The following is a 576716-nucleotide window of genomic DNA, read 5'->3' on the forward strand; positions in this document are numbered from 1 at the left end:
TGATGTTGCACTGGAAGTTTCTCATAGTGCAAAGACTCGGAGGACCAACTGTTTAATTTATGCATCTATTTTCAAGAGAATTGATGATTTGTTAAAGTGATGTTAAAGCTGAAGTGTTTAATTTTTTTAACAGCTTTAAAAATCTACTAAAAATTATTTATAGTAAAAAAGCAATTTCATTTTCTCATTTAAGTTTTTGGTCAATATCCACAAATCATATTCGATTCAAACTTCTTATGTCAGAGCTGTGGCCTTGAAGTTTGTGCATGTGCTCCGCTAGATTGAGCTATGGTGCTTAAACAGGAGACGCAAGTTTGAATCTGACATGCAACAGTTCCTGAACTTGTCCCATCCCTATCACTACTTCAGTCTTAAATTAATCAAGATGAATCCATAGCAACTGCCTGATGGCAGAACAGAGAGCAACAGTGCCCACCCACTTTTTCAGCCGTATTTTGGAAGTATTTTCCCCATAACTTTTTTCAATAGGGATTTCCAAGGTCAATCACAACATTATAAATTGTGATGTGAAGAAAAAAGTATTTGAAAATTGGACAAAAAGACCATCAAACGTGAATGACGGTATCAAATTAAAAAGAATAGAAAAACATAAAACTATTGATTTGAAGTTGTTGACTATAAATGTAGAATCAATTTAAGCGCAGTGTAGTTCTAGCAGGAAGACTAGCAGCTGTACATCATCACACCATTAACTGGGTAATTCCCAGCCAATCACATGTAAGCCATTGCTTTATAAGTCTAACGAGGCAACCTCCACCACCCCACCACCACTAGTTGAGTCCCGTCCTGCATGGGGGTAGGCTCCTCACCCCTGCCTCCTATCTCCGGTAGGATATGACTGTTACGAGTACAACTTCTTCAGACTGCCAGACGGGGCCTACGCCAAAGAGAGACATTACTTTTCTGTTTTATATTCATCAAATAAATGTCATCTTAAATGTCACTCAAGTCTGAAAGTCTTCCTGATAGAAATATATTTAAGGTATATTGCAAATTATTCACTATTACAATAGTTCTTCTTTAAAGGTTTATAAGTTATCTTTAATCACCATTTCGCCTATGGAAAAGGGAAATTTTAATTTGACTCACTGTTTGCTAGCTTCTAAAAATACCAATAACACTTTAAAAATAAGTTTATATTCATTAACATTACTTAATTACATTAGTTTAATCTTAAACTTATTAATCTTGGTTAATGTTGCAGCATGTTGCATTGTTTATTTCAACATATTCTAACAAATTTTTTAAATTAAAAGTTGCATATGTTAGGAGTGGTGGTGGCGTAGTGGGCTAAAGCACATAACTGTTAATCAGAAGGTTACTGGTTCGATCCCCACAGCCACTACCATTGTGTCCTTGAGCAAGGCACTTAACTCCAGGTTTCTGCAAGGGAATTGTCCCTGTAATAAGTGCACTGTAAGTCCCTTTGGATAAAAGAATCTGCCAAATGCATAAATGGTAAATGTAACATCAGTTAATGCGTTATGAACTAACATTAAATAATAATAAACAATAATAATTTAATAAATTAACATTAACTGAGATTAACCAATGCAGTAAATACATATTGTTCATTCATTGTTAATTCATGATACCTACTGCCTTTACTAATGTTAACAAATAGAACTTTATTGTAAAATGTTCCCAAAATAACATTAACACAACCATCAACCCAATGGATGCAAGAAAATGCCCAGTCAAACCATCTGTAATTGTCAATGGAATGCATAAGTACCTCAAAGTTCCCAGATTCTCTGTACTATGCTCAAGCAAAACAAGCATCGTATATAGCTGCCTTAAGCGAGCAACTATTTGAGTGTTCGTTGAGTGTTTATTTTTCCAAACCACAGAGGAAATAGGTGCACAACTTCAATGCAGGGTATGGTTCTGCCTACACACCTCACCTTAAAGGCCTTTAAGAGTGGTGAGTGTGACGTGCTTTCATGACGTGCTTTCCTTGTAATGGTGCGCCAAGAGCCCAACCAAAGTCAAAAGATCACTTAAAGGAGGTGTCAGCTTTTGCCAAGTTAGAAGACTGTTGAAAAGATTAGTTTGTATTTCCATGCTGGTTTTGTCTGGTTTATGCTGGTTTGTGGTAATTTAGTGCTAGTTAGTGGTGGACCAACACAAGCAAAATTCTCTGCAGGTGGCTAGAATTGAGAACCTGTGGATACAAACTTCCAGGAGCTGGAAAAAGCTAGTGTGAGTGAGTTCTGCAATATACGATGCAATAGGAAGAAGGTCCTGCACCTTCAGGGCAGCTCTGCTTTGAACAGGGGCCCTGCCCACACCAGAGCTTCCTACGCAGACAACTCAAGCTCTGCCAATTTAGCAACCTTTGTTACTTACAGAGCTCAGCACTGACAGTGATATTGATTCTGGCATTGCGGAGTGCCACCTGCAGCTAGCCCTCTCCTCACTCGTGTGGAGTGCTGTCAAACTAATTGACTCTCACAGGCAGTGTCGCACACTTTCCAAAGAGTTGGCTGCAGATATTGACTTGAGTTTAATGTAACGGGAAAGTGTTTTTGTTTCAAACCATAATGAGTTTTTGTTGCCTTGGCATCACAAAATGCTAAAAGAAATGAAAAGTATAATTTGAGCTTAATACCCCAATGAAATCAAAATTCAAGTGTTGTGGCTTTTAGTCCATTTTTATTAGTTTCAAAACCATCTAGTGTAATCTTGAACAGTGACGATTTTCTCAGGGCCTGCAAAGGCTTCTCTGCTGGCCTATGCAAAATAAATATATAAATATTTTTCATCCTTTCATTCTCAGTTTTTTTAATACATTTTTAAACGCTTCCCACTCTTAATTAATCTACAAACAAATAGAGAAAAACAAAAAGTTTATCCAGTCAGAATTTATTCCTTGATTCTTACAAGCGAAGTGTGACAAATGTTTCACAAATCTCCACAGAATCCCATTGCAAACAGTGCAAATGAAAGAGCAACTAAACTAAGTTGCAGATAAAATTTTAAATATACTTCAAGGTGAGGTGTTCAAGCCTCTACCATATTTCATTAGTTGTATTTAACTTAACCATATTTTATTTTTGTATTTCTCTTCAGTTTAATATATATATAGGTTGTCGGTTTGATCCCCACAGGAATTGTCCATGTAATAAGTGTACTACTGTAAGTCGCTTTGGATAAAAGCGTCTGCCAAATGCATAAATGTAAATGTAAAATATAAGTAGTATTGTGTTGTTGTAATAAAAGTGGCATTGGTTATTGTCAAATTGCTTTCATATGTAAGCAAAATGTTTAAGCACATTATAAACTAAATATACCTAAATTAATAGAAGTCAATTTAAATCAAATCTGAACCAAATTGAATTGAGTAGAGCTTGTGAATCAGACTCAAACTGTTTCAAATTGAAACAGGAAATCTGTATCAATACCTTGCCCTATATTTTACTGTGAAAAACATTGACTTCCTTTTGCATATCATTGAGTAAAAAGTGAAGTGTAAAGTGTATGCCTTAAATGTATGACTTGGAATATGACGTACAAGTTGCAAAGACTACTATGATTTATGATACTTTTGGGTCATATTTAATCTTTAAAGTGAGGCACTACTCACTGTCATTGTATTGAAATCAGCAAAAGGGAAATCCTTTACAAGTTCATTTGTGTTCCACAGATGAAAGAAAGACATTTGGGTTTGGAAAGAGTAAATGAAAACAGAATTTTAGTTTTTGGGTGAACTACTATATTCCTTTCACTTGACACAATTTTCCAAGGATCACATATTCATTAATTACATGCATCTCCTAACTTCACTCAAAGAACAGCAGAATAGGCTCAAAATAATTTGTGAAGCTTTGACTTGATAGTCTAGAGAACAATGATAAGGTTAATTGATAGACATGCAGAATATTTGCCATTCACAGATCCGGGGTCTGGGAAAGTATGCTGTATGAAAGGAGACCTTCATGACTGCCACATCTCTCTGATTCCCATCACTTGTAAAATAAGAAGCTAAGAAGTGGCGGATATTAGTGACTTTCATCTTTTTGAACAATACTGAATCTCTGTATGGGAGACTGCCTTCATGCCTTAATTGAATTACCATCTTACCATTGGTCTGTGGGACACTGATTGTGCCATAGTATGATGATCCAGACAGTGGCCAATCTCTCGAAACATTTTCCCATGTCTGCAAGTTAGTTGGTCCTCAATGTTTTCCCCCTTAGTAATCCAAAATTTTTAGTCAAGTGTGTGTTGAATGATTGAGTGCGTGCTTGAAGTTACTTAACATGTTTTATTTTTTGATCAACCATCCCACTGCTAGTAGCCAAATGTCCTGAAACTACAAGGTCCCACACATTGCACATCGACTGAATAAATCCACATGCTTGTGCTGGGATAATAGACCCTTGACGAGTAGAAAGCATAACAACCACAGCAGTCATTTCCTGATTGGTCTTGAGAGCTCTGGTGCTGCAAGCCAAAGTGAGTTGGAGGGCATTCAATGAGTTTCAAAAAATAACCAGATTAATATCATCGACACATTTACACTTGTCTCTTATCCCATATCGGACAAGGGCTGGGTCTTTTCTCCTGCAGGTTGAGCAGATGAAATCATGCTGGAATGCTGCTTAGAGTTTTGTGTGCAGTGGGAGACAATGAACAAATGTTTGGATTCTGGACACAATTACAGCACTTACTGTAACAGCTGGAATCCCACACACATCTGATGCAGATATGTATATCTTAGTTATTCCGTGCATTCTGAGTGTTCAGATGCTTGAACTTTACAAAATGCATTCTTCCAACATTCTTACACTGTTGTCTGATTGTGAGCTGTCAAATAGTTATGATAGCATAGCTCTTAGATTACATGAGGTAACATAAAGCCTTAGTTCACCCAAAGAAAATTCTGTCATCATTCATGCAACCTGGTCTAAAAAGAATCACGTTATTATTCCTAAATATGTGCAAAATTATTTTAATGTGACTTGTTGTACGTGTCACCGCTAAAAGCATTTGCTATGTAAAGGACCAGAGTCCTGAAGTCCTGAAGAGCACGCAAGTCGACACGGGACGAGAAAGTGTCAAATCAATAGTTTTTTCGTCTCACATTTGCTTTTATGACACTATTGGTTAGGTTTAGGTTTAAGATTTAGGGAAGGGAGGTAGGTTTTGTTGATTTAAAACTCGATAGAGCATTAATCTTAAAAAACATCTGTCTGGGAGAACATTTTACTCTTTACTTTTACTTACTTTTAGAACCCCTCAGTGGATAGTTCACCTCGGAAGGACTCAGGAGCCATGCAATATTATTTTATAAAAATGTTTTTCATTTTAATTTAACCACAAATTTAGCCCATGTACCTGACATTTTACACATGACTCAGATTATGTAAAGCCACTCTCAACATGAAAGCGATTTATTGATTTCTATCTTATTTCAAAGACCGACTTACAGTATTTACACACAATGCAAGAGAAAACTTTGTGGCTTACCACGTCAGCTCCTGTGGAGAACTGAGGATAATTGTTTTAACCAAGAGGAAAAGTGGTGGGAGGTTTGTCAAACTCTTTTTTTCACCTAATGAAAATCAACACAACAGAGGTGGTTTGGAAACACAACTGAAACATGCAGTGACATGTAGGCCAGAAAATATCACAGTGGATATTTTGTTGTTGATGTTAACTCGCCAGTCTCAAGACATACTTCATTTGACTGCTACAAGCTAATTTACAAAATGGACAGTCTGATTAAGACTAATTAGACAATGGATGGATCCAAAGTCAATGGATTTGGAGCTACTGATACTCCTGTGCTTGTTTCTTTAGGCTGTGTGTAGGCCACACTTTGCCTTCGTCCTTTGACCTGCCCCACAGTGGCTTGTAGTTTTGAATAAGGCTACAGTATCTTATTCAGGCGAGGTCCAGAGGTGCAATTGAGACTGAATGCATTCTTACGCAAAAATTGGATTTTGCTTGTAAAACTAATTAAAATAAAAAATAATAGGGATTATGGATTGATAAAAATGATTTTTCAATTAATCGTGATCTTTATTTTAACACTCAATATGATTCTTAAAATCCCAAGACCGATCTTTTAATATGCAAAGTTAAGCACCAATATCCTTTCACTGAGTGTTTGTTCTTTACAGTCAGTTGTAGATCAAAAACATATCTGCTACGCAGATGATAGGCAGGTCTACCTGTCGTTCTAGCCTGACGACCCCGTCTCAGCTCGTATCTTTGTCTGCCTCTCTGAAATCTCAGCCTGGATGAAGGAACGTCACCTACAGTTCAACCTTGCCAAGACAGAACTTCTCGTGATCCCAACCAACACATCTGTTGACCACAACCTCTCTATTCATCTTGGTTCGACTATGCTAACGTCAACCAAGACAGCCCGGAACTTGGGGTTGTTGGTGAATGACCAGCTTAACTTCACCGCCAAAGTCTCAACAACCACCCACCACGAAATCTTGAAGGTTTGCGCTTTACAACATAAGGAAAATCAGACCTTTCCTGTCTGAATATGCTACACAGCTCCTGATCCAAGCTCTGGTCATTTCAAAACTGGACTACTGTAATGCCCTGTTGGACGATCTGCCTGCTAGCATGAATAAGCCACTGCAGATGGTCCAGAAAGCAGTAGCGCGTCTGTTCTTCAATCAACCAAAGAGAGCTCATGTCACCCCGCTCTTTTTTTTCTCCCCTTTTCTCCCCAATTTGACATGCCCAATTCCCAATGCGCTCTAGGTCCTCGTTGTGGCATGTTAATTTCTCAATCCGGGTGGCGACGGACGAATTTCAGTTGCATCCGCGTCTGAGACAATCAGTCCACGCATTTTATCACGTGGTTTATTGAGCACGTTACCATGGAGACCTAGAACGTGTGGAGGCTCACACCATTCTCCACGGCATCCACGCACAACTCATCACGTGCCCCACCGAGATCGAGAACCACATTATAGCGACCACGAGTAGGTTAACCCAACGTGACCCTTCCCACCCTAGCAACTGGGCCAATTGGTTGCTTGGGGAGCCTGACTGTCACTCAGGACACCCTGGATTCAAACTTCGACTCCAGGTGTGGTAGTCAGCGTCTTTACTTGCTGAGCTACCCAGGCCCCATGTCACCCCACTCTTGATTTCACTCCACTGGCTGCCAGTAGCTGCCCGCATCCGATTCAAGGCTTTGACTCTGGCCTTCAGGACAGCCAATGGAACACCACCCTCTTACTTTAGTTAACTCATCCAGGTCTATGTCCCAACTTGCTCTCTGCGGTCAATGAACGAGCGGTGCCTGGTGTTCCCATCTCAAAGAGAAGAACAAAGTCCTTTTCCTCTGTGGTGGAATGAGCTTCCAACCTCCACACCATCTGCTGATATGATCTCAGCATTCAAGAAACAGCTGAAAACACATCTGTGGTTAACACACTTAACCAATCCAAACTAAATGCACAAATTATTTAACAATAAAAAATAAAAAAAATAAAAATCCTTATCTTTCTCTTTCTACTGCACTAGCATCTTTTCTACTTGAGCCACTGTTATAACTTGTCAGTGCAGATATTGTTGACTTCTGTATGATACATTGCTTGTTATGTTCCTCATTTGTAAGTCGCATGGATAAAAGCATCTGCTAAATGACTAAATGGAATGTAAATGTAAAAACACCACAAAAAAAAGAACAACAACAACATAAAAAACAATAACAACAACAAAAACATTTAAGTACAATAAAGAAGCCATGGGACTCTCTCGTAAAAATACACTCAAACAAAACATTGAACTGCTGGTTTTCTTAAAGAGACTGAAACGTTTTAGCACATTTACTTAGCTTACATTAACTATTGATAAAACACAATTTGTAAAATGTATATTTCATAATGTACCAAGTTAGAAAGTCCCCTGTATTATAAACAGCATTAGTATGTTCTGACTCTGCATTTCAAGGCTCATTTGGCCTGTTTTTTTTGTTGTTGTTGATGAATAAAGATCTTAACAGGAAAACTTCAACTTTAATTTTCAGGGATATTACAATATTAATGATGACATTAAATAATTTGTAAATGAAAGGGTACTTGAGCCTTACTAATGGTGCTGTGGGGGTACTTACGGCAAAAAAAGTTGGGAAACACTGGTCTAAAAAACATGAAGTACATAAATCTCATGAAATTTACCTGACCATGACAACATTTCTACAATTCAAAATGTACGTGCTGCATTACATGTTAGGCTGCAGTTTTCCACTGAAATGTCCCGCTGGGGGTGCCAAAAGCATTTGAATTGATGATGTCATCAGACAAGGTTTTAAGGTGAAGTTAAGGTGGATATTTTAATCAAGTTTAATCAACAAAAGAAGTTGACCTTAGGATCACTGATTAAAACATATCTCCCTAAATTAAACTTTAGCTTAATCCTAACCAATAGTGTTTTAAAATGTAAATGAGATAAAAAAAAAAAGACATCCTTATACAACCAACTCCAAAATCTAACCGCTAATGTTTTAAAATGCAAAAGTGAAATGAAAAGCACATTTTCTGAAGCAACCGCATAATTTTATGTCACTTCCATGACCTAGTCATGTCATGTGCAAGCTTACATTCTTGACTGGTCTTGAACCGGCCCTCCAAGTTCAAAGTCCAGCACTCTATCAGGTGTGCTACTATGCAAGCTAATCACAATGGAATAATTGTATATACTGTATGCAGGTATGTAATATAAGTGTTAAATGTCTCGCTTTTCAAATGATACATGAGAGTAAAAGCGTGTTGAAATCACAACATAGCAGGGTCTGAGTAATAGAGAAAAATGTATATTTATAAAGACATAATCAGCCATAGAAGCCGTGATTTGAGTGAAAGTGAATAAAACACACAGTTGTTGTAGTGCCTCTATTGTTGCAGGGAATTTTACATGGAGACATGTATAACAAGTTTTACAGAAATTTAAATAGTCATATTTTCACTATGAGACCAGGTTGAAAACGCGTAAATAGAGTAAATGATGCAACACATCAGTCAAAGATGGCCATCTACAGCACATTTACATAGAATGGAGGGATCTGCATGAGTAAACAATTAATCAGGTACTCATTCAGCTTTAAATATTGGACTAATTAAAACACTTCTCGAATTTTTAAATTGATTTTCCATTGTGCCTCTGCCTGCCGTGAGCAACAATAAAACGTCTTCTCTCACCTAAATATTGCCTTTATTTGCAGCATTGGTTGGCGCTGTGTGAATGAATGCTGTTGCTAAAGAAATAGTTCAGCCAAAAATAAAATTCTGTCATTATTCAAAGTGATTGTATTGCCTCAGGTAACTTTGAATGTACAGTATGTTTCTTTTTGGTGAAAGCAAATGTTGTTTTTTTAGTTTTATCTATATGTTTTTGTTTACACACAAAAAAAAAAATTGCTGATTTTTAAGATTAACCTCAAAATATTTAGTTATTTTATTAGAATTGTATTAAAGATTACTCAATGAAATTGTTTGATTACTCAATTAAATTGATGGAACTTAGTTATGAATTTGAAATGCGTAAATCTGAAAATGATCTTTTGAGTATATGCATAGTGCTCATTTTTTCATAATAAAAACAGGTTCAAAGGTTTAGCTGAAATTCTAAATTTCAAGATATCGATTACTCATTATGTTTTTAAGTGTTATAGAGTACCTGACAACAAAATGACTCAAAATATCCATCCCTAGGATAGACGCAAAAATGTTTTCAGTGTGAACAGCACCTAAAAGTGTAACAGACTACTGCATGCAGGGTAGCTACTAAGCTAAAGCTAGCAGCCCACTAATTGATTATTCAACCACTATTTGGTTGTAGGTCTAATTTACACTTACAAGCGTTCAAAAAACAAAAGGAATTTTGCAGTTGTCGGTAAGTTGATGAACATTGAAGCAAAAGGGTGCAATTTCTGCACCATTAGCATTGCCAATCACAACTAAAAAAAATAAATCCCTGTTTTCAAACCAATGGAAACCTCCCCTTTTCCATTAGTTGTATGAACAGATAATCCTGCCCCAAACTCAAACCATTGGTTAATCCAATGATGCTGTGTCAAGTCTGTGTCGGGGTGCTAAAACAAAAAGGAATGATTTAATAGCGCCACAGAGACACAGTGTTATACTTTTAGGCGAAATCAACCTGCAAATGGCTTACTTATAGTTGACTCTGCATATTGAGCTGGGATGTTTGATGGTCTTAGCTGGTTTAAGATGGTATAGCTGGTCCCAAAGCCTGAACAGTCAAAAGATACTCAAAATCCCCCTAAAACCAGCAAACCAGATGAGGCTGGGAGACCTATGAAGACCAGCAACCCAGCTTAGGTTGGTTCAAGCTGTGTGTTTTTTTTTTCAGCAGGTGACAGCAAAGCATCTCACTTGGTTTAAAACTGAACCAATATGCCAGAGTCCAAAAGGGAGGGATATAAAAAGTGTTTCACATTTTTTGCTTTGATAGTTCCCTCAACACCCTAATGTCCCAATCTCTGTGATGTCCTCCCCACACACTTGCTATCTCTCTGTGAAGTCCTCCTGTCACAAACACAACTGTTCCTGTTTCACACACAGCACTCTGTGTGCTTTCCCTCCACATGGACAAAACCTCTTTCTTTCTGTCCCTCACACACAGCTTTCTCTTTCTTTAATCTCAACAAACACCTCCCCCAAACACACTCCAGCTCTCACGTGCACGTACACACTCCCATAGGCCTCCCTAAGTGCTTTTAAATCTCAGGCCTGCATGAAAATAAGAGTGAAAGAGAGTGGGAGAGATGGTAAAGGTGAATGAAGGATGGAGGGACTCAAGGACATTGGGACTTGATTTTAGAGCATTTAAGGGTTTAATTCCCGCAAAATTATTAATGCTGCCATCACTTCCTCACCATCATGTTGTTCCAAACCCGTATGACTTACTTTCTTCTGTGGGGGGATGGGTAATGGCTCTCCTCCAGATCTCTCTCCTCCATTTTCTCTCAGGGTTGTTCTCATGGCTCTTTGGCCAGGGAGGGAGAGGAGCATCACTGACTTCCTCGGCCCCTTGCACTTCAGCCACAGAGAGCTTTTTGTGACGGGAGCCCACGCTTGTCACTTGCATTCGATCCTCCTGGACACCCTGCAGTGGCGGCCTACCGGGGTTGCCCCCAGGGTGCTGATCAGCTGACCTTCCCACCGCTTTCACAACTCCTTCAACTGCAGGAACAACAGCACGTCTCCAGAGACAGGCACACACTTGTATTTAACACACACACACATGCACACACATTTTCTCTTTGTGGATTTCAGCTACTTTTACAGTCACTAAAGATTTATAAGCTGTTTTCCTCAAATTGTACCCACAATGTCAAAAAGGTCGGGTTTTACTATCCTTATAGGGACATTTGGTCCCCACAAAGTGATAAATACACGCACACACACACACACACACACACACACACACACACACACACACAGAAACTCATACGCTTTTCTCTTTCCTATGGACACATTGTTCACGTCCCCCCATTACGTCAATAAATACGGGAAATAACACATGAAAAGTAACATTCTAGCATACAACATATCGCTGAACAGTTTAAAAAAAAAATATTTTGGGCATATTTACCAAGCTATGGACCCTTTTCACAGACTGTGAGATGATGCGTTTTCACCTTCTTTAGCAGTGTAAAACTATAAAAACCTAGATTTGCTCTGGTCTCCTATTCACAGCTGTGGAAGTTTACCCTGCAATAGTTTACTTCCGCAGTCCAAACCTGGGAATGTGAGAAGGGTCCATTACCGTGTTTTTTTTTATTTTTATTTTTTGGGGACATGTCACACGGTAATAAGTTATAATTTACAATATGGTCATTATTCAGCACCAAGATATTTATAAAAGTACCATGGTATTGACATTTGATACCATCACCATCTTTGGTACCACCACAGTGTTTTATGTGTGTGATCTATTTGGAAACCCTATGTAAATTTACCACTTAATCAAGTGATCATAAAAATCATGCTTTAAAATACAACTCAAGCTATATAAAGTAAATTCCCAGCTTTGTACACCTAACTACAAGCATCTTATGAGGAGCCGTTATGGGCATCCAGAACTTAACTTCAATTTGGTTGATTTGGACATCTGGGATTCTCATTATCTGGATTGACTTCCTCTCATTCAACTTTGTTCTTCACTATTCTTTGAAACTCTCCCATGTCCAGTGTGAATGAGTTCTATGGAGGCACTATGTCTTGGCCAGGGCTCTGAGGGCTAAGGAGGGTCCACCCTGCCCCATAAGCTTTCATGACAGACCCTCTCTAGCTCCCAGAGCCTTGGATCACCTTTTTGGTGCATCTCACCCTCTGGATAACCATGGGCTATTGACTCAGGCTTTAAATTTAAAAAAAAAATGACAGTTTGATGCCAGTGGCTGTTGTCAAGTTTGGTGAGGTCAGATGTGAATGGATAATTTTAAGGCAGAATGTCCATATTTCTGATTGTGATGAATACTACAGGTTTTTGTTCCACTGGAAAGAACTTTAGTACCTGCTGTGCCACATCACCATTTTGAGTGGTTTACAAAACTATAAATAATTACAAGGGCAGATGCTATTTTGGACAACACTCAGAAAAATATCTTGCGGCAAAGGCTTTGTGTGTGTGTAGATCATTATCACAATCTCTAGTGGTTGCAGGGAATGTAATGAACTCTGATGTCCCCTTTTATGATCTTTTGATTGCATGAATCAGAATCATGAGCTGCTATAAGCTGTTTCATGCACATCAAAACTGATAGCGGTTGGCGGATAAGAAAAATGGAATATCAAAATGTCATGACAAAAAGATAAAAAAGGAAAATTACAAATGAGGTTTTACCAATTTTATAATGTATACAATTGGTTTAATGTATTTTGTTTTTGAAATATTAAAATGCCACATTGAAATATTCCCACTATAGTCTTATAAGATGGGTTTGTTTTGCAAAAGCTGAATGGAAGCTGATTCATTGCTGATAATTTGTGTGCCATATCTTATTTATTTTGAGCTCTTTTATAATAACATCTTTTTATGCAGAACATAAAGGTAAAGTGTTTAATTTCTGTACTACTAGCTGGCAACACAAAACATAATTTCAGAAATAATGTTTTCAAACAGGTTTCCCAAACACTAAACTCCATTGGTCAGCCAAACAGGTAGTCACACCATAAACTTATGCCATTGGTTGTCAAGCTGGTTGGAATGCTCAAATAAACAAAGCAATATTTTGAAAGCACCACAGCGTCTACAACTTTTGAGAACCAACAAATGAATGACTTGTAGTTTTCTCTGCATATTAAGCAAGGGTATAGGAGAAAGTAACATTCTTTACATTTAAGTGAAGAAAGTTCACGTTTATATTATAAAGTTTGACCATTGCTCCACAAAACCTGCAAGTAAAGAGTATGCCAAGTCATCAGGGTCAGATTCATAGAGAACGTTTGTGAAAAGTCTTGCTTAAGGCAGACTGATGTTATAGAGCCAGACAGCTAGCACAATTAGTGTGTGCTGCAGTGTGCTCAGAGCACTTCCCACTGTTGTGCTGGGCGATCCCCTCATTGATAAAAAAGTGCCCTCTCCACCCTTACACGTCTCTATCAAGATCTGGAAGCGCTGCCACTTTAGCACCGTTTCCAACATGCTCTCTCGCTCACACACACACACACACACACACACACACACACACACACACACACACACAAAACCAAACACACACATCTTCTAAGATGCCTTTAAGAAATCCAAGGGAAGTCAATAAACAATAAACTAAAATGCCACTTTGTGTAAACATTTTATCCAGCTTTTGTGTTGTTGGTTTGTAAGATTAATGGGATTGACTGTGTCCTCAAATTGTTTTCACGTTGTTAGCTCACCATACATGCTCATCATACAGTACATACATGCATACTGTGGATGCATGATGTATAGTCCAGAGATATTGGATAGGTGGTTTACCATTATAATAAATAAAGATTTAAAAATGAAGAGGACCAATAAGGGGGAAAGGACAGAGTGGCCAAAGCTGGAGAAACATCCTTATTAACTTAGTGATAAAAGTGATTCTATTACCTCAGGCCAATGATTTAGTGCCATCATATCAGGGTGGAGAAGTCTGGCCTTAGGGTGAAAAAAACTGGAATGGAGAGCTGTCAGAAATAGCGAGAGTGAGCGAACAGTGGCGCGGGGTTGCTGGTGTGCAGCGCAGGGGGAAGCGCCGCTCAGAGCCGCAGGGGAAAGGCTGCATCTGGTCGCTAATGAGCCGCTTACAAGCAGCGCCGTTCTCATCAGCTCTGTTTGTTTTTACAGGCCGATCTGTGTCCACTCCGTGTTTGTTTTGTTTGGTAGGCCCTGCTGTCGTTCTCAGGCTCTCGGCCCCTTATTTATCAAGTGACTGCCCCCTTTGCCTCCACTACGTGTACCTAAATATAATCTCTCTACATTTCTCATCTCAGTCACTCACATTGAGACGGACAGTCATCCTGGCTGCATTAGTAAGGACGAGAGATAGATGGGGGGTGTTTCCCATTGCTTTAACCTTCTCTGGCTGTGGTCCAACGACTGCGATGCGAACAGGATGTAGTACAAACATTCCCTTGTGTGTATGTGAGAAAGATTCAGAGAGAGAGAGAGAGAGAGACGAGAGAGAGAGAGAGAGAGAGAGAGAGAGTTGGGGGCTAATGGAGAGTCTATGGATTAATAGGTCTTAAGGTAAAATAACTAACTTCATGAACTTCTGAACTATTAAGTTAAGGATTTTACTACCAAGCATTTTCAAAGGGTCACAACCATTCTTTTATGGCTTTTTTGGGTCCCCCCCCCCAAAAAAAACCCTCATGTAAGGGTAACTTAACAAAAGAAGATGTTTAGCAGTATGTCCTGTTTACTTTTTTCCATACAATGCAAATTGAAAGAGGATGGGAGTTGTTAAGCGGCAAAAAGGAAAAACTAAAACCCCATAAAAGTAGTGATTTTTTGTGAGATAATCATGATTTGGAACAGACAGAAATTCATATTGCATTATCTAAGGATCTTGCTGTCTATCTTAGCTCTTAAATCTCATTCGCATACATGAGCATTTGCATATGTCAATGGCATCTTTTGTAGTGTCTTGTGACCATTCGTCATTGAGGTCAAAATTGGTGTGAAGCATCTTCATTTGGATCTAATAATGACCAAAGTTTCTGTTTATACAGTATAAAGCTGTGTAAGACTTCAGAAGACTTGGAATACAGTGCACAGGTTGTATGGACTTATTTTATGATGCTTTTTTGTTGTTTTTGGAATGTTGTTTTAAACATGTATCATACATACAGTATAAAAGAAATAACTAATTATATGTAACTGTCCTTCGTGAGACTAACTGAGCTCCTGAAATAATATTAATTAGCTACATTTCAAGTTACTGTATTCTTAATTCTTCATGCTTTAGAGATTATTTATTTTCCAAGTTTTTGCCAATTTAGGATAGGCCTATTGCATTGCATGTAGCATGTTTTGATGGAAACAGCCTTTTTATATAACACAGGTTAGGTATTCTGACTGGAACGTAAGTTAGTTCAAGTTTACCTGTTCCTTTGCTTCATTGTCTGTACAGATAAAATTAAGAATATTTAATATATGTTGTGGATATAGTGGTTAATCTTATCTATAAATTGGATGTTTGAGCAGACTGATCTCAAAATGAAATCTGAAACAGTAGGCTGACATTTCTTCGGTCTGTGCTTAATGAAATTTACAACATTGCCCCCGGTGGCAAAAGAGGTTAATGTTATTGGTCAAATGGGCAGGTGTGAGCTCCATTTTCTGGGTGAAATGTCCATGGAGGGACACAAAAAGTAAGTTGTTTTCAGCTGTATAGGCTGTAATACAGTGCAGAGGAATGCATGAACTATACCCCCCAATCCAAACCACATAACTAATAATCAGTGGAATAAACATTTATTGTTAGAGGGGAAAAATGCATCCTACAAATGATGCTCATTTATTGTGTTGTTGCAATTACTTCCTGGTTTCAATGCAGGATCCAAACCTGGGTCTCCATCTGCTTATGCAAAACGATTCTGGTCATGCCACAACGGCAAGGAAGCATGCTTGAGCCAATGCAAAAATGTCATGACCCAACATATCATATTTTATCATTATATTTTCATAGTCTTCATTATCATCGAGAAAATAAAGAAATCTGTCAACGAACATATATCAGTAATTTAGTTGATGAGAGTAACTTTAAGGTAGTGTGATAACAGAAAGTTCATTCTTTGTTTTACTATTTAAAAAAAAGGGATTTAGGATATAAACTCAGCAAAAAAATAAATGTCCTCTCCCTTTCAACTGCTTTTATTTTCAACAAACTTAACATGTGTAAATATTTGTTTGAACATAAAAAGATTCAAAAACTAAGACAAACTGAACAAATTTCACAGACATGTGACTAACAGAAATGGAATAATGTGTCCCTTAAAAAAGGGGGGGTCAAAAGTAACAGTCAGTATCTGGTGTGGCCGCCAGCTGCATTAAGTACTGCAGTGCATCTCCTCCTCATAGACTGCACCAGATTTGCTGGTTCTTACTGTGAGATGCTACCCCACTCTTCCACCAAGGCACTTGCAAGTTCCTAGACATTTCTGGGGGGAATGGCCCTAGCCCTCACCCTCCAATCCAACAGGTCCCAGACGTGCTCAATGGTATTGAGATCCGGGCTCTTTGCTGGTCATGGCAGAACACTGACATTCCTGTCTTGCAGGAAATCCAGCACAGAAAGAGCAGTATGGCTGGTGGCATTGTCATGCTGGAGGGTCATGTCAGGATGAGCCTGCAGGAAGGGTACCACATGAGGGAGGAGGAGGTCTTCCCTGTAATGCACAGTGTTGAGATTGCCTGCAATTACAACAAGCTCAGTCCAATGATGCAGTGACACACCACCCCAGACCACTGCTGTTGGGTACAGGTACAGGAATAAAAAGCAAATGCGAAACTCATCAGGAGAGAGAGAGAACAAAGCTGCAGAGTTGATCTTGCAAACAAAATGCAAGAGAAGCACTAAATAGTTTACAGGGAAGATAACAAACACATGTTTATCACTAATAATGATATTATTTAGCTTTATATTAGCAACAACATTGTCTAGTATGAGGCGCACACCAATCACGTTCAATAAAGAATGCGCACAGACACTGACAGACATAATAATTATAAGAAGATAAAAAAAAAAAATGCATCTTATTGGTCATATAATTACGATGCATGCAACTCTTTTAAACTCATAATTGAGATAGATACATGCATTAAAATGTCACTTGTTACACTGGACTATTTAAAAGGAACTAGTGAATTTAAAAATGTGCTTAAAAGAATCTTATTGCAAATTGTGACAATTTACAAGACCTGTACATGCTGATTATAGCCACAGCATAGCAACATGGCTTAATGATTCTGGATAAAACCAGAATGTTAGGGTGTATTGACTAATTGAAACATTTGTCATGAGTCTAGTTTGTTTATATATTTGAAAATTAAAATGTTTTATTTATTTTTTTACTCAAATTTGGTGAATCTTTGGTTGTCTTTAAAAACTGCATGTACGCAAATATTAAAACAGCAAAACACATTTATATTTGTGTATAGGGGACATTTAAGGTATAATACATTTGCCCCTCTACAAGTACACCCTCCTCACCCTGGCTCTCCCTGTCAAAATGGTCTAACCGCCCCTGCTGGTCACATCAACAGATATAAACTGAGGTCATCTGTGTTACACTGTTTGAAAAAACAACCGCATGACTTGTGATCAGTAATCCCTCTTATCGTGGACATGTTGTGACTCTCCCTACCATAATTCCTGATCAGTGATCCTTAAATGCTAATATTACTTCTGTGGTTTTTGGCCCTATAGATGTTCCACACATTTTTGTCCACAGTGCAGGCATAATACTGACAGACGAAACGCTTGACCAGCTTAAGGATAAAAGTTGTCCCTCAGACCCCTAAAACCCCCTTGAATACCCTTTCAGATGCCCAGCACGGGGTGTTTTGACTCTGATCCACGCTCCTTTTTTTAAGTTCCACAGTTTAAACATGACAGCAGGCCAACACTTCTGAAGACTGATTCAAAGGTATGGCCGTGGGCTGGTGTTCAATAGTTCCAACCCATCACATGCTCCTCAGCTAAATCATCATGACCGGAGATTTCAAGCACTGGGTCACACTCTTTCCCAGGCTTTTCTCCTTGTGATGACAGCCAAACCACCAGACAAAATGCACCCTTTGATAGGGCTGGGTGACGTAGCTAAAAAATATATATCAATATTTATGTATTTTCTCTGAAATAACTTAAAAAGCAATAAAAACCATAATGTAAGAATAACAACACAGCAAAAATCTAGAAATAATAATGGCATCCTGAAAATGTGTTTGGCATTCTGTCCATAACAGAGTGACTTTAGCACAGGACAAGGTTTGAGCTCCACCCAGACTATCTGACTAAAGAAGAGAATAGAACTACAACTTTTAAATAATTTTTGGAGATAAAATAAAGTTGGAGATGGGGAGGTGGAGGGATTACATCACTGCGATATGGTTGGCAGGCCTTGATAAACAAGCCTCTCTAAAACTTATGTTTGGAACTTAAAATATTGGGTTTCCCAAAATTACCATTGTTTTGTCCAATATGTAAGAATTAGAAGAAGAATGTTTTCCACACTGTTTCCACTCAATTAACGCAAGGAATAGTTACAATAATGTTTCTTTATATACACCAATATAACAATACATATATGTAAGCAGGCACACATTGCTGAATATTAGTAAAATATTCTTTAGTTTTTAAATCAGTACATCCAGAGACATTCTTGAGTGAAGACGCAAATGTATTGTTGAATTAGAGTTTTGAATGAATTGAAACGCACAATTTGAATTAATTCACGGAAATGAATACAACTTTTTACATTTTTAACTGTGTTTTTGCTACTGATGTTTAAATCAAACACAACAATAAAACATCTCTGTGTTAACGCTCTCAAACTCGCAAATTACATGAAAGGAAGAATAGTGAATCTAGTCTCATGACAGATAAAAAGTGCTTTAATTAAAATCATTGTAATCATTGTTAAACACGTTTACATGCACACCAATATGCTGATTACTCCCAAAAATCAGCTTATTTAAAAAATCTGACAACGCAAGCAAAACCATGTTTACATGAAATTTGAAATCATCGTGTTATTCTCTGCTTTTGACATCAAACCGTGAAGAGCAGTGACGTAACTTGGATCTTATGGGCCCAAGTGCAAAGTCCCCCTCCTAGGGAGACCTCTGTCATTTTTCATCGTCTGTTGCTCCCGCGATTAATAAAAGTCCTTCTCACGGCCTGGCCCTAGGGTGGCTGCCCATCCTGCCCTCCCTGTAGTTACGCCCCTTCCGAAGAGGCATACGCACAACATCACGTGCACACAATGGATGAACCCATAAGAATCCCGGTTGAGGTGTTTGTATGCTATGTGAAATCAGCATAATAAAAGATAAAAGAATGCTGTGTATTGCTTAACACGCATGCCACATGCTTTGGTGGCTTATTGAGCATAATCAGTGTAAGAATGTGCATGAAAACATTCCCAGTGCTGTGTAATTTTATTTTGCCATTGCAAATATATTGACTATTTGATATATCTCCCAGCCCTACCATCGACCTCCTATCATCTAACTTTTTCTCTTCAAACATTTCCCATTCTATGACAATACACAGCCAATGCTGTCCTGGAGAGAAAAGAGGGAGAGAGAGAGAGAGAAAAAAAGAGACAGAAGTTGATAGTGGTGGCGGATAGATGTTGCGTTTCACAATGGAAGGGGGTGGCGATGGGCGGTCACTGGGCAGACAGTGGCACTCTGTGAGAGAGCGTGGGTCACGGTGGGGCGGCATGGTGCTGGTGTTGCGCTGGGAACAGGATGATCTTGGTGAGGCGTGGGAGCGATGGCAGGGAGAGCAGTCTCCTGGCTGCACTTTATCTTTCACATGGTCAGCTTTTGGTAGCGATGTACATTTAAATTTGATAGTCTCTACTGATTAAGCACAACGAATGGCATCTCCCATGTTTACAGGCCAATGTATCAAAATGCAGTTTATCAGTGGTGTTACAAAAGATTAAATAAGAAACTGAAGATAAATCTTAGTCAGAAAATATGCAGTAGATCCATTTTGATTATAAAGATGAACAAGGACATAGGCTAGATTTTCACATTTAACAAAAGCTTTTTAAAATAATATTTTATCTGGAAAGTGCACTAATACATTTGTACCTATTCATTGTTGTGGGAAATCCAAAGGCATTTTGACCAAATACAAGATTAAGATTAGTTTTAAACTCTTAAACAGGTAAAAACCACCTGAAAAATAACAGGAGGAAATAAATAAAATTATGAAAAAAAATGGTTAATTTTCACAAAGTATCTGCATAGTGGGTAGTTGGTCCATTTTCATGTAAATGTGAAGCCTTCATAAGGCATTTTTCATATGGTAATAATGTCATGAAGATCCATGCAACCTGAAAAAATGTAGATTATTGTAATTCTAATTCTGATAAATAATCGGTTAAAACACTTGTGATGGATCCAGTTAACATGATCAAATCATATTTTGGATGTATACATTACTGATCAGTACTTCCTTAATCTGAGCAAACCTAAATAACATCTCAATGTGTTTTTGCTGTTATTTACATGGCTCTACTCTTTTAGATGTCATCACCAGAATTACATTTCAGAGCCAAAATGATGGGATTTCAACATGTTTCCAAGTCTTTAGTCAAAAAGGACGTGACGCTACTGCATTTAAAGTGCATCAATAATCGATTCCATGGCCGCCAAGGGCTTCACCTCCACTTTAACAAGAAGTGAGCAGAGCGGAGGCATAGACCTCTCACTGTGCGTCACATCCACAGCCGCTCACAGGCTTTAAATCAAAGCTCAGGAGCCATGAATGACAATGTCCCTTTCTTCAGGCTCTTCCCTGTGAAGAAGAAAGTCCTGCGAGCCCCCAGTGTGCTCCTTGCCTCCCCACCACTGAACTCAGTTTATGGCTGGTCTAAGGTTGCTCACTTCTAGGTAGTATTCTTTTGAACAGCGGCGTTGAAGGGCTCGTGTTACACTTGCCCCGGCTCTAACCTCTCCTCATTCACACGGCCCTCCGGGACAAGGCCCTTCTCTGTATGCCTGCCCTGCTGCACAAAGCACCCACAAGCCATCACTGCCAGTGCTGTTTGTTAGCCACCATCGCCCAGGCACTGTCCACTCACACAATGCATGACTTTGGGGAAAAGGCCCCCCTGATGAACAACATAGGCTGCTGGGGGGATTTCAGATCTATTGCACATTGCCATGGTAATCCAAGGAACAGAACGATGCATGCTTTATTTACTTTGTGGAAGCTGTGTCACTTTGGATAACAGCATATGCCAAATAAATAAATGTACAGGTAAAGCTCTTACTTATTGGAGGATATTTTGGGATATATATATATATATACAGGTCCTTCTCAAAACATTAGCATATTGTGATAAAGTTCATTATTTTCCATAATGTAATGATAAAAATTAAACTTTCATATATTTTAGATTCATTGCACACCAACTGAAATATTTCAGGTCTTTTATTGTTTTAATACTGATGATTTTGGCATACAGCTCATGAAAACCCCAAATTCCTATCTCAAAAAATTTGCATATTTCATCCGACCAATAAAAGAAGTGTTTTTAATACAAAAAAAGTCAACCTTCAAATAATTATGTTCAGTTATGCACTCAATACTTGGTCGGGAATCCTTTTGCAGAAATGACTGCTTCAATGCGGCGTGGCATGGAGGCAATCAGCCTGTGGCACTGCTGAGGTGTTATGGAGGCCCAGGATGCTTCGATAGCGGCCTTAAGCTCATCCAGAGTGTTGGGTCTTGCGTCTCTCAACTTTCTCTTCACAATATCCCACAGATTCTCTATGGGGTTCAGGTCAAGAGAGTTGGCAGGCCAATTGAGCACAGTAATACCATGTCTTCATCTCCATAAAGCTTTTCAGCAGATGGAAGCATGAAGTGCTCCAAAATCTCCTGATAGCTAGCTGCATTGACCCTGCCCTTGATAAAACACAGTGGACCAACACCAGCAGCTGACATGGCACCCCAGACCATCACTGACTGTGGGTACTTGACACTGGACTTCAGGCATTTTGGCATTTCCTTCTCCCCAGTCTTCCTCCAGACTCTGGCACCTTGATTTCCGAATGACATGCAAAATTTGTTTTCATCCGAAAAAAGTACTTTGGACCACTGAGCAACAGTCCAGTGCTGCTTCTCTGTAGCCCATTTCCTGCACACGCCTGTGTACGGTGGCTCTGGATGTTTCTACTCCAGACTCAGTCCACTGCTTCCGCAGGTCCCCAAGGTCTGGAATCGGTCCTTCTCCACAATCTTCCTCAGGGTCCGGTCACCTCTTCTCGTTGTGCAGCGTTTTTGCCACACTTTTTCCTTCCCACAGACTTCCCACTGAGGTGCCTTGATACAGCACTCTGGGAACAGCCTATTTGTTCAGAAATTTCTTTCTGTGTCTTACCCTCTTGCTTGAGGGTGTCAATGATGGCCTTCTGGACAGCAGTCAGGTCGGCAGTCTTACCCATGATTGCGGTTTTGAGTAATGAAACTGGCTGGGAGTTTTTAAAAGCCTCAGGAATCTTTTGCAGGTGTTTAGAGTTAATTAGTTGATTCAGATGATTAGGTTAATAACTCGTTTAGAGACCCTTTTCATGATATGCTAATTTTTTGAGAGAGGAATTTTGGGTTTTCATGAGCTGTATGCCAAAATCATCAGTATTATAACAATAAAAGACCTGAAATATTTCAGTTGGTGTGCAATGAATCTAAAATATATGAAAGTTTAATTTTTATCATTACATTATGGAAAATAATGAACTTTATCACAATATGCTAATTTTTTGAGAAGGACCTGTATATACATTATCTTAAATAAAGTCAAAGAACAGCGAATGTTGAAAAATTCAAATGTCAGGATTAGTGTCAAAATCAAATAACATAAAGTACATTTGTAAATGACTGTTTTATAAATACTTGTCAAACAAACATTCTGGTACATCATAAAAAATCATATAAAGGGAACATTTAATTCATAGGACTCCAGTGTTTAAGTCCATATCTTCAGAAGCGATATAACGGGTGTGGGTGAGAATCAGAACAATATTCAAATCCTTTTTTCTCTAAATCTCCACATTAACATTCACTTTCAGAACAGGTACCACATGTGACATAGAGATTTAGAGATTTTCGCTTCTGAAGTGTGGATTTGTCCACTAGAGTATTATGGATTACTTCTATATTTCTGATCACCATTCACTTGCATTGTGAGTCATACACATCTAGGACGGTATAAGGGTGAGTAAATGATGAGAGATTTTTAATTTTTAGGTGAACTTTCCCTTTAACCCAAGGAAAATTTTATTGTTCAGAGGTTGCTCTTTCTTAGCTCAGGAGACAGTCTTGGATGCTTCTCCATAAATATAGAAATAAAAATACAAATAAATGAGACAATGGTTCACATATAGTAAGAGTAATAAAATGAATGTGCATTACCTATCTCAGAAAATTTGATCTTCATGTTATATCTTCATATAATATGTTCACTTTGTATTTAAACAACATTGTTGTGATCTGGGGGTCTTTTTCTCAGGAGAAATATCTGAGAAACAGGAAACTTAACCAAAAGTCTAATTTTGCTTTCCATTTAATACCATCTTTGTCAAGGAAAAATAATTTAAGATTTTTGGGAGTTGCAGTCTCATAACTGGATAAACTAAGATGTCACTCTCATTTGACTTTGAAGCAGTATTTATTACTTTGTAAACAGGATGGGTCAGAATCTAATCGCAAACAAGGACAGCTTGTCAAAGTACCAGCAGGGTGCCGAGAGCAGTCCTGCCGTTGTCCCCCAGCACATGTCCCTGTGAGTGATACTCTGAAGACCCCACATACCCTCTGTAAACGTCCCCCTGCACCAGTGACAGGACAGCGTTGCATTCTCACGAGAAACCATGGCTGTATCCCACTATACACATCCGACTCATTCCAAGACAGTTCACACAACTTTCAGTGATTTGCAAAATCCCCCAAAAGAGTTCCCAGAGCATTTTTTAGCTTCTATTTCTAAAATTAGACCTTCTCTGCAACCGAGATCAAAGGTCATCAGAATGCTTTCAATGCATTATGACAAAATGGCTAAATATAGCGGAAAAAAGCAATTAGGCAGATGAGCAGTCAGCAGCCCAGTGTCTTTTTGCAGTCAGCTGTGTGTCTATTTTCTGTTGCCAGAAGAAGAGAGGAAGGAACATTGTGTTTCCTGTAAATAAAGAGAGGAGTGCAGCTATCATTGTTTTGACAAGGGAAGCTACGTAGCAGAGGTTCTTTTTCTGACAGTCGTCACACATACGTGTGAAAAGATGCATCCCCTACAGGCCCAGCAGTCGATTAGTCCCATTCACAAGTTGAAATAAAGATCTCTATGTCAGGTGAAGTTGTAAGCAACAGCAGATATTCATGCCTCAAAGGGATGTAATAGTTCAAATTACATCCAAGAAGCCTCATTTGTAAACATGTTCTATCTCGAGTGAAATATTACTTTAGGAGTTAAATTCAGCTGCGAAATGGCACAGGTAAAAATCAAACATTATATATGTTATATATATATAAAAAATTATTTTCTTTTCTTTTTTGCTTTTGGCACAGATCTAAAACATTGGTATCACACATCAAACTACACAACGTTGTTGCTATAGACTGCAATAAAACAATGCAAAAATGTGAGAAAAAAATCAAACATATTTAATTTGATATATTTGATGTACAGTATTTAAAATATTTCATGTCTGTTGCACGTTCATGAGTGTAATTTTTGTAGGCTATTCATTAAAACTTATATTTTTGTGTCCTGCATAAGAAAGCATATGGGTTTGGATCAACATGAAGGTGAATATATTATGACATAATTTGCATTTTTGGGTGAACTACCCTTCAAAATGTAAAACTGGACAAAATATGTAACTTCAGACATATGTAACTGAAACATTTATTTACCTTTATATTTCTGTATGTCTTTCTTATTTCTGCTGAACACAAATTAAGATTTTTAGAATAATAGTTAAGCTCTGTAGGTCCATATGATGCAAACCTTTTGAATCCTCAAAAATCACATAATGCCAGCATAAATGTAATCCTTACGATTCCATTGGTTAAATACATATCTTCTGAAGCTATAGGATAAGTGTGGTTGAGAAACATATTAATATTTAAGTGTTTTTTTAAACTACAAATGGACTTTCACTTTCACTTGTTTGTTTTTTTGCCATTTCACATTTTTCATATATTGCCACCTACTGGCCTGGACATTTAGTAAAAAAGGACTAAAATATTGATCTGTTTCTCACCCACACCTACTACATCACTTCAGAATATATGGGTTTATCAACAGGATCCACTGAACTGAACTATCCCTATAACAAACTACCTTTAAGGATGATAGCAGGTATCCCAAGATGTGTAAAATATCCACAGCACGTCCTTCCTGATGGATGTTCAAAAAGTGATAACCAGAACTCCCAGGAGCAGGATGTATGTCTACACCCTCTACAAATAGAGTGTACTTCAGGAAACAGTGTCATGAGATGACTGTCACAGAATCAAAGCTAAAAAAAGTTTTGCTTGAGGAAGAGACTTATATCCCTTAAGTAATGAGTCAGTTGTCTCACAAGCAACACTGTCTCATTTACATTTATTTATTTTTTGCAATTAAAATTAAAATTATGGTATTTGAATATGGAGGATATTCTGTAAAATATTAGATCAAATAAGCATGCATTCACTGGAATACAGCCTGAATCACATGTTTCTAGATACAAAAAAAATTCTTGAATCAACTTGAATGAGTTTTGTTTTGTAGTCTCTAAGGAATGTGAACACAAGCATGAAAACACACGCAGAAATTAGGCCGTTCTCAATCTCACTCACATACTTTAAGGAAACATTGTAGACAACATGCATGTCAAGGCCAAAACATCAGAAAGAGTGATTTTATACCATTCACCACCAGTCAAGGTAGTTAAAACTCTATCAAATAACTTTAATTATAAGTTTGCAACACATCATGTATGGTCATTTTTTCAGTTCTACATTGATATTGGTCTCACACAGACTTGATACAATGTAAGGTCCGACGAGATGAATCCTTATTTTGTGCTAACAACAACAACAACAAAAAGATAAAAACGAAGGCTTTTGTTGATTATGATTAAGAAAATAGGTTATGATTAACACATGAAACAACTCATGTGTCACATATTAACTGTAATGAATTATCTTCCATATAGAACAAGTACACATGTTAAATCCTTTATGAAAGTACTCTGGCACTACATTGCGTGCATGAACATGCCGTGATGATATCTACATTGGCACTAAACATTTTTATTAACTATGGTAAGCCTGTTTATATGGTTCTCCGAAGTACAAGGTAGAATAATAGCACTAAGTAGCCTACATTTAATGTCAAGCCATGGTAATAGCATGGCTCTTTTTGGTACTTTTAGTGATTTTGTGTACAGTTTTGATACACTTCCCGTTGGACAATGCCTTTACCTTCATATTTGAGTTAGCACTGGATTTATGTTTGCTGATCATCATTATTCTAACATATTAGGTGAGATTTTAAACCGGGTCCCGCTCACAGTCTATTCTGAAACATCGAGAAGCAGCTAGGGCACCATCACAAATAACCACTTTTTGGCGCCTTTTTTTTAGTGCGTCATTGCTTTGATTATTGCATTTTATATATAAACAATACGTAATATAACGAAGATAAAAAAAATAAATATCATGGCTTTCTAATGTTACATTTAGGGATATTCTCCCACTTTGTAATACGTTTTTAGAACTGTTTTTGGAGTCCTCACAGACGTTTGCTTGACCACTTTAGTAAGACCCATTTGGCTTCCTTGTATACTGTCGCCATCTCGAGTATTTTGGCTGCCATTACCACAACGGAAAATTCTCGTTTTACTACCGGGTCGCTGACGTCGGCGTCTCATTAGATATTATATAGAGACTATATGATGTCTATGGGCGTCTCTGCCTGGAGTAGCAGAACGGACATGTTACAATTCTTGAAAGTAGTCGGACAGCTAAAAGTGAGTGAAACCCCTGTTGTTATTAATCGTTGCATATTTGCTTTTACCCAACAATAAAGTTTGCATTTGTTACAGCGCGTCCCACGCACAGGATGGGTGTACAGAAATATCCAACAGCCTGAGAGTGTGTCTGATCATATTTACAGAATGTCAGTGATAGCTTTAAACATACAGGACCACAGTGTCAACAAAGAAAGGTACGAGTGGGCTCAAAATCCGTGATTTGCTTATTTCCACATATGGCTATTTTGTTGCATTGATGATGTAAAACAAAATGCATGTTTCCAATTTTATTTAGATTCATTCATAAATGTGAATTTCTTTTTGAAATGTTAATTGATCAGAACTTTTCTTTCCAGATGTATGAAGCTGGCTTTAGTTCATGATTTGGCTGAGTGTATTGTGGGAGATATTGTTCCAGCAGACAATATAAACATAGAGCATCATTTCCTCAGGGAGCAATGGTGCACATCACAGGCTTATTAGATGATGGCTTGCGTAAAGAGATTTATAATTTATGGGAGGTGAGTTAATGATCCAAAACAATTGGCCCACGTTTTGAGTTTATCTTTGTGGTTTTGGCATTACATCTTAAACTGGGCTGCATTCCTTACAGGAGTATGAGACACAGTCCAGTCGCCAAACTAGTGATGGTATTAGACCAGCTGGAGATGACAAGCTCATGAGTATGAGGAGTTAGAGGGGAAGCCTGGACGACTACTGGTGTTCTTCACCTCCACTGAAGGTCTAATCACTCATACATAAAGTCCAGATTTCTGAGATATTTGCATGTTAACATTTTTGGGTTCAGTAAATGCAGAAATGTAAATAAAATATTTAATATAAAACGTTGAAATAACCATGTTAACTAAGGAAAAGTAATAGTTTACCCCAAAAGAAAATTCTGAATTTTTTTTTACTCCCTTATGTTGTTCCAAACTTGCATGTTGCTTTTGTGGAAAACAAAATATTTTCTTGCAGATCTTTTCCATACAATGACTATGTATAGCGACCACATATGTGAAGCTCCAAAATGGACACAAGCACCATTACAGCACAGTGAAATTAGTCTGTGTGACTCGTGCCCAATATTCCAGATACTTTTAAAGCCATACGATAGTTTCACTAACATCAACCTTTTTGGTTTGTGGGTAAGCAATTCCTTTAATGGTTTGCACTACTAATTGTAAGTATGTATGTAATGTATTAGCCATAGTTTAAATAATGACAGAGGCTAAATCTTCACTAAGTGTAAATAGCAACCAAAAACATCTTCACACAAAGTGCAAACAGTGTTATAGAGTTAGATGCTATTTGCACCCTGGTAATACTAATTTAATTAAATACTAACATGCAGTATAGGGGCATCATTGCAGCATGTTTATTGTGTTTGTTCATAGCTCCACAGACACCCTACACCAACCCCTACCCTGAAACCTAACCATCCCAAATACAAATTTACCATGGTTTTACTACAGTAACCATAGTATTACCATGGTATTTTGTAGTAAAATCATAGTAACCACAAAATTAAAATATGGTTACTATATTAACATCATATCACTGTAGTAACACCATGTTTAAATGTATGTTAAATGTTGGTTTCTGCCAATATACATGGTTACAACAATATTACTATAGTAGTATAATATAGTAACCATGGTTATTTTTACCTGGATCAAACTTTTCTCTAAACTCCCCCACCTTCACAGTGACCAAATCACTGCAAATCACTTTCAATGTTACCACCAAACTATTTGACTGCAAACAGCTGTGTGGCAGGTGCTATTTACACCTAGTGCAAATAGTCACTCTGTTAAATATTTGACTAAATAAATTGAGATACAGAGAGAGATGAAAATCAGTTATTAATACACTTTTACAACATCCACTTTTGACTGCCATAGGACACAGATTTATTTCCCTTATGATCACAGGCAGGTTCCATCATCCGGAAGTATTGGGTCTGGTCAAGTGTTTGAAAGAGGAGAGGGCTCGCCACATAGCTGCCAGAGGAGAGAATGATGCAGAGGAGACCCCAACAACTCCCTCATGACCTCATTTCCAGTCAAGCAATGAATCTACCTCTACACATGCAGACAAGTGTGTTTAGTTTGTCAAGACATGCAGTATCTTTTTAATGGATTTTATTGTTGTCTTGTTTCAGTGTACAGAAGCATGGTTGGTGGTTGTGCTGTCTGTTTGTGTGTTCTACAGACCTTATTCACGCTTTATTTTATTTTTAATGGGAATGACAATGAAGCTGTGAGGGATAGACTCACAGTTGCTTCAATGGTACGAACGGTATAAAGCTGTATAAGCTCCTAGATCACATCTGATTTCGAACAACTCACGTTGTCTGGAGTTCTTTGTATACTGAATGATCTTGGACAGATATTTTATAAACTGCAGTACAGCCCATTGAAGAGACTGTAATTCTATCCCTCACAGCCTCATTGTCATTCCCATTAAAAATGGCACTACCGTGAATAAGGTCTCTTTTGAGGCCTCACATCTTTTTATTAAAACCAGATGGGAATATAAAACGGTGTGTTGTCTTTAGCTCAAAGGTGGTCAAAGAATATGTTGTCTATGCATTTTGCATTGCGCTGCTTAAGCATTGTATTATACTTTAAAGGTACAGTTCACCCAAAATGTATATAGTCTCATCATTTACTCACCCTCATGCCATCCCAGAGTTGGATGACTTTCTGTTTTCTGCAGAACACCAACAAAGATTTTTTAGAACAGTATCACAGCTATGCAAGTGATGGGTGACCAAAACCTAGAAGCTCCAAAAAGTGCATAAAAGTAATCTATAAGCCTCCAGTGGTTTAATGCATGTCTTCTGAAGCTATCTAATTGGTTTTGGGTGAGAACAGGCCAAAATGTTACTCCTTTTTCCCTGTACATCTTCTCATTGCAGTCTCTGTCAGGATAATGGCATGCCATCTTGCGCTCTGTGCATGTGTAAAGCACTAGGAAATGTAATCAAGCTTGAAATCATGATCACCAAGGAGACCACTGATGTCAACATTTATTGTGAAAAAGGAGTTATATTTTGGTCTGTTCTCACCCAAAACAGATAGGATGGCTTCTAAACCACATGTGGATTACTTTTAGACTGCATTTATGTGGTTTTTGGAGCTTTCAATGTTTGGTCCCCCTTCACTTTAATTGAATGAACATTCACAGCTGAGATATTCTTCAAAAATATTTGTTTGTGTTCTGCAGGGGACAGAAAGTCAAACATATCTGGGATGGCACGCGGTGAGAAAATGATGAGAGAATTTGCAGCAATTCCATGCACTCATATTGAAGTCATATTAATCATTTCTGTTTGCCAATCAGTTGTTTTAGTAGTTTTTAACAGATTTGGGGTTGTAGCAGGCCATGAAAGAACAGGATCACAGAGATTGAGCATCATTTGAATTTCATTTAAATTAAAGCACCACACCAAGCATTTCCCAAGGATTGAAAAAGTAACATGTAAAGTGTTATAGTTAAGCAGTAACTACAAAAATGAAAAATATCTTCTAAAAGATTTGAGTGACATCTATTATATGACCTTTTTTTTTTGCAAAGACTCTGCAAGACTTTAATTAGGGACAAAAGCACAATAAAGTTGAAGCAAGATATTTTAAGTTATAAAAATCATGTTTAAATAACAATTGACTCAGTGTCAAAGCTATACCCACAAAGCGGTTACAAAGTCTAATTTTACATAATGTATGAAGAAAAAAAGAAAGAAAACCAGGATAAACGTAATGCTATACATTTTTGGTCAATGAAAATTATTCTTGCCAATACATTATAACAATGTACATTTAAAGCCATCAATGAGAAAAATAAAGACTACATAATTTGCTGTTTATCAACATATATGTGCTTTAGTTGTTGGGTATACAGTGCGAATAAGACAACAAACAAATTAAAAAGAAATATTTAAAAAGACTGACATCAGTTTTTTTTTTTCCAAGTACGGTACTGTACTTCTCTTAGGATTGCACATGCAGCCTTTTTTTGGTCCAGGAAATGTTTAAAGCTTTGTTACGGTCACACAATGTTGAGTTATTATAAATTTATAATAAAAGTAATGCAGCAACTTAATAATAGGTTTGTCAAAGGCAGACTTCTTGAAAAATATACTTATTTCGACCAAGAGTTAAAGATAAATGTGCTCCACTTGGTTGTTTTCGTTACATAAAAAAAGTTGGTAAATATTTTGTATGGATATTCTAACACATACATAACGTCTGAAAGGTATATATTACCATGTTTTGGGCCCCTAGTGCAATTTTAGCACTCCCAGCAAACACTATGGTCTTCAGACCATTAGGGGGCATCAGAGTTCCATGTGTAATCCAGTAGACTGTCAAGACCCTTAGCATGTGCACTCACTGCTTTTGGTTAAAGTGTTTGTAGGGGTGTCCTGGGTACTGGCGTGAGCAGCTGATGATAACACCTCCTCGAAACTGCCCGCACCTCCAGTGTTTCCAACCTTTGACTGCTCCGAACACAAACAGTGCAGTGTTGAAAACATTCACAACATTGGCTAGTGTTGACATCAAGCACACTGAAGTTGGAAAGCTTCCAATGATCCCCACTGAACAATGATTTGCAAAAAAAAGAGAGGGAAACTAAACTACTGTTTGCTGAAACCCTTGCCAATTTTGACCACAAATAAGTTTATTACAAATCTGCCTTACCTTAATGTTAGAAACTGTGCTTTCCACTTTCTCCTCAAATGACTTGAAACTAGTAGAGTTCCTGTTAAAATAAAGACAGTTTAGATTCATATTGCACACTAAATAACTATGCAATTACAGATCTGGTCCATTCAATAAAGGTCCTAACATACTGCTTTGTTATTGTGCAATGACCAGTGTTGGGTGTAATGTATTACTAATTAATTAATAACTGTAATGAAATGACTTTCATTGAAAAAAGTAACAGATTACTCTTAATTTTTCAGTAATTTAATGACAGTTACTTCTAATGTAATTGTGTTAAATATAGACTATAGAACAATTCTATATAAAACAATAGTTCATTTAAAAGTTAACGCCTAATGTTAAAATATGTTTTCTAATTTAATGCAGCCCCCTTAAATTCTTTGGTCAGTTCATGAATAATTTATTTGATTTTACAAGATTTATTTGAAAGAACAGTTTTATGTCTATCCTTATATTTTTCATCTAGTCAAGGATTATAAGGGTTTTAGGAAGTAATTAGTAATAAGTAATGCAATTACTTTTCAGACAGTGTAATTACTACAGTAATCTAATTACAATTTAGAAGATGTAATTAGTAGTTGATAATTAATTACTTTTAAAAAAATTACATTTCTCATTGTGCATGACACTGTGGGGACTCCGCGCGTGGAGGCTCATGCTATCCTCCACGATCCACGCACGACTTACAACGTGCCTCATTGAGAGCTTGAACCACTAATCATGACCACAAGGAGGTTACCCCATGTGATTATACCCTCCCTAGCAACCAGGCCAATTTGGTTGCTTAGGAGACCTGGCTGGAGTCACTCAGCGTCAATACTCGCTGAGCTACCCAGGCTCCCCATAGACACCACTTTTGACATTTTTGTTAAGGAACAAAAAAATACATGCAAAGCAAGCAATTTAATACTTTCACATACACATTTACCTCATTGCAGGCATACTCATTGAATGGCGTATAGAATAGCTGTCCCATGAAAGCATGGCCAAGCAAGAGAGAGGCTGAATCATTATCATGGACAAACACATATTGCAATAGAAAACATGTAAATTTACAGTGCTAATTATTACCAGATCGTGTAATGATCCATCTATCCTGTAATAAAGGCATGCACATGTACTACTGATCACTGGCAGGCCATGCATTAAAAGTCTAGGCCTTCAGTGTGATTCATGCCATTAAGAAAACACAGTTTCAAAATGAATAAGACACCCTACACCTTTGGGCGTCATACATTATGTCACAACTAACTAATAATGCCAAGTGACATTTTAAAAACACATCCACGCACTAAAGCATGAACTTGAAACAACACTTAATGTTCAAGCAAGACTAATTTTAACTGCAGCATGACTGTTTTGTGAAATCAGATGTCATAAATCATAATTTTTCATATGAATCTACCAAGGAGGTCTATAATACCTGGAAAATTCTATCTAATAATATTTGCGTTATAAATGTTGCTTGCAATAAATTTTATTTCGTCAGGGTACATGGTTATGCTGCATTCCATTCAAGTTGGAGGAGGGATATTCCTACTTGATATCTCCGACCATAAATGCATTCCATTCCCCAATATTTGGAACTGCACCGTTCCCGTTAGCTTAACAGTGATTTGACTCTAATTAGAGATGTCTCCTAGCAACCCAACTGTTAAACAATGCTGCAGCGCTAGCATTTGTGCTACAGGTGTACGATTAGCGAAAAAGACTATAATGTTTTATACAGCTGTTTCTGCAGGCATTTGTTAATCAAGCTTTAATATCATGTAATGTGGAAACAAACTCATTTATCAATATTACTTAATAAAGTGAACGTTAATCACTTTATCTCCCTGAATGTCGACATGTTTGTGTGACATTATGCCCCTGCATCTCAGCAAAATCAGAGTTAAGAATTTCTGCATGAGCATACAAGTTGTAATTCTGACAAATGCATTCCATTGCACTTTTCCTACTAGGAAGTTGTAAAATCCGACTTTCCGTGTTGAATGGAACGCAGCACTACTTTTCATAACTTGATCCGACACTGAATGCTCAAGCAGCCTAATTTACACTTAGAAAACTCCTGATGTTGCTATAACAATGCAAAAAGCACTTACCAATTTACTTCAACAGAAAATCAGTCCTCCTTGTCTGATTAATAAATTAAGCAATCACACAGTCATGCAGAACATCTTGTTTTTCAAAATCCTTAAGGATCTCTTTCTCAAATGGCGATTGCGGCACTAATGACAGTCGACTCGTCAGCAAGATCTTGTGCTCGCTTTCAAATTACGTCCCTTAAAGCGTGATTGTGTAACTCAAGGCCAGCTAGCAGGCCTTGACCGGGACATATTCCAAAGATCACACCCAACAAGAAAAAATAAATGAATCTGACTGTAGTTGCCCATTCATTTGCACTGTTGAGGGATTCTATGGAAATTCTGAAGGCCTGATGGGGTGGAGCTCAGACTGAAGCTGAATCTTTTTAAAGGAGTTTATTACTCTATTGTCTGGATATTACATTTATAGCATTTGCAAAATACAGATGAACACAATCGATGATGTCATAGTGAAATTGGTCTCATTAGACTGACATTGATTGAAATCTTCATATTAGCTGCCTGCTCAGATAAAGTATTTTCCCCCTATTTTGCTGCAGTTTCTGGAGAAATTAACACTAAAGGCGCTACAACAACTGTGTATTTTATTAATTGTCACAGAAATCACGAGTAAAATTGCTGAATATGACTTTAAACAATTTTATTCTACACTCAATTACTCAGGCATTCAAGCAAAATGGAATAACATGGTTGCTTCAGTAAACGTGTTGTTTTTTTCCATTTCAAGGTACGTTTCATTCATTACAATTCACCTTAAAAACCTTGTCTGATAAGCTAATTTTGCTTGGTTTTGGCACCCTCTGCTGGACATTTAACTCTGAAACTGCAGCCAAACGTCGAATGAAGAGCATCATTTCAGTTTTGCAAAAACGTTGCAATGTTCACGTAAATTTCATGAGACCAGACTGAAAATGACTTGCCCAATAGAATATGACCTGGGGTGTGCATAAGTGGAAAAAACATGGGGAATCATTTTTGATGACATAATTAGGCTTTTTGATTTAAAGTTTAAACATACAGTATTTTGGGGGCATAGAAAAGACATGCAGTTTTCTAGTTAAAGGGATAGTTCACCCCAATATTATAATTCTCTCCTCAGTTACTCACCCTAATGCAATCTCAAACCCGCATTACTTCTTTCTTCTGCAGAACACAAATGAAGATATTTTGAAGGATGTATGAAGTGTTTTTGTCCATACAATGCAAGTCAATGGGGTCAAAAACATTCAAGCTTCAAAAAAGGACATAAAGGCAGCATAAAAGATCCATACGACTCGAGTGCTTTAACCCATGTCTTCTGAAGCGATACGATTGATTTGAGTGAGAAACAGACCAAAATTCTTATTCAAAATAAACTTTATGGATTACTTTCATGCTGACTTTATGTCCTTTTTGGAGTTTGAAAGTATGGGCAAAAACCCCTCCTAAATCCTTCGAAAAATCTTTGTGTGTGTGTTCCACAGATTAAAGTATGTTATGAGTTTGATGGGTGATTTGATACAAGTGATATGAGGGTGAGTAAATGATTAAAGAATTATAATTTATCCATCAGATAGTCAGAATTATATAAAACCTTGACAGCTCTAGATTAAGACAATCAGATTAATTTCTAATAGGCCACAATACCATTTAAACATCAAAATGTGCACACATTTTGGACACTTTTTGCTGTATACATTAACATCAGACTCCTTGAAAGCAGAAAGAATTGCTGTCACATTTGTCCTATATATTTCCATTGTGATCATCTTCAGTCGTGGCACAGAGTGAAATGACTGAACTTTAATTATGTGGTCTGCAATTATATGAGATCAAATGAGCATGCGATACTTCACTTGCTTATTGGATGTCACCCCCCAACACACATGCAGAGAGACAGTCTTGTACACTGGCAACCACACACACACACATACCTCCTGGGATAGAGTATCTGAAGGCCAAAAATGCTGAAGTAAAATAAGGATAAACATAAATGTCCAATTTAACAGTAAAAACATTACCGCCAAAGCAAAGGCATGAGTGAGAAGCAAAACATAACATATTAAATTAGAGAAATAATAATGATTATGAGATAATTTTACTGAAAAACAAGCCATATATTGTTTTCTTTTTGTTATATATTTTGCAGTGTATAAGCTTGCCATCTGTAATGCATTACCCATTTAGTCAGGACAATGCCTATACTGAATGACTCAAACAAATAATCCATATTAAAAGGCGAATCCTTATGAAAACTCTCTTTCTGTACTTCTGAACTGAAATCGAGGATCCATTCAAGATGACCTGGTATATTCTTCATGCAACCACAGGCCCTTATTTTAATGCCAGCTGGACCTGCCCCCAATCTGGCCCACTGAAAGCTGCTTAAACGGAGGCTTGTGTAACCCTAACATGCCCGCTCAAACAGAATGTCTGAGGTAAAGCCCCACTGAGTATGTACTGTATTTGCGTTTCTAAAAGAGTGTTGGTGTTTCAAAGCAGAAGAGAAAAGCAGGAAAGGATTGGACAGCAGAAAGAGGCAGAGGGGGAAGTGACATCCTACCTCATGTCTCCAAACTTCTTGCTGATGTTAGTGCCCAGATTGCTGAAGGCCGCAGAGGTCCTCTGTCCTGCCGTGCTCAGAGTCTCAGAGGTCTTTTTATACCTGCCAGTACAGCGCAAAAATAACAGATAATGATATGTTCTCATCACAGGTGCCATGTACGTAAACAGCGATATTTATGGTTTGTCTAAATCTGCAGAGCCAAAAAGAGTGCACTGAACATAACATTCAAATACTAGCCAGTTCCCAAAGAGGAGTCGTGAACAAGCCAGGAAATGTTGTAAACAAAAAGCAGGCATATTTACTGAAACAACACAGAGCCTTTTATCATGTGTAGCAGGAAGAACATCACGTCACTTTTTCTGTGATCTTAAAGAAAACAGGAAGGTATACAAGCTTTCATTTAGATTATTAGCAAATAATCATGACAGAGTAAGGCAATTATGTAATAATTTCTACAGGCCAACCAATACCAGAAGCGTAATGCCCCTTCAAACTGAGGGGTCACATACCCCCTCAGATACTTTGAGTCAGGTGGATTGAGTGCAACTTTGCAAAAACAAAAGATTCATTTTTTTTATTTAAGATAATTAAGTCGCATAAGTATTGCACTGTAACCAGGTTTCGTTCAAGGTGCTTGAATTTGGCTTTTTCTTTTTCAAATTGAAGTCCTGGAAAACCCTTGAAAATAGAATTTTTTACCAGAAAGGTGATTAATAAGTTCTTGAATTATAGAAAATCTTTAAATACATTGCTTAAATCATTTAATAAATTAAATGTATTTATTTATTTTCTGAAAAATGTGACAACATTTTGGGCCAATCACAATCAAGTGTTACTGGAGGATTTAAAAAAGATATATTATATAGATACTGCTGTTGCAGATTTAACAAGTATGAATCCTTGCAACTATCAGTTTTAATTACAATTTATTCTCCAGAGAGAAAAAATGATATGAGATGTAAAATATTTTGAATGATTTGAATGCAGATCAATGAAGGATTCTGTTTTGTGAGCCGTCTAGTGCCCCCATCTCAAAAGAAAGCTTTGTGTTTCACAAAATTAGGTTATTTCTGACAATTTTTGGGTCAATATCAAAATTCGTTGTCCCTTGACTTTTTTAGTCATGAAAATCCATTTTTATTTTATAACCTAACCTTTAATGATATGGAATGGCTTGACACTGTTTTAAAAAGTTTTTTTGAAAATATATTTGAAATTGTTAATTGCCTGAAAAAAAAAATCCTTGTTCCCTTCATCTGGCACACCACTTCAATGACATTTAAAAAGTTATTTGTGTATTTATTTTGTACTTATTTTTAATAAAAGCATTAGTGCAAGGCTGAACAGGTGTGCAAAAAAGCTAAACAAAATATTATTAATAATTGTAATAATTGTTAATACCTTTTGTGTTTTTTTTTTTTTTAAATACAAAACGTTATAGAAAATATTTTTTAAGGTTTAAGTTCAGAGGCTGCTTAAATATGCATATAGTGATTTTTTCCAGCATGTTAAAAAGTTATAAAAATTATATTTTACACAAAAATATTTGGTGTTGTTCCCTACTGAACCTTAAAAATTTGTGTTGTAACCCATTTAACCCTCGTTAGTATTAACTTAGTGTTAACTTGCTTATTTCGTGAAACAAAATTAAATGATAAAAAAGAACAACAACAGCCAAGTTGTCATTTATGAATAAAAATGAATGTCTAAATAATAAAAAAAACAACAACAACTGCCAAATTGTCCTTTATGAATAAAAATGAACATGTTACAAAATGTTTAACCTCTGCGTTTGCAGGCAAAAACTGAACTAAATGGAAAAATTCAATATTTTGTAAGTTGGAAAGTCAAAAATATTTGAGAATGTTCCTCACATAAATCTGTTTTGTGACTTTAGAAAACATGGAACACAGCACACAAGACATATGGACTACTGTTTACGGACCCAGTTATTCACATTTGTTGGAAAGTGAAGTGCTTTAAAGGGATCACACTACAATTACACATCAATGTTGTCACGAATGAATTGTTACTGTGAGAATATGTAGTTAAAGATGCTCATTGTTGTACTTGTAATAAGTAGTGTTTTATAAAAACACCCCCAACACTGGTAAAATGTCTAATCTGCTCTTTCCAAACAACGAAAGTGAATAGTGACACATAATATTAATTTGCGTAAAAAAAGCACTCAAATAATTCTACTTAAGCGCCGCTGTCCAATGTTATTCTACAACTGGCCATAGATCAGTACAGGGCGTCTAAATCTGTTAAATTGATGTGAGTGCATGTGTTTGTGTGGAGACGTGGCTGATATGGGAATCATCTGTATCAGTCAGTAGACGCTATCTGATCAGTTTGGCCCTCTCAGCCAGCAAGCCTCTCGCCATGGCAACTGCCACACGAGAAGGGCTATTTATTTGAGAAGCTACTTACAAAATCAATATGTAGTAACTGAATAACCAGAGGAACACGGGACTATAAACACAAGGCGAGGACAGAGAGACTAAGGTAGTACATATATATACAGTAAGCATTCCCTTATATTGATGTTATTCTACATTAATAACATTAATAATAAATTAATACCATTAATGACTCTAATGTAGTGGTTCTTCTGATGGTATAAGTAAGGGATACTGTACAGTCAGCCGGTCATAAGCACAATTGTAAAACGTATAGTTCCGCTCATGCTCATGGATGCTCATGGAATATAGGTATCATTCAGTGAGGAGCATTGCAGTCCGGCTGGAAGCTTATGGCAGGTAATAACTCCATCCTGAGCCCATGCTTCAGACAAAAGCTCATGAAAAATCCCATATCTTTGAGACTGCATCAAATCATCCTCTGTGAAGTCCGTCTTAGTAGACTAAAGTGAAGTCTGGCTGGCAAATGTGACCATATGGCAACATCCACTCTAATACGTTTTCATTTGTAAACGCATTCATTTCGCTATGTTTACAACTCTCATTCACACTAAAATGGGGTTTTCCTCCACCAAAAATAGAGCATTTCAAAAACGCTCTACATTACCGCCACTGTACTTTGGAAAGCAATAACATTGGGAAACGAAAGAAAATTGTGGTTTCGAACTTAAAGGTGCTTTCTTTTTTTTCCCATTAAAAATGTTTCCTTCTAAAGAAATTAATTGTAATTTTTAAACATATGTATAAAATCATGAGCACACACATGAGATGAGGTCTCATACCAGTATCCTTATAAAAGCCGTTTTATTCTACATGTGGAAGGAGCTCCCTCATGGGGGCTGCCATTTTTGATCACATGACAAGCCGAATACTACTGGCTTAATCTCAGTAACCGTCTTGTTATTGGACACTTTCACATTAAATTAATTATAGCTGATTGTGAATAGTGAATTTCTACAATGGCATCTGTAACAGAAAACTATTGACTTTGAATCTCGCTGTATCCGAAACCAGGAAAATGCTGCCTTCGGAGGCTGTATATGGAGGCAGGATAAAAATAATGTGCTTATCAAACTGTTCAGAGACCAGTTTCCTTAAGAGTTCCATTCATTCAAAACAGCTGACAGTTAAGACAATAACTGATTAGGCAGCAAGTCAGCTCCCTATGCTTTCGGATGCAGCCCAGGTGTTACTGTAAGTCCAAGATGAAATGAGCAAAACTTACTGAGTGTATCTTTGAATTAGTGTGGATGTGACCTATCCTGTGTCTTCTGACGGTAAGGTTTAATGTAATTTTACTTAAAAATTAACATTTTAATATACATTTGTGTCCTTAATATTTTGATAATGTGGTATTTTTATGCGTCGTGTCGTGCCTAACAACGCCCTTCAGCTGTGAGTATTTCACAATCTGTGTATTTACAGTAAATGACAAAAAGAAAAAAGGTAAGAATGCCTGACCTGAGAGGTCAAAGTGTTAAACAAAAACAACAAGAGTGTGCTGTTATAAGTAAAAAAGAGATATATGCATTAGGGCTGCTCGATTATGGCAAAAATCATAATCATGGTTATTTTGGTCAGTACTGAGATCACGATTATTTAACACGATTACTCATTGACTTTGGAAACATCATTCATTTACTGAACTTTAAAAAAATAAAAACGTCTTTTTAACAGTGGATTTCCTTGAACTTGAAATGTAAACTGCACTGGGTAGGGGAGGAGGCTATTGTCATATGATCATTATTTTATGTTATGTATGGTAATCAAATAAAGGAAAGCCTCCATCACCATCATTTACAGCAGGGATGCTCACACTTCTATGGAAAGAGATTTACTTTTTCATCATGTTACTGTAAACATATGAGCTTCCTTATGTTCGAACATGGTGTTTATTATAGATAATCCATGACTAGCACAGAAGTCTAACAACAAACACCCACTCAGGTTCAGATCGGGGAGGCCGTTCCTCCCAATCACGCCTCTCCAGGTCTCCCTGTCATTTCCCATGTGCGAGTTGAAGTCACCCAGCATCACTATGGAGTCCCCTACTGGGGCCCTATTCAGGACTCCATTCAGGGTCTCCAAGAAGGCTGGCTACTCTGATTAGCCGTTCGGTGCATATGGTTCCCCTCTCTGGGAACCATAACCTTATCGTGGTGAAGGGGTTTGTGTGCCCTTATGAACCTGAGGGCTGAGTTGTCAGGAGCCAGGTGCACCTGGTAGGCTCTCCCAAGGCAATGTGGTCTCAGGTGAGGGGCCAGACTAAGAATGGTTCACAAAGACTCATGGAAATAACGGCAAGAGAAGTTGTAACCTTGCCCGGAGTTACCCTACCCTACCTTTTTATGTTCACTTTAGAAAACACGCTCTGTGTTTACATGAATACCTCACCAAGATGGACATTTTGGCAGAATTTTGATATGTATTTGACCATTCAAGTGCGCATTAGCACAAGCATTTTCGGAACACACGCACGTGTTCAAAACACACACATACGCCGCTTGTCAATCAAAGAGGGTTCAGCTGTTACTAGATCGCTAGCGAATTAAAACATTGTGTGCTCTGGATTACTTTCACCTGCAGAATAAGAATCTTTAACTCACAAAAAACAAACTATCTCTTCTTAAATCGCATTTTCTTCATGATAAGATACACACACTGAATGCGACACATATATTATTATTCACTATGTCGCGAGCCATCACGTTATAATCTAGCTGCAAACGCGTGCAAGTGACGAGCATCCCCGTGCAGAGTGTGCACCAGCTGGCAGAAGATTCAATATTTTCCCTGGTCACTTCACGCAACTCTTAGACGCGGATCTGACCACACAGATAAATGCCAGATTCTGAGTTTATTTTCATAACCCGCTTCCTTATTATTTATTTAAGTTAATACTTACTATTAACTTTAATAAAGGATGCTTTAAAAGTATAATGCCGGGGTGTTTCATTGAGAAACGGTAAGCGGCACAATAATTGTTTTATCTTATCTTTTTTTAATAATGGTTGGAAGCCAAAATCATAATTGAAAATAACATTTGTTTAATCGCCAGCTTGGATCCTTGCACTGATGTCACAATCAGTGCCCAGTCACAATGACATCATTCTCATGCACATGGATTATTGTGGGTCTCAGAATGTCATTGTTTGCCTGGGTGAATAGATCACACTGTGATGGCCTTAACCTAAATGTAATGTAAATTAAAAGAGCACATCCAAAATAGTGGAGCTGTTCTAAGGTTCTAAATGTCAAACCATTCTCCAGAAGGAGGCATGTAAGTGTGTCATTACTTTTCTAAGCAATCAAATGGACAATAAAAGGGTACAAAAATCCCATACACTAAATTGAAGGAGGGACCAGAGGCATCTAAGACTATGAAAACAGGCCTGATGTCTATAAAACCTTTAGTGTCACTGTTGAAAGATACAACAAGCCTGAACAAAATCTGACATCAATCACAGGAATTAAGAAGAGACTGCTTACGCTGTGCTGGTCTGCATGTCGTACCAGCTCTTTCTGAAGTTCTGTCGTAGTTCAGTCAGCTGTGTGATCCCCAGTTTCTGTTTCAACTCCAAGTGGCGCTTCTCTTTGGAGGCCAGGACTTGCTTCAAAGTAATGATTTCCTCCTCTAACTGACAAAAGAATCATGAGTAATTAAGGTTGAAAGCTGAAGACCTCTTGTAATATTCTTCAGATTTGTGTACAGCTGCCCATTTCTCAGAAAACAAACGATGAAATGCTATTGAACAGCAGTGATGCAATTCTAGTATGAACTGTCAACTCTTCATACCCTCTCGGACCACACATGGCCCAGTGGATCGTAAAGATCTGGGAGGATAAAATAGCCCAAGGATAAACAGCAAATAGCACAAGATCTAGTCTCATGATTTTCAATCATGTGTGGATGTACTGGATGAAATAATGCAAACAAGTTCTGCCACAAAAAAGCAGTCACTTGCAGTACAATGCTAATAAATCAGACTGCTGTGCATATCAATTCTAATTTAAAAAACTGTCAATTAACCTAAATTGAACTTTATGTGGTATAATCTAAATGAACAGGTTTTATTAAAGTCATCAATCAAATTGACGACATAAGGTTACACCAACAAATGCCATTTCTAATGGTCAGATTGGGTAAAAATAGCTTGTAACAGTGGCAATTTTTACCCTTTTTACAGTGATGAGTCATAACATGCTAAACAAAATGCAGGACAATGCAGACATGTCTGCCAGGATTTACATAGCATTCAAGACTGTTCCTGCATGAGCTTTGTGGCCTTCGAGCTCACTAACTACATTGGGTCTCATTCACTAGTATGTGTATGTATGTGTTAAAAAAAAATACATACATAGATATCACAATTCATTAATATGTTTGCACTTTTTTGCATAAAATGTACAACCAACCCTAAAAGAAACATGGAATCCGATAAAGGGATAGTACACCCAAAAATGGAAATTCTCTCAACATTTACTCACCATCATGCCATGTATAATACTTTCTTCATCAGCAGAACACAACCAGTGGTTTTTAGAAGAATATCTCAGCTCGGTATGCCCATACAATCAAGTGAATGGTGATCAGTTGCTCCCATAAATCACATAAAAGAAACATTAAAGTAATCCGTACGACTCCAGTAGTTAAATCCATGTCTTCAAAAGCAAAATAATAGGTGTGGATGAGAAACAAAGGTCTGTTAAACATTCACTTGCATTGTATGGACCTACAGAGATATTTTTCTAAAAAGCTTTGTTTGTGTTTTGTCTGCTTAAGATAGAAAGTCATAGACATCTGGGATGTATGAGGGGGAGAAATTATAAGAGATTTTTAATTTTTGGGTGAACTGTCCCTTAAAATAAAAATACACACTATGAGAAATTGTAAGAGTCCCTACTATAAGTCTTATTTATTTCAGACAAACAAAAATTATTTGTGTTACAATCTGGGATAACCTCTGCATTAAAATGCAGCCTGTATATATGCCTATACACAGCTGGTTAATGAGAGGTCTGAAAGATGTTCATGTGTGGTCAAAACTTATAAAAGAGAGTTTGCATCTACTGTGAATTACTGTAATAACTGCAGGCACGAACTGACTTGTTTCGAGTAATTCAGATTCATCAACATTAGAATGAAGATAAAAAAACTTTTGGACTGAAAATGTTAGAACACTTGTATGCAATTATTAGTGAATGACAACCATCGTTTCTTAAAATAAGACAGCTCATACTGTTCCTGCTACCCATTTTCCTGGTCTATAGGATAAAGACTGTCTCACTCTATATTACATTAGTGCTAAACACAGTGGGGAAAGTACCTTAGCCAGTTCATTCTGCATTTCCTCTCGCTCTTCTTCTGTGACAGTGTTGTTGAGATCCACCTCTGACACCATGTCCTCGTCCACTTCCTTAAGAGGTTCTTTGTCCAATAAACCTGGGAGAAAATGGATACAAAACTAGATGAACAATGAAAGTTAATGCTTTAACCTCTTGATGTTCCAAACCCAGCCTCAGCCTTGTATGGAAAAAAATGCAATGAAAGTCAATGGTGACAGACTAACATACTGCCAGTGTGTCCTTTTGTGTTCCATGGGACAAAGAATATCTTGCGAGTTTGGAATGACACGAGGGTGAGTAATTGACAGAATTTTCATTTTTGGTCAAACTTTAAAATGTCTGAAACAAATGAGCACACATTCTTTATTAATCCACTAACTCTGGTTATGAAGCATTTCTTAAAATGTTTTCTTATTGCTGTAATGTAACTCACTACTGGGAGATTATACTCCTAAAAATAATTTGAGTATTTAAATCTCAAATATTTTTCATTAAAAGAGTTTAGAGGACAAAAGTCACACACATTTATGTTTGAGGCATTTGTAATTTTGAAGTTCAGTTAGTCTACTCAATTTCTTTTTCTTCAGATTTACGCATTTACGATTTCATAACAAAATTCCTTAAAATTAATAGTGTAATCTTTGACAAAATATAATTATTTACATTTTGTTAAAAAAATAAAATTCAGTTTGATGGAATTTTGTCCTTAAAAAAAGGCTGGAATAAATATAAACTCAGTAAAAAAGAAACGTCCTCTCACTTTCAACTGCTTTCGTTTTCAACAAAATTAACATGCCTAAATATTTGCATGAACATAAAAAGATTCAACAACTAAGACATAAACTGAACAAGTTTCACAGACACGTGACTAACAGAAATGGAATAAAGATGGTGTATTTGTGCTCATTTAATTATCGGTTGTACACAAACAAGGCAGAGAGACTGACAACATGAAACTTGCTAAGGTTTACAAAACCTTCAAAACTATAGGTCGATCACACAAATGCAACAGGTAGTGTCTAATGATGAATCAAATTCAAGTTCCAAACTAATTGGATAATTAATTTACAAACATTCCTGGCAACCATAAATCCTTGCCATGGGATCTCTTTGTTCAACCAGTAACTCGCAGAAGCATGTCTTAATGACACATTGGGCTGATTTCAATGAAAAATACCTCTTATAATGACTGAAACATTGGTACAAATACCTCTTATAATGACTGAAACATTGGTACAGAGGGCAATGTTGATCAAATCGACAGTGTTCCAATTTCAGTAATACAAAAGGATGTGAAATTAGGAATACGGTTTGATTACTACTGCTGTTGCAGAAACCTCAAACCAGTTCTCTAAAATCCCAGTTTCCTCTGCAAAATCACTCACCCAGTAAACCACCATGTGCTATAGTATCATTTTGGCATTTTAAAGACCCCATAAAATAGTAGCCAAATGCATTTTTTTTTAATAATGATATTCAGAAACTTTTGTTTTTCAATTAATTCAAAACACTGTTCTTCAAAAGCATGACACAATAGAGTTTAAGTCAAAACACTCAACATGCTAAAGTGAAATTGAAAAGAACACTAAATCTTGCAATGACAAGTAAATGAAAGTCCAATGCCAGAAATAGCACAGTTTCAAACACTAATGCCCTTGACATAGCTCAAGTAATCTAAGTATGTGTTGAGGTTGTTTTTGTTTAAAGGGAAACAAGAGTCACATCTTAGAGGGCTGGTCAGTCATTATATCAGAACCTGATTAAAGTGTTGTGGCATGTGTCCCTGTAATAATTGCACTGTAAGTCACTTTGGATAAAAGCGTCTGCCAAATGCATAAATGTAAATTAAATGAAGCCAAGCAGAGCTGTCTGTTCACGCTTACACCGATCAGCCACAACATTAAAATCACCAGTTTAACATTGTGTTGGTCCCACTCATGCTGCCAAAACAGCTCTGACCTGTCCAGGCATGGACTCCACAAAACCTCTGAAGGTTTCCTGTGGTATCTGGCACCTAAGACTTTAGCAGCATCCTTTAAGTCTTGTAAGTTGAAGGTGGGGCCTCCATAGATTGGACTTGTTGGTCCAGCACATCCCATAGATGCTCAATTGGATTGAGATCTGGGGAAATTGGAGGCTAAGTCAACAGCATGAACTCTTTGTCATGTTCCTCAAGCCATATTTGCTGAACCATATTTGCAGTGTGGCAGGGTGCATTATCCTGCTTAAAAGAGGCCACTGCCATCAGGGAATACCGTTGCCATGAAGGGGTGTACGTGGTCTGCAACAATTTGTAGGTAGGTGCTATGAGCCAAAGTAACATCCACATGAATGCCAGGGCCCAAGTTTTCCCAGCGGAACATTGCCCAGAGCATCACACTGCCTACGCCAGCCTGTCTTCTTCCCATAGTGAATCCAGCTGCCATCTCTTCCCCAGGTAAACGATGCACATGCACCCGGCCATCCACATGACCTAAAAGAAAATGTGATTCATCAAACCAGGCCACCTTCTTCCATTGCTCCATGGTCCAGTTCTGACGCTCACTTGCCCATTGTAGGCGCTTTCAGCGGAGGACAGGGGTCAGCATGGGCACTCTGTCAGTGTCAGATATCAGTGGTTTTAATGATGTGGCTGATGCAAGTGATCAGGAATAAGATCTGTATTCTTTAGTTACACCATGCATTGGCTTGTACAAAAGACCATACCTGCTTTAAACTAAAGCAAGTTGGTTAATTGGTTTCTGGTTAAGACATTAACCCAATGGAATCAGACTTATTGTATACTGGAATGAAAATTCTGCAAAGGGCTATACAAAGATCTACAGTTTACGATAAAACAATAACATTGTTTTAATGGATTACATTTTCTTATGTTTTGGAATTTCACAGGTAAAAAAAAACTAAGCTCAATTTAAGGATGTTAAATTACAGACTTTGCTGACCATCAACATATGTTCAATGCATACATGTATGTATAGTTGTATAGTTAAGCAGTATTACAAGACTTGATTTACTTAAAGGAGGGAAATATGATTTTTCTTTATATAGATTATAACTGAGGGTTGGATCTTTTATAACTCAGAAGAAAAGTTGCTTTATAAAAGCCATTATTCCACAGCTCAACAGCCCCCTTGTTAAGGTTGCTAAGCAACTTTCCTGATGTCTTGCATCAACCTCCTAATTATCCCATGAATCTGATTCCCTAAATCTATTTAAGGGTCTGTGGATCGAATAAGGGGAAGTGCAGAGTATCATATTCATCTTAAATATGTAAAATAATACCTTTTGCTCTCCATTGCCTTTCTACTGTCTACAGACTATGTGCTAAATCTTTGTTGAATGTTTATTAATGGGAAAAGTGTGCTATTGATTTTTTTCATCCAACACCACTGATGAAATGCTGAGCCATCTAAAATTCTAATTGAGACCATCTGAAATGATAACGCTATGGTGGATTTCAGAAAAAAGAAAATGTCAATGCCAAAATGCTTTTTTAATACCAATCACAAGATCGACTAAGACTGAATAATCCAGGTAAAACTAGCTTCTGATGATTGTAGGGTTTTACACGGTTTCTTACTGGACATTAGCTGGTCCAAGCTGATTTAGGTGTTTAATAAGCAGGTCTACTAACTAGACAGTAGAGCTGAGGTCTTGGTTAACTAGGTTGGAACTGGTAGACACCTTGGCTAAGATATTGGGGACCTGGTTGAGCAAGTTTGCCATATTTCAATTGATTGTCAAGATTGGCTATATAAAGCTGGAGCTGGTAGACCACCTTGGCTAAGCTTTTGGGGACCTGCGTCCTATGTCACAAAGCAGGATTAAGTGGCTTGCTGTGCAAGTTCACATACTTAGTTTGCGTGAACTGATTTCGTGGTACCAACTAAGGTGGATAGGTTTTCATCGAGGTTCATTGCCATAGTAACTTTCGCTAAATGGCTAACCAGCTCAGGGGCAGGTTATGCTCTCATACAGATACTGGACCTATCAGCTTTGAGCAAAGTGACAGTCACTCCCCATGTACTGTAGCTCTTACTCCAACACTTCAAAGAAACAATTTTAGAAATCCACAAAATCAGCCATTTATGATCATTATTTATTCATAAATGATTACTTACACCCCCCAAGTAATATGGATTAATACAAAGCATTTTCCTATGCAGCAAAAAACACTTGAGGAGTGACATGATGTAACAGTGTTTAAGTCTTCATAATTTTCATAAAGATTTTCATTCAGCTGAGAAGTAAAATCACACTGATTCCTTTGCAAGAAGTGACCTAACAGAAATTCAGGATCTAACTCTGAATTGATACAGAAAGTTGGTAACGAGCATCTTGATAACACTTAACCCTAATGAAGCCTGATTGGATTTGGTGGGCTTTGTCAGACTAAAGCTGATCCATCCAGAATTTGTTCAACTTTCTTTGTGATACATGGCACAGGTTGAGCTAGTTAGTCATATTTTAAAGACAGCTTGAACTGGTTGATCAGCTTGACCATCTAAAGTGGTTAGACCATCCTGGTTAACATAGTTGGAGCTGGCAGACAACCTTAGAAAAGCTACAGGGGACATGGTTGAGCTGGTTAACCAATATTCAAAGACAGCTTGAATTGGCTGACCAGCTTCACCACCTAAAGGTGGTAGATCATCCTGGTTAACCTAGTTGGACATAGTAGACAACCTTTCGAAAAGCTACTGGGTACCTGGTTGAGCTAGTTAATGAAGTTTCAAACAAATCTTGAACTGCTTGATCTAGTTGATCACTGATCTTGTCTGTTTTCATCAGCTTGCTTATGAAGTGAACAATAATTTGATGAAGACATAAATTGTTTCTATTTATGCTTCTGGTAGACACTCCAAAGCAACATACAGTGCATCCAAGACATCTATTTTATCAGTATGTATATTTCTTGTGAATCAAACCAATTAATTTGGTGTTGCTTGTCAGAAGTGGGATTCGAACCCACGTATCCAGAAAAGACTGTTACCAGAATACAATGCCTCAGACTGCTTAACTATTTTGACACAGAAGACAAAACACAATAATTAGTGATAACACAAAGAAACTCTTCCACAACTTGATCTTAGTGATTATGTCATCAATCAACATTTTATTTTCTGGTCTACTCTGTCCCTGTCGAGTGGGCCAGTCAGAGTTCATCTTTATCAGATTTTGCTGTCCGGGTAAGCGAGTCAGAGCTGTGTCACAGCTTTCGGTATGTAATCTGAGCAGCTAAGTGTTCCTTTAGGGCAGTGTGCCCGACAGTTCAGCTTCTTCAAGCTCACTGGACTATGCGCTACTCTTCTGTCCAGCTCTCTCAATGTCCTCATGTTCCTTCTTGATGACACAACAAGACTCACAAAGAATCAATTCACTGTCTTCAAAGAAAGACTTCAATTTGAAGAGGAGGATATTCTGACTATCAGATGAACAAAACACCAATTTCTGATCACCCAGAAATAGGAATAAAAGACATTCATCACACACAAAAGATGAGAAAACAACAACAATAAAATCACTACCAGAAAAGGTGGCTTAATGCATCTATACAAAATCTTTCCAATCTCAAATAAACAGTCTTGGGTATATGTATGTTTAACAAACCCATTTTTTGTGCACATTTCATCCAATCATCCATTTTACAAGTACTGTAAATTAGATCTGTTTGTATGATGTCACAGTCGTAACCATGTAGATGTGGTTTAATTTGGGCTTGGAAAATTGGATTTCATGTGACTGTTCAGACAACAACAATTAAATGTATTGAAGTTGGATACAAAAACAAATTTACAGTAACATGATCACATGTGAACACAACATGTAGCTACTGAATATTCCAGTACCCTGAAATCGACCCCATTCGATTACTGACAAACGCCATCTCCCTTCAGACATTTTGGCATTGTTTTATGTGTTTACTAGTGTCATCTAAAGTACCAGTACTTTGGTATCAAGTCGGCAGCTTTCAAATACTCACATGCTTATTTGAGCATGTGCTCGGTTACTCCTTTTACTGAAATGGACAGTTAATCTACTTAAAATAGTAATATGTCCTAGTGTGACTTAAACTGTGAAAGGCTGCAATCTTAGTGTGCATTACAGCAGTGTGCTTTAAATGAATGTGTGAAGCCGATCCCTCATACATTTGAAACTCAGACATTGAGAATAATTTGTATTGTATGAGATGACAAAGCAGAGCACTCATCCACTATAAAGCACATAGTAGACTATTTATATAGTTAAATCACAACATCTGCACTTTAACAATCACAAAGTAGCAAACTGTTTATCCATCAGAAGAAGTGAGGCTTCTGTCAAAACCAAACCAAATGTCAAAACAAAAGTAAAAATACAATTGCAACAGAAATATATTACAGCTTTATTGTAAAATGTAATATTCACTGTAATATTATTAATAATAATGAATATGTCACAAGTAGGAGTGCATTTGTACTGAATAAAAGGTGGTTAAAATATGCAATGGTACATTGAAAAGTAAATTGTACTGTTTTTTACTTGTTAAAAGTGTCAAAACACTTTGATGATGACAATTTAAAACATATAATTCTTGAAAAATAATAAAAGAAAAGGAAAAAACAGATTGGATTTCAGTAGGACCATACTTAAAAACACTTAAGCAATGCACGCTTAATTGAGAAACATTTGAAGGACACATGCATATCAATAACAAGTGTTAGGGTTAACTAACCCTAATCCTATCCATAAAATTACAAATAAAACTAATTTTATATCATGCAAAAACAACTAATGTATCCAGAATTTTAAGGGCACACTTTCAAAGGAGCGCTGCATAATATCTGGCCTTGCTATAGTAATACGATGGATTTCTCCTTTGTGATAATCTGACTGGATTTAATTCCAGCTGAATGTTGCATTGAGACAGGGCAGATTATTCAGTGACTGGCAGGACATTTCAGATGATGACCATGCAAAGCATGGACCATGCAAAGCATGGAACAGTGTTGTTTTTAAAACCCAGCAGCTAAGATCCTTCATATAGAATTAGATGTTTCTGAGACCTACCTGCATGGAGGTTTCCTCTCTCTTCTGTCGTTTAGCGAAAAAGAATGAAAACATTACATGATTTAATTAATTCACACAATGTCAAGTCAGAGTACCACATCTGACAAAAGTGCACTCACATCACATCAAATGCAATCATCAATTCACCAGTCTGCATACAACAATGAAGAATGAAATTAATCCCTCAAAATATACAGGACCAAAGATCATTCACAAAGACACAGAAAGTCACATCATACTCATGTTTTTGTATGTCTCATTCAAGCATTCAATCTCAACATATCACAAAGCGAGCTCTTACCCCAATCTACTGCTTCAGGAGTCAGTACGCAAGAATGCAGCTCTGTGAAGTATGATTTGCAAAACAAACGCATACAATTTGAAGTAGGTTAAAAGCACAAAGTCACACAATGAATGCAAAGCTGCATTTACTTCACTTCTAGTATTCACATATTGATTCAAAATACCATACTATTCTATAATATACTGTAATATATTATACTGTACCTAACTATAATTTTTAAACTAGTTATGCAAATGTGTGGGTTTGCAATAGTTATGCAAACCCACCCTTGGGTTTGTGCATTTTAAATAATAAATGTTGTTTATTATGTTTTACACGTTTGTGTAATTTTATATTATATACTATAAAATTGCAAACAACGCATGTTACTGTACTACACTTTATAGTACTGTACAGTTCTGTAGCAAAATACTATATTATATTATATTAAATACAATTAGTGCAGATCAACATTGACTTTGAATTTAATAGTTAAATATTACTTTCAACCAACCCTATACTAGCCTATATTATACACAAAATGTGTATTTCATTTTGTCCAGTAAAACACCAGTATCTGGTTACAAGATTTCAATTATTAGCTCAAGACAGTCACGTGAGAAATGAAAATGGAAGGTCACGTGGTTCTCCAGATAAACGCACCTACAAGAAAATGAGTCTCTAATTTAGTCCCCTACATTTGTTTGGCAACAGATCTCTGGTAAAAATAATCACATGTCCCTGACTAAAGTTGACCACCACGTTACAATTTAGTCCAAAAGGAGCTTATAAGACGCTATGAATTTGACTCTTGAGTATATGATTCCCCACCCATTAAATGTTAATATTGTTTGCTGTCTTATTATCTTTTCAGATATATTGACTTTTAACATCAACGTGCAATATACTACCCCATCTTTAACTGAAGTCTGCAAGTTATTTGAGGGTTACTGAATAAAAGTGAAAATGTATTTACATTGATATTTAAAGATATTTCTATGCACTTTTCTTCACAGAACATAAGACAAGTGAAAGTGATCTGAGGGGAAGCTCACCCTGTTGTCTGGGCTCCATATTAGCGGTAATGTCCAAATGAAGGTCCAGCACACACACTTACAGAAAACCACACAGTTCAGAGATAAATCCCATCCAACTCAAGCGTGACGCGCACGGCACAAACAAGCTCTGCTATCAAAGCACCGCCCACATGGGAGGGGCTTCTGTCATAGACCAATGAAAGAGGTTCTAAGCATAATATATTTTATGGGTGGTTAATTTGCTAAATTTACATTTTAAAATAAATAATAACATCAAAAACTATATATATATATATATATTCGTTTTTCTATATATCGTTCACACCAAACGCGTCGACTAGAGTCTATGGCGACTTCTCTTGGAGGAAGGTCTAAATAACTGTTTGGCAAATAAATACGTGCTTAACAAGAGTAACAAGTTTACCTGAGAGCAAAAACTCGTTGTTGCAAACAACGGCGCCATCTCCTGGTGAGACGAGGACAAACCGAAAGGGCTGGCAACCACAATGGTCAGATTTATCGATGTGTGAACTTTGTTAAGTAGTGAGAAAGAAGCGCAAATCTAAGCACATGTGTGAGCACAGTATAGTCACATACATAAGTACGAAAGCATAAGAACAAAATATGAAACCATCGTAAAAGCATTGATAATTTATTTCAAAACGTTGTTAGCCACAGCGGCTTATTATGTGCGATTCATTCATTGACCACCAGAGAGCAGTACATTTAACCGTGTGCAGAATAAATAATGAACCCATTTTCAAAGCCACGTTGGTTCATAAAGATTCGCTTTCCTAATCGCTAATGTATCTTTCCAAAGATAAGACTCTGGCCACCTTGGAAGGAGGAGTATTCAAACTAGCTTTCACTACACCAATGAAGCTGTAAACAATGCATTCATTGTTGTCGTTAGTGTAGGAGGAATGGGAGGGGACGTGGTTTATGCGCATGCCTGATTGGAAAAAAAAGATCAAGCTCTCAAAGACTTTTTACGCAGTTGTTAATTTTTTTTTTTTAATTTTTTTTTCGCATTACGCATATCTCTGTCTCTGGTCACAAAACACACCCACAACACTGTTACTCTAATAATAATAACAATAAAATAAATAATGCATGCACCACTATATATATATATATATATATATATATATATACTTTGCATTAAATGTTTCTTGTCACATATTCACAGAGTCATTTCCTACTTCAGAAATGATATAGAGCTTTCTTTGTGACATATTGGAGCTAATCACATATTTCAAAATCGTATTACTCACTGTACCTGCTTATTTGGTTTTATAGTGCATGGCTTGACAAGTATTGTGTTGACCTATCCTATGTAGTATCAGTGGTCTAGTTGGTACAAAAGGTGGTCCATTCCAAGCTCTTAAACATGCCTTTCAGGCTTGCATGCAGAAAGGAACTATAGCTACAATACACCTATAAGTCTTACTTTATCTTAAGATGAAGTATGTAATTTCAATGCCACTAGCAAAACAGATCTCAGAAGACTCCCATCATCTTCCATTGGTTGTGCACAAAGAAAGTCCTGCCCCAAACACACAACATTGGTCAAGCAAATGTTGATGTATCAGGTTGGATGTGAAGCTCAAACAGTGCTATGGTAGTCATGTTTCCATCCAAGCTACAAATTTAATTAATGCACAAAATCAGAATATTGTAAAAACACAGTGTATAAAGCAGTGTTTCCATCTCATGTGTTTAAAAGAAACAAAACTGTCACTTCTGGGAAAAGTGGTGAAAAATAGAAATGAAAATTGGAGTTGAAGCCACAGTGGCTCTTTTACTAAATGCAATGGATTACTTGGGGTATAGAGTGCACAGAAAAAATGCCCCGATGGACTTTGTTTGCTAGCGTGCAGACACAGATGCCTTATGTCCGGAAGCAATTGTGTGTCAGACAGTTCTGGGAGGAAATCATACTCAATCATTTTGATGACAGGCTTTGTGTTTAGCGTTTCAGAATAACCAGATCAATATAACTGATAACATGTCAGATGCTATGTGATGATACTGATGATATTAAGAGCAAATAATGTTTTTTGCTACATATCATTATTCCTATATTTTTTTTATTATTATTTAAATTTTTTATTATGCAATATAAAAATAACAAATACAAATACAAAAAAAAAAGAACAATGAGGGTTACATTACATTATGACAAAGCTTGTTATACTAGCTTATATGCATTACACCATAAAAGAGTCTTGCATGCTAAATAATTGTTAGAATTCCTTAAAGAATTTAAATATATATCAATATCTTTCTTGAAAATAAAAAAGGAAGGAGTTTTCTTTGAAAATGTACATGTATGAAGGTAATATTTGGCAAGAAAAAGTAATACATTAATTATAAAATTAAAATGAGAAGGGCTTAAATTCAGCGATTCACCCAAAAACTTTTTTTGGCTTATACAAAAGTTTGAAGATAAATACTTTTTAACAAAATTTGAGAAGTCTACCCAAAATATTTTGCAATAAGTACACTCCGAAAACTAATGAATTATTGTTTCTTCAAACTGATGACAGAAGGAGCACATGGGGGAAATACTATTATTGAATTTAGAAAGTTTATAATTTACTGGGTAGCAATTATGTGTAATTTTAATAGAGACTTCAACAACTTTATTGGATAACAAAAAATGTTGTCGTAGGAGCCAGAAATCTTCCCATTCTATATCATTAAAATTATTATTCCAAAAGCTTACACAAGCAGGTAGAGAAATCTGACACCTGTTAAGAATTAAAGAAAAAAATTGTTTGACATGTTACTGAACACACATTGGTCAACAAATAAATTAGTGTTGTCAAAAATAGCAGGAGAGCATAAGAAACCTTTAGGGCCAGGCTTTACTAAAAGTTTGACACAATCAGGAATGGCAATGACATACTCTCTTGGGGGTACTGGAAAAGAGAAAACATGCATAACATTTTCGTAACTGAGCAGGACACCCCTATCATCTATAAGTAGACTCACTAAAAGTATATTCTTGTCAAACCAATTATGAAAAAAAAAAGAGATTTATTTTTATATCTAATATAAAACCGGACTGACTGGGAGACCTCAGTCAGTCCGGATCGGGAACAGCATCTCCACCACCACCACACTGAGCACTGGGGCCCCCCAGGGCTGTGTGCTCAGTCCACTGCTGTTCACTCTGCTGACTCACGACTGTGCAGCAATGCACAGCTCGAATCACATCATCAAGTTCGCCGATGACACGACCGTGGTGGGTCTCATCAGCAAGAACAACGAGTCAGCATACAGAGAGGAGGTGCAGCGGCTGACGAACTGGTGTAGAGCCAACAACCTGTCCCTGAATGTCGACAAAACAAAAGAGATGGTTGTTGACTTTAGGAGAGCACAAGGTGAACACACTCCGCTGAACATCGACGGCTCCTCTATGGAGATCGTCAAAAGCACCAAATTCCTTGGTGTTCACTTGGCGGAGAACCTCACCTGGTCCCTCAACACCAGCTCTATCACCAAGAAAGCCCAGCAGCGTCTCTACTTTCTTCGAAGGCTGAGGAAAGCACATCTCCCAACCCCCATCCTCACTACATTCTATAGAGGGACTATTGAGAGCATCCTGAGCAGCTGCATCACTGCCTGGTTTGGGACTTGCACCGTTTCGGACCGCAAAGCCCTGCAGAGGATAGTGAGGACAGCTGAGAAGATCATTGGGGTCTCTCTTCCCTCCATCAAAGACATTTACAAAAAACACTGTATCCACAAAGCAACCAGCATTGTGGACGACCCCACACACCCCTCACACAAACTCTTTACCCTCCTCCCGTCTGGCAAGAGGTACCGAAGCATTCGGTCCCTCACGGCCAGACTGTGTAACAGCTTCTTCCCCAAGCCATCAGACTTCTCAATACTCAGAGACTGGTTTGACACACACGTGTCCTGAGTTGCACTTTAATAACTGTCACTTTATAACTGTCTGCTACCTCAATAACTGCTATGTGCATAGAACATTATCTCATAGTATGTAATGTTTACATTTTTAGAAACTGTCATCTTTTTGCACTACTGAGTACTGGTCGGCGCTGCACTGTCTATTGTCCTGTTCATTGTCAGAAATTTGTTGTACTGTCCTGTACTTTTTGCACATGTTTGCACATGCACTTTATATAGGTATATATAGGTTTTTTATATAGGTATTTTATTTCGTTGTGTTGTCTCATGTGGTCCTGTGTTGGTCCTTTGTTGTTTTTATGTAGCACCATGGTCCTGGAGGAACGTTGTCTCGTTTTGCTGTGTACTGTACTAACTGTATATGGTTGAAACGACAATAAAAACCACTTGACTTGACTTGACTTGAATATTTTTTGTTCCAGATAAAATAACTATGTGGAGAAAAACTATAATTATATATTAGGGACCAACATATTAAAGCCTGTTTATGAAAACTAGATAAAGCTAAAGGTATTTTAGAGACATCATAGTTGCAGTTTGATTAGATTTGGAACATTATTCATATAAATTGTATAGGAATTGATTCAGTTACGTTTCCATCGTAGTAAATGCGCATGCCTTCTTGCAAAAAATAAATAAATTATAATCCACCTCATGCGAGCATATAAAGTTTTTACACATTTGTGCATTTATTTTTTTTACATAACGCATATTTTATTTGCATCTTGGTTTTTCCATCCAGCATCTTTTTTTATGCGATATCCCAAAAATCGCATAGAAATACGTGAATGTAAACCCATAGTGTTACACTTTTAGGTAACGTTATTTATAGTTAACTGCATATTAAGATGGGATACAAGAACTAATTTAACTTTGAAAGCATTACACACATCAGTTAAGATGAGACATTGAAGATATATCATTTAGCATCAGCGATTAAAGCCTGTTACACTAGTGGAGCAGCAGAGTAGATGTTGTCTTTAGGATGTCTGTTAGTTAGCTGACCCCAGGAAACAGCTCTTTGGCCAGCAAACACATCAAACAAAGTCCTTAGACAGGCAGGAAATTCATCTGACTGTAAAATGCATTATCAGAGACTACCAGCAGGGAAACCAGGAAACTGTGACTCGAGTGCTGCACACAGGTTGTAATCTCTGCTCGCTGCTGTTGTTCACACATGTCAGGCCATCATGTCCAGATGGTGATCTTTCCTATCGACAAAAAGAGTCAGTGTCAATGTGTAAAGATAAATTCATCAGTCACACATCTACCAGCCATATATTGTTGCCGTCTGTGGCATAGTGGTTAAAGACTTGGACAAGTAATCAAAAGTTTGTAGGTTCAAACCCCCAGAGAAATAAACACAATGGTGTTCAAAAGTCTGAGATCACATTGACAATTCTGGAATTCGAAAACCATTTGAAACCTAGATAAAAAATGCATGTTATCATTGGAGCAAATGGGTGACATACCAAATACTAAAGAAGTCTAATAATGTCACTTAAATTATGCTGCTAATATAACTGGCCTATAACAATGTATATGCAACAATATACTGTACTGTGCAAAAGCTTTAGGCACTTGTGAAAAATGTTGCATAGTGAGGATTTCTTCAAAAATAATGCCATAAATAGGTTTTCATTTATCACATATGTCATATATGTCATACTAAGTCCAGTAAACATAAAAAAAAGCCTAATCAATAGTTGGTTTGACCAACTTTGCATTCAAACTAGCACCGATTATCCTACATACACCTGGACACAGTTTTTCATGTTTTTTGGCAGATAGGCTGTTCCAATCTTCTTGGACAATTTGCCACAGTTCTTTTATCTATTTAAGCTGTCTCAATTACTTCGGTCTCTTCATCTAATCCCAGACTGACTCAAAGTTCAGTGGTGGACACTGTGGGGGTCATGCCATCTGTTGCAGGTCTCCCTGTTCTTCTATTTTATTCTAATCTATTTGCAAAAGGAATGTTTGTCTAAAATGTATATTTCCCATTGACACACTAAATCTGAAGATATAAATAACCATCTTAAGACATATGTTTGTTTTGCACAGTGCTGTATAACAATACAAATTAGAAGCATTTTAACTAGTGGTCTCAGACTTATAGACTCCACAATATTTTTCAGTATTCAAATACTGGTGGCCTGCCATTAGACCATTTGAATGAAATTTCTGAGTCCCAGTACACAGTCCCAGTAACAGGTTCAGCTGACTCAAAATCAGCTGACAGCTGAAGGCACAGAACCCAGACCACAAAATGAGAGGGTCGACACAGCTCTGCAGAAGGGAAGGAAAGACAATGGTTAATTTACTTCAGTCTGCATGGCCAGACTAACATAATTCATCTCGCTGATCATGCAAACAGGACCAGTGACTTTTTGTTTACAGTAGATGTTGCCACGCACACTTCCTTGTATAAGATATAGGTCACGTCCTGTAGTAATCTCATCACTGCATTGTTTTGTTTGGAGATAAATTCAACATTCTTCCTCCATGTCAACTTTGCATGGCATCATAATTATGACCTTATATTATGATTATTATATCTGAATGAATATATTTGAAATAATAACTGAAACAGTATTTGTAGCATGGTAAAATCAGCTTTTTTTTATTTTTAAATATTCTGAAGAAAATGTGTGTGGACCTTACCTGTGCAAGTCACCACCATGATGCCAGGGTGTTGCTATGTGTTTGCTCATGTGTTTTGAGTGGTTGTACGTGCATTGCTATGCGGTTGCTAGGGCATGTCTATGTGGTTTACACCCAGCTTAGTTAAAAAAGCCCACCCTCAATTCTCTGATATTCTGGTTTCAAATTATGGCTCGGATAAAAATAAATCATCTTTCTTTCAAGTCAAAAACAGTTGTGAGACGAGTTACAAACTGAAGTTTAATACTTAGGGTTGGGGGTTTATTCAAATCAAATTCAAAGTATGAACAAAATGAATACTGATTTTCCTTACTTTAGCACCACAACCAATTAAAAGCAATGGAAATCATATTGTTGGCAGCTCCTTTTAATTCTTAATTAAATATGATAATGACACATGTTTGCTGTCTGCAGGCTTGTATTGACACTTTAACTGAAAATAAAGTGCAACAGAAATGTAACCATGGAAATAAAATCCATACAATGTGCATTTTTTATGAAACAAAATACATGTGACACAGGTGTTGTGCTATAAGGCTCAGACACATACTACAGTATATGTATGCAGGGAATAAAATATTACATGTCTTTGGATATCGATCACAGCAGTGTGCTCTCAAACTATACAGAAGGAACTTGCTCATACAGTTCCTTTGAGTAACGTTTAATCCCATTTTTAAAAGGCACCATCTGTTAATGAAAACAATAATTAAAACAACCACATTGGCACTGTCAGTGCATTCAACTAATAATTTTAGCAAGTTGAAAAAGCAGTTCTGATATTTACAAAGCTTATAATCTAACATTCGGACCCAGATGGTGAAATGTTTTGTTATTAATCTGTATTTCTGTGCAGTAAAAAAACATATTGAGAAAAATACTTTAAACAAGGAATTTAATAGTGAAGCAAAACTGAACTAGTTGTCAGAGAATATATCCTGAGTTTATTTTTCTTACCACATTGAAAAATTGCTTTAAGCATAAACCTCACTAAATTCGTTATTTGTATTATGCTTAAAACAGGTTATAAAACAAAAGGAAAAATACTTCAAGATTCCTATACCCAATTCATTCTCTGAAAACAACACAATTTTGCTTCCAACCAGTGTTAGGGATATTAAGATATTTTTAATGAAAAACAAGACATAAATATTAAGAAAATGATTAACTGTATTTCTATTTTCTTTACTTTTTCCCTCAATATACACTATGTACAGACAATTGTGTTATCTGCACAGGAGTGATATACTATAGCAATAGAGATGTGATGAAATTCTCCCTGAGAATGGCTTTCACAACCAGCCTGAGTGCATTTTAATAAATGATTGTCTCAAAAACCCAATTCATAACCACTTTGAAATGATAGCAATCACTTATAATCAGAGCTGGACTTTGCATCTCACACTGCAAAAACAACAACAACAACAACAACAACAACAACAACAAACAAATCCTTAATCAGTATTTTAGTATTAGTTTCCATTCTAATTATCTAAACATCTTTAAAACAAGATACAATCATTCGAGAAGCAAGATAATAAGACAAATCATGAATTAAGTACATTTTTCTTACCCCATTGGCAAATACCTTTTTGTTTGTTTTAAGCACAAAACTCACAATTTGTTAAATGTATGCAAAAAAAAAATAAGAAAAATAAACTTAATTCAATATAAATTCACAACTTAATAACTTATGCAATTTTGTATGTTGTTTTAAGGATTTTTTTAATACTGTAAATGGTCAACAATAAAAATATTGATTAAGAAAATGATTCTCCCAATGCACGTCCCGAATGAGTATTAAACCAGCCGGTTGCGCCATGCCTTAATACTCATATTCTTAATATTGTGGACAGCCTGCATGCTTGCTCTGATTACGTCCTTTCTGGAAGTGCTTTTCCCCTGTGCTTCCTGGCTTTACTCCAGACCAGCCTTTGTTTGAGAATTAAATGGCTAGCTTAAATCAAGTAAACAAGCTTAAGGGGTTGCCTTTTGTTTACATTTCACTTCACGTATTCCAGTGGAGTGACTATATTTCTGATGGTCAAGGTTCACCATTCTATATGTGTTGGCAATAGATTGCAGTGAATATAAATCTATAACACTGTGCAATATTAGAGCAGGGATGCCTTTTGGGAAATTATAGTTTTGAACATGTCACTTAATGTACTGCAAAACACTGATTTTCTCAATCTGTATTTTTGTCCTGTTTTTCAAGAAAAAAAATAGATACCAATAATAATAATGTATATAATTAATATTTTTTTATATAGTTTTTAGTCAAATAGTCTTGATTTTTAAATATAAACCTCACTAGATGTTAGATTTATGCTTAAAACAAGTCTTAATATCTCAAATAGAGATATTTTTATGATTTGTTTTGCAGCATTAATATAGTGCTGCCCAGTGGCTACATATCTGTGTGCAAAGCTAAAAAAAAAAAACTACTACAAATGTATGTCAAAGTGTCCATCCAATGAACCTCAAATTAGAGAAACATATCTAAGAACAATATACAGTACAAAAATGTGATGTAATCAGCAGTTCATCAGGATTAATGTCTAATGCATGCAGTATGCATCACATAGATATACAGTATTTTGGGTTTGGTCTATAGTTTTATTTTTGAGGGTGTCTATCAGTCCTGATAATACTTTGCATGACACCTTATTGATTTTCATGACAGATGGCCTGTGTCTTGGCATGGGGCTATGGTTTAATTTTTGGCCTTTAGTTTCAGCAGTGCAGCAGACAGAAACGTGTTTTGTTGATCATGCAAATTCCTGCGGATGTTGGCATAGCACACAGATAAAGGGGAGTAGAGAGAGACAGACAGTAATTCATCATCACCATAATCGAATCATTAACATCAAGCACTAAATGCTTGCAGATTATAACATTTGATGCACGTCATAAATAGATAAAAGGACAAAAATCTTCATGGTGTGTGGCTCCATTATATAACACATCCTGCCGTACTTCAAGCTTTGTTTCAGTGAGCTGCTTCAACTGCTTTAAGATAGCTTCCTACCCTGCTAAAATACAACAGCTTAAACCAGTCAGTCAGTTTTGGAACAGCATATAGTGTGTATAGTGTGTATAGTTCCATTTTTTTAAATGAACTGAATTCAAATCAGTTTTGGGGTCATAAAAACATTCCAAAACAGAATCTCCCCATTTAGACTTTGATCATGATGCCAAAGACACCATGTTTACCCCCAGATATTTGTGTAGGAGAGGGTGCAATTGAGGATTTTCACAGGACGCAGTAGGCAGGAAAATCTCACATTGTGACTGTTGTACTGTATCTAGGTGGCAAGTATCCTTTTGGCACCCAAGGCTATTTTTGTGGTGTGTTTGTGTGTCCAGGTCCTGAGCAGGATGGTAGAGGCTGACTCAGCACATCCAGTGGCCAGACCCCTCTGAGCGCTTCCTTCTCCTCTTACAGACGTAGTAGACAGGCAAAGCAAACAGGCCTGTGAAAAGATCAGTTGCAATACAGGATAGCTCGGTCACACCAGGGGTAAGAGATTGAAATCAACATAATAAAATACTTAAGTCATAACCATATAGGTAATGTATGCTAAAAATGCTTTAGAGAATTTGTTTTATATAAGAAAATAGATAACCCACAATGAAAGCAGTCAAGGACATGTACAGGCCATATTTCAACTTAAACTTAAAACAGTTTTTTTCCTGAAGACAAATTAAGCATACACTGTAAACAATTGCTGTAAATTTACGACCAAATTCCTACAGCAATCTACTGTGGTTCTTAAATACAGTAGTTGTTAAAAATGTTGCATTCTGGGAGATTAAGAGCAAGCTCACTGTGAAGTGACTAGTTTTATGGTAAATAGCTGTTCTATGCAAGGCATTAGGGGAAATGAACATTATATATTTGTTCTCAATAGTTGTGTTTTGTTCGAAGTCACCATTATGGTGATTAGTGTTCTCTTGAGCTGGCACCTTGGACCTTCTTTATTATTATTATATTATGTTCTTCCAGACATACAAGATGTTTCACTGTGCTACTTGATAGACAAAACCTAAGGTCAGACTGAATATCTACCTTGATATGTCACTATATGTGGCAATAGTGATGCATTACACATAAAACATAAAATCAATAACAGTAAAGGTTATTTCAGCAAAATGATATCAGCAAATTGAGTGTTTGATGTTATTGATGAACTTAGAGCATAACTCGAGTTGTTATCAAGACACAGAAATCAATAAACACAATAAACAAACATACTTTTACGTAAAAAGTTGGGCTGTCAATCGATTACAATTTTTAATTGAATTAATAACATGGTGTCCCGATTAATTAATCATGATTAATCGCATTTAATCGCATATAAAAATATTTGCTGAGAAAGCCTCTCATATAACAATAATTCAATATATAATGATGAAATAATTATACATAGTTATCTTTAAATATTTTAAAATTATATATATATATATATATATGTATATATATATATATAGTCACCATTATGGTGATTAGTGTTCTCTTGAGCTGGCACCTTGGACCTTCTTATTGATCATAAGTCAATCATTGGCACACAGTTCACAGCAATCCATTTCGCAAGTGAATTTGTCAATCAGTTGGAGATTTATTATGAGGGCTTGTTTAAGGACCTGTCAATTTTCACCTGCGTCACACATGCTTGTGTAGCGTCTCGGGTGCATTGCATTATAAACATAAAATGTTTAGGTCACTGTGTCAAGTTAACTATAGTTTAATACTCAATCTTTATACATATCTTGAGATCCCTTAGTTCGCATTTGCGTTCCTTCAAAGTGTTTTGAACGCAAGAACGTAACGCACGTCTGTGTTGTGGGTTGTTTTCTTCACTGTATAAACTGCACGTTGCTCATACAGCTGAAATTTCAATTACTGCCCTCTGGAGTAAACAGGTGGTACTACAAGCTTGCATTTCTCAGGAATCTTCCTTATCCGGGGGCATTGCGATTAAATGCGTACATTTTTTTAACGCGTTATTTTTTGTAAAATTAATCGCACTGAATTAACGCATTAAATTGACAGCCCTAGTAAAAAGTAAAAACTGAACATTAAAATACAAGTAACTTAGACTACAACAAAAACAACATCAAAATAAACCAGTAAATAGTAAAAAAATGCCACAGTGCATGCTAGGAACATAGCTGTTAATTTCAACAACAGTAGATAGTATGTAATTTGACAGCTATATGTTCTATACTGTAGCTCTAAAAACAGTATCTAGCTGTTCATTTCAGCAACAGCAAGACACTGTAAGACACCATTTACAGTAACATGCTGGCAACCCTGCTGCCCGTTCTTTACTGTTTTTTGATGAGAAAATCTTTAACTGTGTATTTAAGGACCATTCAAATTGTATGCATTGTTACATTATATTCATGATAATTTAAGGAATGTTCCAGGTTCAATACATGTTAAGCTCAATCGACAGCATTTGTGGCATAATGTCTTTTCTTTAAAAAAGGAAAAATCGAGGTTCCATTGAGGCACTTTCAATTGAAGTGAATGGGACTCATTTTTGAGCGTTAAAATAATTTTTCAAAGGTTTAGCCATTAGACAAAAACAATACGCATGTAAACATGATTTTTGTGTGATAAAATCACTTTCAAACCTTTTCTGTGTAAAGTTATAGCCAATTTTACAACTTTGTTACCATGACGATGTAATGTCAACGATGACCATTTAAACAACTTTGCAGCTCAAATAATACACAAGTTTATTAATGCAAGAGCATTAAACCCTCCAAAAATTGTCCACATTCACTTCCATTGTAAGTGCCTCACGCTAACAATTATTTTTTTTATTGAAAAGGAGGAACAAGTTGAAATACATTCTTCAAATCAAATCAACATTATGCCAAAAATGCTGTCGATTGAGCTTAACTTTTATTGAACTCGGAACATTCCTTTAAGCAAAACATAATTAAGAATTTGTTTGTTGAGGAGAGCAGTGCTATTTTACAACAAATGCTAACATGGCCTAGAAATACTAAGATTTATATGTTAAAATTATAATTATTATTTTCCATTTTGATAATTAGAATATGATTTTTTCGCAATGTGGAATTGAGAATCGCATATGTCCCATTAAACATAGGTTCCCCTTCTGTCGCTCTCTCCACGTTGTGTCGGAGAAGTGACACTAGGGGTCTCTCTTGAGTGCCGATATCCACCTCTGATCTATGAAAAAAGGCCAATGAGAGTTGGCAGCCAGTATTTGTATGTCCCGCCCCGGACATACGGGTATTTAAGCGGCGCAAATACGGGAGTTCATTCAGAAAATTTCTTCGGAGCCGATGGTCTGTCTGCAGTTTGCTGCGAGTTACACACCACTATAAACGTTCCTGTTTCCTCTTACGATCTGCATGCTGTTGGATCTTGACGGCGCACAACAGCGGCTTTCTCCTTCACATTGCACGGCGTGCATTGTTGCCCCTGAGCGCTTCGACAGCGCAGACACACACACACACACACACTGTGTATTAAAAGAGTAAATTTCTATTAAAAGAGTAATTTCTCTAAAAGAGCAAACACAGCGGCGTTGAACGTCCTTTTAAAGACGCGTCTTTTTCAAGATGCCTTTCCGCCCCTGTGTCGTTCCTGGATACGGTAGAGTGCTTTCCGCTTCAGACGGCCACAGCCGCTGTCTCGCGTGTTTGGGCCGCGATCACACCGAGGCGGTGTTTGTGGATGGTTCATGTTCTCACTGCGAGAACATGACCATGACCATGTTGCGGTCGCGGCCGACAGAAAGCAAGCCACCCCAGCTGCACCCCGCATTGCTCCTTCTTCCCACGGGATTGAGGACGGTGTGGTTGGCGCTGGGGGCAATTTGGGGGCGGCAGCGGGTGCAGTTTCGCCGGGTAACCCCCCGCGAACCTCCCGTTCCCCGACACGCTCGATGGTTTCCGTCTACGCTCGCGACGATAGCAGCTCGCCTCACGGCCTGGCTGTCTATCCTCCCGAGTCCGAAGCAGATGAGCTCGCTGCTGCATTGGAGAGTGCGGCGTCTGATGCCGAGGACTCCCCTGGACTGCCGCCTTCGGGCCAGCAGGCCCAGGCTGAGGCCGACGCTCAGATGTCCGACATGCTTGCCTGGGCCGCCATGAGCGTGAGGGTGGATTGGAACCCTCCATCCTCCCCACAGCCTTCACGGTTGGATGATTGGTTCCTGGGGGCGGCGCACCGTTCGCGGCCTCGCATCCCCCCGGTTCCTTTCTTCCCGGAGGTGCATGATGAGCTGACGTCTACGTGGAGAGCCCTGCTCTCCACTTGTCTAGGTGCCACCCGCTCCACTCTCACCACCCTCGACGGCGGAGAGCGCCACGGATACGGGGCGATTCCCCAGGTCGATAGGGCAGTTGCGTACCATCTATGCCCCGGTAGCCCTACTGCCTGGCAGGGCCGCCCCGTACTCCCATCCAAGCCCTGTAGGACAACATCCTCGCTCAACGCGAAGGCCTACAGTGCAGCTGGACGCGCTGCCTCCGCCCTGCATGCGATGGCCCTCCTGCAAGTCCACCAGGCCAAAGCACTCAACATGCACGGGGGTGGACCTGATCCTGATGTGCTGCAGGAACTGCGCTCAGCGACCGACCTCGCCTTGAGAGCGACGAAGGCCACAGCGCAGGCACTCGGACAGGCGATGACCACCCTAGTGGTCCAGGAACGCCATCTTTGGCTCAATCTGGTCGAGATGTGTGAGGCTGATAAGAACCGCTTCCTGGACGCACCTGCCTTCCAGATTGGCCTTTTCGGCGACACCGTCGAGGACTTCGCCCAACAGTTCTCCGCGGTGGAGAAGCAGACGGAGGCCATCTCTCACATGATGCCCCGTCGCAGACCTGCCGCTCACGGGCCCTGCCCCATCTGCCCCCGAGGGCGTCCCCTCGCGAAGAAACCAGCTCCTGCTCCGCCTCAACCCGGGCCCAGCTCTCAGCCCCTGCGTCGAGCACCCCGCAGGCGGCGACACCCCCTGTCTCACCGAACCCCTCCAGGACCCGGAAGGCTCCCAAGCGTTCCTGAGACAGCCGACCCAGAGCCGAAGATGTTAGCTCCGAGGTGGTAAGACCGCTCCGTCCCCGGTGGAGGGCCGGGAAGAGAATCCTTTGTTTTTTCATGTTTCCACACCCCTGACGGGGCTGTGGTACCCACATTCTCATTAACAGAGCTATTTCCTTTGCCTCTGGGTCACCTGGCCCACAAATGCCGTTCTCACGGCAATCTGCTTTCAGATTACGACAGTCCCGGTACACCGGACGCTGCGATCCCGCCTTCCGCCTGCCCACGACTGTCCCCGGCCGGCCGGTTCAGACGAGTCCAGAGGACGCCAGCATCAGACCTCCTCCTCAGTCACGAACCCGCCCCTGCCGGGTGCGCGGAGCAAGGTAAGTGCTTTGAGTCTATTCTCAGCACCTCAGCCTCGGGCCGCAACGAAGCCGCCCGACGCTGCATTACCTGTTCCGCCCGCTCGCGAGGCCCCGCCGGTACGTCCAAAATACTCGTCCCTTTGGTGCCCCTAGCGCAGAGCTGGGAAGCGTGGCTTTCAGCTCCCCAATGCATCACGCTTGCTGCACCGGACCATTCGACTTCGGTTACGCAATTCAGTTTGCCCGGCTCCCACCCCTCTTAGCCAAGAGCGCGGTAGAGCCCGTCCCTCCAACCGAAATGAGGAAGGGTTTCTACAGCCCTTACTTCATTGTACCCAAGAAAGGCGGCGCTTATGACCAATCCTGGACCAGCGAGTTTTCAATCGGGCCTTGTTAAAACTCCCGTTCAAAATGCTCACGCAGAGAAATATTCTGGCTGGCGTTCAGCATCTAGATTGGTTCGCAGCGGTAGACCTGAAGGACGCGTACTTCCACGTCTCAATTCTGCCACGACACCGACCCTTCTTACGGTTCGGCTCGACGGCCAGGCGTTTCAGTACAAAGTCCTCCCCTTCGGCCTGTCTCTGTCCCTCGCGTCTTCCACGAAGGTCGCAGAGGCGGCCCTTGCCCCGCTACAAGTAGCCGGCATCTGCAGAGACCAGGTGCTCCGGCACCTCAGCCGCTTGGGGCTTCAGGTCAACTGGGAAAAGAGCAAGCTCACTCCGGTTCAGAGCATCTCTTTTCTCGGGTTGGAGTTAGACTCAGTCTCAATGACAGCACGTCTCACGAGCGGCGTGCTCAGTCGGTGCTGGACTGCCTCACTTCCCTCAAGCCAGGCACAGTGGTCCCTCTAAAACTTTTCCAGAGGCTCCTGGGGCATACGGCATCCTCCTGGCGGTCGCGCCGCTGGGGTTGATGCATATGAGACCACTCCAGCACTGGCTCCAGACTCGAGTCCCGAGACAAGCATGGCACCACGGCACGCATCGGGTAGGATCACCCCGCCTGCCTCAAAACACTCCGACCCTGGACAGACCTCTGCTTTTTACGGGCAGGACTGCCCCTGCAGCAGGTGTCCCGACGCGTTCTGGTCACAACCGACACCTCCCGGTCCGGGTGGGGTGCCATGTACAGCGGAGCACGCAGCAGCAGGCCATTGGAAAGGGGCCCCGCTGCGTTGGCACATCAATTGCCTGGAGTTGCTGACCGTCCTTCTTGCTCTCAGGAAGTTCCTCCCGTTAGTTCGGGACAAACATGTCCTCGTGAGATCGGACAGCACCACGGTGGTGGCGTACATAAATCGCCAAGGCGCCGTACGCTCCCGCCACACGTCACAACTCGCCTGCCGTCTCCTCCTATGGAGCCAGCAGCGACTCAAGTCGCTGCGTGCCACTCACATCCCGGCAAGCTCAACGTCGTAGCGGACGCGCTATCACGACAACGCCTGCCCGGCGGGAGAGGAGGCTTCACCCCCAGTCGGTCCAGCTGATTTGGGAACGGTTTGGCAAGGCCCAGGTAGACCTGTTCGCCGCCCAGGAAACCTCCCACTGCCCGCTCTGGTACGCCCTAACAGAGGCTCCCCTCGGGACAGATGCGCTGGCACACAGCTGGCCCTCGGGGCTGCGCAAGTACGCATTTCCCCCAGTGAGCCTTCTTGCACCGGTGCTGTGCAAGGTCAGGGAGGACGAGGAGCAAGTCACGTTGGTGGCCCCCTACTGGCCCACTCGGACTTGGTTCTTGGAACTCAGGCTCCTTGCGACAGCTCCTCCCTGGCGAATTACCCTGAGAAAGGACCTCCTCTCTCAGGGATGGGGCACGCTCTGGCACCCGCGCCCAGACCTCTGGAACCTCCAAGTCTGGTCCCTGGACGGGACGCGGAAGAGCTAGCCGGCTTACCGGCAACCGTTGTCAATACCATCAACCAAGCCAGAGCCCCCTCTACCAGGCACCTTTACGCCCTAAAGTGGCGCTTGTTCGCAGATTGGTGTTCTTCCCGAGCAGAAGACCCGCAGAGATGCGTGATTAGGTCAGTGCTTCTGTTCCTACAGGAGAGGCTGGTCAGGAGGCTGTCCCCGTCCACCCTCAAGGTGTATGTTGCCGCTATCGCCGCCCACCACGATCCTGTAGACGGCAAGTCTTTGGGTAAGCACGACCTGATCCTCAGGTTCCTGAGAGGCACCCGGAGGTTGAATCCCTCCCGGCCAGGCCTAGTTCCCTCCTGGGATCTCTCGGTAGTCTTGGCAGGACTCCAGAGACCTCCCTTCGAGCCGCTCGAATCAGTTGGACACAGGGCCCTCTCTCTTAAGACGGCCCTGCTGATCACGCTCGCCTCCATTAAGAGGGTCGGGGACCTGCAAGCGTTCTCTGTCAGCGACACTAGCCTGGAGTTCGGTCCGGCAGATACGTCTGTGATCCTAAGACCGCGACCGGGCTATGTGCCCAAGGTTCCTACCACACCATTCTGAGATCAGGTAGTGAACCTGCAAGCGCTGCCCCGGGAGGAGGCAGACCCAGCCCTTTCGTTGCTGTGTCCAGTGCGCGCCCTGCGCATTTACCTGGACCGCACACAGAGCACCAGACGCTCTGAGCAGCTCTTTGTCTGCTTTGAGGGACGGCAGAAAGGGAATGCCATCTCCAAACAGAGGCTCGCCCACTGGGTTGTCGACGCCATCACACTGGCTTATCACACCCAGGCTGTGCCCCTACCCTTACGGGTCCGAGCTCACTCAACAAGGGGTGTTGCGTCCTCGTGGGCACTGGCCAAAGGCACCTCCCTAGCAGACATCTGTAGAGCCGCGGGTTGGGCAACACCCAACACCTTTGCGAGGTTTTACAACCTCCGCGTTGAGTCGGTTGCGTCTCGTGTTTTCTCAGGTCCGAGCCCGTAGAACTCAGTAACACGTAGACCGACCGGCCGGGTGGATCGCTTGCGCCCAGTGCCCTTTTCCTGACGTCAAGGTAAAGTAGTGCGCCTTCTTCCCAGGGCGCCCCACCTCCGGGTCCGCGGTTCAGCGGAGGAATTTGCTGACCCAAGCCACTGCGGGTATCCTGATGGCTACCCTGTACTGGTATAGGTGCTCCACAGGTAAAATAGAAGGCCTCCTGCGCGGACGCCCCCTGTGCGTATTTCCGAGGTTCTGTCCCCTTACGAGCGGACCCCCGTGTCTCCCTTAGGCAGTTACAGCTGCCCCGGTCGCCGTGCTGTAGCAACTCCCCCCTTCGAGGCTGGGATCTACCACCGCACCATACTTTCCACACGAGCCCTAAGACGGCTGTGTGACCTGTCTACCACTTTTCCTCCCCAAGAAAAAGGGCAGGTGTGGTCTCCGCAGGGTCTGGTAAGACCCCCTTCCCAATATGCGTGTAAGGGCCCCGGCCGTGATTGCTCTATGCGAGAAACATAGAGAGAAAAGAGGCCCAGCCAGGCTGGCCCGTTCCCATGTTGGCAAACATCGCCTTGTTCCCCTCCCAGGGTAACTAGAAGGATCCCGATGTTCGTATGGGGCATTGGGGAAGGGTACGTGCAGCCGGGTACAGACGATGCGTGGCACTGGATGAATCCCTGCCCGCCTCTGTATCGGCAGTTCACGTACAGGGTTCAGCACATGGCAAGATTGGAATGGGTCCCCTAGTGTCGCTTCTCCGACACAACGTGGAGAGAGCGACAGAAGGGGAACGTTTGGTTACGTATGTAACCTCCGTTCCCGAGGGAGGGAACGACACGTTGTGTCTTTCCTCCGCCATGTCACTGAACCGAGCCACTGTTGTGGCCGGACCATTTCGGCTCCTCAGAAAAATCCTGAATGAACTCCCGTATTTGTGCCGCTTAAATACCCGTATGTCCGGGGCGGACATGCAAATACTGGCTGCCAACTCTCATTGGCCTTTTTTCATAGATCAGAGGTGGATATCGGCGCTCAAGAGAGACCCCTAGTGTCGCTTCTCCGACACAACGTGTCGTTCCCTCCCTCGGGGAACGGAGGTTACATACGTAACCAAACGCTTTATTGTTTGTGCAAAACATTATTATTTCATATTTTTGATTTTGAGGTAAAATATGACCCAGACATGTTCTTGACAGGCTTTGGTAAGATTCACTCAGAAAGTGTTCAAAAATCCTTACCTATAGCGAGCGCCAGAGCTCCAACGATCACGACAAGAACAATGACCACTGGAGCCACCAGCACTTTACTCACTGTGGAGAAATCAAAAGCAAAGCATTCAGCCTCACTAAAACAAACAAATTTAGAATTCTTATCAGGATTAAGGGGAAATGGATGGAGAATATTTGTTTCTTTAGTGAGTCAGTAAAGTGAACTCTATGACCTTTGTACTAAACCCTCGTGTCTGTGTTGTATGGATGGTTAAGTATCATACTACGGTTCACTGCACTGCCCTGAACATCACATAAACTCCAGCTCATGTAAGGGATATTCATCAGTGCTGGAGAGATATGCAAACTAAAGGCAGATCATAGAGGTGGTCATGCATCTGTGGTCATACTAACTGCTGTTATTATATGTTGTAATCTAGCAGGGTTTGGAATTGTCTACATTGTTCTTTAATTTGATCTGGTTGTGTCTTACCAGGCTGAAACTGAACATTTCCCAGCCAGTGGCTAATCATAAACATTTTATATGCAGTACCGTTTTAATAGCGTGAAATTTGGCCGCATACGTGCATGGTTTACTTAGATTATATAGGGTTGCTGCATGGAGTGAAAGATCAATACTGGGATCATTATGAAGAGGTCATGAAATGCTATTTTGTTTTAAATAATCGTATTATCTTCCCTGAGGTCCACTGATAACAGTAATGAGTTTTATTGGTTGAAAAATTTGTTAAGTAATACATTTAAATTTTCCACCCTGTCTCTGGTCCTCTGACTGAAACCCTCAGTTTTGGCCACAACGTCTCCTTTAAACTTCAATGTAAATGCTCACTTTTCTGATTGGCCAACTTCGTGCTTACCCCTCAAATTCAGCCATATTTGAAACTCAATCAGAAGAGAATAAACAAGCTCTCCACAACATTATAAAACAAAATTTCAGGGTTTACACATAACATACATCCAACACATTGCTTCAGAATATTTTAAACGGTTTTCTCCTCACATTAGCACCATAACTACCAAACAGTCATGACATTTGAAATATTCATGAATTAAACCATTTACTCACAAATACATCCAGCTAGTGCTTGTTAACCAACACCAGCAATTATAAATAGCGCAGATGGCCACAAGAACAGCAAGACGCATAGCAGCTAAATGAAGCTAAAAGAAGTCTCCTTTTCTGAGTTGTAACTGACACCGCGTCTTTTAAAAGCGGCATGATAAATGTGACAACAGTCAAAGATGTCTGTGTAATGCATGTTATATGCACAAAGTAGTCTCTCTCCCTCTCTGTTTACGATACGAACCGAATGCCTGTGGGCGAGGCCAAGGGTGCTATGACCCACGTTGTTGTGTGTGTAAATATAACTGAGCAATGTCTTGTGACGTCACAAACACACAGTTTTGAAAATGACACATTTCAGTGGAGTGGGAAATGTAAATGCTCTTTTTAGACTAGGGAGGAAGCTTTGAGTTCTGAAATTTACAGTAAAATTTTATAGTACAGTTACCTCTTATATGTCTAAATATCAAAGAAAATTAGATTTTCCATTTTTGACCCCTTTAAATTGAAGATCACGATGCATCTGAAATTCAAAATTTTTACCAATATTTTTTCACAGTCCTACTTGTGAGACTTAAATTTGACAGGAAAGAAACCTGCTTGAAAACATTAAATTAAATTGCAATAGTTATGACTGTTGCATTACTGTAGTCATGCTAGATGTGAGGATATTCCACCCCTTTTCCTTTAAATAATCAACATTTGCAAAAGGTACCTGTACTGTATATATTGGAAAAAGAAAATCATAAAAGTACCCAAAGCACATTATAATAACAAATGGACAAGATAGCTTATCCATGTTAGGATGCAACCTAATAGTATTCCAAATGAACTAAAACAAATCATGTTTTGTTCACTGGTCATGCATACTCACTACAAACAGAGCCTCGGACCAGCCGCCGCAGATGGGGTTTCTCAGGCAGGTAGCGGTACTTGCAGCCAAACACACTCAGGTTGGAGGTGTGGTCCCCAAAGAAGCGCAGGTGCCTATATTTTTCCCCACAACGGTAACAAAAATTAGTGTTGCACTGTGTGCAGGTCATGTGATCACAGCCCTCAGTTTTCTGAATATGGATCTGTGGGGGTAAAGAAAGGAAACAATTTGACAATGAGTAATCAATAATCATTCCAAAAAGATGCACTTGATAAAGCATTAAGCTTTTATACTTCATTTATTGGTTACATTTCTCATCAGAGCTGTGAGTGAGTAATACAAATAACTAGATACACTAGATAAAATAGACAAAATTTGATGTTAGCTTGACAAAGCCTAGCTTGAAAGTTTGAAATAGTTTCAAAAGCTTGAAGTTATAACGTTACAAGGGCTTCCAGTCAGACAGAATGATAAAAACTCAAAGACCACATCTGACCTCATCAGAACCACTACAGACCACATCAGACCTCATTAGACTACATCAGACCCACATTAAAACAAATCAGACCTCATCAGAACACCTAGAGACTTCATCAGATCCCATTAGACCACATCAAAATCCATAAGAAAAAACTAAGAAACCATTTCAGACCACAAGACAGAAGACCTCATCAAAACCCTTAGAGACCACATCAGATCCCATTAATCCACATCAGGCCTACACAAAATCACATCAGACCACATCAGAACCCCTAGAGACCACATCAGAACACATACGACCTCTTTAGACCCCCAAGAAACAAAATCAGAAATCTGCAGACTACAACAGACCACATAAGACCACATCAGGCCCACAAGAAAACACATAAGACCTCATCAGAACCCAAAGAGACCACATCAGATCACATTAGACCAAATCAAACTCTGTTACACCCTGTCTACACCGGACGTGGGTGGTGTGTCACATCAAAAGCCACAGAGCCCATTATAAATCAATGATGCTGTCCATTGTGCGACATTAAATGGGTGTCCCGTACCATTATGCGCTGCATTCGCTGGCGCTACTGCACAAATTAAACAGTTCAGAACGTCTGTGATGATGCAGTGTAGGACAGCCTCAAGCCGCTGCGTCGTGCCACGAAACAGACACGCCTGATGTAGACAGTGTGTTAGACCTTCTGAGACCCCAATAAACCACATCACACCCCTTCAGACTGCAACAGGCCCACAAGAAAACACATCAGACCTCGTTAGAACCGCTAGAGACCACATCAGATCCCATCAGACTTCATCACACCCACCTCCAAAAACACATCAGACCCCAAAAGACCAATTAATAAGTTTGGTCTCAGACTAATAATTATACACATTTTAAAACAGTATGTTGGCTTTGTCAAGCTCACATAAAAAATTATTACAATAATATATTCTATTTGTACATCAACTCACTCACTGCATGACATAGCAGTTCTAAATAAACAAGCACTCTTGCAATTGTCAGTGGTAGGAACATGGATCTCTAAAAATCATAGCTATAGGATGCAAAGAGCTTTTAGCCTCATGTAAAATTTAATTCAGAATCACTTTGCCTAGAGCCCAGCCTTATGACTTCCTGGAATGCTGTGTTTCCAAAGATCGTAATTAGAGTTAGACAGGAGGAAAGGAAAAGTAAAACAGACAATAAACACATTCCTTCTTTACGATCTCAAACGGCAGTTGGAACATTCTGTTTTTACTCTGAAACTCTGACTTAAATCTGAACCATTAACAGGGATAGTTCACCCAAAATTCTGTCATCATTTATTCACCCTCATGTTGTTCCAAACCCATATTACTTTCCTTCTACCGCAGAACACACAAGGACATTTTAGGTAAAAATTTCCTTCTCAGTCAAGGTTCACTTTCATTGTATGGAAAAAAAAAAAAACAATGATAGTGAATGGTGACTGAAGCTAACATGCGCTTTTGTGTTCCACAAAGAAAATCATGAGAGAGTAAATGATGACAGAATTTTGGGGTGAACTATCCCTTTAACTGCACATTTTTCTAGAGAACAATCGTTACCTTGCAGTGTGGGCACTTCTGGGCGTTCCTCTGGCCATGTTCGATGACGCTGGCCCAGTGACGCAACAGTTTGTCTCCTTTCCTGTAGTTTCGACACTTCAGGCCTTCGTGCCACGGTGCGTGGCATTTAAAACACCAGACAAACTGGCACTCTGTGCACTTAATCTGTCAAGAAATATTTGAAAATGGAACTGACACAGTCTTTTTCTCAAGGTAGTCTTTCTTTAATATAGAGCACACCACTGACTGCCTACTTTTTTAGCCATCTTGTTTCCCAAAGTATTTTTCCATTCGTTTTCCCCAAGGATTTACACAGTAATAACAGTCTTCATAAAACAGTTCTAAGTTATGATCAAAACCAACAAGCTCGAAGGTGAATCACAACATTACAAACTTTTAAATTAAGCAGAAAAGTATTTGAAAATAGGACAAAAAGAGGAACGTACAAGTGTTAATTTAACATCTTTAATAAAGAATGAACTACAATCACATGAAGCACTGCAAACAACTTAAAATAAATGGAAATATATGAAACAAATTGATTTAGAAGTTGTCGATTATGAGTATAGAGGCAATATATTTTATGTTAATTGAAAATATTAGACATAAGTACTTTGAGAGTGTAGAGAGACTCGATTGCGCAATTCGCTGTGCAACACGGAAGTGGGCGATTGCTGCAGAGCTTGTTTGCAGTGATTCTCTGATTGGTAGATTCACATGTAGTGTAATTCTTCACCAGGAATTCTACTATTAAACACGGTTTTTAAAAAATTACGTTGAAAAAACACTGATTTACTGTAATTTGTAACAACTACTTCAGACACACTAAAAGCGTGCTATTTTAATTTGATCCATCCAACAACAGTGTAAAGTCTTTTTTAATTATCTTATTATGTTCAGTAAATGAGTAAAGTGATAAAGTAGACAAAATGTAATATTGTTCCATCTTAACCATTTGTTGTACACTGGAGCCATTTCATTTCCAAAGCACGAGATATTCCCCATTCATATTCTCCATGTCATTTCAACATTAACAGATTGGGCAAATATGTGACTGTTGACACATTTTAGTATTTTTCAACAAACCCTCTGATGTTCATTCACGTTTTTTCCATGCTATAATTTGGAGTGTGCGTTGCATTCCACTCCATTTGAGAGGGTAGCTACCGCGATCTGTCTCACTTAGCATTAAAGTGTATCAAAAAACAATTATTGTTGAATTGAGTGATGAAATTGACAATTTCAAACTGGAGACTAAAATAGTGTTTCTCCAAAAACTACTTTCCGTCTCAAATTATAGAAGCGCATCACATGTGGGATATGAAGCCAATGGTAGAACAGTATATTATACGCTGTCTAAATGCAATATGGAACAAAAGACAATATGGATCTCTCTGGGATATAAGTCCTTGTTTCCCTCCCAATAAACTTCATTATATTTCATTGGAGGGGGTTCACTGGAGGGGGATCCAATGTTCTGTGTTCTCCGATGACGTCATCATAGGTTTATCACATCGGATTTCGAATATCGCTTATCACATTTACTACTTCAACTACTTTTCGCTTATCGCATTTTCTCAGTACAGTGCAGCCCTTATTTGAACTCACTTCTGTTTGGGGAATATATCAAATATAGTGAATATAGGCTATACAATTTTGAAACGTATTATTATCATACGTGCCAACACTACCAATTTTACTGTTTTCACGTTTTTCAACCCCTCCCCCGGCTGTACTCCTGATTTACAATTTCTCCCGATAAGCTCACAATTTTCTGCATCCACACTTTGCTCATAAGAATGCTTTAGACATCCAGGTAGGGTTGCCACCCATCCTGTAAAATACAGGATAGTCCCATATTTAAAAATGAAATGATGACAGCCCACCAGAGACTTCACAATACAGAGACCAGTGACATCAAGCGATGAAGTCGCTGCATGCGCGTGTATGGGGCTTCAGAGTTCTAGCTGACCATGACATTGACTGATTTATTCAGGATACTAAAAAAAAGGTGATGCAAAGTGAGAACACAACTTTGATGAAAATACAACTTAAACTTTACATCATGTATTGATCTTACAGATCCCTATATTTCATTTGATACATTTATGTATTTGTTGCATTACTAATCATATTAATATGATTAAATGGCAGTTTAACATTTTGACCTCTTGCTGAGAACAGGTTAAGTTACATGTGCTTCCAAGTTTAAAGCATGCATTGAACCTTTACAGTATTTTTATTTTCATGAATTTCTTGATTTAAAAAAAAAAAACAGGACTTTTTTCCTTTTCTCAAGAATCAGTGGTTTGTTTATGTTACAATAAAAAATCAGTTGCCCTATGGAAAAATGTATGGGAATTTTACTTATAGAACCAGGTTGTTGCACACTATTGAATTTCTCAATTTACACAGTTTAGACAAATAATTCTGCACTATACATTTTTGGCAAAGTGACAATTTTATATTTACATTTATAGTGTCTGACCTTATACTTGTGTTCAGTCTTGGTGGATGTCTGCTGGCTGTGTCCCTTCAGTGACGTAAACAGGCTGCACTGAGGGCAGGGTTTAGTGCTAAAGTCCAGTCTGCTGAGCTCCAGGAAGTACTTGTATCTGGCCAGATCCTCACTGGTCAGATGTAAAATCACCAAACTCTCCTCCAAATAACCACTGCACTCCGGGATGGGACAAACCAAATGTGCCCGGCCCAATTCAACCTAAAAAGAAAGAAAATCACCATGTGGACTAAAAGTTATGATCACAAAAAAATGTAAATTCTGTCAACATTTATTCACACTCATGTTATTTCAAACCAATATGACTTTCTTTCTTTCTTGGAACACAAAAGGAGACATTTTCAACATTCACTTTCATAGTATGGAGAAAAAAAAGATCCAATGAAAATGAATGGTGACTGAGGCTAACATTGTACCTGATGTCCCTTTCTGTGTTCCACAGAAGAATATCATACGTGTTTGGAATAACATGAGGGTGAATAAATGATGGTAGCATTGTCATTTGTGGATGAGCTACCCCTTTAAATTTACATGACTAACATACAATGTTGGTCAACTAAACATTAATGCTGCATTAGGCATTAGTATGCTTACACACATATATATATATATATATATATATATACACACACACACACCATCCAGTACAGTATATATACTGTATATATACATCTGGCGCCAACAATCATGCCACGCTCCAAATCACAGAGATACATTTTTTTTCCCCATTATGATGGTTGTGAACATTGACTGAAGCTTGTGACCCGTATCTGCATGATTATATGCACTGCACAGCTGTCACATGATTGACTGATTAGATAATCGCATGGATGGTTTTGGTGCCAGAAGGGCTGGTTTGAGTATTTCTGTAACTCCTGATCTCTTGAAATTTTTACACAACAGTCTCTAGAATTTATTCCGAAAAGTGCCAAAAAAATAAACATCCAGTGAGCGGCAGTTCTGCGGATGGAAATGCCTCATTGATGAAAGAGTTCAACAGAGAATGGCCAGACTAGTTCAAACTGACAAAGTCTACAGTAACTTAGATAACTGCTCTGTACAACTATGGTGAGAAGGATATCATCTCAGAATGCCATCTGTTGCAGGGCTCCCTGTTCGTCTATTCTATTCTATTTGCAAAGGAACATTTGGGAGTCTAAAATTTATATTTCCTATTGACACAATAAAGCTGAAGATATAAAAAAACATCTTAAGACAAATGTTTGTGTGAAACATCTTATGTGCCTAAGACTTTTGCACAGTAATGTGTGTGTGTATATATATATATATATATATATATATATATATATATATATATATACGTATGTACAAATACAAATCTGTTAGACACAGTGTAAGGGAATGTAATGGCAGAAGAGGATATGTTGGATAAATATAAATAGACTAAGATGTGTATTGCACATAATTATTGCTCAATGGGGCAGTTCTAACTGTTCATGAGTTGGCTAGCCTGAGGAAAAAACTGTTCTTGTGCCTGATGGTTCTTGTGCATAGTGCTCTGTAGCGCCGGCCGGAATGCAACAGTTCAAAGAGGTAGTGGGCAGGGTGAGTGGAGTCCAGAGTTTTTCAGCCCTTTTCCCCACTCTGGAAGTGTACGGTTCTTAAAGGGAGGACAGAGGTAACCAATTATCTGCTCAGCAATCCGAACTGTCGTTTGAAGTCTTCTGATTTCATAGCTGAACCAAACCAGACAGTTACTGTAGTGCAGAGGACAGACTCAATGACTGCTGTGTAGAACTGTATCAGCGTCACCTGTGGCAGGTTGAACTTCCTCAACTGGCGAAGGAAGTACAACCTCTGCTGGGCCTTTTTTCAATGTCAATGTGGGTCTCCCACTTCAGGTACTGTGAGATGGTAGAGCCCAGGAACTTGAATGACTTCACTGCTGCCACAGTGCTGTTCAGAATGGTGAGCGGGGTTAATGTTGGGGTGTTCCTCCTAAAGTCCATCATCTTCACCATTTTGAGGGTGTTCAGCTCCAGGTTGTTTTGACTGCACCAGACAGCCAGCTGTTCAACCTCCCTTCTGTATGCAGATTCATCATCATCCTGGATGAAGCCGATGACAGTAGTGTCGTCTGAACACTTCAGGAGTCCTTGGCAGTGCAGTCATTTGTGTACAGGGAGAAGAGTAGTGCAGACAGCACACATCCCTGGGGAGCACCAGTGCTGATCATACAGGCACTGGAAGTTAATTTCCCCAGTCTTACAGACAGTTGGTTTAATTTAGTTCAGAGAATAGCTGGGATGATGATGTTGAAAGCCGAACTGAATGACTGTATAGCTATGAAATATGTAATCCACCCAGTTTGAAAATGGCTTTAATCCTTTACTTAAGCATTAAATGTTGGGTTACCAGTACAGTGACGTGGAGAGTGATTTAGCATTCTCTGAAAATACGTGTTTTAATCAGTGATCACAAGAGAGGACATAATCAGCCGGAAGACCAAATGATGTATACACAACCAACTCAAATAGCCACTGTACATGTAGTGCCTTCACCAAGGTACACCCAAGTCAATTATTTAATCACCTTCATGTTATTCCAAACCCTTTCTTTCTTGTATGGAACACAAAACAAAATGTTATGCAGGATGACAGCTTAAGTCACCATTCACATCGATTGTGTGGAGAAAAAAAAAAGATGCAATGAAAGTGAATGGTGACTGAGGCTGTCAGTCCTTAAATTTCTGACTAAAATCTCTTTAGTTTTCTATGGAAGAAATAAATAAAACAACGTGAGGATAGATAAATGAAGACAGAATTTTAATTTTTGGGTGAACTACCCCTTTAAAGCAAAATGTGGCTGGAAAGACTTAGGTAGAAAAGGAACCCTTGGGGCTCATTTTTACCATTGAATGCGATATGATTTGTTGAAAAATGGGTTTGCGTTCAATGACGTTTCCCAGTCTGCTAGAGGGAATTAAAGGATCTTGTGGATCAGTGAGATCCATTTCATTCCCATTGTTCACATAAAAGCAGGGCTTTGGTGTGGCCCTATAGCTGTGAGCTATAACTGTTGAAAACTCAAATCTACTATCAGGACCTGGTGTGGCACCACCACTGTGAGAGGATTATGTCCTCATCTGGCTCCCCACCCAGCTCCTTTTAGTCCTCACTGGGTAGGCAGGATTACCAAGCACTTGCATTCAAAACTAATCTACTCTCATCTCTTGTACGTTTATGTAAGGATATCAAGCAAGAGTAGTAAAGGGATAGTTCACCCAAAAATGAAAACTCTGCCATCAATCCCCTCATGTCGTTTCAAATCCATATTATTTTCTTTCTTATATAGAAAACAAAACGAGACATTTTAAAGAATGTTGTGATCCTTGATTTCCATACAATGGCAGTGGATAAAGACTAGGGCTGAACGATTAATCGAGATAAAATCGGAATTGCGAAATGATGAAGTGTGACTATCAAACTGCAAGGGATGCGATTTGATTAAATACATAATTAGGCTGAAATGGGCCAGTAAAATTCACAGCAGTTCCAGTTAATTTTCGCTTTACTTGAGTGTAACCAGACTGGCCATCGGAGAACCGAGCGGGCCGGTCAGTCGTCCGCGAATCATGCCAAATGGGCCGTGATAAACTCAAATGAGCAGCCGCGTTATGCAGTACGGACCACAGAACGTCGCCGCAATATGCAGATAAAGGACAGTGAACACCCCCCCCCCCCGCCCCCCTAATAGTGCCCCACATTAAAGGGATAGTAAAGGGATAAAGCTACAGTGAGCATTACAGTTTTCAGGGGAATCAACCAACAAATGTCTATAGTTGTTTCCTTATTTAAGTATGAATAGAAAAACATATTTTACATAAAAAAATAATTACACTCTTCAACTCAGCTTCTGCAGTAAAAGGCCTGTACCAGTTTGGAAGAGCTGCTTGAGTCATCTTAAAATGACGTACATTCATTTGATTAATGCAATTCAATTTAAAATGATGGTCTTGGTAAACAGCACTAACAATGCTCATGTGGAGGGAAAGGGCTCCTGAACTCATCCCGAACATGTGGCATCTTGTGCTCACAGTGTGTGAGATTCTGTGAAACTGGAGTTAGTTTGGCATCCTAATGAGATCTGGCATTCCCTTGAGAGCCCTTACCTGGGCACATGATGCTGATTGGAAATAGCAGTGCTCCCCCACAGTCACCCACTGGTCCTCTTTACACCAGTCAGCCTGCTGCTAGTGGACTGACTGCACACCCAGCACAATAACATCACTCAGCACCCACCACAGGCTGTAAAACAATTCTCTCCATATGAACGAAAAGTCTGGTTTTCAGCCTGACATATCACATGCCAGCATCGTGCATTAACATTGACACATTTCCAGGCTGGACGGCACCTGTTGAGGCGGGCTGCCTTTTTGGCTAGATATATTTTTGATGGATGACAAATTGAGCTCAGAATTTGCTCTTCGAGGCCAGCCACATGTCTGTTAAACATAATTTCAATTTATTAAGGCAAAACTTCAGTCAAAAGTATGACTGTACCCAGATTGGTGTGAGAAAAGTTCACCCCAAAAAGAAAAGGCTGTCATTATTTAAATCGCCCTCATGTTGTTCCAACAACATGAGAAACAAAATGCCATAAGATACTTTGTCTTGTTTTCAGAGTTATCCAATGAAGTTTAGTGAGCTTTATGCTTATGCATGAAATAACTACTTGCCAGTGGGGTGAGAACAAAAACCTTAAAGAAATATTCTCAGTTCAATACAAGTTAAACTCAATATACAGCATTTGTGGCATAATTTTGATTACCACAATAAATAATTTCGACTCGACTTTATAATGGAAGTGAATTGGACTAGTTCAAAAACAAATAGAAGAGAAATTGTTACAAAGTAAAGCCAGAATATTTCAAGAATATATTAACTTCTGATTCAAATATTTTGGATACAACTTTTTTACAGATAATGTTAATATGCGATTTTAGCACTAAAAAGATGTTAACATGTACTGTATAATATTTACATTGTATGGCTATACTAAACTGTGTATTTTAACATTTATGGACTGACCCTCACTGTAAACACATTTACATTTTTTAAGTAGGGATGAGTCAAAATATATTTTTTGGTGGGAATCACCATTATGCCACAAATGCTATTAATTAAGATTAATTGTACTGAACCTGGAACATTCCTTTAATTCAAACAGAGAACATAAACCTCACAAAATTTAAATATATTCAACGTTTATATATTTTTACTGGAAAACAGGAGAAAAATGTAGAGTAAAATGTTTTTCCCATTGCAGTACATTCAACAGTGAAGTTGCCAAAAAAATAAATAAATAAATAAATAAATAAAATAACTGAAAGCAAATGGTTAAAAGTATCATAAAATCAGTGCATATGACATTTGATAGCTGAAAAATAGACCAAAATTTAAGTCATTATTTACTGATAATATCTACCAAAGCTTGTGTCTGGCCCTAGTTTAAATCCAGAATTCGTAAACTTTGTCAGTGAATAGAAATTCCAAATTTGGGTCTGTTCCTCACACAAACGTATTGTTTGGTCTCAGAAAACATACAATATACAGTAGCTGAATCACTGACTATAACTGAATAAGATATAATATATAGGGATGCACCAATCTGCTACCTGGATCGTTTTTAGACGGATATGACGAGCCCTATCCAAATCCGATACTGTGTTTGTCAGAGTGGTCACTGTCAAGCTAAAGGACCATTAAATTTGTCCATATTACATTTTATTCAAAGCTACTTGAAAACATGCAATAGCTTTGTGAATCGCAAAGGGCTGTTCATAAGTAAATACTCCAATTAAAACCACCTGTCTAATATTGTGTAGGTCCCCCTCGTGCCATCAAAACAGCTCCAACCTGCATCTCAGAATAGCATTCTGAGATGCTATTCTTCTCACCACAAAAGTACAGAGCGGTTATTTGAGTTACCGTAAACTTTGTCAGTTCGAACCAGCCTTTGCCATTCTCCATTGACCTCTCTCATCAACAAGGCATTTCCATCCACAGAACTGCCTCTCACTGGATTTTTTTGTTTTTGGCAAATTCTAGAGACTGTTGTGTGTGGAAATCCTAGGAGATCAGCAGTTACAGAAATACTCAAACCAGCCATGCGATTATCTAATCAGCCAATCGTGTGGCAGCAGTGCATAAAATCATGCATATATGGGTCAGGAGCTTCAGTTAATGTTCACATCAACTATCAGAACGGGGACAAATGTGATCTCAGTGATTTGGACCATGGCATGATTGTTGGTGCCAGATGGGCTAGTTTGAGTATTTCTGTAACTCCTGATTTTATGCACTACACAGCTGTCACACCATTGGCTGATTAGACAATCGCATGGATGGTTGTTGGTGACAGAGGGGATGGTTTGAGTATTTCTGTAACTGCTGATCTCCTGGAATTTTTACACACATCAGTCTGTAACGAACCCCGCTCCTCTAGTTCTCCCCACTTCATCGAGCTCACAGGCTCGCTCCCCGAGCTCACACGCTCACTCCCAATCACCCCCCTCTGGCTCTCATGCACGCTCCCAATCACCAGAGTATTAGTTTCACCTGTACTCGTCCCAATCACCTGGTTATTCGTTTCACCTGCACCGCTCGTTTTCTCCCCTATATATATCACAACCCTTTCGTTTCACTCTTGTTGGTTATTGTTTAGTTTACCCCTTCGCTTTGCCAGCTCTAGTGTTCCCCTAGCTCCACTGTCTATTCAACTCGCTTGTTTACCCGTTCTGCTATTCTGACTTCCCCGGCTTCGACCTTACGCTTTCCTCGACCACTCTTTTGTAGTTTTGCCCCGTTGCCATATCCTGATTCCACGGCTTCGACCTTACGCTCCCCTCGACCACTCTCTTCTGGATTTGCCCTATTTGTACTTTTGCTTTGCCTGCAATAAACGCAGTTTGACTTGACATTGTGACTGTCTCTTCTTGTGCGGGTTACAGAATAACCAACCTTACAGAAGAGTCACAATGGAATCCATTGAGGATCTCCGCAGCTTGCTAGAGCGGATTTGCACGGCGCTTTCTGCCCAAGGATCTACGGTTGGGAAACACGACCAAGCGCTCACGGCTCATGGACAGCAAATACTGCAAACGGTACGTACCATTTCCGATCAGCTTCAACCTGTTCCACCTGTGTCTGTCCCTGTACCCGTTGATGTTCCCACCGCATTTCTCAGCGCCGCAAGCTTTCAACCCCCGAGCGGTTTGACGGTTCGTCGGAAGCTTGTCAGGGTTTTTTAATGCAATGTACTGTTTATATGACGTATCACGCCCTTTTAAGCACTGACAGTGAGAGAGTTCATTTTTTAATCTCACTGCTCTCGGGTAAGGCACGGCAATGGGCCACTGCATTGTGGACTGCCGAGAGCCCCCTTTTGACGTCATATGATCAGTTTTGTCACCAGATTGCCGTGGTTTTTAATCACCCGGCAGCTGGTAGGGATGTAGGCAGCCGCCTCGTGTTTTTGAAACAGGCGTCACGCACAGCCGCTGCCTACGCACTTGATTTCCGCACCCTTGCCGCGGGTAGTGGGTGGAGCGACCCCGCTTTGTTGACTGTATACCGCCTGGGTTTGAATGACCAGCTCCAAATGGAATTGGCATGTCGAGGAGAATCGCTGTCGCTGGAGAACTATATTCCGCTCTCCATCACAGTGGATAACCTGCTTCGCGACCGTGCTTGTCGGAGCCCCTCTGTCGTCCAAGAGCCTGCTACGGGTCTCAACTCGCCTAAACTCGTTTCTCCCGAGTGCTCTTCCAAATCCGAACCCATGCAACTTGGTCACGCTCCACTAACCCAGGCAGAACGAGCTAGATGGTTGACACAGAGCCTCTGCCTATACTGTGGAACCCAGGGTCACTGAATTGACTCATGCCCAGCCGGTCCCCGGCGTTCCCTCTCCAAAAGCCAGGTGAGAACGTCTGTCTTTCTCAACGTTACCCAGAAACAAGTCTGCCTCCCGGTAATGTTGAGTTTTAACAATGTCTCTTTTTCTACCCCAGCCCTAGTGGATTCCGGGGCAGCGGGAAATTTTTTAGACGATGGCTTGGTCCAGAAACTATCCATCCCACTCAGTCCGGTCGTGCCACCTCTCAGAGTTAACTCTCTAGTTGGGGCACCCCTCGGATCGGGTCTCATTTCCTTCCGGACCATGCCATTGTCCCTCCAGGTGGGCTTGTTTCACACGGAGCTCATCCAGTTTTTTATAGTGCACTCACCTAGAGACCCTGTGGTTTTAGGCCACCCCTGGTTAGCGCTTCTTGACCCCCACATTTCCTGGCGCACGGGGGAGCTGTTGCGCTGGACCGACCACTGTTTGTCACATTGTATTTCCCTTCCGGTGTCCTCCACCTCCGTAGAGAGCCCCGAAGTGAAGTCTCCTGTCTCCATCCCTCCTGAGTACTCCTCCTACGCTGATGTGTTCGAGAAGACCCAGGTTAGTCTCCCCCCACATCGCAGTGTGGACTGCGCCATCGATCTCCTTCCGGGGTCCCCACTCCCTAAGAGCCGAGTGTACCCCCTTAACGCTACCCGAAACCAAAGCCATGGAGGACTACATCGATGAGGCGCTCAGTCTAGGCATCATTCGGAAGTCCACCTCCCCGGTGGCGTCCAGCTTCTTTTTCGTGGGCAAGAAGGACGGCGGGCTTCGCCCCTGCATCGATTACCGGGCCCTAAATAAGGCTAAGGTGAAGTTCGCCTACCCCCTGCCTCTCATCCAACCGTCCCTCGAGCAGGTCAGTAAGGCTAAGATCTTTACTAAGCTCGACCTCAGGAGCGCGTACAACCTTGTACGCATCCGCAAGGGAGACGAGTGGAAGACTGCGTTCATCACCACCAGGGGGCACTACGAGTACTTGGTGATGCCGTACGGCCTCGCCAACTCCCCCTCGGTGTTTCAGTCATTCATGAACGACGTCTTCCGGGACATGCTAGACCTCTTCCTCGTCGTCTACATCGACGACCTTTTAATTTACTCCTCCACACTCTCTGAACACACCGTTCACGTCTCGAGAGTGTTACAGAGACTGCGAGAACACGACCTGTTCGTGAAGGCAGAGAAGTGTGCCTTTCACCGCCCCTCCGTCTCCTTCTTGGGCTACGTCTTATCTGCTGGAACTATGGAGATGGAGACCGACAAGGTTGCCGCAGTCCTGTCCTGGCCCGTGCCCAGCACGCTCAAAGAACTCCAACGGTTCCTGGGTTTCGCCAACTACTACCGGCGTTTTATTAGAAACTTCGGCAAGATCGCCGCACCCCTCACGTCCCTGACCCGAGGCAACCCGAAGTTCCTCACTTGGAACACACCTGCCCACGGCAGCCCAAACACCCCCTCCACCACTCGATGTCGGTGGTCAACCTGCCTATAGGGTCCGGGCCTTGCTAGACTCCCGACGTCGGGGTGGCGAGTTGCAGTATCTGGTCGACTGGGAGGGCTACGGACCTGAGGAACAGTCGTGGGTACGATCGAGAGATGTCCTGGACCAGGCTCTCAAGCTAGACTACCATCGCCAACATCCTGATCGTCCCGCACCGCGTCCCAGAGGTCGCGCTCCTCACAACCGAGCGCTGCCGTCCGGAGCCGTCCGTAGCAGAGGGGGGAGTACTGTAACGAACCCCGCTCCTCTAGTTCTCCCCGCTTCATCGAGCTCACAGGCTCGCTCCCCGAGCTCACACGCTCACTCCCAATCACCCCCCTCTGGCTCTCATGCACGCTCCCAATCACCAGAGTATTAGTTTCACATGTACTCGTCCCAATCACCTGGTTATTCGTTTCACCTGCACCGCTCGTTTTCTCCCCTATATATATCACAACCCTTTCGTTTCACTCTTGTTGGTTATTGTTTAGTTTACCCCTTCGCTTTGCCAGCTCTAGTGTTCCCCTAGCTCCCCTGTCTATTCAACTCGCTTGTTTACCCGTTCTGCTATTCTGACTTCCCCGGCTTCGACCTTACGCTTTCCTCGACCACTCTTTTGTAGTTTTGCCCCGTTGCCATATCCTGATTCCCCGGCTTCGACCTTACGCTCCCCTCGACCACTCTCTTCTGGATTTGCCCTATTTGTACTTTTGCTTTGCCTGCAATAAACGCAGTTTGACTATACATTGTGACTGTCTCTTCTTGTGCGGGTTACACAGTCTCTAGAATTTTGGCCAAAAACCAAAAACATTGGTTACCTAGTCAACTTGAATATTGTTATAATTTGTAAGCAGATAATAATAATAATAAACTATTATTATTGTTATTATTGTTGACTTTAGAATTTACAATACAATAGTAGATATATAGTAGATATATTAATATATTACAGTCGTGTACCTTTAACTTTAAAATCCTCTGGATTTTTCTCAACAGATTTCTAGCATCACCTTCTCAACACTTTACAATGTTCATCTAAAGCTCATCCATCTCTTTTATATTAGAATCCAGTTAACATGCAAAATCTAGCTGTAAACATTTAATCATAATAAAAATAGTACCACCATGTTAAGGATCCATAGTTCTGCAGGCTTGTTAAAGGCCAGTGAATGAAATCCTTAAAGCACTACATGAGCTGATTTCCAATGTAAAACCAAGTCTACAGCAGATCTATTGCAACATGTTAATCAAAGGTAAAAGTTAGAAGCAAACATCTTGACATTTCAACAAGTATTGCGCACCAGCGTTTTTTATAATGCAAGGGCAAAGATTAAAGGTGCTTCAAGCAGATTTTTTAATACAATGCTTTGAATCTGAAGTAAGTGTTGTGCGAAATCCCACCCTTCTCTGTGAGAACCTTAGGCTCTATGAACAGCAAAAAAAAGTCAATCCACCCTGTTTCCTACCTTATTCGAGTTGGAATTTTAAAAACCATTCTCAATTCAATAATGAATGGCAGGGCACAACCCTCAGCACAGTGCTCATTCCAAAAGCAAGGCTACCATCTAATAAAACACTGAATATGATTATGCCAGACGCCAACATAAAACATCTATAACAATGATCTTTCTTAAAAACTCGATGGCAGTGTAGTGACACTATATTATGACTTTGTATCTTTGAACATGACAAGTAAACCACTAATGGATCCTAGACATGCCTGTATTCTGAAATGTTACTCCAAAGAATGCATCAAAACGCCCTTGCCATAGGCACCTGACATTTAGACTAGCAGCCCCATTTGCCAAACACAACACAAAAGGCTTGAAGTGAGAAACGCTGGCTCTGTGAAGTTAAATATTAGCTATTTTAATTTGGGGTGGGCATTTTGTCTACTCGAGTACCCAAATTAATTACTCGTCGAGTACTCGGTGGGAATGGGTTTACATAGATGTACAAATACAGTGTGTACATATATGTCATACCTCTTTGGCTGCTGCATTGTGTCTTGTTGTTCCAATGTCTATTCATTAGCATAGGTTGTTATAATGTAGTTACAATAAGTACAAAAGAGGGCATAATCAAATTATAATGCATAATATTTTGTCATTATGTGAAGACTCGCTGGTCAATTCAGTGAAACAAAGCTCAGAACGTGCCTCTCTGTTCTTCCTTCAGGTTACCGTAACAAGCTTAGTAAGTGTGCACCACTGTTTCTGAACTGTGTATATGCAAACCGTGGTTTCCTTGACGCCACAATCATCACATTTTTAAAACGCTGTGTTAAGTTGAAAATAGTTTTGAAGACCCTGTGTTCTGTAACATTAAGCTATGTTCCATCTAGATATTTGAAAGAAAGTTTTCAACTTGTGTGTGTATGTGTGTGTGTGTGCGTGTGTGCAGTCTCTGCCAGGACAGAAAGCTCCTGACCCATATTTGCATGATTTTATGCACTGCTGACACATGATTGGCTGATTAGATAATCAATTGTGGTGGTGTAGTGGTCTAAGCACATAACTGGTAATCTGATAATCAGAAGGACACTGGTTCGAGCCCCACAGCCACCACCATTGTGTCCTTGAGCAAGGCACTCCACTCCAGGTTGCTCTGTGGGGATTGTCCCTGTAATAAGGGCTCTGTAAGTTGCTTTGGATAAAAGCGTCTGCCAAATGCATAAATGTAAATGTAATTGCAAGGATGATTGTTGGTGCCAGATGGGCTGGTTTGAGTATTTTTGTAACTGCTGATCTCCTGGGATTTTCACACACAACTAGGGCTGCAACTAACTATTATATTGATAATCGACTAATCTAACGATTATTACAATGATTATTCGGCTATTAGGGCGATTATTGCAGTGATTAACAATTAGCTCTTAACAGACTATTCAGCTTGTGCCTCAGCTTAAAAGGTTGTATTTAACGTGCTTACAAACAATAAAAAGGACAAAATCATCTTTTAAAAATACCTCTAAATGACATTCACTGAATTTACAAGGAAAACAAAAAACTTGGATTTTTATTGTTTAATTCATTAGAACAAATACTGCAAAAATATAATATTGTTATCAAGTGTTTTTGTCTTTTTTCCATTTAAAATGATCTAAAATCTTAAAAAAAAAAAAAGATACATATACGATATTTAGACTTGTTAAGAGTATTTTGTATATAAGTGTATTTTTTCATACTTCTGCCAGTGCAGTAAAGGCAAAATATACTTATACATATTCAAGATCTAAATATATTATATATTGCTTCTAAGGTAAATGTATCGTATTTGTAGATATTTTAAAATGTTTAAATATTATAATCAACATTCTCCGATAAAAAAAAATGTTCTTCATCAGTATAGCTCCTAAAGTAAATGTACGCAAGTTGTATTAGATATTTATATGTAAACCAAAAAAGACCAATAATTTTTTTTTCCATTGTATAATCGGCTGACTATACCTCTCACCTTTTAGTTCACTTGATTTCGATCCATCTTTAAATCACAAAATAATAAACTCTCTCTTCTTAATAGTACCATGCATCACTGATTTTCTTCATGATAAGATACACACCGTGACACATATATTATGATTCACTACGTCACGAGCCATCACGCTATAATCTAGCTGCAGCAAGCGTGCGCCAGTGATGAGCGTCACCGTGCGAGACAGTGTATCATCCGGGAGAAGTTTGAAACTCACATCGGCCTGTTTTTTACACTACTTATATAACACAGACAAATGCCATTTTCAAATTTATTTGAACTTTAATAAAGGATGCATTAAAGATATAACACAAGGGTGCATCCTTTTTAGATGTTCTGACTGGAAAGTTTTGCTCAAGTGCAATGCTAGGTATGGCTTCACGTCATGACGCACTGCTTCTGCATTTACTTATATTGTATTTTTGTATTATAATTCCCTCATACTTTGCGATCTACATCACCTGTAGTGTGTCTGGACTGTCAGCTGTTTTCTTCCTCTTCTCAATCAAGCATGAGCTGAAGTGCTGCTCTCCCACGACATCATTAATGTTTCAATTTATCTCATGTTGCGTTAAATGATATCAAACAACTACTCGACAACTAAATTTTTTGTTGACAATTATTTCTTGTCGACGTTGTCAATAATGTCGACTAATAGTTTCAGCCCTAAACACAACAGTCTCTAGAATTTTCTCTGAATGGTGCCAAAAAAAATCTAAACATCCAGTGAGTGGAATTTCTGTGGATGGAAATGCCTTGTTGATGAGAGAAGTCAACAGAGAATGGTCAAACTGGTTTGAACTGACAAAGTCTACGGTAACTCAAATAACCGCTCTGTACAGTTGGGGTGAGAAGAATAGCATCTCAGAATAGCATTTGTAACAGGTTGGCGCTGTTTTGGAGGCACGTGGGGGACCTACACAATATTAAACATGTGGTTTTATTGTTGTGGCTGATTGGTGTATATAATGCAACATTTCTTATCCCCTGAGTGCATGTTTTAATGGTTTCAGCGCTGGCTTTGTTACTTCCGCAAAAAGTAATTTTTAATGACTGAAAATGTAACTATTGGCTACATCATATCAAAGTATCAAATTTATACTCACAAATGGAATGACATGCATTTATAATTTTTTTTAAGGAAACAGAAATGACAGATAAAAATGGAACATTTTACAAGTTTTTTCCCCGTAAATTTGACTATTGTGACTAATAAGTGTAACCTAAAACAGATACATATTATAATTAAACTATAATAAATGTAATAAAGGCTCATTCAAATATAACAATCAAGACAAAAATGAAGAGCAAAAATGTCAAATTAATTATATTTCGAAAGGTTATCTTTACTTAAAATATCAGGGGGCCTGATGTAAATCGCTTGGTTCAAAGGGGTTTGAGTGACAAAAAAAAAAATAAAGATTTACACATTTCAAATTCATATAAAAATGTTATTAAATTGAATTGAGCAATATTTAACGAAACAAAATAAAAATGATTATTTTTATAATCGACTAACCTAATGATTATTCAAATGATTATTCGACTATTCAGTGATTATTGCAACAATTAATCATTAGCTCTTAACCGACTATTCAGCATGTGCCAAAATTTAAAAGGTTGTATTAAACATGCTTACTAACAACAAAGCGGATAAAATCATCTTTTAAAAATACCTCTAAATGACATTCCCTGAATTAAAGGAATAAATACTTTTAAGCAAAAAAATCCTCTTTGTCTTGTTTTCCATATAAAATTGTCTAAAAATACATTTACTTTAGAAGCAACATATAAGATATTTAGACTTGCTTAAGAGACAAATATGTATAGAAGTGTATTTTTTCCACTTGGTTATACTTCTGTGAGTGTAGTAAAGACAAAATACACTTATATTCAAGATCTATTCTCTAAAAGCAAGTCTAAATATCTTATATGCTGCTTCTCAGGTGAATGCATCTTTTTTAAAGGATTTTTAGATATTTATTATATTCAACATTCTCAGATAACAATTTTTTCTTCTTCAGTATAGTTGCTAAAGTAAATGTACATTGTTTTAAAGGAGTTTTAGATATTTATATAGGAAAAACAAGCCAAAACAAATCAAAAACGTATTTTGTTGCCTTGTATAATGGGGCGAAGACTACCCCTCTCTCACCATTTTGTTCACTTCAATCCATCTTTAACTCACAGACACACACACAAAAAAACTCTTGTATTAATAAAGCTGCATATTGCCAATTTTCTTCATGATAAGAATTGGCAAAAAATTGAAACAGCCGGATGCAGTTTCAATCTCTACCCCTTAGATCGGGAGACTTCACACAACTCAATGAACAGGTGCTGACCACACAGAGAAATACCAGTTTTGGAGTTTGTAGTAATTTACATGACCTGCTTCCTTATTAGTATAACTTTAATGAAGCTATAACGCATTAAATATAACTGCATTAAAGATGTAACGCCATGGGGCCTGGGTAGCTCAGCTAGAATTGATGCTGACTACCATCCCTGAATTGGGAGTTAGAATCCAGGGCGTGCTAAGTGACTCCAGCCAGGTCTCTTAATCAACCAAATTGGCCCGGTTGCTAGGGAGGGTAGAGTCACATAGGGTAACCTCCTCGTGGTGGCTATAATGTGTAGTTCTTGCTCTCGGTGGGGTGTGTGGTGAGTTGTGCGTGGATGCCGGAGATGTAGCGTATGTGGAGGTCCATGCTATTCTCTGCGGTAACGTGTTCAACAAGCCATGCGATAAGATGTGCGTATTGACAGTCTCAGACGTGGAGGAAACTGAGATTCGTTCTCCGCCATGACATTTCCTATAAAGATGCTCAACTGGGTAAATTTAGAGTGCATATGGAGTTGTTTTCTTCCTCTCCTCAGTCAGGGACAAACTGCAGTGCTGCTCTGGCGTACCATAATTAGAGTTTTGTATAATCTCATGTTATGTTAAATAACATCAAACGACTATTCGAAAACAAACTTTTTGTAAAAAAAATTTTATTGTCGACATTGTTGATAACATTGACTAATCGTTTCACCCCTATAAAAGCATGTTTTTTTTAGCACATGCGCTTTACAAATTTTATTTCAGTCTTTTTAACATGTCATGTAGACACTTTAGTCTGAATTAAATTTTACCATTACGCTTTTTTGCCAAGTCACATTAACAGACCTAGACTGTGTTGTTTGTAGCTTGGCTTTGTCCATGCACACACACATTAATCGGACCACAACAGGCCTCTGCGTTTTGCGCAAGCTCCAAACGTTCATTAAAGCTGAAGTGGGTAATTTCTGCGGTAAAAGCATCCTTAAACGGAATTGGAATAACAATGACTGTGTGGCAGGGCGGAGGGCGGGGCCGGGTCGTGATCCTACACACCCGGTCCCGTATTAGGCCAATTAAGCCTCCGTGAGAGATACAGGTCGACTGCAGAGGATCGTGCGGGAGAGAGAGATAGTTTACGGACATGTCCGTCGTGTGTGTTTATGTTGTCTTTTAAGTTTATCATTAAACTATCATTTATATCGTCAACCCGGTTCTCGCCTCCTCCTTTCCATTGATCCCTTTACAGACTGTTTTCATACAGGTTTCCCGAATACACCCCCTATGTTTTCTGCCATTGGTTATATAAAAAAAACACCAAAAAAACAGATAGTCCCACCCCTAAATCACACCTTTGGTTGAGACAATGTTGCTATTTCAGGCTGGGATTAAGCTGGGAGAAAGCACTTTACTTTAACATTATAAAAATTACCCACTTCAGCTTTATTTAGTGCATTTTTGTGTGAAACAGGAAACAAAGTAACACAAAATGATTAAAAGAAATATATTACATTATGTACTGTATCTGGAACCAGAAACTAAGTTATGCTTAAGATTTACAGTACCTAGCATGACCTCGCTTTGAATCTGGAAATGGGTAAAATGCTGTCACTGGATCCGATTCAAAGGGACAGGTTATACAGGTAATCAGCCTTTTATGTTCAGGAATAGCAAAAAGCACACTGCAACAATGGGAGGAGTGGTTATATATCTGCAACTTCCATACAAACAATAGTCTTTTGGGCACTATCATCATCATAATTATGCAAGTCCAGAACACATTGGAGGAAAAAATGGTTTTGCATGTCTAGTGAGCTAATTTCACCCCACAAAGGCTACTATACTTAACAAGAACTTCTTGGGAATAAAAGAAAAGCCACACATAGCATCAAACAACAAAACCGGAGCAATAACTTAAGGCAAACAACTCAAAAGGAGGATATCATTATCACATCAACCTCTGTCTGACCCCCCCCAAGATCATTCATAGAGGCATAAATCTGATTTGGGAGGAAAGCAGCAAAAGGCAAGCCAGAGTTACTCGATTACACACACAAAATCCCTCTAGAAGGGCAAATTGTGTGTATGTTGCTCGCAGACCTCACACAGACCTTCCAGTGAACAGCCATGTAATGTAATTAGGGAACAGAGAGGCTGAGCTCAGTGATTAAACAATCAATTACAGCACAACTTTTTCCTCCCTGTGCCAGGAAACGACACACTGCCATTGGGCAGAACCGCCTATTATGCATCCTTTCCCTATTACCTGAGATGAAGGTGTTCTATTTGGTGTAAATATAAAGATTATAACACCCTTGTAGATTTAAAGGTAAAGTAAATTCTGCACCATACAAAATTTTAAAACTCAACATGATGATGCTAACCGAATGTTCCCATGGAAACCAGGAAGTAATCACGTTCACAAAATCAATAGAGTAATATTCGAGGTTTAATATACCCTCTAAGATTAAATTTTTACTCCAATGACGGTTAGGTTTAGGGCATGTGGTTAATAAAACATGCATTCCTGTTGACTGAATTATATCATTTACAACTAAAAACTGATATACCGATACAGATACTGGTATCGGAATCAGGTCCGATACCATGCTCATGTTCTGAATTTGGGGTTTTCATAAGCTGTAAGCCATAATCATCAAATTATATCAAATAAAGGCTTGAAATATCTTACTTTGCTTGTAATGAGTCTATATAATATATTAGTTTCACCTTTTAAGTTGAATTACTGAAATTAATGAACTTTTGCACAATATTCAAATTTTTGGAGTTTCACCTGTACTTGTTCTCGTGCTCATAAAAATGCTCCAATACCAAAAACTGATACCATCTGATGTACAAATGTCTCTCAGTAAACATTCAGTGCACAATTACATTACATCCTAGTGTGATTATTAAACCGTATCGTACTCTTTCTATCAAAAAACAAAGTATATCTGGACATCCTTACAAAAAAAAATCTACCTTTTCAACTCACTTTTGGCAGTGTGATAGATGTCAGTGTGGACATTTCACCTGGAAACTGGAGCTTACACATGCCTATACCTTCATCAACACTTCCAGCTTCATCCACTGGGGGCAGCGGTCCAAATTTCAGTAAGCACAGACTGATTTCAGTCACCGAATTCACAGTAAGATAAGACACACACAATTGGTTAGGCCAATATGCCAATAAATTACTTATTGGAGTGGTGGTGGAGTAGTGGGCTAAAGCACTGAACTGGTAAGCAGAAGGTTGTCGGTTCGATCCCCACAGCCACCACCATTGTGTGCTTGAGCAAGGCACTTAACCCCAGGTTACTCCAGGGGGATTGTCCCTGTAATAAGGGCACTGTAAGTCGCTTTGGATAAAAGCATCTGCCAAATGCATGAATGTAAATGTTATTGTTAAACTTAGATAGGAGAAAGTATTTAAATAAGGAATGAAAAGATTACATACTGTTTCAACTAAGTGCTCAAATAGTTGATTTAAATACCAGACATGTTGGTTTGTCATACACCTTTGAGGAACCAACTTAGAACCGGCCATAGATTTTTATATCACACCAACATGCCTGTACAGTCTTACACAACATGAGTCTTTGCTTTGTGGCAAAAGGAGTAACTAAATTGACATAACTAACATTTCCACCTCAGTCTGTGATGGTCACATGGGCCAGCCATAACAGACCACAGGAAATTCATCACTTCTCTAAACAAGAGGTTAGGTCAAGAACATTTTCACAACACAATGGAGAACCTCTCCATTAACAAACAGAGAGAGGGTGCTATAATTAGAAGATAAACATTTCTGCCTTTAAATCCACCCCAAAAAATGGGCCCTATTCGCTTCCATTACAAGTTCCTCACTGCAACCGACATTTTTGATAAGCCGAAATGTTTTGAGTCAAAATTATTTTTGTAGTAATCAACATAAATCCACAAATGCTGCTGATTGAGATTAAACTTATATTGAAACTGAAGTATGCCATTAAGAAAACCAAATATAATAGGAGCATACTATAAATAGGTAGGCCTACTTCAAACCACCATGCAACATGGTGCTACCATGTTTATCTGGACTTGTAACATGGTAGTAACTTGGAATATCATGTAAATACCACAGTACATGAAAATGGCAATCATTCAGTATCATGGTATATATCAAAGCACCACAGCACTGCTTTTAAGGGAAAGCTGAGATAGGAAACCCCATGGAGAAGATCTCCAGGAACACTTGAAATGTTTCCCAGCTTCAATACAAGGTTGTTGTTCGCCTAACACAAAAGCAGCACAAGGTCAACTTTGTTAAACCCAATACAATATGTGCCAGAATATAGAGGTATATTAGGTTTGCATCAATCCACTTTAGATGTGGTGGTTGAATACACAAATAAACGGAAATCCCTGAAAACAGGGTAAAGTGTGCGTCGAGACAGGTCAGGTGTGGATACCTGTGAGCTGATGTATCTTTTCAGGCATTCCTCACAAACTGGCATCATGCAACAGTGTAGGGGCATGATATGTTTGCAATCGAGGCAAATTTGACATGTTAACACAACAGATGAACTGCTGTCTGTATTATACGAGCTGTTCATCCCAGACACCACGAGGTCGGTGACTGTATATGGCTCTGGGTAGGGATCATGGTCCGATTCTGATTGATTTGGCGCATCTGAAGATGACGATAACGACGAGCGTGATGTCGTCTCGTTATCAGATGATTTATCGACATGTATCCTATAATTATCATTGGCAATACAGTACACAGTGCAGTAAACATGCTCTTTTGATTGGCTGAGGACTTCAGCTCTCTTGAAATCAATCTTATAATCATTATTAAGGTTCCCATCTGGATCAGACAGTTCCGTTTCTCCCAACACTGAGTTCCTTTCCATGTCTTGTTTGGGACTTTTTTTTCTTTCATCATGATCCAAGTCATCCAGTTTGATCTCAATTCCTTTTTCTAATTTCTCCAGGTCTCTGGTATATTCTGGATCACTGACAGGGGATCCAAAATTCCTTCTCAAAATGTCCACGGCTCGAATGGTTTCCCTATTTTCTTTATAATTCCCTGGCTTGTGCTTGTTTTTATGAAATTCCAAAACATCCCTCGAGGATAATGATGATGTTGATGGTGATGGCACAATTGCCCTGCCGCTGCAGCTACGGACATCCCGTTCGAAATCTGTGCTCCGAGTCCCGCTGGACACATGGATAGATTCCCCGTCGCGTCCGATATAACCGGGCATTTTTTGCGCGGTGACATTCACAGCCACGGAAGAGTCATCTTCCATTCCCGATCGGTCAACTTCCCATTAGTGCTAAAACAAACACAGTCCTGCTTCAAACTCTCAAACTAAACACAGAGACATTAACTATTACACCACTTCCGGGTGTACACATGAGATAAATAAATCCGTTATTGCTGGTCTTTTCTCGTTTGACCCAGGAGTCACCATCAACTAATCTTAAAATGTAAGCCACAGTATCGCGAATAAAATGGCGAATAGCGAAAATATATATACATGGGCACTGGTGTCACGTTACTTCAAAACTTTGACCATGTATACAAGCGCAAATGTGTTTTGTAAGCGCTTGCCGGGCAGCGAAATTTCGAATTCTACTACGATCAAGGCTTAGCTTATGAATATTAATTAAACTGTGCTGACGTTACTTGTAACCTTCCAATCTTGTAGGCATAACTCATGAATATAAATTATATGTGACTGACGTATTTTGTTACCTTCCAATGGTGAAAATTTTGCTTATGAATATTAAGCGATAACCCTTCACCGTAGTAGGACTAGTAAATTCGCAGCTGAGCGTCATGCTACGTGGCTTTTAATTGTGAATAAACAGTAAGAGGTTGATTTTACGTTAAGAGTTTGATTTTACTTTGTAGATTCTGAACTACTTTTAGTTCAGGATTTTACGTAAAATCAAGCTCTTACTGTGTATTCCCTATTAAAAGCAAGTCTAAATGATAATACCTCTAGTGCTAAAAAAGCAACATAAGTAGCAATTTATTGTGCTATTAAGTATTTTTCAAAAATGTATTGTCAACTATTCTTGACATTCTATCATTGATAGCCTATCTATCTATCTATCTATCTATCTATCTGTCTGTCTGTCTGTCTGTCTGTCTGTCCGTCCGTCCGTCCGTCCGTCCGTCCGTCCGTCTATCAGGGGTGTAAAGTAATTGGGTAAAAATACTTAAGTATTTTTTGGGGGGGGATTTGTACTTTACTCTAGTGCAGTTTAAATCGAATACATGTACATGTACTTTTACTTAATTACATTTCGAAAGAAAAAAGTACTTTTTTTTTTTTAAAGTAATAATTTTTGCAGACCATTGTCTTTCGTCTTACTGGACTGAAGCCACCTTTTCACTGCATTTGACAAACGACATCAGAGGTCAGTCATTTAAAAAATGGAGTGTCACATGGCGGCTGTGGGGAGATCCGACCATCTTCAGAAGCGGAATTTCAGTTCTGATTTGAGTTTCTGATACATTGAAATATTTGTGCTAGACCATATGTCTGAATGTGATGTATTCATTCAAAACTATGAGCACGAAGTGAGAAACACTGACGTTATTTGTCCTAAACTTTATTCTAAATGCCTGCTACTTCTACAGATTAGACAGTTATAAAGTAAAAAATTATAATTTACGTTGCAAATATATACAGTATAAGAACAAAAGGCTTTTGTAATTAAATGTGTACATGTAATTAATTTCTTCACTTGCCTTAATATTTAAATTATATCTACAGATTTCTACTCCCTATTTGCTTAATTATTACTGTTGTTGTTGTAAGGCAAATATATGATAATAATAACAACTATAAAACCAGCAATGGTAATAATGATAATAATGATATCTAAAATAATGGAATCTGAGCATATATTAATTATGAATTTTACTGAATTCCTCCATCTGCTCAAGAGCAAGGTTTTGGTAGCAAACCTCAGAAAACAATTCAAAAAGCCAACAACATTACTGACTTCAAAGCTATATTTGGAATAGTTTTATTTATTTTTTATCTTTCTCTTTGTCTCAAGGTGCTGTGTGCTCTGACATCGCAATTTGTGAGTGCGTTCTCCCATGCAACGAACACTGCGTGACTGTGGCAAAAGTTTTGCAAAATAAAATGATGTGTTTCACTACACGTCTTGGCAGTTCCGAAGTGATTTCTATATATACTTATATTTTCTATTAGTTTATTATTTTTATTCTATTTCTGATTCTGAAATGTTCTCCCTTTTTAAGGTTTTTAAGGGTAATGTTTAACACTTAAATATAAACCTAATTGATAGTGTCATAAAAAGCAAATGTGAGATGAAAAACACAACCACATAATGTTGTGGTGCTTCTATGACACTTTCGACTCACGTGCTCTTCAGGACTCGTACCCCAATCCTTTGCATCACAAGTGCAACATTCTATCATTTGAGCTACCGCACAATTTGATCACACTTGAACAAGCTTGTAAATGTAGCTGATTATGTAATGCAAACGTTAAAACATGTCATGTGCTATGGTAAAAGTGTTTAGATGTCTTAAGATAGCAATTTGAGAGGAACAGAGCAAAAGCACGTTTTCATAAACAGATAATCTGCCATTTTTCCTGTGATTACGAGTGATAGGGGATAAAAGTAATTGTTATTTCAGCGTCTCTAGTGTTCATTCACTAGGAAATTGCTATTTTGCTTACAACATGCCACATAAAAATCTTATTGCAATGTTGTTATAGTAACATGATTCTTTAACCAGGTTGCAATCAGAGGTATTGCAATCTGGTTAAATCAGAGACAGTAAAAAGGTGACTTAACAAACCAATCAAATTTAACAACATCCTCTCTCACACAATCTCCTTTCTTGATATCATTCTAGCTAGGACAAAAGTTACTTTTTAAACACTTAAGTACAATTTAATGTGAATACTTTTTTTACTTTCACTCAAGTATATTTTCTATCATTTCTATCAAGTATCTATCATCATTTTTGGTTGTCTTCTGCAAACCTGGGATTTCATGTATGACTCCAAGAATAAATGTTTGATGTTTGCTTGGGATACCTTGAACTTACCCATTCATGAGATCCAAAGTCTTTACTAAAAGTCATTACAAGTCAAAACTATGTCATTAAAATCACCTAATAAATAAATAAATAGCTCAATAGTTATAATAAATAAAATAAAAAGAGTAGTCTATGAATTCAGGGGGCAACAGAGAAGAAATCAAATATAGAATTTACTTAAAAAAAAGTTTATGACATTTCTAACTGTTTTACTGAACACGAATAACTAATGATCTGATAATGCATATAATGTAACATTCATATAACGTGTTTATTTAATTAAAGTTATTATAATGTTTTACAGAGAAAATATAGTTTCATCTTGTTTTATATTATCTTGGGGGTCCCTGGGTTGGCTGAGTGTCTGCTTTTTTAAATTTTTTATTTTGTATTACAAGCCTAAATTCATGTCTGCAGTAATAAAAAAATAAAAATAAAAGAAATGATGGCGACAATAGAGCATGCTTGCATCTTGTCAGATGGCTCTGGCTATTAACAATGTCCAGACACTAGAGGGAGGTAGAGCTAAAGCTATCAACAAATTTCAAATTTCAAGCTTTGATTTGTTCTACTTCCATGCTCCCCTGACTGTAAAATATTGGTTTAGTATGTGATGAATTATGTAATTTTATGAAAAGAACGACATTATCAAATGCTGACTGTGAAGTTTAGAAGAGTAAAAGGTAAATTAACCCAGAAATAGGTCACAGAGGGCATGTTGTATATGCTAAATTAACTTTGAAACCCACATTGTTGATCTCCTCAAGGATAAAGAGGCCCCTGAGACCCGATGATATTTGCACATTCACAGCAACTTTGTTAATCTTTGCAAGGTCTAAAATGAAAGCTACACACTTCATCTATATGCAAAAAGAAAATGGAAAATGGCTGTTGCCACTAATAATGCTAATTAAACAATATACTTCACAGAGCATCAGTGGAGGGTGTAATGCATTACCAATTAATTAATTACTGTAATTAAGTTACGTTTTCATTGAAAAAAGTAAATGGGATTACTGTTAACTTTTCAGTAATTAGTTACTTCTGATGTATTTGTGTTAAATACTGTATAGACTATAGAACAAATATAAAACGATAGCAAATTTAAAATCTAAATTTAATGTCTAATGTTAAAATATGTTTTCTAATTTATTGCTGCCCCCCCTTAATTCTTTGGCCAGTTCATGAATAATTTATATGATTTTATATGATTTATTTGAAAGAATTAAAAGAACAGTTTCATGTCTATCCTTCTATTTTTTATCTGGTCGATGTTGATAAGGGTTTTAGAAAGTAATTAGTAATAATGTAATTACTTTTCAGACAGAGTAATTAGTACAGTAATCTAATTACACTGTAGACGATGTTATTTGTAGTTACTTACCCAACACTGGAGAGCATTTAGCCTGTAGTTAATTAACTGGCACATTATGGAAGAATGTATGGCATAAGATCCAGTCAATTATATAATAACATGTAACGCTTTTAAAGACACCTTTTTTTTTTTTACCAGAACATGGTTTAAAATTGTAAAACAAAAGGCATTGTTGTGTGGGAAATTCATAAAAGTGTGACATTATAGCGTAATAACTTATGGGTATTAGTCACGCTAAAAGGTCCATCTGTTAAGGGGGCTAATTACAAAAATTCTGAGAAATGTCCATCTGTTAATATCCATGATAATCAAAGAGAGGTCACAAGGTCACCCAACATAACTGTGAAGTGTGCATTGAATGTGTTGTAAGCAACAAAACCCTGTTCTGCATGGGGGCTCATTTGAGTTATTGAGGCAAAGAGCTGCTCCCTGCCTCTTTGTGGAGGTATCTCTGATATTTAACAATGTAGTAGTGCATGGCTAATACGTTTATACCAGCCATGGATAAAAAGGTTAAACGTTACTTGTTAAATTAAACTAGACTTTTACATTTTCTGAAGAAAATATTAGCGGTGCTTGCCCATGCAAAACTTACCACTATAATGCTAGGGTCTCTATGCAGTAGCTATTGTTTAATATTTTTTAAGCACACTGCTATGCAATTGTTAGGGTGTTGCTATGTGGTTGCCAGTGTTCGGAGTGTTTGTAGTGCATTGCTATTCGATTGCTAGGTTGTTGCTATTTAATTGTTTGTGTTCTGTATGTTTTTTTTAGTGCATTGCTATGCAATTGCTAGGTGGTTGCTAGGATGTTGCTATGCAGTTGCTACTAGTGTTTTAGTGCATGGCTACCCTTACAAAAAAACTAAATTTGCTGCAAACTTGCCATGTGATTTGCCGCAAATGTTTGCCATAAGTTTGCTCTTCACTGGCAGTGGTGAACCTCCGGCAAACTTTTGGCAACAATGGACAATCTGTGGTGGCCAATTCATGTGTGAAAATGATTCCTCATGCTCCCAAAACCACTCTTTCACAATTTAAGCCAGATGAAACTTGGCATTGTTGTCCTGGAAAATAACAGTACTGTCAGGGAAGAAAAATCCATTGATGGGATAACTGGGTCATTCAGTCCATTCAGGTAGTCTTTATTTTCAGAGTCTTCATTTTAATGCCGCATAACGTTTCTGAACGTAGACCTGACCAATTGAAGCAGCCCCAGATCATAACACTGCCTCCAGAAGCTACAGTGGGCACTATGAATGACGATGCATCACTTCATGCGATTCCCTTCTTACCCTGACATGCCCATGGCTTTGGAATAGTAAATCTGGACTCTTTTTCCATTGCTCCACAGTCCAACCTTTATGCTCCCTCGCAAGTTGTTTTTTCCAATTAGCCTCACTAACAAATGGCTTTCTCGTGGCCACACGGCTGTTTTTTTCCCAATCCTACATTTTCATTAGTCATGAGTTCTACTGTCAATTTTTTATGATGTGACTTCATCAAGCATTTTATCGATCTCCAATCATGATCATTCAAGATTTTATTCCGACCACATTTCTTCGATGAAGCTGACAGTTCACCACTATCCTTCCAGGTTTTAATAATGCGTTGGACAGTTCTTAACCCAATTCCAGTTTGCCTTCTGAAACACAGTAGCATCTTTTCCATGACCATGGACCATCTTCCCACATGGTTGATTAAGAAATGAGAAGCTACACACTGCATCAGTTAGGGTTCAAATAATTTTTGCCAGCTGAAACATATTAATCACTGCAATAATGATCCAATCATAGGCTCTTAAGTATCTGCTTATTTAAATCTAAACGTTGACTTTTGTTTTGGCCAGGCAGTGTATTACACATCATAATAATATCATAATAATTAACGAGCCAAGACAGGCTGTTTGAGAGACAGGAATAAAAAGAAAAGGTAATTAAAGTGAGCTCTTATGCCTTCAGACAGTGCAGAAAATGCTTTCCGTGTCAGCAGCATTCAGTAGCAAAGTCTAGTCTTTCATCACTGTATATCACCTCCCTACACATCACAACCCAGTGTGCCCTAAAACACCAAGAATTCTTTGAACAGAACTTAGTGATAGGAAGCTAGTTTTATCCTTCTAAAATATTTAAGCAGAATTGATCCCTCTTTTGCACGGTGGTTGGGGAGTGCTGGTTAAACACTCTCATAACATTTTCTGCACATCAGCAAAAGCTCTATGTTTTTGGGTGAACGATTCCTTTAAGATGGGATAGAAGAATATATTGTTACTAATTTAAGGGATTGTTCACCCAAAAATGAAAATTCTCTTATCATTTACTCATCCTCATGCCATCCCAGATGTGTAGAAGAATATGTCAGTTCTGTAGGTCCATACAATGCAAGTGAATGGTGATCAGACACTTGTAGCTCCAAAAATCACATAAAGAAAACATAGAAGTAATCCATACAACTCCAGTGGTTAAATATGTTCAATATGTTCAAACGGCAATTTACTGTAAATTTACTGTAGCTCAGGAAACCGCATAACTGCTTAGGGTGCGTACATGTGATCCGTAATCATTAGCTTCCCATTGGGAATTGTAGTCAGCACATAGAGCACACCACATGTGCCTTGGAGGTAGAAGAATGCTGAGAGAAATTCTACACAGAATGACTTAAATACAGAATCTACTCTGACTTTCTCCTGAGCTATAAAGAGATTCAGACTCGCGACAGAAAGTCTGAATTTATCGCATCTGGCAAATCTTAACTGCCTTAAGAACAGAGGTCACAACAATTACAACCCCTCTCCTCTTTGATAAGACTGATAAGACCATTTGCAGAAGAAACTTCCCATGGGAATTTCAGAAGAAAATACATTCTGTTGTTCTTCAATATAACCAACTTAATTATACTAATCACGAGGCATGTTTCTGGCTTACCATCTCACATGAAGCTTAATTCATGAACATTTGACATGGACATTTGACTTTTCTTATTTCACTACTATCCAAATAACAGCTGTGTGTAGGATTTTACAAACATTTTACAAATGCATCTTATGCAGATGATAACCCTGTCAATGTTTCTCATAACGTGTAGGCTAATGTTTTATCCATGTTTAAAACTAACAAACTAATTAGTAGGAAGTTTTATCATGCATAATAATGGAATTATATCTGTACTTTAATAAGAAAGTACAATTGCTTGGTATGTAATTGATTGTCTCTTTTTGAGCAGGAAACTGACAAATCTCAGAACAAAGCCAATAAAGTAATCATCTTGAGTGGAAGACACTTTGACCACAGGCCCTCTGAAAGCCACCTCTGATTGGCTTAGAGCCTCTTTGGGGTGTGAACAAACCGAAGGGGTTAAAAGACTAGCCTGGACCACCTTCTCTCTCTCTCTCTTGTCTGCTCTACTTAGTTGTTTGTTGTAGATTAGTTAATAAAGACTTGTTAAAATTCAAAGAGATGTTGACTGTATATTTGATTAAATTATATCAGTCCCTTGAGATCTGTCGATCCTCAGCTATATGCTCACTGTATATCAATCTATTTGTGATTTTATTTTCAATGGCCATGACAATTTTATTACCGTAACAATTAATCTTACGTTCTGAACAACTTATCGCTTGCCAAAGACTTTGATCGGACGTGGACATTGATTCTTTTTATATTCTCCAAATCAATCGCTAATCCCTTTATTGAGCTAAATTCCTTGAAATGATTAGCAGATACAACGAGCCTGTCGTATTACATATTGAATGGTGGAGAATTTTAATCAGATTTCTAATCTGCTCAGGTGTCATTTATCTTGCATATATACAATTATTTGGTGGTTGAATGTGGCCAAGATTCTTAAACTAATTATTTACATATTAAATCCTACAAAAATGTAAAAAACATGCATACAGCCTGTTACACCATTGATGTTTATAAAGAAACATAAGCATTATGCAGCAAGAACATGTGATTTGGTAGCACATCAATGGTGCAGTAAGAAGGGCTTCCGGTATACGTTTGACAGCAAATCCTTTTTACAGTAATTGGAAGACAGTTATCATTGACAATCAAGGCTAAAGTCTGTTGCTAGGCAGTCACAGTTTACTGTATTACTATGACAGAAGAAATGACAGGAAACAGAAAACTACCAAAAAATGGTAAGTTAAAATTCGTAAAAAGTTTCAGAAGTAAAAAAAAAACCTAGCTTTTGAAAATGTAGCACTGAACCCATTCCAAACAACCTGGGCAGCTGCTTAAATGTGAAGTGTGACATTTCTGAACCAGCAAATGCAATTTCAAATTTTTGGCAAAATGATTTTAATGTGGCTCCTTGTACACATTCCAGTATTTTCCTGGTGAAACTAACACTAGATGCAATACAAAAACAATGACTTTTTATCTCTTTCAAACAAATCATTAAGCAAATGACAGATTTTCAGTTAAGAAACACTTACCTTTTTCCCTATTCCTCACAAAATACTATTTTATGAAATTAAAACACTTTTACCATAGTGCCTTGCATTGCATAACCCACTACTACATTTTTTGAACTGATAGATCATTGCAGTTGCAATGCAAAGTACCAAGATACAAGTCCTGTAGAGCATGCAATGTGTGAGTTGACACATGAGCGGAATACACTGACAGAATACTGTAGTGTAAGGTGTGGACGGATGATGAAATGAAGAGGAGACTGAGCATTTCATATTTGCTGAATTAAGTACAGCACCTTATTTTAGATAACACAAAGAACAGTCTTACCATTTAACAAGCAAGGCCCCAGCTAAGCCAAACACCCCAGCATTATCAGTCATGGTAATGCCCCAAAAATGCACTGGCAGCCAAAGGTTTGGAATAATGTACAGATTTAGCTGTTTTGGAAGGAAATTGGTATTTTAATTCACCAATGTGGCATTCAACTGATCACAAATTACGGTCAGGACATTACTTATGTAAAATACAGCACCATCACTATTTGAAAAAGTCATTTTTGATCAAATCTAGACAGGCTTTCTTGAGTAATCATGCTAAATGGCTAATTTGGTACTAGAAAATCACTTGATATTATATCAAACACTGCTGAAAGCTATTTGGTTTGTTAAATGAAGCTTAACATTGTCTTTTTGCATGTTTTTGAGTTGCCACAGTATACAATAGACTGGCATGCCTTAAGGTCAATATTAGGTAAAAAATGGCAAAAAAGAAACAACTTTCTCTAGAAACTCATCAGTCAATCATTGTTTTGAGGAATGAAGGCTATACAATGCTTGAAATTGCCAAAAAACTGAAAATTTCATACAAAGGTTAGAGTGGGCAAAGAAACACAGGCACTGGACAACAGATAATTGGAAAAGAGTGTTATGAATCTTAACCTCATTGAGCTTTGTGGGATCAGCTAGACTGTAAGGTGTGTGAGAAGTGCCCGACAAGACAGCCACATCTATGGCAAGTACTACAGGAAGCGTGGGGTGAAATATCGCCTGACAGTTAAAATGCCAAGGATCTGCAAAGGTGTCATTGCTGCATGTGGATGATTTTTTTGATGTGAACTCTTTTATGTAGTTTACTTTTTTCAAATTGTAATAGTAATTTTCATGTTATTAATGTCCTGACTATACATTGTGATCAGTTGAAGGCCACTTTGGTGAATAAAAGGACCAATATCTTTGCTCAAGTGCAAAATCTGTGCATTATTCCAAACTTTTGTAAAAAGTGTAAATAGTAAACAGTGTAAAAACACACCTTATCAAACGCAGCATAACAGAACATAAATCATATCCCTTTTTACTGAGTTTCTTCCTAAACACAGATTATTTAACTGCTTACTTTAACACATTCCAGCTGAGCATCGCTGGGAAATGGAAATCCCCAGAACCGTTTTAACCACACACACACCACACATTATGTCACAATATCATCAAATGGAAGCTTTATTTGTAATTCCATTCAGACCATATGGTATACTTCACAAGAATTTAAGCTAGTTTCAGAATACATATTTTTTATTTACAGTTTTGGTTAGAGCATTGTCATGGTGACATCACTTACACTCCCTGGTAGAAGCATAATTTCCTGAACATTGAGTATATTCATTTTCATTCAGGCATCTTTCATATTTATAATTAATGCAGAGTGTATGTCTATCACATGTCGTTTTACATGAATTAATGCAGAGTAAATCTCACATAAGCTTAAGACTGCACCTTGTATGTTTTTGCTTTAATGTTGCCCTGTTAATTCAACATGTTTGAATCAAGCACCATGTTTGAATAAAAGATGTATTTACATATGTCTTAAAAGTCACTTGTTCAGCTGTCAGACAGATGTAAAGACTCAATGTGCTGAAATCGGATAATCTTGCAGGAGTTCATTCATTTGTGTATTTTTACATATCCATGTCACATTTAACCCCAAAATCACAAGAATAAAACAAAACAAAACTGTGTTTTGCATAAAAAAATGTTTTTAAGACTTTTTGGATTGTGACGATTTAATGTTACCTGCACCTCTATTCAGTAGCGTCGGAATATCCAGCACCACAGCAAAAAGCGTTATGGCAAAAACTTCAAAACGCCAAACCAAATCTTCCTATTATGCTGTGTTCACTGTCTGTGCAGACCGATCTCACAGTGAAATCAGAACCAATAGGTTGACTTTTCTTTAGCTGAAATCAGTTTGTGCTTACTGAAACACTGCCCCCAGTGGCTAAAGCAGTAACTGTTGGTGGGCGTATGGGCAGGTGTGAGTTCCATTTTCCGGGTGAAATGTCCACGGAGAGGCTCCATAAGCATGTTGTAAAGTGAGTTGTTTTCAGCTGTACAGGCTGTAATACAATGCAGATGAATGCCTATATTATAAACTGTACTACCAACCCAAACCCCAAACCTAAATGTCAATGGAGTAAAAATGTCACACTCGTCAGTGATTGTGCAAATTCGATTACTTCCTGGTTTAATTGCATTATCTATACCTGGTTTACCCAGCCTGCTGACACTGGTCACACGACAATGAAAGATAAACATGCTGGAGTCGATGCAAAAATCAAAATCAAAAGATCAAAATTATCACACGGGAAGTCAGCATTTTGTTTCCGATAGATTCGGTACCCTAGGTTGGGCCATATTATGCCTACTCTCTGAGAAGATCTCCTATCAGACATTTTTGCATCGGCTCCACATTAATTAATTTATATTGTTTGCTCATCTGCAATACGTCTAGAAGACATTTCCTCTCTGATGTCAAAAGGAAAATCAATTTTATTGTTATAAGTAATAATTAAGCAATAATTGACTCTTATAAGCTAGTTCTTTTAATGTATCTCTCAAAATGACTTGCCAAAACACTAGTTATCGGTTTTAATCAGTCTGACAAATCCTTCATAGATTTACTCAATGAATGAACTCTCCTCTGCTGCAAAAAGTTGTTTTTAAACTGTTTGTGTTGAATGAATGTGGACATAACATGTACTTGTCTTGTTATGAAAATAAATGAAGGATTCTGATGTTAACATTGCATTGTTTCTATGATAATTGTTTTAATGCATAATTACGGTAATGCAAGACATACGCTTCTGATTATATTAATGTGCTCAGAATCTGATGTTTTCATTCACTAGTATTATATATATATACGTATATATATATTGTAATTTGCATTATGCTCAACAGTGATTAGATTCAATTACTGTAATACAATGATTTTGTTTTGCATTTTAATCAGCATTAATTCGGTTAATAAATAAAATCAGTAAAACAAATATTAGGTATATAAACAAATATATATCACTATGCATAAATACTTTACTATTAAAAATAAATTCCATTTTTTTCTTTGCATTGCAGTAATTAAAATGAGATTTAAGTTCATTACAGTAATGAGAATGGGGGTGGGTAGTGCCTAATTGTCTTGAAAATAATAGTTCTAAATATAGACTAATTTCTTATTCTTTTTGTTGATTTTGAGACGAAATATGCCCATTCTGGGCCAGTTTTGTTAGATTCACCCAAACAGGTTTCCTTTCATAATGTCATTGCTCTTGTTTAATTACTAACCACATAAATAACCATCAGTCCATACTGATTCAGACACACAAAGATTATTATGAATGTCTGCAGGGAATTATTTGCCAGTGAGGTATGGTGAGTGGTGGAGCTCAAATATCTTTATTAATTGTCAAAGCCACTTAGCTTTGCCAGTTCAGTTCACAAGGGGTTTCATTAAACACAGCTCAGTTAGACCCTCGGTTTATGTACAGCCATTCAGGGTGAGAGCAGATTGCCATTTATTGGAATGTTAACAGGATGTCATTTCAGGCACTTTCTCTCAGGAAATTCTACATCAAACCACAGATATATCAGGTTCTGCACACATTTACTATGAATCAGTTTAAAGGAGAAGGTAATATACAGTGGTGAAATACATATTTCATCATCCATTATCTGCAGAGGAAGGGAAAATGTGTTATTTAGCTCTGTTTGGTATGGAAGTTTGACCCAAATGAAGACATTTCATGCTTATGCACCATTCAACCGACAGATAAATAATTGTGAAATATTTTAGTCAATTAAGAGTGCAGTATATAAAAATGCTTTATATATATATATATATATATATATATATATATATATATTTTTATACTGCACTCTTAATTGACTATAAAATATTACACAATCGTGTGTGATATATATATATATATATATATATATATATATATATATATACACGATTGTGTAATATGGGTATGTGTTTTTGTTTTATTCTATAAAGTACTGACAAAGTTTCTCCCAAATTCCAAATAAAAATATTGTCATTTAGAGCATTTATTTTCAGAAAACTGGTCAAAATAACAAAAAAGATGCAGTGTTTTCAGACCTCAAATAATGAAAAGAAAACAAGTTCATATTAATTTTTAAACAACTCAATACTAATGTTTTAACTTAGGAAGAGTTCAGAAATCAATATTTGGTGGAATAACCCTGATTTTCATTCACAGCTTTCATGCATCTTTGCATGCTCTCTACAAGTCTTTCATATTGCTGGGTGACTTTATGCCATTCCTGGTGCAAAAATTCAAGCAGCTCGGCTTTGTTTGATGATTGTGGCCAACCATTTTCCTCTTGATCACATTCCATAGATTTTCAATGGGGTTCAGGTCTGGAGATGGGCTGTCCATGACATGGTCTTGATCTGGTGTTTCCCCATCCACAACTTGATTGACCTGGCTGTGTTTCATGGAGCATTGTCCTACTGGAAAAAAACAATCCTCAGAGTTTGGGGACATTTGCTGAGCAGAAGAAAGTACATTTTCTTCCAGGATAACCTTGTACGTGGCTTGATTCATGTGTACTTCACAAAGATTAATCTGCCCTGAACTACACCTGGTCATATAATGGTTAGATGGAGACCTGGAGAGACCTTCAAGCCACAGTGTCTCGCACCCACTGGGAAATTTGGTGGAGAAACAGTGAGGATCTGGGGGTGCTTCAGCATCTTTTTTGTTATTTTGACCAGTTGTCAATTTCTGCATATAAATGCTCTAAATGACAATATTTTTATTTGGAATGTGGGAGAAATGTTGTCAGTACTTTATAGAATAAAACCAAAAAGTTAATTTTACTCAAACACATATCTATAGTAAATCCAGTGAAACTTTTCCAGTGTCTCTTAATTTGTCCCAGGTTACAAAAGAAGCCATACAGTACAGCTAAATCAGAGACTTAAAGGTATTGTTCACCCAAAAAGGAAAATTCTCTCATCATTTACTCACCCTCAAGCTATCCCAGATGTGTATTACTTTCTTTCTTCTGCAGAACACAAATTAAGATTTAAAAGAATATTTCAGCTATGTTGGTCCTCACAATGCAAGTGAATGGTGACCAGAACTCAAAAGGTCCAAAAATCGAATTCAACCGTTGACCAGCCCCAATCAGTAGTTGGCTGAATGTGAAAGTGAATGTAAAGATTTACAGTTAAACAGGACATAAACATTGACCTGTTTCTCATCCACATCTATCATATTGGTTTAAAAGATTTGGATTTAACCACTGGAGACTTTTGGATTACTTCTATGTTTCCTTTCTGTGATTTTTGGAGCTTCAAAAGTCTGACCACCATTCATTTGCATTGCATGAACATACAGAAATGAGATATTCTTCTAAAAATCTACACATCACATAAAAGTAATACACATTATTATCAAAAGATGATATGGGGTAAACTATCCCTTTAACAAACCTGAATAACTTTGGCTGTTAATAGTGAGTGTTGCCAACTTTACTGTTGGGGAACAATTGTGGGGTAATTCACCCAAAATTGAAAATATGTCATTATTTACTCATCCTCATATTGTTCCATGGAAGAAAAAAAAAATCATATGGGTTAGGAACAACAATAGGGTGAGTAATGTAAATAATGACAATATTTATATTTTTGGGTGAACTATCCATTTTAAAAAGCTTTTAAAAATTGGGTTCCTGTCGTCTACAGAAAACAAAAAGTTCTAACCCGAGTAGACTCATAGTAGACTATAGTGCCACACACTATACTACAAATAATAATGCATCTCTATCCCTACCCCTCTCCAAAGATTACCCCATCAATATGTACATTTATATTGAAAAAAAAAGGCCCAATTATATGGCATAATAAATTAATAATCTACTAGAAAATAGTTAACACTAGCTGGCACACATGTTAAAAAAAAGGCTCAAAATAGAAAGAATTTAAAATTGTCTATTCATTATCTTGTAACAAGACTCAACACCATCTTTAGAAAAACACAATATTCACAATTAACCTTTTGGAGCAAGGACAGTCGCCTTTAGGCCAACTGTTACCCCTTTCAAGGCTGGCCTAGTTCTAGCTAAAAGATATTAAATACGCAACTGATTTTGACACCTCATGCAAACAAATACGGCTGATCCCATGGTGGAGTTATTAATGGATAAAATCATAGGTATTTTTGAATGTTGTTTAACTCTAAAGATATGAGTCTCTTAGCAGCTACTGATATCAATATTCGGCTTTTGTAACGGTTCTTGGCACTTTCAAGATAAGTACATCCAGGAGAAAGAAGAGAAACTAACTGGGTTGCGATTAGATACTGTAAGAAACCCAGTGCGATGATAACCCCAAAGCTTGGAATGACCCTTTGTAAACACAACCAAATAAAAAGTCTCCACAAGAATTCACTCCAGTCACTGTTTGAAGATTGTAGGTAATATCCTACTTCAGATAAGGTAATATCATACTGACTGGTTAATTAACATTCTTTTAAGTTATGGATGGTTTCCAGGAAAGTCAGTCAAAACACACTTGAAGTCCATTTGCTCCACTGCACGATTCCAAGTCTTTCTTATTGCTGCTGTGCTCAAGATCTTTCCACTGGCATCCACAGAGACCAACTAAGTTTGCTCCTTCGCTAAGAATTGTTTTGTATTGATGATAGTGGCAAAGAGGGTCTCAGCCACAAGGAGGCTCTCCCAGCTCTACGGCGATGCTCTGGTGCTCTGAAGGAGGAAGGACTGGGGATAGACAAAAAAATTAAATAAAATAAAAAATCCGCTGTCGCTTGAGACTTTGAGGTTAAAGTGTCAGTTTCGTGTTCCTCCAACAGTTCATAAGACACAATTATGTTAAGACATTAACGTTGAAAGACAATGTTCGAACATCAGTTCTTCGTTTTGATTAGTTGATAAGGCAGTTAATCCATTACTTTGACCTATGGAAGAACAAAACAAGGAAATAACAATGTTAAAATGGGATCTAAGCCAGTGGTTTTTAAAGGGTTTGTTCACCTAAAAATGAAAATTCTCTCATCATGTATTCACCCTCTTGATATCCCAGGTGTGTATGACCTTCTTTCTTCACCAGAACACATTTGAAGAATAACAGAAACATATCTCAGCTCAGTAGGTCCTTTAAATGCAAGTGGATGGCGCTATGACTTTTGAAGCTCCAAAATGAACAGACAGTCAGCATAAACGTAATCGATACAACTCCAGCGGTTAAATTAATGTCTTCTAAAGCACTACGATCACTTTTGGTGTGAAAAAGATAAATATTTAAGTACTTTTTAATTATACTCTCTTGTGAAGATTACAGGACGTGATGGTTTAGAGTCCAAGCGTTCTCTTGTGTGACGTATTTGCGTCAGCATGTAATGGACGTAATCTCATGTTCTTCTCCCGGTTGAGATATCCAGGAAAATCACACAAACGCACCATTGTGAAAAACATACAGATACAAACGAAGCCAATGAAGCTTCTGTACAGCATTCCTCCTACTCAGTTGTAAACATCACTGCTCTTCTGGTTGTGTTGCACGTGCCTCATTTCTCGCATGTCTCACGTGCCAAAGCGATTACATCACATGCACATACTGCTGCTGACAGGAAGCAATGGATTATAGTTAAAAAGTACTTAACTATTGATCTTTTTCACACCAAAAGCAATCATGTTGTTTTAGAAGACATTAATTTAACCTCTGGAGTCGTATTGATTGACATTATGCTGATATTTGTTCCTGACCATGTTTACACTTGTTGCATGTGAATCCATGTTTTAATGTAGTCTAGTAAACTAAACATAGTTCATTTACTATATATAGTTTTCTATAGCAATAGTTTTCAAGTATGCCATGCAACCATGTTGGCATTGCTAAATTTGGCTAGCGTCTACCAGTGTGGCGGATTAATTTGCACCAAAATACAGTAGAGTTTGACAAGTGTGGACTTTGTGTTCATAAACTAAAGATATGCACTGCAAAAAAAAAATTCTTATTCAGTATTTTTGTCCTGTTTTCAGGTAACAATATCGAAACATTCGTAAAATATGATGTATTTACATGAGAATCAAAATGGCATTAGATAATTATTCTTGTTTTCAGAGAAATATGACCACTTTTAGTGAGATTTATGCTTAAACAAGAAAAAGTATTTGCCAATGGGGTAAAAATACATAAACATAATTCTTATCCCTTTGGCAAATAGTTCAATTTTTTCCTTGTCTTAAGCATAAACCTCACTAAATCTTGCTAGTTATTTATCAAAACATTTTCCAGATAGTTTTACTAGAAACTAAGACAAAAATGCTTTTTAAACAAATTTATTTGCAGTGTGGGAATCCCCCCCCCCCCTTTCAAAAGATGATATGGCTCTTCTTATCTCTTCCTAACTATACACAATTTCATGGTTTGTTGGATTTTATTATTTGTATTTAAATTGCAATTGTTTTTCATCTATTAGGTGAACAGACCTGCGACCCACCAGTTCAGCACCTCTGATCTAAGCAACATTTTCCAAATTTGAACATTTGATTATTTTTAAACATGAAAAACAGTGCATGGAATAAATTCATACAATTAGACCCATGGGCTGACACTGATACAGTATCAGCTGTGAAGACTGATTGACTACAAGATTGAGCTGTTGTTTTGTAGCTGGTTGAAACAAAGCATCTTTTGTCTATGTGGGTTTTCATTCATTGTGTTGGTGGGCTTCTGAGTTGGATCTATTCATTTAATATCAGTTTTACTCTTTGTTTGCCCTTCCAAATAATTATTAGCAGTGACCTTTTCCCACTTTTCATTATTCATATTTTCACCGCGCTTAATAACTAAACACATATGCACATACTTTTACCGAAGCATGTGTCGAAAAAATATACCCCCTGAAATATCAAAATATGCCATCTGCTTATGGATGGACCTGCCATTCAAAGCACTCCAATGCATTATGTAAAAGTGCACCTCTGACATTTACAAAGGCAAGAGACTCATGACGCGACAGAATGATTTAGTCAGCCGGCCATGTAATAAATACAAAACACAGGCTGACAGTGAATATGCAGTGCATCTTCAACAAGATACCTTTACCAAATAAGACCAGGGTTGCTCTTATGGTGACGAGGGGCTGCAGTTCTTTTAGAGAATAATTAATTTTCTCTATTGTCTTTTTCTCTGTTCATTCTGTGTAATCCTCATTAATCCCAATTTTACAGCATCTGTTCCTTCCCAGTAGAGAATATGGATGGATCTTAGAGTTGAACAAAGCTTTGTGACTTGTCACTGATCTAAAAGCCCATGTAATTGCACCCTTCTGCTGTGTAAATTGGTTGCTGTAAAAGCAGGACTTCAATTTATGGAAGAAAAGCTTAAAGGTATTTCATTTAAAGGTACAGTAAATATGTTACTTTTAAAATGATGTAAAATCAACATGGGATGAAGATTCCAGTCATATGAATGGCCTAGAAAACCCATTCTATTATCTGACACGTTCGATTGCAGACTTAATTAAATAATGAGGAAACAATATACCTGTGAATTGTGAAACTCTATGTCTGCAAAATATGTTCAAAATCATTGTTAGAGATCTTCTAATATATTGTTATATATTTTATATATATTGTCATTGTTATACAAAGTATCCAAGAATGTATGCAGCCGCTGGTGTTAAAATCCTTTTATGATGCGTGTTGCTATAACTTTATAAATACGACATTTAAAGACTTTTAAATCATGTGTTAAACAAAGTAGTGTGTAACCAAAGCTCTAGAATATACTTTAGACTGTGAAATGTAATGTTTCTTGTTCTTGTTTCTTGTTCTTTTACTTAGTTTACATTTTGCAAGCCATCTGAATTACTGACCCATAATATACCCTATATTAGACATTTAAACACCTTACAATCTTATATGCACATCAGCTATTATGAGGGAACAGCTGTCAATGACAATTCTGTGCAGTCTGAATTTATAAATTTCTTTACCCCCCAAATAAATGTGTCCTCAGCAGGTTTGTGTTAGGAACATTTAGGTCAAGCCAAATTTCCTAAAACAATTCTTTAATGCATGATTTTCTTTTAATAAATATGTTCATTATTTATGTGAAGCCAGTCAAGATATTTTCATATGCATAGTGCTTTTCATAATACACATTGTTTCAAAGCCATGGCAATAACACGACAGGTTTTTGATCAGACATTACAAACTGTTAAGCCCTTTATCTACAAATAAAATGTAGTGTATTATTGCAATTAAAGATTATCAGTAACATGCAAGAAACACACCATGTGTCAGAATAAAGTCCAGTCATATTGGTCAAGAAAATGTAAACAAATAATTATTTAATGCCAATTTAAGTAAAAGTGTTATGGTTAACATCATGTTTCAGGAATTATTCTTTCATGAGCTTACACTATGCTTAAAATGGCAGAAGGCCCCATTATAAAAGGATACCTTTACAAATCCTCTTGGGACAAATACTCTAGTATTATGGGTGAAATATTAATACATATGGGGTATCCTTTCTGATCACATGTCACTGGCAGAATTCCAGTCTGCCATTATCCTGTCACTGGACTCAGACACTGGGCAGGACAGCTGTGCCCTTCCTACCATAGGGGATGGCAGGGAGTGTTCCGGCTGATATGTGTCACTTGTGTGCCAGGACTGGCAACAGGCACATTTGGACCCCTGCCATATGTTTCACATCAGATGAGCTGAGCTCACCCACAGGCCAAAGATGACTTTGGATGATGCCATGGTGACAGTACAGTTGAGGTTATTTATTTGAGATAACATTGTTTAATATATATCCTAAGTCGTAAAATGAAATAAAAAATAAAACAAATGAATGAAATCAAAACTTAATCTTTTTATTTTCTTAATAAATATCCCTGCCAGTGAACTACAGTCTAAAAATATAAAATAAAAAAATAAAATAAAAATGACTTCCTAATGTATCATCAAAATGTAATAACTTTGCTCCACCTCTGAAACTACTCATTTTTGTAGATGTAACCAGGGACATGATATCACTTTCCACTTTTCACAATTAAATTAAACAATGATAAATTAAATTAAATGTCAATAAATATAATTTTTCCTCTGAATATTCTATTTCAGTTTGAAATGCATCATTTTATGGAAGCTAAATGCATTGTGATTGTTGCATTTACGAGTCATTTTTATGAATGAAGAGTTAGCATCGTTTTGCATTTAATGTTCAGTGACTCTAACCAAGTGCAATTTAGTAAAGGACAATATTTCCCACCCGGAACTGATTTACATAGGCCCTTTTTATGCTTATGAGCATAAGAGTATTTGTGTTCATTAATGTCAAATACTTGAACAGATTAATTAAACGCAATACATTTTTAATTTGGCTAACACTACATTTTGGTTGTTACCTTTATAATCAAATCAATATAAAATATCCAAAAACATTTTAAATAACAGGCCGACAAGCAATAGATTTGATTTTGATTAAGTGTTTTCAATCTGACAGCTACAGGTCACAATAGCATCTGCAGAGGGACTTAACCCAAACTAAACATGACTAGATGGGACAAGAATAGAATAGAATTATACATGAAATGTTACATAACAGAATGAGGGTACTTTGCCTACACATTTAAATATAAAAGAATATGTCTGGGTCATTTATGTCACATTGGGTGGCATTTCTGGGGTGAAATATCCACTGAGTGGTGCTAAAAGCGAGTTAAATTTTCTTCCAAACAGATGGCATTTTTTAAACTTAAACCCTTTTAAGTTTACATGCCACAAGACCTACCTCCTTGCCCTAACCGATAGTGTCAAAAAGCAAATGTGGGATGAAAAACGTTTGGTTACGTATGTAACCTCCGTTCCCCGAGGGAGGGAACGACACGTTGTGTCGGAGAAGCGACACTAGGGGTCTCTCTTGAGCGCCGATATCCACCTCTGATCTATGAAAAAAGGCCAATGAGAGTTGGCAGCCGGTATTTGCATGTCCCGCCCCCGGACATACGGGTATTTAAGCGGCGCAAATACGGGAGTTCATTCAGGATTTTTCTGAGGAGCCGGAAATGGTCCGGCCACAACAGTGGCTCGGTTCAGCGACATGGCGGAGGAAAGACACAACGTGTCGTTCCCTCCCTCGGGGAACGGAGGTTACATACGTAACCAAACATTCCCCTTCTTCTTCTGTCGCTCTCTCCACGTTGTGTCGGAGAAGCGACACTAGGGGACCCATTCCAATCTTGCCATGCGCTGAACCGTGTACGTGAACCACCGATACAGAGGCGGGCAGGGATTTCATCCAGTGCCGCGCATCGTCTGTACCTGGCAGCACGTACCCTTCCCCAATGCCCCATAAGAACATCGGAATCCTTCTAGTTAACCTGGAAGGGGAACAAGGCGATGTTTGCCATCTTAGGGCTCGTGTGGAAATTATGGTGCGGTGGTAGATCCAGCCTCGAAAGGGGGGAGTTGCTACAGCACGGCGACCGGGGCAGCTGTAACTGCCTAAGGGAGACACGGGGGTCCGCTCGTAAGGGGACAGAACTGTGGAATTATACACAGGGAGAGTACGAGCAGGAGGCCTTACCTGTGGAGCACCTATACCAGTACAGGGTAGCCATCAGGGTACCCGCAGAGGCTTGGGTCGGCGAGTTTCTCCGCTGAACCGCGGACCCGGAGGGCTGGGGAGGAATCGACCAGGGTCCCGACTTGGAGTGGGGTGCCCTGGGAAGAAGGCGCACTACTTTACCTTGACGTCAGGAAAAGGGCGCTGGGCGCAAGCGATCCACCCGGCCGGTCGGTCTACGCGTTACCGAGTTCTACGGGCTCGGACCTGACAAAACACGAGACGCAACCGACTCGTCGCGGAGGTTGTAAAACGACCGAGGCCGCAAACGGCGCGCTGCCCCCAGGAACCAGTCATCCAACCGTGAAGGCTGTGGGGAGGATGGAGGGTTCCAATCCAACCCCACGCTCACGGCGGCCCGGGAAAGCATGTCAGACATCTGAGCATCGGCCTCAGCCTGGGCCTGCTGGCCCGAGGCGGCAGACCAGGGAGTCCTCGGCATCAGACATCACACTCTCCGATGCAGCGGCGAGCTCATCTGCTTCGGGCTCGGGAGGATAGACAGCCGGGCCGTGAGGCGAGCCGCTATCGCCGCTGAGCGTAGACGGGACCAGCGAGCGTGTCGGGAACGGGAGGTTCGCGGGGGCTACCCGGCGAAACTGCACCAGCTGCCGCCCCAAATCGCCTCCAGCGCCAACCGCATCGTCCTCAATCCCGTGGGAAGAAGGAGCAATGCGGGGTGCAGCTGGGGTGGCTTGCTTTCTGTTGAAAGCAAGCCGCGACAGCAACGTGGTCATGGTCATGTTCTCGCAGTGAGAACATGAGCCATCCACAAACGCCGCCTCGGTGTGGTCGCGGCCCAAACACACGAGACAGCGCCTGTGCCGTCTGAAGCGGAGAGCACTCTACCGCATCCAGGAACAACACAGGGGCGGAAGGGCATCTTGGAAAAGACGCGTCCTGAAAATGACGTTCAACGGCGCTGTGTTTTGCTCTTTTAGAGAAATTACTCTTTTAATAGGAATTTACTCTTTTAATACACAGTGTGTGTGTGTGTGTCTGCGCTGTCGAAGCACTCAGGGGCAACAATGCACGGATCTGAAATGCACAAGCCCCTCCTTTATCACAGAGTCCTCTTCCGTCAAAGAGCTGGCAGATGCCAAAGATCATGAGCATAAGCTTTGATAGCATTGCTGTCTCACCCCTCGGTATAATGGAGAGCATTGTGGACATAAAAGCTGACTCTACAGAACACAATCACCAATAGATCAGTGTCAATAAGCCAAATCCCTTTAAATCTCCCAACTCTTGAGCGTTCAACTACTTCCTCATAAACATTTAAGCTGTCAACAGAGACTAAGCAAACAGATCATCTCCTTTAATATTGACCTAACTTCTATCTCCATCACACTGACAATAATATTATTTTTATTTTTACACTGTTCCAGTTGGGATACTCCAAAGGGTTTTGTTATGCTCTTGTCCTGTCTCAGGCCACCTCTCAGAGAAACACTGTCCAGTTATCTTTCCAGTTATGTCCGGTCCAGTTTTGTGTCCAATACTGCGTGATTTGCACCCAGACACAAACAAGACGACTCACTAAATGACAGCAAATACATTTAGAAACTAGTGCTGCAACAAAAATATCTATAATGGAAATACTGCTGTGCCAAAGCAAAACAGAGTATTTACATATTTTGGTTCAAATTGAGTTATGAATGAAAGTGGGCCTCTTAAGCCTACGATCTGTCCTGTGACAGATAAAAAGAGTGTGAAAATTTGATAATCTACATTTGACTGGACAATCCAAAAACTTTAAAGCCATTTTTAGATAATACATTTTGCCTTTGTAGTGTAAAAGCGTCAACATTAAAAGTATATATTAATTAGCAGAGAGCCTCCATCAGTGAAGTCACATTATAGAAGTTAAAAATTATTCCTATGGAAAAAAATAAAATAAATAAAAAGGCAGAAGACTGAATGAATGATGACCAAAACTATGCAATGAGATGACTAAAATATTGCAATAAATCTTGGTCATCTTTGCAAGCTATGGCTATAATAAGCAGTTGTACAGAGGTGAGGATGTACAGTGCAGTACATACAAATTTGCCCTGAAGCACCAATATTTAATAAAGCACTGCTGGAACTGCATAAGAGAATATTTCAAAACCCTCATTTAGATTAATTTTTATTTAAAACCCATTGTGTGTGCAGTACTTACATGTACATCGGTTGTAGTTGCAAATGGGAGGTTTTCTGTGGCCCTTGGTAACCATATGAATCAAACCCTCCTATAAAGTCAACTGCAGAAATGAACAGAGAAGGAGGTGGGAAAAGAAAGACATTATTATATTGTTTTCTTTTTAAGACCCTATGAAATACAAATGGGAGTTTTGTGGCTTTTTGTTCAGGTATATTTGTGTTGAAACAATCTATATGCTAATGTACAAAGTTAACTTAGATAACACATTTAAAATTTAGTCCTAAAATATTGGATCAAAAATATTGATGACTCCTCTTGCACTACATATATTTTTTCTAAGCAAATGCTCTCTAGAATGAGAATGTCCCTACCCATAATACCAAATGTAACAGACTAGCAAGAAGCAAAGTAAGGTTCATGGCTATGATGAAATTAAAGCCTATTGACAATTGTTTTTTTTTTGTGCCTATTAACAATAATAATAAAAAAGTCTTTGATACCATAAATTCCACAACTTCCTGTTTCAATCGTAAATACATCAATACAGGAAAATTATCAACAAAGAGAGAACATTGTTTGTCCATATATTTATGTCTTCAAATACAGTATGTATGTGTGTGTGTGCACCAGTGTGATAATCCTAAACAGTGGATGATGAGGATGATATCTATAGAGGGCTTCTTGTGGCACGCTGCCTGCTGGATTAACAGATAGGCTAACATAAAGCGAGTTGACCGGATTAGCCACGGACACTCTTTGAGAGCCAGCCAGCTGTTTCAGGCTGTGGAAGGTCTGGGTATCTGGGCTTTCCACAAAGATGCAAAGGTACAAAAGCGTGTGATAAAAATCCAGGGTCTGCCTATCACAGGCTGTTTCTTAAACCAATGAACACAGGAGATAAGCTGCAGAATTAGCTGAGAGCTTCACTTGTGCATCCCAAACAGAAGGAGAATGAACAACTGGAATGATTATGATTCTAATGATAGATTTTAAGGGGCATATACCGACAAATCCCATAATCCACATTGGTCATTGTGGAAGCAGACTTTTGTCCTGATCAGTGTTATCTTGGAAACTGCAGAGGTCAGTATCAAAGCCTGTGGCAGCAGTTAAAACCAGAGTGCACAAATTTACCAAGACATTGTCTGCCTTTTATGAATCAGTTTTCTTAAGGCATCCTTACTGTATATGATGTCTGAAATCAATTAAAAAACAATGGTATACATTTTTTGCAAACAATTTTTTGCTTGGATACCTGACTCAATTGTTTGACATCCAAACCAAGAAAGTCTATAATATATGGATAAATCTATTTGTTAGTGTTTCTTTTCATTTTAATGATAGTTACTCGGAAGAAAACAAATTCAAATCTGCCATCTTTTCTCATGGTGACACTTGTATTTGAGCCATTCTTAAATGCTATGTGACTAACCGTAGATGCAAGGAGCTGCAAGAAAATTATGTTCTGGAAATGCTGATTGGCTGATTTCACTAGAAGAACACATTCAGTACAATCCCAAACCCTTCACTAGCAACTATCCTGAGCTGTCCATTTCGTGCTTTTAACATCCCTCCAACAAAATTGTTGTATATGTTCTTGAAAAATATTTAAGAACAAACCCTCCAGGTAACCCTGGCAAAAATAAAATGGCATATCAAACAGAAATATACATAAATTACCTTTAACTGATGGCCAAGTCGGAGCAAGGTTTCTGAGTTTACACCTAGTAAATAAGGTTTACGAAGATGTTAATGGAGATGGAAATTTAGTAATTACGGTTATTTCGACATGACGTGAACACACAAATACCCCCCAAAAATTAAGTCATGCTGAATGTTCTGCTGAACATTCTCACGTTAATGTGCTTAAATATATGTCAAGTCATTTTTATTTGTATAACGCTTTTCACAACACACATCGCTTCAAAGCAGCTTTGCAGAAAATCATACATCAACAGAAAATGAAACTCTCTAAAGTCTTAGACTTGGTCTTCAGGGGTAATTGTTAAAATAGATAGCTTCAAGGCAAGTCTGTGTTCTAAAGTGCTCTTAAAATGCTCTTAAAGCATTTCCCCTTTCCGACGTAACAAATAGCTCAAACTGTTTTACTGCTGAAATTCCTTCTGGCTAATCCTGCCAAGTTAATAGGAAAAGCTAGGATCACTGATCCACTGATGAAGTAAAAACAATATGAGTACCAATGACTGTGGGCGAGAGGAGTGCCTATGGGCCGCCTTAAGCAATAGCATTAGCATTCAAAGACAGAACAACTGTCCCCTGACCTCTACGAAACGACTCGAATAGCTATTTATTCTGTTTAAAGCGACAGATCCCAGAAATGACCCGTTTCAATGGCACCGCCGCTGCAGGGAATTAAGCTAAGATGGACATTTTCTCCACAGAGCCTCCATATAGAAAAGCTTTATGAGTTTTACTGTTTTCGCTTCACCCTTCCAAAAGCTTTTCCTCTGACAAAGACATTTGTAAACCGCACATGGCACACAACGCCCATCAGCATGAGCACTCACCTCCCTGTAACCACAAAACTTGATTGCATATCCCCTAAGGAGTGCCTTAACCTAATTTCGTTGTTATAGATGCAAAAAGTGTTTCCCTGCACCTTGCATACACTGATAGACACTTCCTAATTCTCTTTCTCTCCTCTTGCTCTCAGAGGTAGAATCATTTTAAATACTGTCCTTTCTTTAAAAGGACCCTGGGATGTTACCCTTGATAGTAGCTGTAATTATGGAGGGACCGTGTTGATTGGTTTGAGCCGTTCATTAACTTTGCGGAGGTGCTTCATGTACCATATTAATTAAAGGAGTAATGGCCAATATGGCTACCCGATTAGTGATTCTACATGCCTCAGGGATCAAAGCATCAATTTCATTGGCTTGCTTTGGCGGACTCAGAGCTTTAACACTATTATTCCTCTAAGGATTTTTTTTGTGCTCATCACCAGAGGAGGGCGGTATGACCAAAATCTCATATCACGTTATTAAATCTTATATATTATTAGTAACAAAGACTGAAAGATAAAAATTTTCAAGCAACATATTCATAACAAATAAATGATTAATCTAGCATCAGTGCAAAAACAGCTTCACACTGTGTAACAACTGAGAACAAATTAGAAATCAGTAAAACTAATATTATAGATGAAATAACCGTGACGTCACTTTTATGTTAATAAAAGGTTGACGAAAACTACCATCAGACATGCAAAATCTGCCTTTTCTGCTTAAATTATTGGTCCACATGCAGCAGTGGCGATATCTCATTGACCTTTTTGCCTATGTATTTTCAATTACTTTCCATTCCTAATTCATCTAAAAACAAATAGCAAAAACAAAAATTTATTCCTCAATGTTTACAAGCAAAGTGTGACAACTGTTTCACAAATAGCATGGCCATAGCCATGCTCCTTAGCCTTAGAATCTGACTGAGCTCCACCCTATCAGGCCTTTAGAATTTCCACAGAATCCCTCAACAGTGTAAGTAAATAGGCATCTATAGACAGATTGTCAGATTCATCAATCAGATTGATTTATTTGTTCTTGTGGGTGTGGTCTTTAGGATATGTCCCGGTTCAGTGTTGCAATCATGCTTTAAGTGATGTATGTAATTTGAAAGCGAAGAGTGCGAGATACTGCTGACAAGTTGGCTGTCATCACTGCTGGTATTGCTGTTGAGAAAGAGATCCTTATGGATTTAAAAACCTGAGATATTCTGGATGATTGTGCGATTGATTAATTAAACAGGAAATGAGGACTGATTTAACTTCAAGCTAATTGGTAATTGTTTCTTGCATTGTTATAGCAACATTAGGAGTTTTCTAAGTGTAAAATAGGATGCATGAGCATTCAGTGTCGGATCAAATTTTGAGACGTAACTGTGTACCCTGACGAAACAAAATGTATTGCAAGCAAAATTTTAATCACAAATATTACTAGAGAGCTTTTTCTTGGTATTAGACCTCCTTGGTTCTGGCTTTCATGCATGGACGTGTTTTTAAAATTTCATTTTGCATTATTAGTTGACTGCCATGTAATGTATGATAGGCATATGGTGTCTAATTCATTGTGAAACTGTGTTTTCTTAATGGCATGAAATGCACTGAACGCCTAGACTTAAAATGCATGGGCCGCGGCTGACATTCAATAATATAATATTCAATTTTCGAATTTAATCACAACCAGTTTCGATTGAAGTGACCTACTACATTCAAAACAAAATGCAAAGACATAATTTTAGAATTATTCACATAGAACTATCCTCTCACAAACAATAGCCTATGTGCTGCGGTGGTGAAGATGGGGTCCTGTCAGTGGCAGATCCTGGCAAAGCTGCCTAGGGTGGCAACGCTCTGTGTGGCAGCACGACAGGGTACCTGCCGGGTACCCCTGCACAGAGCTTGCAAGATTGCAATGGGAGAAAGATGTCCCCAATTGTGCCACCCCTGGCTCGCAAGATCGCAATGGGAGAAAGGTGCCCCAAATCGTGCCATCCTGGCCCCACTCCGAGCTCGCATTGGGAGAAAGGTAGCCCAAATCCTGCCACCTCGGCCCTGCCTCGAGCTCACAAGATCGTGATGGGAGAAAGATGCCCAAATTTTGCCACCCAGCCCCCCGACAGAGCTTGCAAGATCGCAATGGGAGAAAGGTGCTTCAAATCATGCCACTCTACCCCTGTACAGAGCTTGGAGGATCGTAATGGGAGAAAGATGCATTAGGTGCACAGGTAGTGTTAAGTGGGGGCGCCACATCGGATCTCGCCTAGGGTGCCAAGTAAGCCAGAACCGCTCGTCCCGTTAGATCTTACATGGTGGTAAAGTCAACGTTAGATCAAATTTGACCTTATCTGTCACTGCGATTGCACTTCGGAAATTAAAAACAGAATTTTGCAATCATAGTTAGTGCTATTCCTTGGTGAGAAGTTTAAATTTACCAACAGCTGTTATGGGGTAAGTGGGTTTTATTGGAACAGACAGCAGTGATGACAGCGATCAGTGAAATATTATAAATTATGAAAAATACTGAGTTGCTCTTGACCCACCGATCCTGAGCCCAAATCTCCAATAATCTTTCAGGAACGGGTCGTTTCACCTCCACAAACAGCACTTTTTAAGTATTTTCAGCTCAATTTGAGCAAAGCACCTGACAACCATTATTTTTTCTGTGCCAAAAGAACCCAAAGTGCTGGAGCCGAGCATTTGTTTGTAAACAGTAACTTCGTCTATAAAACGGATACCTGTAGTTCCGAATGATAAATGCTGTTTGTATGAGCCACATTTGAAACTGTTATACTGACATCTGTGACTACACATCATTTGAATTCTATATTAATGCAACATACCTCAGCAGCCGTAAACAACTATGTATAAAGCAATAGTGTAAATAGCAATAATGTAAAGCAGCTCTGGTCACTAATAGCCATGCAAATGTATCTATCATGTATAAACGGTATATGTGTGGGCACACTTCTACAATCCCTTGTTAAATACCATCTTACTTGTTAAGTTTCTATTCTAAAAACATTTTCCAAAATAAAATAGCATAATACATTTTACTTGATTTGCTCAAAATAAAAAAAATAAAAAACCCAAGCTAGTTTGGCTAATGCGTACGTGCTATCTAGCATAAACCAACAGGCAATTGGCTTTTTTAACTCTAAGGAGTAATTTAGACTAAACACATTCTCACGTTAAAAGGAGCTAGACCCAGTGCAGCGAATGGAACAGAAAGCAGGTGACTCAAGATGCATTTCTAAAAGCTGAAGTTCTTTTAACTTGACATGGCTACTTCAATATTTGGTTCTCCTGTGCAACATGCTGAAAAGCAGGGGGACGTGGATCAACAGTCAAACAGACCTCAATCTAGCGAATGTCTAAAAGTCTTTATCTATCTAAAAGTCCTCATATTATAGCATTACTTCTCTTCATCCACTCCTCAATGTCTGTGTAAACTCTCAATTGATATTGCACAGCCATGTCATCAAGCTGTAGTCACTCAAATTCACGGTAGCCACAGACTGATTGGGAGAGACTTCTGACAGGGATATACAATTATAAAAATGTTCCCAAATCTCTGATCGCTGATTGAGACAATCAAGAACCTCATTCAACACCAGGTGCGATACTGCTGAATTGTTTAAGGAAGTAAACCAATCAGTGTGGCTGCAGATATTTTGCACCGCAAAGCTTAGCTCATTTGACTAATCTAATGGCAGTAAACTGGATTTTGTGTGAGAATGAAATTATATTGTTTTTGCACACATCGTTTAATTGGAGAGTTTTATTCATAAGGTCCTCCAATAGGCTCGGTCACAAAATATGTTAATCTAATTTCAAAAGTTTTTGGACAATGCTTATGTCCACGAGAGGAATGAGATATTAAAGTGGTGAAAACCACTTTAATATCCACGTGACATGCCATTTGTAAGGACACACATTTTAACATTGTAGATTTAACACATTCTTTTTGAATTTCAAAGGAACTTTTTAAAATGTGTATAAAGGGTGGCACAACTTTGAAAATCAAACTGTTCAGTGTGTAATGAAATCCAAACTTCCTCCCCAGTTCAAAAGACCATTTATTAAACAGTTGCAAAAACTCCTTTCAAAGTCTGACTTTATGACATCAGACACATTAACAGATGGCTGCCTACATTTACATGACAATGACATCTTTTCGATATTTTAATGTTATTTATGCCTTGCAAAGAGACAGTTATTGAAGAATGGGGAGGGACCAGTTGCATTAAGTTCAACAGCAAACCTGCAGCCTGTGAGTATTTGGTGTTGTTAGTGGCCGTTCACACAAGACAAGTTGCATGCTTACACAATTTTTCAATTTTCTTTTTAAGTTGTTTTTCTACTGTTAAGTTGTAAATCTACTGATAATTTTTGCACAGTGGCTTGCATGTGAGAACGTTGTTTTATGCACTAAAAATGCAAGTTCTTGATTGAAAAGCCTCTTGCTCATTTAAAGTGTGAAGAGGGTACTCAAATATGAACCTTAAAGATAAAGTATCAAAAACTGCCTGTTTAATTCTAGAGAAGAGATGGTGGGTAATGGTCACGTGAAACGAAATTACGACTGTCGTTGCAGCAAACCTTGACTTACATTATATATGTAATGGAAAATAAAAGGAAAATGTAAGGCCCCTTTTAAGTCACTCCTGTGTAGCATGAATAATAGAAAAGATAAAACCATATTTAATACCATTCCACTCCGGCTTGAACCTAAACCCCATTGAATAAACTCTTATACACACAGACATTCTGCATTAATGACCCATCACGCTACACTGGATATATTCTACCACAGGGCCTCCTCTCAATGATCCTAACATGTAGCGAAGTCACTCAGTTTAATGAGAGGCTGGCCCTCCAAATATGGCCATGCTTAATTACAGTACACTGATAATTCGGATTCTGAAACAATGCAATAAATTGAAAATACAAAGAGGAGAAAAAATGGAGATGCTTAACCAATAAACAGCCACATACTCTCTTATAGCCTATAGGCGCCCTCTCTGCCATAGTCTCAGTTGCCTGGTGATGATAGAGTGATGAGAACAGGAAAAATATTAATTGACTTTGAAAGAGAGCAGCAGTATTGATCTTGCCTGTGTTAGACTGCATATCCCTTGTCACCGTTGCTGTATACTTCAAAAGTTCATGCATCAGGGGGTCTGGGTAGCTCAATAAGTAAAGACGCTGACTACCACACCTGGAGTCGCAAGTTTGAATCCAGGGCGTGCTGAGTGACTCCAGTCAGGCTTCCTAAGCAACCAATTGTCCCTGTTGCCAAGGAGGGTAGAGTCACGTTGGGTTAACATCCTCGTGGTTGCTATAATATGGTTCTTGCTCTCGCGTTGAAATAGCGTGAAGTCTTCACACATGCTAGGTCTCCACGGTAACACGTTCAACAAACCACGTGATAAGATGTGTGGATTGACTCTCTCAGACGCAGAGGCAACTGAGATTCGTCCTCCACCACCCGGAATGAGACGAGACACTATGCCACCACGAGGACCTAGACTGCATTGGGAATTGGGCATTCTAAATTGGGGAGAACACCCCTGTCCCCCAAAATAAATAAATAAAAAGTTCACGCATCTCCAAAGGAAAAAAGTTACAAGTGTCTCAGGGTATAACACATTAATTAAACATCAACCTAGATGTAAATATTTATGTTTATAAAGTCATATATGAATATGTAAAGGAAGGACATCAAATATGCCATTTTGTAATTACGTTGCACATCATCTCTGTATTTCGGAGCATGCGCAAAATGGCAAGAGCGATTGTGGTTTGATTAATGTGTATCCATGCTTGACGAAGCTGAGAATTGCATTTCTATGTCTGCAAATTATTGTTTTGGTCTAACTCAATACAAAGTTTTAAAGTGCATGTAAACGTACTGAATGACTACTTGCGATGCATCAAAGTTGAGCAAATTGATGGATACTTTTCACAGACTGTGATGATGCATTTCCACCTTCATTTAGGGTAAATCTAGCAAATATATATTTTTTGTAATTTGAAAATTTTTAACAAATATTAAATGTACAATTATATCAATAGACTTTTGTGTTATATTACCCTGGCATTAATAATAATAATAATAATAATAAAAGACGACAATCCTACAATGGGGTTTTAAATCAGCCACTGTCAATCATAATCTACCGCTCCCTATTTTTATCCTCTTTTGAGAAGATATGGTAAAAAAAATATTTTGCTGTTGTAGCAATTGGGAAAGGAACAAATATTACTTGTCTTCCATGTACCTCTATAGAAGTTTACCCTTCTGTAGTTCAAATTTCAAACCCAGAAATGTAAAAAGTGTCATGTGAACAGCCCCTCAGTCTTTATTGTTGTTGTTCTAACCAGCCGTGATAAGTGACAAGTGACCAGGCATTTTGTTGATTGCTTGGTTTCTATTTCCTTGGCGTTGTGCCGGATACTGTGAAATGTCAATGGACTAAAATACCACTCAACAAAACTGTATATATAAAAAAGCAAATATGTTATAATTGTTGGTTATTCTGCCATGTCATGCAGAATTTCACTTAAAGTGACTGCAGTAGTGTTAAGTGTGGTGTCTGAGCATTACAAATGGAACAATTTCCTCCTTGCCTTTAAAACAATGGGCCACAGTCTGGTCGTTTGGGATCAATAAAAGCAATCTTTAGATCCCGCAGAATCTTAATTCAAATGTTTGCTGGGGCATTAAAACTAGACTAAAGATCTGCCACTAAGAGCAATGTCTATGTCTGTGCTTCATTACTGGGGAAAACAAATAATCCTCTCCATGTTAAAAGATAAAGCGTATGTCCCAAATCGGTGCTTAATAATAAAAACCTGTTGCTTTGATATGTTTGGTTAATCTTAAATGCAAATCATGCATATTTGCACCAGCTCATGTCGTATCTAGTCTTTTAACCGAGTCTTTCTAATGGTGATTAATGGTTAAAATAATAATTACATGGTGATCTTTTAGACATGTCCTACATTACAGACATGTCTTATATTGGAGTGTGAGCTAAGACCAAAACCAAATGTGCATTACAAAGGATCACGTGATTCAGTTATGAAAAAATACTTACAGCTGTCCTCCTCTTCTGAAATGAGCTTCACAACATAACATGCATAGATGAACCCAGCAAGCTGTAAAGAGAACAGAAAGCAATATTGATTAGAATATCAACAATTATCAATTAACTTATATACAAAAGGAGGCATGTAGTGGCACCAAATGGATTTGCAAAAATAATGACTGGTTCCAAACAAGTTTCCACAACACGTCTACCGCTCCTTCTGCCACATTTCATTTTTCAAACAAGCGGGTAGTTTCCTAGTGTACTCCAAAAAGGTGTTAAGTCTTTGTCTTCCAGGAAAATGGACCAAAAATCTTGATTACTCATATTGTTAGCACAGCATTTTGTCCAATTAAAGGGATAGCTCACCCAAAAATGAAAATTCTTTCATTATTTACTCACCCTCATGATATCCCAGGTGTGTTTGACTTTCTTTCTACACTAGAACACATTAGAAGAAAAATAGAAAAATATCTTAGCTCAGTAGGACCTTAAAATTCATTTGAATGGAGATTTCTCTTTTGAAGCTCCACAAATCACAGACAGTCGTCATAAACGTCATCCATGTGACACCAGCTGTTAAATGAATGTTTTCTAATGCGACACGATCACTTTTGGTGCAAAATAGATAAATATTTAAGTACTTTTTTGTAACTCTAAATCATGCTTCCAGTGAGCAGCAGTACGTGCGTGTGACATAATCACACTGGCATTTGAAATGCGTGAGAACTGACACATGTGCATCACAGCCGGAAGAGCAGCGTTGTTAGCTTGGTTGGTTTTGGTTTAGATCTGTATTTACCCGTTTCTGTACTCACAATGGTGCATTTGTGTGCTTATCCTGGATGGCTCAACCGAGAGAAGAAAGTGAGATTATGTCGGTATCATGGCAACGTGAATACGTCACACAAGAGACTGCTTGGACTCCACCCTCTCGTGAAGTTTACTGGAAGCGTTGGATTACAGTTAAAAAGTACTAAAATATTGTTTAATATTTGTAAAATATTTCACACCAAAAGCGATTGTTTTGATTGATTAGAAGACATTAATTTAACCACTGGAGTCGTATCAATGACGTTTCAGCTGACAGTCTGTGATTTTTGGAGCTTCAAATGAGAAATCTCCATTTACTAGCATTTTTAGGACATACTGAGCTAAGATATTTTTCTATTTTCTTCAAATGTATTCTGGTGAAGAAAGAAGGTCATACACACCTGGGATATCATGATAGTTAATAAATAATGAGAGAATTAAAATTTTTGGGTGAATGACCCCTTTAAATAAAATGCTCTCCCTTCCCCTAAATCAAGGTTTTGCCAGGCTATGATATAAGCTTAAGGCTATTTGCAACTTAAAAAAATAAATAAAAAATAGGCCAAGCATTTTGATAAGTCCAGCCCGAATTTCCTATGTCAACAGGAAAAACGTCAAAGCCATTTTAAAGGGTCATTATAATGCACTATTAAGCAAACAAACCATAATGAAAAACTGTCAGTGGTTAAAACTATAGAGGACAACATGTTTATGATTTCGGGGATGAGACAGGCAGTAATATAAACAGGACTGAATGAAGAGATCAAAGATTGAGAAAGAGTGTGGTGAGCTTATTTTCATTGAGGAAACAGGTGTAGCAGCAAGAGCTTGATAACAAACTGAATCATCGCCGCAGGAAATGGGTCTTTAGAGCAATGAGGACATGCAGAAATGTTGGAGCCACATCCACTCTGTCTCTCCAAAACACAGCACTTCCCAATCATCGAAGCACAAAACTGTCCCAGTACACACACACACACACACACACACACACACACACACACACACACACACACACACACACACACACACACACACACACACACACACACACACACACACAGATCCACAGAGCTTCCACTTACTTTGCTTAAAAGCACTCATCAGCATCTGCGTTTAAAATCAACATGAAAGAGCATTTGCAACCCATTTTACTTCCATAATGCCATATATTTCTAAATAAAACTGAATTTTCAATGAGAAAAAACTTTATAAATCAGAATTTTATCCATCAGGAAATAATTTGATCACATGCATTGATAAATCATTCAAAATAAGGCCAGAAACATACTTTATGAAAGTGCAGACTTTACACTGCCAACGTGATAACAAACATCAGTACTGTACTCAAAGGGGCAATAGAGATACCTTTAAAAGTCTGTGCTATTAAAATGTACGTGTTAATATTTAGGTAAATTACTATAAATATTTGTTAGAGTTCAATACAGGTTAAGACCAATCGACAGCATTTGTGGCATAATGTTGATTGCCACAAAAAAATAAAAGAAATAAAAATTAATAATATTTTAGACTCGTAACTCCTCTTTAAAAGAAGCAAAAATCGAGGTAACTGCGAGGCACTTACAATGGAAGTGAATGGGGCCAATTTTTGGAGGGTTTAAAGGCAGAAATGCAAAAGCTTCTAATTTTATAAAAGCACTTAAATGAATTCTTCTGTTAAAACTTGTGTATTATTTGAGATGTAAAGCTGTTTAAACTGTTGTTTTTGTGGTCATTCAGTTTGCTTACCGAGCAAACGGGTCAATGGATGATGCTGTCAACATGGGACTGCATTATATCCTGCAACACCTCAACAGACCAGGGACTTAATCAAGGATCCTCTTTGTGGACTTTAGTACAGCCTTCAATACTATCAGGCCTGATCTTTTCTCAACCAAACTGACCCAGCTCTCCGTGCCCACCCCAATCTGTCGATGGATCACCAGCTTTCTGACAGATAGGCAGCAGCTAGTGAGACTGGGGAAACTCACATACGAGACCCTCACTATTAGCACTGGTGCTCCTCAGGGATGAGTTCCCTCTCCACTGCTCTTCTCCCTGTACACGAATGATGGCATTGCAAAGGACCCCTCTGTCAAGCTCCAGAAGTCTGCAGATGACACCACGTTCATCAGCCTCATCCGCGAGTCTGCATACAGACGGGAGTTTGATCAGTTGACTATCTGGTGCGGTCACAACAACCTTGAGCTGAACACGCTCAAAACAGTGGAGATGATAGTGGACTTCAGGTGAAATTCATCCGAACCCCACCCCTCAACATCCTGAACAGCACTGTGGCAGCAGGCTGAGTGGAGTTATTCAGGTTCCTGGGCTCTATCATCTCTCAGGACCTGAATTGGGACACCCACATAGACTACATTGTGAAAAAGGTTCAGCAGAGGCAGGACATCCTGGCACAAGAACAGTTTTTACCCTTTTTCCTCATGAACAATTGAACTGCCTCTGGACTCCCCCATAGTGCAATAATGTAAATACATATCTCATGCACATATGTAAATTCACATATTTAATTCAATAACTGTACATTCCCCTACCTTGCACATAAATTACCACTTGCACATGTACCTAGGCCATTCTATGTTATATGTCCTATTATTATGTCTATTTATACTCTTAGCTTGTTTTATATTCTGCGTCTCACTGTAATGTTCTGCGTGCACTTGTTTCACATATCACCCAAAAAAAGTCCTTGTGTATGTGAGAACACTTGGCAACAAAGCTCATTCTGATTCTGGTTAAAGTGAGGAACTTACAATGTAAGTGAATGGGGCTATTTGTAAACTACTCACTGTTTTAAAAGTATAGCCACAAGACGTAAGCAATATGCTTATGTTCAATAAGTTATATCTGATTTTACAACTTTGTTACCATGACAACGTAACGCTGTAAACCCTAAAACCTTAAAACGACATTTGCCTTTTGAATACTACAGAAGTTTTTTCAGAAGAATTAATGTAAGTGCTTTTATAAAATTACAAGCTTCATATTTCTTCAATTAAACCCTCAAAAATAGGCCCCATTCACCTCCATTAGAAGTTCCTCACTGTAACCTTGATTTTTTAAAGAAAAGCAGGGAAGATTTAAAAGATTAAATCAACATCATGCCACAAATGCTGTCAATTGAGCTTAACTTGGATTGAACCCAGGAATGTTTCTTTTACTTACTTGCTCAGCAATATTCCCTTCAGTGGTTGGCTTTAAAGAGAAAACTCTTGTTTCAAATGGCACCTTTGTACACTAATGCCCACAATAGCACCTCTTGCGACAACGATCAAAACTGCAACGCATTCTTGCGTTGTGCTATGACTTACATTCTGACACATGTCCAAACACACCAACGGATGATATTGAACTTGTGTATTTTCAGCTGTATGTTGAGTTGACTAAGTAAATAGTGTGAATTTTGATTTCATGTTGATTTGAAAGCAAAATATAGCCAGTACTGGGCCTGAGACTTCAAAAGTAATTAAGAGGGATGAATATCAATTAGATGAAACGATCGCACAATACTGAGTATATACTGACTTGGACAAACTCAATATATTTAATGGACAATCAAAGCCAAAGCTCTCTCAGAGCAGACTCCTTTAAAAGCCCAGGGAACACAGCTGTGCTTTTTATAAACCCTCTTCATCAGAGAGCCCTGTTGTTGTGTCTTACACTGGTGATTTTATAGAACTGGACTGATTGGACGTCTCTGATTGAATCGGATGAAATTAGGGAGTAGGACAGCTTGAAGTCCTCTCGTTCTCACTGCAGAAACTAGCTATACAGGGCCACTGTCCACCGAGACAGCTAATAGACTCACACAGTTGTGCTATTGGCAAATATACTTTGACATACTCCTGTGGCCTCCTAGAATTGAGATTACAATTAAGAGGGTGAGTGCTGTTTTCTTTTCTTTGCGATATCCTGTCATTTCGCCTCAGGGGATGCTGTAGCATGGAGGCATGTTTACAAGACTGTTTATGTATCATAATTTCTTATCATTTGGGCAGTTTATTTAACTGAATGCATGGAACAAACTGTCTAGTACTGCATTCCCAGTCCAATCCCGCTGGATATTCACAATGTGGCAGTAAACGGGAGGAAAAGCAGATGTAAGATTCCGAGAGTACCTCAAGGTCTAGCACTCATTTACACTGAATAATACACCATTCCCTCCTTCTTTGCAGCAGGCCTGATGATAGAGAGCATGGCTTTGCTCACACAGATGCAATCAGTCTGCAGACAGGGTAATTTACATAATATTTCACAACTACTGTATGTGAAGGACACACCTCGGCTCAGCACATATTGGGCCAGACAGCAGTCTCGTTCCACAGATCCAGCATCCAGTATGGACGAGGAGACTATGGAGGCAGTTAGAAGTGTTTTTTTTGGGGAAGTGGGTGAATTAGAGTTTTAACACATTGTACACAATGCAGGTTATTCTGTTGATTACCTGATTATCATCTTCCCCTGGTGTTTGCACATGATGTAAATAAAATCAGTGGACTGTAAATACAGTTTGCACTAGCTGTAAGATGAAAAGCTATTATGTCAACAAAGACTATGTTGGGAACAATGTCTATGTTGGCTCAATGCATAGACTACTGAGCAGTATTCACAGAATAAGGCCTATGACAGTATTTGTTATGCAATGCTACAGCATACATTTCAAACAGAAGTTATGTTGCATGTTTAATTCAGCAAGTGATGTCCTGTTATATCCAAAATTAGGGCTCCACAATTAATCAAAATACATTTTAAATTGTGATATGACATTAAGCGATTATTAAACTGCAAAGAGCTGTGATTTACAGTAATTAAATGAATAAAAGCAATCTGAACACTGTGCTCACTTAAATGTTTATGTGCAAAGCTTGAGCACACGAGCAGCTCACAATACAGTGTTTTCAGTTTCTGGTTCTGTGCTGGATTCAGATTGTGCAGTGTGCTTTTAGTGCGGTTCTTGTTGCTAACGTGTGCTAAAGATATTTAAAGAGCCCCAGATTTAGTTTATTTTCACATTTGCATGATTCCAAATATTTTTGGCTGCTACAAGTTACTAAAGAAGTCTTAAAGGGATAGTTCACCCAAAAATGAAAATTCTCTCATCATTTGCTCACCCTCATGCATTCAAAGATGTGTAAGACTTTCTTTCTCCAGCAGAACACAAACAAAGATTTTTAGAAGAATATCTCATCTCTGTAGGTCCATATAATGCAAGTGAATGGTGATTAGCACTTTAAAGCTCCAAAAAGAACAGAAAGTTATAGAAAAAGCAACCCATACGACTCCAGTGGTTAAATGAACGTCTTCTAAAGCAATACGATCACTTTTGGTGAGAAACAGATCAATATTTAAGTCCTTTTCACTATAATTGTTTATTTCTTGTTGCTCTCCACTGTGAGAGTATTCATGAGAGGACCGAATTCACGTGGCATCTCGCATGATGTAAGAGCAATGGCAGAGCTGTGATATTCTTCTAAAAATCTTTGTGAAACTAGGGCTTTGTAGACAGGAGTGGAGTAGCACATTTTTAAGCTGTGATCATCTCAGCTACACTTCAAGCAGTTTTCCACCAAACTAAAAACTCAAGGGTTTAGAACTCATTAGTTTAACTATACCACATAGCAATGTCCTGTATAAGTTAATTTATTACAGAAATATTTTACCATTGTATAATTATAATAATTATTATATAATAATATTATTATTATTATAATTGTTATTATTTTAATAAGTAATAGTAATACATTTCTGCATTTATAAACCTAAAAACTACTACTACTACTACTACTTATTATTATTATTATTAGAGACCATGTTTTTTCCCATCTGAATTTCAACATTTTATTTATTTATTTTTAACTGACATGACAGAGATCTGAGTTTCTTAAAAAATTTTAACAACAAGTTTGAACAACCTTGAATAATATCATACCAAATTTTTCAACATAATTTTGGCAAAAAAGGTAAATTAGTAATAATTTACTAGTTTCTTTGTATCTTTATCATATCAAAAATCAGATCACAATCTCATAATTTTTTCAAAATAATTGCAATTTAACTTTTTGTTTATTTAGATTGGAAAATATTAATTCTTTTTTAAAAGCCGCCATCAAAGCGAACTGTAAAAATAATGACTGAACACTTCCCCATCTGCTATTAAAGAAACAGACAGCTATTACTGTCCCAAGTTCATGCCATTGTTTGAGCCATTGTCACTATGTCAGGCTGGTCATGCTGCTCAAATAAACAGAACAAAGTTTTGAAATGTTTACAGTGTTTACAGTACTTGGGAATCAACTTACAAATGACTTAGAGTTGTCTCTGCTTATTAATTTGGGATAAATAAAAAGTACTACTGTCCAAAGAAAAAGAATACCATTGCATATTGCGCACAGTATACATACAGCTTAATGTGCAGTATAAATAGTAAGTACTAGTATGGTAGCATACAAATTCGAACACAACCAAGCATGCGCAGACTAGTACACAGACTTATACAGATGTTGTTGTTTTGTGTACCCTCTTCCTCTGCCATGTCATTCCCAAAAAGAAGGACTAAATTTAGATTCCATACATGTGAATAATACATGCTGGGTTTCTAAGGAGATGTTAAATAATTGAGGAATGCGTCTGGGAGCAAGGATTGATCTCGATGCAAGCATCTAAAAGTTGAGCCTCGCAAACTCGTTCGGCCATTCTTTATTGCCAGCAGTTTCGATAAATGAGTTTTAATGTTCAAAATGTTTATCTTCAAAGCAAGGAGTAACTTATTTCACTGCACAATGAACGAGGCTGTTTAGCATGTTAAGAAGGGAAGCAGTCTTAATTCAAGCTGTATCCATTGGAAAGTCTTACACAGATAAAATTTGCATGTCTTAAATGTAACAACATAAATTCTGTTTGTACTTGTGTGTACAGCAGTAGCGGTTCTATCTTGTTTGGCGCCCTGGGGAATACCGCTTCAACCTGCCCCCAAAGTTGGGAGGGGGGCCGCCTCGTGCCGCCCCTCCACAAGATGCCGTCCTGGGCGACTGCTCCAATTTTTTTTTATTTAAAATAAACGAGGGCCACATCAAAATAACTTGTATTGAATATGGAACACTCCTTAAAAGTCAGTCTGATTTGATCAGGGACCTTTTTAACAATAAACTTCAGCCACTCGTTTCTAACATTGGGATCCTTCAGAGGGATATGCAGAGCGGAAGGTGCTACACACAGCTAGGAACAAGGTTTGATGAAGATTCAATCCTTTTAACACATTTTATTGCCTGTTCACACCAAGTGTGCCTTCACTCAAAATTGAAGCCAAAATGTCTCGATCGCCCCCCGGTGACTGGTCCTAGTATAGGTCATAAACCCCGCCTCCCCATGTTATTCAACGGAACAATTAAATTACACTTCACATATCTTTTTTCCAAAGATAGTTTCTGTCATTTACTGTAGTTTCTATCACGTTGATGTAATTTCAAGTGTTTGTTTTCAAAATAAGTTTGTTTTTAGTTAGTTATTTGATGCTATAAAAACGGTGCTGTGACATCATGAAATACGAATGTTCCTTCCGAACAAGCTTTTGTACGGTAACAATGCATTCCTATGGTGCGATGCACATCAGGCACAGCAAAGTATTTTTTTTACGGAGAGTGTTTTGATTTTTTGTTTCTTTGGACTGCGATGAAAACTGACTGACCAACAAGATAAGAGCTTTATTTCAGTCGCTGCTGCTGCTCAATCCAGAGTGTTGGTGGCGCTAATCAACTGGCAAAAACCGGCATATGTGCAGGTGATACACACTCCTGAAATTATAGAATTAAAAATAAATAGATGCAGTTCATGAATCCAAAAACCCGTTGTTTTTGAAAGTCTGCTTATGGTTTTTTGTCTTAATGTACATTATTTAATATGTATATCTCTGTGCCTGTTATCCATTTAAAATAGCAGGGAGGTTTAGCGTTTGCACTTAGCTCACAGAAAATCCCAGAAAAAGACACTTTGCATGCTATATTTTATTGTAGACCAACACCAGACCAATTTTTATTGCAAGTGTAATATAACAAAATATTGCAATAATTTTAATAAAGATAGAGAGCCAGGGTATACTTTTATCGCTGTCCTTTTCTGCATATCGCGGCGCCGTTTTGTGGTCTGTTCTGCATAATGCGGCACGTTTCTCGGACGACCCACCGGCCCGCTCAGTTCTCACGATGGACAGTCCGCCCCTGATCGGACCCAAAGTGGGTCAGCCCACTGGGAAAATGCCCAGTATGCAAGATTACCAGTCCAGCCCTGACGTTCAGTCAGAGGTTAGTCTCTCAAAATCTTTACGGATTTGGTGTGACCAGGCCTTTACTCTTCGTGTTCTTTCTTTTGGTGTAAGAAACAACTTTAACTTACTTTTATTATAATAGCAATAATTACTAAAATAGTACCTTTTATTATTACCTCACTGTAACTGGGCAGGCCAAGTATCTGATCACCAAAAAGGTGTCATTGAAGTTTAAATTTAGCTGATATGTGTTGATGCACTCAAATGTCTAACATCAGAGTTGTTTTTTTGAGTTTTGAAAGTTACAGTATAGTACATTAAGCTCTTTGATTGAAAAGGATCAAGGAAAACATGATTCCTCAGGATATGATCTTTTTAAAATCTTGATGACCGGTGTCTCTCATGATAAGAGCATGCACTGCTCTTATAGTTTCTTATATAACCTACTTCCTAACTTTTTTAAGCCGAACCATCAAGAATAATCAATTTTCCCATGTTGACACAGCATCTCTCAACCCATTTCTGTGCCAATGAGGATTCCTGCCTCAAACGGCACTCTGGCACATGGACTAATTCACATGTCCTTGACTTCCTCCTCAGGCGCTGGGCCTTTCTCCAGGTGGGCTGCTCACTCCTGGCTTTTATAGACCGTGCTAGTAGGCTACTTAACATGCCAACAACCGCCTGTGTACTGACGCACCAAAATCTTTTGCAATCTTCCAAGTGCAAACACTTACTCGGGGGCAACCTGTGTTTTCTTTTTACACAGTACTCTCGGCACAAATCAAGGATGAATGTTTTATGCACACTTTATTGAAATGATTTAAAGAGACAACGGTTAGCACAACAGCGGTCTTGTAAAACATAGACAGCTGACATAAAGAAATGCTGATTAAATAGGCGCCTGGTCGTTTAAACGGTGAGTGCATAAGTGATGTATTTTTTATGACTAATCATAGTGCTGTCAAGCAGTTTTTTAAGTAAAACAGTCCTATTTTAAAATAGACTGAGAATTGCTTGGCTCAAAGCATAAACTCACAAACATGGCTAATGCTTTTGTTTAGCTCGTGGCTCAAGGACAAAGATGCAGAAAATAAGACTTTTCAGGGTCTATTCTGTCTAAATTGACAAAATAAAAAAATCTCCAAGACCATTAAAACTAAATTCAATGAGTGAACAACTAATCCATGGAAATCATAATGCCAACAATCATCAAAATTATAGCAGCTAATAAGAGGTGCTTGCTAAGGCACATATCATCATATCTTTGCTCATATTTATCATTTGGGTTTTGAACATACACTTAACCCTAAGCATTAAACTTTGGTGTGTAACTCGCCCGACATCATTTGCTTTATTGCCATTATTGATATAGAGAAAAAATGTGCTATTGCTTTTCTAAGCAATCAGACTTTTTTGCCTGTTGATAAAACATGCGATAATAATCCCATAGACTTACAATGTAGGAGGGACCTGAGCCAAATCTAGAACATCATCGAGACTCAGGGATGGGGTTTTGACATGGGCCAGTTCGCAACCACCCAGGAACACCTTAGAACCATCCAGAACACTCTAGCAACCACATAGCAATGCCATAGCAGCCACCCACAGCACCCTGGCATCATGGCAGGTGTTGTTGATTGTTGTTAAGTGATTGATTACTGGCTCAAGTCAAAGCCCCACTCACGAGTCAAATGATCTAGTCAGGCTGATCTCATTAATGGCTGTGACTGAGGCTTTTTTACAAAACAGTTTTATATGGTTAATTCCACAATTCCGAGGTTAATTTTGTGGCACTAATAGCAAATTAAATGTTGATGTGTTTGAGGTTAATGCTCCATCGAGTTTTACATCAACAATATCTACCACCCTACACTGAGCCTTAAGCCAAAACTTAACCAATAGAGTCATAAAAAGCAACGGTGAGATGAAAAACAGAATGGCTGAAGCAACCACGTCATTTTGTGGTGCTTTTATGACACTTTTGCTTTACAGTACCTATCGAATTGCTTGCTCTTCAGAACTCGTACCCCTGTCCTTCGCATCTCAAGTGCAGTGCTCAATCAGCTGAGCTGCAGTGCAATTTAACACTCTCAAATAAGCTTGTAAATATAATTGGTTTTGTAATGCAAATGTTAAAATCATCTTACAAGTCATGCACTATAGTAAAAGGGTTTTTATGTCATAACATTGCATTTGTGAGGAACAGCATAAAGTGTTTATGAACTGAAAATCTGTTGTTTTTTTGTGATTTGTGTGAAAGTGAATAAAATTAATTGTTGTCATAGCACCTCTAGTGTTAATTTCACCCGAAAACTGCTGTTATATGTACACTGAGCCATGTAAAAATTATTTAGCAAAAATGTAGGTATTGTAACGCAAGTCTATGAGACCAGGTTGGATCTAGTATCTGGTATACAGTACATATGCAATGAAAAAAATCCAAAACAACAGAATTTCATTAGAGAATCTATACACCCTTTTTTTTTATCAGTGTAATTGGTATTTCACTTGTAAGAGTGTTGTAATTGGGTCTTTTGCTGTAGGCTACAGCAATAATAGACATGCCATCTTTGACCTTCTTACTTTGGGAACAACAGTCCAAAGATTTTCCAATTTACAGTACAGAAACTAAATTTTTTAAAACATTAAGAATGGCTTAAATGGCTTGGTCCTTGTGGTTTCAGAAAGTCAATGTTTGACCTATATGGAATATCCCTTGCCACCTTTTCATCCTTGGAAGAAACCAATTTCAGTGTTGACGTCCCTGGGCCTCGTCCACCTGGCTGTTCATCTGAATTAGGTGCAGTGCATTAGTGTGGGAAGGGCCAAACTATAGGTCAAAGCTAACACAGCGAAGTCTTGTTAGCAATGCTAAATTAACCTTTTTAGCTTTTTAACCATGGCTATGAACTTCATTTACTGCCTTATTGAGTTCTCAGCTCCTTAAGTGCAATTTTGTAGAGAGGAGGCATGCAAAGAGGGATTTGAGGTTTTAAAGACAATCAAAGCAGAACATCAAAAATGTTTTGCTGAACTTGTGCTGCTAAATGAAATGAAATGATTCTAGTATCAATTTAAAAAACAAACGTAGAATACGGACAATTACACACATATACTAAAGTTACCCAGGAAAATGTATTGCTAACAGGTTGGTTTTCTATAGCTCATAAGACTTAAAGGTGCTCTTATTTAAGTTTCATTGATGTTTCAACTTTGTATCAGCTATTTCTCCTAGGAGAAATAAAAATAGACACAAATAAGAAACTTCTTGACATTTAGGAAGAGTATAGAGCTCTTAAATAAATGTGGATATCATAGCTCAAATAAATTGGTCTTGGAAGAATTTGATGAGAAACATTGAGATTTTTAAATCTCTGACTTTTGATTTTTGCAGGTTTAAACAACTATTGAGCTATTAAAGACATCTCATATGGTGATTTCTCTTTTCTATAGTGTAAGTGGGCCTATTCAAGCCAATTGGCCTTATTTGAATACCATGGTACTGAATAAGTACGATACTGTCATACTACTGTTAGTGTTTCGTTTGATAAAAAAAAAATACTTATTTTCTGCTGAGACTGGCTAAGGGCCATTGCCAATGATACAAAGCGGATGACAGTATTAGTCTAATATCTTCCCCAAAATCACGGATCACAGCATCTACAGACAAATGCTGAACTGCTAGTCAAAGCAGAGCGTCTCCTCCAGAGCAAGCTCCTTTGCCAACATGCATTTGTGTCCAGAGGATTAAAGTGAATCTATTGGGAGCTATCCAAAACTGGTGTACATGACTCTCTCTATCACTAAACTCTGCTGTTTAATATACATTCATTATAATTCACTATACATTTACTCCATTTTGTGAATAGTATGTCAGTGCAAACCTGTATCTTATTCACTAAGAACCTGCAGTCCTGTTTAATTAGACCCTAAATGTGCTGAAATAGAAATTAAATTAAGTAATAGCAATTCTGATCAGAGCAAACATGCATTCTTTCTATGATTATCAAGCATATTATAGGTTTCATCATTAGGTTGCATCTATTTCACAAAAGTAATTTATTAACCCATGGAAAGCAGGCGCTTACCAGAATTTATGGACAATTTATGTTGATCGTGGCAGTAGTTATTGATCAAATAATGCATGTTATAACTGAACTTAAATCCAGATGCCCAGTAAAGTTGAGTGTATTTTTAGCCTTTTAGAAAGTTTATTGAGGTGCCTGGAGTGGATTGATGTGAAAATACTGGAATCTGATGTTTTCTTGACTTTTGGATTCATTAACTAACAGAACACTTTACAAAAATATTCAGACACTTCTAAATCTACAGCATGAAACATAATATGCAATGCAACTAGTGTAGTCCAATTTCCGAATGCATAACTCTTATGAGCCGGTTCTTTTGAATCTACAGTTCAAAACTTGTGGATAATTCCTTTAACTAAATCACTGCAAAAAAAAAGAATGCAACTACGCAGCTTTTGAAATTAAAATACTTGCTAAAGAAATTTGTTTAGACCGAGTGCAATAAACACAGGGCTCTTAAAAGGCAAGCTAAATTTCGAAGTGGATGTAGTATGTATGTGATTTGCGACAGGTCTTTCAATATGAGTCTGATGCATTGTGAGAGGAAATTAGCTTTTGAAACCATTTTCAGACACCAATGCCAAGAGTGCAGCCGAACACATCCTCTTCCACTTGTTTTAGTAATTTCTTCTTCAGAAATTACTGATAATAGACTTTAACCATACTGTGTATCTATAGCTGCCAATGTTTCTCTAAAGGGCAACAATCCGCGAGTCAGTGCTACGCGCCAAGAGTTTTTTCTCTGTTGACAATTGGCTAAATTTGTGTGTTAGAGGGGAAGGACCACAAAAAAGAGAGTGAAGCGTGCATTTTCATTGTGACTGCTTTGATTTCCAAACAACAAATCACACTCAATTTTCCACTTTCGCAATTGATACGTTTTCTTCACTGAACTTACAATGGCAAGAGAGAAATCACACCTCTGTGTCCCCTCTGTACTCTCTGATACAAAGAATGGAAGTAGTAAAGGAAGGCATTATTTTATCTGTAGGCCTTTGTCTGAGATGGATATAATGTGTAAGCAGTCTGACAGTGGTGTAGCGAATCAGCTCTATGAAATATTAATAATCAATCATAACTTGTTATAATCGATCATGAATATTTGGATCAGTTAATCGGGTTAACTTGATGTAGCTACATTAACATTACAACCAAATGCTCGGTTCATCCCGTGAACACTCAATATTGGTTATTAATTAATTAATTAATAGAAAGGTACATTTCCGGGGCATGGGAAATGTCTTTCTTACTACGTATTAAGAGCAAGTAGTCAAAATCTATGATTAGTGACTTTAGATATGAGCTTGAGACACAGACAACTTTACATGTGACATGAACAAGACTTTATTAACTAGACTAAACATTTAAACTACTCTAACATACATATACATACATTCATACAGTTTACCAAGGGAAAGAGGGCTGAAGCAGAATACAGGAAGGCAAGAAGTTATAGCATTGTTTGAAGTTCAGCAGATCAACAGCCTGAGCAAACCATCATATTAGTTCTGACACGCCCTTTTTAGAAAGGGGTTAAGGATACTTAATGTATCAAATAATGAGACTAAGTTTGATACTTGCATGTCCCATTTGAATTAAACTGTCAATGAGTTGATCTTTGATGATGTTGTCTTGATGAGAGAGAGAACCAGTGGGAGTCAGAGACAAGGCCGTAGCCTGGCGCACGCTTGGGAGTCCTTGGGGCCTTCTAGTTCAGCATCATTCAGCAAGAGAGTGAGAGAGCACAAGGCTCAGAGGACCAGAAAACAGGAGAGGCAGGAAGCAAGAGCGAGAGAGCTAAGAGAGGGCTAAGAGAGGGCTAAGAGAGGGCTAAGAGCATTTATAACCTTAGAAAACATGTCCCACCTCTCATTGGCTCGACCAATGAGAAGGGTTTGGGTTCCAGGCGGGAATTTGGTTTATTGCTCTTTGTTCTCACATTTCTCATTGCATGAGCAAGAAAGAAACTAGGAAATATACTTGTAATACTAATATGTTGTCGTTATCAACATATCATGTACACAGTCATTTCGATCATCAAAAAGTTATAGAGACCAAATATGCCACACATATGATTTCGGTTAACCATAGTATGCAAAGTCTGAAACATTAACCCATTAGAGTTTGAAAGAAAACACAGATCAAACAACATTTAGGAAAATTATGAGATGGAACATTAGATACATGTCAATGAATTTATCACATGGATATATAGAATATATATATAGGATTAACAGGGTTCATTTCTCTTTCTCAGTAAGAGAATGAAGTGAGGGTCAGCACTTCTCTGAACATTCCTTTGGAGGTCGTAAAAGTCTCCCTTACTCTGGGCATGAGAGAGTTCCTTTGTCAAGGCTCATTTGCATGTTTATGACAGTAAGAGATTTTGGGCTGAATGACTCAAAAGATAGTAAAACATCGCGTAATATCATTCTACAGAGATCTTATATTCGAATTCAGCTCGGACAAATCGTAAGGTTTAATTTGATACCAAGAAACGTGTGTTTAGTACACTTAAAAAGGGAATATACACAACGAAACAGTTCTAACGAGTTTGATACACCTCAGAAATATACAACATACAGGGATTACACGTATTTCATTAGCAATATGCAGTTCTGTGTTTAACTGAAAAACACACACACACACACACACATTTTTACGTTCAAAGTTTCCCCCTTCCTGTCCACACGATAAGCACGTGGTGAGCATGCGGATGTCACATGCGGTTCTCTGTCAATAGTTCATTGTCTCTTTGTCAATACATTTATTGTGCTTGTGGAGACTGGTTGGCGCTATTTCAGTAATTAGGGGAGATTTTAACAGTAAGTTCTTGTTTGTTCGTGAATCTGCTAAGCCACTGATCCTCTGCCATACCTTACAGTGGGGTAAAGAGCTATTTTCTCCATTTTACTTGACAATATAGAAACAAATCTGGTTCATAATGGCCATCAGTTTTCACTAGGGGTTATTTTTCAACCAAATAATCAAAATAATTATAAATAAATAAATAAATATAATATTATAATATTCCGTTTCAGACTGGGAGAACACCAGATCCCGTCAGTTACTGAGAGACCAGTGAAGAGCCTTGGGAAGGTCATCAACTGCAGCCTGAATGACAGAGACTCCATCAAGGCAACCAGTGCTGACCTAGAGGGATGGCTGAGAACAGTGGATAAGTCTGGGCTCCCTGGAAGATTCAAGGCCTGGGCTACCAGCATGGAATCCTCCCAAGAATCCTCTGGCCTCTGCTTATCTATGAGGTCCCCATGACAGTGGTGGATGGTTTTGAGTAGAAGGTGAGCAGCTATCTACGCAGATGGCTGGGCCTGCCGCATAGCCTGAGTAACATCGGCTATATGGGAACACCAACAAGCTCAGGCTCCCTTTTAGCTCAGTCAGGGAGGAGTTTATCATTGCACGGACAAGAGAACACCTGCAGTACTCTGGATCCAGAGATACCAAAGTGTCCGGCGCAGGCATTGTTGTGAGGACAGGGAAGAAGTGGAGGGCAGCCGAGGCAGTCCAGCAGGCAGAGGCACGGCTGAAGCACAAGGCCATCCTTGGAACAGTGGCGCAAGGCAGAGCTGGACTCGGGAGTCTAACAGCGACCCGATATGACTCTGCTAGTGGAAAGGAGAGGGAGAGGCTGGTACAGGAGGAGGTGCGAGCTTCAGTCGAGGAAGAGCGAACCAGCAGAGCAGTGGCCATGCGGCAGCAAGGCACCTGGATGAAGTGGGAGTAGGCGATGGAGCGGAGCCTCACCTGGAAGGAAATCTGGAAGTGGAACCCCCAGAGAATCAAATTCTTGATTCAGGGGGTCTATGACGTCCTCCCAAGTCCATCCAACCTGTGCACATTTGGCAAAATAGAAACACCTGCATGCCCTCTTTGTTCCAAAATAGGAACATTAGAACACATCCTGAGCAGCTGCTCCAAGGCGCTGGGTGTGGGCCGGTATCGATGGAGGCACGACCAGGTCCTCAAATCCATCGCTGAGGCAATCAGCAAGGGGATCAAGGACAGCCGATACACCCAAGCTTCAACCAAGACAATTCACGTCATCAAGGAAGGACAAAAGCCAGAGAAAACATCAAAAAACTGCTCTGTAGGTTTGCTCTCCACGGCCCGAGACTGGGTGATTACAGTCGACCTGGAAAGGCAGCTGAAAATCCCAACACACATCACCCAGTCCAAATTGAGACCTGACATCATCTTGGTCTCTGAGGCCACCAAACATCTGATCTTGTTAGAGCTGACAGTGCCCTGGGAGGAGAGGATGGAGGAAGCTCAAGAGAGAAAAAGGGAGAAATACCAATAACTGGTGGAGGATTGTCGGAGGAACGGATGGAGGACCAGGTGTATGCCAGTAGAGGTGGGCAGTAGGGGATTTGCTAGTTACTCCCTGAGCAAGGCCTACGGTACGCTGGGCATAAAAGGTGCTAATCAAAGAAGAGCCATAGGCAACAATGTGGAGGCAGCAGAAAAAGCATCCAGATAGCTCTGGTTAAAGAGGGGAGAGCAGTGGGGACAGTAGAATGCCACTTGGACACAGGCCGGGGCCTGATCAGCCTCGGTCGGGTCGCCTGGACGAGGGTGTCTGTTGTAAGACCCGAAACACCCAGTGACTCCTGGAAACAACACTGATGATGTGTCCAAGGTTGTGCATCAGAAGATGTTTCCGTAAACTTAGGATCATTAAATGTTTTTTTTTTTTTTAATTATTGTGAGATTATTTTTATAAAAATTAAATATATTTTCAGACCAAATTCTCATTACGCAATGTTTCTGGGTGTTACTGTCATGGTTCTGGCTTATCTGCCAGTTCCTTTTGTGAGTCTGTTTGTTTTCTGGTGGACTCTGGAGCAGAGGGTAACGTCATTGATGCAAATCTAGTGGCTAAATGGTCTCTTCCCAAGACTCTGGAGGAATCCATTACCGCCAATACTTTCTGTGACACTCTCACTACGGTTACCCACATCACAGCACCTCTCTAGCTCACCATCTCTATGAACCACATAGAGGAGATCCAATTTTATATCATCCACTCTCCCTCTCCTCCAGTGGTTTTGGGACATCCTTGGATGGTAACCCATAATCCACACTTGAATTGGGCTGAGAGTTCTGTGTTGTTCTGTAGTTCTTTCTGTCTGTCTCATTGTATTGTTTCTGCTCAATCTGCAGTTATAGCAGGAGGAGCCGGTGGACCTAGCCAGAGTTTCCGAGGTCTACCACGATTTGAGGGTGGTGTTCAGCAAATCTTGGGCAGCTTCTCTTCCTCTGCATCGGCCGTAAGACTGTGCTATTAATCTCCTTCCTGGCACTTCTCCACCTGGGGGACATCTGTATTTGCTCTCAGCCCCTGAGCAGGAGGCATTGGAGAGGTATATTGGTGATTATCTTGTGGCCGGGATTCTTCTTCATTGGGAAGAAAGGCGGCTCTTTGTGTCCCTGCATAGGTTATCGGGGGCTGAATGACATCACAGTAAAGAATTGTTATCCTTTGCCGTTTTTCTCTTTGGCCATCAAACTCTTGCAGGGAGCTTCAGTCTACACGAATTTGGACCTTCTCAATGCTTACCACCTTGTTTGTATCAGGGAAGGGGTGAATGGAAGACGACTTTTAACATGCCTACGGGGAATTTAGAATATTTGGTCATGCCTTTCGGCCTTTCCAATGCTCCGGCCGTCTTCCAGGCACTCGTCAATGACGTGCTGCGTGACATGGTCAATAGATTTGTTTTTGTGTCTCTTTATAATATTAATTATTTCTAGTAACTCACATGACCTTGTCCAGCATATCAGGAGAGTGCTTCAGGTTGTTCGTCAAGGTTGAGAAGTGTGAGTTTCATGCACGGTTGATTCCATTACTGGGATTCGTCCTATCACCCGATGGTGTTCAGATGGACCTGGCCATGGTAAAGGGAGTTGTGGATAGGCCAGTCCCAGATTCCTGCATAGCGGTCCAGCGGTTTCTGGGATTTGCCAGTTTTTACCTGAGGTTCATCTGGAATATCAGTCAGACCCCCACCCCTCTGATAGACCTAACTTCCACCAAAAATTGTCACTGTTGGTCATAGCAGGCTCAGTCTACTTTCCAAAAGCTAAAGAGCTGCTTTGTTTCAGCTCCCATTCTGGTAAATTCTGAACTGTCTCGTCAGTTTGTGGTGGAAGTGGATGCGTCAGAGGTGGGGGTAGGGGCTATTTTGTCTCAAAGGTCTCAGTTGGACGAGAGGATACACCCCTGCAAATCAATCACCTTGCCCCAGCAGAACAGAAATAAGACATTGGGAATAGGGAGTTACTGGCTGTCAGATTAACATTGGGTGAGTGGCGTTACTGGTTGGAGGGTTCGGGGTTCCATTCGTGGTTTGGACCAACCACAAGAACATTGAGTACATCAGCACAGCGAAACGACAAAATTCCAGGCAAGCTATTTCTTTGGCAGATTTAATATTACTATCTTGTATAGCCCCGGGTCTAATAACCTGATGCTATGCCCTGTTCTTTTGAGACTGAGAGCACTTCGACCTCACCAGATACCATTATTCCACCCAACAGTGTGGTGACAATGGTGTCCTAAGAGATTGAATTCAAAGTTCGCTCTGCTTTGCGCAACGTCAACTTTCCTGTGAAGTGTCGGTCTGAACTTACATCCTCCGGTGGGGTCATTCCTCTAATCTGGCCTGTCACCTAAGATCTACTCATTCCCAGGCATTAGTTAAGCAATAGTTCTGGTGGACCTCGTTGGTGTGGGACTTTCGTTTCGTTTTTGCCGTCCAGTTTGTGCTAGCAAAAAGTCTTCCAGTCGACCACCTGCAGGGCTCCTTCAGCCACTGCCTGTCCCTTCAAGACCCTGGTCTCACATTGCCATGGATTTTGTTACCAGATTACCCTCATCCAATGGCAATACAGTTACTTTAACTGTAGTAGACTGGTTTTCAAATTCTCGTCCCCAAATTACCTTCAGCAAGGGAGACAGCAGCTGTAGTCGTTGATCACATCTTCCGAATTCATGGCCTCCCTGCAGACGTGGTCTCCGACAGGGGACCTCAATTCATGTCTAAGTTTTCGGCAAAATTCTGTCGACGGCTGGGGTTGAATTCTAGCTTGTTGTCTGGGTTCCACCCCAGACCAAAGGGCAGGCAGAGCAGGCTAATATGGATTTAGAGAGGGTCCTGCGCTATGTGGTGTCTCGCAAACCATTGACTTGGTGTTCCAAACTATCCTAGGTCGAGTATGTGCATATTTCCCTCCAGGTCTCATCTACGTGTATGTCGCCCTTCAAGTGCTGTTTAGGCTACCAGGCCCCATTGAGATGCTGTTGCACCTGTGGGATCACCAGAGAAGACTGGTGATCGGAACAAAACATTAGTGGACCATCACCGTTCTAAGCCCCAAGTTTATGTGTGTGGACAGAAGGTCTGATTGTCCTGCCATGACATTCCTCTCTGACTTCCCTCACATAAGCTGGGACTTAAATTTATTGGACCGTTTACCATCTCTAAGGTGCTTAGTCCAGTGGCAGTTCATCTCAAATTATCCCTCCATTTTGATCAAATTCACCCTGTCCACTCCCCCCTGCCTCCTCATCTAATAGATTGGGCTCCGGCCTAGTCTGTTAAATGTATTCTTGATGTGAGGTGGAGGGGTAGAGGATATCGGTATCTGGTAGACTAGGATGCCTATGGTCTGGAGGAGAGATGCTGGAATCCGGCTCGTAACATCCTAGACTGTGCCCTCATCGACAAATTTCATCAGCGTCATGGTGGACCATCAGGGGAAGCCAGAAGGCCTCCCTAGGGGAGGGGGTACTGTCTCTGTGTGTTTTCGATCATCTCATGTTTTCCTTTACCGTGGGAGCGGAGCAATCAGCATTTCCTTGGAGATGCTTATTTGTGCCGCACATGAGATAATCACCTCCACCTGTGTGCCATTCCCGCTGTGTATTTATTTCCCTCTCATGCCTCGTCTAGTCGCCAGATTGTTACCATTTGTTCTTCATGTGCAGTCTTGTCTTCCTGTCGGTATGTTTCCACCTTGTTTTCTCAGTATTTTCCAGTGTGGATTTGGTGGTTACCGCTCCTGGTTTCACCTGTTGGATTTATCATATTGACATTTGCTCTGAACTGTGGATTACACAGCCTTGATGATTATCACCTCATGGCTGTTATCATGCTCACCACCATTCCTCATCCGGATGTCCCAGTTCATTACTGGCATCATCGTCACTCACCTCTCTGCAACCAGGACCGGGTTTTCAGTCATCTGTTCATTATTACATTAATTTGTGTTTCAATAAAATAAAATAAAATGTTCATTCCCTCTGCATTTGGGTCCTTCCTTAAACCACACCTTAAACCACACAGTTTTACTTTTAAATTTGTTTAAAATAATTCTCACTATTCTCTATGATAATTATCACTACTGTTTCAATTCAGTGACTTTTTAAAATTAAATCAAAATGTATTTAATTGTTAAGTGTGCAATTTCTATGCCACTGGTGGCACAAAACAGAACTGCAAAAAGAATGACTTTTTTCAAACAGGTTTCTCACTCGGACAAACAGTTCAGCCCTAAACTCACTCCATTGAGCCAATGTTGCGGTGTTTAAACTTTTCAGGGAAATCAACATACAGATTGTAGTTGTCTCTGCATAATGAGTTGGGAAAGGAGAACATTTTAATTAAATTAAACATTAAGTAATGAATTACATCACCTTTATCCTCATGAGACTGTTGTGTGCATCTTCCATTTCACTTTTTGATTTGTAACTAGTAGCACCTAATTTACAAGAAATAATAATAATAATTTCTTGAGCAAATAATTTGCCTAAAAATTGATGTCCTCATATGTGGACAGCAGACTATGTTGTGAAATTTTAAGTAGTACTAAGCTATAAAAAGCTATACAAATAGTTTAGTATGAGTGTTGGTTATTCATGTTTTTGAGACATTATAGCTGATTTTCAATAAATAATTCTGATTAAACGTAATGGCCAGCATCATCAAATCACTGCCAACCACATTAAAATAAAATTAAGCATGCAAAACATGTTGAGATGTCCAAACATCATCTGCAGCCTGGAACTGAACTTTTGGTTGGATTTTAGGAGTGAATGCTCATAGCAGGATAGAAAGCTATTGAATGCAACTTTGCTCCCTATTTAGTGAATTACTTATCCTCCAGTGTACTGTCCATAGGATGAAAGACATGAAACAGAAAGGAACAGGGAACAGAAACACATGGAGTAAATAACAAATCCAAAACTTCATAACATAACAAGTGTCAGGACAAGATAAGACTAGACAGATGACCGGATCCTGAAACAGATATGTTCTTGAAAGGTTTCATGAGATTCACCCTTCAACAAATATACAAAACAGCCTATATGTGAGGCAAAATGCTTTGTGGGATTTATGCATTTTTGTTTGATTCACCTCTGGTGTTATTGTTTAATTTTGACAGGCTTTTTCAGAGATGCTTTTCCTTCACTCAATGTTAATTCATATGGTGGCCCTGAGCTCCCGGCTCCATTGTGCCTAAATCGATTGTCTGCTGTAAAAAGCAGACTCTCCAAGTAAAGAGCATAATTGTTCTTTGTTTACAGTAATGAATTCAGACATCTCCTCATTGATCTTGCCAAAACATTATTTGAAACCCTACTCTTCATACTGACTGTAGAAAGTGCCAAGGTACTGTAGGGGCACACTGCTTTGCATTACCGGCTTTATACACTGCAAAGTGACAAAAAGGCTACCAGGGGTCTTAAGACGATGCTCAAGAGTCAAATTTAGACTCGAGAATTAGTCTGAATTCCAAGAAGGCATCACTGTTTTCCTTATGTCACATAATTTAAGTCTCAACTCAATCAGTAGCATTTGGACTAACATGAAGGCGGGTAAATACATTTTTTGGTGAACTACCCCTTAAGCTAAATTCTAAAGATAATTTCTGAGAAGTTCTGCACACACAAACCCAGAAGTGAAGAAAGTAAAAGGTTCGGTCCTGATAAACACAGCAACAGCCAAAAAGATTTAAAGGTGTCATGGATTAATTTGGATTTTTATTTTATAATGTTAAATTGAGGTCCACTTTTAATGCCAGAATGATTTTTTAATTAAAAGTAGTCATTATTTAGGAATAATTGGTCATTTTCTATCCAGTTTTTGTGCCTCTGATAAAAAATGTTTTTGGGGCATGTGTTCTTGAAGACTTCAGTGTAAACGCCCACTGCTGTGATTGGGTACAATGTTTGCATGTGGATAAGTGTAAACGCTCCCGCAATTACGCACGTGTGGGGTTGTTTTGATCAATTCGGATGGTTAAAAAAAATGTAAACTGGAGGAATTCATCCATACATGTTTGAGATAGAGTCTGATCCCGAATTTGAAAAAAATGTACCCCCTCTACAAACACAACGGATACTGCAGTCTGTGACAGCTTGGTAAGTAATCACTGTAATTAAGTTGTCTATTTATGTAATAGTTATTACTTTCAATGTTGTTTAAACCAAGACGTGACACAATGGTGCGTATCTTGTTACATAGTTGGGGCATTTTCCAATGGTGAAACATTTCTGTGTTTTACAAATGCTGAGTAACGCATGACAATACCAAATAAATTGTAAATACATGGTGCTATCACATTTATAACTGTGAAAGGATACACCTACTGTGCAAAATGTAAACTTATACAGGATACATTCACCAGTGTTTGTTGCACTGTCGTTCGTCGTATAATCATCTTTCATTATATATTCAGTGTAGTGACAAATGCATACATTGTTCATTACAATGAGTCATGTTTTCATTAAAAAGTACATTGTCTAAATACAGTATATTGATATCAGTACTCTTTAGGTGCATCTGTGGCAATTGTGCCATCATGCCAACAGAACAAGAAAATATATGCTGCTTAGAGATCCCTGTGTATTAAAACTAATACACGAGCATCTAAAATCACTAGGATCAAATCAAATACTCAGTACACATCTAACAGTTTGTAACATACAAATCAAAACAATTAACATTGATACTCATCACTGTTTGGTCCAATATAGTTGGCACTGCATCAACTTTTAATTTAAAGGAGACCTATTATGGCCCTTTTTCAAGATGTAATATAAGTCACAGGTGTCCCCAGAATGTGTCTGTGAAGTTTCAGCTCAAAATACACCGCGGATCATTTATTTTACCATGTTATAAATGCCTCTTTTTGGGTGGAATCAAAAAGACGTTGATTTCGAGTGTGTCTCTATAAATGCAAATGAGCTGCTGCTCCCCACCCCCTTTCTGGAAGAGGGCTGTGCCTTTCCAGCTCGCTGTCCTTTTCTGCATATCGCGGCACCATTTTGTGGTCCATTCTGCATAATGCGGCAGCTCATTTTAGCTTAAGAATGATCCATGCTTGAGAATCACATTTCTTTTAAATCCTGCTTTATATTGACACTCATTCACAAAGCAGTCCTGTGTAAAATGATTTGCACAAACATACACAAATTCTTCTATGTTTTGGGGCACATTTCCTTCAAAAACAAAACTCGTCCACTGTGTCTTCAGTGGCTCTGATGCCGGGAGTACATGAAGATTCTCATGTTCACTTTTACAGCCAACAACAGAACACTTGTGATGCTACATTATTCTTCTCACTGTATCTGCTCCAGCTCGGACACAAATGGTGGACTGTGTGTAGATCACTCAGGCAAGGGGGGTGGAGTCCGTCACAAGTCGTGGGCGAGGCCTGCTCTAATGTGACGTCACTTTAGAGCAGAAATTAAAACCATTCATTTTGACACACTGTTTTTGATTAATAGAAAAATAAGAAAGAGGAATGGGTGGACTTTTAACATTGTTGGGTGGTTGTGTTCACACACTACCGACTCACATTTATGCACAAACACCATGTAAAAGTGAATTTTGTATAATAGGTCCCCTTTAAGTCTCTCTGCAAAGCCTGCTTCGAACTGACTTCTTTGTGAAATGAAGAAAGCAAACAAACATGTTTTACCGACACGATCCTGGACTTCACGTCAGCCACTCAATTTTAATGTTGGGATCCTTGCGAAGCAAATGCAAGAGATCTAGTTTCCCACAACCAGGCACTGCAATGTCTTGACATTTTTGTGGCCATCGTGACACCTCATGTTGCTCCAAAAATAATCTCACTGCTCTACTCTAACAGCAAGATTAGTGGTCGGGCCTAAGTAGTGTCGACGATGAAGTAGGCATTGATCTATTATGCAGAGGCTGGCCTGTGCTAATGTATTACCTCACTATGACGTATTAGTGAGGAGGAAGTAGAGAACAAGTCATTTTGGCACCTTGGTTTCAATAAAGCCTTTTTTTGGACAAACGAAGACGTTTTTGGTTCTGAAATTTACAGTATGTCTTTATAGTGTTATAAACTATTATATGTCAAGATATAATGGTAAGTTAGATTTTCCAGTTCATGAACCCTTTAAACCTAAGCCTGCAGGTAATGAGTTAGTTTGATATTAGATGGGTTAGAAGCAGTGACAGATATGGGGGTGCGATTGCTTAGCTATGTATGTAAGCTCAAGGAGCAAGATTATTCTGTAATTGATAAAAATTATCACCACGACAAAAACGACTGTAAGAGTGAAAAATTATTTTGTTAACTATAATAAAAACAAAAACAGATTTTTTTTAATTATTATAATTATAGATATTTTTTTTAAATGTGCACTACAATGAAAATGTTATATAGTTACAGAGGAAATTATTTTAGTTTCCATAGTTTCAATCAATGCTGGATGGTCTGATTTTCCAAGTATGACTTCTGATTATCCGTGTATTCTGTCTAAAATAAATGCTCAATTTTGATTGACATGTCTGATGAAAATGAAAACTATACTGAAGCTAATTAATAACTACAAATATTTTTGAAATATACAAACAAATTAAAATATATGCATGTATACAGTATATATGCACAATTAAAACTAACTACTGTAAACCTTAACTGACATTGAAAGCCAAAATACTAAATACTTTAACAGTTGTCTACACATGTGCACAGTGGATAAGTTAGTAAGATCGTGGGTAAAGGTACTTTCATGCAATGCTAAATCAGGGTAATGGGCTAAAATCTACCTCATCAAACTGTTTTGGCTTAAACGGTTTATTACCTTACACATGGCTGTAATATTGACCTCCCCCCACTTCTACTGCTGACTCTTGATGACTTCTTGCTTTTGTGGCTCATGATGTTTGAGTAATCGGGCTCTGTCATTCAGCTCTGATCACAAATTTCTCAAATTCATCAGATGAGATGCTCGGTCACGTCAACCGCACTGACAATATCAGACTTCCTGTCACTCAATGTGGCATACGTTGTTTCTCACTCCGACAGAGCGAGGGAGAAAAAGGCAAGACAAAAAACAGATTGAAAGGGGTCAACAATCGGATAAAAAGAAACAAATATAGACTTTGAATAAGATCACAGGGGAGTTTGGCTCAGTGTTGACATTTGCGAGAACTGATGGCAATCGCCTTCCGAACTGGCATCTGCAAGCCTCTGATTTGCCAAGCACGACTCGCTCGCGGCACCAAAATATGTCTTGAACTGAAATTGGCTCTGGCAATAAGGTTTCCATGCAGGTCTTGAGGGACTGGCATGTAATGAGGTCAATTGATTTTCTTTTCCTCTGGGTGTTATATTTTGTCAAAACAGTTTCCTATTCTTCTTTAGGCGTTCCATAAATCGTTCATGGACTGACAGCTTAAGAAAGCTGTTGTTGCTCTTGTTTGTTATATATATATATATGCAAATCGATGGTGATGTGCATAAAGACATAGAAGCGTCAACATTTGAGGTCTTTTTAAAGTTTTTTAAGAATCAAAATGAGTGAGAGGACCCATCTAATGCATAAATTAATCTGTGACTGGGCACTATTGAGCTCACCCTGTGATCACCACAGACCAAAGGGTGAGCTCCCCTGCTGGCCTCCATGTTAAAAAAGTCCCTATTATTTAGCACATTACTAAACAGGCATTGTGACATTAAGTCATTACTATGGTAACTGATGTAGATGTAACACATTTTCACTACACAGTCTGAACAAAGGTATCCAATTTCATTACTTGCAACATTATAGAGAGGAAAGTTAGCCCCAAAGATAAGATTTGGAAAACATATTGGCAATGGGTACAGTGTGAACAAAGCCTAAGGCCTGTTTCACACCAATAGCATGAAAAAAATACATCTGTCTGGCTTGATGTATGTTCCACAGACAGTTACAGGCACTCAAACACCTATTTCTAAATCCAGACATTTAAGCGGTTTATAGTATATTTTCCACACACACAACAGTAAGAATAATAAAATACAGTAACCATATAACCCTAATGGTTTAGCTATGCCTTTAATATTATGATTGGCTCAATCAGCTGGCAGGCTTATAAAATGGAGGCTGTATTGTGATTGGATGAGATGCTAGAATGAGTCCTGAGATCTTATTGCTAGAACTAAGTTTATGTTCAGATAGATGGTATAATAAAGTGGCTGGACAAGCTCCATAGAACGGGGCATCCATTTACCTTTGGAAGTACGCAACACACAGCAACGGGTGCTTCCAGTGTAGATAGCATCATTGACAATAATGGTAAAGATATAATTTTTTTTTACAGGTGTTGAGGTGTGGTCATATTTACCAACGGACGCCAGAATTTCTCAGGCGAAGAGGCCACTGGTGGAAGTTGAAACGTGTGAAACCAGCAAAAAAGCGAATTGCTAACCAACCTATTTTTAATGCTACACTTTATTGAAGGTAAACAGAAACTCGCTGCTATACTGATATCCTTTTCCATTGTGAATATTCATTGTTGCCATGTACAAAGCAATGCCCACACAGAGGTCACTTCTAAACCAATCAACATCCTATTGGCAAACGTGACAAACTCACCTGTCAAAGTTCACCAAACTTAAATTTCACATGAAATACGCGGGGTAAATTCTTCACCACCGGAAGTCCATCACGTGAAATTCATAAACATGTGGATTCCCATTTAGATGACTATATTTAGCCTGCGGAAGTTCACCATGCAAAAGTAAATGTTACTGTGCTTTAAGTCATCAAGATCTAGATTTCAGAAACAAGTTCAAATATAAACAATGCCATAACAACAAGCACAAGCCACATCTGTTCTCCTCTATCAAAGTTTGAAAAAATACTTTTGGAGAGATAATCCATTTAGCTTTTCTGCAATGATTTCATTCAATTTGATGGGCCAGCCATTTCCTCAAGAAACCTGGCACTGACTGTCCCTTCATTTTCTTATCATTGCCACAAATAGCTTAGAACAATGGGCATCGAAATGAACAGTGGAAGATGAGAAGCATCCAGGTTCAGCTGTTGAAATGAATGTCTGAGGCTGGGATCCCAACCAATCTTCCTGAGCACATATTAAACCTGCTACACTGAGGAAATTGAGTGAGTGGAATCTCCTTCCATGCCTCTTAGCAAGGGAGCACAAGGAGATTTCTTAGCACACAGGGGGTTATTTAAATTCTACCACTCAATCACCAGGCTTAATGCGAAAAATGGGTTATAAAACCCAGAAAAGTGGGACTAATAATGAAACAAGTATGATACAGAATGCTTTTGCTATAGGTACAACACTTGTTTGTTGTTGAGTTTTTTAGACTTTAGAGTTTGTTTGTTTTTTTAGTTTTTAGACTTTACAGTCCACAATGAGGAAAACTGTCAAAAAAGGAAAGTATTAAAACAATGAGAGTATGGAAATATAAAACTCTAAGAATAATAAAAATACAATAAAATACATAGCCCTAATGGGTTAGCATTAAATATATTACTCTGATTGGCACAGTATATTTGAATAAATAATTAAATTATGCATACATACATACATACATACATACATACATATACATATACTGTATTCAGAACATTTCAATAGGGTGTCCACTAAACATTAAAGCCTAGATCTGCTAAATGATTTGCTGCTAACATCCAGTTCCTTGGATTTAGCAACATTCATTTCAAGCTTGCTCAACTGACACCAATTGTGGAGAGAATGTATATGCTAATATTAAAAACTATTCATTTATATTTCTATATATATGTAGGATGTAAATAATTAATAAAAATGTTTTTTATTAATCAAGCTATTCAATATGTAATTATCGAGTATGATCATTTGTTTAATGTCAGCACTAATGAACCCTGGACTAAAGCTCCTTGCTAAACAATTAGATACTTGGAATTGAGACGAGATACAGACCATAACGATAACTATAGCATCTCCAAGACAAAACACTGTAATTAAAAAAGGCTTGATTGATTATGAGTGTCATTGAAAAGGTTTTCAGAAGCTCATCAATATAGCTGGTAATAGATCCATTCATTAGCTTGTCTGGATGGACCCTCAGTTTTGGCTCCCTATTGAGATCCCTGTGGAAAAAGCATCTTAAACCAGCCTAGCTGGATGGTCTTAGTTGGTTTAAGCTTTCTCCCAGTCAAGCTGGTCTAATTGAACATCCCACCATGATCAGCTGAAAATTACCCAAAACCTCTCAACAGACCAGTGTGGGAGACTAGCTAAGACCAGAAAACCATCATAAGGTGGTTCAAGATGCAACCCTCCATAACATGCCACAGGTTGGAACAAGCATTATAGGAGGTGACTCAGATTCTGCCAGCTGTCACAAAACAGCCCCATAAAAGTCCCATAAACCTGGCAGAACCCAGTCATCTTGGTAGAAACCTGTTAAAGCTCTGTATATGAAAACAAAGACTAGCGACTGACATTGAGAGGGACTAGCTGAGATTTCTGTTAGCATATGCCACACCGAACAGCCATGAGGGCTGATGAGGAGATAACCAACAGGGATGAGATAATACCCTGCGCCCACATACCTGAGATTACCATGAAGTGAAATTTTCATAGTACAGTCCACATGCTTTAGCTGCCTGAAACTGCTCACAAGCATTAATGTTAAGTATCTGTGATAGAAATGGAATTTAATTTAAAACAGCACAGAGGATGAATAAAAACCATCATGTGAGAGATTGAAGCTCTGTTCTCAACCCTAGTAAGCTGAATTACTGTCTACTGTCCATATAGGCAACTGCCTATTGGGCTGTTCTCACAAATGTGTTTCAATTGTTTTTTCAATTTATCCTAAGAACTTTTTTCTTCAAGGAATATTCTACATCAATACAAGTTAAGCTCAAACTACAGCATTTATGGCATAAGTTTTATAACCACAAACCTTCATTTCGACTGTTCATAAAAAAAGAAAAAAAAAGAAATCTGGGTTAAAGTGAGGCACTTACAATGGAAATAAATGGGTCAAATCAAGAAACGTTAAAATACTCTATGCATTTTAGCATTATTTTAGTGCTATAAAATAGCTTACTAACTTTTTCTGTGTACAATAATATCCAATTTAATAACTTAATTTCCAGGACAACATTTAACCCTAAAATGACAAAAAAATTAATACATTATTATTTAAATAAATATTACAGTTCAAATAATACACAGGTTTTATAAGAAGAACTATAGTTAAGTAAGTTATAAGTGTTTTTTATAAAATCTTAAACTTAAAATTTCTGCCTTTAAACCTTACAAAAACTGACCCCATTCACTTAAGTGCCTCATTGAAACCTTGAGTTTTGCTTGTTTTATAAAAGAAAAGGAGAGAAAATTATTTTTGTGTTAATCAACATTATGCCTCAAATTTTGTCTATTGAGCTTAACTTGTATTGAACCCAGAATATTCCATTAAGAAGATTTTTATGAATCTGGCCCCAGGAACGTGCATTAACTTCCTGCGTCCCGAGCGTGAATGCTGTGTGCACTTTCCATGTCCCTTTTTGATTTGTAATTAGTAGCACATAATGAACAAGCAAAATAAAAAAATAAAAAATAAAAAAAAATATATATATATTTGTTTTTAATTTATGTCCACATATGTGGACAGCAGGACTAATTTGTGAAATACAAACTATAGAACTATAGAAAGTGTTTAATGTCAGCCAACCATGTTGAGTGAGTCAAACATTTGCAGTCTAAAACTAAAACAAAAGATTTTAGGAGTGAATACACATACAGTAGCTGCACAGAAAGCTATAGAATGCTCCCTTGCTCCCTATTTAGTGAATGACTAAAGCTGCATCTGAAACAGTGTACTGTCACAGTATGTACTGTATTTGATGATGGACACACTTATCTGCAGCCAAAACAGTGCGTTCTTTTAGGTATACATGCTAGTAGTATGAATATATTTTGGACATACTGCATCCGGGGACATGGGCATTGACCCGTGACCTGCATATGAATTAATTAATTAATTTACATAGCGCTTTTCTGACAGTGCACTCAAAGCACATTACATAGTGAAAAGGGGACTCTCCTCAAACAACACCTGTGTGATGCAACAGCAGCCATAGTGTGCCAGTACACTCACCAGCTATTGGTGGAGAGGAGAGAGTAGAGTGATACAGCCAATTAATGGATGGGGATTATTAGGAGGCCATGATCAAGAGAGGCCAATTGGGGGAATCTGGTCTGGACACCAGGGTTACAATATTACTCTTTACATGAAGTGCCCTGGGATTTTTAATGCCCACAGAGAGTCAGGACCTTGGTTTAACATCTCATCCTAAGGATGGTGCCTTTTTACATTATAGTGTTCCCGGTCACTATACTGGGGTATTAAGACCCACACAGACCACAGGGTGAGCTCCCCTGCTGGCCTCATTAACACCTCTTCCAGCAGCAACCTTAGTTTTCCCCAGGAGGTCTCCCATCCAGGTACTGACCAGGCTCAACCCTGCTTAGATTCAGCCAGTAACCCAGACGAGAGCTGCAGGGTGATATGGCTGCCGGCTTAAGAATATATGACGTAAGAACATCAACCACGGAAATGATCTGCACTGGTTTTGTTAAACAATCACCATTAAACACAAGGAACAATGACCAAAATGGGGTATAAAGCAGCATAATTTTTCTGCCTACTGTTTGAAAACACCCTTCGTGCTTATGATGCTTAAAAATTTTGTTAGGTAGACAACTCACAATAATATGGGACACATCCTTATTACATAGAGATCCGTGTTTTCAGTGGCCAAATCTTTTAGACTAAACTAGCTATTGATAGCCCTTCTACTGGTTACAAACACTATTCATGGTCAGGCATATCCCAAGGCTGTGTGACATCAGTGCTGCCCTAGTGTGCTGGACACAGCTCATTTACTGATGCACCCACGCTTATCAGAGCTGCCCTGCACTGTGTGTGAGTGTGTGAGAAAGAAAAAGAGTGAGCTGGGGTCTACATGCTGGTTGCCAACACTCTCTCCTTCTCTCTCACCGTGAAGGAGAAATCTGCCCAGATACAGTCCCCAATGCCCCAGAGGTGGACACTTGAAAATTAATATGAGCCAGACATTCAGCTAAACCACATAATGGACTTCAGTGCAGGCTGGATGTCAGTGAGATGTATGGTTTTCTGTACACTGCTTTAAGTTTGACAGGTGAGTTAAGGCAGTTTGGCAGGTGAGTTATATTCACTATGCCTTCAGAAAGCCGTTTATTTTTGCAATTGCATTCAGTGGTGCTAGTGGTGCAGGAACATACTGCATACTGCAGCTTTAAATCTCTAAACTGAACTTCTGTAGTGATTCGATTCTCAGTTCAAATAATTTTCATGAATCACCTCAAACTGTCATGTGAAATGAACTAGTTCAGGCCATTTCTAGCAAAAAGTGGTATAAACTTTGGGATCTCGAGCCATCAGGGGGCCCCGCAAAGAAAAAAAAAAAAGATTATTATTATTATTATTTAAAAAATATATATACTAAAAGCTGCAAGTAAGACTCAGGCAGCTGTGGCTCAATTAGACAGTTAGAGGGGGCCCCCTTGTGGCCCGAGAGGGAAGGGAGAATGTATCTCAAAGGGGCCTCCAAGAAGGATTTTGCTTAGGGGCCCCAAATGCTTAGAAACGCCTTGAACTGAATTATAACATTGATTTACAGATTTGTTTGTGTCATACCTCAAAAATGTTCACATGGCATTTTTCGTGTATTAAAATATTTGTATAAAAATATACAGTATGCAAGTAAATTTAGCTATTTATTACACGGCTCTCTGATATGCTCTACTCTCATTAGTCAATCGCACCATCCAGTGGTCTGAATAATTTTTTGTACTTCTCATATCACTTTGCGATCTCTGCAAGTTAGTTAATAAAACAATTTAAACTCAAATCACAATTTTATGTAAATATTTTTATTTTATTTGGCAATTAATAACATTTACATTTATTCATTTAGCAGATGCTAATTAAATTAGGCAGGTAGTAGTAACACAAGTGCAATAATACAAGTTTAAAAATTGTATAGAGAAGTACCCCTGGCAAGGAGGACAAGGTACTGTTTTATTTATTTATTTTATTATAATTTTTTTAATAAGAAGACTTATTGGGATTGGGTCAAGTGCTCAGGGAAGAGCTGTGTCTTTAGATGCTTTTTGAAGGATGTTAGAACAGCTGCTCGTGTGGAGTTTAGCAGGTCATTTTACCAGTGAGGAACAGTTGAAGTGAAAGTCCTGGACAATGATTCTGCTTTTTTGAGATTGCACTACGAGGTGCCACCCGGAGAATGCAAATTTCTGAAGGGTACGTAGACCTGAAGTAGTGATTGTAGAAGGGGGGTGCAGAGCATCAATGCCTTGATCTTAACACGAGCAACCATTGGCAGCCAGTGCAGTTTAATGAAGAGAGACGTGACGTGCTCTCTTGGGATTGCTGAATACCACTAGTGCTGCTATATTCTGGATCAATTGCAGAGGTTTGACTGTACATGCAGGAAAGCCTGCCAGAAGACCATTGCAGTAGGCCAGCCTGGATATCACATGTGCCTGGACAAGGAGTTGTGTGGCATGCTCAGTTAGGAAGGGCCTGGTTTTCCTGATGTTGTAAAGAGAAAATCTGCACGATTGAGCAATACTTGCAATGCGAAGTGTAACTGCTCATCAAACACAACCCCAAGATTTCTTGCTGTCTTGAATGGTGTGATCACTGATGAGTCTAGTTGAATGGTGAAATTGTGTGGAACTGCTAGGCTTGTTGGAATCACAAAAAGCTTGGTTTTAGCAAGGTTGAGTTGGAGGTGATGTTATTTCATTCAACTTGAGATGTCTGCAAGGCAGGCTGAGATCCATGCAGGATCGTCACACTGGAATGCAAGGTAGAGTTGTGTGTTATCGCGTAGCAATGGTAGGAAAAGCCATGTGCCTGAATAAAAGATCCCAGAGATTACATGTATAAGGAGAAGGGGAGGGGCCCAAGTACTGAACCCTGGGGTACCCCAGAAGCTAGTTGGTGAGACTTTGACACCAATCCCCTCCAAGTCACCCAGAAGGATCTACCTGTGAGATAAGACTCAACCAGCGGAGCACAGTTCCTGTAATGTCCTTTGCCGTGAGGGTTGACAGGAGAATCTGGTTGCTTACTGTGTCGAATGCAGCAGACAGATCCAGAAGAATGACAACAGATGATTAATAAGTGTGAAAATAAGCAGTCCGACGGTCATGTTGGTAAAAAATACATCAACAAACTGGAGGTTGAATTGACCCCCAGCTCTAAACTCCATCCTATTTTCTGCATTTGACACGAGCAGAGACAAGAGAGTCTCTGCCTCATTTACATAACAGTGCTCGGTTCAGACAGCCGACATTGGTGGATAGCAGCACAACAGACCTCACGAGTACATGGGGCAGGAGGTGAGAGAGAGAGCATTAATCACAGATGAGAAATGCTATTCCGCCATTGGTGCTCTCTTACCCTCTCTTACCTTCTCCTCTCCCTCTCTTCTTTTTTCTGTAAACATTCAAACAATGCGCTTTTTTAACTAGACTGCTGCTGATTTCTTCCAGAGCACCAAAGCAAATTAACACACTCTCCTTGGGTAAGGACTTTCAAAGTTGGTGTGGGGAGGAGAACGTCTGCAGAAGGGTTATTCAGAGATAAACAGTGGGAGATTTCAAGCCCTAGAGCACACTGTGGCATATGGTTGTTCAGATGAGGAAACAAGCTGTGGCTAGACAGCATGAATCAATGTTTTAGATATGAGAGGTGTCATACAATTGATCCTACGACCTGAAAACGTTAATGACCAATCTTTCTTTGGCAACTGTTTTTGCACAGCCTTTGGAAGTCTTTGTGTTTTGAAAGTTAAAAATGGACTTTTACAGAAATTGTCCAAAAATCTGTTATTGTTCATTTCCTATTTTGAAAATTCCTAAAAAAAATCTTAGTTCATGGTGTATATTGAAGGTGTGTAATTGCTATCAAAATGAAGATTTTCTATGTTTTCTATGCAGCTAAGTGCACTCACTCCTTTTTCACTTCTGGAAATCTGGCCAAAAGTTCAGTTTCAGACTGCATATGATATTTGGACAACTCAACATATTTGGCAGACACGGGACAATGGTAATCAGTACATAGATTCAGAATTGTATTATGCAAATTTTATTTTAACATGGTTTGCAGTGACTGGATGATGCTGGCCATTAATTTTAATAAGATTGATTTATTCAGCTTTATAGAAAATCAGCTATAATCTCTGTAACTTCTCAAAAACATGAATAACCAACACTATAAAAACATAATAAACATTTTGATGAAAAATAAAAATATCTGAATTTCTATAGCTTGGTACTATTTTAAATTTCACAAATCAGTCCCACTGTCCACATATGTGGACATAATTTTTTGGGGAAAACTATTTGCTCAAATTATTATTATTATTATGTTTTGTTTCATTAGATGCTACTAGCTACAAATCAAAAAAGGAAATGAAAAATGCACACAGCAGTCACACTCGACCTCAGGAGGTTAAAGAAATGGCAGCTAAAAATGCTTATCAATGTAATATCACTACAGCCCACATGCACTTTTAACCACTTTATGAGCACATTTTACTGAAAATTGCACTGTTTATGGAAATGTTTTATTTTATACCAATGGGAGATTCTGTAAAGCTTGATAAATGTCATATTTAGCAACAGCAACCAAAATGGGTAGAGGTGTATTTGGGACTTAAGCGAATAGAAACATAATTTATTAGCTAAATAAACGAACTAACTAATGGGTTTTGTTCACTAGTGCTGCATTCTTGTTGTGTCAAAACTGCTGTTATTACAATATGACAAGCCGGAGTTTCTCATAATTACATTAATTCCAACATGACATGAATACATCATAATACCATGTCCTAATCAGGCGTGACACAATAAAGCAACATGTGACAAAGCTTGTTAGTCGATTGGTTTCTGCTTTCTATAACGTTGTGCTAGGTAGCCCCAACCACAGCAAAATCTCATAGGTCCATAATGTCACTCCACATCTGTATATTATACATCAGATATGTTCTGATTGGCTGCAATTTTGTCACTTTATCCATCATTTTCACTGTCATTGGGGAAAGCAAAACTGCTTGATGCTGGAAGCTGGAAACTTGTTGCATCAGACACGATGAAACTTTATTTTTCCATCTTTCATTCCATTTGTGTGATCATTGTATTATTTCTGTAGTGGTTGTGAGTTAAGAGGTCTTAAAAAGAATCATTTGAACCCTGGAGTCATTTCACCAGCTTTCAGCATTAAGGATTTCAGCTTTATGAGATTTCTTAGAAACAATAAACACAATATAGAGACAGTGTGGAAAAGACAAAGACAAGAGAAAGCAAGCGACTCTGGGATAATCAGGAAAAGATCGTTGCATGATTGTGATATTAGCTGACACCACAGGCCTTTCATTAGCTATCGTACAACTCTACTTAATTACTTTCAGACTGACGCTCCCTTACTGTGTAATGATGCATGCAGCCTTACTAATGTCTGTGCTACTTGTAAATGAACGGTCGAAGGCTACACATCCATTGCGGCTTTGAGAGAAACCTCATTAACTGGAAGCTGGTGCTCTGATGAAGGAAAACAATGGAACTGTAGGCACATCCTGGAGCTCGCTGCAGGTGCTGTTTGGTAGAAGGCAAACAGGTTGGCCAGCAGGAAAATGACAGCGTTCTCTCCCGGATGACTCCTCTGTAATACACATAATTATCTGTGTATGTGTCTTTGTCTGTGTCGAGCTGTCATTAATGAAGTTCACATCAACACCCTTTCAACTAGCCACATCCATCAATATTTCACTGAATTAAATTAACCTCCTAGGTTACTTTCATTAATAAATATGAAATAGTAAATTATTACTTGGACACTTTGTGTGCTGTTAAATGACTGCGTTTTAACGAAAGACAAGACAAGAAAATCTGCTGATCAATTGTCTTCTTGTCTGTCAGATGAAGGGATAAGAAAACAGAGAGAGAGAAAATGGTTGTCTCCATAGTTAACCGATCAAAGAGCCACTTATTCGCTTTAGGAGAAAATAATGAACAAGTCCATTTTTCTACACCCCGATTTGTGGGGAACAAAGGAGATCATTATGTATCTGGGAGCCTAAGGGGATGACTGAAAATACTGTCTTTGCATCCAGACAGAAGTGAGAGCTGAGCGCTTTTTATTTTCCTCCGTGTGTATCTGGGGAGGGTCTGAAATAAAAATAAATGCATTGTGTGTGGTAGCAGAACAGCACTGACACACATTTCTACTGTAGGTCCAGTTATGAATTTCGAGATGTTGATGCACACAAAGACGCTTGCAGAGAAAACACATTATGAATGAGTATCTAAAGTCTTCATTTTCCATAAAAAAGTGCAGAGACTAAAACGTTAGTTTCAATGCAGCTAAAGCGCTTGATGATTAACCGCCTGAGGATTGACAGATCTCATAGATTTGTTAAACGCTTTTGAAGCTTTAATGATTAAACTAATTTAATTGTATCCTTGATGAAATCACAGGCACATACTATGTGCTCAATAATTCTGAAAACACTGTGACACAACATAATCGCAGTTATTGTGAACCTCTTTCATAATTTTGATAATTTTCTCTATAGGCAAATTAATTTTGAGCGATAACTTGTAAACTTTTAAAGACCATACCATGAACTCAGAGGTTGTTAATCAATGGTATATGCTTCTGAGCTATTTTAACACACACACACACACACACATATATATATATATATATATATATATAAACACAACCAAAACAAATTTTTGTTTGTACCAACACTAACAACTTAAATATTTATATACAGTATTTGTATATCATATATACGTTGCAATAAAATTAAGATATAATGTTTCAATACTCAAAATCAACTACTGTAAATCAATAGTTAATAATAAAAAAAAATGTTTAATCGGATTACGTCATTCGCAATGCTTCATAGGATTGTAATTAATTCCATTTCCATTTCCATTTATGCATTTGGCAGACGCTTTTATCCAAAGCAACTTACAGTGCACTTATTAACGGGACAATCCCCCCAGAGCAACCTGGAGTGAAGTGCCTTGCTCAATGACACAATGGTGGTGGCCATGGGGATTGAACCAGTGACCTTCTGATTACCAGTTATGTGCTTTATCCCACTACGCCAAAGTTTATAATCTTGTGATTCAACTTGGAGCAAATTAGTTTGGCTCATGGCTCAGAACTCTTTTATAAGGATTTGAATAAAAAAAATAAAAACTATGGGAAAAATACTTCAGACAATGGTGGCTGAAAAAGTGAATGGGCACTGTTGCGCTCTATTGATATACAGCTAAGTGGAGTGTAATTTTGAACTAATGAGATTTCAGTGGGGTGGGGCTACCCAACTCAATATGACAAAAACAGACACAAAGCTAGCAACAACTTTCCCTGTAACTCGTTGCTTGAAACAGTCGTGGCTGGTTAGGACAAAAAACTCAGGTTAACATGATGTGGAATAACTTTGCTTTTAAAATTGCCTTGCACCTGATTAGAACACTGTAACACTTGTGTCCAAAAATTTTATATTTTAAAAAAAACATAACAAAAAAAAGAACATGCTTTCACTCCACAGTATCTTTTATTTTTAGCTGGAAAAACTGGAAAAAAAAAACTTCGGAGCAAAAAACCTTGGTGGGTTCAAGGACCGACCCAAACTGTGAATCACTGTGGGGAACCATGAACAAAATACTAGCAATAAACTTCAAATCTCTATATTGTTTTACACTCCCTAAGAACAGTGGAGTGTGTGAGGAATAGTTTCAGCAGCCAGTGGTGGGACTCGGCTCAGCACTTCTGCTGACACACACTTGTCCCTTTCAATGCTTCAGAGAGGGCTTAATTCAATCATTGTCATATTGATCCAGGCAAAATGCATTTCTCCTGACACTGGGCTACTGTAACACTTTCTGTATTTAGAAGACTAAGCATTATTGAACATGCAATAACAGTTTGCTATATTATATCTGACAGCTCCTAACAATATTTCTTATTCTTATTTGAAGGTGTCTCTTGTAACCTTGCCACCCTGCACCAGAGTAATTTCCAATATGAAAGATAAATCACAAATTAGATGTTTGTAATTTCTCAATTGTTTCTCCTTACAGCAATGAGATTAAAGCAAATGGAGACTTTTGCTTAAATCTTCTATTTCTCATATTTTTCTCCTGAGAAAAAGAAGTAATCTTACATGTGTTTCCTCTAGAGTTTCAGAAGATATCTTAAGTCTTACTGTGCTTAGATTTTCCAAGATACCAAAGATTTTAGGTTTACAATTTGATTTTAAACTATGCATATAGATGGTTTAAAGTAATTGCAAAAATTCAGTTTTGAGAAAAGATCAAGCAGTATATATTTGCAGCCATTTTTGTTGTTATTGTTTTTGTAGTGTATTCAATAAAATGTATATGTTTTTAAGTGTGCTTCAGAGTCCAAATTATTCAACGAAGACACGTACATATATGCATGTGTATGAATCATAGTGCAAATGCTGTAAAAAATAAAAATGGGGAAAATTAGGATAATTGATATGATTTTCATAATTCTAAATAAGCTTAATCTACACCATATGGTGTATGAACAAATAAGACCTCTTTATAGAGGAGCGTAGAGTTCAAATTGAAGTCTGAAAAGGTACTTCCTTGTGGTAGGTTCTGCATTGTAACTAATAGTTAAAGGATTAGTTCACCCAAAAATGACAATTTTTACATTGTGTACTCACCCTCATGCCATCCCAGATGTGTATGACTTTCTGTCTTCTGCAGAACACAAATAAAGGTATTTAGAAGAATATCTCAGCTTTGTAGGTCCATTCAATGCAAGTGAACTTTGAGGTTCAAAATGCATATAAAGGCAGCATAAATGTAATCCATATCACTAAAGTGGTTAAATCCATGTCTTCAGAAGCACTATGATAGGTGTGGGAAAGAAACCGATCAATATTTATGTCCTTTTCCCAATAAATCTCCACTTTCTCTTTCACATTCTTCTTCTTCTTTTTTTTGGTGATTCACATTTTTTGTGCATATCACCACCTACTGGGCAGATAGGATAATTTATAGTAAAAAAGGACTTAAATATTTACCTATTTCTTACCCACACCTATCATATTGCTTCTCAAGACATGGATTTAATCACTGGAGACTTATGGATTACTTTTATGCTACTTTCAGGACCTTCAAAGTTCTGACCACCATTCAATCGCATTATATGGACATACAGAGCTGAGATATTCTTTTAAAAATCTTAATTTGTGTTCAGCAGAAGAACGAAAGTCATGCATATCTGGGATGGTGAGGACATGACAAGAGAATTTGCATTTTTGGGTGAACAATCCTTTAAACTGTAGCAAAATCCTTGACGTTCTCACAGGGAGAGTAAAAATCTCTCTTGGGAAGCAGGTGTGCTTCAATATTGTCATTTACACTGCACAAGCTAAAATCTGTTTCATCAACACACATGCCTAATTACAGAGCATGTGTTAAGTCATTATAAAACACCTCGGCAGCTTTGGGATTCTCTCTGTAATTACGAGTAAAAGACTGGGAAACAAGGACAGGCTGCTTTCAAATTTCTGTACTCTCATAGTATCAGGGTTCTCACGATCATGGAATATCTAAAAGAGAGATCTGCAAAGAAATAATGATGACATATTCATTTGGCATACTGCTTTTTGCATACTGTGTACCAGGGATGTATGCATACTGCAAAAGGTTCTGATTGGTCATGGTGTAGTGGGATAAAGCACTAAACTGGTAAGCAGAAGGTTTAAGTTCGATCACCACTGCCACCACCATTGTGTCCTTGAGCAAGGCACTTAACACCAGGTTGCTCTGGGGGGATTGTCCCTGTAATAAGGGCACTGCAAATCACTTTGGATAAAAGCATCTGCCAAATGCATAAATGTAAATACTGTATACATGTAAATGCAGGGAATGCAGTAGAAAGTGACCATCAATAAGGGAATAGCAGTTCCTGGTCTGATCTCTGGAAAAGGGGCCACTAAAAGCTCCCAACAGGCTCCTCATCTGGCTCCGCTATTCGCTTTATAATATCTCTGCAGGAGCATCAGTCTGAACAGAGAAAGGACTATATATAACAGGACGAATGGAGCCGATGCTAGCATGCGCTCTGTTACACCTCTTTATGAGACACCGACAGTCACAATAAAAGTTACTGACCCCCTGACATCATAGCTGATAAGGTATACTGGTCCTGCAAGGAAATGCTATCACATACAGCAGCAGTCACGCTGCGCCTTAAAGGCGCTTTATATGTGCAAAAAGCACACTGTCATCGCGAATGCATACCTGCCAATTCTCCAATTGACCCCAAGGGGTCATCTGAAAAGTTCACATATTGTGCTAAAACTGGATTTTCTTTTTTTTTAAATGTTCAATAAGATGTACAAAATTGCACTGATCCAACAATTAATGAATATAACCACTGAGTAATAAAAACAAGAAGTACAGGTGAAGGAAAAATAAATAAATAAATAAATAAAGGAAAGAAAAAGAGTAAAAATACATACCCAAATACATGCATTTAACTTGTGCAAAGTGATGTATTCATACTGGTTTCAAGAATTAAAGATTTTAACAAACCTCTAATCTTAAATTTTAAAGGAAGGATTATTAATGATGCAGATCAGGCAATGGCAGAATTGCGCCCACAAAATCCCCACTGAAAGCAATTTACGACCACAATTCTGATCTTGTGATCTGATTCTGAGCACTACATAGTGGAACATGCTGCAGACCACAGTATTTGACAAACCCTGCCGGGACTGTACATCATCACTTTGATCCAGACACCTGGAACATCTCTTAAACATGCAGAACGTAGACTTGACGACACGGCACATATGGATATATGCCAGGTTATAAAGCTCTTCTCCATCATTTGATAATTATTTGATTAATTACTGCTGAAATGATTAGTTGAATCTACATGAGCCTAATTTGCATAGAAAAGAGATGTGTTTGTGTGGAAAGGAATGACAATGACTTGACTGTGCTGCTTAAATAGATTGCGGGTGGTTAGTGAATAAGACGCAGGGTTTTGCGCTGAAATACCAAGCACAACAGTGCTGCAACTGTTTAGTGAATCTGCCCCTCACTGTTTCAGAAGTATAGCCACAAGATGTAAACATTACATGTGTTAATAAGATTTTATGTGTTTTTGTAAACAAAAGGATGAGGCTAACTTTGTATTTTTTGTATTTTTTTTCTAATTAGATTTTTGCCTGGCGGAATATAAAACTGGTGGGGAAAAAAATCACACAGTCTTAAAATGAAAGAAGGACCAGAATACCAAAATATCAGAGTATTGAGGATGAGTTCTATTGTCTTGGGCCAGTAAGCAACCCAGAATACCTTAGCAATTACCTAGAAACACCCACAACCACCCAGAACAGTCATTTTTGATAAGAGATTATGAAAGCAAACATTTAATGTGATGAATCATTCACAATAAGAATAAGAAAATGTATTAAGTAAACAGGGTCAATTTTGATTTAATGATGTCTACAAAAAAACCAAAAAAGAAGCATTAATTAGATTTCTGTGTATGGAAATTAAAACAGTGGGAGAGTTAGTCCTGTACGGGCTTGTAATCAGAGAACAGGTAAATCCAAGTTGGAGGGGCTTCTCTTCACAATTGAATTAGAGACGCTGACTGTGGCAGGGATTTAAGTATGTCTCGCAGGTAATGCATGAGATAAAAAAAACTACCCAGGCTCATGAGGAAGGCAACATGTTGAGCTCATATTAACACCCATACAAGCAATATCAGCACTGGAATATGCCGCTAATATTCTGAAGCTTTTCTGTACCATTATTTACCTTATGCAGAATTTGTGTAATCAACAGGTTATGTTTTTAATAGACAAAAACAGATGCATAGCACCACCGACAACCCAAAATCGCTGAAGGCTTCAAGTTTTCCAATCATACACTCTTAAATTGCTTCCTGATAAAGCGGAAGTGTTTTCAGTTTGTGTCTGTAGAGTAAATGCATTACTGCTTTGTAGGCTGTTTGAATTGGGCCTTTCTTGCATCTATGTAGAAATATGGCTCATAAAGGAATATGGCATTAAGATCAAATGCATTCAGATCTAAGATCAACACAAGTATAAAAAAATAAATAAAATATCAGTTCATTATATAACACTAACCCGTTTGAATTCAGAACTTATATATAAAGCAGAACCGAATGCTCTTTGTGACTTTCAGTTATGCCATCAGTTAAACATAAACATAAACATTAAAGTCGCCAATGATGCAGGACTAAAGAAATTAGTATTTCACTTGTGAAAACAGTTACTGACTCACTTGCTGAACCACAAATCATAAATTTTGTAATGTCTTGAAATGAACAAAGAATTGTACAGGTAACTGTGTTATGTGTACTTAAAGCTTGTTAGACCGAAATCAATGTAGTTTTTTAATTTAATGAATAAGTTCCATGCTGTAATTTTTGCAAGTGATTAGTGAACATCAAATATAGGAACAGACTGCAAATCAATGGTACACAATTGTAACCACACAAGTTAATACCAAAGGCCACATTACACTAGCAATCACAGTATTAGCAGGATAGAGGGATTCGACTTTACTCACAGCTAGGATAATCTGCATGGAACTGTGAGCCACCTCCACATACTGGTACTCCATCAGACAGCCAGCAATGCTGATGTAGCGATGGTCCTCCGGGGCCCAGGAGGGTGGAGGGGTCATGGGGGTCACCCTGCAACCCGGGCCGTTCTCCATCCACCAGGAGCGATGCATGGAGATGTTAAAGGTCATGATCAGGTCTGTGTCCTGCGGGAGAAGATGAATCAGAGGAGAAACTCCATTAAACTTCATCTGGAGTATGTGAAATATCTGGAATTATCAGATATACCATTTAAATGATTTTTGTGTTTTCTGTTTGCCATACTGAATAAAGCTACCCTGCACAAAAAAAAAGAAGAAGCTTAAATCAGCCTAAGATAGTTTCTTAGCTGGTTTAAGCTGGTCTTCCAGCCTGGCCAAACTGGTCTATAGTTAGTCTACCCTCCAAATCCAACCAAAAAAAACCTGGGAAACCCACAAACCAGCCAAGGCTGCATTAAGCTGTTTTTTTTTTTTTTTTTCAACAGAGTTTACTCAGCCCAAGAAATGTAAACCTTTTAAAATCAGTCACATGTTTTTATATTAAGTGTATACTATTAATTCTTATTGCAAGGCTCTCTGGAATACTTGATTCTGACTGATCAATGGTGCCATCTAGCAGTCTGATAATCCTCTGTAACAACCGTATCCTCAACGTATCAGACTGCTCATCTGGGTATTTGCGAGCCATCTTTCCTACTTCTCGGATCACTGTGCAATCACGTCAAGTAAGCTAATAAAATAATTTAAATCAATGTTTCATGTGCATTTATTTGTTTATTTGGCAAGTAGTTTTGTTATCAGATGCATAATGACCAGTAGACGTTCATTTATTACAAAATAAACACCAACAGAAGCAATCCAGTGGTGAATCAATATTTTATGTCTAATTATAATTTTCTTAAAGAGAGTCTATTTGCACCCCGGTGTAAATAGCATCTGCCACAGAGTGCAGCTATTTGCACCCCAATGGTCTGGTGGAACTACAAAATGTTTTGACAAACTACACCTATGGTGTTACACACAGCTGTAGTGGTGTGGGGTGTAAAGACGATGTGTGAATGTCTACTGTTGTCCTAGCGACCACGGTTTGAATCTGCGTTTTGTCCCACTGTTTTTCCCATCTGATATCCTGTTTCCACTCATAATATTTCCTTTAATACTACTTAAAATAATAGATAAAAGTTAATATAAATTTTGATTTCATCGAGGTGATTTGGTCACGTGAATGTCGGAGAATGCAGGGAAGGGTTTGATCCGGAGAAGGGGTCTGTCGGTCGCACTCGTTCCCGCTCCTTGGCATTGCATGTGTGAAGATTGATTCACTGTACAGCAATATTATTGCTGTATCCATGTTTTTTTGTTTTTTTGGCAGAAACCATAGTTTTAATTAAATCAACCATGGTGTTAGTACAGTAATATGTTGTTAATTCAGTAACCACGGTTAATTGTGTGGTTACTGTAATTTGACAAATAATACCATGGTTTCTGCGGTAAAACCAAGGTATTTTTTTCTAAGGTAAGGTAAAGGTTACATTTAGGGGTAGGGGTTAATGTAGTGTGTTTGTGGGACTCTAAATAAACACAATAAACACACTGCAGTGATGCTCATATTGCATGTTAGTATTCAAATATGGGTGTAAATAGTATCTGACACTATTTGCAACAGGGTACAATTAGTATCTACCATTATTTGCACTGGGTTGCAAATATCATCTGCCTAATTTATTTGGTTAGTAGCATGTTATAAGCGGGATAATGTGCAATCAACTGGTTGTTATCGTACTGGGTTTATTTTGCAATAACAATAGACTGACTGCACATTATCCATTACATAGTAATGCCAAAGATCAATATTTAAAGCACTGCAGTGTTGGGGTAGCCACCTGTAATAGTCCAAATAGGCGGGGAAGACCTGCTGGCAGAAGGATGGCCGGAAGGGCAACAACTCCCCTGCAGGAAGGGAGGGGGGTATGTCAAGCCTTTCCCATCCTGAATTGGGTGGTGGAGGAGTGCAACGAGGAGGAGTTTGAAATTTAAATTCTGTTGATTGTTCACTCCGGTTCCCGCTTCCTCCTTGATAGGGAAGGCAGAGTCTGTCACAGTATGAAATGTAATACTCTGAACGCTGACTTATTTAACAATGTGCGTCTAATAATATAATAATATATTAATCAAGCTAAATCCAGTCCACTCTTATGCAAGGAATTTCTCCCCTGAGAGACAGCTCCACTTCCAACCTTGAGAAACGTACTATTCCTTAAAATAATAATGTATTGTGGTTTGTGATCATTATAACACTTACAGACATTATTTAAAAAGTCAGACTTTGTGTCATATGGGAAATAGGATATCTCACAGCAATTAAAGGGCTTGTAATTTGTTGTAACGTTAATCAGTTTAAAGCTTTAAAACATCTTCTGGCCCAATTATTTAAGTGGCCTCTTTTGCGGTTAATTCTGAGATGTCAAAGGGACACGCAGAGTCACTTAAATGTGGCATGTGGATAATTCCACAATCAAATGGAAGAAGAAATCACATTTCTGAAATCCAAAATTCACTTTTGTGGGCCATTTTTCAGCATTAATGATCTGAATGCTGGCGTGTGAAGTCTTTGCAATACCCTGGGTCATTTGAGCGAATGACAGTTACACAGGCAGGGGATTATTCAGCAGGGCTTTAAGTCGGAAAAGTATGCAATGAGAACACATTCAAACAAATCCATCAGTCTTAAGAAACGAGCATAGACACAAAATGAGCAGAAAAAATAGAAAGAAAACAAGAAATAGAAAGCCAGAGAGAAAATAATAGGAAAATCTGACATTGTCAGACTTTTGACTTGAGGCATAAAGTCTGGTCCACTTTGTAGCTTTTTCTGGATGTGAACTGCCTGCTTAAGACAGGAAGAGACCATCTGATTGACATGTAACGTGACCAACCGCCATTTGTTTTGTTTATAAGTTTATCCCCTGTTTAGGGATGGGTAAAGGCCAAAACATACTTAACACAGACACTTCTAACTAAGCTAGCTTGATTTTGTGAGTAGTTGGGTTCCAAAATGTGTCAGACTGCAAGTCATAACACAACCCAAGTATGCCTTGTATTCTCAATGTTGCTGCAAGTGGTGCTATAGTGGACAAACTCACTTCAACAACAGGTTTTCTCTTTTAAGCCAACTACTGCCATGGTGGAGCAACAGTTTGCTGTTATTGTTGAACAGGTACATTAAAGTCAATATATGTATAGCAACTTCCCTGAAAAATAACACATCCGGTTGTACAGAACATGACAAAGGAATGAAAAGAATTTAGCAGATATTTGTGTAGACTTTGTGTTCAGTATTTCTATCCATCCAAATGTAATATGCATAGATTAGTTCACAAATTTTCACAGATATTTGTAGGCTGAAGCTGAGACTTGTAAGAGAAATAAACTGCCTAACCCTCAATCTTACAGATGCATGACGGTATAGATTTGATGCTTACGCTGCAAGACTATTCTCCATAAACTCCCCCTTCTGATCTGACATTTTCAAGCCACATTTCAGGACCTATAAGTGTTGATGCTTCCACTAAGCTTGTTATTCATGTAGGTAAGCTGAAACTGAAGCTCCCCATGAGATATTTCCCTCTTAAACTAAAAAACAACAACATAGATCTAATCCTGCTATAAAAATTGCTTAAGAACACAAAAGAAACAGAAAACCACCACCAAATTGCCACCCAAACAAAAGGTGGCTTTTAAGCATATGTCGGAAATTTGCCTCCAGTGTTTTTTGAAGCAGAGACCGGCTTGAAGTTCCCATTATGATTTCTTATAAGCCGCGGGAGGATCAATCACTCACCCGCCTCCGTAAATGGCTCTACTATTTGCCCAGCCAGTGTGGGTGATGTGCTAAAGCACTTTAATCCATTTCAAAACGCACACCAATGTTTTGTTGACAACTAGCCCAATCTCAGAGTGCACTGTCTATTTCAGCTTGAGCATGACACTAGTTTTTCTCATTTAATGTGTCATTTTTCATAAACATTTTCCTCACTCTCTCTGACATTTAGAATTAAACAGCTATTTATTTTATTTTTATTTTTTACGCTGCTGTGCCTTTAAGGCTTCTATTCAAATGCTCTCTGCACAAGGTTTGACTGACTCTGTACTCTTATTATTTTTGGTGTTTAATTTCTTTTGATTTCTCACGATATGACCCCTTTAATTTGAAGGGGCCGTTCAAACAGAATGTGTTTTTGCGCTTGTCTGCACAGTTTATAAACAGTTTTTCTATGTAAACTTACGCAGACAAATGACCGTTGTGCTTCGCTTCACTTTGTTTTAGCATTGTGCTTTTCATTTAACTTTTTTATGTTTGAGAGGCACATTTTAAAGGAATATTCTGGGTTCAATACAAGTAAAGCTCAGTCGACAGCATTTGTGGCATAATATTAATTACCACTAAAAAATATTTTGACTCTTTCTGTATAATGGTAATTAAAACAACTTTACAGCCTTTTACTTTAACATTTCTGCCTTTAAACCATCCCGAAATTGGCCCAACTGACTTCCCATTAAATAGCCTCAATGTTTTGCTTTTTAGTAAAGAAAAAGAGGAAAGCGTCATTTTTTGTGGTAGTTAAACATTATGCCACAAATACTATTAAGTCTATTAAGATTAACTTGTATTAAAGCTGAAACATTCCATGCCGTGTTAAGTAAAAATAACTTAATTGTTTTTGTAAAATGTGCATATAAGTGCCACATTGTTTGGACAGTGTGTCAAGTTAAAAATAACATTTAAAAACATGTTTCGAGACACCTGCTTCCTGTTCCATTCATTGCAATTTGTCTAGCTTTTTTGTTTCTGAATAGCCCTACATGTCAGTTTTGCTATAACATGTTGGTGCTGTGACCTAGCAGTTCATACAGCTGCATTAATTAAGCTGTGGTTAAGCATTTTTTATTTAAAACATATGAAACTCTATAAATCAGATATGAAACATACAGTCAGTGAGCCTCCTCTCCTTTGTTTGCCTAGTCAGACTCCAGACAGATGTGTTTGACAGCTCCTTTCTTTCCTTTCCCACTGAATGAGGAAGACATGAGCTAAATGAAGTGTACATGCAGCCTCAGTCTTCTGCTGTGTTGCCTGCATCTCTCTCTAACAGGAGTAATGAACATCAGGCAAGTGGATAAACGCAATCCATCAGCAGTCAAATAGCAGGACTGACTGCTCAACACATCAGCATTTCAATCTGCAACAGGGGTCCCCACACACAAACATTTCCCCATTACTCTCTTTCAGTACGGGCTGGAGTCATGGTGTCAGGAGACATGGGTGACTTGAAAGAAGGGCTGACAGTGAGGAGTTGTCAGGACACTGTCTGGAGAATTATGGTCTGATGTGCCAGTATGCTTTACAGTGAGTGATGGTGGATGGCAGATAATGCTCTGCTAGGCCAATCAAAACAAAGAGCATGTTTAGGGTTCTGTAGCTTGACTCTGTTGTAATTTGTTGTATGAAAATAGTTAAACATCATATTTTAAGAGGTAATGTACACTTGATCACATGCATTTACTGATAGGATAGCTATACATTCATGAAAAGATCAAGTGTAAGACACTTTCCAAAACACTTTTGAGACAGATGGTAATCTGATCACCAGCAATGCTTCTAACATAACTACATTTTACTGTAGCATGGGAGTTGTTCAGCTATTTTTACAATAGTGCAGAATTTCCAGTTATGTGCTACATTTTCCATTGAGTAGTAGTGTCACAAAACGCTAAATTATTCACATTGTATTGTGAATGCAGCAATAAAGCCGAGGAAGTGATCAAACACACTCACATAAACCGTCTTTGCTCTTTGATCTCATGTAGTGCTGGGAAAACCTAATCATTTAAGTAAATTGTTTTTTTCGAACAGTTCATGTAAATGAACAGCTTAAAATAAACGATTCTCTTATATTAGTGTTGGGGACTTTTTGTTAGTAGCTTGTAGTGTAGCTAATTACTTTTTTAAAAGAGCAGATTGACTGATGTTTAACTACATAGTGGTGAGTAATTTATAGCTTAGGAAGCTACAATCTCAAAGTAGCTTCCCCAACACTACTGATCACACACAAGACATGACTCAGCCAAGTGTAAATGCATCTGGTAATTCAGGAAACATATGTAAACATTCCTACTCCCAAACTGAACTTAGTCAGCATATGGAAGTTTGGTGGCCGAAGGAAGACAAAGAAAATGCGATCCATGATTTAGCCAAAACAATTTTAGCAGAGTCCTGTTTTTATTTTTTATAAACCACATCAAGTGTAGCCGAAATTCGCTGCCTGGCATTTGCAACATCATGTCAATTAATTCTGTTATATTTGCATACAGTACAAGAATAACACAATGGATTAATATGTGTTTGCGATGAGTAATCTGATGTGTGTTACTAAGTGTAAATAGGCCTTTATTTAAGTGAATTCAAAAGAAAAAGGTATTTTTCATCCAACAATCATCTCTGAAAATATTGAGCAGGTCTAATGAACCTTTATATAAGTTGAATATATAAAGGTTCATGAATATATTCAGATCAAAAGAACAAATCGTAGTTCATAGTCCAACTCTTCAGTACATTATTATATTCTTGCTGTGAAATGCAATTCAAGACAATTTGAACCTAAACAACTACAGCTAAAGCGCTGGCATTTCACTAGAAAGAAAGACCTGATTTAAACAATGAACAAAGCAAAGCAGAGTGAAATTATGACAGACAGATTGTCCCCTATGGCTTCGAACAAAAACGAAGAGTGCAGTTTCAGCTAGAACAACATCCTACCATAACCAGAACAGACTGCCAGTGCTTTAGAAAATGCATCAAAAGACACAAAATTTGCTAATACGTACTTAGTGGTGCTTGCAAAGTAACACATTACACATAACGCATTAGCTACACTTAAGCTACACATATGCACTGTATTTCCTTATTCACTTTTTGAGTCTAAATAGACGCACAAAAATGATAATAGCTAAATCATACTGTTCATCTGTTACAGTTGCTAAGTCAAGTCAGTTGTAGTTGTATAGTGCTTTTTACAACACTCATCATTTAAAAGCAGCTTTACAGAAACTTAGGCAGTTCTGTCTTAAAGTCCTCATTGTGCAGTTCAAATGAATAACGCAATTGAAAATCATGCCTTAGAAATTATTGTCTTTAGGCCCCCAGTGAGCATGCCAAAGGTGACTTACATTCACGTATAGTTTACTTCCACATTGCTTCTTAGCAAATAGCAATGTCAAATGTAAATCCAGTCAATCACTGACACAACAGTGCCACATTGAGTAACAAATAACATGTATAATATACACCGATCAGCTACAACATTAAAACCACCTGCCTAATATTGTATAGGTTCAAAACAGTGCCTGAGTAGAGTAGAGCATTCTGAGACGATATTCTTCTCACCACTATTGTACAGAGCGGTTATATGAGTTACCATAAACTTTGTCAGTTCGAACCAGTCTGGCCATACTGCTGTTGACCGCTCTCATCAACAAGGCATTTCTAGTCGCAGAACTGCTGCTCACTGGATGTTTTTTGTTTTTGGCTCCATTCTGAGTAAATTCTAGAGACTGTTGTGCGTGAAAATCTCAGGAGATCAGCAGTTTTAGAAATACTCAAACCAGCCCATCTGGCACCAACAATCATCCAGGTGATTATCTAATCAGCCAATCATGTGGCAGCAGTGCATAATTCATGCAGATATGGGTCAGGAGCTTCAGTTAATTCACATCAACTATCAGAATGGGGGAAAATGTGATCTCAATTACTTGGACTGTGGCATGATTGTTGGTGCCAGATGGGCTGGTTTGAGTATTTCTGTTACTGCTGATCTCCTGAGATTTTCACACACAACAGTCTTTAGAATTTTCTCAGAATGGTGCCAAAAACAAAAAACAACCAGTGACGGGCAGTTCTGTGGATGGAAATGCCTTGTTGATGAAAGATGCCAACAGATAATGGCCAGAATGGAAAATAAATTGTTTGCAACTTGTCAATTTTATTTTCTGTAACACTTTTCAGAAGAGGTTAAGCAATACTAAAGAGGTGTGGTCATAACTCCATAAAATTAGTTCTCATTGTTTTTGGTGAAGGTGCCATATTACACAATTTATGGCATTAATGATAATGATATGCTCTTTGAAACATATGAAAAACACTACAGTCAAGGCACTTTGTTCTATGTCTCACAAGTTTTCTTATACGTTCAATTTATTCATGCTCACAAAACCCAACGGCAGTGTTGGGATAATTCTCCATCATCAGGGATTGTTTGGTGTCAGAAAGGAATCAGAGGGCATTTGGAGGGCATCACGATGGGAAGAGCTGAGCCCGAGTACAGCTGTCAGTCATCTACCCATCAGTAAATGGCTTTTCTGCCAGCAAGCTACAGCAATATTTCCCTGAGGCTAGCACCATGATTTCTGGACTGGGCCAGAACAAAATGAAGATTAAGATTACCAGGGAATGAGTTTATTATTAATTTTGAGAGGCTTAGCCTATTATGAGTGGCCAAACTTCCACAAAGTGAACATTTAAGATGTTTTTTCCTATTTTTAGTTATTTACACTAAACTGACAATGAGCACGGCTACAAAAAATGGGGTTAAATCTTGTAGACCAGGGACTTACAGTCCATATAAGCAAGGTTAGCAGTGTTTACTGAACAGAAGGGTCAAAATTAAAATGACAATGTGAAATATTTAAATTTAAATGACTATTTTCATTCAAATTCATCATCTTTCCTCTCACATGAGCAGCACAGACAGTTATTCATTTATTCACGTTGGCACTTTATGTTATGCTTTTTCTGATTCCATTGTTTATTGCCCTTTCATTCAACACTGTACATTCATTCAAACTGAATCCCACCTGTTACTACAAATGACCAAGGTAAGCATGCTTACCAAAATGAGTAAGCCAATCAGAAGCTCCTTCCTTCAGTCACGCAATCTGATTTTTAGATTTATGTCAACACGTTCAGGTTTGCGTAACTAATGCGTTACTAAAGCGCTAAAATGGATATCTGCAGTGAAAGCATCAACAACCTACGTGTATTTGGCAAAGATAATTTAAATGAAAAATTGAGAAAGAGAGGCTATCGAAACTTCAACAAGCGGCGACTTGTACAACAAAGTATTAGAGATGTTCATTCGCAAGGAGAGACGCATGGATTTTGTGTTCAAGTAAAGATAAGTTAATGTATTTATTAAAATCTTTGTTACTGATACTAGATCATACATACTAGGTCATTGTGAGGCTATGAAGTGGTGATCTGGAAATCATGTCCTTCTTGTGTTATGTCTGTTTTATAGTTCTAATGTTATAGGGCGCAGTGTCTGTTTAAAAAAAAGACTTGTGTATTCAGGTTAAGACTGTTGTCTTTGTGGTCAGATTAGTTAATATCCACTGTCCATTCCAGTGGTTCTAAACTGTGGGAAGAGTGACGTGTGAGGCCGTCAATGTAGAAACTACTGTATTAACTGTCAATTCTTTCTTTTTCTTATTGTTGTATATCAAAACAAGCTCTTCTGGCATGATGGTTCATTGTATGATTTAATGGATATAAACATGCTCGACTCTATATAAGACAAATATGTGATATTACTGTCCTGAATTTAAAACAATTTGGTCATGAATTTCGCCACTGTGACAGTTGTTTCCATTGACTGGTGAGTTCCAAGGCAACTATTTATGTCAATAACATTACCGCGACATTACACTCATCCGTATAACGCGCTTTGGGCACAGCGTTTATTAATGTGTATTAAGCATTTAATAATGTGTATTAAGCGTTTAATAAGGTGTATTAAAAATCTTTGATGCTTGCCCAGTCTCATTGCTTGTTGTAGATATCTCAGAAACAGCTAGCATCCATAAACCTGTAAGAATGTTATGAAGTGATATCATCACATGAGACATGGTCAAAAAATCTTCATAGATTAATGTCACCACAATGTGAATTTTAAGCCTTCTGAGAGGTACTTAAGATTCTAACACCAGCTCTGTTTTATCACAAATGGAAGGCAAACACAGCATTCTAATGACCCTGTAGTCCCTTATACTTCTTCCATTTCCCCAAAGATAACAACCTAAAGGCTCGGTTAAATTTACCTTTGCAGTGCGAAATATAAGCAGCATTTATTTCAAACCCATTCTTTCATGTAAATGTAAAGCATATGGCACTTGCTGCAGATTTCTGCTCTCATTGAAATAAGATCAGATGACATATTGAGCAAGACATTTGCTTGGCACACAGCTCACTCTGTTGAGTCCTGGTGTCTCTGTTATTGTCACAGCAATTGCAGGAGCAAAGAACATGGAGAGAGGCCTGGCTCATCACACATGCTCTAACTGCCTGTCTTCAGATGGGGGGTAACTTTCAACAGACTGACACGCTGGGAGGTCAGCAATAAATATGCAAACTGAAATAGAAGCTTTAGTTCCATGGACACCAACCTAATATTTGTGTTAATGAAAGTTGGTTCTCTTGGAGCTTAGCGTGCAATGTATGGATAAACAGCCTGGCTCTTAGTGATTTTAAAAAATAGAACTTGAAATAGATAAATAGACATGCTCTGCATTATTGGATATATGATGTCAATAAATTACGATAACATATGAACAAATTGGCAAGGAGACTTGAGAGGAGTAACTCTTGTCAACAGAAAGCAACAGGTAAACCCTAATGAGCTATACCACAATGTCTAGTCAGAGAGCTACCTTGAAAGGCAGCAACCTAACTGAAATGGAACTTCATAAGTGACTGATTTCAAATGCTCTTCATGGCTAGCAACTCCGTTAAAGGTCACTCATGCCACACAAATAGTGCTCCTGACATCAAGAGGCTCGAATAAGGGTGCCTGCACGTGAATCCTTTGATTGCAATGGAGAAGTTGTGTTGCAAACAAGAAAACCAAGGGACATTCAATTAAAAATATTTTAATAAGCACAATATTATACATAGCACATACAAATATTGGGTGGAATTGCATTTTTTATTGGACAGAAAATGTCCAAATATTAGATCTGTCTGCAATCTTAAATTAAAATGTTCTCTGAAATTGACAGTAATGAATTCTGAGATTGCCACAGATTTTTGCCAAAATTAAGTATCTACTCTTTAGAACAGCTTTCTCTCTGTCAAAACAAAACAAAACAAATACATACACAAAAGGTTAAAACAAAAAAAAACACACCAATAATTAAAGAATAAATAAGCAGGTGTCCCACTGAACAGATCCCAGTAAATGGCTATATGCCACATTTGCCACAACATATTAACTATGCCAGAAAAAGGTCTTCCAGCCAAATCTGGTTTATAAAAAAGTTTATGTTTTCTATTAATCTGAGAATAGTTAAGCCAAACCCATCTGTCACAGGATAAATCATGCTGCAAGTGACCCGATTTTGTTCATAAATCTATATATTCACTGCATTTTGCCTTTGCAATGCAATAAAAATGATTGAAGATGAAGATGATCATAGTAAGGAAGAAACATTGGATGAGCTGAACACCGCTCATATGCAACACAAATACTATTTGTGTTCCTGCACTGTTGCTACGGGAGAAAAACAAACCTAAGTGTCAGAAGTCTGCTGATGTCACACTAGGAGAGGAAACTCAGGGCTTTGGCTGAGGTTCTAATGCATCTCCCCTTGTAAACAAGGGCACATCGCAGGCATCCATTGTGCTCATTTTCCAGATGCTGCACAACAAACACTTTATGCCATTGAAAGAGTTTTGTCTGTTCACAAGAGCATGAAATTAGCCTATTTAGCACAACTGAAATAATTTGGAGCTATTAAAATAAAAGAACACACTGCCGTGGTGCTCCAACAGGAACTGTTGCTAATTTACAGGCTTCTTCTATCTAATCCTTATCCGCCCCTTGGAGAAGAGTCTGTTTGGAGTGAAAGCAGATGTGTCTGTCACAAACCGAGATGTAACATATCAAGATGTGCATTAACAGATGAAGGATTGTTTATATTTATGAATACTGCAGTGCTAGGTCTACACATTTAACCCTCTGGGGTCGACGGACGCGCCGGCGCGCCCTGCTGGATATTTTCGTAATTACAGCAGAAACAACTTAAAATACTCCGTCATTTTTGGGTATACAGATAAGTGTAAGACATCATTAGAAACTATAAAGGGTCTACTTTTATTTGTGTACACTCACAATTACAACAAAATCTTGTGCTTTTGTAAAATAAAGAAAATAAAAAGGGTGAGCTTTCAGCAGTCTCTGTGTTCACGAGCATATTTCAGAAACACGTCACAAAAATGAACTGAAACTCCGCAAATACTTATCACCCAAACATGAAACATATGTCTAAAGAAAGTCTACTTTTAAATAAAACAATTCAAATTTAAAACAAATATTATCCTGCAATGTAATCCGTATGAAACAAAGCGATGTACATTTTCTTCTGGCTCAACTCATTATCTGTAATGTGATCCCACCCACCAGCAGAGCGCGCCATTCACACGCTAATGTGCTGAGACAATCAAGGGAAATGTGCACGCCCCCGACTGTGAGGTTGTAAACACAACACAGCTCAACTTTTCTGCATGTTTGATACACATGCGATTAAACTACAGGATATTAAGGAAGAGTTAACATTTTCCTCAGAAGAAGAGCGGGACTCCGATGAACATTTGTATTTTGACGAGAGACTTGATCCACCGAGGATACAATTTCGGACGAGTAAGTCATTTAGTTTTCATTAGCTGACATGCTATTTTATGAATGTTTAGATTATATTTTAACTAGCGTTTATGCTGCCTCATTATCATCAACAAAGCTCGTGCTTACAAATATAGGTTCAGGTGTAAATAAGTAAAATGCACTTATTAGAAAATCAGCCTATTATAATGATTTCTGAAGTATCATGTGACACTGAAATTCAGCTTTGATCACAAATTGCATTTTACAATATATTCAAATATAAAACTGTTCTTTTAAATGTTTTTACTGTAAAAACTGTTTTACTTTTACTGTATCAAATAAATGCATCCTTGGTGAGCAGAAAAGACTTCTTTTAAGTCATTATGTAAAGAAAATATATAGTCAGATTACTTTTAACTTAAAACTTGATTTTGATCATTAAGTCTCCTCACATTCATTCTCTATCCCTCATTGATGGGCCCAGGGGAGGCGTCTTTTGTCTCTTCAGGTGTAAATTACCTCAATATTCATGATCATTCACGCCTACTCGCATATTACCTTTCAACACTAAAAGTGTCTTACAAAAGTTAAATTACTATATTGTTTTGTATGAATGAGTGATCAGGATGATTTTCACATCATTCTGTAGCAAAAACTCTAGGCTACAAGATCCAGTTCTCAAAAGTCTTGTGGACAAATATTTATTATGTGTTATATGGCCTTATTTCAATATTTTTTTTTTAAAACCATGCATAAACGTTATTTTCTCAAAAATACAAACCAGTACATACATGTTGCTCAAATATTATTGTAGCCCAGTTTGTGCTGAATACAGTGTTATCAGACTTTAGCCATTAATATGTTTTAAGCAACTGAAAAAAGCACAAATGTCAAGGCATGTCAAAACTTCTCCAGGGCTCAAAACACCCTCAGACCCCAGAGGTTTAACACTGGAGGGAAGACCACCATGCATGCGCCACATGTTCGCTAGAGCAGAATCTGAATTCTGGCAGAGACATTGAAAGTCTGCTTGGTTGTAACATATTTAGATGCAGTAAATAAAGATTGCCTTGATAAGTGTGATCTTCACATGACAAATGTCTTTTTATAATTTCTTGTAAAACAAAAAACAGCATTCAGTCACAAGGCACAAGATATTTTTGTGTAAAAATAGAAGCTACATTGTGTTGTAGAAATTGAGAGAGAGGTATTCTTGAAAAAGGGTTGATTTGAATTTCACTTGATTGTCTATTCCAGAGGTTTTCATACTTTTTGATACCAAGGACCCCAAGCTATGACCCTTTCAAAAATACAAGGTAGTCATAACAGTATTTCCATGTATAAAGGCCCATTTATATCTTCAAAGTATACACTGTAAGGCATTAATAATTATAAATATTGGTAACACTTTACAATAAGGTTGTATTAGTTAATCGTAACATAATAATACATTTTCTTAAATTAAAAGTTATGTGTGTGTGCGTGTTTACTCCTTATATAAATTAAAGGTATATTGCCACTTTTTCACTGCAAGTTACGGTTCCACTCGCATCAACTCTACGCGCTTTACTTTTCTGAGCTTGCTTTTCCACTGCAGTTTTGTGCCACATCAACGTGGGTGGGATTTTAGGCTGATCGTCATAGTTGCGCCACCTCTACTGCCGTGAAATCATCTTGAACACAACACAAACTGACCAAAACAATAACAAAACCGCTAGCTGTTAGCTACTAGCTAATTGTGCTGCATAAAGCAGTTGTTGCATGGTGATTTTACACAAGTGTAACAGATAAATTGGCCTGGTTGTTTAAGAAGCAAACTTTCCAGTAGCTGGCCAGCTAAATAAATTGAAGCTTTCAAGCAGAGTATAGAGTTAACATAACAAAACATACCATCCTCTATCGTGGCCAGGGCAATCTCCCTCCCATTGCTCCCCAGTTTAGGTTGCATCCATTTGGTCGAACCACTTCCTTGATGGTTCTGTAGTCACTTTTACGTTTTTTTACTTTTCCCTACACTGTTGGTAGGTCCGGTGGTAGCCGAGACACTTACTGAGAGACTTTATCGTTTTGCTCATCACTAACGAGTGGACCGTCTGCACCTCGTTTATTGACCACGGCGTGGTTTTGCGCACAGTAATTTATTTTTCCACAATTCTAAATTTGCGTGAACAAATAATACTGCTATCGCTGTTACTAACTTTAAAACTAGCGGGTTGATGTCGCGTATCGAAAATCCACTGACGCTGGTAGTGACGATTCTCCCTGACCAATCAGTGGTCTGCAGGATTTTGACATCACATTTAGTATCGGCTCGGCTCACTTGGAACCTCAACCGAGGTGGTACTAAAAAGTACTATCCACAGTGGAGAACGCCTAAAAAGCGAGCTGAGTCGAGTTGAACTGTGCAGTGGAAAAGCCCCATTTGTTAACATAAGTTAATGGATTATGAACTAACTTGATCATACATTGAAAAATTTTATTTACCATTAACCAGGATTATTAAATGCTGATTAAAAATATTGCTCATTGTACGTTCATGACACCAAATGCATTTATTAATGTTAACAAACGAACCTTACTATGAAGTGTTACCAAAATATTTTATTTCAAATGCTTTATTCGGATTTATTTTTATTTCTTACTGTTAAAAACTCCAACAGACTAAACAGAATAAAATAACTGTTATGGCGTTCCAAAAAAATTTGAGAGTGAAGTGGAAATGATTTTAGTACTTTTCTTTATTCTTAGTCTCAACCTTTGACCAGTCCTGAACAGAAGTGGCGATATGCACGAATAATGTGAAACACCAAAACAAAAAAGTAAAAACGTGAAAGTGAAAGTGGAGGTTTATAGTAAAAAACTAAAGGACTTAAATATTTATCTGTTTCTCACCCACACCTATTATCACTTCTGAAGACATGGATTTAACCATTGGATTCCTTGTATGCTGCCTTTATGTGCTTTCTGGAGCTTCAAAGTTCCAGTCACCTTTCACTTGCATTATATGGACCTACAGAGAATCAGAATCAGAGTGAGCTGAACCCAAACACACTACAAGACGACCACTGCCTTGATAAAGAAGCTGAGGGTGAAGGTGATGGACTGGCAAAGCATGTCTCCAGACCTAAACCCTATTGAGCATCTGTGGCATCCTCAAATGGAAGGTGGAGGAGCACAAGGTCTCTAACATCCACCAGCTCCATGATGTCGTCATGGAGGAGTGTAAGACGATTCCAGTGGCAACCTGTGAAGCTCTGGTTAACTCCATGCCCAAGAGAGTTAAAGCAGTGCTGGAAAATAATGGTGGCCACACAAAATATTGACACTTTGGGCCCAATTTGGACATTTTCACTTAGGGGTGTACTCACTTTTGTTGCCAGAGGTTTAGACATTAATGGCTGTGTGTTGAGTTATTTTTAGGAGACAGCAAATTTATACTGTTATACAAGCTGTACACTCACTACTTTACATTGTAGCAAAGTGTCATTTCTTCAGTGTTGTCACATGAAAAGATATAATCAAATATTTACAAAAATGTGAGGGGTGTACTCACTTTTGTGAGATACTGTATATATAATTTAAATATATAACTAATAAATAATAATGATTATTGCCTCAAATGTGCAAATACAATGTAACACAAAACAGTTATATGGATTTTCGTCATGTTACTGTACACTGCTACTTGTACACAGCTAAAAACTTGTTAGTGGAAAAACCACACTGTTATGAAAACCACTGAACTACTGTCAGACTAATGCAAAAAGTAGTTAACTTAGTGGCATATTTTTAAGACAGCTGAAATAAAAGGCCAACCAAAATAAAGTCTAGAAAATGAGGTGGAAAAAACTTCCAAAACAGTCATCGCTCATCAGTTCCCCGGGTGCTGTATTGATCACCTCAGCAGGTTGGATATTAGAGAAGTAATTCACTTTTTAGATAGAAGCCGTAGTGGAGTAAGGGCTGCCACATTTGTTACCCAGGCTGAGGAAATCATTGATACTGCCAATCTGTCAGGGGGAACCCTGCGGAGGCCAGTGTTTTAATGTGGTGGGCTGCATACACTAAAAGATTGGAGGACACCTGTCTTCTTTGTCTCCTCCAGAACTCATGCAAAATGGACCAAGCTACACACAATAAATATATTTTAGGTATGGATAATAACAAGACAGGTTTACAGCATGCAATCTAGACTAAACATGCAATAAACAGAGGGAATGGACCACTGAAAAAAAGCAGAAAGTAAATTTTTCACTCCAAAATGTTTAATTTTAATACATTTTTGTTGGTCTTGTTTTTCAGTAAAAATATCTCAAAATTCTTTAAACAAGATAAATGTACGAGAAGCAACAGTTTGTTAGATAATAAGACTTAAAGTATTGTTCTGAGTTCAACAAAGCTAAATTGTAAGCATTTGTAGAGTAATGTTTTGGCTCGTCCCTTATTTAAGCAAAAATCTTGCTTACAATAAGGCACTTACAATGGAAGTGAATATGGCCAGTCCATAAACATTAAAGGTGATGTAAGCATTTTTAGTGTTCTGAAGCTTTCACGTGACTGAGCCGTTGAATGAGCCATGCCCCACTCATTCCAAAACTCCACCCTCCAAAGATAATTTTGAGACCAAAACCAAGCAAAAGAGCAGTATTTTTGTTCCTGTGGCTGTCAAATTAAGCAGTGGCACAATATCGCCCTCAACTGAAAAACATTATGAATCATATCCTCAATTATCCACTTCAAAACAACACTATGAGATCGAGCAAAATGATTTACATGTAAAAAGCATTCATGTCTGCGGACACTTGCTGTTTTCAAATTCTATAGCTGTCACAGAGACCAGTGAGATATGTCAGGACACTTATTTCATTAAAATCTTTAAGGGAGTAGGAAAATGTTTTGCATACTGTGGCAGGGCGGAGGGCGGGGCCGGGTCGTGATCGTACACACCCGGTCCCGTATTAGGCTAATCAAGCCTCCCGAGAGGGATAAAGGTTGACTGCAGAGGATCGTGCGGGAGAGAGAGAGATCGTTAACGGACATGTCCGTCATGTGTGTGTTTATGTTGTCTTTTAAGTTTATCATTAAACTATTATTTATATTGAAAAGCCAGTTCTCGCCTCCTCCTTTCCATTGATCACTTTACACATACTTTTCCATGAAAAAAATCACTTAAAGCACCTTTAAAATACACAGTTTCAAAAGTACAGCCAAAAAACATAAACATTATGTCAAAATAAATTCTCTGTTCTACATGATTTTAGTGTGATAAAATCACTAACAGATTTTACCAGCATTGTTGTCATGGCAACAAAGTTGCAATATTGTATAGAACTTTACCCTGAGAAATTATTTTATCACAGTTAAAATCATGTTAACACGTTTAATGTTTATGTCTTGTGGCCGTACTTTTTAAACAATGTGTACATAAATGTTTATGAAATGTCCCCATTTACCTTACATTGTTTTTAACCCAGAACATTTTGTAATCTATAATATTTTAGATACGCAATAACTTCACTAAATTTTTTTTGGTTATATGCTTACAACAAGAAACTATTTGGCACTAAGTTAAGAAAAATAAACTTAAAGGGATAGTTTACCCAAAAATGATGATTTACTCACCCTCCTGGCATACCAGATGTGTATGACCTTCTTTCTTTTGCTGAACACAAATGAAGATTTTTAGAAGAATATTTCAGATCTGTAGGCCATAGAAATCAAATGAATGGTGACATAAATTTTAAGTTTTAAAATCCACATAAAGGGAGCATAAAAGTGATCCATACTTCTCCAGTGGTTAAATCCACATGTTCAGACATGATATGATAAGTGTAGGTAAGAAACAGATTAACATTTAATTCATTTTTTTATCATAAATTCTCCCACTCTCCCAGTAGGGGGCGATATGCATGGAGAATGTGAATCAACAAAAACTGAAGAAGGAGAAAGTGAAGGAAAAATTACTTAAATATAAATTTTTCACCCTACACAGCTGAAATATTCTTCTAAAAATCTTCATTTGTATTCTGCAGAAGAAAGAAAGTCATACACATCTGGAATGGCATGAGAGTGAGTACATTATGAGAGAATTTAAATTTTTGGGTGAAGTAACCCTTTAATATAAGCTATATTCTCTAAAAAGTCTTAATATCTTACACAAATGTATTTCTAATTTAAATGTATCTCGATTGAAAAATGCTTAGGCTACTGTTTTTACTGGAAATCAAGACAAAGATAGTAATATTTTTTTTACAAATATACCAAGCCCTCTTCACAGTGTTTATAATGTTACTCATCAGTCATCAATCAATTATTTAAAGGAAATAATAATAATAATAATAATAATAATAATAATAATAATTTTTCACCACAAGCAACCAGAGGGAAAAAAATATTCTGAAAATATTTCAACTGAGTGACTTACAAATGTATTCCCTCACAATTTACAGATTAAAACTATATGAACACTGTTTTCAACCTCCTTTGCTTTGTGTGAAATATAACAACAATATTTTTCCAGGTAAATTAACAACAGTTCAGGCCTTAATTTCAATATTGATAATATCAGTGTTAGGAAAACAGCAAAACAGCTTTAGGCACAAGCTTGGTGAGACTGGGAGACTTTCTAAACCAGTTTAGACCAGCAAACCACCTCAAGCTAGTTTAAGCTGGATGTTTCATCAGACTTTCCATTAATTATGACGTACGTTGATTAGATACAGACTGGGTGTTTTTTTTTTTTTTTGTGCAGTGATGTTATTTGCGTCAAAATGAGTTCAATTGAGAGGGAATCACGTGTTATTTAGCAGACAATGCGGATGGGACAGAGGCACCTTGTATGTATGACACAGACTTATTTGTAGTTATTACTGAGAGTAGACTATGGATGATCAAAACAAAGGAATGGAGCAAAGATAAAAGCGAAGCAAATCAAAAGCCACAGAGTCTCAACCACTCGCAGGAAAATGGGGTAAGTTATGAAAAAACACTTATCTGCATGTCACTTATTTAGCAAATAGGAAGAGCGCAAGTGTAAGAGAGAGAGAGTCATGGGGGATGATAGAGTGAAGAAGAGTGGAAATTAAAAATGCCAGAGAAAAGTTGTATGAGAGCTTCCTGTCTATGAAGTTGGAGGGCATTCAAAGAGCGTAGGGGATGAGCGTTATAAATGAGGCTAGGGAAGCTGAAAAAGTAAGAGAGAGTTGAAGATGTGGGTTGTTTCATGGATGATACATGGCACTGAGCCACTAATTGCTGCTGAGCCTCCCCTACATTCACTCCTGATTGGTTGCCCTTGACAAGGGGGTGAGGAAGTGGGTAGGAAGGGAAGTCATTTGACAGGTTATGCACAGGCCAAAAGAGCCGAATGACGCTGGACACCGCCGTCTGTAGCGATAGTGGCAGATGCGTTGCAAATTAAATTGCACACTTCCCTTAACTGGTGTGGCACTTTTCCCTAACAACCCATATGGAGAAAGGAACAGTCTCTGATGCCACTGTTGAGGCGTCATAGACATTAGCATGCTTCACTAAAGACAAGCACCATATGCAGTTGTTGTGATAGTGCTCAGGCTTTGCCGCGGACTCAGATAGCAGCAAAACAGCTGTTGGGAATGGAAGAGAAAAGCATTAAAGTCACATAGCTTGTCTGCGGATCCAGTAACAGGCAGATATCTGAAACAGGACCAGTGTTGGGGAATAACCAATTAAAAGTAGTGTGATAATTGCACAGCTGTTTTCAAATGTTTCTCATGACTTTCGGTTCCATTAATAGTTTCGAACATGCTTTCTTTCATCAATGCGCACGCAACACCATGCTACAATTCTCTGACAGTGTTTCTTGTGCTACCATTCAGAGGTCCTGCAACAATACAATTGTATCAGAAGCACGAAACATACAGTGCTGAACGAATGACTGGTTCTTTTGAATCTAAATTGCAAAGCATTGACCAATGTCCGATTCCCAAATGATGACTCATTTGAGCTGCTTTATGTGAAACTCAACAAATTCAAAATAATTTCTATATTTACTCCTTCTTTATTGTCCAACCTAGTCTCATAGTGAAAACGTGACTCTATATACATTTTTGCAAAACTCGATATACGTGTCTCCAGGTACAAATCTCTGCAATGTCTAGATGAAACGAACACTTGAGGTGCTCAAAAACATTCTTTCACACAAATTCACACAAATCATAAGGTCAAAAGCTGATTAGGAATTTATAAAAACGTATTTTTCTCTCTATTACTCATACACTGCTATTTTATGATATTGGTACACTTTTACTCTAATGCATCGTTTGAAAAACGAGACATTTTTTACACTTGTATTATAGACTCTCCTGCTCATATGCACGTATTCTGATGTGATAAGCTCAAGAAGGTCACAGTGTCATGGGAAGATTTGCTTGTTTCAGAATATGTGCTTTTCATCTCTTATGCATTTTAAAACACTATCGGTTGGGTTTAGGGGTTTGGTTGGGTTGGGTTGTCTTTTTATTGTCTCATTTATATTTTAAAACCCTATTGGTTAGGTTTATGCTTAAGTTTTTGTTAAGAGACGTACGTTTTACTCATTAAAACCTCCAAATCCACCTTCAAATACTAATCGGAATACAACCTAAATTTACTGCGTTTTGGCGGCCTCAGCTGGACATTTCACTTTCAAATTGCAGTCAAACATATAATATACCACGTAAATTACGTTTAGTAAAATTGTAGCAATACCCACGTAAATTTTATGAGACCAGTTTGTCATTGTCGCTTACCCTTCAGCTGTCACAGAAACGCAAACAGATTGTATGATCAACATGCATACATCTTTCAAATGTGTTTACCTAATATTATTTTAGAAATATGTGTAACACAAGTAATGCATTTAAATGTAATCACCTTGATTGAAAGTTAGTAACTGTAATCTGATTGCAAGAATTTAAAATGTAATGTGCAACACTACTTTTGACTACTGTAATTAGATTAGAGTAACTATTTTGTAATCAGATTACACCCAACACTTGTTACAAGCTTATATAGTTGTACAACATATAGTTCTTCTAGCCAAAGGTCCAGACTCTTATCAGCTGGTTCTTTTAACCTATTAAGTGAACTGCAAGTCATTAATTTCATTGTGTCCGATTCTAAATGAATAAATTATTTTTGCTGTGTCCTGTGTGCTTAAGGATGGTGAGACATAAATCAGTGTAATTACTGGATGAATGTTTTAGTTTTATTAGTTATATTTAGTTCAAATGTATCTGTTAAGATGCTAACCCTAATCAAAATCCTCACTGTTTTTGTGTCAGAAATATTTTGTTCTGAATACAAAACAATCACAAACAAAAAAATATATACAGTAATAACATATATCATCTGAGTTATATATTTACAAACGATATAATGCACCTTAAAAAGCTTCAATATTTCATATCCTCCAAATAGCTTCAATGTACTTTGCTACTTTCTATTTATGACTAATTTTCAAAGGGTCACTTGACTGTAGTTGAACTACTTTAAATTAAGAGCAGCATGAAGCTTCACAAGCTATAGTTTCAAAGTAGCTTCCCCAACACTGAACAGTAGAAAACATCTATTGTTTATTGTCTCAAAACAGGATTTTAGAGTCTTAATCTGGTAATTTGGTCATTTGGAGGTGGGGAAGAAATCAAATGGACCATTAAAATGAGTAGAAAGATCCACAGAGACAAACAGGACAGTGATTTTAGACAGAAGGCAGGGTAATCAAGCAAACAGAAGATGAAAGGCAGGTACAGAAGAAGTGTTTTAGTGTTACAGCCGGTTTAATGTGCATCCTGTGGGCATTCTGATTGGACTGCATCTTCTTGGTGCTGTCATTACCACTGAAGGTTGGGCTAGACTGCCCTGCTAAAAAGACCAGCATGTGTTGGTTTTGGATGCTGGTTTCTTGGTGCCCACCAGGCAACTTAACTGGTTTTCCCAGCAAGACTTAGTCTTTCAAACAGTTTCATCAGAACAACCATGCAGGTTGACCAGCATTTCTTGGCTGGTCCACAAGCATCATAAACTAGCCTGGAAATTAACTAGGCTTCTTAAAGGGATAGTTCACATACAAAGATGAATGTTAAATTCTTCATAATTTACTAAATAGCATAATTCTTGGTTGTCTATGCTGGTCTTTTCAGTTGGATGGGTTTGCTGGCCTGAATCATATGTAATCCATTGCTCAAGGTTAAGAATTGAGAACCAACTGTCTCCCTAAACAAGCCTCCAAATCAATACGACTTACACAGACCAGTGCATCAAAGCCAGCCTTTGGCTATGAATACCAGTCTAAATACTTGCAACTCTCCTTTGTATGATGTCAATGGTCTAATTGAGGTCAGGAATTATTTAGAATATTGGGCAAACAAAATATGTGATCTTCATTTTCATTTTCATTTTGCAATGCTCTTTAGAGAGATCTGAGATTTATAGACCCATTGTGCATTTGACTGAGCGTAATGGACATTTGAAAATGAAAGCACTGTAAACACAAATGATTAATTACTCTTTCTTTTCCTTCTGAATACTGAAAGTACTCCTCTAAGAAACTTGCCATGAAGCTGATGATTTTATCTACTGCCATATATTCGAAACAACAGGCTCCCTACAGCAACTTCTAATCTAAGTAACTTGCTCAAGGGTACCATGGCTATAGAGCAGGAAATGACATCATAAATCCCTCATCTAGCAAACTGCCATACCTACACAGGTTTGAAATCCTAACTTTTCATCTGATGACTTGATTGTTAAACATGAAGCTACCACAACACCAGTGTGTTTTAAAATCATGTTGATTAATTTTGAATTTTCGCTCATTCAGACTTATTTTTGAACTGTTTTGACCATTTCATTGATGTAAAGGAATAGCTCACCCAAAAATGTAAATGTTCTCATCATTTTCTCACCCTCATGCCATCCCAGATGTGTATGATTCTGCAGAACATAAATTACAATTTTAGAAGTATATTTCAGCTCTGTAGGTCCATACAACGCAAGTGAATGGGTGCCACATTTTTTACACTCCAAAAATCACATAAAAGTAATCCATATGATTCCAGTGGTTAAATCCATATCATCTGAAGTGATATTGTAGGTGTGTGTGAGAGACAGATCAATATTTAAGTCCATTTTTGTTTGAAATTGTTCTTCCAGTAGGGGTGTATGAATGAAGAAAGTGAATCGCCAAAAACACAAGAAGAAGAATGTGAAAGTTAAAGTGGAGGCTTATTGAGCAGGGAAGAGAATTTATAGTAAAAATTGACTTAAATGTTGATCTGTTTCTCACCCACACTTGGAGACATTTATACAACCACTGGAGAAATATGGATTACCATCATGTTGACTTGTGTGATTTTTTCGGAGCATCATTTCACTTGCATTGTATGGACCTAAAGAGCTGAGAAATTCTTCTAAACATCTTAATTTGTGTTCTGATGAAGAAAGAAAGTCAAACACATCTGGGATGGCATACGGGTGAGTAAATGATGAGAGAATTTTCATTTTTGGGTGAACTATTCCTATAAAAGAAAAATTTGCTCAGAAGTCAGACATAACTATGTATGTTTTACTCTATACTAAAGCATGCCTTTTAAGATTTAATCAATTTTCATGACTTTTCCAGGCCTGGAAATCAAAATTGTATAATCCCCTGATAATGTACTTCCAGGTTTTCCTGATTGGTGCTGTGAGTTGAAGAACATGCTGAAGTCCAGAAAAGTCACGCCTTATATAATAACATGGGACATTACTACAAATAATTTACTGTATTTAATGTTCCAGTAATTCAACTATTTGAGGTTAGCGCTAACAACACCAAGGGCATGGGTATGAATCCCAGGGCATGTACTGTACATGCTAATATAATGAATATATTAACAGCATTGTAACTCACTTTGGATAAAGGGGTCAGCCAAATCAATACATTTGTGTAAAACTATACACTTAACTTATATTTATCTTTCTTATAGAAATCTGCCTTTCCTTTTCATCAGCAATATCTCAAATTGCTGATGTACATACCTGCAGTATTGTTTACATGCATATTTATAATCGAGCCATAGCGGATTTTTGCAAAGTTGAGCTACAGTCTTTATCTGTCTTTCCAAGTATACTGTACATTTGCCAATTTGGCTTAATGATTAACGATATGGACAAAAAAAGAATTGCGATAATTAAAAAAAATATTGTGATTGTGATTTGAACTGTGATATGATTATCAACATTTAAAAAAGTGTTTCCTTTTGACCAACATTAAGTCATGTGCAAACATCCTATACTGTCAATAGAAATATTGTCCCAGAAAGGTTGTTTACACTTGAGTCCTCTTAAACCATTTCAGTCAGACTAAAACATTTACATTTTGGCAATTATTGTTTTAGTCCGATTGTACTTTTAAAGTGCATCAAATGTATTAATGTATGAAGTTGGACTGTGAAACAGTGGAAAAGGAAGGGGTTTGACAGTGCTCGGCCAAATTGCACACATTATGCCAAGTGTGAAGCTTCCACATCAAAGAGTGGGCATGCACAGCTCTATGCAAATGCCAAATGTCCTTCAGGACATGAAGTCAAACTGCCATCCCCCTTCACACTCGTTGTTTGGTGGAATGGAAGATGCCAATACCAATTGCTGGAAACCAAGCAGAGATCTGAACCAGAGGTGGCGACATCAGCTACCAGGGGTCACCAGAGAGCATTTGAAGAAGGTCAAAGTGTCAGAGGGGGCCGCCCACCAGCTGGGCATCTGTTTCTTGACCAATAAGCCCCCAAAACAAAAAGAACAGAGCGAGTGGGCAAGTGGAGCTTTCAGAAGGACACAAAGGAGGAAATGACGAGGTTTAGCAATAAAAACCAAATCAATTCAAGAAAGAACTCCTTCATTCCCTAACTCTTTAATTTGCACACAGCTTGTCCTAGAGCAGATGCTTAGATGTGGAAAGTGGGTCAAATGGATATAGCTTCTTCTCTGGAGGGGCTCTGTTGCCTTTCTGAAGTTTTTCACCTTATTGAGGGTCTCAAGACCTGGCCGCTATGACAGACTCTGATGCAGCAGACATGGCTTGAGCATGTAAAGAAGTGTAAACCTCTGTCTAGGAACGCTGGCAGGGTGTGGCTGTAAATGCCAGCTACTTTCTACAGCAGGGATGTCAGATCTCTTTCTTGGAGGTCCAAGATCATGCAGAGTTTATATTCAACCCTGCTCCAACACACCTAGTGGCAATTTTCAAGTAAACTCAAAGACCTTGATCTGCACCTAGCCCATGGATTATCATTTGTGGATGTAGGGGCATCTGGCTCAATACCATGCACTTATATTAAGAGCTGAGACTCAGACTGATCTCACAGTAAAATCAGAAACAGTAGGTTTACTTTTCTTAGCTAAAATTAATCTGTGCATACTAAAATGTGAAATACTGAATCACTGAACTGATATGTGTGCTCCATTTTCAGGGTTTTATGACCATGGAGGGGCGCCAAAAGCAAGTTGTGAAGTGAGTTGTTTTCAGCAGGACAGGCAGTAATGCAGTGAAGAGGATGGCATAATTTATAAACTGAATCCCCAAACAAAACCTACATTTAACCATCAGTAGTGTAAAAATATTTTAGAGGGAAAAATGCAACCTCGAAATTACACTCGTCACTAACAATATGTGACCCCGTCTGTAAAACCCCGGCTAAAGTCGCATAATCTAATTATTAGATTAAGCGTCAAAGTAGTCATTGCCATAAAAATTACGAAAATAGTTAATGTTTGTTTATTGCTGTAAATTATATATTATAGCAAGGGATTTGAGATACAATACTCAAATTTTCATTTATAACAAGATAAATACTGAAATTAATGATTTTACTGACACTACATTTTATAATTTTGCGCAAAAGAAATACTGGACGTGGGCTTCCTAAACATTGATTTAATTAGTCTTTTAAATTGGTTTATTTCAGTGCAAAAACACCTGCTGATTCTTGTATCATTCAGTTTAGGAACTTCTTTTCTACAATTAGAAAGTGTAAACAGACCTTAATATCAATCCGCACGAGCAACAATCAGGCCAACACCAGTTAAGGCAAAAAAATACGACTTAAGCCGGGTTCAGATGTCTGTGGAGATTTTTTGTTTTGTAGCTCAACATTCTGTCAACAATAATCAGCTTATTTTAAGGACATTTTAGGCCTGCTACGTGTCAAAATAATTCGTTTTCTTGATGCTGATGTGTCGGGTTGATGAATTTACTATCTGACATGGCACCTATGAAGCGCGAGCAGGAACAGAAAATAGCTGATTGCTTAAACAGCTTGTATGATATTAATCTCAGTGGAATTACTCCAAATTATGATATAACTGTTTTTTTTTTTTGTTTTTATTTGAATACTAATTTTAGACTTTTTAATACCAAAATTGACATACTTTTGTGAATAGAATCCCTGAAATTATCAAATATTTTGCTCTGACAATATTAGAATGTGTGGTTCTGTGTATACAAAGTGAGACCCAAAAGACTGACCTGTTAAAGGGATAGTTAACACAAAAATGAAAATTCGGTCATAATTTACTCACCCTCATGTTGTTCCAAATATGTATGAGTTTCTTTTGTTAAACACAAAAGAAGATATGTTGAAGAATGTTGGTAACCAGACAGTTGACAGTAACCATTGATTTCCACAGTATATTTCTTTTCCTACTATGGCAGTCAATGGCTACCTTCAGCTGTTTGATTACCAACATTCTTCAACATATCTTCTTTTGTGTTCAACAGAAGAAACTCATACAGATTTGGAACAACTTGAGGGTGATTAAATGATGACAAAATGTTAATATTTGGGTGAACTATCCCTTGAATGTGTTTATTTAATTTTTTTTTCTCAAACTTACTTACAGTAGTAGCCCATGAGATTTTCTACCGAAATGTTATATATTAATTTAATATATAATTGAAATTTTCTACTGATATTTCAAATACTAATAAAGTTAAAAAATCATTCCACTGAATTGATATAATTGTTGTTACAATCAAGTAATAATTATTAATTATTAATGGTAACACTTTGCAAAAAGGATCCGTTTGTTAACATTAGTTAATGCATTAGGAATTATGAACAAACTATTAACAATATCTATATTTTTACAGCATTTATTAACTTAGTTAACACTAGTTAATAAAATACAATTATTCATTGTTAGATCATGTTTGTTCATAGTGCATTAACTAATGTTAACTAATGTAACTTTTGATTTAAAGGAAGCTTAGTATGTTTTAATTAAAATTAACTAAGATTTATAAATGCTATAAAAGTATTGTTCATTGTTATTTCATGTTAACTAATATTTTTAACTAATATTAACAAATGGAACCTTATTGTGAAGTGTTACCTTATTACTTCCTGGTTTCAATGCTGGATCTGAACCCGGGTCTCCCACACTGCTGACGCAACACACTGTCGATCGCCAAACGGGAAGGTGAACACACAGATGACCAATCCTAGGATACTGGAACTTTTAGAAACAATACAGTATATAGGATTCTTCCCATCTTTTTATTTAAATGACTTAAATTAATTCCTAAAGCCAGGGCCACACATGCCAATTTTCCCAGTGATTTTCAGATGTGAGGTTCAATAAAATAATCGCCGGCTGGGTACTCCCTGTTTTGAAGTATTATCTTGTGAAAGCAAACCAAACCATGAAGAAAATGCAACATTGTAACCATTTTAGCCCCTGTTTTGGAACAAATCATGCATGCTACATGTCTGAAAATGCCCTAGACCACTCCAGAGCAATTGTTTGTGCTCACGCAGTACTACTGTTGTTATTTCGGTCACCTCCACGTGACAGGGAATCAGAGAGAGAGAGTTGCGGTGTCTTCGTTACCCCTATACCATTTTGTATCACCAAGTGTGTCGTACCTCCCACTGAAAAGAGAGAGATCTTAGCAAAACACTTAGCATGTGTGACACCATCAAAAATAGAGTTGTTTGGAGTATGCTAGGGTGGCGTCGACTTAAATTTAAATGCAGTTTAAATTTACATGCTTATAACTGATCGTGATCAATAATCAAAATTCCAGGAGGGATAGTACAGTGACCCCATATACTATAGTATTTAGTCTTGGTTACTGCTAGGGCACCTGTGTGAAATTAAGAGGAACTGACTTCATCCACTTGGGTCTAGATGGTTAAAAGTAATTGCAAAAATGGTTCAGACAAGTAAGTTTGTTCTGAGAGCATCATTTGTTTGCAGACATCACTTAGTTTGATGTTATATTATTTAATATAATGTAATTCATATAATTTTGAGTGTAGCTTAAGTGTCCAAACACTGTAGATTATTTAAGATTACTTAAATGAACAGCCGACCTATTTTCTTTGCTTATTACTTTTCACATTATTCAAATAATAACTCTGCAAGTAAACTGTATGCAATGGGGATTTATGCAAATCATTGTATTTCTGTTCCATGACTTTTATTGTTTTTAACAAATTATTAAACATTAACAACTCTAGCATATAAATTCACTACCTGCAGGCAAACATTAAATGTATTTGCAAATGGGGCTGTTTTTATGGAAAAAATAAGCAAAAACAAAACAAAAAAAAGAATGAAAAGGCAAAATGATACAATACGCATGGGATGAAGATTGTTTTACACATTGTTCTATAGATCAACTGTCACCTCCTCAAATCACTGTGCAAAGCCTGTAGAGAAACAAAGAGCAATCTCTATTTTGCACAGGGCCAGGCTCATCAAAAACCAGTAATACTATTTCATCATTAGCGTTCTGTAAGATACACGGCTCACACTGAAACTCACACCTCCCAGGGATTCAACTGTGTCACTGAGTGTGTTTACATGAAAAACAATACACTGACAAGACAATACTATAAAAATTATCAGCTTGTTCTTAAAACCCGACAACACACACACACACACACACACACACACACACACACACACGCATGCACACACACGCACGCACGCACGCACACACGCAACACACACGCACACGCGCAGCACACACACACACACACACACACAAATAAACTGATTATTCTGATTATTCTCTGCCCAGATTTTTGACAATTACTTTGATTAATTCGTGTTGCATGTAAACACATTTGCCAATGTTTTTACCTTATTCATTGGGCCTGATTCATGAAACATGAGCAGAATTTATTTGTGTGTAAATCATTAGTAAATCGATTATTTTCAATTCAGTTCTATTCAATTCAATTCAATGGGACAGTTTACATAAGAATGCATTTACACAAATTGTTCTGCTTTTGTTTCATGAACAAGGCCCAATATGTGTAAGTGTTGTGTGGATGTCTGTTTACACTTTGAAATCTAAAACTGAGAATAATATCATTTCATATCTCTTGTGAACGCTGGTTTCTTATATTGCTTTATTTTTTTAATGAGCTTATTTTTAGAAGTTATCAGCATATTTGTGTGCATGTAAACATGCTCACAGTCTGGTTGATAAGCATAATCTGTGTAAAATTGTGTATGTAAATACCCTCACTAATGCAGGGTAACATCAGCACAGGGAAAAGCTCTGTAATTCAGCGCCAGAGACTGAATTATTTCCAGCAGCAAAGGGCATATCTGAAGCTGCTTTAGGTCAAACTAATGTCCACCAGATGTAGAACAAAAGGATTAACAGGCACATATAAAATCACTGGAATTATGAGCAGCCAGTCTAATAACGCTGGCACAGTAAAATTTACTGTGCAATTTAAATAATCGCTAAGCACAATCACATGGTGACATAATCCAGATCAAAGTACAAGAATATATCTTCAGTCTTTTTCTTAAGGAAAGTTTAATATTGTGTTGGAGCATTTCATGTAACTAGGAATGCAATGGCAGTTTTACCCTTCCTATTTTCATAAGAATCTGCACCCTCCTTTTGTACTTCGGGTCATTTTTGAACTGTTTTGAAAACCATTCAAAATCCATAAAGCCACTAAAGACCCCCCTTAATGAAAATCTGTTTTGTTGTGGTCCCAAAGTGTATAATGTTTGGTAAAAAAGGGATAAATTCTTAAAATGAATAAAATAAAATAATTTTATAGAAAAAAGTTACAAAAATTGGCTAAACATGGGCAAAGGATGCTTCAATTAATGTTTATTTCAATCACTTTTGATATTTTATATGATCTCAACTGTATTACTACAATTTCTGATTTATTCTGCTTGTAGAGTTTATGTAAAAAAATACAAATTATATTTAATTTAGTTTGTTTTGATGGTCTTGACATCAAAACAACATTTTTGGCTCTCACGACAAATGTCTCACGACATTTGGTTCTGGTACCAAAAACTAAGCAGTATTTATAATGTATTCTTTACCTGCGCGGGGTCAAAAATTAAGGGTTAAATCTTAAAAAAAGTGCATTACACTCAACAAACCTAAAGATACAGATACAGATACAAACGTACACATACACTTACCACCCTACAGCAAATGATAACAGCAATATTATGCAAATTTCAGACACAGAGGAGCAAAATGAGTTACAATGAATCATACCAGAACAGACTCAACAAGGCGTGAATTTCTGATGTCTATGTACAGTATGTGTTTGTAGATATTTATGGAACATAATGTAAAGAAAGAGCACTGCAGTTAACAGTGCAAGACTATGATAAATCACTCCATCAGCCATTTGTATAAAAACATTATTGTTTCAATGGTATTGTATTTTTCATTTTCTGAAATATGCTGTTCTGGATGTGAACAAAGAGATTACAAAAATAATGCTGTTATGATATTTATGACAAAGAATAATTATTCAACAATCAAATTTTATGTAACACAGCAAACCTTAAAGCAAGTCTTGCTTTATACGAACCCCTATAAACACAATTACAATTCATAACATAATCCCAAAGATCTCAGAAAGTGTGACATGACAAGATGTTTACAAAGAAAAAAAGTACAAAATAATAAATAAAACATTAAATAAACTTAACATTAAATAAACTTAGAAACCTAGCAACAGCGGGTAATAACCACTCTGAACACCTTAGCAACAGCATAGCAACACCCTGGCAACAACCAGCATCGTGGGAGGCACCACTTAAATAACAAAAAAAAAAAGGGTTTGATTGACTGAGTAATTTTGACTGTCATGCTGCACTTTAATCTGACTAATATTGTCACATAAATTATATTAATCGCTTGTAGAAATGCTCTTTTAGTTCAAACTCAATCAGGTCATATTCATCCAATGTCATCTGTGGCTTTCATCTTAACCAGAGTCCCTCTGCTCTGATTCATGTGGTCTTTTTTTTATTCATAATTGACCTCTGGCTGCATTTTAATTTGACAAATGCAACCAATTATTCTCCTGATGTAATGCAGTTATTTGAGCCAGAAATAAATAATCCCCCCAAAACCCCATCTCAGGCCTGTTATCATAATTTGTTAAAATGTATTAATAAAAATGGTTCATATTCAATTGAGGTAAAAGCTTTTCCGCTCTCAGTTTGGACTGAGGCCCAATTAATGAGTGTTTAGAGAGTGAATGGATCAATGGTGGCTGTGAACCAGTACTCAGGTTCAACATACATCTCAAGAGGTGCATGAGTGAACTGCAAACTATATCTCTTTGAAAGTTTGCAGAGCATTTATTCAGTATCTAATTCACATCCCAGCCTGCAGTGTCATAAAAGCCATTAAGTGATATTTAGTAATAGTGTAATTTCACCCAAAAATGGAAAAAACTGTTATCACTTACTGACCCTTGTTGTTCTGTCCGCTCTTTTTCATAAAATGAAATTTTCTGCATGACAAAAAAAGCATTATTTTCCAAGTCTTTTGAAGTCATACGATAGCTTTGTGTGAAGATCTGATCAAAATTTTGTTTTGTTTTTGTCTAAATATCCTCCACAGAAGCCCTAAAATAGACTACAAAGTCAAAATACAACAATTGTGCACAGACAGCATCTGACAGCAAACACAATTACATCAATTATTCCATAACTGATTTGAGAGCCACAGCGTAGCATATGTTTTCAGTGAATAACAACTTACATTTTGGTCTGTTCGTCACACAAAGCTATCATATGTTTAAGAAGGCTTGGAGTACAGAGCTTAAGTGGTTTCGATTACTTTCATTGTTCTTTAGGGTGTTTTTGTTGTTTAAGCTCGACAGAGGATTTTTACATTCATTATATGGAAATAAATTGCCAGTAGGTTTCCAATAGGAATCGCAATAATTTTGCTGACGATATAAAATTAAACAATATCATGAACATCGCAATGCTTTTTATTTGCCATCAAGTTTCATAAAGACGGTATCAGTAGACTAATTAGTAGACCAATCAGTAGATCGTTCCTGATTAAAACAAAAATAAAAAACACTTTTGAAAACATCATTATTGAGATATATATTGAATATCGTCAAAGGCTGACAAATATTGAGATATCATGAGACATCACCCAGCCCTAGTTTCCAGCACATTCTTCAACATTTCACCTTTTGTGTTCCCTGGAAAAAGAAACTCATACTTGTTAGGCACGACATGATGGTGAGTAAGTGATAAAATAATTTTCATTTTTGGTAGAACTATCCCTTTAAACATGCAGAAATAATCTATAATCCAGAAGGACTGATTTATATGGTGTTTAATTCTAATGAGGCAGAGAGGATAGACTGTTATGTGAAGATGAAAGATAGAGCATACAGAGACAGAGAGTGAGTGAGTAGATGTGTGTATTTGTCCAGGTGGGCTTTAGGTAGCAGAGTGGGATAGGGACACAGCTCATTAATTGGGAAATGGGACTCCTGGCAATGAGGCTAAGGACATCTGTTCGCCTGACGTGAGGTTTGTGGCCAATTCTGCACCACATTGCTTGAGGAAATGTTGTGATTCACATCATGAAATGCAATAGACCAAGTGTCTTGGCACATTAAGGAATATCTAAGTAAGATAGATAGATAGACAGACAGACAGACAGACAGACAGACAGACAGAAAGATAGATAGATAGATAGATAGATAGATAGATAGATAGATAGATAGATAGATAGATAGATAGATAGATAGATAGATAGATAGATAGATAGATAGATAGATAGATAGGTGAAAGATGTTTGTTTGAAATCTTTGCAAAATATTAAAAATAAAAAAACAAAATCACATGTACATAAGTATTCATAGCCTTTGCTCAATACTTTGTTGAAGCACCTTTGGCACCAATTACAGCCTCAAGTCTTTTTGAGTATAATGCTATAAGCTTGGCACATCTATTTTTGGGAAGTTTCTCCCATTCTTCTTTGCAGGACCTCTCAAGCTCCATCAGGTTGGTTGGGGAGCGTCGGTTTACAGCCATTTTCAGATCTCTCCAGAGATGTTCAATCGGGTTCAAGTCTGGGCTCTGGCTGGGCCACTCAGGGACATTCACAGAGTTGTCCCATAGCCACTCCTTTGTTATGTTGGCTGTGTGCTTAGGGTCATTGTCCTGTTGGAAGATGAACCTTCGCCCCAGTCTGAGGTCCAGAGTGCTATGGAGTAGGTTTTCATCAAGGATGTCTCTGTACCTTGCTGCATTCATGTTTCCCTCGATCCTGACTAGTCTCCCAGTTCCTGCCACTGAAAAACATCCCCACAGCATGATGCTGCTACCACCATGCTTCACTGTAGGGATTGTATTGACCAGGTGATGAGCGGTGCCTGGTTTCCTCCAGACATGACGCTTGCATTCAGGCCGAAGAGTTCAATCTTTGTTTCATCAGACCAGAGAATTTTGTTTCTCATGGTCTGAGAGTTCTTCAGGTGCCTTTTGGCAAACTCCAGGTGGGCTGTCGTGTGCCTTTTACTGAGGAGTGGCTTCCGTCTGGCCACTCTACCATACAGGCCTGATTGGTGGAGTGCTGCAGAGATGGTTGTTCTTCTGGAAGGTTCTCCTCTCTCCACAGAGAAACGCTGGAGCTCTGTCAGAGTGACTATCGGATTCATGGTCTCCTCCCTGACTAAGGCCCTTCTCCCCGATTGCTCAGTTTGGCCGGGCGGGCCAGCTCTAGGAAGAGTCCTGGTGGATCCAAACTTCTTCCATTTACGGATGATGGAGGCCACTGTGCTCATTGGGAACTTCAATGCTGCAGACATTTTTCTGTACCCTTCCCCAGATCTGTGCCTCGATACCATCCTGTCTCGGAGGTCTACAGACAATTCCTTGGACTTCATGGCTTGGTTTGTCCTCTGACATGCACAGTAAACTGTGGGAACTTATAAAGACATGTGTGTGCCTATCCAAATCATGTCCAATCAACTGAATTTACCACAAGTGGACTCCAATCGAGTTGTAGAAACATCTCAAGGATGATCAGTGGAAACAGGATGCACCTGAGCTCAATTCTGAGTGTTATGGCTGTGAGTACTTATGTACATGTGATTTTTTTTATTTTTTTATTTTTAATACATTTGCAGAGATTTCAAACAAACTTCTTTCACGTTAACATTATGGGGTATTGTTTGTAGAATTCTGAGGAAAATAATGAATTTAATCAATTTTGGTATAAGGCTGTAACATAACAAAATGTGGAAAAAGTGAAGCACTGTGAATACTTTCCGGATGCACTGTAGATGAAGCTTGCATAATTATGAATGCATCATTTCTAAAATATCATATTGGTCTACTGTTTAGCTAAAAAATATATAATTGACTATTTATTGGCAGGTTCCATTATGACAACTTACCCCTTATAGTGTTACAACATGCCGTGATATTGAGGCATATTGTAACAAAAGGTTAATGTGTGTTTAATAAACTGCTTCTTTTTTCCTAGTAAAAAACAAATGTTCACTTTTTGTAGCCAGACTTCAAGGTAATTGACTGTACAGAAATTGACTTTCAAAAATAAATCAACCCAGAGAAAAAGTCACTAGAGTAAAAAGTGTGATAATTAGACCTTATTTATTTTATATTTGCCATGCTGGCAACATGTAATCATTAATTTCAGACAACATATGTTCACCGTATAAGCAGTCTACTTGCGTTGCACGTTTCATTTGCAGATTGAATGCATATAAGGCTGCATCTATGCATCCTTCAGCAAGTGTATTATTGTAGTTGATGAACCCCCTAAAGACACCAGCTGTGTGCATTGAAAAAGACATCTTAGGTTCATCAAGGTTGTAAGCATTAATGTGACCTGGTAAAACAGGGAAATGGAGTAGGCGAAACTGCCAGGTTTTGTACGGCTGCCATTATGTACCCCCCAACCCCACTTACATCCAAATTGCTGCCATGGGAAACCTTTTGAGAATAATGGTGAAATGGCTACACAATCATGCCACTAACACTGCTGACCTATAAATAATTGGGAAATTAGTTAGCTGGGGGCCTGCAGGGGTGTGTAAGTGTGTATAAGAGAGAGAAAGTTGTTTGGTCCATTTCGCTGATCTGAACTGCCTTAGGTATTGTGTCTCCCACCTTCAATAACCTCATACCTTCAATAACCTCCTGAGGAGCAGGTGCAAGATGGGAAATGGAAAGCTACCCCATATGCTGCACGCATGGAAAACCTTCACAAAAATCCCAACACCCCCCTCTCTCTCTGTAATAGGCCAAATCAAAAAGCCCCAGCCACCTCAAATGAAGGGCTCTGGTGCCCCTGGCATCGATGCAGAGAATAGGGGGATGTCTGGGCCATGCTGCATCCTGCAGAGCCAAGTTGCACCCCAAGGCGGTGAGGTCAGCATGCTTCTATAGGGAAGCAGGGGAGTGTGGAGGGACCATTTGCTCTGCAGACAAAGTGACAGAGGCCGAGCGTATCCAACAAGCCCAACCAGCCGGAAATGACACAAAGGCAAACAATTTGGTTTGCTGCCTGAGTAGCACTGGCGTGCGGTGAGCTGTGCACCCTGTTTTAATGGAATCAAAGCCTCTTACAAAAAGAGAGAGGGGGTAAACACATTGCCTTTACTTCCTTGGCCCCCATTGGGTTTTGAGTTGCTAAATAATAGGATGCCAGATCAAGTAGTTTGGTAGAATAAAAAATTCATGACTTTAAAAAGCTGTAATCTCACAGCTGTCACAGCTGCAGTACGAGTAGGCCGTAAACAAACATTGATTCAAATTAAAATTCTACACATTTTAAACCTCTGATGCAGGAATTAATAAATCACAAAGGAAAAACATCCTGTCCTATTCTTTATTTTTCAAAATGACATATTTTGAGAAAGTTAGACTGTATAAAAAAATTCAACCAACTAAAATTGAAAAGTTTAATTGTTGCCTATGAAATTAGATTTGTGGACCATGAATGCTTAAACACACACACACACACACACACACATGTTGTGTTTCCATGTTTTATGGGGACTTTCCATAGACATAATGGTTTTTATACTGTACAAACTTTATATTCTATCCCCTAAACCTAACCCTACCCCTAAACCTAACCCTCACAGAAAACATTCTGCATTTTTACATTTTCAAAAAACATAATTTAGTATGATTTATAAGCTGTTTTCCTCATGGGGACTGACAAAATGTCCCCACAAGGTCAAAAATTTCAGGTTTTACTATCCTTATGGGGACATTTGGTCCCCACAAAGTGATAAATACACGCTCACACACACGCACGCACGCAGGCACACAGGCACGCACACACACACACACACACATACACATATTGGTGTGGCTATCCTTATGAGAACTCTCCATGGACATAATGATTTTTATACTGCAGAAAACTATAGATTATATCACCTAACCCTCACAAAAAACTTTCTGCAGTTTTACATTTTCCAAAAAACATAGTTTAGCATGTTTTTTTTAAGTGATTTGAATTATGGGGATACTAGAAATGTCTTCATAAACTACATTTAAAGCAGAATACCCTTGCAATTACCAGTTTGTAACCTAAAAAATGTCCTTGTAAACCTCCCAAACCCATCCACACACACATCACCATACAACAGTTAGTGTGTCTATATGCACATCGACACACTGATAAGTACCAAAAATCAGCTTATTCCAAAATCTGACAATGCCAAAAACAAAAAAACATGTCTACAAGCGATTTGAAATCATTGGGTCAGTCTGCTTTTGCGTGAAAATAAAAACACACACATTGCGCACAAAACTTGCACACATTGGAACGCTGGTAAAGGTGTTTACATGCAACATGATCATAATGCAAAAATCTTTGTATGAGCGTATGACCTTACAGTTTAAGACATTTATATACCCTATTAAGCATGATTGGTGGAAAATCATGCATGCAAATGCACGTGTCAGAAATTACGTTTATTATTATTATTATTAAAGGGCTGAGATTGGCCTTTAAAAAATGTATAGTGACTTTTCATGTCAAACATTTAAATTGAATCAGTTAAATGAAACCCAGTTGAATTAAATTCAACAACACAGTGTTTAAACCCTGAAAGGATTATTCTGGGATGAATTCTAGCTAAGCTTAATCAACATTTGTGGCATAATGCTAGTTACTACAAAAAATTATTTAGACTCATCCCTCCTTGATTAAATGAAGCAAAATTTACAATGAAATGAAGTGAATTGAGACAGTTTTTAGAGGGTTTAAAGGCAGAAATGTGAAACTTATAATTTAAGAAAAGCACCAACATGAATTCTTCTGTTAAAACATGTGTATTATTTGAGCTGTAAAGTTGTTTACATTTTCGTTTTTACGGTGTTATGTCGTCATGGCAACGAAATTGATAAATTGGATATAACTTCACACAGAAAATGTTAGTAGGTGATTTTATCACACTAAAATCCTTTTAGCATGCATATATTTTACCTCTCATGCTATACTTTTGAAACAGTGAGTAGTCTAACATTTTCAGATTGGCCCCATTTACTTCCATTGTATTGTTATGTTTTATTGAAACCGGAATATTACTTAACAGGCTTAAAATAGAATATTATGAAATCAATATCAAATGTTAGATAGATTAAAAAAGTCAGAGGAATTCATACAAAAATCATTCAAATGAATTACCATATTTTAAGTATTTGGTGGTATTTTTGCCCTTGCCAGCTTCACCGAAGTAACTCTATACATGAACCATCAAATCAACCCTCATTCGGTCACTCAAAGCGGCTTGATGAATGGACTTGTGAATATCAGACGAGGATAAACCACTTGCCAACAAATAATACTCTGCGTCTAGCCTAACCCTCTGGGACTTTAGCCAGAGATCCACGAACCTGAACCTAGATCATCAATCGCTTGGTGTAACGGCATGAGCTGCTACTTTTAATTTCCCCAGTGCCTCCGAGCCCTGACTCCGTACTGCTGGAAGGAGTTTCACTTTAAAGTGACAAAAGGCACTTACTGAGGGAGAAAAAATGCCAGATTCTGAGCCGGTTGCTCCAGTGGGACAAGGTCATCTCTTTGCAGAAGGATGCAGAGTTCTTCATAGTGGCTGATCTGAAGTCTCCTGTGTCAGGGTCATTTGCATTTAATTGGAATACCAAAAATCCACCTCAATGCTCCTGTGCTTTACATGGCAGAGGCTTAGGCCTGAGAGTACGCTGAGATGGGATGTCATTAAGCCTGGATCAGTAAAGGGAGTTTACATGCATGTGTACCTGGCTGAAAAGTGCAGCATAGTCACCACCTTATGTATGCTACTCCACAGTTTGGGATGCTGGTGAGCTGGTGACCGTACCAGGCTTCTTAACTACCTTAAAGGGATAGTAGAACCAAAAATGAAAATGATGTCATAATTTACTCACCCTCATGTTGTTCCAAACCTATGACTATCTTCCGTGTAACACAAGAGGAGATGATAGGCATAATATTAGGACTTTCCATTCACTTTCTATGTATAGAAAACAATTTAAGTGAATGGTGACTGATGCTAACATTCTGCCAGATGTCTCCTTTTGTGTTCCATGGATATGTTCCAAGTCACATGGGTTTGGAACGACATGAGGGTGAGTTAATTATAACAGCTTCTTTAGTCAACCAGCTTCACTAGAAGGACTTTTGTAAAATAGGACAGACAATGGAAAATGTTGCAATGGGGCAGGGATATAATTCTAATTCTATGTATTCTAGTTTTGATGAAACACCAGGGAACTTTTAGTTTACTGTACAAAATGTATGTAATATTATTTGAATAAGTGGCATTATGCCATTAAAAGGTTTAATTTTTAATTAACCGACAGAAATCCACTTGCCAGTCCAATGCCAAATTTTGTGCTGTCAGAGTAAGTTTGAAGAAAAAATGGCTAATTATAACAATTCTAATGAAAGTTGCTCATTCATTTGAAATCCATGAAATCCATAACAGTGTGCTTGTGTCTAGAATACATCTACAGTTTCACAGCTAATGTGGCCAATCACAAAATCATCAGATTTTACATTCAGACTAAAGCCTCACAATCCATAATTCAGCAACACAGTGAGCACGCTAGTCATCAATATTGTTATGACAAAGGCAATCAATCACTATTTTGTGCAATTGGCATTCTGGTGCGGACTGGTGGAAGTGTGCTAAGATAATGAATGAGAAGTCTAGAGCACATGTACCAGCCCCAGGAGAGGAGCTGTCACTGAGCTGGATGGAGGGGAGGGGATATGATGTGGGGTGGGCTTTGGTTCATCTTGAAAAAAAAAAAGAGATCACATGATTTTTCTTGTCAACACAGCTAAGATGTGAGATGAGGACAGTAGCTTCTTCATGTCCTCGACTGGACAGTGATGAAACACACAGCAAATTATATTAGGACAGATTAATGACTGGACAAGTGGGCATATATTACAAACAATTACATTTTGATGGATATAGGATGGATATGTTTGAAACAAGATTTTTAAGATTTTTTCTTATACTTTAAGTTAAATATTAATTGACTGTTTATAGTGAGTATCAGCTATAACACTTTCAATAAGGTTTTATATGTTAACATTAGTTAACACAATGGTAATTGGACTAACAATTAATTATATTTTTCAGTATTTATTCATCTTTGTTAATGTAAAATTTATACATATAAAAATATATTTTCAATATTAAAAGTTGTATAAATGAATTCTAATTGCATTAGGAACTGAACTTACAATGAACAATATTTTTACAGCATTTATACATTTGGGGTAATGCTAATTTCAATATTTACCAATAAATATTTAATATAAAATTTTTTATATATTAACATAATTAAAATGTTGTGATACCTGATATAATGTTAACATATTCAACAAGTGTTACCGGTTCTGCAAGTGTTTATTGCACTTAAAAGCATTAATGTACAATGTATGTATATCTACAATTTTAATAAGTGCAAAAGTTGTGTGTTTCATAATGTGTGCTTTACATAAGTTGCCTATATGTAGATATGCAAGAAGCAGAATATTCATTATCCTGTAATATATGTGACCCCATGTTGTTTAGCATACATTGAACACTTCAGAAATGCACATTACCACACACACACACACACATACATTCCATCAGTGTTGGGAAAGCTAAACTGTAGTTTGCCAGCCTAAGCTACTGCAATTTAACCTGTTGATACACACCTCCTTTTTGAGCACATACCATGAAAATGACATACCTGAACTTAAATGGTTGTATTTACAGGACCCTTTGGAGTATGGATACAGTTGTAGTATCTTTTGAATGAAGACAGTTTGGGTTTATAGTAATGGAAATATTTTGTGCAGAGCATGATTTTATAATCTAAAAAACTATAATAAAAGTGCCAAGACAATCCACATATACAATGATCTCAAAGCCACAAGTCTAAAGAAGTTACGTTTCAAATTTGAAGATGATCTAACAAAACATGTGGTTCCTGCAAGCTTTTTTCTCTGTAAAATTAAGGCTCCGCCTTCCAAGACGACACAAAATCTGACTGCCCTGCTTGGCTATTCTGAATAAATCTACAGCGCATTTTTTAAAATAGACTTTGGAGACACGCTCATTTTGTTTACGGGACTCTAATATATAAGATAATATACAGTTTTACAAAACAAATGCTGCTCAGATTGCATAGTTTGTTGAAGAACGATGATGAAAGGTAATTCTTTCAGGCGAGATCTCATGTAAACAATAGAGAATATATCAATATTTCTCAGGCCATGGTTGCACTAACTAGGCAGAGAGAGTGAGGTAAGCTACTTCACACCAATCACATTTCAACACTAAACACATTCAACAATCCAGCAAAGGACATGAGACACGAAGGGATTAAAATAAGCAGGAACAAACAAGAGACAGGTGCCACTCGCCAGCTTAAAGTTGGCATGATCAGCGTTTCCCTGAAAACAATCAGGATTCCCATGGAAATGCTGATTCCGTGTTCCAGCGGCATCTGAAACACATGAGGGAGAAATGTCAACACAATAAGAGCAAAACAAGCAGAACATGGAGCATGAGTTTCCAGATCCCGACAGACTGAAACCGAACCATACAGGAAGTCAGGATCTAGACACCATGCTCCGGACATGAAACAAGACCGACCGAAGAGCGCATGGCGGTAATTCCAGACCTGTGCACTGATGCAAAGAACGTACTATAAACACAAGACATCTGATGATCCCATCAGACATAACCCCAACCTGACAGAGTGACAGGACCATGACATTACCGAAGAGCGCACAGCGGTAACTCACACACAGACCCATGCGCAACTCAAAGACAGGACACGAAACACAAGACAGAACACGGGGCGAAGATGTCACAGTAAGTGACAGGACCATGACACAAATAAATCAAATCATATAATCTATTTCTAAAGCATTACACTTCAACATACATAAGTCTTATACTTAACTATATTGTCTTTGTTTAAATACTATAGCTTATTATTACCTAGGCACAGCAATATCCTTGATTGATCCCATAAAAGCAAAGTTGTATTCATCTTTAATTAGCTCAATTGCACAACTAGTGGGGAAAAAACTGTTCATCACACCTCTTAGGGCATATTATGCCAGCAGAAAACATGAGGCACTAAAATGATGGTATCAGTGTACCACCTCGGGGAACATCAAGTCCCAATTTTACATTCAAACCAAATCTGACTGTATAACAATGATGATTGCAAAATAATGGCATTGAACCCCCCCAGAGAACAGTACAGGTATGCTAAACTGCCTCTCAGGCAAGTTGAAAATTGGCACAGACAGCATCATGTCCCTCAGTTACTTGATCAAGCATTACAGGCAACTCAATGCTATTTATTTTTTGGAGTGCCCATCGAATAATTCCCCCCCTGAAACCTGTAATAAGATTTGGTTGAATGTGAGGTGTAGGTGGCCTAACAGAGTGTCTTGGATCATTTCCATACATTTATGCACAGCTTGCTCAAGAATTATGCTCTCTCTCCGTTATTTACTTCATGGCCAAGTCTGTGGTATTAAACTCCTTGGGGATTATTGCTATTTTCCACTCTTGATATGAAGGCAGAAGATGCACAGATGAGGCACATGGCCTGCGTGTATGCCCACACAATGAGAATATTATGCTAATAGGTACCATGTCCGTTTCCCATGGTGCCTCTCTCATTTACACAAAATGGAATGCAAAATAAATAAAACTGCAATGATGACTGGGACAATATGACTCCAACAAACAAACTAAAATAACTGCATCTTGCAAATGAAAATGATGCTATTAGCTGTTTTAGCTCAGATAACTGTTGGGAACTAACTTACAGAGAGACACCACTAACGTAACCACATTTTTCAGCAACATTTCTGTAGATCAACTGTTTGCAAAACAGTTTTTCCAATTACAAAGAGTTGCGTTGTAGCGTGTTAATGTTAATTATCTCTCATTTGAAGCATTGGTAAGTCTGATTCATTTCAGTGAATTGGTTCAATAAGCATTTCAGTCCCTGTGCAGACGCCTTTTGTCAAAGTATGTCTCCCTCATGTTTTACAAGCACTCTTATTTTGAAATATTTCTCTGGACTACATCTTCCAGAATTCAATGCCCTCATCATTACCGTCTGTTCCTTATATTCCTTCCCTGTCCTCCATTCCTTCATTAGCACCTTTGTGTATATACAGTATACCCTCAAGTTTTGTTCCTTCGTTGGTCAGTCCTTTTAAGTGTTTCTAGTTGGTTATGTATTGTCATGTTGTGTTATGATGTTAAGCTTTATTGTTTGTTCTACTCCAGTGTTTGTTCCACTCCAGTGTTTGTTCCACTCCTGCGTATATTATTAAAATATTGAAAAGTATTCACGCCTGCGTATCCTAACAAACGGACTTAAAGAGATTTCTCATATATTCCTTCACAGTCACCTAAGTCATGGATCTGACCGGTACTTTCTTGGAACTATTCAAACAAGGCCTTCCTCTCCTAAAATACACTGTAAAGTTGTGTCAACTCGTCTCATCCACCACTATCTTGGACCCCTACCTCATTGCCATCTACGGAATAGACTTGAACTTCCACGTCCCACTGCTCTTCCAGAAGTGGAGAATCTTCCCTTCTTGGAATATGTCCGAGCTACGCTTTTCATCCATAACCCATCGCTATCTTCCATTTCCAAGGTAACTCCTCTACCAGCTTTCTCCCCTCAAATTGTGAGTTATGTCGGGGACCCCGTGCCACCTCCTTCCACGCCTTCCACGGCTCCTTGCACCACGCCTTCTACAGCCCCTGTCTCCAAGTATTCCACGGCCCTTGTCTCCAAGCCTTCCATGGCCCCTGTCTCCCAGGTAACCCCTCTACATAAAATTCCCCTAAATAATTTTTTTTAGGGGGCTTATCCTCTCCAAGCTCCGGTGGTCGATTCCCCGCCGCAGTCAGCGGTAGCGACCACAGAGGTTGCATTTCCCCTGTATGCTTTGAATTATGGTGGGAACTCCGGGCCACAACCACCACGCGCACCTGCCACAGTATATGAGCCAGTGCCTATGCCTGCCACGTTTAGCGAGCCAGTTCCCATGCCTGCCATGGTTAACAAGTCAGTGCCCATGCCTGTAGCCTCAACCTTCCCAGAATCAATGCCTGTAGCCTCGACCGTCCCAGAGCCAATGCCTGTACCCTCGACCGTCCCCGTAACCACGCTCCCTGCTGGTCAGAAGAGGAGGAGAAGGAAAAGGACACCTTCTCTCCAGTTGCTGCCAGTTTTCACAATCACAGATTTTGTTTCCCAGTCACTACCCGTACTCACGACCACAGAGGTGGTTCCCCAGTCTCTGCCCATTCTCATGACCATGGAGGTCGTTCCCAAGTCTCTGCCAGTGCTCACGACCATAGAGATCCTTCCCCAGTCTCTGCCCATGCTCACGATCGCAGAGGTCGACCCATAGGAGTCAGTTCACAGTCTTCCACGGCTCTTAGACCCTAGGCTTCCCCGAGCCTTCCACGGCTTCACCCCTCGAGCCTCCCTTGGCTCCGCCTGCCATGGATTCGCTCTTTGGGCCTCCCATGGCTCCACCTTCCATGGCTTCACCCCTCGACCCCCTCACAGCTCTGCCTTCTACGGCTCCGCCTGCCTTCGTTGGACCTCTCCAGGCTCTGCATTTCATCATTGAGCCTCTCTTGGCTCTACCTGTCTCCGTCGACCCTTCTATGATAGATAGATATTTATCACTTAAATAGAACTACTTTATATTAAGAGAAGCTTGTAGCTTGACAAACTAGTTTTAAAGTAGTTCACCCGACATTGGGTAATACAGAATGTGCCTATTCAGTTTTCATCACTTTACTTGCAGCTATTTGTTGATTAACTCTGCACATCTGCTCTCTAAACAACTGCAGGCTTCACAGTTGTTTAAGCGTTCACACAGCTTAGCTGAGTAAGTTAGCTGTGGTTGGAGAGTGGATAGCTTTGGCAGCAGAAACCTGGATTAACCCTGCTTACAAACATCTTAGACCAGTTTTTAACAGCTTAAATTTAAAAATGATCTTAGCTCGTTTAGGGAAATGCAAGTCTGTTACGAGCACAAGCTAGACCATCTTAACCAGCCAAAACAAACATGTGAGTGGTCATATACAGGCCAATAAGCATTATACTGATCAATAACTAAAAGGTACTTTATATTGATTTATCCAATCTTATCCGATGGTCTTCAGCTGGTTGAGCTGGTATCCCAGCCTGGCCAAGTAGGTGTTTAGCTGCTTTAGCTGATCTTGTAACCTGACAAGTGCACAAAAGTCCTCTAAACAAGCAAAACATACCAGCTTGGCCATGCTGTTAGACTCCATAACCACTACTGGATTAAGAGCATGATTCTCCCCCACCAACCCCTGTCTGTGTTGTGTTTTCATCAGGGAAAAGGGCATGAAAACATCCTAGTTATGCTCTGGCCAATGTCTACCTTTCGTTTGCTCATCAGTGTGATTTTATCAAGGGCACTGGTGGACAGGAAGACACATGCATTAGGTTCACATTAAATGTCAAGCAAGATACAGCTGCTGGGTCCCTGATGGGTGATCTTTAACTGCTGCCTTCTCCATGACCTAGCCTGGTAAGGTGCCCTCGAGGGAGCCAGGGTACCCAATTTCTTCTGAGCCAACCAGACAAAGACGAACATACATGATTCCAGGTCAATGGCATCACCCAAAGGAAAAAGTTGTGTTAAAAAGTTTACAGCCTCTGAAACACATATGAGTAATAATAGAAGAGAATGGAAAGTGCTAAATAGAGAGAAAGATGCCCTGAAATACAGCAGCATCAACCAGACTGAGAATGAAAAAAACAGTTGCTGTCAGAAAATATAGAAAGCGGAAAAAGAGAAAGAAAAAGACGCTGCAAACATAAGCAGCAAGACAGGGGTGCATATTTATTTTGGTGCCCTTATGGTGCCCAACCTCTTCAACTCTGTGGACCTGGTCAGTCTGTGGGTGTGGACAGGAGAGTGTAATACATTTAGGATTACAAAATAAAAGTCAATGGATTCACACGTCAGACATATGTGCATAGGGGAGTGGAGCATACCCCCGTCCAGGATGAGACCTAAACTGGTGGAGATGGGGTGGGATGGGGGGAAAACTTGGAAGTGAACAATGAGAGGCAGCTGGCAGGCTTATGAAAGTGATTGGATGTGATGCCTGATGAATGAATCCCAAAAGATTCCTGCTAGAACTACGATTACGTTTACATTTCTAGTTCTCAATTGCCCACTCCTGATAACCACGTCACAACTTACAGCAATTATTAGCTGTAAAGAGTCATAGTTCAGTTATGAACCTGCAACTGTCAGTGTGAAAGCCCAACACAAGCTTGCTTTTGCAGTAGCATTTCACATCAAACACACTGTTTTGAAACAGTTTTTCTATGTAACGATAAGCTTTGTCCAAAAGCACCGTATCACCTTGGTTTTTCAGTGCCTCAAATGCCTTTTTCTTTTAAGATGCCGTGTTAGTAAAAAAAAAAAAAACACGCCTCTAGACAACAGCATTCTGTTCCATTCACTGTGCACCTCTATCTTTTTTTTTTACTCAAGAACACATTCGGTCTGAGCAGCCCTTTCCACTGCAGCTCTGCTTACACACTGCTTATGCGAGCTGTGTGAAACAAGCTTAATACTAAGCCGAAAGCACAAAAATAAAAGAAAAACATGCAAAACAAAGAGCCCCAAAAATGAGAGAGTGAGATGACTCAGCTTAAGCTGAGTTGGCATTCACAAGTAGCTCTGACATACTAGCATGATGGGACAGCATTATAGTGATAGCCTTTTGTCCCACACTGCACCTGTCTCCATGTTTCTCTGATGGTTCCTGAGAAACCCACAACCTTGACCTTCGTCTATTCGTCTATGTTAAATGCATAACCCTTTATGCTTAACAAGCCTATTATAACCTAATTATGAACATATGCCAAGAGCAGGACGTCCAAGGGGTGCTCAGAGAAACTTGTCTTAGTGGGTCTTTCATTAAATATCTTGAGTCACAAGGCCAAGCCAGATGAACAGGGGAGCACGATACTAAACCAAAACAAATAAATGAACCAATGTGTGAAACCCAGAATGTGTGGAGGAGTACTAGTAAGTGTATATGCTTCAGGCCAACTGTGTTTGACTAAAGAAAAACAAGAGGGGGTCTTGGAATGACTCAGTACTGAGCTGTACAGAAGATGACAGATATTTTCTATAAAAATAAAAATAGACAAGAAACCAAAGGTGACAAAAAGACAAGAGATCTGAGATTGTTTGTTCGTTTGCATCAGTAACATAGAAAACAAAGATTTACACTGCAGTGTTCTTCTGAACAAGTCTGTTTAACCTTGATTAGAGAATATAAGTTACAATAGTTTGTCCCAAAGTGAAAATTATGTCATTATTTACCCACCCTCACGTCGTTCCAAATCTGTATGACTTTCTTTCTTCCACGAGAGATGTTAGGCATAACTTTAGAGACAGACAGCGTCAGTCACCATTCTCTTTTATTGTAAGGAAAAAAGATGCAATAAAATGGTAACTGAGGCATTCTGCCTAACACCTCACATTTTAGTAAATGGTGATAGAATTTTCATATTTGGGTATACTATTTATGTAACTCAGTGGAAAAATAGAGTCCAAGCAGGAGTATTTCTCCCTATTTCACGGTAGCTGGTGCGCAAGAGTCGATTACTATAGAAACCGCAATGTCCTCTGCCATTTTAAACAGCCAACACCCATTGTGTAATTAATCAGTCTGTTGTGTCTCTCAGCTGTGATGAAAAGCTGTAATACAAGCGATCACAAAGAGCTGTTGTATGTAAACGGCTGATGCAGATTCACTTCACATCACCTAACTGGCTCATATTACACACAAAAATGATCTTTTGCCACCACCAGCTGGCTAACATATGTAATGTAAAAAAAGAGAAACAGTAGCTCTTAACACATATGCACTGCTCTTACACTTAAGTTTAGATTGGCACGAACACAAGCGGAGTGATACACACACAGTGAAACATCGGAGTGCTGATGGTGTCAGACCATCAGTGCTCATGGAACGCCTCTGGTCCAATCAGATTCGAGGACCAGCGCTAACTGTTGTATATCATGAACTAATAATATTTACAAATATACTTTACCAAAACACTTTCCCGGACTTTCTGCTCCATCGTACCATGTTGGTGGAATGAACTCCATCTGTGAAGCTGAATCACTTTCTATCTTCAAAAAATGGCTAAAAAAAACATCTTTTCAGTGAGCACAGTCAAAATGTATAATATGGTACTTTTTGTGTCAATGTCTCCTTAAGATGATTTGCATATGTGTTTCCTCTTTTGGATAAAGGCAAATAAATGTAAATGCAAAATGTTACAGCCTTTATTATTTTTAGTTAATGTTAATTTCAGCACACTGAATACTAAAATATTTTTTTTAATCAAAAGTTACATTTTTTGACATTAGTTCATGCAATATGAACTAACATAAACTAACAATGAACAATTGTATTTTTATGAACTAAGATTAACAAAGATTAATAAATGCTCTATAACTATTTTGTTCATTGTTTATTCATGATACCTTTTGCATTTAATAATGGTAATGAGTGGAACCTTAATGTATAGTGTTACCAAGTCATCCTTCAGGAATCGGACTACACTAGTCATGCTGTGTGTTTCGTGCAGTAGATTCAAAAGAACAAGCTCATAAAATCTCCCTGTCTGCTGGGCCACCAGAGCTGTGAGGTGTTTGACAGAGCCTTTGCAACAAATTTATGGAAAAAATATGAACAGCTGCTGGAGTTTAATTTATTTTTATGCCGCTTGGCTGGCTGCTTTCTTTCTTTCTTTGTCCAGTCTGGGCCAAATAATTTCAGGAACTGTAGTTAAGGGGTTATTAAAGTGATGAGGTTAATAAGTTTTCTATTTCCAGCCTTGTTTAATCTACATTTAATTCCTGTTATATCTCAAATAATAAAATGGATAGTTCCAACTCTAAATTCTAAATTGGACAAGTTTATTTTCGAAGCTTGTTGTAAAATGATTATACAGTGAGTGCACACCTGTGACGGCACATTTTATATGAATGCACTGAATTCTGTCTTCCTCAGCCTGTAAGATAATGAACTAATTTATTGGCAGAAGGATGATTTATTCAGATAATTACTAAGAACAACTTTCACTTGTTAACTAGTAAGAGGTGTTCAAGGCACAACCTTTCAAACACAATTGTGGAAAAAAATCATGTAACATTGTCTTTAACCCACTTAGGAAAAGCCTTTAGGTGAAACACTTTTCCTGGCACTTTACAAATTGCTTCATAAAAAATACTACCAATTCACAGAAAATGAGAATCACAGCAGGTAAGCCACTGATATCTTTAATGTTCCATGACAAGAAAATGATGGCATTCTTCAGTGGACACACTAGAACCCAATAAACTGCTCTTGTTTTCCAATTCCACAAACGGGACACCAAACCATCTGCAACAAATGGAAGAAAATTAGGAGCAATCATTACTGCAATCAGAATGTATCTTTCTATAAACACAAATGAATTAGTATTGCTGAGATTACAGCTTTAATTACAGTTATTTGACTGTTTTTAAAAAAGGAATTCTTCCGGGCAATTTCAAATTTAGCTTGACCTTTTGAACAAGCCCTGGTGTTTCACAGTCAATGAACTAATTGCTCTGCATGTGTAATGGGGCATAGAGCAAGAGGACAGTGAAAGAGCATAAGAGAGAGAGAGATGAGAGAGGGAAAAATGTGGTAGTCCGTCAAACTTTCAATGTAATATACAAAACAGGCATCCAAATGATCACATACACATATGCACACATATAAATCACCTTCAATTTTCAAATATTATGAAAAAACTTCAAATAAGTTTTTTCATAACTGACAGTTTTGGCACTACCCATAAGAAAGACAATTCACAAAAGAGATTTCTTCAATATCTCAATTGTTTCTCTATGACAGCAATGAGATTAAATGGACAGAAAACTGACATATTTGCTTAGGTTTCCTGCTTCTATGTTGGGTGATTCTCATGAATCCTGTCAAGAAAAAATTCTTTACTCCAAAATAATAATAATAAAAACAATATGACCTGGACTTGACAGGTTTCATGAGAATCACCCAGTGGCAAAACCCTAAACCTAATAAAAAAATTACATCCAGATGACCCTAAATGTATTCTTCAAAACATCAAAATCAAATCCACAATTACTTCATTCAGCAGCCATAAAGGCTTCACGTTTCATGAAGGTTCAATAAATCATTAGATCACCTTCAGACTCCACTTGATCCGTCCATGCAAAGGTCAACAGCTCATCTAAAAGCCTCATTCTGAAGGCTTTCGTTAGGATGAAACAATTAGTCCATTACAATTTCACTCACACTTCTCGTTCAGAGTTCAAATAGGTGGGTGTTCTTAATTTGCCATTAACATTTCACTGCGTAGGTTGAGTGATGGTCGTTCAACACAGGTTACGCCACAGGACGATGTAGATCGCTGACTCCTTTATGGAGCAGAGGGTGTTTGGAAGGAGTGAATCATTAATTTATGATGCAAGGGTGTTGCAAAAACTACGAGACACCTGAAAAGTAACAGGACCATTTCCTCACCTCTAGTTTAAGAAAAAATTGTGTGATCACTTAAGACCCTTACACTTTCAACCAAATGCTGTGTGATGGTTTTGAGACTATACGGTGAAGGTTAATCTATATGCCTGCACTTGTCTTCCTTTAAGATTAAACCCTGAGTAATGACAAAGTTATGTTTTTCTGCTGTTTTCGTCTAAAACTCTCAAAGTGTGGGCTGGAGTTGAGAACAAAATTCAGAGTAGGGCTGCACATTTAATCGAATACATAATCAAGATCACAATTACAGTGTCCACAATGAAAAGTGTTGATTACAGCATTCCATTTAGATCTACCCACATTGCATCAAAATCTTTATTTATATTTATATTAGGGCTGGGTTTTGATACAGATTTTGATCCTGATTTTGATTCAATGCAATTCAATATCAGTTTATAGGGGTATATTTCAGTTATAATATCCACTTTGCTTACATATGAAAGAAAATCTCTCCCAAATAATGCTGTACCTTTTAACTAGGTACATTATAAAATATATATTTTACTAATTATATTTTATTCGTTTTTCATCATTTTGGTAAAATGTTTGCTCTTTTGCTTTTTATATTATATATTATATTTACCAGCTAGTGGTTAATCACAGAATATTTTAGCGCTCATTATAATAGAGGGTTGCGCATAGATTAGCCTAGGCTATATTCAAACTGTAACAAGATACAGCCTACTCAGTGTATCTACTATTAATGGCAAAAGTTAATAATGTAAGACCCTTGATAATGATTTGTATTTTTAATAGCAAACTATGTGAAATATTGTAATATATATCTCCACTTTGAATAACAATATACCAAACATAAAGAATTGCAGGAGAACCAGCAGAGCCATGATTATCACAAGCAATGCTTTGCTCAGGAAGCTGATAGGCCTACTCTGAAATCTCATTGGTCCAAAATCCTGTTCCACAGAACTGTACATTAAACATATAATGCCTTTTAATGAACATCAGACACCTTCAGTTTGGTGATCTATTTTGCTCTCAAATCATACTTCAGGTTTTCCCACTGCCAACAGTGCATTGTGTATGACTCAACAAGACATACAACATTCCAGTGTATGTTTTTCTGTGTGGGTGAATAATGGGAGCGTATTCTCTCCTCTGAGCAGATCTGTGGGTTTTTCAGAGAGTTTTTGTGTGTTTATTTGCTTTGCGTGGAGTGACATTGAGGATGACACGCTTCCTTCACAAAGCGCGCAAAGGGACCCAAACCAGGGCCCCCTGCTGAGCTGTGATTGATAGAAGAAGCTTCTAAAACCACTGAAAAACATCTTTAATGAACAGACATTCCCTGAAGATCACTGCTACACAACGAATGGACAAAATGACAAACTAAACTCTGAGTGCTGAGGCAAACAAAGAGAACATCTCACTTCTCAAAAGAACATTGATTAGGATGAGCAGAGCGTCGCGTGAACAGGTGGCCTTGTGTGTGAGTGAGCCCCACTCTAAATATGGTTTGAACAAATAAACTGACAGTGTGGAAAACGGAGAGCTCCCTCTCAGAGACAGTGGTAAGACCCCCTGCACATGTAGCGAATGTCTGAATGGCGCATTAGTGTCACTCCAATCTTAATGCCGCACAGGAATGAGAACTCTCACTGTCAATTTTAATAACACTGGAAGCTCTAGTAGCTCAATGCTCATCAGACATAAGATAGGACTGTCACCCTTTTCTCTCCCCTCACATTAACCTAGAACTGCTCTAACAACATGCCCTTAACCATTTATAATTTCACAAAACTAGCCCGCTAGCATGAGATAAAGCTTTGGAACTAAAAATAATACATTTTGATTGAAAATCTATCAATATTTCACAAGGTGGTATTTCAAAAGTATCATTGTAATATTGCTTGATGATTGAATGTTTTGGTGCAACTAGGATCATCAAATGGAAACGCATAAGTAATGGTTGTTTTCAAACAGGGTTACTGAACCCCCCACCCCCACCCCCCACCATCAGTCATTGGTCAGCCATTGGGTTGGGAACAGAGAACCGGGTCATGTTCAGATCCTTTTCCAAAAATATATCGCCCTATTTAGGGGCCATACCCATAACTTCCAAAATGCCGGGGGCAAGAGAGAAAACCAGTGAGGACGGTGCAATGTCCTGCACGCAGCAAACAGGTTCACTTCTGCTCTGATGAACCTTCTCCATATTTGATCCATAATCTGAGGATGTAATGTCCACTTTCTGGGTGTCAGACCCTGTCTGGACAGGAGATCCGCCCTTAAGTTTCAGCGGCCCCAAACATTTATGGCTCATAGAGTACATTGTCCTGCGATCATGAGCCCCAAAAGCCTGTGAAATGTCCCACTACGAAAATCGCTAGACAATGGAGTAATGACAGAACACGAGCTGGAGATAGGCGTGCCAGCATCGACTGAAAGTCATGAATAGCTAAGAAACAGTTGTCCAAGTTGGATTTATGATCCTCCAATTGCATTTCATCCGGCCAGCCTAGGTGCAGTTTATCCACTCAATGTGTAATAAAATCCAGCAACTCAGTATAAGTTACCGAGGGCCTGGAAATCTGACTGCTAGGCCTCAGCCGAATCCGACTCCACCAGAGACATGGAGTCTTCATTCTCAGCGCTGAAGGATAACGCTGTGCAGGCCTCAGGGCTAGGATGCAAATGAGTGTAAACTCTACGGGAGAACATTGAGCCGAATCCGGGGAGAGTGACAGAGAGAACCAAAGGTCGGCCTGCAGCTCAGCTCCCATCTCCTCGGCATCCGCACTGGCCTCCCACAAGTCACTCGGCCAGCACTAGCCCACGGCTTGACTGAATCCCTTCCAAATGAGGCAAGCCTATCGCAGAGCGTCCTGATGTTCATCAAATCACACTGCGGTCAATCCGAACCATCCAACGTGGCCTCCGCATGGCGAAACCCCAGATAGGAAACACATATGTTGTGGGAATCCTCACCGGCGATGAACAAGCACTTCTTTATATCCATCCTGTGTTGCTACATAAAAGGGAGATATAATAATCTTCGTTTTGACATGAGTTGCTAGAACAACACAGGCCAGACAAGATTGTACACTAAACAACCAAAAATCTGACTCAATGGCATGAAAGCGAGCACCTTTATAAAGCCCATGATGTAGATCCCTAGGGGGTGTCACTTAAGCGCCATCAGCCAATACATTGCTTGATACATGATTGTATATAGGCTTCAGACCACGTGACACTCAGACTGTGTCCCACAGCAATCATACGCAGTTCTCCGAAAGTGAACAGTGGAATTCTATAAAAAATAAATGCATGAATGTTTGTTTGTTTAGAATTTGTATTTAGTATATAGTTAGGTTCAATTACTGGATTGCATTTATGCTTCTAAAATGTCTGTGAATCACACATTTAACAATAATTGTAGAACATTCATTTTGGATTTATTAGCCTGTATCTGCTTTGTCAAAATCTAAATCTATCTCATTATTTTGCAACAGAGTAATGAAGGCAGGAAATGCGATAATAATTTAATATCTTACTTACTCACATCCCTAGTCAGACAAACAGCCAGTACCACCACAAACTCACACCAGCTAATGCAGCTATGTCGGGCTGTTTGAGATCCTTAAAACAGACAGAGCAATGTTTGTGCCATTTACATTATAACAATGTATTTAAATACCGAAAACAATGTACACATTTCAGCTTTAGTTTTTTTATATGTACTCTTGTAGCAAGATGTGTCCCAAGGCCAGAAGTAGCTTCAGATTGCTTAAGTAACTTATTCTGCACACAGTTAGTTAAATTGAAATACATTTAAATCACAAAATATAAATAGATCTGCTGGTAAATGGTTGTAAAACTCTAAGTCAAAGATACTTAAAGTATCCTGTGGGCCAAATCCAGCATCTAATGTACATAAAGTGTTCAGTAGCTCGCGACCACAGATTAAATGTTTGCCTTTTTGTTTTGGAGTTCAGTTGCACCTACCTACAACATTCCTGTTATGAATGTAAAGGTCTACTGAAAATAGTTCAGAAGAAAACTAGAGGCATTTCTGAACTTTATGTATGCATTTATGTGTAAAGATGAACTACATGTTTAAAAAAGATTACATTTAAATAATGTCATAAAACATGAGGCAAATCTAGGAGTAGCTATGGTTGTTACTGTACAGTACATATTAAAACTAAACAAAAAGTAATGAAATATAGTTTATTCTTACCAGGTCATTTTCTTCACTGGCCCCTGGTCACACAGCTTTTTTTTTTAAGTGGCCCCAGGCTCCCTGCTTTCGGCACTGTATTACAATTAGACTCTAATTAAGAAGCCAGAAGATTCAAACCTGAACCGATTTATTTTTGAGTAGAAACAATACAGTATAGCAATAGTGCTTTGCAAGACAGCTGAACTCTAATGTTCTACACCAATATTACAAGAAAATAAAAATGTGCAACTCAGTTCAATGATTTTATGAAAAACACACATAAACAAACAATTACTTTCATGGATAAGCACCTCGGTTTTTATACCCAAAACAACTTCGCCACTCTCATTCAAACAAGCTGATGTTTTTCACTCTTAAATGCAGTTAGTAAGAAGTTAGTATTGTCAAACCCACAGACCATGCCATTTTGTTATCTTATTATGGGAAAAATTGTGTTGTGGTCACACACTACATTTAATAGGCAAACAATTATCTCTGTGAGCTTTACTGTCAGCAAAAGACACCAGGAACCACACACAGGTGTAGCACTGATTCACCGGTGCTCCAGATACCTTCCCAAGCCTCTCCTCTCCATGGTCAACTGGCAGTGATATGTCCTGATGGAAAATGATAGCCTTATTGAGCCAGTGCATGGGCTCCAAGTCATTTGTTTTGAGGAGTCAGGGCTGACAGGCCCAGCTTTCCCCCACAAATTGACCATAAATCACATTATCACTTTCAGTCCCTGACAGTTTTTTAGACTTCCAACATTTTACTGAATATGATGGCACTGAGTGTGTTAACTGGGCTATGCATTTTAGGCTGCCTTCCTTGTGAGGAGGGAAATAAACCCTCGGCAACAGAGTTCTATGGATTATGTTGCTATTTTTTTTTTTATAATATCACTGACTCCACAGCAACAAAATAGCTATGAAACAAATAAGAATTCATGCTACCAGGCACACTTGGCAAATGTTTTAGAAGTTTGCTTCTTGAAGTTTAGAGAATAAAGTTTAAGTGATGAACTGTGCCTCAAATGTTTTCAGCATGAAATGTAGCTAACAGCTACATCTACGTAAGTGAAGAAGCTACTTTGAAACTAGCTTGTTTAGTCTTATTTGAAAATACTCAGCATCCAGTTATATTTTAATGCTACATTATTCATTTTTTAAAGCTGGTAAACTATACGCAAGCTACACTTTTGCAAAAGTAGTTTCAAACAGCTACAACAAGCCAACACTACAAGCTAAAAAGTTGCTAACTGTATTCGGTACGTTTGCATGTGCAATTATGATCGAGTAACATAGTTTTTTGTGTAGTCGAGCTACAATATTTATCTGTCCAACATGAAACAATGCATAGTTGAATGTTTAAAGGAATGTCATCGAGCTGACAATCTGTATATGTCCCGCATAATTTCTGTGTTTCAGAATACACGAGTAACGCAGAGGCCAATTGTGGTGCAACTAATTAGATGAAGTCAAGCTACAATCTCAATATCTTGGCCTGTTAGTATGACTTTGCAAAAATCAGACTGATACGATTTCAGTTGGACTAAAGCGTTTACATGACCTTATAAAAAAGACTGAATTAAATGTACTGTGAACATACTGATTGAATCTAATAGGAAGGGGTGTAAATACACAAATATTGAGATTGAATGTTGAATATTGTCAAATGCTAATCAAATGTAATATCAAGATTTAATTTATTTTAGCTATACTGTATTTGTCATGGTCCTGTTAGTTTGTCAGGTTGTTTTTTTTGTCTGATGGGATGGGACATCATCGCCCCATGTCCTGTCTTCGTGTCCTATCTTTGTGTTGAGCGCACAGGTCTGGTTGCTTGTTTCATGTCCGAATCCTGGAGTCTGTATCATGACTTCCTGTATGGTTCGGTTTTGGTCTTTATCGGGATCTGGACACTCATGCTCCATGTTCTGTTTGTTTTGGTCTAATTGTGTTGATGTTTCTCTCTCATGTGTTTCAGGTGATGCTGACATGCGAAATCAGCATTTTCATGGGAACGCTGATTGTTTCCATGGAAACAACTTTCAGCTTATGAGCGGCACCTGTTCCTTGTTTGATCCTGCTTAATTTAATCCCCTCGTGTGTCATGTTCTTTGCTGGATACTTGAATGTAGTATGTTGTAGTTTATTGTGTGTTATCATTAGAGAAAGCTGTTTGATGTGAAGTAACTTACCTCACTCTCTCTGCCTAGTTGGTCCTGTCTCTTGCATCTGTTTGGTTGCCCATCTCTGCCCACGTTACGGGTGTGTGGTTGCCTTCCAGTTTGCTGTACCCGTGTTCTCTGTGCTCATGAATCTTCAATGGAAGATTCGTCGATTCTGCCCGTGTGTCAGGAGTGTGGTTGCCTTCCATTTTGCTGCATGTCAGCTGTGCTTCAGTGGAGGTTTTCTCGCAGCTCTGCTCGTTGCTCCGTGGCCCTGGAAGCAGCAGGGGAATGGCCTCCATGGCCATGAGCGCTAGCAGAGGGAACAACCTCCGTGGCCGCTCCGTGGATGCTGGCAGTGGTAGGGGAACGGCTCCATGGCCATAGGCTCTGGCATCAGCAGTTAAACAGTCTCTGTTGCTGCTCACAGCCACAGATGTGTTCTCCAATCTCTGTCTGTGCTCATGGCCATGGAGACAGTTCCCCAGTCCTTGTTGGTGCCCATGTCCACAGAGGCCACACCCCAGTTGCTGCTGCCAATGCTCACGAATGCAGAAGCGGCCAGGAGGCATCCCTTTTTGGGGGGCAGTAATGTTCTGTCACTTTGCCAGGTTGGGGTTTTGTCTGATGGGACCGTGACATCATCATCCCATGTCTTGTGCTTTGCGTATGTTCTTAGCATATGTGAGTGCAAAGGTCCGGTTGTGAGTTACCGCCATGCGCTCCTTGGTTGGTCTTGTTTCATATCCGGAGCATGGTGTCTGGATCATGACTTCCTGTATGGTTTCTGTTTCCGTCTGTGTCGGGATCTGGACACTCATGCTCCATGTTCTGTTTGTTTTGGTCTAATTGTGTTGATGTTTGTCCCTCATGTGTTTCAGGAGCTGCTGGCACGCGGAAACAGCGTTTCCATGGGAACCCTGATTGTTTCCATGGGAACGCTGATCATGCCAACTTTCAGCTGATGAGCGGCACCTGTCCCTTGTTTGTTCCAGCTTATATTAATCCCCTCGTGTGTCATGTTCTTTGCTGGATCGTTGAATGTTGTTTGTTGTTATGTATTGTGTGTTATCATTAGTGAAAGCTATTTGATGTTTAGTAACTTACCTAACTCTCTCTGCCTGTTGGTCCTGTCTCGTGTATCTGTTTGGTTGCCCGTCTCTGCCCGTGTGTCGACTGTGTGGTTGCCTTCCAGTTTGCTGTGTGCGTGTTCCCTGTGCTAACAAATCTTCAACGGAGGATACCTCGTCTCTGCCCGCATGTTGGGAGTGTGGTTGCCTTCCAGTTTTTTGTGTGTTAGCTATGCTTCAGCGGAGGTTTCCTTACAGCTCTGCATCCTCGCTGTCACAGCGCGTGCGATCACCTGTCACTGTGCTCATTGGAGGATTCCTCATAACTCTGCTGAAGTTATTATTTTTAATTGTAACTATATCCAGGACAGTAAACATTAATGCATTACATCAATACAGTGTAAACCATCTAAGGTGGTTTGCTGGTCTTAACAGGTTAGATGGTCTCCACCCTGGCCAAGTTGATGTTAAGCTGATTTAGCTGGGAGGCCACCTGGTCTGAACAGTTGACAAGTGCCCAAAACCCCTCTCAAACCAGCAAAACATGCATTATTCTCTCAAGAACAGGGTGGTGTGGATGGGGAGGAATAGTCTTTTAGATAGCAAAGCGAGGTGCAGTGGGCAACTCTGGTCTCCACCAGACTGCCTGTGTTTGCTTATAAACTAGTGGAATGGGTGGAGGCTGCTGTGGTATTTACTTTGGACACCTTTTTTTCTGCTGTTAATTTTGCTCAATTCAGGCAGAGATGCAGGCAGGGTTTGTGACAGACAATAACTTATTTAAAATAAATTTCTTAAGATTTATAAGGCCTAAGTGAAAACAAACAAACAAAAAACAGCTTTAACAGGTCTAAAGTGGTTTGCTGGTTTTTACATACTCTCTTAGCCAGTCCAAGATGATCTTCAACTTGTCTCTTAGGCGTGCCAAACATCCTGAACTGTTTAAACCAGCCTAAGGTGGTTATTTTTATTTTTCTGGTTTTAGAGGGGTTTCGCATACATGTCAGCTGGTCAGTCTGGGCGACCAGCTAGGTCCAGCTAGGCGAGACCATCTCACCTTCTTACTGGGGGTAGCAATTTTCACACAAGTACTAGAGTCTTGACTTGTATTGAGCCCTGTGTGAGTAAAAAAAAAAAAAAGAAATAGAATAAGAAACACTGACTGCGATTAGTCCCTTATATTTTAGTTTATATCTTCATTTGTTTCCATGTGATCTAAATCTAATTGCCTATGTGGGTCTCAGCAGATTCATTCCTGGTTAAACACATTACACTCACATAATAAATCATGAGCTATATGGTCACAAGGAAATACATTATGCTAACTAATATTCTGTAACTTCTCTCACTAAAGTAGCACAACATTGAAGAATCAGAGAACAAGATCTAGAAAATACAAAAAAAGACTATAATACTGACAAAAACACTCATAGGAAACAACAAATTAAAAAGAAATGAAATATAAATAAAAAAAAAAAAGTTAAATCATTAAAAATTCTAATAACTCTGGATCTAACTGCATAACCAATATCTTAAAACATTCCACACTAATTAAAGTAGCAAAACACTGACAAGCCAGAATTCTGCACTGCAGGAATGTGGCTCAGTTTGTTTGCCGCTTCAAGTTCACTCTAATCAGAGACCAAGGGAGACATCAAGGATAGTGAAGAGACTTTCTTCACCAGCTGACAACGACTGACAAGATCCCTTGTGGGATGTGAAGCTGTGTGAATTCTCCTGTTAAAAGTGAAGTGGGCGTTGAACAGCTATGAAGACCCTGGGAGAGACTCTCGAGAGGTTTGTGGAGGCTCTAAATGTTTTCCACTGTAGCTCTGACAGGTTGCCAGCCCCTCTTGTGATGAGCTTCAGAAAGACAGACCACCACTGCCAATCCAGTGGACCAACAGCATGCAACTGATGTGAAACAGTACCACATTGACTTGAATGGTGGCATCTTGCTGCCTGTGTTGTAATTAATGATACCGATGCAGCAGTACAATATCGTCCGAAAAAAAAAAAAAATTGGCAAAAATCCCTCATGAAAGAAAAGATGAAACCAGCCGAAGCTCATTTAATATCCTTAGCTGGTTAAAGGTGGCCTTCCAGCATATCAGCCTATCAGCTGAGAAGTGCCCTTAACCCCTAAAGACCAGCCTTAACAGGCTTGGAGACCATTTAAGAACAGCAAACCAGCCTAGGCTGGTTCACATTTTTAATGTCCCAAACCCCAAAACCTTCAAATTATAGCTAAATCAGGCGATTCATATGACATTTTTGACATCATAGCTTGCAAAGCTATGAAATAAAGTGAAATGTTCATTCTTTCATCTAAAATTATTGATAAGATTGCACATAAATTACATATCAACTAGAAAACCAGACTGACTGGCAGACATTTCTAGCTGATTTAAAGATTAAAGGATCAATCTTCATTACAGATTTGTGCCCGAGGAAAGATGTGCAGACATCTGCCTTTATCACGGCATGTTTTTATCATAAGTGATACACTACTACAGCCTTTACTTGTACCTTATTTCTTAAGGCCATGTTTACACCCGATATTGGAGTGATAGTTCACCCACAAATGAAAAAACAAATGTCACATTTTACTTGTATGGAAAAAGATGAATGTGACTTGTGACTGAGACTAACTTTCAGCCTAACATCTTACCATCCCAAGTACATTAAGGTATGGTGTAATACATACTGTACAGGCTTTGCTTACTGACAAATAGCATTAACCTTTGGCCTGCAATTACGAAGGTAAATAAAGAGCTCTCACGTGACCTGAAGGGCTCTGTTAAAAAGCACTTAGCATTTATAATTACCAGAAGATACAAGATTGAGTATTAAACAGCTATCAAAATAAAAGTCTAATTTGCAAAAAAGGTCTCATTTGTAATCACAAGTGCTTTCAAGATAAAAATGTAATGCACATGCTTCATGGATCTGGTAATCATGTCAGTTTTGCCATTTAATTGGGTACCATTTTTGACATTTCAATTACACATTTGTTAATTGTTTCTACATATGAGCAAATAATGGACTATTAAATAGTCCATCATTTGTGAAGAAATTACTTCAACACAATACACAAATCTGCATCTAGTTAAAAGAACTAGATTTGTACATTTGTACATACTGAATAATATATGCATGGTGCTTGCCTGGGCAAAACTCACCACTGGTGTTGTGGGTTGTTGCAAGTGCGTTTCTAATATGTAGTTGCTAAGGTGTTCTGAATGATTAGTACTGCATTGCTATGATACCATATTTAATTTGAGCAAAAACAAGGCTGTTAAGAATGGACATACAGGGTTCATTCATTAGGTTGTATAATCTAAATGTTTAGTGATTATTATTTTTGTCCACTCGATTAAAAACTAATTCAAACATATTTTCAATGTTTCAAACTACTGAATGGAATTATATCCCTTCCAGCCTCATTTGAAATATGATGACTACCCTGACTAAGGTTAATTATTGTTCCATTGCCAATGGCGATTGCTAAGGCAAGCATTAATGTTATTATTGTCCATATTTAGGTTAAAAGATTTGATCAAAACCCTAACCCAAGTATTAAAATTTGACTAGCATATACAGCAAGTCCACAGCTTAAGCTCTCTGTCCAAGCAATTCTGCCAATTCTAGATAGAATCTCAGACCCAGTTGTGACCTTGCATCACTGGCAAAAAGAGCAATAAAGCCTTTCCCAACCTCACTACTTATGACACAATTATAGCTGACAATCTGAGACATATATTTAAAATCCAATTTAAACAACCAGAATAACATTCTTTCAGAGATGTGACTCAAAACACACACACAAAAAAAGAATGATACTCATTATGAGGGACTATCCACTGCAAAACAAGTACAAAATCAGCCATTACCTTTGAAAGGTCACCCACTTCCAAATAGAAACAGATGATGAAGACGTTCCAGGCAACCCAGAGCACCAACCAGACTGCATACTGTGAAAAAGAGAAAGACAGAAAGTGGGTTTTTGAGCGAGCAATCTCAACCTCAGACCCACAATAACCAACAAACCAAACACACATTTGCATATGCGTGATTAATTGGCCTGCAAACGCAGAAGTGGGAGATTTTCTCTGCAATTAATTATCTGATGTGTGTTCCTTAAAATATTCTGCCTCCACAGATTTGGAATCTGCCAAAGAAGCAGAGAGGGGAGACTGTGTTTCTCCACGGAAGCAAGAACCCTGTGTGGGAGTTAGCGAGGGTGGCTCGCTCCCTGGTTCATGCGCTAATGCTTATCGAAATAGCGGGATGTGATTAGAAAACAATGAGACAGTTTCCCCAGCAAAATCGGGGGTATGAGCAAATTTTGGTTAAATAGACACAGGTCTTATTCTGTTTCGCATCATTGGGAAATTAAGCGAACCAACATTACTTTAAACAAATTTGTTGAAAGGGAAATAGTGCAGGATGCTGTATTTGTTGACAAGCATTACCAGCTCATATCATCTTTTTGCTGATTAAAATGTGAGAGGTAGAGCGGCATGAGAACTCTGTGGTTTATTAGGCAGGCAGTGATCTTTAGATAAAATAACACTTATCTGATTTAATTTAAAGTGAGACAGGTGAGTACAAATGAAATACTGAGCAAGGGGAAATGCTAAATCAATTTGAATTACTTGAAGAGAGTTGAGCAGAAAACCACGGCCTTTGGTGCTTGAAAATGAGCAGTCAACGACGTGCATTTTGAGTAGCTCTCGAAAAGTACTGCAAATAGATCGATCAATATGAACTTAGCTTTGATGAAAATTAGGCTTCGCAAAGACTCTACAATTTGGTTCCACATCTTTCTACATCTTACTTAACCCAGCTGAAGAGACAAGCTTACTCTTGCATGAATTTTCATGCAGGTTTAATGTTGGTCTAGCTGGTGAACCAGCGTAGCAATGCTGTTTATCATCAAACAATTATGGTCAACCAGAATGGTCCTCTGGTGAAACTGGTTGACCAAAGAAGTATTGCTAGTTAAGCTAGTTAAGAAGCTTGTTTATGCTAGTTAACCAGCATAATATATATATTTAGCTTTTCCTTTGGATGTGTATATTATTTTAATCAAATATAATAAATCTAATATAACAGCATCTTTGCCTTTGTATCACCTTTTTAATAAACATCTTTAATCTTTAAAAAATTTCCTTTGCCTAATATTTATAATATTATTGATGTGACTATCTGCACTCTGTATAAATGGCTTTGCATCAAATTGCCTTGTATACCAAAAATGTGGTGGTGTCTCCACAAAATAATGTAATTGTTTTTGCTGAGCTATAATTTACAGTCATTGACAGCAGTTAAGTCCTGCTTAGAAATATAAATCCATTTTCTTTATCTGCTTGCTAGAGAACTCATTTGATTGTAAACTTGTTCTTCTTCTCACCCATGATGGGCACAGGCAGGGTTTGAAATTAACGTTTTGGCTCACCAGCCACTGTGGCTAGTAGTTTCCAAGATCAGAAGCCACTCAGCATTTTCACTAGACAAAATCCCCTGCCTCGCAAAAAGTGATAAAGGTAACTGGAGACTGTAACTGCATGCACTTGTTTGAACATTATTTGAAAAAGAATGATATTAGTTTAGCAGGACATAAGACTGATTTAAGTCACCTATAGAATATCTATGTCATGGACAGTTAGAATAGGAGGAAACTTTGTCAATAATTGGTCAATAATGGAAGTTTAAATCCCTTCAGTCTAAATTGTACTTGCCTATACATATACAGTACATGTGCCTATGTAGATGTATTTCACTGTATGAAAGTTTACCATTGTTCTACACTTGTTTAACAGTGGCATGTGTCATGATAAGGATATTGCCACAGGTAAGACCATGGATAGCTCTTCGTTACAGTGGTCATCTGCCAATCATCTGCCATCGGCCTTTATCCCTCTTGAAGGCTTAATTAGCCTGATAAAGGACCGGGTGTGTATAATCACAAGCCAGCCCCGCCCTCCGCCCTGGCATATATTTGTTCTAAAAAAAATATATGCCAAAAAAAAATACTAACAGCCTAAAAACATTTAGAAACCTTTATCTGTAACTTTTACAGCCGTAATAAAAATAAAGTCTACTAGATTCACTCTAATAGATTAAATAGGAATCTATACAAGTTACCAGCTAGTGCAGAAAAAAAGTTAATCATTACCAAATACCAAAACATTTTAGTAAGGATGATGATATGTATTCTAAAAACTGATCATACGTGTTATTTGTTTCCTCTTTACCTCTTCAGTGTGCTTATAATGAAGGGGATCTCTAGCAATTTGAAGGGGTTTGATTTCCTCCATACAGAGCTTTATACTGGAATATTCTCTACAGAATTCAAATGGGTCACATAAGATTTATGGTCTCCTCCAGCCACCCAGATATCGAGTAAAGCCTGTCGGAATGCAAGTTTTGCTCTTGAGCACGCTGACTGTATGTGTCCACTGGCATGTGTCCACTGTTTTCAATTGATTAAAATGAGAATCCACCTCGAGAGCATTGCACTCGTCTTCCATGGGAATTAATTGAAAATGCTTGCACTCACAACGTGTCAGTAGAGAGCCACTGACGCTCGCACATATGCATGTGAGCCACTGATGCTTGCACATATGCATGTGTAAGTTATGAGATGCAAGAATACCATTAAATTTGCTTCGCCAGTAGCTCAGTGTCGCCTGACATTCGTAGAATTTTCAATGCAGGAAAAAATGAAAAGGTCACCTGCCAAAGTGGTTAGTAAGAGGGACGGAGTTACCCGCCACTGCAGATTTTTACCCATATTTGGCGGGTGTTAATTTCAAGCCCTGGGCAGAGGGCAGAACAGCTGAAAGTTGCTTTGCGCCACCTACCGTACCGAGGTAAAATTGCTTGTCTATTAGCAGCACCTGTTGTATAGGCATGAATGTGTTAGCGGTGATCATTCATGTCGCTTTCTATGTGAAAAGGCCATTAGTCTGTGATTCGCCACTCACAATCGAGTCACTTTGCCTTAAGAATTATTTGTTGCACAGAGTTTTGACAGCTGTGCTTTATTTACAAATATGCAGTTTTATATGCATGCCTCGGGCTGGGGGTAAAGATCAACACATCATGACTGTATTCCAACTAGAGTGGCGTGGTTGACATATCTACGGCTTTCCATGCACTGTTGAACAACAAGGAACCTCCTCTGCATCTGGGGTGGAAGGGGGTCTAGACAGAGCCATTGACTTCAATTAAGATTCATAATCCAGCTTGATATCTCTAACAAACTTTCTGGGTGGATCCAGAGGGAGGAGGTTGTGAACGTATCGTTGTGTTAGAAAGCTGAGCTCACCAGACCGTTGAGACTGGTGTAGCGAAGGAAGAATTTTGCAATCTTGAAATCTGACATGTTGTCAGGACATTAAGAGAAGATGTGGGCATGTAGTGGAACCTCATTTGGCCCTTTGCCAGCCATTGGAACGTGCCAAGTTGAATTAGAATAAAAATTTATCTGGCCTGATAGCATCCCCAAAACGGATGTAAGCAAGAGTAATGTTCAAATGTGAGCAATTTATCTCTGTAGGAGACTCTCTCTCTCTCTCTCTCTCTCTCTCTCTCTCTCTCTCTCTCTCTCTCTCTCTCTCTGGTCATTGCTGCTAGAATAAGAAATTGAGCGTTGTTTATTCCAAAGGGAGATGCATAACACTAAAATGTGATCTGCTTCTTCTCAACTGCGTGACATGGTCAGAGTCACATTTGGGGCAATGATTCAGTCCGTCAGCACATTGATATCTCTTTGCAGTGACAAAATCAGAGCCAATCAGAACACATTTGGCAGTTAATATATTCAGTGGACTGGAATTTAGGACTGATAAGATTTCAGTGTGAGTGGGGCAACTTAAACCATGTCCACACTATTACGTTTTAGTTACATACTAGTTACAAACTTGTTAGTTTCCCCATGCCTCTCATCAGCACGAACAATGTTTTACTCCACTGTAAACGGAAAATGAAAATGCTCTGCTGTACTGCATTATAGATTCCCAGGGGTGCACAACACAACAAAATGAACAAAGCACACAAAAGTTGAAAAAATTACAGAAATAAACTACAACACAACAGAAAAGCCAACACAATGGAAATAAGCTAGAATGAAATAGGCTGCAAGCCTTCAACACAACAAAATTAACAGATCACTGGTCCCTTTCTTGTATAAGCTGCTATGTCTTTATATTTTTATATTTTTAAACTCTGAATTTAATTTGTGTGGCAGTTCTGACTCGATGCAGGCACAATTATGATTTTATCCGATATTAATTCTGTTATGTTGGCTTAATTCTGTTGTGGCAAAATTTTGTTGTGTTATGGTATATTTTTGGTGTATTGTGGCTTATTTCCATTGTGCTTTCCTTTTCTGTTATGTTTTGCTTTTTTCCATTGTGTGGCGGCTTATTGTCATTGTGTTGTGGTTTATTTCCACTGTGTTATGCCTTTTCTATTGTGTCACGGCATATTTTTGTTGTGTTGTGGCTTAATTTAGTTGTGCTGTGGTTTATTTCTGTTGTGCTGTAGCTTTACTGTTGTGCTGTAGCTTTACTGTTGTGCTGTAGTTTTACTGTTGTGCTGTAGCTTTACTGTTGTGCTGTAACTTTACTGTTGTGCAGTAACTTTACTGTTGTGCAGTAGCTTTACTGTTGTGCTGTAACTTTACTGTTGTGCAGTAGCTTTACTGTTGCGCTGTAACTTTACTGTTGTGCTGTAACTTTACTGTTGTGCTGTAGCTTTACTGTTGCGCTGTAGCTTTACTGTTGCGCTGTAACTTTACTGTTGTGCTGTAACTTTACTGTTGTGCTGTAGCTTTACTGTTGTGCTGTAACTTTACTGTTGCGCTGTAGCTTTACTGTTGCGCTGTAACTTTACTGTTGTGCTGTAACTTTACTGTTGTGCAGTAGCTTTACTGTTGTGCTGTAACTTTACTGTTGTGCAGTAGCTTTACTGTTGTGCTGTAACTTTACTGTTGCGCTGTAGCTTTACTGTTGCGCTGTAGCTTTACTGTTGCGCTGTAACTTTACTGTCGTGCTGTAGCTTTACTGTTGCGCTGTAACGTTACTGTTGTGCTGTAACTTTACTGTTGTGCTGTAGCTTTACTGTTGTGCTGTAGCTTTACTGTTGCGCTGTAACTTTACTGTCGTGCTGTAGCTTTACTGTTGCGCTGTAACGTTACTGTTGTGCTGTAACTTTACTGTTGTGCTGTAGCTTTACTGTTGTGCTGTAACTTTACTGTTGTGCAGTAGCTTTACTGTTGTGCTGTAACTTTACTGTTGCGCTGTAGCTTTACTGTTGCGCTGTAGCTTTACTGTTGCGCTGTAACTTTACTGTCGTGCTGTAGCTTTACTGTTGCGCTGTAACGTTACTGTTGTGCTGTAACTTTACTGTTGTGCTGTAGCTTTACTGTTGTGCTGTAGCTTTACTGTTGTGCTGTAACTTTACTGTTGTGCTGTAACTTTACTGTTGTGCTGTAACGTTACTGTTGTGCTGTAACTTTACTGTTGTGCTGTAGCTTTACTGTTGTGCTGTAGCTTTACTGTTGTGCTGTAACTTTACTGTTGTGCTGTAACTTTACTGTTGTGCTGTAGCTTTACTGTTGTGCTGTAACTTTACTGTTGTGCTGTACCTTTACTGTTGTGAAGTAGCTTTACTGTTGTGCAGTAGCTTTACTGTTGTGCAGTAGCTTTACTGTTGCGCTGTAGCTTTACTGTTGCGCAGTAGCTTTACTGTTGTGCTGTAACTTTACTGTTGCGCTGTAGCTTTACTGTTGTGCTGTAACTTTACTGTTGTGCTGTAGCTTTACTGTTGTGCTGCGACTGATTTTCATTGTGTTGCAAATTATTTCTGTTGTGTTGTGGCTTGATATTGTTGTGCTGTGGCTTTTCTTTGTTTTGGCTTCTATCCTTTGTGTTGTGGCTTATTTACATTATGTTGTTGCTTTTCCATTGTGTTGTGGCTAATTTTCAGAGAGGGGGACATCTATAGGGAGAGACGTACCAGGTAGTTGAATATTGGAATACAATTCATTTTAATAACATTAACCTTCACAATCATAGATAAATCTAATGAAGCCCACCTGCCCACATCGCTCAAAAACCTTTTTATTAAAGGGTCAAAATAAACTAATTAAATCACACACATTTTCTGGGAATAAAACACCCAAATACTTAATGACTTGTTTGGGCCACTGCAAGGCACCCGGCTGAAAAGCCGTTACCAGGCAGAACGCTGTCAGAGCCAAAGCTTCGGATTAAGACCAATTAACTCTGTATCCAGAGATGTTAGAAAAGGAATTAATAATATTGTGGAGGCAAGGCATAGATCTAGTAGGGTCGGAGATGAATAATAAAATATAATCTGCAAAAGCTTATGCACCACACCTCCCACTGCCACCCCTGGAAAATCATCCTCCTTTCTTATCTCGGCCACTAATGTTCCAGGACAAGACAGAACAATAATGGGGAAAGAGGGCAACGCTGCCGGATGCCCCTATCCAGAGTAAAATAATCTGAAATTAGTGGCTATAAAGTAACTTGTTCTGAATAGCCAAAACACCACCTTCCGTGACAAAATAGTACTATATCTGTATTTCAATCAGGTCAATTTTCAGAGGCCATCAGACAACATTTGGCACTTCTAATATTCCCTTCCAACTCCAAGAGTTCTCATGCTTTGGATTTTCTGGTAATTGAGGCATACTGTATGATCCGGCCCCTAAGAACCGCCTTAAGTGCCTCCCAAGCATAGAGGATACTGAGGACCAGTTGGTCTCCATATAAACATTGATTTCAGCCTTTAACATTTTTTGGAATTCAGGATTTTGCAAAACGGATAAATCAAATTATGTAATTAATAATTTATGTAATTAATAAATACATCCCATAATAATGTAAATATATTATATATCAGTCTAACTTATTTTTTTCTTCAAATCAACTTAAATTTACTTTTTACAAATACATTATTTACTTTACCTGCATAAACCTGAAAATGTCAACCTTATTATTATGGCACGAGTGAATGCATTATTTTCCACTAGATTTACTTTAAAGTAATGGTTTTATAATGAAATAACTTAATTAATGAAAAACTTATGTAAGATTAAAACATAAAAAATTAATATATGACATTTTAAAAAACAGTTATTTGTATTAACAATTTGGCTTGTTTCTTGCAGAAAACATTCACTAAGTTTAGGTCCATACTTAACAACTGGTCTATACGTATCATTCACTGTGTATACAATATTTGCATTTTCGTCCTAAAAATAATTCTAACTTTGAATAACAATTGCTCATGTTCTGTAGCAACTTGAACAATGCTGTAAATACAAATATTTTTTAAATAAACTGTTAAGTTCTCTATTGTGTTACAAACACAATTTCCTCTTTGCAATTTAAATACAAAACAAACCAAATTTTGTTTTTCAAAAATACTTTTCTAGAACGCACATGACATGAGAACTTCTCTGCAATGAGGCCCTAAGTTCAAAGGCACAAGCAATAAAAGACAGAGAACTCACAATCCCTGGAATTCTCAAGAAAGACTCAGAACAAACTCTGTTTTGTCCTCCGATATAAACCAATTTGCTACACTTAGACTCATCAGATCACAAGACATCATGATTATTATACTGCAAACAGCAGCTAAAAAGGATATTTCATCATCCAGGAACATTTCACACAGTCACATTACTTTGCTGAGTTAATCCTATAAAAACACAGAATGCATTTAAACCCCCAATTTACACCAAACCTAGCCTTGCTACACCTGCTTTGAACTGTGGTACCTTTTATAACTGACAAGTTTATGATTATAGCCTGATGATCTTTTTAAAATACGTGTAATGATTTGTAATCACTTCTAACTAACAAATCAATGATTATAATCTTTAATCTTGTATGGTAACTTCAAGGTTCAACTGGATATTATACCCCGACAATCAGGTTTCTCTTAACATCCATGTTGTAAAACTAATGAATTAACCAGTATGATTTGTAACCAGGGATTTTCCTACACGTATAATATTCATGAAAGAATGTCATATTTAGTATGCAAATGCTTGCTGGGTTAAGTAGAGAATGTTGATGACAACGAATGTTGTGTCTCTTGTACTGTTGTCAAGATACAAATGTTCTTGATTAAACATGCACTATTTTTGAGCGGGAAGTCCCAAGATTCACCCAAAAAAGGGTTGTAAATAAACTGGACAGACCAGTCGACCATGTGACTCTGAAAAGTCACTTTTGATTGGCGCAGGACACCTTTGGGGATGCGGCCAATTTCAGATCAAATGTCTCCAAACAGGAAGAACACTCTCTTCTCTCTTCCCTCGTCCTGCTTGCTCTCTTCTGAATCTCTGCTGAACTCGTCACATGCTGCTTCCAGATACTCCGTGCCATGTAGAGTCCAAGGAATGCTCGGGACTCGAAGTCCCGAGGAAGTCTCTCACTCTCTGCTCTACAGTTCATACATCCAATGGGAGTCGCGAGTCCTCCTTGCAGAAGGCCTTGTTTCATCCAGTCATTAACTTTCCGTGATCATCAGAGTCCAGAACATAGACGGAAAGAACTTTCTTCAAACACGAAAGAACCGAGCAACACAAAGACAAAACAACACGCATGTATATCTCCAGACTTTTGCTCAAAGTGCTGGTGTATTAGTTAAATACTTTGGGTAATCCAATTGCAAATCGATTTAGACTCAAAGTGTCACATATTCCATGTTTTTTGTCTTGTCTTTTATGTTGAAATTCTTGTATAGTTCCTGTTTCCTGCACGTTTTGTTAGATGCTCTGTGCTTGGTTCCTGGTGTTTTGGTTTTCTTTATATTCTGAGTTAGTTTGCTTAATCTTTGCTAATAAAGCTGCATTTAGATCCTCAATCCTCACCTACCTCATCACACAAAGAAGAATAAATGGTAATTAAGGCATTGTCATCAGACTCCATAAAGTTTACATTCATGCATTTTAGCCATAGCAACTTGCAGTGCCCTGGAGCAACCTGGAGTTAAGTGCCTTGCTCAAGGACACCACGGTGGTGACTGTGGGATTGAACCAACAACCTTCTGCTTACCAGTTCAGTGCTTTAGCCCACTACGCCACCACCACTCAATACATTTTCACTGTAGAACATTGATTAGAATCAATGTTAGCTTTCTAATCCTTTAAATCAACAATCATCAAAGACAACCATCAATTATCATATTCAATAGAATATTAATTATTATCAAAGATAATTATCAATTTTCTAAATAAATAGAATATTAATATGAATTAATATCTCCGGGGCACCACCTTGGAATCAGGGACTATTAACCAGACAGTATAACAGTCTCAATATTAGATTGTTCTCTTAGGAAAATCGATGTCCGGAGAACATCAATATTCAAAAGGAAACAATGAAGGCTTGAATCCGAGCACTGATAACCCCTGCCAGCCTTTTACACAGGTGTACGCAAAACATACAAATTAACTTCTGCCTTACAACTACAAACTAAGCATTGACATGATTAGATATGGTAACCAAAATAAGACTATAACTGTGTGTGTATGAAAGGAGTGACGCGCACAAAATGGCTGACATGTCTCTCATGGAGAGTATGTCACGTGAGATTTCCGGCCAGAGAATATGGCCACGAATTTGGGCATTGAGAAGCTGGTTAATGGTGTCTGCCCGTTTACTGCATGTCTCCGCTTACACGAGCTGAGATTTATCACCGAGTTATCTACTAGCCAAATGTTTGTGAGGGGGTCGCGTGTGCAGTTAGTTCGACAGAGAGAGAGAATAATGTGGTGGCACCGAAGCCGGTTTCGCAATCATGGGAGAGAAGGCAGCTGTTAGTTTATCACTCAGAGGCGAAGCGGTGAATGGCTCGTAAACCGTCCCACGGTCTTTGGTTCTTCAGTGGATAAACTCAATGTGCCGGTCTCATCTGCGATGATGTAAATACACAAAAGTCCAATGTGGTTGGATTACAACACAGCAAAATCTAATTTGTGATAACAGTACATTACTTTAATGCCTTGAGTATTATTAGCAGCATTGAGTGGATTTGGCGGTCCATAAACTGTACATGCAATAACCTTGATACACAAGAATAGCACACTATAATATTCTATAATATAATATCCGACTCGGTTCCTCGAGTTATATCGTGATGACTGGAGGCCGTTTCCTCACTCTGTTGGCAGGCGATACGTCTGCTGATTCTCGGCAGGCTGGCGGAGAAATCAGTGAGGTCAACTTGGTTGAAGAGGGAAGAGAAATCTTTCTTCACTTCTGCAGGTCAACAGATGAAGATGCGGATTGCTCTGCGGTCTCCTTCGGATCCGTTATAGTATTCGGTGGAACACAGAGAAATCTCAACTCATCCAGCGAGATTGTGTGGCCACAGTTTCAAGACACACGTTTCTTCCTTGTGAAACAAGGCTACACCTGAGAGCAGCAATGAGCTGCGTCTACAAATGGCACACAAAGACATTGAAAGCAATGCCCAGAAGGATCTCAGATGTATTTCTACTCCCGATGACATCATGGTTGAGGGGTGTTCTGTCGTGCGCCTCATCCAATAGGAGTTGAGAGTTCGATCCTTTGGAATTTCACACATAGGAGTAAAGTGAGCAAGGCTTCATGGGATTTGTCTGTTTTGGTCTCCCTTTGTTTGATTTTGATGCGTTTTTTTCAGTAAGATTTATGACTTTGTGTGTAGGCCTCAGTCAGACTTTATGACTGTGTTAGGCCTGCCTTTGTCTTATATCTGAATACATGAGGCCCAACACCTTAAAATACATGGGTATGAATTTTTTCTATTGAATTAAACTGAATTCAACTTTCTAAATGTCACTTAATTTGAGAAATGTATTTGTGCCTTCTTTTGGTTTTGGACACATTTTACTCCAAACTAACACAGTACATATGTCATATGATATAGTCTGGAAGGTCCTCTAAGGAAAGTGATCAATATTTGTTGTATTTATTAGAATTAGTCTCTACGGATCTCTAAATATATGTGTACATTTCTACAAATTGAAACTGTAATAAAGCTTCATATGAAGGGTAATGTATTCTGGAAGGTCCACATTAAGAACTGTTCATTTTGTCAGCTTATTTGAACATAATGTTTTATAGGTCTTTCACTGTGCGAAAAATGGAAATGTCTTTGCAAGACTTTGGATGCATTATACTGCAAATTGATACAGTACATATGCTTGCATAAATATATAAATAATTGGCCTTATGAGAAGTCCTTTATAAGAAATGGGCCTTAATTTTATCTATTTATTTGAATTCAACTTTCTATAGGTCTCTGAATTTGAGAAAAATAGATTTCTATGAGCCTTGTATTGATTTTGGACACATTTTACTCTAAAATGACAGTAAATGTGCTTCATATTGAGGATTCAGACAGCGTCGGAGGTTCCTTGCAAGAAATAGGGCTTAATTTCTTCTACTTATTTGAATTCACCTTTCAATAGGTCTCTAAGTTCAGGAAAAATCACAAGGTATTTGCATGTATTACTGACTTTGGATGCATTTTACTCCAAAATGACACAGTACATATGCTTCTTATTGAGGGTTCAGAGAGTGTCAGTGATCATTTACGAGGAATGGGCCTTCATTTTTTTTCTCATTAGAATTCACCTTTCTACAGGTTTCTAAATTTGAGAAAATAATGATGTCTTCGAGCCTTGTAATGACCTTGGATGCATTTTTCTCCAATTTGCCACAGTAAATGTGCTTCATATTGAGGGTTTAAGCAGTGTGGGAGGTCCTTTGCAAGAAACTTTTTTGAATTCATTTTTCAATAGGTCTCTGAGTTCAGGAAATATCACAATGTGTTTGTGTATTTTGGTGGCTTTGGATGCATTTTACTCCAAAATGTCAGTAAATATGCTTCCAATTGATGATTCAGACAGTGTGGGATGTCCTTGGCAAAACAATTTTTTTTTCCTGCAATTGTTTTTTATTTAGCTTTCTATAAGTCTCTGAGTTCAGGAAAAATCCCAACATATTTGCGTGTATTACTGATTTTTGAATGTGTTACGATTCAGTATTTTCTGCCATGTTTTGCCTCTGTCATCTGTCCCCCCCCCGAACTACATTTCCCATAATTCCCAGCCCTCATCACTGCCAGCTGCCCTTGATTGTTTCTCACCTGTGTCTCATTCACATCATTAGTCTTTGTGTATATAAAGCCCTGTTGTTTGCTCACTTTTTGTCAGTTGTTGTATGTGTTTTGATCTCCTGTTTTTAACCTAGTCCCATTGATCATGTTTTCCTCTGTTCTTGTGTTTTTCTGCATCGTGGATGTTTATTTTGCTCCTGTGTTAACCCCATTAATCTGTGCTTTGTTTATTTTATTAAACACATTTTAGCTGCGATCCTTCTCCTGTGGCCTCCCTTCTTGTAACAGGATGCATATCACTCTAAAGTGACAAAGTAAATATGCTTCATATTGATGGTTCAGACAGTGTGGGAGGTCCGATGCAAGAAATGGGCCTTCATTTTTTTCTACTTATTTAAATTCACTTTTCTTCATGTTTCAGAAAATCACAATAGCTACTCATCTTGGTGACTTGGGACACATTTTACCCCAAAATGACACCATAAAATATGCTTCATATTGGGGTTTCAGACAGTATGGAAGGTCTCTTGCAAGAAATAGGCCTTTATTTTTTTCTCATTTTGTTAAATCGCAATAGGCGCACACCTAGATTTTAATCGTGGCTGGCTTGACAGTGAAATTCTGAACCACGGCTGGCTTGACCGGAGTGAGATTGGATGTGATCCCTGATGAATGAATCCTGAGATGTTCCTGCTAGAACTAAGCTTACATTTCCATTGTTTTGTGACTTTTCAGTTGTGTTGCAGCTTTTTTTGTTGTTGTGATGGGGTTAATTTCTGTTGTGCTTTCAGCTTTTATTTGCTTTGTTTATTTTTGTGTTTAAGCAAAGCACCGTACTGCATACTTTGGAAAACGATGACGTTAGGCAACTGAATATTGAGTTTATACAAAAATGTATTAGTTTGGATGAGCCTTTATCAACTTTTAAAATTAGTGTTCTGAATTTTGGTTTGTCCCAGTGACTGAAATCTTTTAAATCCTTTCATCATAAGATTCATTCTAATTTGTTCACTTACCCCTTTCTGTAGGTTGTATTATTATGACGTTGGAAATCAGCATATGCCAGTTTATGAACATGTTCAATGCCGCTCCGTGTCATTCACTTTAAAAACACCAACTTGTTGAGTGACAAATTTCAAAAACATTCAGAACTAAGCCATTTACAAAAGATAAGAAACACCACTAGTCAAAATGTGTTGTTACTTATCATGGTCAAAAGGGTTAGGAGAAAAAGTAATGCAGAAGAGATTTTTTTTGTTAAACACTACAAAATGACAGCACAACCATCAGTGGGAAACAAAATATAGCACCTATTGAATATGGAACATGAAAATATGTGGAAACTCACCCCGGTGACATATCGCGGTCTGAACTGTACTGTCCCAAAGAGGCCTAGAATCACTGTGATAATATGGATGAAGTTTGTAAGGATTGGAGCCCACTGATATCCAAGGAAATCAAATATCTGTCTTTCCAAGATGCTGATCTAGAGAGAAAACATAGAAGATTTGCAACTGATTTACAAACCAAATGGAAAAATACAAACAATACATTGACATATGAGAATTTATTTGCACAAAGCCATTGACACATTTGCTTTTAATTTTTTTATATACCAGCTTGAGGGGGTCACTTCTGATGTACGCTGCAATGCAGGATTACACAGCGGTCTGAAGACCACATGTAGAGTCACGCGCATCTACTGTTGACAGCCAAAGGAATACCCCTGTCATACAGGCGATTAATTAGGACCGAGGCGTCTGGAGTCAAACCCCCACCCACCCACAAAACCAGAGATGACTTGGAAATTAAAGCTGGCAAGTCCAGCCTTGCAGCTCTGCGTGGTCCACTCTCAGCCACTGATTGGACATGACACTGATGCCAATACCACAAGCCACGGCACTTCCAAAGCAGAGCAGTAAGAGGTCATGGCTTTATCCCCAAAGGAGCTACAAGCAGCCAGCCTCATAAAACTAATGCTAAACGTGTCTCCAGCTGCATTCATCACATGCCACACAAGAAGCAGCATTTAACAACCTGAGACCTCAAGGTATTTTCTGGAAATTAAACAAAAAAAGATTTATATAATACGCTATTGGATCATTCGCTTTGCCTGTGATACAGCTATGAAGGAGGGTTGTCTCAAAGCTGTATCACAGAGTGAAATGTCTCAAAGATGGTTGAAAACAGCCACTAAGTACATGAATGTCATTGTGACCTCAACAGCTTCATTTAACAAACATCTACTCAAGTGAACATCAATAGATTCTTCAGAGAGTTGAATAGCAGTATAAATATCTGCAGTATGAATGACTTTGGCTTTGTTCACACAAATCGATTAGCTTTTTTTAAATTAGATCTTTTGACTGTCTGCACTATTATGCAAGTGATAATCTGATAATTTTCCATATTCGTATGCAGATGAAGACAATATTGTTCAGTTTGCATGACTTTACATAAACGCAGCATTCTGAATGATGACAAAATTGACTGGAAAAGTGATCTAATTAAAAACACATATTTTAATTGTGTTTTAATTTACATATGGATGCTGGATCTGTCGACATTAGATTTCATCCATTTTATGCTGTTCTGACAAGAACAAATAGTAAGACTAAAGGCAAATACTAAATGTAAATAGCAATGGATATCATTTACACTAAAGTTGTGTCCCAAACCACTCACTAATGCACTATTCTACACCATTTTGTTGCATAAGTAGTTTGAGTAGTATGTTAACACTGAAAATGCAGTAAAAAGAAGTGTACTTTAACTATACGGATGATGCATTTTTCAACCGTCAAAATGGTGTGTGGAATGTTGGACACTTCATTCACTCTGCGCACACGGCTTGCCGTACATAGCGGAAGGGGCGGAGTTACCTGGCTGCACTGCTAGTCTGACAAACCAGTTGTAAATACTGAAGAATGTAGCAGCTAGCAAATCTTCAGTGGATTCGGCACCTTACAAATGTGAGTTGAATGCTTTACCATCACCCCAAACTGTGAGAATATGTCCATTGTTGAAGATGCAACAGTTGACTGAGGTTGGCTAACTTGCTAAAGCTAGCAGCAACACATCACTTGCGCTTGAAACGTCACTTCAGTCAGCTGTTAAATGGAGAATGCTTCCGTGTGCTAAAAAACATTGTGTTCAATTTGGACGATATTACACTTTGAAAATTCATACACTTTGGCTGAGTGCATAGTATATTTCTTAAGTGTGTATATAGTGTCGTTTGGGACAGCTTAAGTGTAAATAGAAACAAAAAACATCTTCTTTGAACCTAAGTGGAAATAGTGTTAGATGCTATTTGCATCCTTGTACAAAGAGTGGCAGATCTTATTTGCATTTTTAATTAAATTTGAATGTACAGTATAGGGGCATCATTACAGCATGTTTATCATGTTTACCCCTACCCTTAACCTTCCGTTACAAAAAGTAAACATGGTTTTACTACAGTTACCAATAGCATCACCATGGTATTTTGTAAAGTAACCACAAAATTAAAATATGGTTACTATATTAACACCATATTACTCTTGTAACACCATGGTTAATTGCATTAAAACTATGCCTTCCACAAAAAAAGCAGGATTACTAAAATATTGCCATTGCAGCGACACTTGGGGGAAAGTTTCTTGGTTTTCACCAGACTATTTGAGGGCAGATAGCCATGCTGTATGGCAGGTTCTATCTAAACCTAGTGCAAATAGTCACTCCGAAAAATAATTGGATATGTGGCGAATATGCAAAGAAATAAAATAAAATGAATTTTGTGGCTATTATATTCACAGTTCTATTTGAAAACAATGACAGTTAAAATGTCTACAACACAGACATTGCTTATGTGAGCAATCTATCACCGACAATGCTCTAGAGTTTATTAATCTGTGAAACTTGTCCAGTTCTTTCCAGCGATGACCAGTTTGTGACAACCTCCACCCATATCTCCCCAAGGAACGTGTCTTCTTTTGTCTGTACGTTTCTTTGGAACTTCTGCTAGTGTACATCTGTCAAGAATGCCTGTCCAAAACACTTTTGTCTTTCATTATAATGAAAGCTATACTGACATCATATGAGTCTCCTGATTAAGAAATCATCTAGCCAAGAATCTTCAGAGCTCTAGGTTGCAGTTTAGATTAGTTTTGTATCTGAACAGAATAAAAATGGTTTCCTTCACTGCTGAATATACCTGCTTTTACCAACATGAATATGTTGGCCAAGGTTGGTTTATGCTGGTTAGAGTTGTTTTGGTGCTGGTCTAGCTGGTGGACCTGCATAGCCATGCCCAAATATTGCTGATAAAATTCATCGACCAAGATAATCCAGCTAGTTCAGTGGTGACACCAGCAGACCAGCATAGGGATTTTCAGAGGGGTTTCCACAAGTATCCATTGTTTACCATGGCAATGTTTTCAGTAATTTGTTTGCCTTGCTCAAAAGAAAGAAAAATCACTATTAATATATCAATTGTTTCTCCTATATATTGTAGCATTGATATTAAATTATGAACAAATTAATTTGTTACTCTATTTGAAGTCTTCAGCTTCTCAGATATTTCTCCTGAGAAAAAGACCACAGTCATCTAATGATTAATCTCAAGTAAATACTTGACTAGAGTGTCAGAAGAGATCTCAAACTGAAGATAGCAAAATCTGTAATGCAAATCATAGATATCAGTATTAACTCAAATATTTCTAATAATATATGTCAAAGATCAAATGATCTGAGCTATGTTATCTACATACATCATGTAGCTCTGTACTCCTACTGTATGTCAAAAATAGCTTTTACTGTATTTGTATTTCTCTTAAGAAATTTAAGTAGAAACATCTGAGATGACAATTTATAATCCTAGGTTTATTGGTTCGCTATTGCAAATCATTTCACATGATTTCTCCAGTCAAACATCAATCCTGCTTGATTGTTTTGGCTGTCCTACATAATTCCTCAATAACTGTTCAGTGAAACAGATTAATAAAAATATTGATATATTACCATCTGTTTCCTTAATAGGTTGTTAGCTCATAGTTGTGGACTAGCTAAAAGCAAAGGGGAAACAGTACGACTGATTAGCCAAACTCAGAAATTCCATTCCATTTCTGAAATCAAGTAATAAACCACGGTGACACTGTGTTGAAGGGACCCCTTATGTCAGCGCAAAATACAACCTGCCCTGTGTGCTGCTAGTTTGCAGATATGGCTAATTATGTTGGTTGGTGAAAGATGGTTTGTAGACACTCAAATGTCTAAATAACACTCAAATTCACAGTCGCTTTGATCAGGCTATTGTGGACACCTTGGGTTATTAACATAATTCCCAAAGGAACAGGGAAGTTCTGTCAACTTAGCACTAACTTGTATGTCCGATGAAAAAAAAAGGCTTAAGGATTTTATAGAAAGGCTGCAGGTTTTTGTTTAAGATAGGGGCCTGTATCATCATTGAAGTGGCCCCTGGGTCCCCCTTTTATAAACAGTAATGTAAACAGCTTTAAGGGGCATCTGTGCTTGGAGGGACACATATATAATTGTTTTTTTTTTTTTCTCCACATGAGTAATTAGATTCATCGTGCTGTTGGTTCTATTTTATAGTGGCAATAAGTGAATTATTTGAGAAGTAAAGTTGTTTAAATTTCTTGGGAATTTATGCCATTATGTCATTGTGGCAACAAAATTGTAAAGTTGGATATAACTTTAAACAGAAAAGATTAGTAAGTGATTTTGTCACTCTAAAATCATGTTAACACAAATCTTGTTTATGCCTTGTTTAAACAGTGTGTATTGTAACCTTAACAGATTGGCCCAATTGACTTCCATTTTACCTCACTGTAAGCCATTTGTTTTTTGCCAAAAAAAGGAGGGACAAGAAATTTCTCAACATCATAAATTAAAGAATCTGCTCTACTGACGGCAAACAAATGAGCCAGAGACCTGAAAATAGTCTATTAAAAGTTGCTCTGTTGAGTGCCAACCATCTCGAGGAGAACAAAAAGAGTTCTGCGGATGCACTGAGATCTCTCCTCATACACGTGGTAAATCAGAAATACCCCCACACATAATGGTCATCACATGACTTAAAGACTACTCTTCTGAAGAAACCCCCATGCCAGAAATCCAAAAGAAGCTACTTTGTTTCATTCAGTAACACACAAACTCTTAAAATTATGTACTGAATGACCACCATGAGACATTTCTTCTAACTCTTTTTAGCAGGACATTTCATCTTAATCCAAGAACAGACAAAAACTCATTAATCACCTTCAGAAGGAGGGACAGGTAGATGATCACATGGTATCTGAAAAGACACCTCTGCTTGGCTCAAGACAACTTTGGAGTGCGGCCAACCTCAACAGTACAAATCCTCCCTGCCTAGGACGAATGCACTCTCTCTCTTCGCGCTCTTGCCCTATTCTCTCAGGGCGCTAAGCCCTTCTTCAGCTGGCTTTGCTCCGGCGCCCCTCTACCCAGGATCCGCACAATGTAGAGTTCAGGAAATCTCGTAACGCAAAGTTCTGAGGAGCTATTCTCTTCGCTGTGCTACCACTCACACACATGATGGGGAGTCGCAAGTCTCCCTTTGCGGGAGGACTCACTTCAAAGCCATGCCTCATCATTCCAATCCACAATCTTAACAGAGGTCCGAAACATCGAAGGAACAACCAGAACTTTCTATTTACACAGCCAAAGAACCAAAGCAATGCAAGGAAACACAATGAAATGCAAGTACATCTCCAGACTTTTGCTAGAATGAGCTGTTGTTTTATTTAAATACTTCGGGTAACTAGGGATGGGCATGAGTACTCGAGGACTCGGGTACTCAGACGTGGCAGCAATGATCGGTCATGATGATCGATAGTGATCACGCATGATGTGACTTTTCACTTAATTCGAAATCCAGTGACAATTACCTGAAAACTAAACACAAACGTGTCAAAGAGGGAGCTTATTTTTAATTTTGAGGTTGATTACATTGTGACTTTGAGGGGCACATTGATTATCAGAGTCTTCTCATGGCAAACAAACTGATACTACACTGCAATGCTATCGTTACAATAATCAAAACAAAGAGAGTGTAATGTACAGTGTTTTGAACACCTGTCTCTGCAAAACGTTTGCTAAACACACTTTATTATCATTTAATGTAAGAACTTTGACTCGTTAATAGATATTATTTAATATAAGTGAATGATTGTCACTGACTAAACTTCCCAGCCCAGAATGACGTAACGCACACCTGCATCTCGACGAAAGATTTCTGCTCGAGTTTCCAAGTTAAATATCTGATATAATGTGTCATTCCATTGCACTTTCCTCAGTTGAAAGGTGGAAATTCAGACTCTCCGAGTTGAATGGAACGCTTCATGAATCACAGCAGCAACAATACAGAGCATCACGGCTTTCCTCTCAAGAGCAAATATTTGGACACACACACACACATTCACTAACACGTACACACCAGGAATGCTGGCAGTTGTAAATGTACTCTGCCGCAAAGTCACTCATTTCCTACAGTGACACAGTATATGTTTGCCATCACAGGTAAAGAAATTATTTTATAAATACTACTTAAAACGTCTCGGGTTACTTAACTGTAACACCTGTTCCCTGATATAAGCGGAACGAGATGCTGCGCTGACTTAGCGCTTTGGGAACAACTTTAGGTGTGACCAGCTTTGAATATGTGTGCAACACGTTAATTACATTTACCAGAATTTATAGCCTCTGCTGGTGACATCATTGGATGCACCTGTACCAAGGCTATAAATAGATGCGTCACAGGTGCATCATCAGGTATTTTGTCTGAAGAGCAGTCCTGGGGCATCCCAGTGCGGCAATGAAGCGCAGCATCTCGTTCCGCTTTAGTCAGGGAACAGGGGTTACAGTTAAGTAACCCGAGAAATAATTCAAGAGAATTATTACTTCAGTAGCAATACTTTTACTTAAGTGAAAAAAACAGTACTCTTTCCACCACTACTCAAATGCTATCAATTGAGCTTAACTTGAATTGAACCTGGAATATTCCTTTAACTGTGGTAAATTGAAAATGAGGAGTGGGGTTGTAAAGCTAAAAGCATCACTAAACCAATTCTAAAATGTACATTGAATCTAAAGGTCAGTGTAAACAATTCATGTATTGATATGTTCCTTTTCTCACAAGCACATAATGTTTTCTTATGATTATTACTAGACAATGTGGAAGCGATACACACATCCCATTAGTGATTACCCGCTACAGCTCACGCTCTGGTTTTCAGTCCCTGATTGAGATTAAAGTTTATTCTCCCTGTGACAAAGCCCAATCTCATTTCTCTTTTGCTTTCTCTCTCAGACTCTCAGCCTCTCTCCCTGTTACTTTTTATATTTCTTTAGTTACGAAGGGACATGAGCAGCCTTTAATCAGAGAGACAAAAGCCAATCAATCAGTAAAGGCAGGTTGAATAGTGAGTTTCACGTTGCATTCAAATGAGGCTGGCCGAGTTGTACTGTTCCCAGCCTTGGAGCCACAGAGCATTAACTACAGAATGAGTACAGGCTAATGAAGAAGGCTCCCATGCAGCATGGCAGAGGGAAGACGCACCTTGGCCTGCCTCCATTGTCCATCGGTAATCCAATTCCATCTGCTACTACTGTCAGTGCATTAAATAGAGCTTTTGAGAGATGAAACTGCAAATATAAACAAGAGACTGCAGAATTGCATGTTTAATTAAACAATGACACTTTAACTTGGAGCATAAAACACAGTAAATATTTGTTTTTAGGTGTGGAGATATTTCAAGAGTGAGTGTAAACTGTACATAGTTATAAACTAGGGCTGAGCACTATATGGTATATCACATTCACTCACTGCTTTCCAGCCATTCCACTAAAAACAGAGAGAGAGAGAGAGAGAGAGAGAGAGAGAGAGAGAGAGAGATACACCGGAATATTAAAGTCACAACATACATTACATATAATGTAGCTACATAAAAGCTCCCGTGACAGGGCGGAAGGCAGGGCACGGTCGTGATTCCGCACACCCGGCCCCTAGTCAGGCTAATCAAGCCTCAGAGAGGGATAAAGGCTGACTGGAAGCTGCAGTGAGTGAGAGAGAGAGAGATTTACGGACAGCTGTCCGACACCTTTGTGTGTTTGTCTTTTTGTTTAAGTTGCTTATTAAAATATTATTTATATTGTCAAGCCGGTTCTCGCCTACTACTTTCCATTAATCCCTTTACACCGGTACTACTCCGTAGTAGAGTCCTTGCCAATACCATCAACCCCAATGGAGGCAAACGCCACATGATATACACTCAGGTTTCGTTTAGTGTGAGAATGTGAGGCATCGCTTTGTTTGCCATTGCTATGCATTCTCTTGTCTTGTTTGTCAGTTGGCATGGCCGTATATTGCCTTATTGTCTTGGTGATGTGAGCTCATGCCATTCAGGTGTTTTGTTGTCTTGTGAAAGCATGTGGCTTTGTTTTGTTTCTGTATCGCCGCGTGTCTCTCTGTCTTACGTCATATCATGCCTCCTTATTGGCTTATTATTAGTTCATTTGCACACCTATCCCCTGTTAACCCATTATATTTCTCTCGCTATTTTAGTCTCCTCGTGTTTTCTGTCCAGTGCCAGTTCGTCTAGTTTTCAGTCTTCCCTGTCAGTCCTGTTTCCCCCACCTGGTTCCTGTTTTGGTCAGGTTGGTCCAGTTTCCCTCTGCCCCAGCCTTGATTACCTTTTTTCCCCTTCGGGGTAGTTTATTGTTTTTTTTTTCCCCCTTATGGGAGTTTTGGTTTCTGTTTTTGAACTTGTTGTTATTAAATAAATTCCCTTTTATTTTCAGCTCTGCATTTCGGTCCTGCCTCTGACATTTTCTGACATTGGATCACTTCAGAAATTTTTTTTTTTAACCACTGGAGTTTGATAGATTATGATATCTGATTTTTGGAGCTTTAATGGCCTGGCCACCACAGAGATATTCTTCTAAAAATCTTCATTTGTATTCTGTAGAAGAATGAAAGACACATTTTAGATGGTATAAAGGTGAGTAAATGATGAGAGAATTTTCATTTTTGGGTGAACTAACCCTTTAAGCTTCAATCAACAGCAGTATATGAATATGCGCCAGCATTCTTGGTCATGGTCAAATCAGTCTTTAGAAATGTTCAAGAAAATGTGAGATGAATCTCTCAAATATCTTTACTCATACTAAGAAAACACACTATTTTGTGGACTGTCAAATGTGTTCATAACCCATCTCAGGAGAAATAAACATAAACTCAACCCTGAACGCCTTTAAACCAATTTAATGAATGCCAATATTTATAAACATCCAAGAGGTTAACTGAAAATGCATGAGGTTATTTCCATATATACAGCTGTCTGAACAATCTCATGGTGCATGAGATCATTACCACCGAACGCTTTCAATTCTGAAAAAAAAATCGGCATTCCATGCTGAAAGACGCATGTTGTGAAGAGTGAATGTGTTATTTGTATTAGACTATGCAGATGACTTCCAATGTCAGCCATACCATGTAATAGAGACAATAATGTGTTTAAGTATGGAAGGGATTCCATAGCTGCTGTCAGAATGTATTCAGCTTGAAAAATGCTGTTCGTTATCATCAGAGTAAAATGGGCTATTTCATATTCTTGGCCTAGTGCTCTTTAACCATGATCCACACAAAAGGCTAAAAGGCACCAATAGAAATTCACTCTGCCAAAGTAATTGTGTTTTACACCCCCAGACACAGAGGCAAGATAAAATGGATTGTGGTAACAGTAGAAATGTAATATTAAATTATATTGAAGATTTCACTTTGAAGACAAAATACAAGAAATTGTCAGAGGGCTAAATTTTATTTTTTATCTGCTATCTGTTCTGCAGGCTGTATAAACTTCTCTACTTCACTTGAAAAGTACATCCTTATATAATTACACAGTATTCCAGTATAAAGACATAATGCATTGAATTGGCCACCGCACCATTGTGGCTTTCCAAGTTGGCAGCGTCATAGTTATATGACGTATAATGTATAATGGCAAAAGCAAATCGATATTGGTCATATGTTTTAGTTGGGAATGTTGACTGCTCAAGTTGAAAAAATTGAAAGAGAAGAGTTTAATATTAGCCAAAAATAAATAAATAAATAAATAATCCAAAATGGATACTTTGAAAATCCACTGGAAATAGTATACCATCCAAACCTTTAGCTTACTGTTTTCAACACACTACAATAAGTGATTATCAATGGGTACTGTCGCCAATCCCAATTATTTTACATCTACTTACCAAGTAAGTAAATAAATGTAGGCTACATATTGATATGATTTGAAATCATTATGTGAGAAAAAAGAGCAACATGGTCACATGGGAATTCGACATGCAGATTCTGAATGTTCATGTACCCTGAAATTGACCCCACCATCCCCCTCAGACATTTTTGCATCAATGCAAATGTGTTTGCCTGTTGTACTACTGATAGCATGTCGCACAAGCAGATGTAACAACACAGGTTCTGGTCCCATGGAAACCAGAAAGTTATTGCATTCACCAAAAACATTGCGAGAGTGATTTGGAGGGGTTGATATTTATGCTCTAAATGATCTTTACTCAACTGTTGGTTAGGTTAAGGGCAGGAGTTTGGGTTAGGGAGTAGGGTTAATAAGTTATGCAATTCTGTTGACTATTACATCATTTACAACTAAGTAGTAATTGACATCTTGTCATAAATTACTTAGGCCAAATATTAAAGATGTGTCTCACACCCACATTTAAGAGGCTCTATAATATAGGCCAATGAAGAAGAGCCTCTTGTATGCCACCCAGAGTTTTTGAAGGAACCAAGAGGGAAACATTAATTTGGTTAGTATGGATGGCTCTAGGGGTGGGCGGAGAGCGACGGAATTAAATTCATCAAGATATAGCTAAGTGTTAATGATGATAATCTATTTTAATATTAGTTTGCATTTAAATGAGGCTGGAGAAAAAAACGTTGCCTAGGGCCTGTGAGATGATGAAGACTGATCTGGGAATAGACCCAGCAGTGAACTCAAATGTCAGTTGAGTGGGGTAGATGTTGCCAGCATGAGGAGAAAGCCCACTGTGAAAGCTGCCACAACTGCTTTACTAATAAATATGTAGCTAGTCAGGGTGCAGTCGGAACTCTAGAGATGCATGGCAATTCATTGCAAATATCATATATCTTTGAGGTCTCTAAGCAAGAACATGAAAAATAAGGGTTATTCAATGAAAAAAAAATGTGGGCAGTACTTGTTTTTATCTGGAAACTGATTGGATTGTAAAAAAGTGGGCGGTAGATACCAGGATGCAGGCAACATGACTTGCTAAATCAAACTTACTGAAAGAAAGCACAACAGAATTGTGAGTAAGGAGCCATTCAGACGTGTTACTGCATTCAAATATAGCTAGACAAAGTACAACAGAATGCACAGAAATCTGTTTTCACAGGATTCAAAGTTGAACTACATTTAAAACTACACTGTGTAACCTTTGGCTCACTAGTGGTTGAAGCATAAAACTGCAAGTTACTTGCGGAGAAACATTGGTTTAGTAAATATGTGAATCATGCTTTGGCTCTGCTCTTTGCGTGGATGAATCTGATGGTTTGAGGAGTACTGGCCTAATCATGGATACAGGTGTACTTGCTCATTAATTACATTTTGTTCATTTCTAACAAAACAATCATACATAGTGCAGCTTTAAGTTGAACATGATGCTTATGGTGCAAGATGCTGAAAAAATAGCAAGATTTAATGCAACATTCAAAGACATCCATCTATCTGCATGTTTACATTTACCAAATGTACCCAAAAATGTATAAACATTCAGACAGAATGGACAAACACATTCTATGTAAACAGCCCCTATGTAGTACCTTTGACAAACTAATTTGCTAAATGGATTGCTGTGAACTCTAGGCCAGTAATTGTCTCATGGTAAATTATATAGAAGTAAAACAAACAATGTATTTCCATCAAACAGTACTTTACTACTAAACCCACTTTTTGTAGCTAATGTCTATTCAATGCTTTACTTGTTTGCCACAATCTTGTAATGTAATATCCATAAATTATTTTTATTTGGGTGCCTTTTCTCAGCAAACACTAGTATATGATTTGCATTGAAGTGTATCACATATTTTGTTTTTCATTGACAGCCCTATTAAAAAATAGAACCTTGAATAAAACCTAATATAATGTAGTTGATAATAAAAGACACAAATGCATGATTTGGCATGTGACAGTGACTTCCATTGCCAAAAGGTAAAAAAAGTCACCACAATCCACTTCTCCAAGTTCTATATTCTCTTCAGGCCTGGCTATTTGTTGAGGAACCATCTAATTGGCTGACCCTAAACTGTCATCTTTCAGGTTTCATAATTACTTGATGGTTCATTTATTTCATTTCTTAGTGACAATTTTTGGGAAGTGCCACATCTCATTGATGTGAATCTGACATATCACTTGTGAATTACAGCATTACCTTGTTTTGGTGACAGACAGTTTCTTTCTTTTTTAACAACATTTTCCACATTTCCACATTCCACATGCCAGTTTCTTAGAAGTCAAATGCTTTGCTGCCTGCTGCTACAAAGAGCTAAAAATCCGCTCAGAGAATTTAAAGCGGAATAATGCAGGTCACAGAAACCTGTTTTGCAGGGCTTTAGAGACCATGAAGTCACAGTATAGCAAACACTAGGTCCTGTTGAGTTTCACACCCTGGCATTTCCAAACGTCCATCACAAAAGTTATATTTAAAACTGATACACTTCATGCCTCTTTCAAACTCTATGGCTGTGTTCTATTCTTTCTTTCCCTAAATCATTTTTCCTGGTAAAAGAAAACATAGTGGCCCAAAAAGTATTTAGGCACTTTAGCCACACTTGAAAATGTTTGAATCTCATTGCATCACACATCATGAAGCCAAGTTGCATTTGGAAACAAATGATGCTATAGATTTTCTTAAAATTAACACTTTTGTCAGTTTTATTACAATTTTTAACAGTATATAATTGAATTAAAACCTGTTGATAGGTGTACCTGATAATAAACTATTGATTTTGAATATGTGAGTCCTAGCTCAGGGGCCAATTCAAAACATTTATACAAATACAAGACAGACAGAAAGTCTGTGCTTTTGCCTTCATCTGAGGCATTAGTTTTCCAAGCACATAGCTAATGAAAGAATTTACACTCTGCTTATGTGAAATAAAGCAGTGTTTCTTAGCATTGTGTGCAAATATGCGTTTGCCGATTAACTGCAGCAGAGTAGGTGGGGAGATAAAATATAAAGCTAATAACAACACAAACCTCAGCAGTGTTGGCAGACTCATCCAACACATTCTTTAGAGAGTTTGTTTATTTACAAATAAACCATTTATTTGAAATTAGACACAAGGTCAATAATAATTAAATAGATTTTCACTGCTTGCTGGGTGTGTTTTTAGAGCTAATCAAATACTGATACCAAAATTTTGTCTTCGGTACGATACCAGCCCTGATACTTTGGTATTGATACTAAATCGCTACAATAATCAACCAATTAAAGCCTCCAATTTTTATGAAATTACACAGAAAATGACTTGATAAAAAGAAATGCAGAAAGTCTCAAAGATAAAAATTATGCATTTTCTGTTTGAATTTTTCTGGATTCCATGTTAAATGTTTTAATTAAATGTTATGATCAAATGGTGTTTAATCAAATTGATACATACAGCTTCAATAAAATAAGCTAGCTAGATAAATAAGAGCTAGCTTCAGAGTATTAATGAAAACCGTAATGAAAAAAAACAAAACAAGGCTGCTATGTTTGAATCGCACCATGCTGAAAAAACACTTGAATTTGTGATTTTGCTAACAGATAACAATAATAATAAAACAAACATTTAATCTGATATAATTTTTATTATGAGTATTATTGCTATGTTTTGAATATAACATTTTTATACAGTAGTTATATTAGTTGATTTCTTCCTGTTTTTGAAGCTTCCCAGTTATATCAAGCTTCCCATTAATGCTGGGATCATCCTGTCACGACTCTCAAGCTCAAATCTCTGACCTGCACCTGAGGAGTTCATTTAAGTGTTAACAGCCATTTATACTCTAAACACTGCATGAAAATTAAGCACTAGTAGTGTGTGTTGCGTTTGTGTGAGTGTTGTGTGTGTGTGTGTGTGTGTGTGTGTGTGTGAATCAGATGACAGAGAGCCCCTCTTGTTCATTCTGTAGTGTGCAGCGCATGTGACTGTATAATATTTATATATAATAAAGTCCAGTCTGAGGCTAATAAAGTGCGGTGCTGATATATGTATCGTGATCGATTAAAAATAAAATTCTGAGTGCTTGGGGGAAGAAGCTGTCAGGAAGTCAGCTGGTGTGCGTCCTGATGCTGCGATACCGCCTGCCTGATGGTAGCAGTGAGAGCAGCACATGGCTCGGGTGGCTGGAGTCTCTGATGATCCTCCAAGCTTTTTTCACACACTGCTGGGTATAGATGTCCTGGAGGGAGGGAAGCTCACCTCCGATGATGTGTCTGGAAGTTTGCACCATGCTTTTCAGGGATTTGCGGTTGAGGGTGGTGCTGTTACCATACCAGGCGGTGATGCAGCTAGTCAGGATGTTCTCTAAAGTGCTGTTGTAGAAACGTGTGAGGATGTGGTGGTTCATTCCAAACTTCCTCAGCCGTCTCAGGAAGAAGAGGCACGGGTGAGCCTTCTTCACACAGCCTCAGTGTGGATAGGCCATGTGAGTTCCTCAGTGATGTGGACACAGAGGAACTTGAAGCTGCTGACTCTCTCCACCGGTGCTCCATTGATGGTGATAGGGCTGTTGTTGTGTCTTTTCACCTGAAGTCCACCACAAGCTCCTTGGTATTATAGACGTTGAGGGAGAGGTTGTGCTCCTGACACCAGCGTGTCAGAGTGTGTACCTCCTTTCTGTAGGCTGTTTCACCATTTTCAGTAATCAGAACTACCACCGTTGTATCATCAGCAAACTTAATGATGGCATTGCAGCTATGTGTTGCCACATATTCATGTGTGTACAGGTAATAAAGGAGTGGGCTAAGAACACAGCCCTGCGGGTCTCCAATGTAGAGGGTCATTCTAACCACCTGGCGTCTGCTTGACAGGAAGTCCAGTATCAAGCTGCACAGTGTGCTGGTTAAGCCCAGAGCTTTCTCATCAAGCTTGGAGGGCACTATGGTGTTGAATGCTGAGGTCTCTGATTAGCCTCTCAAAGCATTTGCTGATGATGGGGGTCAGAGCAACAGGACGCCAGTCATTTAAGCAAGTAATTTTGGATTGCTTTGGTACAGGCACAATGGTGGACATTTTAAAGCATGTGGGGACCACAAACAAGGAGAGGGAAAGTTTGAAAATTATATCATACCATTACAATTTTTTGGTATTGCTATACTTTGTTAGTACCGGTAAACTGCGCAACCCTTTAGTGCATTAGTAAAGTATACTGAAACAAAAAACTTTTCATAGATGACATATTTTTCACAAGGCAAGATGGACCACAATTTAAATTTAAAATAAGCATAAAAACAAATCAATGGATTTCCAGTAAAAAGAAATCTGAATGTAATACTATAAGGATGGACAAAGAGCAGGCGGGAACCGGCTGAACAGTAAACATAAATTTTTTATGTCAAACTCAACTTAAAACCAACATAAACAAACATTCAGCGCAACCACGTGCATCTCTCTCCCTCTCGAACCGGCACCTCCAGTTGCCCATTATCTCGCTCTCCCGCTGATCAGCTGATTCAGCACCAGCCTTGCTCCATCATGGGCCAGCCACACACTCCTCCTCATCACACTCCTCCCCCACCCGATTCAGGCCAGGGCGTCACCGGTCTGAATAACCCCCCCCATCTCTTGAGGGGAGATGCTGCCCTTCCGGCCATTCTGTCAGTCAGTGGTCCACCCCGTCTCCAGCGAATCTGGGGGAGAAATGAGGGGAGGCGTGGGGAGATGCAAAGGGTGAGTGAAGACACACAGAGAGAGAGAGAGAGGAGAGAGAGAAGAACTTGCTCGCCGGCTCCCAGACACACCATCGCCCGGTCCTCAGCCGCTCCTCTGCCTTCTGGCTGATGCCAGCTCGTAATCTTTATGGGCGGATGGCAGTGAGTCCTCCGGCTCCTGGCGGATGGAACCGCTCCTCCCCTTCTCGGCAGCCAGCCACAGTTCCTCTGGCAGATTACCGCATGCCTCCTCTGTTCCCGTTACACTTTTGTGTTCTTCCAAGCTCTCGCAAATTGTCACCCATTAATAATTTTTGTTCTTTAATCTTCCAATTTCATCAAAATAATGGATAATGATTTGTTGCACCACTAAAAGCATCTAAAAATGAGCATTACTGCATGGGACACTTTAAAAACAGCAAGATGTGGCGCAAAGGACAAAGATGTCTGTCTAGAGCAAGTTTACATAGGAAAACAACAGAACATTTTCAAAAACTGATGCAAAAGCGTGTTCAATGTGAACAGCCCCAAAGACGACAACCTCATGCGGGCCACTGAACATTTTTAACTGGCCAGAATTGGCCCGTGGGCCACCAGTTGAATAGGCCTGCTTTAGTTTGTAGTATATAAACTTATATATATATATTTAAGATATATAAACATCCATTTAAGCAAGAGGGCTTTAAGCATCTTTCAAAGAGACAGTAGTTGATAAACGATTTAATCCATACTATTCCCATTGTCCAGCTGTGTTTTTATAATCTAACAAAGAGCAGGTGATCTTATCCTGTTTATTTTCCAAAGGTGACAATATACAGTACACAGGCTAATTAGTAGGATAATATTCCAGGCAGCACTGTTGCTAACTGATATCACAGACAACAACTAAACCTGCATAAAACTGTTCTGATAAATGATTCAACAACTATGTGAGCAGTTATTGTGAATTCTTCCACAGTGCATCATTTGGGTCAAGAAGTTGCGTGAGGCAAAATATGTAAATATTCATCACACTGCAATACTTATGTAACTCTCCCTGTATAATCAGACATTTTCATCAACCAGAGTGTTCAAGGTCAAGCTGCCACAAGCCCACATGCCCTCTGATGGCATGCACCCTCTGGGGAGGAGCATGTGTTGATCAAGTTGGCCTATTCCATACAGTAGAGATGGAGCATTTTGGCATTTTACACAGAAAACAGACACCACAGTGAAATGTGTTACTTTGGAACTGTGGAACTCTCTACCTCAGAACCTCTGTGACATCTCTATTTCTATCATAAAATCTCTAACTTTTCTCAGTGTATTAACTATCTATTACTGATTGATTTTTTCTTTCCCCCTTTGTAACTGTAACTTCTGATGAAATGTATTTTAATGTACTTTGTCCTGTTAAATGTATATGGACTGTAAAATGTCCTTGAGCTTGTGAAAAGGCACTATATAAATAATAGGTATTATTATAATGATTATTTGATCCTCAGAACAAGATGCACAACAGACCACAGTTTCTTAAATTTAATCTAGTAGATGTTTCGTGTGAGTTATGGTAGCACCTTCGTGATAATGAACGAGAAACCTCAGAGACTGGCTTTGACTGAGAGAGACATAAATGGTGGATGAAAAGGTAAATACCTATCTAGTCAAGTCAAGTCATTTTTATTTGTATAGTGCTTTTCACAACACACATCATTTCAAAGCAGCTTTACAGAAAAAAATTAACTGTAATATCTGAGTGATCATTGTGTAGTTTGATTAAATATGATTGTAAATTGTATATAAATACTAAATAATTAAATAATAATTGTATGTAGAAACACTGTGAGTAAGCTGAAGACAACTGTGGCAAGGAAAACTAAACTCCATATGATGTTGGCTTCCTCCCATGGAGGAAGGAGACAGTGTATCTCTCTTCCCTCCTGGGTTTCGGCACCAATGTAATGGGGCAAGGGATAGACAAGGAGGAGGCGTGAATCGGCCAAACAGTCAAAGTAAAGTTTAATGATAAAACTCAACATAAAACTAACATAAAACGCAAGATGCACAACAGACCACAAATAAAGCAGGAAATACTCCGGCTCATCTTTATGCCCCTTCCAGCTGATTAGCCCGATCGAGGGCCGGTCATGTGTCCTCACGGCCCATCCTGGCCACGCCCAACCACGCCCTCCTCCTTATCACAAAGTGTTATGGTCCAGTGTTTAAAAAAAAAATATTTTTATAAATTGTAAGATTAATGACTAATGTCTTTGAAGTCCTTCCTGGATTAACTGTAGAAGTTCACATAGATGCATTGCCCTTTGTTAGTTGGCAGAGGAAGTCTTTTGTTAGCAATTTAATTATAGTCTATGTATTCCTGTAACAAGGTTTAAAATGGGCAAGGATGAGGTGGGAATTGGCTGAACATTCAAAGCAATATTTAATGAAACAAAAAGACACAAACACAAATACACAGATGCGTGTGGCTCTTTCTCGCTCGAACTGCCGCATCCGGCTCAGCTCTATCCCCCTCCCCAGCCGATTAGCCTGATTGATGCCCGGCCCTCCTCCTCATCACACTCCTCCCTCCTTTGGGGAACCCCTGTCATGATGTACACCCCCCTTTCAGAGAGGGGAGCGTTGCCCTTCTGGCCACGCCTGCAGGCAAGCTTTCCCCACCTTACGAGACCTAGGAGGGAGACAAGGGCAAAGAAAAGGGGACTACAGACACTCCGTCACCTGGTCCTCGACCACTCCTCCACCCTCTAGCAGATGACTGCCACTACTCCCCGGGCGGACCTGAGCGAGACCTCCAACCCCTGGTGGATGGAATGCCCCTCAGCATTCTGGCAGCCGGTAGTGAGCCCCTACGCCCCTGGCAAAGGTTACAACGCTCCAGGTAGCCTACAGTGAGCCCCTCCTCCCCTCGTGGAAGGTGGCCATTCCTCCGCATCCAGGCAGCCAGCAGCGACTCCTCCGTCCCCCGGTGGACAGCCGCGGCTGCTCCTTTGGGCAGACGGCAGTAGCAAGGACTCCACAACAGCACACCCCTGGTTTCGAAACCAATGTATCATGGCTAAAAACGTCAAGGAGGAGGCGGGAACCAGCTGAACCATCAAAATAATATTTAATGAAAAATTTAAAAGACACAAACCTAAACACACACACAGCAGCTGCGTGTGGCTCTCTCTCTCCCGAACTGCTGGATCTGGCTTGGTGCTATCCCTCTCCTCGGCTGATTAGCCGATTGGGGCCCGGCCGTGTGCACTCACAGCCCGGCCCCGTCCTCCTCCTTGTCACAATTTAATTTTAAGTGTTTAGTCCATCAATAGACAAAGGTGATGCAGGCAGAGATCAATGAGATGCATCAAAGTACAACCGGCAGGTCATTTCAGTGAGGCTCGGTGGCGTCCATCCTAAGTCCAAGGTTCAGGCAGTGGCCTATGAAGTATCTTACAGTTGATGTCTTACAGTTGGAGTTGGCATCAATTCATCCTCTGAAGTTCACCATAAAAGATTGAAGTGGTGTCTGGCTAGCACCGGCTGTAGTTTGTCATCATCACTCAGCGACACGTAGCACTGGAGTCTGACACCAAGCAGGAGCGAAGCTGGATCTGGCCAGCTCTGGTAACCTCGGGATATGAATCTCAAGGTTGAGACATCTATCTGATATCAAACCAGAGGAATGTCCTTTATCATAACGGAGAGCAGATTATAGAGCTCAGCTCTGATCCTCGTGTATGCCTGGGATTTAGGGCCACCTTTGCAAATTATGTCTTGACCTTTTCTTAGAGAGAATGAAAAAACATGCCTGCACAATAGATTAACTGAAACAAGAAAAAAGCAAGTGACTTTCGTCTTTAATTACAAAAAGTCCATGTAAATGGGTGCAATTTCCTCAAAAGTGCTTTGGGGACCATAATATTGTGCCCTGGGTCTGTGGCAAAGTCTCGCTATTGTGTCTTGACTTTGGTAAAGTTAAAAGCCCATTCCTTATGACCAGGAAGGAGGTTCCTGCAGATGCTGTTATTGAAACTTCCTGAGATTTAATGATATCACACCATTGGAAGGAGAATTGTTTGCCTGCATCATCCACAAGTCCATGGGAGAGAGTCGCTGATTGCTAGATTCATCATTCAATTATCTGACCCTGTCGTTGATCAGATAAAATGTTAATGCAGACAATCAATCCTCAATTTTGTCCTTTCCACGCCAAAAATAATTAAAAGAATGGACTACTAATGTGTCTTGAACAGTTTCATTCACCAAATAAGACAATGGGTCTGTTCCAAAACCTAGTGAGCAGCCTTGCTCCCTCCATAGGTCTGTTAACAGATACAGAAGGTCATAAGTGACTGATCTGAAAATAATGAGAGACCTTTCATATCTCAATTGACATGATTCGCAATTGATTTCAAAAGAATTTCCCATGAGTGTTGTCTCCTCTTTCCCACGTCAGTGCTACTTAGAATGTTGGTGCTGCTGTCTGCCAAGATTTGACTTCCCCACATTGCTTTAAAGTGTATTAAAATGGGAATTCAAATGGGTCGCATAAGTTTTGTGGTCTGTGCCGCAATATTGAGGGAAGGTTTATTTGCTCGAGCAGGTGTTCTGCTTTGCGCTCCTCTATATCTGAAGCATGTGCACTTGCGTGCTACAGAGATAGCACAATGCGAATAATTGAACACATGTGAACAGGCATCAAAACAAGGTATAGGTGGCAGCATAATTAAAAAAGTGTTAGTTCACCCGAAAATAAAATTCTCGAATCATTTACTCATGCCATCCCAGAGGTTTATGATTTTCTTTCTTCAGCAGAACACAAAGATTTTTAGAAGAATTTCTCAGCTCTGAAGGTCCATACAGTGTGTGCCAAAATTTTTAAGCTCCATTATCCACATAAGGGCATCATAAAGTACTCAAGATGACTCTGGTGGTTAAATCCATATTTTCTGAAGTGATATGATAGGTGTGGGTGAGAAAAGGATAAAAATTATTCCTTTTTTACTATAAATTCTACTCTCTGCTCAATCAATCTCCAATTCACTTTCACATTCTCCTTCTGTTTTCGGTGATTCACATTCTTTGTGCATATCACCCCCAACTGGGCAGGGGGGAGAATTTAAATGACTTAAATATTGATCTGTTTCTCAGCCACATCTATTATATCATGTTTGAACAAATGGATTTAACCACTGGAGTCTTATTGATTACTTTTATGCTCCCTTTTTGTGGTGTTTGGACCTTAAAAATGTTGGCATCCATTCATTTGAATTGTGAGGACCTACAGAGCTGAAATATTCTTCTAAAAATCTTAATTTGTGTTTTGCAGAAGAAAGAAAATCATACACATCCGGGATGCCAGGAGGGTGAGTAAATCATGAGAGAATTTTCATTTTCGAGTGAACTATCCATTTAAGTGCCTACCATTTGGAACAATCTTCAAGTTGGGAGCACGCCTTAAAATGCTGCCTGCAAAGGCAGCTCACTAGGCTTTGGAACAGAGCAAATGTTTGGGGAAAACCACATTGACTGGCCACAATCTGCACCAACAACACAAGGCTATCTGTATACAGCAAAATAAATACAGTATTCATCTCCTCACCTCCAAAGTAATTTCCTTCAGGTAATGTTAGAGGATATAGGACCCATATATCCTCCTCTTTCCTCGAGTACAAGGTGGCATAAGGTAACAGCTAACCCAGAGTAAAGTGGCGCCACTCAAATATAGGACTCCAAAGTTATCATGGCTCTTGTTGCATTATAAATACAGCTGTTCAGCCTTCTTCACTTGCCAATCATTGTTCAAATGCTAACTGTCGTGTAATTCCACCCAGTTATTGTGCATGCAAACCCATTCCATTCCCCTTGGAGTTTTTATTTGTATGTACCATGGTATTGTTTACAGTACCTTAGAGTACCATGCAAATACAATGGTATATGATATAGAAGTCATTCAGTACCATGGTACACTACCCGTCAAATCTTTGGACACACTTGACTAAATGTATGTTTATCATGATCCTAAAATTCCTTTTGATTTAAAGACTTGGGATTTTATGCTTGAAATTAGTTTGATGACATGATGACCATAGTTGTGATTACTTTAATTCTAAAAACGTGGGAACTGGTAAAAATGAAGTAGGTACAGGTGTGTCGAAACATTTCTTGTGTATTCCACTATCAATAAAAAGGCCCAAATGCAGAGAGTAAATGAAAGAAAAACTGTAAAAGACTCATCAACTCCATTATGCAGATAATAAGACTTCTATAAGCTCTTGATGAAGGGAATTATGTAGCCATGCTCGCTTCTGTTGAGCCAGCAAGCACTGAGATCAGAACAGAGCTATTGCTACAGTGATTTCACCCTCTGCGTGTCACAATGTCAGTTCCTTCAGTCCACCATGATGAGCTGATTGCTGAATGTGAGCACGCCGCATTACTTTATGAGATTAAATGGATTGCACAGGTCTCTGGCAATCCAACCCCTCTATCCAACCCCTAATCATCTAAAAAGCTTTTGCATTGCTATCTCAAAAAACCCAGCCGGAGATAATACACAACTATATCTATGCACAAAGCCTCACTGGCATTTAAATGTAAATATGTAATATGATATGAAACAGCTAAATCATAACAAGGGCTGCCATTTCTAAATAGGCGAAACTATCAGCTAATGAATCCAACAGATTTGATTGGAATCAATAATGTCAGGCAGTGCCGTAATGTTCTAATAAGCCACTTGAGGAGGAAATGGCAGTCCTCAAATTGATTTCAGTCCTTAATTCACTCATGCAGAGCTTTAAACTGAGAGCCAAGAGAGGACAATTCAAAAATGAGACACAGGCTCCAGGATATGCCGGACTTGTTGTTTATGAAAGTATACTCTTACTTAAAGGGATAGTTCACCCAAAAATGTTCTCATCAATTATTCACCCTCAAGATATCCCAGATGTGTATGGCTTTCTTTCTTCACTAGAACACATTTGAAGAAAAATATAAAATATCTTAGCTCAGTAGGTCCTTAAAATACATGTGGACGGTGACGTTTAAAGCTCCAAAAATCACAGATAGTCAGCATAAACGTCATCCATATAAGTCCAGCTGTTAAATTAATTCTATGTTAAATCTTCTAAAATAATTTTTAGAGTGAAAAATATCAATATGCAAGTACTTTTTTTTAACTCTAAATCATTGCTTACGGTCAGCAGCGGTATGCAAATGTGATGTAATTGCACTGACACATGAAACACGTGCGACATACATGGAAGAGCAGTGCTGTTTACAACTAAGGCTGAAACAATTACTCGACGTTATCGACAATGTCGTCAATAAAAAACATGTTAAAAAATGTTGTTATCGAATAATCTTATAACATGAGATCACATTAAACTCTAATGACTGCACATGAGAGCAGCACTGCAGTTTGCACCTGACTGAGAAGAGGAAGAATTACACAGCTCACAGTCTAGGTGCACTCAAAACTTTCCAAACAGCCATTTTGGAAGATTTAACATAGAATTAATTTAACAGCTGGACTTACATGGATGACGTTTATGCTGACTATCTGTGATTTTTGGAGCTTCAAAAGTCACCATCCACTTGCATTTTAAGGACCTACTGAGCTAAGATATTTTAAATGTTTCTTCAAATGTGTTCTAGTGAAGAAAGAAAGCCATACACACCTGGGATATCAGGTGATCGCAAAGTATCAGAGAATTATAATGCAAAAATACAAAATAAGTAACTACAGAAGCACTCTCGTTGTGGAATAAATGGTGCTGGAGCTGCCGGTCCGCTGAAGCAAAACATGCGTGTCGAGCGTCTTTAAAGGAAACACCTCGACGTTACATCTTAAATGCAGTTATATTTAATGCATTATAGCTTTATTAAAGTTCAAATAATAAGGAAGCAGACCATGTAAATAACTACAAACTCTTCAATGAGTTGCACGATTGACCCGATCTAAGGGTGAGAGATTGAAACTGCACCCAGCTGAGGCACACTCTGTCGCAGGGACACTCATCCCTCGAGCACGCACACTTAATGCAGCTAGATTACAACCCCAGTTCCAAAAAAGTTGGGACATTATGAAAAATGCTAATAAAAACAAAAAAGAGTGATTTGTAAATCACCCTTTGCTATATTGAAAGCACTACAACTACTGTACAGTTGTTTCAAATTAGATGATTTCAACACACTCCAACAAAGTTGGGACAGTCAAGTGTTTGCCACTGTGAAACATCACCATTTCTTTTAATAACACTTATTAAGCATTTGGGCAATGAAGGCACAAGTTTGTTAAGTTTAGAAAGTGAAATTTCCCCCCAATAATCCATTAAGTTGGTCTTCAGCTGCACAATTGTACGGAGTCTTCGTTTCCATATGGTGTGCTTCATAATGTGCCATACATTTTCATTTGGAGATCGGTCAGGATTCCAGGTAGGCTAATCTAGTACCCACACTCTGCTTACATCCATGCACTTGAAATCCGGGCAGTATGTGGTTTGAAGTTGTCCTGCTGGAAAATGCAGGGATGTCAGGAAGACAGTGCTGGATGGTAGTATATGTTGCTCCAAAATTTTTACATATCTGTCTAAATTCATGGCATTATCACAGATGTGCAAGTTACCCATGCCATGGGCACTGACACCACCCTGGCCCATTCAGTCACTGGCTTTTGGACCTGATGCTAATAACAGCTTGGATGGCCCTTTTCCTCTTTGGCCCAGATAACACAATGGCTTTGTTTTTCGAAAACTTCATGAAATGTGGACTCTTCAGACCAAAAAATCACAGTTCCACTTTTCTGGAAAGTGTTGATGTATGGCTTCTGCTTTGCATAGTAATGTCTTAACTTGCATCTGTGGATGCAGCGGCGAGTGGTGTTACTAACAAAGGTTTACTAAAGTAATACAAAGCCAATGTTTATGATATCCATTACAGATGAATGACTTTTTTTAAGACAGTAATGTCTGAGGGATTAGTGATCACGCGCATTCAGAAATGTTTTTTGTCTTGCCCTTTACGTACATTTGTGCACTGTAGAGGTTAAAATGCCGAATATCCTTCCAATTTGTCTTTGGGGAACATTGTTCTCAATGTGCTGGATTATTTGCTGAAGTATCTGTTTGCAAATTGACAAGTCTTGAATGATCCTTGCTATTGAAGTCCTTGTTTTTGGAGGCTTCTTTACAGTATACAGTATTATGACGCAATTGCCTCACCTGTTTAACATCTCCTGTTTCGCATCGCTTTGTTATTTCAACTTGTCAAATTGTTATTAGTATTAAATTGCCTCGTCTCAACATTTTTGGAGTGTGTTTCAATCATCTGATTTGAAATTACTGTACATTTTCAAAAAGCAATTAAATTCACTAGGAAAAACATCATATAAAGTGCAGTTGTAGTGCTTTCAAAATAGCAAAGGGTGAATATAATTTACAAATCGCTCCTTTTGTTTTTATTAGCATTTTTCATACTGTCCCAACTTTTTGGGAATTGGGGTTGTATAACGTGATGGCTCACAACTTATTGAATCATAATATATGTCACTGTTAATTAAATATTTTAAGTATAGCTTGAACAAATTAATGGGATTACATGGGACTCTGATTAAAGGCAATGCATCCATAAGTACAAGCTTAATATTAAGATTATTATTAAGATATATTTATATGCTTATCAGACTTGAATTAGAAATTCAGCAAATGTGTGCTACAATCACACCAGGTAGCTGTATTTTTATACAAAGTACATTTAACTGAAAATTGGGCATTTATTACTTTTATAGTCAGTTTCCTGCTGATAGTCCAGATGGTGAGGCACCGAAACTAAACCTCACAGTTGCATAATTGCAAAGAGGGTGGCATTTGATGAAGGCTTCATCTGCAGTGTTGCATTTTATTGGCAGGAATAAATGAAAGTCGCCAATGAGGAAAAAGTAACCTAAAAACTTAGGTTGCACTTGCCATTTCGTTACAGTTTGGGGGAAAAAAGAAGAACATCAGAAATCAGTGCAATCTGGCATGTCGCTCTATCAACTAATATGTAATATATTGTCATGTAAGCACATCTATGGCTTTATTATGTCAGCCAACTCTGTGGAAATCTACAGGAATCAGCAGTGGAGAGAGAATATGGTGAGAAGGCTAGCACTGCGCCAGGCACACTTAATTACTGTCACAAATGCATGAAACACGTCTCAGAGTGGCGACCTTGACCAGGCCACAGCTGCGGGCAGCAAGCTAGTCTTTTAAACACACAAGCCTATGTCTAAGGCTTCGAGCTGTGGCAGAGTGCACATGTGCACCTAGATCTAAAGCACACACAAGAGCCACATGAAATGTTGGATGCTATTAATAACATCAGGCCTTCATCTAAAGGGTTTTCATCAAAAGGTGTTTTTGAACCTCGTCTAATCTTGCAGAATTGCATTCTTGTTATCATATAACAGTAAAAGCTTCGGTGACCAGAGGCCATGCTCCTCAGCAGAGCATGGAGTGTACTGTAACAACAGAGCTCATTAGAAATGCAAGCGATGAGTAAAATTAGATCTGTGGGGAAAAACGTATCTGATGACAAATATGCTTCCCCACCACATACTGGCTTGGTGTTTCAAACAGAAAAGTTTTCCATGTTTACCATGTTAATTTACCATGATTCAAATTGAAAGGTTTATATGCCTTAATTATTATGAATGTGCAATTATTTCAAAGTTGGCTAGTCAGCAGGTTGCTTGAACAATCATTCAACTAATCAATTTTAAAGGGATATGTTTCCGGCTTCAATAAATTAAGCTCAATTAACAGCATTTCTGACATAATATTGATTATGACAAAAAATGATTTAGACTTTCACCTCATTTAAAACAAAAGTGGTCACAGTTAGGCACTGAAAGTGAATGAAGGCTAGTCTATAAATGTTAAAATGCACACTGTTTCAAAAGTATAGCCACAAGATTAACCATTATGTGTTAATGTGTTTTTAGTGTGATAAAATCACTTACTAGCCATTTCTGTGTAAGGTCCTTTCCAATACCTGGATTACACTGTTTAGTTGACATAATAACAAATTGGTAAGATTAGATATAAATGTACTCAGTTAAGGTTATTAAGAGATTTTATCGCACTAAAACCATGTTTACATGCATAATGTTTATGTCTTGTCGCTATACTTAAAAAAGCAAAAATCGTGGTTAGAGTAAGAAACTTACAAAGGAAGTGAATGGGGCCAGTCCATAAATGTGAAAATACACACAGTTTTAAAACTATGGAGAGACAAGTCAAAATTATTAATTTGTGAAATTCAATATTATGCCACAAATGTTGCAAATTGACCCAACCTGACCCTGATCGGATAGTTTTTTTTTTTTTTTACACTTTTTTGACACTTGTGTTCTTGCATTCAAAAAACAGCTTAATTGAGCACAATGTAATGGAACAGAATACAGAGGTCTCAAGATGCATCTGTCTGAAACAATTTAGTTTTAGGGCTTTGCTGTGCAAGGGTTATCCAAAGTAATAGAGGCAGGTCTATACAAATTCGTTTTTAAACTAAACTTAAAAACAGACACAGAATCAGCAGATCTAATATACCAGGGCAGGCTATTCCATAATCATGGGGCTTTCACTAAAACAGCTTTATCACCTTTCGTTTTGCATCTGGATCTTGGAACAGCAAACAGTTCATGACAAGAAGATCTAAGAGATCTAACTATTTCGTAAGGTCTTAAAAGTTCTGCTAAATAATCTGGTGCCAAACCATGAAATGCCTTATAAGATATTCATAAAATCTTAAAATCAACACTAAAATGCAATTGTAACAATGTAAAAAATATAAAACTGGAGAAATATGATTAAAAGACCTAGTTTGTGTCAAAAGTCTAGCTGCAGCATTTTGCACTGATTGTAGTCGTGCTAAAATGCGTTGATTTAAAGTTGAAAACAGGGCATTACGATAATCAAGGCGAGACAAAATAAAGGCATGAATAAGATTCTCTGTATCCTTAAAACTCAAAACATCTCACCTTGGAAATGTTCCTTAACTGATAGAAACAAGATTGAAAAAAACTCCAGACTTGATATTCAAAATTTAAATCTGTTTGAAAATAGACACCCAGATTTCTCACACTTGCTGAATATATGGGACCACCTGACTAAGTGTTCACTCAATTTGACTTTTTTTTAAAAACCACGACGGATTGTAAGTACCTCTGTTTTATCAGTATTTAAATGCATAATATTACATGCCATCCAGTTTTGTATATCTGGTATACAAGCTTGAAGAACATTTAAATTGGTCAGATCAATGGGATTCAGCAACAAATACAACTTTAGGTCCTCTGCAAAGCAATGAAAATGTACAAAATGTTGTATTTTCATACAACAGAAAAAAGCGGTTTAATATATAAAGAATAGCAAACTGACCCTAACAGGGATCCTTGCTGAACACCACAAATTATTGTTGAAGAGGAGGACATAAACTCTACATAAACAAGCTGATTATTAAACAACTAGTCATTGTGACCCATCCCTAGTACAAAGAGGAAATATACAGACCACAGAGTGTTTAATTCTCTTTGCTCTCTCTTGGATGATATTGCCATTTTAGCTAATTATTTGCCATGACTCTTTTTCTCCTCCACCCTCCAGGCAAACACAATGCCTATACCCTGTCCCCTACTCGACCTGTGCAATAAATAAATAAAATGCATACAGATGATTTCCCGCTCATGAAAACAGACAACTAAATGGTTGATATATGGATTGGTAACTCTTTTATGAGGAGAACCGTGGGCCCAAAATTGAATTCCTGCATGATAAATAGCCTGCATTATCTCCCCTTTGCCCGAAGAAGCCACTGGAGCTACTTAAACAGAGTGGTGATGACACTGGAAAAATGCTCACAGATGGACACCCAGAAGGCTAAAAACATTAGCCCGGTCCACTCCATCAATAACGTGCACCCATCTCGGAAGGAAATTGGCTGCTCTTGGCTTATCTACCCTCTTAAAAGCATGGCATAATGTCAGAATTAAGTGCCTGATACCCCGCTGCAGCATACTTTAGGGGCAGTGCAACTAGAGACTGTCAGTCATTTACATCGGGGGGCATTAATAACGGTGACGGCTGTGCAGGAGGAGAGAGGGGTGCCGCAAACAGTTTTAAATTTCTGACTTCACATGTTTGATTTCTATCTGTGAAAGGAGGCTAAAGCCTTTGGCGCAAACAAAGATAAGGCTCCCCAACATACCTGCAGTGCTTGCCAAAGTAAAAGCTACTTACAATTTAAAGTAGTTCCACTACAGTGCAAAATGAATGCAAAGTGATGGACGCATCCAGTGAAGACTGCATTGACAGATTGATAATTATGGGAGTGATTTGCTTTTGTGGCAATGCGCCACAGTTCTCACAGCTTATATAGACAGGGTTACCCTGCAATATATCTTTTAAAATATATTGCAGTTTTTTTCGGGCAAAAAACAACCGGTATGTTTAAAAAATATATATTTTCATTGACAAAGGCAAAAAAAAAAAAAACATATAAAGAATGAACAACCTAAATTAGAGTAATATCATTAAACTTGAACAGATGAATATACACAAAATACAACAAAAAACAGCAATAAACCCTAATTTATATTTAAAAAAGTAACAAGCTACATAATTTACATAATAAACATTTATCAATCTTATGATCAATTCTTCATAGTTAGTTCACATTAGTTCATATACCGTTAAAGTATACAACTTTTAATTTTTAAAAATGAATTGGTAAATGTTAAAATTAATATAAGCTGTAAAAATATTGGTCGTTGTTAGTTCATGTTAACTAATGTCGTTAATTTACATTAACAAATGCATCCTTATTTTAAAGTGTTACCTATTAAAAGATATTTCATTTGAAACCAGAGAAAGGGTTGCTGATACTACAAAGCTGATGACTCTTCCAGGTAATTACAGCAATCTGGGTAATGTATAGATAAATAGATCATATCTAGACCTGAGTCTTGTCTCCATAACCCAAATACAGTCTAGACTGTATTCGGTATGGAGAGGAAAGCAGCTAATGAGGTGTTACAGAGGTAATGCATGTACCGAGGTTATCAATTTTTCAAGTCATTGATTGGATGTTGTTGGTTCACTGGCAAATTGTAATTTGCATGTTGAAGCAGAGTGGATGGAAAGGAACGTTTTCCTTGACTCAAGATTTGCATGTAGTATTTCTCCATTTCAGAAAGCAGCACGATAAAACATTATAAAGAAGATGTAATAAGGTTGTAAATAGTTTAACAAAAATATCTGGCCTAATTTGTTTTTCCAGACTAGCTTGAAACCCTAGGAACAAAATTTTCATATATGTTCAGGGTGATGTCATTTGTATTCATAGTTATTTGAACAAATGTTTACTTTCGAGCTGACACTGAAACGTACAACATCAACATGTCGACAGTGTGCATGCTGAAACCACACTTTACGTATGATCTACGCATACCTACGAGAATACAATGGTATGTTTTTAACATAAGCTTATACCTGCTTTGATATAGTTCACAACATCATGTGGGACCAATTCGCTCAAACTGTAAAGTCTTTAAAGACGTAATTGCCATAATAAAGAACTTTAGGGAATAGTTAATCAAAGGATATGATCAATACCTGGCACACTGAATAGTTAGATTTAAGACCGAAAACAGACATCCATGAGCCAAGATTTGATTCTTCATGCCAATTAAGGGAAAACACCAACTGATTGGTTAAAAAACCCACCTTGAATTTTGAACCAGAGGTTTTGTCAAATCACTGAAAAAAGCAGACGTTAGCATTAGATTTGCATTTAATAACCAAATCCTTGGAGGAGGTGAACGGAAAATCCCAGCTCCTGCAGTCTAAATAAATGAGGATTGATATAATTAGGGGGGGCTCCCCTGTCCAGTGTGACAGACTGGTTACACTTCAAATCATCTTGGAGACTGAGGTGGGAAATTGGGTCTTATTTCTCCATATGCTGAAAATAATCAGAGTAAATTCTCTCTGACGGCTGGAGATGCAGTGGCATGATGAAAAGAGAAATGGCTAATAAAAATCAAGCTGTCCTATTCTTGTTCCGGAAAGGGCAGGCGTGGAAATTCATGCAGTGCTGATTGCCTGTCTGTTGAATGCAGTCTACCTGCGACCTTGGAGCATGTGACCTCCACATGTATGAGACAGACAAATTTTTTATGAAACGTTTAGCGAAGATGATGACGGAGGAATATGAAAATGACTATGGCTATGTTCAGAATGAGATACTAGCTTACTTCCTACTGAGCACACTGCAGTATGCACTGTATATTGCCTAGTGCCTACTTTTTTTTATATAGTATGTGAAACAGCACTATCCCACAACAAACATTTCAAACAGTAGAATGCTACATTGATGTCATATGATCTCATTATGTTGCATTTGTGGTGTCCAGATATCGCAAAATGGTTGTTTTGCATTTTATTCAATTTTGTGCAAAAATGTTTTAAAGGTAAAGTATGTAGTTTCTGCCTCACTTGTATCACCACACGGAATTTGGTTATTCCTGTCAAATCAGAAACTTCTGTGGCTCAGTCATTTTTTTCTTCAAAATAATTAATAGTCATTTTGAAACACATGAATAAAATCATGACCACTCATGTGAGATGAAAAGCTCAGTCATATCAGTAACAAAACAAAAGCTGTTTTATTCTACATGGGGCATGGGTGCCTCATGTTAGCATCACATGATTAGCTGGATACTCACATAATTTTAGTAATTTACCTGTTATTGGACACTTTCATTCATGTATTAAATGAATCCTGTCTTACTGTGTATAGTTCATTTTTACAATGGCATTGGCCACTGAAAAATACTGTGTTTTAAAAATGCAGCATCCAGGCCACTGTAAGCCAATGTAAGCCGCTTCGATATACATAAAAAACAATTTTTTAAATCCTAGAGATATGGGGCTCACAGTGTAGTTCCAGTGTAAATTGTTCATGTTTACCATACAGGCCAACAGTTGGTTGGGGTGGATTGTACTTGCTTGTTTTGATTACCCCCCCTCCCCCAATCCCCCCCAGAATCTACGCCCCTGTATCTGTGTAATTTTGTATATCTTATTTAACATTTATATTGAACCTTATGTTTTTCAATAAAAAAAATCCAGTTTTAGCACAAGGTGAGGACTTTTCAGATGATCCCTTACCACATCCTTCACAGTATTAGCACATTTCAGCGCAATGTGTGGACTTTTCAGATGACCCTTTACCCACCGTAAAATAAACCTTTTCCAACTTATATCAATGTCAAATTAACGATGTGGAACAATTTCGCGCTGACACCATTTTACCGTCTTAGGGGACAAATCACATTCCCGTATTGATTTGATCCAGGACGCATCATTTAATTTATAAATAAGGGATGATCCCATATGAGTGAATTGTTAATGCAGAACATTGTGAGTTTATCGGGAGAAATTGTAACTCTGGAGTACAGTGGCAGGAGGGGTGGAAAAACATGAGAAACCCCATAAAATCGGGTGTTGGCAGGTGTGTCTTTACTCGTTTCCAGTGGTTGAAAACAAAATGTGGCTCACATGGTATGAAGCTAGTTTTTCTTGTCCAACAAAACAAAGATCTGAGGTACAAATAATGTTGAAACTAAATGTATCTTTATTTATTCAAATAAAAACAACGGTGAAAATTTCAATTTTTGAGAGTCCCAAATATTTGTCAACAGCAGTAGGCCATCCAGCTATTATATGCATGCAACATACTGCAGAAATTGAAACACTTTATAATTTTGTTCCATTTGTTAACATAAGTTAATTGCATAAGTTAACATAAACTAACAATGAGCAATACTAAAACAGCATTTGTTAATTTTGGATAAAGCAAACTTCAACATATGCTAATACATTTTTTAAATCAAAAGTTGTGTTTGTTAACATTAGTTAATGCATTATTAACTAAAATGAACTAACAATAAAAAAAATATTTTTATTAACTAAATAAAAAACATATTCTAAATTGTTTGCAGATGATACCTTATGCATTTTAACATTAATGAATGGAACCTTATTGTAAAGCATTACCACAGAAATAGAATGAGTACAATGTTACTATGCTATTTCAAACAGCCAATGATAAATCAGCTTCGTTTAAAACCAGCTTTTACATCATGTCATCAAAATATGCCATAAAAGATGATGGTGAACCACAGATTGCTGTCTAATTGGATATGAATTATTAGAGCATATAAATCAGTAAATAATATGATTATGCAATATCTAGACATCAGCTCAAAATTTCATTAAAAAGACCTGAGCAGTGGAGGAGGCAGAGATATTTTAATAGAGAAATATGGCTGAGAGTTCTCAAACAGGGATTATGAAGACAGTATGTTTGAATATCCTGTATGCCATGACCCTCTCATCGAACAGTGTATCTGGCAGGAGACTCTTTATGCTTTTTCCTTAATGCTATTTATCAGCCAACCCCATCCATCTTATACAAGCCAGGCACTTTAAGTCTCTTACTACTTAAGATACTGCTATACCCACAAACACTCACACACATAACTTTAACATTGTCTTCTGATATGAGATTAAAATACTTTGCCTGCATTTTCTGCTTTCAACAGACCAAAACAAAGAAATAATGGATCAGCAGAAGAATGAAAGTGGAATTAAATTAGAGCATTTCATTATTTTAATGGATGATTGAGCTGAGTAAATGTTTTGGATTCACTATGGTTATATAAGAGCTGCTATTGTTGATGTGCAGTATGGATTTGTTATAATAGCCAGAGAGCAATGGCTGTTGCTTGTCAGTTTGTGAAACAAATCGGTCTGTCTTGAATAATTAACCTTGATGAGGTCCAGTTTCGGTCTGATTAGTGTTGAACAGCAAGTAGTCTGAGTTTTGACCTAGATGTTACGGTTTGACATGAAATTAGAACCGCAGAGCATTAACTTAAATTCCAAATGCTAAAAGACCACGAAAACAGTGCTGTAATAATACATTTATTGCGAACCATTTATAATGTGGAAGGTGTGACTGACAACAGCACATTTTCCTTGGAAAAAAGAAGCCAATCATGTCAAATTTATATTCTGACTTTGTCAATTTTATTGGACTGTGATTTCCCATAGAACAGTGCATACTTGCAAGTACAAGTATGTTTTGTTAGTAATAAATATAAAGATACAATCCATGCCTAGTGAGAAAAAAAAGGCACGTTAAACTTTTTGAAACTGATCTACCAGCCTAGCCAAACTGTGATCAGCTGGTTTAGCTGCACAGCAAGCTGGTCTCCCATACTGACATACTGAAGTTGAAAAGTGCCCAAACCCCTCTAAAACCAGCAAAAAGACAAGGCTGGGAGACAAGCTAAGACCAGCTAATGAACACGGGTCTGTTGGCTGTTTTAAGCAGTTTTCTTCAAACAGGGAGACCAGCTAGACCAGCATAAACCAGCTAAGATCAGCCAACCACCTTAGGCTGGTTTAAGATGTTGCTTTTTCAGCAACAACACCAGCTAGATCACCAGCTTTGCCTGGTTGGGACTCCAGCTAAACCAGCTGAAACTGGTTTAACCAGCAACCAGCTTATGCTGGTTTAAGTGCGGGTTTTTCCATCAGGAAGACCAGCTAGATCAGCTTTAAACAAGCTTGATCAGGCAGGGAGACAAGCTAGATCATCCTAAACCAGCTAAGATCAGCCTACCACCATAGGCTGGTTTCAAAAGTTTTTTTCCAGCAGGGAGACCAGGGAGATCAGTTAGACCCAGTGCCAGATTCACAAAACATTCTTCTTAACTACCATTTTCTTCTTAATTTGTAATTTAAGAAAAAAGCTATGAATATTTTGTATTCCCGAATAAACTTCTTAAGAAAGATCTTATATTTTTTCTTAAGATTGTTCTTAAGAAAAAACGTAAGAAGCATTCAAATTCTCAAAAAAAAAAAAAAAAAAGTATATTGTCGTAAATAACATCTTAAAGGATAACTTAACAGTTGTCTTAAATTCTAAAAGGTAAGATGTTTACTGAATTTACTGGGTTTTTCATGTTGAGTCTGAAGTCATAATGGGCTGTTTACATAGAAATGTGATTTTAGACCGAAACATTTATTGACATTTTTTATTTTCAGCTTGTAAATCATGTAAATGTTGTCACCAAATTCAAACAATACATATTGATTTGAAGCTTCTTAATGTGGTGGCCAATCATGCTATCGGATGCGCTGCATATAGCGCTCTCTACGTGATCTTTAGAGTTCATAGGAACATAATAATTATAAAATCAGAAAGCTGAGACTTTCTTTTTCACCCCACATCCTTATTGGAGTTGGGCACTGTGGAGACAGCCTCCGCCACCCTTTTTCCATTTCCCCACCTCTTTATTTCCGATGTGATATTATTATTATCAAGCTTCCCAAGGAGAACTTTTTCCTTCCAGTAATTTCTTCAAAAACTTCCAGCTCTTGTCTACTGAAGTTTTTGTTTCTTTTCTATTCCTCCATGTCAAATTAAAAGTATCAAATGGTTAACAGCAAGTAAATTCTCCTTTGACAGTTAATGTCGTCATCTCACGCAATTTACATTCAAAAAATTATCGCGAGGTTCTTGCTACTTAAAAAAAAAGGTAAATAGATACATTTATTGTTACGATTTACCAGTGTTGAAGTATTGAATTTGTTGTAGGCTATTAGACAAGGCAAGCCCATGAGCAGGCTGATCAGACAATATCAAAGCATATTTTTTTTTTTTTAAGAAAAAAATTATGTTCTTAAGACATTTTCAAGAATTGCACTTAGGAACGTTCTTATGAACTTCCTATAATTTATAAGAACTTTCTTAAATTATTTCTTAAGAACGTTTTCGTGAATCCGGCCCCAGTCTTTTTTTTTTGTTTTGTTTTTTTTTCTGTAGGGAGACAAGATAAACCACCATAGGCTGGTTTAAGCTGTGTTTTTCTGCATGGAGACCAGCTAGAATACCTTAGGTTTTTTTTTTTTGTCCTGCTGGGAGACAAGTTAAATCATCTTAAACCAACCAAACATTTTTGGTTCAAGTTTTTGTTTTTTCAACATGAAGACCAGCTAGACCATCTTAATCCAGCTAAGCTCAGCCAACCACCTTAGACTGGTTTAAGCAGACAGTCCCTCTTTTCCTTGCTCTCTCTCTCTCTCTCTCTCTCTCTCTCTCTCTCCACACACACACACACGTGTAATAAAGCAACTAAGAGATAAATTGTGAGGAGAGATAACAGATCAATCAGACCCGAAGGCTTGACAGCAAGAAACAGTTTGTCTTATTTCCAGCCACCCTCAAGCAGTCAAGTGCTATCAACACCTGAGCTGTGCTGGGTTTATCCGGACCGCTTGCAGTCCCTCTGATTGTCTCACTCTCCATGTCCATCTCAATCTCCCTCATCTGTAGTTTCCATCTCATATGCCTGGCCTCTCTCATTTGTACACGTTCTTCCACTCTACCAACTTATTCCCTCTTTCCGCCACTTCGGTTTGGCCTCCCAATCTCCCCCCCTCCATCCCTTCCACACTTTCTCTCTCTCTCTCTCTCTCTCACACACACACACACACACTCTCTCTCTTTCTCTCTCTTCCTCTCTCTCTCTTTCAAGCCATCACTTCCTCTAACACGTCTTGTCAGCCAATATCTTTTGAAGCCATCACCTTTCAGGCTGATGGTGCATCTTGTTTATGCGGCAGGTTCTTTTTAATCTGTCAGGGAAGTGTTAGGGCCGCTGTGAGGTGACAATGGACTGACCTAAGTTCAGAAGACCTCTGTGTTCAACATGTTTGCTAAATATCAATGAATATCACAGACAGACAGCAAAACTGTTCAGATTCAGACATGGTGCCTCCACATTCTGAGAGTCAATATTTTTGAGCAATTATATCAAAAAAAAAATGACAGAATATGCATTTTGTGGTACAATAAGTGTCAAAAATAATAATAATAATAATAATAATCACACATATTGACAACTACACCTCTCTCTCCACTACCCCTCCCCGAGAGCCCTCCAGAAATGCCAGATATCCACAACATTTCCCCACAAACAAGTCCAATTTCCCCAGTCTTCTAAATTACCCTTCTTCAAAGGCCACCACACGCCCCATCTCCAAGCACCACTCCTGAAATGAGGGCACTACAGCCAACCTCTGTCTGGCGATCATGACATTGGTAAGGATCCAACTCTTTATGTGTCTACTCTCTACATCGATGACCCCCCCATTGCCCTAAATACAGAGTCTGGGGAAAAATGAAACCTGAGTGCCGAATACGTCACACACAAAACTCTGAACCTTCAACCAAAACTCCTGGATCTTAACACACCACCAAAAGACATGAGTTGTGTCTCCATCCTCTGATTGGCATTGCCAGCAGGTGGCTGTGTCTTTCAGGCCAAGCCTACACAATCTAGAGGGGATCCAATAGAATCGATGTAAAATCTTGGATTGCATAATGCACACCCTTGTGTCTCTAGATGCAGACTTTACATTTTTTAAAATCCTAGCCCACTCTTCCTCCTCCAATACCAAGATCTTTCCCCATAGTCTCTAGATAGAAGTTAAATCTCCATCCCCCCTCATGACCTTTTCCAATAGCAGTAACAACCCCACCCAGAGTGTCTGCCGCAATAGTACTGAGCAGGTGGTGCAGCTTTAAATACCTAAAGAACTGAGATCTGGAGATCCCAAAATGTTGAACTAAATTTTCAAAGGATCTCAACACTCCACTCTCATATATGTCAACGAGTGTAGTAACACCCCTCACAATCCACTCTGACCAGCAGAAAGGGGACTTATTAATACATAATTTTGGGTTCAGCCATAAGCTCGAGGCAACATTTAAATAAATGTCCAAATTAAACACTTTTGGACACTTTTGTCCATACCGAGTGTAAATGCGAGATAATTTAAATTCTCCAGTTTGTTTGATAGATAGGCTTTGTAATGGCGAAATAGGGGCAATAAATTACTGTTCAATACAAAACCAGGGAGGGGCTCTCTCAGGTGAAAGTGACCAATGAGCAAATGTCTGAGACATAACGCATAATAATAAAACAAAATCTTGTGTGGGCCTTGCACACCTTTTTCAACCTGCCTATGCAATTTACTGAAATGTAATCTGGGACGTTTGCCATTTCAAATGAAGGACTTCACTATGCTATCAAATTTCTTGAAATAAGAAAGGGGGACTTCTATAGGGAAAGGCTGTAGCAGGTAGTTGAATTTTGGAATACAATTCATTTTAATAACATTAACCTTCCCAACCATTGATACATGTAATGAAGCCCATCTTCCCACATCGCTCGGAAATCTTTTTATTAAAGGGTCAAAATTAACTCTTACTAAATCACACAAATTTGCTGGGAATAAAATACCCAAATACTTAATGCCCAGGTTGAGCCACTGAAAGGTGCCCTGCTGAAAAGCCGTTATAGGGCAGCACGCTGTCAGAGCCAAAGCTTTGGATTTAGACCAATTAACTCTGTATCCCAAGAACTTAAAAAAGGAATGAATAATTCCGTGGAGTCAAGGCATAGATCTAGATGAATAATAAAATATAATTTGCAGAAAGCAAAAGCTCCTGCCATCACCCCTGGGAAATCATCCTCCTTTATTATCGTGTCTGCTAATGGTTTCAGGGCAAGACAGAACAATAATGGGGAAACAGGGCAACCCTGCCAGGTGCCCCTATCCAGAGTAAAGTAAACTGAAATTAATCCATTTGTTTGCACCTCCGCTACCGGGTGTCTATAAAATAACTTAATTCATCCAATAAACGTATTCCCAAACCCTTACATTTCCAAAATCTTAAAAAGATAATCCCATTCGCATCAAATGAGATGGCAGCGACTGGGGACCGATCATCCACATGATATAGATGAAACGCCTATTATTATCATCAGAAGAGCTACGGTCCTGAATAAACCCCACCTGATCTATATGTATAAGAGATGTCATAACTTTACTTAATCGGTTTCTTTACTTAAAGATTGACAATATTTTAACGTCTAGCTGGATCAGGGAAATTGGATGGTAACTCTTACATTTGCTTGGATCTTTGCCCTTTTTAAGAATCAGAATGATCCGGGCTTGCGTAATGATTGGCGGATGCTTTCCATTCTTTAATGATTCCGAGTAATATTTTAGCAAAAGTGGAGCCAATTCTGTAGCATAAGATCTAAAAAACTCAGTGGCAAAGCCATCTGGCCCCCGGAGACTTACCTGTAGGCAAGGCCTTATTTACCTCACCAAGCTCCTTCAAGGTTATCGATTGAGAATTTTTGCTCATGCGTCAGTTTAGGGAGTTCTAATGGTTCCATAAAGTGTCTAATATCTTTATCAGTAGACAAAGACATGGAACTATAGAGAACAAGACAGAATTCTTTAAAAGCATTATTAATATCAATAATCACTGAGGGAATGGTAGAAAAAGACTCTCTATGCTTTATATGTCTAGCCAGAAGTTTTTCTGCCTTGTCCCCTGACACACAGTATGACACAGCCCTGAATAGCCAAAACGTCAACTTCCTTGACAAAATAGTATTATATCTGTATTTCAATTGGGTCTATTCTCTGAGGCCATAAGATGACATTCGGCACTACAGCTCTGCCACTTCACTTTTAATGTTCCCTTCCAACTCCACGAGTTCTCGTGCTTTGAATTTTTTGATGAATAAGGAATATGATCCGACCCCTAAGAACCACCTTAAGTGCCTACCAAGCCACGCACACCGAGGATACTGACAACCAGTTGGTCTCAATATAAACATTTATTTCAGCCTTTATCATTCGTTGGAATTCAGGATTTTGCAAATGGGAAACATTAAAGTGCCAACTATATGATTTCTTTTTCTCCATAAGTAGCAACACTTCTAAACTCACCAGGGGCGAGATCTGAGACTAAGATGTTTCCAATTGAGTAATTAACAACATATGAAATGAGGGACTTAGATAAAAAAAATCTATTCTAGAAATAAATATGGGCTGATTAAAAAAAATGTATAGTCCCTACCGAATGGGTTTATAAGTCTCCAAATATTTTTCTGATTCTGATTCTGATTCTGATATCTATAAGACCAAGATTTTTACACAGCCTGTGAAGCGACAATGTTGCTCTAGGGGGCTTGCACACTTTTGCTTCACTATGGTCACGGACTGAGTCCATCAATAGATTAAAATCTCCTCCCAATATTATATCATGAGGGATGCCAGTGGCTTGCAACAACCCTTCAAGATCTATAAAAAAGCTATGATCATCAGCGTTAGGTGCATAAATATTAGCCAAAATCAGACTTTGCCCCTGAATTTCTGCAAAAACAATAATGACTCTTCCAAATGTATCTTTAATATGTTTGAGACATCTGAATTATAGATGCTTACTTATCAATGTAATGATTCCCCTGCTCTTACTTGAGCCAGTACTAAAGAAAATATGACCACCCTATATCTTCCCAAATTATTCAGCTTCCTGTGGGGAAAGATGTGTTTCTTGAAGAAACACTAAATCATATTTCTTACATTTAAGATGAGAAATAGCTTTCATTTTTTGTAATGGGGTGCCCCAACCCATTCACATTCCACGTGGAGAGAGACAATCAACTTATACAAACATTTGACATTTTGACATATTAGAAATAATTGATTTTGTCAAAAATAAAATGATAAAGACCACATTCCACAATAATGTAACATCAAACCCCAAACCAAACAAACATAAAAAAGAAAAACGTGCACAATAACCCCACACACAACAACGCCAACCGGTGTCCATCCCTCTAAACTCAAACAGTCCGTGTACGCCTATGAGAGACCCCGCATGCATCCTCGGACGATCAAGTGGATGTTCAATGAGTCATCATGAGAACCACAAATAACTTACTCAGTCACTGATTTTTTGAAGGACATTGCTTGCTGGGGACATATAAATACTTTACGGCTATCCGTAGTATCTATTCTCAATTTGGCCGAGAACAACAGAACAAAAGCAACGTTCCATTGATGTAAGAGTTTCTTGCATTCCTTGAATCAATCACATTTCTCTCTTGTCGAATTCGCAAAGTCTGGGAACAAGAAAATGCAGTCGTTCTTCCAAGAAAGCCTTCCTTTACTCCTCGCATCGCGTAATGCAAGATCTTTATCGGGGCATCAGCTTGAGCACGTTAGTCTCTTTTAATGTCTCCAGAGCTAAAAGATTTTGAATTCTTTTACATACTGACTTCCCAGAACAGTTATGGATCAGGGTGTATCGAATCTTACCGGTTTATGACACAAAAAGTATCAAAACTAGCAAGTGTGCAGGAAATTGTCTGTTTAACTAATAATGAACAAGACATTAATAATATTCTCATGGTTTTGGCGATGTAATTTTTGGGAAACAGCGAAAATTTATTTTAAAGAAATAAATATTTCTTTGTTGAATATCTGAAAGCACTCTTTGCTGATAAGAAAACATCTTACCCAGTCCCCCAGTGCCTCACTGTTCAAAATGCAACCAGCATTCAGTGGTCTTTTAATCATGTACTCTAAATGCATGATAATTTCCACCATCAACAGTTTTCTGACAGTCTGACACCAGCCATGACCTATAAAATGCAGCAAATGCTGGGGTTCGTAGTAATGAATGTGTCAGAAATGTTACCACTTAATTACCAGTCACAGAACACTGGAGGATGTGCTATTTCTTATGAACATGCTTTTTGGGCTGGTTAGCACAGACGTGTACAGATTATTGATTGAAACTAATAATAATTCAAGGTAAATGAGATTTTGTCCAGCAAGGATGACTCAAGAGAATAAAGGACAGTTCTTTCCTTGCCTTATAATTACATATATAAATCTAAATTTGGTTTTACCTTTAGACATCTTTTGAATGGACAATGGGTTGTTAAAAACCTTTGAGCAGCAGCTGTGACCTTTCATTTCGTAGGTCAAGCAATTAAATAAATTAAACAGGAAGACAATATTGACCTGCCCCTGTCCAGCCTACCAATGAGGGTAGCAAGGGCACTGGCTTCATTCTCATTTTCAGCTATTAGTCATGTCCATGTGACATAATCCAGCACATACAGTATTTTCCATAAGTGAAGGCTCTATTAATGTCAAGTCCCTCAAAAGCTGATTAACAATCTATAAGAGCATATTTAAGAAAATCTTGAATGGTGCTATTTTACACAATGGCCATTGTCATTGATTGAATTAACAACAGCTACCAGCCAAATGCTGGTACACTGAAAAAAGAAATGGAAGCTCTATTGAAAATACTAATCCAGTACACTTAAAATAAACTTAATACATTTATGTTTGAGATGAGAACACAATCACATTGTGGAAAGTCCAAGCAAAATTCAGCACAGTCATTAAAAAGTAATATGATTACATAGGTATGACATTATTAAATGGATTCAGACTTCTAACGGATAGTGTTCGCTCAACATCATTTTTAATGCTTGCTCAATTTACTTAATTAAAATGAGTTAATCCAACATATTTCATTGTGTACAATCCATCTACTGTATGTTTACTTAATCCAGTTGTGTTGGAACAATATGAATAATATTTGTTTTATCAAAGTATTGCTGAAACCGGGCAGGGAATTTGCATTACCCAGCATGCTTTGCACAGTACTGGACTGGAAGAGTAAATTTTTTAATTAAGTGTTATTTCAATATATTTATACACAAATTGAAACAAGTAGGAGACTTGTTAGTGTTAAAAGTTCTGTTATGCTGGTATTTAGAGAAGTTTCTGTGTTGGTGGATTTTTTTTGGAGGTTACCTTTGTGAAGAAGATTGGAGCTAATGGTTAGATTGAGGATGAGTGATTTACCATGCTAAATATAAAAATGTGTTTTGCTTTTGTCATTAAGCAAAGACTGAGGGATCATCAACATAAAGTCTGATTGAGGATCAGTGAAGATCCTCAGCAACATCATCTTTGTTAAAGAAAACAAAAAGATATATTTATATATACAACAGTTAGTTCCGGTCCTCGAATCTGATTGGACGAGAGACGTTCCACTAGCTCTGATGGTCTGACACCTTGTGTTCATGCTGTTCTAAACTAAAGTGTAAGAGTAGTGCATATGTGTTAAGAATTACTGTATAAGTGTCTCTTACATGTATTTTTTATTTAATTTTTTTGACATTACATATGTTAGCCAGCAGGGGGTGGCAAAAGATAATTTTTGTGTGTAATATGAGCAGTTGGTAATGTAAAGTGAAACCATCAGTCACTGTTTACATAGAATAGCGCTCCGTGATCGCATGTAATACTCCTACTACACAACCACAGCTACAAAATAGCTTTAAATGAACAACTTCAGCATTATGGCTCATCACAGCTGAGAGACACAACAGACAGATTAATTACACAACTCATTACTTACCTCTTACTGGAGTTTACACATAGGAGAAAAAGTACTGTTCAAAATGGCGGAGGACATTGCGGTATCTATAGTGAAAGACTCTTTCACGGCTACCGCAAAATAGGGAGAATTACCCACGCTCGGATGGCTATTTTTCCACTGAGAATGACAGCATCACTGCTTGGGTGTGGCAACAGGTGATCACACACGCTCTGTCTCTCTCTCTCTCTCTCTCTCTCTCCCTCACATACACACATACACACTCACTCACATCTATCCTTGTTTATCCAATAACTTGCTCGAAACAGCACAAGCCATGATACTATTTCTGAAGTACTAACAGTGGCTTGGATGCATCATTTGTTTTGAACCAGTAACGGCAGATTCTGATTGGTCACGTAAGAAAGAAGTTCCATGAACAAATGTTCTTTTTATGACCGTACTCAGTTTTGCCTAATTTTTCTCGATAGAAGCCTTTACTCGTTTGTGTGTGTGACCACTTGGCTACTGAGTGCCTTTTTGTTTATGTTTTATGAACGACGCTGTAGAGTAACAAAAAGACGCAACGTGGTTCATAACTGGCCTAAATGAAAGGAACCCACCTCCAAGTCTCATCGATACACTGGTCCATAATTCAATGTCAGTCATTGCAATGTTTTTTTATTTTTTTGCCTTTTAAATCATCTGCCAGACAAAAAATTTATAACATTTACTGCAAACCTCACCTAAACAAGCTGCACAATTTGAGGTTTCATTCATGTCAGCAAAAAAGGTGCGGGGTGAGTTGCACAACTACATGCAATACTTTGGGTTAGTGTTTTGTTGAAATCCCTAACCTTATATATGAGCAATAATAATTGTGATGCTTACCATGGCAACCACCATTATCAAATGCACCATGGACCAAAATCTAATCAAGAGAGCCAAAATGTCTTGAAATAAATAAATACAAAAAATGTATATAAAAAATTATAATATCTAAAAAAAAATAAATAAAAAAAAAACGCTTGTAACAAAATAGCTCTCGGCGGGCTCAAAAATAACGAAGTAATTATATATCTTTTTTTTCTGTAAGCTGAATGAAACAAAACTATCTAAGAAGCAATCAAACAACAAAGAGCAATTAAAAAGTTTACACACTGGAAGCTGTACACTGGTGGTGTTTGAGGAGATTACCCACTACTATGTAAAGAAAAGCAGCACTATATAAATGTAAGGAATTACTACTATTATTAAAGGGGTATGAAACCCACCCAGTTCAGTCCCAATTTTTCACACCTCAGACTGAGAAAAGACTCTTGAAATGGGCAGGAAAATATATAAATATTTGGGATAAGGGATAAGAGGGATAACAGAAGAGGTTCAAGAGCTACTTCCATAAACATACAACACAGGGATGGATGGCTGATCCTCACATTATGTGTGGAGATGAAAACAAAAGAGTTTGGGCTGTATATTAATAATGGGACAATCATGTGTGAAGAACTAAGGTGATAACGCAGCTTGAAAATCGGTAAAAAGATTTGAATATTTTGTTCAAACTTTTGAGAATTGTGTGAGATCAGCAATCAGAGCAGACATTACCATCAAAACTAGCAATACTTTGAGACTTTATAATAATTCATACAGTAGATATGTATTCTTACAAGGATTGTTTCGGGTTTAATACAAGTTACACCATATTGTCAGTGTGTGTGGCATAATGTTTATGTTTATCATATCACACTGTTTTTAAAAGTATACCCACAATACTTGAGCATACTACGTTTTAACAAGACTCTAAAATCGATAAAATTGCTTACTAACCATGTCTGTGTACAGTTATCCAGTATTTCAACAAAATTTTCATGACCACATATCACTGGTAAACAATGGGCATTAATTCCGGAAACTTCATGTAAAGTAGATACATGAAAATAGAGTTGGCATGATTGAGTTTTCAAATTTCATCACTGTCTTCTGTTTTTAAACATGCCGTCGTGTTATCCTGTTTATGATCAGATGCTTGCGAGAAGACGCAATCTAAATGGGTGTCTAAACAGAACAGCCTCCACGAATACACTGGAACACACAGCTACTTCATGTTTGCAGCGTAACAGAGGCCGGTCAACCAACATGCTCACTTTGGTGCAGTTATGAACTGTGGACTGTCCATTCTGACTTACGACTTCGTATTATCTGGTCCATTATCCGATACACAGAAGCAATGGAATCATAACGCCATAAAGCCGGGTTCAAAAATCCTCTGTGAGCGGGTGTGAGCGAGGCGTGAGTGGTGCGTTTTCATTTCGGGACTCATATTAACAGATTACACCATTCCCACTGCAAGCATGAGTCGCGAGGTGGTGTGTCCCAGAAGCGTCCAAAATGCAGAAGTGAAAAGTTTCGCCGTTGAGCCTATTTTTGCCATGTGGCTCACGCTGAGCTCAGCGGCTCTGGGTGCGTTAAAACACTAAAATCAGAATCAGAATGAGCTTTATTGCCAAGTGTGCTCACGTACACAAGGAATTTCTTTTTTTTTTTGGTGGTAGGAGAAACAAGCACACAGATCATTACAGTGAGACAGAATAGAAACCAAGGTAAGAGTATAAATAGACATAAATAAATAGGCCATATAGAATGGCATATGTAAATGCGCAAGTGGTAATATATGTGAAAGGTATTTGAATTACAGTTATTGAATTAAATATAATTATCAGGTGATTATAGAAAAGACACCAAAGCAAATAAAAATGATTCTACCCAAACCTATAGTACACAACAATTAATATGTCTGCACAATGGTCATCAATTGTGAATTGAAAAATGAATTTTCGTTCGTTAAGTCCATGAGTTTGAATTCTCCGCTGTGCTAGTAATGCCAGCTCATGCATGATGCAGCGCTGTGATTGGATGGAAGCGTTCCTTCTCATGAATAATGTGGAGAAAAATCTCAGAATCTGGTGAAGTAAATACATGCTGTCCTACCAATCATGACTCGGAGTTTAAGCATTTACCAAATTCTTTATGTTTTTTACCAATTTATGACGTTGCTTCAACTTTCATTTTGAAATCGGAAGAACGAAATGGCTCAGAAAACGAAAGGAAAAAAACACTTTCCCCACATAACAACAACCATAATGAGTGCTATCATTGTTTTCAGTGGAGTGCAACCTGTACATATCTGATCACATCTCAAAAAATGTGTTGCCCGTTGAAACCAACCAGGTGTCACAAGAAGTCATAATAATTTGTACGAGATGGCAAAATCGAAGTCTAAATTGTACGAAGTGGCTCATACAAAAATGAATGACTTTTACTCCCATAGAGAAAAATGAACGAACCAACAGACAATCTTATTCTGATTTTTATCAAGTCTAACACCTTACCCAATAATAATTTGATTAATATTAATAATGTTTTAAGTAAAATCACTATGTGCCACATAAGAAAGATACAAATTAATAAGGCTTAAAAAATGGAATGAGTAACCAAATGTGTCCACTGATGTTTGAAAATAGTGTGTACGATTGAACAGGAGGCTAGTTTAAATTAGATGCATGTATTATGATGAAATTTGTTTGTTGATTGATCATCTCTTTGGTAATAAAAGCCAAGTCATACAATATCTTACTTTTTTCAATGTCCCATTCCATTTCTCTCAAGTGCAGTCATTTACTAAGTCTGTGTACCTGCAGACTCCATTTATACCATAAGCTGTTACATTGTATATTCCTCCTAAGGACAATAAAGCCACTCAGGAATTCTGGACTGGTTTAATACACTGCCCCTGAAGTTCTAGACTATTAGTAAGTTGAGATCTCTATTTAGCTCAACTGGCTGTAAAGCATCAGTGAGACACAGTGAACAATAATGGCAGATGACAAACCTAACCTTTTCCATTAAAAGAGCCTGGCTGTTAATAACGGCTGCCTCCACATCTCATAAGCCAGCTCAGCACTGTGCTCTGTGACTGAACCCACCAACTTCAACCGCCACTTATTAATTAATTTCTGCCCATTATTCACCTCTCTGGCTTGTGTTTCTGGCATGTGAATCTATATGTGAATGGTTATTCTTTCTCTATTTCTGTTCCTTAACATCATCCTCCTTCTTTGACCTATATTTTTCACACATGTTTGTTTTTCCATCATTGTGGAAACTCTCCATTAACTTCTATTTTTATACTGAACTAATGATGTTTTTTATCCCTCCTCTGAACTTACATATATCTTTCTGCATTTGTAAATTTTCATAAAAAATTTAAAGGAATGTTCCCGTTTAAATACAAGTTACGGTTTAAAAATGGGGCCCATCCATTATAATGGAGGTAAATGGGGCCCATCCATATACATAAAAACACCCTGTTTAAAATATATAGTCACAAGCAAACATTGCATCAAAAACCAAGAGATAAAAGAAGCTCTTACATTCATTCAGATGGGATCATCACAGACGTTTTTTAATACTGTGACAACATCAGCCCAAAAACAACACAAAAGCATTTGTAACTTCTGAATGAGTGATGTGCCGGTGGGTGTGTGTACTCTCAGGTTACATACACATCAGGATAAAATATATTTAAATATCAGCTTCAAATATCAAGTTCAATTTGTCAATATGTGTGCTGCCTTCAGACCTGTATTAACTTTTACCAGGTCTTGACATGGATCAAAAGCAATTTTTGATGTTTTTTTTATATATATATATATATATATTTTTTTTCGGATGTTTTTCCATTTACCACCATTGTTTCCTCCCACTGATGGTCACAAATATGGTAGCTGTGTGGAAAAGTGACATCTCTGAAACAGGTCAATAGATGGAACGTGCAGATTAATTTCCTGTCACAAAGTAAAGTGACAATCCCAATAAATCTGAAGGTAAAATTATATGGCATGGCATTTTACATTTTTGGGTGGCTGTTGCTATTATAAAATGAAAAAGGATGATTCTTTGGAATCCTAACTAGGAAGGGTCTTTCCAAGGGCTGTGCTAGACAAGCATAATAAACGTGGGGAAAGCCATCATTCCTGACCACTTCCACCAGTCTTCAGTACCACAAGGTCACTACATTAAAACCCACAGTATGCTAGTGTCACTGTCACCTCCAATGCAATCAGAACCTTCATGTAGTGATATAATCAAGTAATTAGGCCCTGATCATTGTTAGTTTGAGAGGAGACGTCCCAAGAAAACCTGACAAATAATGAAGACTGTTTGTGGAAGAAAAATGGGTGAACAGTTAACATTTTAAACTGGTTAAAGGGAGAATTCGTTTACTCACACTCACATCATTACAAACTTTCTCGCTTCCATGGAACACAAAAGGAGATGATTAGTAGAATGTCCTACCTGCTCTTTTCCACACAATGAAAGTGAATGGTGAATGTCCATTTGCTTTATAAGAAGAGGAGAAATAAAAAGGTATTTGCCACTAAATTACGCTTAATGGATGAAACTAGTAAACTATGTATAGCACATCCAGGTGTCAATTCTATCATAGAGGCATATCTATGCAGTATGCATTCGGCAGGAAGTAGCCTACTGTGAGATTAGACTTGCCTGGATTCCTTAATGTTCTAAATTAGTGCTAAATGGTGTATCTTAAAAATATAGGCTGGCTCAGCACCCTGGGGTGAAGTCGTTGGATTCAAAGATCCAAGCACACCTCCTACCAAGCATACTGCCAGTCATGATGGCTGAAAACAATTATTAAAGAACAGTCTACTGTGTCAGTGGATCTCAATGTGACTAACAGGCCCACTTTTACAGTGATGCTCAGTAGCTTTCCTCAATGCCTTCCAGTTGTTCGTACTGTAGAAATTACCAATTTAAATAAATCGTTTAATAACTTTTTTCACACAATGATGTCAAGCATCATTGGTTTTTGAGTGTCTCGTGACTGGGAAAATTGGGTTTGAAACAAAATGAGCGTGAATATATGATATTTATGTTGATTAGTGTTGGTTTAGTGCCTTTCTAAAGGTGGACCAGCATAACCAGGTTAATCACCAGCAAAACCAGTATGGACCAGTGTACTAGTTACAGTAAACTGCTTAAGAAGCTTGGTGGGAACATACCACACCTGCATTCAATGCTACTGACCAAAAACCCATATCCTCCTAAGACCCAGCAATTAATTTTTGCCCTCCGTGGGGGATATGAGTCTGAGACTTCTAAGTCAAGCACAATTTATGCAATCTATTTGAGACCTACAGTACTGTCAATAGGACATCCTTGGCTTTCTAGTGATGCCACAGTTGTGGGGGTGTGGCAAAAAGAGCACTGCTTCCACATTTTATGGCAACAAGGGAGGTAAGTGATATTTGTTTTGCAGATATTATGTTTTTCTAGATAATAATCAAAGGGTTTCATCAATGTGAGAGTCTTTATTGTTATTACAGTGTTTAGAAAGGGAAACGAGAGCCTTTTTAGTTGAATTTACACACACACACACACAGTACACAATCGGTTAAAAGTTTGGCAAACTATTGACCATGTTGATTATTTAATTAATAATACACTTGCTAAAAGTGCATTAAACTATACCTCTCCTTTCTTTATCAATTAAGTTTCAACTCTGTTGTGGAGGAGAGCAACTTGCAAGTTAATGCTGGCTACAAACTCCAAGACTGGAGGCCCTCTGATTATTTCAAACAGTACATAGACAGGCAGGTTTTTGAAAAGATGTCAGAGCACACAAACCAACGGGAGGTATAAAACCACTCCAGAGGAGCTGAAAACTTCTTTGGAATATCTATGTACATGGCATGTCTCGGATACCCTAGGATCCGGATGTACAGGGCAGCAAAGATGAGTGTCCCAGTTATTGCCAATTCAAAGAGTGGAGACAGATTCTTCAAGATTAGGCAGTCCATCAATGTCACAAACGATCTTGATGTCTCTAAAGAGGAGAAAAAGATTGATCCTCTCTGGAAGGTGAGACCTCTCTTAAACAGAGAACAACATGGCTGCCTCAATCTGCCAAGACATGAGCAGATGATTCCCTTCACAGGTCGTTGTCCTGTACAGCAGTTTATGCCAGGGAAACCAAATCCCACAGGACTGAAAGTATTTGTGCTTCAAGTCAAGTCAAGTCAAGTGGTTTTTATTGTCGTTTCAACCATATACAGTTAGTACAGTACACAGCAAAACGAGACAACGTTCCTCCAGGACCATGGTGCTACATAAAAACAACAAAGGACCAACATAGGACCACATGAGACTACACAACGAAATAAAATACCTATATAAACTACCTATATAAAGTGCACGTGCAAACATGTGCAAAAAGTACGGGACAGTACAACAAATTACTGACAATGAACAGGACAATAGACAGTGCAGCGCCGACCAGTACTCAGTAGTGCAAAAAGATGACAGTTTCTAAAAATGTAAACATAACATACTATGAGATAATGTTCTATGCACATAGCAGTTATTGAGGTAGCAGACGGTTATAAAGTGACAGTTATTAAAGTGCAACTCAGGACACGTGTGTGTCAAACCAGTCTCTGAGTATTGAGAAGTCTGATGGCTTGGGGAAGAAGCTGTTACACAGTCTGGCCGTGAGGGCCCGAATGCTTCGGTACCTCTTGCCAGACGGGAGGAGGGTAAAGAGTTTGTGTGAGGGGTGTGTGGGGTCGTCCACAATGCTGGTTGCTTTGCGGATACAGTGTTTTTTGTAAATGTCTTTGATGGAGGGAAGAGAGACCCCAATGATCTTCTCAGCTGTCCGCACTATCCTCTGCAGGGCTTTGCGGTCCGAAACGGTGCAAGTCCCAAACCAGGCAGTGATGCAGCTGCTCAGGATGCTCTCAATAGTCCCTCTGCTTGCCAGTCCCAATGGTTTGCTGCTGGATTTTTACATTTACAAGGGCCTGAATATGTTCACTGACCAGCAGCTGGGAATCGGAGGGAATGCAGTCATTCAAATGGCACATTTTCTTCCAAGATGAACACGCCTGTACTTTGACAGGTATTTCACCTCTGTTAAAGTACTGGATATGTTGAACGCAAATGGTCTTCTGGGAACAGGGACCATTATGAAAAATAGAATCCCTGCACTGTGCAAGTCAAAGATGTCAGATGACACCAAACTACAAAATTAATAAAGAGGGGCATCCGAAATTGTTGTCAGAAAGCCATCAGTGGTTGCAGTGATGAAGTGGCAGGACAATAAAGTAGTTCCGATGGCCTCCAGTGTCCATGGAATCGAGCCCCAGGACAGCGGCCTGATATGGTCAGTGATAGAGAAGTGCCAAGTTACTGTGCCTAGACCTGTTGTTGTGGCTGAATACAACAAAAACATGGGTGGAGTTTATTTGTGCAACCGCATGATCACATTTACCCAATGTCAAGCCGTGCTAGAAAATGGACCATCCGTAAGGTCCTACACTTTTTTGACCTGGCTGCCACAAACAGCTAGATCAAGTACAGGTCAGACCACCAGGTCTTTGGGAGACCAGAGAAGGAGAGACTGCTGTATTCTGACTTCAAGCTGCTACTGGCTGAAGAAATTATTGCTCAGGCACAGGGTGGTCGAGGTCCACAGCCCAATGACAATGTAAAAAAATATGGGGCGCTCCATTTGCCAAAGATGGTGGAGGCAGTACATGCATCACGGTGCAGGAGAGAAGGATGCAAAGGGAAAACATACATCAAGTGTATTAAATGTAACATGTTTTTGTGTATGATTCAAAGACAAAAGACTGCTTGCTGTTGTACCATGCATGATCTGTTGTTAGTGCCATGTGTGACGTGACCTAACAACCCAGCATTAGGTGACTATAAAATGTGCAGAATGCAATTTAATCAAAAAGCTCCACAATGAGATGTTATCTTTTAAAATGATGTTTTAGTGTGCAGATGTGTTTCCTTCATCTAACTGTATTTATGTTCAAGAAAATAAAATACATTTTAACATAAATCCACAAGAAAATGAATACAAATTCATTACATTCTGTGATCAAACAAGACCCGATGTCCACTACAAGGGATAGATGATAAAAAAAAATGTGACATGTTTTTTTGCTGTAACAAGTTTCTTTCAACCACAATACTTAAATTATCAAAAAAAAAAAATACAAAATATCGAAAACTTTTTTCTTCTGGGTCTCAGGAAAAACAACATACAGTATAGTGGCAACTAGCAATGCTGATTTTTCAGTAGGGGGCCGTTTACATTTAACTAAAATAAGAAAAGAAAAAGTGTATTTTAGGTCAATTCAATAACCATCGATTTTGCCAGTTCCACTTTCCAATGACAAAAGATCTGCAAAAATCAATTTTAATTTATCTAGTAAAAGTGTGTCTAATATAGCTAATATATTCCATGAATGCTTCTCTTCTTGTGCTCTAAGAATGTAATTAGATCTCCACAAAGCAATATGAAGCCATAGGCAATGGCCTGAAGCACATTTAGCATATGATCTGTCATTGTGTGCAATGGCACTTAATATTTTAATCCCCATTACCCACTTCTATCAAAACCACCTCATGTGGACACCACACATCTGCCCTTTTCACTTTAATAGCGTTGATGGAACCCTATAGGTTCCTTTTAAGAATGTCTGTCAAAAGCAGAGAAAATTATGCTAGATTCCAAAGCTCTATAGAGCCACTTACTGCGACCTCTTCTCTAAACAGCCCATAATGTCACCTAATTAGAAGAGATGTGGACATGTCATTGAATTTCACATTACACTGCAAAAAAACTACATCTGAGGTTTCTCTAAATGTTTAAAAACTGCTTGAAAAACTTATATTATACTTTTCTGGGCTCAAATACAAATACACATTTGGAGATGGAACAGCAGTGTAATGTTTGCAATAACATACCTGTATATGCATTTGACAGACGATTCATCCAAAGCAACATTCATTCAATATAAAAAATATGATGGTTGACTTCCCTAGGTGATTATATAATGAGTTTTTAAACTTTCTTAAAGCTGGTTATTTCTGCAGTACTAACAACTGGAAGGCACTGGGACAAGCCAATGAGGAAGCACTGTAAAGCTAGGCCTGTTAGTCAAATTGAGATTCACTGAAATAGAAGACTGTTTTTTAATTATTTGTTTTCAGCCATCATGAAAGGCATTCACTACTTTTACAGTGTATGAGAATTATGTGTGTTTTGCTGAAAAAGTGTACCAGACATACAATGTTTCGAGCAACAGTGTGAAGGTTGGTTAAAAGAGAGCAGGTTAAAAGAGAGCAGGTGCTGGTCAGGAAGCATTCAAAATGAAGAACAATTGCTGCATGGTGTGTGCTAGATATGGGCTTTGACCTTTTACACCTGCAGATGCTTGGCTGACCTGAACAGATGCCGAACAGCCCACCTCATCAGAGAGATAGAACAGCTCTGCATCTGAGCCTCACCATAATGACACATCACACGTCGCAACGGCTCTGGCAGGTCCTGCAGCCTGCAGCAATGTTACACATGGAGCTGTCCTTGACCAGGTATGCCATCGCAGTGTAAGAAAAAGCTCTTATCATGTTAAAATATGGAGAGGCACAACTGTAATCAGGCTAAGTGCCATGCTGAAGTATGAACCCTGCTAAAATGCCATTCCAGGCATCCATAAAACACTTTATGGAAAATAAAGACCAATCTCACTCCTAAGTATTGATCGTAAATTAATGTAACATTTGCAGGCAGTCAGCTTAGAGATATTACACGCTAAGTTATTGAAGTGTGTGTGTATGGCTGTTTTCCTTGGATAAGTTGACATGTCTTTTAAAGCAGCTGCTGTCATTGTGGCTATCTGAGGATTGGGTTACAAGCTGTGATTCATATTACAACTGCAGTTGCTTGCAATGCACACAATCATAGTAAAGCTATGCTACCAAAATTGTTCTACAGTAAATGCGGAGAACTGAATAGTCATTGGCCAACATATACATTGAATGTAAGCACAAACAAAGAAACATTAAACCTAGAATTCAACTTCCTTAAATATTTATGGTTTGACTGGCATCGAAAAGCACTCATCCTAAAAGCTTTCTTTGTAACAATATGTTCTAGGGAGACAGCCTTTTAGATAACAGGAGTGCATTTTTCAAACAAGAGAGTTAATACATTATATAACAATCCCCTTATAAACAAAAAGTACTGCTGCAGTATCATGGTACAATAATGGTATATAAAATGATATTAAACTGTTGCCATTTTCATTTACAATGGTTTTTACAAAGTACTCCATGGTACTTAAAAATACCATATTACTCTATTACCACAGTACATGTAAAAAAAACTAAAACAAATAAAAAATATTGTATTACTATGGTATGTGTCCAAAACACAAGTAACACCCAAATATGGTAACAATATATCACTTTTTCTTATACAGTTTATAATTTATTATTAAGACGAGATAGACTATACAGTACATTCATAAAGTATCCAGACCTCTTAGTTTTTTCACACTGTTATGTTGCAGCCTTATGCTAAAATGCTTTAACTATTTTTTTAACACCAATCTACTCTCTGACAAAGCAAAAAACACATTTTTGATAATTTTGCAAATGTATTAAAAATAAAATACTGAAATATCACATTGACATAAGTATTCAGACCCTTAGCTATGACACTGGATATTTAGCTCAGTGCATTCATTTCTTTGGATCATCTTTGAGATGTTGACTGGAGTCCACCAGTGGCAAATTCAATTGATTGGACATGATTTGGAAAGTCACACATATGTCTATACAAGGTCTCACAGCTGAAAATGCATATCAGAGCAAAAACCATGCCATGAGGTCAAAGGAACTGCATATAAAGCTTAAAGACAAGATAGTGTCAAGGCACAGATCTGGGGAAGGATACAAAAATAATTTGGCTGCATTGAAAGTTCTCAAGAGCAAAGTGGCCTCCATAATTCTTAAATGGAAGAAGTTTGGAACAACCAGGACTCTTCCTAGAGCTGGCTGTCAGGCCAAACTGAGAGAAGGGCCTAGGCCTTGGGCCTAAGGAACATGACCAAGAACCAGATGTTCACTCTGGTTGAGCTCCAGAGATCATGTGTGGAGATGGGAGAAACTTACAGAAGGACAACCATCGCTACAACACTTCGCTACAACACACCAATCTGGGTTTAATTGCAGAGTGGCTAGATGGAAGACTCTCTTCTGTGCAAGACACATGAAAGCCCACTTGGAATTTGCAAAAAAGCACCTAATGAAGTCTCAGACCGTGAGAAGCAAGATTCTCTTATCTGATGATTTGACGATTTAACCGTTTGGCCTCAATTCCAAGCGTCATGTCTGGAGGAAACCAGGCACTGCTCATCACCTGCGCAATACCATCCCAACAGTGAAGCATGGTGGTGGTAGCATCAAGCCGTGTTTTTTTTTTTTTTTTTTTTGCGGAGGGAACTGGGGAACCGGTCAGGGTTGAAGGAAACCTGAATGCAGCAAACTACAGAGATATCCTTAATGAAAACCTGGTCCAGAGTGCTCAGGAGTTTAGACTAGGCTGAAGGTTCAGCTTCCAACAGGACAATGAACCTAATGACACAGCCAAGACAATGCAAGAGTGGCTTAGCGACAACTATTTAAATGTCCTTGAGTGGCCCAGCCAGAGCCCGGACTTAAACCCAAATGAACATCTCTGGAGAGAAATGGCTGTCCACTGATGATCCCCATCCATCCTGGCAGAACTTGAGAGGATCTTCAGAGAAGAATGGCAGGAAATCCCCAAATCCAGGTGTGCAAAGCTTGTGTTATCATACAGCTTTAGACTGTAAACGCTGCCAAAGCTGCTTCAACTAAGTACTGAGTTAAGGGTCTGAATACATATGTCAATGTGATATTTCAGTTTTTTATTTTTAATAAATTAGCAAATTTATAAAAATGTGGTTATTGCTTTGTCATTATGGGATATGGAGTGTAGATTGATGTGAATAAAAAAAAAAAAGGGTCAGAATGTGCTGTAAAAGGTTGCATTTGTTAACATTAGTTAATGCATTAGTTATTTACAGCATTTATTAATCATGGTTAATGCTAATGAGTATATATACTAACATATAACATATAAAAAGATTTACAAGTTAACATTACTTAATGCATTTGAAAACATTAACTAACAATGGAAAAACTCCCTTTACAGTGTTTATTATTCTTGGTAATGTTAATTAATTCATATATTAACAAATTTCTTAACATTAAAAAGATGTATAAGTTAACATTACGTAATGTATTAGCAAACATTAACTAAAAAAAAATGTATATTGGTATATGTTAATTTATAGATATATAGTTAATGTAAACAAACATGGTACAAAGCCTCTTTACAGTGTTTAGAGTTAATTTATTCTTAAGCATACCTTAATACATTTCTTAAAATGCCAAAGGTGTTTAAGTTAATTAATGAATGCATTAGTTAACGTCAACTAACACATTAAAATAACACATCTTTACACTATTTATGTGTATTGTTTAATGTTAATTATATACTGAACAGTGTATTATTTATGTACAATAAAAACTGTCAAATTCATGGTGAACAACTACATTACACACAATGCTGAAGAGTGTTACCACGGAAAAGGGAGACCCGCTGAAACTCCTGTTCAGCATTGTCTTCTCTGAATGGATAATCACATCAGGAATCTGTTGGATTAATTTCAGTTCTGTCGAACGCGACGAATGTTTTAAAAAAAATTTTGAATGGACCCAATGTGGAAGAAACAATAAAGTTGCAAATTAAGGAAAAGTTCTCCCGTATGAAACTTATTTGACAGTTTTCCCATTATTATGTATGTTGCTAAAGATTTTAATTTTGTTGTTACTTTTCTTCTACACAGTTCAAAAAAATTATCTCAGAACTATATATGTGGTATTTATTGTTGATTCGATAATGATAGTGATTTTAATGAATGTGTTACCAGTGGGCCTGGGTGACTCAGCAAGTAAAGATGCTGACTACCACACCTGAGTCGCAGGTTCGAATCCATAAATACTTCATTATCATTATTTATAATTAATTAAGCGTCAACAAACTTTAGTAAAGCATTATATGATGGTCAAATTTTTTCCTTTTTACAATAAGTTTCACAAGTATGCTGTGTAAATATTTATTATCATTATTTCTCATTAACTAATGGTCAACAAACATTAGTAACGCTTTAATTGAAAAAAATCTTATTGGCATATATATATACCAATCAGCCACAACATTAAAAACTCCTGCCTAATATTGTGTAGGTCCCCCTCGTGCCACCAAAACAGCGCCAAACTGTTCTTCTCACCACAATTGTACAGAGCAGATATCTGAGGTAGAGTAGACTTTTTCAGTTTGAACCAGTCTGGCCATTCTCTGTTGACCTCTCTCATCAACAAATAATTTCCATCTACAGAACTGCCGCTCACTGGATGTTTTTTTGTTTTTGACACAATTCTGAGCAAATTCTAGAGACTGTTGAGTGTGAAAATATCAGGAGAGCAGTTACAGAAATACTCAAACCAGCCCTTCTGGCACCAACAATCATCCATGAAATAATCGAATCAACCAATCGTGTGGCAACAGTGCAGTGCATAAAATCATGCAGGTATGGGTCAGGAGCTTCAGTTAATGTTCACATCAACCATTAGAATGGGTAAAACATTTGATCTCAATGATTTGGACTGTGGCATGATTGTTGGTGACAGATGGGCTGGTTTGAGTATTTCTGTAACTGCTGATGTCCTGGGATTTATACACATAACAGTCTCTGGAATTTACTCCAAAAACAAAAAACATCCAGTGAGGGACAGTTCTATGGACAGAAATGCCCTGTTGATGAGAGAGGTCCACAGAAAATGGCCAGACCGGTTCTAACTGACAAAGTCTATGGTAAAGCAGATACAGTATTGGCAACCTTGTCAAATTGGAGAAAAAAAGGCTGTGAAAAGGGTATCCTTATTGTTTATCCTTTTGGTCTTACATTCACAACAAAAGTTTTATCAAAAAATAAATATTTTTGTCAAATGTATGTTTGGCACAATTATTGGCACCCTTTTATTCAATTAACTTTTTGAAAGTTCCCTTTGCCAAGATAAAAGCTCTGAGACTTCTCCTATAATGCCTAATGAGGTTGGAGAACACATGGCAAGGGATCTGAGACCATAAATCCATACAGAATATCTCCAGATCCTTCAAATTCAGAGGTCCACACTGGTGGTCTCTCCTCTTCAGTTCACCACACAGGTTCTCTATGGGGTTCAGGTCAGGGGGCTAGGATTGCCATGGCAGAACCTTGATTTTGTGGTCAGTGAACTATTTTTTTGTTGATTTTGATGTGTGTTTTGTACCACTGTCCTGCTGGAATATCTAACCACAGCTAATTATAAGCTGCCACAGTATTTTCTGGCAGAGGCAATCAGGTTATGATTTTTTATCTGTTGGTATTTAATAGAGTCCATGATGCTATGTATCTGAACAAGATGTCCAGGACCTCTGGTATCAAAACAGACTCACAACATTAAAGATCCACCACATTTAACCATAGGCATGAGCTACTTTTCCATATGGCTACCTCTCTGTGTTCGCCAAACTCATATTGGCAGGTGTTTACTGCCAATACGCTCTATTTTTGTTTCGTCTGACCATAGAATCTGGTCCAATTTGAAGTTCCAGTAGTGTCTGTCAAACTGAAGACACTTGAGTTTGTTGTTGGATAAGAGCAGAGGCTTTTTTCTTGAAACCCTTCCAAACAAATTGTTGTGAAGTACTGTAGGTGATGTCTGCTTGTACTGTAGCAGTCAATACCTTGTGAAGATGCTGGAGGAAACAGGTAGACAAGTATCTATATCCACAGTAAAACGAGTCATATAACGACATAACCTGAAAGGCTGCTCAGCAAGGAAGAAGCCACTGCTCCAAAACCACCATAAAAAAGCCAGACTACAGTTTGCAAGTGCACATGGGGACAAAGATCTTACTTTTTGGAAAAATGTCCTCTGGTCTGATGAAACAAAAATAAAACTGTTTGGCCATAATGACCATCGTTATGTTTGGAGTAAAAAGGGTGAGGTTGAAAAGCCAAAGAACACCATCTCAACCACGAAGCATGGGGGTGGCAGCATAATTTTGTGGGGTACTTTGCTGCAGGAGGGACTGGTGCACTTCACAAAATATATGGCATCATGAGGAAGGAAAATTTTGTGGATATATTGCAGCAACATCTCAAGTCATCAGCCAGGAAGTTAAAGCTTGGTCGCAATTGGTCTTCCAATGGACAATGACCCCAAGCATACCTGTGGCATATGTGGCAAAATGGCTTAAAGACAACAAAGTCAAGGTATTGGAGTGGCCATCACAAAGCCCTGACCTCAATCTGATAGACAATTTGTGGGCAGAACTGAAAAAGCGAGTGCGAGCAAGGAGGCCTACAAACCTGACTCAGTTACACCAGTTCTGTTTGGGGACATTTTGACCCAAATACAAACAATTTAAAGGCAATGCTACCAAATACTAACAAAGTGTATGTAAACTTCTGACCCACTGGGAATGTGATGAAATAAATAAAAGCTGAAATAACAAATTTTCTCTACTATTATTCTGACATTTAACATTCTTAAAATAAAGTAGTGATCCTAACTGACATAAGACAGGGAATGTTTTCTATGGTTAAATGTCAGGAATTGTGAAAAACTGAGTTTAAATGTATCTGGCTAAGTTGTATGTAAACTCCTGACTTCACCAATATATATATATATATATATATATATATATATATATATATATATAGAGAGAGAGAGAGAGAGAGAGAGAGAGAGAGAGTGTGTATGTACTGTACATCTAACAAGCTAAAGCTGTGATTGGGAGAGCATTTGGACTGTAAAAACCAGTTGAACAATCTCAGTTAGTGCTTCAACCATTCAGTTGAACCATCTAATGTATGCTTGCACACATACATATCCACACACAGATACAAAGTGATGTAGTAAAAGAGGCTTGGTTTCACATTTTATTCACAGTCATTTCTACAGCCCATCGTCATTTCGTTCTGCCAAAGCACAGAAGCACCTTTGTCTGTATTCCCATGAGAAAGCATCCTCTACCGCTGCAATTGGAGGTAAAAATGATTCCGCTATGGCAACAATGCAGAGGATGTGATAAAAGATATTTATGGGTATTCATATTTCCAGACAATAACACTAGGAAATGTTTATTATAAGATCATAAACTACAGGCAAAAATCTTGGGAAAAGACATTTTAAAATAGTGTGATGAAATACAGCCAACACCCTAAAAATTATGCCTTCATTTCCAGAGGCAAAGTGAGTTAGCTTTATCTTAAAACAACTTTCACAATGTGGCCGGATACGAATGCTTCATATAACTCAGACACCCACCGTGGTGATGAATAATTTGATGGTTTTAACAAGAAGATGCAATGACAGGCAAGCAGAGAATCAGTAGGTTGTGAATCTAATGATGTAATTAATGAAACTGACTACACAGCTTAAAAACAATTGTATTTTGAGGTTGAAATTAAGACCGCATCCATTAAAACTTGTTAGGTTAGCTGTTTGTGAGGCCCTCTATTTTTCATTTATAATCTTCGGCTTTGTGATCCAATACCAAGATTTAGTTTTTTCTCAAAACTGCATTTGTATTCTCAGCAATATGTCTTGGGCATTAATGTGAGTTGTGCACTTTATCGTGAGCTTTGGTTGGAAAGCATTTTCTGAGAACATGCAATGCAAATGCAAATCAAATAGCTTCAGAAAACAGCACAAGCCAAAAGGCATTATTGATACACATAATGAACTTCTTATGTGTATTGTTCTGGGCTTTGAAGGGTCAAAAGTGCTACTGTAGTGGTTCCAAATCCTCCATGTTCAGCTACCGGGCAACATTTCAAAATTTATACCTGTTGTTGCTAGGAGACATTCCCGCTAATGTGTACTGCTCGCTTCAACCAAGCGGGAATCTGGTGAATAATGCGTGATACAGCAGAGGTATCATTGCTGCAACCTTTTGTGTTCTGAAATCTCAGAACTATGGAAGAGGCATCCGGGGGCTGGTGAAGAAAGGTTAATTTAATGCCGAAGGAAGGAAAAATGTCCTGCAGCAAACCCTTATTCCCACCACATCATTGCGGCACTTGTGTTTATTAGTTTTGTTAAGCTGCAAATTATTTATAACATTTGGAGACCATTATATCTTTTCATTTTTAGATTTGGATTGTGGTGAGGGGAAGCAATTTAAATCACTTGCCAAATATAGGACTTCTTTCTCCTGAGGTTGCTTTTCCGTGCAGATCTCTGTCACTAAGACTACACTGAGTGACACAGTGCTTTGGTTGTCTGTCTACAATTCTTTATTGTTGAATATGTGAACCTATTAAAGGGATAGTTCACCTTAAAATACAATTCTGTCATCATACATTCACCCTCATTCAGTTCCAAACCTTTCTTCTATGGAACACAAAAGGATATGTTAGGCGGAATGTTTGCCTGACTCACCATTAGGGTTACAATGGTGTGAGATTTTCACAGTACGATAACCGTCTCAGAAAATATCACGGTTTCATGGTATGTTACAATGACCCTTAAAGGAGTGAAAACAGAAGGGTGTGGGTGAACAAACACTTTATTATAATTGAAACTTGAAACTATTTTAAAATAAAAAAATCTCCCTTTTGAATAAATCATTATCAAAAAATAAATAATTAATAAATCTAACCGAATTATAATAATAAACCAAATTATAAACGTGATAAAAAATTGCATGTAACTATAACATGTTATATAACTAAAGCATGTTAGCTACTAAATGAAAAATAACATCAGCTGCAACAATTAACATATGTGTGTGCACGACATAACATATCATGTATGATATAACATAATATAACATTACATAACATGTATGTGCACGACAGTACAGCCAGACTGCTCCTGTCTGTTCCTTTAACTGGGTGGTTTTCAACTGGTTTTGCTTCAGGACCCAGATTTTACATTGGACATCAAGTGGCAAACTGCCATAGTAAAAACTAACCATAATACCGACGTAACCTGTACTTAATGTATCTTGGGTCGCATTTCATTTTATGTTGCATAGTTTTGTTCATGGTTTTCAAGTACAAGGACATTTAAGAGCATATTTACTTATATGAGCCCATTATTATCCCGTTTGTTTCCTAATTTCAAACATAATTCAAAATGAACATACATATTACACAGGAGGTAAGGCTCCTCATTACCATGGTTAGGTCAGTGTAGCTAGTCTTAAATAATATTAATAATAAAAACGAATTAAAGTATTTATGAAAAAATAAATACTAGCTGAAACGCATTTTGAACCTTTAACTACAACTGCCACTGTTGATATAAAATGAGGTCTAATAGATTCGACCTTTAGATTATTTCATATGAAACTATAACATTTTGTCAAAATAAAACAGTTACTATTACTCATGTAAAATCATGAAACAATTTTATAAAGGTGATGGTTTATAATAAAAAAAACTTTGCGCATAGCACGGTGTTGCTCTTTTCCTCCTCTGTTTGGCATGTCAGGGCTGCCTGCTGTTTAAGAGGTTCGACTTGACTTTCTCCATAACACTTCAAACTAGAAAAGTCTCATAAGAATTAAAAGTTTGTCCCAACAGTTTTGAGGTCTGCGCTCCGCAACATTGAGGGAAGCCCGGTTGTTGCACGCACGCACCAGAGAGCAGAGCAGATCATGATCGCGAGCTCGTTACACTCGTGCGAAAGTGAAGATGAGAAGCCGAGATTATTACTAAATCTGACTCGACAGTCCTAAATAGGCTATAACTTGGGCGGCCGCTGAAACCATGGCATTGTTCTTTCCCTGCTGTCCGCGACCCAGTCCGAATAGACCTGCGACCCACCAGTTGAGAAACACTGATATGACTCACACACACAGTCACTTATGTCAGACCGCCTCCCCTCACTTCTCTCTGACATTTTCTCCTCTGCATGTGTGAGTCTAACAGGCAGTCGAGGAAGAAAAGAGATACGCACACGCAGGTGGGATTCTCCGTCCGGTTGCATTTTTTTCTCAATACCGTAGCTAAGCAAATGTATATGGAAGGAAAACTGTCAGTTTTCATACCGTGTTATACAATGAAATTACTTTCTTTTGCATCCAAATGATTACAAAGAAGGAAAACAACAATGATACCTTTGTCTTTGCACCGTTCCAAGATGAAGAAAAAATGACAGAAGTCATCCATAACAATTAAAAAACAAAGCAATTATGGAAAAGTGTCTAGCCAGGTGCAGAATATTTAAAGTGAGTGTAGATATAAACACAGTCTATATCCTCAGGAACAACTGGTGGCTGTCAGTCTCTAGGCAATCTGTTCCCAGCTGTTATTCTGAGAACACAATCCAATAACGGAAAATGTATTTTCTTTTTTCAATTTACTCCAGTTCTAATTTTAACCTTGAGGCAACACAAGAATTTACAATCCATCCTGAGTTTATTTGGATAAACATGCATTAGTGGTTAAGAACGATTTGTTTCCTATGACAACACAAGGTGCGAAATAAATGGCAGTAGGCAAATCAGAAAAATGTGATATAAGCAGCAAAACCGAAAGATGAACAACATCAACGGAATCTAATTTCATAAATGCATTTGAAACGGCAAAACCATAACTTTATTAAATCATCAGTGTATACTTCTCTCAGATACTAAAGTCTAACAAAGACTTTACTATCAGGTAACAAAATAACAGGTTTAGATTCACAGTATTGATGGCAGAATTCAGACTGACTCTTGTCTATGGCATCTAAAAGAGCTGAGAAATACTCAGTCTTTGTTATAGTTGAAGGAAAGAACCTAGAAAAGAAAGCGCTTATAATAATGCAGGCTACAAAGTCTCATCTTCAACATAAATTAAAAGATGCAGAACATTCAGATACTGTTACAGGCACACTCGGTTCAGTGATAAGTGGCCATTACGCCACTGATCGGACCAAAAGTGCGTCGGCCCACCTTGAAAATGCCTGGTATGCAAGATTACCAGTCCAGCCCTGGCTGCATGCTGCACCACAGTACGTCAATAGTCCCACTCCAAGAGGACAGTAATATTGCAGACTATTAATAAGTCAGACTATTGAAGAACAGCATAAAATATACTTTCATATTGTTGCTACTTCTGCCCAAAAACCACCCACTTACAAAAAAATAAAATAAAACTAAGACCGACTTGTATTTTACAATACAAGTTATAGTTATAGCCATAGTTCGTATAAGGATGTGTAGAGGCAGATAATCTCAAAACAATGCTACTACAACAATGAATCGGTATGCAAAGTGGTCATCTCACAAAAGGTAATTCAGTAGTTCGTAAGTTAATGTAATCCTGCTTAGAGGATAGCGTAAATGTGTGTGATTTGCTGTCCTGGGAGAAGGACTCGAGGCATGATCTGAGCTTGAATACATCCCTGGACATAGATTAGTTATTTGTAAATAGATAGGAGGAGAAAGAGGAGGAGGAGGAATTTCTGTACATAAAAAAACAATGAAATTCACAAGGTAAAACATCATATAATGTGTAGTTGTAGTGGTTATAAGGGTGAATAAGGGTGAATATAATTTACAAATCACTACTTTTTGTTTTTATTAACATTTATCATACTGTTCCAATTTTTGGGGGAATTGGGGTTGTAACTAAGGGAAAATTTAGTTTTTCGTTTTCAAGCTTCATTTACCATAATACAGTCAAACAAATTTAACGGCTGTATTTTCTTTAATACATCTTTAAATAGTCTCTATGAACACATCCCTTGAGTACACAATATTATTTTCATTGCTTACATCTTCACAATGCTGGGCCTCCAGGCCAGTCTTTTGGACCACAGGCAATTATACTCACCAGACACAAAAACAGCCAGAGAGAAAACTCTCATAAAAGCTTTAACTATGGACATTTTATCTGTATTATTGCCTTAGGCAATAAAGAGTGGTCTGCCTGGTAATTTAGTTGAGCTGGGTGCATTAGTTCCATTTGATTCCTTTTTTTTACAGCCATTCCTACAGAAGAAAAGGTTAACAAACTTTTCATTTAACTCATGCCACAATGTGAAATGAGTAGCTTACATCATTGGGCCAGAATGGATGACTAATGCACTCACAGGGCTGCTCTTGCACATTGTTCTCTTAGAAATTTCATGTAAAGATCAATTCATTTTAGTAACTGAAGCTCTAAAACATGCCATATTATAACTTGGGCACCTGCATGAGTTTACAGTATTTCTTCTAGTATAATTGGAAATAAACATTCATGCAAGACTTTTTTCTGTGTTACATCTATTAGAGTGTACAATTCTGTTTTGTTTTTGTGGTTCAGAAATTAGCTTTCGTGGTGACAAATTACTTAATTCCCCTCTAATTTTCATCTGCAAATGACTTTGCAAAGAAAGAAAAAATATTCATTATATAAATTTCACAAAAATAGGCTTATTCTTCTCTTTTTTGCATTAAATATTATATTAAATATTCTGAATATGGTTATTTAGAGCACTGAACAAACTCATGTCATTGGTTGAGCCAGCTGTTGTGTCTGGTTGCACGAACAAACAGAGCATTGTTTTGAAAGTGCCACAAAAAAACAACGTTAACACTTTTTATGAAAATCAACTTACAAATGGCTTATAGCTTTCCCTGCATTTTAAACTGGGATAGAGATAAAAAATTATACATTTCACCTTTAAATTGACAGCATATTAACACACTCAGAACAGCGCTGCATCTCTCTATTTTTTCTGCATCTCTCGCAGGAGCAGCAATTTTTTTTAGATGGCATTTCGAGTTAAAAATAACTTTAACTTATCCAAAATGTATCTCAAGAAGTCGTTTTTTTTTTTTTATATATATACACGTCCGATGTGAACGACCCCTAATGATGCATTCCCTAACCATTGGGGGCATCTCAGTTGTGCTCAAAATTACCTGTGCCTGGGAATAGTTGCAAACATGGGGGGACTGGGAAAGGTCAGAGAAACACAGAGGAAAACAGAGGGCAAAAGAAAGTTAGATAGACAGAGAATGAGCCTGTTGGTCACAGATAACTGCACCATGGCAAAAAAAAAAACCTCCCTTCATCACATACAACACAAATTCCGAATTTGGAATTACATAAAAGAAAGCCTACATTGTAGGAAAATTATTTGACTTAGAAGTCGCATACACCACGAGTATTACTGTTGCTATCTTGCATCCATTGATACTACTGCACAAACTTGCTCCCTTATGACATAATCCTGCTCAGATTACTCGCTTATGACATCATCTTGCTAAAAGATCAGTTTCTACTTATGAGTAAGAGCTGATTAATAGACACCAGAGTAGGGATGCACCAGGTATGCATAAGGTCTCACGTAAGTTGTGACAAAGTTCACACTAAGGGCTTAGTAACTACTAGTTAATTTGTAACTAAGTCAGAGCTTAATTTGGTTGCACCACCATTTCTTAAGGCAAGACTTAACTAGTAAAGTAAAGTAATGCGTAGTCGCAAAATATGACGTTTACTTGTATTTATCCAATAAGCAGCATTGAAATTTATACACAAAAGTGTTAAACAGCCATGAACTTCGATCTTGTTATGGTTGATGTTCAAACCTTGTTTGATCACGTTACTGTAAGCTGTAATAAATTATATCCCCATTAAAATACGATACGTAATAAAATTAGATTTGATAAATACTATATTTGCCCTGTGTAAATAACAATATATAGGGGTGATAAATAAATACTAATACAACAAGCTGGAAAAATAGACATTTATTCATTTGAATATCATATATATATTTTGAATGTGTTGAAACTTGACACCAAGCTACGCATCCTGAAAACTGCACCATTAGATTGGTTTCATGCAGAAGAGCCACTTAAAAGTATTTTTCTCTCTCATGAATGTAAACAAGTGTTAATGTCAACATCATAATGTATGTCGAAATGATTGATGCCTGTCACGCAAAACATGAGCTCATTGATGCCATAAAATATCAGTCTGCTTTCATATTCATTTATATTCCATCTATTACTCCTGGTCTTCCTTAAATATTTATTTTATACTCAGGGTTCCATCCTACCTAAGTTTAATGGTGCAATGCTAAAATATTTAGGAGTGCGTAAATTGTGACTTAGTGCCCATTTACGCCACAACTAGGCTAAGTTGTAATTTACATATAGCTGGTGCAACCGGCCCCAGTGAGTGACATCACACACTACAACTGAATCTTCAGGTTAATGACCTGCGTGATACATTAACCCACAAAAGTCCATTTGGAGTGTAGCTGTGCTTGCCTGATTTACAATGTCAGCTAGTTGGCATGGCAAATCTGTAGTTGTCCACTATCTATTACTGTAACTGAAAGGGTGATTCAAAAAGGTGTCACAGACACAGTCAGAGAAGAGTGCAATAACAACATCAATACTGTTAATTCATGCAGGGAACCATGTCAGAGTAAGAACACAAGACTCTAATCATCTTATCTGAGACAATAACTAGATTAGAAAACAGATCAAGCCTGGGTACAAGTAATCAGAATTCTATTTGTTAAAAAACAAAATAACAAAAAACAGATGTTTAACCAATGCATCTCAATCACTATAGAAGAAGCAATCATTTTTTTTAAATTCCATCTGTCAGGTCAATGAGACTTGGCTTTGCTTCTTTAACTTAAACCTCCTAATTGGCTGTCAGGACTAGTGTTAGAGGAAAGACAAGCATAAACAATGGAAGCCCCAGGCTAATGACACAAGCCCTGTCTTCATGAGCACCATCATCTCTCCAGTGTAATATAAAGAGGCATGGTTTCCACATAAAGCCCGACATTATTTCCACTATGATTACTCATGGCCATATCTTAGTTTCCATATCACTGATCACTTGTCAGGTGGACGCTTGGGTTCTTTTGTTCTTGGGTGGCAGGAATTCTTTGTATTCACTTCTGGGAGATAATAATTCAGAGTTTTTCTGCACAATTAGAGTGGACTGAACCCAACCTAATGCCTCAACTGGAAGTCCCTTTATATGGCTGCGCTGGGCACAAGTGTCTAAGCAATCAATCAATTTAGCTGCATATTAGGTGGTGTAGCCTAGTAGTTAATGATCTGGGCTGATAACCAAAAGGTTGAAGGTTCTAACCCTGCATTAACTATAACAACTGTGCCTAGGGGCACGACACAGATCCCTGTTCATTAATTCTGTTGCTGTAATAAATGGAGGGGCTATTAAATATCTAGACTGGTAACCCGAAAGGTTGTTGGTTCAAATCCACTGCAGGGGTGCTGTCCCTTTCATTTGTGTTCAGTAAGACGCTTAAAGTGATAGTTCACCCAAAAAACACAAATTCTCTCATCATTTACTCAGCCTTATGCCATCCCAGAAGTGTATTACTTTCTTACATATGCAGAACAGAAGATTTTTTTGAATATTTTTTTCAGCTCTTTTGGTCCATACATTGCAAGTGAATGGGTGCCAAAACTTTGAAACTCCAAAAATCACATAAATCAGCATAAAAGTAATCCATAAGACTCCAGTGTTTAAATTAATGCCTTCAGAAGCAAGTTTCTGTCAATCTCCACAGTTAACGTTCACTTACACATTCTTCTTGTGTTTTTAGTGATTTACATTTTTTGGACATATCGCCCCCTACTGGGCAGGGGAACATATTTCTACCAAAAAAGGACATACATATTGATCTTTTTCTCACCCACACCTATCATATCACTTCTGAAGATATGGATTAAAACACTGGAGTCAAATGGATTACTTTTATGATAGGCTACCTTTATGTGCTTTTTGCAACCCATTCACTTGGATTGTATGGACCTGCAGAGCTGGGATGTTCTTCTAAAATCATAATTTGTGTTCTGTAGAATAAATAAAGGCATACACATCTGGAATGGTATGAAAGTGAATACATTATGAGCGAATTTAAATTTTGGGGTGAACTATCCCTTTAAGATAGAAGTATCAGATTTTGGGTGATTAATAAGTGCCAACACTTACCAATTGCATGCCACATATAAAGGCCAGCGTACATCGACCACTGCAACAGCCCATCTTGCCCTCCTTGGAGTCCGTGTTTCCACGTGGGTCGCTGTACCTCCTCAAAGATGCCCGGTCAAAGAGACGATCTAACACGTTTAAAGGGTGTTTCTTCACTGCAAAATCGCTAGATACTAATTAAATACGCCCTTCAAGTGAAAGCACCCCAAACGCACCACCGTACACGAAGAAGATCCGAAGACAACAGCATAAATGTGTTTGTTAGGAAAGTGAAATGAATATATAATGCAGTCAACCCAGGACAACACTTCTCTAAGTTAGTTAGAAAGACGGCGCAGGAGGAATAATGGTGAGCGCGACGCAGGACAGAATAAATCATATCATGATATCTCCAAATCCAGCAGCGCGCGACATGTCAATCTGATCTTCCACCGGTCCGTGTGTTAGAAACAAAGCGACCTAGTGTTGTTTTCGCGCTCATTGCTCCTCCCTCGTAATGAAGGAACCGAATTAACACATTTCAAACAACAACGATCCGTTTTCTTCTCCCGAAACAGCAGAGTTCGTTCGCGCGCTCGTCTACTTCACGCCGTGCAATCCACGGGAACGGTGAAATGAGGACAATAATCCAAGTGCTCGTGCTCAATAAGCATTCAATCAGTAAAGATTAAATGTGTTTTATAGGGACCTTGAACTACTTATGATCCGTTCCTGCGTTAACACAGTCCGGGAAAGGAGAGGTACAAAGACGAAGCACATCCAGCTCGACCATCTGACGCTCCAGATTGAGTGAACTGCACGCGGCGTTGCTCTCAGCGGGGGATCCGACTCTGTGTCTTCCTCAAGCAGAGCCTGGTGCTGATGCTGTACAGAGCGCAGATGAGGAGCTGGACATTCCTCAATGCACCGGATTACCTCTATGCTCAGTGGGCGTGAGAGCAACACGATATGGAAATTATGACAATTTGGTGTGTGTGTTGGGGGGTGGAATTGGTCACTCGGCAAGATGCATATAGTATAAAAAAGGCTTTTCCCATTGCTATATTACGAATTAATTTGCCATCATGGATGCCTTTGAGGTCTGATTTTAAACAGCCCCCAAGGTTTAATTTTGTTTTATTGTTTGTAATATAATAATTCGTTTTGTAATCTTCTAATTACTACAGTTGTTTTTACATGTTTGTTTTCTATCTATCTATCTATCTATCTATCTATCTATCTATCTATCTATCTATCTATCTATCTATCTATCTATCTGTCTATCTGTCTATCTGTCTCTCAGTCTGTCTGTCTGTCTGTCTGTCTAGTGTTCCTGTAGCTCAAGCATGGTGCTTGCAAACCCAAGATCATGGGTTTGATTTCCAGGGAACACACAAACTGATAAAATGTGTACACTGAATGGACTGTAAGTTGCTTTGCATAAAAGTGTCTGCCAAATGCATGAATGAAAATCTGTCTGTCTGTCTGCTGTCTGTTTGGTTGACACCCACAAACTAACTACATTACCACATTATGTACTATGCAATACACTTTCACTTATAAACTGTATAAACTTATCAGTGTACTTGCTTGTATAGTAAACAACTATATTTGTTTAGCTAAAGAGAGTTCACACAAAAATAAAAAATGTTCTGTCAACATGTACGGACCCTCAACATTAATAACAGGAGATTTTAGGCAGAATGTTCACCATTAGCCTTTAATCACCATTTGTCAATTCTCTTTCATAATTTTTTTTTTATTTCTATATAATGAAAGTAAATGGTGACTGAGGCCATCAGTGCCTGTCTGCCTAACATCTGAGGCATTGTCATCATTGTGTTCTACGAAAGACAGAAAGTAATACAGGTTTGGAATGACATAATGGTGAGTAAATGACAGCAAAACTATTTTTGGGGGGTGAACTACGCCTTAAAAACGGGTGCAATTGAATCTCTTAAAGTCAACATAAACACAAGCCCACACCCACAGAGAAATACACACACACAATCAGTCTCTCGATCAATGTTTATGACATGCTTTAATTTTCCCAGCAATCTTGAGTGGCAGTACCATGAATTTACTTTCCAATTTCCGGAGGTAATGACTTCAGGCAAAATTGCCATTCCCTCCCTCCTGTCATGGCTCTCTCTCTCTCTCTTGGGTCAATTTGATGTAATCTTGAATTCATTTCAGTTGCACCTGGGAAACTGATAGACTTGATACAGCATTATTCACCGATCAGCATTATACTGTATATCTGTAAACATTACATGGCACATGATTTATCGGAGTCTTCCAGCCGTCATGTCTGGTACTTGCATTTGCCAAGTTTCCACAATGCCTCTCCATCCATGTGAGCAAACTGTCATAAACTGATCCAGTGGAAATGAAAGCCATTAACCTCAGCTCATGACAAAATGCAACAAAAACATGAAAATGATCCCACCTATATTGCACACACCATATGTGAATAGCTTACATAGTATTTACAATTTTCTGTGCCTTGTGTCAGTTTTGTAATTCTTATAATGTCTCTGCCTAGCTTATTTGTATACCTTTTATTTTACTGTAACACTTTGTCCCGTTAAAGGGTTAGTTCACCCAAAAACCGTCATCAAAAATGTCATGATTTTCTCATGCTGGTGTTTTTACAAACCCTGATGACTTTATTTCATCTGTAGAACACAAAAGGAGACATAATGCATAATGTTAGTCTTAGTCACTTTCATTGTATGGCAAAACTTGCAACAAAAGTGAACAGTGACTGAGGCTGTCAGTTCAACACAGAATGTCAGTTTAACATCTCTTAGCTGTGTTAAATTTTGATCAGATTAACATTTTCAACCACGTCAACATTTTTTAGTAATCCGCCTGAAAGTGTCAGACTGCTTGTATCTTATAAAATCTTATCTAGACTGGGTAAACTGGTATCAACAATTTACAGTATGAATGCAGAAATTAAGGAGAACATTAGAGGGAGATATCTATCCTTTAAAAATGAATGAGGTACTGCAGAGCTTTTGACTTCTATCGCTTTAAATTGGACACCAGACACATTTCCTCCATTGCTCTTTAGTGAGGTTGAACGTTGGGTTCTCCTGAATGTTTTATTTGATCTGCTCTTATTCCATCAGTCGCCCATCACAGAGTTTTCAGGTGAAAAGTCAAGACGTTATTCTTTTAAATGTACCTTTGCACCTTGAAAACGAGGTCCAGCCAGAACTGTGGAAATTAAAGCTGTCTCATATGACTTTTTAAACAATACTGTGATTATTTTTTATAGGTTTACAAGAATGCCATGACAGTGGACATTATTTTGAATGCATTTATAGGCCTATTACACCAAACATCATATGGTCATTGTGTTAAAATGCTATTATGTTGTGTCATCATGTTATTATGTTTAGACTTATGAACGTGTTCTGGTAAGTTAGTAACTGATTGGCCTGTTAAATAGATTTTTCTGTTGCACTGGGTTCAACGAGGGGCTAAAGAGATTTACAAAATGATTTCTTTCAGATTATTTTATTTATTTTTCTGTGGCATGGTACAACTTTCATTTTAATGCATTTGTATGTCCTTTCACCCATTCTTCTAAATGAGAATATAAACTCAATCTCATGGCACAATTAGAAACAAGAGGGCCATGTCTCACGTAGGTAATTAGTGCATGAAGCCAGTGTTAACTAACAGTAGCAGTCCTGCTTTACGCTACCTGTCAGTGTGTCTTATTAAGAGTAACACCAAGAGCTGATTACATAATACTCCAATAATGAAGTGTTCCATAACATTGCCTACAGAAGGGCTGTTTCGATTAATGTTTTTAATAACCTGGTGATTGGCCCCTCGGGGTGCCTTAGTGCCCCCTTGTGGATATAGGAGAAAATTTCAGAATACTTTATCACACCTCCGCTTTAAATAATACTGTACAAATGTGCTGTCTTAAATTATTTTTCAGGGCCACATTATACAGCATTTTTCACTGTGACCCACTTATACACAATGTGACCCATTTGGACCAAATGATTGAATCAAAAAGTAATAGTTCACCCAAAAATGAAAATTCTCTCATTATTAACTTACCTTCATGCCATCCCAGATGTGTATAACTTTCTTTCTTCTGCAGAAAAAAAATAAAAAAAATAAATATTTCTGCTCTGTTGGTCCTCACAATGCAAGTGAATGGTGACCAGATATTTGAAGGCCAAAAAGGCAGTATAAAAGTAACCCATATGACTCCATGTGCTTAAATCCATATCTTCTGAAGTGATATGATAGGTGTGGGTGAGAAACGGATCAATATTTAAGTCCTTTTTAACTGTAAATCTACACTCTCACTTCCCCCTTTTGGTGTGGAAGTACCTTTCACATTTAGTCACTTACTGGCTGGTCAAAGGTGCAGATTGATAGTAAAAAGGGCTTAAATATTGATCTGTTTCTCACCCTATCATAGTGCTTTAGAAGATATGGATTTAACAACTGGAGTCATCAGGATTGCTTTTTTGCCGCCTTTATGTCATTTTTGGATCTTTTGAGTTTTGGTCACCATTCACTTGCATTGCGAGGGCCAATTGTTTCTTCTAAAAATCTTTGATTGTGTTCAGCAGAAGGAAAGTCATGCGCATCTGGAATGGCACGAGGGTGAGTAAATTATAAGAACATTTTCATTTTTGGGTGAACTATTCCATTAAACTGCTGTTGAAGAAAAATTATTTTTCCAGAAAATTTGATGTCCTCTCAAAAAAAATTCTGTCATTATTTATTCACCCTCATTTAGTTCCAAACTCATTTGCTGTTTATTTACTTCCATAAAAGTATTCCATATGACTTGTGTGCCATATTCTTTTAAAAAGTCTTCTGAAGCATTGTGATAGCATTGTGTGAGGGGCATACCAAATATTCAGGTCATTATTAATTGATAATATTTCAATTATTCACATTCATATCCAGAATCCAGAGTGTCATGTTTACACATGCAAGAACTAATGCTGTTTTTGCGTCACTTATATCTACTTCAAGACACCAACTTTATATATACATATATACTGTACAGTATTCAGAATATATTCTATTTCTTTATAACCCTAATGTTTCATATTTTAAAACAGATGCATTCATTCAATGTGCAAATATGCATCCAGTTTGAAACAGTATGCAGGAAGCATACTCCAAAATAGTTTTACACATATAAGATTGATGGTAATGCATCATGCTCACTTCCTATACAGTACGGTGTCTTAAGGGGAAGTCCCACTACACTTCGTCCTCCATTCATTCTCATTCAAAGGCATTTGAACAAGGGAGACCGGAATTGTAACCTCATGCGAAGAAATTCCATACTATGCAGCATTTGGAAAGTAAAAAATGTATAAACTATGAACCCCGAATCCATACAAAGAAAGTGCATGTGAATAACATCTCTTAGCTGTGTTAAATTGTTTTAAATGTCAGCTTTACACTAAGCTAAAAAGCTATTTCAAGCCATTTTACATGCACATGTTACCAGGCATGATCATATTTATTTTTCAAGAAAAATTCATGTTAGATCATAATTTAATTTTTTCCAGTAAAACCTTTGATATTAGGGCAAAAATCGTATTCTTGATAATAATCTTTGTATTGTTTTCCTGTAAAAAATATCAAAGAAAACTTTTCTAAATCCATCTTTATCAAGATTTATCTTGTTTTAGAAACAACACTTCATAACATATTTAGGTTTTTCAGAGAATGTATTTTTAACATGTGTATTTTGTCTTAGACTTCTGACAAGAGTTTTTATAGTCAAGAAAAGTGAAAAAATTTACCAGTGCTGAAGAAGTAATCCAAAGTATTTAGAAATACATTACTGACCTTGAGTAATCCAACGGAATATGTCACAAATACAATTTTACAGTATGTACTCTGTAATCTGTAGTGGAATACATTTCAAATGTAACCCTCCCAACCCTGTACATTTATTTAGTGCTTTTCTGACACTACATTCAAAGCACTTCACACAGTGACCAGGGGACAACCAAAACGTCTTGGGTTACATAGGTAACCCTTGTTCCCTGAAAAAAGCGGAACGAGATGTTGCGCTGCTAAGCGCTATGGGGAACAGCTTTTGCTGTGAGCCGAGCTGAATAATGTGTGGAACACGTCAATGAACATTGACCGGAATTTATAGCCTCGGCTGATGTAATCATTAGATGCACCTGAGGCCAGGCTATAAATGGATACGTCACCAGGTGTCGTCAGATACTTCTTTTTGAAGAGCAGTCCTGGGACGTCCCAGTGCGGCAAAGCAGCGCAACATCTCGTTCCGTCTTTTTCAGGGAACAAGGGTTACACATATAACCCGAGACGTTCCCTTTACAAAAAGCTTCACTACGATGTTGCGCTGCTAAGCGCTACAGGGAACGCAATACCCACGCCGCCGCACTTGGGGCTGTCCGGACCCCTACGGTTGTGCAGTGTACTCACAAAAACGCCAGAGGTCTCAGACATGAGCTTCAGATGTCGACTCAAGGGCATAAGAGCCCGGAGTAGCAAAGCATCTAACCTATAAAGTTTGATGAATGTGTGCGAAGAGAACGCTATCGCAACTCAAACTTATCATAAAAACTGATGAATGTGAGCGGAGAGGACCAGCCTGCCACATCACAAACTTGTTCAGGCATGAGCTGAGATGTCGACTCAAGGGCATAAGAGCCCGGAGTAGCAAAGCATCTAACCCATAAAGTTCGATGAATGTGTGCGAAGAGAACCCTATCGCAACACAAACTTGTCATAAAAACTGATGAATGTGAGCGGAGAGGACCAGCCTGCCGCATCACAAACTTGTTCAGGCATGAGCTGAGATGCCGACTCAAGGGCATAAGAGCCCAGAGTAGCAAAGCATCTAACCCATAAAGTTCGATGAATGTGTGCGAAGAGAACCCTATCGCAACACAAACTTGTCATAAAAACTGATGAATGTGAGCGGAGAGGACCAAACTGCCGCACCACAAACTTGCTGCAGAGGGGGACCTCTAGCAAAGGCTTTAGAGGAGGAGAGCCCTCTGGTAGAGTGCGCCCTAAAACCTACTGGCGAAGCTTGATCGCGCGCCTCGTAGGCCCGGGCAGCAATGTCCCTCACCCAAAGTGACATAGTATGTCAGGACGTGACCGCCACCCTGTCACGGCTTCCAAATGAAGAATTGCTGCCCTGATTTTACGCCACTAGCAAATGCGGTGGACATAAGTCTGACGGGTACAGACTGGACAAAGTCTGAGAAGTCTTAGCTGCTCCGGCGTTACAAACGGCAGGGAGCAGAAGGCTTAGAGAATAACCGGCCAAGGGTCGTGAAAGGCACCTTGGGCAGGTAGTCAGGGTGAGGGTGCAAAGAATGCTTTTGGTCCTACCTGGGGCAACTCAAAACAAGCCGGCAAGAGAGACAGAGCCTGTAGGTACCCAAGTCTCCTCAGAGACGTAATTGCCATAAGAAAAACCATCTTGAGAGTCAGAAGTCTACCAAACGCTGACTCTAGAGGTTTTAAAAAGGGGGGTCTTATCCTATGAAGAGGTCCTAGCAAGGATGCCTCTTAGGGGGCACCCCGCCCACCAAGGCGTGGCAAACCGAATTGGAAGCCACATAGAACCTGGCAGTGGCGAGGCAAGTGCCCGCTGACAGTTCTTTCCAACGAAAATCCAGAACTGAAGCAAACTGGCAGTTAGCTGGTTCTGTAATTGAGCTTATTAGAAGGAAACGCATGCAGGCGCATTTGTGCCATGTATGCGCCACCACGATCAGCACCCCCGAGGGGGGGGACTGGGTGACTCGGGGAGAAGTAGAGGAGACATTGCGCTATCAACAGAGGCGAAGAGGTCCTCTTCTGCCCTGTAAAATCTACCCAGATCAGTTCCAAGGGAGGGAGCCCTAGCACTTGCAATGGTCTCGATAACTTCAGGAGAAAGCCCTGTGAACCTCAGTTGGTACCCTACAGGGGCCAAGCATGAAAGGTTTCACAATTCGGGCTGGGGATGAATATGTCCCCGAGCCTGAGAAAGAAGGTCCTACCTGTTCGAATCGCCCAAGGCGAGCCGTCGAGGAGAGATATTAACTCAGAGAACCATATCCTGTTCAGCCAGCGCAGCGCCATTAATAGGAGGCAAGACCCTTGCTGGTGAACATTGCCAAGACTCCCGGAGCAGAGAAACCGGGAAAGAAACGCATACAGACGCATTCTGGGTCATGTATGTGTCTTAACGTCCAGACCCAAGGGGGCTGGGTGATTTCAGGGAGAAGAAGAGGAGACATTGCGCTATTCATAGAGGCGAAGAGGTCCTCTTCTGCCCTAAGATCTCGCCCAAACTTGTTCCAAGTGGAAAAAGCCCGGCATTTAAAAAGGTCTCGATAACCTCAGGAGAGAGCCCTGTGTTCCTCAGTTGGTACCCTTAGGGGCCAAACATGAAAGATTCCACAATTTGGGGCAGGGATGAAATATTGCCCTGTGCCTGAGACAGAAGATCCTTCCTGTTCGGCATCGCCAAAGGCGTGCCGTCGAGGGAAGAGATTAGCTCCGAGAACCAAGCCCTGTTCAGCCAGCGCGGTGCTATCAGTAAGAGGCAAAACCCTTGCTGGCGAACTCTGGGCAACTACTACCTTAGGGTGGAGTTCTTAACTCCCCCGTTGGTATTTTCTGTCTAGACCGTAAATCTGCTCCCATATACGGGCATCCAGGGATATAACTGACCTGAGTGACAGGAGCTTGCCCTGGGCCCTAAGGAGAACCCAGCGTGTCAGAAATACAGCTGACAAGAACGTGGGTCTCCTTGATGATTTATATAAGAGGCTACCGCTGCATTGTCCACCCGCACCAAGACATGGCAGCCTCAAGAGGAGGTATTTCAGGGCCAGAAATACAGCCATCAACCCGAGACAGTGACTGTGACAACCGAGCTGACGACCCTCCTATCCCCTTAAGCTGGACGACCACTTAAGGCCGCTACCCCGCTCATCAGGGAGGCGTCTGTCGTTAGCAGCCTGCGACAACAAGACGCACCTAGAGTGGGACCCAAGGCAGAAAACCGGGGTCTGAACCACATAGAAAGGGAACGAAGCCTGAGGCGCGTAACCCTATTTAGCCTAGGGGTTTTGGCCCTTGGAAGAATCCCCTGGCTTTTGGCCACAACAAAAACGGTCTCATGAGCAGAAGGTCCAGAGGGATCACTGTGGACGCATTCGTCCTGAGACCTGGAAATCATTGATACTGATAACAGTGCAACCTTGACCTAGCCTGACTTTTCTCAGGGTGATCTAAATGGACTCAATCCTAGTGGGAGACAGTTGTGCCCGCATTGAGATTGAACTCCATACGATGCCCCGATAGACAGTGTTCTGAGTGGGAGAGAGGACGCTTTTCTTGGCGTTGAGCCTCAACCCCAGAGAAACAGATGAGCTAAGACGATGTCCCTGTGCTGAACTGCCAGTTCCTGGAACTGCGCTAGGATCAGCCAGTCGTCTACATAATTCAGAATGCAGATGCCCCGGAGTCACAAGGAGCCAGCGCTACATCATGCATTGTGAATGTGCGGGTGAAAAGGGCTAGGCTGAGTGAAAGAACCTGACCCTGGAAGACTTCGCCCCCGGAAGTGAACCTCAGGAACTTTCCATGTTGTGGCAGAACTTCTAAATGAAGTATAGAAGTGCGTCATAAGATCGATGGTGACCAGCCAAACGAGTTGTAGGGCTTGAGACACGACCGTCTTGACAGGCATCATCTTGGACTTGAACACCCACGGGTAGTTCAAGCTTTAAGATCTAAGCCAGACGCCACCCCTCACCCTCCATGGGTAACGGGAAGTATTTAGTGTAATAACCTAACTCTCTCTCTGGAAGGGGGAACACATACTATGGCCCCTTTAACCAGGAGAATGAGTTTTTGTTTTTACAAAAAAAGAAATCCGGTTTACGGTAGTGAGAACACGCCGTTGAAACACGGAAAAGCGGCGAGTGAATTAAATCCTGACGCCCTTATAAGACCCACAGAAAAGAACATATCCGGCAGGAGTTTCCACGCTGCCAGGATCTCTGAGATGGGTATTATATTTTAACACTTCCTGTTGAGGGGTTGTTGGGTGTTTCGCGTCCTGAATAAGATGCAGGAACAGCGAAAACACCCAATTTTGATGGAAGCCTCTGCAACCCGAAACACCAAGAGGTGGCGGGAATGGGGGGCTTCGAGGGGGTACCGGGAGGGGTGAAGTGAAACACGTGCCCCGTCTCGAGGGGAGCTACCCCCTAATCTAGGTGCAAGACTGTCAGGGTTTTCTCTTGGGTCTTGCTGGCGAGGGCGGCGAGACTGTACCCAATCCCTGGGAGGAGGAGCACGACTCACCACGCTTTGTTTTTGAGCCTCCCTTCAGTCAGGACCGAGGCGGGTCTGCGGCTTGCTCGTCAAGCGCAGAACCCACACTCAGTTCGTCCAGGGGGTCAGCCTGGTATGCCTGTAAAACAGCATAGTGTGCAGAGCAGCACCAGCCTGACCTGCTGCTTGATAACCCTTCCCACTAAAGTGGAGGTTGTCCTACAAGGCTTTGAGGGGAGAGAGGGCTTCTTAAGTGACGATGCCGAGCCCGGCGAGAGATAGACCGCAAGCGTCTCTTCGACCGGCGGCATCACTGAATACCGCCGTGCCTCAGCACCCACAATAGTCGAATATAATGACGTCGAGGGTATGCGAACACGGGAAGGAAATATAATTTATTTTTTTTTTTTTTTGGGGGGGGTTCTCCATGAGCGAAAAAGCTGTTCATGGAGGTTATCAAAGAAGGGAAGGGACCCATGAGGCGTTCCCTTTCTTAGACTGGAAGATAAAATATATCCCCTAATTTGGAGCGTTTGGAGGTCTCTTTTTCGCGTGGCCAGTCCAATCTGGCAATCGCACGAGTAACAACATCGAGCAATTTCCTCCGTAGATTTTTTTATCGCGGACGGAAAGCTCGTAGGCGGGAAGAGAATCGCGATCCACCTCATGACCCGAAGAAGCGTCGAGATCATGTGTGAAGGACCAGCTGGGTTTGGGGAGAGAGTGAGAGAAAGGGATCAACCCGTCTCTTGCTCCTCAGCCACATCCATGCAAGAGCCCCACAAACGATTTTTTATTTTATTTTTTTCGTGAGTGCTAACTCCCGGAAGCAAGCGAGGCGAGCACGACGCACTCTGCCTGTTAAAGCAGATCGCAGTGCTCGCACCCGCCCTGCTGCAACGCGAGAGCAGCGTGCTCTTACCCCCAAACAAACAGAGCAAAAACTAATTAATGGATGGAGATTATTAGGAGGCCATGACTGAGAAGGGCCAATGGGGGAATTTGGCCAGGACCAATAGAAGAACGAAACGTCACACACTGACTTCTTGGCTCAATGCAAAGAATACATATTTTAAAGCAGGGTGTTTTATTGTTGCAAGAAAATTGAGAAGACAATATATTTGATTTTTTTTTATATAATATTATTTGTTATTTGTGATGTTTTAATGACTTACACCAGAAGCCCACCCATGTGACATCATATCCTTGTCCGTAGGGTCATCTGAAAAAAAAAAGACCTTCTCAAAGCCTAATGTGGCCGCCCCTTTAGGCATAAGATAAACACAACATAACACATAATGTCTGCTGCTGTATTAGGGAAACTACAAAACTATTGCAGCTCACTGACAGTTTTCCTAATTTATATGCTGCTTTCCGCAGAGCCATCAGATACTGATGATATGTCTTCTGCCTTCACTTTGTTTGTTGCTCCATAACAGATTGTTTGTAAGATAAAAATTTGTTTGTTTGTTTTACTAGTGATGCATTTTGGTATTGCTGTGAAGCATTCCGTTGGACCGGCAACTGGGTAATTTTTTTACTCACCCTCATTTCTTTCGAAACACATACTGAATGCTGTTATATGCGGAAAACAATAGAAGAATTTTTGTATAAATGGTTACGCAGTGCTTGGCATAGAATGACAATAGTGACCAGGAGCACCAAAAAGCTCACTAAAAGTATCATAAAAGTAGTCATATGATGTGTGCACTATATTCGTATTCTTTTGAAGCTGTATAATTGGTTTGTGTGAGGAACAGGCTGGAGTTTTTGTCATTATTCACTGATAATGTTGCCCTCAATCAAAGAATTCAAAAAGGACACATTTTGTTTGATTATGACTTGTGCAAAAACCAATGTTGTTTTGCCATCAATGATATTGAAGTGCAACTTTTGAATCTAGACAAAGACACACACTTGACATATAGTATTTATCAGCGGTGGTGAAGAGAGTCAATAGTGACTTGCTGTTGCATGGCTTCCGAAGACTTGGTATGTAGAACACAAATCGTGTTGACTAATTTTATGGTGCTTTAATGGTGTTTTTATTTTATTTTTGGAGTTTGACAAGCATTTTTACGAGTGTTGGGTGTAATCTGATTACGAAATAATTAGTAATGAATAACAGTTATGTACAATAATACATTTTGAAGTCAAAATACAGTAACACATTTCATTTAATATTCTTATAACTAGATTAAAATGACTGACTTGGATTAAAAATATTTTTTTAAATGTATGTTATTTATGTAAAACAAATTTAAGACATGAACTAAGTTAATGTACATCTCTTTCCATTTCTATGATAGCTAAAGGAACTAACTTGCCATTGTAAGGAAGAAACGAGTGTATGATTTGGGTGTGACAATGTAAAAGAAGGAAGTTTTGTAGAATTTGTTAAGCAGAAAAAACAAATCTGTGATAAGTATTTTAGAAAGTAACTTAAAGTAATAAATAATGTGATTACTTTTTTGATGAAGTAATCAGTAAAGTAAATCTGCAATTTTAGAGAAGTAATTTTTAATTTGTAGTGGATTACTTTCTTTGAGTATCTTCCCCAACACTGATGGTCACTATGAACTGTCTTTATGGAAAGAGCGGCATAACATTCTCCTGTTGAGTTCCACAGAAAAAAATAACAGCATACAGTTATGGAACAACATGAGTATTAGTAAATAATGACATTATTTTCTTTTTTGGGTGAACTATTTCTTTAACAGTCAAGCTGTGAGCCTTCCCCACCATGGCATGATTCACTCAGCTCTCTGTTCACTCAGTCTGACCCAATTTCTGAGATATTACACATTGCTGCTGAGGCCATCTGAGCAACCTCTTCAATCGTTCCATAAGTTTAAAGTGTGCATTTACAGCGCAGTTGCATTTTTTGTCCTGAGGCTTACATGTCTGCTTCTATTGATAACTGCCAAAAATCTGAAGAGTCAGATTGGTTCAACTTTCAGTGTGACAATTAGTTGCATTTTATAGTGGCAAAATCAAGCGGAGGACTGAATGAATGCCTGAAGTGTGTCTGTGTCTGCAATGCAGGGCTTTAATTGATGGTATAGTATTCAAACAAAGACAGCACGCACAGCTGTGGCAGCTGTGCTTTCACATAGTTCAGGTGCCCTCCTTGAGTGGGACTCAGTGATGAATTTGCTCAGCACTTTAATATGATAATTTCCACTTTCGATATGAAATAATTCCCAAAATCCCCAAAAGCAATACAAAAGTATAGTATGGGCAGTGTTAAAAAATTCTAAAATGAAAACAAAATGACAACATTATTATAAAATACAATAATTGTAAAAATAAAAAAACTAAATAAAAACTGAAAACAAACTAAAACATATTTTAATGGCTCCGATACGAAGCTAAAATAAAAATACCACAAATAATTTTTTTTAACAATAAATAAATAATACTATGTAACAGTTTTGAATTAGGTTCTATATGTTAACATTTTAAATGCATTAGGTATCGTATCATGAACTAACAATGAACACTGTTTGTTTTAGCATTTATAAATCTTGGTTAATGTTGATTTATGGAAATGCAATTGTTCTTTTTTAGTTTATATTGCATTAACTAATGTAACATATGCATTAGTAGTAAACATTAGTATTAGTATATGTTGTAATTAACTTTAACCAATTTTAAGTGCTGTAAAAGAAATGCTAACTAATGTTAACAAATACAAACTCATTGTAAATATAATGTTAAACTAACATAGTGAATAAAGAAAAAGATGAAAACATCTCTGAAAAGATCAATTGTAAAATGAAATGGAAATAACATTGAAAGATCTGTGTGTGTGCCTTGTGTTCGTTAATTTTATTTGTTCTGATTTTTATACAAAACAAATAATCAAAAAAGAAGTCTTTTCTCATTTTTGCCAATTTTTTTTTAAATAAAAAAAAAAAATATATATATATATATATTTAAAGCATGGTCCATATTTAGCTTTTAAATTTCGAAAAAATTAATAAATAAAATAATCAAAAGAATGCAACACAGGCTACACATACCTTTACAAAACTGGCTACAGGCTTTTAAAATCATAGGTTTTAATTTCAAAAGTTGTGTTCTTTAAAGTTCACTTAATCGTCCACTGGTTGCTTTACTAAAGTATTTTCCCAGCTCAGCATTTCAATACAGGATGCTGCAGACCAGACTGTTCTAATTACACTTGAATACATCCCGTTTTGGGCTGCATTCAATTCAGAGGGATGTATTGCCAAAGTGCATGTTGCATGGTCAAACCTTTATACAACTCCAATAATACTGTGGACCTACAATGATAGAATGCTTGCAATTTAGCCAGCAGGAGCCTTGGGCTTTTTTTGGTGCAATCTCAGCTGTGTCACAGTTGATATCCAGTTGCTAGCTTTTAGGATGTGCTTTTATGGATGGATGCTGTGGATGAGACCAGCATAACTAGTTGTCAGCCCAGAGAAAAGACTGAAAGAGAGTTAGTTGCCTTATTAAATTGTCATAACAACTTTATTAACTAATCTATTGTACAACTGGGCCTAAATTACTGTAGCTGAGACTATTGTAGCCATTCTAAAACTACAGTATGGGAGTCAAAAGGGTGGCCACAAACAAGGGTGTAGATTTGGTGTAGATTGGGGGAGTGGGGCTGTGGTGTTACAGTATGAAGAATTTACATGTTTCCATTGATCAATGGAATCTACGTCCCCGGCCACAAAGCTTGTAGAGTGAATTCTTAAGGAAATAAATGAATGGGGCCACTCTTAGAACCCCTTTAAAATAAAAAAATTGACTTTTGTGGTTTTTAGTCCATGTCTTTTAGTTTTGAGTTCATACGGTCATGCTAGTGTGCTCCAAAAATGTTATAAGATTACAACCTGGTTTTATAGAATAATGTTACCAATCCTACATTTGTGCAAAATGAGTTTCACAGGGCTTGTTGTACGTATTACGGCAACTTCCTGGTGAAATGAACACCAGAGGCGCTACAACAACAACTTTTATTTCCTTTCACACAAAACAACAGATTATTAGTTCATAAACTTACTTTTGGCTTTTCTCATCATACAGTGCTATCTTATAACATCTAAACACTCATTCCTTGAGGTCCCATTCATTGCCTATATCCCTAATACTTTCCTGTTACTATCTTCAGTATCTAGCCATTAAACTAGTCTTAGGATTTATGGCCTAACTTGTGATCTGTGTTTACCTTACAAGTTTAGTTTGCTCTCTATGTGCCCACATTTTCTGCCCCACTATGGCTCTGTTATTGCTGAGTACTATGGTGAACATCCAGATGGCCACTTGGAGCTGACAGAGCTAAATTGTGATTGTGTTTGGCATGGCATAACAGGGGTTTTATGCACTCATAACATCCATAACATCTCTTCCTGTGCAACACAATGAAAGAGCCCATTAGGCCTATTTTTCTTTCTTCAAATTTCAGTTCTCCAAAAGCATTTGAATCAGGGTATGACCTCTCCTCCCATTATGGTCATTTAGTACTGCTTGCTATTGCACTCTAGACAGACTGTCTTTAAGTATTAATGACTTCATCAGCAGTTCGTTTAAATTACCCATTAAGATGCATTTTCTGCCGATCCTTTACTGCTGGGTCTGCTTCCCCTCACAGATCTGATGTCCTACGCGAGGTAGAACACAACCTGACATCTATTAAGGAGACGAACGCTTCTTACAGTTGTCAGTTTATGTTATTGTGCTAAAGGATTATTTCCCAATGAATCGGCCCAGATCTGTGTCATGCCAGGTTAGTAATGCTGATTTCACCTAAATGAAATTTTGATTTGGCAGTATGTGTAGATTGGAATATGTTATTGTCTCGAATCTGACAATAGCTCAGTATATAACTGTAGGATGTTAGTAAGGAAATACAAATCATAAAAAATATTTTTTATTTATAGACAAGTTTATGCATTTTTCATTCCACAACCTGCTGGTTTATTGTTTACTCTGCATAAACGGCATCCGTACGGCTCACAAAAAATCCAGTCTTTTACAAAATCAGTTCTTTAAAATCATTCAAGGATGGAAAGGATTTTTTTTCATCATTATAGACTCTTTTATGCTTCTTGCTTTTTTATTTGTTATATTTTGTTACTTACATTTTTTATTTCAGAGATCAGAGTCTAAGATGTCATAACAAACTGATCTGCATATCTTTCATAAAGCTGTATATTCACAAAAATGATCCACGTTTTATGATGAATACTATGGAAGACCATACCTGCCACAATAAATAAATAAATGAACCGATTGATTAAATGTTTTGTAATTTGTGTTTCACAGTTAGTCCTAAATTGATGTATGTATTTTTTTACTTAGTCCTTTGTTAATATAATAAAAAAAATTACTGAAATATAAATAAAAGCTAAAACAAACCTAAAATACATGATCATGACTCCAAAACTAACTGCGATCTGTATTAGACATCATTTATACAATTTTAAACATTATATACTGAAACTAAAAACTAAACTAAACTATCAGACAAAGTAAAACAAAATCATAAGGTCAAATTGAAAGTTAAATGTGAAAAAACACTGCCATTTTAAGGTCAAAGTTTGCTTAATGTAATAATTACTTAATAGTTTATTGGTTGCTTATTTAGTGCAATTATCCAGTTAATGAAAACTATTAGAAGAATATTACAAGATCAAACTGAAATTTAAAAAATAAACAAAAACTACCATTTTAAGTTCAAAGATTGTTTTCTGTAATGTTTACTTGATCATTGTTTGGTTGATTAATGCAATGAATATCTAAATTATTAAAAACGAAGGAAAACTGAAAGTGACAAATAAATAAAACTACAATTTTAAATTCAAAGGTTGCTTTCTGCATGTTTACTTAATCATTCATTGGTTGCTTATTTAGTGCAAAAACGAAATTATCCACCATCCTCTACTATCCTGATGTTCAGAGAGCTGCTGAGTGAGCCATCTGTAAAATAAACCCCTTTCTTTACTCTTTTTCACCACAGATAGAGATATAGATAGTCTATTCAGACCCTTGGCAAAGTCTTGTCTCATTTCAGGGATGCTGAAGCAGACTTGAGGGGCTATTCAGAGAGGCAGCATTTAGATGTAAATCAAGCTGATATAAAACCCTGCTATTGTGAGATAAGGAGGTCACAGATGTCATCGCAGTGTCTTTTATGTGATAGCTGTTCAGAGCCGACGAGCCTGGATTGAACCCTGAGGTGACATTGCACCGCACTAACCAGGACACATTGTGTCTGCGTCAACCTTCTCCCAGCGTGGGCTTTGCACACACACACACACACACACACACACACACACACACACACACACACACACACACACACACACACACACACACACACACACACACACACACACACACACACACACACACACACACACACACAAACACACACACACCAGTGATTCGCATCACAACGGCAGTCATTTTTCCTCCTCGTTGCACCCGATTTCATCAGATTCGCCTATTTATCTCGACCTGCAAATGGGTTGACTGGCTGAGACAGCAATGGAGATGTGTAGGTGAGAAATATGAGAATCGTGTATAGTGTGCGCTGTCCTCATGCCTATAGGGTCTTTCAATGAAACAAAATAAACAAAGCAAAAGGGTAAATTCAATCCCCTTTTTCTATGGTACAATGTTTTGGTCATTTCATCTTCCTTTGGCCATTTTCACCACATAAAATCAGGCATTCTAAGGCTTTAAATCAGTCTTTTAAAGGGATGGTTCACCCAAAAATAAAAATTTCTGTCACCATTTATTTACCCTCATGTTGTTCCAAACCCACATGACTTTCTTCTGTGGAACACAAAGGAGAAGTTTAGCCTCAGTCAACATTTACTTGCATCGCATTTGAAAAAGATTCAATCTGAAATGGAATGGTAACCAAGGACAACGTTCAGCATTGTGCAGGTTTGGAGCAACATAAAAGTGACTAAGTACAGTAAATGATGACAGAATTTTCATTTTTGGGTTAACTACCCTCTTAACTTTGAGCAATGTTAAGGAAGCTACTTCGAAAATGTAACTTGACAAGCTACAAACTACAGTACAGCTACCCAATTGAAAACTTGCTGTGGTTAAGATACTAACAGAAAGTAGACTATATTCAAGATATATTGGAGGAAATCATATTTATTTATTTTGCAATCAGACCAGTATTTATCTGGCACAAAACCAAAGAGGATCTCAATTAGGGTTATGACATTAAACTGTTTTAAGCAGACCAATTTACATTGAATATCAACAATAAAACTAGTTGAAAAAATATAGTGTTACAGAAGACTTGAAATAAATTATATATATATATATATATATATATATATATATATATATATATATATATATATATATATATATATATATATATATATAATTATATTTAATTATAATATAAATAAATAAATATATTTTTTTTGTAATAAAATTACACACACATTGTCACACATGAGTCTGCAAAGTGACTCAAATAAATCTATGAACTATTTTTTGAACTGGTTTAGTTTTATGAACCATCTAAGCAACGCTACATTGTCACTCATTTTTATTTTTTTTACTGAGAAAAGTTTCCAAATAAAGTTAATTCAAAATACTGTATAATTATAAAATTATTATAAAATATAAAAATAAATAAAACAATTATAATATAGAAAAATGTACAGATTTTGCTCTTATGGAAATAAATTGGTACTTTTAGTCATCAAAGTGGCATTCAACTTATCACAATGTATAGTCAGGACATTATTAACGTGAAAAATTACTATTCAAATTGTATTAATTTTTCAGAACTTCTTAAACTACTTTAAAGAGTTCTCATCAAAAAATCTGCCACATGCAGCAATGACAGCTTTGCAGATCCTTGGCATTCCAGCTGTCAGTTTGTCCAGATACTCCAGATAGTTTCACCTCACGCTTCACACTGTAGCGCTTGCCATAAATGTGGCTGTCTTGTTGGGCACTTCTCATGCACCACGCAGTCCAGCTTATCCCACAAAAGCTCAATGGGTAACACTCTTTTCCAATTATCTGTTGTCCAATGCCTTTGTTTCTTTGCCCACTCTAACCTTTTCTTTTTGTTTTTCTGTTTCAAAAGTGGCTTTTTCTTTGCAGTTCTTCCCATAAGGCCTACACCCCTGAGTCTTCTCTTTACTGTTGTACATGAAACTGGTGTTAGCGGGTAGAATTCAATGAAGCTATCAGCTGAGGACATTGGAGGTGTCTATTTCTCAAACTAGAGACTCTGATATACTTGTCCTCTTGTTTAGTTGTACATCTGGCCTTCTACATCTCTTTCTGTCCTTGTTAGAGCCAGTTGTCCTTTGTCTTTGAAGACTGTAGTGCACAATTTTGTATGAAATCTTCAGTTTTTTGTCAATTTCAAGCATTGTATAGCCTTCATTCCTCAAAACAATGATTGACTTGTGAGTTTCTAGAGAAAGTTGAATTAAAGTACCAATTTCCTTTCAAAACAGCTAAATCTATTCCAAACTTTTGGCCTCCAGTATATATATATATATATATATATATATATATATATATATATATATATATATATATATATATATATACACATTTGTAAATAAATGTATATCCATAATATAAATATAAGACATATTTTAGTATTACTGTGGTTGACTAAACAAGTCAATAAATATTTTGCATATGGTCATGGGGCTTGCATGATTAAATGTGTAATTTTTTTATTAATAATTTGTATTAAAGTAATTGCAACTTACTGTAAATTGACAGCCTTAGTTCAAATGTATACTATTTCTTCTGAAAATATTTATAACAAGTCTTGCATTCACAGGCAAATGCCCTCTTGAATAAGAACCCCCCTTTATACTCCATTCATTTGACTAGCAATAGCAAGTAGCTATTGCTGTCCTTGTTAGAGCCAGTTGTCCTTTGTCTTTGAAGACTGCAGTGTACACAAATGTAATGCATTGTATAGCCTTCATTCCTCAAAACACGTTTAAAAAATTTTTTTTTTTAAAACATTTAAAAAAAAAAAAGACAAGCCCTTCAATATGCCCAACCCAAACTTAATGTTTAAATAAAAAATAAAGAAATACTTCAACACTGGAGAGAAAACTGCACTTGTCAAGCAATTTCATAGTGTTCAGTAAACACGAAAAGCTTGGTTATACTCTCCAAACAAGCACTGGTTCACCACTTATATCCCATATTTTCAGTCTTCTCCGAAAGACTGTGAGATAGAGTTGCAAGAATAAAATGCCATTTTCTCTTTAAAGGTCAACGTTTTAAATGTTCCATTTGCACGGTTTATGAGAAAGGTTTTGCTTGATTTGCATGAATATTTAACAAGCCACAATAAACAGCTTAACCTGGATTTATCACAGGCTCCGTGGCTTTTATCCCCATGTCTTGGTAGTAAAGAATATCCATTAAATCAGAGATCTTTATATGGCATGCTTTTAAAGTATAACATGCAATATTTCTTTACATGTAAATTAGCAGAGGATGGTGCTCAAAATGTCTGTGGTGTTCTGTGTGTTTGTGCATTTGTGTGTGTGTGTGTGTGTGTGTGTGTGTGGTTGCCTGTACAGCACACCCACCCGTTGTCAGCTTAGGTCCCCTTCTGAGTAACACCCCTGGCCTAACAAGGCAACACAATATGCCGTTGCTGCCGGAGACTCTAAGAATAAACCACACAGTCCAGTCACAGATAAGGTTACCTTGAAACACGTCATCCCCTCTACCCCATGTTTTCTGACCCACACACATCATGGGTTGGTAACAAACATAAGGACAACTAAAGGGCTAAATTTGCACTTTTGCACTCACTTGTATTATTGTGAATACAATAATTTCTCAAATGTTAGGATGCACTGACCATTTGAGACTGAGTGCATAGGGGTATTTCCTGAGCTACTTACAGCAACAGGTGCCCTATTTTTCGCATCCCTGTGGGGGGTCCTGGCACAAATGCAATTTTTATCGTGACTCTTACAGGAAAGACACAGAGAGACAGCGTGGTGCTTCCCATCGGAAAACTATTCCAGACAAGGGAATTGACTCTGCTTACAGGCTGTTAGTACATGAGAGACATGGAAGGTATGGAACTTAATTTAACAATGTTAAGTTTATTAAATGTTACACTATATGTGAAGTAAGCATTCCTTCTACCAGTATACTCTCAAATACTACAAGTTAACAGTCCTTGTGACTCAGGCATCTGCTTTGCAGAGGTGTTTCATGCTTGAAAGCTGCTAAAAATACACCATATCATTGGTATCTGTACTCCTTTGAAGCAGGCCTGTGATGTTAGGTTTTTAAGGGTTTTAGGCTAGAGCTAGCCACTCGATTATGGTTCAGTCAGCTTGACAGGAAATATATTTAATTCACTTTATGTATCAATGTCTCTTCCATGTATTTTTATGGTAGCTAATATCATTCAAATCGAAGATTTAAAAGTGAACGATGCAATGCTATGAGGTCTGCCCAACATACAAGCTCTGTTTGCAAAACCTCATGAACTACACAATGCTAACAATAATAGAACAGGCAGAAAAACTAAAAGTGCACCACACATGAGATTTGACTCACATTTGGTTCCAAAAGAGTTTGACATTAGCATGTTGCTAATGACACAATACTCAAATACTAGGCATACAATTGCATAGTACACTCGATTATTTGGTAAAATTACTATACAATGCATTACATTTGTGTAAGATTTCTTACAAAGGTGTACACTGCAGTCTTCAAAGACAAAGGACAATTGGCTCTAACAAGGACAGAAAGAGATGTGGAAGGCCCAGATAAAACTAAAAAAGAGGATAAGTACATCAGAGTCTCTAGTTTGAGAAATAGACGCCTCACATGTCCTCAGCTGACAGCTTCATTGAATTCTACCCGCTAACACCAGTTTCATGTACAACAGTAAAGAGAAGACTCAGGGATGCAGGCCTTATGGGAAGAATTGCAAAGAAAAAAACACTTTTGAAACAGAAAAACAAAAAGAAAAGGTTAGAGTGGGCAAAGAAACACAGACATTGGACAACAGATAATTAGTAAATAGTGTTATGGATCTTAAACCCATTGAGCTTTTGTGGGATAAGCTGGACTGCGTGGTACATGAGAAGTGCCCAACAAGACAGCCACATCTATGGCAAGCGCTACAGGGTGAAGCGTGGGGTGAAACTTCATCTGAGTATCTGGACAAACTGAATGCCAAGGATCTGCAAAGCTGTCATTGCTGCACGTGGAGAATTTTTTGATGAGAACTCTTTGAAGTAGTTTAAGAAGTTCTGAATTTTTTTTGTGATTGTAATAGTCATTTTTCCATGTTCTTAATGTCCTCACTATACATGGTGATCAGTTGAATGCCACTTTGATGAGTAAAAGTATCAATTTCTTTCCATGAGAGCAAAATGTATACATTATTCCAAACTTTTGGCCAGTATATATATATATATATATATATATATATATATATATATATATATATATATATATATATATATATACTGGCCAAAGTATATATATATATATATATATATATATATATATATATATATATATATATATATCTTATATTAAAATCAGCAGAGAAGGGGACAATTCATGTGACACCTTGTGCTGCCATTCTGTTTATTATGCAGCCAGGATTGAAGTGGAAGTTTCAAGCCTGTTTGTTTGCACACTATGGTGCCATGGAAATATTTATCCTGAGCCTTTTGTGTACATTATCTGTGATCTTTTTGGTCTGTACGATCAGTTACAGGTAATTGTAGACAGACTGCAGAGGCAAGGTTGTGATAACACTCAGATACATGCACCAAAACAGTGCTCCAAAACTTTCAGCCATCCATACCGGACAAGTGTTGTTTTAAATATTTTGAACCCAGTTGAAACTATGCATATGGTGTCTGTGGAGAGCTACATGAGTCAGCATTTGAATGGGACCTCTAATCCCAAGTTTGACAACAGAAACCAGTGTGAAGAGTTCCAACAGGTGGTATTAGTTCAGCTTGTGACGCCTGGATCAGAACAGTTTTTTTCTGCAGAGTAAACGACCACTGCCCCATCTTGGCTCAGATTCACAATAGATCATCCACTAAATAAATTTCAGAAATCGTAAACACAAACACAACATCTTATATGTGAATCAATCATTTACAATGACTTAAGTTGACAATATTGACACAAATCAAAACAAAGGGTCTTGTAAACTGTGGCAAATATAAAGGTTACATGTTGAGTATCTAAGAAATCACTGAGCAGCAATTCAGGCAAAGCTGCTACAAGAATTTATATCCATTTAGAACTGAGGCTTTTAAATGTGCTCCAGCCAATAGATGACAGAGCGCCAGCATTTCTCATGTGGCCTTGGAGATATTTTAACGATGAAACATTGCCATTGCAAATGTGCACCCTACCTACAGCCAAGTTCCATTTAATCTCTCTCCCAGGCAATGCATTGATAAAGACAAAAAGCAAGCATCCATCCAGTCTAGCTGTCTTTGGCTCTTACATCATATCTACATTGAAAATGAGTGACGTGACAGGACTGAACTACTGTATTTGAGCCAGCCTGATCTGTTGAAAATGTTATGTCCATAACATAATATATATATATATATATATATATATATATATATATATATATATATATATATTATTCATAGTTCATTACACATATCACAGCAGTTCCAAGATAAAATGTCCTCTGTGCTTTATATTATTTACCAAACGGATGAGGTTAAGGTTAAAGCTGTAAATAAATGTAGTTAGCTAGATACAGGTGTACACAAAAGTTTAGGCACCCCTGACAATTTCCATGATTTTCATTTATAAATAATTGGGTGTTTGGATCAGCTATTTAATTTTGATCTATCAAATAACTGAAGGACACAGTAATATATCAGTAGTGAAATGAGGTTTATTGGATGAACAGAAAATGTGCAATATACATTAAAACAAAATTAGACAGGTGCATACATTTGGGCACCCCAACAGAAATATCACATCAATATTTAGTTGAGCCTCCTTTAGCAGAAATAACAGCCTCTAGATGCTTCCTATAGCCTGTAATGAGTGTCTGGATTCTGGATGAAGGTATTTTGGACCATTCCTCCTTGCAAAACATCTCCAGTTCAGTTAGGTTTGATGGTTGCTGAGCATGGACAGCCCGCTTCAAATTACCCCACAGATTTTCAATGATATTCAGGTCTGGGGAATGGGATGGCCATTCCAGAACATTGTACTTGTTCCTCTGCATAAATGCCAGGGTAGATTTTGAGCAGTGTTTTGGATCGATGCCTTGTTGAAATATCCAGCCCCAGCATAACTTCAACTTTGTGACTGATTCCTCTACATTATTCTAAAGTATCTGCTGATATTGAGTGGAATCCATGCAACCCTCAACTTAAACAAGATTCCCAGTACCGGCACTGGCCACACAGCATGATGGAATCTCCACCAAATTTTACTGTGGGTAGCAAGTGTTTGTCTTGGAATGCGGTGTTCTTTTGCCGCCATGCATAACGCCCCTGGTTATAACCAAATAACTCCATCTTTGTTTCATCAGTCCACAGCACCTTCTTCCAAAATGAAGCTGGCTTGTCCAAATGTGCGTTTGCATACCTCAAGCGACTCTGTTTGTGGCGTGTGTGCAGAAAAGTCTTCTTCTGCATCACTCTCCCGTACAGCTTCTCCTTGTGCAAAGTGTGCTGAATTGTTGAACGATGCACACTGACACCATCAGCAGCAAGATGATGTTGTAGGTCTTTGGAGGTGGTCTGTGGGCTGTTTTTAACTGTTCTCACCATCCTATGCCTTTGCCTCTCCAATATTTTACTAGGCCTGCCACTTCTGGCCTTAACAAGAACTGCGCCTGTGGTCTTCCATTTCCTCACTATGTTCCTCACAGTGGACACTGACAGCTTAAATCTCTGCGATTAGCTTTTTGTAGCCTTCCCCTAAACCATAATTTTGAACAATCTTTGTTTTCAGGTCATTTGAGAGTTGTTTTGAGGCCCCCATGTTGCCACTCTTCAGAGGAGAGTGAAAGAGAACAACAACTTGCAATTGGACACCTTAAATACCCTTTCTCATGATTGGATGCACCTGTCTATGAAGTTCAAGGCTTAATGAGCTCACCAAACCAATTGTGTGTTCCAATTAATCAGTGCTAGGTAGTTACAGGTATTCAAATCAACAAAATGACAAGGGTGCCCAAATGTATGCACCTATCTAATTTAGTTTTGATGCATTTTGCACATTTTCTGTTCATCCAATGAACCTCATTTCACTACCGAAATATTACTGTGTCCTTCAGTTATTTGATAGATCAAAATGAAATTGCTGATCCAAACACCCAATTATTTATAAATGAAAATCAAGGAAATTGTCAGGGGTGCCTAAACTTTTGCATATGCCTGTAATGCAAATGTTAAAATGTATTGCATTTTCATGTGCTATATAAAACTGTTTTGATGTCACAACATTGTCATGCATTGAATGAGGAACAGGGTGAAAAGTGTTTATGAAATGATAAGCTGCAGTTTTCCAGTCTAAAATATCCAAACATCTTTTAAAATTCTACGGATGCGTCAAATGCTAATCGCTCCCATAATAATCTACTTGACAAGCAAAATTGCATAAGATATTAAGACTTCTTTTCAGAGAAAACCTTCTTAGATTTATGCTTTAAGCAAAAAAAAAAAAACTATTTGCCATTGTGGTAAGAAAAATAAACTTTAGATATAAAGATGAAAATATGCACATCCTCCTTTGTTAAATGTATGATTGACGCATGGAAAGAAAAGCCAATGGTTTAAGAAAAATTTACTTAATTTGAGAAATACTGTAAGTCTTACGATCTTTTGCCTCTATAGTAACATTATCTTGTTTTAGGAATATGTACTGTAGATCTGTTTACTGGAAAATAAAACTGAAATATTGACTAAGAAAATTATGTTTTAAAGTGCATTATTTGGATAGTTGAGCGACGGCTGCTGGAAAAACCAAGTCATTTTAGTTTAATGTATTTAAACTGGTTATGGAACAAGGTAACTGGTTTGATATTGGCCCAGGGTGGTCTATCAGCTCTAAACAGAGTAACCAAGGCTTTTACACCACCAATTAGTAGTCTAGCTGATCAGCCATCTACACCAGCTCAGATGAGCTAATGACATAAATCATCAGCATGGACCATCTAGTAACCACGTAGAAACATACTTCTGAATGTACAGTACTTGTTATTTTACCTTGGTTTTTCCAGCAAGGATCTTGTTTTGTTGCCTTGCACTGTGCTACGCCGCTAACCTGTAGGGTTGACCCAATTTTACAGATATATTTCTGAAGCTCTATCTGTCCCTACAGCACGGTCCTCCACCATCACGACTACCATAGTTGAGAGCAAGAACAATGTGAACGCTCTGCCTGTTCGTTCGTCCAAACGCACCATGACAGATAACCTGCACTCCACGTTCAGCTCCCCCATGGCCTGGATTCTGGTGCTGGCTCTCATTGTAACCTGGTCGGCCGTGGCCATCATTATGTTTGACCTGTTGGACACCACAGGCCTTGAAGGTAGGTCCTGCTCTTTTATCTTTCTCCACTGCACTAGAGTTCTCAATTGTTTCTCCAAGTTTTAATCCTTCTCTGGAGTGTTATTTTGGTCCAGTTGTCCTGAATCTATTGTAGGTTGTTTGCAGCAGTTGATAATTATATTCCTGTTTGGGGGGTGGGGGGGGGGGGTATTCCCTTACGCTCTTGGCTTATGGTAAAACAGGTCTAAGATGGGGCATAATTGGATGTTTCAAAGAGAATTTAGAGAGTCTTCAGAATGCGATAATGCTCAGCTTGTTTCCTCGCTGGAAGTTTATCAGCAGGGCCACAGGGTAAATGTGTGTGTGTGTTCTAAGAGTGGGAGGGGGGAGGGTATTGACTGGTTCCTGATAGCATTGACAGTGACAAAGATAGATAGTATGTCCTATTGGCCGGCTGCTATCAGCCACAGTTGCATTCACTTCAATCAAGAGCAATCAGATAGAAAGGGAGCTAAAATGGTCTTGCTATGTGTAGTTTATTGCACTATGCGTCTTTCTAGAACACTGCTTTTCCAACTGATGATACATTAGAGCAGTGTTTTCCAACTGGTTTTGTTTCAGTACCCAGATTTTACACTTGTGGGGACCCAACACAGTACCAACATTTTTCATCGAACAAAAGTAAACAAAAATCAAACATTGAAATTTCTTAAATTTGATCTTGAACTGCATTTGACAGTTTAAGTTTCTAAATGTCTTTTGAAAATTAATGGTGTCATGTTCTCGGGAGCCAATAAATAATTAACCCTGCAGAATTTACATATATCTTGATGGGAAAATTCTGCACCTGGGGCCCCTCCCGAGGAGTTTGGAGCCCCCCTGCTGCCCAGGGGCCCACGGTAGCAGAGGGGATCCAAACACCCGGAGGGTCGCAGAATTTTCCCGTCAACATTCTCGTACAAGCCCAGGTAAGCCAGTGCATTAAAGCGGCCCTGGCCATCTCATATGAATTATTACGAGTTGCTATGAGACTATGTTGCACAAACCATGTTTATCCTTGCTACAAGTGGACATGTATTTAAAGTAGTCATGACCCAGCTGTTGAAAACCACTGCATTAGTATGAATTGTCCATCACTGATTTTAAGAAAATTATATAACAGTTGTATTCAGTGCTGAATTGTTTAATACGAGATTGATATCATCAGTTTTTAGAGTGATTCAGTAGTTTCATAATGACAATTTTGAGCTATTTCAACTATTGTAAAAATTGTCATTAATTAGATGATTGTTTCACTGTCATTGAGTTCTCACATTTACATCTCATTCACAGTCCATTCATAGCTCTAGAACACAAACACCCCTGCTGAGAGAAACAGCTTAAACCAACTTAAGCAGGTTTGCCGGTCTAAGCTGGTTTAAGATTATATAGCTAGTCTCCCAGTCTGGCCAAGTGGGTGTTTAGCTGGTTGGATTGCTGATCTCCCAGTCTGACCATTTGAGAAGAGGACAAAATCCCTCTAAACCAGCAAGCAGACCAACTTGACCAGGCTGGGAGACCAGGTTTTGTTTTAGCAGGGACATTAACCCATTTTTTGAAGTCTTTTCAAAAAGGACACATATGATTTTCATTCCATGTATTTTACTACACCTCCCTTCTCTAGGAGTCATATTTACATATGCATATTTCTAATAAATTTCCTTCCTTTTTTCACCCTGTCCATCACCATGTGTCATCTCGTTGCCATCCAATATAAAGCCCATACATTACACTGTGACGACCCCTGTTTACCACCTGGTAAAGACTCTCTGCCTGCAGTTTAGTTCTAATGCCTGTTTGTTTGTGTGTGTGTGTGTGTGTCCGTGTGTGTTTTCTGCATGTAAAGAGGGAGCAACTGCCACTCTCATCTCAAACTGCCATTGGACATGCAAATTTACTGATCCTTCTCACCTGTCTGTCAAATAAATGACATCACTTCCTCTAGACTGTCATGCAACTCATTCAGTGTGACACTACACCTTTGGCTTCATCATAATGACAAAGTGAATTGTAGGACAGGTTCACTTTGAAAGCAGCTTGCCTTGGCATTATGGTAATAAAGAGCAATTGCTTCATATTTCAGACACCTGATCAGGTTTTACACTCATTTCAATCATTTTCACAGACAGTCCAGTCCAGAAGTGCTTTTATATGACAACGTAGAGCTGTGCAATCAATGTACTGTATGACTGTACATTTTACAAAAGTCATTGCAACAAAGGTGTTGTGTCTCCTGAATATAAGAGAATGCCTGTCTTTCATAAATAGCAGTGCACAAATATTTTTGTTTATTTAATCTCAATAATAATGAATGCATTGGGGTCAGAAAGTCCAAATTGAAAATCTGGGATTCAAAATTATAATTTATAAATGGAAATAAACAAAGTTTTAGGATAACAAATTATAATAATAAAATAAGTGTGTAAAATTAATTAGAACAAATATTTGAAATTCACTTATCAAATAAGCACAAGATTATAACTGATTCTAGCTCAGTCATTAATGTAACGACATTACACCAAAACAACACAAATAATACAGAGATAAAAACTCTATTAATTCTTAATAACTATTTTAAAGCCCCTTTTAGTTCCCTTGACCAAGAAAACAAAATTGAATAATTCAAGCACATGGCATTTTGGGTATTCCCCAGAGGCCTCAATTTTGTAATTTAACACTTAAAACCTTAAGTCTATGGATTTTTAAGAAAAATAAGTTCAAGGAATTGAGATATTTGATTTATACACTTGACATTTCATGTAATGTTTAATAAAAAACACTTGATTTTTCCAGTAATGACAACATTAGGGTTTACAGTGTGATCTGTGTCCCCTTTGGTCAAGTTGGATCCGTTTCTTCTTGTGCAACTGATGTACAGGCATATATGCATTTCTGTGGAGAAATAAGTTTATTTGATGATTGACCCAGAATAAGTCATAATCTTCATTATTTAAACTGTGTCATTGTGCCATTACTCAATTCAGTTGAGGTAACGATTTTACTCAATCAATTGAGTAGAGGCAACTTATTTGTGTTTTCCGTGCATAAATAAATAATCTACATTTTTATAAGAATACCACAGATCTTCAGATTTTGCATAAATATACAGTCTCTGTGTGTGTTTTTATATAGAAATATTTAAAATGGAAGCATTTTCATAATTTGTCTCTGATTGTTTGCTTTGTAAACTAACACAGAATTTAAAGCTACAAATGTTGCTGTACATTAAAATGAAATAAAAGTAACTTAAGCTCAAGAGATAAATAAAAGCTTCTCACCTGCCATAAAACAACAATGCATTTCAGACATAAATTCACCAGCCTTATATATCAGTGTATGGACTTTGGGACATAGCCTACAATGTAGAGCATAATACATAAAATAATCATCAAAATGCTTGCAGCACTGATTTTCCATCATCAGAACTTGAATGAATTTTTTGCAAGTGAAAAAAGAGCATTATTGGCTTCCAAAATGTAAAATGCTCCAAAAATCCTACCAAATCCTTGGCAAGAATCTAAAATTCTCAGGACAAACATATGCTCAACATTTCTGATTCAAAGCAATCATTTTGAAAGAGAGTGAAATGCACTTTATACCGTAGTTTTATGTGAGCCAGCATGACAACAATATGCTTGTTGCCAATTGCTCCCTTCCACCCTATGAAATTCAACATCCATGTGTTTACGTCTCCTTGGTGATATTACTTTCAATCAGCTCCAAATTATTCACTTCAATCAATTAATTTAATGCTAACATCGATAACTATGCTTTGAAAGCACTGTAGCGTGTCATTTCTTAACTGTGTGTTATTAAACAGCCCCCGCTCCTTGCCATGCAGAATTATTAGATTTGTTTTCTCATTAAATGCATTGAGCAAAACAATGATTTTTTTTTAACTGTAGAATATTAATGCCATATTCTATGTTGCAGATTTCTCGCATTCTTTTCAGGACAAGGAATATATATTTTTATTTTCCTCTCAATGCGCAACTGAGCATTGATTGGGTCCTGAAGAAATGGCCCAGTGGGCTACGTGATGCAACGTGAATCATGGGGAGGAAGTTGGCGATTTGGCCCTTCTTAACACAGTCTTTACCATTTGCTTTCAGGTGGTCTGTAGTACACAATGAAACCAAAACATACACAGGAGAAAAATTACTACTATCTATTACATTGAATGGCAAGAATGTTGATAACAATTAAAGTTACTGAAAGCCATTGGTCATTTATCAGGACTGAACTGACACCACCAACACTGCAAATAAATATTTTCCTTATCAGTATTTTTTATCTTGACTTCAGTTAAAACATCTAAACATCCTTAATGCAAGAAAAATTTACTTGAAAAGAAAAATTGCATAGGACACTTGTTTTCGCAAATTAAATTTATTTTGTATACACCTTTGGCAATATGTATTTAACAAAATGCCAATGGCTTAAGAAACTTAATTCAAGACATATTCCTTTAAAATTAGTTAAAATTTTGTTTCTCAATTAAAGTAATCACTAATTTAACTTGTTTTTTATTTTTTTATTTAGTGCAGGGCACTAATTGATGTCACATGTATGATGAGAAAATAAAGATCAACACTGTTTGTGTGAACATACTTCACTGGTATCTAGCATCCATTTAATACTCCCTTGGTGGAGAGCTGTGATGATAAAAGGTGAAGTAGAGTTCAGAGGATTGTGCTGCGAGGGTGCTTGAAGGGTGCATCTTTCCTCACTTTCAAGAAAGGATTCAAAGACTACTGTCTTCTCTGGTGTTCACTAGTTCTCTGTTGAGGATCATCCCTCTCTTATGCCTGTGTCTCAAAGATCTGGAATAGTCTAGTGCCCTCTTTTTGCCCAGGAGAGTCACGTGACTGGGTTACTCAAAAGCATTTGGTACACAGCTCCAATTGCTTTCTAAGTACCTGCATCAAGGTTCCTAATAATTGCAACAAAACTGAAACAAAGTATAAAATTGATTTGAAAATAATGAGTGGTAAAATAGAACCTGCTGTCAGTCTATTCTAGCCACAACTAACTGTGGATCTATCAGTAAGACTACAAAAAGGTTCCATTAATTAACATTAGTTAATTACAATAGTTAACATGAACTAACAATGAACAATACTTTTACAGCATTTTTAATCTATTGTTAATTTCAACTTTGATTGGTATGAAAATTGGTATATGTTAACATTTTTTAATGCACTATGAACAAGATGCTGTAAGACAATACGACAATAAGAAATGCTGTAAAAATAAAGTAGATTTTTTTTTTTGTGCATGATACCTAATGCATTAACATATTATTTTCCTTTACAATGGTTGAACAAATCACACCCAAGCACCAAAAATGTCAAATTCTTAGGGCAATAATGAAGGTCCGTGAAGTAAAAGTTAATCAAACAAATGTCACTGAATTCATCAGTACACATTTGCATTTTTATGTAAAGGAGATGTCAAAATTATACAATGTGGCTTGAATGCTGATGCAACTGGACACAGGCATGAGAAAAGAGAATGCATATTTTCAATTGAACCATTATATGCTTTGAAACCCCCAAAAAAGTTACTATACAGTGGCTTAATACATTCACACTGCATACCAAGTCTTTTCTACAAAATGTTGTTTGTTATTTCTTTTTCTACCAATGTGTTTCTTGTTTTCACTATGCTATGTAAAATGACATTTCTCTTCACACCTTCTGTGTGACTCAGTGCAAATAGTGGGATTGTGTTTTAATTATAATGATAAATGGCTAAATGTGCCTGCTATAATCTCGACTCCAGTTCTGAGCATGCTCGCTGGAGTATTCATTCAGAGTGTGTATGTGTGTGTGTGGGGGGTTATATGTTGCTATCCCACTCCTCTGCTTCTGTGTCTCCCATTTTGACAGGACCTCAGTCGCACCATGTCAGGAAAACATTAAAGGATGCAGGCAGCCTTAGAGGCAAGCCATCTTATGTTCTTTTGTATATTGTAAAGTGGTGCTTCTTTAGTGATCTTTATTAGTTATTAGTGGTTTTATGCAGAATGATACATCTCTTTATTTTTACTTTTCAATTACCTGTAAATGTAATGTTATCCTAAATGGCATCTTCAAGTGGCATTCTTAAAGGGTTACATCACCCCTTTTCAATGGCAAGGTGAATGTTGTGAAGATTTTTAAAAGGTGAAGTAATTAAAAAAAAAATAATATGCAAAAAGTGACTAAATTGATCTGATTAATGGCATGGAGCACGAATCAACGAATCAATCTATCTAATCATCTTATAACATATTGATTTATGGTTATGCAAGTCAGTATTATCCTCAAATTATTTTTGTTTCTGTAAAGCTTTGCAACTAAATTAGCCTTTTATCTCATTAATGACTGTCTAGTACATTTTTACAAGCTGCCATTAACACATGCTTGGAAATTTTACAATCAATACTGATTACAGCAGCTGGCTGCTAGTATAGGTTATAATCTAATATAAATTTAATCAGAAGTAGTGAACATCAAGGTGTTTTGATGCTCTAAAATAGAGGTCTAAGCAGTCTGGATGCATGCTGTCGTGTCGCCCCTGCATAATGGCTTCTGGTGCAATGGCTTTGACTTGGACATGCTGCTTGCCTGCTGATAACAGCAGACAGATAGGCATTACATGATGATCTGTGGAATATGATGATTATTCCTTTCGATGGATAGGGGAAAGGAGGAAAACCCAAACAGTCTACCCAAATTAAAATCCATTTTACTGACTTGGCAGTTTATATTTTTAGTTGCATACACAATCATTTCCATGTCAGTTGGCTGTTCTAGCTGTCATTTGGATGTGTGTTTAATACAAGTTGCTGCTGAATTTGTTATTGAAGATGTCATTCAAGGTTGACAGTACATTCTCTAGTACAGCTCATCTAGTTTACCCAACAAAACAAATATAGCATATAGTCTTGTTCAATGACAAAAAGGCTCACATCTGTTAGGGCTTTAGTTAGAGCTGAATTTAAATGTCTGTAAGTGAATGTATGTGTAGCATGTGGAAATGTGTGTCTCAAGATACCCTGTCCAAAACATGCTCTTAGGGGGTATACAGTACATCGGCCCTGATCCCATGAAGGCAATGAATGAGGCCATGGATGACTCCCCCGATTGGATAACGTCAATGTTGACTTTTATGACTAATTTGGTAGCACCAGAAGAGGAGGAGGATGATGAAGGTATATTAATTTGCTGTGGTCTCATCTGCACAATAGCAGCACTATTACATAAAGTGTTTACTGTAACATCAACATCTCTAAAACAACAGACTAATCCACAGCGATTTGATCTGTTGAGCCATGTAGGACTTTTTCCAAATTTGAGATTGTTTATGACCGCTTATGGGATATAAACTTGGTATTCATTGGATTCCTAAAGGGATTGAGGAACATGGTGGATCATATTTGTGTGCAAAGGACATATAATATTAATGAGAATAAATACCATTTGCAATTATTTTACATAAGCATGATATATGCTATATTCTGATGTTATATTGGTAGATCATAGGTACATTTTAATTGTGTTTCAAGACAGTAATATTAAAGAATGGGTCACTATTTTACAGCTTTACATCACAGCGAAGAGATTTGAGAAAGGAGAATGAGGAATTTTCTACCTGGAACTGTCGACCTTAACTCTGCGTGCCACATGTGTGTGATTCTACAAAATAATAAAAATCGAACAAAACTGTACAACCCACATCTCTGTCTTCTCTCTTATTATGCATTGCTGGTGACTTGTATATTTTCAATAGTTTTTCAGTGTTTGATTTCCATAAGCTCATACAATTTATACACAGTAATGATTATTGAATTTTAACCAAAGTGACTTGTAAGTAAGAATACATGCATTATTGTTTAATCAAAACAAGGAGACAACAGTACAAGTAATGCTAATGAACCAAGGTTCAATTAATTACTAGAAAAGAACAAGGGAAACTTTATATATTTAACATTTAACATACAGTACATACATAATTGCATATAATACAAAACAATTATATGCAATACATTTAAAACAATGTTCACAAAGTCCTTTACAGAAGACTTACAGTACTGTATACAGGGGAGACTAGTCCTAAGTGTTCACCACTACCATGAAAATGTGAGTTATAAGAGAATAGCTGATGCTGTAGGGATATTTAGATAAACTACAAGAAAAAATGTCACTATGGGATTTAGAGAATCTCAAACAGAGGCGTACTTAGTGAAAAAAAGCCCAGAGATATCTGACTCTAGCCTCTTTAATTTTGGAAGCTAATGGCTCTTTGTGGTCTCATTGAGCGTGGCTCATATGGCCCTACCTTCGACCACAAAGGCACTTAGAGAGGTCATAAGAAATGTTTATTAGGTGCTCTATCTTCTAGTTCTCATTCCCATTTTGTATCAAGTGTAGGCTGGTAGAATTCATTTTCAATTGATTTCATTGACATCGAATTTAAATCATTTATGCACCCTCATGTATTTTGAAACCCGAAGAACCTAATATGTTAATAGCAGAACATCCAAGCTACTCTTTTCCATACAATGAAAGTAAATGGTGACCATGACTCTCAAGCAAAATGATGTTCAAGACAAGATATATAGTGAAAAACAACTTAAATTTCAATTTGTTCCTGACAATATTGTGCACAAGTTATCTGAAATAATTGTATGGCGTTTTGTGGTGCCTTTATGAACCATAACAGCCCCTAGTCCTTACCAATTTCATTATATGGTAGAGACCATCTTGGACATTCTGCTAAACTTCCCCTTTGATGTTCCACAGAAGAAAGTCATACAGGTTTGGAATGACATGAGGAAGAGCAAATTTTGGGGGTAAATCTGTCTTTAAGTACTTGTTTCCAGGTCAGCCAGACTATTTAAATTCCTAAAATCAGGTTACTCCACAGTTACTCTCGAAAAAGCAAATAAATGTAAATAACACTTAATAGCAATGTTGGATTTTGTGTTGTTAGAAGTAATGCATTGTTTTAGGGAGAACATACAGGTGGATTAGCAAACAAAGCAGCCACCGTTAAAGTTGACAGTTTCATTGTAGGCAAATTTGTAGCATTTTGCTTTAGCCATTAGTCAAATCTCCAAAAAGAAAAAAAAATGCCTATGAAGGTTAAATAATGTCAATGAGGTAATGAATCAAAATTTTAATTACATTAACTTATGGGTTAATTAACAGCAACCACTGGTCTCTAATTAATTATGGAATGCCCACAAATGTCTGAAGATTCATGACTGCAGGCAATTATGCAAGTGTTTTTAAAATGTACAGAATATACAGTACATTTGTAGAATATAGCATTGTGTGGTATAAAGCATTAAAGCAATAGCATACCTCAACATTTTACTTTTGTTATTATTTTTTCACTCTGTTGTTTTTCCAAAGACTTTATTTTTCTGCTGTTAAACAGAAAGGGAGATGCAGAATGTTAGCCTCAGTCACTATTCAATTTCATAACGTTGTTTGTTTTTTGCTAACCCTCATGACATCCCAGATGTGTGTGACTTTCTTTCTTCTGCAGAACACAAGAAAAGATTTTTAGGAGAATATATCAGCTCTATAGGTCCTAACTATATTATTGAATGGTGGCCAGAACTTTAAACGTCCAAAAAGCACATAAAGGCAGCATAAAAGTAATCAAACAATTCAAATGGTTAAATCCATGTGTTCAGAAGCAATATGATAAAGTAGGTTTAGATGAGAAACAGATCAATCTTTAAGTCATAATTTACTATGAATCTCCACTTTCACATTCTTGTTCTTTTGTTTTTGGCAACTCACATTCTTTGTATATTGCCACCTACTGGGTAGGAAGGAGTATTTATACAAAAAAAAAGGACTTAAATGATGATCTGTTTCTCACCCACACATGTTATATTGCTTCTGAAGACATGGACTAAACCCCTGGGATTTTATGATTTACATTTATTCTGCCTTTATGTCCTTTTGGACCTTCTGTTCTGGCCACCAATCAATTTCATTGAATGGACCGACAAAATGAGATATCCTTCTAAAGATATTCAATTGTGTTCAGCAGAAGGAAAAAAAATCATACACATCTGGGATGGCAAGTACTGTAAACGATGAGAGAATTTTTATTTTTGGTCGAGCTGATGCCCCGGACTTTAAAGTTGATTGTCAAAAATAAAATTACTTTGTTTTAAAAGTTTAAGGAGCTGTTGGATCTAAAAATACAACTGAAGTACACATATGCACCATAAACACTTTCAGAAACATAATAAAGAGAGATAGAAACAGAGAGAGGTACTTATAGTGACATTGCCAACATTGCAGAAACAATAACATGCTTGGCTAAGATTCCTTTTAAGTCACCTTGATATGCTTGTTTAAAATAAATGCACAGAGATTGACTGCTACATTGCTTAGATAAATTCAGTTATCCAAGTATTCAGGTATTTCATTTTCCTGAGTTCTTTACCATACCAACAGCATTTTTATGTCTCAGTCATTTACAAACTACTGAAAGTATTGTAAGGCCTCATACATTATAACTGAATTTTAGGAGTTGTGGCATTATACTGATTGACCACAGAAAAAAATAATAGGCCACCATACATACATACATACATACAGTATGGTATACATATATACACAGTATATTTACTGCATTGCCTCTTAATGACCTACATATTTATGCATATTTTTTTTAGCATTTAGTTCATTAACATATAAAGAGGAACACAATTCTTTGACATAATTAGGAGTCATTTAAAAATTATGATTTTAATACAAAACATTTTAGTTCAAAATATAAACTTTATCATACCCATAACACTCTTTTCATAAAAATACAATTCTATCAGATTTGTTCCACACTCATGACTGTGCCTTACAAACAGCTCAACTCAACTAGATTCTAGTGTCAAGATTATTGATTTTTTTTTTTTTTTCAATTATAGATTGTAAAATCATGGTATAATTGGCTGTAAAAATCACTAAATTTTAAATGAAATGTTTGCTTCCTATTACCCAAGCAGTGACCATGAATTTATTAAGGTTTGTATTTGAGCCAGTGTAAAAACCACGATGGAAAAATCCTATTTTTATATGAATGGCTTTATCATCAATATTTTGAATGAAACAAGAATGAACATAACAGGAACATGGCACGGTGGGCTTCACCTCTAAAGGAATGTTCCAGGTTCAAAACAAGCTTATCTTAAGCTCATCAGACAACTGACAAAGGACAATTGCATCTACGTGAACCTCTGCTGTTAATCCAGGATGGGCTTCAAAGTCATTAGTCATTAATCTTACAGTTCTTACAAAATCTTTGTTTAAACACTGACCCTTAACACTTACTTAGTTTACTAATTTTAAACCATGACTTGCACTGCGCACAAATAACTAATATTGGCATTATATTCATGCAGTTTAGCCAGAGGGGAACTGGCCCTCACAGTGTTCCTGGTTTTTCGGCTTGCTCACCCTGGGTTTCTAGATGCAATTATTATTAACTATTGAATTGTTTATTTTTATACACAATTACACAATGATGACTCTATGACTTTAAATTTTGTTATTTTTTTTAAAGATATTACAGTTTAAGTTTCTGTTCATGCATGAGATTATCTGTAAAGCTGCTTTGAAACGATGTGTGTTGTGAAAAGTGCTTTACAAAAAAAAAAAATGACTTGACTCCTCTGAAAGCATTTGTGGCATTATGTTTATTACCACAAAAACAATATATAATAAATAAAAATAATCAACTCGATAAAAAAGGTGTACTGCAATTGAAGTGAATAGAGCCAGCCTATAATCTTTTAAATACACATTGTTTCAAAAGTATAGCCACAAGGCGTAAACATTATATGTGTTAATTTGATTCTAATGTGATAAAAATAATTTTCCAACATTATCTGCATAAAGTTAAATCCAATATTAAAACTCTGTTGCAATGACAATATAACACTGTTTTATAACGGTAATTTTTTCATGCTAAAATCCTGTAGATGTTAAATGTTATCACACTTAAATCATGTTCAATTTGGAATGCCCAACCAGGGAGTTCTAGCGCCCAACGGTCAACGGATGTAGAAAGGAATTCCCGCCTTAAGGGGTGGTCACACACACTAGGCTTTCGGCACACACATTGGCTGTGTCTCGTTTTGGAAGGCTGCATGCTATAGGATGCGTCCTTTGAAGGCTGCAGTTTACAGAGTGTCCTCCTTTAAACAAGCCTTGTTTAAACAAACAGAAACGGAATGTAAAATGGTTGCTGTGACAGCACAGCATTCTTTAACAAGCACAAGCGCTTGAGTGACGAGGGAACAAAGTCCTTTTAGAAGGGAATGTATGAGGTACATTTTAGGAGAGGTATAATGATGTAAAGAGAAAATAAAAATAGATTTTATAGGTGTACTTTCAGTCTAATACTTTATTTTACTTATATAATAATATAATTATACATATTAGGTACTTCAACTTGGGAATTAACATTCCTTGTGTTTGAACATCATATTTACGGGCAAATTGGTGTCATTTTCTTTTAGACATTTCCGTTGAAGCACAGAATAGTGGGTTGTGAGTGCCCATGAAGGATACACCTCATGCATCCTCTGAATTCCCATGAAAGAAGGACGTATTTAAATGCTGCATTCGAAGTGTAGTGTGAGCCCCTTTACAGATAAAAGAGCCAATCGCCTTTTTGATATAGTCATTGGCTGTCAATCGGGGGGTTGTGCAACAGTAGGTCGCATAAACTGTGCCAGTAACAGTAGGTCTGCATCAAACTGTAAACTGCATCTTTTTTTTTAAGAGAAACCAATTTTCATCCACCAGTAGAGCATCTTCAGTTCCTATATCTGTAACTAGTGATTTTCCCACCTTTTGAAAAAGGTTGCTTTTATAAATCAAAGCATTTCTCATATTACTGTTAATTAATGATAGCAACCGTTTTGGCGATTTCGGTGTTTCACTATTCAAGTAGATAAGAGCTGCACCGTCATGACTGGAACATATGACCAAAAGATTCCAAAGATGACTGCCAGTGTACTGACTTGCTAGAAAGACATTTAACTGAGCTTTTTGAATTTGGAACTGAAAAGGCTAAACTGGTTTAGAAACATTAAATACTTTGGTAATACTTTCTATGAAGCCAGTATTTATAATGCATTGTAAAGGTATTCTTAATGCATTGTAATGTATACATAATTGTCTCATACATAACTGTAACAACAGTTATGATATATTACTTAGTTATAACTTTTAAGATTACAATGCATTATAACACACGATCAACACAACGTTTTATCTGCATTTGTTTAAAGTGTATTATAAGTTTCATATTTTGACATTGTTTATTTAAGATCAAAACCTGCACAGTACCTTCCTACAACTTATGAGTGGTCTTTTAATGCTTTAAGTCAAATGACAAATGCAATGTCTTCTTGTAAACATCCAAAAGGCTTTATAATGCACTCATAACAATTTATATGTGGTCTTTGTTTGCTTTAAATAAAGTAAGAAAAGCTACAGTATGTCCTCTTTTTAACAGCCATAAGATATTATGAAGTGGTCATAAGACACATTTGCTTTGAACATTTGATAACACATTAGACAGTAATTAGTGACTAATAATTGGACTTGTAAGGGACTAGTTACAGACTTCTTTGCAATAATAATGCATTATTATTAGGCCTTTGTTTGTTGATTTCTTACTCTTTTCCAAATAGCCCCAATTAACTTATTAGGTAAAAGCAAAAGATACCAATAGCTAGTAAGGTGCAAAATACATCCTATATAGGTTGTCGTTACACTATGTGAATGTACAACTTACAAGTATAAAAAATATATAGAAGGCAGAGACTTTTGATGCTTAGTGTTTGATGCTATTTGCACCCCTAATTAAATGCTACCATACAGTATAGGGTCATCACTGCAAAATGCTTATTGTGTTTATTTAGAGTCCAACAAACACCCTACACCAACCCCTACCCATTCACCTAATCCTCCCTGCTTTGTTGAAATACTAAATGTTAATTCTACACGTATTTCATACGTATAAGCCACACATTCACACAGTGTACTGAGAACCTACACAGGATGTATTTTGCATCATACTAGCTATTGATATGTTTTGTTTTTAGCTAAGAAATTCATTGTTATGACATAGGCTAATATAAAGGGGCTATAAAGCAAGAATAAAAAAATCAGCCAATATAGGCTTAATAATCAGAATCAGAATGAGCTTCATTGCCCAGTGTTCTCATGTACACAAGGTTAATTTAGGGGTAATGAATATGTTATAATGCCAAACAAGACCATAACTAGTCAATTATATATGTAGTTATTAGTATGAATTACATACATTTCTGATCCCTAAACTAAAGTGTTATCGGACATTTTTATTGTAATACTTAGAATATAAAATATTTAATAAAGTCAACAAAACCACAAACCGTTATTTCAGATGTTAAAGAGTTGTCTGCTTAAACTTGCTCACATTAAAATGTACATTGGCCTCAGAGGAAACACTCAAAAACGATCAGTATCAGCTCTACTAAAGGCTAGGCACTGGTCCTGTAAATTATGGATTTTTACTCATTTGTCTTCTGAGAATGTACAAAGTCAAAGGAACATTTATTATAAGGAATTATGCATTAAGAATACACTTATAATGCATTATAAATACAGGTTTCATCATGTATAATGCATCATCTTAAAGGTTATAACCATAAATAGGTATTATATCAGGTTATAACTGTTGTTACAATTATTTATGAGACTGTACAGCATATTATAATGTTTATTTTAAGGTATTCTGCATGCATTATAATGCTTTAAGAACAAGCTTATAATACAATATAAACACATGCTTCATAGAAAGTGTTAAAAAATAAATTTTATTGTGAGACTAAGTCTAGTTTATGGGGTTTCACATAATTCTGGCCCATTTGTCTTCATGAATGAACTCGATTTGGCCTTATATTCATTTTTTATGCATTTTAAAGTCAGGGGTTTCTGAATAAAAAATTAAAAAAAATATATAATTTGGTTCAGTCAGCCTTATGTGTTCCTGTAGCTCAACTAGTAGAGCATGGCCAAAGACATTAATTAGATTTGCAGGGAACACATGAAAGAATCAATTCAAATGTGTACACTTTGGACAAAATATATGATCGCTTTGGTTAAAAGTGCTCATAAAATGCATACATTTGAAAAGAGATGCCATGCCAGGACACAATAAAATGCACAGACATTAATGGTCCACTATGTGTAAATACATTTTGTGGTTTTATGTGCACACATGATCTGATGTACAGTATCTGTGAGTTTGATAGAGCTATACACATGGATAATGTGGATTTATGAACATACCAAAGATGCAAGTTATCAAAAGCTGAACACAATTTCGCTCTTATCATTACTGGTAATGAAAAATGTCTTCTCAATTAAGAAAAATCTTCCTCAACTACACAAAATCATCAGCTCAACTCTTCATTTGAGTACCGATGGATCTTTTTGCAGATCTCACAGGAGAAAATCAGGCTCACCAGATCAAATCCATAAAATATGGAGTGGTGGTGGCGTAGTGGGCTAAAGCACTAAACTGTTAAGCAGAAGGTTGTCGGTTCGATCCCCACAGCCACCACCATTTAGTCCTTGAGCAAGGCACTTAACTCCAGGTTCCTCCGGGGGGATTGTCCCTGTAACTAATTCTGATTCTGATTCTGAACAAGGGCTCTGTAGTTCACTTTGGATAAAAGCATCTGCCAAATGCATAAAAGTAAATGTAAATCGCTCAGCAGACAAACAAACTGATTAATGAATCAACTTTATTGTACACAATAGTCTTTACTTGAGAGTCACAAATAAATGCATCAATAGGCAAACATGTGCTTCACACACAGAAAAAAAATCTAATTTGTACCAGTTTTTTTGAAGGGAATGTTAAAGGGACAGTTCACACAAAAATCATGCCGAAAATCATCTTCTGTGTTCCACAGACTTCTGTGTTCCATAGAAATCCATATCCCATATGGGTCTATGCAGAGGAGGCTTTCGCACTTATGTCACGTGAGAGGCATGCAGTTTGAACATCCACCCTCCTCAATGAGCTGGCTAGAAGCTAACATTTTTAGTAAAAAGAGTTTTAAATATTGATTTATTTTTACAAAAACTCAGAATACATTAGACCACTGGAAACATATGGATTATTTTTATGAAGGCTCTATGTACTTTTTGGAGCTTCAAATTGACTTACAGAGCTGAAATATTCTTCCCAAAATCTTAATTTGTGTTCTGCTGAAGAAAGACAGCCATACACATCTGGGATGGCATGAGGGTGAGTAAATTATGAGAGAATTTTCATTTTTGGGTGAATTATTCCTTTAACATTATGGGGGTGGGGGTGTTAATGTTGAAGTTGGCATACCCTTTTTCATAGAAAATCTTAAGGGCCAGGAATAAAGTGCTGTGGATCGGAGACAAGCCGTTTCCACTCTCTGATTCACATTTATAATTTATTCAACTCTCATCAATGTTTCAAAAGATCTATTTTGTATTTTTTTCTCTCACACCATCTTCTTTATTCCATCCTTCCCCAACCAATTTAGGCAATCTTCATTCAGTGAGGAAAAAAGTTTAGTATCCTACATGCTCCTTCAAACACACATACACACACACACACACACACACACACACACACACACACACACACACACACACACACACACACACACACACACACACACGTAGTGTTTCCATGTTTTATGGGGACTTTCCATAGACATAATGGTTTTTATACTGTACAAACTTTATATTCTATCCCTAAACCTAAACCTAACCCTCATAGAAAACTTTCTGCACTTTTACATTTTCAAAAAACATAATTTAGTATGATTTATAAGCTGTTTTCCTCATGGGGACCGACAAAATGTCCCCACAAGGTCAAAAATTTCGGGTTTTACTATCCTTATGGGGACATTTGGTCCCCACAAAGTGATAAATACACTCTCACACACACACACACACACACACACACACACACACACACACACACACACACACACACACACACACACACACACACACATGTTGTGTTTCCATGTTATATGGGGACTTTCCATAGACATAATGGTTTTTATACTGTACAAACTTTATATTCTATCCCCTAACCCTAACCCTAAACCTAACCCTCACAGAAAACTTTCTGCATTTTTACATTTTCAAAAGAACAATTTAGTATGATTTATAAGCTGTTTTTGCAGTTTTTGTTAAAATATTATTAACTTATACTGGCATACTATGCAGTATATGCTGTATATTGCCTACTATTTTTCAAAACATATAGATTTAAATATTAGGCATTAATCCACAATAAATATTTTAACAAGTATGCTTAATTGTTGTCACGTGACCTTACTGCATGTTTAATTCAGATATTGCCATTCAGTTCAACTTAAAAACCTAACCTGTATATTTTTTAGATTTATGAATTTCAAATTTGATGGAAATTTGCATCACAGTGAATCGAGTAATCTTTATTGAATTAAGCATAATGTGATGTATTAAAATAAACTTAAAAACTTCACATTTTATTTCATTTCTAACAATGTGGATGATTTAAAGATTACTCACTTCAATCTGGAAATTTGTCGTACAATTAAAAAGAGATAGAAATACTTTTGTGAATGTATCATCTTGGAAATTAATACTTTTATTTTGCTTTTTTTTATCTGTTTTATTAAAATGTCTTAATAGTTCAATCAAATAACATGTCAAGAAAAAGTGTGACAAGTTGAGTGCATTGTAACACACAGTATTTTGTGCAATGTGCTTTATTGTTTAATATGATTTTTGCAAATGCTGTAAGTGTTTCAAGCATTATATGCATACAGGAAATGTGCATATACATTACACAGCATACATATGACAATATACGGTATGCTGAACATTTTATTTTCAACAGTAATAATTGTATGTTAGTAGGCTATTCTGAACTTAGCCCTGGTCTTCACACACCAGTAACATAAAAAAAAATAAATAAAAAAAATATAGGAGATAGGACATTGCAATGCCTTTTGCACACCTTTTATATTCATGACTTAACTGAGCAGTATTTATCCGTTTAACCCGGTCACTACTTGTGCTTTTCCTCTCTGAAGTGACCTTGTGACCTACAGCCTTTCCATGCGGCTGTCTTAAGTAGCTCTCAATCTCCATTTAAAGCGAGACACGACAACACTTCTAGGGTGTCAAGTGGTGTTTGGCACAAATAATGATATTCAGTCAGACGTTTTGAAAATTGATACATCACTGCTGAATGAAATCAAAATGCAAATCTCATAGCAAAATGTTTCTCACATTAGGTCTATGAGACTTGCAGCTGTTAATTGAGTAAGTATAAGGGGCAATATTTGAAAAGAAGCTATTAGTTTCCTGGGAGAAGATAGCAGGGGGAATATTTTGCATGTCAGTAAAGATTTTGAGAAGTTTGATAAAAAGCACTGAACCTAAATCAAGCTAAGGCCATGTTGTTAGTTCAGAATAGGTTTATAAAAGTTTAGAGTGTAGTATACTGATGGTCTATACTTTGTCTCACATATGTATAAACATACACATTCTCAAACAGAACATAATACAGCGAGTGATTTCTGGCTAAGCAATGTAAATATTACTAATGATCTTAAATTCAATGCAAATTGATGTTCAAAACATATTTTACTTGTCGCAATCTTAAGTATTTCTGAGTGAAACAGGATATTCAACCCAATGTAGAGTAGGACCATCAGGAACTGATTGAATCTTGAAAAGTGGATGTTTTATCCAACAATAAAGCTAGATTGCATGCGAGTTTGCAAAAACAATGGCTCAATAGTAACTTTAAATCCTCAACATAGGCTTTAGGCCCAATAAAAAATATTAATCATAGGCAACATATAGGGCTTTACTTTCATGGCCGTGCTGGCTAAACGCAGCACTAACCCCAACAAAATATTTTGTGAGAGCGCTAATTATTTGGAGTAGCTACATTTTTGTAGTGTTAGTGCTGGAGTGCTATCTGTGGGTGCATGTGCACAAACTTAGTCGGTAAATACCTTGTTCCCTTCTTTTCTGTTCTTTTACAGATTGTGGTACCTACATTTGAAAGAAAAGAGTAGTTTCCTTTGTCCTCTGGTCACAACACCGGCATTCACATTCCCCGCTCATATGGTTACTGGACACCTGACGCTCGCAGCATGGGCATCATGAACTTCCTGCCTTCGCATGCCCCAATGCATCACAAAAACAACACCACCGCCCAGCTTGTGGTAACGAGTCTCGAGGACAGCCCGATAGGCCCTCTTCCTCAGTCACTGGCCCGCCTTATGACTCGGCTATGCAATTAAACCAGGTCCCACCCCGGTTCCACGGTGTTCTCTTTACATTAGTGAAGGACAAGAGCGGGGCCATCCTGCTGATGGAGATCGCGGTCCTCCTAATAAGGAAGGGTGCGTAAGATCCTGTCCCTCCAGCCGAGATGAGACAGGGGTTTCTCAGCCCTAATTTCATCGTTCCCAAGAAGGGCGGTGGGTTGCGGCCAATCTTGGACCTGTGAGTTCTGAACGGGGCCTCGCACGGACTCCAGTTCAAGATGCTGATGCAGAAGAACATTTTGACATGCATCCGGCATCAAGATTGGTTCGCGGCAGTAAACCCTAAGGACGCGCACTTCCACGTCTCAACATATGGCATCCTCAACGGTGGTCACACCGCTAAGGTTGATGCATATGAGACCGCTACAGCACTGGCCCCAGACCCAAGTCTCAAGGTTTGCATGGCGCTGCAGCACACTTTGTGCCCTTGGACCGACCTTGCATTCTTGCAGGCCAGAGTTCCCATACAGCAATTGTCCAGGTGCGTTGTGGTTATGACAGATGACTTCAAGATAGGTTGAGCCCTGTGTATAACGGGCATGCAGCTTTTCGCTCCTATACAGGACCTCACCTGCATTGGCACACCAACTGCCTCGAGTTGCTAGCAGTACAGCTCGCCCTGTGCAGGCTCTTTGCCATTGATTCAGGGCAAGCACGTGTTGGTCCGGACAGACAACATCTTGACGGTAGCCTATAGAAATTACCAATGTGGTTTACACTCCCGTCTCATATCACGTCATATGTTCCCCCCAGTGAGCCTTCTTGCATAGGTTCTGTGCAAAGTCAGGGAGCACGAGGAGCAGGAGAAATGGCAACGGCTGGCAGGTCCTGCTCCCATACTTTACACGTCTCCTTACCCCACCTCAGGGTTATGGGGAAGCACCCAACGTTTTGGGGCGTCTGGGGAGGCTCCGCGCAGCCCGAATGCATCTGTTCTTACACTCATAGTAGCTTGCCTGCACCTGCAATTCACGTGACCGTTCAGCCTTTGTGACGTTTCATATAGTGACCCCTAGTGTCACTATTCGACACAACGTCGAAGTGAGTGACAGAAGGGGTACATCTTGGTTACTGTCGTAACCTCCGTTCCCTGATGGAGGGAATGAGACATTGTGTCCCTCTTGCCACAGGCTGAACTGAACCGCTGTAATGTCCAGGACCTTGTCTCGGCTCCTCAGTTCAAAACCTGAATGAACCTGCATTCCGATCTCCCCTTTATACCCGTATGTCGGGGGGAGTGGCATGGAAACTCAACTCGGCAATTTCTCATTGGCCTTTTCTCACAGATCTGAAGGTGATTTGGGCTCCCAAGAGCGAACCGTAGTGTCACTATTCGACACACTATACGTTTCATCAAATTACAACGATAATATGCAAAGCTCCTTTGTGCATCAACATTTCCACATTCTTCGAAAATAACATACCCATACTCTTTTTTTAAAGTCTTATGATTATGAAGTTATCAAGCAGCATACTGAAGGGATACTGTCAAGGTCTTACATTGTCATAATTCAGCAAAGCGCTCACATATCATTGCTGAGTGCTGAATTGTTAATGTATTGAGGCTTGATGGTTATGAGAAAGGCTGTGAACATTGTTTTGTATCTAAACAGATCCCACTGAGTTCTAAGCTTGAAGGGTTTCTCAGAGAGTTGTGTGTCTCAATGGCTTCTATTATGACACTGCTGAGAATTTCTGTCACCTCGTCAAATTCATTCATTGTGCATTCAAAACACCAAACTATGTATTTATCTGAAATTTGCATTGGCAACACATTATGATACTTTAACTTTCAACAAAACATTTTGTGAGATTGCTAACCATTTGAATGTACATTTGCTAATATCTTTTAAAGAAATAGTTTACTCAGTATTTAAAATATATAAAAATAGACTAACATACTGCCTAACATCGTAAATAATAAATAGGTACAGGTTGGGACAACATTAAATTTAGTTTTTTAATTTTTGGTTGAACTATCTCGTTAAGAATATACAATCTAATGGTTTTGTTCATGTTATGAATGAAAATGTACTTTACATAAAACTTTTTTGTATAAAAGGAATAGAGCTTAAATGAATGCAGTATTAACAATTTTGTTTAGGATTAGTAAATTGTGGTACCTGAAATTATAATCTTGATTATTTATCTGATTAATTGTGCAGCCCTAAGAACAATCATACTAACACAAGCTGTACATATATTGCGGTGTATCCTCACACTGTACTCAGCAAACGCAATTAGTAAAGTGCAGCATCTGCATCATAATTGTCTGATTATACAGTGTGTTATGAACTGTGTACGTCTAATCAAATCATATTTTTGCTCAATTTTGTCTATACTCTTGCTTTGAAACCCACACACTATGACAGCTTAACTGACAGTTCTAACCACTGTGTCGTAAACAACCTAATAATATAGTTGCAGAAATACATGCCAAGGAGATCCTAGAGGAGGAAGGGGAGGAGGAGGAAGAAGAAGAAGAGATGGTTGGTTATGGAGAGGAGATTGTTGAAGAAGAAGAGAGCAGATTGATAACAGAAAATGCAAATTCTACCTGGTCCTGTCAGTAGATATTATTGGGGGGGGGACAAAATGATAACTCAATTTTAACCAAATCCTATTTACTGTACATTCAGACATCATTTGCTGCCACACCAAAATACAGTAGTTTAGTCTAAGTTTGCAAACATATTTTGAAAACCTGTCTCTGCAAATGTTTTCAAAACATGTTTTATTATGATGTAATGTAACCTTGATTCAATGATGGATATAATTTAATAAAAGTGAATGTTTATCATTTACTTTGAACGTCTCCCTGTGTGCTGATGTCACGCACCTTTTTTGCTAAAAGGGCTCTGAAGATTTCCGCCCAAGTTTCCAAGTTGGAAGTCTGACTTCAAGGGCATTCCATTGCACTTTTCCTAGTAGGAAGATGGAAATTCCTAATTAACTAGTTGAATGGAAAGCAGCATTACATTACAAAATGACGTAGTATAGTGCAGAAGTGTTCAAATCTCTATTCAAAATGCCCAAGAAAGCCTAAATAGCATATAATATACTTTTTATAAATCTGATTTTAGCCTTTTTCAACTATTTAACATTTGTCTTGACCAAGTGTCAGAGTCTATCACCTATACAGTGATTATATATTGACACTTTGTATTCAACCTCCTGCCTTGTGTGCAAAGAACATATTAAAAATGTATGTCAAGTTCAAGAAATGATTTCTCTGTGATTCAGCCTTGACTTGTGTCCACTGAAGTACAAAACAGACCTGCCGGTGGGCAGCCCAGAGAGAAGCCATTCATTTTCCCTTTTCTGGCTCTTCACTGTATGTCCCAGGATCATTGTAAAAATGCTGTTAGGTGTGATATATCTTTCAGGTACAATAGATCTGTTACTAAACTGTACTTGGTTATGATGACAGAATACAAAGAAAATTCATAAATAATGTAGCCATCTCCATTCTATTTTCACAGCACCATCCCTGATTTACAAACTCATATGACTTCCTTTCTTCTGTGGAACACACACTCACACACTCACCACCACACACACACACACACACACACACACACACACACACACACACACACACATGTTGTGTTTCCATGTTTTATGGGGACTTTCCATAGACATAATGGTTTTTATACTGTACAAACTTTATATTTTATCCCCTAAACCTAACCCTACCCCTAAACCTAACCCTCACAGAAAACTTTCTGCACTTTTACCTTTTCAAAAAACATAATTTAGTATGATTTATAAGCTGTTTTCCTCATGGGGACCGACAAAATGTCCCCACAAGGTCAAAAATTTCGGGTTTTACTATCCTTATGGAGACATTTGGTCCCCACAAAGTGATAAATACACGCTCACACACACACACACTCACTCACACACACACACACACACACACATTTTAGGTAGATTGTCCTAATTGGTGTTCTTTTGTTTTTTCCATATCTTCATGCCAATACCTGATTGTCTTCCCATTACAGAAACCAAAAACATCACAGGCTTTTGGGCCACTGATCTCCTTTATTGACAAGGTTTACTCAAGGTTAGTTTTGACTTGTTTTTTGACTTCACTACTTCGTGTTGTAGTTCTTTCAAATATTTCGTGCTTCGCAGAAAATTACAGCAATATCAGCACCCAATTTCATTTACTGAAGAGAATAGGCTTGAAAAATGAGAATCTTGGCCCCTGCTGTAGGCACGCAGCAGCTATTTTGACATTCCTCTATCAAGAACATCATTAGATACGTTTCACACAACAGAATATATCCCTGCTGAGAGAATGAAGCCTGCTGGGAGGGGAAAGAGCAAAAATGTGGGAATTGAAGAGATCCATTTTGACCCATGGGGTTAAACAAACTCAACAAAATGTACAAAATACCAAAAAGAACTGAACATCAAAGTTCACACTTAGTGGATGCATCTGTGTGTGTATGTGTGAAAGCAAGTACACATCTGTGTCTTTAGTCTTTGTATTTTCTTTGTGGGCTACAGAACTCATCTTGTTTTGTTTGTTTTATTCCTTAAAACAGGGGCAGTTGAGGAAGTGAAGAAAAAGGAGAAGGCAGAGATACCATGAAAACAGCAGAGGTTGAGGAAGAAGGTCAGTACAATTACTGCATAAGTAGTGCTATTTTCTCTAAATACAAAGACATATGAACATCATCATAAAATGAATATGAAATGTAATGCAAGCTATTTTCAAACAGAGAGAAAGCTGTTCTCTCAAGTCTGTTGAAAGGCAGTGACATTTTTAAGGCAGAGGATATACCTGCACAAGCGCTTTATGCTAGTGGTTGACCGAAAGTTTTTTTTTCAATGGCCAATTAATATATCTAGAGAACAGGTTGGCTTATGCATTCATTTAAAGAAATCAAATTTAGCATACACCATATTGATGAAATTACTGAAATTAGTCAAATTTTGTTATAGAAAATTGTGGTCCCCAATGTTTATGGCAGTTACAGCCAAACAGTATGTGCATACAGTATATATACTGTATATATTTTAATTTACCAATATTTTCTTATATAGAACTTGTATTATATATACATTAAATTGTATTCATTTCATTTGATTAAATTAGAATGCATACATTTTAAAAATAGACTAAAATATTTTCGTGTATATTTAAGTATATACTGTGTGTATATTTATACATATTTGTCTGTTTATTTATATTTGTATAAACCAATAGTTTCTAGCATAAGTTATACTATATCCTGTGAATTACCCAGTTATTTTACTCAAAGTAAAAAAAAAAAATTTTTGAATTCAAAATTTTGAATTTTGAAACTGACTTAGTCATACATATAAATTACGGCTGTCAATCGATTAAAATTTTTAATCAAATTAATTACATGGTGTCCCGATTAATTAATCACAATTAAACGTATTTAATCGCATATACAAACATTTGCTGAGAAAGCCACTCTTATAACAATAATTCAATATATAATGATGAAATAATTATACAGTTATCTTTAAATATTTAAAAATCGAGTTGTTTTCTACACTGTATAAACTGCATGTTGCCCATACAGCTGAAGTTTAACTTACTGCCCTCTGGAGTAAACAGGTGGTACTACAAGCTTGCATTTCTCAGGAATCTTCCTTATTGCGTTAATTTTTGTAACGCGTTATTTTTAATAAAATTATTCGAACTGAATTAACGCGTTAAATCGACAGCCCTAGTATAAATACATAATGTTTGTATTTATAATATTTATTTTATTTTAGCAAAACAAAAGTATATTACTACAAAGTGCACAAAAATGTAATTTGCAAAGTAAATTATTTTCAAACTTGTATTTTTTTCTACCACATTATATAAGCAAATTCATACATATGGAATATATAGGCTATCATGTTTCCAAAGCAAAGGCAAAATTTGTGAGATTTTAAATGATTGTTTAATGTAAAAGTAAATTTCTAATTTCAACATTATTTGTAATTATTATTTGTAAATAAAATAATGACCCTGCCTCCTTTCTAAGCAATTTTTTTCACCTGTAGTTTATTTTGAGACCTTTACAAAATAATGGATTACTCAGTAAATATTAGTCAATGGTGTTTAATATTTTGGCTTTCATCATCATTTGTTTCTTTCAAAATTAAAAAAAAAATTAAAAAATTCCCAGAAACATATTTCAAAGTGTACTCTTAAACTCTTTTTAAACTTTTATTCTTGTACATACATAGGAAAATCTGTACATATGGTCAGAATATGTCACGTTTAAACAGCAAATCAAGGCAAAGCCTTGTTCCATCTTTCATTCTTTCCCTGCCCGCCCCTGCTGATGTTAATGCATTTTATTAGCTAATAAACTATTCCACCAAAGGTCACATGGAAAACAAAGGAAGAAGGAATGCATGCTGTTTTAATAAAATAGATCATACACTGAGCTGCAGGGTTGACTGATATCAAAAATGGCATTAGCATTTTAGGTTAAAGGCAGTTCGAATGACACCTCCCTGTAATTCCCTGAAAGCATGTAAGCAACACAAACAAAACCAGATTTTGAATTAGAATTTGAATGTAATTATTATTCAAAGAGACTTTTGGAATTTTCGCAGCATCTAAAAGCATTTCTTCACTACTCAGTCTGTTTCCTCCTCAGATATGTCATTATTGTTCATCTCCGAGTTGTTGACCTGTTTTTATTTTTAACCGCCTTCGTTCTTGTTATAGTAATCTAATCTCTTTACTGGTGGAGTGGCATTTAATCAAAAAGTGTCACATTAATTCTGACAAATTTCAGCAATGCAAACTTTAATGAAGGTGTCATATTTGCGTCCTTTGATTTACTGCCACCACTTTAAAAATGTATTTCAGTAATTACATTTTGATTTATGTATGTAAAGACTGGCATTGGCCTCTGATGTCATAAGCATATTATGAGTTTTAAAGATAATGACATCAATGAAATAAGCTGCATAAGACTGAACATTAATCTCTATGTTCATCAGCCACTGTGATCTTTATCATCTTCAGTTGATTTAAACAAGGCTAATTTTATGCACCAGTCTTTTTAAAAGAGCCTATTTTAGTTTAAGCATTTACATTTTAAATGATTGTTTTGTAGCTATTTGTTAGGTTGAGATTGGTTTGATTTAAATCTTGTCATAACGACAAGTACGATTTTCCCTTTTCAACATAATGTTTTGTAAAAGTTCACTTGCGTTCAAAAAGGCACATAAAAAGAACCAAAGACCCCTGAAACTGTTAGGAAATGGAATGAATCACCTTTGTCTGTAATGACGATCACTATTTTGCATTTGTTTGTATTTAGAAAAACAAAAAGTCCCCTTGAATGAATTCACAAATTCATAAAGAGCCTCAAAAAACCAAATGAAGAAAAAGGTATTTCGCATTGACTTGCAAGGTCAATATCATGCATGTTTGTTCATAAAATAGCCTGGGCATATTTCCATAGTTTTCTGCATTATTGAACCATTCAATAGCAAATCACATTGTCTCAATTATCTGTTACATGAATACCAATCCTGCTGTGTAGATATATCTAAAAAATGATCATAACATTTTCATGTAAACACAACTGACCCAGAGGTATTTCATATTTTGCACGTTAAAGCATAACTGCATGTCTAAAATTTTTTAGACACTGTATTACATTGATTGGTGAATGAATAGTGTGCAGATAAAACAGTATTTGCATATGACTGTATTTACACGAGCAACTGAACATGTGTTGATGATGAACTATTTCAGCCATATGGCTCATCTCTGCATTTGCAAAAAAAAAAAAAAAAATACTTAATTGACTGGCTAGGGCATATGCTTTGACCCTTACTCAATGTTGCAAGCTCATATTATGTAGTTTTCTACTAAACACTATTTATTTTATAACAAAAATTGGGTGTCCTCACAGGATGGCATATTAAAAACAGACTGTGCTGCCAGATGGATTTTTGGCTATAAGCATCTTCATAACCACAAGCCAGAGTTTAGGCACTAATGAGCTATGTATTAAAGCCATTTTTGTGTTCTATGGTTGGTTAAAATGTATTCAAATGTTCTCAGAATGAGGCAGACATTTCTTTTAGTAAGCAGACAACTTTATTCACTGAGAGTCGCCACCTTGTGGATTACTTAATTAAAGACAAACCTTACATGTCAGTGAATATCACTAAATGTACTTTTCCACTCTCTTTTTCATCTAGCTGAAGCTGATAAAGTTAAGAAAATAGGCAAAAGACTTTTATTTCATAAACTGTAAATATCTATAATACAATTAGTGAGAACTAGAATATAGTAGATCTTATGAAATTATATTTTCTTCTTTTCTGAGGAATTTCTTAATCAGTGTCATGACCCATTGAGTTTTTATCCATCATGTATCATTGTATAACAGTGAGAGAAACTATCAACAGAAATGGGAGAGCCTGTTGCTGTAGCCTACAGTGATGAAATATTATTAAATTGCAATTGTAAATTAACGGATATAGGACATGCATAACCTACGTTCTCATCTATGACCTGTTATGTTGTTATCTGTTTATGGTATATGACTGTAGTTCTTATAGCAGTAAAGTTGTTGTTATAAAACATATCACACAATTATAATACCTTTGACAAACACAATAGTGCCCTCTGGTGCATATCAATAGATCAGACAGACAGAGTTATTATTATTATTATTATTATTATTATTATTATTTAATTTGTAGGGGCAGAACATTTAAGGGTGTTGCAAAATCTTTCATGGGTAATGATCAGTGTCAGAAATTAATGGGGGCTTTGGGGAGAAAATGCCCTTGTAATGGCGTCTAGTTTTTTTATTTGTGCCATCTCATATAGTTCTTAATATTTAATTTATAGTCCTGGTTATACATACTACGGCAGAAAATATGAGTTGAAGTTGTTAGAGGTAATAGATTCTCAGTCTTAAGAATGTGTTGTGATCAATTAATTAAAATGACATATTTGACAAATGGATGAGATACCTTTTGTTTTAGATGGTTAGAAAAATATATGTCCCAATAAAGGTTAAAAGATGCCCCTGAATATCAAATACAGGGTGCAAAAATTGCCATGTAATGTAAAAGTTGATTTCTGACACTAGTAATAGTGAATGAAAAATCGGAAGCTGCTAAATGTCTTAAAAAAGAAAGAAAGAAAAAGAACTATTAAGACATAATAAACTAAACCCTAAGCTATGCCTAATGATAATTTACATTTGCTGGACTTTCCTTATCATGTTTGGTATTTTTATTTTATTTACTTGGTTTAGTTTATATTATTTATTGTTTTATTGTTCTATAGTATCGTAAGGAGAGTCGCAAACCTAATTTCGTTGTACCTGTGCCATAATAATTGCATTTATACAATGAAAATAAAGATATTCTTCTATTCTATTCTATTCTATTCTAATCAGTTTGGCATGATTCATGTCTAACTGTTGTTCATTTTACAGCTAAAAGCCAAAAGCTAAAAGCCTTTGCGTGCAGAAGCATGTGATGTTTTGTTCCACAAGCCAATGCAAAAGTTCAGTAGTAATAATAAGTAGATAGGCAAATGTATAAGAGGCTATGTATAAAGCATAAGGGGCTAATCAGTGGTGCAAAACAATATTAAAAAGCTAATTATTCTGGAAAGTATTTCACTCATATTCAGGGGGAATCTATTTTCAGCTAATCCTGCTGGTTTAAATGGCTTACTTACTGCTCAACAAATATTTTTCCATAATCAGTATTTATGTCTTTTTCCTTGGGAAGAAAAAATGTGCACAACAATTAGACTACTTTTTTAAGAATATATCTTGCATTCAATTTTTATCCTATTTGCAGATAGTTATTTTCCCTTGTTGTAAGAATAAACGTCATTACATTTTGATAGATTCATACTTAGAAAAAGAAAAACTTGCCAAGAATCTTAATTTGTTATGCAATTTTATTTATTTATTTTTCATGACAAAATTGTCATGCATTCAGTATTGATGAATGTTCTGGTCTGAAGATTAATTTTAGACCTGATTAATATATATATTTTTTTCTTTCCAGAAGCTGAGATCAAGAGAAGAGAGCCCCTGCTTAAACAGTGAAAAGGTGCAGCTCAAAATAATAATAAAGCAGACCTATATTAAATATATAGCTGTTGGAGTTGTATATGGAACAATATTGCACTAATATATTCATATTTGTTTTAAATTTCACAAACTGCCATAATTTCTCCATCAGAAAAAGAGGCTCCAATAAGAACAAGACTACAGAAAACAAAGAAAGGTAAAAGCATTTCTCTGTAAAGGGCAAATTGTGTTTTCAATTCCTGCCTTTTATCTCCATCACCGGAAAAACGTGAATATCATAGACGTAAAAGTTACACTTTTTTCTTTTCTCTGGTCCACAGCACCAAGAGCAAAGACATTAGCTGTCGACATTCCAAAAAAAGAGTTAAAAGTAAATTTACCTGATTTTAAAGGAATAGTTCACCCGAAAATGTTATTTCAGATGTGTATGACATTCTAACAAAGAAGAAGTATGCTGTAGCACATACAATGCAAGTGAATTGTGACCAAAAATTTTGAAGCTCCAAAAAGCACAAAAGACAGCATAATAGCAATCCATATGACTCAAGTGGTTTAATCCATGTTTTCTGAAGCAGTCTAATTGGATTTGGGTAAGAACAGACCAAAATGTAAGTCTGTTCTATAGCACAAAACAATCAGATCGCTTCAGAAGAAATTGACTGAACCACTGGAGTCATATGGATTACTTTTATGCTGTCTTTATGTGCTTTTTAGAGCTACAAAGTTTTGGTCACCATTTATTTGCTTTGTATGGACCTACAGAGCAAAGATATTCTTCTAAAAATCTTAATTTGAGTTCTGCAGAAGAAAGAAAGTCCTACACATCTGGGATGGCATGAGGGCAAGTTAATTAAAAATTGTAACTTTTGGGTGAACTATACCTTTAACTTAAAAAAATACACAATTTTGCCTTAATTTGATGGAAAATTGTAACATTCCATTTTAAACTATCAATGTGACAGAAAGAGCTGCTCTCATATCTCCCAATAACAGGATCTAAAGCCGCTGAGGAAGTCCAACTGTCGGCTGCACAAGCCACTATGATGGATCGTGAGTTCATAATACAAATTCTTCATAATACATTGTCATATTTCACATAATTTGAAAAGGCTGTAGCAATGATATGCAATCAAGGGTTATTGAAACACTTAACTTTGTTTTTCCCGACTCCATAAAACAGTTCCAATGGGCTGTCCTACACCAGTGTATTGTCCAGCGCCCCCTAGTTAATATGGTGAGTAATGCAGTCATGTGCAATGACTAAAACTTCCATGCACTTTAGGATATAAGCTCTTCTTTTTATAAACTGCAAAATATTGTAAAACGTTTCATTTAATTTACAGTGCATCATACAAGCAGTCCATTAACACCATCAGCTATTCCAGATATTCAAATCCATTTTAATTCAAGATCATTAACTCATTAGCTGACAGGCCTGTCAAGACTAACGCTCTAAGACACCGTTTTACAATAAAAGATGAACATTTAAAGTTTGTTCTGTGTTATTTATGAATATAATTGATTTACAAAGAATGATGAAGAACACAATGTAAGTTAATGCAAAAAAAATTTTTTTTTACATTTTTTATTTCGATTTTGTGAAAGTCCATTAGGGACAGCATCTGTCACTAGTTATAAGTGCATGTGGTGAAGGGTTGCCTTTCTACTGTATATATAGGTTTTCGTGCTCAGACAACCCTCACTGTGTTGTTTAACCCCACTCCATTCTGTGTCTCATGTTCAATTTTGATACATCAATACAAAGCAAGTTCTTCACAATACTACAATGTTTTTACAAAGAGTTTTTCCTGTGTTTTTCAGAATCAGAGGTTCCTGTTTTGAAAACTCAACAAGCTCCTACTATACTGAAAGGTGTTGAGCTTCAAATTTAATACAGATCAGTGTCATGCAATACTAAGTAATTAATAACTGTAATTAAATTACTTTTTCAAAGTATGGGATTACTCTTCATTTTTCAGTAATTTAATAACAATTACTTCTGGTGTAATTGTGTTAAATACTGTATAGACTATAGAACAATTCTGTATAAAACAATAGTGAATTTAAAATTGAAATGTAATGTCTAATGTTAAAATATGTTTTCTAATTTAACGATGCCCCCTTCAATTCTTTGGCCAGTTCATGAATAATTTATTTGATTTGATATGATTTATTTGAAATAATTAAAAGAACAGATTCATCCTTGTGTTTTTCATCTAGTCGAGGTTGATAAGGGTTTTAAAAAGTAATTAGTAATAAGTAATTAAATTACTTTTCAAGACAGAGTAATTAGTACAGTAATGTAATTACATTGTAGAAGATGTAATTAGTAGTTTGTAATTAATTACTTTTTAGAGTAACTTACCCAAAAGTGATTAAGATTGAGTTGTATATTCTAATTGTTTGTCATTGTCATTCCAAAAGAAATTACTCATGTAATGAACAATTTTCTTAAAAATCGGAAGCTGCTACAGCACAGCCAAAAGAAACCACAAAAAGGAAAGGTAAATTAGGAATGTCTCGAGTTAATGAGTGAACTCAGTTTTTTTTTTTTTTGCTTCATTATATTAACAGACTTATTAAAATAAAAACCTCTGACTTGTAATTTAAGATCCAACTGCACCAAAATAAAAAATCAAACCAGCTTGTGTAAAGAAGGGTGAGAGCAAATTTAAATGGAAATATCATGTTCAGTGATTAAGGAATAATGTTAGCATTGTTTGCCCTTATTATAACAACAATAATGATTGTTGTATGTGTTTTTTGCGAATTCTTTCATTTTTTCTTTTTTTTTTTTTTTTTGTATGTAGAACCTGGTGTTACCAAAGATAAATTAAAACCTTAAGCTGCAAAGAAAGGTAAGGACAATAGAAAAATGGCAATTTAAGATCTATTTTCATACCAAATAAGTCATTTTTATGACTAAGAGCTAACGGCTCTAAAAGTGAAGTCTAAAAGGACATTTAATTATGGATCAGGAACTGACTTAGCTGTAGTTTTATATTAATGAGCTACTTCATCTTTTACAGAGCCAGAGATCACTAAAGAGAAGACAAAACCTACCTCTGCTTAGAAAGGTACATTTTATTATTGCATATATTACAATTTACAGCATAACTAATTAGAATGTTGTACATACTGTAAGTACATACTGTATATTTTTGAATTGTATATATTTAATATTAAATATATAGAATTATCAGCATCTTCATAATCATGATTATTTGTCAACAAATATGTGTTGTGATTGTTTTGTTTTTCGGAAAACAACAGTAACCAGAGAAACCAAGTCAGCAACTGCAAAGAAAGGTAAGTTACCAGTAGAAATAATTTCAATTGAGACTCAGTTGTGTTACCAGTGAAGTGATGCTGAAGCTTTTTCATTCCTTTTCTTTTGAAGCCTTTTTTTTTTTTTTTTTTTTTGCAGGACGTGCATTATTGTGCATAAAGCCAACGTCTCAAGTTGTTTCCTGGGAGTAAATGTAATTATCTGTACACTTAGTTTAACCCTTGGTTGAAATCTGCATCATCCTCTGCTTTTGGTTATCAATTGCTCACAAATGCTTCTGAAACATACTTACACTCTGAGATCATTGAAAATTACATGTTGTTTTTAATGAATCTCTCCACTTGACATTTTTTATTTTATCTGATGCTACAAAAGGCCTGCAGTGATGCATCTAAACTTTACATGAAAGTCAGTCTCATGAAAGACTCTGTCTGTCATCGCATTAAGATGTGAAGTATGGATATGGATGATTGCATAAGGAAAGCATTTGTATTGTTTAAGTGACATTCCAGTAACAACAAAGAGAACTGAAGAAGTTTTGTGCCATTGCCCTTCTGCCTTTGCAGTTCCTGCTGTTGAATTGAATTTCAAGATGGAAAAGAATAAAGTTATTCATATGATTATTTTATGACACGTACAATAATGTTTTTCTTTTTTCCTGTCTCTACGTGAAAAGAGGAGAAAGTTGTAAAGGAAGTGAAGCCCATTGCAAAAGGTATGTTATTTCAAAAAGTACAGAACAATACAGAAGATGGTGCTTGCTAAGACAAGGATAAATGTTCCTCTTACTTAAGATTAGGGATTTGGACAAATGTTGTTCAAACTTTTGCTGTGATATATTTTGGATCTCCCTTCCATTTCCAATATAAAATAATTCATTATGAAATTAGATATATAGTATTAAGCACTGGTGGTCTTGCCATGAATGTGTTGAAGACTATATGTTCTAGAGGAGAATTGCATCCTCAGAACAGGAGGGAAGGCATTTCAGTCAATAATCATCATGCAAACATCTCAATTTAATTAATGATCTTGACCCATCATGAACGAAAAGTCACTACATTTTAAAGTCCTAATGTACTATATGGAATTATAGAGTGCAAAGCCTCTCGAGTTGCTGACAGGAAATCAGTATACCAATATTTAGGTGCTTTTAACTTCTTTAGTTCATTGATGTCCTGTAAGGGCCAACATGTTAAATACTGCAAGGGCAAGCCATTCTTGTTTACTGTAATCGACAAGCATGACTAAAAGAAAAGATCAAATGGTGATAAAGTGCTGACTGTAAAATTGCTTTGTGTTTTATACTGGGGAGCTTCAATAATGTAATACATTTAATTATGTTTGATGATTAGTCAAGAAGAAGGCAGCATCAACACCAAAAAACAAACAGACCATTAAAGCACAAGTTGCAGGTAGGTTTAAATGATTATTTTTAAATTGCATCTCAAAAAATGCTTCAAACAGAAACAAAATAGAACAAAAGAAAGCCATCCCACAAATTGTATGTGATTTCTACAGCTATCAATCCTAAAACAGAATCTGATAAAGGTAAGTTATAGTTTGGACAGTTCTTGGCATGAAGTCATATTTTTGATAGTCATGCATGACAAAATATTGACGTATTGTTTGAATATTAATGTCCCCGTGGATGCTCTGTGTTGTGAACACCACTGTTCATCGCTGTTGGAGCTTGTGACTGTTAGATGCAGACTTTTTTATTTACCATGGGAATTCACCACAGTCATAATAACCAGAGTTTACATTCCCCCCAGTGCTAATGTTAAGGAAGCGTTCTGTGAACTTGACTTTGCAATGAGAGGGGTGAACACGCCTGATCTTGTTTACACAAACATCCTTGGCGCGTACCGGGCGGAGCACCGCCCCCACCTCGGCTACTCAGACCACATCTCTGTTATGCTAATTCCAGCACACAGACCGCTCGTCAGACGCACAAAACTGCTCCAGAAGCAGGTGAAAACCTTCAGGACTGTTTTGAGTGTACTGACTGGCACATGTTCAGGTAGGCTGCAACATATGGCTACTCTACCAACTTGGAGGAATACACAGCATCAGTGATCAGCTACATCAGCAAGTGCATTGATGATGTCACTTCCTCCAAGACCATCACCACACGCTCCTTCCAGAAGCCGTGGATGCCTGCGGAGGTGCGTGCGCTGCTGAGGACCCGAGACAAGGCAGCCCTAACAACATCAAGGGCCAAACTGTCCCGGGCCATCAGGGAGCATGCACACGCACAGAGAATCCATAGTAACTTCCAGGACAGCGGCGACATGCAGCGCATGTGGCAGGGCATCCAGGCCATCACCAACTACAGGACAACATCTGTTGCCTGTGACAATGATGCCTCCCTTACAGATGCGCTGAACGACTTTTACGCTCGGTTTGAGGTGCAGAACAACATGGTGGTGAGGAAGACCACCCATCCTCCCAACGACCAGGTGCTCTGTCTTACCATGGCCGATGTGAGAAAGAGTCAACCCACAGAAGGCTGCTGGACCAGACAACATTCCTGGCAGAGTGCTTATAGGATGTGCAGACCAGCTGGCAGATGTTCTTACCGACATCTTCAACATCTCTCTGTGCAGCGCCGTCATCCAACATGCTTCAAGGCCTCCACCATTATCCCCATGCCAAAGAAGTCTTCAGTGTCCTGCCTCAACAACTACCGTCCCGTCAAACTCACACCCATCATCATGAAGTGCTTCGAGAGTCTCGTCATGAGGCACATTAAGACCAGCTGCCCCCCTCACTAGATCCACTGCAGTTCGCTTATCGTCACAACCGTTCAACAGACGATGCCATCGCCACCACCCTCCATCTGGCCCTCACCCACCTAGATAAAAAGGACACATACGTTCAAATGCTGTTCATAGACTTCAGCTCAGCATTCAAAACAATCATTCCTCAGCACCTGATTGGATAGCTGAACCTGCTGGGCCTGGACACCTCCCTCTGCAACTGGATCCTGGACTTCGTGACTGGGTACCTCAGTCAATCCGGATAGGTAACAGCATCTCCACCACCACCACACTGAGCACTGGGGCCCCCCAGGGGGACCCCTGCCATCTGGCATGAGGTACTGAAGCATTCGGGCCCTCACTGTTACACAGACTGTGTAACAGCTTCTTTCCCCAAGCCATCAGACTCCTCAATACTCAGGGACTGAACTGACATACACACATTCCAACTTTTGCACATGTCCAGAGTTGCACTTTAATTCATTGTCACTTTATACCTGGCTGCTACCTCAGTAACTGCTATGTCCATAGAACACTTTTCATAGTATGTTATGTTTACATTTAGCATTTTAGAAAGTGTCATCTTTTTGCACTACTCTATTCCAAATGTGTACAGGTAGGCGCTGCACTGTCTCTTACTGTGCCTATTGTCCTGTTCCTTTCAGTAATTTATTGTACTGTCGCGTACTTTTTGCACACGTTTGCACGTGCACTTTATGTAGAAATTTTATTTAGTCTGTTTAGTCTCATGTGATCTGTGTTTGTCCTATGTTATTTTATGTAGCACCATAGTCCTGGAGGAACGTTGTCTCGTTTCACTGTGTACTGTACTAACTGTATATGGCTGAATGACAATAAAAACCACTTGACTTTACTAATATCAATTTTAATATTGTGATTGGTCTTCCTTTCTTGCATCCATTTAAAATTTTAAGACTGCATTTATACACTGCAAAGATAGTGCAGCGTTCTGTTGATTTCCTGCTCAGCTGACAGAAAAGAAGATGCATACAGAGTGTTATGATAACAGCGAAGGTGCTCTAAAGCAGCACAGAATTTACAAAAACCCTGAAACCTGAGTTTACCTCAAATTTTATACTTGCAAGCACTGGTATTTCCTTCTGTAATTGCAAATATAGTTATATTATAATGTACATTTTAAAATATATATATATAATGTGTAAAAACCTGCCAAATATTATAATATTTTTTAATTATTATTTTTTTTTTATTTGAGATCATAAATCATCTGTTTACATTTGTTTCAAGGTACATCCTGCTGGTTTTTTTATTATTAGTATTGTACATAAGACTTCTCAGCTGTGAAACAAGTTTTTAAACTTGATAAATAATTAACGTATTGCTCTAAATATTCAGATATTTATTTATCTATGTCAGAGTATACAATCTCATATAAATCTGGCAATATGCATTCACGAAGGGCCTTATCTCTTGACACAGGCCATATCCTTTGATTCATTGGTAATAAGATTATATTTAGTGTGTCTGGGTTATATCTGGGTCTGGGATCTCTGCATTTGTATGCGTGACCATGGAAGACAGGAGGATGGCATTTGGACCGAATCTGATTTCTACCTTAAACAATGGACGCTTACATTCATATTGAATACAGACATATTATGAGAATAAGAGGCATGTAAAGTCTACAGCCTCCACATAATGAATATTTTTAATAGTTAATAGAAAACACTTTCTCATGCAAAATACTGTTATGAGGGTTATAATATGGGAAGGTTTCTGTATTTAAGCTTTATTCATTTTGTAAAATCAAGAGTGTTTCCTGTACATGTAAAACCAAAACAAAAGATACTAAAGTAAACAGTATTTTACAGCAGTTGTTCTCAACTTTTACTATAAAATTATTCTCAATAGGTTATGTTTTGTTTCAGGGTCAGGATTTTAAATTGGACAAAGTACCAAAATTGTTCAGTTTATTAAAGTAAACAAAAATGTATCATTAGCATGACCTACATAGGTCCAACAATATGCAAAATGATTAAATCTACATTGATTTGAAATTTACTACAGAAAATGTTTTGAATGTCTCTTAAATTTGTATGGTTTTATGCTCTTGGCAGCCAATAATTCATTGCATAAATCATTGCAAGTAAACCCATATTTAACTTAGTTAAGTAAATTTTTTTTTTTATTTATTGTACCATTTACATTTTACATTTATGCATTTGGCAGACACTTTCATCCAAAGTGACTTACAGTGCACTTATTACAGGGACAATTACCCCAGAGCAACCTGGAGTTAAGTGCCTTGCTCAAGGACACAATGGTGGTGGCTGTGGGGATCAAACGAGAGACCATCTGATTAACGGTTATGTGCTTTAGCCCACTACTCCACCACCACTACATACCTTTCATAGTCTTTTTTTTTCATGAAAGACATTTGCAAACTGTCTTATGTCTCAACTGTCTCAAACCTAATTCTATGCTTCGTCTCAGTTTCCTGGTGAAATTAACACTATTCAACCACTGTGCGTTTTATTAACATTCACACAAATTAAGACTACAACAGCTGATAATGACCTCGTAAACACTTTGTAATGTAGTTCAATGGAAAGGAGGAGGCGAGAACCAGCTTGGTAATATAAATTATATTTTAATTATAAACTTAAACAAAAGACAACAACATACACATGACGGACATATCCATAAACAATCTCTCTCTCCCGCGATATCGTATTTTTGAGGAGCAGGGTGGAGATCTCTGCTCGTAAGGCACTGGCTTGTTGGCCGCACACAAGATTGGAGCGAATACCGCTGAAATGAGGCGGGAGTCGGGGCGAACTGAATCGCGTAGCCGAGTCGGATGGTCCTGGCCAACCAGGATTGGGAAGAGAGAGCCACGCATCCAAACTCTGTGCAAGGGGCACTAACGGGACGATCGTTTTTGACGTACCGGGCGGGGCTTCGCGGCGGGGGGAGCAGGTAATAATGCAAAGAAAACGCTGTCGAAGCACCTAGGGGTGTGAACTGCACAGCGTGCAGAGAGAGAGACGCCAGCTGGAAATGCGCCGTGCGGATCCAACAGCAATGCTTCTCGCTGGTAGAGGTGGTAGAGGTGAGTGGAACAGGACTTCTTCGGCTCCGAAGAAAAATTCTGACTGGCATTCGCTGCCCCGCTTCCCTTTATACACGTATGTCCAGGGCGGGGCATGCAAATTCTGTCTGCCAACTTTTTCATTGGCCTTTTCTCAGGTTCAGAGGTATGGCCTCCAAGATTCGGCCTCCAAAGAAGGTTCAGAGATTCGGCCTCCAAGGAAGACCCCTTGTGTCACTTCATTCGACACAATATCGAGTGAGTGACAGAAGGGGAACTCTTATTCAGGAACACATACTTTAGGCATATGATATTATGTCTGACTGAATGATTGCTAGACCTAAAATTTGCCCTTTAATGTATTTTCTTAATCCACCGCAGTGGAAAAAAGAAAAGAAAAGAACAAGAGTGAATGGTCATCAGCTTTTAGAGTATTGATGTGCATATAGGCTACATATGGTCATTAAAGGAATGCATCATTTTTGTACATCAAGTGCACCAGAAGGTTGTTTCTCTTTAATGAGAACATGGTGAAACAGTTTTGCTGAACCCAGAAGTAGGCCACATAAATAATCTCACTTTGAAGTTACAGGAAGCTTAGAGAGGATGTCAACTGTATACTTTAGTATTTATGAATGAACAACACAAATATTGATGACACTGTCTGAAATATATGTATAAAATGGCACAAACTTGGTCAATGAGAGACAGTGTACAGTAAGAATACAATGTTTACACGGTGGACTAAAAATGCTAATGCACTTGTTTGAGTGCTAAGATAGAGATTGATGATTCTCAGGATGCTTAAAAGACATTTTGAATATGTTTGTATGTTTGTTATTTGAATGCCCCCTTGGTATGTTTGTATGTGACATTTTGGTTTCTTACTTGCTAAATTGGCTTGTTGCCCTGAATTTCAATTGAGGCTGTAAATTGTTTCTTTTATCAAAAAATACACGAACCATCTTCAGACCCAGTACTTGTGCCAAAGCATGCTAGATGTACACGCTCAGCTGTAACTGATCTTTAAAATAATTTATCACTTTTTCGTGTTTTGATTCAACAGTTTAATGGCACATCAGACTCAATCATATTTTGCAATCACATTGTAGAACTTTAGATTAATTGTTTTAATTGCCAAATTGTCTGCTATGTCAACTGTTCTAATGAATGTTGAGTAGGTTTTGTCAGTCGAAGTGATGCACATTTTTGATTTTTTCTTTGTTTTTTGTTTTTTTTTCTGTCACATCTTGCTGGATTGTAACTTATAGTGAGCTAAATTCTGGTAATAAATTAATTGCTTTATGCAAAGTTTCTCACTTATATGTTTTTCATGTAAATATTCTTTGACAGAAGACATAAAGTAATGTGTTAAGAAGACTAATGTGCTAAAGCAATTATAAATAAAAGAAATAAGTGTGGCATAAACACAAAATTCCTTTTTTCAGTATATACTGTAGACAGACAGACAGAGAGACAGGCAGACAGACAGACAGACAGGCAGGCAGACAGACAGACAGAGAGATAGATAGATAGATAGATAGATAGATAGATAGATAGATAGATAGATAGATAGATAGATAGATAGATAGATAGATAGATAGATAGATAGATAGATAGATAGATAGATAGATAGATAGATAGATAGATAAATCGAAGCTAGTGAATAAATATGGACTGTGCCACTGTAATTCCCTCTAGCATTCCCTCTTCAAACCCACATCTGTCGAGAACAACATAAAATGAGCCCAAATTCTCAATGGCTTCCCAGCTATATATAAAAAAAAAGAAAAATTCAGGATCTAAGCCAAGGTTCTGGATTCTAGTCCCCAGTCTGGCAAATTAGTGTGGTTCTGAGCAGCTCAAGCAGGTCACATCAGCTGGTGAGACAAGATATCTGGGTCAGCCAGAGGACTACATTGCAATGTGCTACTGTGAACAGCACTAATGTATATAATTAATACAGTAAGAGATAGGACTAGTGAGGTATACACACTCGGAAAATACAGAAATGTTTTTTCCCATTAAATCATACAGTTTTCATTTGAGTCTGTAATGATTTTGGTTTCATATTCAGAAGGTTTACATTGGGAAGGAAGATTTGAAGTGAATGTTTTTTTCTCCTTCCAGATCGGGGCATTTTTTATTTGTGTTTCTTATTGTAAATTCTTTGCTCCTTCCATCAAAAGGTATTGCAGAATTTCACTTTTCCAGTCATTAGCTGTATAGTTTTCAAGGAAGACACGGGAACCAGCGTCGGCTTCAAGATAAGATTTTTTAATTATACACTTCATCCGGCCTGCCTACCACTCCCCCCCCCCATTTCTGGAGAGGAAGTCAGCGGCAGCCATCTGCACCCCCTGTCTGTGGATCACCCTGAATTTAAAAGGCTGGAGAGCCAGATACCAACGGGTGATCCGGGCGTTAGTATCCTTCATGCGGTGAAGCCACTGGAGTGGGGCGTGGTCCGAACAGAGGGTGAAGGCCCGCCCCAGCAGGTAGTAACGGAGTGTGAGGACTGCCCACTTGATGGCCAGACACTCCTTCTCCACGGTGCTGTACTTGGTCTCCCTCAAGGAGAGCTTCTGGCTGATGTACAGCACCGGGCGCTCCTCCCACTCCACCACCTGCGAGAGTACGGCCCCCAGCCCTCTGTCTGAAGCGTCCGTCTGCAACACAAAAGGGAGAGAGAAGTCAGGTGCATGCAAAAGTGGCCCCCCACAAAGTGCAGCTTTAATCTGTGTAAACGCCTGTTGGCACTGCTCTGACCATTGGACCGGATCTGGAGCCCCCTTTTTAGTGAGGTCAGTCAGCGGGCTGGTGACATCCGAATAATTAGGCACAAATCTTCTGTAATAGCCAGCCAGCCCCAGGAACTGCCTCACCCCCTTTTTGGTCTTGGGTCTAGGGCAAGTCGCAATCGCCGCGGTCTTGTCAATTTGGGGACGCACCTGGCCATGACCCAAGTGGAACCCCAGATACCGTACCTCCCCACGCACTTTTTCGGGTTTGCCGTGAGCCCCGCCCGCCGCAGCGATCTCAGGATGGCCCTTAGATGTTGCATGTGCCGCTGCCAATCATTGCTATAAATGATGATATCGTCTAGATAGGCAGCGGCGTAAGCAGTATGTGGTCTGAGGATCCTATCCATGAGACGCTGAAACGTGGCTGGTGCCCCGAACAAACCGAAAGGAAGCGTCACGAATTGGTGTAATCCGAACGGCGTGGTGAAGGCCGTTTTTTCACGGGATATTGGTGTCAAGGGGATCTGCCAATAACCCTTCGTTAGATCCAAGGTCGAATAAAATCGAGCCGTACCTAACCGATCGAGCAGTTCATCAACACGGGGCATTGGGTACGCGTCAAATTTAGACACCGCGTTGACTTTCCTATAATCCACACAGAAACGTACAGACCCATCGCTCTTGGGAATAAGGACGACCGGGCTGGACCAATCGCTGCGGGACTCTTCTATTACTCCCATCTCAAGCATCGCGTCCAATTCTTCTCGAACTACTTTCTTTTTGTGTTCGGGCAAGCGATAGGGGCAGCAACGTACCACCACGCCCGGCTCGGTCTCGATATGGTGATGTATGATGTTTGTGCGGCCCGGTAGAGGAGAAAACACGTCAGCAAACTCCTTTTGTAATTCGGAAACCTCTGCGAGTTGGCGCGGTAAGAGGTGGTCTCCACAAGGAACCGGAGTGTTGAGATTGCGGGCTTTGTTTACCTCCGGTCCGAGCTCCGCCCTCTCCGGAACTACCGTTGCCAACGTCACAGAGGCCGCCTTTTCTCTCCACAATTTCAGGAGGTTGAGGTGATATATTTGACGCGCGCCCCCTCTATCGGTACGTTTAACCTCATAATCGAGATCCCCTACTCGTCGTGTGACCTCAAAGGGTCCTTGCCACTTGGCGAGTAATTTAGAGCTCGATGTTGGGAGTAATACAAGCACTTTATCTCCGGTGCGAATTCCGTAGCTGAGCACCCCTGTCATACAGCCGGCGTTGGCGTTCTTGAGCCTGGAGCAAATTCTCCTGTGTTAATTTCCCCAGTGTGTGGAGTTTTGCTCTAAGATCAAGAACGTATTGAATTTCGTTTTTACTATTAGAAGTTCCCTCCTCCCAAGCTTCGCGGATGACGTCGAGGACCCCACGTGGGCGTCGCCCATACAGCAGCTCAAATGGGGAGAACCCCGTGGAGGCTTGTGGGACCTCTCGTACTGCGAATAACAGAGGGTCCAGCCACTTATCCCAATTTCTAGCATCTTCGTGTTACGAATCATATTTTTGAGCGTCTTATTAAATCGTTCCACCAGTCCATCTGTCTGAGGATGGTAGACGCTAGTGCGAATCGACTTAATGCCCAAGAGTTCGTAATGTTCGCGAAGTGTTCGTGACATAAAAGTAGTGCCTTGGTCGGTGAGGATTTCTTTCGGAATCCCCACCCGGGAGATTATTTTGAAGAGTGCCCCTGCAACACTACGTGCTGAGATGTTGCTCAAAGGCACTGCTTCCGGATATCGCGTTGCGTAATCCATCAGGACTAACACAAAGCGATGTCCGCGTGCCGTCCGTTCTAATGGCCCGACGAGGTCCATTCCAATTCTTTCGAAGGGAACCTCGATCAATGGAAGGGGCGCAAAGGCGCTTTAGGGTGGCGGTGGGTTTACGAGCTGACATTCGCGCGCGCACACCACCTGCGGACGTCGCCGCCAATGCCTGGCCAATAGAAACGGGCTATTAGACGGAGAAGTGTCTTTCTTTCCCCTAGTTGACCGGCCATAGGATTAAAGTGAGCCGCCTGGAAAACCATTTCCCGGCGGCTCCGTGGAATCAATAATTGTGTCACTTCCTCCTTTGTTTGAGCGTCCTGCATCACTCTGTACAACCGATCTTTAATAAGCGAAAAATATGGATATGAAACGGCGACACCCGGCCGGAGTTGTTGACCATCGATTACTCTCACTTGGTCAAAAGCGTGCTTAAGGGTTTCATCCCGCGACTGCTCCAAGGGGAAGTCCCCCTCCGGGAATTCCCTGAGAGGAGGGGCGACAACCTCGCCCCTTCCCTCGTCATTCGGAGCAGCCGAGGGCGGCCCGGCTCCGCCTCCCCTGCCAAAGCATCGCACATCACACATCTCTTCACTTTCATGCAGGACCCATCCGCACAAACTCCCTCCAATAAATTTCTAAAATTCGGCCAATCAGTTCCCAAAATTAGCGGATGGGTGAGGCGGGAACTAACCGCTGCCTGCACACTATGTTTTTCTCTCCGGAATTTGATCGCCAAAGTCACCATGGGATACTTGTGAACATCCCCATGCACACACCTCACCCTCACCCGTTTAGCTGAGCCCAAAGCCCCGGGTTGAACCAAGCGTTACAGCCAAGTGTGGTTACAGCCGGTATCCAACAATGCTTGGTATGTACCCCCCTGGATCCTTACCGGAATACGGTACACTCCAGCCCGATCGGGGGCAGCCTGCGGGACATCGGAGACCCGCACCACCGTCCCTATTTCCATCAGCGGACACTGATCCCGGAAGTGGTCCGGGTCTCCGCACCTCCAGCAGACTGGCCCAGGCGCCACAGCCGCACCCGTGCTGGCGGGCGCCCCCACCTGAGGAGGAGAGTGGCTGAAGGGCGGGGAAGGGGTAGGCGGGTTCTCCCACGGCCGGGAAGTTGGTCTCATGAATCCTCCGCGCCTGCGGGGGGCAGGAACGGACCCTGGGGAGAGAGCAGAGCGAGAGGGAAGAGAGGAGGGGAGAAAAACAGGGGAAGACACAGGGGAAGGGGAGAGAGAGAGAGAGGGCTCATCCGCCCTTGGAATCGCCGCCATGTGGTCCTCCACGAGTCGTACGGCTTCCTCCAGCGACGCCGGGCGGTGGCACTGGACCCACTCCGCCGTTCTCCGGGGCAAGTGCTGGACAAACTGCTCCAGTTCCACCTGATCGACGAGCTCCTCGACGTCGCGGTCCCCCGCAAGCAGCCACCTCCGACAGGCATCACGGAGCCGCTGGGCGAACGCAAACGGGCGGTCGGACTTATCCAGTTTCAAGGCCCGGAAGAGCTGGCGACTTTCTTCCGGGCTCCGACCAACCCGTTGCAGGATGGCTCTCCTCAAGTCGGTATAAGCCAAGAGGCTTGTTGCCGGAAGTTGTTGTGCCGCGAGCTGTGCTTCCCCGGACAAGAGAGGGACGAGGCGGGCTGCCCACTGGTCATGCGGCCAACCCCAAATTTCCGCCGTGCGCTCAAAGAGGTCCAGGAACGCCTCCGGATCATCTGCCGGCCCCATCTTCTGTATCGCGGGTGGGGGCAGTGTGGCGCGGGTGTCCGGGGTCGCGGCTGCGTCTGGAGCGGCCTCCTGGCTGAGGAGGCTCCGGATAGCAAGCCGGTCCTCTGCTTGAGCCCGCATTATCTCAAAGAACCGACGATCCTGGTCCTGTCGGAGCTCAAGCAGAGACTGTTGGTGGCTCTGATGGAGAGTAGCGAGGGACTGGAGGACTTCCGCCAGCTGGTAGGACTCTATGGGGCGACTCTGTTCCATAATTTGCAGAAAATTTTTCAGCTAATTCCCGGGTTTTGGCACCAGTGTGAAGCTTTCCACTAAGGAAGACACGGGAACCAGCTTCGGCTTCAAGGTAAGATTTTTTAATTATACACTTTCTGTTCGATACACAATCGTATAACACACGTTCTTTTAGTTGCTACTCTGGGTGTAGGCACTCTCTCTCCCGAGGCTCTGTGGCTGCTTCTCTTTTATGCCGCTCTCCTCATGCTTACTGCAATTAGACACAGGTGTTAGACATAATTTAGCTCAGGTGTAAGCGCCCTTACCGCTTTTCTCTCCCGGACGGGCGCTTGACCATGCTCCCGCTGCCACACAGTAATTTGTTTTTCAATGACATTTAGCATGACAAAACACTATATATTGTTATTTTTGTCACATTTAAAACCGAATGAGCAGAGGCAATTAACATGCTCTCCTTAATGTTCTCTTTCAGTGATTCAATTAGTATGTGGGTTCGTTCGAAAGAGCAGTTAAATGACCAGTTAATTTGATGCAATGTTCAGAGGTTCCTGTGACTTGCGTGCTATTTAACATCTTGTACTTTGTAGCAAAATATCTAGTTATGCTGTTCATCATTACCCAACCACGATTACCCAATAATTGAAACGATAGTGTTTTTTTTGTTTTGTTTTTTTAATTAGTTTATGTTTGGTGTAAATTACAATGTACAAGTTTAATCCAGGCACCTGGATCCTCACCCTCTAACCCTATTCTAAATCAACCCTAACCCTCCATCTGATTCTGTTCCAGATAAATACAGTTCTGATTTTGAAAACAAATTATATCATCCGGTGTTAACCCTAACAGATATTGACTCTTTAAGGATGATTTATACTTCTGCGTCAAACCTATACACCATAGACTATGCTGTGATACACCTTACCCTGACATGCACCTCTTAAAAAAATTAACTAAGCCTGTATGTCTTCACAGACCACAACAGCTGTGATTGGTCCATTTTGTAACCAGATACGGTCTCCTAGGATGAATATAAAGATATCTGAAGCAGCTTGTTATATTCCCAAGATTATTTTAAGATAAATGAATCATATATATCAGAACTGCAGAGAGGATTATTGGTGCCCCACTGCCCACCCTCCAAGACCTGTACGTCTCCAGAGTGAGGAAACTTGCAGGTAGAATCATTCTGGATCCCACACACCCTGCCCACTCTCTCTTTGTACTGTTGCCCTCTGGCCGGCGCTACAGAGCACTGAGCGCCAGGACATCCAGGCACAAGAACAGTTTTTACCCTCAGGTCATTTACCACATGAAAAATGTAACTGCCTTCAGGAATCCCCCCAAGTTCAATAATGTAAATTCACTCATATTTAATTCAATATCTGTACATACCCCTATCTTGCACATATATTACCACTTGCACATGTACAGGCACCCATCTATGTTATATGTCCTATTTTTTGTGTGTCTATTTATACTCTTACCGTTTTATATTCTGTGTCTCACTGCAATGCTCTGTGTTCACTAGTTTCTCCTATAACCAAAACAAATTTCTTGTGTACGTGAGCACACTTGTCAATAAAACTCTGATCATATCACATTGGATTTGTGCTAGTTTTAATTGGGAGCATATGCTGTTTTTATATTCTGTTTAAATTCTGTTTGTTTCATTATGTTTTACAAGTGAAAATGCAACAAAAAGCCACATTTGTTTAATTGTAATTTATAAACTCTGTGCCTTCACATCTTTTAATCTATATTTGATTTATGAGAGAAAAAAATATGCTTAATGTTTTCTACTTGAGACTCTTCTAATCTGTATGAGGTTTTGACTATGTTTGATAGTATGTGTACAGTAAATAAATTTATTTCATGAGTTATGAAAACAGAACACTTGTAATTTGTCAACAACTTAAAAATATTGTAATAGTTAGTCATATTTCCTACATGCATTATAAAGACCAGCTCTTTAGCAAGCAAGCAACTATTAATTGTATGATTTTTTTTTAAAGAATGGGAAAAAAAAAAAAAAAATATATATATATATATATATATATATATATATATATATATATATATATATATATATATATATATATATTTATTACCACTTGCACATGTATATATATATAGAGAGAGAGAGAGAGAGAGAGAGAGAGAGAGAGAGAGAGAGAGAAAAAGAGAGAGAGAGATCCATATATACATATGTGTGTGTATGAGGAGTAACATTGTCAAAGTGCAGAACGTTCGTGACAACGATGGGTTAAGCTGTTGCACACCATCTCCACTATGCAAGCTGGGTCCAAGTTGGAGTGGCAAGTGGGGTGGCAAAGCAAATTTTTGTACCACCCTTCTGGAAATGCCCCTGCTCTGCATTGTAAGCAACAAGTATTATAAATAAATAATATTACCTACAGTAAATCTCAACCTGTTAAAAATTTTGATCCACAAATTAATCATACAGCATAGGTTCAACGCTGAATTATAAACTGACCTTTAAGCTTCAAAAGTTAGCTTCTAATATGGTAGCTAACCCTGTTATATTAGAATACTAAACCAATAACACAGCTAAAGTGTTGATAAAATAATGACAGCAACTTATTCATAAAAAAACTGTTTCACTATACTTTTTCAAAAGACTAACTTGATTTAAGATTAAAAAAAAATAATAATAATTATGGGTAGCCTAGCTTGATAAGCTGCATCTTCAATGTAGCTTGTATAACACTGCTTCCATATCATATTCTACCATACATATCATATTTAGCTAGTGTAACAGTAAACCACAAACCCCCAGCTGCTCTATAAATGCAAGCAGTCTTTTACTATCAACAGTAGCATAAGGTTCCTCAGGGTAGCATTGGAGCTTCATCTCCATTTAAAATAACTCCATTTTGACCAGGGCAAACTTGACAATAAGGAAACTGCTGTCTCGAGTAGACAGTGTGATTGTGAATCTCATATTACCACTGGCATCCCAGGGTCTCTGTAGACAATAAAAGCCCTGGAGATAAATAAATCTGCACATTCTTACTAAGAAGGGAGGTTGTCTCCACACAAGTATTGAATGAAAGAGACAATGCATGCAAAGAGCAACAGTAAGTAAGAACACTCATGCTCTGCAGACTATGAAAGGGTCGTAACTATGACAAATTCTTTTTAATTAGACCCCCTACCACAGTTGCATATTATACAAGTATGGCCATAAGAGAGCTGCAGCCTGATTGCACACTTTAAGGTGGCATGGGCCATTATGATGACTCATTCACTAAATAATGTAGGAGACCTGTGGTTTAGTGCTGCGTTTGTATACAAGAGCTCTGGGTGTGTCCAGAACACCCTCAGCAGACGGTCTGAGTGGGCGGCACAGAATTAGATCAGGACAGGAGGAAGATTTTGGCACTGGCTTTGTGCACGCTCAGCAAACAAACGGTCTCCTAGGATTTCCGCCTCTTTTAAAGACTCTTTCAGACTCTTTTAAAGCTTTTAATGGTTACCTTTATTACAATAATTTACTAAATAGCTGTCCAAATAAGCTAGGAAGGATTTTGTTTTTTTAAACAAAACTGACCTTTTGTAGAAAGGAGTATAAACATGATCAAATTTAGAAGTGCAGAGCCTTATCTATTTCTCATTCATAACATTTCTTTGAATATATATAGTATATATATATATATATATATATATATATATATATATATATATATATATACGTGTGTGTGTGTGTGTATATGTGTGTGCGTGTGTGTATATGATTCACATTCAACAACTGCCTGCTTGCCTTAAACACAAATATGATTAAAATGTAAAAGTTCAGTTCAAAAACGTACAAAAACATAAGGTTTCATGTATATCAATATTTATTGGCTGCATTTTTCCTTTCGCAGTTTAGTTTGAGTTACATAATTTATCTCAGCATTTTGAAAGGACATATACACATATTTACTTCCATTCAACATGTTCATTTAAGCCACATGTAGTGCTCTGTATGATAATACCTCTATACTGCATGGGCTTCTCAGCACTAATACCCTATTATACAATCAAAGTGATATGGTAAAGTTAAGCCAACAATCAAAACACTTTTGAATACTCAAGAAATACTACAATGTAACTATACTGAAATATTCCTTAAGAAAAGCAGGGGATAATTCTTGGATTCCTCACACTATGGGTTGCTTTGGTTGTAATGGCAATATGTACCCATAGAAAGCCAGGCTAGAAAAATTGAGACAATTTGATCAACATTCCGATTGCTTAAAATACAAAAAGGCTGTTTATAATGCAGCATGATCAAAAACATGTGCAAGACATTTAAATAAGAGGTGTATTAAAACACTGATCATGGCAATAACACAGGTCTACTAAATATATACTGAAACAGATTAATTTACACCATAATCTGAGGATAATCAATTTTCAATGCTTTCTGGTTGCTAAATCTGATCACCATTGCAAATGTAACAATGGCTACACATAATGGCATTCTCTGAACCAAAAAGTAATACATTACTTAATGGTGAATACATTCAGATTGAAATAGCCATTTACAAGGGAGGAGTCATTGACAAAAAATTGGAAAGTTGACTATTAAGTTACAAATTCAACAAAATGTGAAAAATTATAATACTGACTGTTAACCTGCTTGTTCTGAAGAGAAACCGTCTGTTCTGGAGATAAGTTGTAAAATCGAATCAAATCAAATCAAATATGGAATTAAACTGTTCCACTGTATAGATGCTGTGCCCATAGAATTTTGTGTAATATAAAATAGTGGCATTACCACACACATAACCGTAACCATTCATAACTTTGATTGTTTGGCCTAAAAAAGATGTACTCAAATAGTTAAGAGGCTTTAAACAAATTGTTCAGACAATCTTTTCCATGAAGTCTCGCTTGCCCAAAATAACAGAGGATATGTAATTATTTGCTCATCAAGGAAAATCTCGGCCAATTTCAGCAAAAAAGCTGAAGCCATGCAGATTCTACTCTCCTTGTAGGCTATATGAATCTGTATTGAATAATGTATCTCAATATTTTATTCTCTTGACATTGAGCAATATTCAGTAACAATGCAACATAACCAAACTGATGAATTAAAATATCCAGTACATTGCCCTTGTTACTTGTTGCCATTGTTTACAAAAAAGAAAAAAACAAATCTCTGAAATCAAAATTATATATATATATATATTCTAAATTCACTCATTTGGTCTTGAAACTAAACCACTGTAAAATCCAGTTGGCAGAGAGACTAATAACAAAACAGCATTCCATAAAACAGAGCAATTTTAATTGCTCAGTAAACTATTTTTACACAATCTAAACCATTAATTGACCAAGATAATTATGTGGAAGCATGCACTAGCATGTGTCTCTATACAACACCTTGTTTCCATTTGGCTCTGTGTAAACAGCTGTGTTAGTTTTACAGTATAACTTTGTATAACAATTTAAATTAATACTTTAACCTCATATAGAACCTGAAAACAATAATGTTTAAGTTCAAAAAGTTACATGGCCATTGGATTATACATTACTTTGTGGTTACCTTTAAAAAACTCTTACCACTGAGTTCTGGTCCTTGGTATGAATAGATATAATTATAAGATAAGATTAGAAATAAACTTAATGTTTACTGCTGATGTTTAAGCCATAAAGCAATATTCATCTACAACAAAGAGTAAACATGACCCTCGGTGAACAATGTACTAAATGTGAATCGAACCCTCTGGGATATTAGAATTCTAATCCAATAACACAGCTAAACTGGTGGTAAAATAATGACAGCAAATGATCAGTAGAAAAATTGTTTCTTTGCCACGGTGTAAAGGGGTATATGCTGTGAAACACTGAAACCTGAACAGACTATGTTGTTTTCTTCAAAGGAATATTTCTAAAAAAAATAAAAATAATTAAAAATTGTTATTAATTACTCACCCTTCACGTCATTCTAAGCCTGTACACCCTTAGGTGCCGTTCACACTGAAAGCGTCCTTGCGCTAAAAAAAGATACAAGAATGCCACAGAAGGCAGGTGTCTCGAGACGCATTTTTAACAGTTGAAGTAGTCTTTATATGAGTAGTCTTTAATAAACAATTTTTTAAAAATGTACATACCTTTATACTAATACTGTTTTATCAATTTCATTTTGTTAAAGATTACATGATTCAATTTGATGGAAATGTGTTATGAAACAAAAATGTGCAAATCTGGCGCTAAAAATGTAAATATTTTGGACTGTGGCATCCAAAATATGCGACACTCCTGTGCAAAACCTGTATATATACAAATGACAAAAAAAAAAACAATTGTATATATATATACACTCACCTAAAGGATTATTAGGAACACCTGTTCAATTTCTCATTAATGCAATTATCTAATCAACCAATCACATGGCAGTTGCTTCAATGCATTTAGGGGTGTGGACCTGGTCAAGACAATCTCCTGAACTCCAAACTGAATGTCAGAATGGGAAAGAAAGGTGATTTAAGCAATTTTGAGCGTGGCATGGTAGTTGGTGCCAGACGGGCCGGTCTGAGTATTTCACAGTCTACTCAGTTACTGGGATTTTCACGCACAACCATTTCTAGGGTTTACAAAGAATGGGGTGAAAAGGGAAAAACATCCAGTATGCGGCAGTCCTGTGGGCAAAAATGCCTTGTTGATGCTAGAGGTCAGAGGAGAATGGGCCGACTGATTCAAGCTGATAGAAGAGCAACTTTGCCTGAAATAACCACTCATTACAACCGAGGTATGCAGCAAAGCATTTGTGAAGCCACAACACGCACAACCTTGAGGCGGATGGGCTACAACAGCAGAAGACCCCACTGGGAATCACTAATCTCCACTACAAATAGGAAAAAGAGGCTACAATTTGCAAGAGCTCACCAAAATTGGACAGTTGAAGACTGGAAAAATGTTGCCTGGTCTGATGAGTCTCAATTTCTGTTGAGACATTCAGATTGTAGAGTCAGAATTTGGTGTAAACAGAATGAGAACATGGATCCATCATGCCTTGTTACCACTGTGCAGGCTGGTGGTGGTGGTGTAATGGTGTGGGGGATGTTTTCTTGGCACACTTTAGGCCCCTTAGTGCCTATTGGGCATCGTTTAAATGCTACGGCCTACCTGAGCATTGTTTCTGACCATGTCCATCCCTTTATGGCCACCATGTACCCATCCTCTGATGGCTACTTCCAGCAGGATAATGCACCATGTCACAAAGCTTGAATCATTTCAAATTGGTTTCTTGAACATGACAATGAGTTCACTGTACTAAAATGGCCCCCACAGTCACCAGATCTCAACCCAATAGAGCATCTTTGGGATGTGGTGGAACGGAGCTTCATGCCCTGGATGTGCATCCCACAAATCTCCATCAACTGCAAGATGCTATCCTATCAATATGGGCCAACATTTCTAAAGAATGCTTTCAGCACCTTGTTGAATCAATGCCACGTAGAATTAAGGCAGTTCTGAAGGCGAAAGCGGGTCAAACACAGTATTAGTATGGTGTTCCTAATAATCCTTTAGGTGAGTGTATATATATAATTGTTTTTTTTTTTGTCATTTGTACCGGTAAAAATGGTAAAAATAATTGTGCAACGATCAAAGACGTCTGTCTAGCGCATGGGTGGGGAACCTTCGAGTATTTACAAAATTATTTGCACATCATACAATTGCTTGCAATTTCTGATTGTGGGTTGAAATGAACGTACACATTCTGTTATGTGCTTATGTACCAAGAAAAAGTAAAAAATGTATTTCAATTATACAATATTTTGCATTGATATTATTTAAAATAATCTGTAATCATAATAAAACAATTTTAACAGTTAATTAAATCAAGGCAATTTTTTTAAATGTTCAAATGATTTCTCAAATAGTAGGGTCAAATTTTCTCGAGGCCTTATACGGCCCTGAGGCCGGAAGTCTTTTCTAGCATATCTTTACATCGAAGAACTATTTAAAATGGTGCGGACGTTCAGTGTGAACAGCCACTTACTCTTTTTTTTGTTGAAACACAAAAGTGGACATTTTAAGAATCTTTCTATACACTCTCTATACAACGACGTTTATAGTGACTTTCAAACACCATAAAAGTACCATAAAAGTTTATTTCTGGATGTGAACATGGGCTAGACATGAGCTTCAGCAGATGAGATGAGGCTCAGTGAATAACAATTATTATACTTATTTTTTCTATTTTGGAGCTGTTATTGCATGGAAGAAGCTTTTTGTTTCTTTTTTCCTTTTTTAGTTCACCTTGTGTTCAACAGGTTTGCAATTTTGAGGGTGAGTAAATAATGACAACATTTTAGAGGTGACTCCTTTAAATGGAAGCAGCATATGTCTGTCTAACACTATCAACAGCTCTACGTTTTCCAAATACTCCCTCTCATCCCAAACTCCTGAGCAACGCCCGATCTGGGGATTATAAATGTCGGAAACCCCAGAGCTTGTGAATCTTTATAAGCATGATTACCCATCCTATAGTACCATGTTCTACATAATAATCACAAGAAGCACATACAGGATATATCACAGCAGTCTTTCCAGCTTCATATCACAATTACTCTCTCTATCTCACGTCTAGAACTAAAGTGTATCTACAGATTTAAATTGGCACTTGACAATTACATACGGGTGTCTGCCGTTTGCTCTTTGCTTCAAAAATATCACTTTAAATGGCAGCTCTCAACAATGCATCTGGAGGCTGTACATCTCTCCACATTTCATCCTCTCCTTAATGTTTCATTTCTTTGTACATTTTTTTCTCTCGCATTATAGGAACAGGGTGCTCCTCCCCAGTGTATGGGGTTTGACGATTCCTCGTTGCCTGGGGAATTAAGAGCTTTTAGTCCAGTGAAAGGAGCGGCTGCATGTTCTCTTCTTCACTTTTCACTTTTTCTGGTCGTTTCAGGACACCGGGCTCAACAACAGACTGGGACCTGCGGGTGTAAACAAAATGTGAGTGCAACCAAAGGAACCAGATTTTGGCCAAAGATACTGTACACCTCGTATATATAGTGGGGCCCAAAAAGTCTGAGGCCACATGTGACAATCCTTTTATTTTGCATTCTTTTCTAATATATGTTCTAATATAATACAATATATATATTGTGATTTTATTTTTCATTAAACACTATAATTATATGATCAGAATACCAAATTGAACCAAGGTGAACATTTTTAGAAATTCTTATTATTTGGTATGCTTCAATAGCATGCACTCGGGCTGGAATGGACTCCATAATTTAGTGCAAAACCCGATGATTCATGTTCTAAGAATGTTCCAAAGAGCATTTTACATTATGCGCTTCAATTGAAGCTTAACAACAGTAAGGTAACATGGTCAATGTCACATATTTGATTAGTGGCCCAAAAATTGTTCTGAATCTCAAATATCATAACATTTTAATTTTTTACATTTTTATAATCCTAAAACGTGCAGTTCCAGATTTAAATGAGTTTTGAATCCCACATTTTCAGTTTGGACTCACACTTTTGGACCTCACTGCAATGTAGGGTACATACAGTACTCAAAGTAGTATGCATTGTACAGTGCTGTGCATGTCACAATCATTAAAGGGGAAAGATGTGTAATGGGAAATGACATCTTTGCACTCTGTGCTGGCCTACTTTTGATTCAGCCCTCTCGTATTGGCATAAGAAGCTTTGAGGACAGTGTGCTATCATTCATCATGCCCAGATCTGGGGCATCTTACTCTGACAGAAACATTTATGTACAGTATAAACCATGATTGTAATCATGAAAATTAAGAAATAACATTGCAGGGAGACAACTACTGGACTGTAAATGTAACTAGAACAATATTCAAAATGCATTTAATGTTCGTAATGTTTCGCATATCCAAGTGAAATTGACTATTCTAGGAGGCAGTGTTGGGGGGATTTGATTTTATCCTTTGGGATTGGATTGTGAAAAGCTAGCTATGGCAATTTTAACATATATTAACTAATATTTTACTCTTAAAAAACATACATGTATGCAAAAAAATTTAGCACAAATGAAAAAAATCTGCCTGAAACAAAAACAGTGATCCTTTAAATAGACCTGGTTTAATCCAAATCACACAAAGGAAGTGTTAACCATATACAATAATGTAAACTACAAACAAAAACTGACCCCAAAATGATACCCATCATATTAACATAAACATAAATATTTCAGCATAACTAAATCATCTAACTAAATCATAATTGTCTAAATATGGGGCAGTGGTGGCTCAGTGGTTGAGGCTCAGGGTTACTGACCAGAAGGTTGGGGGTTCAAGCCCCAGCACCACCAAGATGCCACTGTTGGGCCCTTGAGCAAGGCACTTAACTCCAGGTTGCTCCGGGGGGATTGTCCCTGTAATAAGTGCACTGTAAGTTGCTTTGGATAAAAGTGTCTGCCAAATGCATAAATGTGCTTTACACTGTGTCTTGTTCACCCATTCTCACACACCGATGGCAGAGCTGCCATGCAAGGTGCTAGCCTGCCACTTGGGGTTTAGTGCCTTGCCCAAGGCATGTGGAGTTGTGTGGGCTGGGAATCGAACCACCACCTGAGCCACAGCTGCCCCTAGTGCCGCTTCTAACTTTCACCCAATGGTAGCTGGATAGTAACTCTCTTAACTGAGCAAAGTTTTCATTATTATTCAATTTTGTTTGATGTTAAAATATGAAGAGACAAATATCAGTAAGACATGTAGAAGTATAAACACTTAAGCGCCATCAAAACTTTGTCTCAATAAAAGGTGTGAGTTTGGAGCTACATGTATGCTGACTAATGGCATATGGCGGAGTGTTTGGGAAACCTGTTTGAAAACAGTAATTACTGACATTTCCGTTTGGTGTCATAGTGGAATTGCATGATTTAGCTTTACCCAACTAGAACACAAGACCTATATTGAGAATATTAAATCATTCTACATTATACTTTTACATTTCTTTTTCAAAATCCTATTTTTTTCATTCCCACAAACAAAGCACAAATTGACTTGCAAAAAGCTATTCCACTATTGAGGGATACCAAGAAGTTATACTATTCCAAACTAGCCCCATAAAAAAAAACACAAGAGAAAATGAAAAAAAAAATGTCCATGTGACCTTTCCAGAGCAGAAAAAATGAGGAAGTGATGTTTTAATTGCTATGAATAATTTGACCTTTTGAAGAATGTAGATGTTAGGTTTTTAAGAACAAGCATCTCTGGGCTGGCACTCATTTGCAGCACAGTGACATTCAAAGCTGTAATAGGGAGTGGAAATTCACAGCATCATGTAAACATTACAACTTTGTTGTTTGTTTTATTACTGCCTTAGGAAGCAGAAATGTCAGGGATACAATTCTGACAAGTCCACAACAGTTCTCACTGGGTAGTGTAGAAAAAGGATAACTTCTTTAGCTAACTTGCATATGCCAAAGTCTGGATGCCACGTGCATATATTGCCCCCTTGGACAATGACAATGACAAGCTTTTGATTTTCTTTAGATTTATTTGCCCCAGTTGTTTTCTGCAACAGATTCGGGGCGGAAAACTTCAACACTCACAACAGGCGTTAATTTCACTTATTCTCTATATCTTTACTCTCTAGTCTCTACTTTTTACAGCGCCCCCAACAGTATATATTTTCTTAGGTTTACTGTATATTATACTCTTAACATATTAGTGCAAATGATTTACAAATAACTTAAAGACATGAAACAAAAAAAATTAAATAACAATTATTTTGAGGTCATTACACATACTGTAGTTTGAGAAGCTACTTTGAAACTATAGCTTGTCAAGCTATTGTACAAACTATTCATAATTTAAAGCTACACTAATATTATAACTTTTATTAAAAAAAAAACTGCTGAAATGCTGTCATGCTACTGAAAATGTTGTGAAAGCTAAAGTAATTTTTGCACTATGGCGTCAGATTTATATCACCAGAACCTGAATTTGAAAAAGCCTCTGAAATCATGATTTTGAAAAAATACTGAGTGTAATTTGATGCTATTGAAAAATGTTGCTTGTAATTTTAAACATTTGAAAATATTTTGTGTGAATTTACCTAGAAATTCGGGTTGTGAAAATCAAGTTTTAATCATTCAAGTCAGGTGCCAGTTGTATAAAACTGTTTTAGACTAGACTTACTAGTTAGTCATCTAAAATGTTGGTTTTAATTTTTTCAATCAGTTGCATAAAAACTTAAATCAGTCTAAATTAAGACCGAAATGTTAGACACCACAACCTTAGGCTAACTTTAGTTAACATTCTATGTTGCCATGGAAAATAACTGTCAGCTGAGCCAGTGATGGCTGAAAGGGGCTTGAGTTGAGACTTTTGTATATGTTTTTTATTATTTGGGTTCAAATCACTAAAGTTGTTCATTAGAATACATTTTTAAGCACTGTAGTCCACTAATAAGCAAATATATTCAGCGAATGAAAACTGTATTGAGCATCCACTGTCGGCCATTTTATTAAAGCTGCTCAGTGTCTTGCTGTAGTTTGACAAGCTACAAGCTACACAACATTTTAAGTAGTTAAGCTACAGTCAAGCTACTCTTTTGAAAAAGTAGTTAGCTACATTACAAGTTACTATCAAAAAGTTGCTAGCTACATTGAAGCTACTTAATGAGGCAATATTTTTTAATGTTACTATCAAATCAATAATATTACTAAAAACAATTTGCACTAATGACATTTATTAATTATAATGCATTTAATGTGTTTAATTAAATATATTAAACATATTTAATACATTTAATGAATAGTAACATTAATACAGTTAATAATGGCATAAGATAAAATACAACAGTATAAAATAAAAACTAAAAAGATCAGACACCGTTAAAAAAATCTTTTTATAATATACTTCACACTTTTCAGTCCTGCTGTGGCCAGGTGTAGCCTACTTCCCTAAAGATCAAATTTTTATGACAAACTCTCCTTGGGCTGGCATTTTGTACATAATATTTAGTGTGGATAATATGTGAAAAAGACTCAGGGCTTGTTTCTCCACTCACCTGGTCATTGTATTTTCTGACTTTTTTGCCATTGACATGCAAGTGCCAGCTTTACAGGTCACATACAGAGGTTGCTCTACAAATATTTGTTCGCTTTGTTCAGGTATAAAAAAGTGGACGGATGGTCATCCTAGATCAGGGGTCGGGAACCTATGGTTTGCAAGCCACAAGTGGCTCTTTGTTAACAATCAAGTGACTTGCCGGGTGTCTCACCATTCAACAACACATGATCGTTTAAAACTTTCTAGAGATAATTCCAACAGAAAGTGTGGGTGCGAAGTCAATGACACTGTTTTGATTTCCTTTCTCCCAAATTTGTCATACAGCCTACTCTTGTGAACGAGGTTTGAAATGAATACCCACCAAATGCGTGAAAAAAAGATGCGTGTTTGACAAAACATGATTATATTTTGAAGAACAGATGACTGAAAAGACACAGATACACGTTCTCCTCACAAGTAATTTTACTGATCTACCCGCAACAAGTGGGTGACCTGTATGACGTCTCAAGTGACACATGACAAGAAATGCTGTTGGTCAAAAAGACGCGTTTGAAGAACACACTTTATTATATTTTTAAGAACAGACAAAAGAAAAGATGTCAATGCACGTGTCTGATTCTCTGTTTGTTCAGAGGCATGCAACGGGACCCTGTCTTGTGGAACAAGCCCATGTAAAGAGAAAAATGAAAACTGTTTGCAAGAATAACATCTTGGCTACTGTCATAACCTCCGTTCCCTGATGGAGGGAATGAGACGTTGTGTCAGTGTAGTGACACTAGGGTTCTCTCTTGAGAGCCTAGGTTACCTCTTATCTTTGTGAAAAGGTCAATGAGAATTGGCGAACAGAACATGCCCCTCCCCCGGACATACGGGTATAAAAGGAGGGAAATGTGCATCTGTTCAGACAGATTTAGAGCTGAGGAGCTGAGAGTAAGGTCCCGGCCATTTCAGCGGCTTAGTACAGTGTTGTGGCAAGAGGGACACAACGTCTCGTTCCCTCCATCAGGGAACGGAGGTTACGACAGTAACCGAGACGTCTTCACCTTAGGGGAGGGGAAAAACACTATGCACAAGCGATACACCCGGCCAGCTGTACCGTATTACCGAATTCTAAGTTTTCGGACCTGTCAAAACACGGGACGAGACCGGTTCAACCCGGAGATTGTAAAATCTCGCGAAGGTATTGGGTGTTGCTCAGTCCACTGCTCTACAGATGTCTGTTACAAGGTGCTCCTTGTAGAGTGTGCTCGAACCAGCAATGGCGTGGCCTGGGTCTGGTATGCCAACGCAATGGAATCCACAATCCAGTGGGCAAGCCTTTGTTTGGAGACACCATTACCTTTCCGCTGTCCACCAAAGCAGACAAAGAGCTGCTCAGAGTGTCTAAAGCTCTGCGTGCGATTCAAATAGGTGTGCAAACCAGACACAGCAGTGCTAAGGCTGGATCTGCCTCCTCCCGGGGCAACGCTTGCAGGTTTACTACCTGATCCCTGAAAGGGGTCGTAGGAACCTTGGGCATGTAGCCTGGTCGGGGTCTCAGGATGATGTGAGAGTCTGCCGGACCAAACTCCAGGCAAGTGTTGCTGACAGAGAACGCTTTCAGGTCTCCAACCCTCTTGATGGAATTGAGCGTGATCGGGAGGGCAATTTTCAAGGAGAGGGCCTTTAGTTTGACTGATTCTAGCGGCTCAGACGGGGCTCTCCGAAGGCCCGAGAGGACAACGGATAGATACCATGAGAGTAACAGACATGGCCTAGGAGGGTTCAGCCTCTGGGTGCCACTAAGGAACGACTTATCGTCCATTGAATCGTGGTGAGCCGCTATGGCGGCTACTTAAACCTTCAAGGTGGAGGGGGACAGCCACCCTCCAGCCTCTCCTGCAGGAAAGAGAGCACTGACTTGACTGTGGACCTTTGTGGGTCTTCAGTTCGGTAAGAACACCAATTTGCGAATAAGCGTCACTTTTGTAAAAAGTTATTTTATGGAGACCAACACAAACGTGTGTACTCAATTCCATATTGCAACATGTTACTTATTAATTTTTGCATATTTGTTTGTTTTTGAGTAGTCTATTTGCAATATATACATTTTGTTTCATTGAAAAAAAAACATTTTAAATAGTAAATTATTATTCGAAAAAATGCATCAACCAAAAATTAAAAAATTTGCTTCTTAGTGAAAAAAGTTGAAAAATTGTTGCATAACAATACATGTCATAAATTATTTCTATTACCAATCATTTTATTTATTTTTACATGAAAATAATAGTTAATTAAAAAAGAAGACAACTGATTCTGTTCAGCAGACAGAAATATGCTGCCAGATCGTTGGATGTTTTGCCGGAAAAGTTTGACTTTTACACAATAAGGAAGGCTAGTAGTTATAATCTGACCAACATGATGTAGCCTTTGGTCACACTACTTGCTGAAAAAAGTAGTTTGCTAATGGAAAAGCTACTCTGTTTTAAAGGCAGCTGAGCTACTGTCAACTTACTGAAAAAATTAGTTAAGTTAGTAGCATCTCTACATGTAGCTAGCTACTCCCCAACACTGATGGCTATGTTTATGCAACCGGCCCTAGGGGTATCGATTAGGGGTGTCGATTACCCAAAAATCACAACAAGCAAATATAACCCATTTACCAAGCCAAACGTTTCTTGGAAAGATTTAAATTTAATTCAAATTTCAAACTTGCAAATTCTTTGAATTGGAGAAAGAAACAATTATTCATTTGTTTTATCATTGTATTTATTCAAGATTGTTTTTGGAAGGATTTAGAGTTTTAGAATCAAGAGAAAATAATGTGTGATAAAAGGTTGTGTATTATGTGTGTTTTATGTTCAAAATTCAAATTCAAGTTCTGGTGATATAAAAATGACACCATACTGTGCCACCAAATGGATTTGCAAAAATAAATAAATAAATACATTTCAAACAGCTTTCCTGAACATTTGAGCTCTAAATAAGCCATTGCACACAGGGCTATTTTTAATAGATCACACCTCTGCAGTGCACACGTCCAACCTGAAAGCTCTATTAAACAATAGGCAGGGGAGGAAGTGAGATGTCTACCCCAAGTAAACCATCACATGTGTTTTTACGCTCTATAGGCTTGCGTCAATGCGCAGAACATAATTTAATGGTGCTCATGGCAGTGACTCATCTGCCTGATGTTGATTTCATTACCCAGTAAATCGAGACACCTCCTCCTGGAAAAGATCAGTGAGACGATACATTCCTAGAGCTCCTTGAGTTGACAAAGTCCCCTCATCAAACACATAATGCCGCAAAAATGCACATCTTTAAGAATTGCTGCGTTTAATCATGAGACAGCAGAGAGTCGGTTGCTGAGCACAGTAACCAAGAGAAAATGTACTAAAAATGTAATTCTTCTGACAAACACTGTACTTTCTAGTTGAATGAAGACTGCAAACAAGCTTTTTTTTTTGTCCTGTCGTGGCAAACCACCAAATCATGTAATTTAATAAGATGTACTGTTAACCCTTAAATGCATCGCCATTTTTCCAAACATTACATTCCTCTGGTCTTTAGCGACACTATGGTGCATTATTCTTAGTATAAAGATGTCAGAAAAGCCAAAGAATAAAATATAGAGATAAATAAAAGAGTACAAACAGTCATGATGATGATCTCACACTAAAACAACAACACCAAGTACAAACCTCTTCATGGTTTTTGGGGACAGATCTTTCTCCAGGTCTTTGACAGATAAGGTGTAGGACTCGGGGCAGTAGTCCGTCTCCTCATCATATGCGTGGTCAAGCAATGTCCTGGCCCAGGTGCCCATATCGTAAGGAGGCAGCATGCCACCCAGCTCAGATGGCAAAATCTCGGGCAAGATCAGCTGGTGCAAGCTGTTCAGATTGTTCCCATGCATGAAAATCTAAATGAACAAAATGGAGTTATTATATTTCACTAAACCCTTTGCTAGTCATGCTGGTTTGTCTGGTTATTGTTTCAAGCTAACTATGGGCTGCTGCTTTTATTTTTTATTGCAAAGTAGATTTCACTAATTTCTGTAGCATTATACTGCTTGTGTATTTTGTTGCAATTGCCCTATTGTTGTACATGAAAATACTGTATATATTTTAATCATTTTAGCACATGAACATAAATCTATCATCGTGAGCAAACAGATAATAATGATCTGTATTTAACCTTAACATACGGCCTCTTTTGTGCATGAGCTTGAAAAGACATACCCAAAATCAAACTCTTCCAGTTCTTGGACCATTTGGTCTACAAACACAAACTTGGGCTCATTTGAAAGTAGACACTTAGACATATGTTATTCAAAAGTAAAAATGTATAATTTTAGGATATAAAAATTTGTTAGAGCTATTCAAATATTTTGAATAGTGACCGCAAATATTGTTTAGAAAATACTATTTTTAAATATGCAAGACTATGCGCAGTGCCCCAAAAACACATCTGATACAAAACCACATGTCTGATGTAGGTCTGACACAATTGTGAAATTGATATGATCAAAATTCTAAAATGTAAGTGTACTTCCAAAAAAAGGTCACTTGGATGTGCCAATAGACCACTTGTAGTAACTACGTAAACCAAATCTATGATATCATTTTTTTATTATTATTTGGGAATATATTATAATGCATTCCATATATATTTATGCATTTTATGAACAATGTGAAAATAACATTACAATTTGTAATGTTGCAATGGAAATCTTTCTGTTAATTTTTTTCCCATACAAATGTAAATTGACTTGGTAATTTTTAAGAGCTTTTGCTCTGCCGTTCACCCAGGTTCTTTAACCACTGCCTCAAGCCAGAGAGACTCACTCCCCCGGCTTCGATCACCATCAGTGGAGCTATGTCAATCCATTGGGACCATGTGTGCTCCAGGGTCTAACTAACGGCGGGCGAAGCCGGGGAGTGTGGCTCATCTCGGCTTGAATGACATGTCCGAGCTTTGGGTGCTTTGACAGCACTAAGAGAGTATATATATTCCTGACAAAAGAGTATATTTTCTCTATTAGAGCAAAACACATTGACCTGATCGTCTTTTTAAAGACTGGTCTTTTTAAAGATGGCTTTCCATCTTTGAGTAGTTCATGGATGTGGTCGTTATCTCTCCACCTCCGACTGCCATGGGTGCTGCTTTGCATGTTCTCATTGCGAGAACATGACCATGGCAACGTTGCAGTCGCGGCTCTCCTTCTTCCGCGGGAAAGCCGCTCCAGCAAATTCCACTTGCCAGTTCTCATTGGCCTTTTCTCAAAGATTGGAGGTGTTTGGGGCTCCCAAGAGCGACCCCTAGTGTCATTACATCGACACAACGTTTCGTTCCCTCCATCAGGGAACGGAGGTTACAACAGTAACCGAGACGTTTTCATTTTTCATTGGCTACATGACCCAACAGTCAAAAATGATCTAGCATTTCAATGGCTGGCTTTATCCAGAGATAAAATGATGCAAATCTTTATATCACTCGTGTCAACTGCCCTGATTGGCTATTTTGAGTGACTATCCAATCACAACTGCACAGAAAACTTTGAGGGAGGGCTAATTTTTGGGTGTTTTGCTACTGAAACGTTACATTGAGTGCCAGATTTTACAGAGAATGGACATGTATGATAACATGTGTTGAATATGTAAAACCTGAACGCAAAACAGATTGATCAATATTTCTTCATATTTGGACATATTTGGACTAAAATCTCTAATGGATTTTATTTACTGGATTCTTATAATGAAAAGCATACTGAAGTTTGGAGGATTGTGCTCATCTGTGTTTGGCTGGAAGACAATAAATGTCAGAACTTCCGGATTCATTTTCCATGTTTTGATTTTCATTCTTGACACATTTAATAAAATCGTATTGTTTTAACTTTGCAATTGTCAAAATTGCTTTAAAATATCAAATTATATTATTTGTTTACAATTCCAGTTTAAACTTGCATTAATCATAAATTAAATGTAAATAAAATGCAAGTGGGTCATTTTTGTCCCACCCATTGTTAAGAGGTTAAGAATCTTTTATTAAACTTTATTTTAGGTTATTGATGTAGAGCAGTAAACAATAGGCATATATAGTCAAAACTCTAAGACCCTGCTTCCATCTGGTATTAAGATGTGTTTTTGTGGAACGGATCACATGTGGTCAGCGTTAAATACAGATCTAAAAGGGTTCTAAAACGTTTTATGATCGAATCACAAAAACCACAAACGTATGTAGTCAAAAATGCATCTGAACGCTAACTGCAATCTGCAGCGAAGCACCACCCCTCACTTGTCAATCAACTGCTGTGCTAAAACAAGAGTTTAAACTTTGCTGGTTGCGAGCAGTTTTGAAAGGAAATAACAATCCATTCTGAAAAACTAAAAGCGGATAAATACACAAGTGTCAGAACTTCACAGATCTTCCTCATTGTGTCTGATATCAACATGCAGGGGCACTTATGAGAAGCATGGACATCTGCAGCTCTCACCTCTAATCTGCAGCTTTCACTTCACGACATGGGATCACCCAAAACGCATCTTAATATCAGATGTACACGGGGTCTAATATGCCTGAAAAATTTCTCTCACCCTTTTTCTTGTTTTGTCCTTCAGGAAAGGCCGGATAACTGTGTACAGAGCATGGATGTACCAAGGTTGGTTGACAAAATGGATTCCTCCAAACCTTGCTGGGAAGCTATCCTGTGGGATAGAGAAGGAATATGAATATTTTTTTTGTGCAAGCAGGCAGATGCTGGCGCTGGTTGTACAATACAGTAAGTTGTAATTACTTCATACCTGATCTCTCAATGTCATGACTATACTTAATTTATTTGTGGTGAGAAAAGCTTAACACTATAGCAAAATGTAAAAGTGAAGTACTTTCCTATTCCAGCTTAATATGTAGAGACAACTCATTTGAGGCACCTGGAAGTGAAGTTCATGACACCACAGAGGATTAAACCTAAGGATAAACATAATTTCCCCTGATCACACTCCTGAAGTTAATAAATACTTCACACTGTTCACTAATCTGTCCTGAACAGTAATCCATAATCATAAAGCTGACTGCAAGGATCCTGGGAAGCTTCATAATGATGCTGTCTTGCATTCATTTTTCACTCGGCTATGTTCAGTACAATAAAGTAAATTCAAGTAATGATGTAAAGGCCTTTAAATCCCCAGTTTTAAAAACCAGCAAACCACAGTGATACAGATAATATTTAATATTTGTAATTTGCTGGTGATTACCGGCTGCAAATTATTTTTTCAGCGTCATTATCTGCCTGGGTACTGACTTGAGTCTGACTCAGATCCAAGTCATTCATTTCATGATACATTTGCCTTGCAGAACAGAAATTAATTTACTTTAACAAATACTTAATTAGTCTTAACTTTAATTGCTAACATTTTCTTATTTTTTCCTAATATTTTTTTTAATTAGACTGTCATATCTTGTTTGCATCCTGCAAAAACAAAACATCAAAAGATATTTGAAAAATATTATAAATATTGTATAGAGCATTGTTGGTAGATTATTATAATTTTTTTTTTTAATTAAAATGATATTTTACAAAAAATATATTAATATAAATAAAACGTACTTCAAAGGCAAGAAAACTAATTTCTAATATCATAATAATATTTGCTCATGCAAAATTTGCACATGCAAAAGAATTTCAGATAATTTTTTTAAAATGTACCAAAAAAAATATAAATTTGAATTATATTTATATATTTTGGCCAAACATATTTATTTATTTACAAAGGCCAAAAATATGATACATATAATTGTTTATTATATCTGACTTAAATGAAAAAATGGCAAAAATATATAAAAATACATGTCTGTAAAAATACTTAAAAACTAAAAATGAACAATTATTGCATTTTCTTTTGCATATTTTAAAGTGTACCAAAAACATAAAAAAATATACATTTTTACTGTATGGCTTCAGCACTTTAATCACATGGTCATTTACTATTTCTCATTTTGACTTTGATCTCATAAAAAAACAGTGCTTTTGGTATGACTGGCATAGTGCTGATGGTAGACAGCTGCGGGCGGGTAAGATGCCCACGGCACTGACCCCACCAGGCCTGTGTCTGACAGAAGACTGCAAGCTTGTGGGTGTTAGATCTGACACTGTATCTTATGCAGATGCAGGTGCTGGTGGGTCTGCATGGTGACTGGCCAGGGCTTCAGAGGGTGGGACATAAGGCATTAGCCAGCAGGCAGTGTAAGCACATAAGATGATATCTCTGCCCGGGGACCCTGCTGCTATGAACGAGATAAAGGTCTCAGCTGCATTAAACATGAGTACCTAAACAACCTTTGGTGTGAGCTGCTGAAACCCGATTGATCTGTGTCCCTGCAGTGAGACAGTTGGTGGGACAGAGGCTGAGGGGGAGGGGAACTCACACAATGCTCTTGTTGCTTGGCCCCAAAAAGCTTTGGTGATTATGGAGGATCTTACTCATCCTCTACGCAGTCACTTTCAGTTATTGCCCTCAGGGAGGCGTTTTAGGCCACCGCGGGCCATCAAGAATGTGTATCAGATGTCGTTTGTGCCAAATGTAGTCAGACTATTAAATGTGTAGCTGTATATGTGTGTAGATATGTGGGTGGGAATTTGAATATGCCTGCAAAAGTATACTTTTAATGGATCATATTTGTTTATGGGGTTTTTTTCAATGCTGTTTTATGTGATGTGTTGGTGTTTATATTGTCTATGGTGAAGCCGAAGACAAATTTCCACATTGTGGATAATAAGGCACTTAACTGAACTGAGCACATGATCAGATTCTGCAATGCTGAAAAAGTATAAAATTTTTAAATAAAGTTTTAAGCTCCCATGATTATGCTAGGTCTTTGCTCCAAACCTAATGGGACTGAAACTAGTTGGAGCTACCATGCCATCTACTGACTACATAGGCTTCCGCCTTGTATGGATTTATTAACACAGCTAGCGTAAGCATGTTCCTGAGCTAATACCAAATTATTGTGTCAAATAGTCAAATACATTAAAAAAAATATTATTATTGACACTTTTCAGTGTTGAATAAGATCAACTATTAGTCAGGGGCATAACTAGAGGGAGGGCAGTGTGGGTAGCCCCCTAGGGCACTGGGGTGAGAGGTTGCCCACAACGGTCGACCAAAAGAAACCATAAAAATGGCCGTGGGCCTGAGGGGTGATGAAAAAATGACCAAGGGGCCCCAAGGAGGAGGCCCTACAATTTCTTTGCATGGGGGCCCGCAAAATCCAAGTTACACCACTGCTTTTAGTACATGTATAAATTAAATTACTCTCTTCAAATTGCTGAGAATGATGCCTTTGTGTACAAATGGCTATCAACCAGTTTATTATATTGTCCTACTACTGACTGTGTAATTATAAATTATTGTGAACCAGTAAATGTTCATTCAAAATTTTATGTGACATTAACATTCAACTTTATTGTCATTGTGCAGAGCCAATGAAATGCAATTGTTTTCGCATATCCAAACTAAGCTGGGGTCAGAGCACAGGGTCAGCTATGAAACAGGGTCAAGTGCCTTGCTCAACAGTGTTATCTTGGCAGTGCTGCAGCTTGAACCCCCAACCTTTCAGTCCGTAACCCAGAGCCTTGACCGCTGAGCCACCACTGGCCTATAACATGCAGTATACTCCTGTATGTATTATGATGGACCTGACTAATAATAAAAAAACATCTGTGCAACAAGTGTTTAACTACTACAAAACTATACATACAAACTATTTTTCTATGCTAACCTAACTAGTCACAAGCAAACAGAACAAATCTAAGATAGATACTGCAAAAAGCTTTTTGCAGGAAGTCACCAAACCTCGATAGGAAGCAACTATATAAAACAGATTTTTGTTAACGCCAATGTGTTTAAATGAATGCATGATTTTAAAACAAATCAAAGACACTGATGCAGCGATCTAGGTTTTGGCCAACTGATGAACCCAAATGGGTTTCTAAAAAGCATATATGCAGTGTTTCAAAATACAAAGCTATCAAGTGGGTATGATAGATTTTGAAAATAGGTCACACTGACCCGAATCGAGTAGAGCAACAAGATAAAAGCTCTTAAATGTGCCTCATTACTAAATCAGGAACCATTTAAAACATCAATCTTCAATGTATAATTACCTGTTTAAGACAGCTCTAGTAGAATGCAGTTTATCAAAGCTATCTCACTTTGCCTAGAGCTTTATGGGGTTGTTTTAAGGCACTGTATAAAATGTACTAGTGATTTGTCTCTTCATTTTGTTTTGGTGGCTTGACATGAAACATCTTTCTCTACTTTTGTCAAGAATCACCAATGATGCACAACTGAACTCCATAAAAGTCATTTGGAAAAACAAAAAAATCTATTTGCTTGTTTTGAAAGACCTAGCCTGAGGAAAAGCTAGTATTTTATCATGGTCCCTTTACCAAATAATACATATCAGTCAGAGTCATTGAGCCGTCCTATTTCATGAACACAGTATAGAGAGAGGATTTCAGGAAATCTGATTTCTAAGAGCCTTTGTAGGAGTGACACGGTGGCAGTTTGACCCCAACATAAATAGTCTTGCATAACCAGACTTTTGAATATGAGCTTAAAGTGCTTTATTTTGGCCATAAATCACCCTCTTAGAAAGGAAGGATCCCTCTAACCAAAAATGTTTGTGTTCATATTATGTTTGGGGGAGGGGTGTTCCATCTGAGCATCATGAAACCACAATAACAAACTGGTATTGAATTAAGGAGTTGACTTTTATTCCCTTTCGCACAAATTATCACAGATTATCAGTTCAAACATTTAGTTTTCGCCCTGTTCCTCACACAATACTATCTTAGGTCATCAAAAGAACATTTATTTTCATTGCAAAACCAACTACATTTATTCAAGTGTGATTAAATTGCATTGCAGCTCAACTGATAGTGTTGCTCTTGCAATGTAAAAGACAGGGGTACGAGTCCTTAAAAGCATGCGAGTTGACATGTGAGCCACAAATGTCATGGAAGCACCACAAGATGACGTGGATGTTTAGGCAATTGCATCTTTCATCTAACCCTTGTTTTTCTGACACAATCGGTTATGTTTAGGTTTAAGGTTAAGAGTAAGGATATAAGTTTTGTTGATTTAAAACTCTTAAAAACCTCATCTGTTTAGGTGCAATTTTAACTTGCTTTTAGTGCCACTTAGTGGACATTTTACCTCGGAACTGCAGTGATATAAAATTACAAATAATGATATCTTGTTTTCTTATTATTAACTCTCTCTAACAAAACTCCATGATCTTTCAAAGATTCGAAGCTACAGATTTATTTTAACTTTCACCAATCCAGCGACTAGTTGGAAGCACTGGAAGCACTCATTGTAGCAGCTTGGTACCTTTGTTAAAATGACTTTGTTTCCATGCACCACAAATCCCGGAAATTGCATAGCAGACAGATTTTACCTTGCTCTAGCTATTTTTGTGTATTAAATATACCAGCGGCCTGTGAACAGTACATGCGTGCTTTCTGTAGCAGAGACTAACATACAAACAGTTTGCATTCAGTTAGAAATGCTCAATCTAGCACAAAGACAAATTCACCATAAATAAGCAAAGTAAAACGAAGCTTCAAACCCTGACACATCCCATTGCTCATGCCAACAACTGAAGCTCTACAGGAAACTTTATCTACTCTTGCCAGATCCAGACCACTGGGCTTAGCACCACAACACCAAAAACACAAAGATGAAACTCTACTCACTGACTGTCAGCTCCACTGTCGATCAGAACAGCCCCATGCTAGAGCGATAAACAGAGCGCGACCATAACTGTGCCACTTTGCAGCAAGCAAAACAATTAGTTTAACTCCCTTCCTGCAGGCCCAGATATGTCTAGTGCAGTTTCCTCAGCAAAACCTGAAGCGCAGAAGCTCTTTGCTTTCTGAGAGACGGCAGGCCTTAATATCCAGATGGGCCAGTCAAATCAATTGACATGAGAGATGCAAAGCCATCACCCCTGCAAGTTGTTCCGTTGATTACAACTCTGCATAATCCATGTCGTCTGCCTGACTAGAGCTCTTCGTTTCCTTGGATCATTCTCTCCTGTATTTGCTTATAGGAATATGACTGCTGGCACAATAAATATTGTACAAACCTCATGCCCTGAGGTAGGGATGTGCCCGAAGTTGAATATTGTATCCGGAAAGGCACTGATAATGACTTCAAAATGAATAATGAGTTCATCCGAATAATGGAATTGTTTGACTGATTATCCAGGAAACACAAGTATAAAGTGGCATTTTAAATAAAACAAATAAAAAATTACAACAATTTTGTGAGTCTGTGAAGCAAATAAAACTAAAGTGTAAACCGTATGAATGAAAATGCGCACAATGTGATTTCAAATCGGATGGTGGTCTTGACTCGAATATTGCGTGTGTCTGGCGCTTGTCATGAGTAACATTAACTAAGATACAACACTTTTATTTATTTGAATGTTTGTATTTGTATTTAATATTTGCTGCAAAATGTGTGCTTGATATTTAACAATTGCCTAAAACCTTGTGCCTCCAGAATAACGTTATTATACTGTACATGTACAGACATAAATTAACATTTTGTTTCATCAGATATTAATATCAGAAATACAAGGAGAATCCACAGTTAACAACATATTCCACAGTTCCCCTTCTGTCACTCAGTGTTGTATCGATGTAGTGACACTAGGGGTTGCTCTTGGGAGCCCCATACACCTCTGACACCAGCGAGTACTCCACTGGGCTGCCACCTTCGGGTCTGCCTGCCCAGTCTGAGGCCGACGCAGAGCTGACCGCCATGCTTCCCCTGAGCCCTCGCGGCTGGTTGATTGGTTCCTTTACGTGCACCTGTGCCCGCAAAATGCTGCCACCTGGCGGGATCGCCTGGCACTCCCCTCCAGTGCCTGTAGGACTACGTCGTCTCTGGCGACCAAAGCCTACAGTGCCGCTGGACAGGCTGCCTCTGCTCTGCATGCCATGGCCCTCCTGCAAGTCCACCAGGCCAAGGCACTGAAAGAGCTGCATGTGGGTAGTCCTGACCCCGATGTGATGCAGTATCTACGCTCGGCGACTGACCTTGACCTCAGGGCCACGAAGGTCACGGTGTTAGCACTCGGGCAGAAGATGTCCACCTTGGTGATCCAGGAGCACCACCTATGGCTGAATCTGGTCGAGATGAGGGACGCCAAAAAAGTTCGCTTTCTCAACGCACCCATCTCCCAGATCGGCCTATTCGGTGACACTGTAGCATCTGGACAAATCAGACACACATTTATTCATTATTTAATGAATAAGCCAACCGATGTCTCAAGACTGTAGCAAGCAGATGCCGACGCAGGCTGCTGTCACGCCACTCGGGTTGATGCATACGAGACCGCTTCAGCACTGGCTTCAGACTCAAGTCCCACACATCGCATGGTCATGGTGCCGATCTTCTGTCACTTGTTCAGCCTTTGGAAAGATCTTGCTTTTCTGTGGGCAGAAGTTCCCCTACAGCATGTGTCCAGGTGCGTCGTCGTTACGACAGATGCCTCCAAGCTAGGCTGGTGCACCTTGTGCAACAGGCATGCAGCCGCCGGTTCCTGGACGGGACCACGACTGTGTTGGCATATCAACTGCCTCGAGTTGTTGGCAGTACTGCTCACCCTGTGGAGGCTTTCGCCATTGATCCAGGGCAAGCATGTGTTGGTCTAGATGAACAACACAACGACAGTAGTGCATATAAACCCCCAAGGTGGCTTATGCTCACGTTGCATGTCACAACTTGCTCGCCGTCTCCTCCTCTGGAGTCAGCGGCAACTGAGGTCGATGCGGGCCACTCACAGAGCGTTTAAGCCGCTCCCATATCCTCTCCAAATACAGATCATTTTTAAATAAATAAACAGATACAGATAAAAAATAAAATTGCTTCGTTGAACACCCCTACACTGAGCACATAGCAATTCAAGAAAGGAAGGAACTTTGAATGAGTACTTCACCAAAAATGTTTTATTCTGTCATCACATAGTTCCAAACCGGTATGACTTGCTTGCATGAACCAGAAATGGAGATGTTAATCAGAATGTTAGCCTCAGTCACCATTCACTTTCATTGCATTTTGGTCTATAAAATCAAAGTGAATGGAGACTGAGGCTGTCATTCAACCTAACATCCTCTGTGCTCCAAAGAGGAAAGAAAGTTATGTGTGTTTTGAATGACATAGGTGTGAGTATACTATGACAAAATTTTCATTTTTAAATCTTTGGGTTGATGATGTTAAAAGGAATGTGAAAATGTGAATGAGCAAATTGGATGACCGTGGAATTAAATTAAGAAGACTTACATTTTGTAATACAGCTTTTGAGACTGATACAAAGGACATTAATCGTGATAAAGGTGTAATGCTGGTGCTTCACTAAAGGGCTTTAAATCCATCTGTTGTTACGAGTTGTTATTATTTACTTTTCAACTTCTGCCATAAAGATGGGCAGATGTACTTCAGTCAACAAGGCATAAAGTGTGCTATTTCTGGACGAACAAAGTAGGCCCTACTGCCAATATTTACGTATATACACAACCACATTTATTCTGTACTTCTGTACATATATATCGCTGTGTTCTAAAAGATTCATCCCACATTTGAGCTCCAATTTCTGGGTTAAATGTCTACAGAGCGGTGCCAAAAGCGAGTTGCATATTTAGTAGTAAATTATGTAATACAGTCAACAAGAATGCATATTTTCTTAATCATATGCTCAAACGCAAACCCCAAACCTAAATTTTAGTGGAGTAAAAATTTCATTTTAGAGGGAAAATGCAACCACCGAACCATGCTCATAATTATTTACATATGTGAATGTGATTACTTCCTGGTTTCCATGGGACCACAATGTTTCAGGGCTGCTATATTATCAGTAGCGCCACAGAGAAAGGCAAAAACATTAAAATTGATGCAAAATATCTGATGGGAGATGGTGCTTTTCAGAAAAAGTATCATTGTATGGCAAGAGCTGCATAAAGAGTTTTTTTTTCTCAACATGAGGTTGAGAAAATTAATTGTGAATTTAGATTTTTAGGTGAACTTTTCCTTTATAGAACTAAACTGGAAAGCTCACACAACTAAAACCATCCTTAACAAATAAAATTGAAAAATCATCAAAGTTTATACAGAATTTACATAAATCCCATTCAGAAAAAAAATATTTATAGTGCTGTAAAAATGGCTTTGTAGCTTTTCACTAAAATGCAAAAAAAAATAAAAAATAAATGTGATGCACATCAATCTGTCAGGAAAATTAACTTCTTGTGTCTTAAGAGACACTTTAAGTGGACTACATAAAGCACACATACGGCTGTGGTGGCTGAGTGACACGAGTGCATCTTTCTGTGAGCACAGCCCATCTGGAGGGCGCATAGCATGGTGGTTGGACAGGTTGCCAGGGAAACTCGGCATGGGGTGGGATGGGGAAGATTGGCCTATTGTGATTGGCTGCAAAGCATGGGTTTTTTCTCAAGACTTAGCGAGACAAAAGGCATGTCCAAAGCACAGAAGCAAACAACAGAGGCTGCAACAACAAAGCACTGCTCCAGGAAAAGCAGGCCAACTTTCTCTCAGTTCTATTGGACTTGGGAGTATGCATCTTTCTATTGATTTAGCTAAGAACAGCCATTTTCTGTGCATCAAGAGTCCTTTTCAACCACCATTTTCTGGGAAAGGTATATGACAGCTGTTTCTAAACTAACATTAAACCCATCCAACCTCAAGAAATCGATTATGGTCTGCAAACCAGAGTCTTCTAAAACGCACATGAAGGTTTCTTGCACAAAAAGTATTTTCAGTAACAACAGATTCTAGTTTTACAATATTCATTATTTCATATTCTCTTGTATCCACTCTACCCTTTCTGTCTATCAGGGTTTCTGTCATGCCTGTTTAGTCCAAAATATAGTATTAGTATCATGACAACTTGTTATATTTCGTAAAAGATGTTGCAATTGTAAGACATTGTATGACTTGGCTCTTACAAAAAGGTACAACTGTTATTCCCATCGATCCCAAACAAACAAATCACCAACATTTTAAATCGATAGGCAAACAATACAGATATCAACATCTGAGGAAAAAGAAATGTTACTCATTGCATATGTATTCATACATATTTATTATGATACTCACAAAGGCACACAGGAAATATTATGAAGAAAGCACTGAACCACTAAAAATAATATTTGATTCTTCCATATTATGTTGAAAATGACTTTCGAATTCCACTTTTGGGTTGCAGAGCTAAATGAATTGCCCTCAGGCACTAAACGTCATGTTTACTGACTCAATGTACATATTGAGGTCTGTCAGTGTCACAACACTGAACCGCAGGACCTCACACCTGTCATTCTAGCATTCTCTGCTGACTTACAAGCATTTAGAAATCCCCCTCAGCATATATCTGTAAATGTATATACTGGAAATTTTAAAGGTACAAACATTTTATTATTTATTATTTATTTTAATTAGTATGAGGTCATAAAAGTGGTGTAGGAGTGGTGGTGGCGTAGTGGGCTAAAGCACATAACTGGTAATCAGAAGGTTGCTTGTTCGATCCCAACAGCCACCACCATTGTGTCCTTGAGCAAGACACTTAACTCCAGGTTGCTCCGGGGGAATTGTCCCTGTAATAAGTACATGGCAAGTCGCTTTGGATAAAAGCATCTGCCAAATGCAAAATGCAAATGTAAAAGCTACATCTATAATATTTATAGAATTCAAATGCACAATATATGTAAAAAAACACACCAATGTTTCCTTAATGAACCGACCTGTTATTAACAGGTTATAACACACTGAAAATATAAGTTAAAAATTACAACAAAACACATTTTTAAGGGTCAGAACCAGCTAGAAATAAATAATTTCGGTAACAATTGCAGATTACCTCTTTTTACCGTTTTTATTGAAACATTGCATGTCACACTGCATGACACTGCTGTCACTGTTGAAACTGCTTGAAATTTCATGTCTACTCCACAAATGCACTTGTTCATCCTAGAAGTCACACGGTAGAAAATTGTCTTCTTGAAACTTTTAGAAGCCAGATGCATGCCGATCAAATAACAAAAATGCGTAATCTGCATGTGTGTAAATATTTATACATGTAAATGGTGACTTCTGTTGACGAGCTAGCTATTGAGCGCTCTTTTGAACTGTAACTAATGAGCTGTAGCTATTTTCCCTCAATCTACGCTATTGTTTTCCCTATTCAAACGGCTACAAAAGCAATCCCCACTCAATGAGAACAGCACATACTAGATGCAAGTTGCTAATGGCAGCGATCAATTATTCACCGGCTAATCTGCCTGAAGAGACACTGGAATGTGGAAAGGGCTCATCGTGGACCTGCATTAATATTCAGTCAACAGGACTCTCTCTGAACTGCCTACATGTCATATCAGAACCCAGCTCTCACAAAGGAGCGATGTCTAAATGAGTGGTTTCAAGAGGCTGCTTCTGAAAACGGACTATGTCTAAGTGCAGATTTGCTCTTGTTAAATGGACAGTGACCATTTTACAACACAATGGCTGATTGCTGCTCAGTTATCTGTTATGGTGCTGTTACAATGGTAATAAATGTCCAGAATGTTCCTCTCCTTCATTAGGATGAAAAGGAATGGAAAGGCTCAAATCTGGTGAAGCAGTAAATGTAATAAAATGCTTTGTTGCAGATGTTACTAACACATATAATGTGGTTAAACCACCAATAACATAATATTACCATAGAATACAATTACACACATGATAACACTATTTTACCTCTAGCCTGATCTTGTTGGTGTAATTTGTCAGGTTTATTCAATCAAAGAATTGTGCCCCAAACAATATAAATTCTGTCAGTTTACTCACCGCCATCTCGATTCCTCAAACAAAGCTATCATCTCTCTTCAGAAGACATGGAATAAAACATATAGATTTTTATGGGCTGCTTTTATGATACTTCTATGGAGTTTTTGAATCCTTTTTCGAAGCTTGAAGGCTCTAGATCCCACTATTGTAATTGTATGGAAAAGAGCAACCAGTAATTTTGTGTTCCATGGAAGAAAGAATGTCATACAGATTTGGTACAACATAAATGTAAGTAAATATTGACAGAATTTTTGGGTGAACTATTTCTTTTAAATAACATTTGTGAATTTAGACGTTACCACATGAACACATTATATGTTCCCGGACAAAATGTTTTGCAGTGTAATTCATTGGTTGTAAAATGTCCCAATGCAATGCCTCCTGTTGCATATGCAACCAAAGACATGAGTTGTCTAAAACAATTACAGTGTCTCTATAAGTTAAACACTAAACTTCAACATAGTTGAGTAAACTGTAACATAAATCAATGATAATATTCATTATGAATTTCAATGCAAACTATTTCCTTGAGTTAGATCATTGAGTCAGCTGTTGTTCATGTAACTCAAAAAGAGAATAGCAAATGTTTGACGCAAGAGGAATTTCTGTACAAGCACCTGCTTTGCAGCACAAATGCAGTTCAGTCATGACATCTCTCAGATTTAGCATGTTAATGTGGGTATGACATATTGATAGGATATTGGTCTTGGTGGACTAGATCTGCTACACTGCTGCTGCTTCAGAGCAAGTACAGAGACCTGCTACTGCCAGAACATACACAGACACACTGAGTTAAGCATATGGACATGCTGCTGCACAATTAGGCATAAATACAATCCCTATGTAGCAGATCTAGGCATGTGGAGCTGGGGAGGTGGAGGGTTCAGAGAAAAAACTTGCAGTGCGCTGCAGTGAAACTGGCTTACTTGCGAACTGAGCAAATTTAAATGTAGGCAAAGAGAGAGTATGCAAGTTGATTGGCTATCCGATTGCACGACAATAGACTTATCAGCTTAAACCATGTGAGTTCAAAGACCCTATCAGCTTGCGCCATTCAGAGTTACATGCCAGACCTAAGAACTTAGTTGTGAGAATTGACTTGTGCATCAAAACTCATTGTTAAAAACAATATAAAGGCTTCATAGACACATCAACACATATTCTTTGTTCCTAAGTTTCATATAAAAATGTTAGTGATACAACTGAATACATTTCAGTTTCCGGGACCAGAGAACACGTCCAAGAATTTCAACTGAAGCATGGCCACAAGAGATGAAGGTGTAGTTGAGAAAAGACTGATGATGAATGAATGTGCAGTTTTGAAGAATGCATTGTAAAGTCCTTGTTTTCTCTATACAGTATAAGCAGAAAGAATAAATTAGAAACAGATAGTCATGTTACCTGCAGGCCCTCAATAGCCAATCTCAGCATGCTTGGAGTTAGCTTGGAAGCTTGCTTGAAAGTGAAGTTACTCCAGTCTATGATCAAGACAAATCCATTTACTTGTAGCTCTGGGTCTTCTATCATTGCCTCCAGAGAAAGTAAGATAGCTCGCAGAATATCCACAAAAGTGTACCTGCAGATAAGCACAAGCTTTTAGGGAGGTTTCCAAACAACTTCTGAAAGGATAGTTTACAAAAAAATGTAATTCTATCATCATTTACAAAATTGCATTGCATATTTTTTTTTCTATACAATGAAAGTAAATGGTGACTGAGGCTACCATTTGGGTTTGCAATAACACGAAGGAGACTAAATAATGAAAAAAATTCATTTGGTTGAACTATACCTTTGAAATTAGTATACAAAATGTTCATAGTAAGTAATCAAGCATGCAGGCAAAAATGTCTCTTCTCATATACAGCTATTGGCAAATAAGATGTTGGTCAATATAACGGTACTTAAACATCTACACATGTCATTCTACACCACCAGTTGAACAAAGACTTTGGGAAACACATTTGGTAATTGTGTAAGTTTGGATAGCAAGCGCCTTCAATGCCAACTTGACCCTTGTGCTTGTCACATATTGTTCCAGTGAGAGGATGCCAAGAGCCCTACCATCTGAGGCAATGGTGCGACTGGAGTGGATTCAATGGCTGTTTGATATGGACTTAAGCATTGTGCACTCGCCAGCCTAAAGAGCGGAGACTGAACTCCAATAGTTAGAGAAAAGAAAACAGATTAATTGCCAAGCTTCTCACTAGGGCTGCTCAATTAATCTGAAAATGAATCGAGATTACAATTACGGCTGCTGAAATAACTTATCGTAAAAAGTGTCTATAAAAGCATTCCGTAAATACAAAAAATGTAAATGTAATATTTAAATTTTTTTCAGTTGAGCATTGTTGTAGACATAATCATTTTATTAATGATGCAACAAAACTAGAATGCTCACAATAAGGAACACATTTCTAAATGTATTTTTGGACGTGTAGCTTACATAAAAATGTGTAAATTACATTCATTAAAATAATAATCGTGATTACAATATCAAGGGAAATGATCGACAATTACTGTATGATTTTTGTCATAATCGTGCAGACCTACTTCTCACAAAACTCTATTAACTCTATATGAAAAAGTATTTGGATACTTAAAGGGAAGGTTTACCCAAAATTGAAAATTCTCTCACCCTCCTTGCATCACAGATGTGTATGACTTTCTTTCTTCTGCCGAACATAAATGAAGATCTTTAGAAGAAAATGTCAGCTGTGTAGGTCCATACAATGCAAGTGAATGGCTGCAAAAGTACAACCATCCACATAAAGGGAGCATAAACGTAATCCATATGACTCCAGTGGTTAGATCCATGTGTTCAGACATGACATGATAGGTGTGGGTGAGAAACAGAAGTCATTTTTTATCATAAATTCTCCTCCCTGCCCAGTATGGGGCGAAATCACGAAGAATGCGAATCACCAAAAACAGAAGCAGAAAGTGAAAGTGAAGGAAAAAGGACTTAAATATCATATTGCTTCAGAAGATATGGATTTAACTACAAAAGTTGCCTGGAGTACATCTATGTTGCCCTTATGTGGATTTTGGAGATTCAAAATGTTGGCACCCATTCACTTGTATTGTATGGACCTACATGTCTGAAATATTCTTCTACAAATCTTCATTTGTGTTTATCAGATGAAAGAAAGTCATACACATCTGGGATGGCATTAGGGTGAGTTAATGATGAGAGCATTTACATTTTTGGGTGAACTATCCCTTTAAGTTACACTTTTATGTAATTTCATTGGATGTTAAATATCAAGTGTCATCTGATGATGCTAGAGCTTTTCTCAGAACTAACTTTAGTTGTCTGAGCAATTACTTTTGGTATTACTTCATCAAGGTCATATTTTAGTGGATGTATATAAAGTCAGTTTTCCTCACATTTGCACAGGGTGCAGATACTAGCAGAGTGTAGTTCATTACATTAACTATGGTTTGACAAATGGAAAGTGTCAAAATTGTTTTTGACTCGTTTCATAATTTAAACACCAATCATTTTCTCTCTGTGAAATGTTGGAAGTGTACTTCTTTTATCCATCTCATTATAAACATCCAATGGTTTGATATTTTGTTATTTAATGCAATGACATTCATATATTTTTAAGTGATACTTGAAGTGTCCAAATATTTAGGTCAATATAGAGTTTTCATCTGAGGTTCATCATTTATTAACCTTGGGGTATAAACTGATTTCAACATCAGGTTCATGGAGGTTTCAAAGTGTGAATCATAATGATTCCATTTTAAACTTTAGGTCATATTTTAAAGTCACAAGCAGTAGTGTTTATGTTGGACTATACATACACATACCAAATGCACTGTATGTTAGCATCTTGTCATTGTTAGGCTACTTCTGCGAATTCAAATTTGCTGTTTAGAGTACTCTTATTATATATATGGTTTCCCTCGAGTAGGCTAATGAATATGGATGAAGTTCTTTACTTGAGGAGACAACAGCAAGGTTTTTGTTTAGCATTGATCTTTAACTGATAAGCTAAACCAATTCGAAAACAGACTTTAAAGATAAAAAAAGTAATATTAAATATGTGTAACATGGACGTTGTAAGTGCTACATTTAACTTTAACACATCCACAATGGTTACACGTCATGCTCTATAGACAGTGAATGATAAGTGGTGCTGAACCGACAGCTAGGAGACTGCGCATCATTACGCACAATTAGCCAAAATCCAATAGCACCTCACCTGCTTTGATCCCAGTTCGCTGCGAACAGAACAAGAATCTTCCTCCCGTATCTATCCAAATTCAACAGAACCCCAGGAAATCCATCCTTCAGAGCCTGTTTGATGCCTGGATCAGTGGCTTTCAAGTTCTTGAACATATCCAGGTTCTGTTGGCGATACTCAAAGTACTGGGCCAGGAGGCGGAAGGCCTCGAAATGGTTAAATTTCCGTGCTCTGAGAAAGCGCAGGATGAAAGCGTCGTCTGTCCTGAGAAAGCCAATGTCTGGACGGGTGATGATCATGTCCCTCACCTCCTGGATGTCCTGATGCAAAGTGTCAGGGTTCTCCTTTAGCTCCACCTTGGCTTTCTCCAGGGTTTCTGGAGAGAGGCCTGCTTGTAAATGAGTCATTGTCCTTGCTCTGGATCAAGGCTATATATACTGAACTATAATAAATACTACACTATGTATAGTATATTTGATCATGAAAAATGCCAATCATAAAGCGCCCTCACCCTGCAGTTCTTTCAAATCAAAACCTGACTTTGGAGATGGTTCCGAGTATGACACTGTTAGTTAAGTCCTTGTGAGTTTTAACTGTGTTGTGGCTTTATAACTGTAACATAATTCACATACATTCAGTAATCGATTGTATGCAGGCTGATATCGCACCAATAATATCGTGTCAATAATCAGTCTGGTGGCGTTTGTTCGTTAAATCGACCACAAAATCCATTCAATCATTCCATCGCACCCCGAAAACATCAAAAAACGACCACTATAAGCTCGACTCTATCCTACCATCATCATGCGGCACCCTGCAGCATCTCTTGTCATAAGTCTCCATTTAACGCGCATTGCAAATGTTGGCATGAATTGGAGTCCGAGCATCATCAGGACGCACGATCCCAGTCTTTCTCCAAAGCTAGATTTCCATCCTGTATCTCCTTCGTGAGGAGACAATACGGTCTCGATCCCGGTCCGTATGGTTCCTGTGATGTGGTGGATGGTTTACGTCAGTGCCGCTGCTGTGGCTTTGCTTTGTTGCTGATGAGAGTGACTTCAAGCCATCGCTTCGGTGATACAGTCCGTCCGTCATCACATGGCGGAGGAGGGGAGCGCGTTCGCTCTGTACCCTCTAGAGACCCAGCAAAAAAAAAAAAAAAAAAAAAAGGGTTTGGCTTTTTTATTTATTTAATTATTTATTTATTCATTCGTTTATTTATTTATTTATTGACATTTGGCAGATTTATTTCATTCTTTAAACAGTGGTTGTGCATTTTTTATTGGAAAATATAATAATAATAATAATAATAATAATAATAATATAACATATATTTATTATAATAAATATTATTATTAAAGTAAAATAATAAAATAGATACATTAATAATAATAATAATAATTTAATATTTTTTATTGTTATTTGATGTTATTATTATTAGTAGCAAAGTAATAAAATAATAGAAAATGCATAAATACTATTATTATTAATATTGTATTGTTATTATTGTCATTATTTGTATTATTATTATCATTAGGCCTATTATTAGTAGAGTAAAATAATATAAATTAAAATATATTATAATCATCATCATCATCATGTAATGTTATTATTGTCATTTATTAATGATAACAATAATAAAGTAAAATAATAAAAAGTTTAATAAATAATAAGAATATACATCTTATTTGGTAAATATTAATGGAATTATTCTTATTATTCTTTATACTTATTCTCATTATTATTATTATTATTATTAATAATAATATAATCATAATCATGATGGTCTCATCAAACATATTAAAGTGACCATTTCCACTGTTTTTTTTTTTTATTTATTTATTTTTCTTTTTCTGAGCGATATTGCGTGAGGTTTCTGATGGCTCACGGACCACCTCCTTTAGGCCTGGCCCTCCCACATAAGGCAGGGCTTAATATTCAAATGAGATGTATTACTCTAAGTTGGTGTTTGTTATGATGCATGATTCTCCCAAAGGATAAACAAATGCAGTCACAGGCTGTTGTGCACAGGTTGCACTTACTGCAGCCAAAGGTGTGAAAAGGATCATATGCCCTCTAGAGAGTAAAATGCACATTCACAAAAAAACAAAAACAAACAAAAAAAAAACATGTCTATAGGCTAACCATGACTAACCATGGATACAGACTTGCAAAGCTCTCAGTTTGTCTAAAATATGTGAATACAAATTGAAATATACACACAACTAAGGGTACATTTGTGCATATCTGGTCACACAAAAGCATAAACACACCATTAAATGAAGGTACTTGACTGAGAGCAATCAAAGCCCTCAAGGACCATCTGTGATGATGCTGCCTCTTTTTAATCCGAGTTGACTGAATTCCAATCTGTGGCAGTGATTTCATAACAGAAATCTCATAAACAAGGTTGATTAATTATTTTTAATGTATGAATGCAAATTAAGTATGTCTTCTCAATGTTCTTACCGCTCTACTGAATTACCAAAGTATACTTTTCACAAGTGTTTAATTTCTTCAGTGTTAAAAAACACTTTCTCCTATCTGAGATTAATATACAGACAACTATAAGTAAGCCATTGGTAGGTTGATTTCCCAAAAATATGTAAACACTGTGGCTCTGTTGTACTATTAAAACTTTGCTCTGGTGTTAGATAGGGATGGAGCTATCTTGTTGTTTGACCAATGACAGATGGGGGAGTGTTCAGGAAACCTGTTTGAAAATAGTCATTATTTTCAGCCTTGTGACAGGCAGTATGTCATTCTCAGTCATCATTCTCTTTCTTTGCATCTTTTTTCCATGCAATGAAAGTGAATTGTGACTAAGGCTGTCATTCTTCATAAAATCTCCTTTTGTGTTCTATGGAAAATGTCATACCGGAATAACATGAGGGTGAGTAAATCATAACATAATTTCCCTTTTTGGTTGAACTAACCCTTTAACGTTGTCAATGACTGATTCTGTATGAGCTATTGTGTGGAGATTATGAAAGTCATGCAGCTAGCTAGGTACTGGTGGGTGGGGTGAGACAGACGGGACAGAGGGGATAATGTCACATGTTCAGTTGGGGGGCTTGAAGGGCCAAGGGACGGTCACAGAATGTGGAGGGGGAAGGGCTCCCTGGGGAAACTAGATGGAGGGATGATAATTACATTCAGCACTCATGGAGATGTGGAGAAATCAAATGAATGGACCTGCTTGCATTTAAAATTACCTTTGTTGCAGAAGAGCAGCTGTCACTTAAAATGGGTCTGCTGCCATTTTGCCTTTCTTTGCATTTCTTAAGGGTAATCTAATTTCAAAAGAAGTAAAAAAAAATAGAGTTTGACTGAGGGATGAGATTTTGGTATTATGCAATGTTGATTTCAAAGAGAAAGCATCTAATTTAAAAAAAAAAATGCTCTTAGAGGCTTTTAACTAACATTATTATTATTATTATTATTATTATTATTATTATTATTATTATTATTATTTTAATATCTTCATCCAGCTGGACTTTAATATGGGGGAATTCTCCTGGATTTGATCATCCAGAGGCATCAAAACTATGGTTTAAAGCCCAGCTCTATACTTTCAGCACTGTAATAAGTGGACAGCATCATTTCACTATTTAGAATTCATTCAGCTTGTAATGAGAAAAGCCGGGTTGTGCAACAATTCTGAATTTAAGAATTTACACCCTTTTTAATTCATGAGTTGGAATTTTAATTGAAATGGCCACGTCTCACAAGATGTTGAATTCGTATTTGAATCCGAATGACAGGATTCAATCCAAATGACAACAATTCAAAGAAATTCAACAGTCACAGTACATAAAATACGTTTTATGGCAGCACATAAATAATCATATTTTTTTTTAATATTGTTTATGCCCGTTTATTCGCTGATATGCAAAATACTTTGTTCTCAACTAAATTTGCATTTTTCTTTAAATTAATCTATTGATTGTATAATATTTTGAGTTATATCCACACATGTATATCAATTTGTTCTGTGAGGGTTTTCCTGTAAAGTTAAGTGAGATGGCATAGATAAAATGTCTGCTCCAGAATTATTAGTACCTTATGAAAAAGAGCATAATTCAATATAATATAATATAATATAATATAATATAATATACCACAGTTAGTTCCGGTCCTCGAATTTGATTGGACGAGAGAAGATCCATGAGCACTGATGGTCTGACACCATCAGCACTCAGACGCTTCACTGCGTGTGTATCACTCTGCTTGTGTTCGTGCTGTTCTAAACTAAAGTGTAAGAGCAGTGCAGATCTGTTAAGAGTTATGGTTTGTCTTTTTTTTTTTTTACATGTATTTTTTACATTACATATGTTAGCCAGCAGGTGGTGGCAAAAGACCATTTTTATGTGTAATATGAGCCAGTTAGGTGATATCAGCATCAGACATTTACATGCAGCCAGGTCTTAATTTGTGCTGGAACAAGCCGGATCCGGATCCGGTACATCCGAATTTAGATCCGGCACCTGTTTTGAGAATAATAATAAAAGAAAGATAGCTATATGGAGTGTTTACTCCATGCCATGTTTTGGAGGTGATCGATTCAATTTTACAGCTATAATTATTCCTATTTCCAAGGTAATAAACAACCTCTCTTCTATAATTGGTGGGGTGCAGAATGATGGCGAAAATACATCTTAATTTACTGGATTATTTAAGACAGGGCCCAACATCTGAAACCAAACAGGCCACAGTAATTATAGATACCACAAAGAAGCCAAGTCACTTTGTCAGCAGTTTGGCATTGACAGCTCTCGATCTGCCATTCGGGCTTTGAGGGAATATCGCGAGAACGGTGGTGAGCTCATCCCAGTGGGATTAAAAGACTTTTTGATTGCGGTCAATACTGTTCTGATTTCAAGTGCAGAGTGTGAGAGGGGTTTTTCTCAAATGAACTAAAATGGCAATGCCGACCGAGCATCTCTCTACATCTCCACGATTTCAACGCTTATATTTCTCTGCCTTATTGGACCCCCAATATCGCAGTTTAACCCCTTTCCATACGTGAGGTCATGGATTTCAAAAGGACGCAGGACTGCAAAAGACACCTGAAGCAAAGCACGAAATAAAGAGACAGAGGGGAAAGCAATGTCTGTTTTATGGTCTATCTTAAACAACTAAAAGTAACTTTACTGTGGCATTGCTTGTGTTGATTACATTGTTTATTCTGTTTTTGGTTTCTTTGTCAAGTGCACGCTGTAATAAAAGCAACTGATGCAAGCTGTTAATCACTTGAGTTGGTCCACTAATTTGATTGCTCAAATGTTACTTCGCAATTTACAAATTAAGCACTGCATTCAGCACTATATGATTGATTGCATTACTACTACTAGCTAGAAAATAGCTTTAAACTGAGAGACACAACAGACTGATTAATTACACAAACTGAAGGCGATTACCTTTTATCGGACTTTCCACATTGGAGTGGATACACTGTTTAAAATGGAGGACATTGTAGTTTCTATAGTGATCTACTCTTGTGCACCGGCTACCGCAAAATAGGGAGAAATACCCCTTCTATTTTTCCACTGAGAAAGCTGATCTTCAGAAAGCTGACAGCATCTCTGCTTGGGTGTGGCAACTGGTGATCACACATGCTCTGTCTCTCTCTCTCGCTCTCTCTCTCTTCACACACATCCATCCATGTTTATCCAATAACTTGTTAGAAACAGCACAAGTCATGATACTATTTCTGAAGTGACATTTTTTAATTACTAACGGAGGCTTGGACGCATCATTTGGTTTCAACCAGCAACGGTAGATTCTGATCCGTAAGAAAGTAGTTCCATGCACAAATGCGTTTTTATGACCGTACTCAATTTTTCCTAATTTTATTAAATTTACTTGTTCATTGAACTGTTGTATATAAGCAATATCACACTCACAATCATACTATATGGCCCTAAATCAGCACTGCTTTGATTGCCTGTGGCACAAATCAAATCAGTGCAAATTTAGGGCCATATAGTATGATTACGAGTGTGATATTGCTTTAATATAATATAATATATTATATGATATATGATATGATATGATATGATATGATATGATATGATATGATATGATATAATTATAGTTTAATTCATAGTATATAATGAATGTAAAAAAATGAATGAAAAACACATTTGGGGAAACCATATAATTATATTTTAACATTTGAAATCCCTACAGTTAATATTTAGTGTATGGGGTGGTGGTGGCGTATTGGGCTAAAGCACATAACTGTTAATCAGAAGGTCGCTGGTTTGATCCCCACAGCCACCACCATTGTGTCCTTGAGCAAGGCACTTAACTCCAGGTTGCTCTAGGGGAATTGTCCCTGTAATAAGTGAACTGTAAGTTGCTTTGGATAAAAGCATCTGCCATATGCATAAATGTAAAGTATTGAACGGTGCACTACCCAGCACTCTTAAAAATGGTAACCTGCAATTTTTACCTTAAGGAGCTAGCATATTTCTACCTAATAGAAACCTTAAAATTATTTTTGTTTGCATAACGTGATATATTCAGGTCGATTCAGTGATTTCAAATAGTATGTGGCACATAAACAATATTTCGGGTAACACTTTACATTAAGGTTCCATTTGTTGACAACATTAGTTAACATGAACTAATAATGAACAATACTTATTAAGCCTTTATTAATATTAGTTCATATTAGTTAGTTAATTTAAACGTTATCCTGTACTAATAATTTTTTTTTTTTTAAATGAGTTAATGGACTATAAACTACCAACTAACAATAAACAATTGTATTTTTATTAACTAACAAGAACTAAGTGCTGTAAATGCAGTCAAAATATACATTGTTAATTGATTGTTCATGATATTTAATGCATTAACTAATGTTAATTAATTGAACCTTATTGCAAAGTGTTATCAATATTTCCAAAATGCAAAATATCAACATCAGTGTAAATTTGAATTGATCTCTAGCAGGCTTTGTTGAAAGTAATTCAATCCAAAAGCAATCACTAAAACATGGAAAGCCGATACGGGCTTATATGTGATTTAGCATTTGAAATTGAAGAACACAAATACTCATTCAGAATGTTTCAATACATGATTGCAAATAAGATTTAAGACTACACTGTATAAAGTAAAGGTGAGGGATGTAGTATTTTGGGACATTATGCTGCGATGCTTTAAATGAATTAAAGAAATGCTCTGACTGTGTCATGGAAAGTATGGTTTAAACAGCTGCTTGAACTATTAAATGCTACACATCAAGGCTCCAAGAGCTTATCGTGTTGCCCAGATGTTGAGCACAGATGTGCCCTCAGACAGTTAAACTCTTTGTAACACGTAAACAACTATTTAAGGTGAAGTATGTAATTTATACACCACTATTGCATCACCAAGTGGAATTGCAAAAATAATGGCTGTTTTCAAGCAGGTTTTCCTCCATTGGTCAATAAGACAGACAGTCCCTCTCCAAACCCAATGTTGCTGTGCCGGGCTGTTTGGGATGTTCAAACACTTTTGGGTGGAATCAACCTGCGAATGGTTCACTCATATTTATCTCATTTCAAAATTGAAAAAAACGACACATCACCTTTAAACTGTACAAAAATTCTTCCTTATAGTAAACGGTTGGTAAAAAATATAATTGGAACAATTACATACATTTATAATTATATACATTTACAATTACATACATTGCAATAACTATGCCAGCTCTAATATATCATATACTGTCATATACTGTGTGTATATATATATATATATATATATATATATATATATATATATATATATATATATAATTTTGATACACAAGTGGATGTGGCTTGACTAGCTTTGGGATATTTTGCTTGTGTTTATCCAGCTTGTCTTGCACTTCTTTTACCAGTATCTGCTAATATGCTCGTTGTTTATAGAGTTATATTCTCAGGGGGCAATAAGTTGTTGCCCTGGCATAACCCCTGATAAATTACACGCCAGATGGTCTTCTGCCTCATAGCAGTGGTGTGAGTCATTGCTCCTAATGCTGACATCTGGACAGACATACAGTGTGTTGTATGATGAGACGGGTTCATTACTTGTGATAAATAGAGTGTAAAAAGCTGGTCTGTACCCAAAATGCCCATTTTCTTTTGACAAATAATGTCAAGTTGAATTATTGCACGCATATGTGGAGAAAATATATATTTTCCCCCAGTGTGGCTCTAGCATTTGTGTGGTATTATATACAAAACATTTATCACTATAATGATTGGGAAAAAAATTTAAGAATTGACCTTCCAATTCACGAGTTGGAATTTTAATTGAGTTGGCCATGCCCCTCAGGATGTAGAACTAGAATCGAAATTGAAATAAAAGAAGAGGAATTTAATTAATTTAAAATACATTGAACAACTGTCATACAACTGAAGAATGTTATTCGTCCACAACACATTGTGTAAAACATAAATGTATAATTAATCCTGACTAATTATTCCTGTTTTTCAAATGATACCATTTGAATAATGCATTTTCTTTCTTGACTAATTAGACATATTTCTCTAAATATAGTGATTTTAATTTTGCCATACAGCACCTCAAAATGTTCAGGGCATTATTTAAATATTAAATATAGAATTAATTGAAATATTTAATTAAATATTTAATTAAAAATTGACTTTGAGTCTACTGTTTACATATTGAGATTTGGCCTAATTTTGAAGACTTTACATTAAATTAGGGCATTCTAATATTTCTGGAAATAAACCATATGTTGTGTGATAACATGTTTATTGGCAATTCATACTGAAAAAATAAATCTATTGTTAAAAATGACACTTGCTCTACAGCAGTTATATGATTTTTCATAACCATCTATAAAATTGGAATTTAAAAGGCATTCTCAGCTTAATTCTGAATGATACACAGTCCAGATGTAAAGAAAGAAATCCAGTATTTAATTGCACAGAGAATATCATAATACCAAGCAATACTCTAGTAAATCCCAGGAACATTATTAGCCACAGCCATTGAATACAGGCCGTAACCACAAAATACACTGAGGAGGACAAGTGGTCCCAGTGGCAGCAGTGGTCAATATTAAGTGTTTTTGTATGTAAAAGCCTAGCCTTAGGATTCTTGAAGAAAAGTACAAAAAGTATTTTTGCTAGCCAGCTGATGTCATGTAATTTCACAGATATGCTATATATTCTAATTATATTAATTGTTTCTTTGAGACAGCGCAAAAAAAAAAAGAAAGAAAAGATGACTGAAACAGGCAAATTGCTTGCAATGTAAGCACAGTGCTTGTCTAGTACTGTGTGAACTTAAAAAAACATTTATCTTTTAAAACCAAAAATGATCAAAATATGTGCTTTTACTGCATTTAAAGCCTTCATTCAGAAAATTACTTTTAGGCCTTTACTATGCAATAATCAAAAAGTCTTGATGGATTGTTTTAAGTCTACTTTACCAGATGATGGCAGTATTGTGATACAGTAGTGCTTTTACATTATGTGAATGTAAGAAAACAAAGCAGCTAATCCAATAGTTGCTTATGTCAACTTATATAACTGTATAACTACTCCTGTATAACTGTTGTCATTGAACAATAAAGCATTGTAAAACTCAGAATGAATCTCTTAACTTATATGGAAATGAGAAGACATGAGAAGGGTCAAAGTGAAGCTGTAGAACAATCTTTCTGAAATGAGTTTGGAGTCATAAACTAGGCATATACTCTATCATAATGCCATCATATTTTATTTGATGGGTACAACAGTGCTATGGAAGAAAGAATCAGGGGTGAGACAAATAGGTCAAAGTGTAATGAGCCAAATTGTCTCTTCATATCATTGTAAAAGTATCATAACCTCCACCTCTAGATCACCTGTGGAGAAGGTGATGTGAGTGCAGACCTGACCATGTGGAATAAGCCATCATTGTAAATCCTGAGCTGTGCTGTGATCAAAGAGTTCATGCCCTCAGTGGCAAGCCCTGCACATCTGCGGATATCTAACAAAAAGTTTTCACTCAAATTCATATGATTTGAGATATATTCAGAGAACAGATCTCTAAACCCAGCATAGTAATAATAAGGTCCCTTTTTTGTGGTGGCATATTACATATCAGAGTTGGACATAAAGCCGTATTTTCACTGACTACATCTTCAGATCCAAAAAGAGATCCAGTGAAAAATAAAAGTATTATATTTTGAATCTTGTAAAGTATAGATTTGAGTTACAACATGACGTTATTAATAAAAGTACATTCAAATTATCTTAGCATTTTGTATTAATTCCACACATTTTTACCACATTCATTTTTGCATCTGCAGCTATATTGCAATATTAGAACAAGTGGGATGATTTTATTTGGTAACAGAACACAGTTGCAGTCACTGTCAGGGACATAAAGGCTACATTTTGAGTAAAAACAGACTCAGACAAAATAATTTCTTCCTTTTTTTACACATTGTATTGAGTTGTCCGGCAGGATATCTCAAGGTCTAATAAAAGCTTTGTCGCATTTCCATTGCTTTCAGCAATCAAAAGCTTTTTAAGTCCTTGGCATATGCATCATCTGATGCTGATGTCATGCCCAAAGTGAAATTCCATTGGCTCCAGAGATGCCGACCTATTCTTGCCTCACAAAGGCATGGGAGAACAATCAGTTTAGGATTTAATAAAGTTTGAAAAGTATTACTGCTGCCCACATATGGAATAATAATGTCAGACACTCATTTGGGTTCATTAAATGCCACTCAGGCATGAAACCAAAGTAAACACACAGTTGGGTGTGCTCCCATAATTCCTGTTCCCACTGAAGTCTCCCTTCCCATGTCTGCCCACCCTCATTTTTATATTTAATCATTAATGCTTTCCTCAAAAATTAGTTTGTACCTGGCTCATTGCCCATCATATAGAGCTTTCTATGCAAAGCATCATTATTATTATTGCTCCCCTTGTGCTATCAACATGAATGATACCTAAAAGCATGTGGCTTATTGAGGAGGGGTGTGCTGAAATTTCTCTAAGCAATCAGACGTATGTGCTTTGCCTGGTAGATGATAATACGGTGCAAAAAATATATATATATAAAAAAAATCCCATAGACTTATATTAAAGTAGAAACTCAAGATATATCTTGGGAACAGAATATTATAGAAAATTGGTGATGGGCTCTATTGACTTGGGATCAGGTCTTTAAATCATGTTGAGCAGACAGATCCTGAATGCAAATTTCTGAATTACACCAAATAATTAAAAATGGAATGAGAAATGACTTGCAGTATGGGATTTTGTGTTGAGTGTGCACATCAAAAAGTCTTAGACCACCATTTAAAGGGATAGTTCATCCAAATATTAAAATGCTGTCATCATTTACTTACCTTCATGTCTTATAAAACACGTGCCTTTTTATTCTATGGAACACAAGAAGAGGTGTTTACTGTACAACAGTAAGTCCAAGCTGCTGTTTTCCATACAGTAAGAGTGAATGGTGACCACATCTGTCAAACAAGATTTTCACTGAATAATGATTTAAATTTCAGTCTAGTCTTTCACACAAAGCTATCATGTAGTTTATAAGACTTGGACTATGGTGCATGAGTTATATGGGCTATTTTATATGATGTTTGAATGGTGTTGATCAGTTTTGAATTTGAGAGCCCCTGGTCCCCATCTACTTTTAGTGTATGCAATAGAGGAGCGTGTTTAATGTTAGAAAATCATATGATTTTGGAAAGACAAGTGGGTGGGTAAATTATGATTATATACTCTGAACAAGAACAATACATTCTTTTATTAAATATAAAATGTATTATTCACCAACATTTATTATAAATCCAGTGAACATTTTAATTTCTAAATCCAGTGCCATAAAAGCATACAAGGACATGGACATGGACAGATGGTCTTTATTAATAAATAAAGACTACTGCAAGACTTTCAGCAGTGGATGACCTCAAGAAGACTAGATGGGACTCTGTCCTGTTTTAATCTCATGCTGCTTTTAAAAGCTGATTGGTTTCTATGAGAAGTCAGACAAATGAAATTAAAAAGATTTTATAGCAGGCTTAATCATCAGCTAACAAAACAGAAGTACAGGATAAGACCAGGAAAGAAACCTGTCTGATTTTCCTCAAGAGCATTCACTCTTCTTTTATACTGAATTTGATGGCAAACCATAAGTAATGCATGCTGATTAGAGATGTCTAATCAGCATGCGTTAAATAATAAATTATTTTACATTTGCAAAGTGTTTGTAAATCAATCAACTGTAAAGGAGATCTTTGTTAGGAAGAAAAGGTTGACAAATCAAACTTCATCAAGAACAAAATTATTTCATTACAAAAAACACACAGGGACTTCTGGGAACATGTTTGAGAGATTACTCAAAATGTTCTGTGTCTTAAACTCACTTAAACTAAGTATCTGAACAAACGTTTTAACATTTAAGTAAAAATTTACTGAAATTAAAGACATCTCACACAGGCACAGCATCCAAGTTCACACATTATCCATCCTACAGCAAATAGCATGCAAAGTAAGAATTAGTGTTTCTCAAATCATAGTACGTTAAAAAATAATAAACAAAAGGTGTCTAGATGGATCCATTGGAATTTTTAAGTGGGCATCCACGCATACTTTATTAGCTAATATTTCCAACAACTTCTTGCGCAATGGAAGAGTGACGGTTTACATTTCTAGATCAAGATCTTTGTCCCCATGTGCAGTTTCAAACTGAAATCTGCCTTTTTTATGGCGGTTTTGGAGCAGTGGCTTCTTCCTTGCTGGACCCGTTTTACTGTGGATATAGATACTTGTCTACCTCCTTCCTCCAGCATCTTCACAAGGTCCTTTGCTGTTGTTATGTGATTGATTTGCACTTTTTGCACCAAACTACGTTCATCTCTAGGAGACAGAATGCGTCTCCTTCCTGAGCAGTATGATGGCTGCGTGGTCCCATGGTGTTTATACTTGCGTACTATTGTTTGTACAGATGAACGTGGGTACCTTCATGCATTTGGAAATTTCTCCCAAGGATGAACCATATTTGTGGAGGTCCCCAATTTTTTCTGAGGTCTTGGCTGATTTATTTTGATTTTCCCATGATGTCAAGCAAAGTGGCACTGAGTTTGAAGGTAGATTAAAATACATCCACAGGTAAACCTCCAATTCAGTACACCTCCTATCAGAAGCTAATTGTCTGGAATTTTCCAAGCTGCTTAAAGGCACAGTTAACTTAGTGTATGTAAACTTCTGACCTACTGGAATTATGATATGGTCAATTAAAAGTGAAACAATCGGTCTGTAAAGAATTGTTGGAAAAAGTACTTGTTGTCATGCACAAAGTAGATGTTTTTTTAAACGACTTGCCAAAACTATAGTTTGCTAATATTAAATCTGTGGAGTAGTGTTTTAATGACTGCCACCTAAATGTGTATGTAAACTTCTGACTTCAACTATATGTCCTAATACTGGTATGCTACACACTCTACACTAAATTGAAAAGTGTGAACTTTCTCATCACAGAGATATAATTTTAGCACCCAAGTATGCAAATTGGAAAGCAGGCTTAATTTGTAACATCCAGATTCTCGTGGATGTAGCAATTCTGATGTAGAGTGGATGAAACATGTTGGGTTATAGATACTTATGTAAATGAAAACATCTGGTCAAGAGCTCTTGAATAATTTCTGCCCTGAATTTAATCGACTGATTTGTAATCTCCACTTTTCAAAGTATTTTCACTCCGCCACTGCCTCAATGCAAAAAATTCACCAGAATATTCCATGAATTTCAATTCCCTGTGGGCTGCCATGGATACACAATCAGGATGGTAATCCACAGCTTAAATAGCACAGTAGGTTAAGCAAGCCCATCAAAGCAACGGTTTGAAGACCGTACAAGCTCTGATGATGGTTTGGTCAAGCATAATGAGGCTTTGTAATCAGTTCTGTGTTGACCCATGCCAGTCTCTAACATTGACCTATCATGTTACAGCTATTTAACTTTTAAAGTAGACACAGGACTGCATTCCAGATGAATATATGTAACAGCAATAGCTAATGTGCCAGTGCATAATTTGTTATTGTTAGACTCTGGGGTCTCTAATATAGTTACAACAAAGGACATAAAGGTGGTAAAAATGGATACGAAATGTGTATCATGGAATATATCAAAGAGTCATCTTGAAAGTCAGCTTTTATACTTCTCATACCACTCTGAAATCTTTACAATTAAGCTAATACATTTCAAGTCAAATGAATCTTTTATGTCCATTAATGTATTAATTTGGCAAGTAATAAGTGGGATAATAAGCAGTCAGAAATACATTTTTGAAATATAGACACCTTACGGAACTATTCACCCGTTTCTGGAGACTCTGTGGTCTCTTCTCATATAATAATGTAATTTCAGCTCAAATCACCATGTCATGTATGTTTAATTATTTATTTCTTAAGTAGCCATGCAGCGATGAAGACACCCCTCTCTGCATCGGGGCCCTGACCGTCCTGTCAGGTATATTTTGGGATAATAATTAGATGACTTAGATTATCCCAAAAGGGTAACAATTGGGACCAAACTGAACTCAGCATTCGAAACACTCTCCGTTGCAGGGCAAGGTAGAGCAATGTCTTTTGCTCACCAATCCAAGAAGGGTGACAAAGCTTTCCAAGATTTATGTGTCTGTCAAACTTTGGTCGACATCAGCACAGCCCTGTGTGACCCATACTGAAAAAAGCCATTCCTCTTTGAGCACCGCCAGAGTGGCAGGGCAAATATTGACCCGTCCCTGTTACAGATGAGTCTCTATGGGGAAACCAGAGGAACATGATTGGCAGACCACTGATGAATGTTCATTAGAGCATCTCATCCGGTCATTAAAGCAACCTGCCAGAGTTACCACGGCGCCCCCTTTATGTCCGTGTCAAACTTTTATTCTGGCTCCATGATCCTTCTATAAGCCATTGTGAGTAATCAAAAGCAATGTAGCACTTGAATGCCAATGACCACATATGGAGGAGCTCCACACAAATAAACTAGTGAACATTTCATAAGACCTCAACGGAGCCCAGTGTGAGGTATACAGTAAGTGTGAAAGGGGCCTCTGAGTGGTATACAGAGGTGATCTGTCATCTCTAGTTCCATGTCCAACATTGAAGCAATTTAATGAAGTTTAACAGGAGACCACTCTTATAGCTAGACAAATAAAATGAAGAATGACAGATTACATCAAATTGTAGGTAAAACACTAACTTTAACCTAAAACTAAATTATTGATGTTTACATTCAGGAGGATTAGTAAAAAAGTACAAAAACAAGAAATATCTTGCAACAGCTGTCAACCTTTTAATGTTTTTTTTTATGCAATTAAATTGACTGCATTCACCCAAACAGATAACTGTCCCAGTTAAATCATAAGAATTGTCATTTGTCATTTGTAGCAGCACAGGATTTGCAATGATGAAAAACAAGTTTGTAAAATTAATGAGTAACTTCAGATGCAATTAAAGGGGTCATGACATGGGTTTTTTTATTGTATTATTATGTTCCCTTAGGTGCAATTATAGTATTAATATATTTTTTTTTAAGAAAAACTTTTTAAATCTAGTGATTTATGACCTTTTCCCACCCTGTTTCTCATCCTCTGATTCAAACAGTCTGTTTTGGGGGCGTTTTCCATTTAAGACTTCAGTGTTAACGCCCACTGTTATGATTGGCTAACGTCAGTGCCTATGTATCAATTATTGACGCCCCAGCCAGAACAATATGCAAGTAAACTAAGTAAAAACACTGTGATTATTCATAATGAATGAAATTGTGCTTTAAAAAGTAGTTTAAAGTTTAAAATAGATTACTTACAGTTTGCGTCGTCGTTGTTCCCAGAATAGTCGGCACGGACTTATCTTTGAGCAACAGTTTTCTGGCAAAGCCAGCATCATATTGAGATTTGTTCTCAAAACAGTCATCCTTAAAATGTACAGAACAAACGCTTAAGTTAACACTGCCGTGACTGGGACGTCCGCAAAAAATAAACTGCATCCATTTTTCCCTGACGCCTGGATCTTTCGGCAGCTTATTCAGAGGTTTTGTTTGACCACAGCCAGGAACAGCACATCTGTGTGGCATCGTAATTTTCCTGTGCACAAGTAGTCTCTGTCAGAGCTCGCTGTCCATCGACTGAACACTTGTGAGGCGCACGGCGATACGAAATGAGCGTAATTGTCTTGCGCTTAAAGCGTAGTTATCTTGTGCTGGAGGCGGTCATATGCAAACGCTGTTACGTCACTTCTAACCGACACGTCACTTCTAACCATGAATCCAGAACGAGCTGTATTTTGAACTTGATTAAATAAATGATTCGTTTAGAATGGGGAGGACGTCTTAAAATATTAAACTTGCAGGACGTTTTAATGATACAAAGACCTCTTATATACCAAAAGATCAAGGCAAATTTGGTTTCTCATGTCATGACCCCTTTAAGTATAAAATGGATTAGTCATTTAAAAAAAGATAATGTTTGTAAAGTGCATTGAATTAGTAACAGATTTTTTTAAAACTGTCAATAACATATGGGCCATAGTTTACCGTAAAAAACAACAACAAAAAGAATAAAAAAAAATAGCTTAAAGAATATAAAACATATAAATTCTGAATTGTTACATTGTGAGAAAAGAATTTCCTGACAATTAAACACATCTCCTCACCCCCTCACTCTAATTATCTTGTTTAAAAAAAAAAAAAAATCATAATTATCACTTTAAAAGATTGCATTTTGCAATAATCATTCATTACGGTAGTTTTTGTTGCTGCCTTTATGCTGATTTAAATAAAAAAAACGATTACAGTCATAGCTTTACTGAAATACAGTAAAATATTACTGGATAACAGTAATGAGAATCTAATGAAAATCACAGTTGACAATAATGGATATTACAAAAACACATCCAGACGTATTACAGTAATCAGAATTTGGGGGGGAAAGTGTTTAATTACCATGAACATTTTTTTTTTTATAATTTTTTTAAAAACATGAAATAGACTTATTTTAAGTATACAATATAATTATAATAATCTAGTTCTTTTCTTTAGATTTTGCTGACTTGGACATTTTATTATTAGCAGTATTATTATTATTAAAAATAATAATGAAGAATTGAGTGGTGGTGGCGTAGTGGGCTAAAGCACATAACCGTGATCAGAAGGTTGCTGGTTCTATCCCCACAGCCACCACCATTGTGTCCTTGAGAAAGACACTTAACTCCAGGTTGCTCTGGGGGGATTGTCCCTGTAATAAGTGCACTTTAAGTCGCTTTGGATAAAAGAGTCTGCCATATGCATAAATATAAATATATAAATATAAAAAAGTTCCCTGATTTCCATTAAGAAATAAAAAGTAAAAAAAAATTTACTTTTTATTATATATTTTATATATATATATATATAAAATAAAGCTTTATCAAATGCAAAAACAATTAAATCAAGAACTGTAATCAGAACTGTAACATCAGCCCACTTTGACCATCTGCCTGCATTTGCAATATACTGCTTGTAGGCCTCTCGAAAAAATGCACAGCACACACCTGAACCATATTGCATTCCACCTCACATGTTGCAGTTAGGTTGTAGCTCACCATACAATGGTTAAAATACTTCTCAAAGGCTTTGCAAGGTTCATGCAAGTCGTGGGGCTGAATGTTGTCACTATCAAAAGCCTCAGTCATAATGTATTCCAACTTCCACTCTGACCTTTTTTCCAGGTTTCCTTCTGTGAGATTTAAATTGAACTGCCAAATATCCTTTAAAGACAAAGAGAGTGATTATTAGAAGGGATGCAGGGAAAGAGCCATGCTTCAAGCTGGCACCTTGATTAAAACACACCATGTAATTAGAACTGTAATTAATGACCATGTAATTAATGACTCCATCATTAATCATTCAGAATCAGGATTTGCTTTGGGAAGAGAAACAGTGGTGGTGCGGTGATGACCTTTTACCAAAAGACCATTTTCTTATCTATTGGATTTAAAGGGACAGTTAAAGGAAAAACCCTGTCATTATGTACTCACCCTTATGATTTGGAGAATGTTGTGGTAATTTTCTTTCAATGCAATTGAAACTAATGGTGACTATAGAAGTTTGTTCACCCTGATTCACACTTAAAATTTGTACTTTCATAGCACTTGCATTATTTTGGCTGCATTCAAGAACGAAGAACTAGTCTAAAGAACGCGCCATGAAGAGCTAGGACAGATGTCAAGATTTTCAGTGAATAATTACATAAATTTGGGTCTTATCCTCACATAAAGCCACTGTATGGCTTCAGAAGACAGAATATAAAGCATGAGTCATGTCGATTACTGTTATAATTCTTTTATGATGATTTTGCTTTCTTATTGAGCGTTGATAACTTCAGTCACCATTTATTCCTATTACATGGAAACGAAATTCTCCAAAATTTCTCTTATTGTGTTCTGCAGGAGAAAGAAAGCCATACAGGTTTAAAATGACATGGAGGGGAGTAAACGATAACAGACTTCTACACCAAGATATTCAGCTTCAACCCATTCAATAAACTATAATATAGACTTAAAAAGACACTTTATTTGAATTCAAAAACATTAATTCTAAGGAAAAATATACTAGTAGTAAATCAAAGCAGTGTGCTACTACTTGGTACCAGACTTACCAGTAAACCATAATCCTGTGGGTTGTAAAGAAATGCACAGAGGGCTAGATTGTTCGAATATGACTCAAATACACTTTTAATAGTTGTGAGAGCAGGTGTGACAAATATGGAGTTCACTGGTTCCTCTTGAATAAATGTATCAATAGTACATGAATCAGCATTTAAAGTAGTTATGACAGCATGCAAACTTGTGGCAAGGGGAACAGGGCAAGGGGGCAAGGGGAACAGGGCTTTGTGACATTCTTAAAATAATACACTAAAGGATTATAGGAAATGTACATGGATATGCAAAATTAAAGCAAGTTGTGAGTTGCAGTCTCACTGCCAAGATGAACAGGTGAAGTAATACGTCTAAACAACCTCATGATTTGTAGGTAATCCAATGGTGGTGAATCACAATGTTAAAGGTGGAGTGTGTAATTTTTTCTATGTTAAAATTTCTCTTACGCTATAAAGGAATAGTTCACCCAAAAATTAAAACCATTTACTCACCTTCATGCCATCCCAGATGTGTATGACTTTCTTTCTTCAGCAGAACACAAATTAAGATTTTTAGAAGGATAGCTCTGTTGGTCCTCATACTGAAAGTGAATAGTGGCCAGAACTTTGAAGATTCAAAAAGCATAAAAAATCAGCATAAAAGTGATCCATAAGACTCCAGTGATTAAATCCATGATCGCTTCAGAAGAAATGGATTAAACCACTGGAGATTTATGGATTATGTTTATGCTGCCTTTATGTCCTTTTTTGAGCTTCATATATTTGGTCACCATTCACTTGCATTGAATGGACCAACAGAGCTGAGATATTCTTCCGAAATCTAAATTTGAGTTATTCAGAAGAAAGAAAGTCATACACATCTGGGATGTTATGAGGGTGAGTAAATGATGAGAGAATTTACATTTTGGGGTGAAATATTCCTTTAATATAGAGAACGTCCCTTTTTCAGGACACTGTATTTTAAAGATAATTTAGTAAAAATCCAAATAACTTTACAGATCTTTATTGTAAAGTGTTAAAACAATGCTTGTTCAATGAACCATAAACAATTAGTGAACATGCATCTGTGGAACAGTCGTTAAGACACTAACAGCTTACAGACGGTTGGCAATTAAGGTCACAGTTACAAAAACTTAGGACACTAAAGAAACCTTTCTATTGTCTCTGAAAGACACCAAAAGAAAGATGCCCAGGGTCCCTGCTCATCTGCATGGAGGCATGAGTACTGCAAATGTGGCCAGGGCAATAAATTGCAATGTTCGTACAGTGAGACGCCTAAGACAGCGCTACAGGGAAACAGGAAGGACAGCTGATCAGACCACATGCAACAACACCTGCACAGGATCGGTACATCTGAATATCACACCTGTGGGACAGGTACCGGATGGCAACAACATCTGCCTGAGTTACACCAGAAATGCATAATCCCTCCATCAGTACTCAGACTGTCCGCAATAGGCTGAGAGAGACTGGAATGAGGGCTTGTAGGCCCGCTGTAAGGCAAGTCCTTACCAGACATCACCGGCAACAACGTCGCCTATGGGCACAAACCCACCTTCGCTGGACCAGACAGGACTGGCAAAAAGTGCTCTTCACTGACGAGTCGCGGTTTTGTCTCACCAGGGGTGATGGTCAGACTTGTGTTTATTGTTGAAGGAATGAGCATTAAACCGAGGCCTGTACTCTGGAGCGGGATCAATTTGGAGGTGGAGGGTCCATTATGGTCTGGGGTGGTGTGTCACAGCATCATCGGACTGAGCTTGTTGTCATTGCAGGCAATTTCAAAGCTGTGCGTTACAGGGAAGATGTTCTCCTCCCTCATGTGGTACCCTTCCTGCAGGCTCATCCTGACATGACCCTCCAGCATAACAATGCCACCAGCCATACTGCTCATTCTGTGCTGGATTTCCTGCAAGACAGGGATGTCAGTATTCTGCCATGGCCAGTGAAGAGCCCGGATATCAATCCCATTGAGCACCTATGGGACCTGTTGGATCGGAGGATGAGGACTAGGGCCATTCCCCCCAGAAATGTCCGGGAATTGCAAGTGCCTTGGTGGAAGAGTGGAGTAAAATCTCACAGCAAGAACTGGTAAATCTGGTGCAGTCCATGAGGAGGAGATGCACTGCAGTACTTAATGCAGCTGGTGCCACACCAGATACTGACTATTAATTTTGACCCCTCCTTTGTTCAGGGACACATTATTCCATTTCTGTTAGTCACATGTCTGTGAAACTTATTCAGTTTATGTCTTAGTTGTTGAATATTTTTATGTTCATACAAATATTTACATTTTGCTGAAGTTTCTTTTTTGCTGAGTTTCCACATTGATTTCCATGAAAAGTGTAAACACTGTGTCAGTTTTGAGACAGTTTTATTACCTTGATGACTCAGCAGAACCATTATACTGTCTCTGTGAGTTTGACCATAGAATTGACCCTGAAAGATATCACTGTAGTTGCAAAATATATTCACAAGCTGCTCATTGTGGCTTTCTCGGATAGCTGTTGTATTTTTGGCACAAGGCAGATAGCCGATGGGGACATGAGCAATTGCATAGACCTTAGAGGAAAAAAAGACAATTTAATGTCAGTTTTCACCCACACTGTGCTGACATCACTTACATAGAGGTACCACTATGCATCTGTTAATTTACAGTATGTTATTATATGGCCCCATGTGATCAGTCCACATGGCTCTTTCTAATATTAAATGCCTGTCAGCTCTAGTAATTTGCAGACTCAATACCTTCTCCATGATTTCCCACTGAAACTGCCCAGTGGGGTCACTCATATTCACTGTCACTTCATTAGGACCATAGTACAGATTTGTGGAGACTCACCAGTTGAAGGTCCGGTTTGATCACAATGGAGTAAAAGCCTCCTTCATGCAAACAAGAACATTAGCTTATTGAGTAAAAAAGGCGATGTTTGGAATAACATACAGTACTATACCATCCTCCTCTCACTATTGTTATATGTCTATTGTGTACAGTACTCAATAGTAGTGCCTGCAACACATTTGCCTGCTTTTATAAAACCCTTACTACTTTATAAAAATGTTAAATATCATAGATTTTCATTAAAACTTTATTTTAAGCTAAGTTATTACACGCATTCCTTCCTCAACAACTGTAAAATGACTATAAACGTACACCTGGCGTAGCACAATCTGTTTCAATGCACCAAGTTCCTGTGTCACCTACTGTAGCAACTGCAAACAGCATAGAGTTAGGAAAGCTAAATGAATATTCTGGGTACAAGACAAGTTAAGCTCAATGGACAGTATTTGTGGCATAATTCCATTCCATAAAAGGCACTTACAATGGAAGTGAATGGGGGCCAATACGTAAACATTAAAATACTCACTGTTTTAAAAGTATAGCCACAATATGCGTGTTAGCATGATTTTAGTGTGATAAAATCGCTTACTTACCTTTTCTGTGTCAAGTTATACCAAATTTTATAACTTTGTTTCCATTACAATGCAATGCCAACAATCTCTATAGCCCTAAAACGACTGTAAAAATTACAATTTAAACAATACTACAGCTCAAAAAACACAAAAGTGCTTTTATATAATTATAAGATTAATATGTTTGCCTTTAAACCCTCTAAAAATTTGGCCCCATTCATAGTGCCTCACTGTAACCTCAATTTTTGCTTTTATTAAAGAAAAGGAGGGATGAGTTGAAAATTATTTTCGTGGTAATAACATTATGCCACAAATGCTGTCGATTGAGCTTAATTTGTATTAAACCCGGAACATTCTATATAACTATATTACTTGGCAGACAAATGTTTATTTTAGGGCTGTTGATTAAACGTTTTAATTCAGTGTGATTCATTTAATTAAAAATAACACATTAAAAAAAATTACGTAATTAATCGTAATGCCCACAGACCGTTATAAGGAAGATTTCTGAGAAATGCAAGCTTGTAGTACCACCTGTTTACACCAGAGGGCAGTAAGTGAAACTTCAGCTGTATGGGCAACGTGTAGTTTATACAGTGAACAAAACAACCCTTCTGTAGGCCGCACAACACAAACTAGTGATGTGCGATACCACTTAATTCCTATTCGATCCGATACCAAGTAATACCAAGGCTGGTATTGCCGATACCGATACCAATACCAATACTTTTTACGTATTTTATTTGTAGTGTGATGTGACAACTAGTTTTAAGTAAAGTAAAAAAGTAGGCTGTAGGCTTACCAATTCCAAATTATAGCTGCATAATGACAAGACAATAAACTGCTCTCATATTATTTAATTATAAAGAAAATCTCAGAGACTTGAAACAGGTTGAAAATTACACACAACTAAAAAAAAAATGTGTCTCTTAACCTTGTCACAAAATAAATGCTGTTCTTTACAACACATGTAAATCAGGCACCCTTGAAAATCAGTAGCCTACCTAAATTTTTTTTTTACAAAACAATGTTTACAAAAAAGTAAATTAGGCTCCCCTGAAAATGTTAAACCTGAGCCTGTTCTGAAAACTGTCCTTATTCACAGGTTTTTGTTTAGGAATAAGAGCATGTTTACAGTTTTCCCCTTGAGTTTGTTCCGTTTTTTGCTCACTACCTCCCCTGCCTTTGAAAACATCCGCTCTGCACAGTAACATATGAAACATACATACATTACTATGTTATAAGTTAATTTGATTTTTAATATAGGTTTAGTCACAGTAAGCAGTGCAAATGGAGTGTAGATGGAAGTAAAGAGTACAGAAGGAGGTAGAAATTGTTATTTTGTCTATTGTCCTCCCTGCCATGAGTTGTTGTACAGTATGCTGGCCAGGGGGATGAAAGAGATCCCTCTAAAAATTCTATTAGTTTTAAATATGGGCTATATGCAGCCTCTCTCAATACACTCTTAGCACTGATCTCGGGAAAGCTACTCATTGTTGCATTTATTTCATTAGGATAGCTTACTTCATGTTTCACTAGTATTTTCTATTTGAACAAACTGCTTTCTGTTAGCTTGTTGTAAAAATGCTGGGATTCCGGGGAACTCTTTAACATTAAAAAACTAAAGCCTTAACAGACGTGAATAACTTTCCCACAGTCAGTGATAATGTGACTATCACGCTATCTCTCTGTACCTGGATAACTTCTGCCGCTGCGGCCAAATGACTCACTGATTGAAGTCTGTCTTGCCCTAGCACCTTGCGTCTTCTCACCCTGGACCTCCTCCTCAGACCGCCGCTTCATTATATCATCATATTCACTCTTATGATTTAACCTCAAATGTTTAGCGAGGTTTGTAGTGTTACCACTGTATTTCACTGTCTTTCCACACACATCACACATAGCGTCACTGCTGTCTGTACAGCTAAAATACAGCCAGACATGACTCCTTTTGCGGTCAGCCATAGTCACTCTGTTTGCAGTCTGAACACACAGTCTTCGTAGCGGGAAATTAAAGCTGCAGCGGCCGGCTCCGTCACAGAGCCGCAGTGCACACACAACTGACCGACCGGCGGAAGGAGAAGTAGTTCCTTCCCCTAACCGGATATAATTAGACTTTTCTGCTGACAGCAAGTTACTTATGATAACATAAACACTCACTCCAAATTACTGAGTTTAAATATCGATCTTTTACATGAGAATCGATACTAGAGCAGGAGACGTTGGGATCGTAAATATCGATACTTTAGTATCGATCCGCACATCACTAACACAAACACGCGTTACGTTCTTACGTTCAAAAAACTTGCTGGAGCGCAAAATTGAACTAAGGAATCTCAAGATGTGTTCTAAGTATATATATATATATATATATATATATATATATATATATATATATATAATTTTTTTATATTTAAAGATAACTATGTATCATTATTTCATAATTAATATTGAATTATAGTTATATGAGGGGCTTTCTCAGCAAATATTTGTATATGCGATTAAATGCGATTAATTACGATTAATTAATCGGGACACCATTTCATTAATTTGATTAAAAATTTTAATCGATTGACAGCCCTAATTTATTTACATTATTTTTAGTAATACATTTAATTGCTTCTTAAACATTTTGTCATTTATCATTTTGCTGTCGCTGCCATTTTATAAAATCAATAAGCCATAGGAGTCTGTGTGTTACAATGATTTTACAGGGATAAAAATGTGTTAAGCCCTCTGCAAACGCCCCTTCATTGTGATAAAATAACTGTAATGCACAGCCTCTTATGGTTTACTGCTTTATTTTAGCACAACTCTAACTATGCTGGCCAATCAGCAGCTGGGACCATTTTTACAACGCATGATATGTTAGGTTAACAGGCTACAGTTCCATAAGCTATCTGATCAAGATTTTTATCTCTTAGTAGAAGCATTATTGTTGTTCATGTAAAAGCATGTCTTTCTTAACAGCAGTTACCTTTCTGTAAAGTAGCTATGGCTGCTGGGCTTAACCATGGGGACCAGAGTTTGGCTACGGCATTATGATACAGATTTGCTGATGCCAGTAACTGATCCTAAAAATTTTTTATTATTCTGTTAAAAAATAAAGTGACAATACAGCATAAGAGATTTTTGAGAACTAAGGCTACATTTGGAACAGAATATTATCATATAACTTAGTGCACTGCAGTATGCATACAGTCCTCAGTATGCACATTTTTTTAATTCATGCCATCAAATTCCTGAATAAACTACGACATTTGAAAAAATGGGCAGCATTCGACAGAGCATACAAGGACAAATACTGTTTTGCACAATGCGATGTACTTGACTTGACCATTAGCATTTCCACAAATGAATAAGCGGTAACATCATACATGGATTTTAACATCTTCTTTTCTCATATCTTTAACTCAGTCACCATTCACTTTCATGGTTTGGAAAAAAATTACATGAAAATGAATGGTAATGAGACTAACACTATGCCAAACATACAGGTTTGGAACAACATGAGGTTGTGCAAATGAATTTAAATGAATATATTTTTCATTTTTGGGTGAAATACTATACAATCAGGGGTTAAATTGGGATTTTGAGAAGGGGGAACCCACAAACGAGATGGAAGCATAATGCAATTAATGTAATTAAAGGGAAAAATTACAATTACAATTACTCACCCTCATGCCATCCCTGATGTGGGACTTTCTTTCTTCTGCAGAACACAAATAAAGATTTTCAGAAGAATATCTCAGCTTTATAGTTCCTCACAATACAAGTGAGTGGTGACAAGAACTCAAAAGGTCCAAAAATGGCATAAAAGTAATCCCTAAGAAACAAGTGGTTAAATCCATATCTTCTGAAGCAATATTATAGGTATGGGTGGGTATAAGTCCTTTTTTACTATCAATCTCCACCTTCGACCCACCCCAACCAGTAGGTGGCTGAATGTGAAAGTGAAAGTATAGATTTACAGTCGAAAAAGGACTTATATATTGATCAGTTTCTCGTCTACACCTATCGTATCACTTCAGAACATATTAATTTAACTACTGAAGTCTTAAGGATTAATTTTCGTGCCTTCAAAGTTCTGTCCACCATGCATTAGGAGGACTAACAGGGCTGAAATGTTCTTTAAAAAAGCTTTATGTTCTGCAGAAAGTCATACACATCTGGGATGGCATGTGGGTGAGTAAATTACCACTTTGCCACTCACTGAATGCAATGTTATGAGGTCATGTAACATAGTACTGTTTGAAATGTTTATTGCTGCATAATACGTACTGTTTCAGATGATATGATTTTAAATACATATTTTGTATTACATATTCAGTGTATATTCTGCACTAAGCAGTATTTTTCTATTCCATTTCTAACAGCCTGCAACATTTGCCTTTTATTTAACCACTGAATTGTGCATAGGCTAGAATTCCTTGCAAAGAACTGTAGTTGTTGTCTTGAGATATGAAATACCTGTGGCCAGTGGTCATGGTTGCCCAGGGCAAAAATATATGTCAGCTGTGAGAAGAACTGACCCTGTAATTGTATTTGCTTAAGTTAAAAAGCAATTCAATTTAATCATAAAAGGAATAGTTCACCCAAAAAAATTAAAATTCTCTCACCATTTACCCTCATACCATTCCAGATATTTGAATTTCTAGAAGAATATCTCAGATCAGTAGGTCAATACAATGCAAGTGAATGGTGTCCAAAACTTTGAAGCACCAAAAATCAAATAAAGGTAGCATTAAAGTAATCCAAATGCCTAATCCATGTCTTCTGAAGCGATCCAATTGGTTTTGGGTTAGATCAAACCAAAATGTAACTCCTTTTTCACTGTACATCTTGCCATTGCAGTGTCAAGACACGATCATGATTTCAAGCTTGATTATACTTCCTAGCACGTTACGCATGTACAGAGCACTAAATGGCGCTAGGAAGCTCGAGCTTGGAATCGTGATCACCAAGGAGACTGCTGATGTCAAGATTTATAGTGAAAAATGAGTTCTCTGATTGTTCTCACACGACACTGATTAGATCACTTTAGAAGACGTGGATTAAACCACTGGAGTTTTATGGATTACTTATATGCTGACTTTATGTGCTTTTTGGAGCTTCAAAGGTTTGGCACCTATTAACTTGCATTATATGGACCAACAGAGCTGAGATATTCTTCTAAAAATCTTTATTTGTGTTCTGCAGAAGAAAGAAAGTCATACACATCTGGGTTGGCATGAGGGTGACACGATGAGAGACTTTTCAGTTTTGGGTGAACTATCCCTTTAATCACTCCCCTTGTTCTTTGGGTTCCCAGAACACCAGTGACATTATTGAAGCTCTAATCCTTTGTTTTAAAGTAGGAGTGTACTTTAAAAAAAAAAGAAAAGAAAAGGTGATTTTTACCAAGGAAATTAACATTGTTCCTTTTTGGGACCAATATGAACACAGCAAGAATACTTAACAGTAACAGTGAAGTAAAATATCAACATAACCAACCCAAATTGACAGCTGACAGGAATGTATTGCTACAATCTGTACACCAATCAGAATTTTGGCATTTAAATGTTTACTACATTTGTAATCATGTTTTAAACCAATAGCAGAAATAATGTAAAATGTTTCATTGAGGTCTTCTAAAAGGTGTTACTATTTTGGAATCTAGTTTATAATCCCTACTCTAAAGATTAGGAAAAATCATTAAAGGGATCATGTTGTTCCAAACCTGTATGATCTTCTTTCTTCCATGCAGCATGCAAGGTAATTTAAGCAGAACAGTAGAGACTGACAGCCTCCACCTCCATTCACTTTCATTGCATCTTTTTCCATTCAATAAGAGAGAAGGGTTACTGAGGCTGTCATTCTCTGCCTAATATCACTTTATGTATTCCAGGAAACAAAGAAAGGCATACAGGCTTGGGAAAACATGAGGGTGAAGTAAATTAATCTGCAGAATTCTCACCTTTCGGTGAACTCTCCCTTAAAGTGTCAGCATGTTTTGTGAACTAATAAAAGGGTCTCTCAGACCCCCACAGAATACTAAAAACAAAACTGCAAATACTGCAATCTGGGCACAACAGGTCCAAGTGGATCGTTGTAAATGGATAATGAACTCTGTATATTGCCTTCTGTCCAATGAAATAAATGGCATGTTTGAAATAACCATCACTAAGGGAACAGAAAATGCAAACGCATGCAAAGAGTCTTGGTGCGACAGAACAAGCATATGCAAAAATATCCGATTTTAAAAACGAGACGTTAAGCACCTGTAACAGCTGTTTTAAAACGAATATACACTTAAATCGTTTCTGCAGGTGTTTCAAGTCATTATTAACCGGCGCAGGTAAAAAGTTTACCACACAAGCATATTATAACGAGTAAAGCCATTACTAAACCTGAACTTGTTTTGCGTGTGTCTGTTTGTTTTATTGAACTCTGAAACTAAAACAGGAACGTGGCTCCCACGTTGCATTTTTTACGCAACCGTCTGCGGTCACTCGCACTGATTGGATATTATTCAAATCTGAAAGTCACATTATGACGTCATCTATATTTTGCTCTATTCAAAAGTATTTTTGTTATAGTACAGGCGCCTAATTTTACAACGGAGGTAGATAATATAATTTTTTGAAAATATATATATATATTTTATTTTATTTATTTTTTTGTTAAAAGGTAAAACTTTATATGAATAAGCCTACTCTAAAATTCGTAGATGAGATACAATGTTTATATTACATACAGTTTGGACATATTATTTTTACTATTTTAAGGACAATTGTTAAGTCATCAAAATTATTAAATATAGCACAAATAGAAGTTCAAGTATTATGTAGGCTATAGAGTCAAAACAATAAAAAATAAAATCATTTGTTGGCTGTGTTTTTCTTTTACTATGTTATCCAACATAAAAGAAGAAGCAATAATACATCAAATAAAAGGTTCATTTATAGGTACAATTTACTGAATATGGGTCTACAGAACTAATTTCAAGCATGAATGAAATGATGAAATGTTGTATGCCACATCTTTTATTTGAGCTATCCATTAATCTCATAAATGAACACACAAGTCATCATGTTTCTGGTTCTTTATTAAATGGATTTAAGTTCACAAATAAGCACAAACCATATCAAGATTCAAAGAAATACATTTATTTTAATTGAACATTGATGGAGCAACATCATTTGTGTGAAAAGAAATAACAACAGAAGTTTATTTTAAATAAAACTTATTTTTAAATAATTAAAATAAAAAAAGGTGCCGAATTGGTCTTTTTTCCACACCTGGGGTAAAAGGCTCCCTCACTTGGGGTAAAAGGCACTCAGGGGTGTTATATTGATATAGTGTAGATACCAGGCCAATAGTTATGAGGCACTATCAGGGCCGTAACCACAATATGCACTGAGGGGGACAACAAACCCCCCCCCCATTAATCAATATTGTGTTTTTTTAGGTTATGGCAAGAACAGAGTCGTATATGTTTAATGCAAATATTATTAGGTAATAATTTAAAATCAATTTTACATTTTCAAAATAATTTCTTTGACTTTAATCATTTTATTGAGCGACCAGTTAAAGTAGTTGTTAACCTAAAAATGGGAAATGTACTTTTACTCACTCATTTACTCACCCTTGTGTTGTTCAAACCCCACATACTGTTATTTTTTCTTGGAACATAAAAATATGAAGACATCATCATCATATAAAGACATCATCATCATATAAAGACATCATAACAGTCCACATGACTTGTGCACTATATTCCAAGCTTTCTGGGGCTACACAACAGATTTGTTTTGAATTGACTACTTTTATGGTATTTTAATAATGATAATCCATCATAATGCAAATATTTATATAGATTATTATTATAAATTTATTATTATTATTATTATATTAAAACCATGCATTATATACTAACATATAGTAATATTCAAAATGCATATTAATAAATAAAACAATAAATAAAACATATTTACATGCATATTTGATTTGATTTGATTTACTTTATTAATCCCCAAGGGGAAATTTATATGTCACAACAGCTCAAAAATACAATTAATAAATAAGCAACAACAACAACAGACAACATACACAACAACAACAAGTCTTGTTCTCAAATATCAATTTCATCAAAGCATTATGATTATATACGACCATTATCTATATATCATCTTATATAACACTGGTTATAAATTCTAATCGCAGTTGGGAAAAAAAGACTTTCTAAAACGCTCTTTGTAGCAGCGTGGATGAATTAATCTTGAGCTGTAGGTACTCACAAATGCTCCAAATATATGTAATGTGTAAATATATGTAATATGCGTATAAGCTAGTTTATAAACCAGCCACGAAAAGATAGCATCACATCTTACACAATTAAAAATCTAGTACAATATGCAAACATTTGTGCCTTAACATAAATAATAATACAAAATACAGGAAAAATTTAGTGCCCTCTGCTGGTTAAAGAAATAAAAAACATCAAAAACTAAGCACATGATTTTGTTTTTTTATTATTATTATTATTTTATTTTAAATAGCATAACATTTATATATAGTTTACAACAGACAACATTACATGGGTTTTATTGGTTAGGTTAAAACCTTTGTTGTACTCGATTTAACCACAGCATGAGGGCTTTCAAGATGAAACATAGGAAGAATGACACGTCTCTACAATCATATTTTCCTTTGCCATCAACAACAGCAAGGAAATATTCATGACAAGCACTTAGGATGATGTCAGAATGAAATGAGCACAGATGATTTCAGCAATACCCCAGATGACTAACAATAAATCATTTCTTTGTCTTTAATTCTAGATTTTGTAAATCATCTCCTAAGAGTCTTCTTTTAAAAGAGACCATTTTATTTTGAGGATGAGTCACCAGTTAAAGGAGTAGTTCACCTAAAAATGGGAAATGTACTTTTACTCATCCTTGTGTTGTTCAAAACCCATATGCTGTTATTTTTTCTTGGAACATAAAAATAGATATTTTAAGCAGCTCTATTCCATAGAATAACAGTTTAACAACTTAAGAAAAGGGTGCATCATTTCTTGTTTATTTCAATCAAATTTGACATTTCATTACATCAAGCATTTTATTAACAAATTAATCTCCATTTTGACTGGATGTGAGCCCACTTTGAAAATGTTTCATGACGAATCTATTCCTCCCACTCAGTGACGTAGCCATGATATTATAGATTATTCTTTGACTTCAAATATATATTTAGAAAATAGTTTTAAAATGCATAATCACTTTCTGATTTCTGAAAGTGTGAATGCGGCAGTTCTCTGTTATCAAGGAAAATTTGGTAAAAAAATAAATAAAATAAAAACATTACAGAAAACTTGGCCCATCCATTTTTATTGAGGCCAACTCCAAATAAATTTCCTGGCTGCGCCCATGCCCCCACTTAAGAAAAAACGGTGTTTAATAGGGGTTTTCAGTCCCTGAAACATCTGGGCTTTTCACCCCAGATACTATAATTTCACATAGTGGAAAGTTATTGTTTTTTTAATATCAACTTGAACAAAATTGAAAATGACAAATAAGGATTTTATCTAAAAATAAAAGTGATAATTCCAAGATAATCATTAGCTACATAAATGTACAACATTTCAAAAATGATTAAATATTAGTTTAAATCACCTCAAAATTAAACTTTTGATATTACATTCAATGATCTCATGGATCAGGAAAGTTTTTCAGTGTATAATGGTGTTTAGGAAAGTCCTGTGGTAGTTTGTAATGCTATTTTATGTTTGGGGAGAAATAAAATTAAGGAGCCTTTTATCCCAGGGGGCCCTTAGCCCCATTGTACCCTACTTAAAATTATATCTAGAACATGGTTTGCTAAATTAGTAGGAATGAAGTGCAAAATTCTGCTTTCAGTAAAACATCGAAGCATATAATTTATGTTGCTGCCCAGTGAAGAACAAATCCTGATTATATTCCCAAACCTTATGCTTTTTCATAGGTGCGCACAGACTTCACATCCCCAAAGGTGAGTGTCTAAAAAGGGAATTTGAATTCAGCAAGCAAATCAGTGCATTAAAGTTGACCATTTGTCACACTATATGGGGTAAGTTGTCACAATATAATCTACCATTAAACATCCCGTTATACGGTTTATTAGCAAAATTTTTACAGTAAATCATAAATCAGCAAAATGTTAAACATTTCAGCCCATTGTTTATAAAAACAAATATCTAAAAAGTGTAAAAATATGACAATTGCCACAATTGTGATGGCTTGCCTGATATTTATTACTTGATTTGTGTGTGTAATATATATATATATATATATATATATATATATATAGTTACTGAGCTAGCCACTGTAACAACTCCCCTGTGTAACAACTAACCCCGTTCTCCCTTACAGTACATTTCTATATACACTTTAAAGTCCATGAGGTTTCTAAATTACTGTGAAAAAAAAGACCCTCACCACGACCATCTTCCCATCCTTGATCTCCCGGACAAAGGTGGTCTCTTTTCCATCCCACTTCTGGACATGAACAAGCTGGTCTCCATTCATAACCATAATAGACTAGCAAAAAACAAACAAACAAACTGCACATTATTGTGCATGCATCTCAGCAAAACACCTTCAGACAAAACCTTTGTGGTGCATGCAACAAGAATTCATTGCAGCAAATGTTACACGTCATAAACAATGTTTTAAAAGAATTTTCAAACTTACTTTGCAGTGTCTGTCATCTGCAGTGACCTCATCAAACTCCTCGCCCAGTGTGAATGAGAGCTCGGTGTTCTTTAAAGTACCCTGTGATTTTACCAGAACTTTGGCTCCCTCTTTCGAGATGATGATGGTCGGTTTAGTCACATTTGCAACTTGTCTTGTTGCAAACCCAACACCTTTGAAAGAATCACATGCATTAAAATCTGCTCACTGAATACAATTACCATACATATGTAAATTAAAACTATAATAAAACAAAATCTAAGAGAAGGAGAAGTAGTAGTAGTAGTAGTAGCAGTATTGCTGATAAAAAATACAAAACAAAACTATAATTATTATTAATCAAACGTACCTATAGCTTTCAGGTACTCATCGAAGTTCTCACTCCCAACCATTTTCCACGTGGCACAGAATGCGTCTACCATTTTCCAAGTTTTTTTTTCTTCAGTTTTTCTGATCAGCAAGTAAACACTAAAGATTGTATTATTACTCTGTAGAAAATGCAGCTGCAAATGATCTTAAATAGAATTTATTCAACTGCATTAAACTAATAAAACCCCTAGTGGGAGGAGTCAGTGTTCTTATTGGCTATTTGTAAAAGCTAAAACATTTGATTGGCTCTTGTGTTTGTAAAACCAGTATGTTGACAAATTGTTACCGTAAAAACTTTTTATAGTTAAACAATTATGGGTGATTCTGCCCCTCACTTTTTTAAAATATAAAAACATATGCTTTTATAAATGGTTTCATTTACGTTAAAACATTTATCTACATTTTGGAAAATAAATATGTGATCATGACCGGGATAAACTTTAAATTTAATTTTGGTATAATGTGCGATGGTGTGAATTTTTTTACAATCGTTTTATTGTTTTAATATACAAAGCTAACAATGCAAATATTTGTATAGATTATTATTATAAATGTATTATTATTATTATTATTATTATTATATTAAAACCATGCATTATATACTAACTTATAGTAATATTCAAAATGCATATTAATAAATAAAACAATAAATAAAACATATTTACACGCATATATGTAATGTGTAAATATATGTAATAAGTGTATATGCTAGTTTATAAACCAGCCACGAAAAAACTAGTATCACATCTTACACAATTACAAATCTAGTGCAATATGCAAACATTTTTGTGCCTTAACATAAATAATAATACAAAAAAATTAGGAAACCTTTAGTGCCCTCTGCTGGTTAAATAATTTAAAAACTTCTTCAAAAACTAAGCACGTGATTTATTGTTTTTTTTTTTTTTAAATAGCATAACAGCATTTATATATAGTTTACAACAGACAACATTACATGGGTTTTATGGGTAGGTTAAAAAAAATGGTTGTACTTGATTTAACCACAGCATGAGGGCTTTCAAGATGAAACATAGGAAGAACGACACTTCTCCACAATCATATTTTCCTTTGCATTCAACAATAGCAAGGAAATATTCATGACAAGCACTTAGGATGATGTCAGAATGAAATGAGCACAGATGATTTCAGCAATACCCCAGATGACTAACAATCCGATATCTGCTCACACTAAACAGTTACACACAATTGAAGGCTTTCAAACAAATCTAGCAAATATAATGTACAATTCTGTATTTACAAGAAGAAAATATCATAACTCATGTCATTTATCACTGTTTCATATATCATCTCACTAGAATGTTAACTATGCATATCTTCTTTATATTAAAAAAACACAAGTTGTGGTGTTGTTCAAGGACAGACAAATATTGAGATAGAAAACATTACTAACATCACCAAACAGAATTTATTTACTTTTAGGTGCAAAAAGAGACGTTCTTGCCACTACATGTCAACATTCAGAGAAAATGCTATTGTGGAAAGTCTTTAAACACATCAAAACATTCCTTTTTAAAGTGTGAAAGCAGCCGGCTGTAAAGAAAACCAACAGTCTAAGAGAAAAATTTTAACAAAGTCATCGAGGTATGAAATGAACAATTTGCTGCTTTATGAAAAACATAACTTCAAATTAATCCTCGAATGAGTTGTTTCTCGCTGGCCCACATCTGAATGCCAATCATGGGTGGTCTTGTGTTGCATAGCACAGAGTGTTACAGTTGTTTGGTCAATGGGGCAAAAGTAGAGGCAGGCCATATGTGAGTCTCTCATGAGGTCAGATCACTTCTGTTTTGCGTTGAGTTATGAGCCCTCTGTTTTCTCCTCCCCCTCTGTAGTTTGTTTAGGAGGGTCAGCTGAGGATGAACTCTCTCCCTCCTGTCCGCCATCATCTGTTTAGAAAATAACAATACTCAATTTTAGATGCAATATTTTACATTTACATATGGGCAAAGTAAAGATGCATTTTAAATGAGAGGAAGACCTCAGACCTTGAATTAGTTCCATGTAAAATAAAATAACAATTCTATGTTGTGAGACAATTATAAGAATGACCACTAGAGGGCAGAAGAACAAGATCATTATTCAACAGGGCATCCTACAGGCTTGTTAACCTTTGCCAGTGCGCCAGCGCACTGAAGAGTTTTTTTCCCCCACTAGTTTCATGTTTATGAATAGATTTAACGTGAAAGAACATCATTAATCTTGGCAAACTATATATCATTTTAAAGGTGTAAGCCTCAAGCATCGATGATAGAGCTCTGTTTTTCGATGAAAAGCTTATAACGAATGTATTTCTTGCATTTATGTAAGCAGTACAGATCAAAACACACGTAATCAAAAACGGAGTACATACCAGTAGTGTCGTAATAACGAGCCACACACGCATCCACTGCTAAAAGTTCCAGATTGAATGGAAAGGTGAGAGTCCACTGAATAACATCCCATAGAGCATTTTTAGTCCAAAGAAACAATAACGTTGTAACATCGATGGTTGTTCCTTTGTTTACATCGAGTTTCTTCAGGGTGAAGTATCATACTTGTCGGTTATGCAATAAAATTATGCATAAAAACAGACTCCCGGTAGCCGAACGTTATATGTGTGTGTTGCTTAGAGTGTAATGAACAAATTAAGACCGCACACACACACACAAATACAAAGATAGGCAATATATAGGTCAAAATATCCAAACACTGCGGTCAGTTTTTTTGACGTCATGATATGCTGATCCTATTATTTTGTCTTTACAACGAAAGCCAATGAAAGAATTGAAATTATATGACTGATAGAAAATGTAGCCAAGCAGTGCACGATTCCAACGATACCCGGGAAGATTAAATTCCTCGCGAACAAGATGTTTTTTTTATTTATTTGAATCAGCCACTCTCTATTGAGGAGCTAACCTGCGACGTAGGCTGTGACCACACCCCCGTCATTTGACAACAAACAAGCCATAGTAAAAAGACGGAAAACATCTGTTTTCGCGTCTTACTTACTGGACGGATTATCTCATCAAATGGATCGTCAAAAGAAGTTTTTTTTCTGCTGAAGATGTTTTATTTGAGATCACTCGAAGCAGCGATGACGAAATTGAGGAGAGTGAAGACAGCGCCGAGGGTGATATGCTTGAGGACGGAAAAGATGGTCCAATTTTACATCGGTGAGTTGCTATGTAACATGCACACATTATACGTGTGTGTGTGTGTGTGTGTGTGTGTGTGTGTGTGAGAGAGAGAGAGATAGAGAGAGAGAGAGAGAGAGTGTGTGTGTGTGTTTGTTTTCCCATTTGATTTATAAGGTAAATGCATTGTGGTCTGAAAAGATAATGCTACTTTATATGTATTTATTTATTTATCTATTTATATTTGTATTTATTGGATAATTGTACAGTTGTTTAGTTGTTTCTGTCATTTTGTCCTAGCACACACACACTATATATCTATATAATGTATGTGTGCTAGGAAAAAAAACAGAAACAACTAAACACCTGTACAATTGTCCTATACAGTATAAATATAAATAGACTTGACATTTTTTCTGTATTTTTCCTAGCACACACACACTATATATATATATATATATATATATAGTGTGTTTGTGCTAGGAAAAATTACAGAAATAACTAAACAACTTTACAATTGTCCAATATATACAAATAGAAATAAATAGAAATAAAGTAGCATCATCTTTTCAGACCACAATGCATTTACCTTATAAAACAAATGGCCTGTCTGATGGCTGGCCATCAGTGTGATTGTTGGTTCTATGTCTGACCATCCATATGAATGCTGTCTGTATCACTGGCCATGCTGTCTAAAACGACTGCCCATCAGTTTGATTGTTGATTGAATGGCCAGCCACATAAAAACTATACAGAATTATTTACTTGACATGCGGTGCTAATTATCTTTCCATTCTTTCCCATGCAACAGCCATCAAGTTGAATCTTCAGATGAAGAGTGGCATCCAAGCACCAGCCAACCAGTAGAAAAGAGATGCAAGCTCTCAAATTCTTCAAGATCTGCACTTGCTGTTTTAGACCTGAATCGACCAGTAAAAGGGAGAGGCAAAAAGAGCAGCAGAAAAACCAAGTCCATACCCGCTGTGTCCCCAAGCACCCCTAAAGAAAAGTGGAACTGTTCAACTGACGAGGACGTTTGGCATGACCAGCACTGACTAAACAGGACTTAGCATTTTGCCAGAGACAACAGCATTTTTGAATTTTTTTTCTTTGCCTTTTCTGTTGCAAAGAAATTCAGTTATTTTTTATACATTTATTTTTTTAAATATTTCATAATATTTTACTTATATTTTTATTGTTCTGTTGTGCAAATAAATCACTTATATAAAGTCTTATGGTTGTGTGGATTATTTTATAATTGAAAAAGCATGGAACAGTGTATATGATGACTAAAATAGCTTGCAGTACCCTTCATAACATTTGGTCATTAGGTTGCTTTTTGAGGTATCCAAGGAGGCTTCTTGGTACCTGGACATAGTCTTGGAAAAAATATTGCAGAAATCTCATTTTTCATAATATCTTCCTCAAATGTGAAATATAAACTGATGAGACTTGTGGCTTTCAATCAATTACCTAACTGGATTCCTCCAGGTTTGTTTTCATTTATTTTTTCATAAAATAATGAAATGTTACTTGCAGTACAAATTATCTTCAAGACACTTTAAATTCTATAAATTTTTGTCTGTGTAAGTTTTTTCAACTTTTACATTTGGGTAATAAACTCCAAAGTGTCTTCTTTTTAAATGTGTCTAAATTGTGCATGTAGAGCAAATTGTTCAGTAACTACAATTATTTTAGTTTGGGGATGTCATTTCTGGGGATGTGCCTCGGGCAGGGGAGGGAGAAAGGGAACTGACATAGTCTTGGAAAAAAGCTTGCAGGAACCCCATTTTTCATTATATCTTCCTCAAATTTGAAATATAAACTGATGAGACTTGTGGCTTTCAATTATTTACCTAATTGGATTCCTCCAGGTCTATTTTTATATATTTATACATGAAATAATAAAACATTTTTTGAAGTTCACATTATTTATGAGGCACTTCAACTTTTATAACTTTTTATTTGTTTGAGCATAATCAACTCTGATTGATAGTTAGTAGAGTGCCAAGTGTCTTCTTTCCAAAGAGACCTTAATTGTGCCTGTGGTACACTGTTCTCAGGAGCTATATTTATTTTAATTCAGGTATGTCATTTTCAGCTGTGAGCCCCTGAGTGGGGGTGCAGGTTAACAGGGATAGTTGACCTAAAAAATTATGCTCTCTTCCATACAATGAAAGGTAAAAGGTGACCAGGGTCTGTTAAGCTCCAAAATTGACAAAAAAAAAGCACCATAGCAATACCATTTGTCCATATGACTCAATTGTGCTATCAGGAAGCTTATTTTGATATTTGGCATCATCATCGTCACTAAACCTGTTTTGACACATTTTGATGGATCATGTTTTAATGTATGTGTACACAAATAAGAGTTACTGTGGAGGAGAAGACTATCAGCGAATAATACAATTTGTAGTACGGACAACTTTTGTGCTTTTTTGTCATTTTTGGAGCTTGTCAGGCTTGTTCCCTGTCACTGTCATTGTATAGAAGAGAGCTGTGCGCACACTCTGCTAAACATCTTTTTTTTTTTTACAAAAGAAAGAAAATCATTTGTGTATGGAATGACACAAGGGTGAGTAACAGATGCCAGTTTTCATTTTTGGGTGAGCTATTCCTTTAAGAAAATGACTTAGAAGCATACAGCAGAAGCCTGTTTAATATTTACAACTTTATAAATAATGTATCATATGGTATAGGGTGTATAGTACAGTACATCACTTTTATCAGAACTGCAAAGATTCTACACAGCCTTCACAAACTTCTCATTGAACATCATTTGCAATCATCACATATGAACGCTTTGAGACTCATGGGCAACCCAGAGATCAAAAGTGTATGACTGCAGGCAATTTTAAAGATACACTGGAAATTTTTGTCATTATATAATCCTCCAGTAAAACATTTTGAATGGATATTTATCAGTAGCATGTGGTTTGAATCAAGGTCATTGGCTGGAGGTAAAATAACCTTTAATAACTTTTTTTGAAGATTGTTTTATTATTGATATATTAGACGTATAGCAACGTTTGTCTTTGAAAAATCATACAGCTACCATAGAAATAAAGACTAAGGTATGATCACTTTCTAAAAGCATTCGGTAGCAGTTTAACATACAGTAAAGCCTCTGATGACAGTTCCATCACACAAAAGCACTTAAGTATTTGATGAAAGTGTATTTACGATGACAGAGTGCTCTTTTCTACAGGGGGAAAGTGCCTTTTAAGAGAGACGCTTTGTCAATCACAGGTACACTTCAGCGAGCCACTGAAACTCAAATCTAGTAACATGTATATGTTAACATTAGACTGATGTAAAACTGGTCACCAACCGGGCAAAGTCTGCTATACTTTAAGTGCCGTCAAATAAACCATGAATATGTTTCAAAGATATGATGCCGCTAACTTGGAAAACATGGGCAAATCCAGCTTCACAAGTCTGATTTTAAACTTGACATTTACAGCAGGACTGGTGCGCCCTGACCACCAGATGTGGCCTAACACCAGTCAATCAGAGTGCAACTGTCGATTTTATAGCTAGTCTTGCCATTTTTGTGTGCAATACACATCAGATGGTTAGTGAACAGACTGCGGGAATGTCGTGTGAAGCTGTGACTAAGTCTACTCTAAAACAAGATGAACGAAAGATGTTACCCCGGATATGAAATACAGTACCTGCTACTGAAAGCTCAGCTAGTTTATCAGGCAGGTCGGCGGCTCCAGGACCAGCCGTGGAACCTAGAATGTCTGGCAATGCATTCCGTCGGCCAGTCCGGCCCGTGGCTGCAAAGTCAGAAACAACAGGTTCCACATCAGTCATCTCTGGTGGTCTTCATAGCATCATCTGAAATATATTGAGACACAATGCATTCATTAATTTATTATATTGGGCTTGAAATGGGGTATTATTTTATCAGCTCATAAGCTGTGCTACTCTATTTGAAGATTTCATTCGGCTATTTTCAATATCCTTATCTTTTTATCTTCTGCAGGGCTAATAAAAATAGAATAAACATTTTAACCAGCTGGGTCACTTTGAATAATTAAAATCAAACCAGTTCATGCTGCCACATACCATAGCAAATTCATGATTTGATATTTACATGTTCTGAAAATAGGAGTTGTGGCTTGCTAAACAATGTCCCACCATGGGAAAACACCATGGTATAAGGGTGTTGTCGGTGGTTGCTAGGGGATTGTTATGCAATTGTTAAAGGTGTTCTGATTGTTTTTTTTTTGTGCATTACTATACAGTTGCTAGGGTATTCTGAGTGGTTGCCAAGGCATTGCTATGTGATTGCTAGGGTATTCTGTGTGTTTTTTAGTGCATTACTATGCAGTTAATAGGGTGCTGTGGGTGATGGCCAGGTCATTACTATGTAATTACAAATGTGTTGTGAGAGTTTTTTAGTGATTTAGTATGCAGATACTAGGGTATAGTGGGTGGTTGTCAGGGTGTTGCTATGTGATTGCTAAGGTGTTCTGACTGTTTTTAGTGTGTTACTTTGCAGAGGCTTGGATGTTGTGGGTAGTTGCCACAACATTGCTGTGCTCTGGCAAAGGTGTTTTTAGTGTTTTTTACTATGCAGTTACTGAGGTGTTGTAGATGGTTTCCAGGGCATTGCTATGCAATTGCTAGGCTCTTCTGAATGTTTTTTAATGTGTTACCATGAAGTTGCTAGGGTGTTAAGGGTGGATGCTATGGTGTTGCTATGCAATTGTTAAGGTGTTCTGAGTGTTTTTTTGTGCATTACCATGCAGCTGCTAGGGTATTTTGGGTGGTTGCCAAGGCATTGCTATGTGATTGCTTGGGGGTTCTGAGTGTTTTTACTGCATTACTATGCAGTTGCAGGGGTGTTTGTTAAGGCATTGCAAAGTGATTTCTAAAGTGTTCTGAATATTTTTTGTATGCTACTATGCAGTGGGTGTTTTGGGTGGTTGCCAGGGCATTGCTATGTAATTGCAAATGTGTTCAGAATGTTTTTGGACTTTACTCTGCAGAGGTTCTTGTGGGTGGTTGCCAGTGCCTTGCTATTTGATTGCGAAGATGTTCTGAGTGTTTTTAGTCCATTCCTATGCAGAGGCTAGTGTGTTGAGGGTGGTTGCCATGACATTGCTATGCTATGTCTTAGGTGTTCTGAGTGTTACTATGCAGGGTATTGTTGGTGCCAGCAAGGGTGTTGCTATGAGATTGCTAAGGTGTTTTGTGTGTTTTATAGTATGTTTCTATGCAGTTGCTAGGTGTTGTGGGTGATTGCTTAGGTGTTCTGAGTGTTTTGACTATGTTAGTATGCAGTTGCTAGTCTGTTGTGGGAGGTTGCTAGCAGCTTGCTTACTGGCCAAAGTGTCTATGATATTCTCATCCCTATAAAAAGAGTCAGGTCCCTTCTTCAGTTTATTTAATTTTAATGTTGTAAGTCTGATCCATTTAGAAAAGTGATAAAAAAAAAAAAAGGTAAACCTCTCATCAACGAGCTGCACAATTTGGACGAGTTATGTGCCAATGTTTATTAGTTAGGATTAAAAGTTTTGAAAATTCAAAATCAGCATTGCCATGGGCAACAACAAAATGTACTATTTGATTCCGAGGCATTGGGATTCGGGAATCGACTCGAAACGTTTGAATCAACTCCAAAGCTGGAGTCGATTCCTTTCAGGAAAACAGTTGATATTTTCGGACAGTGTTTATTTCCTTGACCACTGAATTACTACAAATTTCATTAGTACAATTTTACAAAAGTCTTATGCATCTTGAGTCTTTTGTAGTTTGTAAGCATCTGTAAATCCACTCCATTTGTTCATCTTTACGAAGCAATCACACAAGCCCTTCAAAACATCTGCTTTCCAGTATAGTCTGCTGGTAATTTACTTTAGATTAAACTTATTATCAATTAACATGCCAAATTTGTGACAGTAAATTGGCATACAATAACAACTTCCCGAAGTTACAACAAAAGTCAACAAAAAGGAGATGGCATAGTTCAGATAGCATCCTAGTTCACATCAATAAATCGGTATGTTCTCAACATAGTTCTCAACGTTTTTACAGTGTTTTAAAACATTTTACATATACATGCCACAGTATTAGCATGGTACACTACAAATCACACACATTCCTACCACCACACAATGGATGCTGGAGTGGGTTTAAGGAATCTGGCATGCATTCCTCATGCAAATCACATTCATTATGCTGGCAGTAAAAGATAGTTTTAAAAACACTTGGAAATGCCTTCAGTGAGCAGACACAATTGGTTGGCCAACAGTTACAGTTGACGTCAATTTATATACACTTAGGTTGAAGTCATTAAAACAAAAACATTTTTACCACTCCACAGATTTAATATTAGCAAACTATAGCTTTGGCAAGTCTACTTTGTGCATGACACGAGTCATTTTTCCAACAATTGTTTACAGACAGATTGTTTCACTTTTAATTAACTATATCAAAATTCCAGTGGGTCACAAGTCTACATGCAATGAGTTAACTGTGCCTTTAAGCAGCTTGCTTATTGGCAATTAGAAAATTAGCTTCTGATAGGAGGTGCACTGAATACCAGTGTACCAGTGGATGTATTTTAAGGCCTACCTTCAAACACAGTGCCTCTTTGCTTGACATCATGGGAAAATAAAAGCATATCAGCAAAGACCTCAGAAAAAAAAATTGTGGACCTCCACAAGTCTGGTTCATCCTTGGGAGCAAATTCCAAACACCTGAAGGTACCAAGTTCATCTGTACAAACAATAGTACACAAGTATAAACACCATAGGACCACACAGCCATGTGTGGCTGCATTCTGATGCATTCAGATGCATTCTGTCTCATAGAGATTAACGTAATTTGGTGCGAAAAGTGCAAGTCAATCCCAGAACAACTGCAAAGGACCTTCTGAAGATGCTGGAGGTAACAGATAGACAAGTATCTATATCCACAGTAAAACGAGTCCTATATCAACATAACCTTAAATGTTGCTCAGCAAGGAAGCCACTGCTCCAAAACGGCCATAAAAAACAGACTAGAGTTTGCAAGTGCACATGGGGGCAAAGATGTTACATTTGGAGAAATGCTCTCTGGTCTGATGAATCTCAAATGTAACTGTTTGGCCATAATGACAATCATTATGTTTGGAGGAAAAAGGGTGAGGCTTGCATGCCGAAGAACACCATCCCAACCGTGAAGCATGGGGCTGGCAGCATTATGTTGTGGGGGAGCTTTGCTCCAGGAGGGACTGGTGCACTTCACAAAATAGGTGGTATCATGAGGAAGGACAATGATGTGGCTATATTGAAGCAACATCTCAAGACATCAGCCAGGAAGTTAAAGCTCAGTCGCAAATGGGTCTTCCAAACGGACAATGACCCCAAGCATAACTACAAAGTTGTGGCAAAATGGATTATTGACAACAAAGTCAAGGTACTGGAGTGGCCATGACAAAGCCCTGACCTCAATCCAATAGAATATTTGTGGGCAGAATTGAAAAAGTGTGTGCTAGCAAGGAGGCCTACAAACCTGACACAGTTACACCAGTTCTGTCTGGAGGAATGGGCTGAAATTCCAGCAACTTATGGTGAGAAGCTTGTGGAAGGCTACCAAAACATATAACCCAAGTTAAACAATCTAAAGGCAATGCTACCAAATACTAGCAAAGTGTATGTACACTTCTGAATGTGAAGAAAGTCATAAAAGCTGAAAAATTATTTTCTCTACTATTATTCACACATTTCACATTCTTAAAGTGATCCTAACTGACATAAGACAGGGAATGTTTTCTATGATTTAATGTCAGGAATTAAACGTATTTGGCTAAGGTGTATGTAAACTTCTGACTTCAGCTGTAACTTGTCTTTAATCTGAGCATTGTTGAATTAGATCTGAGAGCGCATGTAGCCCTCAGGGAAAATTCCAATGAGAATGTGGAACCAGATTTTACTGACAAAATGCACTGCCAGCTTAACCAAAAGACCTTTTATCATTCTTATCCTATAAATTACAGATGGCCTTGTATATCAGATAAAAATAAATAAATAAATACAAGAGTCCCAAAACAGTTTCGGCATGCAGTAATATCTGGGGCAGTTTATCTGCAAGGTTAAACCAGGATAACAATAACCTGATTCTACAAGCATTGTCCTAATAACTAATCAATATTCTTATAAGTTAAAAAACAGCCATAACATATGTGTTATGCATGTTTGTACAGAAATAGCAGTAAAAGCTTTAGTTGTAGGGTAAGTACATTTTCTCACAATTGACGGCACTTTTCTGTTCTCCAGGAAATCTAAACAGTCTGCCCAACTGAAACGTTTTATTTATAAATTATTACAAATTGGTTCTCGCTCTCGGTGTGGCACGTGGTGAGTTGTGCATGGATGCCGTGGAGATGCGTCTTGTTGTTCCAGTGTGTCGTCTATTCATTACTATAGGCTGTTATAAAATAGTATGCTACAAAATGTACAAAAGATTGCATAATTAAAATATAATGCATCATATTTTGTCATTATGTGAAGATTCGCTGCCCAAGTCTGAAAGAATGTCTGTCTGTTCTTCCTTCAGGTTACCGTAGTAATCTTAGTAAGTGTGCACCACTTTATTTAGTGACTGTCTGAACAGTCTAGTTTCAAATAACAGGAGATGCCATAACCATTGCGTTTTAATATGCGTGTTAAGTTGAAGTTCAGTTTTGAAGATGCTGCATTGGGTTTCATTTAACTGCGCTCTGTCTAGATGTCTGAAACACTCGCCTGCTGTACACTGCCACATGCGGCTTGTGTGTGTGTGTGTGTAAGTGTGCGTGCGTGTGTGTCCAGATGTTCGCTCTTGTGAGGAAAGCCGCGAAGCTCTGTATTGTTGTTGCTGTGATTCATGAAGTGTTTCATTCAACTCGGAGAGTCTGAATTTCCACCTTTCAACTAAGGAAAGTGCAACGGAATTACACTTTATATCAGATATCCAACTTGGAAACTGGACCGAAATCTTAATAAATTTCTTCGAGATGCAGGTGTGTGTTACGTCATGCAGGGCTGGGAGGTTTAGTCAGTGACAATCATTCACTTTTATTAAATAATATCCATTAACGAGTCAAAGTTCTTCCATTACATCATAATAAAGTGTGTTTAGCAAACGTTTTACAGAGACAGGTTTTCAAAATATGTTTACTTACCCTCTCTTTGTTTTGATTATTGTAACGATAGCATTGCAGTGTAGTATCAGTTTGTTTGCCATGAGAAGACTCTGATAATCAATGTCACAACGTAATCAATCTCAAAATTAAAAATAAGCTCCCTCTTTGACACGTTTGTGTTTATTTGTCAGGTAATTTTCACTGGATTTCGAATTAAGTGAAAAGTCACATCACGCGTGATCACTATCGATCATCGTTTTCATGACCAATCATTGCTGCTACGTCCTAGTACCCGAGTCCTCGAGTACTCGTGCCCATCCCTAATCCCAATCCAATATGAGTGTTGTTGTTTTGTTGCATAATAAATTTAGAATATCTTTACATTATTGTGTGGAACAAATTGGGTGTACTCTTTAATATGTAAAGAAACACAAACCTCTAACTACACATTATTTCAATATAAATGTATATCTTATTAAAAAAAACTATTATTAACTAGTATACTGGATAATGTAGCAGCAAAATTAACAGGAATTCCAGTATAAGTCATCAGTTGAAAAGAAACAGTTTCTCAACATTCTCTTTTTTGTTCAGTTTAGTTGTAAGATATCAGCTCAACTTTCATTCACACAGTTATTTTTGGAACCCATTCAACTTAAATATTATTATCATTTGTAAACAAATGATAATAATAATAATATATTCATGCACCTATAACTTTTAAACCCTCATGCTTTTATTTTGACATTCTGAACTCTCCAGGAAGACCTGAAAGTGTGTCTGTTTGTAGGCAAGTTCAGAGTAGTTTAATTCGCTTCATATTCAAATTCTGGTAAAAAAAAAAAAAAAACACCTCCAGTGGCGTTCTAAATGCATATTATAAGTGAACCAAACTATTGAGTATATTCATCTGAGATATTGTTCGTGAGTAGCGATCAAATATTGCTCACCGCTGTGAAGGCTAAAAATAGCCATGAGTGTGTGTAAACAGAGCAGCGCCATTCAATGCGCGTGCATTTTATATATTTACTTCTAAAACACAGTCTTTTGCGATTCACAGAGCTATCGCATGTCTTCAAGAGGCTTTGAATAAATTCACGAGTCATATGAACTACTTAAATGGTGATTTAATGGTTCTTTTATGTAATTTTTTACAGTAACGAACATGACTAACATACAGTATTGGATTTGGATCGGGCTCGTCGGACCGATACCCAATTCGCCTAAAATCTTCAGTACTGGAGCCGAAACCGATCCAGGTATATAATTGGTGCATCCCTAGTTTGCAGATGCCACATGGTTTGATAATTTCTGATCTAATGATATTTTTAAGCGTCTTAAGTTTCCAAAAACATTTTAGGAAAACTGTATATACAAATTAGTTTACTTGAGAGATACTAAATGAATGACTCTCGTGCCTTTGGGTCAGTAGTCGTTAAAGCCTTGGCTGGTATTAAGGAAGATAACATCCTGTAACATCCTAACAAATATGACAGGTCTTCTCTATGGCTTTTATTGTGATTTGAGGATCTTTGTTCGGCTCTTGATAGAGGTACAGTTTGTTGGACACCAAATCATCAGTGACATCTGCTATCCTTGCAGTTAAATGTTACTGTATAAAACAGAATACTGAAAGCAGTGACATTTAATAGAGCAAGAAGAAATGTACTAAAAATATCTCCATTTGAGTTCCACAGAAAAAATAAAGTCATATGAGTTTGAGATGTCATAAGGGTGAGGAAATGTTGAGAGAACTACTGCATCATTTTTGGGTGAACTTCTCTTTTAATGGCCTCACATTTTCACCTGTGGCACTGATGCTTGGCATGCATCAATCCAGCGATCACGGCACTAAAATCAATGCATGCCCTGACACTACACTACAAAAGCTGCTCATGTGTAAGGAAGCTCTGCACAATGGTCAGTGACGGGACACTTGGTAATCCTCTCACTGGTGAACGACACCCCTCGGCAGCAGGCCACCAGCTCTGGTTCTTCACAGACTGTGCCAGCTGGCTGGTCCGACCACCGCTGAAAGAGACTGCAATAAGATAACATTGCAGCATGCTGTTGATGGGTTGTTGTAGCGATATGTGCAGTTGCAGCATTCTCACTGGTTGGATGATCACTGAAAATTAAAGGAATAGTTCCCCCAAAAATGAAATTTCTCTCATAATTTACTCAACTTCATACCATCCCAAATGTGTATGACTGTCTGTCTTCAGCGTAACACAAATTAAGATTTTTAGAAGGTTCATACAATGTAAGTGAATGGATGCCAATATATATATATATATATATATATATATATATATATATATATATATACAGTGAGGAAAATAAGTATTTGAACACCCTGCTATTTTGCAAGTTCTCCCACTTAGAAATCATGGAGGGGTCTGAAATTGTCATCGTGAGGTGCATGTCCACTGTGAGAGACATAATCTAAAAACAAAAATCCAGAAATCACAATGTTTAATTTTTAAACTATTTATTTGTATGATACAGCTGCAAATAAGTATTTGAACACCTGTCTATCAGCTAGAATTCTGACCCTCAAAGACCTGTTAGTCTGCCTTTAAAATGTCCACCTCCACTCCATTTATTATCCTAAATTAGATGCACCCATTTGAGTTCGTTAGCTGCATAAAGACACCTGTCCACCCCATACAATCAGTAAGAATCCAACTACTAACATGGCCAAGACCAAAGAGCTGTCCAAAGACACTAGAGACAAAATTGCACACCTCCACAAGGCTGGAAAGGGCTACGGGAAATTGCCAAGCAGCTTGGTAAAAAAGGTCCACTGTTGGAGCAATCATTAGAAAATGGAAGAAGCTAAACATGACTGTCAATCTCCCTCGGACTGGGGCTCCATGCAAGATCTCACCTCGTGGGGTCTCAATGATCCTAAGAAAGGTGAGAAATCAGCCCAGAACTACAGGGGAGGAGCTGGTCAATGACCTGAAAAGAGCTGGGACCACCGCTTCCAAGGTTACTGTTGGTAATACACTAAGACGCCATGGTTTGAAATCATGCATGGCACGGAAGGTTCCCCTGCTTAAACCAGCACATGTCAAGGCCCGTCTTAAGTTTGCCAATGACCATTTGGATGATCCAGAAGAGTCATGGGAGAAAGTCATGTGGTCAGATGAGACCAAAATAGAACTTTTTGGTCATAATTCCACTAACCGTGTTTGGAGGAAGAAGAATGATGAGTACCATCCCAAGAACACCATCCCTACTGTGAAGCATGGGGGTGGTAGCATCATGCTTTGGGGGTGTTTTTCTGCACATGGGACAGGGTGACTGCACTGTATTAAGGAGAGGATGACCGGGGCCATGTATTGCGAGATTTTGGGGAACAACCTCCTTCCCTCAGTTAGAGCATTGAAGATGGGTCGAGGCTGGGTCTTCCAACATGACAATGACCCAAGCACACAGCCAGGATAACCAAGGAGTGGCTCTGTAAGAAGCATATCAAGGTTCTGGCGTGGCCTAGCCAGTCTCCAGACCTAAACCCAATAGAGAATCTTTGGAGGGAGCTCAAACTCCGTGTTTCTCAGCGACAGCCGAGAAACCTGACTGATCTAGAGAAGATCTGTGTGGAGGAGTGGGCCAAAATCCCTCCTGCAGTGTGTGCAAACCTGGTGAAAAACTACAGGAAACGTTTGACCTCTGTAATTGCAAACAAAGGCTACTGTACCAAATATTAACACTGATTTTCTCAGGTGTTCAAATACTTATTTGCAGCTGTATCATACAAATAAATAGTTAAAAAATCATACATTGTGATTTCTGGATTTTGTTTTTTAGATTATGTCTCTCACAGTGGACATGCACCTACGATGACAATTTCAGACCCCTCCATGATTTCTAAGTGGGAGAACTTGCAAAATAGCAGGGTGTTCAAATACTTATTTTCCTCACTGTATATATATACACACAAATATATACAAATAATCCACACAATTCCAGTGGTCAAATTAACGTCTTCTGAAGCTAAACACTGTGTGTGTGTGTGTGTGTGTGTGTAAGAAATAAATCAATGTTTAAAAGTTTTTTTACAAAACATTCACAAGGGTTGAGGTCAAGCGTGTTGGCAGGTTCATGCGAGAAATGGCAAGTGAAATACATAAATAGAACCCTCAAGGTTGTTGGCGGGGTGGGAGGTTAGAGGGCTCAGGTTGCATCCGCTTAGTGGGGGGTATGTGCTTAGTGGTGTTGTATATTGTTTTATATTGTTTACAAGTAGGTCTAAGGGTGGGGCTGGGTTAGGGGTTCTAAAATATCGATATTATAGTCTGATGTAACTATGTATTTATAAGTATTTTTAAGTACTTGTGTTTATGGTGACGTATTCCATATAAGACTGCCCTGAAAAATTGTGTGATTTTGTCCCATACAACTTAAGCGCAAACACTTAGGAACATATTCATTGGTCATCTCAATCATGCAGTCACCTGTGAATAGTTCAGAGACTTCAGACAGATGTCAACAGATAGAAAGATACACCTGCCGGTAGTTTTCAATAACATTTTATTGTCAGAATTACTTATTTATTGTCAGGTTTTTAAATAGTTCAATATGAGTTTTTTTTCATCTTCAACATGTTATGTCACTGTTATGAATTCTAGGCTTGTTTGCAAGGCTTTATTAAAGAAGGAAGAATGAGTTAAATATAATTTTTTTTATTGTGTTGGCAGAGCCACATATTGTCAGAATCTGTGGCAATGATTTGCTTACACCAAGCTTGAAAGGGTTCTATGTTGTGTGTGTGTGTGTTTAATTATTTTTGTGGTTCAAAAGGTTCAGAGAAGTTAATGCAGACTAAGTGTTATGAATTCTAGCCTTGGACTGCATTTTATGAAGTCGTATTGTTTGCAAGGCTTTATTAAAGAATGAAGAACGAGAGTAATTTTATCAGTGTTAAGGCCCTCTTTTCAGTTTCAGTTTTTTTTTGCGCTTAAGCAGATTGTAATAAACAAAATCACACTGATAAATCAGTTATTTGCTGCTGAATGATGAACCAATATCAATGCATGGTAAGCACGAATCAAAATCACCCACAATGCAAAATTTCCTGACACTTTCCAAGCATTTTTTTTTATTATATCCCTTAATGTGTGCAGAGACAAATCATATAAAACATAAATACAAATATATGAACACATAGATGAATACAAATACTGTATTACTGTAAAAATTAAAATGAAAACGCTCACACTGGCAAGAAATACTTCATCATTTTCTACACTCAAATGAGACTACCCAGAGTTAGCCTCCGCATCGCTACTCATTTGCATAAAGTTCAACGATCATCAACTTTATCGAGTTGCTGGACAGGCCCACATCACATCGCCAACAGTCACTATCGATGATGTCACCAGAAATCTGCAACTGTCATTGAAAATGTATGCCTTCTGGTTATTTTGTAATTGCAAGTTACTGAGTGAGTTTACATGCAAACAATTAGCAGATAATAACTCAAATCTGCTCATTTAGAAAATCCAGCTACGCAAGAAATGACTTCTTAATTCGTGACTCTATTCTGAAACAACACCTCTGGCTATTCTAAATCTACTGCACCAACAAGACGGAAAACAGCAAGATCCAACATCTCCTCTCTCTCAGCCAATGCTGCTCTGCTTCAGGCAATTTTCTTGGCTGAGGAGAGCTTTACCACCTGATCCAGAGCACTTAGCAACCAGCAACAGAACTGAGCAACAAGGGTGGCAGCTTGTTCTGCCAGGTCAAGCCCTCATGATCCCAGCACCAGAGACTGGCGCCAAAAGCATTGCAGCTGGTACCATGCGCATTTATGGTGCATGGTACCATTTATGCAGCCGATAACATTTATTCACCATGTTCACTAGTCACTGTATGGCCCCAAAGAGATGTCTATGTCTGATCAAAGTCCAAAACAAATAGAATCCATCTTACAATTCATCTTAGTTTTTCGGCTCGTTTCCCAAAGCCATCTGAAGTTGTTCTTGAAAATATTTGTAGATTTACGAGTGCTCTGGAGTAATAATACAGGGCTAAGAGCATCATAAGGACATAGAATTATGCAGACACCTGCAGGACAATCGCAAAATTACACCTTATAAAATTAAATACCTATACATTTATGGTGAGACTTTAATATCAGGATAAATATATTTGATTTATTTTACTTTAATCTTAATAAATAAATAAATGCATAAAGTGGATAGTCAATATGGATTAATTAGTTAATATGTTTGTGTGGATGAGCTGGCAACAACAAAGTGGTGGTATGATTGTTGCAGAGAACTGTATACATTACAATCAGAGAGATAAGGAAACAAATTCAATTGACTTGTGAAAATCTTTCATACATTAGCTTGTCATCCTCATCTCCTCTTCCTCTGAGGCACACAAGGGTGCTCTCACCCTCACCACACATTGTGCTGCATAGCACATGTTGTGTAGCATTGCTATTAGTGTTATCACTTTTGGGAGTAACCAGCAGAACTTCCTTAAAATGGTGGATGTCCCTAAAGTGCAGCTATATTTATTTAGGATAGCAACTTTTAAGTAGAACTTAAAGAGCATCCTCGCCCAATCATGTAAAGTGCAGTTTTGAGGAACACGTTGTAACGTTTGTAAAATCGCTCGTAGAAAACACTCGATTTGTATTGGGAAACGAGGCCCAGATCGATAAGTAAAGTACTAGGAATGTGGATGACTACTGGAGTTAGGGTTGCCCCTTTTGATATTTTAAAATAAGGGACACTTAAGCAGCACAGATTACAGAATACAGTATGTATTCTAAATACTTTGGATTACTTCAGCACTGGAAGATTTTTTCACTTGTTTTGATAATTAAAACTCTGCCAGTACAGTAAGACAAAATACACATCTATCTTATGCAGTGTTGTTTCTAAAACAAGATAAATCAAATTGATCTTGTTTTAAGGATTTTTTTATATTTTTACAGGAAAACAATAAAAAAAATATTTTCAAGAATATAATTTTTGCCCTAATATCAAAGGTCCTACTAGAAAAAAGAAATTATGATCTAACGTGAATTTTCTTGATAAAAAAATATGATCGTGCCTGCAAACATCTACATGTAAAATGGCTAGAAATAGCATTTTAGCTTAGTGTAAAGCTGACAATTTACACAAGCTTTCTTTCTATTTCTTCTGCTCCAAACGTACTTCTCTGTCTGCTCGTATCAAAGTAACACATCATAAGAAAGTGTTTCGCCACTGTTCAAATGCACTTTGGATCGCATCATTTATATGTGTAAATGTTTTCCATCTGAAAGGACCGAATATTAAATGAAACAAATGACAATAAAATGCAAAGTAATCTCTTCAGTAATCAAAATACTTTTTGAATGTAACTGTATTCTAAATACCAGTTATTTAAATTATAAATGTATTGGAATATAGTTACTGTATTTTAAATACGTAATTCCGTTACATGTATTTCATTACTCCCCAACCCTGCACTTAAATGAGAGATCCTCCACAGTTTTAGCAATAAATACGTTGAGGTAATATGCTTTATTAATAAAAATTGTATACTCTTTCTTATATGCTGCAATTAGAACTTTCCTGACCCCGACTTATAAAACAAATTTGTTAAAAATATATACTTTTTTTTTTTTGATTATTTGTCTCCTTTATCTTATTTATGTATACATTTTTATATACTGTGTCGAACTACGAAAAAATGTATTGTTTTTTAAACAATTTGTATTGTCATTTTAAAGTACATAATGTTAAAAGCAGGGACAAAAACAAAAGATTTTTCATTTCGGTGCGTTCTGAGCAAAAAGGGTATTTTTTCGTTCTGGTTCAGAAGTTTCACACCCTCCTTTCCTAATGGTAACCAGTTAGAACAAAATAAAAGAATGGTTAATAATGAATGGAAACTTCTCTTATTCTTTAACCCTACTTTAAAGTGAATGGCATCTATGATGCATTTATAAAAATAAAAAAATTCCCTGTCTAAACCTCAGGATTATATCCAGAGGAGGACAAATCCCAGTTGCCACTGTGTCTGAGACCGTCAATCAGTGCATCTTATCACGTGACATGTTGTTGAGTGCATTACTGAGGAGACCTAGCGCATGTGGAGGCTTCACGCTATTCTCCGCAGCATCCACGCAGAACTCACTACGTGCCCCACCAAGAGCGAGAACCACATTATAACGACCACGAGGATGTTAACCCAACGTGACACTACCCACCCTAGCAACCAGGCCAATTGGTTGCTTAGGAAGCCTGACTGGAGTCACTCAGCACACCCTGGATTTGAACTTGCGACTCCAAGTGTGGTAGTCAGTGACATTACTTGCTGTGCTACCCAGGCCCCCTACAGATCTGCTTCTTAGCCAAAACCTGGCAGCATCAAATCGGTTTTAATGCATCATATCTCAAATTAACTTAAAAATGGTGTCCTTGTATCTGGATTAACCATGCATATAAATATAGTAATTATATGTAGTTGTTAAAAAGGTCTTCATTCACAGAATGTGACATCCACAATGGGCAATTAGTTAAAGAAATGTGTGATGCAGCAGTTACCTTCAGGATCAAAGCACATGTTTAATTTTTTCAGGCAACATGAAGTGGTGTATTTGAAGAAATACTTACTGTGATAAATTAACTGGTTATAACTGCTTACCATTTAAAAACAAAGTTTTCACTCTGGAACAATTGAAAATCACTTTCGTTTTTGGCTTTTGTTTTGATACCTTGAACCATTTATCCCTCCCTGGTTAAAAGCACACAATTTCTGATCTTTGAGCATATCTGAGGCGAAGACAAAAGTTAGGACATTTTAGTTTTAGTAATATTTAAAGATTTACAATAAAGATGACACCTTGCAGATAATACATTTAAACTTTTATTATAAAATGTATTAAATTCTGATTGGTTTGCTTTGGTCTTTTCACATAAAGATGGGATAAGAAAATAGTCAAACAGTGGTCTGGTCAAGCAGACCTGATGTCGAAATTATGTCGCAAAATTTCTTCTAACCAACATGAAGCTAACCCAGGTGTGAAGTTTGCATACAAAATGTGCTAATTATAAACAGGCATTATTTTAATTGTCAGAACAAACAAGGTTAATCTGATCTTAATCCATGTACCGCCCAGTAACAAGCTTTTAAATAGCTCTAACAGAAACAGAACAATTCTGAAGTTTCTTTTTTATTTTTTTATTTTTCATGTGGCATTTTCCTGTCTGCACACTTACAGCTAATTTTCATGAATGAAATAAAATATGACCATGTTAAACACATCATGAGCAGTCTCCATTGATTGTAAAGTCTATTTTCAGGACACTAATATCCATAGGGTATATTGCTTATGAGTGTGAAACAAACCTGAATGTGACAAATTACAAATAATAAGAAAAAAATGCTTTGATGCTGATTTAGAATTAGATTTTTGTGATCACATTTTTTTTTTAATGATTGAAATGTACTTATTATAACTAGACATTTGTTAACTATTGTACATTATTCAAGTGTCAGCAGATCAAAGCACTTATAATACAACAAGTGTACTTAGTTTCAAAAAAGCCTCCAACATGCTTATTTGCCTAATGAAGCACCAATTTAATACTATGATTGCTTTTAATACTATGAGTGCATTTATTCTTTCACGTTTAGAGAGTCACTTGAATAAAATATAATTACAATTATGAATCAATAATTAAAACAAAATGAATAAACACTTATGATGGCTATTGAATTCAGACAAACAAAAGCACAATTGACAAGGTCTCTTATTTATTGAATGAAATGCCCTGCATGGGCCCCTTGGGACTTTTCCCAGGCGAACAGAATGCGAGGGTGGGGAAAACAGTCCTGGATTTTCAGCATTTTCTCCACTCTAAGGACCAAAGAAAAGGGCCTGATCTCAGCCTAACAGACACTCTGCTGTCTGTTTCTCTTAAAAAGGAAAGCTGCTTTAGTTTAACAACTTCTACATTTTGGTCTGGTACACTGCTAATTTTTTTGTTCCAGTAAAAATATTTTCAAAACAAGACAAATTGACTTTAGCAGCAAAATTAAAGACATTAAGACCTTAAAGGGATAGTTCACCCAAAAATGAAAAATTGTCCTTATAATTTACACACCCTCATGACATCCCAGATGTGTATGACTTTGTTTCTTCTGCTGAACACAAATGAAGATTTTTAGAAGAATATTTCAGCTCTGTAGGTCCTCAAAATGCAATCGAATGGTGATGAGACCTTCGCGGCTCCAAAAATCAGGTAAAGGAAACATAAAAGTAATCTATATGACTCAAGTGTTTACTTCCATATCTTCAGGTGTGGGTGTGGGTGATGATTGGTGTGGGTGGGAAAAATATAAATATTTAATATCCTTAAATATCCTTTTTTATTCACTTTCACTTTCTGTTTTTGGTGATTCACATTCTTCGTGCATATCGTCCCCAACTGGGCAGGGAGGAGAAATAATGATCAAACATTTATTAAATATTGTTCTGTTTCTCACCCACACCTATCATAACTTCATAATATATGGATTTAACCACCAGAGTCACCTGGAGTACTTTTATGTTGCCCTTATGTGGATTTTGGAGCTTCAAAAATTTGGCACCCATTCACTTGCATTGTATGGGCCTACACAGCTGAAATATTCTTCTAAAAATCTTTATTTGTGTTCTGCTGAAGAAAGAAAGTCATACACATCTGGTATGGCACGAGTGTGAGTAAATGATGAGATAATTTTATATTTGGGTGAACTATTCCTTTAAAAGAAAAACAGCCTCTTGAACTTAGTTTTATATTTCTGAAAACATTTCTTCTTAATATGTCATATTTAAAACTATTTTGATTCTTCAATAAGTATATCTTGTTTTAAAGATTTTTTTACTGGAAAACAAGACAAAAATATAGATTAAGAAAATGAACTTAACTGGTAGAGCATGGCACTGCTAAGGGAATGGGCAGGTCCAAACGGAATCTGCGTTATAAGAAGATTGTTTTATGAGGTAAGGGGCTGAATAAAATGTATTTATCTACATTTGAGAATTTGTTTTATTATTAAACAGCCTCATAACTGCTTAGTTATATTAAGTGAGTAAATCCGATCAGATCTTGTCATGATCCTTCGACTTAAAAAATGCTGCTGCAGAAATAACAAATATACACCCTTAACATTTTCGGCATTACTTTCGTTAATGAGATGAACACAGAATACTTGACAGCACTTTAACATGCAATGCTGACAGGGGGTGCTACAGCACCCCAACTTCCCACAGCTATGGATACTGGTAGACCTATAGGTCAAGGTTGATTTGGATAACAGTGACTGCCAAATGCATTAATGCAAATGTAAATATTTAAACATGCCAATCTGCAACAAGACAATGCAACCTTGTAGAGCCACAACTTGACGGGAAGGACAAGAGGCTCTTACTGCCATTGTCATAGTGCCGGCAGTGGGAAATAAATTGCCCGTTTGCGATTGGTCGCACATGGTTATGTAATACAAGCACTGCTTTTCAATGGCTCATCGCACTGGTCTTGAGGACTGAGCAAAATTAAATCTGAGTTTTAAAAGCTGTCTGGGGAGGAGAAACGCCAAGACGAGGCATGTAATGCACAAGTCTCCCAGCACCTGGGAAAAAGGTGTTGTCCGACAGGGTCTGTATTATACGGACACTGCCTTGCTGCGTCTGGGTGGATTATCAACATTTGCAGAGGGAGCACAAATGCCTCATTCATAAAATCATGTTATATGTCAACAATATATGATAAAAATAAATGTATATGAAAAACCCCTGAAATACCCAAGACTAGACCAATAAAAAACACCATATGCCAGGGGTCTTCAACCTCTTTGATATCAAGAAATTTTGGATGGATGGATGATGGATGAAGCTGACATGCATATGACAGTTATCAATAATTGTCAAATAGCTTTAAAAGAAATGCTAGCATCATTAATCATGATTATTGATTAGCACAGAATTAATTATGTTCCATTTTAATTACATTTATCTATTGTTCTGATACAACTAAACTAATTTGCTTGCTTATTTAACATGGGGCACAGCCATCACCAAAGAAGCTCGAACCACTATGCTAACAGATGCTAATCTAACCAAGGATAGAGTTTTATCCCTAGAATGTATATGTGGGTCAAAACTTGCATGGCCGTCTACTTTTGGACTATCATTTTTTTACATGAATTGGTCTTTTGATCTGCCATTCCCACTATCCCTCAAATAGGGTGTATTTTACAATGTTTTACTTTTTTAACATTTAGTTGAATATATTTTAAGGTATATAAGAATGTGCATCTGTACCCCTAGAATACATTTGTGGGTCCTATATGACCTATAAGACCCATATTTCACAATGGATTAACTCTTATAATACATTGAGATGTTGCTTCAATATATCCACATAATATTCCTTCCTCAAGATATCATCTATTTTCTGAAGTGCACCAGTCCCTCCTGCAGCAAAGCACCCCCCATGCTTCACGGTTGGGATGGTGTTCATCGGCTTGCAAGCACTTTTTGCACCAAACTACATTCATTTCTATGAGACAGAATGCATCTCTTTCCTGAGCGGTATGATGGCTGCGTGGTCCCATGGTGTTTATATTGTTTGTACAGATAAACGTGGTACCTTCAGGGGTTTGGAACTTACTCCCAAGGATGAATGTTTCTGGAATGTTCCAACCTGCTTAAAGGCACAGTTAACTTAGTGTATTAAAACTTCTGACCTACTGTAATTCTGATATGGTACATTAAAAGTGAAACTACCGGTACCTGTCTGTAAACAATTGTTGAAAAAATTACTAAGTAGATGTCCTAAATGCCAAAACTATAGTTTGCTAATATTAAATCTGTGGAGTGGTTAAACTGGTATGACTTAAAACTAAGTGTATGTAAACTTCTGGTTTCAACTGTAACTACAAAGAGAAATATAGAAATATAGTGTTAAACAACAGTACAGAGTACAAAAGGTTCTCCTTTTACATGTTTATAACTATGTACATTTTAAGGAAAATATATCAAACATTTAAAGATCTCAATTATTAATACAATTATCATTACAGTTAATTTACTTTTTTTTTTTTTTTTTTAAGTAGTTTAATAAAAAATAAGTATCTAAATTTCAAACAAGTCTTTTTCGACCCACATTTGAATTTTAGGGGGGTAGAGTGATGTAAAATGACTCATAAAGTGATACACGATTTTGTTCATACCACCCACAATTAGCCTTCACAGAATGAGGTTTAGTGACTGCAGCAAAATCGTCCCTTTAGATTTGCCATTAGTTCTTGAGGGGGTGTCAAGACCTCATAACTTAGTGTGGGATGTATACAATAAATTCAGCTGAAAAGATATTACCTATACTTATTCCCAATACTGTTATACAGCTGTGGAAATATGGCCAGAGTGGGCGAAGAGCAGCCAAATGCCTCTTTTAAAGCATATTGTGTTATTCCTGTTTGCTGACAGTGCCATCAGTATTGTCTCTCAGGATCTTCTAAATGAATTTGAAAGCACGAAAACTATCTTCTCAATTTGTGTTCTTCCCAGTCTGTGTAGTGTTTTGATTGTTTCAGAGTGAACAAAAGTAACATCACAGTTTTGACACTAGCTCTGTTGTGGAGTTTCACTAACAAGTATGATCAAGCTTTTGACAGATAGTCCCTGTGGAGAATCTGCACCATTAAACGAAATATGTCTTTCCCATGTCAACAGTTCAAAAAGACATTAGCTCTGTTCCAAAACCTAGTTAGCTGTTGCTAGCTACTGCCGAGGCAGCTGAAATGGAACCTCATAAGTGACTAATTTGAAATGCTCTACATCTGCAGTAATTCAGCACATCACAAAATTAGTGCTTATCATGTGAAGTGCACAAGAAACTCAACTCATAATTTATGACTATACTGTTTGACATTAGCATGTTGCTAAGCTAATGGCATGATACCCTAATAACCATTATTTTATTTTTTTATGGACTTTGATAGTTTCAGCTGGTTTAGCCAGTCAGCCAGCTGGTTTAGCATGTCAGTCAGCTGGTCTGCCCACCTGACTAGCTGACAAGTGCCCCAAACTACTTTAAACCAGCAAACCTGACCAATCGGATCATGGAAGACCGGGAAACCAGCTTAGGCTGGTTGGGCTAGTTTACATAGTACACAAAATATTAGGTAAAATAGTCCATTTATAATGAGACTGAATAATTTACAAATGATACTTTTCTGTATTAAATGAAATAATTGGGGTTGCCAACTGTCCAACTTTAGGTAGGACATCCCATATGTTGGCTAAAATGAAAAACCCTTATTTATATGGTGAAAATGCTCTTAGAAGTGAGCATAATGTTGCTACCTTTTGGTACAGTCTTCGTGGAGCATGCCTTTGCTGCCTTAAAATGCAGTAGGGAGCTCACTTGGTTTTGTAACAGAAGTATTGAGGCTGCCTGTGGTGACATGATCACAACAAATAATGTTACTGGAAAGAAAAAAGAACAACAGAATTCTTCCATCTGTAAACACATCAGTGGAGAGGCCATAAAATATAATACAGTACATGATTCACCCTCTGTGAAATAGCTTCAAGCTGTTGTGACTAATTAAAATGTTAGATTTCATACTGAATATTTATTTAAGCCTCTGGCTTAAAGCACGAAAATTCATATATCAAAAATTACAGCAGCAGATTTTTTAAAGGCACCATTCACAGCACCCCAGTTCAAAATCTGTTCCTGTGGACTTTGTTGGGAACACATTAGGATAAGTAATTGACAACAGAATTGCAATATTGGGAATGTGGGGTAGGGTTGCATGGTTTACCGGTACTAACGAAATACCGCAATACCAAAAAAATTAAAATGGTAAGATATCAAGATATCACGTCTCGTTCCTCCATCAGGGAACGGAGGTTACATACGTAACCTAGACGTTCCCCGTCTGTAGCTCACTTCAGAGAGAGACCCCTAGTGTCACTTCTTCATCACAACGTCTCGTTCCCTCCATCAGGGAACAGAGGTTACATTCGTAACCTAGACGTTACTAATTTTGGAATCATATTACAGTATGCTGTCATTAGCAAAATTAAATGAGATGAGACAAATTTTAGATGAAATCAATGACAATTCTAAAATAATATAAAAAACCTCTGGATATGGTGTGAAGTGTGATCTTTAAACAGCAGAAGGATGTCATTTAATTAATGACATCCAGCAGAAGGATGTCATTTAATTAGCTGCATGCTACAGTATAAACAAGAGAGGCCGCTCTGCCACATGATTCCCACACACACACATGTGCACACACTTACACAAACGCAACAGACACTGCTGGTGCTTAATTTTCATGCAGTGTGTTTATAGTATAAATGGCTGTTAACACGTAAATGAACTCCTCGGGTGCAGCTCGGAGATTTCTGCTGGAGAGTGCGAAGGGAGTACCCTAGCATTAATGGGAAGCTTGATATAACTAACCCGTAAAAAAAGGAAGAACTCAAATGTCTGTCAAAATAAAAGTCCCGCTAACATGAAAGCTCAAATGTATGCGTGAAATTGAAGACAATATAACTATATTATATACATTGTATATATAAAATATAACTACTGTATAAAAACGTAATATTAAAAAAGTAGTATTAAAAATTATGTCATATTAAATGGTTGTATTATTATTATTATTTTTATTTGATTAAATCAGTATGTATCAATTTGATTAAACATCATTTGGTCATAATATTTCATTAAAACATTTAACATGGAATCCAGAAACATTGTAATGGAAAACACATAATTTGAATCTGTAAGACTTTATGCAATTATTTTAGTCAAGTCATTTTCTGTGTAATTTCATCAAAACATCTGAGGCTTTTTTGATTGTAGTACCAATTTAGTATCGATACCGAGGTCCCAGGGCTGGTATCGTACCAAAGCCCAAATGTTGGTATGGGAGCAACCCTAATGTGGGGTATATGAAAGCTTAATAAAAGTGCTTCAGCTTCAGCAAGAACCAGTCCTTCCATCTGGTGAACAAAGTACAATTGGCATATGCTACTTACAGCACACATTTTTGCAGAAGGAATGGAAGAGGACTTTAATGCTACAAGCACATGGAAGAACTGCCGTCACATTGTAACTATGAAAGGGATCAAGCTGTGTCAGAAGACATGGTCTCCAGTATTCCTTTGTCTTGTCACTCATTTGCCATTTCTCGAAGACTAAAACTTTTTTTAATAATGTGTTGATTTCAACATCAAGGACCACGAAGGCACCAAATTTCCCCTTACATGGCAATTGATTCAATTTTCAAGGTCTAAATGAGATCCTATATCATTTATTTTAACTGGTTAGTCATTCAACTTACCCAACACTTCCACCAACACGTCTGTGCACACAATAGCACTCCTACATGAAGGAATGTCTAACCCCAACCCTAACTCTGACTTGACTCACAATTGATTCCAAAAGAGTTTGAAATAAACATGTTGCAAAGCTAACAAACCGATACCCTTAAAAGCATACTGATAATATATACTATACTAATATTATTTAGAATAGCCATTTTTTAATTAGACTGAACAATTAGTACATATGTATACTATACATATTATATAATTATAACTATAAATAAATAGTTAAATTAAATAATGCATTCCATAGAAATACATATATTAAATGTAAATAACTTAATATTAATAAATAATGTAACAAATAAGCAATTCATTCTGCAAAGTTGTACTTACATACTTTGAAATGTGTTACATTTTATAGGTCTAAATGAGGTCTTATTGAATTCATTTAACTGCTCAGTCATTTGAATAAATCCAAAATCTTCATGGCACATCTGTGCATGCAAACAAAGCCAATTAATGTAGCATTACAGCAATGTCTCCAGCCATACCCATCAGAGCTGTTTACTGCATCAGATCACATGTATGGCCAAAAATAACACAAGACAAGTCACATCCAATCATCTAGAGAGGATCAGATACATACTTAGCAGATGCACAGTGAAGATAAACTACATGTTAGCTGGACAAAAAAGGTTTTAATCTATGCCTATTTATAGTACATGCCTTAGTGTCTTGAAGGGCAAAGTCCATATGCGTGTGTGTGGGCAGTACAAAGCGTAGATTACATGTGATTCATCTTATGTTTGACTGTGGTTCCCTGTACAGAGCATCCCCAGAGAACGCTTTCCCATTGGCTATGTGCCTCCCCAAACAATAATCCTGCTCAATGACGCACCATCAATGTGCACTGGATGCAGTTAAAATACCAAGCATAATAGAATCACTGTGGGATTTGACATGATAAAAATCTATATGTGGACTGATGATACAGAACATGAAGTATTCAAAGAGTTCACCCAAGCATGAAAATTCTGTCATCATTTACTCACCCTTCAGTTGTTTCCAAACCTGTATGACTTTCTTTCTTTGGTGGAGCCCAAAGCAAAATATTTGGCAGCATGATAGTCACAGCCATCAATCACTTTCATTGCATCTTTTTTCTGAATGGTGACTGGGAACATTCTGCCTAACCTCTCATTTTATGTTCCACAGAAGAACAAAAAAACATACTGGTTTGGAACAACATGGGGGTGAGTAAATTATGACAGAATTTCCATTTATTTACTAATTATTCATCTCTCTCGAATACTTGATTCTGATTGATCAATTATGGAATTCTGCATCAAATATTTTTCTATAATGATCGCTAAATTGTACAATTGACCATTTCCCCTGACAACTGATTTCATATTTTGCTATGTTATAGTTTATGTCTCTCATAGCACATGCTGTCTCTTTCTTCTCACATACTAAAATCATTTGAATTCCAAAAAATATTTCATGTCTATTTATTTATTTGGTAAGTAGCAGTGTAATAAGCAGGATAATGTACCAACAGCTGGTCATTATTGCAAAACAAACCAGTACAAAGTGATAAAATATCCTATGAGGGAGAGGAAGGATCTTCATAACCATGTCAGGGTTTATTATAATGACTGGCTGACTATCCATTAAATACAGAAGTGTTACTGTAAGCCAGTTGCCACAGAATCAGACCTTTCATCTGTAAAATGTTCCAATCATTCAAAAATGGCACTGTGATTTCTGGAACTGCATTTTAATAAGAGCTGATTGCAATAGGCAAAAGCATCACTATTATTGTTCAACTATATTTATATTTCCTAAAGACCCTATCAGCTACTAAATATCACCTTAGTAACCAACCAGCACAACTCAGCAACCCCCAAGAAACCGCTCAGAACACCTTAGTAATGAATTAACAAATACTAGTAAAGTTGTCAGACTAATTCCAACATAGTAGCGCAAAGTTTAGCATCAAAATCTAGTTGTGATTACGAAAACAGTTCAGTAATTTTGCTGATACAATTTACACTAGTGCTGCAACTCGCGATTATCTTGATTATTGACTAATCTAACGATTATTAGAATGATTATTTGACTATACGGTCAATTATTGCAATGCTTAATCATTAGCACTTATCTGACTATTCAGCTTGTGCCTCGATTCAAAAGGTTGTATTAAATGTGCTTACTAACAATAAAGAGGATAAAGTCATCTTTTAAAACTCTAAATGACATTCAATGAATAAAAGGAAAAACTACATTTTATTAAGTTTAATTCAGTTTAAAAACATCACTGAAAGAAAATCCTCTTGTTATCAAGTGTTTTATCTTGTTTTCAAAAAGCCTTAAAACAAGATACATTTATTTGAGAAACAACATATAAGATATTTAGACTTAACCTAACGCAAACCTTCTCTTACAAACATTACCACAGGAACCATAGTATCACTATGGTGTTTTGTAGTAAAATCATAGTTAACAAAATATTAAACGTGGTTACTGTAGTAACACCATAGTAAATTGCATTAAAACTATATGGCTTTTGCCAAAAATCATGGCTACTACAATTTTACTATAGTAAAATCATGGTTAATTTTACCTGGATCAAACATTTCTCTCAACTCCCCGACCTTTACTGTGACCAAAATCTCTGTGAGAATATCAACCTTTATATATATATATATATATATTTTCTAAGAAATATTAAACTAAATATTAATAGTGGAGAAAGGAAACAGGATGGAAAAAAAGTGGGACAAACGGTGGAATCGAACCCGGGTAGTCCGCACTATAAAAGCGCATTCCCACAATTGTTCAGGGGTGATTCTAAGATTTTGATCTTAGGTGGGCTCAGCCCCTAATGACACTATTATATGTGCACATTTATTGTATTCCACTCTTTAGAATAGATAGTGTTTTTTTCCTGTGATTACATCATTCAAGAGAGTCAGCTAATATACATTCAGAATATTGTCGTTTTCTATAACACTTATGTGTGGAATCGTTTGAAGAACTGTATTTTTTTTTTTACATTTATTTTGCATTTATTTACAAATAAAATAAAGTTTATATTATAGAAATGCAATAATTGAAGTTATATCAAACACCAGAAAGACCTATTATTACAGTAAATGTCACATTTAGCTTGGTTGTTTTTAGTAGAGTGAATTAACTCCAGATGATGTTTCTCTGTATGTCATTAACTCTCTAAATAAATAATACTAAATTTATATAATCATGGGGCTGCTGTGGCTCAGGTGGAAGAGCGGGTTGGTGGTTCGATTCCCGGCCCACATGATTCCACATGCCAAATTGTCCTTGGGCAAGACACCGAAACCCAAGTTGCTCCCTATGGCAGGCTAGCGCCTTGCAAGCCAGCTCTGACACCATTGGTGTATGAGTGTTTGTGTCAATGGGTGATTGGGAGACAGTGTAAAGAGCTTTGGTAACTTCTAAGGTTAAAAAAAGCACTTTATAAGTGCAGACCATTTACCATTTATTTACCATAAATATATAATTTATATAAATCATTACCACCACTCCATATACGCCTATTACGCAGTCTGCGTAGGGCACCAACTCCCTAGGGGGGGCACCAGAAACTCCACCGGCTGCCCGTAATCGCACGTTATACATTATTCATACACTCCATGCCACTACAGAGACACTAGAGGTGTAGTTTGTCTTTGATTTCTGTGTTTCCACCAGACAATTGGAGTGCAGAAAGCCGTGCTGTGGGGCAGGTGCTATATATACAAGTTCTTTCATTCTTTTATGTAGCACGGCATTATCAGTTACAACTCTCTGGGATTTACAACAGTCTTTTTTAACTGAAATGAACCAACTATTTTGCTGACACCAAAGTGAGCAATGTGCATATATACAATGCTGTGCCAATCCACAAGACAGACAGACCAATAAAGTGAATGGACTCTCTTTCCAAAAAAACAAAAACAACATTTACATCTAAGTCACCCTGCACAGGAGAGATTTCACAAAAGGAGCCTTCAACAAAATGAAATCAATCTGGTTGCATTTATCTAAAGCTGCACTTCACAAATCAATAAAATGCATAGCTTAAATAAACGGCCAACAAATGCTCCCAAGTACTAAATGAATCCAAGTGAGTTTTCTTTTTAATCTTATCAGGCTTAAAGCCAGAGAGCTCCTCTCAGTTGCTTATCATTGGCTTGAAACTGTGTTTTTGAGGCTGCTACCCCTACACCACAGTTAAAAAACACCTTTTAAAAGATTTATGATTAGGCTGTGTAGAAAAGGGCATGAAGGGATAGTGACAAACAGACTAATCAATAGTGGCCATAAGGAACTGGCACCAGCACAACCTTGGTCTACAATCTGGAGCCCTACACATGCTCCAATAGAGCTGAAATATTATCAGATAAGCCAAGGACTAAATCCACTAAACTGCCGTTTGCTTACTTTGCTGTTTCAGATGCTTAACAATGTGTAAAATGGCACCTAAATCCTTTGCATGTCTTGCAAATCATCAACATCAGCCGTTGTGTCTGTGTAAAGTTTTCGTTGTCAGTCCAAAGGCAGAAATCCTTAAAAAGCACAGTGAAACTGCCGTCTTCCCTTCCATAGTCGTTATACAGTGAAACAGCTGCCATTAACACTCACAGAGGTGCTCACATTGATGACGCAACTGTACCATGGTTTGAACCTAAATAATACATGATAAAGATTGAAAAGAGACCTGCAAGAGCAGGGAGAGGGGGTGGACCAAGCAATCAATGCAAGTACAAAGCAACAGTAAATGAGAAATGCAAGACAGGCCTTTTTTAGGCAGCACTGATCTGTTTTACTACACCAATCCACACAATCTACAGTAGGTTTTCGACACATACTGTGATGCATGATGACACTTAAATAATTCACAACTGTGATGGTCCTTGCTTATTAAATAGAATGGTCCTTGTGAATGTGACGCCATATTCTCACATCAGACAATTTAGCCAGTGCAAACAGAGACATCATTGGACAGAAAGTGAGAGTTGTAAAGCTTCACAACGTGACAATTTATTTTATTTACTTCACATATGGTGTATGTAGCCACAGTAATAGTAGACAATAAAAGAAACCACAGTCTTGGTGAAAGACATTTTGTCAGTTAGCAGAGACAGATCAAAGGAGGAAACCCAGGATACCTTGGTCCCCAGATTGGTGCAGTTTATTTTTAGCTCTGATGATGATTCACTCAAATCCGACAATTTAAGATAACAGATAACAGCGGGACCTCTGGATCTGTATAACTCTAAATTGCACAACTTAAAAAAACAATGCAAAAAATCCTTAGAACTTAGAATAAGATCAATTTACTTGAGAAGCAAAATGGCATAAAAAAATCAAGTCTTGTTTTCAGAGATATCTAACAAAATGTGTAAGGTTTATGCCTGAAAAAAAAAGAAATATGCAAATGGGTATGAAAATAAACAAAATACATAATAATATATTTTTCCCTATTTGTCTCCTTTGCCAAATATTTTGTCTTCACAAAAACGCTTTGACACAAACGTTCTAAATCGTTCAACTTGTGAAGTTGTGCCTGCCCGTGCAGGGCAAAATGGAACGCAAAACCAGATTATTGTCACGCAACATTTGCGCCGCAATGGACGCTTCCTTTAAAAACAGCATCATTGATTATAACGGGGTTCTATTGCTCTTTACACAACACTCGAATCCGGTGTAGATAGGGTGTCAGTCACCATTCACTTTTGTTGTCAGGAAAAAAGATGCAACGAAAGTTAATGGTGACTGAGACTAATATACTAAACACAAACAATCTCCTTTTGTGTTTCTAAAAAAAGTCAAGTGGGTTTGAGGGTGAGTAAATGATGACAGAATTTTAAAACTTTAAATGATATGAACTAGTAATTGCAAGTAAATGTATTTTGTTTTAAATATGTTTATATATTTTACTTGAAGTAAAACTACAATGGGGAAAAGCATTAGGCCGCCTTATCACCTGGACACTGTAGTATGGTCTTTAACTGCTTAGTGAGTGAAGAAACACCGTGATGTACCCTATATGGGGATCTGCATAAAAGCCCACTTGTCACTAGCAATGCATTTACATTTATGCATTTGGCAGGCGCTTTTATCCAAAGCGACTTACAGTGCAATTATTACAGGGACAATCCCCGGAGCAACCTGGATTTAAGTGCCTTGCTCAAGGACACAATGGTGGTGGCCGTGGGGTTCAAACCAGTGACCTTCTGATTAACAGCCCTGTGCTTTAGCCACTACACCACCACCACTCCACGTGCCTCTGAAAACCACTGTTGATCCATCAGTGTCAACTCCAGCTTTCCTAGTCAATGAAAAACTGCTACACCCATGCAGAGTTACAATAAAGGGTTACATGAAAACTCATTAGGCTGGGGGTGGGGGATGCCATTTTATATGTCAATATTTTGTTATCGACAGCATTGGTTTGCATGCTGTCAATGATTTTCTGTTAAAAAGTAATTTAAATTGATGTGACACAAATAAATCTGTTATATGCACAAATTTCAAAGAATTTCACTGTTTAAAGGGGAAGTTTGTAATTTCCGTGTTACTAGCATAATCATACATAATTTGCAAAAATTACTGTTTTCAAACAGGTTTCACAAAAACGCCCCTGACTTTCATCGATCAAAAAACAGATAGTTACATCCCAAAATCATCCCATTAGTTGAGCTCATGTTGCTATATCAGGTTGGAATGCTTAAACAAACAATGACCAATGTTTTGATATCACCATAGAGTCACAAAATGTATACTTTTCATGGAAACCAACCGGTTTATTATAATTGTCTCTGCATATTAAGCAATTATGGAAGAAAGTATTTGAACACACATCAGCTTTAAAGACTTCTGTTGGGGTGGTGGTAGTTTAGTGGTTACAGACTGATAAAGCCAACAATTGTTATTCTACAAACTTTTTTTTTTTAATTCTTAAACCAATACCATCATTTCTGACTACAACTCCTTTTAAGCTTCATCTACCAAATTTGGGATATACCTTCAGCCTGTTGTGACTTAGGTTGCTATATCTTTTCTAACTGATCGGACTTACGGTTTTCACACAGTGGATGGTCAAACAAAAGTTCCATATCCTTACAATGTATGTTCAAATGGACCAAGACCATTCATACTCCAACTTTCAAAAAATACTTTTTTTTTTTATGTAAACAAACCCATAGATACAGTCGGCAAGGAGTCATACTCTGGGTGTGTGGTTTAGTGAGGGGGAACTCGATTCCATTACCATAGTTACTCATTCATTACTATGAGAAAAACAGGGAGAAATATTTAATATATTTGGATGTTTTAACCATGAAAAACATGATGAAAATCTGTTGTATATTTTTTTGCACTTCAGACAAAGCCAAAAAAAAAAACAGATCCGATTTTTTTATCGTCTTCCAACAGACAAATGTATAAACCTAAAGAAGAGTGCTGCGGCTGCAGTCGGCCATCTGCTGGATACGTGTTTTAGTGTGTTTGAGAAACATCCGAGCGCATTTAAGACTAAATCAATAATCATATCCTAATGGTTCCCATTGTAAACCCAAAAAAGTTAGCAGAACTCTTTAGGTAATCAGTTACATCAAACTTTCTAAGTTAATAAATTACAAGTTAAAGTAAACAGAACTATCAGATTCTGATTTTGTACTAGATTTTGATTTTTTTCTTAACTTGAAAAATTGAATAAGCTAACTCATGCATTTTAATGGTAATTAAATGTAACTCTTTGGTTGAACTAATAATCATCATGCAGTCTCAACTTAAATATGTCAAGTAGAGGGAATTTAGATAGCACTAGCTAGAACAAGCTAGTACAATGTTAGCACACTGAATGCATGCTAATTGGCTAAACCATGCTTTGACTAGCATTGCAATACACTGTAAAACAACCTAAAATTGACCCTGTCCTCAACCTAATCTCAAGCTCCACTATTCACCATAATGGTAACCCCAAAAACTTTAACATGACACCAAGTCTTCTAAATAACACAACAAACATTAAACGGTAACAAGTATCTCCATTTACATTCATCTTGCTCAAATACACAATATATAACACTTAATTTTAACATTTACTCTCCCTGTCGAGTGCCATGTAAAGCATGCTGGGAAATAAAAATCCCCTTCCCAGTTTCAGTTAAATTTAAAATCCTGGAAACTTAAAGAAGCAAGTTTGTTAAACTCAAAACATTAAACAATTCAGGTTACTTAAATGTGTATTTTTTGGGAACTCAAAATAAAAAGTTATTAATACTCATCAAGGTTAATTTATTTGAACTCATTTGTATGATTTAATTTATCCATACTCAAACAATTATTATTTTGAGCATTAGGGCTTACAGTGAGAGGCATAATGACAACTTACACCAGAGAACAAGAAAAAATTACTAAAAAACTTTACATTATTGGAGTGGAGTACTGCTGTTTCTCATGCTTTAATGAATCAAACTTCTCATGGGATATTATGCTTACCATTCAGTTTTGTGAAGTGTTTAATTAATCAGGTAAAGTTGCTGTATAATGTTTATGTACTTAGCATGAATGTACACTGTCTTAACTACAAAACAAAGAACTTAATAAGAAGAAACAATAATGAAAACTGATTATTATTGTATACTTAATTGTTGTTATATCGGATATTACTGCACATTTCGTGTTTCAAAAATTGATTTCTTCCCCATCATTATTGAATCCCCATTTTTTGTTTGTTTGTTTTTTTTATTTTAGTTTTATTCTATGTCTACTATTTTAACCTTACCAAAGATTACACCTACTTGCATTGTCCGCTGAGGCTGTAAATTTTAATTTAAAAATAATTATTGGCCTTGCATTGAAATCGCATCTGCCATATCGTATCTCCTATTAAATTTGGGCTATTTTATGTGTCCAATCAGAAAAAAGTGTTGATTATGGTAAACAAAGTAAGTAACAAAGCAGTTAAAATGTTTTAAATACAAATCGAATAACAAAACATTAACGTGAAAATCGTAAAATGTAAACTTCTGTTCTCAGACTGCTGAACTGTATCTGCAGTTCAACAGTTTGCAGCCACAACACTCTTCTTTTAGCTTCTATATTTGTCAGTTGGAATGCGATACAAAATTAGTTCTGGGTTTACTGGTTTTGTTTGAAGTGCAAAAAACTATACAACAGCTTTTCATCATGTTTTTCAACGTTAAAATAGCCACATCTATCGGATATTTCTCCCCTTTATTCTCATAGGAATGAATGAGTAACTATGTTAACAGGGCATTACTTTACCCCCACGAGTAGGTGGGGCCTCCTTGCCCAGTGTATCTATAATACAGCATTTAATCTGCTCTTTCTTTCTTTCTTTCTTTCTTTCTCATTGTCTAACTGTCTGTCTGTCCACCTGTCTCCTTCAAACTTTAATACATTTTAAAACTAAGTTTTTGTCCAGCCAACATCAAAGTTTGTCATAACAAATCTAGCTTGTAAATTGCTTTCCAAAGCATCTTTACAAAAATAGCGTATTTAAAACTTTCAGTGAACAAGACATAATCTAAGCAAGATCTAGGCTCCTAACTCAAAGGTTATAGGTTCAAACCCCAGACACTTAAGTGCTATACACATCTGGGATCCCCTGTGACTATTGTGACTCATATATTGCCCAGGCCTATATTTGGTGGTCATTTTAAGACAATTTTGTATATTGTTGATATCAAAATCTATTGGAAGCATTGTAAAAAGCCTTTCACATTCTCTATTTTCAAATATTTTTTTGTGAATTTAGAGTAAATATTATGTAAAATATGTGCTGATTTAGATGCAAAACAATTGTGTGCATCAGCATTCTATCAACTATTTGAAGAAAAAAAAAACATATTAGTTGACCATTAAAATGAATTTGTATAAGTGTTACATGGCTGTTTTATATACCAGCAACTGTAGTGTTAATTGCACTGGATAAGAAATTGAATGTTAGCTAGTTAATTATACATGATTGTTTGTGTGCTGTGCATGCCTTCCTGCTTTGCATTGTGTGTATACTAGAAAATATTTGTAATTCATGGGCCAATTGGTGGAATGAATGGAGAGTTGAGCTCTCTTGGGATGTTGCCAGTGAAGCACTAGAACAGAAGCTGTCATGGCTTTCATGAGGGCCTTGATGATACTCTGAGGGAGGTTGAAACATAATGAATATCAGCTGTTAAAAGAGAAGATAGAGAGAGACAAAGAGAGAGAGAGAGGAGAGAGAGAGAGAGAGAGAGAGAGAGAGAGAGAGGCTGCAGTTCTTCAAGGCCAAATTTTGTTCTATTGCATTAATCTGGGTTAGCACTTTGAGGTACAGGACCTCTCATTGCTTTGTAGTAATATGTTATTTTACCACTGTTCCATTTGCCCATTACAATAATTTGTTAAGAATCCACAAGAGTGTGTCTTTTCAAAATGTATTTTTATAACTTCTCAACTCCTTATGCAAATTTAAAATAACAGTTTAAGTTTTATTTAAAGGTGAGGTGTGTAACTTCAGCAACAACAAATGGAATTGCTAATATTATGATTGTTTTCAAACAGGTTTCTTGAGCACAACCTAATGTTATTGATCATCAATTAATACCGCCTCCAAACTAATTTCATTGGTTGGGAGAATTTTGCTATGTTAGGCTGTCAAATAGCGCTATGTCTTTAAAGATCTAGAACCACACTCGTCAAGAAGTCATCCAGTGAATTTCTTATTTATATTTGACTCTCGACAATAAATGTGGATAGAAGGTATTTTAACATAGAATATACAAACTTCAACTTTACTTCAGGCAAAAAAAATTAGATATTACTTTAATATTAAAATCCCATGAATTGATATGAACCAATGTAAAACCTGAAACGTTATAATCATAGTCATACAAATTCATTCAATTACAACTCAAGAACATTAATTAACTGCAATCAGCATACAAAAGCAAATATTATTAAATTACAGGCTGTGGTAAATAAATCCTATAATATGCAGAACAGAAAACAAACCATTTTGTTTTCTGGTTTTAACAGAAACCATCCAAATCCAAGGTCAAACAGATTTCAGGCACACAAATACCAATTTAGTGGCATAAATACAATTTCAATATAGCTCAGTAAAGGTTTGTTTTGGCATAACCTTTTATCTAAGCTTCACTTAAAACAATGCAACTACCTACATTTAATCATGAAAACTTTTATTATTAAATGCATTAATTTAATTTATATTCGAAAAAACGCATTTATGTGAACCTATTAATTTCTTTATTTACTATCCAGTCCTTCATCTGCTAGACGAACAGGCTACATGGCATGACCAAATTGCAAACTGGCAGATTGGGAACAATGGATTTTCCTCATAACAACTGGAATTGTTTAACTATATCCATAGTCATTCAAAACATGCGATTCATTTCCCTTACTGTGAAGTCCCTGCCGTCATTTATGCTGCATGTAAATGAATGGACAGCTGTAATGCATCAGTGAGCATCTGGATACAGCACACACACAGAGAACTTAAAAGCTCACATAGAGAGATGCTGTCCACAGACGCGTCTGACAGATCCATAACCCTCTCCCAGCATCAGAAACATGCATCATCAGATGTTTTACTCACTCCGAATTCAAAGCAACTCTTCGAAGCAGAGTTATCCGGGAGAACACTACAAATCAGTACCAACAGAGGCTATCCATGATGGGAACTCTCCGTATTGAGACCATCTCCGTCGTGATTCTCCTTCACTCTGAGTCCAGCGCGAGCGAGCACAACTACCCCGCGCCGCTGACATCACACGAGCATGCGCAATGCTAAACGCTCACTGGCAGAGACTTAAAAAGTTGAATGACGAAAAACAAAATTATGTTTCTTTGTCTTTTTCCGATGTGCAATTGACCCAAATAATACATTTAACTAGTTGATAGATGTACAAGATGAAACACAACGAATGCCTACAATCCAAAATGACCAGATGCAGTTAATCATTACTTAGAAGATAATTAATCTAGATGAATTAGGATTAATTTTCAATAACTGATGAAATAATGTTGATGTGGTTCTTTGTATCATGATCATTTTGTGCAGTTTAACACTTCAGTATTTTAACTGTACTACCATTCAGGGGTTGCTGTGACATTTGGGATAGCCTGAGAGAATTTGAACAGGAATACAGTGTCCTTAATCTTCCCAGAGATCCATTTATATAATTAATATCATCTATTCAGAACACAGAACGACATTAACTCATTGTATGCAGTGAACACTTACAGTACAAATGCTTTTTAAAACATGTGATCAGATTCCAGATACTGTATGTTGCATTATTGTGTTCTATATATATATATATATATATATATATATATATATATATATATATATATATATGGCCGCAGTGCAATGGAAAAAAATCATGCAGATATGGGTCAGGAGCTTCAGATAAAGTTAACATCAACCATCAGAATGGAGACAAATTTGATCTCAGTGATTTGGACCATGGCATGATTGTTGGTGCCAGATGGGCTGGTTTGAGTATTTCTGTAACTGCTGATCTCATGGGATTTTCACACACAACAGTCTCTAGAATTTACTCAGAATTAGGGATGGGCGGATCGATAAGTATCGATACTTCTGATACTGATGTGGTATCAAGAATATCGATCCTCACATAAAAATACAGGTTCTGATGGGGGGTGGGGGTTAAAAATGATTTATTATTGATTACATGAATATTAATGCATCTCATAAGCTTCGAAATGGAAAAAAAAGAATTATATTAGTGAACTGTTGCATGACACCACAACAATTTTTTTCTTCCACTCATCTTGACCCGCAGAAATGCTAAAATACACCAGCAGACAGACACCGCTCACCCTTCAGTCATAGCGCTGGTTCAAAGAAGGAGCAGTGCTTTCCTGAGGTAATGGCAGAAAAACAGCATCTGGAGTTATTCACACTAAGTAATGACAAACCTAGACATGTATTATAATGGACTTGTTTGACAGTTTTTACAGGCTTACTTAAATTCAGGTGTTAAAACATTGATGATGATCAATTATCATTAATAAATGATACCCTTATGAAAACTACCCATGGATTTACTGTAGTAATATTGTATTAACCATGACTAGTAACCACAACTGATATATTAACCATGGTTTTGCTACAGCATTACTGAAGTATCCATACTGTAACTTGGTTTTAGTAATAGTAGACATATAATATCTATGGTTAATTTTGAGGTTTTATATGTGGCTTATTACTAATTTGTAAAAGGTAAACAAAGCAGCTTAATCATTTTCTGCTTAGGCCTATAAATATATAAAACATATAAGTAATAATTTAAGTTACTCATTTTATCTAAAGAATTTGTAAAAATGTAATTTATTAGAGTTATCGGTATTGGTATTGATATCGGCGATACTTGCCTAAAAGTACCGAATTGAAAAGATAATAAGTGGTATCGCCCATCAATACTCCAGTGCCAAAAACAGTAACTCAGATAACCACTCTGTACATCTGTAGTGAGAAGAATAGCATCTCAGAATGTTAATCTGAGATGCAGGTTGGCGCTCATTTGGCGACACAAGGGGGACCATCACAATATTAGGCAGGTGATTTTAATGTTGTGGCTGATCGGTGTACTATATGTATCTGTATACTGTATATAAAATATATTAGGTGACAGGACTTGGAAGATAAGGTTTGCTTCTAAAAGAAACACCATATTGGTGGACGATTTTAACTTTTAACCTTTTAAAATGAACAAGCCACATAATAGTCCACATAAATTAAACATTCAAATCAGGCTATGACCGCTAACTAAACTTCCCTGTGCAGCAGCTTTCTTGGAACACTGAAGATCTTTCTAGACCTCTGTTATATTTAATCAAAAATTCCTTAGTGCTAGTTATTACCTGTACTTACAAACAGCTTGATTTCAGTGACAGCACTTAGATTTTCCTTATTTCAATTTCATTACTATATCATTTTTATGCATGCACTGAAGTCTAAGGTAGACATTTGATTTCTACCATGCAGAATCATAGAACATGAAAGAGAGAATGTGACCCCAAATCACGCTGCCTTTTCTCCCAGACAATGAGTACTCAAATTTGTAATCATGTTGGTATTGATAGCTAGAGGAACTAAGACATTCTTCTGTATATCTAATAAATATACATAAATTGTGTATAATACCAGTTATACACAAAAGGGTTTTAAAGCCTGATTCAATAGAAACCTTTTTAAATGCCACAAATACGCTTTTTACTGTCTGGATCTTTAGGAACATGAACTGGCGATTTAAAGAACCAAAAAACAACTATGTAAAATCCATAGAAATATATGGCCAACTTAAGACCATATACCCTATAAGTTCCTTGCTTACCCTACCGCAATACCAAATAAATAAATAATACTTTTTTTTAAATAACGAAAAATGTTGCAAAAAAAAAAGTTCTTCTCTGTACAGAGTAACACATGCTTTCAAAATGGTTTGTAAGTAATGATGCTAAAGAAATGTAAGAAATAATAGTCAATTGTATTTTTTATTTATTTATATAAATATATTATATTATTCGTTGATTTTTGAATAGTTTTCCTAATGCATTACTTTAACTAATGTAAACGTATGGAACATTATTGTAAAGTGTTACTTAAAAAAAGAATTGATTATTCATTTATTTTAATTGTAAGAAGAAGAAGAAAACGGAGAAGAAACAAAGAGCCAACGTGACTTTTATTTTGAAATCAAAATTAACTAGTAGTCTTGTGGTTTTCGGCTTCATCCGTAAACAGAGCTTTATTGTAAACACATTGCGTCCATTTTCAAACCTGTCCGGATAAACACCAGACATCAGCACCGAACATGGGGGCCGTGCTCGGGCTTTGCTCCATGGCCAGTTGGGTGAGTTTACATATGTATGTCCTTCTAACATATCAATATAATCATAGAGACGTACGAAAGAAAATAACTATTCGATTTTTATGGCTAGTTTATTATGTGGTGCTGATGACATCCGCAGAAAAGAGCCACAACAGATAGAGAAAATGGTGTCTGGGCCCTTCACGATGCCATAAATTCCTGAAACCTTCTGGATCGTTAAAATAATAACCACAAAAGTCATATGACAGCACATTAAACACACTCTGTTTTATGGGGCGACTCTAATCAAACTATTGTTCAAAATGTATAATGTTGAGTGGCTGGTTCCCCGTCGTGTTATGATAAAGAAAGTCTTTATTTTTGTTTCGATTCACTAGAATAGTCTTATTGTGTTTTTATGTTTTACTTGATGTTGGTTGTGTCATTTTCTTGTAATTCATCAATCCACTTCATCAGTAGATTGGCCCTATCAAAAGTCCTCCTTGGGGCTTAAATTGGACTAAAACTCAGTTTGACAGGTGATCTACCTCCAAAAGGACATAGAGTTTTTTCTTTTTTAGGCAGGTCAAGTTTGTTATGATTTTACATGTTGCGACATCAAAACATGCATCAAATGTCAACTCGTGACACACGAGGAGAGGCCTATGTGAGATATGTAGTGTTTATTTTTTGGTTGCATTGTATAATAATGTTGATTCCTAAGTCATTAAATGGTTAGTTTATTCATAAAGAACATTTCTTTCATCATTTAATGTTTTTCCAAACACCTATGATTGACTTATTTTAGGATGGATTTAATGCCCTGTTTGAACTAATCACTTAATCTGAACAGTATGTGTAGCCTATTTGTTATGTAATGCCAGACAAATTTAGTTACAAGCTTCATTGTCTTTTGGCATTTGTGTCTCAGGAAGGTGAGGAATGTCACCTCTAATTAGTATGTCTAATGATCAAGTAATTTCTATCAAGCACTGATATGAGTCATTCTGAAGTCAGCATGTTTGTGCGTTGCCCAACCTTGCTCATTATATAGACTTATCTGACATTTACTCTACAAAGTTAATGTATTCCTATGTATTTTTCCCTGTAGATTCCTTGCCTTTGTGGTAATGCTCCTTGCCTGTTGTGCACATGTTGCCCGAATGGAAACAACTCAACCGTAACTCGGCTAATCTATGCCTTCTTCATGCTGCTGGGCGTGGGCATCGCCTGCATCATGCTCATGCCAGGCATGGAGGGACATCTGAAGAAGGTAATCCAGCTGTAAATTTGCAATTGTGGTTTGTGTGGCATAGTGGTTGAAGATCTGGGCTGGGAAATGAAAGAACGTTGGTTCGAACACTGCATTGGCTATTAACACTGTGCAGGTAAAGCAATTAACCTCAGATTACTCTGGTTGGATTGTCCCTCTAATAAAAGTGTTATGTGTTTTGCTTTCGACAAAAGCATCTGCTAAAAAACTACTTAGTCCTAATTTAAATTGTAAACTAAGGCAAGAATAGCAGTGTCAATTGATGCCTTTTTAAAATAAATTTAATTATATGATATGCAGTTTAATTAATCAATTTTGTTATTTTATTTTAGCAGAGAAAGGCCCTCAAATAACAATAAATAAATATATAATGATTGAATAATTATTAGCTGTCATATTTAGATATTATAAATATAATATATGCTATAAATATAATAATTCAGGTCATTAAAATGCATTGCATTATTGTGCCAAATTAGTAAAGCATTGAAAAGACAATACAATTAGTGGCTTAAAGGAATAGTTCACCCAAAAATGAAAATTCACTCATGTTTTATTAACCCTCATGCCATCCCAGATGTGTTTGGCTTCTCATCTCAGAATATCTCCTACATTTTGAAGGTCCAAAAGCGCATAAAGGCAGCATAAAAGTAATCCATACTACTCCAGATGTTAAATTAACTTCTAAATCTATGATAAGTGTGGGTGAGAAATGGATCAATATTTAAGTCCTTTTTTACTCAATCTCCACTTTTAAACATTCTTCTTGTGTTTTTGCCAATTCAAATCTTCTTGCATATCGCCACCTACTGGCAGGGAGAATAATTTTTAGTAAAAAGGGGCTTAAAAAGGACTTTGCAGTAAAAATGGACAGTATATTTCTGTTTTTCACACACATTTATCATATAGCTACTGAAGACATGGATTTAACCATTGGAGTCCTATGGATTACTTTTATGCTGCCTTTAAGTGCGTTTTGGAGCTTCTGAATTTTGGTACCCATTCACTTGAGGACCTACATACCTGAAATATTCTAACTACATATTGCTACATGCACCGTTACCTCAAAACATCGGCTTTCCACACATAACATGACAGATGCAACTACAATGTGCTGTTTCTTCTCCAATATGGTATGAAGCATTGTTGGGTATCATAAATAAAATAATGAATTAATGAGTAAAAATGAAATGAGGAACATGCATGTCATGATAACTAACTGGAGGACTGGCACGTTGTTGTTCGTTGACAAGATGCACACAACATTGCAACCGAGGGGTCTTTGGTTTCAAGATGTAATATTATGACATCATAGTAATCTATGTCCCAAAATGTACACACTTTTTTGCTACACAATAGTAGACACTTTTCCATTACAAAAAGAGGACACACTTTAGTGCAAGTAAGCAAATTGGGAAAGAGCATGTGGTTTGTTCTCTGTACAGCTGTGTGTTGCCTAGACAGCTGGAGTTTCACTTACTGCCCCCTGCTGAAAACAGGTGGTACCTCGTTTAAATTGCTCTGATGGTAGGAATATTCATTATGTTCTGGGAACATGATTAATTGTGTTTTTTATTTTTTATTTTTTTTTATGTATTTTTTTTATTTTTTTATATATATAATGAATCACACAATTAATGTGTTAAATCGACATCTCTGATGTAAATACATTTTGGAAAGTTTGTAAAATTTTGTGCAAAGTTTAAATTCTCAAATCAAATGTAGTTTTACTTCTGAGGCCTTTTTATGGTGGTCTTTTGTTGTCCAGGGGATGGGGCATTCCAGTAATTTCCGTGTTGTTTGTATGTCGCTGCAGATTCCAGGCTTTTGTGAAGGAGGAATGGGGTCGCTCTATTCCAGGGGTCGAAGGTCACGTGAACTGTGATGTTCTTGTTGGGTATAAGGCTGTTTATCGCGTGTGCTTTGGGATGGCCATGTTCTTCCTGCTTTTCTGTCTCATCATGGTGAAGGTCAAGAGCAGCAAGGACCCACGAGCCGCTGTGCATAATGGGTATGTTGCCTAGTGGTTAAGAGCCGTACTGGTAACCCAGAGGTTGAGGGTTTGAATAAGGGGAATCGCTATTGCATCTATTGAAAAAGCACTTTATGAAGTTCTGAAAGACAGTTTAGATAAAGCATTAGCTTAATAGCACAGTAGTATCAAGTCATGTGACATAAATACACTGTAAAAAGCATGCAATTAGCTTTGAAAAATATTTTCAACAATATTTGTTCTAAATACGCAAACTAATAAAAAATATAGTGTCATCTTTAAGCTTTTTAAATGTTTCATCTTCTCCAGGTTTTGGTTCTTCAAATTTGCGGCTGCCACTGCTGTTACAGTCGGAGCTTTCTTCATTCCCGAAGGCCCCTTCACTACTGGTAAAAGACCCTTATTCTTACTATATCACCTTAAACCACGCTTGCAACTTGCTTACTTGATTACAACAACACTAAGGCGATTACTCTCCGTAAGACACAAAAATATAATTTCTATCCTCATTTACTCCATTTACCCAAATGTAGAACCCAAAAAGAGATAAAGAGACCCTGTTAGCCTCAGTCATCATTCACTTTCATTGCATCTTTCTTCCACCATGCAATGAAAGTGAATGATGACTGATGCTAATATTCTGCTAGATAACTGTCTTCCACAGAAGAAAGTCAGGTTTGGAACAACATAAAATGGAGTAAATGATCTGGGTGAACTATACCTTTAAGAGGTTGTTCCTTCATCTATTTATGAGGATGATCTAATGATCTTCTACTTGGCCTCATCCAGTCTGGTTTTACGTTGGCATGGCCGGAGCATTCTGTTTCATCCTCATCCAGCTAGTGCTCTTGATTGACTTTGCTCACTCATGGAACGAGTCATGGGTGGAGAAGATGGAGGAGGGAAACTCTCGCTGCTGGTATGCAGGTATGTGGAAGAAAAATCAAATTTTTATTGGTCTCATTTGAGAGTCAAGGACAGTCTACATGTGTTAAAAGACTATATGCTATGAAATATTATATTTTTACACTATCCACAGCTCTTCTGTCGGCCACAACCATCAACTACGCTCTGTCCTTGATGTCCCTGGTGCTCTTCTATGTGTATTACACTCACTCTGATGGTTGCACTGAGAACAAGGTGTTCATAAGCATCAACATGCTGCTGTCTGTCGGGGCATCTGTCTTGTCCATCCTGCCTAAAATCCAGGTAATAAATGCGTAGACATCAGGGTTTGTATGGACAGTATCAGATATATATTGGTCTGTTACAGCTACTTTTCAACCAACAGCTTTAATCAATATGCTAAAAGTTCTGCCATTTACTCACTCTCATGTTGTTCCAAACCCATATGACTTTCTTATGTTGGGGGGGGGGAGTTGCAATGAAAGTGAGTAGTGACTTCTGTGTTCCACAGAAGAAAGTAAGTTATATGGATTTGGAATAACATGAGGGTGAGTAAATTATGACAAAATTTGTATTTTTGCCTGAGCTATCACTTACTGTTATAATATTGTTCAAAGTTCAAGGTTTGATCAAGTATTACATGAAGTTATCTAAATAATAAGAGAATAAAGCATTACCTCATGATGTAAAGTTTATTTCCTTCACTTTCTTCAGGAGTCACAGCCCAGGTCCGGTCTCTTGCAGTCCTCTATTGTTTCCTTGTACACCATGTACCTGACTTGGTCTGCCATGACCAATGAGCCTGGTAAGCATTCTGAGATATTTTGGAAAGGAAGGCAACATGTTCTACTGTAAACATCTGGTAATAAAATCACTCTGAAATGTTTTATTTTTCTCCCCATCAAGACCGCAAGTGCAACCCAAGCTTGCTCAGCATTATAGGACTCAACAGCACCAGCCCTGCCGGTCAGGACCGCGTTGTTCAGTGGTGGGATGCTCAGGGCATTGTAGGATTGATTCTGTTCCTGTTGTGTGTGCTGTACTCCAGGTAAGAAAGGCATCAATTACTCACCCTTGTGCTATTCCAAACCAAATGACTTTCTTTCTTCCTTGGAACACAAAAGGTATGTTAGGCATAGTCACCAATCACTTTTATTGCATCTTTTTCCATACAGTGAAAGTGAATGGTGACTTGAGTGTAACAATCTGCCTAAAATCTATTTTTGTGTTGCACAGAAGAAAGAAAGTAGAAAAGATCAAAGATGGTTTGGGAATGTCATGAGGGTGTGTAAATTATCATGAATTTAAATTTTAGGGTGAACTGTCACTTTAAATGATATGAGCAAATTGTTCCACCTATTTTCAATGCTTTTACCATTTTCTCAGCATCCGCAATTCCAGCAACACTCAGGTGAACAAGCTGACCCTCACCAGTGATGAATCTGCTCTGATCGAGGATGGCCCCGCTCCAGAGAACTTTGAAGTGAGCGATGGCAACAACCGTGCTGTTGACAATGAGAAAGATGGAGTCACCTACAGCTACTCTTTCTTCCACTTTATGCTATTCCTGGCCTCCCTGTACATCATGATGACACTAACCAACTGGTACAGGTATGTGCTCATGTGATTAAGTATCATAGGTACATTTGTCTAATATAGTACTGTACAAAAGTCTTCGGCACATACAGTAAGATGTTTCACAAAAGCATTTGTCTTAAGATGGTTATTTATATCTTCAGCTTTAGTGTGTCAATAGAAAATATAAATGTTAGACTCCCAAACATTACTTTTGCAAATAAGAAAGATTAGAATAGAAGAACAGGGAGCCCTGCAATAGATGTCATGGCCCCAACAAGTAAATAATATATTTTTTACTTATATATATATAAAATATATACACAATATATATTTTTTCTAGACTGAATAGTTTTCCTAACATAAATGTTGTCCTCATATGTGGACAGTGGTACTAAGTTTTAAATGAAACCAAGCTATATCATTTTTTTTTGATCAAATTGTTTATTGTGTTTCAAGGAGTGTTGATTTTTCTTGTTTTATAGACATTGCAAAAAGAAAATCAGATTCAAAGTAATGGCTTGCATCCTCCAATCACTGCCAACCATGTTAGGCCTACTATAAAATTATACATTATAAATTCTGAATCTATGTACTGATTAACATTGTCTCATGTCTGTCAACCATGTTGAATGGTGAAAACAACGTATGTAGCCTGAAACTGAACTTTTGGTCAGATTTTTAGAGTGAATGCACTTCAGAACAGTTCAAAATGCACCTTATTTTCATTCTAACTCCATATAAGTTATAATGCACAGTAAATATAGGTTTTCTAAGGAACAAATGTGGCAAAGTACACATTTGTGTACATTGTGTTTAGCAGCGTGGCATTTCGTGATAAATCGCTCAAATTCTAGAAACTGCCTAATGGATGAAACTAGAGACTCTAATCTTTTGTCTCAAACAGGCTTCAATGTAAAATTTTTATTGGATTTCTCACCAGATGTTGTTTTGTTAGCGTTTCTCCCAAAGACAAACTCTGCTGTGTTCGCCACCATGTTGTTTTGTCACATGTCTCCATTTTTTCGAAAGTTTAGTCCTTTACTGACAGCATAGAGTCTTCTGAACTGAGATCAGTTGGTTTAAATTATAAACGAATCATATAGCGAAGCCAAAATACAACATCCACGCATGTGGACCCGGGGTCGTACAAGGTTAAACCCATGAAAAATTGTCTGTCTGTATTCTAAATAGGTTAATCCCTATTCAGATTTGACCCCCAATATTGATTCAAGTCCACTGCATGATGAAAGAACTGCACTTGGTCTTTCACACAATTAAGCTTAAACTCTGGTCTCTGATCTCATTTTTAAAGCCCTTCTGCCAACTATGAGACGATGACCAGCAAATGGCCTTCCGTGTGGGTGAAAATCTCTTCCAGCTGGATCTGCATCTCTCTGTACGTGTGGACCCTGGTTGCTCCACTGGTCCTCAACAACCGTGACTTCGACTGAGAGGATACATAGAATTAAAGCTTGCTGTAATGCTTTGCCATTATCTTTGTGAATATCCACCTGTATAGGATACAAAAGTTCTAAATGTAAATATTGTGAGTGTTTCAGCTAAACCTACATGTGTGTTTTAGATTCTGCATGCTTTTATGTAGGAGTTTATTTGATAAAATATAAAATAGGTGGCGAAATGAAGAACACTGTGTGAGATTCCAGTTATTATGTGAGTATATATATATATATATATATATATTCCTAAAGAAAGACTTTTAAGAGAACAGTAGTGTGTTCTTCAAAATTAAGAGATATTTAAACAGTAATTAATGGTTTCTGTATGTTTTAAAAAACAAAAAAATGATCTTAAGTTATTTGTGAAGAGTAGCAACAAAGGAGGTCATGTTTTTCCATAAGTAATGTGACTTCCTATAGAATGCACAAAGTATACAGTGTTGCATTTGCATGTTAAAAATGTACAGGCAACTTAGAATTGTAAATGTTGTCATGCTTTTGGCTTCCTAATGGTTTGCACTAAGAACATAACATATTTAAGACTGTAACAGTGCTAACCCTTTATTGCAACTTGCACAGGTGAGTTAGTGTATGGCTAATTTCTAATGTTAAGCTTGTAGCCAATGTGTGTTTGTGTTGAACAATGTTTTGCTCTGAATTTTGTTATTTCTAGCTGAAACCCCAATTGATGACATGTTTTGGTATTGTTATCCTTGTAGTCAATAGGCGCGCTGGTAATATTTCTTGATTGAGCTGCTCATGTACCAGTTTTTTTTTGTCAGTGTTATTTCTTACCTTTTGACAAGTGCATTGTAATCATCCCACATTACATCTTATTAAAGGTTTAAAACCCCAAATGTTTACTGAGTGAAGTGTGTAAACTAACTAAGGGAAAACGAAGTTTTCTAAAGCAATGGGGTTTTCATTAGAAATGTATTGACATTGGATTCAATAAAAGTTGTTGTGTTGTTGATTCACATTGTTTCAAGATTATTGTGCAGAGTGATCAGATGCATTTTAAATAATTGCAAAAAGCTTCTTTGGCCAAAACAAATTTACTTTATGAAACAAAAAATGACCAGCCAACATAATTTCACTAATCATATCAGCAGCACCTTGTAAAGTGTACTAGTCAGGTGAAATCACCCTATCATTCTGATTGGATTATAAGAGCAGACTGTTTCCTATAAAAGGAGGGAAGAAGTGCTTCCAATCATTGTGTTCTTGATAGCAATGGTTACCTCTAAAGAAAGATGTCATCATCTCTTTGCATCAAAATGGCCTCACATGCAAGGAAATTGCTGCAAAGAATATTGCACCTGAAAAACCATTTACCGGATCATCAAGAACTTCAAATAGAGAGGTACACCTGCACAGAAGGTGGCTTTAGGATGTCCCAGAGTGTCCAGCAAGCGCCAGGACCGTCTCCTCCTGAGGAGTCAGCTACAGAATCATGTCACCACCAGTGCAGAGCTTGCTCAATATTGGCAGAAGGTTGGTGTGAGTGCATCTGCACACACAGTGAGGCGAAGACTTTTGGACAATGGCCTGGTGTCAAGAAGGGCAGCAAAGAAGCCACTTCTCTCCAAGAAAAACATCAAGGACAGACTGAAATTCTGCAGGAAGTACAAGGATTGGACAGCAGAAGACTGCTGCAAAGCCCCCTTCCGACTGTATGGTACATCTGGAAAATCTCTCACAATTCTGCCCAAAAACGCTGCCATGAATAAAGAATGGTATCAAAACGTCCTGCAAGAGCAACTTCCCTTAACGATCCAGGAGCAATTTGGTGATGATCCGTGCTTTTTCCAGCATGATGGAGCAACATGTCACAAGACAGGAGTGATAATGAAGTGGCTCGGAGATCATTACATTTATATTTTGGATCTATGGCCAGGCAACTCCCCGGATCTTAAAGAACCTGTTTTCAATCCTCTAATGGGTAGTGGACAAACAGAAGCCCACAAATTGAGATAAAATCCAAATTCCAAAATTCAATGGAAGTGAATGGGGCCAATTTTGAACGTTAAAATACTGTTTTAAAAGTATAGCCACAAGACAAATAAACATTATTTTAATGTGATCAAATCACTTTTAAACCTTTTCTATGAAAAGTTATGGCCAACTTTACAACTTTGTTACCATGATGATGTAATGTCAACAAACCCTAAAACAATTGTAAAAGAAAAAGGACAATATAAACAACTAAAATAATACACATTCAGGCAGAAGAATTAGAAAAGAAAGTGCTTTTATAAAAGTATAATCGTCACATTTCGGTTTTCACCCTCCAAAATTGGCCACATTCACTTTCATTGACCCCATTCACTTCCATTGTAAGTGCCTCACGCTAACCTTGATTTTTGCGTTTTTATTTAAAATTTTATTAAGGAAAAGGAGGAACGAGTTTGTGGTTATCAACATTATGCTACAAATGCTGTTGATTGAGCTTAACTTGTACTAAACCCAGAAAATTCCTTTTAACAGAAATTTTAAACTAAAACAGAATAGTATAGACCCAACACTATAAAGTACCACAGGCCATGCACATTTAAACTAATTCGATTCTGTCTGACGATTGATACATTTTTTTACTTATATGAAGTGGCCTTAGTTAAAAGTCTAAGGCCATGTCCAAACATTTTCGCTTGAAAACGTAATTATTTGGCTTCTTTACACCTCATCCACACTGGAAATGCTCTCTATCACCACATTATTGTGGTAAAAGAGAATTATGAAAATGATGACATAAGGAAACATTGGTTTTTTTTTTTACAAAAATTGATTAGCGTGGACAACTGATTACTCAAATGTGTGGATTAGGAAATAAGGCCACGGCACGTCCACACTTATCGCTTTCCAAAGTATGCAGTGACAGAGTGTTTTCTAAAGTCTAATTTTTCAGTGCTATTCCAGTGTGGATGAGAGGATTAAACATAGCAAAATAAATGCATTTGCATCAATGCTTTTCTCTGATTTGTGCTTACTTGAAACCAAACACAAAGTAGTCAGGTGGCTTTCAGCCGGTTGAAACACTGGGCATTATAGATCATGTATTTATCACAAAACGAATAACCCTTCAATGTGTTGTTTTTAAGACAAGTTGTGTGTCAAAAGTGAATATCATAAACGCCAGCTGACATGTTTAAGGTACTTTAATGCTACAGCCAAGCTTAATATCATGATGAAAATCTCACGGTAACACCAACATTACTGAACAAACCACAAGCAAAATTCTTCACATTAAGATCTGGACATCCCACAGGCACTTCTACCCCATATTATTAAAGGATAACTGTCCCACAACATTCTTTGATCTTTACTGAACTAGATCAGTGAACTTGTCATATAAATGTAAAAAAGAAACACACATATTTCACAAAATAGCTGCAATGTTCAGCTGCATAACTGTTCTCCTGCAAGAGATGGTGAAAAGTACAGTAACTAGTGAACGGTGTAACAAGAATTATGTTCAACGTGAAGGAATGACAAACTCCTGGAAGAATGGTACCAAGAACATTCTGGCAAATAAATAGATCATAATTTCGATGAATATTTAAAAATCAAAAAAGGTCCAGTCCCTGTTTTGCCTTTTAGATATCCAGCTGTGGTGTGTCGGCACTGGGCAGGTCAGAGTTCAGTTCGCACAGGTAGAACAGCGTTGACTCGCTCGCCTCTGCTTCTGTGAGGGGTTCCAGCCTGATCAGCGAGCTGCGTGGGATCTCTGTCTCCATCTCCAGGGCCTTGTCCAACAGATCTGCTGGGCTCAGGTTTTCAGTTGGGGGATCTGTGGGTGGGCCAAGAGGGGTGCATCCATCCAGGAAGGCCAGCAGAGGGCATGTGGTGTACTGGATCAGCTGCTTATCTGAATGAAGTTACCAAAACAGAAGTAAATGCATGTTAATGTGTTATGCAAAACCGGGGAATATTGATTTAACCATCCTGTTATGTTCAGGTAATTTTTTACCTGTTAAAGAGATTAAAACAATGAAAAACTAATCTTAATCTTGTGTTTAGTCAAAATGCCTTTGGATTCTGTAAAAGAAAAAAAAAATTATATTATATATGGGGACACACCGCCCCATCTCCACCTCCACCTCCAAATCGATCCCACTCCAGAGTACAGGCCTCGGTGTAACGCTCATTCCGTTGTCAATAAACGGAGTCCAAACATCACCCCTGGTGAGACAAAACCGTGACTTGTCAGTGAAGAGCACTTTTTGCCAGTCCTGTCTTGTCCAGAGAAGGTGGGTTTTGCACATAAGCGACATTGTTGCCGGTGATGTCTTGTAAGGACCTGCCTTACAACAGGCCTACAAGCCCTCAGTCCAGATTAACTCAGGCTATTGCGGACAGTCTGAGCACTGATGGAAGGATTGTGTGTTCCTGGTGTAACTCGGGCAGTTGTTGTTGCCATCCTGTTCCTGTCCCGCAGGTGTGAAATTTGGATGTACCGATCCTGTGCAGGTGTTGTTGCACATGGTCTGCCACAGCGAGGACGATCAGCTGTCTTTCTTGTAGCACTGTCTTAGGATCTCACAGTACGGACATTGCAATTTATTGCCCTGGCCACATCTGCAGTCCTCATGCCTCCATGCAGCATGCCTAAGGCACGTTCACGCAAATGAGCAGGGACCCTGGGCATCTTTCTGTAACCTTAATTACAGAATAACGGTGACCTTAATTGCCTACCATCTGTAAGCTGTTAGTGTCTTAACGACCGTTCCACAGGTGCATGTTTGTTAATTGTTTATGGTTCATTGAACAAGCATGGAAAGCATTGTTTAAACCCTTTACAATAAAGATCTGTAAAGTAATTTTTACTAAATTATCTTTAAAATACAGTGTCCTAAAAAAGGGATGTTTCTTTTTTGTTGAATTTATATACATTACTTGTTTATATTTATGCAATGTCAGGGTGGTTTGGGTGATTATTATGGTGTTGCTAGGTGGTTGCTAGGGCAATACTAAATGGTTGCAACAGATGGCTGCTAATTGGGCCAAGTCAAAAGAGACCATCTCCAAGTCTACATTATATGACATCCTACACCCTAAATGTGTGGGGAACTTTTCAATAGAAGTCTATATGATTTTTTACAATTAAAAAAAAAATGATATCTAAATATAATATAAAATATTTATGAATTAAAATGTATTTGTCTCTCACCTACACCTAGCATACCTCTTCAGAAAACATGGATTAAAACACTGGAGTTTTTATGCTGCTTTTATCAGGTTTTTTTTTTGAGCTTCAAAAGATTCTCTTCTAAAAAATGTTGTTAGTGTTCAGCAGAAGAAAGTAAGTTCTACACATCTGGGATGGCATGAGGGTTAGTAAATGATTACTTCAAGATTATAAGATATTTTCAAGAAAATATCTTAAAAAATAATGGAATTTTCTATAGTGAATATATTTTTTCTATCTTTACAGTTTTCCAAAATATTTTCTCTGCTACAAATCTTGTATTTAAAATCATATCTACAGAATGATTTTAAATAAATATAATACAATGCCAACTTTATTTTATTTGGAATTTCTTATGTTTCTTAACCAGAGCTTCCACGTCATTGACTAAATTTCCATATATAATTAATAATAATTTAATGATTACCAGCATTATCATGTTCAGACTTTCCTTTGTTGGCTTTATTGATATCATCTTTTGTTTCCAAGACAGTTTCCTGTCAACAGAAAAAGAATACAAGGACACTATTAGGGAAACTTTATCACTATGACAGCACAGAATTCAAATTCATAAGGTCATCATGGTGAATTACAGCAGCTGAGAAGTACAGTACTGAAAATACTGAGAAAAAAAATAGATGGGTAGTTGCATGAGCAGGCAAAGATTACTGAATATCCAAACGCACCGCTATGATATCTGGGTCAGTGCTGAATTGTTTTCCGTAGAGCATGGCCTGAAAGTCCTCCAGACTGCAGTCGATACTGTCCAGATAGTCCATCAGCTCAAATCTATTATGATTTAATTGGCAATGAATTACAGTACAAACCAGGAATTTAAAAACATGCCAAGTAACATTCTATTCATACAAAGTTAAGATTTGCTGCAAAAACATGCAAAAGACAAAAACAAATCAGTACATTTCTATAAACTCAAAACAAATGATAATTTTTAGGTTCGTTTTTATTGCTTGTCAAATGTTAAAAAGTTTAAAATATTATTATAATTTTTTTGTTAGACTGAATAGTTTGACAGGGAAATATTGTTGGTGAATACTTTATAATTCGGTGTTGTTTAGCCACATCGGACTATATGTGAGTAAGCCTTTAAATACTTGTCTTTCAATTTTTGGTCTTTGCATTATGTATTCTCAGTATTAGAATAATAGTTATAATAGTTATTAAAAGCTCACATGAAATGTGTAACAAGAAATAGAAAATTAGATATAAATAATAAACTCTGTCCTCTGTATCTGCATCATTAATTCACTTACTTGCCAAGAAGGTTGATGTTTTGTGAAATGGCTCCATTCTCACAAAGAATGGAGTCCATCAGCTTGACTGGATCCTCCGAACTCAGACCAGAAGGTTTGTTTGATTGCACGGAACTACTGATCGGTGAAAAGTCAGAGGTGCTTTTAGGTACTGGCTCTTGTTGAGTGGCTGAATTTGTTATAGTGCCCTTTCCGCTGTTGTTTTTTTTGATTGGGCTGCTTTCATAACTGACTTCCACGATTTCAGTATGTGAGAAACAGAGATGAACATGAATTTAAAATCCAGTGCAAATAAATTCAAATCAATATAATATAACAAAACACACTATGATTCCTACCCTTGATCAACTGATACAGATATGCCATCTGTAACTTCTGGGTCTTTGTCAGTGACATCACAGATGATGACATCATCGGAAATGTTGGAACTGGTGTTCAGTCCATTGAGTTCATTTACTGTAGACTAACAGAGAAGACACCAGATGCATCTCTAATACACACAACTTCAATTTTCAATATTAATTAGGAATATCATATTTATATATGTTATATATTTATTCTCCCCCACCAACGTGAATTTAACTGAAGGTGACTCTCAGAATTTAAGGTTTATATCCAGGGGCAGGACCACTGCTAAATAAACACATATACATATACATATACATACACACATATATATATATATATATTGAACTGGATTGCTGTCATAAATTATGTGTTCGTTTGCCATTTAAACCTAGCATATCATTTTATTTTAAACCAGCTTTGCGTGTCTCCCTCAGTCACAGCATGTGTGATAAGAGGAGAGAGAGCACACATGCTCTTATTCAAGTGACAGTGGGAACAAGGCTCTTTTTGATGAAAACATAAAACAAGTAACTCTGAATAAACACTGCAATGTTCACAATAAATAAGTCTGAAAATGTCCGTTTGTATCTTATCTCAGTTCCAGTCAACTTGTTTACATTCAGCTGATCTGTTTGCTGATGAAGTTTGTTAGTGGTGGATACTGTTTGATGCAGATACACATAACTCACTCTGGCTTTCAAGAAACAGGAAAAATTCCGGAATTTAAATAAATACATACATGTGCAGGACGTCTGCGTTGTAGGGATGTACATGCAGCTTTCAGATATAAAATATGTGACTTATGTTTACTTGCTGAAATTAGATGATTTAATCATTAGATGATTAAATTGAAGTCAATAGGGACATTGGAATGTTTGGGCATAGCAATATGGCTGCGCAGTGGCTACACTGATATGACGTCATGAGCAATCCAGTCCTAATATTATATATATATATATATATATATATATATATATATATATATATATATATATATATATATACACACACACACACATACACACAGTATCTCACAAAAGAAGCTGAGGATGAAGGTGATGGACTGGCCAAGCATGTCTCCAGACCTAAACCCTATTGAGCATCTGTGGGGCATCCTCAAATGGAAGGTGGAGGAGCACAAGGTCTCTAACATCCACCAGCTCCGTGATGTCGTCATGGAGACGTGGAAGAGGACTCCAGAGGCAACCTGTGGTGCTCTGGTGAACTCCATGACCAAGAGGGTTAAAGCAGTGCTGGAAAATAATGGTGGCCACAAAAAATATTTACATTTTGGGCCCAATTTGGACATTTTCACTTAGGGGTGTACTCACTTTTGTTGCCAGCGGTTTAGTTATTAATGGCTGTGTGTTGAGTTATTTTGAGGGTACAGCAAATTTACACTGTTATACAAGCTGTACACTCACTACTTTACATTGTAGCAAAGTGTAATTTCTTCAGTGTTGTCACATGAAAAGATATAATCAAATATTGACAAAAATGTGAGGGGTGTACTCACTTTTGTGAGATACTGTGTATATATATATATATATACCCTGCCTCAAATCTCATCAAGACAGAATAACGCAAGGTTTTAAATAGTAAAATTACTTTAACAAAATAACTGATAATAGAACATTTCCAGGGAGAGCCACTATTGTGCATGGAACAAACCCTGCATGTTTCTATACATACTTTACTATGTTCTATGGGTTCTTCAAAGATCTGATGGATGAATTTTGACTTCTTTCCATTACTGTTCAGAGCAAGTGGCCTGTAAGCAAGACAGCAAGTATTAGCGAACAGTCTTTCAATAACTTATTTCCATTTAAGACATTTTGGTCTTACCGTTTGCGTTTCAAATTTAACATACGATTGTTCTGAACCAATGTGAAGATGAACTGCACCAGCTGAAAAGGACAATGCAAAAAGCAGTTTACATTTTTCATGCACTGCAATCATTGCAAAATTGGTGCATGCAACAGTAAAGGCCAAAGTATACTTAGGGTGTGTGCATTGCAGATCGTTCAGCGCACCGTATGTGATGCAAATTGCATCATCAGCAAAGCCGTATGGCTTGACCGCGCACCGCCTATATTTTCTTGTGTGACATCTACGCATGAGCTGGCAATTGACTGGGGCTGTGTCTCGTTTAGAAGGCTGCATGCTAAGTAGGATGCATCCTTTGAAGGCTGCAGTATTCGGAGCGTCTTCCTTCAAACAAGTCTCATTTAAATGAGACAGTCTTCGTAGGACAAGCGTAACATGGTTGCTATGACAGCACGCTACTCTTTAACAAGGGCGAGCACTTTGAGAGAGAAGGGAACAAAGTCCCTCTGGAAGGGAATGTATGAGGTACATTTTAGGAGAGTTATAATTATGTAAAAATAAAAAAAATTTGATTTTACAAGTGTACTTTTAGTGTAATACTTTATTTTAATTATATATTCATATAATTGAAATATAATCTGCACCCATCTACAGAGGGACATCAACTTGGGAATTGACATTCCTTGCGTTCGAACATCATATTTTCGGGCAAATTGCCGTCATTTTTTTTTAAACATTTCCATTGAAGCAAAGAATTGTGGGTTATGAGTGCCCACGAAGGACACACCTCACGAATCCTCCAAATTCCCGTGAAAGGTCGCATTTGAAGTGTCCTACTCTCCTTTCTGAAAGGAGACGACAAATGACGACGATGTATGCGGCCGACAAATGAGACACAGCCTGAACTAAAAGAGTGTCACAAAGCAGTTGTACTGTGCAAACGTTGAACACGTTCCTATTCTTTCATGGTCAGAAAAGTATACCTAAAGTATAGAAAGGCCGGCCGTGAGCCGATCCGGAACCCGCAAAAACAAGTATACATTTACATTTACGCATTTGGCAGACGCTTTTATCCAAAGCAACTTACAGTGCCCTTAAACAGTGACAATCCCCCCCCCGGAGCAACCTGGAGATAAGTGCCTTGCTCAAGGACACAATGGTGGTGGCTGTGGGGATCGAACCAGCAACCTTCTGATTACCAGTTATGTGCTTTAGCCCACTATGCCACCACCACTCCCCCCCATATACCTGGGCCTTAACGCACCTCCTTTATAACTTGGTGTTGTTGGGCGTGTTTCTGTCTGAGGTTTGAAAGCTCCGTCCAAAGAGCTTCATTTTCTCTGCGAGAAAGAAAACAGAAAAGTGAACATGATTTTAACATTTTCTGATGACGAAGGTAGTGGTGCTTGCCTATGTGAAACACCATCATCGTTGTGGCAGGTTGCTAGGGCATTTCTAGGTGGTTGCTTATGGACTCAAAATCGAAAGAGTCTTCTATAATACTGCATTACATTCCCTCGATATGGCACAGGTCCCTTCTTTAATGTAAGTCTTAGTTATTTTTTCATTCACCAGGCAAAAATTTTAAGTCTGAGGATTTCGAAATGTATTAGAATGACTCTTCTCGACAAGCTGCGTGATTTTAGTCATTATTCGTGTCCGCAGCATGTATTACAATTAAATTACGTGCCGAAGTGTAATCCTTAGGTTTAATCCAATTCCTAACTCTACTTAGGAGCAATAGTAGATGCTTACCTTAGCAAGTAACACAAAATATTAGTCTGTATGTTGAAAAGAGTATTTCATTACCTTTTCAAGGCAGCAAGTCTAGCATCCATATTTTCTTGCTGCTCGTGGAAGTCCTGAACACTTGTGAGAATTTTAGAAAGATCTTCTTGTCTTATTTTGCATTCTTCAGGCCGTGAATTGGACACCTATATCCAGAATAACACCATTCCACAATCAGTCATGGCTTGATCCCAAGCTAGATCATAAATGAAAGTACACCTTCTCAAATTTGAGAAAGTCAGATTAATTCTTTCAAAATCAAACCATCTAGGGGTGGGCGATATACGGGTTAAACTGATATAAACTGAGCAACACCTGGACTCTCTTATCATTATTCTGGGAGATTTTAATAAAGCTAACCTCACCTGTGAACTGCCAAAATACAAACACCACATCACACACCCATCTAGAGAAAGAAATATATTGGACCACCGCAAAGGATGCATATCGCTCTGTCCCACATGCAGCTTTAGGACTCTCTGATCACTGTCTGGTTCATCTTCTCCCGACCTACAAGCAGAAACTAAAATCAGCTAAGCCTGTTGTAAGGACTGTAAAGAAATTGACCAATGAAGCAGATCTGGAACTACAAGCCTGCTTTGACTGCACTGATTGGAGTGTTTTTGAGGCTGCAGCCAAAGAGCTCACAGATACTGTGACATCATATATGAGTTTCTGTGAGGATATGTGTATCCAGGACATTTTTATCATTCAATAATGATAAACCATGGTTTACAGGAAAACAGCTTTGTCATGCCAAAGAGAATGCTTACAGAAGTGGGGATAGAACATTGTACAACCAGACCAGGAACACACTTACTAAGGAAATCAGAGTGGCTAAAAGAAGCTACTCTGAAAAGCTGAAAAAAAAAAAAACAGCTATCAGCCAACGATACTGCATCTGTGTGGAAAGGCCTAAAAAGCATCACCAAGTACAAGACACCTCCCCCTCGCTCTGCAGAGAGTCAACTAATAGCTGATGAACTTAATGTGTTTTACTGCAGGTTTGAAAAGCACAGTCTCACACCCCTCCCCCACTCTGATCTTCACTTCACACACACACACACCAACACCTTCTGGAACCCCCCTCCTGCTACTATTCTCTATCCGCTGGTCTTCTCCCTGTACACGAATGACTGCACTGCAAAAGACCCCACTGTCAGGCTCTTGAAGATTGCAGATGACACCATGGTCATCGGCCTCATCTGTGATTGTGACAAGTCTGCATACAGATGGGAGATTGATCAGCTGACTGTCTGGTGTGGTCACAACAACCTTGAGCTGAACACACTAAAAACAATGGAGATGATAGTGGACTTCAGGAGAAATTACCACATGCACATGTGCACAAGACATTCTGTTATATGTCCTATTATTTGTATGTCTATTTATACTCTTAACTTATTTTATATTCTGTGTCTCACTGTAATGTTCTGAGTGCACTTGTTTCTCCTTTCACCAAAGAAAATTCCTTGTTTATGTGAGAACACTTGGCAATAAAGACTGGCTATGCAAAACACTGCCACATTATTGAAGTGAGTGTGTGTTCCAATCAACTAAGGAGGATTTTTGGCTTGAATTGAAAAAAAAAAAAAAATGTAATGATTAATTACTTATTCAAAATGCTGTTTCATTTAAATGTTGTTGCAATAACTGTTAAAAGGGGTCGTGACATGAGGAATCAAATTTACCTTGATCTTTTGACACACTGCCTTGGTCAAAAAAAGTTGCATACTCTAATATTTAATTGGAGCACATTTAGCTTTGATTACGGCACACATTCGTCATGGCATCGTTTCAAAAACCTTATGCAGCATCACAACATTTATTTCAATCCAGATTTGCATTCATTTTTGGCCGAGATCTTGTATTGATGGCAGAGTCAAACCACTTTGTCAAGTCTTCACCAGCACATCCCAAAGACTTTCAATGGGGTAAAGGTCAGGACTATGTAGTGGCCAATTCATGTGTGAAAATTAATCCTCATGCTCCCTGAACCACACTTTTGAGCCTGTTGAATCTTGGCATTTTGTCCTGGAATATCAGGAAGGATAAAATATGTTGGCGGGATAACATGGTCATTCAGTACATTCAGGTAATCAGCTGACTTAATTGTATTGCTGCATAACGTTGCTTAGCCTAGACCTGACCAATTGAAGCAATCCCAGATCATAACACTGCCTTAAATCCAAACAGCGACTTTTTTTTTTTTGGCCAGGCAGTGTATCAGGTCATTGTACTATAAAAACATTGAGAACTCAAAACATTCTCTCCACTGCAACAATAGGAAGTCTTCACTTTTTTTTATTCTCTGTTGATATTACAAAATTTTTGCTGTATTTGTTTCCTTCACTTTCTATCATGACCTGCAGCTGAATTGTAATGCAGTATTGGGGGTTAACCTCATACATAAAACGAGCGCATATATACAGACATTAGGGACAGTCGATAGTTTACGCAAGTGAAGAAGTGATTTTCCCACTGCCAGAAATGTTGAATTCTTTCCAATGTGTTGACATTTTGTTGAGCTCCATCCTATGACATTTGTTATCCCGGTCTGTTCCACACACACACAATCTTCAAACACCCATCAGAACACCGCTTATGTGTTCACATGAGCACATTAAGCCGTGTTCTCTAGGAGAAACCTAGGCGTGTTAAACCGCTTTCTCTTAATCGGCATAATGAAATCACTGTTTTGTTTACATGATGTTTCAGAATGTCGCTTTCTGCTAAAATCCTGGAATAAACAGTTTCCTTAAGTGCATGTAAACGTGGTCAGTGCGATATACTTTTGCATCTGAACGCCTCCACAACAGCAAATCAACGACAACTTTTTCACTTTAGCAGCCCTGCCCAGTAGCAGTGAGATGGCAAGGAGAGAGCCGTGCTCTCTCCACAACATCACCGTGCAGCTGGGTCCAACTACAGTTTCACCTTCCAAAACGGTCAGAAATCTAGGGGTAACCATTGATGATGAGCTAAATTTCACAGACCACATTTCAAAAATATAAATTAAAAATATATTGTAACATACAGTACATCACTATTAACCAATAAATTTAAGAATATTGTAATATAAATCTTTGCTTATATCGCCCACCTCTAAAACATCCCAAGCTTGATGCTCTTCACATAATGGATTTGCAGGTGACAACTTATTTTCAGGTTTTTAATATTACAGCAAATCAAACAGAAGGACATCCACTGTTTCTTTTGTCTTATTTTCTCATTTTAAATGATTGTCTCACCTTTCTCTTGATGTTTTCTAGCAGGTCATCTTGCCCATGTTTGAAGTACGGATGCTGGAATTCAACAGGTCCATCTCGCTCTTGCTTCACAATGCCTGTGTCAATGTGCATCACTTTGCGAAAACCATCTGTTTGTCCATACCATTTTGTTTGTCAACAAAACAGGGAAAGAAACAGACAAGGATTTTAGATTAAAGCCGAACAATGAATGACAGAGCAGATTTTATGTACAGGATGAGAGAAATCACTCACACATGTTGAGCTGTCGAACAAAGCTGGCCATGTTATTGTGCTTGAAAAACTTTGGGAGAATCTCTTTTGCAAACCTTTGTTCATCCAATACAAGGAAACTGTTCCCTTCCTATGATAAGAAATAAAGAGGTGCTATTTACAGAAATAATTAGGCCATAATAAATATTCGGTAATTATTTATGCTTGTATATTTACGCACATTATTTACGCATTCTACAGGACGCTATAAAGTGAATAACAACTTTTAATACTTTAAAGCTACAGTATGTTTCAAATGACTTGGAATATAGCTCACAATATGTATGGACTACTTTTAAGGTGCTTTTTAGTCCTTTTTGGAGCTTGACATGCATGGTCTCTATGAAGTTTAATTGTATATAAAAGAGGTATGTTATTAAAGAAAATGTTTACAGGGAAAATAAATAACAGCATCAGTTTGGAATGGCATGACGAGTAAATAAACGACAGAATTTACATTTTAAGGTGAACTATTCCTATAAAGAAACATTTTAACAGAAAGTCTATTATATTCTCTTATAGAGTATACTAGATTTAATTGTATGTATTCATTTTAATGACTTAAACCCCTTTCACTAAACTTTCATTATATGTTATTTCATACTGATTAGCACAGTTAAATAGACATACAGCTACTCGCCAAATACAACCAACCTTATTTTGCATTGTTATAAGAAACAAAAATGAGTACACAGGTGCCAATTTTTCTTCTATAGAACTACAGACTGATTCATCTTATTAAGTTAAATATAATGAAGAAATAAATTAAGCAATATAAATAATACCATAATAAACAATTGATCACACATTACCCGGATCACAAACAAGTGTGTGTCACTGTCACCTTAGCTACAATGCTCACATTTAGGTCAGCTTTTCTTTGCAAGTATGTTTTTCTTTTCCTTTTGTTTACCTGACTCCAGCAAATAAATTCATTTGTATCCGAATCCTCGACGAGGGCCCAAAGCTTTGTGAGAAATGCTGGGACGTTTGAACTGTGTTTCATTTTGCGTAAACGAAAATGACTAGTTTTAAAGGAGTAAATACTATCAGTCCGTTACCAAAACATGCACCAATGAAAATATCGACGCACCTCTGCAGGAATCGAGAGCTCTGATTGGTCCATTATGTGGTTACGTAAGTTTCCTCACGTGTATGGTCATCTGTGCGTTTCCGGTAGCCAATGACATGTTTTCGCTGAGGGGAGAGGGCTCTGATTGGCCAGACTTCTAACTAAGAGAAATAAAAGGACACCAGCGTTTTGAATGAATCGAGTAGATTTGAGCGTTCATCTTTTCACTCATTCTGCATAACTGAATCAAATGCTGGTGCCCTTGTGAACCTATTCACGTTTCTGTATTGTTTATAGTGGAAATATGCATGATTAATGTCTAAAAGCCCTCTTTATCTATGGTAGAGCGGGGCTAGTTGTCACATGGGCTAATTGGTAAGGTTGCCCCCTGGCCGCCTCCCTAGGGAGGTGTTTCAGGCACGTCCAGCTGGGAGGAGGCCTCGGGGAAGACCCAGGATTAGGTGGAGAGATTACATCTCCACACTGGCCTGGGAACGCCTCGGGGTCCCCCAGTCAGAGCTGGTTAATGTGGCTCGGGATAGGGAAGTTTGGGGCCCCCTGCTGGAGCAGCTGCCCCCGCGACCCGACTTCGGATAAGCGGTTGAAGATGGACGGATGGATGGATGGATGGATATATGGTGAGTCAAAAGTTGCATTCCACAAATGCCTTTTTTCACTAGCAAGTGTTTGCCTGTTGGCTATTAAATGTCAAAACGGTCTTAAATTAGGATGCTTGTATGAATTACATTGTCAAAACAAAAAATATAATTGATAGGCTATATGATAGTTCACCTTATAGCTTCTGAAGATGTGGATTTAACCACTGGGGTGTATGGATTACTTTATATTGCCTTGATGTGCTTTTTGGAGCTTCAAAGTTCTGGCCACCATTCACTTGTTTTGTATGGACCCACAAAGCTGAGATATTCATCTACAAATTGTAATTGGTGTTCTGCAGAAGAAAGAAAGTCGTTCACATCTGGGATCACAATGGGGTGAGTAAATGATGAGGTCATTTTTATTTTTGGGTGAATTATTCCTTTAAGGCAAAACTCAACTATATTTTGACCGAAAGGATGAACATTGCCTGAGAAAATCTTTATTTTATTTAAATAAATATCACGTTGGAGCAAATTGTGCTACACATTTTATGTTTATTAATACTGCTAAATAGTTATTTAAATATGTTGAATCTTTATTATTCATATAAACAGTGAAGCCTTAACATTTGTTAGATTACACCGTGTACTATGGTGCCACTCTCATTACTGTAATATTACATTTATGGCTAAATGCTAGCAAATATTTATGGATAAAACAATTGGAAAGGATGAGGAATGAATATTGGGGGAAATGAGAGTTCAATTAAATTGCATGATGCAATAGCCTACTACTGTATATAAATAGCAGTCCTTGGCCATTGTTTTCACCCATTTAGACTGCCTGTATCCCTTTTTCACACTAGAGGTCAGCATTAGACAACATTAAGACTACTGAAAACATCTGGCATGAAATCCTCATAAATAATTTACAAATATATTGTTTTGAATGTCATCACATTTATAAATCACAGTAACATTTTTCAAGTACATTACAAGTGCATACTAATAATACAAGTATATAGAACAGAATACTGTACATTGTAGGCCTCATGAAACAAGAAGTTTAAAGTGCAGCATGCCTTGACAAAAAAAAAAAAAAGTTGAAAGATTCAACTTTTGTCCTCTCTAGTGCCCTTAAGTCTTATGTAAAGGGGATTTTAACCATCCAGCTGCCAAAGTGTCTTCAAATGCTGCCCAACAACCCCCAACTCTCTCTCCCACACATGTGATAGTAATTTCAGTTTTAGCTGATGTTATAAATAACTGATTGTTGTGCTTTTAAAATACTTAACACTTGATTTAATTTGTTAAGCCAGCTGCAAAACAAATTGCCTTCTGAGATAAATAAAAGGCTGTATTTAATTAACCAGACCTGATGTTGGGCAATAGTAATTGTTAGTGGCCTAACAACACTATGCTCACATCAATGTTACTCTCATAACTAAGAATGAACTCGACAAGGCTGAGTAATGACAGCAGACAGTAATATTACTTCAAAAGATTACATCAAAGAGTCTTTCCAAATAGCCGTAATTAGGACGTCCTTTGAGTCTTGTAAGGGAGACTTTGGAGATGGCAAGGATCAGTGCAAATTATGTTAAGACAGGTGATAAGGCAGTCACTATTGCATAGTATACACTGTTGGAGAACCTGAATCAAACACCTGAAAGCTCTCTCTCTCTCTCTCTCTCTCTCTCTCTCTCTCTCTCTCTCTCTCTCTCTCTCTCTCTCTCTCTCTCTCTCTCTTTTATTCTCCATAAATGAATAATGGCAAACAGTTTATATGGTAATGGCTTTATCTGAAGTTTTTGCATTTGATATGAAGCACATGGTTATCAGAACAAAGGCAAGGTAAATATTTGGATTTTTGGATTAATGGGTTTAGTATTTAACTGATATGAAGTGCAATTATGGCCAATTGTTGATAATACTATAACTGTTTTGGTGGATTAGGAGGCCTACTGTATATGGGTGCAATAGAAACAGTGGAAATATAAGCATTATACCTTGCATGCATGCATACACATCCCATGCACAACTATAAGCTTACGCATAATGTAAATCTAACAATTATAAAGGAAAATGGAAGTGGACTTTCACACTGTATTATTGAACCCATTGCTTGAATAGGCTTGACTGTCTTCAGGTCGATACTGGTTGTGAAGCCATACACTCACTTTCCCTCACTATTTCTTTTTGTCTTTCATTTTCTTTTATTTTTTCCAACAAAGTTGGACCAAAAAGCCTGGAAGGAATTGATATTTTCCATTGGATGTAGAACTTGGACCTCTGTTTTATAGTTGTTGTTCCCTCTCATTATTTGATTAATAAGGGAACCAAAATGAAACAGAGGAAAATATATTAGTGCTGACCTCAGATTTATTTTTTACTTAATGAATAAATAAGTTTGGATTACACCACACTGTGTTGCCAAAGAGACCATTTTTATTGCTGTCCGTAACATCTTTGATTAAGTGAAACTGAATGGCTTTGCCTCACTATTAATTGGTGCAATATTTCCATATTGCACAAATTGAAATCAAATGATCTCATCATGCAAGTAGTTGATGCTTTTAGAGCCAACATTTTAAAATACAACAATAAAACACACCTTACCAGTTGGATGTCAGATGCAAATACTGAAAGCTTTTTTTTTTACTTTACTTTGAGGAAGTTCTTTTTAAAGAGAACATAAAATCCATTTCTTTCCTTTCAGCTTGTTGAGACTTGGAAATGGTTATAGACGACATGCTGGCCAGAGGCAATAAAAGATATGTGTTCACATTTAGCCCCAGCATTAGGCTTGAGAAGAGACTTTGCCACATATTGCCTCACAAAGTGTAAGAATAAAAGGTTAAATTGGGTGAAGGGATTTTTCTCCATTGTACAAATAAGGGAGGTTTTTAAGTCTTGTTGGAATTATTTTAATTGCCATACACAGCACTGCTATGTGTAGCAGTTAAATGAACTATTAACAATAATTGGTTGATTTCCCGGAAAGGGAAAAAATTGCTCATTTTGTTTGAGCATGCCTACCAGCACGACACAGCAACATTGGCTCAACTGATGGTATTAGTGCAGGGGCTGGATCTGTTTGTCTGACTAGTTGAATACAATGGAGTGTTTGGGAAACCTGTTGCAAACAGTAATTTTTGCAATTCTTTTTGGTGCTACTAGTGGCGCAGAAATGACTGTGACAAGGAGGAGGGCTTGACCGGGCCGTGAGTGTGCAAGGCCGGCACTGAGTCAATAAATCACCCGGGAAGGAGGGATGCGCTGTCCTGGAGTCCTTGCCACTGTCGTCACCCGGGTGAGGAGCCGCCAGGGGACGGAGGAGTCACTGCCATCCGCCAGGAAGGGGAGGAGCCATTCCATCTGCCAGGGGTCAGAAGACTTGATGCCGTCCACCCGGGGAAGAGTGGCTGTCGACTTTCAGGCTGATTGCATAACCTGAAGCCTACATTTTAGGCCTTTGTTTGAAATCCCCAAGGTTTTGCAATTTTTCGCCTGACAATCCTGGTTGCCATTTAAATAGCTTCACTTCTCTCAATATTTCTTCCCTGATTTACCTCCATAATTATGAAGCAATGAAACAATTTAGTCAGCATGTACCCTGTTTTCACTCAATCAGTGGTTTGCATCAGAGCACGCCAAGTGTCATAAAAGTAAAGAGATAAATAATGCAGCCAAACTCTCAGAACCATCTGGCATGTACATTTATATGCTTCAGTATTAACATTGTTTGTGCTTTATTGCTCAGAAAATACTTACCGCTGTGTCATTAGGCCACAGGGACATGATTGGGCATATTATGTAGTTTGAAATAGCCCAGCAGAAACCAGAGTGTTGTCACAGGGATTATGCTTAGTCAGTATTCAATTTAAAGGCTTGTTATTCGGATAAACTAAATGTTGGACAGATGGAGTGCAAACAACCCAAAAGAGAGCTAGTTGAAAGGCTTTACCTTGCCAGGTGTTTCTCATTGTGGTTATAGGGAAGTAACGTGAATCCCTCTTCAATGAAAGACCTCATACAAAGAGCAGATTAAGAGGGAGGTATTTGATGATGCCAGGTTTAAGACTCCTGTTGTGTCTCATATGCATATTCAGCACTTCTCTATAAACTCAGAGGTTTTAAATACAGAGGAACAGCCAACTGGGTACAAGATGTAACCACTAAAATATCTCTGGCATACTGCAAACCAGGAGATACAAGGAGCTGTGTGTGCTGAGAATTACATTACATGAGAATTACAATTTAAAACTATCTCTGCCTGGGGTTTGGGATTTATATACAGTCAATACAGGCAGCAGGTAATAAAACAATACTTCATTAATTCCATGGTGGAAAATGAGGCTGTACAGGTTCTTGAATTATCAGAATCAGCTTTATTTCCAAGTATGCTTACACATACAAGGAATTTGTCTTGGTGACAGAGCTTCCAGTGCACAACAATAAAATAAACAATACAAAAACAGCAGCATACAGAAGACATAGATAAAAAAAAAAAATACAAATAAATAAAATATATATAATTATACATATACGTATATATATATATTAGCGTATATAGGGGTTTCAATAAAAGTTCGCTAACTTGTTAGGTTAGTGGTGCTGTGCTGACAATATGGCATAGGCAGGTTGCACATGTGCGGTTAGTTGGCCCGGAAGAGTCTCTTTAGAACTTCCTGTGAACTTTCGTCACCATAGCAACCACCACCAGTGATTTGTGATCTTGGTCAACACTAATGAAAACAGTTTCATCGGTGCATATGAATGTCAGCGTGTTCCACAATGCACAAATAAACAGTAATCAGTTAAAGTGCCCAAATTCTCACCAATATATGTAGCGAATTTGGCATGATAAATGTAAACTACACGGGTTAAAGTGTTGTGTACATTACCATTATTTGTAAGGGAAACCGTATATGTGTGAGCTAGGAATTAAATGTAATGGTCCTATTTATATATTACTATGTAAGGAAATTTTTAAGGGAATCAGTCACGTTTGACAACCGTTATAATTTGGATATATGACAAATAACTAGATTATTTGCATGAATAAAATTCTCCATGATATATCTCGTTGTATCAGCTCACAATTTATACTGTAGGGAATTAGCTTTGATGATTAATTCTCTTATTGGAGTAATATTATTCTCATGGCTTATTGACAATAATATTACACATATAGGTATAGCTTTGAAGCTAAATCTTTTAGAAACAGTGATGAGATTATTTATCAAAATATACCACAGACAAAATATCATTAAAAGGGAAATATGAATAATGAATCATAAATCGTTATAATTAATTATGAAATATTTTGGATGGCTAATAGAATTAACTTGATGTATCTGAATTAATATTTCAATCAATTTATCTGTTCGTCCAGCGAACACTAAGTATTGATTGTCTATCAATTCTAAGAAAGGATATTTTTCGTGGCCACACAAAAATAACTCTTCCTTAGCATGTAGCTGTGATCGAATCGTTACATTGACATTGATTTATAAGCAGAACAGAATCAACTCGCAAGAATGTACACAAAAGCTTTATTTAACTAAAATACGAACATGTAACTAATCTAAACAAAACATACATGTGAAATCACTCATACATGGGAAAGAGAAAATAAAATTAAACCAGAACAGAATAGGGGAATTGAAGTTATGAAAAGAGTCACTTAACCATCTGAGAGAACCATCAAGCTCTTAATTTAAAAAGCACCTTTTGTGCTCCAAAGGGGTTTACCTATTATACTAAACCTAAGTTCTGTTAGTTACTAGTCTGGAACAATACTTGCAATTGCCTTGGCTGTTGAGAGAGCTCAGATGCAGTCGCAGGAGATGTCTTGATGGTTCCTAGAGTCGATGGTGTTCAAGTTGCAACCAATTTCTTCCACGTTGAATGAAGAAATTATGATGAACTGTGGTGTTCGTTGACTATGGTAGAAGAAGTTACACATGGCTTGAGGTGTTGAGGCCTGCTGGCCTACGACCTCGTGGTCAGCAAGACCGGGAGCAGAGGGAAGAGAGAAGAGTCAGGGGAGAGAGCGAGTAAGAGGCGGGACGTGTCTTTTTAACATCTGATGGAGGTCCCTCCTCTCGAGTCTGGCTTGACCAATGAGAAAGGTGCAATTTCCAAGTGGGAAATATTCCTTTGTTTGGAAGCTGACTCATTTGCATGATTGGGGTTAGTTTAAGCCCCTTTGTGCTCTGATTAATATAGCAATCATACAGTGCATGGTGTCAGATTATATATATATATATATATATATATATATATATATATATATATATATATATACACATATATTGTGCAGGATGTCACACAAGGATTCATTTGGTAGGAAACATGATACTAAATAATTTTATATTAGCTGGTAGTTCTGTCATAAGTCATGCATAAAACAGTATACAGTAAAAAAGACACTTTACAAGACTGTAATGATCATATATACACATTATCCTGGGGAAATACATGTGTATTTATAGTTTGTCTATAAACGAATGAAGCAAAGTCTGTGTTCTGGGCTTTATGTCCATTTCCTATGGAATGTCACTGACGTCCACTAGTTGCTGGACCTTGTAAAGACAGTGTAAAGTCTTGATAATGATCAGTGGGCGAGCAGAAATAACGGAGTCAGCTTGGGCCATCTTGGACCTTTGCTTGTTACAGTCTTGAGACATCTGTTGGCTTATTCATTAAATAATGAATAATTGTGTGTCTGATTGGTCCACATGCTACAATATATATATTTTTATTAAAGATGGCCTTGAAGCTAACATACATAATTTACAACAATATCAAACCGTCACTGCTCAGGAACAACCAACAACAAAAACAAACAATTGTGGTTAAATTCATGGCACCCACTCCTGTTATTTCTTCCTGCACTGCATGTCACGTGTTTACTATAACTTCTTACATCAGCAGTGAGGGATTAAAATGTGATAATGTGACGGGGAAGGTTAATGAGTTAGAGACACGCATTCGAACACTAGTGGAGGTCAGTGAGAAAGATAAGCCGGTAGATACTGTTTCGTATAAGGGTAGTACAACGAGCAACACACACACTTTGGTTCTGACTCTAGAGCCCCCGTAGCAGGGTGTTTGGGTGACATCTCAGTGGCATACTTGTATTTTTATCAGGGGGTCTTTAACTCTTTAGTGATCCAGTACCTCATTCTACCCCTTGCACCTCATCCATTTTATGGAATAATGCACACACCTCTTTAGTATTACTCAACCTTTCTCTTCAGAGTAGTGCAACAAAAAGAAAAAAAAGTTGCAAAAAAAAAAAAAGATTAGTTATTGACATTTGGGTGTACTCCTACTGCAGTTCTGTAAGTTGTGCATCTATTTAGACTCAAAAAGTACCTGAGAAAATGCATATGTGTAAATTACAGTATGTGTGTTACAGTATGCTTAATGTGTTTTACAGCCAGTTGCTTCTCATGAAATTTCTGTGTGGAAGTAATTAATCTTGTACTATATTTTCTGCATAACATCCTGGTATTTAGGCATTTTATTTCCTGAAAATTTGAGAGATTTAGTTTATTTTGACCCATTAATGAAAATGGGTCAATTTTAATGACTTTTGTTTAGCTGTTTTCTCCATAGCCGACCCACACACAAACAACTACCAATGAATAAGTCCTAAATTCATCCATAAGTGTGGGCACATCTACCCATGTATTTGGGAAAACTTCACAAATGTGTGTCATGAGCCTTAAACACATTTTTTGTTGAGCCTGTGTAATTTATTATATAAATGGATGTGCAGCTATTTGTATAAATAGAGGCATATTTGTGAATATAAATGTACAAATAAATCACAGTTTGTGTATGCAACCAAATGAAGATGTTCCAAATGAAACACAAAATTGTCTTGTGTAGGATCTAATGTGCATTTGTGGATCAAGTGACACACGTGCATTCATTGACATCTTTTTGTGTGTTTTCTGTTTGATTCATTTAAATTTTGAAACTTTCCACTGGTTTTGCCTTGCACGATCCACACTTAACTTTGTGTAATAAAAGCGTCTACAACTAGATGGCGGTCTCATTTTACAGGTGTACCATCATGCGGGGCGTGGTTCGCCCGGCGGAAATGCTCCCATTGAAGCCACTTGTTCATGCAAGCAAAAGAACCAGGACGGGGAGCAGCTGGAGTGGCTTTCCCTCTATGAAAGAAAGAAAGCCGCTATCACAACGTTGCCATGGTCATGTTCTCGCAGTGAGAACATGAGCCATCCACGAACGCTGTCTCAGCACGACTATGACCATACACGTGAGATAGCGATTGTGGCCATCAGTGGAAAAGAGATACCGATTGCTACCAGGAACTGCACATAGACGGAAAGGCATCTTTAAAAAGACACTCTCCGTCAGTGCTTCACTCTTTTAGAGAAAATTACTTTTTAAGTGTGGCTGCTTATGTGCCAAGGGGTGTTCTCTGCACTTATCTGTGCGAGGTGAGAGAACCTACTGTAAATGCGCCATAAATCCAACAGCTTATACACTCTTTGAGGTGAATGGAATGCCAGTGGAAGCTCTAGACTTATCGCCTCTGAAGAACAAATCTGAATGTGTGGATGCACATTCGGACATACGGGTCTCCTTTACCCGTATGTCCGAGGGAGTGGCATGCAAATTCCACTCGCCAATTCTCATTGGCCTTTTCTTAAATATCAGAGGTGACTGGGGCTCCCAAGTTTGACCCCTAGTGTCACTACATTGAAACAACATCGAGTGAGTGACAGAAAGGGAACACGCATTTGTGAATGTTTCCTAAATTGGTGGATAGATGTGCCCTCACTTATGGATGAATTTAGGACTTATTCATTGGTAGTGGTTTGTGTGTGGGTCGGCCATGGTAAAACAGCTATGAAACAAAAGTCTCAAAATTCAAAGAAATAAAACAGAATAGACACAAAAACATGTCAATGAATGCACGTGTCACTTGATCCACAAATGCACGTTCAATGCTTCACAAGGCCATTTTGTGTTTAATTTGGAATGTATTCCTTTGGTTAGACACACAAATAGTGTTACATTTATACAAAAGGGAACATTTGAATTCACAAACATGTCTCTATATATACAACAAGGTGCATAATCATTTAATTCGGAATTTCACAGTCACAAGTTTAAAAGCATTTGTGTGTGAATAGTAAGATGCATGTATGATATCTACGCATTTGTGAATAATTGTGATACTATATTAATTTCATAGTAAAACGGTGCTCCCTCATTTCAAGAATGGTTCATCGAATTGGGCAGGGTGGCGGCATTCGAAAAGATGTCATATAAACAGCTTGGGGGGGGGGGGAAGGGATAATTGTTGATTCTGTTAATTTGTGCTTAATTTTGTGTTATGTTGAAGAATCACTAAAAAGTATTGATCTGAATAAAAAGAAAAAAAGATCACATCCTTGTTGCATTGGTTTAAATGAATAGCTTTGCTCTTGTTAATCTAACAGTTGCATTGTGTGGAATTTATTTTGAGCTAAATAAATATCTAACAACACACTGAAAATGGCCTAAAATGGAAATAAACTAGCTACGTGCATTTTTTGATGCTAGATACAAGATAATTTCTACTCACAGGGGCTGGTGTAGAAATATGTACAATCATCTCAATAACATCTTAACCATCCTCATCATATTCAGAATGAAGAACATGCATCAAGAGTTTTTCAAGGTTTATGCTTTTCAGTCAGGAATGAGTTGTTAAGTTGCAGCCACTTGCCCTGGGCAAGTCTGGGCCTCCACCCACTGTCTGGATTTACTTTCTAAGCAAAGCTGTTTTTAATACAGGCTTTTTGACATCCAGCTCTATCTCCTATGGTCCACGGCTTGTTTTGGAATATGATACAGAGTGTGACCATTTTAAAAGCTTGCATCAACTTGGGTGTCCTCTAGGTTTAGAAGAAATGCAATCACTGCTGAACCAGAGGTATAAAATAATTACGTTTTTACCACCACACTTAAACATTTGTGTGTGGTAGTGTCACAAAAAAAATCTGGCACAAAACAATAAAGATCTCAGTTAGGGTAACATTTTAACAATTAGGGTGACAATAAATTGAGCAAAAACACTAAAATGTATAGGACAGTAAACATAACTTATACTAAATAGAACATTGAACACTATCAAATGTATAGTAATACAACTAATACAACTATAAATCAAGCAGTTTCATATAAAAAGCCGAAAACCCAGCGATAAACAGAAGCAATTAATTGCTCAAGTGAATCGTTCAAACCGTTTGAACGAACTGATTCACTAAAATGAATTGGACTTCCCAATGCTACAAATGTAAACTGGTGAATCGTTTATTTTACAATAACAGGTTCATTTACATTTACATCGAACCGATTCCCTGAAATGATTTGTACTTTCCAGGGCTACAAATAAGTGAATCGATTAATTGTTTGTTTTTATAAGGTTAATTTACATGATCTGTCCAAACAAACCAATTAAATTAAATGTTTTGTACGCTATATTTAAGATGAGGATGGTTTTGGTTAGTGTGTTTGCTGCCTCGGCTTGCTAGGCTTCATTGTTGCATGAGCAATATGAATGCGACATTAAAAACAGCAATTAAAATAATGTTATTGTATTGGTACATTGCTAGTAATTGGAAAAATTTGCTTATTACTGGAAAAGCTACATAGTTGTGAAAATATCTGAACTACTGTTGCTACTGAAAAATTTAGTTAGGCAAGTTGCATTGCTACTTTCCTGTAGGTCCTAATAAATCATCAAAATAGGAAAGGAAGATGCACTCGTTAAAGGTGTCATGCCATACATTTTTTATTAATTTTAAAATTGAAAGTTATAATATATTCCTTGAGGTTCACTTATAATTTTATTAAAAGTTTTTTATTAAAATAAAAAAAATGTAATGTAAAAAAACAGTCATAAATTTGTAAAACATGATAAAATTCATCCCTCCTTCTAACCCTCTTTCAGAAACTCTTGGTTTTGTTGCTGCTTCTCCTTTAAGACTTGACAGTAAACACCCACTGTTATGATTGGCTCTCTGCTCTTGATTGACCTGCTCTCTCCTTGCCATCTCACTGCTCACCGCAATAATAGGTGTGTTGGACATGATGCAGCGCTGCACAGACCGATCAGAGCTGGACTCGAAGCAGTGCATGTCGTCTTGAAATTTTGTCTGACTTGAACTGGCGCCACCGTCCCATCACCGTTACGTATGCCATCAAAGTACCACGAGAGCGATTTAAGAGCAGCCGGCTGATGCAGCCTCTGCAATTGCTCAAGAGGAGCTGCATAAGCTCTGATGATGACACAGCTCATTCATGATTGGTCAGACTCATAATGTTACAATGGTTACATGTGTTTTCAATCTTATTTCTGCCATTGTTTCTATGGCAGAAATAAGAGTAGGGTGGTAGTATGCCATTACCATTGTGTTTATTCTGACACCTCCAGTTCTGCAAAAACTCTCACAACTCCATACATCATGTTTATATGATACTATATTATGTTTGTTATAGTAGTATTATGTTTATTCATTAAAAATATTCAACATGTTTACAAATACTGACTCCTTTATTGGTATTATAATAATACAGGCTTTTATTGTACTTTCTTCTTGCACACTCAACAGGCACTGTATTAAACAGCACATGTATATTTTAAATGAATAATATTTCTGATTATTCTGTGTAAAATTCAAGAATCTGTCTATCTGAATCAGAATTCTGCAAACGTTGCGTGATCTGTGATTAAGAGCAAAGAGTCCTGCTTGGCTACTCTCTTTTCAACTCCTCCCCCGACTGCAAACGGCAAATCTCACTGATTGGTAAATCCAGATCCAGTTCAAGTCGAACACACCTAAGGTAAAGTAGTCATTAATGTGTTGTTGTGGAGGTGGTCAGATGCAAATATTTACCACTGTGTGACATCACAATGTGGAGGAAATAGAGAATGTGTCGTTTTGGTATCATGGTTTCAACAATGCTATCTTTGCAGTGAGGAGGAAGTTTTGAGTTCTAAAACTTATAGTATGTTTTTAAAGTACAATGAACTCTTCCATATGAAAAGATCAAATAAATGTAATTATTCATGTCATGATTCCTTTAAACAATCTCTAAAATTCTTTAAGTCCCATTTATATCTGGAAAAAAAGAATTCAAGCATATCATTACAGTCCAACATGAAACAAATTAATTAATTAATAACAAAGTGCTGCCAATACTTCCAGAGCTGAATGAATCACATTAAATGTGATCCTTGCTTTGTGGAATAAATCACTAATCTCTTTGAATCATCACAATCTTTCCAAAGATATAATCATTCTTAAAATGTGTAAAATAAGTAAAGGGTACACATACAATACTCAATGACAATGAAGTTTACCAGCCTTGTCTCATTTCAGACTCTGGTCTCGGGTCTAAGCAGGTGAACATGAGAGTGCCCTCAAGTAATACGTACGTTTCTTTGTTATGATATTTTATGTTCATATTTCAATAATGATGTTCTTTGTCCATGTGATATCTGCTTAGCTGCTTGCTACAATCTTTGAGGACATGTGGCAAACAGAAACAGCTGAACTCCTTCTGAGTGTCTTCTATGTGTGGATACAGATACAGTTACAGAGACCTTTTCATCATGTAGCATTGAGCTCATCAGTTTTTCTTTCTGATGCTGTAAAATACTGTTTAACCCTTTGTTTAGTTTGCCCATTTGTTTGAAACAGTAGACCAAAATCATCTTAGAATGAAATAGTTTAGACATCTAGAGACATCTTTTGTAAATTTAATATTAAATTATTATAATTTTTATTAATAATATTTAATATATAAGGGATAGCCAAATAATGTATAGTCAACCAGTCATTATTTTAAAATAAACCCAACATGCACCTTATCTCTAAAATTCATTTATATACAGTAAAAAATAAATAAACAATTGTATATCAGGGTAAGTTTCTTGCTGGCATGGTGTAGAGTACACTGCTAATCATGGTATGATAACGTCACGTTAAATATGTATTTAAATTAATAGGTGTCATTAATGTTCCTTTTATTAGGCTACTCTGAAAATTGTTAACACTTTATAATAACTCTATCTAATAAACTAAGTCAAAATATACAATAAATTGTTAAGCATTATTGCTATGAGTGTAGTAATGTTCACGTTAACACGTTATCTTGTATTGCCAAACAGTATATAGCCTACAAAAAATTTAATGGTTATTTATTTTATTTGTGTACTATTATGTGATTTTCTGTGTATAAATTGAAATTATGTTATATCATGAGAAAAAGGCCCCACCAACAGAAAATAAATACAAAAAAGAGCATCAAACGCTAGCAGGGGTGCAATAATATGCAGTATTTAAAATGTATTGCATAAGTTACATTTAAATATAGTACATGTACTATACATAGTATATATCTATATTTAGCAGGGAAATAAATTTACAGCGCAAATTATGGTTACTCCAGGGATGCTTGTGTATCAGATGCTGGAAATGTCCCGTCCCTTTCTGAAATGTAAAATATTATTGGTTAGCATTATCAAATCATGTCTGAAATGGATCAGCTTAGACCGACTTTCTGTCTTGCCAGTGCCATCAGTTGCACAACCGCAGCTTCGTGCACATTTAGAGAGAATCTCTGTATACCTTTTTTTTTTATAAAACGTTTTTTCACACTTTTATAAAAAAATAAAATAAAAATAAATAAATATATATATATACACAATTTTATAAAAAAATTTTTTTTAATTATACAGAGATTCTCTCTAAATGTGCACGGAGCTGCGGTTGTGCAACTGATGGCACTGGCAAGACAGACAGCACCCTATATATATATATATATATATATATATATATATATATATATATATATATATATATATATACACACACACACACACACACACACACAATTCACTCAATGTTGCTGCGGCATCGCGTTAGTTTATTGAAAAAGGTCCGGGTCAAAAGGCTACTCGTTCTGGCGGCCATACGTATCATCACTTATTTCAGTTGGGCATACGCAAAATCATAAGAAAGATAGGTGGGCATATGGTGTATGCCTGCGATTCTAAAAAGCAGGCAATGGTGTTAAATACTATTTGCACCCCTAATTATAAATTATAAGGGGATCACGGCAGCACATTAATTGTGTTTATTAAGAGTCCCATCCTACACCAACCCCTAAACCAAACCATAACCTTCCTTAACAAAAATTAATCATGGTTTTACTACAGTAACCATAGTATCACAAGGATGTTTTGTAGTTAAATAATAGTAACCACAAAATTAAACATGGTTGCTATTTTAACACATATAGGCTAACTGTGGTAAGTGGTGGTGGCATAGTGGGCTAAAGCACATAACTGTTAAGCAGAAGGTTGTTGGTTCGATCCACACAGCCACCACCATTGTGTCCTTGAGCAAGGCACTTAACTCCAGGTTGCTCCAGGGGGATTGTCCCTGTAATAATTGCACTGTAAGTCGCTTTGGATAAAAGCATCTGCCAAATGCATAAATGTAAATGTGGTAACACCATGGTTAATTGCATTAAAACTATGGCTTCAGGCAAAAAAAAAAAAACATGGTTACTACAATAATACTATAGTAAAACCATGGTTACTTTGATCCAGATCAAACCTTTCTTTCAACTCCCCGACCTTCACTGTGACCAAATCACTGCAAGGAAATAAACCTTTATATTTATTTGTATTTATTACTCAGCGTAAAATGTGCATTCGATAATCTTTTACTCTTTTTAAAGTTGCACTTCTTAAGAAATGAATTGTAATTTTGAAACATAATACTTATAAAAATTATGAACACTCACATGAGATGAAGAATCTACAAAGAGTGTTTAAATCTACATAGAGAGGGTCCCCTCATGGGGGCTGCCATGTGATCACCATGTGACTTAATCTCAATAACTGCCCTGTTGGACACTTTCACTCATAGATTTATCATAATCATGGCTGACTGTGAATAGTGAATTTCTACAATGACATTGGTAACTGAAAACTTTCGCATTTAATTGATGTGGTGTTAATGCCATTGTGGATCCAACACAACATGCATTAAAAAATACAGAGCGTAACTTTAAAAGAAAATATTACCTAATAGTGGAGACAGGAAACAGGATGGGAAAAAGTATGACAAAAGGCAGAATCGAACCTGGGCCGTCCGCACTAAAAAAACAACATCATTACACCCCACACCCATGTAGCAATGCTAGGGGTGCTGTTTGTTTTCAATTTCTGTTTCTACCAGACTACTGGAGTGCAAATAGCCACGCTGTGTGGCTGGTGCTGTTTACACCTAGTGTAAATAATGACTTTATAATTAAAATGCTTGAAAATTAGACAATGATCTGATATTTGTGAGGACAGTCTTTTGAAACTCTGAAAGGTTATTTGTTATTAGGCTTCTTTTTTTTCAGACAGGCAGCATTTATTTTTTGGAGTAAATCCATTAGTTTTTTATATTCTGAACAGCAAAAAAAAAAAACACGAAATCTGATGTTTACCATCCTGTTCCAAACCACATCCATATGTGGTTTGTAATCCAATTAAAACCTTTTTGTTAATGCTGACTCACTTTGATATTGATTATGCTCTCTCAACAAACGAATCATTTGCAAAATGACTGTGGGAATAGTCAGTCTTAAAGATTGGACTTGAAAATTAAAACAGATTTGTGAGCTGCACTATGAACAAAGCCTTAGATATATACTTTGTAGCCAAAACCTTACACAGATCACAGGGTGAAAAATAATTTTACAGCATGTATGTAGTCTTAGGTAGTGCGTGCTTATAACAGCATGCCACAGTTGTGTACTGAAGCTAAAATGTATCACATGAAATACATAATAATTATTATAATTATAAACATAGAGTGAACAATTATCCCACAAAAAGTTTGAATCAAGGACTTCCTTATAATGATGAATCTGACAGAGATTACATTTCGTAGATTAAATTAAAGGGATAGTTAACCCAAATCTGAAAATTCTGTCATTATTTACTCACCCTCATGTCGTTTTAAACTTTCTTTTGTGGAACACAAAAGGCAGACACTTTCATTGTATGGAAAAGTGCAACTTGGACGTTCTGCTGGATAATTCCTTTTGGTTCCTTGCAAGAAAGAAGGTTTGGAATGACATGAGGACAAGTAAACGATGACACAATTTGCATTTTGGTTGAACGATCCCTTTAATGCTTATGAGAATCATTTACGCCTGTCATATGCATTAAAGACGTGATAATTCACACACACACACACACACACACACAAGTCTTTTATCCACCGTAATTGGAAATCCAGATGAACTCATTGTGAGCAATGGCTTTCATCAGTCTCGCTGCATTTTTACTTTGTTGGTCGTATCAAAAGTGCAGTTTTTGCCAGATGGCAAAAATAAACTGCGCCTGTTCTCCAAATGTGATTTCAAATGACTTTGATACTGTGACATCTGAATTCAAGGTTGTGTTGGTACCAAACTAATTCTGTGAACTTGTTGACGCTTTGAAACATCGAGCACGTCAAATAAGTGGGATTTGTTCTGTAAACATCCTTGAAACAGGTCAAATCTAATCAAAATCCTTTGTGGAAGTTAGAAGTGAGTGTTGTTGATGTGATCTTGTCTATGTGTGGTAGTTATTTCAGGAGTAGAGGCCCATATGTGACTTCACATGTGGCTGGAAATAGACAATTAAGTACCCTCACTTTCTTTCAGACATTGCTTCAACTGTCTGTTATGTGGTTTTTAATTAGTATTGATGATGTCTTTCTCATTGATTTCATTTTCAGTTGCTGTGAATCAACTTTTGACTAGATCTTTGGTGCTTGCTCCTGCAGAACTTGCCAACATAATGCTAGGGTATTGTGGGTGATTGCCTGTGCATTGATATGTTGTTGTTAGAGTCTGAGTGTTTGCTAGGGCATTGCTATACAGTTCCTTAGGTGTTTTGGGTGGTTGCTTAAGTCAAAAGAGCCCACACCAAGTCTCAATGTTGGCTGCATTTACGCTTAATGCACAAATCTGATCTTTTGGCCATAATTGCTTTTTGTCCTGCCTGTTAACATTCACTTAAAACAACCAACTGTGTACATTAATTACCCACAAAGATGCATAGGCTGCCAGTTAGGGCTTTTTAGCATTGATTAGTAGTAGTCCTAATAAGTGTTTAACAAGAAAGGCAAAGAAGATTGTACATTGTTCAAAAGAAGACAATTTACACTTAAGAATTCACCTGAAAGCATTCATTCACCAACCTGCGTACTACCACATGATGATCACAACAGAGCCCATGTAATTGTACTGGTTAAGCTTTTATTCCAAGGAGGAGTTAACATGCTCCACGGAGTGTACATTTTTTCAGGATATTCAAATAAACAAAACATGCTCATTCTTGCATTTTTTTTCTACTGCATTTAGCCAACTCTGCATATGTCATTTAGCCATATCATTTTAGTTTATCAAGAGTGTCTTGAAAACGTTCTGATAGACATGATATTTGAATCGGATACTGTTTGGGTGTAAGTCAGATGTCCAGATAAATAAAAATACTCTCATGTGGTTTTTTGTTTACATGTGTGCAATCAGATATAAGTAAAAATCAGATATTTTTTGTGACTGTGTAAATGCAACCAATGATGTTCAGGTGGGTTTTGTTCATTGTACATCTATGGGTTTTTTGTATTTTCCACTAGGTGAAAAATCCAGCCTGATCTCTCTCGAACAAGATTGAAAATGTAGTTTGTAATGTAAATGTTAAAATGTATCACCTTACAAGTCCTGTATAGTAAAAGAGTTTTGACAGGACCAAACATAGGTATTTGAACTGATAATCTACCATTTTATTCATGATTTGTGTGAAAAAGGATAAAAGTAATTGTTGTGGTAGCGCCTAGAGAATTCACCAGGAAACTGCCCCGTTATGTACAACAAACTACTTAAATATAATTTAGCAAGAGTGCAGGCATAGTATCGTGATTCTATGAGACCAGGTTGTAAAAATTTTAAGTTTGACTGCTTAAAATATAATAGCAAACCTCTCCTAATCAAGCTGCATGATATGCGGTATCATTCATTCCCATGGTAGCACAGTACCAGATGATTTATGATGTTAAAATGTATTATGTTAAAGAGGTAGGAGTGCATTCGTTACACTGAAACTGGAGCTGTGATACAAACTGACAAAATCTGTTTTGTCTAACACTCACAACATGCATCTGCAAAGGAAAACTGACATTGACCCATATTGCTCTTGTGCATAACAACCATATGATCCCAAAGGAATTTTAATGGTTCATCTACTCTCATCTACTGTGTTTCCGTCACCACATTTAAGACACTTCCAATGCAACATGTGGTTATTCCTCCGAACAGGATAGAAAATGTGTAAAAAAATGTCCTTGGATCTGAAAACTGCAAGTAATTGCATGTTCCTGGCAAAGAGTAGCATTATGTGCCTGTTTAGATTTGTGTGTGGTAGGAAAGTGGTTTGCTTGTTTTATCCCAACCAGCAGACATGCACATGAGCTTTTAACTTATGCGCGCTTCTCAAATTGTAAACACAAGCCTGTATATTCATGTGGGAAGACTGTGGGGAAAGCTGACATGGGACTACAAGCTGTCCAACTTGAGATTGTTGTATCAGGATGTGATAATGTTTTAGCATATAGTCACTTCAACCAAATTGTGTTTTTATGCCATGAAGTTACAGGAGGTTTAGAACTTTATAGAGTAATTGCAATAGTGTTTGCATCTTTCTGTCTGTCTGTCTGCCCATCTATCATATTTGTCTATCTGTCAGTTCGTCTTTCAGAGTAAAGATCTCCAGTTCTTTTAAATATTGATTGCTTTTTAACTGCAATTAAATTGCAGGGTTTTTCTTTGTTTTCATAAAATATTTATACATAAGTGGTACAGTTTCTAAACTTACAGAACTGGTATAGCAAACATTTTATCATATTTTCAATTGAATTAATAAAAAATACAATATCACTAAGTAACATTTTCACCACAAAATGCTGTAAATGTTTCATCTATATACTGTTTACTTTTTAATTAAAGTAACTGCATTTCATAATGCTGTTAACATCAAACTTTTGATTTGCATCTGTTCTTCTTCATTTTAATACTGCGGTGATGTGGTTGTGGCTGAGTGACGTCTGAGGAGTGCGAGGCCAGGAGAGGAAGAGCGGTAAGGATTGACACCTGTGGGAAATCACCTCTAACAACTGTTTTGTGTTGCACTGAGTGCTGGAGAGGGATAAAAGGGCAGTCCAAACTGCCGGAGTGGAGAGACACACACACGCATCAGAGATCTTATGTGTGTGAACTTGTTACGCTGAAAAGGAAACCCATTTGAGTTACTCTGAAAAGTGTGTGAAATAAAGACTTGTGTTGAACATTTAACCAGCCCTTGCTTAGAAAGTCAGAGACCTTGTCACAGTGGTGTCGAAACCCGGGAATTTGGAGGAAGTTATACTGACATAGATTCCTCAGACTTTGCCGAGCTGATCAAGACCCTCGGCAGCATCCACCAAATGCAACATCAAGCTCTGCTTGAGCTGCACCAGGAACAAGAGGAGTGATTCAAGGTCATCCTTAAAGCTCAATCAGAGGATCGGCAGGTGCTATGGAGCTTGATACCCCAGTGGGCTTCCACTGGTGTGACCTTGGTCGCCGCCCCCGCCATGACCCACTTCACGCTCAATGAGTTGGGGCCAGAGGACGACATGGAGACATTAGTTGAGCTGTTTGAGCGTGCGGCAGAAGCAGCTGGATGGCCAGAGTCACAGTGGGTGGTCCGCCTGCTGCCACTGCTGTCAGGAAAAGCGCAACTGGCAGCCCAACAACTACCTGTCGCCAACCTCCGGGGAAATCAGGACTTGAAACGTGCCATCTTGCAATGGGTCAGCCACAGCACAAAGCAGCACCGCCTGCTCTTCTGCTCACCAACACTTGGTGAGCTCGGCCACCCATTTGCCTTTGCCCAACAGCTCCTGCCGGTGGTGGCTTCTGGCAGCAGAATGTGACAACCGTAGCCAACTTGGTGGTGCTGGAGCAGCTGATCAATCAACTACCGAAAGGGACAGCGGAACCATTGCCACGATTGAGCGATGTCTGTGGAGAGTGAGGCCAGGAGAGGAACAGTGGTCATTATTGACACATGTGGGATATCCCCTCTAACAGCTGTTTTGTGTTGCAGTGAGAGCTGGAGAGGGATACAAGGGCAGTCCAAACCACTGGAGTGGGGAGAGAGACACATGCAGCTGAGTTCTAATGTGTGTGCATTTGTTAAGCTGAAAACCAAACCCATTTGTTTTACACTGAAATGTGTGCGAAATAAAGACTTGTGTTGAACATTTACCTGGCCCTCGCTTTCTCCTTGAGAAGAAAGTTAGAGACCTTGTCACAAATACATTTGACTATAATTTCATTCAACTGAACTTAATGATTAATCAGTGAATAAATTGTTATGTCTATAGATTTCAATTGGTTTGATTATTTTATGTTTTTGTATCAACGTTTACATTCCATGTATTTAACAGGATCATTAATTTAGTTTGTTTTGCATGGGCTAGCACAAAAAACAGGAAAATCAGACCTTTCCTGACTGTTTATGCTGTACAGCTCCTGATCCAAGCTCTAGTAATTTCAAGACTGGACTACTGCAATGCTCTTTTGGCCGGCCTCCCATCTAATATGATTAAGCCACAGCAGATGGTTCAGAACACAGCAGCGGGTCTTGTCTTCAATCAGTCAAAGTGTTCTCATATCACTCCACCCTTGATTTCCCTCCACTGGCTACCAGTGGCCGCCCACATCAAATTCATGGCTCTGACTCTGGCATTCAGGACAGTCAATGGAACAGCATCCTCTTCGGTTCACTCCTCCAGGTCTATGTCCCTACTCGCTCTCTGCAGTCAATGAATAAGCGGCACCTGGTGGTCTGTGGCAAAGTGGCACAAAGTCTATTTCACAATAATTCCCTTTCTCTGTTCCTCTGGAATGAGCTTCCAATCTCCACTTGACCTGGTGATATGATCTCAACATTTAATAACCAGCCGAAAACTGTTCCACGAGCACTTAACCAATCAACACTAATTGCACTTACTATATAACAATTAAAAAATAACTGAACTAATAAATCCTTTCTTCTGCACTTGCTTCTATACTACTCCAGCCTCATTGAGAATTAGGCAGTGTGATATTGCAGATATTGTTGACTTTTGTATGACAAATTGTTTGCATATATAGTATGCTTGTTATATAGTATATTATTATTATTTAGCATTATGGTATTTGTAAGTCACTTCGGATAAGTGTCTGCTAAATAAATGTAAATGTATTGTCACCAGCCTACTCGACATGTCTGAACAGGATTCGAACTGGCGATCCCCGGCAGGAACACACTTGCAAAAAGGCCAGAAAAGCCATGGCCTCTAACCTCTGTTGCTAGTGCATCTCTTAAGGCCAGGAGAGTGAGGTTATGAACAGCTATCACGTACCAGCTGGCTACCGTTGCAGTAGCACCACTCACATTTTACATCCACATAGATTTGATAGCTCTATGTCCTTATGTGAACAATTTGTCATTGGCTTCTAGTTATATTTCTCCCAAAAGGATTTTGGGAGAAACATCTGAGACTCAAATGAGACTCCGATAAATGAGACAATATTTGCAGCAGTAGGCCTATTAGGAGATATTTTCTCCATGTTTTCACATGTGCACAATTGATTTTGTTTGTACCAAGAATGCAGAAAAACCATCTAGCATCCTTGAAATTCAATTAGTTGTCTATTTTTTATTTACAGTAGTCTTACTTTAGTCAGTTTAGCTCCATCTTCACTAAGCTAAACACGAGGATAGTGGCGGTGTTCTTGTCTATGTTTTAATGATGGGTTCCTCTCCACCCCCTGATATCAGCCTTGATTTTCAAAGGGATTTCTTTATTAGTAGTCAAGCAGCGGCATAATCACCAGCTCCCAGGGAAAACCACTGATTTAAATAATCGTCTGTAAACAGCTAGGGAATGTTAATTATGCACTGCCTGCATCCTTAAGAGTACAAAACGTATTTAACTCCACACATGGTTGTGTGGAACCACACTAAGTTCCACGTTTTCATTGCATCCCAGTGAAGAGTCTACACTGTAAAGTGATGTTTTGGATAATGGCATAAGATGCTGTTGTACTTTTTGACAAAGGTGTAATTTCAGCATGCTTTCAGAGAGTGTATTGTCTCCTTATGCAATTTAGAAATCCCTTGGGATTCTAATAAATGTAGATTTGTTTCAAAACGGTCAAAGCTTTGACCATATTTATGTTAAACTATCTGCATTTCTACTATCTCATACATGGCTTAATGGGATACGTATTACTTTATTTCTTACATGTAACACAAAAGGAGATGTTCCTGCCTCCTCCTTGTCCATCCTTAAACTGTTACAATATATCTAGAACTGACACAATGGTAAACTGCCTGCAGGAGGTAAAGCCACCGGAAGTGCTTGAGCGGCCATCTTGGTATTCCCAAATTCTCATAAGAGCATCACTGACTGACAGGCGAAAACACCCTCGTTTCACCATCTCCGACCTGCGGACATGACAGTTGCATTTCGTCCTTTAGTGACAAACATGTATAATTTTTTATTTGCTCGTTATGGATAACACTCGTTAAGAGGGAGAGGATATGCGCAGATTACATGCTTGTGGATGCGGATGTAATCGATGCTTATAATAGATGTTAAAGGGATAGTTAAAAAAGATGCAATGAAAGTGGATGGTGACTGATGCTAACATTCTGCCTTACATATATTGTTTTGGAACAACATAAGTATGAGTAAATAAAACAAATTAAAATAAATGTTGGTAAACTATCCCTTTAAAAGGTAAAGGCCCTGGTATGTTGCAACATCAGATGTCATTGAGGATAAAGCTCAGCTGATACACCTCTTGAACATGTATGAAGATGAATCAACTAAACCATCCACTGACTCGTGTAATTTTATCAAGAGTGCCACATATTTAACAAATCGCTTACCATCTCTAACACATAGGCTTACTAACACTAATGAAAAGACCAGCATTGGTGGTACCAGCAAATATTGGTCCCCACTAGTCTTCTTAAAAATATACTTCAACAAAAGAATTCTCACTGTACGTTCACACCAGAAGCGGCGAGAGCGTCAAAATTCGCTCTGGCTGCCCTGCCTTCGACGCTCAAGGACGCTCGTGGACGCTCTGACGTAGTTGAAATAAGTGGCAACGTTTGTTCAGAATGCTTTGTTTTGTGAACTATATTTAAAGGGGTCGCAATTTAAACATCCAGACATGTCGACCATTTACTTTTTGCCGACTGATCACAAGTAGCGTATATCCTCATGAACTCTTTAAAATGTGAAAATAAGAAATCGATCGATGGCAGAAAGTAATTAAAATTATAGTTGTTTGTTATCAAAATAAAATACATTTGTAATAATAACTGTGGTCTTGGTCATATATTACAGGGAAACCCGTCCACGGCAATAATTCGCTTCTACATTTTATCTTCGAACGAATGTTTGGTGGGAACCAAAGTTTACACGGTTGTGTTCTCGACTTCGCTAGAGCGGAGCACTTCTATATTCCAATTGGTTGCCGCCGAACCGCGTCACAGCTCATTACCATAATGTTGACTGCTCTTGAACTTCCATCTGACGCCCATGCCGCCCAAGACTCGCCGCGCCGCTTCTCGCCGCAGAGAGACGCTGGCTGTCATTGAAAAAGAATGACTTCCGGTCGATTTGACGCTCTCGCCGCCTCTGGTGTGAACGTACGGTTACACTCTTGTCATTCCACATGTGTATGACTTACTTTCTTCTACAAATTACGATTTTTAGAAGAATATTTCAGCTCTGTAGGTCCTCACAATGCATGTTAATTGGTACCAAATTTTTGAAGGTCCAAAAAGCACAAAGGGAGCTTAAAAGTTTTTACCGTAAATTCTCCTTGCTTGCCAGTAGGTGGCGATATGTAAAAAAGAATGAAAATCACCAAAAAAACAATAGAAGAATGTGAAAGTGGGGATTGATAGTAAAAAGGACTTAAATATTGATCTGTTTCTAACCCTCACTTATATCACTTCTGAAGATATGGATTTAACCACTGGAGACTTGTGGATTACTTCTATGCTGACTTAATATGCATTTTGAGTTTCAAAGTTTTGGTACCCATTCACTTATATTGTATGGACCTACAGAGCCAAGATATTTCTTCATAAATCTTAATTTGTGTTCAGCAGAAGAAAAAAAGTCCTACGCATCTGGGATGGCATGATGGTGAGTAAATGATGAGAGAATTTTCATTTTTGGGTGAACTATTCCTTAAACTAGGTTAGTTAAAGCTCTGAAGGTGGATGCGAAATGTCAAGAAAACAATATTATTGTCTACAACCGTGAAAGGAAAACTCATCAATGGATAATCCATTGAGATATTCCTCCATGAAATTGCTATGTTGAGTGGAATTCTTTGAACCGATAGAATACCTGTTTTTTAATTTCCTGTCGAGGGCCATGCAGGGATTCCTTGCAAAATCAATAAGAGCAAAATAACATTGCGTGATAAACATCAGAGCTGCCACATTCAAAAAGAAGAAACACATGATGAAACCAGAGGGTATGTTTGCATACCTTTTAAACAAAAAAGGACATTTTTGATGTAATTGATGTTTATTTGGAGTAGATGTATTATTGACTATTGGGTAAGGTCATAGATGTTGTATTGGAAAGTTCCTTTATGTGCATACATTTTCAGTATTTTTTGTATAAAATGAACTAAGCACATGCTGCTTATACGAGAAAAGTGTGGTCATAGTTTTATCTTCCAGACACCTGCAGTAAACCTTAAACGGTACCAAAACAAAGGTGAAAAATTATGGTCTACATGGTTTTCCCCTCCTCAGCAGATCACACGGAACATAAACCTCAACAGATCACATAGGCCATATACAGAGTATAACCTGATATATATTTACCCTTCTGAAAACAAAATAAAACAGCTTAAACCAGCCTAAGCTAATTTGCTGGTCTTAGCGCGACATACAGCCTGGTCTACTTTGCTGGTTGTTGAGGGGTTTTGGGCACTTGTCAGCTGGTCGACCTGCTAAACCTGCAGAACACCAGCTTGGACAGGCTAGTAGACCTGAAAGCCCATCATGACCAGTTAGACCATCTTAAACCACCCTAAGCTAGTTTTCTGGTCTTAGCTGATATCCAAGTCTGGTCAAGCTGGTTTGCTTTGCTGGTTTTAGTGGGGTTTGTGACATTAGGACCATCAAGACCAGCTAAAGACCAGCTTGGGGTCAGGCTCAGAGACCAGCTGTTAGACCAGCTACATCAGCTATATGCCAGCTTAGAAAGGCTAGGAGACCAGCTACACCAGCCTAAGCTAGTCTTTGTAGTCTTAGCTGATCCCCCAGCCTGGCTATTTTGCTATTTTTAAGAGGTGTTTGGTGCACTTTTCTGCTTCGTTTGGGAGACCAGATGACAGACCAGCTAAACCAGCTAAGACTAGCAAAAACAAGGTTTTTTTTAAGCAGAGTAAAAGGTTCAATTTACTATTTTTATCCGTTTGATTTGATATTAGAAAGGTAAACAGATCTGTCAGATCTTTGAGTCGATTCTGTAAAGGGGTGGTTCTGGGATTGTTTTTCTAGGGTTGCCTGGCAGGAATTCAACTTAAGTGTCTTTTTATCTCAGGTTATATAACATGGCATCAGTAAACAATGTTTAGACATTTCCAGCACCATGTGTTCCACATGTTTAATTCATGAAAAATTCCCATTCCCACTGGTAGAACTCTGCAGAGGGACAAAGCTGTTGCTAAGCTCACACCTTAGTTCACAGATATGCGCTTACTCTTCTGTGGCCCTACCCTGGAAACTCTCTCAAAATGCAAGACAGTACCTCTGGACTGGGTGTTGTGCTGTAGTAAAGACACCTCAGCTTAAATATCGCTGCTCTTAAGGCACCTCCTCTTAAAAGTACAACTTTACATTTGTCAAGGGCACCTTTAGATGTGTGAACAAAATTGTTTTCACACCTTTCTAATGATGGACTTCACTTTGCTTTGAAGTATATGCAAAAGCCTTCTATATTACTAATACCCATGCCATGACTATTATATTCAAGAATCTTGTGTTAGAATGGCTTGGCAAAGTCTAAATGAACTAAATTGCCATGTCAGACACATGTGTATTTACTCTGAAATCCAATGTAAATCCCCAGAATCAAACAGGCGGACACAAATGAAGTAATGATGTTACTTGGAGGTGGTTGGATATCTCATAAAATATACTTGACTTTCCAAATAATTGTAGCCAAGTGAAGAAATTTAATGTAATTTGACTCTAGTCATAAATTGGACGTGGCAACACAGTTTCGCAACACCCGCTTTCTGAAATCCTCTTGTTTTAGGGATGTGAGAAGATACGTTGCACAAGGGAGCTCCCTGTTTTGTTCATCGGTTGATAATTTTTGGGATAAATATAACATTACACAAAATGTTGTTAAATTGTATTAAATGTGTTCACAAGAGCCATATGTTAAAATTGAGTGTTTGTTATGGGTTATTTTTGAAAGGTGCATATGGATTGCATGTGGGGAGTTTGATCACGTTTGGTGCACACATGTGATAACTGGGTATGTCAATTTAGAATTAATCACATCCTATTTAATAACTTTTCTATTGTTTTAAACTGTTACATGTTTCATTAAAGCCTGGTTAAAATGTAATGTAACTGATGCAAGCATGTCTTAAATGCATAGAATGCTTTGAGTGGTTTGAGCAAGTATTTGAGTGCATAGGGTGCTGTGAATTATATAGCCTACGCATGTACTAAGTATATGTTGATGCTGGTGGGTAGGCTAATGCCCTGTTTTTATTTTCATATGGCATTAGCCTCTACAGTATTTCATTACCATATTTTGTTGAACCATATTTCATTTTTTGTATCTTGTGGTTTAATAATAATAATATAAATATGCTGAAACCAACCTTATCTGGCTTATGGTGGTCTCCCAGCCTAACCTAGTTTACTTCAGCAGGTCTGCCAGGACTCCCTACGTGACCTGCTGAAATAAACACCAAGCAAATCAGACTGGGACACCAGCTAATGCCAGCAAACCATCTTAGGCTATTGTTTTTCAACAGGGTTATCAAGTACTTAGCGATGATGACTGGGAAAATGTCAGGTTTCTATGCTGGAACTCCAAAAAGCATGGGAAAATCCATGGGTGATGTATAATCTTTTTTTATAGACACCATGTATGCCCTTATTATCTAGACAGGGGAAGACCTACACCTTTTGCTTAATTGTAGGCTGTGCTATATATATATATATATATATATATTTTATACACACATATACACACACACACACACACACGTATAATATAGATACGTATACATACACATACGTACAGTATACACACATACTGTAATATACATACAGTATACACACATACTGTAATATACATACCAAATGGATCCTACTCACTCATGTAAACTATGTAAACTATTATAAAAATCAAGCAGGCGGAGGAATGCCGGGGTATGTGGGCGGAGGTGTTATGTATGGCGTAGGCCTCGCAGGTCTTTTCAGGGGTTTGTTTCGAATGGCTCTTCCGTTGTTAAAAAGAGGTTTCAGCATAGCCAGACCAAACCTGCTAAAAACATAGTCAGCGATGTTGTTACCAATGCTATGACACATTCTTTTAATAACAATAAATCTCAAGATGGTTCAGGTTTAATGGTTATGTTACGTAAACGGAGGTCTAAACCACCTGGAATGAGGAGGGGGAGGAGTGGTCAAGCGGTAAAGAAAACCAGGAACCCCCCTAAGAAAACCACAGTTAGGCAACGAAAGCGAGTTGTGAAGCGCGACTCATCTGGATCAGCTAAGACATCTGTTAAAACTATATTCCCAACCATGGCTCTGCTACATACCATGTCCGAAGAGTGTATTAAATCCGAACTGGATCCGTTTACAGTACCGATGACTCAGACGGCTATTAAACACATACATTGAAATCCCTCCTTTATCGGCAATATCGGACAGCGCTCCACTGGAGTTTTTCATAGCGGTAAATGGTGCACTACTTAAAAAAAAAAACACTTTACATACGTGTTAAAATCACAAATCCGGACGGTTCAAATATCAGAGATGGGACACCTGTTGGTCTGGTCAATTATCCAGGGAAACACCATTTATTCACAGGTTGATGTATCACTTGGTGATAGGTTAATTTCACAGAGTACAAACACGTACCCTTATCGATGCATTATAGAATGCCTTTTAAACTATGGTAAAGACACCCTGGAAAGTGTCTTCTCAGCAGGCTTATTTTACAAAGATTCTGCAGGACATATGGATGTAGGTGATCCTTCAGGGGCTAACAATGGTCTGACAAAGAGGGCTGCCTTTAGCAACGAAAGTGCAGTAGTCAAGCTTTTATCACCCACACACAGTGATATTTTCTTTCAAGAAAAACTAATCCTTAATGGGGTGGACATTAAAATCCATCTGACAAGAGGCAAAGATGAATTTTGTCTAATGAGGAGTGATGCTATAGCATACAAACTAAATATATTGTCAGCATCCCTGTTTGTCAAAAAAGTATCTGTATCACCAGCAGTGAGACTGGGACACGCTCAATCACTACTCACAACCACTGCCAAATACCCCATTGATAGGGTCTGCGTGTAAAATTTCTCCATATCAGCTGGAGAACGTGTATCAGACCAGGAAAACCTATTTTTAGGAACTCTCCCCAAATCTATCATATTGGGTATGGTTGATAATGATGCTTTTACAGGGGCATACGATAAAAACCCTTTTGCATTTAAGCATTACGATCTGGAGTTTCTAGCGGTTTATGTGGATGGTCAGCAACACCCCGCCAAACCATTACAACCTAACTTTGGAGCAGGCACCGCTGTGCGAGAATTTTTTGAAAGCTTGTGCTTTCATCTGGAAGACATCTAAAAAAAAAAACCAAGCGTTGGTAATCGACAGAGAAGATTTTCTGCAGGGTTATACTCTTTATGGTTGTAGCCTCACTCCAGACGAAGATTGCGGCCAGCACATCTCACTTGTTAAGTCTGGGAATATCAGACCAGAAGTACGGTTCAGACAACCGCTTCAAAGAACCATTAATCGAATTGTTTATGCTATTTTTGACAACATCATTGAAGTTTCTAACTGAAGGCAGGTACTTGTTGACTACTATTAATTGAAAACATGAACACCATACAACTTACCGCGGCTATGGAGAGAATCACACAAAACACACATTTTCTTGGTGTACTACCATGGGATCATTTACCGAAGGATCCATTAAGAACACTACCAAAGTCTGCCATAATCAACACATCCTTCACAACTCCCCAGCGAACACTGGCTGGCTATTTACATAAATAAGGACGGTTCAGCATTTTTCTTTGACAGTTTCGATAATAGTCCTGATTTTATTCATTTTCCTGTATCAATCATTGACTTTCTAAAAATGAATTCAACACGCATTCAATATTCAGCTAAACAAGTTCAGCATTTTATGTCTGTCACAACTCACTGTAATAGTACTGCATTTAAGTGTATTCAATGTGTGCAAATGGGTGAATCGTTTGTTAAATAAATGATTGTAAAATGGATGTTTCTAATAAAGAGCGCTCAATGCTAAATGTAACAATGTCATAGCTTCATTGAATATCACATGATTAATTTGTACAAAAATATCAAAATTATACAAGATCAAAATGACAACCATACGTTTTGATCAAGAGACGGCGATTTAAACGCTGATGCCTCTGAATCCTTAGGTGTACTTGAATACATTTTGTACCAGAGAATGTAGACGGTTTGGTTTTAAATTAACTTATTACATGTCTAACCGTATGGTTTGGCACGGTTGAATAGGGGAGGTTAAGTAGCAATTGCCTGCAAAAACACAGTCCATCCATGAGTTCTACGGTCACCCCTAATATTATGTGGGGCTGTAACGCTATTCACAAGATCCAGCACGTGTGATCACTATTGTAATACCTTTAAATACAAACTCCCCCAAATCATTAAAAGATTAAACTTCTTTGGCTTTAGACATTTTATCCATGATGTATCTTGCATTTCACACTTCAACACATCAGCAACAACATTGACCCCACCATCTTCAACAGAGTTAACAGATGGCCCTTTGCGAGATGCATCGGGTCCTGGTAATGAAAGCGTTAAGGTGTTACTGTCCCGATCACCCTGTATGACTACCGTTAAAAATCTTTGCAAAACTGCAGTGAAAAGCAAATTGTCCAAATTGTCTTTATAAAAACATTTTTTACAGCAACATTCAGATAGTCTTCCACAGTTTGTTGAATGGATTCTCAGGTACTGGACATCTTAGTTTATCCATTTGATTGAGGAACTAAAAACAACTTCAGCATTCTCACCTTCAACCTGGTTTAGACATTATCAAACTGGATATAAAGGGGACTGCTATGCTCAAGAGCAGAAGAAATCATCCGTTCTGGTTGATCATGTGTTTCCGGGGTACATTTGTTTTCCCAACATGGTTCTGCTGGATTTACCTTGGAAAAATAAATTCTGCACAATATAAAGTGCCGAGGCTTCTATGGTGTACGTATTGTGTGAATAACTGCACTCGCCTCAATGTCATCAATTATCAACAGATGTGTTTTATTGACAGGTAATAAAACAGATTGCGTATTCCTTTAACAAATTTAATGTTATACATTTTATACAGTGGTTGTCAACAATCATAAATGTACACAAGGTTTTCAATCTTTTTAGAAATCGTATTTACAGCATTTTCCAACAACTTTTTTACAAAATAAGTCTTTCCAGAATTTGAATGTCCACTTATTACACATGAAAAAGGATGTTGAAGTCTAAAATCAAAACCCATCAACCTCCCGCACACTGCGGTGATTTAAAAAATTATTAGTAGCCATATGGTAGAGTTGCATAATCAGGGAATAGCTGCCTTTTATTTTACATCACTTGAAACTTTAACAACTGACTCTTTTTGCAAAGTGAAGTTCTTTATTCTTCACAATGTTGTCTTGTGTAGGCTAGGATGTGTCGGAGGTCATGAGATTTTACATAGCAGTCAACAAGACCAAAGTGTCTAATCTAATGGCTATGGAATTTTAGGCATTCAAAAAGTTACACCCTTTGATTTCATACACACCACCTTTCGCAGTGCAATATCCGTATGTTTTAGACCCTCCTGAGCAAAACTCTGATGTAATCATTACCCATTTCATCAGTCAGATCCCCTAAATAAGGCCCCAGAGGTGGTTCCCAATCACAGTCTCTAGCTATAAAGATAACGCGGTCTGTCTCTATACAACAATCTGTCCCCCAGTTCATCCATAAGGCTATACAATTCTAACCATGCGCGAGCTGTTGTAAAGGCCCCCAGAACTAGATTTCACATCATGGGTGTTGTACATGACACTATCAGTGTGACAATACTGTACCAGCGCAATTTCATCAGACAGAAATGTGAAATATTTAATGTCATACTGACATGCAAATATGATGTGAGCGAAGTCGTCTGGGTCTTTCAAAAACCATAGAAGTAGGTAGATTTTCCCCCTCATTGAAAAATGCCCCCCAGACTATTCAGCAACAATTTGTTGATAGACCTCGGTGCAGGGTTGACAAATCTTTGCAGGATCGAGTTAAACCCCTTCTTTTTTAAAAGTAATCATCGATATAGGCCTTTTTGTCTGACTCTGTGACTAAGTGAGAGGGGTAGTCTGAGGCCTCCGGTTTAAACTTCAGAAAGGTCTTTGCAGAGAAATCGGAAACACCGTTTTCGGATTATGTAACGTGCCAAAGATTCCCCTTCTCAGTCGCCTTTAATTATTCAATGCTAACCCAGCAGCCCGAGATAGACCTTTCATCTGCATGCGTACAAGATGTAACATTGATTTGTTTTTCAGCGCAAGCTCTGTATAGAGGAAACATGAGTTTCTCGGCCATAAATCTGTAATAATTTTCAAGGGGTTCAAAATCCTTTATTTCAGGATGTCCAGCAGGGTAACTTTTTCGAGCCTGACAGAAAGGATAAAGACTCGTGAAATCAACATATCGGAGTTTCTCATTTTTTGCAGTTTTGTGGTACAGCGTTTGTACGACCCCCGAAAGAGTGCACCACGCAGTTTCAGTCTCTCAAGTGCCGAATAAGTGGCCATAAACGCAATTACATGGAGGGTCAGTTTGCTTAAGATTATTCCATACATCACCTCAACGTCTAAACAGTATGCGTTCTGCAAAACCTCAAGCTTTTCATAAAGCATCGTCCGGAGCACTCCAAAAGGATTTTTTTGACACTCGTGACCATGATGAAAACAGCCGGCAAATTCTAGAGCTCTTCGTACATGGTCTTTTTCATCATATCCATCAACAAAGTAGCCTCCAAATTTCACTTTGCCATGATTTAGGGCATGGTGGATGTCTACGTCGCGGGTTTATTTCACATACTCATGCCATTCAATAGAGATGTTCGAGAATGCCTTATACTGATTGACGTATGCATTATTATGTGTCAAGAGCATTTCTAGAGATAAATTGTGTCTTGAAAGTGCCCATACAGCAACTGGCAAGTCACATAGCTGAAAGGATCTACCGGTGTGCAAAGCAGGAACTCCTCTCTAAATTTAATACATGCTTCACGTAATAAAACGACGTCATTCATGCAATAGACGCTAATCTCTTTTCTGAAATCAAAGACTTTACCATCAACTGTTGCATACCACCAATCAAATTTTGCCCTGGTAATAGCAGTCATGGTGTTGTACCCGTAGTAGTTTTTCGCAGGGTATGGACCTATACAAGTCTGATTTTCCTGTCTGTTGAATTAGGGAGGAAAGAATCCTTTTTCTTTTATTTTGCTAATTTAATGCAGAAGACATCTTAGAGCCATGTGGAGGGAGTAAGAATCAATAAAACACTCTAAAACACTCAGTAATGAGGATGTAGAACCATTTTCATGCATTTTGTTTGATCCCTGCATTGCAAAAATACTCCAGTATTAAAAAGTTGTCAAATCCGCTTGCATTGTGTGCCATCCATGTGTAATTTTTGTATCCCTGTTGTCTAAACCTACAAACGAGTTGTCTCACACAACCCTCACCTCCAAATTAAAATGTCTCCATCAAAAGTCATGGCGCAAACATAATTAGCAATATGCTTTCCATTATCACAACAGGTTTCAAATTCATAGAAAATGTAATGGTCTGTATATTCCTTATGAGAGGTAGGCTGTATGAAGCACTCGTGTTGACCTCCACGACTTCATCCCCACAATGTAAAAACTTATCATTTGGACAGTTATGAGGTTTGGGGTTTTTGGCTGCAGTGTGGGAGTTTACGACAATATTTTGTAGTATCGCAAGGAGATCTACCACAATCATTATCCGTAGGGGCTACCATTTTATTGGCATTAAAACAGTAGCTAGCTCTGCAATAGCGCAAGCAGTCCGGACAGTGTATTGCGTTTTGAGGTTGCTTGTAGTACTCACTATCATTGCAAACAGAGCATACATATTTATGGCATGTATACCCTGTATACTTTTTGTAATAATGAGAATCATGAATGTAAAGATATGCCATTTTGGGGTGTGGTTCATCAGAAGTTTCATATTTTTCTAACGTTCACAGGTCAAGCGATGGAAAGACAACAATTTTTATGTCTAATGCACGTTCAAATTTTGCAATGTCTCCTAGACCAAATATATGCTAGGCATATTGAAAAGCACAGATTGTTTGACATATTGACAGGACAGAATAAATGCATTTGTTTTCTTCCAATTACGTCACCATGTGCTATATCAACCATCTTCCTATGAGCACCACCTGGCTATGGATACGTGTAATTGCAAACTGTCGGACATCACTTCCGTATTACTCTGCATAATTTCAAATTGTGCAACAAATGTTTTTGTTGTAGTCATTACTGGTGCCAATACACAGTTTACATCAGATTTCAGACTGGGGCTTCTCAGTGAAATGTTGATAAAACTGCCCTCACCACCCATCTGTCTGGAAAATGATACCATCTCCGACAACACTATGCACAGATGTACTGTATGCAGCAAAATCTGTAGAGGATACCTCACTTAGATTTAGTGCATCTATACCATTGAAACATGGTCTTGGTACAATTGTGCATTCATCTAAAACATCACCGTTTCTAACCAATGCTTCAACATCATTCTGACTTAACCCCCCATGGGGTGCATTAGAGTCTAGAAATATTGCTTACACCACCAGTCTGTACTGCCTCAAACAAATCATCCACATCGTTCACACAGATTAGGTTGTGAAAACCCCAGTTCATGGTTATATATTTTTTTTATCATCTCTAATAATTTGCACACATTAGAAAGTGAGGGGTCTGATATTTGTGTCTCTGCAACGATTAGATCATGCATTGGCGCGCTGTGTGATTATTGTTCTATCGAATAATTTAACCTTTCACAGTCTTATTAGAATAATTTACACATCGCTGCGATTGAATACTCTAAGCTAGCATTTAAATCCAAATAGGTAGGGCCTAAAACATCCATCTGAAGGTCAATTACGGTTTGAAGTGGTTCAATATTTGACAAATGACCGGATCTAGTTCTTGCAGAAGGGTTTTGTTCAAAGTCTGGTTGACAATCTTGCAATTCATCGTCTGAACGTAGTCTTTTGCTGCCATATTTGAAAATCTTTTTCAATTTAGGTTTCTCCACTGATTATACACAAATCTACTTTTATGAAAAAACAATCACAGATCAACTAAATAAACCAAAAACAACCCTTTTATCCAACATCATTAACGTGGTCATATATGGTAGAAAATAAATTGTGAAACAAAACGGTTGTTTTAACACACATTAGTCAAACAATTTATTTTCTACCATATATGACAGCATTATTGATGTTGGACAGAAGGGTTACCATGAGTTGACGTTCTCTGTAGGCATCCTGGAGCACACAGTCGTATTCATTTAAAACTTCTCAATTGGCACCAACCATTGACATTATTTGAAATGGCCAGCTTCTCCTCTGCCCCCATTGTTTAGCAACAGCTCCTCCATAACATCGTCTGAAACCACAGGGTCTTCAGATGCTGAGATTGCATTATCACTGTTGTCGGGAACAAGTGGATCGCTGAAGCTACTGGAGTCCCAGCCTCTCATGAAAAATGCATCATCGAAGATCAATGTGGGATCCTCATCTATATAAAGAATGTGTATTAGCGAAGGATTACCATTTTTTATTTTTAAAAATGTTAGCGTGAAATCATACTCACCAACTGACTCGTTTAACACTGAACGTAGTTGTCGTGACAGCTTTTGATCGTTTTTCCGTTCTCCTGATAAACTCAAGTTTTTTTTCCCCCCCAGCTACAGGGGATACAAAATGTAATCTGGCACTTCGTGATTTCCTCGGAATACTATCCTCGTTGCATCTCCGTGAACGAGGTGACCGTGAGGACAATGCATTTGGTTCAGTCTTGGCGAACCCCGGTTGTGAGACAAGTGATGACAAGTAAACATTTGAAATGTCTACAAAACACAGAATAAGTTTTTTTTTTTTTGCATTGTTTTATCAATATTGTATGATCAAGATTGACTAAAAATAATGTATGCATACCTTGCAGAGCACGTCTGTTGACAGATCTGGTCTGATCCGTTGTTTTATTAATTAACAGTGAAGTCACTAAAAATAAGAGAATATAGCCACAAAATATCTAAACACAGGTATCAAAATGTAAAAATGTACACCAATTTGGTCAAATCATTTGTCACAACATATACAATACTTACTAAAAAGATGATGTAGGTCTTTGGAGGTGGTCTGTTTGACCGTTCTCACCATCCTTCACCTTTGCCTCTCCGATATTTTACTTGGCCTGCCACTTCTGGCCTTAACAAGAACTTTGCCTGTGGTCTTCCATTTCCTCACTATGTTCCTCTCAGTGGACACTGACAGCTTAAATTTCTAAGATTTTTGTAGCCTTTCCCTAAAGCATAATGTTGAACAATCTTTGTTTTCAGATCATTTGAGAGTTGTTTTGAGGCCCCCATGTTGCCACTCTTCAGAGGAGCGTGAAAGAGAACAACAACTTGCAATTGGCCACCTTAAATAACTTTTCTCATGACTGGATGCACCTGTCTATGAAGTTCAAGGCTTAATGAGCTCACCAAACCAATTGTGTGTTCCAATTAATCAGTGCTAGGTAGTTACAGGTATGCAATGTATGCACCTGTCTAATTTCGTTTTGATGCATATTGCACGATTTCTGTTCATCCAATAAACCTCATTTCACTACCGAAATATTACTGTGTCCTTCAGTTATTTGATAGATCAAAATGAAATTGCTGATCCAAACACACAATTATTTATAAATGAAAATCCTGGAAATTGTCAGGGGTGCCTAAACTTTTGCATACGCCTGTATGTGTGTGTGTGTCTTATAAAGTAGCATATTACCAATTTAAGTCTGAGAAAAGGATGTCCGTAGTCTCAAATTGATGCACTAGACAGTGTTCTTACAGTATACACTATGTACTTTGCCATCTAGTGTGAGTTTTGAAGGGCACTGTCAAAAATGGAACTCTAATGTTTGTTTTTTTTTAACGATATAGAAGCATTCACAATTTTTTATTTATGAAGTTATGTTTCAAAAGCATATCCTCTCGTTTGGTGTTGCAGCTAACTGTAGCATGTTAGCATTAAATCCAAGTTCCTTGTAAGTGCCCTAAATTGCTATTTTAATGAATCACACAACGTAAAGTGCTGCTTTTTACACAGATGTTTTTGTAGGGAAATTAGGGGAGTTTATTTTCTAAATGTCCCCTGGGTCAATCCCAAAGTTTAAGAAACACTCAAAAACAGTAGAATGACTAGATACTAGCAATGACATAAGTTGGCATGCTTGCTTGCCACATTAAACAACCGTTATCAGCCCGTGATACCCCATGAACAGTGTTTTATGTAATCTAATTAAAAAGTACAAATAAATTATATTGCAGTAATTAATTACTTAACAATTAGCCTTAGATTTCCCTTTTTGATTTGTAACTAGTAGCACCTAATAAAAAAAATTCTAGAGCAAATAGTTTTCAAAACATTTGTTTTCGTTCTTTTATGTTGGAATTCTTCTTTAGTTTCCTGTTTCCTGTGTTAGTTTTGTAGTCCTTGTAGTTGTATTCCTTGATTTATTCTTCCTTATTGTTTCTCATTCCCTGATTGTTTCCCCAGGTGTTCCTTGTTTTCCCTTGTGTATTTAAGCCCTTGTTTTACCTGTTTCCTTGGTCAGTTTTTGCATGTTTTGTCTATGCTCTGGTCACTGTGGTTTATGTTTCCTTTTATTCTCAGTTAGTGTGTTTATTTTTCATTTAAATAAAGCTGTGTGTAGATCCTCATTCCTTGCCTGCCTCATCACAAATGTAAAGATTTATTTGTGTTCCTTTGCAGAGAAAGATATATAATGTTTTTATAATAATTCATGATATTTTGTGTGTGTGTGTGTGTGTGTGTGTGTGTGTGTGTATGTGTGTGTGTGTGACTTGTGGGACAAAGGTTCCAATTTCAGGACTGGTGGTGGTCACCCTACCATAAGACCTGCGTCAGATATGCTTGTATCTGGTCGCGGACTTCATGTTGCTGCTTGGACAAAATAAGAAAAAACGTAAAAACGTAATGTAATGAGATTCCATTTTTTATGAAGTAATAGTTAAAGTCAGAAATGTGATTACAATTACAAAATTATTTGTAGTAATACAAATAATAGTGATTTATAGTGAATTACTTGTGAGTAACTTGCCCAACACTGACCATAAAACATATAGAAGAATAGAAGACACATGATAAACACAATGGTTAAGCCAACAGGAAATCATACTTTATTTTTAAGTTAAGGCTGATAACTCTAAGTGGTGCTGGAAGTCAACTAATTACCGTCCAATAAGTCAATAATCTTATAAAACTATTTGGACTTGAAGTCACTGATGTGCTGTTACATCAGTTTAAAGAAAGAGACTGCATCGTTGAGCTGTTTTCCTTATGATCAGATAAGTGTAAATTGTATTTGTTGTGACTTGCCATGAGAAAAGATTGTTAACTACAGAATAAAGTGAATTTTCTGTTGGAATAATAGTAAAACAGGACCAGCTTCACACCCTTGGTAACAAAAGTACATATAGTGACAAGCAAAGGTCTTTAAGGAGCTTTTTATTTGTTCATGTTTTGAGAATTTGTGAAGCAACATATCTAGTTACTTTGGTAAAAATCTGACAACAACAATCCCTTGAAGTCAGGCCAAAGGTCTCTGAATTTCCCAATAGTTGGCAATAACACCTTAGCTTACGTTGGCAGTTGTGGATGGAATGCATGCCCTAGAGATAAAGATGATTACAGGATAGAAATATGGATATGTACTAATCTTGTTTAGATGAGAAAATAAGATATCAAATAGACTTGTGACATAACATTATGATTCCCAGTCTGGATTCAAAATGTTTATGACAGCATAGACAAGGTGTTTTTGTGGAAAGCTGTCCGTAATCGCAAACATCAGTATATTTTTCCGCTTTCGTTTCATTCAATGAGCAAAACCTAAGCGATCTGATATTGTGGCTCCGATTAATAATCAGCGAAACCGTAACATGCAGGTGCAAATAACTAATTCTCTTTGCGTGTCTTTGATCTGCATTTTGATATACTTTTTTTAGCCTATCGAGATAACTGAGAGCAATGATGTGTTATAGTATTAGTCATGGGCGAGTTAAATTGTTTCCAGATATTTTGATATTCATCAGAGACAGAGCAAGTCTCTCGCTAACTTTATTTATCCCAGCTGAACTTTAGTAAACAAGAAGAGTAAACAAGTGGTGTTATGATCTGGTATAATTGTTGTTTAAGCTGGATAATATTTTCCAGTGAAAGTCTGTCTGAATTTCGTACTGGCTCAGGTGGTGAATCAATGCTCTCATTGGGCAGACTGATCTCTGTGAAATCGTCAAAAATAGGTTGGCAGTTCTTGAGCTAAACTCAGTCTGTGTTTATCAAATTTCGAAGCACTGCCCCCAGTGGCCGTAGCGGGAAGTGTGAGCTCCAGTTTCTGGGTGAAATGTCAACAGGGGGGTGCTAAAAGTGAGTTGTAAAGTGCCTTGTTTTTAATTGAAAATGATGTTATACAGCTAAGAGGAATGCATATTTTATTAACTCTAGCCCTAAACCCAAACCCCAACACTAAACCTAACCGTCATTACAGAAAAATGTTATGTAAGAAGGATAATGGAACCTCAGAGTAATGCTTGTGACCGATTCTTCAAACATGATTACTTTGTTCCAACGCGGGACTAGAACATTGGTCTCCAATGCTGTTGATGCAATACACTAAAGGGCTAATTGCACTAGTTGGCACCACAGGAGTAGGTAAAACACATTGGAACCGATGCAAAAATGTCAGATGAGAAATGCTGCTTGTCAGTAACTCTGCAGAATAGGGTTGATGCAGGGCCTATTCTATACATTTGGTAGCAACATGACGACTACCCATGTGAACATGTTGCATTGGGTATCATTCACTAAATTTACGTACATATGTGTGTGTAAAATATGTATGTATGAATGTTTTCATACAAACACCATGATTTATAAATACGTTTGCGCTTTCCTTTTCAAATGTTTTAAATGTTTTAAGCCGAAATATTTAAGGAATTATAATAAGACAATAAGTCTTTGGAGTAACAACGTCTAGGCCTATAGAAAATGGGTTCAATAATGCTGCCGTCAAGTGTAAGTAATGTGAGTAATTTTGCAAAAAAATTGCATTCCATGCTGACAACTCTGTGTATCATCTAGAATTCTGTGTTTTCCACTGGTAAATACGATTTCTCTTCGTCATTTATGTGTTTGGAACTCGTAATTACGATATTTCAGTCTCCACTTGAAGGCTGCATCTGTTTCAACTGGTTTTGAGAATGGTACACTAGGCTTTACTTGAACATCTTGCTGCATAGGTTCTCAGGGAAGAGCGCATCTTTAGAGGGTGTAAAGATACGTTTGGAGAGAGTTTGCCCCTGTACAGTTGTGCGGAAAATCTTTATATGAAGATGGTTTAGGTGTATATTATGCTAATTACTAAACTAAAGGCATTTGCTCCATCACTTTGAGTAATCTGGATTCATCAAGAGAATGAGTGAAAGAACACAATTTTGTGTGTACACACCTGATGTGAATCCGGTAAAACAAAATTGAGATCAATTGCAGTGGCCGTGTGTTATTCTGTAAAACAACCAGGAAACAAAAGCAGAATGCCCCCCTTAAAGAGATGTCATTGGCTCTCAGAAACAGGAATGTTTATCTCTTTATTTAAGGGTATCATTGGAATTCTATCAGGCCACACAAACAGAACACTCCATGCCCTCGGACAGGCCCTAACAAACATAAGGCATTTATTAGTATGGATTCCAAATTATTAAACTGGGAGGTACTGAAAAAGAAGGTCTGGGTTTTGTTGGGAGCTGGAGAAAGAAAATGGGTCTCAATCCACCCCAGTTCCCTTCTCTCCCCCCAGAGGCTTTGAGGCAGGTGGTTCACATTTTATCCAGCATAAAACTGAATAATAACAATAACAACACAATTTCAGTATGAAATGGAAAATTCACCCTGGGATCACAAAGCAAAGTTTCCAGCATGATTCTATCCTTGACTGAACCTCATGACACCATATACATCAGGTGAGAGCTGGAATCAGTAATAAATCCCAACAGACATGGAATGTTGCTTGGTTTATAGGGCAGAGCTTAAATACAATGCCAGTGTCCTACTGTCTTTCATTTCTCATCAATTCCCGAAAACTGCCCGTTTTAAGTATTTTTCCACATCTGTTACATAATAACAGTGGAGCTTGGGGCAATCCTATTTGTGTAAAGAATCTGATTAGTTGTGAAAAGACAAGCACACATGGGGTCTTTCCAAAACATAGTGAGCAACCTCGCTGTCTCTTGCCTACATAGGCAGCTGTCTTCTATGGTAACTTCCTAAAAAAATGGAGCCTCATAAGAGAGCAGTTTGGAACTTTTCTCTTAATAAGTAGCAACTCTATGCGTCATTCAAATTCTACTCTTCATGCTTAGCACACTCAAGACTCGAATTTCCATTAAAAGTGATGCAAGAGAATAACCCAATATTCTAATGAACATACATACATAAAGCACACAAATTTTGACCCTTTTGGGTCAAATTTGCGTAAAACAAAATGTAAATGTTTTTTTTATTTTTTATTATTTAAAGTTTAAGTATTATAAACTTTTGTGAATGAGTATGTAGTTTACCCAAAATTGAAAATCATCACATGATTTACTCACCCTCCTGGCATCACAGATGTGTATGACTTTCTTTCTTCTGCAGAACACAAATTAAGATTTTTAAAAGAATATTTCAGCTCTGTAAGTCCTTGCAGTGCAAGTGAATGGGTGCCAAAATTTTAAAAGCTCCAAAATCCACAGAAAGGGAGCATAAATGGAATCCATATGACTCCAGTGGTTTAATCCATGACACAATATGACTGGTGTGGGTGAGAAACGGATCAATATGCAAGTAATTTTTTTACAGGGCTAAACCCGACCAAAGAATTTCCTAGTGGACTAGGAGTTAATTTAAGCCATTAGTCGACTAGTCACACGTTTATGATATTATTTTAATTACTTGCATATATTTGAGTTCCAGGGCTGAGAATTTTTTTATAAGTAACATTGTTAACACTGTTCTACATTACAGAGAAATACTTAATCATAATGAGCCTTTGAAATATACATTTTACAAGCGCATGCCCGAAGCCAGCCACAGTGACACTGGCAAAAGCTGTAATGATTCTGAATGTGTCGGAAAAACCAGCAAGGAAACTGTCTGAACATTTTGTGAATTTATAGAGAGAAATGCACATTAGGGTTGTTCCAACAGATGATGATTTCAGGGATCGATGATGTCAGAGTGATCATCGATAGCTGATGCCTTTGACGATGTCAACACAATATTTGGCTTGTTTTCCCATGTATTCAATTATTGTTATTAGGCTATTATTATCAAATTAATATAACAAATAATGTGCCCATAGACACACAGATGCACTTGAAAAACATACTTTATTATATTATTAAGAACAGATGACAGAAAAGCTGTCTATGTGCATGTATGTTTGTACGGAGGCGTGCAGTCTCGTGGAACACGTGCATCTAAAATGTTCTCACTTTTCTTTGTTTCTGTCTCCTGATTTTGCTTTGCAAGAACAGTATCGTCTATGAGTGCTGCAAATGACCTCAGACATCTCAGCTCAGGAGGTGTTTTGAGTTCAGTTCACTTTATTTCCACAGAGCAGTTCATTGTGACCACAACCCTGCAGCCTATACATCTGTGATTAAAACATAAAATAATACAAAAACACATTCACCTCAACCCACGATTTATATTTCAGTGATTATTATCATCATTATGATTATTATTTTTACTTTTATAATTGTTTTTAAGTCTTCATTTGTGTAAGTAATTTTCTGCTATGATGTTAAGATGGATTCTTGCCTGACAGGAAATGCAAAGGTGTCGTTTTTTAAATAAATTAATTAAATCTTCAAAACAAAATCACAAAAGCAAGAATATTCACCGATTCCTCAGCCCAGGGGTTGCTGATGTAATTATATATATATATATATTTTTTTTTTTATTATTATTATTATTTATTTGTGAATGAGGGAAATAAACAAATGTATTCACAAACATGATGTATTGTCCCGGACAACGAAATACCGACCGGTTGAGAATGCACAGATGAAGAAGTTTGTTTGCAGAAACCATCTTTCAACACACATTTTAATAGCATTTTTTTTCCAGTTTCATTTGAATTTTTTGTTAAAATAAATTACAAATAAAGTTCTAAGTTTGAAATCAAAGTGTCTTGCTTTATTGTGTAGGCTTAACCCTAAAAATGCTAAATGAAAATTACCCCATAATACCACCTAGCGTGCAACCAGCATTAAAACCGGTGTTTGTAATTTTTATATCAAATTTTTTCTGCAACCAACAGACCAATCAAAGTTTGTTCGACTTTCAGGGGGCAGCCCTAATTTATTTTTATAAATTCTCCTCCCAGCCCAGTAGGGGGCGATTTTGCTTGAAGAATGTGAATCACCAAAAACAGGAGGAAGTGAAAGTGAAGGAAAAAGGACTTATATATGTATCTGTTTCTCACCTACACTATCATATTGCTTCAGAAGATATTGATTTAACCACCAGAGTCGTCTGTAGCTTTTTATGTTGCCCTTAGGTGTTTTTGGAGCTTAAAAATTATGGCACCCATTCACTTGTATTGTATATATCTACAAAGCTGGGTTTGGCATGGGGTAAATTATGAACTTAATTACACTTAAAGTTTTTGAGACACCATAACACCATCAGTTTAATTGAGGGAACAAGTTTACTCCTGAATGCTCAAAACGGTTCTTGACATAATAAGTGAAGTCATTACTTCAGTCATGTGAAACTCAAAATGAAATTAAACTATTCATATTTTATGTGTACTTAACACTACACTTACCTGTAAATTAGTGTAATTACAGACACAATATGACTGGTGTGGGTGAGAAACAGATCAATATTGAAGTATTATATATATTGTTTATATTATAAATAAATAAAAAATCTAAATTCTCGATTCACACTACTTTTCATGGCACGTTCTATTACCCATAAAGTTTCCATTGTTTTCCCATCTGATAATGTGGTGTTGATAGATTTCAAGCTAATTTATAAGGAAGTCAAAGAATAGCACAATTTTACAGGTTCCCATCATGTTCACAGTATTTTTATATGAAATGATGTATTGTTCAGTGCAAATGTGGTATTTTTGGCCTTACATGAAATAGGTATGGGCTCAATAAAAGAACCTGGTGTTCTCTTGTAAAATTGTGAACAGCTCAATAATTAATCATTGAATACATTTTATTGTACCCACTGAATTTTACAACTCTGCGTCTGAATGTACATATTTGCAGTTACTGGAATCAGACTGTGGCAGGGTGGAGGGCCGGGCTGGGTCGGGCCATGATTCCGCACACCCGGCCCCTAATTAGGCTGATTAAGCCTGAGGGGGATACAGGCTACCAGAGATGGCGGAGCAAGAGAGAGATAGTGAGTTACGGGCAGCTGTCCAACACCTGTGTGTGTTTGTCTTTTTGCTTAAGTTTATTATTAAAAAAGTATTTATATTGTTTGTGTTACAAAACAATGTGTTACACTGGTGCCGCAACCCGGGAAGGAGGAGAGATGCGCCGTAGTATAGTCGTCGCCACTACCATCCACCCCAATGGAGGAGACTGGCCTCCTGAGAGTGGAGGAACGGCGCCGACCATGAGGGGAGGAGGGGTTCCTAGACGACCGCCTGGAACTGTCAGGGCCGCTGCCAGGGGTGGAGGAGACCCCTAACAGCCACTAAAATGCAGTGGTGTCAGAGAACCGCCGACCGCGAGCGAGGAGGGGCTCCTGGCCATCCGCCTGGAGTGGGAGGACTGCTGCCAGGGGGCGGGAGGACTGCCTCCTATCCACCCAGGGAGGTGCGGCTGTCGTCCACTAGAGGGTGGAGAAGTGGCTGAGGACCAAGCTACGGTGTATCGGAGAACCAGCGAGTAAATAATTTTTTTCTCTCTCTCTCCTCTCGCTCTCTCTCTGCTGCTCCGTATTGCCTTTCCTTCTCTTTTTAAATATTATTATTGTGTTTTTGGTTGGCATTATGACTGTTACAGTGTGTTGGTACCGTGTTTTTTTTGTTGGTATTATTGTCGTTTCCCTCCCCTTGTACCCTCCCATATCCAGGAAGATGGGTATGACCTCCTGGCAGATGGGGCCGGGAGGCTGGAAAAGGGGGCTTCCTGGCCTGAGAGAACGAGGGAGGAATGTGGCAGGGTGGAGGGCAGGGCCGGGCCATGATTTCACACACCCGGCCCCTAATTAGGCTGATTAAGCCTGAGAGGGATAAAGGCGACCAGAGACGGCGGTGCGAGAGAGAGTGTGTCACGGGTAGCTGCCCGACACCTGTGTGTGTTTGTCTTTTTGCTTAAGTTTATTATTAAAATATTATTTATATTGTTAAGATGGTTCTCACCTCCTCCTTTCCATTGAACTGTGTTACACAGACTTTTATTGCAGAGCTGACATACTGTTCCGTTTCTTTCAAAGCAATGCCTGAGTACCTTGTAGGCAGTATACAACAACAGATTAACAGTAATAGTGAGACAAATAAAAGGCTAGCAGAAAACTATATAATGGCTTTGTTGTTTAGAACATATTTTATTTGTACATATTGGATTGCATTACTGCCTACTTCATAGGTTTTCATTTACAAGTCTTACTCTTAATTTTGAGAAACTAGTAATTTAAGTAATTTAATTCACTGTCTTTATGCACTGTGTGCACAATGTTACACATGTTGCATATTTTATGGAAGCTTTCACACTGTTTTAAGTCATCATTTTCTATAGCATCACATATTTCTGTAGTTTTCTTCTTTCGTTTCTCCAACAACAAAACTCGGCACTCACTTTTCACTTTGATTTAAATAAGCATTTCATTTGGGAGGCCCTCTGTGGTTTGGCCGCCTGCTGCTGTTTGCGCAGCACAGTGGAGATGCTTTACGATGATAAGGCATGAGAGATCTTGAGTGTACAGCATCAACAAATGACAGGTGTACTGGAGTCTGCCAAGAAATACTATAAAAATGTATGTGGTCACCAGTGTAGCTGTGCAGCAGAGAGTTGAGGGTTTGACGCGTTGCAAAGAGGTAGGCATAAAAAAAACCCTGAGTGATTCAATGTGGCTCATTCACTGAGTAAAAGCAGCGCGTCAACTCTGTGTCCTCTGTAAAACTCTACTCGTGCCTGACCTCAACACACTGTGAGAACAATTATGCATCCGGTGGCTATTTAGCCTGTGGTGTTTTGCTTTGAGCCCCTTAATGGGAAAAGGCGGATCATATATCAAAGCGCCTATGAAAAAAGTTAAGATGTCCCGCTAAAGAGTTCAGCTGAGGTGTTATGCACAACGGGTGAGCAGTGTTAGGGGCCATTCACATCGAACATGTTTTTGTGTCAGCAAAATGTTTTAAAATGTAATGTAAACATGGACTAGCCCGATTACTTGACCATTGCGCCATGTCTCGCTTTTTCAGCATCTTGTACATGAATGCCACATTTTTAAGTCTGTTTTAAAAGAACTACAACTTTTAAAAATGCATCTGCAAACACCAGCATTCTGTTCCATTTATTGTGCTGCATCCAGTGCTGGGAAGTGAAATAATACATGTTATCTGGATTATGTATTCATTGATTCTGGAATTATTCCCAGAATACTGATAGGCCCACTAAGGCGAGGTTTGTGTCAGCTGTGTAGAATCAGAACTAGCGATGCCTAGATTTCTGAATGAATCACTCATTTTAAAGGGGTCATGAAACACTTTTTAAAATAGTTTTATCATCTTTCATGAGGTCCACTGATAATGTTCCACCCTGTTTCTGGCCCTCTGTTACAACACTCAGTTTTGGCCTCAGCTCCTCCTTTAAGAGTCGATGTAAACGCCCACTGTAACATTGTGCAGCCCCTCAAATACAGCCATATTTGAAATTCAATTGGAAGAGTATGAACAACCCCGCAATATTATAAAATGACATTTCAGGGTTTACACAAAACACAGATCCAACACATTACATCCAAATATATTAAATTGTTCATCTCAAGCACAACTGGATGCAAGAGGCCCTTTGTGTCAAAAGCATTACAACCCATTCTAATCAATGATGGTGGGTGATACAACGATGTGTTGAGCAATTTGTGCACACAACAAGTGGCAGTAGCCAGGGTTGGGGAGTAATGGAATACATGTAACGGAATTAAAATACAAAATATAAGTAACTGTATTCCACTACAGTTACAATTTAAATCACTGGTAATTAGAATACAGTTACATTCAAAGAGTATTTTGATTACTGAAGAGATTACTTTGCATTTTATTGTAATTTTTTCATAAAATATTTAGTACTTTTCAGATGGAAAAATGTATACATATAAATGATGCGATCCAAAGTGCATTTGAAAACACTTACATTTTAAATTTTTTTAGTCGTGACTGGTTAAGTGCTCTTGGAAAATATGTGTTTGAAGTCATTTTTTGAAGACAGAGAGTGAGTCAGCTTCACAGATGGAGTTGGGAAGGTCATTCCACCAACGTGGTATGATGAAACTGAAAGTGTCCGGGAAAGTGTTTTGGTGCCTTTTTGTTTTGGTACGACAAGGCGATGTTCCTTAGCCAACCGCAGGCTTCTGGCGGGAGTGTAGTTCTGCATAAATTATTTTAAGTATGCTGGAGCAGACCCAGTGACTGTTTTGTATGCCAGCATCAGGGCCTTGAATTTAATACGTGCATCAACCGGCAGCCAGTGGAGAGAAACAAAGAGGGGTGTAACATGCGCTCTCTTTGGTTCATAAAAGACCAGATGTGCTGCTGCATTCTGGATCATTTGCAGAGGTCTAGTTGCACATGCAGGAAGGCCTGCAATGAGAGAGTTATAGTAGTCCAGTCTAGTTATGACAAGTGACTGAACAAGCAGTTGTGTGGCATGTACAGGGAGGAAAGATCTTATCTTCCTGATATTGTAGAGTGTAAATATACATGATCTTGCACACTTTGAGATGTGGTCTGTGAAATTTAGCTTGTTATCGATGGTTACCCCTACATTTCTGTCCATTTTGGAAGGTGATACTGTATTTGTACTCAGCTGCACGGTGATATTGATGTTGTGCAGGGTTGGCTGGAAAGACAAGGAGTTCGGTCTTGGCTGGGTTAAGTTGCAGGTGGTGTTCCTTCATCCAGTCTGCGATGTCTGCCAGAAAGGCAGTGATTCAAGCAGATTAAGATTGATGCTTGTCAGACTGTATGATATGAACGCATTGATATCGCCATGGCACACTGTGTGACATTTTGTCAGACTGCACAATCTACATCGTACAAAATTTTGAAAATTCATAAAGGCTGATAATATATCACACTTGCAAATACCATATGGATGATGCACATAGATTTCTATAATTGTATCCAACTGTATTTGCTGATTTGGATGAAAAACATCCCATAAATACTTATAAATTGTTCAGTCAGTCTGTCTATTTTATTTAATTTATTTATAAATAAAATTGGAATGGTGTGAATCTTAACTAAATAAGTTTACAGATGTTTAAAGTAAATTTATTAAAAGCAAAATAGTAATTAAAATAACGTTGTAAAGTAAAGGCATGATAAATTAAAGAAAAAAAAAATAGCAAATGCAATCATTTATTTAATTTTATTTTGTAGCCTAAGCTCTGT

General features: G+C 37.7%; 9 protein-coding genes, 1 long non-coding RNA gene and 2 pseudogenes across 16 annotated transcripts; 4 read left to right on the plus strand and 8 right to left on the minus strand.

The window, feature by feature from the left end:
• Positions 1–27169: 27169 nt before the first annotated feature.
• LOC127623891 (5'-deoxynucleotidase HDDC2-like) lies at positions 27170–29322 on the plus strand (annotated as a pseudogene).
• A 22-nt stretch (positions 29323–29344) lies between these two features.
• On the minus strand, positions 29345–52877 carry LOC127623888 (tumor protein D53 homolog). Of its 4 annotated transcripts, none has more exons than XM_052098473.1 (8): positions 52799–52832; positions 51762–51803; positions 51461–51484; positions 44392–44507; positions 42554–42702; positions 36639–36740; positions 31965–32025; positions 29345–31762 (listed from the first exon to the last, which is right to left on the minus strand). In XM_052098473.1, exons 1-8 carry the CDS (start codon positions 52815–52817, stop codon positions 31640–31642), a joined length of 636 nt encoding a protein of 211 aa, XP_051954433.1. In that variant the 5' UTR covers positions 52818–52832; the 3' UTR covers positions 29345–31639. The 4 variants fall into 4 exon arrangements, with proteins under 4 accessions (XP_051954433.1, XP_051954436.1, XP_051954434.1 ...); XM_052098476.1 differs by having other exon boundaries at positions 29345–31861; XM_052098474.1 differs by lacking the exon at positions 51461–51484 and having other exon boundaries at positions 29365–31762; positions 52799–52877.
• Positions 52878–59646: 6769 nt separating this feature from the next.
• On the minus strand, positions 59647–99121 carry LOC127623876 (E3 ubiquitin-protein ligase RNF217-like). The gene is made up of 6 exons (XM_052098455.1): positions 98059–99121; positions 78390–78620; positions 75902–76066; positions 73838–74039; positions 71910–71981; positions 59647–62862 (listed from the first exon to the last, which is right to left on the minus strand). The coding sequence occupies exons 1-6, from the start codon at positions 98899–98901 to the stop codon at positions 62783–62785; spliced, it is 1593 nt and encodes a 530-aa protein (XP_051954415.1). The 5' UTR covers positions 98902–99121; the 3' UTR covers positions 59647–62782.
• Positions 99122–111834: 12713 nt separating this feature from the next.
• On the minus strand, positions 111835–322351 carry LOC127623889 (sodium/potassium-transporting ATPase subunit beta-1-interacting protein 2). The gene is made up of 7 exons (XM_052098477.1): positions 321597–322351; positions 252608–252745; positions 238995–239075; positions 176441–176641; positions 132219–132279; positions 122619–122700; positions 111835–114767 (listed from the first exon to the last, which is right to left on the minus strand). Exons 1-7 carry the CDS (start codon positions 321648–321650, stop codon positions 114758–114760), a joined length of 627 nt encoding a protein of 208 aa, XP_051954437.1. The 5' UTR covers positions 321651–322351; the 3' UTR covers positions 111835–114757.
• Positions 322352–342652: 20301 nt separating this feature from the next.
• Positions 342653–356205, plus strand: LOC127623892 (triadin-like). 2 transcript variants are annotated; one of them, XM_052098479.1, is made up of 6 exons: positions 342653–343001; positions 348276–348485; positions 350204–350242; positions 354376–354429; positions 355548–355682; positions 356072–356205. In XM_052098479.1, exons 1-6 carry the CDS (start codon positions 342986–342988, stop codon positions 356095–356097), a joined length of 480 nt encoding a protein of 159 aa, XP_051954439.1. In that variant the 5' UTR covers positions 342653–342985; the 3' UTR covers positions 356098–356205. The 2 variants fall into 2 exon arrangements, with proteins under 2 accessions (XP_051954439.1, XP_051954441.1); XM_052098481.1 differs by lacking the exon at positions 350204–350242.
• A 15554-nt stretch (positions 356206–371759) lies between these two features.
• On the plus strand, positions 371760–381853 carry LOC127623896 (uncharacterized). Its single transcript, XR_007968109.1, has 10 exons — positions 371760–371949; positions 372437–372507; positions 377928–377972; positions 378105–378149; positions 378947–379003; positions 379134–379187; positions 379775–380811; positions 380983–381030; positions 381227–381262; positions 381381–381853. It is a non-coding gene; the product is annotated as an uncharacterized LOC127623896 (long non-coding RNA).
• Positions 381854–400964: 19111 nt separating this feature from the next.
• LOC127623883 (clavesin-2-like) lies at positions 400965–429722 on the minus strand. Its single transcript, XM_052098463.1, has 5 exons — positions 428747–429722; positions 425937–426111; positions 413220–413330; positions 410325–410545; positions 400965–402570 (listed from the first exon to the last, which is right to left on the minus strand). Exons 1-5 carry the CDS (start codon positions 429133–429135, stop codon positions 402477–402479), a joined length of 990 nt encoding a protein of 329 aa, XP_051954423.1. The 5' UTR covers positions 429136–429722; the 3' UTR covers positions 400965–402476.
• A 16470-nt stretch (positions 429723–446192) lies between these two features.
• Positions 446193–455434, minus strand: LOC127623944 (acid sphingomyelinase-like phosphodiesterase 3a; annotated as a pseudogene).
• Positions 455435–458875: 3441 nt separating this feature from the next.
• On the minus strand, positions 458876–462029 carry LOC127623894 (fatty acid-binding protein, brain-like). Its single transcript, XM_052098482.1, has 4 exons — positions 461864–462029; positions 461515–461687; positions 461260–461361; positions 458876–460821 (listed from the first exon to the last, which is right to left on the minus strand). Exons 1-4 carry the CDS (start codon positions 461934–461936, stop codon positions 460771–460773), a joined length of 399 nt encoding a protein of 132 aa, XP_051954442.1. The 5' UTR covers positions 461937–462029; the 3' UTR covers positions 458876–460770.
• A 740-nt stretch (positions 462030–462769) lies between these two features.
• On the minus strand, positions 462770–502278 carry LOC127623895 (cAMP-dependent protein kinase inhibitor beta-like). 3 transcript variants are annotated; one of them, XM_052098483.1, is made up of 3 exons: positions 502155–502278; positions 468695–468863; positions 462770–463790 (listed from the first exon to the last, which is right to left on the minus strand). In XM_052098483.1, exons 2-3 carry the CDS (start codon positions 468837–468839, stop codon positions 463702–463704), a joined length of 234 nt encoding a protein of 77 aa, XP_051954443.1. In that variant the 5' UTR covers positions 468840–468863; positions 502155–502278; the 3' UTR covers positions 462770–463701. The 3 variants fall into 3 exon arrangements, with proteins under 3 accessions (XP_051954443.1, XP_051954446.1, XP_051954444.1); XM_052098486.1 differs by lacking the exon at positions 502155–502278 and adding an exon at positions 490896–491041; XM_052098484.1 differs by lacking the exon at positions 502155–502278 and adding an exon at positions 490892–490973.
• Positions 502279–505304: 3026 nt separating this feature from the next.
• Positions 505305–513578, plus strand: LOC127623879 (serine incorporator 1-like). Its single transcript, XM_052098459.1, is given in 11 exon segments — positions 505305–505440; positions 506510–506671; positions 508488–508505; positions 508507–508682; positions 508974–509053; positions 509454–509591; positions 509704–509873; positions 510285–510375; positions 510477–510618; positions 510957–511181; positions 512461–513578. Coding segments are annotated over 11 exon segments (1380 nt in total). The 5' UTR covers positions 505305–505401; the 3' UTR covers positions 512600–513578.
• Positions 513579–515295: 1717 nt separating this feature from the next.
• On the minus strand, positions 515296–527625 carry LOC127623877 (heat shock factor protein 2-like). The gene is made up of 12 exons (XM_052098456.1): positions 527459–527625; positions 526528–526636; positions 526276–526403; positions 523046–523170; positions 522501–522576; positions 521255–521316; positions 521102–521180; positions 519400–519524; positions 519062–519289; positions 518477–518579; positions 518218–518287; positions 515296–516470 (listed from the first exon to the last, which is right to left on the minus strand). The coding sequence occupies exons 1-12, from the start codon at positions 527549–527551 to the stop codon at positions 516199–516201; spliced, it is 1470 nt and encodes a 489-aa protein (XP_051954416.1). The 5' UTR covers positions 527552–527625; the 3' UTR covers positions 515296–516198.
• Between the last annotated feature and the right edge of the window lie 49091 nt (positions 527626–576716).

Source organism: Xyrauchen texanus, chromosome 30 (assembly GCF_025860055.1).
Source record: "Xyrauchen texanus isolate HMW12.3.18 chromosome 30, RBS_HiC_50CHRs, whole genome shotgun sequence".
Lineage (NCBI taxonomy): Eukaryota > Metazoa > Chordata > Actinopteri > Cypriniformes > Catostomidae > Xyrauchen > Xyrauchen texanus.

Coding starts and splice junctions, on each gene's coding strand:
- LOC127623888 (XM_052098473.1), bottom strand. Junction 44,508..51,460: donor GAGAGGAAACCTCCATGCAG/GTAGGTCTCAGA, acceptor ATTTTCTCCCAG/GTTTATTGGACAAAGAACCT. Junction 31,763..31,964: donor GCACAGTTTCTAACATTAAG/GTAAGGCAGATT, acceptor TGTTCGGAGCAG/TCAAAGGTTGGAAACACTGG.
- LOC127623876 (XM_052098455.1), bottom strand. CDS start 98,901: ATGGAAGATGACTCTTCCGTGGCTGTGAATGTCACCGCGCAAAAAATG. Junction 76,067..78,389: donor AGACTGAACACAAGTATAAG/GTCAGACACTAT, acceptor ATTTCTTGACAG/ATTAAGTGCACAGAGTGCCA. Junction 71,982..73,837: donor GGTCCGAGGCTCTGTTTGTA/GTGAGTATGCAT, acceptor ATTTCTCCACAG/TGAGTAAAGTGCTGGTGGCT.
- LOC127623889 (XM_052098477.1), bottom strand. CDS start 321,650: ATGGGCTGTTGCAGTGGTCGATGTACGCTGGCCTTTATATGTGGCATG. Junction 239,076..252,607: donor GACCGCGATATGTCACCGGG/GTGAGTTTCCAC, acceptor TCTTTTTCACAG/TATGCAGTCTGGTTGGTGCT. Junction 132,280..176,440: donor CCATGCAGATTATCCTAGCT/GTGAGTAAAGTC, acceptor TTCTCTTTACAG/CTTGCTGGGTTCATCTATGC.
- LOC127623892 (XM_052098479.1), top strand. Junction 348,486..350,203: donor GGACACCACAGGCCTTGAAG/GTAGGTCCTGCT, acceptor TCCAATATAAAG/CCCATACATTACACTGTGAC. Junction 354,430..355,547: donor GGATGCAGGCAGCCTTAGAG/GCAAGCCATCTT, acceptor ACATGCTCTTAG/GGGGTATACAGTACATCGGC.
- LOC127623883 (XM_052098463.1), bottom strand. CDS start 429,135: ATGACTCATTTACAAGCAGGCCTCTCTCCAGAAACCCTGGAGAAAGCC. Junction 413,331..425,936: donor TGGCTATTGAGGGCCTGCAG/GTAACATGACTA, acceptor TCTATCCCACAG/GATAGCTTCCCAGCAAGGTT. Junction 410,546..413,219: donor AGGACAAAACAAGAAAAAGG/GTGAGAGAAATT, acceptor TTGTTCATTTAG/ATTTTCATGCATGGGAACAA.
- LOC127623894 (XM_052098482.1), bottom strand. CDS start 461,936: ATGGTAGACGCATTCTGTGCCACGTGGAAAATGGTTGGGAGTGAGAAC. Junction 461,688..461,863: donor TGAGTACCTGAAAGCTATAG/GTACGTTTGATT, acceptor ATTCTTTCAAAG/GTGTTGGGTTTGCAACAAGA. Junction 460,822..461,259: donor AGGATGGGAAGATGGTCGTG/GTGAGGGTCTTT, acceptor TTCCCTTTTTAG/ACACTCACCTTTGGGGATGT.
- LOC127623895 (XM_052098483.1), bottom strand. CDS start 468,839: ATGACTGATGTGGAACCTGTTGTTTCTGACTTTGCAGCCACGGGCCGG. Junction 463,791..468,694: donor AGCTGAGCTTTCAGTAGCAG/GTACTGTATTTC, acceptor TTTTCTAAACAG/ATGATGGCGGACAGGAGGGA.
- LOC127623877 (XM_052098456.1), bottom strand. CDS start 527,551: ATGAAACACAGTTCAAACGTCCCAGCATTTCTCACAAAGCTTTGGGCC. Junction 519,290..519,399: donor TCTGTATCAGTTGATCAAGG/GTAGGAATCATA, acceptor CGTGGAAGTCAG/TTATGAAAGCAGCCCAATCA. Junction 516,471..518,217: donor GTCTGAACATGATAATGCTG/GTAATCATTAAA, acceptor AACTTCATTCAG/ATAAGCAGCTGATCCAGTAC.